This window comes from Triplophysa rosa, linkage group LG12 (genome assembly GCF_024868665.1).
Source record: "Triplophysa rosa linkage group LG12, Trosa_1v2, whole genome shotgun sequence".
NCBI lineage: Eukaryota > Metazoa > Chordata > Actinopteri > Cypriniformes > Nemacheilidae > Triplophysa > Triplophysa rosa.
Window position 1 is genome coordinate 17,840,237 of NC_079901.1, and position 499,008 is coordinate 18,339,244.

At 39.6% G+C, this 499,008-nt stretch overlaps 22 protein-coding genes and 3 long non-coding RNA genes across 38 annotated transcripts; 8 read left to right on the top strand and 17 right to left on the bottom strand.

The window, feature by feature from the left end:
• Positions 1-6,444: 6,444 nt before the first annotated feature.
• On the bottom strand, positions 6,445-11,940 carry cbln1 (cerebellin 1 precursor). Its single transcript, XM_057347284.1, has 3 exons — positions 11,359-11,940; positions 10,778-10,897; positions 6,445-7,560 (listed from the first exon to the last, which is right to left on the bottom strand). The coding sequence occupies exons 1-3, from the start codon at positions 11,608-11,610 to the stop codon at positions 7,363-7,365; spliced, it is 570 nt and encodes a 189-aa protein (XP_057203267.1). The 5' UTR covers positions 11,611-11,940; the 3' UTR covers positions 6,445-7,362.
• Positions 11,941-30,339: 18,399 nt separating this feature from the next.
• On the bottom strand, positions 30,340-55,595 carry si:ch211-212o1.2 (uncharacterized protein LOC492735 homolog). 2 transcript variants are annotated; one of them, XM_057348323.1, is made up of 7 exons: positions 55,364-55,464; positions 55,086-55,250; positions 40,156-40,275; positions 39,923-40,014; positions 36,548-36,692; positions 35,408-35,620; positions 30,340-32,015 (listed from the first exon to the last, which is right to left on the bottom strand). In XM_057348323.1, the coding sequence occupies exons 2-7, from the start codon at positions 55,243-55,245 to the stop codon at positions 31,894-31,896; spliced, it is 852 nt and encodes a 283-aa protein (XP_057204306.1). In that variant the 5' UTR covers positions 55,246-55,250; positions 55,364-55,464; the 3' UTR covers positions 30,340-31,893. The 2 variants fall into 2 exon arrangements, with proteins under 2 accessions (XP_057204306.1, XP_057204305.1); XM_057348322.1 differs by lacking the exon at positions 55,364-55,464 and adding an exon at positions 55,474-55,595 and having other exon boundaries at positions 30,341-32,015.
• A 1,701-nt stretch (positions 55,596-57,296) lies between these two features.
• znf423 (zinc finger protein 423) lies at positions 57,297-201,610 on the bottom strand. 2 transcript variants are annotated; one of them, XM_057347487.1, is made up of 9 exons: positions 200,687-201,610; positions 173,139-173,198; positions 160,305-160,508; positions 129,269-132,702; positions 127,989-128,073; positions 120,561-120,581; positions 78,744-78,875; positions 75,372-75,487; positions 57,297-58,199 (listed from the first exon to the last, which is right to left on the bottom strand). In XM_057347487.1, exons 1-9 carry the CDS (start codon positions 200,724-200,726, stop codon positions 58,170-58,172), a joined length of 4,122 nt encoding a protein of 1,373 aa, XP_057203470.1. In that variant the 5' UTR covers positions 200,727-201,610; the 3' UTR covers positions 57,297-58,169. The 2 variants fall into 2 exon arrangements, with proteins under 2 accessions (XP_057203470.1, XP_057203471.1); XM_057347488.1 differs by lacking the exon at positions 120,561-120,581 and having other exon boundaries at positions 57,298-58,199; positions 200,687-201,604.
• Positions 201,611-208,161: 6,551 nt separating this feature from the next.
• Positions 208,162-216,531, bottom strand: si:ch211-216l23.2 (uncharacterized protein LOC565061 homolog). Its single transcript, XM_057348248.1, has 10 exons — positions 216,330-216,531; positions 215,994-216,068; positions 215,540-215,620; positions 215,273-215,346; positions 214,952-215,084; positions 211,813-212,012; positions 209,530-209,805; positions 209,093-209,263; positions 208,580-208,960; positions 208,162-208,450 (listed from the first exon to the last, which is right to left on the bottom strand). Exons 2-10 carry the CDS (start codon positions 216,056-216,058, stop codon positions 208,419-208,421), a joined length of 1,413 nt encoding a protein of 470 aa, XP_057204231.1. The 5' UTR covers positions 216,059-216,068; positions 216,330-216,531; the 3' UTR covers positions 208,162-208,418.
• A 955-nt stretch (positions 216,532-217,486) lies between these two features.
• Positions 217,487-232,244, bottom strand: rspry1 (ring finger and SPRY domain containing 1). Its single transcript, XM_057348662.1, has 15 exons — positions 231,941-232,244; positions 230,357-230,868; positions 226,483-226,535; positions 222,611-222,723; positions 222,076-222,202; positions 221,594-221,652; positions 221,193-221,259; positions 220,964-221,095; positions 220,685-220,800; positions 219,819-219,962; positions 219,604-219,715; positions 219,417-219,519; positions 219,176-219,328; positions 218,935-219,039; positions 217,487-218,567 (listed from the first exon to the last, which is right to left on the bottom strand). The coding sequence occupies exons 2-15, from the start codon at positions 230,716-230,718 to the stop codon at positions 218,471-218,473; spliced, it is 1,743 nt and encodes a 580-aa protein (XP_057204645.1). The 5' UTR covers positions 230,719-230,868; positions 231,941-232,244; the 3' UTR covers positions 217,487-218,470.
• Positions 232,245-232,724: 480 nt separating this feature from the next.
• Positions 232,725-237,816, top strand: psme3ip1 (proteasome activator subunit 3 interacting protein 1). The gene is made up of 8 exons (XM_057347471.1): positions 232,725-232,773; positions 233,694-233,759; positions 233,857-233,979; positions 234,099-234,197; positions 235,050-235,171; positions 236,158-236,294; positions 236,506-236,579; positions 237,314-237,816. The coding sequence occupies exons 3-8, from the start codon at positions 233,865-233,867 to the stop codon at positions 237,517-237,519; spliced, it is 753 nt and encodes a 250-aa protein (XP_057203454.1). The 5' UTR covers positions 232,725-232,773; positions 233,694-233,759; positions 233,857-233,864; the 3' UTR covers positions 237,520-237,816.
• An 823-nt stretch (positions 237,817-238,639) lies between these two features.
• cpne2 (copine II) lies at positions 238,640-256,977 on the bottom strand. The gene is made up of 16 exons (XM_057347468.1): positions 256,747-256,977; positions 253,060-253,262; positions 252,028-252,207; positions 251,812-251,886; positions 251,569-251,640; positions 251,390-251,473; positions 251,179-251,268; positions 250,974-251,072; positions 249,726-249,809; positions 249,250-249,309; positions 247,684-247,817; positions 247,525-247,579; positions 246,862-246,913; positions 246,610-246,743; positions 240,033-240,269; positions 238,640-238,897 (listed from the first exon to the last, which is right to left on the bottom strand). Exons 2-16 carry the CDS (start codon positions 253,231-253,233, stop codon positions 238,790-238,792), a joined length of 1,638 nt encoding a protein of 545 aa, XP_057203451.1. The 5' UTR covers positions 253,234-253,262; positions 256,747-256,977; the 3' UTR covers positions 238,640-238,789.
• Positions 256,978-257,155: 178 nt separating this feature from the next.
• Positions 257,156-275,680, bottom strand: nlrc5 (NLR family, CARD domain containing 5). 2 transcript variants are annotated; one of them, XM_057347467.1, is made up of 44 exons: positions 275,602-275,680; positions 273,818-274,140; positions 273,435-273,506; positions 271,172-272,903; positions 270,991-271,074; positions 270,790-270,873; positions 270,582-270,665; positions 270,310-270,399; positions 270,080-270,130; positions 269,683-269,727; positions 268,766-268,843; positions 268,554-268,637; positions 268,363-268,452; positions 268,233-268,280; positions 268,092-268,148; positions 267,932-268,015; positions 267,758-267,841; positions 265,405-265,494; positions 265,228-265,287; positions 265,039-265,122; positions 264,857-264,940; positions 264,652-264,741; positions 264,336-264,401; positions 264,104-264,187; positions 263,888-263,971; positions 263,639-263,722; positions 263,422-263,508; positions 262,954-263,016; positions 262,782-262,832; positions 262,604-262,687; positions 262,434-262,517; positions 262,242-262,325; positions 262,035-262,118; positions 261,651-261,737; positions 261,422-261,505; positions 261,159-261,263; positions 260,973-261,056; positions 259,817-259,900; positions 259,641-259,724; positions 259,472-259,555; positions 259,283-259,360; positions 259,116-259,199; positions 258,934-259,017; positions 257,156-258,814 (listed from the first exon to the last, which is right to left on the bottom strand). In XM_057347467.1, exons 2-44 carry the CDS (start codon positions 274,131-274,133, stop codon positions 258,742-258,744), a joined length of 5,277 nt encoding a protein of 1,758 aa, XP_057203450.1. In that variant the 5' UTR covers positions 274,134-274,140; positions 275,602-275,680; the 3' UTR covers positions 257,156-258,741. The 2 variants fall into 2 exon arrangements, with proteins under 2 accessions (XP_057203450.1, XP_057203449.1); XM_057347466.1 differs by lacking the exon at positions 275,602-275,680 and adding an exon at positions 274,793-275,151.
• A 50-nt stretch (positions 275,681-275,730) lies between these two features.
• On the bottom strand, positions 275,731-284,095 carry cetp (cholesteryl ester transfer protein, plasma). Its single transcript, XM_057347470.1, has 16 exons — positions 283,871-284,095; positions 282,437-282,551; positions 282,226-282,357; positions 281,939-282,009; positions 280,914-281,001; positions 280,703-280,772; positions 280,543-280,603; positions 280,338-280,429; positions 280,066-280,245; positions 279,773-279,823; positions 279,454-279,603; positions 279,293-279,354; positions 276,577-276,616; positions 276,419-276,488; positions 276,256-276,341; positions 275,731-276,144 (listed from the first exon to the last, which is right to left on the bottom strand). Exons 1-16 carry the CDS (start codon positions 283,998-284,000, stop codon positions 276,067-276,069), a joined length of 1,476 nt encoding a protein of 491 aa, XP_057203453.1. The 5' UTR covers positions 284,001-284,095; the 3' UTR covers positions 275,731-276,066.
• Positions 284,096-284,700: 605 nt separating this feature from the next.
• Positions 284,701-290,228, bottom strand: herpud1 (homocysteine-inducible, endoplasmic reticulum stress-inducible, ubiquitin-like domain member 1). The gene is made up of 8 exons (XM_057347993.1): positions 289,875-290,228; positions 289,147-289,224; positions 288,537-288,620; positions 288,073-288,206; positions 287,860-287,970; positions 287,409-287,768; positions 286,229-286,346; positions 284,701-285,717 (listed from the first exon to the last, which is right to left on the bottom strand). Exons 1-8 carry the CDS (start codon positions 290,028-290,030, stop codon positions 285,538-285,540), a joined length of 1,221 nt encoding a protein of 406 aa, XP_057203976.1. The 5' UTR covers positions 290,031-290,228; the 3' UTR covers positions 284,701-285,537.
• Positions 290,229-290,876: 648 nt separating this feature from the next.
• On the top strand, positions 290,877-292,898 carry LOC130563145 (uncharacterized). Its single transcript, XR_008964053.1, has 3 exons — positions 290,877-291,131; positions 292,201-292,406; positions 292,576-292,898. It is a non-coding gene; the product is annotated as an uncharacterized LOC130563145 (long non-coding RNA).
• Positions 292,899-293,953: 1,055 nt separating this feature from the next.
• On the bottom strand, positions 293,954-304,660 carry slc12a3 (solute carrier family 12 member 3). Of its 2 annotated transcripts, XM_057348417.1 has the most exons (26): positions 302,517-304,660; positions 301,986-302,108; positions 301,755-301,830; positions 301,482-301,577; positions 300,886-301,025; positions 300,203-300,313; positions 299,980-300,091; positions 299,754-299,884; positions 299,554-299,638; positions 299,242-299,399; positions 298,560-298,667; positions 298,274-298,397; positions 298,081-298,182; positions 297,297-297,452; positions 297,077-297,176; positions 296,760-296,871; positions 296,450-296,587; positions 296,217-296,323; positions 296,052-296,134; positions 295,878-295,967; positions 295,683-295,784; positions 295,490-295,601; positions 295,106-295,192; positions 294,786-294,921; positions 294,610-294,677; positions 293,954-294,497 (listed from the first exon to the last, which is right to left on the bottom strand). In XM_057348417.1, exons 1-26 carry the CDS (start codon positions 302,793-302,795, stop codon positions 294,356-294,358), a joined length of 3,078 nt encoding a protein of 1,025 aa, XP_057204400.1. In that variant the 5' UTR covers positions 302,796-304,660; the 3' UTR covers positions 293,954-294,355. The 2 variants fall into 2 exon arrangements, 1 of the variants encoding a protein (XP_057204400.1); XR_008964026.1 differs by lacking the exons at positions 293,954-294,497; positions 294,610-294,677; positions 295,490-295,601 and having other exon boundaries at positions 294,807-294,921.
• Positions 304,661-305,621: 961 nt separating this feature from the next.
• nup93 (nucleoporin 93) lies at positions 305,622-338,011 on the bottom strand. 5 transcript variants are annotated; one of them, XM_057347920.1, is made up of 22 exons: positions 337,988-338,011; positions 324,549-324,741; positions 323,833-323,950; positions 317,653-317,715; positions 315,418-315,546; positions 313,521-313,595; positions 312,198-312,290; positions 311,938-312,077; positions 310,792-310,924; positions 310,487-310,644; positions 310,130-310,295; positions 309,597-309,690; positions 308,169-308,360; positions 307,928-308,054; positions 307,270-307,342; positions 307,140-307,184; positions 306,852-306,968; positions 306,636-306,754; positions 306,420-306,537; positions 306,248-306,331; positions 306,005-306,133; positions 305,622-305,840 (listed from the first exon to the last, which is right to left on the bottom strand). In XM_057347920.1, the coding sequence occupies exons 2-22, from the start codon at positions 324,725-324,727 to the stop codon at positions 305,730-305,732; spliced, it is 2,463 nt and encodes an 820-aa protein (XP_057203903.1). In that variant the 5' UTR covers positions 324,728-324,741; positions 337,988-338,011; the 3' UTR covers positions 305,622-305,729. The 5 variants fall into 5 exon arrangements, with proteins under 5 accessions (XP_057203903.1, XP_057203904.1, XP_057203902.1 ...); XM_057347921.1 differs by lacking the exon at positions 337,988-338,011 and adding an exon at positions 328,113-328,135 and having other exon boundaries at positions 324,549-324,745; XM_057347919.1 differs by lacking the exon at positions 337,988-338,011 and adding an exon at positions 325,808-326,133.
• On the bottom strand, positions 326,247-326,961 carry LOC130562723 (metallothionein). Its single transcript, XM_057347934.1, has 3 exons — positions 326,829-326,961; positions 326,638-326,703; positions 326,247-326,548 (listed from the first exon to the last, which is right to left on the bottom strand). Exons 1-3 carry the CDS (start codon positions 326,851-326,853, stop codon positions 326,457-326,459), a joined length of 183 nt encoding a protein of 60 aa, XP_057203917.1. The 5' UTR covers positions 326,854-326,961; the 3' UTR covers positions 326,247-326,456.
• A 1,999-nt stretch (positions 338,012-340,010) lies between the features above and the next one.
• LOC130562724 (metallothionein) lies at positions 340,011-340,722 on the bottom strand. The gene is made up of 3 exons (XM_057347936.1): positions 340,591-340,722; positions 340,400-340,465; positions 340,011-340,312 (listed from the first exon to the last, which is right to left on the bottom strand). Exons 1-3 carry the CDS (start codon positions 340,613-340,615, stop codon positions 340,221-340,223), a joined length of 183 nt encoding a protein of 60 aa, XP_057203919.1. The 5' UTR covers positions 340,616-340,722; the 3' UTR covers positions 340,011-340,220.
• A 1,460-nt stretch (positions 340,723-342,182) lies between these two features.
• On the top strand, positions 342,183-345,693 carry LOC130562726 (uncharacterized). Its single transcript, XR_008964009.1, has 3 exons — positions 342,183-342,210; positions 345,176-345,226; positions 345,477-345,693. It is a non-coding gene; the product is annotated as an uncharacterized LOC130562726 (long non-coding RNA).
• Positions 342,547-343,960, top strand: LOC130562725 (uncharacterized). 2 transcript variants are annotated; one of them, XR_008964007.1, is made up of 4 exons: positions 342,547-342,636; positions 343,134-343,197; positions 343,467-343,520; positions 343,750-343,960. It is a non-coding gene; the product is annotated as an uncharacterized LOC130562725 (long non-coding RNA). The 2 variants fall into 2 exon arrangements; XR_008964008.1 differs by lacking the exon at positions 342,547-342,636 and having other exon boundaries at positions 343,101-343,197.
• A 9,849-nt stretch (positions 345,694-355,542) lies between the features above and the next one.
• On the bottom strand, positions 355,543-356,258 carry LOC130562722 (metallothionein). The gene is made up of 3 exons (XM_057347933.1): positions 356,126-356,258; positions 355,936-356,001; positions 355,543-355,848 (listed from the first exon to the last, which is right to left on the bottom strand). The coding sequence occupies exons 1-3, from the start codon at positions 356,148-356,150 to the stop codon at positions 355,757-355,759; spliced, it is 183 nt and encodes a 60-aa protein (XP_057203916.1). The 5' UTR covers positions 356,151-356,258; the 3' UTR covers positions 355,543-355,756.
• A 1,178-nt stretch (positions 356,259-357,436) lies between these two features.
• bbs2 (Bardet-Biedl syndrome 2) lies at positions 357,437-362,692 on the top strand. The gene is given in 18 exon segments (XM_057347924.1): positions 357,437-357,594; positions 358,180-358,337; positions 358,631-358,858; positions 358,993-359,118; positions 359,206-359,268; positions 359,356-359,433; positions 359,513-359,617; positions 359,822-359,908; positions 359,994-360,129; positions 360,207-360,346; positions 360,447-360,585; positions 360,754-360,925; positions 361,155-361,284; positions 361,395-361,514; positions 361,614-361,751; positions 361,862-361,974; positions 362,065-362,213; positions 362,310-362,692. Coding segments are annotated over 17 exon segments (2,148 nt in total). The 5' UTR covers positions 357,437-357,594; positions 358,180-358,220; the 3' UTR covers positions 362,417-362,692.
• A 120-nt stretch (positions 362,693-362,812) lies between these two features.
• On the top strand, positions 362,813-366,067 carry b3gnt9 (UDP-GlcNAc:betaGal beta-1,3-N-acetylglucosaminyltransferase 9). Its single transcript, XM_057347926.1, has 2 exons — positions 362,813-363,072; positions 363,823-366,067. Exon 2 carries the CDS (start codon positions 363,949-363,951, stop codon positions 365,305-365,307), a length of 1,359 nt encoding a protein of 452 aa, XP_057203909.1. The 5' UTR covers positions 362,813-363,072; positions 363,823-363,948; the 3' UTR covers positions 365,308-366,067.
• Positions 366,068-366,197: 130 nt separating this feature from the next.
• On the bottom strand, positions 366,198-378,133 carry phaf1 (phagosome assembly factor 1). 2 transcript variants are annotated; one of them, XM_057347931.1, is made up of 16 exons: positions 377,114-378,133; positions 376,492-376,574; positions 376,288-376,371; positions 376,129-376,172; positions 375,403-375,482; positions 375,214-375,308; positions 374,398-374,462; positions 373,991-374,103; positions 373,414-373,547; positions 373,207-373,290; positions 373,005-373,087; positions 372,689-372,732; positions 372,551-372,600; positions 372,411-372,469; positions 369,631-369,703; positions 366,198-369,472 (listed from the first exon to the last, which is right to left on the bottom strand). In XM_057347931.1, exons 1-16 carry the CDS (start codon positions 377,175-377,177, stop codon positions 369,380-369,382), a joined length of 1,248 nt encoding a protein of 415 aa, XP_057203914.1. In that variant the 5' UTR covers positions 377,178-378,133; the 3' UTR covers positions 366,198-369,379. The 2 variants fall into 2 exon arrangements, with proteins under 2 accessions (XP_057203914.1, XP_057203913.1); XM_057347930.1 differs by having other exon boundaries at positions 374,398-374,495.
• A 2,587-nt stretch (positions 378,134-380,720) lies between these two features.
• On the top strand, positions 380,721-382,956 carry foxl1 (forkhead box L1). The gene has a single exon (XM_057347932.1). It carries the CDS (start codon positions 380,979-380,981, stop codon positions 382,095-382,097), a length of 1,119 nt encoding a protein of 372 aa, XP_057203915.1. The 5' UTR covers positions 380,721-380,978; the 3' UTR covers positions 382,098-382,956.
• Positions 382,957-393,500: 10,544 nt separating this feature from the next.
• Positions 393,501-405,645, bottom strand: kiaa0513 (KIAA0513 ortholog). Of its 2 annotated transcripts, XM_057347927.1 has the most exons (13): positions 405,544-405,645; positions 400,704-401,132; positions 399,822-399,921; positions 399,226-399,299; positions 399,018-399,088; positions 397,576-397,780; positions 397,323-397,363; positions 397,112-397,190; positions 396,803-396,880; positions 396,280-396,309; positions 394,534-394,614; positions 394,348-394,442; positions 393,501-394,229 (listed from the first exon to the last, which is right to left on the bottom strand). In XM_057347927.1, exons 2-13 carry the CDS (start codon positions 401,084-401,086, stop codon positions 394,180-394,182), a joined length of 1,287 nt encoding a protein of 428 aa, XP_057203910.1. In that variant the 5' UTR covers positions 401,087-401,132; positions 405,544-405,645; the 3' UTR covers positions 393,501-394,179. The 2 variants fall into 2 exon arrangements, with proteins under 2 accessions (XP_057203910.1, XP_057203911.1); XM_057347928.1 differs by lacking the exon at positions 396,280-396,309.
• Positions 405,646-406,125: 480 nt separating this feature from the next.
• LOC130562716 (carboxylesterase 5A-like) lies at positions 406,126-410,262 on the bottom strand. The gene is made up of 13 exons (XM_057347925.1): positions 410,190-410,262; positions 409,817-410,021; positions 409,483-409,612; positions 409,137-409,270; positions 408,829-408,982; positions 408,159-408,260; positions 407,958-408,059; positions 407,743-407,883; positions 407,485-407,565; positions 407,169-407,310; positions 406,948-407,097; positions 406,712-406,784; positions 406,126-406,291 (listed from the first exon to the last, which is right to left on the bottom strand). The coding sequence occupies exons 1-13, from the start codon at positions 410,260-410,262 to the stop codon at positions 406,126-406,128; spliced, it is 1,653 nt and encodes a 550-aa protein (XP_057203908.1).
• Positions 410,263-411,654: 1,392 nt separating this feature from the next.
• On the top strand, positions 411,655-480,199 carry zfpm1 (zinc finger protein, FOG family member 1). 3 transcript variants are annotated; one of them, XM_057347916.1, is made up of 10 exons: positions 411,655-412,058; positions 444,226-444,369; positions 448,069-448,200; positions 459,298-459,431; positions 461,925-462,032; positions 470,294-470,396; positions 470,485-470,703; positions 472,253-472,483; positions 472,617-472,838; positions 476,088-480,199. In XM_057347916.1, the coding sequence occupies exons 1-10, from the start codon at positions 412,019-412,021 to the stop codon at positions 478,331-478,333; spliced, it is 3,579 nt and encodes a 1,192-aa protein (XP_057203899.1). In that variant the 5' UTR covers positions 411,655-412,018; the 3' UTR covers positions 478,334-480,199. The 3 variants fall into 3 exon arrangements, with proteins under 3 accessions (XP_057203899.1, XP_057203900.1, XP_057203901.1); XM_057347917.1 differs by lacking the exon at positions 461,925-462,032; XM_057347918.1 differs by lacking the exons at positions 411,655-412,058; positions 444,226-444,369; positions 448,069-448,200 and adding an exon at positions 458,765-458,827.
• The last annotated feature ends 18,809 nt before the right edge of the window (positions 480,200-499,008 follow it).

Below are 499,008 nucleotides of genomic sequence, written 5' to 3' on the forward strand. Positions count from 1 at the left end.
CTGGGACCAAGGTGGGTGAGTGATGGAACGGATAGTAGTGAAACGTGTGAGAATACTGTAGTCCATGTCACCGCAACCAGGCGCCCAACGGATGCCGGAACCCTCTGTATCCACAGGCACCGGGGAGAAAAAAATCTGTTATCTGAGGGTCAGGATGGTCACCGCTGTAGAACAGCACATCTAGAGCCCTGGGATCTTATAATGGAACATGATCACTCCACACACCCATGCCACTCCCAGTAGCACATCAAAAGTATAAACAGAGTGAACCAACTGAATCTGTAACTGCAACACAAGTTAAATGACAGGAATCTAATGGTATTGTACACTTTCTACTGTAGTTCCTGCTATAAAGAAACTGTAAAAAGGATTGGAACACAGATCCCCATGAAACCACAGCGTTAAAACTCTGACATGTGTTATTATTTCTAATTAGTAGTGGTTTCCTTACTACCAGTATTATTGTCATTACTAGAAGCAATTTTCTTTCTACAATGAAACAAAAACAAACAAACAAACATCCTTTATCATAGTGAACATAGTTCCACAAAGCTATTGAGATTCGAGCTTTGGAGATTTTAGAGCTTCATAGTAATTTTTTATAAACCAATTTAACAACTTTGGTTGAATGCAGTTCATTGCTTTATACTTCAGTTAAAGCAATATGTACAGAATTAAATTAACTTCAGATGACTGAGTCAGAACGTAACCCTCAGAAACAACAAGAAACATTGTGTTCAAGCCCTGCACTCCTCTCATCCGTGCCTCTGTGCTGCTTTCTGCAGTGTAATTAGGATTTATCCAGAATACTTAGGCAGTCATACAATTATTCTCTTCTCCACATAAATTTCTCTCTCTCTATGGTCTTGCATCCATATTTGATGACTTGTAGATTTGCAGCCCTTTATAGTAATGACAAACTTGAGCCTGGTGACAGTTTAAGGGCTGCTAAAGAGCTCTTAGAAGACTCGTCGGGTAATAAATGTAATATTCCAATGCTTTGTGTTTTTGCACCAGTCAAAACCAACTCGTTCCTCCCAATTACGAAACCACTCAGCCGATTCTTGCTCTCTGAAACCACACATCTCCTTCCGTTGTCTCCCCCTCTCACTTACACAAAACGTCTACCAACCTTATTTTTGAACGCGGAAGTAAAGAGACTTCCATTTTATTAGCTGGCCAGTGGAAACCAATTGAAGTGGTGTCACAGGAGCATACTCAAATCACCATTAAAACCACTTTGGTGAACATTGTTTCACGCGATGCATTACATAGTTTGGGAGGATGAAGTGGCGTGATATATCATATGAAGATATATTCAATTATTTTGTATTTTCTCTCGGAGTTGACGGGTCTTCGATGTTCAACTATAAAAGCACAGAGACATAAGTTACCAGTAACTTACATGCACAGTGGGAAAGTCGGTCGACATTTGTCCATGACATACCACGAATTCGTGTTTTTAAAAGCAGATCTGAATCACAGTCAAAGTGGAGCAAACATTCCTGGATCCTTACAACTAATAACGGAAGAATGGAAACGGCTGGTTGCTCTTGTATCGCAGGTCTCCACTGAGCTGCAGCATCCATCACAACTGTCTAAAAACAACTCAAAACATACTAACCAATAACTGTTTGTTTTTATGTCTATTAAATAAAAATTTCATGTTGTTCATTCTCTCCCTTGTTTACTTCATCTTTAATCCTCATAGTAATATGGCCTGGTAAACTAGGCTATCAGTAATGTTTAGCGTGTTGACAAAATGTTAAAGGGGTCAAATGGCGCGAATACGTGTCTTTGGTGTGTTATAAATTGCCCATTCATGTCGTAAAATTGCAAAAATTTAAGTTTCTGAACAAAAGATGCATTCTATCTGAAAGCGAATGCTCACACAGACCTGCCTGAAACGCCTCAAGTAAGCAAATAAGATGGGTCGTACCTGTCAGCACAATTGCTTTGGAACCTGATGTTCCAAATAAGAGACGTTACATTTCCGTCACACGCTTGCAGTATTCGACCAATCACTACGCACTGGTTAACTGGCCAATCATAGCACACCTCGCTTTTCAGAGCGATGAGCTTTGTAAAAAATCTGTGCATTTCAGAGAGGCGGGGCAAAGAGGAGATACAAACATGCACGGTGTGTGGAACATACAGCGTTTTTGAACCTTAAATCGTGTATACACATTGCATTTCATCTAAAACAAACAATAATATTCATTTTAGCCCTGTCATTTGACCCCTTTAATTGTGATATGGATAAAAGCGTCTGTCAAATTAATTAAAATGTAATGTCCTGTAACTGTTAACTTAGTCATGCAACTGCGATCCGCTGGCAGGAAGGTTTGCTTTAGCCTGTTAAGTTTTATACAGCTAAATACATATAAAAATGCTATTGCTAACAGCTCAATTTTAACTGCTGCTAATATTATTATACCACTATTTGCATACTGTTTATTTAGTTGTGCTAAATATGTTTTGATTATATATAATCTATGATATATAATAATGATATTTTTCTACATTTATTGTCACTCTCACCATAAATGCCTGCCTTTGAACGATGTTTATTAGTTATTGTAGTCAAGAAGGTAAATTGTCCAGGAGAAAGGGCATTCAGTAGGCTAAAATAATGAATAATGGATGCAGATCATAGGGTGCGCGACATCCAGATTCAGCTCTGGTGCGTCGATTAAGGTAAAAACAAATGTTTTGTAGATATTTTTTGCGTTTGTACCGGCTATTATGACAACCTCTAACTGCAGGTGGATACGTAGGTCAAATTAAAACACTTTGTAACGGACCAAATGACAATATATTTTCAGAAATGCTGCTGGTTTGTTTGTAACTCAATCTTGTTTCTGAAGTGTGGTAGGCAGCATACTAGGTTTTTGCACTCTAAACGTATCTAATATGATTAAAGAGATAATTGCATTTTTTGTTGGTAAACAGAAAACACATTAACCTGCTAAAGTGAGTACAACAGGCCTCGGATAAACACAGTGTAGCTAAATGAAGCGCACATAAACTAATTATGAGCATGATTAAAACCTCTCTCTCTCACTCACTTTCAGTTTAAGCACAGCAGCTATGTTTATGGGATAGGGATTAATATGCGGAATGATATCATTCGCAGAGATAATTTGTGACACTAACATTCAATTGTTCCCCATTAATGTAACAGGCCTTCTCGCCCACGAGTTATAGGGGACCAAAATAAAACACAGCGAGACACCGAACGACTAAACATCAGTCAGATCGTTTTAAGAACAATTTTAAAATATTGAAAAGTAAATTACATTTTTTTCATCCAAACACTTAACGGTACATGACAATCTTTCACATCTCAAAACATGCAGCAGCAATACAACAAGGATGTGTTTTAAATTTAATGACCCACATTTTCTTTGCAGGTCTCAAGCCGATCATTTGACTGACAGTGGAGAGCAGCATGTGATAACATATTGTGTGGCCTTTAGAGTTGAAACAATGTGCTGAAACATCAGTTCCCCAGATTTTAAATATTTAAACAGTTTGGTGTTCAGTCCTTTGGCAAAATCATCAATATCCCTGCAGTTTACTGGGTTATTTCCCCATGGAAAAATAAGGCTCATTCAGAAACAATAAATCTCAAATCACTGCAAACCTTTAACCACATAATTGATGAAATGCAACCAAAACTGAAGAAAATGTTTTATGACTCAAAATCATTCATGTCTAGATAAAAAATGTGCAAAAAAAATCTGCCAGTCATTTTTTAAATAAGCAGTCAAAATGTCTTGTGTGGGGCATTTGTTTAAACCCTCAAACTAACAGTACACAAAAAAACTAATTTAAAAAACACCACTTTCAGTGGTTTTTTCTTAGATTTAAGCTTGTTAGATAACCTGGTTTACCAACAGCAATTATCTATCATAAAATGTTAAAACAACACTTCTTCAAACAAATAACAATACAATTACATTAGGAGAAAAACATGCCACAGAGATGAGCTATTTGCTGCTGCAGCTGTTGATGACGCTGCGTAATTATGAGTGTTGGTGTGACGTGGGCGCATAACCCCTCTAAAGCAGATAAAATGATGTCAACATCTCTGTCACTCGTTTCTAAAGCGCAAATCAAATTCAGCAGGCGGTTCATTTAATTTCAGAGCCGTTATAATTACTCCACTCCCGCTCGAGCATCACAGTAAACATCAGTTAAAGTAAACATTCCTAATATGGTTCCTCATATGGCAATTAAAATTCAATCTGCGATGTCTCACTACCTTCCCCTTTAACTGCTGTTCTCTCTCTCACCTCTTTTCAATGACATTGAATTGTCGTATAATTACTGGCACTGGGCATAATTTTTAGGGCCTATAATGTGAAATTGTAAACACAAAACTTTGTCTTTTGTACTTGTAAAATGCAACCAAAAAAGCTATACGTTTCAAACTACATCCACAAATAAAAATAAAAAAACCCAAGTAAACTTTTGCACTTACTTGATGCTTAATCACAGCAACAATGCTCAGCTGTAGTGCTGGTTCGCTGAAATTTGAATGTTTTTTTGTAGTAAACATATCCTTATCACTTGGTCTTAAATGACATCAGCACTATGAGAGTGGAAGTGGCTTAGCTGGCTGAGATTTAAGCGGACGTACGTCATCAGTCTGCGTGCATATGGTCTATCTATAGCGTCAGAGTAAGGTAAAAAAAAAAAATTCTCTATAGAGAAATGTTTTTTATCGGCCTTTTAACTTTTCAAGACAAACCTACAGTGTGCTCCAACGCTGTTTAGTGAGACAGGCTTCAGAAGAAGGCACATCGCGTGAGTTACGTTGACAACTTCTAACTTACTTTGAATGTTTTATGGCGGTACGTTTACAACTCAAGAGATGTTGAGAAAATGAAAGGAAAAACTTACTTCCGGAGTTGGCGTCACATTAACGTTACGTTTTACGTCGTTATATGCGCTACAAAAAAAATGTGTCACTGCTGTAACTTACTTTCTCAAAGCTAGCTTCATTTTCCTTAATATTCCACTCGATCAATCTTAAACAGAAGCGCGCTTCCAGGAGAGACACCATATGGCTGTTTTTCATGGTTATGTGCCGCCCTCCCGTAGCCGTAGCGCGCGAAGGCCGAGGTCTCCGGTAATGTAGTCAGAGCGGGGAGATGGATGATGTGCCTCACTCCAGTCAGCGCACCGGGCTCGTGCCCAAAAGAAGCACGTGGCGTGTCACAGTGAGTGGAGAACATCTCTCGCGACCTTTAGGCTACGGAATAAATACTGTACGCTCTCATGCTGGCATAAATCTGGATGATTGAATTCATATCCTGTCTGTTGACTTTTACGGTCGATTTAACAGTGTGATCATGAGATCATAAAACATCTTACTGAGTTGTCACGCTTTTACAATGATAACTCATACAGGCTTAAAAAACTGTGTAGAAACTGCTGTGAACACCAAAACAAACAATTGTTAAATATTGAAACTGAATACTAACTAGACAAGATTTGCTCAACTGATATTCATCATTGTATCCTTCAACATGCCGTAATTACCATTCAAGCAAGTCAAAATCTCGTCTTTTCCCTCGGCACTTCCAACATGCCTCTCAGCTCTCATTTCATCGTTCTGCTCCGACAAATGATAAGTGTGCAGACACTAATGAGTGGTTTTAAACAGGCCCATACTGTGTGCGCACAGACCAGCAGAGACATGGAGCTCTTATGGTGCTGTGTTAACATTTCACAGCTCAACACTTGTCTGTTCACCCTCTACATCTTCTCACAGTGAGCACTGAAGCAGCAAGTTTCCTTGAGGGGCACCTCACATACAGCAGTATTTCGCATTGTGAAGAGATAGCAGCGTAATGTGCAGAGGTGCGCTTTGCCTGACAAAACGCTGAGCTCCTGTGTTGACTTTTGAAGAAGACAAGAAAGCATTTGGGTTGAAGGACAGCAGATGAGTCATATAACTAACCACATCATACCTCTTATGCATGAATCATTCAAATTAATACAGAGTACGATATACTGTCCCTAAAATAGTCAGCAATCAAATTCCTTTCATACGTAGTATGAAATGCAAGATGTAAAAGGCAAAAAGAAAAAATAATAAAAGATAAGAGTTGGAAAGATGTACGCAACATGATTTTTGTGTAAACAGTGGGGTTTGCTTATTATGCAAGTGTTAATTTCCCCCCAGGAGCTCATTAGAATCTTGAGTGCAGATGAGAGAGGCCCCAATCGCCCGGTAGAGAGAGACAGAGGAAGAGAGGAAGAGAGAGAGGCCAGTCAAGCAAATCTACATCACGAGAGAGCAAAAACCAATGAGACAAGCCAACAGTGTGTCATTGTTTCTCTGTGGAACACACACACACACTTACCGAATTGTCATTTTAGTGAGATGAAGTATGGCTGTACGCCACTTAAATCTCAAAGCACAGAATCAGATTAAGAAAAGTACCATTTAATCTTTATTGAATCAAAGAAAAAAACAATAGGTAATGTAACTGAATAAAAGGGAGGATTTTGTCTGGTAAATGTTCACATATATTTTACAATCAATGATAATAAAACTTTATAGTACTTTATAGTATTTCTGATATAGTTTAATCTTAGCCACATTTCTGACCGAAACAAAAACAAGAAGCATTGGTAGTTGGACAGCAGCCTGATAATCCACACACAATCACTAAGTATTAACACTGAAATACAGAAATACAGAGAGTTGACCAAATTCAGTTAGGCATGGAGTATATCATAATCATATAGAAACTTTTAATGTATTTATATATGTATATATCCAGTATGCAGTCTTTTTGTTGGGATCCAGAGATCTATCAGTCATGACACAGCACAGACACCCTCTCAGAGGAAGGAAAGAGTGAGCGAGAGGAGCAGTAGAGCAGGCCAGAGAAGGGCGACTAGACCTGGGTACTGACAAGAATGAGAATGATATCTGAGACTCACAGTATGCATTTATGGAGAGAATATACAGAGATGATCTGTGTGAAATGGAGATCTGGGCTGCTGAAGGACGATCCTCAGAGCAGATGAACAATTTCGAGGGGGAATTGCGATGGGATGAACGGGAGGGGAAGGGCCACGGTCTTCTGTATGCTTTCTTTCCGGATCGTTTCAATTATCGTTTATAATAAGGATAATAAAAAAGTTTTGGCTGTCCAGAGCTGTAGTCAAGCAGCAGAGCGAAGTGAGTGCGACTGAGAGCCTGCCACAAAATTTTCTCTTTCTATATTTTTTCTTTACATTCTCGCTAGCATCCTATATCTCATCCACCCTCATATCCCTTCTATCTCCCACAAGCCGGCGAGCTAAAGAGCAATAGTCCCTCCTTGTCGTGCCCCTCCTCTACAGGGGGAAGACCAGGAAGCCAGAGAATGTGGAGTACTTCCAGCCGCCCATCAGGTTGCCCCGCTCCAGCTTGAGGTAGGCGCGGTCACCTTTCTCCATTTGAATCAGGACGCCGTTACTGGCTGCTTCGCGCGTGACGTCCTGATCCCCAGCAAAGGCGGAGATCACTGGCCAGCCATTGTGCATCAGGCTCACCTGTCACATGGAAGCAAGAATTTGGATTAGAGAGAGGATTCTCACACATACACGGATATATAAACACACACGTTGTACTTTTTGTCCCTCAAGTGTGCCATTTTATGATCTTGCTTTAAGGAGCTGAATTTTACAAAATAATTCAGCAATGAAGAAACCCCCAGGTGAGCTAAGCAGGCATAACAATCAGGTACTGCTTGGATGAATAAAACAACGTGTACGCTACATAAAAGCCCAAAGAGACAGAGGTTGACTGTATTGTTATTATTATAAACAAGGGCCTATTTTGATTTTCTAACTTGCAACACTAGATGTAATGTACACACTCTTGTTCCCTTTATTTTGCATGCTCACAAGCCTCTTGACAATAGAGCAGACAGTTCTCCATAACATCCTAAAACTTGATCAAAGCATTTATAGGCCTTTGCCAGGGGAAATGAAAATGGCACATTGGTTTATTTGTGTTTGTTTTTCTATGCCAGCCATTTTCAGACAAAGAACGAAGAAGAGCAAAAAGAGATTTGAAACTTGAAAGATCTCTCAGTCAGGAATGAGCTTGAGGTTATTGGAAAGATGCCTTGAATATGATGTGCAGCCATCGATACAAAAATCAGTTCGTTTTTAATATGCAAATATACATGCATAAACCTTAAGAAAAAATGCACTGGCCTAAAAAAAAGTTTTTCACTATGTACCTTCAGTCATGACGCAATGCATTTTTTAAAGGATAACCAGGCTAAGATATCTCACACAGCTAGAGTAAGTCCTTTGGGTGACTTTTATGTTTCTGCAATTAAATGTCCAGTGTTAAGTATTTCCATTCTTAAAAACATATTCTTTAACTTAACAAGTACATGTGGAGCAGAATACCATTGCATGATTGAGACATCAATCATCACTATATGCTAAATATTACTAAAACTGAAGTCCCTCAAAATTGAGTAAAGACAATGTTACGGTTCATTACTGACTCAACACACAATTTAATGCTCCATTTAGCAGAACCAACAGATAGCTTCCTGTCCAAATGACGCAGCGGAGTGACGGAGGACGCCCCCTTATTCGCTCTCTCTCAGTTCCTTTAGTCCGCCGCCGCATTGCCTGTCTCAGGCATGCGTAATGGTTGACGTTACCCATAATAGTTTTTATATGTGTGGTCCTTTGTCATTTGGGTTATTATTTTAGGTCAGAAAGTAATTTTCTTAATTACCCTCTGTCACATCTAAGGGTTCAAAGAAAATTGTTTTTCTCAAACTATGAAAAAGTATACATCTGCGATCAATATTCAAATGCAGGTCTGCTGCTTTTTTCCACAGCAATATGTCTTACACAAAATCATGTTTGTATTATTTATTTTTAATAAAACCTGAAATTGAAATGAAAAAAATGACCTATATCATTCTAACTATAGAATGTGAATATTAGATTCTGAGACTATCAAACACCTGAACCAGAGCTGAAAAAGAAAGCCTTTTTCCCAATCAGATACCATGTGTTGTCAGGACATTTCCTTGGAGTGTTGAAGTACCACATGATACTACATAAGATCTACTGTGGGAATATTAACAGATGTTAAACTCTAGAGAATGATAATAAAAATAGATCAGAGCTATATTTAGACTGGTGCATGCAATTCTAATTTAGTAGAATTTGTTGACATTCATACAAAAAATGTACAGTATGGGCCATCTGACTGTTTATTCACACACCTTTCAAATAATTGCATGTGTGTTATACGTATGTCCTATCTCTGCGTGGTAAAAGAGAGGCCTGCTCCTCCCTTTCAGAACAACAGGGTGGAATAGTACCATGTGTAGTTTACAAAAACAAAATGTGTACTTTATCAGATAACCTGAGCATATGACAAATTTAACACAATTCTTGTCGACCAAATGTAAGATGAGCATAGTTTTAGCCCTCCCTTAAAAGTGGTTCCCAAAGACAGAAATCAAAGTGTATAATTAATTACTAAGATGTTATAGAGATCTGCATTTTATGTTTGTGCAGGATTGCTAAAAATGTATCTTTATTAGAACAATGTTTTTTTAATAATCATTGAAAATACACTCTTCTGTCGACTATCTGGCCTTTTAAACTTAATAAACAGCGCAAATATATATCCCATAAGCTCTCCTTTCACCCTCACTTCCATTTCAGCTTCTCTGTTTGTGTGCACAAATGTATCTGATGTAAAATTTAATGTATAAATATGTAAAAAGTAGAAGTATAATTAATGTAAGCATGGTTAAAAAAGAAACAAATAACAGAAAAAGAAACAGCCACACCAATGCAAAGATATTAATGTGTTTTCTTTGTATTGACACCTTTTTTTTATTATTTGTCCTATTTAAATGAACTTTTCTGGATTAGAGCGCTTTGGTGTTGATTTATTTCGCTCATATTGTCTCATCTTATGTTGTACAGTGTGTGTGTGCGTGCGCGTGTGCGTGTGCTTGCGTGTGCGTGCGTGTGTGTGTGTGTGTGTGTGTGTGTGCGTGCGTGCGTGCGTGCGTGCGTGCGTGTGTGTGTGTGTGTGTGTGCGTGTGTGTGTGCGTGTGTGTTTCGCTGTTTCGACAGCTTATTGTCTTCAATTAGTCAATGTTTGCACTTCAGTGATGAATTGGGAAATTTGTGATTTGAGTAGTTTCTAATTCAGTCGCCGATCAGAGCGGAATAACGGGATGTAATTGTGAATCCTCGGGGAGATTAAGCAGCCTATGTATTCTAGGCTTTGGTTAGTAAAAGACAGCCTACCTCTTTATGAACGTTTTAAAGCCAGCCTCGAAATCTTTCGACTAGGCGAGAAACGTAATTTTAACAGTTTTGTGTCCTAAAACGATACATTTATGACTTGTTTTATATTAATTCCAATCTATTGTAAGCCAGGTATGAGCTATAGAGAGCAGAGTGGTTTTATAATTTGATCGGTCACGCGAGTTCTCTGTCCATGGTCCTGAACACGCGCCAGACACTCGACAAGACAGTTTTGGGCTGATTGTTATATTTCGTGCTAATTGGGTAAATAAAATACGTCCTTCCTCTCTAGACATCCGAAGTCTTCACAGTCTGTGTCAAAACCTAGATAATTTGTAGGCTATGCGCCTGACTATGCGCGCGCTCTCGCGCACGTTTAGGCACGCACTGCTGAATGTATAGGAGAGGAACATAAAGACAGTGGGACAGGTGAGCATTATGTAATGACAAAAAAATCACTTACCTGGATGGTTTGACGGTTATACACTTTCACTACGTGGAAATTAAAACTGTATATCCCTTTGCGCGGGGAGAAGAAATTGCTCCTTTCCTCATCGAAACTTCTACCTATGTTCACAAGTACCTGAGGGAAGGTTGAGTCATCAAAACGGGTATCAGACAAGCAATAATGCCTTGTTTTGCTCTTTACTAATGCTTTTGGCTATTCCGTAAACCTACAAGAACTGAAAAAAATGCTAGTAGAACAGAAATAGAGCTTACACAACAGCAGAGGATAGTTTTACGACACGAAAAAAATGAAGTTCAGAGCTATTAGATATCATGAAAGCCATTAGCCTGTAATTAACCTTTACGACGTGGATATGGAGAGAAATGTGACATATCCCAATAGACTACACATATGAATTAACGATGTAATATTTCTTCAGTTTTGTGATCTAGGATCTAGTTTATTTTCTAGCCGTAATTCATTTAGACAATTGAAAAAATGACCAATGCCAAAAAATCTTTTTTTAATGATTAAAAGTAACGCAACATAAGAAACTGTGCCTGAAGTGCCTTGCTATATCCATGATGCATGTTTACCTGATCAAAGTAGATCACCATTGTTCGATTGCTCATCTCAGACGGTTCGTGATTCGTGTTCCTCACCACGGAAAAAGCCACTTTGGCGCTCCCCGAACGCACCGATATCCCAAGAGCCGTCCCAGTCGGGTCCGCGGTCGGATTTGAGTCGCACACAACCAGGCATTTCCCCTCTAGTACAATGGGTTCTGTCTCATTCTGTGCGTATGCATGGCACACTAGCCACACTGCGCCTAGAACCAACGTTAACATAATGCCAACTTCACTCTGCACCTAACAGCAGTCTTCTCACAAAGATATTCCGCTCAAATCCCCTGCCGTGCACGGGAAACCGAAACCGCTCCAAACCTCTCCTCACTGTAAAATGAAGTCCTTTCCAACTGTTCAAGTCAAGACTACAAACAGTTTTCCCCCTCACCGACTCTGTACTGTCATTGATATTTTACCAGCACTTCCAGTGTTCTCCTCTCAGTCCGTAGTGGAATAGCCGATTGAAAGCGGATCAAGGCCCTTGATTTCGATTCCGCGCGCAGTAGAACACATAGCGCGTGGGGTCCGTCTACTCGCGCGCTCAATTATTGATATGTGAGATATTAGAAGTGAAACACAAAAGCTCGTGAGCGCAATCCTCCCGCCCTCCTCGTTCTCCCCTCCGGACCCCCAATCAGCGCAGGAGACCGTCTTTACTTTTCCAATCCTTCTCCAAACCCAGTGCACGGACCGCCTCTTCTCGTGACATTGCTGATGGGGTCCCACCCCTCACAAGAAGTATCTTACAGGTGGAACCGCCGACTACTAGTAGACAGAAGGGGATGACACCCCGATCCGCTGAAAATAGGGGCGCGTTTTGTCATCATTCTACCGGACACAAGGACGCGAATTATTCTTCCACGCTGCGTTAAAACGTCATTCACGATTAATGGATTGTGAGTGCACGATAAGACAGACGAGGTTGGCTTCGTAAATTCCTTGTGGAAGAAGTTAACAAAGTTGTTTTTACGCAAGATTGGACATCTTTCGCGGAGTCACAGGACGTTTTCCAAGAACAGTACGCGCGTTTTGCGTGCGCCTTCTTCAAATGGATAAGCCAACTTTTAGCAGAGAGGACAGTAATGGAGCTGGTTTAGTTAATTCAATCGATATTATAATCAATATCATATGTCAGCCGACTGTAATATACTGACACTAAACTCCATCTATTCAGCACATTTTCTGTTTGGAAACCGATGACGCATTGTGAATACACAGGAAAAACTATTTCCCTTGGCTGTTCATGCCAAAAAAAACTTAAGAAGCATATGCCGTTGCTCAAAATATTTCGCACAGAGTTTGAACACAGTTATATGATGTGGTCTGAGGCCGCGTCTTAAATGCATCTTTGCCTACGGAGGGCCTTTTCTGACAGCAATCATTCTGCTCCAGCGCAGTTCTTACATGACATTTAATAAATGAGATCACTGAGCAGGTTTTAGGAGGAAAGGAGACATGGTGAGCTAAACAAGAACACAGGACGCGCTTGACATTTGAAAGAAACAGCAGCGACAACAAAGCATGTACGTGAGTTGGGCTACAGCGCTAATTAAAGGAACGGAAGGCAACCTGTGAAAGGGGTTGAGTGTTTAAACTAAGAGGTCGGGTTAAGTGTTTTGTGGGTAGTATCTTCAGACCTTAAGCTGGTAAACGGATGAAAAAATACACACAATTATAGAGATTTTTGTGTAAAAGCACAAATGTATGGACACTTGCTCTTATGAAAAAGAGACTAAACGGTATCTCACTGGTATATCTCCACAGGCACAGCATGCAGGCTGGAGTCAGTGAGTCAACCATTCACTTTATCAAAAGAAAAGTTCTGAAGAAAGATGATGAGCTGCAGGCCCAGGTTTAGTGAGGTCAGCCGCCTACAAGACAAGGTGCTTTAAACGTGCCTGATGCAAAGGCAAGAAAGACATGATCAGACAGCAAATAATACCATAGAGATTTCTGTGTTTAAAAATTAAACGCTGTTTTATCTGAATGTCTGTCTAAATATCTCTATATCTTTTTTTAACCATTTATTGTTTTATGTTTCAATGTTCATTAAGTTTCATAAGTGCAAATAAACAATCTTTTAATAAAGTGTATTTAATTCAAAATCGTAAACAAACAATGGGGCTGTTATGTTATAAAATTTCCCCTATTGATTATAATGGGCAAAAGAATTCACAATCATAATATTATCACAATAGCTATAGAATTTTAAATATCTTAAATAGATAATACAACCTCAAATTCTTTTTTATTTGGTTTGTGATTGGCCAATTACAATGACTTTTTAACCATTGTGGCAAAATCTTAAAAGGATTCCTGAATTATTTACGATATTATGTGTATAACATGATATCGATATAATAATGGCTTTTGTGACAACTCTTAACAAACAAAAATACATTTACAGTTTATGTAACTAAAATATTAAACACTCAAGTCAAGTCAAATTTATATTTAAAGCGCTTTTTACAATTTGCATTGTATCAAATCAGCTGTACAAGAAGAAAATGACAACACGTTGAACACATGAATAAAGTTATAACCTTGAAAGTTATATGAAATTGAGATGTAGAAAAGAGACAAAAATATGCACATACATACTGACAGATACACATTCTCATTACATTTAGAGCAGGGGTCTTCAACATAGGGGTCCGCGGTGGTACTGCAAGTTTATTAGCAAGGTCCGCTAATTGCTGTTTACTCACAGGCAACTTTTTGTCAAAAATGTAAAGCATGGGTCCAATGTTCTCTTTAAGCTGCGCACGTGCGCGGCAGCGCGGACTCATCGAAGCTCCTGCGCATTGCAATTTTAACCTGCGTGCGTGCAGACAGAAACATCCATTCAGGCAGCGGAAGCAAGCAATGGAAGAAACGTTATATCTGGATCATAAAAACTGGGTTAGAATCAGTGCATTCTCTGTCTCCCTTCCGATAAAAGTACACATGAAAGGAGTTGCGTGCAAATAAAGTGCATTCTCATATGTTTCTGAACTTCTGTTCAAATTTGTTAAATCTATAAAGCGCTAATTTGACAGTCAAATGACACCACACCGCTTCTGCATTGTAAACTCGGACAGAACTATCTTACGTGTTTAAAATCAATGAAACACGCACCGTGTAGTAGACCTATGCTGCACGTCAAACAAGTTGCCCCGAAAAAAAGCCGCGACAATGCTGACAATGCTGCACGAGAAGGACAAAGGAGCTCAGATTTATAAAATAGCGGTGTGTTCTGCAACACACAGAGAAGCGGAAGAGAAAAAAAAAGAATGACACTTAAAAAAACGGCCTGATTTTACAACAGAATGCATAAAATCTGCACTAATTTCTTTCGCATCCAGAGACAACCCCTACCTCCACTAGAATAGTCTTTGTGCCATTAACCAGGGTCAGTCATCTCATTGAAGCCTTAATTTAAACTAAGGTTCAAATAAATGTTTTAATTGTCCATCTCACAGTAAAATGAAAATGTTTGATGCTGAAAATCCCTTAAAATAATCAAGCAATCTATATTAAAAACAAAAATAATACACAGAAAAGTATTTAGCTTATGTGCAACAATAAAATAAGTCCTAATGTAATGTTTTAACATAACATTGCTGTGACAATAGGGTTGTTTCTATTTAAATAGCTCTGTTTACACATTTTGGGGGTCCCTGCTCCATGCATCTTTCATCTAGGGGTCCTTGCCCCGAAAAACGTTGAAGACCCCTGATTTAGAGGGCAAAGATAGTATAATACTGTGTATATTATATCTATACTGTAGAATTGAATTTTGTTTCTTTAGTTAGCTTCAATTTGCTATCACTCCACAGAATTCTCCTGACACGCAGCATAAATGAACCTCATTTTGTATTGACCACCTCTGTTATGAACAATGAATAAACGCAGAACATCAGCTGACTCTAGAGATCCACCCAGCAGAAACAACACAGGTGAGATCGACAAAAGGGCCATAGATAGATAGAGATAGATAGATAGATAGATAGATAGATAGATAGATAGATAGATAGATAGATAGATAGGTAGGTAGGTAGGTAGGTAGGTAGGTAGGTAGGTAGGTAGGTAGATAGGTAGATAGGTAGATAGATAGATAGATAGATAGATAGATAGATAGATAGATAGATAGATAGATAGATAGATAGATAGATAGATAGATAGATAGATAGATAGATAGATAGATAGATAGATAGATAGATAGATAGATAGATAGATAGATTCCATGAACAACGAATGCCAGGTTAGTGAAGCATCAGGACACAGATGTTGTCTGGTGACAGCTTCCCTTTGAGGAATGTCCTGTCACACTTCATATCCCCCCAGGTCTCGTTGCATCATGCTGTTGTCTAAAGTGCCTCCATCTCTTTGCATCATGAAGCAAGAATGCATTAAATAAAGAAATAAATTGGTATAAATAGAGAGAGAGAAAGAGGTGTGTCAGTGATATGTTAAGCATGACTGTGTTTGCGCTGCTGCCAGCTGGCGCTCAATGCCTGGCTGCTAATGCAGGAAAACACCTCTAGTACATAACAACAAGACGCATACCTGTCTAAATAATGAGATAAAGCAAATAAAGGTAGGTTTAGATCTCCCAGCAGAGCAACACTGCCCGATATGTAGTCATTAAAGAACAATTAGCATGCAAACACTTTGGTTCTCAAAAGGAGAAGTTAACAACCAAGGTAATTAGCACGCTAAAATATTTATCACCTTGCAAATGACATGTTTTCCCATGAAACCTCTATAACTCCAAGCGTTTCGTAGTTATTGTTTGTTTCAAATGAAGAAGCAAAAAGTAGGCTTCTCATGGAGGTGCCTTGGCTTTGAAACTAAATATGGACTCAATTGACTGTAATCCTCTGAGCGAAAGACTTTCATTCGAAAAGAGGATTGGAAGGCATAACTGATATTGCAAAAGGCATAACTGGTATTGAGCATGTTTCTCTTTCGGATACGAGAAATTGATACTAATCTTATTAAAACTTGGTTTGCACACTGTACGTTTAATAAACCTTGTTCCCTTTTCATTTGACACATTTTGAGGTGAAAGCTATGATTTACTTGATTAGGAGTGCAGTGCAACCAATTTTTTGCTGAGAGTAATCCAATCAAGAATGTAAAGCGTTGTAAATGCAATTTGCCAAATCACATTAGTCTGTTATTCGCAGCCTGTTGGTGGCTCGTCAAAAATATAGTTTCTGTCCTGTAGGCGATTTGATAATATGATTTTAAAAGAGTTTGGCTCGGGTCCACTGCAGCAAAGGACAAAAGGGGAGGTGGAGGTGTCATTCGAATACATCTGTGTCACAGCCTTAAACAATTTATGCTGTGTCAGCAGAAGAGGGGTGTGTGTACAGATCCTACAATGGCATTAATGAAGAGACATAAACTCTGCACTGAGCGTAGCGCTAATGTGACAAAAGGTTGAATTATTTAAACGGTGTGATTTCAGTCTAACACAGACAAATTATGTGTCTTTATCAGAGTTTGCAAACATAAACGGCATAGTCAAGGTACCATGCGGGAATGTGTAAAGCTATTATCCATGAATGCATTCTCCGTTTAGACATTATCTTATCTAAACATAAAAGATTTCTCAGATTTCTACGTTCCCTGCTGCATTGCACTGGAGTTATGGTGCACTCAGCTGGCTTGGAAAGTAACCATTAAGGCCTTGCGGAGGAATAGAATAAATATTGCATGCAGCCATACAGGACACACTTGACTATTAAAGAGACAGACACAGGACTTTTTGAGAGTTTCTGCAGACAGGAAATGACAGACTAATATGCAAATTTGTCCTATGGTGTGACGGCATAAATAATAATAATGATAAATCTCTCTTATGCTATTTTATATGATAAATATACATATTCATAATAACAATGTAATATTAACAGTTTGTTTTCTAAATTTTGCTATGTCATACCATACGTAGTACTGTACACGTGTATGATTTATTCGTGAACTACCCAAATGCAGATATGAACATTTTTGAATGGCTATGAAATATGTGACAAATTTAACAAATAAACTTGTTTTGACTCATATGACATACAGTATATATATATACAAGTTGAAGGCCATGTGAACTAGAACCAACTAGCTGCATGTTATATTATTCAAAGCCGATCTCCATCAAAAGAACATAGAAGGAAGAGAGGAGAGATTTAGATGAGGAGGGAGGGCCATTAGAATAATCATTTAAAGTAGCGGTGTGCGAGTCTGTGGTGTGCGATTCACTTTTATGGCTTGAGATGTCTCCCACCTGGCACACGAAACAATAACCTTCCATAACAATAAAGACCACCATCAACAGCGATGCTTTACACACAGACGCATCTGAACGCGTGTACCCACGCACACCGAATCACCCTGCCGAGCCCGGCGAATCTGCTGCCCTGGCCCTTTTCGAACCGAGGTATCGAGCCCCCCCCCTCCGCCTTTAACGCGTGTAATCATGGCTTTCATTTGGTTACAGGAGCGGAAGGGCCGCCTAGAGATGGCTAGATTAAATCTTCCGTGTGTCAGAGGAGAAGAGAAAACAGCATTGCACTGTCAAGGGAGGCTGGTGAAAAATAACCTGTCATCACTTTTGCTGATTTTGGCTGCTCCTTCGGTCCTCCATCGGTTTGGTTGTTCACTCCCTTGCCTCTCTCAGGGTCTAATTCACGAGGCGGGGCTTTCGAGGGACAAGGTGAGAGACGCAGGAGGTCTGTAATAAAGAGAGACAGCCTGATAGGAGGCAGATGGAGGGTGTCGGAGAAGAAAAAGAGAGAAGATACTTCTGAGATAATATGAGAGGATGAGACAAGAGTTAGTTAGTTTGGGACTGGGTGATGGTTAAAAGGAGAAGATAGCAGGTTAAAGAGCAGGCGATGGAACATCGTGAGCATTTAGCTCTGCTGGTATGGTGTTCGTGGTAAACTCGCAGATAGATTGTATACAAACAGGGGCATACTGCAAGCAACAAATACAAGTCGTTTTTAGGAAATAGTCAGTATATTAGCTATGTAAGAGTTTAGGCCACCATGTGAGGAAAAAATCAAAGGCCATCTACTGTAGGAGACGGCTATTCAATTAGAGTATAAGATAAACTCAAAGTCAAAGACTGACCGCCAGTTTATAAACTATTAGAGCCAAAACTCCTGGCATATTTCCTTTATGTACAAAAATTCGGTATTAATTACTCTAGGTTTTTTCATAAAACAATCCAGCCATTAGCTTTTTACAGTTTTTACACAGATTTGGTAAAGCAGTCTGAAGGAATGGTTTTTCAATATTTGCCTCCTGGATTTATTTAATTTATGCCATACACCTAAATTAGATCAAATTAATTTAAAACAATAAAATCAATTGATTACAATCAATTATTGATGTATGTTGCATGCATACCTCTAAAATCAAATGAACAAATACAAAACAATTGAAACTGCATAAAACAAATAACTTTGCCGGAACAAAATATATGCAATAACTGAATTGTCCCAATGTTAGATTACACATATCTACAGTATATTGTCTGTCACCACAGAAGATTTTTATTGCTGTTTTTCACATTCAATGTTAGAATGACAATTAATCTGACAGCAACAGGCCACTACAATGTAAATGCAGACACTAAACCTTAATCTTAAAGAAGACCAAGCCTAAAATAGATCATTTTAAAATATATAAAGTAAAAAACATATGGAAACAGGGCCTCATATTCAAATGGGCTTAATTTAAGTAAATCCTAGTCCTGGTTTAAACTAATCTTAAAATGTTTAAAATTATTGTATTGTTTTAATCTCCCATCACTGGCTATACACAGTGTACATTTCATATTATTTTTTCTCTTTTTTATTGTTAACAGTGGAGTAAGCTATAGTATTATATTTTTTGTTTACAAGACAGTAGGCCTAGTAACTCCCTGCAAGTTGCACTGAAGATCTAGGGGGACGATATTTCATTTCACTGTATATGTACAGAATTTAAATAATATCTAAAAACTTAATTAACATTCCAACATAAAAAACATACATTACTGGCTGTCTGGGAACAATAAAGAGATGGGTGTTTAATGTGAGTGAGGGTAGAGACTACAGTATGTGTTTGTGATATGTGAGGACTAATGTGATTCTGTAGTGTAATTCACAAAACACACAAACACACCCTTTGGAAATATTAATACAGCCACACTGTTTCTTCCCTGTGGTCACATAGGCATCTGCCTGAAGACTTGCCAGGCTATTTTATAAATACTGTAAACAATCAGCATCCACTGTAACATGTGGATACTGTCTGTCTGTCTGTGTGTGTGTGTGTGTGCGTGCGTGCGTGCGTGCGCGCGCGTGCGTGCGTGTGTGCGTGCGTGCGTGTAATCAGTAAACAGAGTATAGCAGTTTTGTTGACAGAGAGGATCGATATCCAGGCCATTGCAGATGGGAAATGGAACAATCTTCACTTCTGATCCCTTGGTAATAACAGAGCTAGTGTCTCTCACACACACCTGTCACTCACACTGATGACCATCTTACAATCTCACAATATCAGCATACACACACAACTCTACTTTGCTCACATGTAGATGTACTCTAATATTTGAGTGCAACATACAATTATTTACAGCAATTTGTTCCAGAAGTTTTTAAATAATGTGAAATATGAAATAATGGCAAGATATAAGATGCATGTAAACACATGCTGTAGTTCTTTCCCTGCCTACCCGGCAGATCCTGTCGGATGAATCACTGGGACGGGGCCAGTTGCTGCTTTGGGGTTGTGTCAGCATGGGGGTTATGTCTTAATCATTCCTTGTAGCCACAATAAAAAACGTATACGCTTGGTTGGATTCATGGAGAGGGATTAGGATTCTTTGAGCGGAGCACATGCTTTGGCTGTCAAAAAATAATTATTTAATAGATCACTCAAATGTGATATAATACAAAAAATTAAATTTAACCTTATGTACTGTACTTTCACAATGAAGATTCCTGATCTTTTGTGTATAATTTATCAGAGCAAAACTTGTATCGAGTCAAACTTGTTTAGTCTCTTAATTAGAAAACAAATTATTAAAACACAATGAAGCCTTTTTTTATCAACCAAGAAGCACAATTGCATGTATAATTATCTTTTTTTTTTTTCTGTTTTGGGAACATGATGTATGATGGCACTCTAAGTGGGACTACGCAAAATTCAGGTTGCTAAAGTGGCAATTTACACTCTGCAAGTGTGCAAAATGCACCTGACGTGATTTTTAAAGAAAAAAGCTGTATCTGTCTGGCTCACACATCCTAATTAATCCAAATATATGCAAAGATAAGAGCGAACTTGACCCTGTTAACTTTCCACTGAGAGATGTACATGTAAAGTGCACACTTTATCCACATTTAAAAGGGATGAAAATGCAGGTATTGAGAGACATGCACACTTCAGCTTTTCCAGACCTCAGTAGGTCACCTTCCAGCATACAGATTCCAACAGGCAGGTAAAGGGAAAGCAGTAGATGAGATGACACAGGATGGAAAAGACAGCTAAAGAGATTGGAAAGCTGGGATGTCATGGAAAGAGAAAATAAATGTCTGAAATGAATAACAGAGATGCTGTGTTTAAACTGAGGAGGCTGATGTGAGACTAAATGAGAAGTTTTGTTTTCAATATGCTAATAAATTGCACATTGTGTAATTGTGTAGAACTTTGTCTTTGATGTTACAAACAAAAATACTTACATAAGCACTATACGGTACAGTACAGTACGGTACATATACGGTATGCATTTACATTATATACAGTATATATATGAAATATATTTTAGATGCGTTTTGAGGCCCAGATGGTATATACAGAACCTACATGTAGGAGTTAAAATCTGGAAGAGGTGTCTATTTAGAAACAGGTTGAACATCAATACCAAAACACTCCAGACTTCTTCTGTGCTTCTGTTTCAGTCTGTTTGAGGCTAAACCATAATTCAGACTCCTCTGGTCCATAATCTTTTTTAACACTCCACTTCTTGTCTCTGTCGCTCTCTCTCTCTCTCTCTCTCTCTCTCTCTCTCTCTCTCTCCTGTTCTTTCTGGTGGGAGAAGAGTAACAGAACTGCTTCCCGCTAGTTGAATGAGGAGCAACTCGTCCAGCTGGAGAAAGGTCACTAATGACAGGCCTTCAGTACGGCTGTCAGAGCAGCCCACAGATACCACACACACACACACCACACACCTGCATCAAGCTGCTCTGAGAGAAGGCAAAAACTCAATGGATAATAAAGTCAATAAGACGACAGAGAAATGGACAGACAAACATAAATGAAAAGAATGAATGAATGAGAAAACAAATAAAACATGAATGTATAGATTGATTGATGGATATATGGCGTTTAAATGCATATTGTAGATTCAGAGATCCATTCTACATTTGTAAGAACCAAGAGAGAGAGTTTTAGCCATTTTATTTAATTGTTGCCATCTAGTGGACAAAAGGGAAATTAATTGCATGTTTTTCTATTTTTAAGACAGCAGGTTAGTCTATTTCTAGTCTTGCACAGACATAGCTTGACAACTAAAAGTCTGGACATCATTTCTTATTACAGCCGATAACCTATCATGTTATAATACTAGAACTGATCAGTAGTTTTGGGCTACGATACTTACATCTTCTATTTGTGATGTCACAGGCACATCTATCCTCCAGTCATCCACTCAATATCACCCCAAACCAGCAGGCCTCCATCCAACCTACAACAAGAGCAGAGAATGCCAACCTTTCCAGGTCTTGAAAAGACCCTGATGGGATCAGACACTCAGAGGCCTGCGGTCATATTCTGAGAACACTCTGCCTCTCAAACAGCCCGATACTGGAAAAACCATCCCGGTTTATGTTCATTTAGCTTATATGAGGATTTGATATGGTTCCCATGTTTGGAATGATGTTCATGCTGTGAGGAACGCCATCTGTGACCGAAATCTTTGCTTGCTAAAACACCGCAACTCATAAGCAAAAGTCATTACCTCGCAATAATTGGGCTGTGTAATTTTCTGCAATATAAGCTCTGTTCCAAAGTGAGATGCCTCGCTGCCTACTGCCTACATTATGAGGCTCCATTCTAGCAGTCACAGGAACCCATGAGTAACTTGGGAACGTTCAAAGATGTAAATTTTGGGGCAGACGTTTTGTCAGAAAAGTGCACTTATTATACCCTAAAATCCTGCCTCAGTAGGGAGCTTACTAAGTTTTGAAACAGAGCAATATTATGCGGGCATCGTAATTATAGTAAAATGTGGGCATCGTAATTATTTTATAGCTAAACACTTAATAATTGTTACTTTTTAGACACGTTTTCTCCAGCACAGTGAGTTGCCCCCAGAACCACTTGCATGAAAATGTCACGGAAGCCCCGTGAAAATCACGAGATATAATTTTGGAGAGATTCAAGCAAGCAGAAAAGAAAGCCAATTGCAAGGAGATACGGCCCAGGAGAAAACAGAGGAATGTGAACACGCAGCTAATTGGGATGAATGAGTGTTGGTAAATGAGGAAATATGAGGGAAGTAGAGAAATGTGGGAGGAAGATGAAGGGAGGGGGTATAAAGACAGTAGGAAGGAATACAGAGAGAGAGAGAGAGAGAATGCAGAGAAGGGGAGAGGAAAATATTGGACCTTGAAGGCCCAGGTGGAGTGTATCTGTGCATTCTGGTGAGGAGAGGGTGGAGATGATGATGAGATGAGAGGAATGACAAAAGGAATGTGTTGTCACCTCAATCAGCGCCCATCATCTGTCTTTCTACCCTGACTGAGCAACAGCTCTTGGTTTCAACATGACACACATACACACTCTCATACCTTTGCATTGTGTGTATGACACGTTGTATTAGGTAAGACATGTATTAGTCCCTATCCTCTTTCACTTCTCTTCTACTTTCCAAACACACACACTGTAAATTCCCATCAGGCCTTGGAACAAGATGAAGACAGAGACTTCAGACCATGAGCTCTATAGAGCATGCCGGTGATGACATCATCTGTCTGTATGATAAAACCCTGTCAGACCACGTCAACATTAATTATGATATATTATTTTGAAAACAATTTAGTGTTTTCCTCTCTTCTCGTGACCATGCTGAAAAATCTGGAAACACAACATTTCCCTTAAATTCTGCATGGAAATACATGAAAAACTGGGCCTGTGTGATTTCCGTCAGGTATTTACTATTTGCAGCCCAATGTATTCACTTTGTAGAGCATTTTCAGTAAGTTCAGTTTTCATTGGACAAAAATGGGTGGAAGGTCAAAGCATACCAAAAAGATGTGTTTTCAAATTTGTCTGAATTAATGTGGACGTACTCTGAATTTGGATTACAGCAGACCCATAGTGCATGCTGAAACCACACTGATAAGAAAATGATCTCCAGGGCAGGAGCATTGCTTCCGAGTTGCCATCATAAAACCTCCAATCTCTCTGACATATCATCAATATATTGCAGCATATGAATTAGTTAATATACACTTTGAAATGCACTTCAATGTTCTTTTATACTGAAGACATGAAAAGCTTTGTAGTCTTCAAAGCCGATTATGGGAGGTTTATGACAAAAAGATACTCTAGACAGGAGATCATTAAAAAAACTACAAGAAATTAGCATTTTTTCTCGTGTTAATATATATTGTGTTAATAATTCTTCGCTGAAACTTGAGACATAGTGGAACTTCTTTTTTTTCTAGCTGTAAGTTTACACTATTGCATGCAAAAAAAGAAACATTTTAAAATGTACCATAAGCGAAAGGTTACACTGTAAAAAAATCCCTTTAAAAAACTTTTTTTTTGTAAATTTGCGGTCTTTTTCTGTAATTTTACGTTTGACACTCCAAACACGCATTCTTACACCTTGTCCTCCCCAATGCCATGAGTGCTGAGACAGACGCAATTAAAACGAAAACATTTCATGTCTGTAAGTTATTTTTTGTGCAGCTATGACATTATTGGTTGTTGATTAATCCATTCCCTTGTCTCTCCTCATGCTGACCTTGTTGAGGAAATCACAGATCAATAGCAGAAAGTAGTACGGTACATAACTCAAACGGTCGCTGAGCTAATAAAGCACCAATGCCAACCCCTGACCGGCAAATTAAAACCCAATAAGACTGACCCCAAGGGGCCCAGGAGAGAGTACAGCAAGGCCAGTGACTCAAACAAACCTGGAGCTTTGAACAGAAGACTTAATCAGTCACTGATTAGAGTGGCAATCATAGCATAAGCATACTAAACTACAGCAGGAACAATATTAATATAATTGAGTCCTGTATAATACTGTACTACCACTCACTGACATACTGATATATATATATATATATATATATGTAAACCTACATTTTTCGCTCAACAAAATAATATTGCTCAGGGTTGCTCATGGTCACTTCTCAGATGTTTTTTTTTATTACGGGATAGTTCACCCAAAATAAAAAATTCCTTCATAATTTACTGACCCTCAGTTCATTTCAAACCTGCATGATTTTCTTTTTTCTGTAGAACACATGAGAAGATATTTTGAAAAATGTTGGTAGCCAAACAACATTGGACCCCATTGTATGGACACAAAACCACTGAGACCTTTCTCAAACTATCTTCTTTTATGTTCCACAGGTGAAAGAGCCATTTAGATGGTTTCATCGGACACACGCGCCTGGCCTGAAGTTAACTTCCGGTCTATGTTTGTTGATCAGTTTGGCTATAGTGGCCAATAATAAGTATTTATATTTAATTTATTTATTTATTCATTTATTTATTAGATATTATTTACTATAATGATCTTGCTTGGTCTATAAACACCATGCACTGTGCTGTGTTTTACCTTTCTGTGTTTTTCTTATTTGCTCCTGTAAAGCTGCTTTGGAACAATGCACATTGTGAAAAGCGCTATATAAATAAAATTGAATTGAATTGAATTAATTTAATTTATATTCATGTATATGAATATTTTGTTGTGTAATTATTTTGTAATAATTGTATAAAATAAACAATTTGTTGAATTTTATTGAATATTATTATTTTTAATAAATAATTTGTTGAATGGGTTATTTTGCTTGTTATCTCTATTCTTTGCGGATATGTACACTGTAAAACTTTGCTGTAAATTCGCAGCAGGTTTGCCAGTAATTTACTAGATTTAATGTACAATTAAATAACTAAGCATAAACTTACCTCGTTTATATATTTTTCTTTCATAATACAAGACTAAATAGTGACAAGGGTCACTTTTCTTGTTATGTAAACGTATTATAATTTAAGAAGTTTTCTTACAGAAAAAAAGAGAATAATGCTTATGAAGAATGTCTTTTTTTGCAGTGTTGTTGTGCTAATGCCAGTCTCTTCTTGCTCATTTTGAATCTCAAAAGTCAAAGTGTTTTAATTTTGATTAAAGTAATTGAAAACAGTACTAATTGGAAAGTACATTAAGTAGTAATTAAATCTACAGTAAGTTACTGGCAAACCTGCTGCAAAAACTACAGCAAAGTTTTACAGTGTACTTTTACAGTGTACTGAAGTTAAGTTTGGGTCACAAAGGCATAACATGTATTTATGTTTTAGGTTTTGAATGACATGAGGGTAAATAAACAATGACAAAATGTTCATTTTTGGTGAACTGTCCCATCCCTTCGAAGATCGAAGGAGAATATTGCTGACAGTACAGTTAAAATAAAGAGCTATAACACTAAACATAAAACTCTAAAACATAATAGTTTACATAATTTGGTCTAAGCTAAAAGTTATCATAGACAAACTTAGAAAAATCACTAGTGAGTGTGAGACAGAGGATATGCATTAAGTTACACTATCATCAACTGCCACATATTAATACTAATATTCTCCAAGGTTTTTTGACCACTGAAATATTGCACCTAATTTTATTAGTGTAAAATATAATAGAGCATCTATAGGCTGACAAAGATCCAAACATAAAAGCACATTCAATACTACACAAGTGAGTAAAAGGAAGCAGGGTTGTGGCTAGTAAACACTGAAAAAGACAACTGCAGGCCAAGAGCTCTTCTACCTACCTAACATCTTCATATTCATGTCTTTGAGTAACACAGGTACAACAGTAAGCTGCCCACTCCCTAAACAAGCAACTCAATCACCAACAACAGTGTTGCCAGATTGGGAGGACAATTTCCAGCTCAAAGGCTCAATAAAACCCGCCCACTCCAACAAAAACCAGCCCAAATTTTAACTGCCAAAATAATGTGATAGAAATGTATGGCTGTGTCAGTCAACGATGATAATGACCATTTTATCTCCTTAAAACGAAGTATGACAAGATGACAAAATATAATAAAAACCATAAAAACAGATTAAATGGATCAAATATAGCAAACGCATTAAAGAGAGTTAGAAAATTTGACTAATGAAACCACTCCAAGGCGACAATCAAGAAATTAACAAATGACTTTAACCCTCAAAACACACATTTTTGTGTAAAAAGTGCCTAATTAATCGGAAAGCAACAAGAGTAGGCCTAGGCATTTTACACCACAGTAGCCAAAAATGTGCAATAAATTAATACGACAGAAAAAAAAGAACAGCAGCAACAACAATAATTGTTGGTTAAACTGAACCAATAGGGGCTGTTAAGGAGTAACGTGTTTATGACTGCACTAGACATATCTTCGAATGTTTTGAAATAACTTGACAAAATAAATGCAAAGAAAAGGCAAGCTGCTTCGTCGGGTTTTTAATTTCATAAGCAGCCCAAATTTTTTCCACCCGCCAAATGCATTGTTCTCCGGTCTAAACTGCCCAAAAGAAGCCAGCCCAATCTGGCAACCCTCACAGCTGCTGTGTGGAGGCGTAGTCACAGATGAGATACAAGAGCGCCATCTAAAGGTTTGGAGGAGACCGGCATGCAAAAGCATGCTGACTTAAGCTGGAACACTTGCAGACTATTGTTGCCATACTAGTGTGCGATCAAGCTGCTGGTGACTGTTGGGTATAATTTGACAAGTTGACATCACCATGGTCTCCGATGGCCTGAATCAGCAATGCATTTCTATGTAGGCCTATTCCCCAGCCTGATTCATGATCCATACCACACTGCATACATAGTAGGGCTAATATCTCAAAATATGTGCTCAATCTTTTAATCGGGGTTATATGAAAATTCTAAGCATCACGTGTTGAATTTATAGCATGTAACAGAGTACAATATTGAAAGGATCTTAAAGCACAGTGGTTTGGTAATACGCACACATTGACATTGTTACACTTGAGAATGAAGTGCTAATTACACTTAGAAGTTTGCTGCAATTAAGTGAAGGATAAAGTACTGTACAGACAGCGGGTGATTATCATAAAATAAAACCAGTCAAGAGAATCAGGACCTTGATGCCTGTTCTTGAATTACCCTATAAATTTATTTTTCTGATAATGACAATCTTGCTGTACATTATCTCTATACATTATTAAATGTAAATACTTTATGTACATAACATTTTCGATTTATGTTCAAGTTGTTATTTTACCTCTAGATTAACAAAAGTCCAATTGTAACAGAAAATCATCAAAAGGAAGCTGTGACATCACACCTTTGATATTACACCTGGAATAAACCTACACTCTTAGAAGAGACTGAACCTTTAGAGTTAGAAAAATAACTTCAAAATTCAAATATGAAGAAACTGTAAATTAGGCCTATTTGACTGGAATGCTGTGAGGTCGATAGTGGGATATTTCGACTCGACTTCACCTCGAACGAAGTCTTGTCTTGTCTTGTGCTCATAATGTCTCTCGCAGCTCAAAGCCGTTACAAACTCTGCTGCGCGAGCGCAGGAACTGAGAGGAACTGCTCGAAAATCTGAGGTAAGACTTAACAAAATTACTAATATTTACTAATAATTACTATATATGCTGTGAGGTGGGGTTGCTTTATTTCATAATTATGTGACTTTGTTTATTTTATACATATCACAATCAGATGTATTGTAATTTTGTGTTTTTTCTGAAATTTTTGCATATACGCAATAAATATTTAATGAAGAATTAAGGTGTGGTGTCCTTGTGTCTCCAATGTTATGGTATAATGTGTAATATAATAAAAATAACAATAGTAATTTAATTTAATACTACTACTACTGAAATGGTGACTATAAAAGGGTTCCAAAAGGAACTCTGCTGGTTCATTAATGCAACTTTAAGAGAGGGTTCCAATTGGAACCTTTTTAAAAAGGTTAAAAATTAACCTTTAAGGTTCCCCCACAGTTGCAATCTCCAGGAACCTCAAAAGGTTCATTTTTTAACCTTTTCTTCTTTTTTTCTCATTTGGTTGTAACTGTGGATCTTATATGGGCCAGTGATGTTGTGGAATACAAGATCCAAAATAAATCTAGCTCTGTCAGTAAGGAATGGATTGGTAGCAAAACAGACAAACTCATGAACAAACAATACAACAGAAAGGCTTTTTAGATTGTGGATTGGTACAGCAGATGGCATCAGTATTTGTTGGCTTGGAGAGTATATGCTCAATCTGAAATGTAATTTTACTGCAAAGCTTGATTTAAAATTATATTTTTAGTTTAAAATTGTTAATTTAATAAGACGGACCATGAAACACAGCACAAAAAAAAGATTTACAGACACTATCCCCAGCAAGATATAGCTCTAGGTACTAAACAACCCAGTTATATCCTAAAATAAAGTTTTATCTCAGTGAATCTAAATAATCACTTCCAGCTAATTTGCATAATGAAACCTCAGAATTTCAGATTTGAAACGAGATGTTTAATTCTGACACAAGTGCCTACGGGGGACAGAACTGTTTTAAAGTAAAATCTGCATTTTCTGAAGTGAGTTTTTAGGTTGAAGCAGTGGTAATTTGATAATATGATGTTATTGCAATCAGTGTTTGTTTTGTGGTTACATAACTTCACACCAAAGAACCCAAGTGTAAGAAAATATTCCCCTTTTAGCTCCCTTCGCCAAGTTTTGCTAATGTGAAGACCGCAGTAAAAGGAAAAAGTGAGGAACATCAAACACCCTGCTGTCCTTTCCAGGAACGAAACAGTTGTCCTATTTACCCAGCACATCTGTACAGGATTCTGTTAACAAAAGAAAGAAATTAAACTTTAAACACATGAATGGATCTCAGTATCAGTTAGGACCTCTCTAAACATTCTGTCCCTGACCAGTAGGCTAGGTCATTTTGAAGTTTGAACGTCATCAAGTTTTCTCTGAGGAGAGCAGAGGTGAACGAAGAATGGCTGGAGACATAAAGTGAAGAGTCTCCGTCTCATTTATCTGAGAGATTAATATCATCTGCGAATAACATCAACACCCTGTTGCAGCATTGCAGAGAACAGACTTCATTTTGACATCCACCCTCACAGGAATGATATTAATATAAGCCTGTACCTAATGTACACACCATCTCCACAGAGAGCGAATACTTGAAGAATGCTTTTGCTTTTCCAGTTCATTTGTGAGTTATAACTGCTATAAATGCAGAAGACAATATATATAAACCAAAACAATAATGATCAGCGACAAATATCTTTACAGTTTATAGCAGTACACATTGAAACAGTGAGGTGTTAGATGTAAAACCATTGTACTACTGAATGATGTGGGACTACTACTGTAGATTTTAAACAAAATCACATTATTTCCATGACAAGTATCTAAAAAACAAAGGTTGGAGTCTGTAAAAAAGGCAAAACGGGGTAGCATGTTGTGCTGTGTGGACACCGTTCAGCCACAAGAGGGAGATCTTCACTTATGCTACACTGTTTTACAATACTGCCAATCACCAATTTCTTTCAATTCTCTGAAAATTATGAAATTAAGAGGCAATTTTGCGATTTAAAGCACGACCCCCTTCTTAAAAAAATTCTAGCATAAGAACAAAGCGTTAAGATGTTTGACTCATTGTTAAATCACCTCAAGCTCCCTGCAGTGCATCATTTTCTAAGAAAGGCTCTAATTGTCATTTTATCAAAGAACAAAACGGCTCCTTCCAATTTGGTTTGAAATTAGTTTCGTTAACATTTTAAAGAATGACCCAAAAGCGCACAAATATGAAATGTTATTTATTCGATATTTATTAAATCATACAGCTAATAAAAACATTTGTTTAAGGCAGACTAGCAGCGAGCTTTAGCTGCAAGATGGAAAGTTAGAACAAAGTCTGAACGTTATATTGTAACTGACAAAATCTGAATGGCAAAACAATGAATCTCAAATTGTGGAGCAGCAGCTCTCAGGTAAAGACGTTCAGACAAACTGGCGTGATTCGACATCTGGTTCAACAATTACCCCATTTAGGTGTTTTTCTTTAAAAAAAAGTTTTTTTCGGTAAAAAAAGTGTATCCATGTGATTTTGTCAAAAAAAGAAAAAGGGAGTGTATTTGATTGTTTTTACATTTTTGCATGAAAAAGCATCATTGGTCAAACAGAGTGCAAATATCATTCAATAAAAAAGAAAAAGCATTAATGATTCTCTTTAATAAAAATTGACCTTATTCAGAAGTGATTTTTACTAGTGCAACCTTTGCTAAACCAAAGGATACAGTGGGACATCACTAAACCCCTAACACCAACTAAATATCAATAACATCACTCTAAAACACCACAGACGCGATCAATGTTCATCACAACCGAGACCCAGTGAGCTTATTAGGAATAAATAAGTGACTTTGTTGAAAATATGAGCTTTTACTTAAGGCCAACCCAAGCGCAGTTAAGAGACATTCAGGGAAAACATTCAGTTGGGTCAACTGAGCACTGACCACGCTGGTTGGCCAACAAAACCGTTTCCCTGTGTTTAAACTCTTCGGCGAGAAACAGATCCTCTGCACTTTCTTCAGCCCAATCCGAGAAAGGGCGTTAATCCATCGACGAAAACATGGATCTCTTCTAAAACATTTGAACCAGGAGAAAGTGCTTTCGATTGCGATTCATTTCCTCTCAGTGTTTCTGATCTAACTCCAAAATCAAATCCACATTTAATTGCTTCTCTCCCTCCAAACACTGCTATGAAAACCGTGCTGGGAAATCACAACATGGTTATGGTCCTCTGGAGAGCCCAACCTCCAGAAAACATACATTTAACACACTGAAACAAGAAAGCGGCAGTCGCCTCTCTCAAGCCATGCAAGACTGCAGAGATACAGAGCTAGGATTGTGGGAGGAGGGTTTCACAAAAAAATCCTTTCTACCGGCCAAACACCCTGATTGCTTCTTTCTAATCTATTTTTGTGTGCACATCAACAAAACAAAATTTAAGGAGAAAGAAGCCAGAAGAAGAGGAAAGGGTGATGGCTTGTGTGTGGCGGACATCAGTGACAGGTTAAAGGCCCCATCAGTAAGAGCGATCTGTGGCTTTGTGAGTAAGGGGAGGAGTTTAGGGTTAGAAGGAGAAGTTAGGAGGGAGAGAGAGAGGTTTGGGGTAGAGAGGTAAGGCCCATGATCTGTTACTGCTCCCCCTCAGTTGGAGGAGATGAAGGAGGGAGAGGTACAGTCTAGCTCTTCTCCTGGTCAGTCTGTTTTCTTGGCCCAGGCCAGGTCATCGCTGCGTGGCTTCTGACCCGTCAATCTCTCTATCAGCCATTCCATTCTTCGCCAGAATCCCACTCTGTCCAGTGGGTAGTTCAACCACCCTGAGGGAAAGAACGGTAGAGGGTAAGCAAGTATCTTAATTCACTGTCATAGATTTTGAGATACAAGAGTAAAATTCTTTTGAAAAACAGGTCAAACCGCATTCTCATTCTATATGCATTTTACTTTGCAATGTCATAAAATTATCTAAAGCAGGTGTTAACCACAAACTAAGAAGGTTCAATGTGATAAGGCAATAAACAAAAAGCAATAATGCAACAAGTTTTTTTTCTGGACAGCATCTTTGAACATTTTCATTGCATGCTTCCCTGCAGTTAAATTTGTATAGACTTTAATCTTTTTCATATTGTGACATATGTCCGAGTAAATGGCTTCTGAAAAATTAGAAAAAATGTAGGGCTGGAGAAGCGAGTCTCAAATATCCCCACCCTCCTGCCATTACTCATTTATAAAAAAAAACACTACAATATTCCATAAAAAATGAGAGTTCATGTTGACTTTAAAGACCACTAATTCTTTTTCTTACATTAAAAACTGCAAAGTCGCATAAAACAGCCTCAGAAAAAATTAAGAGACCATTCCAAATTTCCAATTAATCAGAATTTCTACATATATTGTGACAAAGTCATTCGACAGCAATGTAAGACTGACAGCATGATGAGACAAATGAAAACTCTGATAAAAATCTAGGTTATCACATAAAAAATTATATTTGAACTTGTACAAATATGTACAAATACAGTATTACTGTTGTTGTGAATATGAACTTGTTTTCTTTGCAGTATTGGGGGTTCTGAAAAATTCCCGAGCATCGTTTCTGTTATTTTGACCTGTTTCTCCAGTTCACATCTTCTGCAAATAAATGCAAATATAAACAATATTTACATTTGAAATTTGGGAGAAATATAAATGGTAAACTCAGAAAAACAAAAAATAATTTTGGTCTCTTAATTTTTTTCTGTGGCTGTACATATGCTTTTATAAATGCATAGATAGATGATATACACTATATAACCTTTTATAGTTGTGTATCAACTAGGGATGCATCGATATTATTATTTTTGGTCTATACCGATTTTAACAAACAACTATCGTCCGATTCCGATACCGAAATTGGTCAATTGCATAGTACTTTACAATGCTAGCTAGTTTGTCGGCATTAACTTAATTTTACTAAACATGAATTGGATCCATTTAACATTTTAAGAGAGGCACAAGTTAAGATAAAAATACAATAAGACAACATGACAATCTTCAAAGGTTATTTTTGCTATCCAATATTTATTTTATTAACAACATTAACTCATATTTGACTTAACATTGAACATTTCTTTAATAAACTTAAATAAAGTCTGTGCTGTTGCTATTTAATTACTTTGCTCAGAGAAAAATGTTGTATTACTCAGACATGCAACTCATTGCCTCCATGCAGTTAATTAATAACTAATTAATAATTAAGAATAGCCTTTTTCATGCTATTGCCGATGGTGTTAAATAAATCCAATATCGACCGACTAATATCGGTGGCCGATGTGCATCCCTAGTATCAACCCTTCAACAATACCAAATACTAAACAATAAATAAAAAACTCACACTAACAAAGTACTTTGAAAAACAACTGAAAATTGTACAATAAATATAGAGAGAAGTTTTTGATGTGTAAAACCAACTACACAAATTCATCCTTTCGTTGACACAATAAGAAAACGCACTACCAAGTGTGAGAAGAGAAATGGAGAGAGGGAGAGAGGCAACAGTGCAAGGGCAAGACAAGCAAAAAGGAGAGAGCAAGGACAAAAGAGCAAGACGGGAAGAAAGAGAGGAAGCACAGAGAACAACATCAGAAGCTCCTGGATGGTGACTCCCAGGGGATGGACAGAAGATCAGGCAGAAGCAGTAGAGTAATGTACACACTTACTGCTATAAATATGTAGCAGCACCCCACCCCCAGCCAGCCAGCCTGAACTTCACCATATACACACGCACACGCACACACACACACACAGACTTTGTTTTCTGACGTGCATTCCATTGGGTTTAAACATGAAAACTATTTCAAACACACAGGAATGGAGATGTCTTAAACACAAAAGGAAGGACAAACAAAATTACACAAACAACAGCACATCTGCTAATACACTTTCGCAATTAAAGTACAAATGAAAACCAAGCTGATGTGGTTTTACCTTTTAATATCATCACTGTACCATGGTAGATGGTACTGTACCATTACTTTAAATCAGTTGCATAAAAAAGTAGATTGGGATAATTGAAATAAGAAAAGTAAGACTGATTAGTCCTAACTAATTGCTAGTCAGTGAGACTAATTGTTACGATGCAGTCTTAGCGGTTAAGTTTATGCAAATGGACCCTGGTCATTATTCACCTTGTATACACCACACCGTTCCTCGTACCTTGATCCTGTCTATCTCAGCTCCGTGAGTGTGTGTGTATACACCCTCCCTCAACAGTGACCCTTTCGGTACAGGAGGAGAGCAGAACAGCTCATCATGTTTGTTTGATTTTTCATCTTTGTCAAACCCACAGACCCCCCTTCCCTCACCCCCCCTCACGCAGGCCTATTTGTTAGCACTGACAGCAGGTTAGCATTAAATATACATGGAGGTTGTCAGCCACTGGCACACACAAAGGCGGGCCTCTGCCCCTGGGGACTCGGGCAGGGAGGGTGGAGGAACCGGGCTCACGCAGAGAGACTCCCAAGTGTGCGTGTGATAGAGCGAGCGAAAAAGAGAGAGAGACCCTTTTCTCTCCCTTCATCAGCGTCTCCCAATGGGATCAGGGAGCAGCAGTGGAAAGGAGGAGGGTCAAAAGGACCGGCCTGCGCTCTGGAGCATGCGTGTGCACGCATCTGTTGTCCGCTGGGGCACAGGGTGACGCACAAGCATCCTCGCTCCCCTCTTTCCCAGAGATGCACGTCGCATACTGAGTGCTCCAGCTATCATGGGACTTTAATGCCTTTACAGACACACACACACACACACACATGCAGCTAAAGCACCACTGACTTTAACAAAGTTATTTTAACCCACTATTTACAGCTACTGGCGATGCAGGGCCACGCTCCACAGAAGAATCCTTGCCAGATACTGCGGGTCACTATGATCCTCTACATAAAATACCCATGGAGGAAGTCAACCTAGAACACCTCATTACCTGAATCTGATCCAGCTCAGCCCACACTGACGCAGCCGAGCACATACTATTGTTGTAAAAATCCCTCCGGGTCTCTGGGTATACATTCAAGATAGGCACTAATGCAAGGCTTTTATCTATTGGGAAGGCCCCAATAAAAGTCAATACTGATACCTGTCAAATTTTGTCCGAAAAATTCCGATACTGCAGCAAAAACACTAAACTCTCTACAAAATGTTAAAAACGAACAAATATTACTAAAACAGATTCTTTTGATACCTGTAGTGATGCAGTAGTAGGTCTCATGGGGCGACACGTGATGGATGCGATGGTGTTTCCGTGGCAGCACTAGGTGGCAGTCCTGCAGTAGTGTGACCCAGCGTGGCAGGACGAAGTAGGAGTGAGACCACTTGTGGATCTGATTAGTCATGGTAACAAAGACCGCCAATGCAAAAACAAAACATTCCCAGGGGTAGGAATCTGCAAGGGCATCTGGGAAAGAGAGATAGACGTGTAGGGGAAAGGTGGCGGGGGATAGAGGAACGATGGGAACGATGGGAAAGGTGGGGAAAGAGATAAAATGATATGCAAATTAAGATGACAATGCCTTAACCTTTTAGTATGAGAGTCAGTGATTACATTGACCTTCCACCTTAAAAGAAACAGTTCACCCAAACATGAAAATTCTGTATTCATTTGCCCTGGAGTTGTTCCAAATCTGAATAAATATCTTTGTTCTCATGACCACAGAGATAGATAAATTTGGAAGAATGCTCAGTTCTTGGGCACCATTGACATCCATAGTAGGAAAAATTGCTTTATACATTTATTTTTATTCAACACAAAAGAAGATATTTTGAAGAATGTAGGAAAGCAAACAATTCTGGGGCACTTTTGACTACCATTTTGGTACCATCCTACTATGGTAGTCAATGGTGGCCAAGAACTGTTTGGTTACGAGCATTCTTCCAAATATCTTTCTCTGTGTTTATTGTAACATACATAGTATACAGATTTGGAACAACTCAAGGGTGAGTAAATGATTTTTAATTTTGGGTGAACTGTCCCTTTAATGTCTGTGTGCTGAACACATCAGTTATTATGGGGCTTCTTAAACACTCAGGAATTCATGTAAGGAATAAAAATACTGATTCATTTTCAAAATATTGAAAAAGACAACCTGAAACTTCATTGGTGAACTATTCCTTGACCCATGCTGAGCTACATTAGAACCGAGAGCCTTTTATCTTTTACCAAACCATTTTGTCATTTTGATAGCTTTAAGATTTGAGTTATTTTGAGATGAATGTAGAGCACATAAACCACTCCAGAAAAAGGAGTCACACTTCTAAAACAGTAATGCTGACTAACTTCACAAATACACTGGATGTGTGTAAGTCAATGGATGTGTGTGCATACCTGGTGGGTAGGAGAGGAATTTATAGGCCATGTGGGCCAGAGGCAGGAAGGTGATCATGCAGTTGTCTCCATTAGTCTCTATGAAGTCATGCCGAGTGATGGCCGTCGGATCAATGTGATGCTCCCGGAACGGCCGAATGAATGCCTGAACGGAGAGAGCAGTCGAGAGGTGCAGGAAAAATGGAGGTCAAGGTTCAATTGCAAAACAGGTGGGGGTGACTAGGGCTGTCATTTAGATCCATTACCTTATGCTAATGAAAGATGTCTTATGATCAGATCAATCTAAGGGTCAAACTAGGAGCTACTGATGCATTAGTATGTATTAGAGACACTAAACACCTCTGTTATTCTTTTTTCTACCTGAATATTGTTGGTTCTCATGGTGGAGGAGGGCCGGGATCTGTGAATTATTCATAGAATTAATAAAATTTATAGTAATTGCCACGTATGATATTTCTAAATACTGTTTTGTCATTTTGAGAACCTACAAGTTGTCACAAGGTGGCTTTGATGCAATGGTCAGAAATTATTTCAATATGTACCAAATTCATATCAATATATTCACATAATTTGAAAAAAATAAGTTTTTTTTAATTATTTATCATTTAATTTTTTTCTTCTCCTATAAAGTACTTTGGATCAACTATAAAAGTTTGTTTTACAGTATTTATCCAAATTATTTAGTAAAGAGAACGAAGAATTATCTACTTTAAGTTTCTACCGATTCTGAGGCAGAATTGGGTGGGGTTAGATGTTGACTGATAGACCCAAATTGGTGCGTTGGTGTTACTAGGGCCTAAATGAAAGATGGCGCTGCGGCACGAGCTAGATGTTACGGAGCGGAGAGATAACCCGGCATTAAACAGCACTTCCCCATGGCTCTGATCCAGCATCATAAAAAACCATAACCCAGCAGCACCTGTCACTCACGCCCAGGAGTGCTGCTTTGAGACGGGCGCCCGTCTGCGAGCGTGCGGGTGTCGCAAAATGAAAGTGAGTAAAAGAAAAGATGGTATAAGCACAAAGGAAAATACAAGAATGAAGGTAATTTATTTTCCACATAAAAAGGAGGAATCGTTTGGAGCCACATTACCATAGCGTTTCAGAGACGGCGCGGGGGAAAAATGTCATTATCGCATGTTTGTGGGCTGAACTCAATAACACCTATATCTGAGAGCGCGTGGCGACACTCTGCTGGAGTGTAGAAAACTATCTGTTGATATTTCGACAATTATGTTCCCTCCTGCTCTCCTCGTTTCCTTTCTTTCTCTCTGCGCGCGAGATTAAAAGAGCGCTAAACCCCAGACAGCACACAGTGTGCGTGTCGACTAGCCGGCGTGCCGCGGCAAACCTGCGCCTCGCCACCGCTAATCCCACACCGTTTAACTGCCTGCCTAGCCCACCTTCTGCCTAATCACGACATCTTCGGATTGCCCTAGCAACCCAGCCAAATCCAGGAGACTGTCCTCCCCCACCCTTAACCCAGAGCAATCCATTTCATTTCTCGTCCTTTTCTTTCCTCCTCCCTGCACGCATTGCTCTTAAGTGCCCGTTTAATCACGGTCATTAATGATTCTCCCTCAAGTTGGTGCTTCTTGTTTGAACATGTGGACAAAACCCATATATATATCGGTTCGCTAAGTGGCGCCTTTAATCTGCTGGTTAAGGGTCTTAAAGCGCCACGTTCTTAATGTCTGTAAATTCCCTCGCTTTTTTGAAGTTCGATCACTCCCAGGTGGCGGAACCTAATTATCCTCGACAGCAGAAGGATCGGCGTCGGCTGCCGAGCCGGGTGGAAACCCCTTCACGGTGGGGCGTCGAGGCTGAGGCGTTTTACACCACAGACGGATGCTGATGAAAGCCAGACAACGCGGGGCCCCTCGGCCCGATACGCAGCAGGAGTCAGACAGGCCGTTCAGATGACCTGCTCGCTAGGAACCAAAGATGGCCGCTTTTCGGCCTCAGATGCCCCTTTTCTATCGACAGGGTGCCGGTCCTCGATCTGGTGCATTTCTGACGGTTCTAGGCTAGAAAAATCAGGTCTGCGCTGGTCCCTAAAAGCTGCTGAGCTTAGACAAGTGTCCACTTTATTTTCTCCGTCTGTCTAAAATAAAATACGAAGACATTACGTATGGGAACTGACATTTCTGAATCGAATTTGTTATATAAAAGTAACTTGTGGTTGCGTCAAAAGACATTCAGTCAGACTACTTTGTGCATCCCCATCTTGGTTTTATGTTTTGAAAACCAATGTTCTTGATTGGCCAAGTTATGTAGTAAACTCTGTTTGTCTCTCATGAACCCGAGAACAAACACTAATTCATTTAAATACAGTTTCGGATGACCAGGCCTTAATAACCAGCATATTTACATGGCCCCCTTACAAAAAGCAATATGCCATCGTTCTACAGCACACCCTGTCCAGAAAACAATAGGAAAGATCGGTGAAAATTGTCAAGAGTATTCTGATCATTGCTAAACCTGTACACTTGTCATACACTTTCACTGCAATCAAACGTAACGTTGAATATTCTCAAAAGTAGCTTTATAATTGACACACAGGACCAGATTTAGCCTGTGCTAACCATTTTTTCTACTGTCACTCTACTGCCCCCTTCCACGTATCAGCACAATGACCCCTGCCAGCACAAAAACACATAATACAGATTCATGGCTCCTGCATGTCCAAAAGGGAAAGCAAGTGTCTGCTGCTTTTTAATTGGACAGTGAGGGGGTGACCTTTTCCCTGATTGGGCAAGGAAAGTGCGACCATACTATGCATTAATGCAACCCTCCTGGGTTTTCCCAGCACCCTTTGGGGTTGAGAGTGGGGTGTGTGGAGGGGAGGGGTTAAGATGGGGCTCTCTAGGAAAGCAGGAAGGGCTAAACTCCCCAGGGCGAAGATGGCATTTCACACTCGCCGCTTTCCAGCCTGGTAAACCACAACAGGCCAATAGAGCAAAAGCTGATATGAAAATTAAACAGGGTAATTTGTTAAAATCAAACAAGATACTATGCTTAGAGACCACAGTGTGCATATGAGGGCGTGTGGGTGTATTGTGGGCAGTAAAATATTCAAGGATGTGTGCCACCTACAAAAACACTGCCATTATTACTAGACCTAGTTAATAACATTTATATGGGTTGCATAATAGCTAATATAAGTGAAAAATGGATGCCATTCACTGATGTAGAAACAAAACAATAGGTCTCTTTTAACTAAACAATCCTTGTGAAAATGTAACGCTACACCTAAAATCTGATTGGTTAGTACAAATGCTGTTCCACAACAACATATCATACTTTGGTCGCAGGGTGTTATAGATGCAGCAGGGCACTGCCCTGTGCACAGGCATTGGCCCATTATTTTCTTACCTTCCCAATTACTGGGATGTCCACTGAACCCCATGTATCAGCTCCCCAATGTACCATCCCAGAGGCAAAGTCTGCTGTCACAATACCAGTCACTGAGTGAGTGAGAGAGAAGCATGTATTAAATTCAGTGGCCATGGAAACAATGGTGACCATGAAAGCATGAAGTAGCATGTTTCATTGTTTTGTACAAAAGTAAAGACAAAACATGTCTCATCACAGATCCGAAGACCTACCAATGCCAAAGACGATCTTATAGATGTGGACTGTGGAGAAGTTTATGAGGAGGAAGAAGAAGTTTACAATGAAGAGTGAGAGGCACAAAATTACGCAGATCCACTCCTGGAGTCTCTTTGCTACGGGACAAACAAACATGTGAATGAGCAAATATTGCACTTTTATGAAGTAAATTGTTTGTTTTAAAACTAAACGGCTTACAGTGAGAACTTTGCTAACATTTAAAGCACATTGTAAATACAGTATGTCAATTAAATCACTTTTGTTAAAACTAAAAATAGAAAATAAACGGGATGAACAAGTCAGCCTCACAATGCAACCAACCCTAGTGACATGCCAATTTTAACCAAAACAAAACTCCTACATCTAAAACAGGCGTAACAAAATAACTGAAAGTGTCATCTCGTAGACGTTATTAATTCTCCTTAGTAACAGTATAAGTTAACCACAGTGACCACTGAGAGGTCAACGGTGGCAGCAAACCGACATCTCTCAACAGTCCAAAGGTCAACGGGGTCAGCGGACAGGAGACGAGCTGAACGTGTGTTAACCGTGTGTGCGGGCGGTGTGCGTTTCCCATTATCGCGTGTGCTCGAGAGTAATCGATTAGACTACGACAAGTTGTAGAGAGAGGCTGGGGTCAGGATCTCTTGCGATGGCAGCGTATGCCTGACACAGCTAAACGTCCCAGGTCAGGGCAAAGGGCATCGACGGATGGGCCACAACGGGTACTGTTCGGACCACCATGACAGCGGTGTGTCACAGCGGGCAGACGTGGAGGATGATTAAAGTGCTAATGTATTATTCACAACAGAGCTGAGAATTAGTCTATATGGACATCAAGCACACCTCTCCGTCTCTCCAGCTCCATTTTTAAAAGCTTGCATATTCAGTATCTGACTGAATTCTTCAACCCACCTGTTTTCTTTCTTTCTCTAACTCTTCTTTCCTTCTCTCTCTCTATCGTTCTCTTTCCCTCTCTCCTGTTGGGCGGATGCGGGTGCAGAGAGACGCAGTGGACTCAGCTCTTTTGAAAATTTAATGCCATTAGAGGAGCCGTCCTGAGTGGATTGGGAACGTGAGGAGGTTGAGAAGAAGATATTGATGACAGCTATTTATAGCACCTCAGTTGGCCAACCAACACCGTGCCCCTGACTGATGGGCCACGGTTCTAATACATACACGAGGCTGCCTTACATCTCACTCATGCAGTTACAGTATGAGAGCCTCAACCTATAATATACAAGCTTGTATTCAACAATGCACCAGGTCATCGATCCTGGAGTTCAAGAAATCACATGTCACTTTTCCCACTAGAGGTTTTGGTACGGACCTGAGTTCAATTAAGCATAAAGTTTGCTTCTCTGGGGTAGTGGGAAAGCTGTCTTTTGATGTCATGTGCCAGGAAGGAACCAAACTTGAACCCAATGCAGAAAAGGAACACAGGGTATGCTCAGTGTGAATGCCGGTATGATTCTTTTTTTTTTTTGAGTGAGCTCATGCTGCATTCATGTCATGTCACTTATTTAACCACAAGACCATTATATATTCGGATAGCCTTTTTTTATGAAAACAAAACTGTAACACATTCTATGCTTATAAGAAAAAATATTAAAACAAATATAAGAACAAAAGAACAATAAGGGTGTATCAATATTATTTTACATATCATGTTACAATAAAGCGAGATATATATCTTGGAGCTATGGTGATTTTTTTTACTATATGTGAACCACAAAACCAAGCATAAGTAGTACAAGTATATTTGCCATCAAAACATTGCATAGGTAAAAATGTTCTTTTATGCCAAAACTCTTCAGGAAATTAAATAAAAGATCATGTTCCATTGAGATATTTTCTAAATTTCCTACCGCGCGCTGTTGCCCGTTCTTTGGGAATTACCCAATCAAGTTAGGTATCTATGTAAAGCTTACAATTTCCGCTTTAGGGTTCATCTACTCTTCACAACGTCATTCCTATATTGAGCCAATAGAGAGCGTTTAAATAAACCTGTTTCTTTTTAGCAACAGTTGTCATCTGATAGACAACTTTAAAGGCTAAAAAAGTATTTCGATTTTTTGCACCCTGACATTGCAAACACAGCTTGCAGATGATGTATAAATCTCAATTTTGACAAAATGACCCTTATGACTGGTTTTGCGGTCCAGGGTAACATACAGTATGATGGGTTTAATCCTGTTGGTTAAGCTGGCAAAATGTTACCCGTGTCAATATATTTAAGACATATTTTTACATTTAATTTTGTGCTTTTACGGATTTAAAAAGTTATCTTACAGGTTCATCGTTCATTTTTTTCAAAATTCAGTTTTACTTTTCAGTGACAGATCTATTCAATTTTTATTCATTTAAGGTTCAAACGTTGAATGTTGCCAATTCTTTGACAAAATGCCAAATATTATTGAAAAGTTACAAATATAATTGTATTGTATACATTGTACTTGGTTTTACATAACATCACAACATGTAGTACATGAACATGAAACCTAAAATTGGAACACACCATCAGTTCAAGTGAACAGATAGGCGATATAAATTTCCTTGAATACATTAGATTTGTAATATCACTTTTTCCACTTTTAGATTTTCCACTTTGTTGTCTAAAATAATGATAATCCTATTGATTATCAAAGCATTTACAAAACATACCGCAACTTTAAGATACTTTAAGCAGACTATGAGGGCCGAGTACATAGCTTCTGACTCATGTCCATGTACCAAATGTGAGTAGTAACAAAAGTCGGCAGACCAGAGCTCCAAAAATATAAAAAATACTTAATTATTTAAAAAACTTTCGCATGGCGCGTGACGTTTCGAGCACACAAGCTCTTCATCAGACAATTCAACAACACCAATGAACCTCAATTTATACCTCAAGGTGTACAAGGACCACGTGACATCCAAAAAATATGTATTTAAAAAATAAAATACAATTATAATTGTAAAATAATAATATTGCATCAATATATAAACACACGCAAAAGTCAAAATCATAATCCAATTAAATATGAATTCTAAATTATGCACCTGCAAACATACAAAATAAAAAAATATATATATTGTTAAAAGTTCCTGAAACCAAAACCTTTGAAAAAGTATACAAAAACATACTAAGAAAGAAAAAATATTGAAAAAATATTAAAGAAATATTAAAGAAAAGGACGAATGTCAAAGTCCTCAATTAATCATCTGGGGGATAATGTGTCCAATGTAAAAATCCAATAAGCCTCACGCTGTAAAAGCCGCTTATTAATGTTGCCTCCGCGTCGTGAACACTTCACTGACTCAATACCAATATATTTTAAAGTCGAAACTGAATGTCTCATTTCTGCAAAATGCCGAGCTACCGAACTCTTTTGATCTTGGTGTCTAATTGTACAACGATGTTCAACAATCCGAGTTTTTAAAGGTCTACTGGTTTTACCAATGTAACGCAGACACCGGGGCACCGCAACATATGGATCACATTAGATGTTTTACAAGAAATTGTACCTTGGATTTAAAAAATTTTACCAGTATGCGGATGTGTAAAAGTCGAAGTTTTGTATGTGAAGTTACACTGTTGGCAATTCCCACACCTAAATTGCCATGTGGTATAGTGTTCAAAAAATGAGGAGTGGGTGGCAGATCAGCTTTAACCCGAATGTTACGAAGATTAGGTGCTCTTTTGTAAACTAAACGAGGTGGTTGTTCAAAGCATTTTTTGAGACTAGGATCACTTTCCAAACTATGCCAATGTTTGGATATAATTGTCTCAATCTCCTTAACAAGAGGCGAATATTGCATAGCAATTAATACGACGATTGAATTTTTTATGTTTTTTGACAAGACACTCTTGTGACATATCTGTGAAATGACTCGCAGCAGACTGAATCCATTCTTCTCTATATGCTCGTTTTTTGAACCTCTCTGCTAAAAGTCCCGATTGACCATGAAAATCTTCATCTCTACTGCAGATACGACGAATACGACTAAATTGAGAAATTGGTAACGAACGCTTAAGCGAGACCGGGTGACAAGATTGTCCATGTAAGATAGTATTGCAATCAGTAGGTTTTCGATATAATGTAGTTTCAATGCCCGATGCGGTTTAGAGAACAAGCACATCCAAAAAATGATTTTTCTCTTGATGCAATTCAATCGTAAATGTTAAAGCGTTGCATTTGTTATTTTACCAGATCATGAAATTCCAACAACTCAGATACCATACCACTCCATAATAGAAAAACATCATCAATGTATCGTTTCCATAACAAGATATGTCTGAGAAAATTATTCTTATCAGGGTTTAACAAACTGTTGTTCAAACATACCACAAAATAAAGATGCAAAACTTGGGGCCATCTTAGAACCCATACTGACACCAGATATCTGCAAGTAATAATCTGATCTAAACAAAAAATAATTATATAATAACACCACTTTTGCCAAATCAGTTAAACATACAGTACTAGGAACCATATCAGAGAGTAAATCAAGAAAAGATTCAATCGCCTCTAATCCACCCTGGAAATGGAGCATTCGTATACAGCAATTCAACATCCATCGTGACTAAAAATACTGGACAATCAGGTAATCGCACATTCTTAATCAAATTAATAAAATCCATAGTATCTCTAATATAAGAAGGTAAGGACGTAACCAATGTTTGTAAATGGAAGTCAACAATGTACCAAATGTGAACATGACATTACATTACACCTGTTTCAACACACCAGTGAAGAGAAAAAGGAAAGGGTAAATCTTTCAGCTGACCTAGAGCATTCAGTTCTCATGCTCAGTTTCAACAGGACAAGGAGAGTTTGACACAATGGATTGTACAGTTGGTCTAAATACTGTAGCTCAACAGGAAGTGTGTGTGTGTTTAGGCAAGAGGCTTCCAGGTGCAGCGAGATCCAGGTGTGTTTTTGGCTATAAGGAAGGAATCAAAACCAGACCCTACACTCCTTTTTACAGCAGTATCACAGCAACCTAAAGTGGTGTTGAAATTTGAATGAGGTTAGCATGTAAGCTCAGTTGCTATTGTAATGGGTTTTTTTTGTAGTGGAACAATATTATAGCTCTTCCATTAGCATTCGGTACACACGGAAGAGAGAAGTGGGAAAAGATCCACCGCTGTTTAACACTTTGCATGACACCATCCCTGCGAACTCCCCAAATTATTCAGAGACAGGAAGCTGAAATTAAAAAGAAAAAAAAGGCATTTACCCACTCTAGCACTTGTGCCCTCTCTTTTCCTTCCTGTCTTTCTCTCTCACACACACACAGACATGTATGTACACACTCTTGCAGCAGTCGGGCCGCTGTCAGGTGATCAGCGTCAGTCCTTGGATCCTCTCGCTCCCCGGTGAGGGCAGAAACTAGGCCAGGCCTCGACAGAGCCGCCGTCGCCACGCAGCCAGGAACACCGTCCCCCTGTCCACGGGACCTGAGCGGCGCGCTCATTAATACAGTCCTGACAACAACGTGCTCCCCTGCAACCCCCTGCACCATCGCTCACACCCGCAGCCCCCTTTCCCGCTCGCTGGCGTGGGGAATTAACCTGGGAGGGGCGGGGGGAGGATGGGGGGGTGCTAATAGGCTGAAATTAATCAACGACGCCTGATTCGACGCAGAGGGGCAGCGGGAGTGCCAAACAATGTCCGTGAATGCTAATGGCGTTCTTGCTCTCGCTCTAGTAAAATGCACAAGTTTCTGCGGCAGGCTGCAAAACGCCGTCGTCCATCCTTGAGTTTCACTGCGGTTTCTGCTGATGCATGTAACCGTGAGAAAATCTGCCAGAGGCCCAAAACTAAGGATGGGTCATGATGGTCAACTAGTCCATTAGTCAGGTCGGCCAGTTTGTCTACAGTCTGCACAGTAAAATTGTCCTTTGAATTCATACAGTATAAAGCGGTGCCACTACAAACACACAAATTCAGATGGACAAAAACTGTTTTTGAATGGAAGAAGGCACCTTAAGACACACATAACCAGTCTTATTAACTTCCTTAAAGGGATAGCCCAAAAATGAAAATTCTTTGATTATTTACTCATCCTCGTGTCATTCCACACCTGTATGACTTACTTTCTTCTGCAGAACACAAAAGAAGATATCTTGAGGACTGTTGGTAACCAAACAACACTGGCCCCCGTTGACTTCCATTGTATGGACATAAAACCACTCAGACATTTATCAAAATATCTTACTTTGTGTTGCACAGAAGAAGGAGTTGTCCACAAGTTTTGAACAACACGAAGGTGAATAAATGATGGCATTTTTATTTAGTTTTTATGAACAATCTCTTTAGGATAGTTAAATAGGAAAAAAGTACAGTAAAAGTATAGTAAATAGGAAAAAAGACAGCTCTAACAAGGTGATTTGGCTGCTTGGCCCCCGTGCTGGGTTTAGACAAAAAGAGGTGGGGTGTGGGAGGTGTGGTGACGGTTTATCACCTGTCACGATTGCAGAAGTCAGCGAGTGTAACCAGTGTGTTTTGTTTGGGCTGTAGAGAGATGGGTGTTTTTCTGTCTCTATCCAAGCCAAACAAAGGGCTCTTTTCTCCGGCAGGCTCTCGTGATGGGGCTGTGGTGGTGCACGGGCCCTCTGTTCTCAGCTGAACTGCGTGACTGAAAGAACGGCTCTCACCACCTTCAGAGACATAGACAAAAAGCAACTCAGTCTCAGAATAGCAGCCTTTCAGAGGGCCGGCCACGCCACAAAGTCCTGCCAACATGCCATGACTGTGCCATTCTCTAGCCCGCTTCACCCCCCAACAATTCCAAGGGCATCTACATGTGGGCGAAAGGAAACGGTATTGATTGAGGAACATCAAATGCAGGCCAGGAAAATGAACCCCGTATTAGCACAAGAAATTATATTTAGTGGGACACATAATGGCGGAGACACACACACATTGTCCCCTTGCCAGCTCTCCATAGGCCTGTCTTCAGAGGGGACAATGGAAAAGAAGGGAGACGGGAAAAGTGGGTCATACATGGCGAGAGGAAGAGAAAGAGAGTGAGAGAGGGAGGTAGAATTCCCCTGATCGGGACAAATGGATCAGTCACAGGCCTTGTTGCTTTCATCTGTTCTCAGTGGATAACTCAACCTGGGACACACACGGTAACACATGTATCCAGATACACATGCTTCCACACACTTTGTGCCAAATAATGCTGTACTCTATGTGGTTTTCAAAAACAAGTATGCGGATTGACACATTTGTTGCTTTTGTTAGAGTAACACACAAAAACATATGGACTACACAGAATTGCTCAGCAACCTTCACAGAGAGCATTTTAAGGACTTAAAGGGACAGTTCACCCAAAATTCTGTCTTGAGACTTACCCTCTTGTCATTTGAAACCTGTACGACTTTCATCTGCACAACACAAAAGAAAATATTTTGAAGATTGCTTTTAATCAAACAACAGCGCGGTACGTATTGACTTCAGCTTTGTGTCTACACTATAGAAGTGTTGAATTCAATTGTGCATTGAGTGTGGAACGCTACAGTTACAGATGGAAAATCTTAAAACATACATAAAATCACCTCTACCGTACAACTTTAGGATGGCTTTGTAGTAGCCAGCTCACTACAGAATGAGGGAACGTTGCAGGTAAAACTCTTCAAGTTTCTCTACTGGGTCTGGCAACCCTCACAATTGAAGAGAAAAATGAACGGACACACTGTGTGTACACAGTTAAACTGACCCCGATAAGAGCCACAGATGACAGGCTAAGGAAAGAGTGACCCCTGAGACCACCCCCTCCCCACGAACCCACACACACCACTTCCTTTTAATATCCAAATCTCCAGAGTACCAAGCAGTGAAGGTCAAAACGAGAGGTTGAGCGCAATCAGTCACGACAGACAGATTGAACGAAACACGTGTCGCCCCGTGAACTGAAAAATCGTCTTGCTCGGATCTTTATGGTGACTACAATGCGGACGGCTGACCTATGGAACTCAAAGAGTTAAGCAGGTTTATGACCTTTAGATTGAAATTCATTAATAAGGGAGAGAGGGATTCAAATGCAGAGAGTGGATTTTAAATATTGAAAATTCACAGCGGAGCCACTTCACTGAGAACTCCATACTAAATACGCAGTTGATTGAGGACGGTGAGGGGAGGGCCGTGTTCGGAAATGGAATTTAGATAATAGTAATTATTCGGCTCACCCACTGTCTCTGTCCCTAACTGCCACAAAGCCACCTGAATTTACACAAAAAAGCTGATGGAGAACTCCATCAAATATTAATAACAGGCTGTGTGGTTCCAGTCCAAATGTATTTGGCCGCCCTGGCATGCTTCCGTACGTGTGTGTAGGCATGCAAAAGAGACCCACATTTTTGTGTGCGCCGTTAATATTCTGACGCATTTGACCCCCCGCCCACCCTCGAAGTGCCTGAGTGTGTGTGTGTGTGTGTGTGTGTGTGTGTGTGTGTATGTTTGAGTGAACAAATCCGTTTTTGGATCCTGTATACAGCTGAGGTTCTAATGCATTTAGCTGCCCTGGTGTGTGTATAATTGAGAAGCCCAGCAGGAGTGGTTGCAGGTAGCCAGGTTCCCCTCCCGCCTAACTCTCTTTCCTTCTCTCTCTCTCTTTTCCCCCTTGAGATCCCACTTGGCTTTTGTTTACGCTGCCGGTGAGCAGTTAATGCTGGCGCAGTGACCATAGCAACGCTCATACTCATAAAACACTATATTTACGCTTCATGTAATATACCACAGTGAGAACAGATCACTGTGCTGACCCCTGTTGGCCCGGGTCACCTGACCAGATCAGGTATACGGTGAGCTACCTTCTCAGAACCTCAAACCCGTGACCTTTTGATCCCAGGGTCAGGGATGAAGAATTAGGAGTGTTCGCAGTGCATGTCAGGGTCAACGGAGAAAGGGTTCGACAGGAAGGCGGGATAAATTATACAGCATTTCTGGCACAGAGGGAAGGGGAACAATATGATAGACTTGGTTCTGGTGCTGCCAGGGGGCAGTGTTGGGTCGGGCTAATAAGATTACATGGCTAAAAGACTTTAGGTGTTTTATTGGGCCAGTGTGAATACTTGAAGATGAACATAGTTAGCTCATGGCAAAATTCATTGCGTTTACAAAGTGTCTTTGAAAGTCAGATTAAGGAGAAGTGCAATTGTGCAACCAGAGGTGTTCCGTCTCTAAATCTGTGAAAGCTGCTTCCAGCAGATTTGAAAGAAAAACTGCGGTCATCAGACTGCACAGACCATTAGACAGACTCGGCAGTTTGCTACAGAGAGAACACAGCGTAATTTACAATTGACACTTGTTTGGTGAAAGTGATGAAGACAGATTGAAATGATCGCTTTGATATTGGTGAAATATTGAATATTCACAGTGACTTTGTTGGTGAAAAGAAATAAAGAATGTTGTAAAACAAATAGTCACACAAGTAACAGGTATGAAAGTGTTAATGCAGAGATGTTTTAATAGCATCTGATATTTACTTCAGAAGAGTCCTATTTAAGTTCCCTTTCTTTGCTACTTATCAGCTGCTTAATCGTGCCGCACTCAAAACCCACCTCCATCCCCATCTCCTGCTGCCTGTATCCGTTCTGTCGGATCATTTTAATTTAATCCTGTTACGCATCATGAACTGTTCTGGTTCCCCAGGTAGAGGGACATGTATTGCTGCACTCCCGCTCGGTCCATGCAAGGCTGCATGGACAGGCGGAGAGTTTGCCCATTCCGCCAAACTTAAATATTGCTATTGTTTAAATATTTGACAGCTGTGGTCCTGACAGAAATGTTTGTTTGTTAATTGTGACCCTGGACCCCAAAACCAGTCTTAAGTAGCATGGGAACATTTTTAGTAATAGCCAAAAATACATTGTCAATGGGTCAAAATAATTGATTATTCTTATATGCCAAAAATCATTATGATAAAGATTATGTTCCATGAAGACATTTTATACATTTCCTACAGTAAATATATCAAAACTTTATTTTTGTGAGTAATATGCTGTGCTAAGGACTTCATTTGGACAACTTTAAAGGCGATATTCTCAATATTTAGATTTTTTGCACCCTCAAAGATTCCAGATTTTCAAATAGTTGTAACTCAGCCAAATATCGTCATATCCTAACAGACCATACATCAATGGAAAGATGATGTAAAAATCTCAATTTCGAAGATTTGACCCTTAAGAATGGTTTTGTTGTCCCCTGTAACATTTAAATCGTTTTTGTACTGGTGAGGGACTATGGTTATAAGTGTGTAATATCTGTGTGTTTCCTCAAGTAACCAGAATTCTTGCAGGTATTGTAAGAATGGGTTAATATATAACCTGTGGCTGAACTGTTCATTGTAACATTTGTTTCAGTGCAATACCTTGCCCGAGGAATGAAAATTCTTTGATCATTCACTCATGACATTCCAAAAATGTATGACTTTCTTCTGCAGAACACAAAAGATATTTGGAAGAATGTTGGTACCCAAACAACACTGGCCTCATTGTATGGACACATAACCACTGAGACTTCAAAATGAATTTACTTTTTTGTACCACAGATGAACGAGTCATACATAGGTTTTAAACAACATGAAGATAAATAAATGATGACAGAATTTGTATTTCTGGGTAAACTACAAGCGTACATACGATTTGTGCTCATTGTTACAAATGAAGGGACAATTCTTGGTTGGAATCAACAGGAGAACTAGCATGATACCAGAGAAAACAATTTTACCCCACCTTGAAACTCAAGGACTGAAATTGGAATGTAGAACAATCTAACACTTTTGTGCAGACATGATCCAACCACAAACAAGATTGCAACTTGTAATACATCTATTCAAACATTCACTCATGTTTATTTAATTCCTTACAATCTAAAGCATATGGTAGCACTGTATCAGAAAGTACTTATGAAAACTGAAGTTTTGTAGGTGTAGATCAGCAGGAGTGTTGGGACCGAAGGCAGGGTTATGCTCTGTGTCAAGCAGACGTGTCTGGTGTCTCGTTCTACGGGCTCCTCTCTATGCTGTAACACACACCCCTGGCCCTGTGCCACAGAGCAGAGAATTTGTCTACAAGGCAGAAGGCTAAAAGATCAATCTTTGTCTTGTGTCTAGTCTTTTGTATCTTTCATTTCTTACATGGAAACGTTGCGTCACCTCTGCAGTATGGTCACTATTAGCATAGCTAAAGTATTTGAAGTATAATGGACATGTAGTTTGCAGCTGTTACAAAACAACTCCTAACAAGCTCTGAAGACTCCTGCTGACAAAGGGTCAGAATGCACAAGCTACAGAGGACCCAAAAAGTATTTGGACACATGTATTATTGTCATTGCATTAGGAAAACAACACATCAAACCAAAGCCATTTTTCAACGAATTAAACTGGATCCTGTCATGGCTCTGCTTCCTTAGTCATGTTTTTCTTGGTCCTGTAGCAGAGCCATGACAAAGTCTTTGGTTATGTGTGGAGAGAAACATATTATTGTCCGTTTGACAATAATATACGTTCTCTCCAGTGTCTTGTCATTGGCCCCATTCCTCTTGTTTCCTCGTTATGTTTCCCTGAGTGTTTAATGTCCCACACCTGTCCCATGTCGTTATCCCTCGTTTGTGTTCCTATATATACCCTCATGTTTCTTTGTCCTGTGCTCGTGTATTATGTATGTGCGTGTATTGCGGTGTCCTGGATTGTGTTTGTGTTTGTGTTTGTGTTTGTGTTTGTGTTTGTGTTAGTGTTAGTGTTAGTGTTAGTGTTAGTGTTAGTGTTAGTGTTAGTGGTCATGAGTGGTCATGTTCATGTTCCTGTGCTTACCCGTGTTCCTGTTCGTGTTTGTGAGTTTTGTGCCTTTTATGATTTAAGACGTTTGGTCGTGTCTTTGAGTTTGGTTTATTTGTCTTGTTTTCATTTTGCCCCCTCGTGGGAAGTCTCTTGTTTTAGTTATAGTTCTTAGTTCTGTTTTCCCCCATTGTGGGTGTTTTTGTTCGGTTTTGTGTTTTGTTTAATTAAATATATTTGTTAACCCCTTCATCGCCGTTGCCTGCACTTGGGTTCTCTTCCACCACGCTCGACCGTGACAGATCCTTTCTCAGAAAAAACTCATCCGGTTTTTTAACCAAACAAAAGATCTAGGAAACGTTTGCTTAAAGCTACAATCCGTAACCTTTGTGGTTAAAAATAAACAAAAACTGTTATTAAGCAAGCACACAAAAAGTCTTTTCTTACCCTCCCCCGATTCCCAATGGTAAGGTTATACTAATAATTTATAATTTGAGCTGTCGGGTAGGATTTTACAAGAAATGGCAGTTTGACGTCAACCCAAATAAAGATAAGGACATAAGAGATGGCAATGTGGAGGCTAAAGTTCTAGACTGCTGCTTCAAAAAGCAAAATGTTTTGTTTAAAATATGCTTATGCGATGCTTCAAAAGGTTATGCTTGTGCTATGTTATGCAATAACAGACAATTTTAAGTGCTGCTTAAGTATCCAAATACTTTAAAGGGTCGCTGTACAGTATAAACCTCGTACATTCAGGGATCAGGCAAAATGAGTCAGTAAGAGATTAGATTAAGAGGAGAGATTGATAGGGTAGTGAACCTAAAATCTCAGGGGTTAAATGGACACAGCAGCTTCGGTCTGGTGACACTCAGTGTGAATTTCCATCACCAAGGCCAACCTCAGGGTCAATGTCAGCGGCATCAGACTATCAACAAATCAAAAATGATTATTTCAGACACAAAAAACATATATACATAGTTTACAAACTATTTACTTATCTGCAAGATTAGTACCATAAATAAATACTGAAGTGTCTGACAGCTGATAAGCTAAAAAAAGGCACAATTATAGGTCAGTGTATCCTGTCTAGTCTATTCACACCCTGCAACATTTCCCTTTCATCTATGGCACAAACTTTTCTGCAGTCAAGACATCAGCCCGCCACAAATAAGGACCCGAAGACACCGATTGGAGTCAAGATCGCTGACTGCATGGGAAACTAGATCTTGCAATGTAATACTATATTGATCTCTCTCTCTCTAAAACACACACACACACCCCAGTAACCAGAGCACGGCGGCTGGCAGAGGCGATAGGGGAAACAGAAAGTAGCCTGTAAATCCTGTTTACTTTGCGGCGAATCTGTAAAGTGGGATAAGAAGCACAAAGAGCAGTCAGCGGTGCATGACACGCAGACATATGGTGGGGAGAGGCGTCCAGCTGTTTCGCTGTCCTGGGGTTACGGTAATGAGCCGGAGGCTTCATTGAGCAGACTGAAGCCTCATCAATCCCTTTTCACCAGTAAGCCTCTGCGCTTCCAAACTCCATTCACGCTCACCTCACCTCAGACTTGTGCAAGCACGTACCGCCCTCGGATCGGCCTCGCATGCCTCCAGAGTGTCTGCTTTTTGCATCCTCGACATTATATTCTGTGGCTCAACCCTCTTGTTTCCTTTGCCTTTCCATATGGACTGAAATCAACATCGGGTTAAAGCCTGCTGTATTACACAAAGAAATCAAGCATCTCTTGGGGAACTAAACAATTGGATTCCAAAACCTGGCAAGTTTTAGTTGGAAAATAACTTGCAAGGGTGCTGGTTCGATTTCCTCAACTAGCCACCAGTTTTAATGCCAGGTCTTCCAGAGGGATTGTTCCTGTAATAACACATGACATGCTTCTATGGTGACATCATGTGAAATTCACAGAAATAAATTCCTTTGGCCCTGATTGTATGGCAATGAATAGCCCAAAAAAATCAAAGATCTTAAATTTTGCCCCAAAAGTTATTAAATGAACGACACGGGCAACAAAAGTAGTCCAATTTGTCAGAGAGTTAAAGTGGGGCTGCACGCTAACCAACCACGACAGATACAAACAATCCCAGTGTACTTTTCTTGAGAATCCCACAGACAAGCCTATCTGACTCCCACCTCACAGCTGGTGGATATTAAACTCTACTGAGCTCATCTAAAAATCCCATCCACAATCCACCCCCCCCCCAGTCCATTGAGAGATGCATCAAAACATTAACTTATTAACCTCGCAAATTTCTTTCAACCGTATTGTTTACGCTCTGGACGTGTTGGTGGCAGCGCGTGCTTATCGTGCTGGGTGCGTTGCCAAAGAAAATGGAGTGGTCATTATCATTCCTAATGGCATTTTGAGTTAAATCAATGTATTTTTAATTGCAGCTGCAAACCACAAACATCCCCTGACACAACAAGACTGATTCTGGGACCAGGGGACTGCGGAGGGAAACAGCGAAAGCTCTTGTTGTACTAAATCTTGTTTGAGTTTGAGGTGTGGTAAGGTTGGGGGTTAAAGGCTTTTCCTAACGCTGTTGATCTTCGACTTGTGATGTGAGACAATAAAAGTGTAACTAAGATCATAGCTTTTATAATTGCAACATACAAACCTGTATGCTAAACAGCATGAAACTCCGCAGCCCTGCACGAGCTATGATTCATATGCACCAAATACAGAACATAAAGGTCTTTGTGCCCACCAATATGTATTCATACATGGTTCCTAATAGTTAGTTCTGATCTTTGCAATAACTCTGGTTATATACGTAAATTACTTTACTTTAAACTTTAAATAAAAACTGTACAGTGTTGTTATATATAACACAACAATGTTTTATAGTAGGCTATTACAAATCACCTGTATTTCACAATTCACATGACACGAAACTTTATAAAAAGAAAATCTTGTGGTGGGTGCTAAGAAAGCATAATAATAATGATTATTATTATTATAATGTAAAAGTAATGTTATTAATTTCAAACTGACCTCTATGCACTGTGCAACAAGGCATCTTTTAAACGTGTGTGCTTTCCTGGCCTTAGTTTATCTCTCATTGGTGCTGCAGTAGAACTACAGTTTGAGAAATTATTCAAAGAGATCTGTCTAATTTCACCCGTATGATTGTCTTACCCGGGGAGTAAAGCTGGGCGAGCTGTCGGGCTCCAGCATGCTGTGGTCCCCAGCGAGGCACTGTACTGCGCGCAGCCGCTCCGTGTTCATTCCCGTTCGGATCCTCCTCTGCCATAGACCGATGCCTGATCTCCGTCTCTGACAGTAACGCCGCAGCCATGCTCCCTTGTGATGGCCAGTTTTCAGAGAAAATGCATAAATAATGACGCTGTATCACGCATTTAGTGATTATTGCTTAGGAAACACAGGGTTTAAGATTTAAAGATGGAATGACACACCTCTCCTGTTAATCTCACAGAGGTTCCTACTTCAGCGAAACATACCCGGAACTAAAATACGCACGAACCCACTGCTGGAAATGAATTAGGGTATAATAAGGATTGTTTACCTCGTTTCATCTCATGGGCGAAGTGACAGATAAATATTGTTCCCCATAGATCATCTGAGCCTGGTCTTTAACTGCCCTTAATAAAGTGAATATTTAGAAAAACTTTTCTTGTGCTGTCTGGTTTGGTGTTTTTAGGGTTAGTGGTAAAATAACAATTATGTTTTTGACACGAAAAATCACATCACGGTGTATTGTCAGAGGAAGTTGGTAATACTAACAAACTAACATGACCGCAGAATTGTTCTTATTGGCTTAAAGACTCGTATGCGTACACACGTGTAGTTGAAACATTTTCGTATTAGGAGTTGATGATGTACTTCATTGATAGTCCCTTACAGCTCCCGCGGGTCTGTCGTGAGACTCGGGATGCTGATAAGAGAAATTTCTTGTACTGAATAACAGTTTATCAACACGATGACTACTGTAATACCTGTTGATAAGCTACAGATAAGACAGTCATGTTATCTTTCTGTCTGTTCTGCTTCTGTTTATTTGTGTGTTAATGAACACACACCTAGTGAATGTGTGCGGCTGACTGATAGTGAGTAAGCTTTAATAGTAATTTAATACAAACATTTTAATTCATTTAATATAGTAACACAATATAATAATGTGTCGGTGATATATCATTTGTAGGACTATACTGCAGTGCGCACACATCAGTTACATGAAGGCATTGGTTGAACATTATGAACAATGAAATACATGATATTTTAGTTGCAGTTTAAGATGTATGCTATTCGGCACTCGATTTTTGTGGATGGTAAGTTACATGAAATCACAAGCTATTTTTCAAGTATTTAGGAGTTACTCGTACGGTGTGCTGAAGCACGTTTCCTGGGTTCAGATGCCCCCGGGGACCCGTAGTGTATCGATGCGTTCCGATGGCTGGTTTCTGGGAACAGCACCGACCTTCTGTCCGGCTCAAGTTATGAGACTCAGCGGCCGAACCAGCTGCTTTAACACATGGATGCAATTAAAGTAGGAACTGCGCTGCTACAAGAAGCAGCACGGCTTTAAATAGATATTTTTATTCGGCGAGTCAGTTGCATTAAATCACTTGAAAGCATTGCATTTATGAATGGACTTCTCTTTGGTTACGTGAATGACAAATATTGTGGGAAACTGGCATGAATCATTATTTGTTTTGTATTATTAAAACTGACTGACCTTTAATATTTTATTATTTTCATAATACAATATGATCATGAAAACCTGCTAAAAAAAATTTGTGATGCAATGGACAAATGCATCCGATGTTGCAATTAAACCCACAGCCTACACGGTGTCATCACATAATACCTCATCATTCTGTTAGTCTGAGTCATGCCCCTCTAATAACAAAGCAGCAGCATTTACAAAATGTTTATGATTTCCCGTTTAACTTGTAAATGTAATAGATTTGTGATGTTTTAAATGACATTCAGATTCTGGTCCTGCTGCTGACATTCATTTTGAACACCATTAAAACAGCATGAATCATAGTTTGTGTAAAACAGTGACAAGTGATGAAATATGGGCTTCACTTGTCTTCTCTCCTGCAGGTGCTATGTAATCATTCTGAGTTAACAGTCGACTTTAATTAGTTCTATAAAATGTATACTACACATTAACATGTACCAATATTTGTTGTAGCTGCAAATATTTAATGCTATTAACAGCATCATTGTCTAATGAAATTGTGCAGTTCATACCTTAACGCACATAAGCGTACATCCATCCAAGGGTTCACTTTTCATCATTGTCATATTAAGGTTTAGTAGCCGACTGATTTTTATTGTTAAAAATAGAAAGCATGACAAGACAAGAAGAGTTCACACAGTATCCGGGGAAAAAACACTTCGGTTCTCTTTATCTGAGCTTTGAAAGAACACTCACTTCAGATTCATGGATTCCCTTTATTCATGATTTATTTATTTGTTTATTTTCAACTGTACTAGTTTATTGCAATCTGGTTAATTCACATTTAAAAAGCAGACATCATCCAGTTGCACTGAAATCAATAATATTCATTTTTACAACATCCATAAGGCCCATGTACTGGAAAATCCAATCAAAACCATTATGTTTTTTATTTTTTCTTTATATGTTTTTTGTCTTTTTACTGTAATTAGAAAAAAGAAAATATATAACAATAATAATAATAGAAAGGAAAAATATTACGACTGGCAAGCAATCACAGCACAGCACAAGTACCTATTTACTGCAAGAAATAAATGGTACAAATAAAAAAGGGGTTGAGAATATATGCATTTAAAAGAACAAAATTGGCACGTATGAAGTTTGATACATGAAGCAACAGAGGACAAGATATGTATTTCTAGAGATTAAAATCAGGCATAGGGTGTTTCTCCATCCATTTTTTTCTTTTGTCCCCGAATTAAACAAAAACGATAAAGAAAACGGGGGAAAAATAAGGAACACACAACCAGGAAGAAGGGATGATAAAAAATACTGCACGTAGAATACCTTTTTCTCTCCATCTCCTTTTTTCTCTCCTTTTCTTTTTTAATAGCATATCCCATTAATATTCATTCCCCACCGTTCGTAATAGCTGCGCCTGGTGGCGGAATCGTTAGAGTTTTACATGTGAGTAGCAAATGACACTTTGATTGGCTGTGATGTTGAAATGTTCCTCCCCCACCGGGCCTGGGTCGGGGTTCTAGGCTGAACCGGGAGTCCTGCGGGGCCCGGTCTCACTGTGCGTGCTGGCTCAGTGTGTGGTTCTGCAGGGGAACAGAAGAGAACACATGAGGAGAGAAATAATAAGCTACGTGCCCACACCTCCACCCGTCTCCTTCGCTCTCTCCCTCTATCCATCTCTCTCTTTCCATTTACCCACCAGGCCTGTCCGTCCATTTCAAGGCTAGCAGCTCCACTTTTGACAGAGTTCAAGCTTTGCAGCTATGAGTGAATACCTTCCTTTCTTCCTCTTTTCTTTCTTCTCCACAACCTCCCATTAAATATTGGGCACATGTGCACTTAAAATCCCATTCACTCATCCACCCACCTACACACACACACTCACACTTTACCAAGCAAAAACACAAAGTCAAATTCATCTTTCATTATTTGATTTAGAGATTTCCATCGCCGATGCAATCTGAAACAATGATTTGTTTATTCTAGAGTCTTGTATTACTTTTCAATACATATTTATGAAGAATTTAAATCATCACGTTGCCTTACAAGGCCTTCTGTGGACTCTAGAGCAAAAACATACATTTATAATAACACATCAAATCCCTTTATTTTGAAAACATATAAAGTAGCCTGTGCCAAATTAAAAATCACAGCAGTACATGTGTATGTGTATGTATGGCAGCACAAAAAGGAGGTATAAAACCATTACTGCGGAAAGGGGACAAAAAGAGCGACCTAAAACAATGATCACGTAAAGAGATCGATCAGATGGATTTCAACAGCCGTCGCAAGCGTGAAGGGTTAAACGAGCGCCGCGGATATGCACAGGCTAAATGATTATTGTGTAGCCGCGGTCTCTCGGCAGCTCTGCTGTTCCGGATGCTTTTCCCTGGACCATAAACCCAATTCCCAGAGAAGAGCCGGCAATCATCCCCTTTCCCTCTCAAAGCTCCTTTCCAAGATTAATCTCTCTGAAAGAGATAGGCTGTGTTTTCATGCCCCAATACAAAAAGGGAAAAAACAGGATGGGGGTAGACAAATCTAAAGGATTAAACATGTTTTTTTGTTGATAAATACTTATTCTTTGGCCTCTTATCTGAGTGCACATATTTTGCGACTGATTGCTGGCAAAAGGGGATGGGCAGTTGCATCCGAGGAAGGCCATACCACTGGGTCTTAAAACCCCAGACCGGATAACCAATGGCAGCCTATCAAGCGAAGTATGTCTTGCATTTTTCAATGCTGTCTTTCTCTTCCCACCCCTTTTGCATGGAACAGAGAGGAGACGAGCGTGAGGAGGGCTCTTGAACGAGGAGACGCATCTCTCTGGGAGCCACTGACCCCATTATGAGAGCAAACCACTTCTTTTTTTGCATTAGGTTGCATGCATTACTATCCCCCTCCAGCAGAGGCCAGCCTTGTCTATATCTCGAGCCTCAAGCTTTGGCATACAGGCAAATAAGATAAATATAGAGGTGAATACCGGACAAAAAGCTAACATATTGCAAATCATTTGTCCTCATCACCAAGCACCTGTTTAACATATTGGAATTACTGCAAAACCAAATGGAAAACGGCAACGGCGGAGCGAAACTCAAGCATGCAACTCAAAATAATCCTGGGACTCAGAAAGACAATGAGCAATGGCTCGATACGGCGTACCTGCCCACATGCACATGTCAAGAGCAACTAACGACCCAATTTACCCAAACCTGCCTTAGCCGAGTCCCAGAGAACACGCTGCTGTTCCATCAATTATCAGTTATTCCCCACAAAGCCGATCCCCCTTAAAACTCAATCTTCACCTGCTGGAGAGCCAAATGCAACTCAGCCATTGTCACATTGTCATAATATACCTGATAAACCAGCTCAACGTGAAACCAAATTAACATCTGGGTTGCCCATCTTTTCATTTATGCTGATGATCATAACAACAAAAACAATAACAACTCTAATAATAGTTGGAATAATCTCATGTCATTTAATCTCAACAATTCACTCCATACCGGCACTGATAAAGTCTTCGTGACTTGTATTTACCAATTTAAATTAGGAATAAAGAATTTTATATTATAAAATGAATAGTTCCGGTTCTGAATTCTGATTGGTCAATACAGTATCCCAGCCGGCCAAAAATAAACCATTTCATTAGTGAAAGAATGTATTGAAATGAATTTTCTTAAAGTGTCCCTAGTATGCCATCTAAATTCTGTTAGAATATATGATTTATAGTAAAAAAAATCCTTTGGAGTGACCTGAGCTTTGTAACTTTTTCATGCTAAACAGCAACATTTACATCCCAGGCAAATGTGAACGTGAAAAAATAACTCCCAATAAAAGGAAAGTAATGTTCCATTAGAAGATAAGACAATTTATTCAAATTTAGTTTGTTGTTCCTCATGTTGTTCCAAAACATTTGGTTACTGTGTGCATGTACATTGATGGGAGGGGAGCGTGAACTGCATCATACAACTTACATTTTATTTGTTTAAAATATTGTTATTTATGTTCCTGCTTTTAACTGATCCATAAATGGGAGCAAGTTTGGACGGGAGTGGTTCTATGCGTCTGAAACAGAGAAAACAGGGAGCGTGTGATTGAGTGTGTGTGCACCGTCTCCCCCAGGTTGTCAGGGTTGTGTGGAGCTGTATTGATTTGGAGGTGGAGGGACAGAGAGGCAGAGTTGTTCCCTGGGGTCTAGGGTTACACCAGCACTGCAGTGGCCTGATGGAAACTGCACAGTAGGACTGGCGGGGTGCGGGGAGCCCAGCCTAACATACACACTTCTACACACATACTGTAGCTCATTCACCTCGCTAAAACAAAAGACATGCACCCAGACTCCCCCAAGATCTGCACACACATGCCAATGAACGTAGCTTGCAAAACCACACATACACAGTCTAACGTGCATGGCCACTAGCCACATTGAACATCCAGAGCTTGGCTTATTTCGTGATCTTTGGCATATACGACTCACTGTGGTATCACACATCTGTTCTTTCTAATCACACACACACAAATGCAACACATTGTCGCAGTTTATCTGCCCAGCGTGAGCGCATACACACAAACATATCTATTTCCATAGCTTCAATATCTCTCTTGGAAGATGGCAGCTGATGTGTGGGCGATCAAACCAGCAACACTTGTTTAAATTAGTTAATCAGTGTGTTGGAACAAACACATTTTCGGGCTGGTCGCAGTTTGTTCTCTTCATCTGAGCGCGTCGTCGGGGGCAGCGGTATTGATTAAGCCGCATGCGATCGATCGCTGGAATGGTGTGTGTCTCTGAATCTGATAATGACTCGCAATATGACATCAGTGCAATGCAGCAGTAATTGATATATTCTTGAAGGGGGGAAGTTAGGCTGAGAGAGAGGGAGAGAGGTGGGGAACACAGACAGACATTGACATTGTTTAAACAATCTTGAAAGAGCTGTAACACAACCCACTGCTAGAGGACCAGGCATCAAAACACACGCCTGGACGAAACCCATAATGCACTGGTGTCAGTTGCACAACGCAAAGCTCAAAAATGCCCTTGAAAGAAAAAATGTGATTTTTTTAGGTGCGGTTTTATAAGCCCGTGATTTTATTTGTGAAACACACGGTCTCACGGCACACCTGAAAGCAACTCTACCGAGCGGACCTTCCGTCGCTGCGACGTGGGGAGGGCGCGCGATGCGTGGAACAGCCTCTTTTCCCTTTCCCCCTTGGTTGGGCGTCAGAACGGGGGGAGGCTGAACATTGGGCACAACAGCCCCAGCGAGCTCAGTCAATATCTACGCTGTCATTGTTTTCCTAAACTGGTTATAAAAGAGAAGCTAAATCCTGCGGAGCTGTGCACTCCTGGGAAATATGGCCCAGTCACATTACTGATGCAGTGACTGCGAGACTGCTGCACTCACCGAGGGAGAGGAGGAGGGGGGTACGAAAGGGGGGAGCGGTGGGGAGATAAAGATAAAGGAAAATCAAATCTACGTTTCCCTACACAGCCTCTTTTCACACACAGAGCATGCACATACTGCCGGACCGAGCGGCTGTCATGTCACTTTCAATCAAGGCTGTTCGCGTGTGCGAGTGTGTGCCGCAGGGCCCCTGGCTCCCTGCTCCGTGGTGCCCCCTGGGGACGGTGCAGTGTCAGTGAAACTCTAATGTGTTGGCTCGTTCTGCTACAGCGAACAGAGAAAGAAGGAATGTGTTGTGTGAGAGGGTGGGCTTTCTGTCAGTAAACTGTTTTTCGTAACAGGATTCTTTGGAATTACTGACGTCTATGAACTGACCTCAGTACGGTGTAAAGCGGCCGTTCCCCAGCGAAACAAAGGTGAGCACGTTCTAAGCTACACGAAAAGCTTGAGCGCACGAATACACACAGAAAGAGACCACAGATAGAATAACACACAGCACCGCTGTATCTGAATGCTCGCACGTGCACACACACACAAAAGTTTCGGTATTGCATTGGCTTTATAAAGTGCTCTCTGCCGAGCTGAAGCGTCTGCTGTCTGTAAGGTGTAACAGAGAGGAGGAGGAAACATTGAAGCTGATAGAATAACAAGAGAAAGTGAAGAGGAGCAGGTTTAGAGAGAGAGCAACATGGGAGCGATTGAGACAGCACTGCATTTCCTCACTGAATGCCCTGAATATAAATCATCAGAAACAAAAGCTTTCACAAAATAAACAATATACATACACTGGTTTCAATAAATGTGCAAACGTGTGTGTGGGGTGAAAACTCAAGATCTGGAACATTCCTGAGTAACAACCAGTGCAGACAGATAAATAGATCAAGTTGTTTAAATGACATTAATGAATGTAATGTATTTATTTTGTAGGCATATTACAGTTTCCTTGTTTCACTGCTTGTTCAATTTCTGTTTTCCTGTTACTGCTGTTTCTATGTTTTCTGTTATTGTCATGCAAATGAAGCACTTTGAATTAAAATGAATTTAACGAAGAGAGAGAGATAGCATGAATGAGAGAGACAGAGAGAGAGAGAGGAAGAGAAAGAGTGTGAATGAGTATGAGTAAGAGAGGGAGAAAGCGAGAGAGAGAGAGAGAGAGAGGGAGGACAGTGAGTGCAGCTTTGCTCTTAGGACGCAAGCGTGTCCCTCTCTGCTCCGTTTTTAACACAAAATGAAAAATCACCTTTGCCGCCTGGTGCACTTTAGAGTGGCTTATTTTTAGACCTGCTTGACAGTCTTCCAATGGCCGGAGACTAGCAGATGGGTTGTCTTAAAGCTTCATATGCTCCTAGCTCTCACCTCCCAGAGACAGGAAACTCACTTGGGAGTGTGCTACAAATAAATGCCCCCCTGCCCTGCCCCTGGATTCCCTCATCCCACCTACTCACACCATTCTCTATCCAGATCCATTGCCTGTGTCTGAATTTAGCAACTATGTCCTGTTGTAGTGTGCTACACCCTGTCCAAGCGTCACTGTGCTCCCCTCGCTGGCCGTGTGAATGTAAATGGATAAAAATGTAAACCTGAGTACAAGTATGATAGTTTGTGGCGTGGCCTAACGGTTTGGCGTTAACTGAGATGTGGTGCTCATGTGGGCGAGGTGCGTTTGAATCTGCATCTTTTGGATGGCTGGCAATGGAGAAAAGATGCTTATTATAAACAAACGGTACACTTATATCAGGAAGAGATGCAGGAATGAATACATTTACATGTATGCATTTGGCAGACGCTTTAATCCAAAGTGACTTACATTACATTATACTTTACATATGTTTCTGAGTATTTGCAATCCCTGGGATCGAACCATGTTCTGCATCACTGGAAAGGAGAGTACAGGTGATACCAGTCAAAGTCTGTATCGTCTTGCTCTCTATGAGATGGAGCAGAGGGAGCGATTCCACCATCACTGACCTGCTCTGACCTCCTGCTACACCTCCATACTCCAGAGCGGCCTTTCACATTCATCACACACAGCTGTATACCCCCACGCATGCTCCGTTCACACTCATACATACTTTATATCCAACATTGGTATGTCCCTGTCAAACACCAGGTTGCCAAATAAATACTAAATATTCGGGGGATTAATTATACAGTGGTGTACATAAGCAGCACCATGATGTAATGGTGAGAAACATATTTCTAACGAGAAGAGCTAGTTCTTAAAGTCAACAGTACATGACCGGTAAACAGACAATTCCTTACAATAATTTATCATGACAACCACAGTTTCCACCAATGTTGGATAATATTGATAATAGGCCTATTGTGTAAAACCATACTACATCCAAAAGGAATTGCTTTCATAAAATGTATAAGAGTTGTAATTCTTTTTACTTTCATAAAAGGGATCAATTAACCTAAAAATGTTATTTATTCCCCATCATGTTGTTTAAAACCTGTATCACACTTTTTTCAGTGGAACACAAAAGGATATTTTGAGAAATGGTTTTGAATACACAGAAAGTCAATGGGGGCCAATGTTGTTTGGTTATCAAGGTTTATTAAAATGTCTCTTTTTTTTGTGCTCTGCAAAAGAACGAAAGTCATTCAGGTTTTAAATGACATAATTGATGAAAGAATTTTCATTTTAGGGTGAACTATCTCTTTAATACATGCTCCTGTTCTCAATGTAAAAGATTCATAAATGTCTTTTTTTGAAAGGGTCAGTCAAGTACTGTAGGCAGTCTCTAATCTAAAATTCACAAACAACAGCACACACAAACAAATACACAAAAATGACAGACTACATACAAAAAAACAACACACGCATGCATGCGCACCTGCCGACAGAGATGCACACGCTTGTGAGATCTGTGGAGTGTGGCGATACGAATGCGAGATGAGCTCAGTGGCCTCGGAAGGGCCATGTTATGGGCAATAGCGCTGCGCTAGGCTAACACCGGGCTACGCTACGCTAGCTGTGTTCTGCCACTCAGAGATGCGCTCAAAGTACACATATTCTTTCCATGTCATAGCCTCACTAAAACCACCCCTGCTTTCCCTCAGGGAGGACGTTTTGACTCCAAAGCAGCCCTAAACTGAGAGAGAGAGCGCGCATTACGCGGTGAGCGATGCAGCACCAGGGAGAGAAAGAGAGAGAGGGGGCTAGGTGTTATATACAGCTAGTCAACGTCAACACTTTGTTGTCACGACGATATGCGAGCCTGGCGGGGAGAGCAAGAAGGAGAGAAAGTAAAGAGAATAGGAGAGTGTGTGAGGTGTGCTGTCAGGTCTGTGTGATTTATAGAGAGTGCTGTCAGACTCCAGCTGCTGTAGGAAAGTGTCAGGTTGAGAGACCCTTACTAGTGTATATGTGTTCGCGCACGTGTGTGTGTGTTGTGAGAAAATGAGAGAGTCCGAATGAGAGAATTTTTAAAGGGATAGTTCACCCAAAAATAAAAATTCTGTCATCATCTACTTACCTACTCACCAAATCTGTATACATTTCTTTGTGCTGATGAACACAGAGAAAGATATTTGGAAGAATGCTTGTAACCAAACAGTTCTTGGACCCCATTGACTACCATAGTAGGAAAAATTGTTTCTATTTTTTCTGTTGAACACAAAAGAAGATATTTTGAATAATGTAAGACAGCAAACCGTTCTGGGGCACTTTTGACTACCATTGTCATTTTTCCTACTATGGTAGGCAATGGGGTCCAAGAACTCTTACAAAGCATTCGTCCAAAAATCTTTCTCTGTGTTCAACCAAACAAAGAAATTCGTGCAGTGAGTAATTCATGACAGAATTTTCATTTTGGGGTGAACTGTCCCTTTAAGGGCTACTTACTTTGCATTTTACTTTGTCTTCCCCTAAGTCCACTTTAAATGTTAAAGGGATAGTTCACCCAAAAATATCAAGTCTATAATCATCTATTTACCCTCTTGTTGTTCAAAACCTATAAGTGCAACACTAAAGAATATATTTTGATGAATGTCTCAGTGGTTTCATACAATGGAAGTCAATGGGTGCCAAAGTTGTTTGGTTCTTTTTTTGTGTTCTGCAGAAGAAAGAAAGTCACACAGGTTCGGAACTATGCAATAAGTATGCATTTTTACACCCTCTTTCTCTGACCCTTACGATTTAACAGAACATTATTTTTGTTACATCACCTTTACTTTTAAAGCACTACAAAACTCTAGACAGAGTGTTTAAACCTTTCTGAATATGCATTCAATACCGTTGAAATGAAGGTTAGACAATTCGTATATTGCGAAGTTTAATCGTGTCTGGTTCCAGTGTCACATCTTCAGATAAAGTCTTCTCATCTGTTATGCTATGTTAATGAGCGAGGCAAGGAAGAGTGAAGTATCCACAGTTCCCAAACCCTCCAGATCACAGCTGTGCTCAGTGTGTGTACGCGTGCATGTGCGTCGAGCGTTGAGAGCGCCGAGCAGCGAGAGTCATCTCACCGACAGCGCTTAGACTCATACGTCACTGTCACAACCACGACAGTTCCAGTCCCGAGCTGGCAACCCGCACGCGAGACAACAACACACACCACGCAGCGCCGAGCTGTAGCGCCACAGCACAACCCTGCTCAACTGTCATATCTGACTGGGGCATGTGTCGTACACACACCCCCTCCTTTCTCTCTGTTTTCTTCACATTTTTATTTCAGCCTTTTTTGCTCTCATGTTGTGTCTCGGCGTATTCTTCTCTCATTCTGTGTGCAAAAGAGATTTAGCTAGTTTAGCTAAACGTGAAAATTCTGCTGTCATTAACTCACTCTCGTGTCATTCTGAATGACTATTTTCTTCTGATGACATTTTTTTTAGGAATGTCATGGCTACTTATTCTTATATTACGAATGTGAATGGAGACCGGGGCTGTCAAGCTCAAAAATTATAAGCAGTATAAAAGCATCATAAAAGCTTAGATTTTTGGCCATCGAACACAGCGAACAAGCTATTTGGTCAGGTTTTATGATACTTTTATGTCTTTTTGTAATTTTGCAATTTGACAGCTCCAGTCCCCATTCACTATCACTTTATTCTATGAAAAACAGTCACCATGATACAGTATTATTAAAAAAAACTGACCTTTTGTGTTTCACATAAGTCAGTCATACAGGTTTGGAATGACACGATGGCAAGCAAACAATGACAGAATTTTCATTTTAAGGTGAAACGTCCCTTTAAAAGTACAGGCTACCATGAGAGATGGATATGAGAAAAGGCTTTAAAGTGATCCCAGCGGACATTCAGACATCTTTTCTCGCTCGCTCTCTTTCTTGCCCCCTCCCCGCGTCCATCTCTCCCTTTCTCTCTCTCTCATGCCAATCCCTAAATTATTTAATTTAGAGCAGACACCATATCTCCCTATGTGTGTCGTCCTGCTGAAGTTCTCTTTCTCCCCACTTCCTCCTCCACTTTATAGATTGTTCCAAGCAGGGGTATTTTGTGACAGAATCAGGAATGCGAGTGGGTGCGCAAAAAATTTGCAAAAAGGCATTTACTTCATTTTTATCTCGACATAAACACGCGCACGCACGCCTGCCGCTCGAACCGGTGTCCCATGTTGTAATAAATGAATGTGAATGTGTTGATTTACTCTGAAGATTAGTACTGCCCCATGGTGAGTGTTTTTGATTTGAATTCGCCAGGCCGGAGCTTTGTTTGAATCTCCGTCTCAGCGAGGGCATTGAAACAAAACAAATGCAAACAGGTAAACAACTTAAACATGTCCCCTACAATTCTAGTTTACTCGAGCGCCTACCAGCCGCCCACCGCCTGGAGAATTTCCATTGAAAGCTGCGTGCAAACGTAAGTCCGTAACTCCACGACACACTTCCTGCATGCTTCCATTTCGTAAACCATGATCTTATTGTCTGCATACAATCAAAAAATTATTTAGTTAATTTTGTTGTGGATGATGATTTGACACATTGGAAATGGGATTTCTTAAATTCAGTAAATTACACTCTAAAGTGTAAAGTGGTGAAATGAGAAAAAAAACTAACTAAAACTCTTGCTGTGTACTCCGAGCAAGCAATAGCGCATACAACATTAAACACTAAAAAGTGTCCCCCTTTGTCTCATCGTGCACACTTCATTTAAGCATATACTCTATACCTTCCGTCCCATGTAAAGCATGCTGGGAACTAGAAATCCCCTGCACAGTTTCAGCAATGCTACATTAAAGGCATAGTTCACACGAAAATGAAAATTCTGTCATCATTTACTCACCCTCAGGTTGTTACAAATCTGTAAAACGTCTTTGTTCTAATGAACACAAAGGAAGATATTTGGAAGAATGTCAGTAACCAAACAGATCTCATCCAACATTGACTCCCATAGTATTTATTTTCCCTACTATGGCAGTAAATAGGGGGATAAGATCTGTTTGGTGACTGACATTCTTCTAAATATGTGTTTAGCACATTCATACAGATTTGGAACAACCTGAGGGTGAGTAAATGAAGACAGAATTTTCATTTTTGGATGAGTCCTAATGTAAATAGATTAAACTTCTGTTTGACAAATTTAAATGGATTGCATAAGATAAACTCACATTATGACAAGTAAACTGAGCAAGCAGTAATATTTCATATTGCTGGTCCTTACAAACATCCTCAAAACACAAAGCTCATTGTTAACACTCATCATCAACAAAATTCCCTATTTATCCTGTTCTCACATTAGTAGATTAAATCACGGCCCCATCAGCAATCCACAAGCATTTGGTCTGTGTTTCTGCCTGACTGCAGACTAAAGAGTGTCGTGGTCTCTTAGAGAGAGCCGTTCTAAACACAGGGCTCATAGCTTTAGCTGGAGACACTATACTGCAGTCCCCTGACAACCCCTCAACCAGCCAGCCAATCAGCAGCAGGTGAGGCAGATTTGAGGAGCTGTAGGCATGTGTGAGTGTGTGTTGGGGTTAGGGCTCTGAAGAGAGCCCCCCAGATCCCCATTCTAATAACATACACTGCCACTCCAGACGCGAGGGCAGCTGGGACACGCACACACACCGGCACTAATAAAACTGAGCATCACAATAGAAACCTATATCAATATCTACAGCACACAAACCCTGATTCACAGCGCACCAGACAAATTCTCAATGCACGTTATAAATCTGATTTGACGCATAATGGAACAGATTCTGTGAACATCTTTTGTGCTTCTACACTTATAGGTTATAAGCAAAACAATTCTACTCCTAAATCAGATCTCATTTCATCTTAATTTCATTTAATCTTAAAGTTGTGCTTGCCAATGCAAATCTTGATGGCAACCCAGTAGGTGGAAGGTTGCCAGGGTGTTGCTATGCAATTGCAAAGGTGTTCGGGTTTTAGCCATTCTTAACAACACGTGACTCTGTTGTTGCTAGGGTATGACCCGGCTCTGTGTAATAGGATTCTTATCATTAACCTCTTTCCAACATGTTCCACAATTTGAAGTATCATTCATATCTATAGCACAAACATTGTGAGACCAGATACGTGGCAAATAACACTTATGTGGTTGTTTCTTTAACATTTTAAGGGTTAAGTGTTCAAATCCCTAACTCCTATGTAGGAGCAATAGTGCAGAAAAACTGTCTAATTCATCATCCAGAATCACAACATGAATGGTAGTTTGAAGCTTTTTCTTCCGCCTCTGTGAAAAATGGAAGTCTGTGAAAGTGTGTATGTGTGTACGCACGCACCGATGAACACGCCCCCTTTCATCACTTCGCTCAGCACTGTACTAGAACTCAAGTATAACACTTTTGCAATGTCAAGGGGGGAGGAGACAGGGCAGTATCAACAAACAAACAAGCGCAAAGACCCCCCTCCCTCATTCACACGCACACGCACACACACACACACTCATCCAAACTGCTGAGTATAGTTAAATATTAACAAACGCTAAAGGAAATACCGTACACCCACACATGCACACACACACATGCCAGCAGGGAAGGAATACAGGGCGTGGGGGGAATGCGGCGACCCCTGGAGGGCTCAATCAGATGCGGCAGTGTGTAAAAACGAGGCGCGCTGTCAGAGAGTGACAGCAGTGCCTATGGAAGGGCCGAAGGGTGGGCGGTTGGGGGTTCACCTAGGGAAACAAAATAACAACTGAAAGAAAATCTACACATACACTCTCGTACCGACTCGCAAAAAGTCTCTGAAGTTTCTAACAAAGGAGTGAGGATCCAGCGGAGTAGGTCTAGCTGCGCTGATAGGGGCGAAGCATCACTTATTTACTAGCTTACATCTGCACTATTTATGGGGCACCAGGGAGAGGCAGAAAGGAAAGAGGGAGACTGAGAAAGCAGGGTGGGTGTGGGCAACACAGAGGGGCTAAAATATGCATGGGGGCTGGCTCTTCTGGGAGTGAGAAAAAAGAAAATGGGAAAAGGAAAAAGAACGAGATACATAAAAAGGAGAATAAGAGAGGGTGAGAGAGAGAGAGTTGGAAACAGTTTGAGGAAGGCAGGCAGTTGGTGGGAGTGTAAAAGAGAGGTAGAATTAGAGAGAGCAAAGTTTGCCATCAGGGAGAGGGGATGATGCAGTAACGTGTCTCGCAAAGGCACATGGGAAAGTGAGGATTAACTCGGAGTGCTCCTGAGTGGCGATGCGCTGGGAGGGCACGCTGGGTAGGCCAGGTAGGCCATGCCCTTCCATCCATTCAGGCTTGTTAGTACATACACACACATTCAAATCTCAGTTCACCTGGGCAGGTGTGGGGTAACACTAACTAGGGCTAAGGAATGAACTGATCACTGAGCTGAGAAAAAAGGCAAAAGGGTTGGCAAAGACACACCCACTTAGACTGGAAGAAACCATGTGACTTTATAGAGACCAACCGCATCTTAGATTTATTAAACCAACGTGAAAATAATTAAATACAGAAAACACTTGATGCTGAGATTAGGGTCAGCCGGGCTATTCGCACAGACGTCTACTGGAGTTATATACCTGTCCGCCCGGACCACCATGCGGATAAATCGGACCGCTCTATCCATCGCTGCTCAGGTGGGCCTGGAGCGAACATGGGGGACGTGAGCGGATGGAGTGATGGGAAGGAGGGGGCGTGCCCGCTGAGCCTTGGGCTGGTACGAGCATCTCGGCTGGCCGGCCTCAGGGTGAGGCAGACAGTGACCGACAGGGTCCAGTGCTCCCCCTGCTGCTAAATGGACTGACCGGCCATATGCCCGGCGCCGCCGGCCCTATATCACTGTCACACCACGACTGGGGGCAGGAGGGGCTCACGTGGAGCGGTGGGGTGCTTGGGCCGGGCAGGAGATTTAGGTCACACCCCTCCCAAGCACCTAAAATATTAAGTCATGGATATGAGTTAGCTATTAACCTCACGCCCTGCTACTCACGTAAATCCACCAACTAACACACACGGACGAGACCCGGAGAGGCGGGCGGTCGCTGGAGGGGGCTGCAGGGCTGGTGGCCCATAGCTCAGGAAGATGAATGCAACTTGGGGTAGGGCAGGATGCGGCTGACCCCAGCAGCCTGTGGCAGCCACTGTGGGCTGAGTTATTCACAGCCCTGCCCCGACTCAATCTGTCTGCCCCATAATCAGCACAGAGAGAGATAGAAAGAGAAAAAGAGAGTCCCAATACCAGTCATTTAAACTGCCACTGTCCAGGCAACATTACATTAACGTTACCTTTATGCTCTTAGCAAACATTCTTATTTATATTTACGTAAAGGGAAAAGTGGAGCATTGGGATTATTGAAACTCACCTATATGATCACACACTGCAAGACTCAAAACTAGACATTGGGTGCGTCTCATTCAGCTCCCTACCTCCCGAGGTTGTGAATCAATATATTATGTACACGGGTTCGGACACTGGTAAGGACACTAGTTTACTTTACATTGGGACACTGATGACTTATTTTCCAGTGACGTGACTGCCTAAGCGCATTGTGATACTTCACAGCTGGTATTAACTAACAACCGGCAAAACCGACATCTCTCTGACTTTATTTTTTAAATACTGGTTGAAATGCATATGAGAAACACTTTAATTATTATGTTACATATCAGTGCACAAATGTGGTCGATTATTAAATTCAACCGTTAAGTAGATTGTGTTCCCTGTCTGTCTAGCAATGTGTGTTTATACATAAATTACACTAAGCGTTTGTCTTTTCAAAAGTTCTATCGCCTTTCATGAACTTTATTGTGTTGGCTCGTGCCATTTCTGTTAAATGGCTTCAAATAACGTCACGTGATTTCCGGTAAGGGAACATAGTGAGCATCGATGCTCCCTGGATTTTGCAGTGCATTGTGGGAGTTTTTAGGTGCACTGGAAGGATTTTGCGATTGAGACAGCCCTTAAAATGTCCGACTCCCTGATCAGTGCCTTGACTACTGAACAAGGGAGTTTATTGAGACGCACGCATTGACACGTCAATTTTGAACATGTAGTTACATTCTTGACATAGGAGGCAAACACCAGAACACGTAGCAAGAAAAACACTTCAAGTGCTAAGATACGGCTCTAGAAAAATGGTCATTAACCAGTACATGTATTCAGAGTCCTTTACAAGGATCTCTGTGTGTGTGAGATTTAAATCCTGCCTGGCCCTTAGGCTGCACTGAGATGTCTGCATTTGGTGCTTAAATTGATACTATTTTTCACCTCACAGCTCTGTGATATCTGCAGCTCGAGTTGAGTCAGCAGATGTGTCTCACTGCTCTGCCACGTCTGTCTCCACTGGGAATCATTACCACAGGTCAGGAACATCTAGCGGTGCTTAAAACCAAACCACAGCCACCAGAATGTCTGTACCTCTCCACAAAAACGTCTTCTTGTAAGGCAGTAAAAATACAAAACTCCAGCTAAACAAAGAAGCGCGCAGCAAACGTCAATGAAGATGCCAAAAATGTATTAAACTTATACTGTCTTCACACTAACAGTGATTAGAATTGACAGAAGTGACCAGCAATCATCCATTCAACAAGATTTTATGCAAATGAGCTGCGATGACTAGAAATGCAATGACTCACCGACCTCCAGCGATTAAGTCACTGTCAGTTTGAACACCCAATGAGGCATATGGTCAAGACTATGCATTTACCAAAGGAATTTTGGGCATCATTCTATCATACTCTTACAGAAAAGCTATAGCAAAAAGTGTAGGCAGTGCTTACGGCATACTTGTGTGTGTGTGTGTGTGTGTGTGTGTGTGTGTGTGTGTGTGTGTGTGTGTCTGTCTCTAAGTGGATGGGTTCAGGGCCTCCCTCAGGGAACTCAGACAAAGGCTTGAGGTAAAAGAGAGAGAGTGCAAGAGACTATAGCTATCACAGTAGAGGAGGCAAAAAGAAAAAACTAAAGAGGAAAGAGAGAAAGAGAGTGAGAGGAATCTGGAGAAGAATAATGTCAAGTGGACAAAGGGTGTTGCATTGCTACAGTAGCCAAACCCCCTTTGATGACCTGTCAGGTATCAGATTGGTCTTGTGTACTTGAGCGTGAACCTGTTGGGCATACTGTTCTCTCTACAGCTGCTCTTGACTATCTGACCTGTGATTGGTGTACATACTGTAGTGTGTACTAGTGTGTGTGAGAACACACAGAATGTGTAGGAATAGGATTGTCAATATTAAGTATAATACTGAAACATCCAGTATTCAAGAGAACAATATTAAATTAATATGGAACACAGTATACAGACAGATACACAAATATTTGGTTACATTTTTATATTTAAATGCCAAAATCCAATGCATTTTGAAAAACAATAAAAAGACAAAATCTTTATATTAGGGCTATCAAACGATTAACCGCATCCACAATAAAAGTTTACATAATATAAACACATACAAATACAGGTATACATATTTAGGAAATATTTACATGCATTTATTTATATTTACCAATCATTTAAATTGTATACAAATCTTTATTAATTTCAATATATTTCCTAAATGTGTTTATAAATACACAACTAATATGCACAGTACACAGACATACATTATGTAAACACAAACTTTTATTCTGGATGCGATTATTCGAGATTAATCGTTTGACAGCCCTACTTTATGTGCATACATAGCTCGATACATTGCAAGTGTTTATAATTTCATCTTTGTTTATAACGTGGGCAGCTGTCACCTGCCTCCAATGGTCGATATAATCTCAAATGCCATACGTGGTATACACTGTAGAAACGACCACTAAAGCATCCCTTATTTTCCTAAAAATAAACTGAAAGTGCCCCTTACATTCCACCGCAGAAGTTGGCAACCCGATTCTATGAATCACAATCTTTTTTGGTACATGCATCGCACGTGTGAGTAAGAGTAGATTTTTTTACAATACGCGTGTGTGGGAGTGTGTGAAATCTTGTGTGTGTGTGTGTGTGTTTCAGCAGTCACAGCAGGTGCTGAGATTGATTCGCAGAGTAAAGGCTCTAATCGTTACTGGCTTGAGGATGCACCCTGTTTTCTCCTTTAATTCCCTTATTAGCTGTGATCTGTGTCACATCTGTGTCTATCATGGATAACTGAGATCGAATCCAGAATCAACTGAAGTCCACACCTCACAAAGTGAATTCACAATTCGCCTCTATAAACTTTAACTGCACATGATTTTATGACTCATATTAATATCAGATGTTATAGTATGCACAAAGCCATTGAGAGAGAGTCATGACAATTGGTATTTTAAGACGCAGCTGAACAGTACTAGAAACTAGCATTACTAGTAACTTGCGGGAACTATTGAGAGGCTCCACGAACCGCCATTGATGTGAAAAAACGGTTCCATTGGAGTCAACGGAGTTGACGTGACTCTCTCTCTCAACGGCTCAAGTATTCATGAATTTCTGGAATTCTGATTGGTCGACCGCAGCCAATCGGAGACAGTTAACATCAGAACGTGACTCAACCAGTGCTGTTTGGGAACTATTGAGAGGCTCCACGAACCGCCATTGATGTGATAAAAACGGTTCCATTGGAGTCAATGGAGTTGACGTGACTCTCTCTCTCAACGGCTCAAGTATTCATGAATTTCTGGAATTCTGATTGGTCGACCGCAGCCAATCGGAGACAGTTAACATCAGAACGTGACTCAACCAGTGCTGTTTGTCACAAAAAAGCAATGAAAAACAGCCAAATAACAAAGAAAACATTTCAATAAAAATGCAAAATCCAGTTTAAATTTTAGGAAGAAAATGTTTATAGTCGGTCACTTTTCTCAATTCACCCGCCATTGGTTTGTTTGGCACAAAATTCATTTTATACCCTGCGCACATATATTCCAGAAAGCCATGAATGCTTACATCCTCATGTTATTATTCTGTACAAATGACATGTTATTCTGCTAACCTGGAGCTCGGTCTGGAAGAAGAACTTCTGTGGACACTGGGAGCAGTCGTAGATCTTGTCCTCCTGCCCGTGGACGGCGAAGATGTGCTGCTGCAGCTTATTGGCTTGAACAAACACTAGGAGAGGGACAAAGTAAAACAGCAGTTAAACGATCGCCCGAAAACGCTTTACCCAAAAGTGTACAGCGAATTGGCTGCGAAAATAGCTGATTCGATTAAGAACTAATCCAGACACAGATTTTGTAACCCCCATCCAGTAAAAGAAATCCATGACTACCAACTTTTTCGTTTGAAGCAGTAGAGGCAGGGTAAAACAATTCTAATGAACTTTTGGGGGTTTCAGACAACGTGTCAGCACTGAGGGAGAGGAGGAGGGGGGAGCATTCTCAAATGAAATGCTCTCAAGCTCTCTTTATCGGAGAACGAGGGATGACAGGGGGAGATTGAGGGAGAGACAGAGGCAGACTAAAGTATCCCCACCAGACCTTGTGATATTTATCAATAAATCATTCCTCTTTCCTCGGGTTTTTAAATTCCGTTCGTGTATTTTTGTCTTTTTGTTTCTGTAAACTTAAGTTTGCTGTGTGTGGAGACTATGAATTATTGAGCGTCCCTGGAGGAGGAGGCATTCGCTTACTTATTCATGAGCCACACAGGAATAGTGTTAAAGTTTAAAAGAGGACTGCATACCTGTAAGGGAAGATGGGTAGGGGGGAACAGACGTGGTGTAGCCAAACAACTCGGTAAAGGTGAAAGAAAGAAATGAAAGACAGAACTAATCCTCGAGGAGAGAGAGGTAGACAAAGAGATGGACGAGGCAAAAAGAACAAATGATTTGAACAGAAGGACAAATAGAGGAACGAATGGGAGTCTACAGTGAATATGGAAGGAGGCGTGGGACGGAAAGAACCAGAAACCAGACCAGGAGGAATAAGAATAGATGATAAAGCTGAGAAAAATGGGTGAAAAAAGACAAACGAAATAAAAAACGAGTGCAAATTATCTGGAGATCAGCATGGTATTGGGGACAATATGGACTCCAACACAAGCCTTTAATGTTGACAAGCTCAAGTAATGATTTCTGATTCCCAAAGGTTAGCTGACAAACAGTCCAAAGTGACTTTCAAACTTAGTGCAGTCAGACACACACACTCTCACTCGCAGGGCCTGTTTAACTAAAAGCACACGTACACGAGGGCTCTACCCTGGAGAGTGAGAGCGGATTACACTGCCTTTCTATAAACCTGCCCTTTATTCTCTGACCTCGCCTTACCAGAACAGACGCACACACGCGGATCTGCTCATCTCAAAGGCATTCAGCACGCCAACTGGCGTATAGAAAACCACAGCCACTTACTGTAACTCATCAAGCGTCTGACGCAACGGCGTCTTTGTGAACGATTCAAGAAACTTGGTTAACTCTCGTTTGTCTATTCTGTTGCGCTTCTTCCTGGTTCTGTGAAAGTGGGGCGTCTGACAGGAGCTCGATCTGCCCATGGGTCACGAATCCCACCAGGCATCACAGCGGGAAGATCGGCTCTCATTAGCTTTAGCATCAGCTCAGCAGGATGTCTGCACCAACCGCAGCCTCCTGTCTTGGCCACGTTGAACTTTATTAACCACTGTATGCTTCTGGATAAGAGTGTGTCATAATATTTCTTGTCTAACTCAAGTCTAGAGAGGATTTACGTAATGTACATACATATACAGCCACGGAAAAATGTACTAAAATGTGTACAGTAAGTAAAAGTATTGTTTTGTTACATTCTGTGAACTAGTGACAACATTTCTCTCAAATTCAAATTTGTTTTTATTTGCATTTATTTGTGGGAAATTGAAATGGGTCAAAATAACAAAAAAGATGCAATTGTTTGCAGATCTTAAATACTGCAATGAAAAACAGGATTTTATTCATGTTAAAACAACACAAAACTAATGTTTTTACACAACATTCATGTGTTTTTGCATCTCTTTTCACATTGATGTTGGGTGACTGCAAAATACATGTTGAAATGCTAAATAAAGGTAAAACTGGAGTGGTCCCTTAATTTTTTCTGGCTATATATGAGATGCTTTTTAAACAATATTGAAGGAGGTCCCATCTATTCTGGACTCTAATTGGCTTCTTTTATCCTTACTTTAAAGTGGAAGTTCACCCCAAAATCAACTTACCCACATGACGTTAAACATGTTTAGAGAACTTCTGTATGTATGGCGCGCGTTCACGAGAGCACTTCTTCATCTTCTGCATGTAAACACAGAGTTGCGCTTTCGCATCAGAGCACCGGCACCCAATAAGGGCAAGCCCCATGCAGCGTTCGGCGCACAAACCTGTCTACTTTTGAAGTGTTCTCGTCCAAGAAGAAGACGAAGAAGTGCTCTTGTGAACACGCCCCATACACTGACAAGACAGAGGAGAATATATCGATTTAAGTCGGTATTTTGGTTTGTTTTTCGCACATAAAGCATTCTCGTGGCTTGAAAAAAATTCAACTGAGCCACTATGCGCAGATGGACCAATTTAACGATGTCTTTAGTACTTTTCTGGACCTTGGCAAAAACTGACACCATAATGTCTACAAGGAGGCCTGGAAATCTCTCGGATGTCACCTAAATATCTCTATTTGTGCTCCGAAGACGGCGGAAGTTCTCTAAACATGTTTAACGTCATGTGGGTGAGTAAAAAAATCACACAAAGTTGATTTTTGGGTGAAATTGCGCTTTAAGCTTATGCATTTCAAATATATATCTTTTATGTTTTCTAATGACGCAAAATACAAATTTAGAATCATATGCTTTTATGCATTCCAAGAGTCCATGTCTGATCTTTCCTCTCTCACAGCAGGATGAACAATGCATTTAATAGTTAATTCAGTTCAATTAGCAGGACGAGGTGGAGCAATGGAGCAGAGGAATGAAAAGAAGGGGGAGGGGGTAAGTGGTGGAGATGAGCTTGAGAAAGAGGAAAGTGAGAGCAAAGAGGTAGTAAAAGAGAAGAAATTAGATGAGATGAGACAGAGGAAGATGACAGTTTTGAGATCATCAACATCTGCTTTATCAAAAACGCAAAAAATAATAGAACAATTTATGTGAACCAGCATGAAAGGCTGCAATATACACTCCTAATGCACACACACATCTAAATGCACACAGTGGGGTGTGTATTAACCTAAATGTACAGGACAGTGTACAAGGGATCACATGTGTGTGTTTTTTCATTCAACATGACGGATTGTGTTTAATGGTGCTTAATACAGTTCAGTTAAACACATGCATGACCAAGTGACCATAGATTGCATGCAGGTACCCTGCCATAACAGGGAATGTGTATGCCTGACCCTGTGACCTCAACCCCCCGGGCCGGACCCCTCACCTGTAAAGCAGACGGGACACTTGAAGGTGCCTCCCATGCCCTCGAAGCTGTGCTCGATCAGGTGACACAGGAGCTTGGCCGGAGAGTCAAACATCTGGTTACACAGCTTGCACTCGTGATTGATGCCTTCCTCTGCAAAACAAGAGCATCATACAACAGGTTACACACATGAGCAGAGAGAGAGAGAGAATCACAGACACATGATGCCAAAGTACAACGTTTTACACATTTAGCGTTGTGTTTCAAAACCTAGAGAGCTACTAGGCTTCCTATGTAGGGAGCATCCTAATCTCGTAATTTATATATAACATAGTCAGCGTTTCATTATTTTAAACTTCTTTAAGGATATGCTTTAGTATAATTTAATTTACATTCATTAAATTTTTCCTTAAAATGCTTCCTTTGTAGGCAGCTCTCTAGGTTTTGAAACACAGCATAACCGCCTGCAAAGGCGACTCATAAACGGGTGAAAAAAATGTAAGCAAGGTGTCTTTTATGGAGCTCTTGAGTGAATAGGGTCATTTTTCTGTTTCTTCCTGTCCTTGCACATCATTTGTGGTCCCAGGTTTATAATCTTCAGCTCTGGACAGTATGGCCACCCCATCCCTCCTCCCCTCCTCTGCCCAGCACCATCTCTTTCCCGGCCGGTAATTGCCTGCCGCCCCCCAGTGCTGCGGGCTCTGTGCCCTCCCTCTGCCCACTGCTCTATTTTAAGCTTGCCTGAGTGACATCAGTGCCGCCCCCTGCTGGTGTGGGACAGATGAAAGGTGGGCGTTATGTCCTGGCTGGACGCCTCTGCTCTCGTCTTATCACCCACCCGCCACACAGGCCCGAGCGCTGCCCGCCTGCCTGCGCACCATCAGACACCCACCGCCAGGCCCCACCCCGGCTGAACTCCAATCCCCGAAGCCCCTGACTGAGCCATGGGGCATGATAGACGCCACCACAGCGGCGCTTCCCAGACCCCATCTTCCCAAAGCATCCAGCCCCCTGTTGACCGGTACAGACAGGCTTGGGGAGCCCCGCTGCTGAGCTACAGGGTGCGCTGAGGGTTAATAAAGTCTTCAATCATATATCCCCACCATCACCCTGACCTCCACCTCCCACCCCTCCGCTCCAAAAGCCACCTCCACTGATTCCAATCTCCGCTGTCTCAAAGGCCCACACAAGGGTGCTCTAATCCCTGTTTGAAAGGAGCGGGTGGGAGGTGGAGGGGGCAGCGAGGGTGGGGGGCTCTGGGAAGGATTGGCAAGGGCACTGCTTTGGTCTGTCCTCCCCCACTGTCTCCTAAAAGACATTATGTTTGGGGGGAGAATTTTCCTTTCTGGGCAAATGAAAGCAGCGGCGGACAGAGGTTATGACTGAGTTTAATATGTCAAAAGCCTTTTGGTGGAAAATCTGCTCTAGTTCAGTGCACGGTTTGCACCGCGTTGATGATATCGTCTTGAGATACTACACTACATCCGATCCACCGAAGCAAAGATGAAAACCAAAATGGGAAAGCTTAAGGAAAAAACTGGGTTCCCTTACATTTTGACAGACGAAATGCATGACTTTCTATGACCTTTACAGCAGTTTGTGATTATTGGATAAGAATGTAAAAAAAATATTCTGATTTACAGACATACACAACCAGAAGAGAGGAGGCAAAACAATATTGTGAAGAAGCGTCGCCACACGAGTATTTTATATAAATTTATATATAAAGACTTCAGATGCAAAAGTGACGTCTGACATTTTTCTTCTAAAATTATAGGTTTTTTTAGGCGCCGATGTTTATATTAAAAGTGATTTCACTTTAATGGCAAAGAAATCACTGAACCTAAACATAGGAGCCTGATAAAAAAGTTTTAGAAAAAAAATTCAAACTGCACTTTGAGACTTTTGCATCTAAAATCTTCATTTATAAATGTATATAGTACAGTATATGTAAACACACATTCATGTATATCATAAAGATAACAATCCTGATGAAAATGTCTTGAAAAGAAAAATTTGAATATGAATATGAATAAATTCACTCATGTTTAAAGATTTTTCATGACTGTTTTTCAACCCTGCAGGGAAAGAATTAGAGGAAGAGAAAATTCAACTCTAAAAATTAAAAAAAAAAAAACAGACAGTGGTTAAATACAGTATGCCAAATGCCTTTTGGAGGAAATTAATATTTTATATGATACAGGATCTGTTCCTTGGATGCGGACGGGCCTAACGATACGTATGTGGATTGGAACAAAAGGGAAGCAACACCAACGTAAAAAAATTGGGAAAATTGAGAGAAAGAGAGTTAGAGGAAGAGAATTCTGCTAAAGAAAGCAGAAAGCAAAGGGATAATTGGACTGTCCAACACAAAGTAATGGTAGCCAAGGGGCCTGCGAGCATGTGTGTGCGTGTGAGCGTGTGTTTGAGTGCAGTTCTTTGAGAGAACTGCAGTTGATCAGTAAGTACAGAACATGCTCCATCATCTATTTTTCCAGTCTGCACAGAAACACTAAGCTCTCCACTTCATTGTGCACGCGCGTGTATGTGTGTGTCTGTATGAAAAAGTGATGGGGCTACATTGGGATTACAGTTGCTTGTTACTGCAAACCAGACTAGCGCTGTCAGGGAGAGCATTTGATCAGTGAGGCTGACACAGAGGTCTCTGAGAGGGGGGACTGCAGTGTGCTGAGGGAACCATCACATTACTAAAGAGAAGAAGACAAGCGTGCAGAGTGCAGCAGAGGGCCCAGGAAGTGCACGACAACAACACGCTCTTTCATAACTGAAACTAACTGGGGGTTAAAAAAAAGAACAAAGGGACTTTACAAGCACTGCGACACGTCGTGAAATGCGCACCGAAGAGATTTCACAAATCCTTTTCTTCATCTCACAAACTATTGACGCTTGGCATGTTGTTGGGTGTATGTACAAAGCGCTGCGTGAATGTCAGGTGCTACGCATTTATTTGTTCGTCTTGTCTGTAGCTCGACTGGTAGAACATTGTGCTTGTAAAAACCAAGGTCGTAGGTTTGATTCCCATGAAACAGTTCCCGATAAATGTATATAGTAGCTTGTGTCAGCCAGTGCATAAATGTGTCTGATTGGGGGGGATTTAAGTGACTTAATCTGCTCTAATGACCTCTGTCCACAAAAGAAATCACCCCCCCTTATTCAACACCTATAAGAGGGGAAAATAGAGATACAGTTTGAGAGTGAGAGACAGAAAGAGAGTGGGCAGCTAGAGGCAGTGATATGTGTCTGAGAGAATATTTAACTGGAATTGAGAAGGCAAGGGAAAAAAACTAGCCGCCTCTAAAGGTATGCAGCATCTTAATTGAGAAACGGCATGAGGCCGCCACACATTCGCAGAATCACTGATGAGGGCTTTCCAGGACATCGATAGAGGGAGGGAGGCAGAGAGGGAATAGAGAAAGAGAGAGAGAATCGGCAAGAGGATCGAAAAAAAGAAAACAGTGATTACACAAACAGATAGGCAGAAAGCAAATGAGTAAAGGAGAGATATTCATGTGGTATTTCAGGTTGTTTTTCCACCAACCGACCAGGCCTTGCCTTGCGTACAAACACTGCCTCTGCGAGACTGCAGTGGCTGCTGCAAAGCTTGGCCAATGTGCTTCCAGCTAATTGACCAGGGGGAGCCAGGTGGCGCCCTGGCCTGCGCTGGTCCTCTGGGACGGGTCCATCTATATGAGAATGCCCCACCTCCACCCCCGTCTCCTCTCTTCCTCCTTCCCTCCCTCTGCCTCGCTCTCTCCCTCAACCCATCGCCCCCTGTAGCGTGCACTGGCACACAAATGAGCTGTATAGATGGGAGCGCGTATCCCACGTGGCCCGGCACCTCTCGCCTGGCCCTGAGGCCCATGGCCCCGGATTGATGGGCTGGATGCTAGAGAGGCAGAGCGGGAGAGCCGTGTGGGAGAGGAGGGGAGCGAGCCAGGGCGAAAGGGGGTGGAGGTAGTGGGCTTCTCTAGGGGCGAGCTCAAGGTGTGTTGCCATGGCAACTCAGAGAGGGAGAGCAGGGAGAAGCAGCGGCGTGCTGAGCTTGACCCGTGCTGGTGGGGGTGGCAATGTGGGCCAAAACCAAGTGCGCGCACACACACACACCGACTGCAGGGCTAGGAGGGTCTCAGGAGCTCTTGCTTCCTACTCTTTCCTTTTCTTTCTTTCTTACGCACACAAGCACCTACACACAAACACCGAGTGCTGCATTGCCGGAACAATCCCATGAGCCACCTCTCTCTACCTTCACACCATACACGCACAATAACAATGAGTCACTCCACAGCATCTCCTTTATACAACTTTCATTCATGCCCGAAAAAGTTAAACCCACCGGTACGAGCGCCCTCCTTGACTTGACAAAACATATACACAGGCCGACAGCGACGCTGTGAGCAAGACGGAGACGACTAAATCATCAAACATTCTCTCTCTTTATCCCTCTCTCCTGCCTGTTGGTCTGATTCACACGTTTCCTATTATCCGCAGCAAATATTTCCGGAACGCTTTCTCTCGCTCTTTATCTGGTTGCCAAACGGGATGGAGTCTCCGGCTCCAGATATTTTTGGCAAACGTGGACGGCATATGGAGTTGACCAGCTTGGAATCTCCTATCAGATTACATAACAGTAGGACGCTGGATCCCTCTACCCTGCAGAAACCGACCTTCATGCAAACAAGCAAACAAACAAACTCTCCATCCAAAGCATACGCACCACCTCTTCTCGTTTCCTGTCGCGAGAGTCTAAATGCCGGTACATCCTCACTTGTGCGCCGCCGTCTACGCTTCTGTGTTGACTGGATGTTGTGTTGCTGGTGAATGAATGGAGGCATATATCTCTAACCGAACTGTGACTATTGACTGAGACACATTATGTCTTTCAAAAGGTGACAACAATAAACTTCATGTTTAAACTTGGTGTGTATTCAATTCGACACAAAATCGAAATTGTGTCTTTTTTAGAGGTAATCTGAGGTACTTACTGTCCAGTTCTTATGTGACCAAAATACGATTTTTTCAGAATATAATAATAACTCGCTTCACTTCTGACTTTTTTTAAATTCTTTTCCATTCACAACCTGTCCAATAAATTCATAAATGTATTAAATCAACAACCATCCTACATTTTTCCTCAATGAACATCTTATTTATGAATTACATAATAGGTTGTTATGATTACATAACACATAATGTTGACACAAGGGTAATCCTATTGTGAGATCTTGCGAGTATCACGATCTTCATTATGACTGCTACTTTAGTTTTCTAAACAGCGCAGAATCGAATTAGCTGTCTCTAGTCAGATTATACCTTGTTACTACCAGGGTGTGCTCATTCAGAGAACTTCATTACCCATAATGCACTACAGGAGTAGCTGCACAAGCCTCACACTGGGTTTCGTTTTCGGCCAATTCATAGTCCCTCACCGAAACCGGACACATACTCCACCAATCAGAGTGTTCTATTAAGAGCAAGTGCCACCTCTTAATTTCTTTTTCACCAATCAGCACGTGTCAGCAGGTCCCAACCCCCTGTGAGGAAGAGTGTTCTGGCTGACCACCCAGTGCTTCCACTAAGGCAGCACTCTCTCATTTCCAGCACATATACACACAGAAAAGACAACACACTGAGCTGCAGATAGGGGTCTACAAGCCCACTGCAATCAAACAAGAACTCAAATCAGAGAAAAAAAAACATGCATGCATATTTTCTATACGTACACGACACGTGTATGCAGCACATATAAATATATTAAGTAATACATTATAGAAATATTTATTCATAAATATATATTCATATATTATACATCATTATATACTGTATTATAAATATAAACCAGCAGCATCCTTTTGCCTTTTAAAAAAATGTGCATGTTTGATCAATGTATTTCATTTGTGCTTGGTTATAAAAAATTTTTATTTATTAACTTATTTATACATTTATATAAATATATTATAAATAATGATTATTACTTAAATAACAAAGAATACATCAAATAAAGACTATAATATATTAAATCATAAATACAATTAATTGAATTATCAAAGATCAAAATTGGTGATGCTGTTGCTAGGGCAAATTATATGCGTGCACATGCATACACACTCTCAAACACTAACCCACCCACATGCTCTTGTACATACAAACCACCCTCGACCTCACAGTCATACACACTTGAGAACCTGATTGTTAGCGTGTAATATATGCACAGTTATTTGTGTTTTGAATGTTAATTGAATGCTGGAAAGTGCCGATAGGGGAATAGTTCTAATCAGCATACCAATAAACCCTTCACATGATAAAGTCTTTATAAGACGCACTTACTCCCACGGCCTCCATATACCTCAACAGTGGCTATACACCTCATTCCACTCTCATCTTTCCTATCATCTGCCCGTCCTCGCATCACTTCCGACGGTAGAAGAGCCACGCAGCAGCCGTGTAACGACCGAATCCGACACGCGTGTGCATATGCTCCGGAGTGATTAAATAGTAGTAAATCTAGCCCATAAAATCGAGCAAAAAGGGAAACGAAAACAGGCGTGTGCGGCATTGAGGCAAATTCGCAGGTTGCCATGGCAACGCAAAGGCAAGCTCAATGAAGAATTATTACCCGTATAATAAACTCCTCAGAACAGCCAGGTGACTTGGCCGGGGCCTTGTTAAAAAATAGAGAGGCTACCGCAGACTTCCAAGAGATGGGCTGACGTACGGATTCACATCCCAGCTCAAGGTCAAAGTGAGTCGTAACTCCTTTGCCAGCTTCAAACTTTTATTGGGAGTGGACACACGCGCGCTCGCGCAGCCCCAGATTGCTAATTGCAGTATAGAGGGTAATTATGGCTCTGTTGAGTGGTCAGCTGAGTATGTGCTGGCCAGTGCTGTTGGCTGGACCTGGTCTTTGTGGGGTCTTATTGAATTTGAGGCCTGGTGCAGTGAATTTGGAGTTGGCTGAGCTGTTTGCGGGCTCCTCTCTTAAACACACACACACTGTCCGTCTCTCTCTAATGCTGCAATCTGCCACACAACTTTCAGGAAACATGATGGGTTGCTTCTGAACACAATGGCTGCCAGAGGACGCAGATGCCTTTACTTTTGCAAACACACAATGGTCACATTCACCAAAGTATGCACAAAAGTCCTCTAAAAAGGGCAATATGGCACTGTAAACAGTGAGCATTTATTCTCTTTGTGTGCACGTGCAAGTACGTGTGTGTTCATCTGTATGTATTTATGTGCGCATGCATGTGTGCTTTTAATCCTACGCCCCTGGGTGTGCCGGGGGCCTTTTATCCACGCAAGATCTCCCAAATGCTGCTTAAAAGCAATATCCATGAACCATTCCACTACAATTGCTCATTGTCAGTTTGGTCCTTTGGGATATGCCGGATTCCTGGGATTTCATTTCTGTATTTCCCCCTTAAAACCCTCCCATTTGCTCCCCCCAACCCCCATGCCCCTCCTCAGCTGCAGTGGAAAACAATCACAACAAAAAACAATCACAGCAATGGCGATGCCACATCATCTCCATTGCACGTACGTTTGAACCCGCTCAACTAGGCCGCGTCGCCTGCCTCCCTTAGCGCTCGTCTTTTTCTTGTATTAGGACACGTCTATGTCTTTGGTTGGCTGGTTGTGAATTATCAGCTCGCTAAGGAAGGTGGGGAAATCTGAGCAAATATGAAGAAGCAGCAGGATGCTAATAATGCACCTCCAGCTGTTCAAGTTAACCTGCAAATGTGTCCATCTGTACCTCGAGAGAGAGTGAGAGGGAGAGATGAAATTGTGGAGAAGACAGAGAAAGAGAATTATACAAATGAATAGCGATTGAAAGAATAAATGCGGTCGCATGAAAAACATTGATGACACAAATGGAGAAAGAAATAAAATGGTGAACAGTCTGAAAGAAACAGTAAAACAGAGGCAGTCAGATTGAAGCAGAAAGAGAGAGAGAGAGATATAAGGGGGTCCTGGCAGAAAGCCGGCTCTATGTGGATGATTGTGAGCAGTTGGAGTGACCTTGCTGCGTCTGGACTGTCCCCGCCCCCTGCCCTGCGTCCGACTGCGCCCTGCCTTTGGACCCTCACCCAGGGCCAAAACACACACACTCCCACCCTGCCGGGACCCTACAGGGAACACGGGCACCGTGACCACACCATATGAAAAGAAAAACACACCCGTACGCACGTACTTGACTAAAAAACACTCGTGCATATTCAAAAATCACACATTTAATGAAGACACTACATCATTTGTAGGTCATGTGTATGAACCTCTGCCAAAAACTCCCATGGTTGCCCCCCACCCCCTTTCCATCATGCTCTTTCTGTCTCGCTGTTCTCAGTTGGTACGTCTATAGACTTTTCCTCTGTAAATACTGTCATATCAAAGATCTTCAGTGGCTGTTTTATGTGGATGTTTACAAACTGATCTGAGACGCATCATCAGCGCGGCTGATCAGAGAGCCGAGGCTGTTAAGGGAGTTTATTGAAAAGAGAAGCTGCGGATCCCAACGTATGAAGGTATCTGTGGGGGAGTTATGGGAACGCTTTAGTGCAGCGACATAGGAAAGAATTGAGGGCGGTGGAGGAGAAGTAGAGATTCAGGTTATCTGGGTTTGTAAAAGTCTGATAAATGTAATTAAAGGAATTGGACACATTTGCTCCTCACCTCACGAGGCACAAAAAGCTTTGAGAGATTTTTAATATAAAGGTGAATGAAGTGTGCGAGTTCAACGCGACTAGCGAAACCAACAGAAGCTGAAACTAGATTGTTCTGGAATACTCCCACCTTTTGGCACAGTTTGGAAAAATGATTCACTTTCCACTACTTAACATTTACATCTGGTAATTCTGTCCTTGCATTCTCTGAGAATTGAACTTATGACCTTTTACCAATAGAGTTACAGAAACACAACTTATTACATACTAGTAAAAACTATAAAGCACACTACTGGTTAAACCAGATGTTAACATGTCAGATCCTTTCAAATAATCGAAAAATGCACTCAAAAATGAAAATCTTTGTTACCTACCAATATCTCACATTAAACAGTTCATCCAAAAATGAAAATTCTGTCATCATTTACTCCCTTTAAACAAGGACAAGAGAAAGTATTTAAGAAAATGACACACTTCACCTATAATACTCTGGTTCATTGTTGAAGTACTTCTATAACTGTGCTGTTTCTCAAAGCATGCGCAGAAGCCGGGTGTGCATCTCAAATGTCTGTTTGATCCCCTGTGTAGGAAACCGTCTTTGATGTCACTTAATGGAAAGGTTTCTTTCTGCAGATTAGGGAATAGGGAACAAGCGAGCAGTTTGAAAGAAGGCCCATCTTCCCTCAGGACTGCAACATGCATTATGTCTGCGTGATATCTTCTCTGCGTGCCACTTCCTCCGAGCCTCCATTTCCCAGCATGCCCTGTTCATCTCCTTCGAGTCTAAATCTCACAGCGTGTCCACCCCACCCACTGAGACTGGCCAGGCCATAGTGCACCTGTGAGTTGCCATGGTTACCCATGTCTTTTGTAGCATCATGCTGCTCGTACCACATATTCAAATACAAACAAATCAATAAATAATGCTCTATTAATTATTCGAAGGCCAGGATTAAATATACATGTATTTAGAGATTTGTTTGTGCGTTTGGATTTAAAACAGCCATCTTGGATACAGCGTTCCCAATTCAGACAATGACTCCCAGCTGACGCTGACGTAGAGACCAAGAACAATAACCCTCATTTCCTTCTGCCAGAGAGAAACCGAGTGAGCACTCAGAGACTCTCTCAAGATTTAAAAGATGGCGTAAAAATGAAGCATTGTTGAAATGTCACTTTTTCATCCTCAAATTCTTCACCTTTCTCCGAACTCTCACATCCCAGCCCTTCAGACTTTTTGTCCCAGACTAGCTCCACCATAAAAAACCACCACAAAGACATACAAAATACTAATATTAATATCAGGGTGTCAAGGATTTGAGTTATTACAGATGACAGCGCATTAAGCGGATGTGTACAGGGTGTGTTCCCCTGGGGGCTGACACCAAACTGGATGTTCAAAGACCCTAGTCGAATAAAAATCAATATTAATGCACACACATCCACAACAAAGGAAGTATGTCAGCGCCTCTGTTTAGAGGATGCTTTTTCATCTTAACTTTGTTTAATTTTTTTCTTTACACCATCCTTCATTCCCCCCACCGAGCGGAGGGAGTGTGGTGTTTGTCCCCCCGGGAGAACTCATCCGTCCCACCTTAAGAGTCCTCAGTCAAATCAAAGCTCCCAGCAGCCCAAGGGCTCTAATTCAACGTGTCACCTCCACGCTCACAGAGTGAAATGAGCAGGACAGCCCAGGAGGGGGTAAAGCAGGTACAGTGTTACACTTTTCTCCCATCTCCTTCATATTTCCTTCCGTTTTAGTAGCTAATTTCTAAAAACTTTGTCCAATTTAATCTGTGTACTAAACCTAAAACAGTTTATATTTTTAACACTTAATTTGAAACTTTTTTGTTTTACTGTTTGAAATTTAAACTTGGGTGTCCTTTAGTTAACCTAGCATCAAATTTGGTCTCAACTGGAATTTACCAATAAGTCAACATAAAAGATCCAATCCAGAGCATTTTTCATTACATGATACGCAAACTCTGAATGACACCAACTGTTTTGATCCGAGCCGTTCATCTTATTCCATTGGAGGTTCACAACAAATTTGTCGAACACATGCAAGACACACATGTGCAAACGGCGCACAGACACGCACAGATGCTCAAGCACACGCAGGCCAGATGGAACAGGCGAGGCAAGGCCAAGTGCGCGTGCACCTCATCCGTATGCCGCGTTTCCTCACTCCAGCAGCGGCTCCTCAATCCGTTACGTCTTGGGTTTGAACTTCTGATACAAACGACATTGTTGTTTTGTCATCTGCCCTCCCTCCCTCTCGCAATCATCAAAATAACATCTGTTTGCATCTATGCAAACACCTGACAGGCAGCTGATGCCCCGTTCCTACCCTCTGCAAAACAAAATAAAAAGAGAGAGAGGGAGGACGAGTCTAGAACCGGAGCACATCTGGGTCTAGAGACGCTGGCCTGGTCCAGATGTGGGCCGCCAGGCTCGGCAGACATAAGCACACCTGGACACAGCAGTCAACAGCAAAAACAAAGGGGGCGAGGGGGTTGCAGCTCTGCCTCCCAACTATCAATTCTTATTCTTTGTACATCCTCTCACTCACTCAGCCTTTCTCTTCTCTAAATTCAAAAGGGAGCGGGGAATGGTCATGTACTGTACTAGTATTGTTTGGTGGCCACCTTAGGATCACCTACCCTCAAAGCTACCTTAAAACTGTTTACCAAGGACGAAAAGGTGTTTTAAAGGCAAGGTAATCAGACCAAATATTGGTTTGATGTAGTTCAAATAAGTTATTTAAGAAATGAAATATTCATGACATTTAAAATATATGTATAGTTATAGTGCAAATATACTGTACATGTGCCCTATGATTTGACAGCAAAAATATTGAAAAAAAATAACAATGAAGATAATTCTCTCTTATACTATATTGTATATATTATACTCTTATACTTACAGTATATTGTATATGACAGCTATAAATATATTTTCTAAATTTTTGCTATGTCAACAACCCATATGTGTGTGTATGTATGTGTAATACATTATGTGTGTGTGTGTTTATACACATACACACACACACGCACACACACACACACACACACACACACACACACACACACACACACACACACAAAGATATATTTGTAATTTTACAAATACATACATACATATTACATATAAGACATAAATATAAATAAAAAGAGTAACGGCGAAGTACACCGTTTTCAGATTGTATATGTGTAGTAAAGGCAGATGCAGTACCAAATACAGTTTGTACAATACACAGGTCTCTGGATATTGTAGCACGTGCACATTCACATTCATGCACGCGCAGAGTCGGCCTATTTGCACGCTAATTTTATAACTAAATGGGGAAAAGGAGTGTGAAAGTCTAAACTCGCAAACCGCTGTCTCCCTCAAACCCCCACGGCTGCCCATGCTTAATCCCCCATGATGCACCGGGGCACTTTCAGAGCCACTGAGACCTACATTGGAGCCGAGGGCTCACACGCATACGGCCATCCAGATGCTATGGGTAATTAACCTACCTCTGTGAGCGAGCAAGCGTGCGTGTGTAAAAGTACGAGAGACAGACTTTGTGCGAGCGATGGAATCTGTGCCGTTACACAAAAGGAACAAGAAATGGAAAAAGGCACGACGGTCATGAATACGCACTAGCCTAATGAAACGCAGACAAAATACGTGAGCACACTCTGCAGCAGTTGAATAGTTAGATCAGGGATGGATGCATGCTGTGGCACAGGGGAGGCAGTTCTGGGCTTGGCTATGCCCAGGGTCTTAATGACTTAATTGAGGTAATTATTTGGATAAGAAGTCCAATCACCTGCTCTTTTCCTCAAGGTCCTCATCAGAAGCTAATTAAAGAGCCGCTCCCAGTGCGAGTCCGACCGGTGCTACGTCAGAGGGCTAATAACTCGGTAAAGTGTAAACTCTGTCCGCATCCTCTGTTGACAGAGCCTCGCTAACCTCCCACTGACCCCACCTCAGTGGGTTTCTCTTCCTGGCCTTGCCCGAAACTTGAAACACTTTTTATGCACTATATGAAGGTAGGAAAACAGTCATTAAATATCTCCTTGGTTATATTTAAAAAATGGGTTTTCATCAGGGGTCCGCGCCCCCTTGGGGTTGTATAGTTGTACTGCAGGGTTTTACCAAATTGTTGTTTGATCTTGAACTCGTTTTTACTGGGGGGAAATTCATAATATGCATTGAAGAAAAATATACCAAAGCTAAACAAGATAAAGTGTTTAATTTCCAATCCCACTTTAAAATGTATTAAGCAAAATTTTGAAGTAAATGACGTGTACATAAATAATGATTATTTTAATATAATCATAATAAAAAATAAATAAAATACATTTGCAGTATAAGCACCATAACTATGTAAATTCAATAATATGGTACAAGACAAGTGTTATTATAGGCCAAATTTACAATCCATAACTCAATTACATCTTACTCAATGTGCCTCAATGCTGTTTTCCTCATACACACTTCATTCGTCGATGTGTTCCCATCTAAAGCTCTAGAAACCACCTGTCAGCATATTCCAACGTTACTTTTGCAGTTTGTGTTTTAGACTTTGTCTTTCTTTGTGAATTCTCATCATTTACCTAACTATTGTCTCCCGCTCAGTCACCTCTCACCTCTGTGTTTCTGACTTTCTCTCCTCACCTCTCAATCTCTCTCTCTCTCTCTCTGGCGGCCGCTCTGCTGTGCTGGTTTAATTGCAACAGCACCCTCATGAGTGGCTGGAGCCTGGGCCGACTCAACACCTCCACAGAGTGTTCAAGGGTAACCGGCAGGGGTCCACCCCCCCCCCACTCTAACTTTCTCCCTCTTTTCCTCTCTCTCTCACACACACAAGCGTGCACAGACAGACAGACAGACACACACACGAATGCAGTGGGGCCCCTCAAACAGGCACCCAGAGAGTAGCCGTCAAACACTCACTCCTCACATCTCATTAATCAGCTGCCAACATCAAACAGCAACGCTGCTGCTTCCCGGGGGCCTGCCCGTCCGACTGCCTCACACTGTTGTGTCTGTCGTGGTAAATGCATTTCTGTATCTATTGTGTGTGTGTGCATGCACGGAGCATACTGAGTGCGCCGGCCCGGGTCTGTTTTGGCCAGTTTGTGTTGGATAATGAGCCGAGTTGAGACTGGTGAGCTGAGTTTAGGAACTGTTGCTGATGTCTGGGTCAGGTCGTTTTTACGTTTAATATGTATTCTGTGCGGGTGCTTCTCGCTCTTCCCCACGGCTCGGTAAATAACATTCCGACACTGTCTCTCCTTTGACTGGACAAGAGCAGCTTTTGGATTTGCATAGGCGGTTAGTCTGCAAATAGAGATGTGTCTGATGCAAACGGTCCTCATGTTTTTCTTTAACAAGGTGTGTATGATGTCAGTCACACACCTGCACCCTAAAGTGACAGTTCACCCAAAAATGGTTCACCCTCTTGTCATTTCAAACCCGTATGACTTTCTTTCTTCTGCAGAACACACAAAAATATATATATTTTGAAGAATGTTGGTAATATTGGTTTTGTGTCCTTACCATACAAGTGAATGGGTACCCCCATTTTTGGGTGAACTATCCCTTTAAAAGTGCATTTCACACTACACAGTGAACATGCAAAATTCTGATATTACACATACGTATTATTTTAATTACAACAATGCAAACAATTCAGACAATCGCTGATGTTCAAATTCTCTGTAGGTCAAACCTATTCGTATTTTGCACTAAAGTCAAATTTCACTTCGCCACGTTTCCGCTCCGCCACACTTACGTGCATACGCATGTCACTGAACCGAAAATCTAGTGTGACCACACCTCAACATGATCCATTTCCAGTACTGTTCACCTCTAAATGACACTAAAACACTCTCCCCCGCGTTCATCCTCCCGTTTATGAGTGTGGCACACAAACAGGGCGTTTAGACAGCAGCTGAAGGTTCCATCAGCATTTGAGCAACGATTTGCCTCTCCCCAGCTGCAGCCCATTACAGGAGGGAATGAATTAATAAACTCGTGAAGGGAGGGGGCGAGAGAGAAAGAGAGTGTCTCTAGAGTCTGTGTAGCCGCACTGGCCTGGCTGAAGAACTCATCTGAATATGGATCTTGTTAGCAGGTATGGCTCACAGGCAGAAAGAGGCGCTTTGTAACACACACATGCACAAAATGATGAAAAACAAACACAAATGTTGCCATGCTGTAGTGAAAGCTACTGGAGCTTAGTGTCTTGGGATGGAAGGAAAGCATTACAACTTGAGTTTAGGAAAAGACTTTGTCAAGATACAACACTGGCATCTCACAACAATAAAAGTACAATTCTATTCTGAGTTATGACCGAGGGAAAACAGATTAATATGCTGCAAGCAGTGTTGGGTAAATTACTCTGAAAAAGTAATTAATTACTAGTTACTAATTACATTTTCAATAGGGTAATTAGATTACCCTATTGAAACCAAAAAAGTATTTAATTACTTATTACTAATTACTTTCTATATCCTACATCAACCTTGATTAGTTGCGATTAGAAAAGATTCAAGCATAGACATGAAACGGCTCTTTAAATTCATTCAAATAAATAATATAAAACTACATGAAGTATTTTTTACTAACTGACCAAAGCATTACAAATGTGATGAAGACACATTAAAGCATATGTTTTAAATTTAGACTAGAAGTTTGATGTCATTTCCACTATTGTATATATTACACAGTATTTAGCTCAATTACATCAGAAGTAACTGTAATTAAATTACTGAAAAAATAAGAGTTGTCCCTAACTTTACTTTTTCAGGAGAAAAGTAATGAAATTACAGTAACTAATTACCCAACACTGGCTGTAAGGCCCAAAAAGTAGTCAGGTAACAGAATATAATGCTTTTGGATACCTCCTGACATTCAACATAGACATCTAAGGGGTAACTCTATACTGTAGCACCCTTGAAAGATGCAATGTGGAGTTTTTAGCGCCATCTAGTGGTGAGGTAGTGACCAATGGCTCACTCCACCCCTCCCTTTCCAAGCACTACGGTGGCTGACACAGAACTAAGATGTCGCGTTTTCACTTTTTTGCCGAAGGAGATAACGTATTTATGAAACGTGCTCTACAGTTTGTCCGTTTAGGGCTACTGTAAAGGAACCCGCGGTGTACGTAGATAGAAATAGCTCATTCTAAGGTAATAAAAACAAAACGCTACATTATGTAAGGTCTTTATACACCTCTGAAGACATAGTTATTTTCTATACATTTCTGTCAATAGTCCCTACAAAAATGACACATTGGCCCTTCAAAGACAATATGCACACCTCGACTGGCAAAGACCCATGTTACCCCAGCATGGCTTTAAAACGTTCCAAACAGCATCATGTGTGTTTCTTTGAATGCAAAAAATCTGAAGTTTTGTACAAAGGAGCTACAGAAACACCATCACATATTTGGTTACATTTGATTCACAACTTAGAAACCTACATTTTTCATGTCAACGTATTTTTAATCCTACATTTTGTAATGTAATCTCAGACTGCTAAACTCAAACGTACAGTACTGCGCTTTTGTGTAAAGTTCAAGATGAGATTTTTTTACGGTGTGTGTGTGTGTGTGTGTGTGTGTGTGTCCTTAACCGTGAATCGTTTTGATACAAAGCAAGAGTACACCGAAGAGATGTAGAGTCAAAAGTGCCGCAACTGAGCTTCCAGCAGTGTAATGATGGTAATGGCATCCAGACGTTCGGCACACACACACACGTCTGCCAGCACAGAGGAAGTGCCAGCGCCACCCGTAACCTGATCTCCACTCACAGCTGTCCAAACACCACAGTGAGAGAGGGAGAGAGGGAGAAAAAGAGAGAGAAACCCTCTGGGGGTCTGGGGCAGGCTGGTGCTCCCCACAGCGAAGGGTGCATTCTTTTCTCTCTGTCCTCCCCCACTTCTCCTCTTTCTCCTCTCTCTCTCTTCCCTTCTCCCTTGGCACCCTCTTTCCTCTCTCTGCTAATACCACAGTCTGCTGTGCAGAGCTGGGCCAATCACCGGGGCATCTGGGACCTGGCTCAGGGTGGGGGGTGCAGAGACGCATGATCATTGCCGCATGTGTGCGTGTGTGCATGTGTGTGCTACAATGGGGTTTAGGTTTATGCCTGTTTATCCTTTTGTGTTTGCAGGGGACTAGCTGCAATCTGGGGGCCTGTGCATTGTTTGAAGTTTGAGAAAGAATGTTCGTCTATCTGTGCGTTTGAATGAATTTATGAGCTTGTGTTTAGGAACTTAAGGGAGTGTGTATGTGTGTGTGTGTGTGTGTGTGTGTGTATGTATATACTCAGCTATAGATTGGGGACAATTTGAAACTAAACGTGTTAATACTTCTGTATGGGGACATTTGGAAAAATGATTTGTAAATACAGTAAATCTTTTGCAGTAGAGAATTAAATCATATAATAGGCATTCATAAATACAAATAAACTACCTACTATGTCCCCATTCAGACAGCTAGTATGTAGGTCTGATTTACACATGTGAAACAAATCAGATTATCGCTTTGCAACGTTTCATGCAGGTGTCACGTGTATCTTGTGTTCAAGCAACTAAAGTATAAGGGCCAAAACTAAATAATTTGTATTAATACATGTTTGTGTGTGTGGCGCTCTAATCTCGCTCATGGATGCTGGTGTCAGTGTGAGCTCTCCGCTTTCTCTCCTGAGGTTGGTGACAGTAAAGTCTCTCTAATCCCCCCCAGCCCGATACACAACACACCTCCCACTGCATGCTGATGAGCTCCTCTCAACACACATGCTCACACACCATGTGCATACATATGCAAACATGCATGAACACTCCAACGTTATTAAGTTTCATTTCTACTGGAAACCAGCACTGCAGGGATGGTTTATCCAAAATTGAAAATTGTCATCATTTACGCACCCTCTTGTCATTTCAAACCTGTATGACTTTCTTTTTTCTGCACAACACAAAAGAAGATATTCTGAAAAACGTTGGTAACCGAACAACATCGTACCCATTGACTTGCATTTTATGTCTATACAATAGAAGTGAATGGGTAGCGCCATTGTTAGATTACCAACATTCAGGAAAAGAAAGAAAATCATACATGTTTGAAATGACAAGAGGGTGAGTAAATAATGACAGAATTTTAATTGTTGTGCGAACTATCTCTTTAAGTAACATCCAGATACAGCAGCTTTCATTTTCAGTTTGAGTATATAAAACAAAACGGTCATTTGCAATTCTGGACCAACATCTTTCTATCTCACATGGGCACGTTCCAATACACAGCAGTTCATCAGCTTCTGTTTTTGTTTGAAACAGGTGAACAGGGTTCAGGGCTCTTAGACTACCGAGGTAACAAATAGGTGTTGTTTCATCTTAATATTGACGCATCACGTCTTTACACCACAAAGGCGAAAAAGAAACTGTATTAAAACAAGACTGTATTTACACAAAAAAGTAAAGCGTGTAACATTCCATCATACTATTTGATCAAGTAAACAGTTAGTATAATATATCGCTGTTGTCCTTCTGAAACCTCTATATTTAACTATATTTCGTGGTTCAAATTTTTTGCCATAAATCATTATTATTAGTCACACTTTGTTTGTCACTAACATATCTAACCAATAAACAGTATTCAAAGGTGCTTATCAACTCTGACAACACAGAATGTAATCATTTAAAAAGTACATTTTTTTATTTCCTGTAAAACAGCAAATTTGGACATTCAAGGTTTCAAAAGGACAGTGAAGATATTGTAGTATAACATCACAACTAATATAATTTTGTCTCTGTGAGTAGCTCAAACAAACAGACTGCAATTCTAATAGATACCACTAGTGGCTTTTCTTTAACCTTAGTGTTAAGAGCTATTGTACAAAAAAAAGCGAGAGAGAAACGAAGACGTAAAAAATAGGCAGAGCCAGAGACAGGCAGTGAAAGAGAGCAAGCGAAGAGGAACCCAGGGTGGGAAGCCCCTAAGCTTCTCAAGGGCCTATCAGCAAAAGACAATGCGTTCTCTCTCCTTCTCATTTGCTCCATAGGTCAAGACCATGCAGACGACCCTGTACTGATCAAGGGCTGAAAATTGAACAGAGGAGCAAGGGTAGGAAAGAGCCAAGAGAAATGAGGCCCTCGTAGTTGGCCCCTCCTCTCCTCCTGTCCGCCAAAAGAAAAAGTAGCAGGGCCGGATAGGGAAGTTGAGATGGAAAAATGGGCAGCCGTGGCTTCATGTCAGATCTGAGCCTCCACACTCTGCTCCTCATTGCTCCAAGGAGCGGGATTTACGCTCCCAGGGTTATAGGAGAGACAGAGATAGATGATATTAGTGGAGAAAAGGGGGAGAGAGTGAGGCCGGAGAGAATGGTTAATGGTTATCAGAGAGGACCAGAAGTCCCCATCCTTGACTGGGCCTTGAAGTCCACTCCTCTCTTGGTCTGTCTCCATTAGTGCGAACAGATTCCTAGTCTGGATAAATCTAATTACGCCGCACCTCGCTGCAACTGTTAAACTCTGCGGGGCCTTTTAGTAAGTGAACACGCCACACTAGGCTGGATCGGAAACAGAAGCATCTCAAGTCCAAAGAAACAAGCCCTGAGATCCAACACAGGTGCAGGGAGCACCTGCAGCCCATGCCATCCATCAAAGCCAAACACCTGCCTTCAGCAAACACTACTCTCAACTAACCCTTTTTTTGCCCCATCATTCCACTCTCTTCCACCTCAGGAGCTCCACAGCCCAGCTGGATCCAGTCTTTCTTCACAAATCAGAAGGCAGAGTTGTGTACAGTGTGTTGTCAGACGTTTGATTGGCCTTGCCTTCCCAGCAGGCAATGTGCTGGGCGCCTCGGGGGGTGGGGCCACAGCACCAGCCCAGCCAACCCGGTTCGACCAGACCTGACACCGCTGACCCCATCTCACCCAGGACAGACTGAAAGACTCTTTACCCCTACCCTTCAAAACACGAACACACCACACAGCCACATAAACGCAACACACAAACACACATCTATAAAACACCCACAAATCTAAAACAAAGGAACCCGTTTCCCCAGGGAGGCCTGAGCTGTCTGTGTTGAAATGCAGCTCGGAATGGACTAAGGGGACTGGGGATATGTTTGTCTGCGTGTGTTGTGTTTTTTGAACAACTGTCATTGTTTTTAGCTTGTTGGTGGGGGAAGCCGCGTGACAAAGCCTCCCCAACCAGCTTCACCACAGAGACCCACGGACTTCAGCCTTCTCAGCAAACCAAAGGCCTCTTGTGACTGTGTGTGTGTATTTGTGTTTCTGTAAAGACCATCAATTCCAGCAAACCAACTAAATATGTCAGAACATTGAGAATTTTTTTCCTTTTGTAATCCTCAGTATATGCGTGTGACAGACAGAAAGAGCACATTTTCACCTTGAACCTGACTGTAGCTGTGCGGACTCGCCAACTACTCATGGAATAAAGGCTGCTTATGAGCTTATGTTTTAAGAGTGTGATCTAAATTCAAAATACTGAACTAATGCAATACTAAACTAAAACAAACTGATGCTTTAATGTGTTGCATGACGTCAGAGATGTTTCTTGGACAGATTTTCAAACTAAACAAATTTGATGAAATTAACTTAACTTTAAATCAACTGAATCTTACCTGTAAAAAAATATAAGATTTCACTGATCACCTTCTATCTGAAAATGAAAATTTGAAGGCATTTCGGTATAACCCTTACATCTTTGGGGCCACTGAAAAGTATTTGGAGACTTAAGTCACCCCTAAAAATGTCTGATGTCTGCATTATATAATAAAATATCAGTGTTTTGTTGTAAATAAATAAAAAAATACAAAAAAAATGGTTTTAAATGAATAGTAAAAGAATAGAAATAATGTTCAAAATAACATAAGTATTATTAAAATTAAACATTTCAGCACATTCGAGTTGTGAAACTTTGTTAAACTTTCATAGTTCATAGATGGGGACTATAGTGTACAACAAAAAACATGCCTTATGTAATCTGTGAGAAAATGTCTTATGTCATATGTCTGCAGATACCACGTAACATAATGTTTTGCTTCTAACGCAATGAAATCCAAACATCTTTAAGTGTGACTCAAGCGTCCAAAAATGTGCAAATACCTTCTGTATACACACACTTAACCAATCATAATTATCTGCCGTTAGACCGTTCCTTTAGCCCCGCCTCCACTGCATCAATACCCCTGCCGCTATCGTGGTGGGGTGTGTGGGTGAATGGTAAGGCTGCTGGGTCGGAGCTCCTGGAGTTGGGTGAGAAAGTATGTGCAGGGTGACAGCTGCGTGGGCCCCTCCCCGCCCGCACCCGCTGGGGCCGCTGCTGTACTTCACTCTGTGGACGGGAGCCTCTTTTAATCTACCAGCGGGGCTCCACAGCTGCTGTAAGCTAGCCCAAATACGTCTGCCTGTCTTAAAAAACCCACGCTCCCCCACTCTCTATAACCCTGAGCTTTCCTCCCTTATCTTCCTTCTCTCTCTCCTCCTTTCTACAGTAGAGTCACTATGTCAATCAATGCAGTGGTCCGACCGAGCTGGAGCAGATACTGTACAAACACATGAACTTGCTTTATACCAAAACTATCTAGCAGAGAAAAATGCATCATCATAAACTTTGCCAGTATTATTAATATATATGATCTTACTTCTGTTATTTAGAAATTTGTTACATTTTTTAAAATTACTTAGATTTGTAAAGGTTTCATTTGTATGCACAAGCAATACTCTATATAAAAATAATTGCTACCTTTTTTAACATTACTTCAAAACATCCAAATAAGTTAAGCAATTTCAATTTTTTTAAAAGTTATTTCAACTTAAAATATTTACGTTGAAATGACTTGTAAAGACAAGTTGATTGTACTTACACATTTAAGACAATACATTTTTTACGGTGCTATTTTAACTATATTTATTTGTATCAATTTTACAAAAGTTGTACTTATCGTTACCTTCTTAGCTGAGTCTGCACTATTTTAATTTTTCACGTTTCTTCAAGTTTTTTATACCATTGCAATGCTGATATAATCATTTCACTGCCTAAAACTTTTAATTTGTTTCTGCATCATAGTGTATCAAGGTATGACAATTTTTTATTAAAAAATCTTAATTTTTTTTTTTTATAAAAATGTATTTGGTGATACTACCTATTTACTCCACTCATAATACTTTAAAGGTACTTTATATTACTCTATTTAGACTATTTTTATCATACACAGCTGTGTTCCAAAACTGTCAAAATGCACATTTTTTATTACAGCAATAAAGCACACTAAATTCAAATTGAGAGGACGAAAGAGCGAGCTGTAAGGTTAACTTAATGGCCACTTTTTCCTCCTGATGTTCTGCTTTTCTTTTATCCTGAGAGCTGCAGAGCACTCCAGCTTTACTCGCCTATTAACATTCCAGGTCAAATCTCCCACCAACAAGGGTGAGTGAGAGAAACAGGGAGGGATAAAGAGAGAGAAAGAAAAAAGATTATTATGTCCTCTTTACTGAACACAACTTGCCTCACGATTATCCTTTTTCTTGCTTATACATACACAAACGCACACACGCAGAGGGATGGCGTGGCTCTTTGCGAAATCCTCCTGCCACATCTTTACCAGCCTCAAACTCAATTAGTAAATTAGTTCCACACGACTGGGCAATAAACAGCAATCGGGGAGCTGATAAACACACACTCCACACTCCATTAAGAATCACCTGCACTCAGGAAACACACCTCTCCCGATTTACCCAAACCACAGACACACACATAACTCTCTCAGGCATCGCCAACCACTGTGCGCCGTTCGCTGTCTGCCTCCAGCTCACTCTTTACGCAGAACCAGCGACGCTACCCACGACAGAAACCAATTACACTCCAAAAAGAAAGACAGGAAGAGACAAAGATAGAAGGATAAGACATTATTCCCTCAACACCTCCTCTCAGTGTTCCACATTAAATCCATATTGCAAATGAAGCGTTATGGCCGAATCGGATGCCGTCGCTAATAGGCAGACCGCAGGCAGTCTGAGGGAGCAGGGGGCTGTCACTAAGGTACAACCCTCTGATGGAGAGCGAGAGCGGGAAGGGAGTCGACAGAAGCGGCAGGAGAAGCAAACAGGAGGAAACTTTTAAATTATGCGCTGTGAAAAATGTGTTCGACGGAACATCAAGTGCCATCACATTCTACTTTTGCTCGCACACACGTGGAGATAAGTCCCTCAAAACGCAAAAAAAGCCACGCAGGAACTCTCGTACCCGTGTGAGTGTGTGAGTGTGTGTGCCGCAGCCTGCGCAAACGAACAGACGCGTGCGCGCACAAACAAACACTCGGGCGTGCGCGTTTGTGAGACGGCCGCGTGTGTGTATTTTGACAGGGTTCAGAGAATGGAACAGTTTGCGATAACAGTGGTTAAAGCACTTAAGCTGCTGTAATTAGAGTGTGACTGAAGATCCGCATTTACCAGCCGTTTCAGGGAACAGCATGAGCGGGATCAACGACGGAGACAAAACAGCCCTGCTCCCAACCAGGCATTTATACTTCACACGCACGCATGCTCATAGACTCAAACTGATATCCTCAAAATGCACGTCCTCCGTCGTCCAGGTGTCTGGAGTCAGCTTGCGTTGGTGGGCTGAGAAGGATATACCTCTTGGCCCGGTTTGGGGAACTCGGAGCCAGGGCACGGGGTGAGATATGGAAATACAGCCTACAGCCAAACGTACAGCTAGACGACAGGCTCGGAGCTTAATGCAGCGAGCCAGGCTGTACCCAAAGGCCTGCTCCAATGTTGGATAGCAGCCTGCACTCTCTAAGGCTGGTAAAAGTACTCCTCCTTTGCTACTCTGTGACTCCTACACACAGTCTTTTCCCTCCCCAGAGAGAGGAGAAGGGAGAATATGATCCCTTGCATCCCGTCACAGGGACAGGACAGGACAGAAGAGACGTCCTTGGCTCTAGAATGGCATTGTCCCTGTAAAACACTCTTGAGAAGCATTTGTTTGATAGGGATAGTGAAAGCAGAAAAAGAAACAGAAGGAAAACAATATAGTTGCAGGCCAGACTTCAACATGCATCTTTTGAAAGTGAAAGTGAAAGTTTTGTTTTCTAATATTGTTAGTCAAACATCCAGATAAATGTGCCTAAGAAACAAAAATAAATGAATACATGAAAATTAAATAATTGTTTTAGACATCACACGTTGTCCCAACCAAACACTTATGAAATATCCATTAATTAATTAATTCATTAATTAATCCATTACTTCCATATAATCATTGTCGTTATCCGTGATTTTTCACAATTGATGTTTAACAAGAAAGACAAAAAAATAGTAAAGCGCTTTATTACAATTATTTACTTGAAGTCCTTAATAGAAAACAAGTTTTAATGGTTGGATGTTATGCAAGAGAGGTTAAAGGGATAGTTCAACCCAAAATGAAAATTCTGTTATCATTTACTCACCCTCATGTTATTTCAAACCTGAATGGCCTTCTTTCTTCTGCACAACATAAAAGAATATATTTTGAAGAATGTTGATAACAAAAAACCGTTGGTCCCCATTGACTTAAATTGGTTTTGTCTCCATACAATAAAAGTGAATTGGGACCAACGGTTTCGGTTTACCAACATTCTTCAAAAAATATTATTTTGTGTTATGCAGAAGAAACAAAGTCATACAGGTTTAAAATGACAAGAGGGTGAGTAAATGATGACAGAATTTTCATTTTGGGGGGAACTATCCCTTCAAATGTGCCAACTCAAATTTGGGTATAAAATGTGAATAAAGACTATTTAGTTGTCTCAGTTTGTTATTTGCCAAATAAATAACATTTAAGTTTTTAGTTTTAAACTTTTTTCCCTAAAATATTTTTTTTCTTTATTATTACAGGTGTTCAAATACATTTGTTAAGCACTGTATAAAACAAAAATATAATAAATGAGAGAAAAATACAGTCTTGTGTAAAACATCAAAGGTCCGTATATCCTGATACACTTGTGTCCTACAACGAACAAAAGCGAGTGAAAGATTGACCCAGGGTCACAATGACACCAGGCCGTGAGTCTGAGCTACCTGAGCTAGCTGTTGCCATGGCTACAGGACGCAGCATGCGCGTGCGCTAGTGAGTGTGTGTGTGTTGAGCCGACAGGTGGAGCGGGTGAATGTTTCAGGGCTCTTGGATGTGAAGGGCTCTTACTCCTCATCCCCTCAACTCCTGTCTTCGCCTCTCTCTTCCTCTCTCCGCTCGCCTCGCCGGAGTCATTACCGTCTAATTAAGTGCATGGCTTGTAACACAAGCAAGGCATTAAACTGAAACATTTCGCCCTTGTAAACGATGAGAATGATTATCATGCTAATTCGGCCGCTCTGCCGAGGAAATGGGGCGGCAGGCAGCGTATCTTCCTCTGCTCGTCTGACAGCGCTCGCACCCCTTTGATTCATTCCGTTGCATTTTTTCCCCATATTGTTTCTGCTCTTTGTAGCTTCACTCTCCACTAATGAAGAACTAAAGTGCGTCTTTTCAGAAGAATGTTCTCGTTTGCATATATATGTACACTTTGAGGATGAGAGATGCTACGCGTGAGAACAGTGAAACCTCCAACAAAACAAAGGGATTCTGACATGACCCAGTTCTTAAGAGGAACAAAAACGGTGTACAAGCGCTGTTTAAGAAAACATTCAAGCTCATTCCCCTGAACGTAAATGTGTGCATGTAAGAATGTAAAAGCACAGACTCTGAGGATTCATAAGCAGGCTGACAGACAACGGTATAAACAAGCTTCCAGGAAGTTACTGTAATAGAAAGTAAAAATAGTGGACAACAGCAATATCTGATGTTTAATATAAACAACTTTTGAATGGCGTTTTTTTTCACAACATAATTCCCATAGTCACAATTCTTTAATTTAACAGATTTGATGAGTTTTCTCTTAATCAATAACCAAGTCACCCTAAACTTTTGAACGGTAGTGTACAGATATGGTACTAATGTAATTTCACCTACACATATACAGTACATAAATCATGTCAACTAAGTGATTTTATCCTTACATACACTCTCTAAAATTTCAATCCATTCTGTCTTGTTTTGTACTTCAAATTTCCACACAAAAAAACCCTGTGACAAAGTGAGTTCTAACAAGTTTCACCCAGAATACCTTCTGCCCTGTCAACTCCTCCATCTCCAGGCACACCCTCGCACAGAACCCCTGCTGTTGTAATTAAAGGTGTCCTTGACAGTGATATAGGTCCATTTTCACACCCCTGGACCCAACATTTTTTATGATTTCCCCTTTTTAACAAACCACTCTTCCAAATCAGCAGATCAGTTAGACAGACCACACACACACACGCATGCACACACACACACACACACACACACACACACACACACACACACACACACACACACACACACGCTCACACTCACTGGGGTGTGTGATGTAAGGTGTAGCTGAGACCTCCTCTTTCTCTCCGCTCTGACTTGATGGAGGTGCTAAAGTCTTGATGAGTCTGTGGGGATCTCACACAGAGTAGGAGAATCAAACATGCTGCGATATTTGCATACTTTTATTCATAACTGTGGGTATGTATGTGTGGGTGTGAGGGAGGGAGGAAAAGGAAAGAAAGGAAGACAAAGGGTGACATGCACGCCCTATGAAGTAACCGTAGCACTTAGCTTTCATTTTTGCCATTCTATTTCGACCCCTCGCTGTAGTGCTATGTTCAGAAGACAGTTTCCTTTTTGGAAATGGTTCCTCAACACAGCGAGTCACTAATACTTTTTTTGTGCTACAAAACATTGATATGCTGACACACAAAGGGAAGATAAAGCAAAGCTACAGCACGTCTCCTGGTGCGCACGGGTCAAGCATTGTAGCGCAACGCTAAAAGGTCTGGTATCATCTTTTTATCCAAACCTTTTTGGTTTGCGTTCACTATTTTTACTATACAGCATACACTTCCCGGCTTCTTGCTACCTAGCAACCTTGAAAAATCAAGATGCTGTTTCTTTTCATGTGCAGGTCAAAGCGCTGCATAATTCTGAGAGGTGCATTGAAACCCTGAAACAGAGAAATAGAATTTGTGAGTGTCTGTGTTTGCCCATACATGAACCTATAACACAGCTCTTTCAGTTTTTTAGTGACTATTAAAATCAACAACAAGTGAACTCCAAACCTACTTGGACCAATGTTTTGTATTACTAAAATTCCTAATAGTAGTGAGAAGTTTGTATGCGCTATATAGTTTCTCAGTCGCGGACCAGAAACACACACACAGACACGCTCGCTGTGGTTTAATGCTATCTGGGTGGAGGCAGGATAAGGAATTGTGGTAGACTAAAGCATGGCCTCAGGGCACAAACCCCACATCCTTAATCTGCCCCTCGAGCTCTTATCCATATACACTGCAGAAAAGTGCAGAACTGCATCCCTCCACACGCACACACAAATATATATATATTCAGCAAGACAACATCTGCTCAAACTTAGCACATCTCCATAACCCTAACCCTCTTTCACACTTGCACACACACATTCAAATGGATACAAACTGTAATATGATTACTTTCGCTACGGGGAAGGACACATTATGTGGAATTGAAAATGAAGAGAATATGAGATGAAACAGAAAATCTCCTCTAATTATTCCACTCTTCTGCCTGTCATCCTATGTCAACCTAAAGCTCAGTCACGTGCTCTACTGCCTCTTCCATTTAAATCTTAGAGTGCTTACATGCATTACAATACTCTAAAAACAGATTTAATTTAAATTTATTTAGATTCAAATTTAGTAGCAGGGTGACATTAAAAAAATTGCTGCTTTGGGTCACAAATCATGTACATCACTCTCTTTTTTTGAAACTGATCCTTCCTTTCAAATAAACCAGCATCGGCTAGCTACAACTTCTGAGCTGTGAGCCGCTACAGAAACCGATTCTAAAAATAAAAGCGAGCCGTTTTGGCAGTGTTTTTATGCTTCCCTACGCAAGTCAGGTCATTTTACCCTGATCTATTTTTGGAGTTTAAAGCCCTTTTTTGTGTTAAATCAACAGTTATAGCACAGGTACCGGATTAATTACTGCAGGAGCGTTTTTAACATCTGCTTGAGTGTCAGGTCTAGCGGGGCGAGCGCGTTCTCTGGCCTCGGCGGAGGTGTGAAGGGTGCGAGTTAAAATAAGAACAGTGGCCTCTGGGAAGGCGGCTAACTGGGAGCCCCAAAGACACGTCGGAAGATGAGCGCTCGGTTTCCTTAGAAACACCGCCACACCATGGAAGTGCCGAGTGTGTGTGTTGATGATTGAGTGTGTGATGGTATGGGTGGGATGTTAGTGGGCTGTAAACACTGCAGGAAGCTGTTGTGTCTTTGAGAACACGCGTATGATGCGACTAATTGCATTGTAGTAAGTATTGTCAAAGAATGTACTAGATTACTAATGCCGAGTTCTCAGGGTAGATTACGGGGCTTTGGAGATGTTTGTGCATCTGCGGGTGTGTGCGTTTACGCATGCTAAGGAGAAATAAACTATTTTCCCTGTCCTAATTCTTTAGATGATCGATGTATATGCAGTCTGATCCACAGACGCATATTTAAAGTGACAGTTCACCCAAAAATGAAAACTCTGTCATCATTTACTTACCCTCTTGTCATTTCAAATCTGCATTACTTTCTTTTTTTCTGCAGAACACAAAAGAAGATATTTTAAAGAATGTTGATAACCAAACAATGGCGGTACCCATTCACTTCTATTGTATAGACACAAAACCAATGCAAGTCAATGGGTACCGCCATTGTTTAAAATGACAAGAGGGATAGTAATGATGACAGAATTTTTATTTTTTGGTAAACTACCCCTTTAATGTCTCACTTCATTTCACGGTGACAGAAAAAACATGACCTCACACTCAAAAAGAAGCACGATAACCATGCTGTGTAATAGGCAATATAAAGTGCAAGCAAATGACACAACAGAACCTAAATGCGTACCTGCGGAGCTAAAAAAAAACCCTGCACTTTCATTGATTCTTATGGGATGGGAACATCAAAACACATATTCTCATGGAAATTCTACTGGTTGATTTGTATAATCATGACTGAAACCGACAGATCTTCATTTTTCATAATCGTACATCTCTACTGTCCACAAACTTGTAAGTACATACTTCACTAATGATCGTCAACACTCTAATGTCTCCGTATAAAACCCCGCTGTCTCTCCCTAAAGGTACACGGCTCCTCCACAGAGCGGGTGGGCGCTAGCCTTGGCCTCGCTCGCTCGGTCGGTCAGCGCCGGCGGTTGCGAGTGCGGCGTTGAGTGCTGCAGGTAGCTAAAGGAGAAGAGAGGAGGGAAGGCGTAGGCTTCATGCTTTATGTTTTCAGTAATTAAAACAGCATTAGGCTATTTATTTTCTCTCCCCGTGCGTAGCTGATTGGGCATGAGGGAAATGTGGGACTCGCAAAGCCGGGAAAAGAGCACAATTACACGCCATCAGCAGACAACATTAACTCACTAATAGGAACACGGCAATAAAAGTTTATTATTATGGTGTAGCGATGATTGCCTGGTTTAAGCTAACATTTATAATACTTAGCGATGATTAGGAGGCGAGGGCGGGTGAGGGGGGAAGGGTCACCGAAAATAACGGAAGACGGAGCGGGAACCTTTTCCTCCTCCGATTCTTTCCTCAGAGCGCTTGATCGGGCGGAGTGAGGGATAAGGCTTGCTGAGGGTCTGCTCCTGCGAGAATAGCACTCATTAGCCAGGTTTCCAGACCTCCATTATCTTCTCCTTCGCTAATGTTCTCTAGCACTTACTCAAGATGGCTCACCTCCGCACGGATCCCACGCTATTGGCTGTCGCCGTAATGAGCGAGAGATGCGGTTGGTCTGGAGTAAGTGTGTTTAAAATGAGTTTGCTCTTCGAATGCCCTTTCCCCCTGAGAGGTTACCGAAAGATGCATAACGCCTATGGATATGTTGATCCTCTTCTTATGAAGGACCCTTTTTGACCCCGCTCGTCCCATATACCTATCATGATGCTGAGTCTAGGCAAATATTACCCAGCAGCACCTGGCACGAAAAGCGATTAATGTATGCAAAGCTACTTAAAAAGACGTGAGGGGTTGCTGGAGGAAACCTAAAAATATGATGATGAGAAAAACATGAGAAACAGAGGGAAAGATGTTAGTGTGAGTGAGAAAAACAAGGGAGCAGACTAAAACTCACAGGCACAGGCGACGAGATGAGCGGTTGGTCTGCTCTGTGCCAATGGGGGGACTGGAGAACGTAGTATGTTCCATTCTAAAACCTAGTGAGCTTACTTTCAGTTACTTTCTCCTCAAAGGCAGCATTCTAACTGCAACTGAATCTGAAAGGGATTGATCTGAAGAGCACTACATAAGCAACAACAAAGGTACAGTGTATGAAATTTAGTGGTATCTAGCGGTGTGGTTGCGAATTGCAACTAACCGGATGGCGGCCGCCATCTTGCAGCGCCACGATGCGCATCTTGCAGCGCCACGGCATGTGACATCACCGGGTTGGTTCGCGACATTTCAATATTATCCGATTGCAATACCCTACATTGAGCAGTGAAGAAAAACAAGTATTTCCTTACTTTTTGAATGCGCACTTGTTTTAAAATGGATGGAGACGAACTAGAATGAGCTGATGAACACATGATTAGTCTTATTAATCGACAAACATTGATTTCATAATGTAAGATGCAACGTGATGTTAACAACGCTTCATACAATAAGCGTTTATGTGGCATTTTGCCAGAGTTTTCATTCATATGCGCATTACATTGTGTTACTAGTTCAAAGCTACGTAACATATTTTATATTATTGATAATATAACGTATTTAGGGCTACTGTAGAAACAACGTGGCGAATTCAATGTAAGGGGACCTGTGGTGTATGTAAATATAAAAAAGCTCATTCTAAGGTAATAAAAACATAACGATTCATTATATAAGGTCTTTATACACCTCCGAAGACACAGTTATGTCTATTATATTGCATTTCTGTCAATAGATCGACCAAAAAATTACACAATGGACCTTTAAGAAATGTGCACTAGATTACAACTGATTTCAATAGTCTGGCATTAGCATACTGCTATGCTAACAATGGGATACTCTAATAGACATAAATAAACCTAGCACTTCGCTTTTGGATAAACTAAGCCATTTAAAAACAGTCACATACTTTTCATTATTGAATACATAAAGTAACACTGATAAACAACAAATCAACATTTTTCAATGTCCACCATACGGATGTAATTTTCTTAGAACAAAACAAGGAAGCATATTTATGTGGCGAGAGCATGTCTATGATAACTTAAAATGCTGCCTATGGTGGCGGTTCACTAGGTTTCAGAAAAGAGCGTAGTAAAACAAGAGAGAGAGAGAGACAGAGAAGACGGCCTCGCTTCTTTGCTATTCTCTTCACGTCAGGGGGATAAATTATTCAGAGCCTAGAGAGACTCTGGCCTCATCGTGTAATGAGAAGGACACGCATTGATACCAAATATTGCTGTTGGGAAACTATCGATTGCAGCCCTATTTGTCCAGAGTTTGGTCTGGAAACGAAAGCTGTCAGCGGCTTTTAATATGACTGACACTTACGTAGACGCCCGACTAGCAGTCCGCCCTCCTCCCTCTCCGTTCCCTCCAGTATAAAGGGGATTTACTGGTAGAGGTGTGAGCGAGACAGAGAGGGAGAAAAAATGTGCGCTGTATAGAAAGAGAAAACACTGTCAATAAGGTGCCGGCAGCACAATTAACGCCTGCAGGAGATTCAACAAGATTGGCGTTTACCGTTTGACCTCCAACCCCACATTCAAAGGGCATCGAAGAGGCAAATCATGCCTGCTTGGTTCCCAAGAGCTAATGCAAAATATCTAGAGCTTCACTTACGTAGCAATGGTGTACAAAAATGAGGCAAGAGTATCAAGTAGCTTTCATGCACAACTTCCCCCCTGTCCTCGGGTGAACATTGGCGTACAACTGCTCTGTAAGATCTGACCCATGAGACACGAGGATGCTTGCTTTGGCCTGGACCTGAGAAGTTCTGGCTTTCCTATGGGGTGGAAGGTGCACAGAGGAGGGCTGTGGTTCTTCCAAGGTGGTCCAATGTCCCGGACGGGTTTCAAATGGAAAATACGAAACTCGCTCTCACACGGATATCTCTGTCTTCACGTTAGGTTATTATGTCTGGAATGGGGGTAAAATGATGTGTTAATACATTAAATATTACACTGTGCTGCCAAATATGTTCACTAGCACATTCAGATACACTATATGGACAAAAGTACTTGGATGCCCCCTTCTACGGAACAGGTTTGACTACTTTAGTCATTTCAGTGTGCACAAATCTTAATGCTCAGCATATAATGACATTCTAAAGAATTGTGTGCTTCTAATTTTATAGCAGCAGTTTGTGCAGAACCCTTTTCTGTTCCAAAATGAAAATGCCCTTGTGCACAAAGCAAGGTTCAAAAAGAAATGATTGATTCAGTCTAGTGTGGAAAAACTTGACTGGTCTGCATAAAGCCCAGACATGAACCCAGCTAAACACCTTTGAGCCAAACACTCATCACCCAAACCCAACAATGATTTGTACAGAAAAAGACCCTTCCAAAACTATTGCAACAAAGATGCAAACTAAATTCTTTAATATGGTATTGCATGGTAGAGCATTAATAATGGTTTTTATTGGAATTACTGAAATAGATAAACATGAACCATCCCAATAATTTTGTTATATATATATATATACGTATATATACAGTATATAGTAGTAGTGTATCTGCACTACACAGCAAATACATTTCTGAACAATTATGGAATTTGCTTGGCTTAAGTGAAATCACTTTGTAGCTCACAGCTGGTGCATGTGCCGGAGCCGTGCGGTTTTGAGTGTAAGCACCATGCAGCAATGGTGGAGCTGCAGCCCCATCACATGCACTGGAACGCGCTGCCGGCGACCTAAGAGAACGGGACTGTAATAACCCTTCTTTTAAACACTCGCAGACCTGCAATTACATCATCACCATGTGACAGAGATATAAAAAAACCAAAACACTGTCACAATGTCTCACAGACACTCTAGAGAGGAGAAACAGAAATAAGAGAGAGAGACTGTGGGATAGAGACATATCCTATAAGTTTAGGCAAGCATTTTCAGATAACGTCAGGTTTAATACTCTTAACTGAGGGTCACTACAGTCTTAGTCTTAGACAAGGCAGATTTAGACAATCTGGTCCACTACGCAGCTTACTCGGACCAATTTAGAGAGGTCCATTCAAGAGCACTAAAAAGCAGACACACAATCTGAGCCAGAGAGACGATTACAGCATTAAAAAAATTAAAAAGAGAGCAGATGAGATTTTGTCCTGAAGTGTTTCTTACACATCATGGGTTTAAATGTATATTTTATGGAGTTTAAAATGAAGCTTAACTCTCTTTTTGCATAAATAACCACGCACAGTTTGATAAATAATTCTCAGGGAGCTGTACGCATAGACGGGTGCCTTTAAAAGAGGCCAATGTCTCATTATGGATGTGTGTATGTCTTTGACAGTACATAAGTGAGTGTCATTGCTGTGTGTGTGTTATAAGTGAGGGAATCTAGGCCCTGTTAAACCCTGCCATCCTTGGGGACTGCTCAGCTGGTGAAGGGGTGGGGGGGTGCTGGGGGGGTTGGCACAGGGGTCTGCCGCTCTAAGAAGTCAAATTACCTCTGAGCCCGGCTCATCAGCTCCACACACACCCACACGCCACACACTCATTAACGGTGTACTCACCAGCATATTAGCACAGATTCACAAACACACACAAACACCAAAGTAACACCAAAGTGCTGCAAGCCATGGACATAAATCTCTCCAAACATCTATCCACGCTTCACTACACACAGGCACACAACATGCGAACACACAAAGGGACATGCACAAATATCTTCAAATAAATGTAATGCATTCTCTTACACACATACATACACGCACAGGGGCATTCTTGCGGGTCTCTAATGAAGCCCCAGTTGTGACGGCATGGAGGCGTCTAAGACTCCGGCGGGATAATTATGCCGCTCCCTCGCAGCTGAGTTTGGCAGATGTAGGGGAGGGGTGCGAGCGGCGCCGAGCACGGAATAACGAGCACGGGGGAGCGGAGGTGGGATTCGGCACGGACCCCGCCATCCGCCATTAGCAGCTTGGCACCGTCACAAATGAGTGTTTTTCACCAGAGCATCGGGAAGGGCTGCGAAATTCCAACAAATTCTATGCTAGCACTCTGTCGCAACACCCAGAGACGGCGGGCGAGAGAGAGAGACAGAGAGAGAGAGAGAGAGAGAGAGAAAAACACAAACAAAAGCAGGGTGGAAACATGGGGCGGGCGGAAGGGGGGTTGGGTGGTTCACGCCGCCATGACCGGATTTGTCACCTCTCTCAGCGCAGGGAGCGCAGAGCGTGGCACCATGGGAAATTACCAAATCAGAATGCATTGATTTTCTTCAGGGAGGCGGCAAAAACATTCCTGAAAAACTGACATGGTTGAGAATTAAGGAGGAGATTGTATCAGACCTTTGTATTATTGAGAGCAGAGAGTGGTAGACTTTTGTTTTGTGAGGGTGCGGAATAAAGTGCTCTATTGTGCGCCTCTGGTACACGGGGACCACACATGCGACAGGCCAACTATTACATCTCACTCTCTCTCTTATACCTTCTCGGCTTTCATTTGTCTCTCTTTGTACTCTAGTACTGTAATTACCGTAGTGTCGCCAAGGTAGGGCCGCGTGTTTCACTCTAAAGAATAACTTAAAGTAATTGCATAACAGTGCGAGTGTGTGTGACAGGGTTTCTAGCTATCATACGTGTGAAGAAATCCCTCGGCAGTCGATGAAAAATAATTTCTAAACGTTGTGCCTTCTGCCAGGTACACATTTTAAGTTCTGAATGGCCCTTTACCCAGGTTTGGTCATCTGACTCATCCACCGCAGGAATCTTGACCTTGCAGGCCTCTGTCACAGGAAACCAACGTGCAAGCGTTTGCAGCTTTGACTGTGACCTCGCTCCATATCTGACGGTACATGCCGTCTGCTACAGCTGTAGTGTTTAACACTGCTGTATCTGTCGCTACCCCACGCTTTTCCTTAAAGAACATCTGCTTTCATTTCACAGCTGTTTAACTGTAAGTAGATGCATCAATTTGGTTCTAAAACATAGGGAGCTACAGCCTACATGGTGACCGGCTTTCAAGTAGTACTCCACACAAGAGACTTCACTTGCTTAATAAAGTAAATAAGTAAAGTCAAGTAAAAACATATTAATATAAAAAATAAATGTATGAAATAATAAAATAATTTCATAAAAATATATGATAGTTTTTTGTCATTACCATAAATATTTAGAAAATAAAATATTATTGAAAATTCATTTTAATCAAATACTCTTCAGTGTTTAATATAATACATTTATTTATCATTTACATTTATCTCACCTTTTCTGTCATTGAATGTATTAAGATGCTACATCAAAATGCCCATCTTTAAAAGCTACTAAGCATGCCCAAGATGTCTTAAAATTCTACCTACAGAGGCAGCTTACTAAGTTTCGGAACAGAGAAATAGTCAATTACTGCATACCAAATTATAGTACATTAAAAACAGGATGCCATAAGTTCCCAATGCAATACTATTTCTGGTGAATTTTGGATGTGTGCATCTTTTCACTTAATATTTCCCATCATCCCTTGCGGAATGTACGTGTGGAAGTTTATGATGACTTACTCTACACTCTGTGAGTTACAAAAAGTAACATGTGAATAAAGCTGCCAAAGCATTAAATGCATTACACTAAATACAAACTCAAAGCATTAATGATTTAGCATAACACTTAAGCATAAATTAAGCTTACATCTTGCCCGTAGTACAAAAATACAACACTGGCATATTAGCCTACACACCTAAAAGTGTGGACATTCCCAGCAAAATGCATACTTTTAGTGCATGCTATAAATATGTGCATTGGGAAGTTGACTGTGTCACTTGTCCATTTGTTTAAAGCATTCTACCATCTCCGTCCATCTTTCTATCTAAATGATCAATTTCAAGGTGACCCTGGCTGAATTACAGTGAGTGTTTTGCGCGTGCGGGTAGGCAGGCGGCTGCAGCCTGGACCCAGTAATTAACACCAGCGCCTAATGAAGTCCAGCTGCTCACCGCGCAGACTGAGAGGCTGCCAAAAACCAGGAGAGCCCCTGTCAGCCAACCTCATCCTCCAGCACTCCCTCTCTCTCTTACGAAGGTCAACCTCCTTCATCAGCACCCGGTCAGATCATCTCTCACCCTCCCTCTGTATCCATTCCTTCCTCCACATCTCTGCACTGAGAAGAGAGGAAAAGCACCGGTCATGCATTCCTCCCATCACCTCATCCCTTGTTCCATGCCAAATATCTCCAAATTTCCCCTTCTACCCAGACCCCTCTCCATCTTGTCTGCATCCCTCGATCTCTATGACGCCCGGTAATCTTCCTCTTCTTCCCTTCTAATTCTTTTCATCTCCCCATCAGTTTGCTGCTTGAAATTGTTCGACGAGTTCAAGGAGAAATATTTGGATATTCGGGCGATGTTGAATAGCCAATGAGGGCACAGCGTGATAAAACCGAGCCAATCACACGGTTCTTTACCCTTCCTAACCTCTGGGGCGGAAACGAGACAGTGATTAGGTTGTCTAAAGACACAATAAAGAATGTTATCGCAATATATTACCATGTACCTTCTGTGCATAATTATTAGGCGTATCAAGAGGTGCTCTTTTGAAGAGAACATTTAATACAGGCTGTCTAAAGCATGTGAAAGTAACTTGACAGCACCGTGACATTTTCTGAACACTGTTGGGATGTTTGTTTAAGCAAAACGCACAGCCATGATCGTAGGGTTCAAGTATCATCAAGTAAAAATCCACTAAAAAAAGTTTTTAAAAAAAGTAAGGGAACACCTCTCCTAACAAGCACAAGCAAGAAAAAGTAAAAAAAGTTCCTATCCCTGAGAATAAGCGATTATAATAGTGATTCTTTCCTTTTCTCAAAACAAAAATCAATTGTTTTAACATTTTAAGGTTAATTAATGCAGCAAAACAAAATAATACTAAAGGTACTATATGAGAGAGGCATGTTATCCTTAAATTCTAACAAGAGACTGGTCTAAGATCCATCATGTCCCCCCACCTTCTCATTTTTAACTACACACCCCAGAATTCCCATCTGACTTCATCCTTCCTGCCTTGCATCTCTTCTCCCACTCTGACTCCTATACCGGATCAAAGCTATGGTTCCTGTCATACAGGCACCTCTCAGCGTTCCTCTGAGAGCGGCCTTTGAAGAGTCCGGCCCCAGGTGGCCCTTTCTCCCACGCACCTGCATGCGCACACACACACTCTGAGGGGCCTCCACCCCATCCCTCTGGGACCTCCGCCCCCGCCCTTCCATCGAGAGTCTGCCTTCCCCTGATTCCTGTACGTCTTGCAGAGAGCATTGATGAGCTGTGACATCCGCTTATTCCTACCTCCCACACACACACAGAGAGAGATGATGTGTAGAAGCAAGATCACACCAGACAGCAGATGTTAATTATCAGTCAGTATTTAAGAGGGCTTTATTTGCAGAGTTTACCTGGCAGTGCGGAGAGAGAGAAACAGGGGCGCTCACCTGCACAGATTTCAATGCTGTCTTGATCCAACCAAACTAGAGGTTAAGCATGCACTCATGTTTTAGTAAGGGGTTACATTACACCTAATCTCTCATTTAGCAAAATTTCCTTGACCCCACTACACACATTGATTCCCCTTTATTCATTTACTAACCTTCGAGTTGTTCCAAATCTGTATACATTTCTTTGTTCTGATGAACACAGAGAAAAATATTTGGAATAGTGCTTATAACCAGACAGATTTTGCCCCCCATTGACTACCATAGTAAAATACAATGGTAGTCAAAAGTGCCCCAGAACTGTTTGCTGTCCCACATTCTTAAAAATGTCTTCTTTTGTGTTCAACAGAACAAAAAAATGAAGTAATTTATCCTACTATGGGAGTCAATGGGGGGCAAGATCTGTTTGGTTATAAGCATTCTTCCAAATATCATATACATTTATTCAGATTTGGAACAACTCGAAGGTGAGTAAATGATGACAGAAGTATCCATTTAACAGAACAAAAATAAAATAAAAAAGTCCTTTATGGGATAACTATTTATTTCTAAGAGTAGTTCACTTTAAAATAAGCCCCCATTGACTTTCAATACTAGGAATAAAAATTACTATGGAAAGTCAATGGGGGATTATTTTAAAGTGAACTACTCCTTTAAGTTGAACTGTGTAGTTTTTTTATGTTAACTTTTACCATCATTGCATAAAATGCAGAGACTACACTCTTAAAAACAAAGGTGCTTCATGTTGCCATAAATTTACCATTTTCTGTCACAAAAGGTTCTTTGTTGTAGAAAAAGGAAACTTTGAGTAAATGGTTCTATGGTGAACCAAAAATGGTTATTCTATGGAACTGCTGAGCAAAACTGTCTATAAAAAAACATTTCTTTTTTAAGGGTGTACTACACCAATTTCTACGTTGATTCCCTCAAAAGGTGTAAACACTGTAGTGTAAATCAAAAATCAAACTATTTGACTTTGGAGCAGGACTGAGTTGAGAACCATTCATAAAACCACCTTTTTTTCCAATTTCGTCCGGTGATGCAAGCGGCTCAGAAATGACATGCTTCACTTTAAACTCTGCGCTAGTGCCGCCGCTTCTCCCCCCTCATCATCACGTATCCGATGCGTAATGTCACATGGACGGAAGTGCTCTCTGCCAGCTACGACAGATGCCACTGTCACTCGAGAAAATAAATTCCGAATACTTAACGAATTAAGTGAGGAGCAAATTACGGCTGGCCCCCGTTCATTATGCACAGATAGGCAGGCAGCTTGTTTGTCTTTTTAACAATTACCGCACAGAGAAGGGAGGGTTGGGATGGTGACGGGCTCTCGATACCATCTCTCCCTCCCCTCCGCGGCAGCTGGCTGAGACACACCTGGACGGATCTGGGACAGGAGGGAGGAGATAGGGGGGAAACGGGGCAGCTGCACCTCTATGAGTCCTGCCTGGGAAAGACATTCACACAAGACTTTTCGCAACAACAGTAGCACTGCCTGCCCCTGCGGTTAGAACGCGACAAAGTGAATGGCTGTTCCTGAGACAGGTAAAAATACTTTTCATCACGCGTTTCGCACCTGCAACCCCCCACCCGTGCGGCCGCAAGTGTACCTCATTTTCCATTCTGTTCCCACACCTTTTGGAGGAGGCTCCCCCTGAGCAGTTCTCTTATAGATCTCCAAACAGCTTGTAATTACCTTTAATAAACAGCATAAGAAGCAAATCAAGCGCAAACGTGGCAAAATGAGCTCTCGGGGGGATCAGACATCACTCAGCCTTGCAAACAAACATTTCGGCAAAACATCGCTGCCGCTCTCCCTTTTCAACATGACATTCTCTGTTGGGGCCATTCGAAGGAGGGGAAGGAAAGAAAAGAGAGAAATGGAAGCAGAGAGAAAGTAAGGGAATTGAATTTGGATTGTTACGTCATGGAGCGGCTTAGGGTCATGTGCTACCTAAGATGTGTCCAAAACCTGCACAACGCTGTGTCGGAAGGTATATGGAGACAGGTTTGAATAAAATATTTACATCATTTCTACTAAACATCATCTATTTGGTTAAAAGATAAAAATAATAACAATTTTAAAATGTATAATTTAGACAAAAATTACACATGACATTATGATGGCATTAAAGGTGCCTTCGTTCTCTGCCTTAACATTAAGTAATGTAAACCAATACAACATTATTATAAAGTGTTCATGATATCATTTACGCAGTTTATCAGTCATTCAAGAATCAAGTATTCTAAAGAGCCGTGCAGTAATGTCACAAAATACATGCAGACGTGTACGTGTTCAACGATGCACGTGTGTTGACTTTGGCTAGATGTCAAGGTATGATTTTGTCCACCTCTGGCCCTAAAGTTGCACCTCAACTCTCTCATCCCTCCATCCCCGCCTCTTTCTATTCACCTCTAGCAGCGCACCCGCTATCATCCCCCTCCCTCAAACATTGCCCGGCCCCTCTGAGGTTCCGCCTGGGTAGCTCCAGGTGGTCTATGATGTGCATGAGGGGCTGTCATCTGTTGCCATGCTCACGTACACACCACATGGGCTGCAGTAGAGAGCGCCACGCCATTAACAAGCCATAAAAACCAACCCAACCCTTTTAAAACATCAGAACACTAAGGAATAGCTGCTCTCACCAAAGCCACTCAACCTAACATCGGCTCGGCGCGCACAATAGAGACATCAGGGGCTGGATAACAGGGAGTGACACATGCAATGTGAAGGAATGATGATTTCTTTTGCTCTCGTGACTACGGGATGGAGGGTGCTGGAATATGGCTACACACACACACACACACACACACACAGATATGCACACAGTGTGGCCCTAGGCTAGACAATGGCTCTAGCGTGTTCGCGTACAGGCGCTCAGTGAAGTGAACCATCATTCACATTATCTACATTCATCGACTCCTAAAGCCTCTTGTGTGCTGCCTCATTAAGCCTGCACTGACACAGAGAGACCGCACCAGGACTCTTTTGGTAGGAGTCCTCCGTGTGTGTGTGAGCGTCTCTCCCTATATAACAGACATGGGCATTGCCTTATAGCGAAAAAGGGTTCCACGGAGCTCTGCAGCATCACTTCCTATAGGACCATAACCTCTAAATGAGAAACATTCACCTGTACCTACACCCACAATCCTTTACTCACTAATAAAGTGACTGACATCCCAGACTGCTGTACTTACTGATATGACGATAAAATACAACACGCAGTAATCATGATGTGATACTACAAGGATGAAAAGCGCACCCTTAGTTGATACAAGAACATCATTATGACATCACAGGGAACACCCTGGGGTCAAACAGGAAGCATATATGTGGCGTTGCCATGACAACACGTGTGCAACTCATGCTCCAGGCATCAGAATCCTCGGGATGAATGACTAAGAATCACTGATGACATTAAAAAACTCTCTGGAGAGCGACTTCATTCAGGTGTACAGGTGTACGTGTGTTCATGCCTCTGGCCCAGCCCCATGCATAAAGAATCACTATGGTAATGTGTGCGCATGTGTATGTGTTTATATGTGTAAATAAGCACAGGAAATGAAGTATGGAAATCCAATGATACAATGACATAATCCAATGATATAACTATACTTTGATATACTTTGAACTACACTTTGATCCCTCACCAACTGGCATGTGTCCCTTTTTAATGGTAAATTCCTCTTGATCTTTTAAAATATTAAAGTTCAATCAAGTAAACACTATGGTTAAGAATTAAAAGCTTGCTCCCAATTTTAAGAGACTAACCCGCAATAAAATATCTAATAAAACTAAGCTGCAAAAAAAAAAACACTCACCATGAAATTAAAGTATTTTGTTTAACCACAAAACGACACAATTATTCATCAACGACACCTATTCAGTCACAGCGAGGAAATAAACAGAACGCCAAACAGAGTGTACCATATTTTTCCAGTTAGTATTCAACTAACAATAAAATTATATGGAAAATCCACCAAAAGCTGAGCTGTTCCTGCCCTTAGACTCGCATATTCAGCTTTGCATGATGTTAAGTCACAAGCATCTGATGTTTTTTCTTTCTATACGTATGCAACTATATTGGATTTAAAAGCAAAACTTCAGCTCATACCATATGTCTCATTGCAAAGTGGGTTTTTACATATCTTAAACGCACAGCAGCAAACGGTCGATTTAATTCTACGGGTCAGAAAGAGAGTGGAAAATGGTCATGAAAAATTAAATTATGGGGACCTCGGGGAACAAAAATAATGAATATGAAAAATGTATGACATGACCCCTTTATGTGACCAATCATGCACTGATCTCCACTATAGCCCCGCCCCTTCTGCTCAAGCGGTGAAAGATGTATGTGTGCTTGAGGAGGGTCATTCATTCAGGTTATCTAGCTAAGAATTGAGAGAGATAAGGGGGGACAAACCTTGCAGCTGGGCGGGCTCTCCTACGGGCCATCCGATAGGCAGGGAGGGTGGAAAGAGAAGGCAGGGTGACAGTTAGTCAGCAGCTCTATGACCACATGAGTGTTAGATGGTGGAGGAGGGGTCAGACATGGAGGTCATGGATCACTCATGGTGACCGAATGGAGAGAGATTGGGCTGCCATTGTTATAAATGACTAAAATTACTTTTCTGCCAAAATATGTATATGAAACTACAAGTTTGACAATAAAATCTTTGTTAATTCACCCAAAAGCTATAATTCTGTCATTTACTCACCCTCACCATGTTTCAAACCCATGTGATTTTCTTCCGTGAAACAAGAAAAAGTTTAACCATCATATTCTGTGAATTATTTTTCGTGGGAATCAAACTCCAGAAGTCTTCTAAAGCCATAAAATATTTTTGTTTGAGGATTTTGTAAAAAATAATGCATTGCACTAGTTTTCACATCAACATTCTGTACCTGAATAGATGCTAATAAGAATTTGAGATCTTAAAATGATGGTAGAAAGAAACATTTTAAGTTGATTTAATTCTGTTCCTCACACGATGTTATTCTATTGCTTCAGAAGACTACAGTGCACAACTTTTTTTCTCCTTTGATTATCATTTTCAACTCAACAGCACTTTTTGACTGTTAAACATCACCTTTTCTGATCTCCAGAAGAAAGCGTGTTATACAGGTCGGGAATGACATAATGATGAATAAATAATGACAGTATTATCATTTTTGGGTGAACTATTCCTTTAGCACTTGTCAGCGTAATGTGTTTCCAGATCGCTGCTATGAAATATCGTCATCCATAAAGCATCAAACCAAACTATTTCCAAAACGATCAACCCTGGACCTATAACCGAGAAAAAGCACAGTGGAGCAATACGTGATATTCAGGACAAGTGAAACAAGGAGAGAGAAAGAGAGGAGCGATTCGGCAGTGAAGGGCGAGGGAGAGTCAGGGTTGGTCGGAGGGGGGTGAAGAGGCGAACTACAGCTCAATCCACTAATAAAGGCAGATGAAAGGGAGGTTAAACACAATATGCTAATTGAAATGTGTTGGCTGATTAAGGGCGATTGAGAGGAGAGTGGACGTGCTGTGAGTTCTGTACGCCGGTGATTAGTGCAACATTAGTGTCTGCATGCTTTTCCTTGCCACGTGCCCGAATGGACGAATTGGGGGTGTACAGGAGTGGATGGAGAGGTGAAATGAGTAAAGCCTCCTTCTGCTCACATCTCTTACTGTCTTACGCAAAACCAGAGAAAACTTGTCGAACCCTGAGGACTGTGTATAGGCCCGTAAACAATCCAGGCTGTGTGTCTGGCCCGCCTAGCAAAACGCAAACATTACTGAACATCACACCTTATCACAAGGAGTGTCAAGAACATGTCAAACTGGGCCGAGCTCTTCGCTGTATTGTCTGAGAGGCCTTGTGTTTACTTGTTTGCTACTTGAGCTTATTTTCCTCTCTTGTCTTGCTTATCTGTCAGTCTGTCTGTATTTTTTTATTAGTATTATTTTTCCGTGCACAATCTTCCTCTTTGTGAGTGAAGGTCTCTCAGGAGCACAGAGGATTTTTTTTCCGCGGGCTTTATTGTTTTCCGCTGCGCAGCTGTAGACCCACGGGGTGCCCCCTGCAGGTGTGAGAGTGTGTTGGAAAGAGAGTGAGAAACAGAGAAAGAGAGTGTGTATGTACGTATGCACTCGTGTGATTTTGGCTTTTGAGAGTATGCGGTTGCGTCGGTTCTCCCCCCACCAGCAGGGAGCGCCGCTGCGCAGAGGTGATCATCAAGGGGTGCTGTGCTAAATGAAGACTAAAATTAAAAGCAGTGTACTGAAATGCCTGTGACTACACAGGCGCGTCCCCGTGAGGGTGGCCCGACGGTGGGACGCGACATCTTTTTGCCCCCAACCTAACAGCCTGGCTCAGAGGGGTTCTGTTATATTAATATGAATATAAAGTCACTGAGCTGGATGCAGCTACCCCTCTCCTTTTTTGCATCCCTGTCATTTCAGGAACAATCAAAATGGCGTCCGTTTGCTACCAGGCTCATTTTTGGAGTGATTTTAAGCGTTTTTAGGGGGATACCCAAATAAAAAATAGTTTATACAAATGAAAAATTCACTTAATCCCCCCTCATGTTATTTTAATCCTATATGCTGTTATTCATTAAGAAAACAGTTCCATTTGATCTCTTTTTAACACTTGACATCCTCCTGTAATGGAACATTCACTTTACAGCAAAAGCTGTGCCGCAGTTCTTTAAAAAAAACTAAGGACGTCTATGTTCGACAAAAACAACAGCATACAGGATTAAAACTCATACGAATAAAACAGAACATTTATTTCTATGTGAGCTACACCTTTAAATGACCTTTTAAAGCTAAAAATCAACGCTGCATCAAAAATGTCTTTCAATCACATCAGTCGGATACCTAAACAACACAATACACCATAGTTCTTCACTAAGTTCTTTTCCTCCTCGTGTTCTTTCTTTCAGTTAGTGGCATGTGTCTGAAACAGGTGTTAGTATGGGGCAATGAAATGTTCAAGAGCAGTGGCTGTCTCCCTCACAGGGGAAATGAGAGGGTTCAAACCAGCTCTTACATTATGGAGTGTGTGCTTCTGGATGGGGTGGGAAATTATTACTGTTATTGCCAGAAATCTGTTTCTCGGGTAAGTCCAAAGAGAGCAGAAATCCTTGACTGTTATAGCTGTAGATAAACCCAGAGTGGTTTGCACATTTTTTAACTGCCTCTGAGTTCTGCATGTATACTATGAATAGGGGAAACCAGGGCTAGCTGTCACCAGGGAAAGTTGTCACAAGGACTACCAATTAACTAACCAATTGTAACTGTTATCTGATTATTTTGTTTTTTTCATGTAGGCCTAACTGCAACAGATTTCAGTTACCAAAATTTTGTATCCTGATTACTGTAATCCCGTTACATGTAATCAGTTACTCACCAACCCTGCAAATAAACCATATATGTGCCCTATGATGTGACAGCAAAAATTTCAGAAAAAACACCCTTAACAATGAAGATAAATCTCTTATGTCATATATATATATATATATATCATTAACAATTGTTTTCAATTTTTTTTGCCATCACACCACAGGACACAAGTCAACTTGTTTATTTGTCAACTACCCTTTATGTGCTTATACAGCAACTTGCGTTCAAAACTATTCTGTAGCAGCCTATAATGTAAACATTTACTGAAAATAGTGATAACTAACCCGATCTCCTCTACCCGGATCCCTTTTTGTGAAGAGCTACTTCCGCACCACAAAACCTACAAAGCTTTGAATGCAGTTTGTCACACCACACTGACAGTGACTAATTCTAAAACAGGCGATCTATTCCTGAACACAAAACTAATAAAGATCCGACTGACAATGGGATGTGTCCACCTTGCAGACTGACAAGAGTAACAAGCCAATAGGAACAGTCAAACCCCGTTCACAAGCCGACCAGACAAACGCTGCAATGTGAAACTAATGATAATGCAATATAAACCACACGGTAAATAAATATCTGCATGACCCTCTATAGTCTGGTGCTGTTGGCTGTTAGATGAAATCAGGGCAGCGCTAATGAAATTCGTCTTTCGGTACATGTGGATTTCCGCCTCCGTGCTAAGGAAAATCGTTACGAGGTCTCTCCGCACGGAGACAAACGTCTACATTAAATAATCACACGGCTTCAATCAACAGGCAGGGAAAAATAAACCCACAATCCTCCAGGCTTGCCGCCTCCTGGAGAACGGAGCTCTGATCGAGTTCGCCTGCCTCACCAGTCAGATTAATTAAAACACTAGGCTTTTCCACCCCTCCCATATCTGTGTAATCAAGCTCTGTTGCAGCAGACCGCAATAGCCCGAAATCTTTATTGATTCCCTTACCTACGCTCAACGCCACTTCCGCGCGAACGCGGGCTGAAAAGATTTGAAACGACACCGACGTAATTTAAACCTAAATTAAAGATCAAGTCACAAAACCTCAAGGTGCGCCAACCACCTGCAGCATGCTTCAGGAAGCCTTCAGGTGTGTAAAAGGGATGTTAAAGGTATGCGTGTGAAGCTGTTTTTTAATTGTGGGAGGAGGATCTCTTGTGATTGGTGCATGCTCTTGGGCTGCCAGCAGAGCAAAGTGACGGTACACAAAATTACAAAGGCAGCACGCTCACGCGGCGATGCTGCGCTCGCAGGAAAGACACAGGAGAAAAGAGGAGAGGCAGAGAGGGGAGCAGATGTTGCAAGTTTGAGGAGGTGTCACCTCAGCCTACTGGTGACTGGGACAGGGAGGGAGACAGAACAAGTAAGAGAGGAAAAGGAAAGTGAGAGAGGATGGGGGGTGGGTGAAAGTGGGAGGCTAGGTGAGGTATGATCACACTTCTGTAAAAAGGTAGGATGCCTGAAATGTGTATCCACAAGCAGGTAAGATGTTGCAAAAAAGGTGGAAGTTGACAGAACATGTCTGTCAAGCTCTCAGATGTGTCAATCATAAGAGCGGGAATGTGTGGGCAGGAATTAGAGGTGGGAACCGGCGGGTCCCTGGCGATATGATGTTATATTAATATTTGGGTTACGATACAAATATACTGCATATACAATCCTTTATATATACTGACTACTGATATTTATTTTCATTCATCTACGTTGGGCTTAAATTGATGAGTTCACAAAAAAAATCTGCGATCATTTACTCACCCTCTTGTCATTTCAAACCTGTTTGACTTTCTTTCTTCTGCTTTCTAACCGAACAGCACTGGCCCCCATTCACTTCTATTGTATGGACACAAAACCAATTCAAGTGAATGGGTGCCAGTTAACAACATTCTTTAAAATATCTTCTTTTGTGTTCGGCGGAAGAAAGAAAGTCATGCAGGTTTGAAATGACTAGAGGGTGAATAAATGGTGACAGAATTTTCATTTTGGGGTGAACTAACCCTTTAAAGCTGTAGTATATTTTGCCTTCTCACAGATTTGCTCTAAATTGTGGCCCGTGACATTTAAATATATTCATTTAGAAAATGTAACAAAAAATATAAATTCTTAGTGCGAGAATATCAATACAGTATCATGAGCTAAAAAAACAGTATGAATTGACAAATTTGTCCCACACCCTTATTAAGACTTCCACATACTGTACATGCAACAACGGCATGCTCACGCACGCTAAAACGCACACAGCTGCTTTTGGCACACGAGCATGTATGAATATGCATAGTGGAACGCTCTGGTAAAACATGGGAGGAGGAGAAATCAAATTCGTGTGATTTCCACAGCTGCCAAACAGTGAGCAAAAAGCACAAAGCCAAATTGTTATGTTTAACGCGGCGGGAGAAGAACACGTAGTCTACTGCTCACCCAATTAGTAAGTTCAAGTCAAATAATCAACAACTATTAACTATTTGTCACAATGAAACTAAAAACTATTTCCGTATTTGTTTGATATCAATTGATTACATCAATGTGTTGCATTACATAATAAATAAGAAAACAGGAAGGAGAATCATGTAGGAGATATAGATTTTTTTCATTGTTTTGCTAAAAACGCATTGTGTACACTAGCAAATTATAACCTAAAAAAGAGAGGCTAAAATATAATAAATAAGTCTTATAATAGCCTTACTAGTCATATATCAAAGTTGACAGATAGTGTAGCTTTTTAATGATAGCTTCTTAATCTGGAGAAGAAAGCAAAAGACGTGGAGCGCACTAGCGCTAACGCTAGAACTCCTTTGTGATCTCGCTTCAATTTTCCGCCGGCTAACGCGGAGTCTGATAAAGGTTAATGCACGACTCTCTCTTCATTATTCAAAGACGTCATCAATCTTTGAAGAGGGGTGGAAAAATAATAAAATAACAACGGCACTTAAAATAATCTGCCTCAATTCCATAATTAATCTCCTCCAACTTTTCTGACAATTACGATGTTAATTAACCCAAAATTCCCTCCATGGCGATGGGGAGAGACATTCGATCCGCCTTTTCAGTCTCACATGCAGCATCTATCTCGACCATCAGTATTTTAGGAGAGGAGGAGAGAGAGCGGATGGGTGATGAAAGGGGAGAGATCTCAGCGTGGTCCAAATTGGATTGTGTTGGTCTGAGATTGGGCAGGCTGGATGCAGTTAGGCTGTGAATGAATGGTGAAGGGTCAGGTGAGATGGGAAAGAGAATAGGTGCATGGGCAGAATCAGGGTTGAAGGTGAAATCAGGGTAGTTATTAGAGGAATAATTGGGTGCTAAGCACTTTCGTGCACTTTACACGAAGGAGAAAATGAACATGACACCGCAAGGCGCTTAGATTAGATTGCTAACTAAAAAAAGAAAGAAAGAGAAAAATACATGAATGCTCAGACTGCACATACGCAATGTGTTTTGGTACCTTTCTTAAGACAGATGCAGACTGCTCAGTAGGACTAGAAGAATATATCAGGCGCCTCGGCTCCAGTATCAGCTGTCAAGGCTGGGGAAGGCTGGGAAGTTGCTGAGGCTCAGAGCATTGCGCCATTTGTTCTGTGAAATTACTCACAGGCCCAGCTCGTTAATCTACACTACAGTGTGCTTCTGCAGCAATTATTACTTAAAGAATAACAACACCAAGGGAGGAAGCATATAAAACAAGTACAGAGGAACCGTTCAGTTAAGCTCATATACTGCAGCCAGGGCAACTAGCCAAAGAAACAAACAAGCAATGGAAAATATCATCCACCTGGAGCACATCTAAAAAGTTCCACCCAGTGCTCTCTACATTCCTGAAAAACACAATTAAGTCATCAAGACCTTTTGGATTTATTACCCTAGCTAACCTTGCTCTGGTTCTCCACTCAAGCCTTTAGCGAATATGGGACAGATGGGTTCATATTCTAATTGCAATGTGTCAATAACACCCCCTCCACAAGCACACGTTTCAAAAAACACAACAAGCACCAAAGAAAAAAATGTGTAATTGTCCACGACAAGCTTCAAGAATTAAATGAAGGGGAATGAAAGGGAACCTAATTGTTTGTTGGCCTTTCCTGAAGGAGCGAGACCTGCAGTCCTGGTCTCGGCTGCATGGTGAAGAGTTAACAGAGCAATCAGACCTGCAGCCGAGGCCTCAGCTGCGTAGTCAAGTGTTAAACAATGGAACAGCTGTTGAGAGCGATGTCTGCACTTCCAGAAATAGAGCTGTTCATTTCACCTGTCTGTCTCACACCTGTGTGCAGGGAGTGAGAGATTGTGCCGGGGCAGACTACGGCAGCAAATAAGGGTAGGAAAGCAGGAGAAGTGACGGGCAAACAGCCAAACACGCAAACACACGCACACACACACACACACACACACACACACACACACACACATGAACACACGTACACGCACGCACACTGGCAGAGGAAACAGTTTAGCGGACTTACCGATCATGTGATTGGCAACGTGGATCTGTATCTCTCGTTCCGTCTCGAAAGTCATTTGGCATTTTATGCACTGATACGTCTTCTTCTACAAGGGAAAACAAAGGATTGGGATTCACATTGAACAGGCTTTTTTAAATCTCCACACACTCAGACACCAGGCAGAGATTCTCCTATCTGTTACATTGAACTGAGACAAAAGCACAGGTAAAGATTGAGCGTCCCTGGAAGTTCACTGTCAATATCTAGTGAAGCGAACAGCTTGTACAATAGCCCAGCAGGATGAGGCTGCTGAACCCTCTGGGGCCAGTAGTAATGTAGCCATGAATTCACACATCTCTCTTTGACTCAGAACACTTTGGGAACACGGGGAACTTATACAGTAAAAACACTGCCAGAAAATGGTTGCTGGCAATGTCTCCTCTTTTCAAAAGAAATTGCATAAAAAAATTCTTCTTTGAACTGCCAAAAGAAAAGAGATAATAGGAAAAGAAACAAGGTAGAGACAGAACACACATTGGAGAACTAGAGAGAAAAACTCAAATGATCTAAGTATCCTAAGCAAATACACAACCATTTTGTAATATAAAATTATGTCAAAAGGCCTGGTGCTTGTTGACAATGGTTAAGATATTTGAAGGATCCAACTGACAAAACAAGAAAAGAATACATTTTAATATCCTGTCAAGCTAAAGAACATTGAACTGAAAGAGAGAGTAAAGATAACATACAGTGGCCTTTAAAAGTACTTGGACACCTGAAGGAACAGTTCACCAAATAATGATAATTTACTCACCCTCAGATTGTTCCAAACCTGAATAAATGTCTTTGTTCAGCTTAACACAAAGGAAGACATTTGGAAGAATGTCGGTAACCAATGAATGAATGATGCATTTATATAGCGCTTTATTGTGTATTGCTGTACACCCAAAGCCTTTACAATCATATGAGGGGGGTCTCTCCTCAACCACCACCAGTGTGCAGCATCCACTTGGATGATGCGACGGCAGCCACCAAACAGATCTCATCCCCATTGACTCCCACAGTATTTGTTTTCCCTACTATGGCAGTAAGTGGGGGGTAAAATCTGTTAGGTTACTGACATTCTTCCAAGTATCTTTCTCTGTGTTCATCAGAACAAAGAAATGTATACACATTTGGAACAACTCGAAAGTGAGTAAATGATGACAGAATTTTCATTTTTGGGTGAAGTATCACTTTAACTGTTTAAAAGTGTCCAGACTCACTCAAGTGTATCATAAGGGTGAGGTTTTGCCACTTACTTTAGGGATAGGTGAAGCATCTGTAACTTTCTTGGCTCCACTGGTCTCAGGGCTCATTTCTGGATGATCCATCTGAACATGGTTTTCCAGGTCGTCCACGGTCTCAAATTTTACTGCACACTCTGGGCACCGAAGTCCAGACGAGTTCTTCTCCCCAGCCTCTTGTGGGGTGACAACAACACTTGGGGACTGGCCATTTGTGCCCCGACTCATGCAGCCAGCGCAAAGACCATAAGGCAGGCCATTGACGTCTATCTTGACCAGCTCCTGCTTATTCCTGAAGTCTTTGAGACAAAGGGCACATTTATAAAGTTTGTAGGTCTGCAGCTGGCCATTGGGAGACGATGAGGCTGATCCTCCTCCTGCTCCACCACTGACGCTAGAGGAAGAGAGTTTCTGCATGTGAAAAGTTCCATGGATCTTTAGTTCCAATGTTGAGGTGACAGTTTGCATACAGACAACACAGCGGAAGCCTGTAAGGGAGTTCCTCAGGTCAGGGTGCATCTGGCAGTGCTCGATAAACTCCTCCTCACTCTGCAGGGGCATCTTGCAGATACGGCAGGTGCCTGTGTCCAAGCTCTTGCTGTGGGTGACCTTGTGCTCCGTGAGAGTAAGCAGTGAAGGGAAACGTTCACCGCAGATGGGACACATGTAGTGTTTTGCCGGGCCACGGTGTGTCTGGGCGTGTTCCCTCAAGCCATTCTCTGAAAAGAAGGTCCGCGAGCAAACATTGCACTTGTGGTTACCCTTAATGAAATCTGCCTTCTTTTTTCTTGTCCCTGCATCATCTTCGCCTGGTCTAATGTTGTGGTCTCTAAGGCGATGATTTTGGAGTAGAGACTCCATGGTATAGGCAGCACCGCAGATGTCACAGGCATACATTGGTTCTGAGGCATCCAGCTCCTCTTCGCCACCACTGGCTTCATGGCTGTTGGCCGTTTCCTGACCGCCTCCTTTCAAAAGCATGTTCTGCAAATCTGCCTGCTCAGCGGCTACAGTCGATCCTGCTGCTGAACGTTTAGAACTTTGAGTCACCCCGTTGGGTGTCCCATTTTGGCTCCCACCATTTCCATTGCCATTTCCTCCATCGAAAATGCAGTGCTTCTCTCTGAGATGTCTCTCTAACAGGGCAATAGCCTGGAAGGCCTTCCCACACAAGCGGCAGTTATACTTTTTACTGTGGGTAGTGATGTGGCACTGTAGTTCTACTTCCGTGCCAAAGGACTCACCACAAAATATGCACTTCCGTGCTTTTCCAGTTGCCGCTGGTCCAGTGGAATGACCCAAATGACTGTGCTTCACATGTAACTGCAGGTCACTCTCTTTCCGGAAGTCCCAAGCACATGCAGTGCAACGGTACATTTTCTTCTCGTTGCTATGCTTGACAGCCAGGTGAACTTGGATGGACACCTTGGAATCAAAGACTTCTTGACACAGCGTGCAGTGGTACAGCACAAAGGTATGCATGTCTAACAAGTGCTTTTGTAGATCATCAACAGAAGAGAACTGTTTGTCACAGCTCTCACAAACATATTGTGTGGAGGTGGTGGTGTAGTGAATAGTCAAGTGCTGAAGCAATGCCTCTTGGGAATCAAAGTCCTCTTTGTTGCACTGCGGGCATGACTGTCTCCTCAGCAGCAGTTCCAGATGGGACTTGAGATGGGCTTGGAAACCCTCAAAGCTATTGAATCGAAGGTCACACTGATTGCAGGGATAGTCTCCATTAGCAACAGCTGGAGTAGTATCCCCAGTTACTCGATGGCGTTTAGGGGAGGATATCTCCACATCGGATGAGGCCGGGCTCAAGTCTGCCACTTTGACTTTGCGCTTGTTATTGGCAAGTGGGATGTTCTTATGATTTTCCTTAATGTGTTTAGTGAGTTTGAGGAGAGAGCCAAAGATGGGAGAGTTGGTGCAGTAGGGGCAAGAGTACACCTCCATGAAAGACTGTGAGGGCTGTAAAACCGGGGACTCCATCTTAGTTACTCCACTACCACTGTTGCAATGGGTCTGCTGAATGTGCTCGGTGAGGGACGATTCTGTAAGAAAGCCCATAGAGCACTGGTTGCAGAAGAAAGCATGGTTGCCCTCCAAAGTGGTGGATCCAGCAACCACACCTCCACGTAAGCAGTGAGAAACACGGATGTGCTCTTGCAGGCTGTTTATGTCTGCAAACATGTCAGGACAGTAGTTGCAATGAAAGGCTGAAATGTTACTGAACTGCAGAAGGGGAAAGTTAGATGCAGAGCTCCCGCTGGATCGATGTGCTTTGCGAACATGCTCATTGAGGTTATAGAGAGTAGGCAGGGTTTCCAGACAGAACTGGCAGGTGTGGCTCTGCTGAGGTTTGTCTGCATGGATGGTCTTCAGATGAATCTCCAGGACAGCCAGGCTGTTAAAATCTCTCTTTGAGCAATATGGACAACTGTAGGTCACTTTGCCTGACCAGCTTCCGTCATCATGGTCAGAAGATGGGGCAAGCTTACGTCTGCTCTGTCCAGGTTTCAGGGTGGAGTCTGGGGTCGATCCTCTCTCCAAGGAGGCACTGGAATCAGGCGTAGCACTGCTCATAGATGCCACGCTACCCAGGACTGGGTCAGGACTGGCACTATGGATGCTGGAGTCCGGCTGTCGGTGACTGTCAAGATGGCAATAGACGTCCTCTACAGATGAGAACTGCTCAGCACACATTGGGCATTTGTGTTTCTTGTTGGCGTGCGTTCTGTCAATATGAGTGAGCAGAGTGCCTTCATCGGTGAAGATTTCAGGGCAGTGGATGCATTGCAGTTCTGCACGGTCTGAGAGCTGCGGGTGCTGCGTCAGTACATGTTTTTCAAGTTCATCTGTCTGACTGAACGTTTCCTCACAGTAATCACACATGTACAGATCCTGGTCCTGGTCAGCTACGTCACTGTTAGACCCATCACGTTTCCCCTGATCTTTCTTTGCCAGATGTTCCTTGTTCTTCCGATGCGCTTGCATGTGGCTCTGCAGAGAGGAGGTGGAGGAAAAGCCCCGCTTGCAAATGCTGCATTTGAATGGTTTGCTGGAGCTGTGCGTCTTGAGGTGGATCTTAAGATGATCGCTTCGTGAAAAAGCTGCCTCGCACTCCTGGCAGCTGTACTTTTTGTCACCGGTGTGCAGCTTGACGTGGCGATCTCGGCTGCGTTTATGTTTGAACAAACGACTGCAGAAGGTGCACTTGAAGGGCAGCTTGTCACTGTGGATCTGCTCGTGGCGCTTCAGGTAGCTGAGGCGACTGAAGGACTTGTCGCAGAACTGGCAGGGATAAGGCAGGCCAGAGCCCCCTTCTTCCTCCCCTGTGCCCATGCCCATATCGCAGCAGCCATCCCCTAGCATCTGTGACGGCGATGCCACGTCTTTGCTAGAGGGAGAGGACGCCACCCAGGAGAGCCCCGGGTCATCATCACCATCTGCAATGCAAAACACAGACAGAATTAAAATGTTAAAGAGGCAGACAAAATATCAAAATAGAAGCAAAGAACTAAAGACGGCAAACCCCAAAGGAATGGAGAAATAAGGACAAAGATGTATTTTTTATCCTCTTATCCTCCCACAGCAAACAAGCTCATCCCCATATCCCCCAGATTTGGATCTGCTTTATCGTATTTTCATTATGGTTACCAGATTGAAAAGCTTCTCAAAATTGATTAGAACAAATTCAAAAAGGAAGGGCCTCTTACTGGACAATGCATACAAAATCAAAACACAGTTTTTTTCTGTTGTTTGTTCATAAACCCTGGCCGGGTCTAGATTAACTCACACATACAAAGATATACAAAGCGGGATTGTTCTTAATTCTGTCCTGCTTTATGCAATCTGATGGGGCCTGACACAGTCCACACATCATCTATTTAGCATCTTAACCAGCAGCCTCCAAAGAAAACCGAGGGAGAGAGCTCATGACTTATTGAGCAGGGATGCTGCAAGCACAGAGTCCCACTGCGGCTCAGACAAACACAGAATTTTCTATCACTGCACTGTTTGTTTGCTTTATTTTCACTAAGTTGTATGTTCATTCTTAATGTGCTGAAAAAAGCCTCTGGTATAACAGATTCCTACAACAACAAAAAACTGTAAGTGTACAGAGGATAACACTAACTCCACATCCCCAAAAACTCCATCTGTACTCACAAGCCAAAGAAGAATGGCCTCTAATACTGCGTTTTCTAATTAGAAATGAAAACCCCACTGAAACAGAGTCACAAGACCTAACGTGCTGGGGAAAAGAAAAAGAAAAAAGAACAAAGAAAAGTGCATCACCTCAGCGTGTATTGTATAAACTAATAACTTCAACTCCATATGGCAGTTGTAGGATTTTACTTCCACCCACTACTCCCCCATTACACAAAGGTGAGCACAGCAGAATTTGTAGAAAATAAATTCAAGTGATGAATCGATCCACTTTAAAATGTAGGTGCTGTGCAGAACAAATAAATCTCCATGGGGGTTTGTGGGAAGAAATTTGTAAAACCATGAATTATGAATTTGGCTCAAAGCAAGAAAATGAATTCAAAGTAAGTAAAGAAAAAAGTTAAAAATAGAGATATTAGTAAAGGAGTAGAACGAGTGTGACAGAGCACGACTTACGCGGAAGGACAAAAAATGAGCAGAAAAGCAAATGAAGGAACCTGACAGAATACAGTATATCTGTGAAACGTATAAGTCTATAAAGCTTCTTGCCACCTTGTGACCTTTTTGTGTTTATTTACATGTAAAGCCAACAGGATGGCAATTATGTTTTCATAATGTACTGGGAGTAAACATCAAAACTAAAGTCTTTAAGAGTGTCTAAACATTTTTAATCCAAACATTTTGTGCAAATGTCGGCAAACCAAAGAGTTGAATAACAGCAATCCACTTCAACTCTTTAGCCACCCCTCCTTCAACTACAGCACACCCTCCTCGCTGTTATGTTCTCACGCTTTTGTGCCCGTGTCAGGATAAGAGTCATCTCAACACAACCTAAAACCCGTGCAACACGGGAGAGAAAGTGTTGCAGTGGCCCAATGAAAGAGCGAGGATGAAAAGGCCGTAAGGGACTTAACCATGGTGAATTCTTTGGCTGCACAATAAGACCGTGGCCCCTGACAGGTCTTTCTGTGATCCAGCCACTGTGGAGGTGAGAGGGGCAGGGTGTGGAGATGACGGTGAGGGGGGAGGGGGTGTGCCGACTGACAGGTAGGCCATCCTGCTGAGACACAGATATGTACCACAGTGCAAGAGATACAAAGAACCACTTGCCAGAGTTCAGAGCCAGAAAAAAAGGAGTGGAAAAAAGGCAGAGGACAGAAAAGAACAGAACATAAAAGAAGAATATAAACCTCCTGGCACATGTGGTCATTCTGGCGAATTATAAATCTATTAATGCTAATGCAATCCCTCTGACTGCGACAGAATGTGAGAAATCACTTTTGAGAAAGAGGGAGATTATAGTCATTAAATAGCCTTAATCCTCAGAAGTGTGGCTGTTGGAAAATGGAAGATCACATGGCTTTTAGGGGGCTTTTGTCATCCGTCCGCCGGGGGACTTGGCAAGAGCGCTAAACAGAGTAAGAAATTTCAATGAAAAGTTAAATTTGAAAAGAAACAGAAAGAAAAGTGAGGGGGGAGCGAGAGAGAACGAAAAAAAGAACTGGCGGCCGGAACGGGCGCTAAGCACGCGGGCTCCTTCAGCGCTAGCTCCTCTCGCCCGCTCATTCCACATTTACAGGCTTGACTGAACGGCCCTCCCTCCTCTTTTAGGATTTCTCTTTCTCTCTCTGACAGCTTGTTTCTCACTTGTTCCACATTCTGTCCCCAAACTTTCTTTCATGTTGTGACTCATTACCGAATTAACAGGCTGCTCTGGTGGTTGCCCCTGGCGCTGGCCTACTCCTCCCCAGCCTGTCCCATGTGGAGGGGTGGAGCACAGGATGGAAGGCTATAGCGAGGGAGGAAAGAATGGGAAGACAGCACTGGCAAAAGGACACATTCTGATGTCCAGGGTTGGGCCTGCCACCCTGCCTCGAACAGGGCCTGGTAATTGGGACCATGATAAAATAAACACATGGTGATAGAAGCGGCCACCCCAGTACCTAATCTACAGATATTTCAAGAAGATTCAAGAGCAGACCCCCCTCATTCCCCAGATCCGTATGCCTCCACCAGACTGGACCACGCTGAACCACATCGGGCCAGTTAATGGGCTAGCCAAAGCGCTGGCATGCCGGGCCAGAAACATGGTGGAAGGCGGTAATGAAGACGCGCTCGGTCTGATGTCTGTCCTTTCCTCTTTATCAGACACAAGGACAGATAGCGGAGACAAAAAAGAGATCCCCTCCATCTCTCCAAACACCAAAGCAGAGCAGTGCTGTGGATTTTGTGAATGCCCCTACCAGCACGAGCCAAACGTCAGAGCCAAAACCGGCTAGTATGTTCATTAGAGCTTGGAGGCGTATATACAGCAGACCCAACACTTATGACATACAGCACTGCTGCTCCCCTTCTGGAACAACACACCATCCAAAAACAATACAGCAGGTCTACGATGATTAACACACTGAAATTTATACTACTTAGGAGACGGTGTTAAATATGCTCACTTTGACAACAACCAACACAAAGACTAAAGCACTTTTATATTCATTCTAGCATTCAAACATAATTTTAGCCCTATAGCTTGACAAGTGTAGGAAAACTTTCGGTTTTTACCTGATAAATCTTGCCATACATCTAACTTGGACAGCATTGCCATAATCTCACTTTGTATTAACTGGAATAGGTGAAACGCCAGCTACTAAATCACACTTTGCTTAAAAAATACCCTGAAAGTCCCTGTAAGTAAAAACAAACATTCTTCAAAGTGTAGTCATGGAAGGCCAGAGAGTTTGGCACCCAATAATCATTTATATTAAATCAGTTCATCACAGTCAGAATGATGTATGTTAGTGCTGGAAAAGCTTTAAACCCTGACATGCCTCTGCACAGCACAGATTTAAAAAAGGCTAGGTTTTCAAGTCTACTCTCAAAATCGATTGTGAATTGGGAGGAAAATGTTATCAGTGACCTGACACATCAACACAGTTATTCTTTTGAGCCTCAAGCTATGCAAACTATGATGGTAATGGGCAGCATATTTAATTTTGACACGAACACAAATAAGACTATGAGGGATAGACATACGGTCTATGTTCAATGGATAGACTTCATATCAAAGTGATAGTTCACCCAAAAATGAAAATTCTTGTATAATTTACCTTCATGTCATTTTAAACCTGTATGGTTTTCTTTCTTCTGCAAACACAAAAGAAGATATTCTGAAAAACGTTGATAACCAAACAATATTGGTCCCTATTGACTTCCATTGTATTGACAAAACACTGAGAAAGAAAGTCATACAGGTTTTAAATGACATGAGGGTAAATTAGTCAAAGTCAAAGTCTGCTTTTTGTAAATTCTGCCACATGTACATTACATACAAATTAATGACTACAACATTTAATTTTTTGGGTGAACTATCCCTTTAACCCTCACAGCCTAATTATAATTTGTCAAATTATATATACTAGCATCTGTACTGACAAAGGTCAAGAATAGTGAACAAACACAGTTTAATGGGTGTTGTTTAAAAGCAATACTAGAATCATGACCTAACTTTTCACCGTGTATAAACTTGTGTCTTATCACCTACTAACATTCCACATCCCGACCTCTCACCCCTCCTCTACCTCTTCCACCTTTAAGCCTGGCCCCCTGCCCAAACTTCCACCTATCCCAGCAGCCCCCAGGCCCCCTGCCCAGCTCACAGCCCCTTCCCTCTGGCCTTCTGCCCACAGCCCAGGGCAGGAGAGACACACTGTAGGGGGCAGAAAAACAACTTCCACCCCGAACTCCCACAGGGCAGCCCAGCATGTCGGCCAGACAGGCCTGAAGCAAGAGCCAGGGGAAAACAACTTCTAAAAGATCCTTCACTTATACAGTGTACATGGCTTGATTTTATAGGTCAGTGATTCTCAAATCGCTGTCTTTAACTTATACAATTTTAAAATCACAAAATTTTGATTTATTAACATTTTTTCATAAAACATAAAGGTATGGAAACACTGCTAGGTGCCTGATGTGTATATCTTCATTTGCTTATCTCTCGTGTACACTTTTCATGGCTTCTCACAGAGACCTCCCTCTTCCCTATCTTCCTTCCTCTCCCCTAGGCAACAACGCTGTCATAACCAAACACAACAGAGGACAAAGCTATGTTGCTAAGTTGGTAAGAAAGAGTGAGAGAGTAAGGCAGTACGAGGACAAGATAGGAGGGGGGGCGAGCGGCACACAGGAACTGACCACATGGCCAGCAGTCCTACGGGACCACAGTCTTTGAGACCAAACACCTGTTTACTGATACTGAAATACACACACAAACACACGCAATACAAACTTCTGTCTTTCTCCCCATACTGTTCTACCCTGTTCCTTTAGGTTTTTGATGCTGAAACACTCATGTACCCCACTGATGCTCAAGGGCCCGGTCTGTCAGGGGCCCAGTCCTAGTGGACACACAAACACACACATAAGCACAAACTTATGTTTGTTGTTCCTAACGGTCCCTGCTCCATCAAGCAGATACTCTCCAGTCTGTGCTTGCAAGACCCTTGGCACTGCTCTCGGTACCCTACAGGGGGCTCGAGGGACACAGTCTGTTAGGGGTCTTTTCCTAAAGGACACATGGATGCACGCAAACACATGCCAAGGTGATGTCATCGTGTAGGCAGTCTGTCAGGAATCATAATCCTGGAGGTAACCCATGTATTTACACTCATATATACCCTCACACACGTACACAATGCGGTGGCACATACACACAGGGGTGATGTCACAGGACAGGCTGTCTGTCAGGGGCCGGAATCCTAGAGGACACACACGCTTGCTGCCCACGGCCCATATGGAGTTGCTGGCGCCCAAAAGCGTCCGAGCAGCCGGATTCATTCCCAGGGCAGAAGGTGAGGGGCAGGGGGTTGGGAAGGCAAGGACAGCTGACAGCCTGCCCCATCTCCCCTCTGGCGACCCCCAGGTGAGGAAGGGGGGGGATGGAACGCGGCCTGGAGACTGACCACTCGCTCACCTCTAGAGACCACAGAAAACTGCACAGATGGGGGCAGTACTGTCATCACAACAAGATATATTAAAGAGAGCATTGGATATCCGAATCCAAACGGGAACCGGAAATGACCTGAGGTGGACTTGAACTTGTGTTGCACATGAGCACCACCAATGTGACAGATCACCAATGTGACGGATAGCTTTTGCTATTAACAAAAACTTATCGTCGCTAATCTATCTATAAAAGCCACTGTTCACCTCAGAAAATTATTTCTACTTAGTTTGTCACAGTAAAAAAAAACAGGAAATATGACTGTTGCCCCGTAGACGTCTATGAAAAGTAGATTTCTGTCTTTTTTGTTGTTTTTGCAAACTGAGGGGTGAATTTATTTGCAATGCTAATCTGACAGCATGCCACAGATGCTTAATTTATGCTTCATTTGTATTTACCTGCAACATTATTTTAAACAACATTTTGTGACGATAAAGTTGCTGCATACTCAACTAAAAGCCTCCAAACATTAATAACGTTTCAACGCTAAAAAGCCAGCGGTGTTTTAAGCAAGGATGATTTACACGCCAAGCATTTTTAGGGGTGCGGGGGTGAACCATAAGTACTCGGTATGTGTCAAACGGAGAGGGAAGGTGAGATGAAGGAGAGATAAAGACGGAGAGGGGTTGCGTGACGACAGGGGCACTGGCAGTGGTTAAGCTCCGTTTGACTCTTGTGTTGCTCAGCCTGCGCGAGCAACGGGGGCCCGAACTGTAAACAGCTGCAGATTAATTACATGTGAAGTGTACCAAAACAAGCCTCTTCACAACTCCAGCATCAGAAATGAGATGTTTGCCTTCAGACTCTCTCTTTTCTCAAAGTTTATATCACTTTGCTGTACTTTCCACGTTTGCCTGAATGCAAGTGTAAACCATAATGATGTCACTGAATGTTTGAGGTAAAAGTGGGTGTGTGGGAGTTGCTAACTAGCGTCACTAATAAGAACATGCAGTGACTGACAGTAATTCATTATACTGTTTTGGTGTAGTGTGACATACGGCTTTATATCTGAGTGATCTGAGGAATAATCAAACACGCTCTACTTGAGTTTATTTTAAAGCAACAAGAAAATGAGACTGATTGATTAATCAGTCATTGATTTATTTTCTATAATGTTAAAGACACAGTTAAAGGGATAGTTCACCCAAAAATGAAAATTCTGTCATAAATTACTACCATAGTTGGAAAGTTGGCTTTCCTAAATTCCTCAAAATATCTTCTTTTGTGCTCAACAAAACCAAAAAATTACACAATATTTTTTCTACTATGGTAGTCAATTGTGCCTCAGAACTGTTGGAAGCTTACATTCTTCCAAATAGCTTTTTTTATGTTCAACCGAACAAAGAAATTTATACAAGTTTGTAACAACTAGAGGGTGAGTAATTCATTACAGTATTTAAATTTTTGGGTGAACTATTCCTTTAAAGCTACAATACTTAAGTTTTGCCTCTTTATCACCATAAAATTGCAAGTTACTTTTTGGAGTTGTACTGTAAGCTACTTTTCTTTTTTAACATAGTGTAACTCCTACATCCTCCTTTTATAAACTGTAGCATGACTACTACTTTAAATTTTGAGTAGCTTTTAAAGCTTCAAAGCATAGCTTCCCCAACACTCATTTAATGTCTCTCTCATTCATTCTTTCTCTCTCTCCATCTATCTGTCCTCTGGTAGTCGTGTATGTCACGAGTTTTACTGGATGGGAGTGTACAGTTATAGTCAGGTTCCCGCTGAGTACCGAGTCAATGGGAAGCAGCTGCCTGCTTGGCCATGCAGGAAAGCTGCACTAAACAAGCACTTTGTTCTCTTCTAGAGCCCCACTTACACACACACACACACACACACACACACACACACAAACATCTACCTCACATAACCTAACTGCCTGGGACTGTGACTGTTGTTGAAAATGTGAACTTTAACGGAAGGAACCACATTGGCCAACCTGTATACACTCACTCAATAGATGGACGAACTGTCAGGATTACCTTCCATACCATTTAAATGGTCTGACATCCACACATACCAGATAAAGAAACCAAACGTGTATAGTAAAGACAAACTGAGAGCCTATATACATCATTAGATGCTTATATGTACTCACAGTGGCGAACGGTACCAAATGCAACTACTTGACACACTTGACACATAACATGAACCTACTCACTGTTTTCTCTCCCCAAGTCTACTAATGCACTTATGAAAACTGTAGAAACAGCAACGGCAAACAGTTTCCTTTATGTTTAGTCTCTGGTCGTTGGCTAACTGCTAATAAAGTTAGCTTATATATGCGCTAATACGGGAAAATAACCTAACTTGTTCCCCCGTTGTTGTGATTAGGTGGGCAAACATGATACGTTTTTAGACACATACCCAAACCATAATCCATACCAACAAAAGCCAAGAGTTTATTTAACTTTAAGTGATATAAAGTGTACAGTGAAAACGCCAGCATTTTTGATGACCATTTCTACTGGTCCGCTCGTTTTATTGTGTTTAACTACAGCTGTCGTCGGTGTTTTTGTTTGGCAATGGCAGCAGGTATGTGTTGAAATATCAAATTGAAGACTGTATTCTGTCGATTGTGGCACTAAACAATACAACAAGATGATATTTTAAACTCCTTATGTAGCCGAATCTGTGATGGTTTGTATTGGCCGCCTCCAGATTTCCCTTTGGTTTGCCTCCAGCTAGTGCCGTGACGTAATTGTGACGTCGGCCGTAAAGGGTCTATATTATGACCCTCTGTTGTTGAGATCATGTGTTTATAAGTGGGTAATGGAGAGTGCATGTGTATAACAGATGGTAGAAAATAGAGGCAGAAGGTGAATGTGTATCAATGTGTCTCTGATCATTTTTACTGTATCCACCTGTCTGTATCTTCCTATGATCTGTGGCAGTCAGGGCTTAACCAATCACAAATCACACACTGTATTCTGCCTCTTGGTTCTCTTTGATCAAACGCAAGCTGAAGAGGATTTGGGTTAAAGCTCACCTGCCCCTCCTGTTAACACACAGCGACCCTTTAACCTCTAAATTATCATCACACTATACAGACCGTCTAACACATAAGGCCTATTTTACACATAACAACAGTAACTTCACAGCAAAATCGGCAGTGTTAAAAAGGGTCAAATTAAATCTCACAATGTTTATACAATCCACACTTTGAGAGTGTGGATTATATATACACTGTGAGTGTTAATTTGACCTTTTTAACACTGGCGATTTTACTGTGTTGTAAATTGTTCAGACAAACTGTTAAAACTCAAAACAAGCTCTACAGGCATTCTCATAGTTATAAATAGTAGAAAATCAGACTTTAACAGGATAGCATATTTTAACACTAGACAAATTACACCAATGATACTTAATTAAAATACAAAAACAAGAGGCCTGGTGAGTCTAAGACTTTTAGGAAACCATGACACGGACAGTCAGAAAGTGTGTATGATATATCTGGTGTATGAAGAGGTTTAGTATCTGACCATCCATCTTTTCCCTGAACTCAATCAGCTAAACCTCATTGTTAAAAATAGTAATTGTGCCCGCAGGCTCCCGTGCTACAGGAGGAGGCTAATGGAAAGCTCTTAATGCTATCTAAAACATAACGTGTGTACACCCTCCCATTCACGCCACCAAATTTAGCCGACACAGTGCCCATTGAAAGAAATGGGGCACATGCACCTTCCAATTTTTGAGCCTAGCACATCTGAAATATAACTTCTAATATATAAACATGAATGTACAAAATGAACATGCATCTTTTTTTAGGTCAGTCAAATTAAGCCAAACTTTCCTTACTTAGTTAATGTACTCAGAAATCTCAATTGAAGGCTCTGAAAGAGCCAGGATTATTGATCCTCGGCATTACAGATATGCTGAAAATGTTTTAACAATTAACTGTTAGCACAAGGCCCAAATTCAGTGTAAAACTGCAGTGTGACTATAATAGCCATCGCTCTTAGCTTAACATATAACTGTCTCGGGGGCCTGACAGGTTAAGCACCTTATTTCTGATGAGTGTTTAATCCATCTCAAGCCTTCAAACAAGTGCTCCCAGCTGACGAGTTGATGCTACAATAATCCACTTATACCTGCACAAACCCACAGTGAAGAAGATGACCATTGGAGCCGTGTAGGGCACTGCTGTGTAACTCTGAGGGCTATGTCCGAATCAAATGCCAAGTCAATTTAAAGGGTTCCTTATTTCAAAGGAGAGAGCGATGAAAGTTGAGGGAGAGAAAGGAGGAACATGATTGGGACATGACACAGGATGAATAAGCTATCACCTCTTATGTGTCACATGCATGTGAGCAGACTGAGCACTAGGGCGTGAATATCGCCTCCTGCAGTCAGCTGAGTGTACTGCTGATGACAACTCAAAGTAAGTGAGTGATATTGGAATAAAAATCATTAAAACAACCAGAGTGGGGAAAACTAAATATAACGTGTCAGGCAAAGGATAATGTATAGTCAGCCATTTATTACTGCAATATAAGCCCAGACAGAACAATCTAGGTAACATTACTACAAAACAGCTGACTGGACAATATCCCTCTTATAATTTGGACCTACTTACCAAATAAAGCACAAATAACATGTCTTGCCTTGAAACAGTCAATAATACAGTTTATGGGACATTACTCTAAAATATCTAAATGCAGAATGCCGCCACTGACCCACAGTCAAGCAGGGAGCCATGTAATAATACATAATACCATTCTTCATTAAATTTAAGTTATGAGGGGACAAGTAAGGAGGAACATGGAACTGGGGGGGGGGTTGGGGGCCACTGGGTGCCTCATGAGCCTGCATCGCCCAAGGGACCCTCTACACATGCAGAAAGAGGCAGGTACCTCCTGCCCATGCTGCCACAGTGGGAGCTCTCGGCCCTCCGGGGACCTCTAGAACTGAGAGGAACACCTGGACCTGCCATTAGTCACACAGACATACGGCGAGCCGGAGATCCACAGAGACAGACATCCATACACGCACACACACACACACGAACTACACAAACACGTGTAATGCACAAACAGTCGAGTAAACAGGAACTATCACACATGACGTTAATACACAAATCTGACTAAGAAATACACCCACAAGAGTTAATGAAAAGGTGTCATGAATATTAAGAGGCATAAAAATACAGGGCGCAGGCACTATAAAAAAACACAACAACACACACGTTCATGCACGCAGACACACACACACGCTGCGAGGCAGAGTGAAGGAGACACCTGGACAGCAATGTGGTGAATAAGGACAGGATAATTACTGTGGTATTAAATGGTGCGCTCCCCAGGGCGACACCAGAGCACCCAGCCGGGGTTCAAGGACACGGGGAGAACTGCACCTCACCACTGTCATTACAACAGCATGCACTGTCTCTCTGCCTGTCTTCTGCTCAACCTCTCTCTCTCTATCTCTCTCTCACACACACACACACACGCTCACATACAGCACATATAAACACGAACATCTGCACCTTACCACTGTCATTACAGCAGCACACACTGTTTCAGACTGTCTCGCTCTTCTTTCTCACATACCCACAAACATACAAACACGAACAGCTGCCCTTAAAGTGATAGTTCACAAGTAAGGAAAGAAACTTTTATAAAAAGATATCATTTCTCTTTTAGATGGAACACGGAAACAGATGATTTATGCAAAAGCATAAAAGCAGCTGCTTTCATATATATCATTTTACTAATATATTAATACATTCATATTTTTCCTTTGTTTTCTGTGGAAAAAGGGTAAGTAAATGATGATAAAATGATCATTTTGGGGTAAGCTATTTTGTGTCCGCTGACCTTAAGCATAAGAAAGTACACATATGCTCAAAAACATACAGCGATAAAGTGAGAGAGATAAATCCTAACCTGAGTCAAACTACCAAAAAAAAAACTCTTTCAACAAACAAACGCTGAACTCACAACGGCCCCCTGTCTGGGATCTGTTAACAAACGCTGATCTCTGGGCCATACCCACGCCCGCTCTGATAGCATCTATCAGATTTGAGCTTTCTTAGAAACTCAGACCCGCACCGAAACGCTATGTGGCGTGGCAATTAGCCCAAAAGAATAGCCATATCATGCCACAGCGAATCGCAAATCAACCCAGCATTATGCTAACAATGCCATTACTTTACAAACAAACACAACCCCCACTTCCACACACGCGGGAGGCTATGGATCAGTGCTCGGCGGGACACTCACTAAACAACGGACAATGCGCGACCGCCAACAGGTGAGGGCCGCTTATTCACTTTGCTGTGTTTTCATCAATGGATTGTTTTTTTTCTGTAAACCTATGCACTCCCTGACATATAAACACAAACACAACAACGTTCAGGCGTTAAGCTAACACCAGCATCCCCCGTATTGCGTTTCTTTAGTTCAAAAGCAAAGAGGGATGCCGGCGCAACCCAACCGATTTGTGAGTTTATTCTGCTTTTAACGCATTGACGGGCCAAAAAGTGCGGTGCTTTTAACCAAGGTCATGAAGATGAAAAAACAAAATAAAATGTTACAAAGCCGCAAACAGGAAGGGAAAAATCAGTATCAAGTTCAATGTGGTTGTCAACAAAAAAAAGCCCAATTTTAAAACAAAATGGAGGGTGGGGAGAGAGAGAAAAGTCTCTTTGTGTATTAAAGAGTACACACTGTCTCCATCAAAGGGGGCTCAGCCGGGGGAAAAGAAGTGGTGGAGAAAAGAAAGAGAGGACGAGACAAAGGTACAGCGAGTGGGGAAAAAAATCTGCCCGACATGAAACAGATCAAAGGCAGTGGTCGGGTGAAAGGGAAGCCAGGGGGTCCAGTAATTACGCCCTACATCCGCTAAAGCTAGAAACAGAGGATGGAGGCAATGTGAAAACTTCTCCAATCCATTGGCTCCTGGGGTTGCCTTTGCGCTAGTCCTTCACACACACATACACACTCTAACCCCTACCAGGACGTACAAACGCTGCCAGATCCCATCCTGGTCCTCCCCCTTTTGCCAGCAAGGCCCCAGCCCATGCAGGGAGCCCTCCTGCTGGCCTATGGGGGGAAGGCTGTCCACTGTGACTGCCCGCCTAAAAAAAACTTTTGTTGGGAACTTCTGGCATCGCCCCAGGGGCTGTTCTCTGGGAAGGAGAACCAAGCTGACCTTCAGACAGACACACATTCAAACGCTTCACAATAACAGACACACACACACATCACATATCCACAAGTGGCACATATAGGAAATGCACATGCTTATGCAAACAGGAACACAAACGCTTGCACATACGCACATATTTATGGAGCCATGAATACAAATGGTTGCTCATACATACAAGCACAGACAATTGGGCACACAGTGTGGTAGAGGGCAGCTTGACGGGTGCGTGAGATCAATGGCGACCGCTAGCTGCTCGGACTCCACGGCAGAAAAAAGGATTGCAGTGGGACTAACAGTAAATGTGCAGCCCCATCCTGACATCAAATACTTCCCTGCCACCACTTTTTAATAAAGCAGGAGAACAGAAACATGAAAATGGCTTCAGTGATGGACGTGTGGCGGCCGTTGATCCGCCTTTCATGTTCCCCCCCATCTCTCCTCCAACCCCCAAACCCCCCCCCATACATTCATTCAATGGCAGACAATCAAATTCAACTGCATTTTGACGTTTTATAAAGAAATGCATAGAAGTCGCGGTCCTCTCAGTGATTTTGTTACCGACCTAAGTGAGAATGTAGAATTAGGTCTGTCCTCCAATGTAAGTCTATGAGATTTAGAAAAGTAATAAAAAAACTTATCAACACACTTTATTATTTGAGAAATCGTTCATGCGTGTAACACAAATGGCGAGGGACGAGTAGCGCACAGAAGTGTAATACGTAGGGTTAGGGGTTTCTTCAAATCCCCAACCCCTAAAACCGAGCGCCGGTAAGTCACAGCAAACACAACTAATTAAATAGACAGAGAGAGACAGAAAAACACAGCCCAAACGCGGACACACACACAACAGCACACAGCCGATACGAAAGGGTGCGTTTTTCTGTCGCACTAGCTCACGCACATGCCCCAAAATTAAATTAATGTGAAAAAATTAAATTAAATCAAACCCCCAAGTGTTTTATTACTTACTAGTGTTAAGAGACTGCATTACTAAAATATGAATAATTAAGGATGTATGGGTAATATTACATCAAAAGAAAAAAAACAATCCTTCCTGCCGTATTTCATTTGGAAGAAATTCTGTTGTCTACTAAAAGGTCTGTCAGGAGCCATTGATGTGTCTTAGGTGTGAAATGACTTGCGTTGAGAGCGACAAACACACAGGGTTGGCCTATATCAGGCATCCGTTCACAACAAGTTACAGCACCTCTCCGCTTGTCCTTACTAAACTCCCTCTCCACTGCTGCTGAGTTCATTTTCAACTCTCCAAAGTTCTAAAACATCACATTCAAGATTTTTCATTGATTGCCGATTGAGGCCAAAATTAGATTTAAGTCTTGGCTCTGGCCTTCGGCGCAAACAGTGGAACAATTTCTCCTCGTCTATGAGCTATAGAGCCCTGCCAAGCCACTCTGACATGCACATATCGCATTTTTCTGGCTCTGGGGTAATGATGCTGCCTTGTCTACATCAGAAAGTTTATCCGTTCTGACCCAAACTGGTGATGGAAACTCGCCATAGCTGTCAGAGCAACCTAATCACAGCACTATCACCAAAAGATCCCTTTGCTATCCCACAATACACTGGGCTTGTTTTCTGCTCAGAGTGAATCTGTTACTGATTGGTCCAACAGGAAAACAGATTCGTTCTGTTGAACTCTTAAAGGAACAGAATCAAAAAATCCTATACTGAGAACTAAATTTCACATAAACATTTTAGTCTAAGCTATTTTTTATTTTATATTATTTGTGTGTTTCCTAAATAAAAAAACACACTATATGAGCAAACAGTGACAATCACAAACAGCTAACCATGCTTAACTATGCTTTCAGCTAAACAAACATAAAAATAAACTTAAAAATAAAAAATATGCATTAATAAACAAAATAATGTTCTGTCCCCTAGCATTTCTTAATGTGATACCTATCGTCAACATGAATTTAGCAAAATGCACAAACCAGCTGTTTATCACAACCCAAAACCAATAGACAAATATTCATTTTAGCTCTCCTCAACAAGCAAGATTTTGGGTTATTAGTCTTCTCATCATGCGTCCGATCCATACCGACCGGTTATCAGCCCTTCACCAGTCTACCTTTAGCCCCCCACAGCTGTCAGAGCCTCACGACACCTTCTTTCTCTCCTCCAAACCCCCACCCCAGTTTATTTACCCATTCGCAGGCCGCACGCATTGGCAGCAGACCGGGGGGTAACCAGCGTCTCCGTTTCCCTCTCTTCCTTGCCGTCTCCCCTCCCAGAAGCAGCAGCAGTCGTGGTCCGCCCTGGGAACGGAGCGTGGAAACAGGCCCGCATTGCTGTGCAGCGTCCTGGGGGAGTTCATTACTTGAGCAGGGCGCTCCCACTAGCCAGCCAGAGAGCAGGTCCACCACGGCCCTACTGTGCTCCACTGGAGCCGCTCTCATTAAACGAAAAAAGAAAGAATCAAGGAATAAAAGAGAATGAGAAAAGACTTCAGTGGGAAAAGAAGCTCTGACGAGACACCTTAACTAACAATGTGACAACTTTTGTTTTTCTTTCATTTGCTTATCGGGGTTTGTGCATTTTATTTGTCGCCTTTTCCAAGGCGGAGTTTGCGTGCTGGCTTCGCCATCCACCCCCGGGTCTGGTTACTTATTCAGCAGTGAGTTTCCAATCCTCCCCAGAAATGAGAAACAGGTTTAAATATTTTACAATGACTGGGTGGATAGCGTACGATCTGAGCTCAGAGAAACAGCAGAAGAATTCTCCAGATCTTTAACCCTCAGTAGAGGACTGTATCCTTTGAACGTTCAACCCCCATCACGCACTTCCCTTTCGCTTTCTCTCTTGGGAATCTCCATATGGAACAATACGCACCTAGCGTGCTAATTCCGTTGAACGTCACTAAGAGAAGAAAAAAACAACTTATGTGCCTCCCTCATTCGATACCGTGCTCTAAATCTAGACCTGTCCTGTTCTCCATCTATCTCGCACCCCCTCCCGCGACCCTGCCAAGACGCGAAGGATTCCAATCAGGCACTTAGCTGGACGGCTATTTCCAGGGACAAAGGACATGGAGAGGAGCAGAACTGAAGGGGAGGGGGGAAACGAGGGGGAACAAAGACTGCTCACGGCACCCAGGGGAGCAACCAGCCACTGACGTCACCATGTATGAGTGTGTGCGAGAGAGATAGAGGGAGGGCGTAATGGGTGTGTGAGAGCCTGCCTGAGGCTGGCATAGGTCCCCAAGGGGGGCCGTCCTCAGGGAAAATTGGAATAGAGGCTTTCTATCATCTACGGACACAGAAGTACCGTGTGCAAAAATATCAGATGTGGCATATCGTAACTACGGAAATGAGAATATATGTATTATGTATCCGATGCATACCTGAGTAGACGTGAAGCTTGTTTAAAGGGATAGTTCACCAAAAAATGAAAATTCCTTCATCATTTACACACTCTCAAGTCACTCCAAACCTGTATGACTTTCGGTCATCTGAAAAAGAAGATATTTTGAAGAACGTTGCTAACCAAACAACATTGACTTCCATGCTATGGACACAAAACCACACCAAAAACACAATTCACAATACATCAACTTAAACTTGACAATAGAAATGTTAGGATGCCTTCAAACCTACTGAACTGTTTACCTAGACAACCCTTTAAGTCACTACAGACTTGCTTCAGATGTGAATGTTTGTCCAGAAGGCAGCATGGCATGTCGCCTTCCTTTAAGGTAGTAAAACCAGGCCAGAAAAGCACTTGTGGTTGTGTACGTGCACATCTGACAAGTGTGCTGTATCGGTTGCGTGAGGCTTTGTCAATACGTGTGAAAGTGTGTGTCCGTGTACGCTGGCAGCCGCGGTTAATGGACTCTGCTCTGTCTGCAGAGGGGGAAAGGCTGGGCTCATTGAAAGGAGTGTAGATTCAGACAGCCTTGCCCGTTTCTCTCCGTGCGCACGTCCCAGGAGCGCTGCATTTCCTGACATTTCACTTGACAAAGGCGAGCCACACCTGAGCGCAGGGTTAAAACTATTATAACAGCTCTCCCCCTGGCACACTGCCCTTTGGCTCCCCTGCACCATGTGTGTGAGAGTGTGTGCACGATTTGGGCCCCTCGAGTGTCGGATTGTGAAAGAGTATGCAGGTCTAGGTGTGTGTGCGTACCCGGGGTCTGCAGCTACGCAGGGGCGTGTTGTCTTGACGTACAGCCCTACTTGACCGTGTCTTTATACTATATGGTAACCAAGGTCAACAGTATCTGGAGACAGCTATCCAGCACCAAAAGGGACAGTTCACCCAAAAATTTAAATCTGTCTTCATTTACTCACCCTCGAGTTGTTTCAAATTCTTTATTCTGATGAACACAGAGAAAGATATTTGGAAAAAAAAATTCTTATGTGTTCAACAGAACAGATTTATAAAGCAATTTTTCCTACTATGCTAGTCAATGGTGGCCAAGAATTCTATGTGTTCATAAGAAAAAAGAAACTTTTGGAACAATTTGAGGGTGAGTAAACGAAGACACAATTTTCATTTTGGGGTTCCTTTAAATCAATGTAAGTAGCACAAGACCCTCTAAGAGTAAGCAGTTTGAAACTTGAGCTCATTTCTGCAGCCGGCCAATCGGCTTAGCCATTAATGCCATGTGTCTAGTTATTCTGGATCTGCAGAAAAATAATTTAAAAATATGATATAAAGATTGCAAAAAATAAAAAATGTAAGCTTTCTCAATTAAATTCTATCAGTGTACAGATACTTTTGCATTATCGTCAATAGATAAAGATGTTTTTTACAACCATACGGTGTACTCACGGCATCAACCAGCATGGGCTAAATGGACCATGCTAACCAGAAAAACCATGACCCCTCTGTGGTAACAATATAAGCAGAGAGCGGCAGCAGCAGCACATCTTGAGCCCAAACCTGCAGGGCCCACACAGGCCCTCTCTACACCCACACTCAGCCCACGCTAAGCTGGCTATAGGGAGCCAGTGAGGAGTGGAGGAACACAGCTAGTAGCCAAACACCATAATGGAGAAGCAGAGCTTGAGAGAGAGCGAGTTGGGGGCACATGGTCCAAACTCAACAGGAGGTAGTGAGCGAATGAAAAAGAAAATGAAAAAGAGAGAAAGGACACTGCAGGAGACCTGGAGCGAGGGAGACAAGAGAACGATGGGCTGTAGAGGGGAGAGAGAGAGAGAAGAGTTTGGGTTACCCATTATAGGGTGAAAGAAGGGGAGAGAGTTTGGGGGGCAGCTGCCACAGGGGCGCAAGAATCCAAGAGAACAGGCTGTTCCTCATTACTGCGGCTCCCTGTGAAGAACCTGGTGACGGCTCTATTCTCCAGCACCCGGGGTCACGGAGGTCACGGCCACCGACCAGGGGTCACATTCTCGCACAAACCCTTCACACACGCTAACTAACACGCAGACCGATCGTGGCGCCCGCTGAAAGTCCGGAACACCTGACCTCCTCCGCCCACAGAGCCTCACCCGGGGCTCTGACAAAGACCACATCCCTGCAGAAAACCAACAAAGGGCAGCCATCTTAGAAAGAACCTGCACACTCCAACGCACCGACACAATCGTTCAATGGGAGCAGCGTTGGCCTCGACTGACTCTGGGCTCAAAGTTGAGCAGTCACATCCAGGAATGGAAACTTTATTTAATCTGAAGAAAATTCATTTCGAAGCGCTGTACTTCCTGAGGCGCGAACAGATCTGTATGTACGAATGAGTTATGGCGCGCTGTAATATTTATGCATTTGCAGATGAGGGTAATACTGAAGAAGAGAGACTGTTTGAACCTGGCGGCGATACCGGTCGCATCGAACGCGCCCGCTAAAACAGCGACGTGCGGCCAGAGCTTGTGCAAATAAGCACGGTATGAATTATGCATAGTTGTGTGGATGTGCACCAAAAAAAACTAGATTTGTAATTGTGTACTTTGATTATCTTTACGTTTATTTGTGAGTACACACACTTCCTATAGCCAATGAATACAAATGAGCGCGTTGGGTAGCAGGAATATCAAATCTCTCTTTCTCTCTCCCCACGACCAGGAAAAAAACGTGTGTGGATATTCCAACAGATTTTGGCTTCTTCCTGGGCACACGCAGACAGACCAAATATTTACTCTCCCCTCTTCCGCCCGCCTGCTCGACACAGCAGCATGGAGAGAGAGAGCGAGAGAGAGAGAGAGAGAGAGAGAGAGAGAGAGAGAGAGAGAGAGAAAGAAAGAGAGAGTTACATTTTTAATCGGCTGATTTTTTCCCTCCGAGAAGGCAAGCTGAATACAAGTACGCTACCGCCAACACACGCACACAGCACACACACGCTCCTTTTTTGTGTCCTTTACCAAATTCTTTTTTTTCAGTCTTGCGTAGAGCTGAAAAAATAGAGAGAGGGAAATGAGAAAAGGATGGAAGGAAAAGAAGGAGAAGAGGAGAGAAGAGAACGTCCCCACAGAGTTTTTCTCCCTTCCTGGTGCGAGCGAAGGCCCCCACAGAGTCCCTGTGTAATTTCCAGTCCCTCAGAATTCAGGTATTAATAAAGGCCCCATGGGGAACTGCACACAATATAACCCTACATTTTCAGGCATTATGAAAGGACACCCCCAGGGGTCTTTGGCTCAAATTTCTGAAATGCAGGCATTGTAAAAAAGGCACCCCAGGGGAGTCCCCCCGCAATAGAAATCTGCTGAATTCAAAGCATTTTCGGAGTCCTGGTGGGAAGCCATTACTCCCTCTGGAAGCACTTTTTTTCCTCATTTTTTTCGGCTTTTTTTTTAACAAAACATGTGTCTCTGACATGTTGACAGATTGCTCAGTGAAGTGTTTAGGTGCACGCACAAGCCGGGTCTCTGCAGACACAGAGCACCGCACTCTCTGCCAGAGAGCCTCTCAACCCTCCCAAAACTGGTGCCATCCATATTTTATAAGAGGGGAAGAGGAGAATCTGGGGCTGAATGCGAGAGAGGCGAAAGCGAAGGGGGGAAGCGGAGGATAAGTGGAGTCTGGTACGTAAGGAGGAGGAAAACAGAGAGAAAAGAAAAGAAACGAAGAGAGAAAAGAACTTCATCGTGAAAAATGAACCCTGTGATGAAAAATGACTTCCAGTGTGCTTTGAAACAACCCTCCTTCGTCTCACCCCCTCCCTCTCTCTCTCGATCCCAGCATGCCGCGCTCCCTCCCCTCCTCAATCTCGCTCTCTCTTATGGAGGCAGGGCTCTTGCTCTCCCTGGAAAACCTGAGTTTACAACCAGCTGTGACTGCATTTGTATCTGTGCCAAAGGCTTAGTGGAGGAATCTTCAGGCCACCCTCTGGCTCTGAGAGAGAGAGAGAGAGAGAGGGAACGGATGGGGTGAGGGAGGACCAACACACAAAGCAGCACTCAGTTTGAGGGAACACGTGTAGTCTGATTTCTGCAAACACGCCGACACGCAAAGGTGCCCGCGCACACACACACAATTCTTTGGTGTAGGCAGGGGCGTCTTCAATCTCTCTTGTAAGAGGGCACCAGTGTTGGTTTACTTGCCGCCCTAGGTGAGATAACACATGACCAAAGGATAAAAAAACACTAAGTTTAACAAAGCGTAGGATGTGGCCCAAGTGTAGTTTTTATTGAGCATTCAGGGGACAAATTTGTATTTTTTGTAAACTAAGTAAAACGCTTCGAGACTATTGTGCATTTTCTTTGTATGTAAAAGAGCCTCACATTGACTAAACATACAATTTATGTCAAGACACATCTATCCACAAAATAAAACTAAAAATGTAATTTAAGGCCCTAGAATCTGAGTTTGTCCTTCTCCTTGCACAGCTTTCTCTTCTCTCAATACAGCCAGATCAAGTTGCAAACTATTCTCTCCCTCTCTCTCGCTCTGAAGGATGAAGGGAGATGGAAAATGATCTGCAGCTTTAATAAGAGTCTTGGCCTCCCTGGATTCAGCTGCTGCCGTGACGACAGACAGGAGTTGGGGGGGGTCTTTGGTTAGCCGGGACGTACATACAGATGGATGGATAGGTGAAAAAAGAATATGCATTTGTGGTACAAAATGCCCTGGGCGAGTGTGGCTGTTGAGTGTGTGTTTAGTGTTAGAATGAGGGGGGTGACAGCGGTCTCTCAAGGGACCGAACCACCCAGAGGCCCCGTCACATACCCCCCATTACACTCTGACTGCCTGCCAGGCACACAACTCCCCACCCAGCCGCCTGCATGCAGAGGAGAGGGCACACAGCTCTGCGTGTGTCAGTGAGTGAGCATGTCTACTAAAGTAAATGAGTTTGTGTGCATTGAATGTTACAGATCTACAGAGAGAGAGAGAGATTTACCAAGGCCACAAGGAATCTGCGCTGACAGAAGTCTCCAGAAAGCTCTGTGATTTGCACGGAATTGGAGCGGCTGTCATTCTTAGAGTCTCACACATCTCCCACCCTTGTGTGTTCATATATTTTGGCTAATTTGACAATGCCTTTAGCTACCAATAAAACAAGAGTTATTATCAAAATGCCAAATCTGCTCTTTTCCACACAATAAAACAGCATGATGATCACTGGCTGTCAAGTTCAGCTGCTACTTTTCTTGGTTTATTAAAAAAAATGGTCGGAATTCGAACCCGTGTCTCCTTTGAACGCTAAACAAAAATGGTAACTCTTGACTAACACATCTTACTTCTACAAAGAACTAGGTTTTTTAAACACTTATTTTTTTGGTCTCGTCTCATCTCGTCTAAGGCAAAAAGTGCAAGACTCCCCTGACAATGACGTTATTTGCAAATGCTCAAAAATATCTAAATACTGTATTGTTTGGAATGGGATATTAAGTACATACTGTCAAAAATAAAAGGTAAAAATAAAAGAACCATTTAAAGTGTTTATTTGCAAAAACAGATAAAAAGAACTCAAAAGTTTTTTTAAAAATCATGTTATTTTATTATGCGTTCCAAATAATATAGATCAAACTGCAAATGGGTTGTTTTGATTAAGTCATAATACCTCAAGAAAAATACAGCTCCCTAACACAATAAAAACATGATAACATAATAAAAATGATGAAAAACGTGTTTTGGCAAATAAACTCTTCATTTTTGGCTGTACAGTTCCATAAAGAATCTTTAACACCCACATCATCTTTCTGTTTCACCAAAGGTCCTTTGTAGAGGGAAGAAAGTTCTTTAGACTATAGACCATTTCGCAAGATGTAAACACTGGTCCAGAAGCACTTTCAGTTTCAATTTGATTTATCTCAGTTTTAAATCTTAAATTTTAATCTCAAAGAACAAAAAACTGAAATAGGAAGTTCTTCTGGACCAGCGCTGCCTACATTTTCTGAAGTGGTCTATAAAAAAGGTGAAAAAGAAATGGTTCCTTTGGGAACCTTTGATTGAAAGGTTCTTTCGAGAACCAAAAAACTTTTATGGCATTACATATCAAAAACCTTTTGTAGAATCTTTATATTCAAGAGTGTACAAAGCTAAAAGCTATTGCTAAATCCTTAGTTTGATGCTTAATGGCTACAGCCTAGAGGACAGCGCACGTGCACATTGAACCGTGGGGCCGTTGAGAGTTTGAAACCAGCTAGTGACATTTACTGACCCCATTCCACCCTGTTTCTGCCCATCATTCCCTGTCCTATCTCGACTACACCTATAAATAAAAGTGGCAAAAAGGCCCCAAAAAAACCTGAAACACCTCCCTCTAATTCATCTTCCCACCCTTCCCTCTCTCTCTGAGCAGTGATAGAGAGAGTGTGAGCGATGTAGAGCTATTTCTACTGACTGCCAACCCCCCAGCTCAGTCTCTCTCTCTCCGAATCTGTCTCTCTGGAGCGCTTGCCGTTCCCCTCAGTCTTCTGAAGGCGGGTTAATTAGCACTCGCCTCCTATTTGTATCTGACAGGTGGAGAGCCCGCCCCCCAGCTGACTGACAGCTCTCTCGTTTACCCACACGGCTGCCTGCTTCACTCAAGCATTCTCTGGCTTACTCCCAAAAGTCCTCTATCTGGTCTTTCTCATTCGCTCTTGTTTCGGAAACACAAGTCGACATACATCTTATACACAGATGTGTGTGTGTGTTTGAAATGTGTGGTTTTAAAAGAAATAGGTCAAAGGAATTTTGATTGGGACAAGCTAGAAAAGCTCAGCTGTCATGCAGTGGTCACCTCTGTGTGTTTGTCCTGTGCCCAGCCTGATGTTCACCCCCCGGTCCTGCCACATGAGCTGCTTGTAGGTAGGGATGGGTGACGACGCTCATCCAGTAAGGTTGTCTAGTTTTATCTTTTTGTTGTTTCTATTTTAAGCAGCAGTGCATTGTGGTGCTGTTAGACGTTCACAATGCAAAATACCTTCAAAATAAGTTCAGGCAAAAACTAGTTGATTATGAAAATATGTATTTAGATATATGCATATGGGTATATATTCTATGGTCACGACTGTCCGATAAAATCTACACATTTAGGCAAGCAAGAGTACTAAAGGCTAAAAGCACACTTGAATGGGCCCTACTGGTCCACGCACATCACTTTGAATTCTAACCTGGCTTCTTTCTTCAACTGAGCCTACCCCAGGAGGCTATAGGGCCTTCTGTTCCAGACTAGGGAGGGAGGGTCAACTGCACAACGCCACAGGGGACAGCAGGAAAGGGAACGAGAGAGAGAGAAAGAGAGAGAGCTGAGTGTTGTTAACAGCCAGGGCCCAACCTTGGCCGGTTGCAGGGCAGTGGAGCGAAGCAGCGCAGTGAATGTTCTCCATTTGATCTGAGGTTTTTTCCAAGCGCTCCTTAGGGAACCAGTGTTCCAGATTCTTCCTCCAGTAGAGCCTCCCCTTAGAATCAGCCCACGGTACGACACACACACACACACACGCTCCACTATCACCCACACATTCACATACTTGTGCTCACAAACGCTAATCTACACTCATGACCCAACAGATTCACACGCAAAAATAAACACACACAGACTAGACAATACTGAGGCGTCCAAAAACCAGCAAAGTGCGATCTCGCGCAAACATACACGCGTACGCAGACCGCGGTGCCAATAAATGTGTGACTGCAATTCTGTAAACAAACATGTTATCAGGGGCGCGGGGTCATTTAGAAAAGTGCCGTGCCAAAAAATAGGAGGGATAAATGTAGAAATTTTTAAAAAGGTAGTAATTTCTAAAAATATGAAGACTGCTGTAAACAATTAGGCACAAAAACATGCAAACAGATTAATTGTACACTGAAGTCAATTTTTTATAAACTTTTTTGTATAAATTTTATTAAATTTTTTGTATAAACACCTATTTAAAAAAATCACAGTATAGTGGGGTCTGAAAGTCAAAAGTCACTTTATTATTTTTTTAAATATATTTTTTAAATCTATTACAGTTTTTTATTAACATAACAATTTCAGTTTATCTAATACTTTACATTTCCTGATGTTCAATATCCCAACATGCTTTGAGAATGTTGTCACACATTTGCCTAGACATAAAACAAAATCTAGAAAACTACTTATTCCATTATGTCCTTATGACGCAGCAGTTTTATTTGAATTTTGATGAAAATACTAAAAGATTGCATTTGTAGGTTTAATTTTTTTTTTGCAATGTCATGTTATAAAATGTCCAAACTCTTAGACCCCACTGTACACTGAATTAGTTGAAAAAATATCAAGTTATTAGAAGGTAAAGATATAAGCGTTAGGAAACAGAAACAGTGTAATGTAACAGTATAAGTAAAGCCAAAGACATGTGGAGGAATAGAAGGGCAGACGTTCTTCATCTCTAATATCGTCTCCCGTGGAACTCATTTTAGCGGCGATCAATGGCAGCAAGGGAAGAGAGGAAAAAAGAGAAAGATGACGAGTCAGATGGAGAAAGACAATGGCGACAGGGACTGCTAGCAACCATATCAGAGGTTATATTATTGTCGAAAGCCGGAAACAAGTGTGTAAATATGAGGCAGGCTCGCACACACACACAGGCGAATACACAAACAAACACACAACAGCACAAACGTATGACAGGATTCCGGGTGTAATTCTATAGCCAGGTGTCTCTCTTCTGTTAAGGGAATAGAAATTTCATTTCGTGGCATGGCGTGGTGTGGCTATGCTTGAATTGAGAGCGAATATTCCTGCTCTGACGGGCATGCGATCATAATAATAACTGTAAATTGATAGAGTGGCTTTATGAGCCTTCTGCTGGTGTGCTGATATTGGCCAGACTCTCCTAGGGGCCATGGGAACCATCCACCGCTCTCCACAACATGGCCTCCCTGACACACACGCACTTGCACACACACAAAATGGCGTGTGTTTGTCCCTTATCTGATGAAGTCACCAGCGGGATGCTACTCTCTCACCCACTAGACCAGCTCCCAGGAGTGTGTCAAGAACTTAAAAGGATTTGACAGCGAGTCTTTTTTATATTAACTTTTACTATTATTACTAAAAATAATAATTTGAGCATATTATGAAACATTAAATAGAACAAAAAATATATATATTTAAAGGTCCAGTGTATGAAATTTAGCGGCATCTAGCGGTGAGGTTGCAAATTGCAAGCAACAGCTCATTACCCCCTCCCCTCCCTTTTGAAACACTACGGTGGCTGACACAACACTAAGATGTTGTCACACTTTCGCTCGCTGCCAAAGGAGATAACGTATTTATAAATCACGCTCTGTAGAGCAGTTTGTCCATTTAGGGCTACTGTAGAAACAACATGGCGAATTCCATGCAAGGGGACCCACGGTGTATGTAGATAGAAATAGCTCATTCTAAGGTAATAAAAACATAACTCTTCATTATGTAAGGTCTTTATACACCTCTGAAAACATAGTTATGTATATTATATTGCATTTCTGTCAACAGATCCTCCAAACACCACCTAAACTACTGCTACTTAATAAACGTCACTTAAACTAATGCATTCAAACCAGAGGTGGGTAGTAACGCGCTACATTTACTTCGTTACATTTACTTGAGTAACATTTTGGAAAATATGTATTTTTTAAGTAAAATTAAAAGTGTGTACTTTTACTCTTACTTGAGTAAATTTCTAATAGAAAATCTGTACTTTTACTTCGTTACATAACTTACATTGCGTGACGTTCCTTCGTTCCTTCATTTTAAAATATGCATTATAAAATGCGTTGTTTATTTCAAGGTTGTCGTCTCTTTTTACGGGCATTCCAGAGTGATCGATTCTTTTGAGTCGATTCTTTTGAAAGCATTAATTGAACAATGGGCAAAACCATTTGAATAGGCTAATGAATCAGTTCAAATGATTTGTTCAGTTCGCAGCACGATCTGAATCATCTGAAGCAGGATTGCTCACTCCTCGTAGCGCGAAATTTAAGAACACGCAGAACAAAGAACGTTGGATGAAGTGGATATGAATCTATATCTATACAATCAAAACTGCAAATGTGTCATATTGTTTGCCAGCAATGATAAATGCCCGCCATATGCACGCACCCGCGCAACCTGTTCATCAGACACCGCAACATGCGCGTTACCTGTCAGACACAGAGACGTGGGCTTGCAGAAATATACATTTGAAGAACAGAAGGAAGAAAACTTGTTGATGGGCGTGTGGTTCACTGTTTACTGTTTGTTTACAAGTAAGAGCGTTTCACAACACACACGTGACACAACACGAGAAAACATGAGCTTTGTTCAAAAATGTGTATTTCATTTAAGAGAGCACTGCAGATGTTCTAGATCATCTTAGGAAATGCTCTGAGTTTAGTTCATGCTTTAGTTTGACATGGTCTATTATTCTAAATAAGTTGTGTAAACTACATTGACATCAGGACTAGATGAAATTTACAGAAATGCTTGTCTCTTCTGTGTTTGTCTATTCTTTAGTCTCTCTAGTATATTGCAAAGATATCTGCTTATGATAATTAAAAATATTGATTAAAATGTAATATTAAAATATTGGCGTTAATATTAATTTTATGTAGTAGGCCTATATAATCAGATACAAAGTAACTAAGTAACTAGCTACTTGAGTAGTTTTTTCATTGCATACTTTTTTACTTTTACTCAAGTAATTTTTAAAATAGTGACTTTTACTTTTACTTGAGTAACAATTTCTCTAGTTACTTGTACTTTTACTTGAGTAAAGATTTTGGCTACTCTACCCACCTCTGATTCAAACTAAGATGATATCCCAGAATTTAAAAAATATATACTCTCTAAGACTGTTCTGTTTTGAAACTACAAGTCTCTCTCCCTCTCTCTCGGTCTGTCTGTCTTTCTCTCTTCTCAGTTTTTATGCTTGTTAAGGAGCGGCCCTTGATTAATCTGCTAGGAAGCAGATGCCCCTGCAGGGCCGCTTTCAGCGTTTCATTAATTACCGCGATTGTAATAACGGCTATTGTGCGCGTGTACCGCGTGTTAGCTTTAAAACACCGGTCTCCCGCGGGAGCAAACTGACTCTAGAACAGCCAGCGGCCTCGGACTAACCCCACTGCCTCCAACTTCTACCAATATTATTTCCTCAGGAATGAGAAATTAAAGCCGCCGTGCGTCATTCCTGCACCACCACATGGAATTTCAAAAACAATTATTTTCAATCAGGTTTCATGTGTGCCATTGCACGGCTTGGATACTACCATATAGGAAAATAATGAATTCCCTACCAAACCAATGTTGCTACATCGGGCTGCTCAAACAGAAGGCAGGAATCTACAAAGTCAACTCATGAATGACACCGTTAAGAAACACATTTACACACACACACAAACCTGCTGGGCAGTGGTTGGTACGGTGCTCGGTCAGCTCTGCCAGGCACTCAAAGTCCTGTTGGCAGTTGTCACAGGTGAAGATAGAGTCATCATCTAGATCATCCTCTCCCACCCTCTCATCATGACTCGTCACACTCTGTTCTCCATCCTCTCCTGCCGCCTTGCTCTCCTTTCGTTCTGAGTCTCGCTCTGATACTGTCGCATCTGTGCACACACACATACACACCAGAGAGAAAGGGGAAAGATATGAGAGCCAGAGATTGCTTTCAACAACTGAAGCAAACCGTAGTAATTATTTGATGGTTGTTTTTTATTGTACTTCATATATACAGGTATGTGCTGATTCAGAGCCTGTGCAAATGTCAGTGGTAGCGAAACGGCTTTAATATAAAAAATCTATGTAAGATTTACAAACAGGTTGTATCAAACAACAAGAAAAACATTAGTGCTGCAATCCTCATAAAATTTAAATTGGAGGTTGTTTTTCTCGTCCAGAAAAAAGAACACCAAAAATATTCATGACTTTACACACATTTTAACATTACATTAACGCATTTGGAAGACACTTTTATCCAATGCGACTTACATTGCATTTTCCTATACATTTGTTTCTAAGTATGTGCAATCCCTTGGGTTCGAACCCATGACCGTGGTGTTGTTATCGCCATGCTCTTACCACTGAGCTACAGGAAAGTCCGATCAAATGATTTTATGACTGAAAATATCACCCTCACTAATAATACCTGCAATCAATTAGCTTGTAGCAAAATCATGGTTTATCTCTGTGCCAAAACTTATTAGCTACATCCTATTTCAAAAGAAAATGTCAACGTAGGGAAAACCATTTCACGGGGTTTGCGAAAATGACCCAGAATCACAGTCATTCAGTCCAAATCCCAGCTTAAGTGTCTTTAGTCGCAGGTCCAAACTGCATAAAAGCTACTGTGAGCCGCTACAATAGAGTGCATGAGAGGGGCTCGAGGCTTCAAGAGCCGCTTGGGCATAAGCCACCCAGTCGCTGGTGGCAAGCGGTAAGGACCAGTGAAGAAATCTGCCACTGCAATCCTCCTTCCGCCATTGTGGCTCCATTTTCACACCTTATTATCACATTAAAGGCTCTACGCTGAAAGGACTACACACGAGACTGGAGGAAGAGGGAGGAGAGAGCAAGATTGAGTGAGAGAGAAAGAGAGAGTGGAGCGAGACAAGACGACACATAAAATGTGAGAGATCCGGAGACAGAATTAGAGCAGGAGACACTGATAAGATTGAGCAAATTAAAGGGACAGTTCACCCAAAAATGACAATCCTGTCAGCGTCAATTTAGTCCTCCTTGTGTCATTCCAAACATGTTTGACTTTTTCTTTAGCGGGACACAAAACAGAGTTTCAGCAGGACCTCAAATTTGCTCGAGTCCATATAATGAACGCAGATGGGAACTAGAGATTCAAATTTTGGTATTTTCCAAACACAGTTCTTTACATGCTTCAGAAAACTTCAGAATGCAGTACGTGTCATTTTTGGACACCCTAACTCCTTATTCGCTTGTATATAAAAAAAGAGCAGGGTTATTTGCTAAACATCTGCGTGATCCACAATCATACAGAAAGTCCTCAGCCTTTTTAGGTGAACTACCTCTAAGGCACCACAAGATCCTACAGAACACAAAGTGAAAAACAACGATGAGGCAATAACAAGAGAAGAAAAAGAGCAGGCGAAAAGGAGGAAACACGAGGGCAGAGGGAGCGGCAAAAGGAGGGAGGAAGTGGAGGCCAGAGAGAGGGAGGGCTCCTCACCGGCTCCCCCGGGCTTAACATCCTGTCTAATCATCCTGGACTTGTGCAATCAGAGAGAAGCAGGAGGTGGCCATTCCTGCGCTCCACACATTCTGATCAGCTCTAATTTGGCCAGGCCTGGCGCTGCATTACGCTCTGCAGCAGACCACGCTAATGGGGCCTGCGGATCGGAGACCGGCCGGAGGAGAGCCAGGGTCTCACTTTGGGCTCCGGCCCAGCACGGACGGCAGGTGGAAATGAGCCGGGGGGGAGCGAAATGAGAGGTTTGTAGATGTGTGTGTGGGGTTCTCAGTATCAGGAGGGGCATTTGGATAAGGAAGTGTTGAGGTGCTCTAGTTTATTTCATCCCCATCAGAGCAGAGGTGGGGGTGAAGGTGGGGGCGTCATGGTGGTTTGGAGGGTGGTGCAGGCAGGGCTGGGGGTAGGAGGGGTATGGCCATCTGTCCAGTGGTGAGAACGCCGTCTGGACAGGGAAGAGAACGGCCCCTAACTGACACTACGCTGATAGAGCCCTGAGCAGCGGTTACGCACACACACACGTACGCAAACACACAAAAGGTGCATTAACTACACTATTTCATCCATGAGAGCTTCTAATCTCGGGGAAAATGGATGGTGGCAGTAACCCTTGAACACTCCCTACCTTTCCTCACTCAATCACGCACACACACACTGATTCCCCCAGGTACCCTCATGCCAGAGGTACAGGCACTGCCAACTAAGGCACATGCCAGCACAACCTGCTACCATGGCAACGAGGGAGGAGCAGGAAGGGACCGTTCTCTCCCTCTCCTCCGCACTCCTCCTCTTTCTCCATCCCTCCATCTCTCCAGTCATAAGTGCGGCTGGCACGCAGGAGGAGGCTGAGACAAGGATAAAAGTGGCCGGCAACCCCCTTTGCGCCAATAACCTACCTATTAAACTCTTCCATCCTTCTTCCATTCCTCCCGTATTCCTCTCCTTTTGCATGTTTCTTTCATCACCGCCCGCTCTCTCCCCCTCCTTTCCGGTAAGCGTATGCACTCTCAGGAGGGAAGTGGGGAGGGGAGTCTCTGGAGGGGGCCCTCTAGAACACACTCCATTAGAGTGCAGGGCCACCATCATTACAGGGCTCCATTTCTCTCGCTGCAGTAGAAGATTGATACACACGTATCACACACCTCAGCTGTGAGTCTTACCGCCTCCGACCGCGGCCTTGACAAACACGTACAAGCCAAACGCGCACGTAAACACAATGTGTCGTGGGGGTAGTGTAAAGGAAGACCGATGGGCGTGAAGCGGGACACGGGCGGTGGTGAGCTCGCGTGCGAGTTTCGGAATATTTAGCGGTTCACTTGTATCCCCTTGTCAAAAACTATCAAGACTGTTTTGTACATATAAGGAACGCTTGAAGGGATAGTTAAAATACCTTAAAATACAAATTCTGTCATTAATTCACCTTCATGTCATTACAAATGTGTTTACAACATTCTTATGTGAAACACAAAAGAAGAAATTTTGAGAAATGTCTTGATGGTTTTGTGTCTATGGAATGGAAGTCAATGGAGCCAATGTTGTTTGGTTACCAACGTTCTTTAAAATATCTTCATTTCACACAGTCACACAGGTTTGGAATGAAATGAGGAAGACCTTTAAAGATCATAGGTGTGAGAGAGTTTAACTTATTGGCCAAAAAATGTGTGCTGCTTGATGAGTCATCCCTATTTTTGTTACTTTCCAGAAGATAATGCTTTTATTGACATCCTAAAGGGTCATTTTATCACATTTTAAGATCAACTATATACTAGTGTACTTCAAAGCTAAAAGACAACAAAACGTAACTGCGAATGTACGCACTTACACGCGATGCCTGCAAAGGTGACTCGAGGTCAAGACCAACAAGGCTTAGCGGAATCGTTCTGAACCCACATGCTGTGTTTTCAAACACAGACTGACTGTGGCACGGTCAAGCTCAATGACATCAAGGCTGCGGAGAGTGCCGTCTGAGGAGACTAACGATTTTTAAGAAAGTCATTCCAAAAAACGTCTCTCTGATATATTCTTAGCGCTCATATATTTCATGTCTGCGCTCCGTAGGCCATTAACATATATCTACAGCGAGCGCCACTCGTGACAGAAAGCGTGCAGCTATTTTTGTTTCATTACCGTAATAGCTGTCAAGCTAGCGTTGCGTGAAGCGCACGTCTGTGGGAACTGGGCCTGCAAATGTAGTAGAAATGTGTTAGCGACATAAAACGGTGTTTAATATTTTTGAAATGTTGTGCTTCAGGTGGCCCATGGTTGTTTAAACGAGTGTGGGGGGCTGCCGTGTCCATTCGTTGTCCTAGAGGTGGAGAACAAATATAGGCACGCAGCAGCTCATAACAGGGCCAACACTGTGAGAGGGCTCACACACGTGTGTGTTTGGTAAGGGTTAGTGGATAGCAATGTGGCAAACTTGATTGAAAGCTCCATTTATCAGAGCAGAATAGATACACAGCAGTGTTTAAGAATAATGACCTTGATATGTTGATGACAAAGACTCTCTCTCTCTCTCTTCTGAGACTTTTATCATCCCAGATGGCAAACTCTTTCCACCACACCTTTGTTCACGTACACTAGTGTGTTTAGAGTATTTTTTCTGTACTAAGTTAGGGTGCATGCTGTCCTCTCTTTTATGTGCCGGAGCAACGTGTTAATGAGTGTTTGGGGGTCCTCAGCAGGGGACGTGCCCGAAGCCCACCTCACTCTCTCTCTCTCTGTGCCAGCTGGAGCCCTTGGCCTTCATTCTGCAGTGCGTTATTATCTTTGAAAGACAGCATGTCCCACCACCAAGAGCTCAAACGCACACATATTACATCCAAGTATAACACACACGCAGATACAAATTCATTCATTTAAGGACACCATGTGCTTAGTGCCCATGCATGAAATAGATCAGACCTGGGCAGCACTGTGTCTTGGTTTTCCATTCCACCAAGTTTTCTACTTTCCCATCTCCTACTGTATCGATCAACACAAAGCAGCACAATAAAATAAAATAAAATTAAAAACATAATATTAAGTATTTAATTGAGGCAGCTGCAATTCTTAAGGCATTTTACAATTCTCACAAATAGGAACTCAAACCGTTGCCTAGAAAACAGCTGTGGCCGTTTCTAAAAGAGCGTATATTTATATTCATATATAATAAAATAGTCCAATGGTGCTTGAGAGTTGCAGTCATTAAAAGCAATCCCAGGGGTGGGTAACCACTCGGAAATGGTAGATTGCATATTCAAATGCAAAAGAAAACAATATTTCTATGCATAAAGCTTAACTTTTTAAAGCACATGCACTTCTGATGGTCAAAGAGATGCACTATTTCGAGCGCAGTTTAGCATTATATATGAATGACTGTTTCTCTTCTATGACTTGTGCAATATTCAAAACAGCACTAATAGCCTTCTTACTTTTTATATTACATAAGGTTGTGTTTGTTTTATATCGATGAGCCTCAGGTCGAGTGTGTGGGTAATAGTCGTCGCGGCGGTTGGGGGGGCTGCTACAATCGCCAAGATACCAGCCCCTCCTCGCCCCCCTCCACACTTTCTCTCTCAGGAAAGACAAACAGCCATGTTTGTGTGGGGTAATTAGATGAGGAGAAGTGAATTAGAAGAATCCACAGAGCAGTCATGTTGCCGAGCACAGCCCCGCCTTACAGGGACCTGCTAATTACCCCTAGTTAGGTTGATATGTGTTTTTTTGTTTAAGTGTGGTGCAGCCTCCATCATGAGAGAGCGGGAAATAATTAGCATCGGTGTGATGCTGCCCTTAATGGACACCGCAAGGCATCCTCCACGCACGGGGAAGAACGGCAAAATGACAAAGCGTCAAAGCATCCAGAAGATGCTTTAGTGCCGCTAAGAGTCTGCGGCTCCCACAGTCACCAACATCTCCAAGAAATCAACTGATCGCCCACAACGCTCAGTAACGTTAAATATAAAAAGTAAATACTGCAATAAAAAGCCTTCCATTTTGCGCTTGCGGGTTTCGATTCGTGAAGACGACAACTCAGCAACTTGCGTAAAATGTTTTGAGACTTTAGCAAGAGAACTCTCTTTATGACCACAACCCTTAAAACTCCATTTCCCTTTCCGCCACTGTGTCTACCCTTAGCTATGCTGTACTATGTGTGTAAGTGCAATATAATGCATGTTTAACTGTTTTAAAATTACTGAAAGGGGAAATACATGCATGAGGTCATAATTGCAGCCAATGCAGAAATGATTTTTTACTTTTGACGCTTTAGCGGAAATTAATTTAATAAACCCAAATGTTTCACTATGCCAAATCTCTGACAGCTAAAGCACCCTGTCAGCATGCTAGTTATAAAACCAACTGTAAAAATGTAACTAAAATAACTACTTATATATACAGCTGCGGGAAGAAATAAGAGACCATTCCAAATTTTCATTTAATCAGCATTTCTAGATGTATTATGGCCATTCCAGTCCAGTGTCTGTTGAATTTCAACTAAATCAAACCACAGGAGTGACAAAGTCAAAGACATGAAAAATGTTATCACATAAATCTTTTTTTTAACTTTCCCTAAATGTATATACAAATATTACTGTTGTATTGCTTAAAAGTGAATATTAACTTTGCAGTTTTTTTGCAGTAATTGAAATTTGAAAAACGAATTTTGACATCTTTTCTGTTATTTTGACCTGTTTCTTCCAGTTTTCATTCTCTGCAAATAAATGCAAATAGAAACTTTTTTATTTGGGACAAATATTCTGACCCATACGTATAATTGGTACACACACACACACACACACACACACAGACACAAATACAAGAACACTACACTACTAAACCCCAACAAAAGCACCAGCCACACTGTGCTGTACTGGAAAATATCAGCTCCAACTTCAACAAGCCCTTGGTCCCTTTTCTTTTCCTAAAACAACATCTAAACCACAAGGCTGTCTTTCAACTACGCCACAAAAACACACATACACATACACACACTCAAACCAGACGCAGCCAAATGTAAACCAGATCAAGGCTGCATTAGTCAGAGAGACCAAAGAAATTGTAGTGCTGCTCTGAGCTCGATTAGGGATGTCTGATCTCATCACATGAACACAGCCTACCTGTCGAAATCCATCTCTCACGCTGTACCGGAAAACTGGAGCAGACACGCTCTCTGATAGAACACATTAATGATGTTGAACAGAAGGAAGAGGTGTGATCCAGGTTTAATATGGACTCCACAGCTACAGCACCTTTGAATGAGATGGACTCACGTTGCTTTGTACAACTCATGCATATGGAATTTCCTATTGGTCCTGTATAGAGTCATGAATATTTCATAGTTTCATTTTATACAGTAATGACAGTTATGGATCAGGCCGATTTAACTTTAATTAGCAGTGGTGAAAAATTATGCCAACTCGCTTAAAATGTAAATAAAGTTGTTTGTATCAGTATCAACCAAGTGTTCTTAAATAATACACATATTTTGTTCCTAAAGGTCCAGTGTATGAAATTTAGAGACATCTAGCGGTGAGGTTGGGAATTGCAACCAACGACTCACTCCACTGCTCTTTCGAAGCACTACGGTGGCTGACACAGGACTAAGATGTTATCACGTTTTCACTTTTTTGAAATCAGTTATCGCTGAAGGAGATAACGTCTTTCCGAAATGCGCTCTGTAGAGCAGGTTGTCCATTTAGGGCTACTGTAGAAACAACATTGCGAATTCCATGTAAGGGGACCCGCGGTGTGTGTAAATGGAAATAGCTCTTTCTAAGGTAATAAAAACAACTCTTCATTATGTAAGGTCTTTATACACCTCTGAAGACGAAGTTATGTATATTATATTGCACTTCTGTAGACAGATCCTACAAAAAATTACGCATTGGACCTTTAATGCGTTAAATAGTGTATTCTAGTGAAAATATCAATACGTTTTGTCCAACTGTAGTTTAAATCTGCATTACATCAGTCACCCTGATTTCTGAACTTCCACTAGCTACTTAAAAAAAAGCAGTGGTCACCGGCATTGTATTCCAAGTTGGAGTTGGGACAGGGGCCCCTGATGGCCCAGCGCTTGAGCAGGTGCAGTGCATGCACGTGGTCTCTCGGGAGACCGCGGGGCCTAACACGGTAAACACGGGACCTATTTAAAGCAAGTAGACTTCTCTCTCTGGCTTCACCGGCCCCTGCTTACTGTGTTTCCACAATACCGTGCAGTCCCTCGGGACCCCAGTTTGCCAGCTACTCTGTACCAGGCTCCCCCTCTCAGGAGACCCAGCACCCAACACCCGCGCACCCAGACATGCAGAAGAAAGACGAATGATGAAAGAGATCGTCATGGAAAGATGGGAATTGAATCACCCGGAACAAACAAACAGCAGTACAGCTGCTCACCAATGCCATCACCTGTTCTAGGCCACGGCACCACGAGCGCCCACGAGCGTTTGCGGCGTGGACGCGCATTGTCGCATGTGCACGTCGACATGCTAATGCATAGACACAAAGAAGCAGCCGTGAACCTCCTCTTCACACATTAAAACTGTTTTCCTGTCGCTGCCTTGGGGAAATTAAAAATATATTATAGACCTCCAGAGGTTCGTGCAGGGAGATGAAGAAAAATAGTGAGGGACACAAATGAGATAGACAGCGAGACCCGAGCGGAAAGGGAGAGACTCACAAAAGCACTTGAGGGATAGAGAGATGGATCTCTTGCTTGTGTCCTCTTTTCTAAACTGTCCACTGCATCATGGAGAAAGAGGGCCATTTTGGGGTTGTGATGTAGCCGACGGTCATCATCGTTCTTGTCCTCTTGCTGCACCCCCATCTCTCGTTCCCAAAAGCAAACCATAAGCTGGGAGGAAAGCAGCCAGAACGCATGGTTGAAGCCAGCTCAGGTTAGATTCCAGAGGGGACCGAGCATGTGAAGAGGCCAGGAGACTGACTGATATTTTACTTGAAGCATACACGCACACAAACACCAAAATCATATCTTGATGATCCTCTGGTTAAGGGGGGCTGACAGTTGGGGTCATGTGAGAAAGTTTAGGGCCATTAGAGATTGTCATGCTAATGCTGTGTACTCTAGCACACATCTAGGTTTGTTGTGCAAAACTACATATTTCTAAAATCGGTGAGTAGTTGGTCTTAAAGGAACAGTTCACCCAAAAATGAAAATTCTGTCGTCATTTACTCACCCCTCAAGTTGTTCCAAATCTGTATACATTTTGTTGTTCTGCTGAACACAAAAATACTTGGAAGAATGCTTGTAACCAAACAGTTCTGCACCATTAATGACTACCATAGTAGTAAATAAAAACTAAAAACTACTATGGTATTCAATGGTGCCCCAGAACTGTTTGGATTCCAAAATACTTCAAAATATCCCCTTTTGTGTTTAACACAAAGAAATTTATACAGGTTTGGAACAACATGAGGATGAGTAAATGACAACAGAATTTTCATTTTTGGGTGAACTGTACCTTTAAGAACACCCTGTAGAATTACACTGGTTTCTGCCTCACCCGAAGCATTTCTTAAGGGATGATATTGCTTTAGTTACACATAACTGTTTGTCCACATGATACAACATCAAAACAAATTAGAAAAGCAATCTTGTAGGAGCCGATAGCCTTGTGGTTAATGCTCCGACATATGGCGCTGTTGCGCTCCAGGCGACCAGAGTTCGAGTCCCGGCTCGTGGTCCTTTCCCAATCCCACACCCCCTCTCACTCACTTCGTTTCCTGTCCTCTTATTGTTACTGTACTCTGAATAAAGGCAAAAAACGCCAAAAATAAATCTTAAAAAAAAAGCAATCTTTCTCAGACAATTTTTGTCTGCATCAGCCATGACGGTGATGCACAGCAAGCCACAATCTATTCTATATTTTTTTATTCTAATGTGGCACATTGCATTGCATCTATAGTTCACAAAACGAACAGTCAGTTTTGTGGTGGGACAAGTAAAAATTAAGAACAAAAAATTCTCATTTGACTACAGCACATATCCTTCTTTCAATATGGCTACTTCAAAAGTTTAACATGTGCTGAGTTTGACAGCGTAGGCCATTACGAGGGTCATAAATAGGCCTGGTTCAGTGCCCTGCTGCCAAATAAAACTTGAACACAACAGCTCCCTTTCTGACTGAGGAATACACAGGTGACCGAAAAGCTCCCATTACGGGTGAGGTCACAACGACTCACCCAGTGTGGGTGAGACTAAGGAAGAGAGAACGGAGCGTTCTGATTGGCTGAGTTAAGAGGGCCTACAGGCCCACCAATAGCTGAGGGAGGAAACAAATAAAATAATTCAATTCAGGACCATTACAGCCCCTATCGGCCAGCACACAGGGATATGAGCAGTCTTTTTCCACAATGAATCATAGTCGGGGACACACACACAAATTGGGTGCTTGTGCGCGTCGGTGTGTGTGTGAGTAATAATGTATTTGATCCCTGCAAATGTGCGTCAGACATTGTCCTATATGTTGACAAAGCAAAGTCTCTAGAGCTATTGTTTCAAAGTGTGTGTGTGTGTATGTGTGTGTGAATGCATCCATAAAAGCACTGCTCCAGCTCTTTGACAGGAAGCAGAAAAAACAATGCTCAACTTCACAGCTCTGATGGCACTTATAAAGAACAATTCCCCCCTCCCTGCTCCCACTTTCGAAAAAATGACAAGCGTCTGCATCTGTCTCTATAAACCCTCCCTCCTCCTCTTCCTTTTCTTCGACCGACCCCCCCACCACCATCTCTCGCAGAGTCTCTAGTGTCAGACCTGGCTCATTTTCTCTCTTTTCTCCTTTCCTTCGCTTCTTCCCCTCTGGGCCAGGGAGGGACGGGTTGTTTTTCTATCTCAGGGAGCACGGGGTGGAGAGAGAGAGGCTAAGAGAGAGAGAGAGAGAGCGAGAGAGTGGAAACAGGGGGTGTACCTCCGGCCCGCTCCCCCAACGGGACGAACCTGAAGGGGCCTCAATCAGGTCCTCAGGGGCCTGTGGATGGGGGGGGGGCGGGGCTCCAACTCTTTCCTTTAACTTCTCCACCACTTACACTCTAACCTCCCCACACTCCACTCTCTCCAAACTCTGCACACATTTTCCACAGAGGAGGAAAGAAAAAAACGAAGTGAATTTAATACCAGGAAAAGCCTGCCAGTGTCCTTGTCGACATCATCTCCCAGGGAATAAAGGGAAGGAAGGTTTTTTATCTTTTTAAATAAGAGATGGCGAGCAGCCCCCTGGGCCCCAACACAGAGGCACAAACAAACACAGGAGAAAGTATGGATGGAGAAAAGCGGGAGAATAAAGGAGACAAAGAGAAGGAAAAAGAATAAAGAGGTGACTTGGAATGCTCAAGACTGAGTCCGCACGGAACGGAGGTGGTTTTGGCACGCGGAGGGGGAAAAAGGCTGATTAGCGTGAGCAAATGGGGTTAAAGCGCAAAAGGGAGAAATGAAGGAGCGAGGGATGGAGGGAGGAGTCGAGGAGGAAGAGCAGAGGGTTAGAGGGAGCCCAGGGACATCCCCATCCTGCTGTATCTCACACACGCAGCACTTTGCAGTCATCCAGGACCTCAATCAGCACCCCTGCAGCACTCCCTCAGGGCCGGTTAGGAGGAGCCTACGTCATCCCCTCGGCACCTCAGGGGCCTCTCCCTCTCTCCGATCTCTTTGCTGAGCTCATCACCTCTCCCAAGTACCAGGATAAAACACACAAACACGAAAATTCCCAAACTTACTCGCTCTTAATAGCTGACTTTGGATCTTATCTGTCTTCAGGGTATTAAACTCACTTCCCCTAATGGAGGCTATATATTTATTGTACTTTTGGCATTTTTGCAAACTTTTATTGATAGGGTTAGCCAAGAGATGACAGAAAATGGGGGATAAAGGGGGAACAGAATCAGGAAATGACACGAGCTGGAACTCACAGCGGCCACTTTAACACATCCTGAACATGCAGCATGTGATCTAACTGCTATACAAATATATTTTAAAACAACTGTCAGACGTTCAACCCAGCCTGTTGCGTCAAAGTTGTATTTACTTGTTTGTACTTTGTTTTGACTCTTTCTTCAGTGGAACACAAAAGAAGGTATTTTGAGAAATGTGGTTTTGTGTCCATTCAATGGAAATCAATGGGGTCAAATGTTGTTTGGTTACCAACGCTCTTCAAAATATCAAAAGGTTTCATTATTTAGGGTGACCATACATGCCATTTTTCCTGGACACGACCTGGCCAGGATTTCGGGTGCGTCCTCCGGAGGTAGCATTTGTCCACCGCATACTTCATCGAGGTTCTCACATTTCAGTTAAAAAATACATTATAAAATTAACATTTATTTCTCATAAGACATATAATCATTGTAGTTTCATTTTTACCCTGAAATATAATGGTTGCTTTTCTGAAATAAAACCTGAAATAATAAACCTCGATGACATATGAGATAGACAAATGCGGCCTCTGGAGGATGCACCCGAAATCCTGGCCAGGACGAGTCCGGGAAAAATGGCACGTATGGTCACCCTACATTATTGGGTGAATTATACCTTTAATGCCAACACAACATTTTGCAATTACTCTACAATCCAAAATATATCTAGATTTGACTCGACACTGAACTATGGGTGCAGAAAAGGGCTTGTGAGGTAACGGGAAGAAAAGCGAAATCTAATATTCAGCCCGCTTGGATTTTGCGAGATAGATTTTTGCTCTCCTGAGAGGAGGTGTAATCAGACTCGTCAGGTCGTGCAATATTACATTCTGAGTGCGAGAATGTGTCTTTACTACACACGAATGCTCCGAACAGGAAGCGCTACTAAGCTTCTAGTCCAGCATGCACCTGGACACCATCCTCCTGTGCCTTATGAAAAACTCCACCCCCACCCTTCCTCCCACCAGCCATCTCCTTCCCTCTGGGTGCAGGGCTGCAGGGCAGGCCATGTGGAATTGATATTAGAGATTGTGATGCAGTGGATCATCTCCAGGAGGAGCAGGGATTGGACGTATTATTGGAGGATGTGCAGGACTGAAATTCATACCTGTCTGAACAGAAGAGTCCCAGCCACTGGTACACTCTGTAGATTCGGCCTCTTCTACCGCTATAGAGAGAAAGAGAGAGAGAAAAATGTTCAAATGCTTGTGTTGCTAAAATGTTAAAATGAAAGAATTTTCGATAATACAAAATAAAACATGCATTTGGAAAAACTAAATTCATTTCCATTACTCAAAAACAAACAAAAAAATGCTTAAATAAAATAAAAAAACAAAAAAAAAATGTAGATTCTGTATATGTAGAAAAGAATAGTCGCATAATCTGTATCCAAAATACACTTACAATTACAATTGTATCACCAGTGTACATACAGGAATCATAGAGCTAAATGTAATACTTATTAAGATCTTTTTTAAGACTCTTTTCATACATTTTAAGACCTCATCGCCACTTCAAGTTTTAACCGGTTACATTGTCGACACTTAAACTTACATTTACTATATACTGATTGTAAGATAGCACAACTAAACAGTCTTAGTTTGTGATAACTCCTTATTAATGCAACATAATTGCATTAATACAAGCACAATCAATTGAGTGATTAACCCAAAGCAAGGTTTGTTAGAAAGGGAAACCAGCTTTGTGGCTAGCCCTTAGCACGTGAGACTGGACAGTGTTGATCCCCATCGAGGCTATGCTAATCGCCTTCCGACACACACGCCGCATACGAAATCGCCTAATTCCATACTATACAGTAGGAGAAAATTAGTATGAGTCATGCATAGTAGTACTACTACTTCCGCCGAGATTCGTGAATGTGGATAGGATGGACACTTCTCTATCACATGATGCCACGGGAGCTTAGCAACGGTCAAATTTCAAAAGTAAATCAAATAAATATAGTGGAAAACTAAGACAGACGTCCGCTTTTAATGTAAGTACCAATAAATGAATTTCTCGTGTCTAAATTTTGTTTTTATCAACGCTCACGTTTAGGTTGTTGTTAATACATCATAGGTCAAAGAGCATACGGGTCACATGACATTAAAACATGGCGGACGCAGTATATCCGAAATGTATTAATACTACCCCCCACTCATACTCATACTATATAGAATGTACTGTTTTAACAGTGTAGGTAGTAGGTACTTATTCAAATTTAGTTCGTACTGTCACAGTATGCGATTTCGGATGCAGCGACAGAGCAATACGCCTCACGGTTATTCCCAGAGATGTCCACCAACCATGGTTCCAACTCCTTATCCTTCAACCATTTGCACGAAAACTTGCATTTCCCCATTAGTCAACGATGTTGTTTAACAACCCGGTATAAATGGACCTCCCACTATTCGCCTACGCAATGATTAAATCAGTCAAACTTCAGCATATGACCTCTTTAGACAAATACGAAAAGATGATACACAATTTAATACCTTGGAAAGTGGCATTTAAGACTTTTTAATACTTTTTAAGGGCCTTAATTTTCTCCAAATTGATTTATCAATTTTTAATACTTTTTAAGACCCTGCGGACACCCTGATCACACCACTTTGAACAAAACGTTATAACATTAAATTTAAATAACATTCTAACAATAAAATTCATATTTATTCTCAACACATTAACTATTTTCAATTAGATTTACTATTTTGTTACAGAATTAACAACATTCAATGTTGAATTGAATCTGTATGTAGAATAAAAAAAATGAATTAATGTCACTGGAAATTAAAACAGGATTTTACCACAAAATTAACACTGAAAAAGGAAAGAAACCCTAAAAAAGAACTTCTTAAAGCAGTCAAAGCAGGTACAGCTCAAAATTAAACAAACAAAACATTAAAACCTTATTTATTAAGTTGACGCAAGTCACATGTTTGCAGCTCAACCAGTAGGGTTAAACTAACATTGCGTTAAACAATTCCCACAGCTCCAAGACACATGCCTTACATATTTTTTGTATTGCAATATGCAGTACATCTTTACACCCCTTCCCAAACCTGAAACGAAACAAAAACTAAAATAAAAACATTTTAAAAACTGCAAAAACTGTTCAATGCATAACACTATAATGGTTCGGCTACACCGAAGCGCGCAACATAAAGGGCAGCCCATATAATAAGTGTTGTGTTCAATCTGGTTGTTGGATGTACATCAAAGGGCTTTACTGTGTATGTGTGAGTTCTTTACTTTGTTTGTCCATGTGCTAATTTTAGAGGTGCAAAAACAGGTAACGTGAGGCAGTGAGATGAGACGAGGAATGTGTGATGAAGGTTTTCCTGGGCATTGTCAAGGAAGGAAGCCCTACTGGCACACAAACAGGAAGCAGCAGTGTTCAGGACACAATGAGAACTTCAACCCCACACACACATACACACATTCCCGGTCTCTACAAAACTCCGCTCGAAGCACTTTGGCACACAGCTTTCAACAGTCTAGAATGGAAACACACACACATGCACACACTAGCACACGCGCCATTACTCCTTAACAACAAATACAGTCGGTAATTTGCTTAACCCCTCCACATTAGACGACAGAGGCATCAGAGCATGAAGGAATATTTCTGTCGCATTATCATCAGTCAAGTCATTTATAACGGCACTTTTTCAGCATGAATGAACTGTTGAGGACTATTAAGTGTACAAGTCTTCATACTCGGAGGACAATGTCCGTGTTAAAGATTAGGAACAAAAAGCAGGAAAGATAAACATCGCTGATGAGGTTCACAGGAGGCAAATACACTAATTAGGTTATCAAACTAACCACATGAGATGTTAAAGGAAGAGTTCACAAAAAGAAAAGAAAATCCTGTCATCATTTGCTCACCCTCGTGTTGTACGTGTGGGACTGTCAGTCTCCATGAAAGCTCAAATTTGTTCTACATGTTTAAACTTGGCACTTCACAGTTGACAGTATTAGGATTTACTTATGTCAAAACATATGTCACACATTTTTACACAAAAAATTGAATATATATGGAAACCCGGCTTAAATTTAAGATCTCACTGGTACTGTACAGATCATCCTTTTTGGGTCATTTTTGGAGCTTGACAGTCCTTGCTTGTCCCCCACTTACTTTCATAATATTAAAAAAACAACCAATACATATACAAATACATTCTGCGCATTATCTCCATTTGTGTCAGAGGTTCGAAAAAATCACGAGGGTGATTAAATCACAGGATGTTCATTTTTGAGTAAACTGTTACTTTAAAGAGACGTTTACATGTGAAAGTAGGAAAAGCGCAGACGGGGAGAGCGAAAGAAGAGTAGAGAATCTGTTCTGTGTAAAGGAAATTGTGGTTAGATATGTTCCCACTGGCATTGGGCATCACTACAGTCTCACTAAACCCACTTCCTCTCAGGAAAAGACTCTCAGCGAAAGAAGAAACACAAGAGAGAAAGACAAAAAGGAAGAAAGATACAAAGCGAGAGTTTAAAACGGCCAGGAACGGCACTGTCCCTGACAGCCATACTGCATTCCTTCCACATTATCAGATCCTTAATTACACACAGACTCCAGAGCAGAATGTGCTGTCTGGGCCACCGTACACCCCTCTCTCACCCGTGCTCCCAGCAGGGTGGTCGGTGCGAACTGAATTACCCTACCACCCCCCCCATTCCATATTCTACTCCAAAGGCAACAGGCCCCTGTTTTCCCTCTCAAAGCTGCGGAATATCACGACCGCAGACGCTTCAGCCAGGAGTTCCTGCCGTCAAGACCCAAGGAGCCAAGCCAGGTCAAAATGACGGGCCTGTTACCGGACGCCAAGCTGCGGAGCCCAGAAATAACAGAAGGCCTTTACTAACAGTACACTGAGGTCCTCTCTCTTCCACTCCTTTCAAAGTCAAGGGATACGTCACACCTCTCCCTCGCTTTTCCTCTCTCTTGTCTTTTGTTTCATAGGCTGTCAGATTTTTCCTTTCTGTTACTCAAATTCCCAGTCCAAAATGACGGTTGGCTGGACGTTCGCTTCTGTTTATACTTGTTCCAGACTTGGAGGTGCTTTTTTCCTTTCCCTGACCATCTGAGTCATTCTACAAAACAGAGGCCTTTTAAAGTTTGATCAATCAATTTATGTAACATCTTTAAAACTTCAAGCAGAGACAAAATGTGCTGGTTGCTAATATGCACCGTGTCATCGCGAACGAAGCCAAGTTAAGTCAAGCTAATACTTATAATATGTATGAGGATATAATTCAACCTTTAAAAAGATATCAGTGTTGATGGTAACAGGATTGATAGTTGTAGTTTAATTTGACATTACAAGCCTTGTGCTCAAGGTAGTAATAAGGTGCCACTTGGACAGTCAATCAAATACTTATTTCGACAGATTAATATTAATTCTGTACATTTATCAGAGTATAATACAAAATCATGGCATGAGTGTTAACATTTTAAGGTCCCCCACTGACTAACATAAGAAAAATACTTTGTAAAAGAGAAGATGCTAGATTTACATTAAATGCATAATTTTCGATATTTAGTTGAAAAAAATGTACAAAAACAAAACAAAAACGTTTTCTTTTTGTGTTCATATACTATATTACTACACAAAAAAAGTCATCAATTATTTGTTGAAGTATATATTTTACTTTAAATACATTAAACAGTGATACACTGGGGCTGTTTTGTACAATGACCCATCTCTCTCACCTCAAGTTTGTCCGAATGTTTGTGTACTGTTGCTTTTCTATTCACACAGTAGTTTCTCTCCCGGCCTCAGCCGTTCCGACTCCGTGCTATACTGTTTATCATGGGAGATATCATGCTGCTTTTTCTAGTCAGATCTTGCTCTCTTGTTCTCCACTGAGCTGGGTTGGGCTGCTCTCCCCCTGGCTTTATGGTATGCTCCCGGTAGTCTGAAAGATCCGCTATGAGTGCCGCTACACGCACAAAAATGCACACACACGCATAAAAAAACACTGTTTCTCTCCAGAAACCCAGCCTACACTGCAGGTGCTAAGTACACTCAGACACCCACACTCGCACAAAACTTATACCTTCCTTAAGAAGAAATAATTAGAGGCGCATGCTTAAGAAAAACGTCACCATTGCTCATATTTATGGTTAGGGGATTCTGCAAATCCCAAAGTACTACCGAGGTGTTATTACTGTTGTCGGGCAAATTATAAAAATTGCATATCACTGCTGTCCTTCTGAAACCTCATATCTCCATATTTTTTGACAAGAATGTCAGCGGTTAAAAGCACCTAGTAAGCACGCAAAACCCCCTAGCAACCACATAGCAAAGACCTGGCAACCACTGATAACACTAGCATCACAGCAGTGAGTTTTGCACCACTTCATATTCACTCGGAAAAAAAATGTAAACATGGTTCTAAACACAAAATAGAACATTCCCAGAATTCATAGCACCACAGAGCAAAACATCACTTGAATCTCAGCCTCGCCAAACCAAGTGCTTAAGACTCCTGGACCGAACGAGGGACGTCACATTCCTGAAGACATGTCTTCCCACCGGAGGAGGAAAAAAACGCTAAATTACTCCCAATCAGAGCGCCACTCATCCACCATTTCCCGCTTCATTAGAGGAGGGATATTGGAGTGTAGTCAGGCAGAGAAAAAGAGAACGAAGGAGTGTGGAGGAGGTAGAGGGTTACGCCAGACAAATGCCCTACGTCTCTCAAACACACACACACACAGATACAGACAGCTCCGTTCAGCCCCCGGCATTCAGCACAACAGCACCACACGCAGTTGAGCCCAGATCCCCGTCTAAAAACAAAGCTGCCAGGGGCACTGGCAGCCCTCTACCTCCTACACACTACTGCACTACACTGGGCCGGAGCCAAATAAGACATACTTTCTCTCTCTGTCAAGCACACACACGCACAACCACAACTCCAGATCTACTGTCAAAATCGATGGTCAAAATAAAATCAGTGAATGAACAGATTTAAATAAAAGCGATTGCAGATGCTAAAGCATATCAATTATCACTGTTATAAAAATCTGTATCATAACACACGAAGGTGTGGCCGGACCCTCATCTACAGGGATGGGCCGGACAGCTGTAGACCACTGGACTACAGATAGCTCTCAGTACACACTTCAGTCCTCGGTGACTCAAGCTCTCCATCCCTCCCAAAAAAACAAGAATAAAACAACCCGAGAGGATATCGAGACCTCACACTAGGATCCGCACAGCCAAACGAAAGTCCTCATGGAAAGAAACAAAAGAAAAAGGGCGACTGGAAGCGAAGATGAAAAAAGTCATTAGAAGGAGTTTTAAAAGCAGCATTCTATTAAAAGCCTCTTTCTGCTCTCCCTCATTAGCTGAGCATATTTATTTCTGTGTATCTTGTCTTCGTCCCCTGGCGCCCTGTGTGCAGAAAGCACTGCTGTTGTGAACTGTGACGCAGCGGGGGGGCTTCAGCCATAGGGAGTGTGAGACGGGGGGGCCGGGAGATAAATCTGGTGTGTGATGGTCATGTGTTTATCCACAGTCACTAACTTTTAAAAGTATTGTATGCTATAGCTACAAGTGAAAGACATTGGCCGATTTATTGGTTAGTATTTGGCTGTGACTGTTTTTGGCCTTCTGGCAGTTTTAAAATGCACAAATAAATCCTGCAATCTCTTACACACCCTTGATACAAACTTGTATAATTTTTTTATACGCAAAAGTAGAATAAGAATGTATGGAAGAGAGTATTGTAAACAATGTAAGTGGATGGGGACCAGAGGCTGTCGAGATCCAAAATGGACACATAAAAAGTAATATTCCGAATTCTCTAGAATGGTACTTTATAAGAAATAAAAAAGTATATAAATTGTAATTTAAAGAAAAATTCCCAATAACATTCATAATGTATTAGAGAGCAGCGTGCAAATGTCTCCTTTTGTGTCTCACAAAAGGCCATATAACCCAGAAGAAAGAAAAATCACAGATGAGAAATCTCAATAACAGACATCAGTGAGATTAAATGAGAGCAACTGGAATGTTTTGTCTCCATTAAAGTTACAAAAGAGACCTCAATGTCACAAACTGAGCTCAGATTTGCCAGATCTGCAAGCCAATATTACTAAAAATTTCAAGTTGAACTCAAACATTTCTTACTTCTTCAGTCATTTCTCCATACTCTTTGTGTATTTTAACAATTGTCTCACTTGTTTCCGTTTTTAATCTCCTAATTGATTTTTGGAGAAACATTTGAGACTCCATCAAAGTGAAAGTGAAAGTGACCTATTAGTCAGATATGGTGACCTATACCCGAAATGTGACCTCTGCATTTAACCCATCCAGAGAATAGTGAACACACGCACAGCAAGTGGTGAACACACGTACACCCGGAGCAGTGGGCAGTTATCACTGCAGCGCCCGGGGAGCAAGTAGGGGTAAGGTGTCTTGCTCAAGGGCACCTCAGTCGTAACCCACCGGCCCTGGGAATCGAACCGGCAACCTTCAAATCCCTTGAGGCTAAGGAAGAGCAAAATCTAAGCAATAAAATTCTTCTGGCAAGTTTTAAAAACCAACGCTTCAGTAAATGAAGACAGAATTTTCCTTTTTGAGTGAACTATTTCTTTAAACTGTACTACATGCATCCAGCTCCTAGATAAGGGTAGTGTACACCCTACCCTATGTGTGTTCTTCATCTCAGACCAGACAATTGAAGGCTCCACATTACAGGCCCTGCTTCCTTCCTTTAGAAAGGCTTCTGCTTGTAAAAGCTTTATACAGTGGGGTGCAGACTAATGATAACAGCATGTTTTAAATGTTACCTTGGATACTCTCCGTTTCCTTAGCATGCTCGCCAACCGGTGCCAATTGCGCAGGAGCTGAAGGGAGGAAAGACTGACGCCCATGCCTCCATTTCAAGATCCAAAATGGACACTGCTGACCAGACTGACCACGGTGTGCATGCATTTACGTTTGACCTTAAAAAAATCTATGATCTTTTCATGTTAATTTGTAACATTACAGATTTAATACATTAAAAGCATCTCAGGGAAATCTCCTCCTTTATCACCTTTGCAGGGGTGGACTGCTGTTTCTCTTTCCATTTAAACTATTATTTAAAAAGAAAAAAGGAAAGGAAAAAACACTTTCCCCCAAGGGCCATCTTCAAACTCCCTCTCTTCGTCTCATTCACACACACACAAATCCTTGACACAATTTATTTCTATATTATTGAAATTTCTTCTCAGTTAATTACTGCTGCGTTGGAGTGAGCGTGCAGCGTTATTTGCATTTCTGGGTCCTGTTAAGCAATGTTAAACAGCGTTGTCACCACGCACACACACGCACACAGTCTAATATACGTGAACGTAGCTGACGGCAACACAGCGATCGGCGTAGCAGAGCATTGAATGGGACGAGGGTAGAGATCAAACAAGCGCGTCGTAGCAACATGACAAACACAACGTGCGCATTTAGCCGCCAAAACGCGTGCCAGCCGGTGGGAGAGTGACACAGGCTTTAATTGTTTTCAAAATGAGCGCTTTAAATTAACAACGGGTGATTCTTATCTACCAAAATAACAAGGGTATGGGGAAATCACGAAGAGTATGCACAGATGAACACATGCAGTGTCGACCTGAACGGGTACGTTTTTGTAATTTCAACAAATTAAAAAAAAGAATATAGTACAGGTTTCCTTTACACGGAAAAATGAGTCGACATAAGTAGAAGAAAAAAGCATCAAATTAGCCTCAGGGAGTTATATAATCTATGCTTTTACATAGGTGTACATTTTTATAAAGTATAAAACTCAACTCTTCAAGGCATAGTTCACCCAAAAATGAAACTTCTTTCATCATTTAATCACCCTCGTGTCATTTCAAACCTGTATTATTTGACCTGTGCTTCTCTCTCCTTTATCCTAAATGTGTGCTCTCACTGAGCGTGTGTGTGTGTGCGTACTTGTCTGTGTACGTACGTGTGTGTGTGTGTGTGTTGTGTGTGTGTGCGTGCGCATCCGTGTGTGTGTGTGTCTCTGTGTCTGTGTGNCAATCAGTTTGTTTGAGTTTTGCATTTCTGTGTGTTTACCGGAAGCGAAAGAGTTTAAAGAGTACATTCCTCGAGATCATAAAAAATACATTTCATGAAGTGTTTAATTTTGCCGTGTTTGAATGTAAGCAATCTGCCAAGTTGTAAATCCGAAGGTGAACGAATAACAAAGTTATTAGCTTATAAAAAAGGTAATCGACTCTGAATCACGCGAACAAGCCATGACCTGTCCGAATCTTTAACCACAATGTACCTACGTCACTAGAAAAATCCCCGCCTACTGACTGCGAAAACTTAACTCTCTCCTCCCCAAACACTGTACTAGCTCGTTCGTGACGTGTGCATCATGTCTAAGAGAAGCTGTGTTCTATGTAGTGAAACTAAGTCAGTCTTATTTTCACTACCAAAGGAAGAACTTCTGAGGAAAAAATGGTTACTATTTATTTTTCAAACGACACCAAAGGAGTATAAACCGAACGTTTTACTTTGCGCGCGTCATTTTACCGAAGATTGCTTCATCAATCTTGGCGCCTTTACTGCAGGATACATTAAACGTCTTTCCTTAAAAGATGTTGCAATACCAACTTTATTTGGACCTGTAAGCTCCACCGAATCACAACCTGTAAGTGTGACTCTTTATTTTTGTCTTTACTTAAAATTAAATTTGTGTGACGTTATCTCATGTCTGTGTTTAGCTAACGTTACCGTTATTTTTGGGGTTGTTACTGTTTGTTTACCTAACGTTAGCTATAAACTCGTTGCGCTAATGTAAGTGTTCAACCATATTAACTCACAAAGTCTTTATTTCAAGAACTGCGTGGTGTACTATAGTTATAATAACATCTGAAGATACGAACACCGTACACTGTATGCCGTGATAACTAACTGTTACAAGAGAAGTGTCTAAAACAGTCCTTTTTCTTACTGGCATCTGTATAAGGATTAAAGAATGATTCGTCAGACTCGGGCTCGAACTGGTAAGGTAAAATCGACGCCATCTCTCTCTATACACTGTTAATATCCAACCACCTGCAAACCGTAATACAGCAGTAATGATAGGCGGTCCATTTGCGACACATGCTGAACGCGTTTGACCAATCACAGCAGACTAGACCATTTGACCAATCACAGCAGACTAGACATCTGTTGGTGCGTGTGCGTGTTGTGTGTGTGGAGTGTTTTGTGTGTGGGTGTGTCTGTCTTCTGTGTTTCAACCTTTTCTTGTTTTTGCAGGTACAACTTTGATTGTTTTGCTTGTAGTCAATGTGTCTCATGTGCAGCTGCTTTGTAACAATGAAAATTGTAAAAGCGCTATATAAATAAAGTTGAGTTGAGTTGAGTTGAGTTGAGTAAGTAAATCATGAATTTTTGGGGGTAAACTATACCATTAACTACAGAGAAGCAAAAATACAGTTTCTCATCTACTGCCGAGATTATATGCGCACACTTCTCGACTTTGCTCATGAATTCTGTTAGGATCGGCGCCATTATCAAATCAGCGAGGTGTTTCACTGCGAGCGAGCTTACAACAATGAGAAGAAGCTGTGTGTACAAAGAACGAGAACTCATCTCTTAACCCAGCAAGAAAAAACACACTCGCCCTTAGACCTGAAGCTGTGAGGGCCCTTAACAAGCACACGCATATGCAGACTCGCACACACACGGACCCCCTGTATCTCCCAGTAAGGGCCTCACATACTCGCACGCACTGCAGGTAAAGCTTCAAAGAAGAGCTTTGAGCTGCAGCGCCACGCCGGAAAGACAGGGGAGGGAAAAACAGGAAAAAAGAGAAAAGAAAGAAATTGTTATTTAAACAGTCGTGCTAGTAGGGCTTGTATGAATATAAATTTTGAAGGAGACAAAAAGACTAATAGATGGGCGGAGGAAGAGAAAAAGAGAGAGCGGCCGAGAATATTATGCAGACGTACCACCGATGACATTACAATGAAAGCTCTTGTGGACCACTGTTGGTATGTATGTTTGACATGGAGAGAGAGAAACGGAGAGAGAAAGAGAGAGATAAGAGGGAAGGGAGAGCGAGAGCGTGCGCTCCGAGGCAGTCTCACCTGGGCCCGGTTCTGCTGCAGCCGTCTGCAGGAGATTCAGCCGCAGAATACCTAATGCAAGTGTGGAGGGGCGTGCCGTACAGCCCTGTTTCTGGCCCCGGGCCATTCTGTATGATTAAGTCTTCTACACTTAAGGGATAAAGCCTTGCTCTCCTTTTCTCCCACTGGAAGCCATTAGCAGCCCCCCATTTGCAGCTCAGTGTGTGCGTGCGTGCGTGTGTGCCCTGTGTGTGTCAGAGCCCATGCATTTGAATGGGTTTGTACCCCTGTGTCTTTGTGTTCCTTGTTTGTGTGTACGCATGTGTGTGCGCGCACCGGTGTGAGGAAAGCGTGTGTGATTTTGTCGGTACAAAACAGCTCAGCGGCACCCTGGGATTAGTGTCCAGCTGTTTGGGCCCAGAGTGCACTGCCGTTCGGCCCCCTCATTAGAATGGGACCATGCAGGGCCAATGGCTGCCTCCGCAACATCAAGCATCACGATCGGGGGCATGGTGCTTGTCCCTAAGACTTAGTCCTGATGGACCTGGGAGCTCAGGCCCTGGACTGCTGCTAAGCACATGCACGCGCAGGATTAATCATGTTGAAGTCCGCAGCTCTGAGGGAGGGGCATTTGATCTCTTCCTGTCTAACATGTGGAACAGACATCATCATAAGAAACACATGTAGCACACAGAGCGGCAGTGTATTGTAGAGTTTTAGGTATGCATTATGTCTATTGTTAAAGTGTGGACTATTGGCTTTTGTTTTTTTTATAAGCGATTTTACAGTAATTTTACCACAATTAAGATTCATGCTCTTATAATCGAATAAACTGGTTAATCTACCAAAATTTGGACATTGATATCTACTGTATATTTAAGCGGTTGACAAATAAATGTGTAAATGTGCCCTATAGTGTGACAGCAAATCCTAAAAAAACTAACAATGAAGATAAATCTCTCACTGCTATTTTATATTATAAATATTAAAGGGACAGTTCACCCAAATATATAAATTCTGTCATCCAAATCAGTTGTTATAAATCTGTAAACTTCTTCACAGAGAAAGATATTTGGAAGAACGCTTGTAACCAAACTGTTCTTGGCCACCGTTGACTACCATAGTAAGAAAAATTATAACGGTAGTCAAAAGCGCTCCGAACTGCTTGCTTTCATACATTCTTCAAAATATCTTCTTTTGTGTTCAACAGAACAAAGAAATTTATAAAGCAATTTTTCTTACTATGGTAGTCAATGGTGACCAAGAACTGTTTGGTTACAAACCTTCTTCAAAATATCTTTCACTTTGTTCATCAGAACAAAGAAATGTATACAGATTTGTAACAACTCGAGGGTGAGTAAATGAAGACAGAATTTTCATATTGGGGTGAATTGTTCCTTTTGATAATATAAAACATTATATTAATCAATTTTAATCATATCAATATTAACTGTACCCATTTGACTGTTTCTGGCAACACCCCTAAACCGTGAATAAAACCACTGAAACACACAACATCATAACAAACGTGGTGCCTGATGACACAATCCGAGCGCGGTTCCCCTTCAGCCACTGAACCCAGCGTTAAAAAGCATAAGGCGAGACAATCTACATTTAATAAATGAAAATCACCCAGCAAGTTCTGCAGTAGAGCCAAGTTAATGACTGCTAAGTGTGGCTTCACGACTCCCGTGTTCTTTGCCACGAAGAGAAACACATTATAAATGAAGAGATCCAGCATGCTGTCCATCACTGCCATGTTTCTGGGTTAATGACGCTTTACCGGTCATTCTATACTGACGGCAGTCGCGCTATCAAGGATAAAGAGAGAGCGCAGGAGAAGGAGAGAGAGTGTCTTTCATTTCCAGATAATTAATAATAGATAAAAGCCTGACTTGTTCTGCATGGCTTAATAGCTTTTAATAGCAGGGAGAATGACGGGAACACGCGCGGCTCTGTCTCCAGATGCTGGCCTGCAGACCTCCAGAGACCCAGTCATCTTGCTGCAGCACGGGGGGGGGGTGGGGGGGTGGATGGGGATGTGTTGGCGTACCTGAGCCAGAACAGACCCACACACACACAAACACGCTCGGAGAGAGGCAAGCACGCTAAAAGAAGGCCATGCACTTACTCAAACATACACACGGGCACAAACACACCCAAGAGAGAGCTGTTCGCAAGCCTACTCTCTGAATGGTGCAATTCACCCCTGCCAACACGCGTATAAAAATACATACGCTTTTTCCCGTAAGCACTACACACATCACAGGCAACCAACCGAAGATCAATACCCGGACACAGTGGTACGAAGCCATTCAAAAGAGGGGACTACACAGAGAATGTAGTTCAATAAAACCATAGCACATAAACAGAACAAACACATTCATCTTGGGCATATAGCTAATACTACTTTGTTTTGTAATACAGAGTGGAAAATACAGAAGCAAAACAACAAGAGGGAATAAGGAATAAAAATCAATAATCAATGAAATATTGTGATATCATACTCGAGGATATTGTACTGATATTCAAGTAACATTTTCTTGTATAGACGGTTTCATCTTAACAACATAAACAAACGTTACTGCGCATGCACACTTTTGTGACCCCAACTTAACTTCCGGTACACATTCACAAACAATAGAGTGCCTGTAGATTATTTCTGATAACAATCAAAAGAAACCGAGAAGAACCGTTACTTGGCTAAGCTTGTCTCTCCAATATTTTAAATTTATACTCCGATACCAAGCTCAACCGCTAGATGTCAATGTACCATACGGTTTGTTTAAATGCGACAAAACTACAGGACCCATTCAACCCATGGTTTATGTAATAAAATGAACATACAACAAAATTCAACAAATAGTTTATTTAATACAATTAAAATACAGTATAATAATAATACAAATTAATATTAACATAAATTAAATCAAATATAAATAGTTATGTTATTAGACACTAGCCAAACACAAACTGGAAGTTAACTTGGGGTCAGGCGCGCGCGCGTCCAAAGAAATTTTAGCTAGTATTTGCTACATACATTTAATTATTTCTATTCGACAAAAATTCGAACTGCAGTTGAAATAAGATAAAGGAGATGCAAGCGTGTGCTCAATGTCAAAAATCATAAATAAATGTGGCATTGTGACTCAATAGTAGTTCAATAGATGTCCAAAAATATGCCACAGATAACATCCATATTACTGGACAAAATTATATAAATTATTATAATTATAATAAATTATATAATTTACTGTATATTTATATAATATTGTAACATATTTTTTAAGAGAATACCAATTAACATGGCAAATCTAAATATTCCCCTTAAAGGTCCAGTGTATGAAATTTAGCGGCATCTAGTGGTGAGGTTGCGAGTTGCAACCAATTACTCACTCCACCGCTCCCTCTCCCTTTCGAAGCACTACAGCGGCTGACACAGGACTAAGATGTCGTCACATTTTCACTTCTTTGCTGAAGGAGATAATGTATTTATGAAACGTGCTCTGTAGAGCAGTTTGTCCGTTTAGGGCTACTGTAGAAACAACATGGCGAATTCTATGCAAGGGGACCCACGGTGTATGTAGATAGAAATAGCTCATTCTAAGGTAATAAAAATATAACGCTTCATTATGTAAGGTCTTCATACACCTCTGAAGACATAGTTATGTATATTATATTATATTATATTATATTATATTGCATAGATCCTCCAAAAAATGTCTGACTAACAAAATTACAGCACCATTTCTGCATCCTGTAAAAGGGTCAGAAAATAACCATTTAAACAACCACTTCCATCTTGACAGCGAGAGTGTGACACAAAAAAAACTAATATTTACACTCAGGCAGCCATTTGTCACCGACACGGCACCACTGACAGCGATGGGAGGAGATTTCCTCAATATGTTCATGTCTCTCTTTCACTCCTTCCCTGCAGCCAGGCCTGTTTTGAATGCGGGCCGGCATTTGTGACAGCTCCGCCTCCTAAAACATGCACACACACACAGTTGCTATGCAATGACAGGGAAGATGGAGTGACAGCGATGAGTATTCCCCTAGTGCGGTACCAAAGCGTGGACAGCGGGAACTCTGCTGGGGCCCTTATCACTCAACTGGGTCACTGTGTCCAATCAGGCATTGGAGGCCGGCCCGAGAGGGCGGTACAGGCATTTCCTTCTGGACGGGACGCAGCAGACAGTCTCGCCTTCAGACCCTTCGCAATCCGAACGCATTGGCTGCCAGCTGCATCTCGCAGGACTGCGCCGCGTTGGCATTGGTAGCTTGCCGTGCCAATCTCTTGGCCTGGACTTCTCCCAGAAGAGCTTCAACTTCAATGGCCTGTCCTCCAAACCTAGGCCGGGGGACGGTGAGGGAAGCTGATTAACCAAATACTTTTATCAGCACTAAAACTGCTACACTGCACAAAACGGCCTTAAAAACACAAATCAGTGACACTGGCCAGAAAAGCAGTAAAGCAGGGGAGAGAAGCTCAAGGCTTACATGGCACAAGGACACGATGAGAACCGACTGGGCTCAGACCCGCAGGCTCACCACAACACTACTCTAAAAATGCAAAACGGACCAGTGTCTCTCTCTAAAAACAGTAAGACTAGTTGTGCAAAGACAGACTTTTGACCGGAGGTGTAAAGTCTGGTCCTCTTTTGAGAAGAGACTGATATGTAAATTGTTAAGTTTGCTTTACAGTATATGCAATAAAAAATATATTTTTAATACCATTCCACAATAAAAAAAAATGGTTTACCAGTGGACTGATAATGTGGCTACCCAAACCTGAGAAACAGCCTGGCAATAAGGGACAGGAAGTAAGGACTGTAAAAGCAGGAAATGGTGGAGAGGAAAGAGAAAGAGCACATATAGGAGTGGGAGGATGGCAAGAGCTCTTGTGTTGTCTTCCGGCAGCTTTGTGCTCTTGGGAGAGCTTGGACAGCTGAAGTCAAAGAGGGTCTTAGTGTTACATATACCATCTCTCTCTCTCTCTCTCTCTCTCTCTCTCTCTCTCTCTCTCTCTATTTATTTCTCACTGCAGGCGTGTGTTCTGTACCTAGTCAGGGCTTCTTCCTTTTACTCTTATCCTTTCAAAAAAAAATTTGAGGTCTACTGCATGTTTGTGAAGATGCTTGAAGTAACTTTGATGTTTTTACATGAACCAACTAGAGATCCAAACCATCTCTGATGTGACGGCAGCCTGCGATGAAACACAGACAAACAAGCACATATACACAGAAGCACAAATACAACACTGTCAGTGTAATCTGACAAAATCTATTCAGTAAAGGCTTTGAAAGCTACATATTGTTACATTACCTGTAAAAGGTCTGACTTTAAATGTTTGGTAACACTTCAGTATAGGGGGCAATTCTCACTATTAACTAGCTGTTATTAGCATGCCGATTATTGGCATATCGGCTGTTTATTAGTACTTATAAAGCACATATTCTGCATGACCATATTCTACATCCCATACCTAACTTACTATTAATAAGCAACAAATTAAGAGTTTATTGGGGGGAAAGTCGTAGTTAATGGTTTGTTAATAGCGAGAATTGTCCCCTACACTGAAGTGTGACCAAAAATTCTAATAAAGAATAAGTGACTCTAAACTTCAGACGATTCCAAACAAAACAGTTTGACTGTTTCCAAAACACACCGCTGTGCCTATTTTGCTGCCTATGACAGACTCCAAACTCTACCAATTTAGTTTCTTTTCCTTTTCACATCACAATTTGACAAGAACCAACTAAACCAAATACAATCAAATAAAAAATGACACCATGCTTTACTTTGTCATAATACTTAATAACTAAACAGCATGAAAAGCAAAATGCTTAAGCACAGCACATTCTCACTCTCTCACTTCTGCCATCCCTCAAAAACATGGCACATTCCTGGCCGTGCGATGCGAGGAGACGTTTCCTGAGGAAAGCCCTGGGTGCAGAGTCACCTCTCCTTCTTCCTCTGAGTTCCCTTCACAAACACACACACACACAGTCAGGGCCTTATCAGTTTACCGCCATCCCGCTTTTCAACCCAAAGTGTGAAACGTTCAAGTTTATATATTTGTCTTGACACCCTTTGACTCCGTCTTGTAAACACGCTAGCTCGCATAAACACACACAGAGGTACGGGTATGCTTAGAAACGTACCGTACACAGGCACGTTCTTCAACGCAAAGATTCAGCAAAAACGTACCCAGAATGGCATGCGAGTACACGCTCACATCACACACAGCCGCGCACGGCGGAGCGACCGTGTTCCCTAGAAGAAAACATAGTCAAAGATTAAAGAGGCGCTCAGATCACATCTGAAATTTGTTTTTCATCTGTCTTGCCTGTCAAAGACAAGAGGAAAAATGTTTCCAATATACCTGCAGAGAGAGACAGAGAGAAAGAGAGAGGAAGGCAAGAAAACAAGCCTGAGCGATATAAAGCGCAAAGAGGAAAAGGGAGAACATGGAGGGAAAGCAGAAGTTATTAAAACCCGTCTGCTGTGTGTGGCTGTCAGCGACTGTGACATGAGGTTCAGATCGCTGCTCACTAGGGAAAACGCCATAATCACGTTTTCTCCGCCATGATGCCATCAAACAGTGATGGGATGGGGAAAAGAGAGCAGGGGGATGGGGGGGTTTAGACCACAAAGGAGGCAGCAGAAACCTCTGTTTACACCAAGAAAAGGTATTGGCACTTGAAAGCGACAGCGGTGAAAAATATTTTACACAAACGAGATTCACTAACAACTTTACATAAATGTGACAAAAAGCCTCAATTTTGTGACTGGGCAATGCATTATTTTTAGTGGTACCTTCTTGAGATCCAACTCTCAAAGGAACAGTTCACCCAAAAAAGCTTGTAACCAAACCGTTCTTGGCCACCATTGACTACCATAGTAAAAATAAATGCTTAAATTTTTGCTCTGTTGAACACAAAAGAAAATATTTTAAAGAATATACTGAAAGAAAGCAAACCGTTTTGGGGCACTTTTGACTACCATTGTTATTTGTCCTACTATGATAGTCAATGGCGGCACTGTTTGGTTACAAGCATTCTTCCAAATATCTTTCTCTGTGTTCATCAGAACAAAGAAATTTATACAGATTTGGAACAACTGGAGGGTGAGTAATGATGACAGAATTTTCATTTTTGAGTGAACTGTCCCTTTACGGCAATGCTCTCCCGGGCCCTGCGATGAGGAAACAGCCTAAGGCACGAGACAGTTCCAGGTAGGCATAGACCAAAACTGAAGCAAAAACAGCATTAAAGGACACCTACACCCTAAGCACTTTATTTATCTGTCGAGTATGAAAGTAGCTAACATGACCAAAATGCCCACCCCTGGTTTATACCCCCTGGCAAGTGGCCGGCCCCGTGCCGAACGGCCCTGACCTAGGAGGAGGACAGCAGCCTCCCTGGATCGAAACCTTCTGGGACCCTCCAGAAATAGACGTTCCCAGCACACCACCGACAATACAACCGACCCAACCGGAGAGAGAAAGAGAACAGTGCTGCTGCATGCACAAAGACAGAAGAATCCAGCCTGACTGAGAGAGAGAGTCTTAATTGCCTTATCCTGTAGTACAGGCTGGGGAGTGCTTTTTGACTTCGGCTTCCAATTTCACGCTACAGCATTATTTAGTTTGATACAGACTTGATTAGGCATTACAATGTGTCCCTCTCTGAAGGAGCTTTGCGGCCGGCCTGCATCACTAGAGGACAGATTAACTCTGCAATCACGCTCCTTCCGAGACCCTTCCACTGTTTGTTTTGCCCGCCGGAGACCGTGTCTGCACGAATTTGTTTGTGTACAGGGATTTTATGGGAGGGGTTCTTATTAAATGAACTCAAGCCGCTCGTACAGCGACCCTTATTACAGAATGTGACCACAAGATATAGAAGGCAAGTCTTTGCTTCTTGGGGGGCTTACCTGCAGTCACAGGGGTCTTCCTCTATCATACCTCAGACATACTTGGCCTAAAGTCTACCTAACGATCACAGACTTATTATTCTAGTACCAAAGTGTACAAGTATTGCATTATACACTTTGCCTGCCGATATTATGGCGTTATGGGTTTTGCGTGTGCGTGTGCGTGTGCGCAACTGTTAGCAACCTGTATGTGTGAGAGAACGAGTTTAATGATCAGACATCGGACAGCCTGTCACTACAGAACAAGCCAAAACTCTACATTTTTAACATCCGTCCATCTATCCATCCATCCACCTGTCCATCCATCAACACCAAGGCCTAACAGTACACAACCCCCACACCCCGCCATCTAAAATTCTCTTTCTTTCCTCTACGTCTCTCTGCCTCTCCTGGAGCAAGTCAAGCCCTGTTTGATGGTGACATGAAGCATTTATTAGGCTAGAGAAGCGGAGCAGGAAAGAGAGAATAAAAAAGAATTGAGAGGGTGTGTGCGCGTGTGGGGATGGTTAATAATTTCTGTGCACCTCTCTCTGGCCTGGATTTTTTTGTGCGGGAGGCTGAAAGAGACCCCTTCCCATGATCTCCAACCAGGCTACACCAAAAAAACACAGACACAAAGCTATCAGAGCAGCTCACATACACGCACACACTCGAGCACACAACCATACACACGTGTCTAAGGACCGGCAGATGGATGATTAAATACACGCTGTGGCTGTAACATGGAGAACTTTACCTGGGGACTAAGCCGACGAGATATAACATAAGGTTAACTGATGCGGTTTGGATGTGGTGAGTGTTTTGACACAGTTTGGAGTCAATTCTGTCTCTCTGGCAGTGCTCTAACACACACCCACACGTCGCTCGTGTTGAAATGCAGAACACCTATCGTCAGAGGTGAATTAGCCTCCAAACACCTCCACAAATGTGGCCGGAGTCGCCTCTCATGACACAACAACACAAAGCTACCAGACAAGCACCGTAACGTTCCCTGTTGGCCCAACGTGAACATAAAACCTAAAAACGTTCCTGTCTCTCTACATCAGTTGGGTCAGCAACATTTTTAAGATAATTTAACATTTATATTGGTAATCTTTACGCCAATCTCCCCACCCCACTTTTCAGTGCTATATTATAAGCAATGTCAACATTTAGATTATAGTTTATAAACCTAGCACCCCATCATTTACAAAGTGTTGTTTTGACAGCAAAAAGCAACAGAAAGCAGACAAAAGTGACTCACCACCACTGCAGTACTGTTGTGTGTGCGAGTGGAACAAAGTTACACAACCAAACCACCAAACCGAAACAAAAAGATATGGGAATATACTGGAGAATATAATGCTGTATATTAAATAATACATTTGGAACCAAGTGCACATATATGAAACACATCATTCAGTATGTGTTATTCAATATATTAACAAGATACCGTTCTATATATTTTCAAATATATATAAGGGCACACAGGACAACCAACAGGACAAAGAACCATTATTTTGCGCTGTTTCATATATCACACTTTACATTAAGCCACCAAAGGGAATTTTTAAGTTGAAGAATAGTCCATATATAAACTTCCCATCTCCTAAATATCCTTCATCCCTAATGTTGCCAAACACAGTTTCAAAAAAAAGAAAAAAAAAGAATATTTCATTCGCAAAAACAGATCATTTTCATCCAAAGCCTACTAAAACTATAACACAATAAAAAACACATTAAAAACATGATTGTTGTTATCTGTTTTGCAAATGAACTCTTCAAATATAAGCAAATTAAGGTGAGTTCACCCAAAAATAAAAATTCTTTCATTATTTACTCACACAAGATGGTGAGTAAATGATGACAGAATTTTCATTTTTGGGTGAACTATCACTTTAACACACCTAAAGATTGTCAAGATGTTAAACGTTTCTGAGTTTTCAAAGTTTCAGCACAAAGACTTCATACGCTTGTACATTCTGACAGGAAAGTGAGAGGTGAGTTCAGGTACACACAGAGAGAAAAGCCGATGAGGAGAGAGTAATAATCACTCTTTGCCTCATTCAGTTCCTCTGGGAGCTTCTTGAATACAGGAGCAGCCCTCCAAAAAAGCACACATGCTAAATGAACTGCACACAATGGAAAACCTGACTTTTAACCAACAAATGAGCACATCCAATGAGCGGCTATTTTGTAAATGTCATTATTCCGCTCATTTTCTTTTTCACATCTCCTTCTTCCCCCTTTGTGAACGTGTGTGTGCAAGCACTTTGAAACGAAGAGCGAGTTTAATTGTTTCTTCAGTATAGTCCCGCTGTTTGCACGGGTTATTATCCTCAGCGTTTCGGGCGGGGGGAACTAGCTGTTTGACGGCGAATTAAATGAAGAAAAATAAGGAAAACAAGACCGACTCCAGGATCAAGGGCTCGTCTTTCTCTGACGTCAGGTGGGTTAGCAGAACGGAGGGCCTTTTACAATGAGGGGCTAATTCAGCGCAAGTCAAAAAAGGCTTCTGTGCTACGGTTTAGATTTGCCTCAGGATAACACGGGGAAGCTTCACGCCTTAAAATCAATTTACGAAGGCATTACTAACCCAACACAAAGAGCAGTGGTCTGTCTAAAGGCAAATAATCTGTCAGTGATAAAAGAGCACGGCGAAATGAGGCGTTTGAAATAACTCATGGCTGGTTATGGGTCGTGTCAGTTTTCTTACAAACCATTACTTTAATTGACAAGCGAACCGTGGTGTTTACGTTTACTATTCTGCCTAATCAACTACATGTCTTTATCCCTCAATGAAATTCTGATGTAGGTATGCCAGACCTCCTGACATCGCTGAACTCTTTAAATTACTCAAAAGTTTCGTTTTACGGAGTCAAGCTCAATCCGTGTCAGAAAGGGCAAGGCGGCTCAACTCTTTCTTATCTCTGTTTTACTGGTTTTGTTCTTGCTGGTAGTAAACTTTTTTTAGGTCTTCTGAAATCGATAGGTTCAGCTCTTAAGAGAATAGGAGCCACAAACGCTTAGGCGATTTCTATGTGCGTGGGCACACGCTCAAAGATGCATCCGTACACACAAACACAGAGAGGACCTCCAGCTATATCAGTCCTTGGAAGGCCCCCTGAAGACTCAAGCCATTGGAGAGATGATGACCTGGTGAGGGGTCAGAGGGGACTCTAGGGGGGTGCAGCAGGGGTCAAACCAGCACCAGCTCTACTCATTAATGACCTCCGCAGCACTTCATCACCACCCCCAAAAACCTCAGGCCAGGGCCCAAGCCTGTCCAGCAGGGAGACTGCCCAATAAATATATGCAGCAGCCAGGTGTAGAGAGTGGGCTTAATTGCCCCCTTTCCTTATGTTTAATGTACAGCCCAGCGAGACAGGGCAGGGTCGTAGAGCAGCCACCCGGAGAGGAGAGGATGGGAGAGAGGAGAGGAGGGAGGGAGGGAAAAGAAGAGGATCTTTAATGCATCTTTGAATATCAGAAACTTGTCCATAAAAAGACTTCATCTGATATGCGCTCACACTTCTCAGAATTACAGGAAAAGTTGATTACGCGCGCGCACACACATTTCTAACTTTTGATGTAATCCACTACCACCTCAAAAGACACGAAGATAGGCTGTGTGACGGGTCTAAATGATAAAACCAAGCTTGCGGTACTGCACTCAATTCTAGGTCACCAAATGATATTTTCAAAATGTGAACGAATACTTTCAAGACGCACACAAATGCTTAAACTACAATGCGCTTGCTAAACGGCATGGACAAAAGCCCTCGGCACTCTCGACGGACTGGGTGAAAATGGCTGCCATGTTTAATCTACATGGGTATGAGCAGCTTTGAGAGACTCTTTCTCTGCGCGTTGTTCCAGCACGTTTTAATCTGCCCTCTGCAGCAGCCCAATCCGGGTTCCAGAGCGCAGCATCTTAGAACAGCCGTGCTCCTCCGGGAAGGCCTGACAGGGGAGCATCGGCTGGCAGGCATGGTTGAGAAGGAAAAGGGGGGGCAACCGCACAAACAGAATTAATAACAGCAGTCGTCGGAGCGACGCCTTCTCTTTAGAAGTGAAGCGTGGCATGGAGAGGGTCCTGAGCGGGTCCGCAGCGAGTGCCGGTTCCGGGCCACTGAGCCCAGGCCTTCTGATAAAGCGTGTGGCTAAGCCGGTACAATGGCAGAGCCTACAACTGAGCTCTTACATTAAGACAGATTCTTCCCCACAAAACTAGCAGGCAGGCTGCTGATAAGGAGTTGTCATTGGCAGGCACACCGGCCAACAGGGAGAAACCCACATCCAAACCCGCCCTCTTTTTCCCCCTCAACGTACCCCCATCACAGAGATGAGGAATTACGCTATGATCTCTCCACACCAACAGGGGTCAGTGCAGGGAGGGACAGGGTATGTTTTTGCTTTTTTAAATAAACCTGCGCTATTCTTGAAACGGAAATTAAAAATTGGGAATGGGGAGCAAAAACACAGATGACTTATCTTGCACTATACAGTTTGTCCATCCAATCAAATGCTGTCTAGAATTAGAATGCACCTTAATCTCACTGACTAGAAAGCAGATTTATTGTTCGTGGCTATAATGCAAGTGAAGGTCCATTAGTTATGTTAAAAGAAAATGGACCGATTTCCCTAAAATGTGTCGAGAAAATGTCAAGACAAAAACGAAAACACACGGTAAATAAAAAAGGTCTCCCTAACATCACAATATCAGTCACACCAACACTCAGAAACAGAAAGCTATTTAAAAAGACCTCGACTGCTGTCAAACTGTGCGCAATTACATTTTTTCCTGGTCCTGATGAAATACTTTGAGTTATTTAACTAATTGTTCACGCTGTGAAGTCAATAAAAACAAAAAAGAAAGAGCATAAAAATCAATTTTGTGGTTCATCTGCCATTACCTCAAAAATCACACCCATTAACAAGCACAAAGCCACTAAATAAAACACTTTCCACATTCATTCTCAAATCATTATAAATTCAAATTCATAATAAATAGATCAGCTAAAAAAATACAACATTAAGCAAAATTATAAAGTAATTTGTTAATCACAGAAATGTAAAAAAACAAATTTGTTTTCTTCTTAAAATTAAACACAAACATTAATGGAAATATTGACTTAAAATAATTCTCAATGAACCATCAGTCGTAAATGTGCAACAGATGCAACAGAGTGATTAAGCCACCAAAAAATGACATCTTACAAAAATCAATTCACAAAACGAGAAACACAAATGTGACCCTGGACAACAAAACCAGTCTTATGTGTCAATTTTTCGAAATTGAGATTTTTACATAATCTGAAAGCTGAATAAATAAGATTTCTATTGATGTATGAGTTGTTAGAATAGGACAATATCTGCGAGATACAACTGTTTAAAACTCAGGAATCTGAGAGTGCAAAAAAATCAAAATATTGAGAAAATCGCCTTTGAAATTGTTAATCAGGGACACTGTGGCAGACCATCCACTCACAAAAATAAAGTTTTTATATATTTAAGGTAAGAAATTTACAAAATATCTTCATGAAACATGATCTTTACTTAATATCCTAATGATTTTGGGCATAAAAGAAAAATCGATAATTTTGACCCACACAATGTATTTTTGGCTTTTACTAAAAAAGTTCCCGTGCTACTTAAGACTGGTTTTGTGATCAAGGGTCACAAATGTAAAAGCAAAAGAATTCTAACAGGGATTCTCGTTCTCTGATCTCTTCATTTGTGGCTCTCTCCAGCCCTATGGTAACTCACTTCAGCATTTTACAACAACCCACTGACCAATGAAACTTCGGCACGGTTGCCAAAAGCCAAGGTGACAACAAAAGAGCCATTTAATGTTAAAACCAGATGGTGCCAGAAAGGAAGAAAACCAAAAAGATGAGATCTACACCGATACAAACAAACACACACATATGTCTACAGTAGCCAGAAAAAAGATCTGCATGCTGTTATATGACAGCACATTATAGAGTCACTGACTCCTTCGCTTTTCCTCTGATGTGTAACATAGTTTCACCCCCCAAAAAATAAAACACAGCATAATCTTAGTTTTTCAAACAATACCCCTGAAATCACAGAAAAGAAAAACTCTGATTGAAAATCAGATCGGCACGGCTTTCTTTAAAGACAGAGAAACACACATCTTGAAGTCTCGCATAAGAAAATCAGAGATGCAATATTACTCAGAAACACACCTGTCAGTTTCTCTCTTAAATTACCTTTTTTAATGGCTTATTCGCTCTTAAAAACAACAACAGTGAAAATATATATATGAAAGTCTTATTCGTTTCACAGTCCCTCCGTTGCTCAAAAGCATATCTTAAAATTTACATTCAAAACAGTAAGTAATTATGCAATTCCCTGTCCAAGCCTTTGCTGAAGAATACATATTCTGCGGGAAGAGCTAAATGCATTCCTAAAAGACATTTCAACACTGAGTGATACAACAACAAACTCCATATCCATATGCCCACATACAAAAAAAACCCTTATCTTCGTGTGGGGGGGGTGGGTTGAATGCCATTACATTTTTTTCAACAAGGGTCTGACAAGCATTACTCAAATGTTTTCTCTCTTTTGTAGAGTTAAAGGTCCCATTTGATTTTTGACTGTAAACAACACTGAAAAAACTGAAATAAGTGCCTTCGCTGTCTCCCGTCCTGTCGCGTGCATTCATCTCCCTCTTAATGTCCTGCAAATGAAGGGGATTTATTAATGTGTAATTAAGTAATAATCATCGCTACATAATGCATGAAACACTCATGGGGACGGTGGAGATATGAAGCAGGAATGCCACGGCCGAACACTCAGTGCATAGACACACATTAAAAAGGGATTAATTGAGAGAAATAATATTTTGATAAGCGCAGCTCCCTCTTCCCCTCGGATGAACACTGACTGTCTTTTTCCTTTCGAAATAATCTCTCCCTCTCTCTCTCTCTCTCTCTCTCTCTCGTGAGAAACGCTGGCAATCACAGTTCCTAATGTAATGTGATGTGAGTGCATGACTTGCTTTACTGAAAAATAATCCCTGGTCTAATGTGATGGGCACGGTTTCTTGAGGAACCTCCCAATGTGTTACTTCTGGACATGTTTGCTACAAAGGCAGATTTGAACATATCAACGTAGAAAATGACAAACAAGCTTAACCTCTGGATGAGCAACCTAATACACAAGATACCATGACATTAAAAAAACACAAATGATGTTGTGCACAGTCCTGTACTCAGACATACTGTTGGTGCCCCTGATATCTCCAAGCATACAAATCAAAGCTAAAGGTGCTGGGCTGAGATAGGGACAGAGCGAGCCTTGGTTACATATTTAATTGGCCTCTGATTGACGTGCATCGCTGAGTCAATACAATCACTGTTTACTCCCAAACCCCCGTGCTGCAGAAGGCGAATGCATGCGCTATAAAAACTGCAGTACTGCGAATGATGCAATGCCATTTTTACAATTAAAAATGCCTTTTCAGATTTTCATGAAAAATGTTATGCAAAAACAATGTGTATTAAAATATAACATTTTCCTATCCCTCTGCACATGTAAATACTAAAATCACATCATCACAACCAGCTATTGATTACAAGCATGAATAGACTGCTGTGTCTCCCTAGAAAACAACTCAACAACATTGTTTAGAATTGATTTGTACCCAGCAGGTTCTGCCAATGTTAAATATCTGCGATAATAATTACTGAGGCATGATTGTTCAAATGGTAAATTTTCAGTTCAACGGCCACAAATAGCCATTTACACTTCACGTAAACCTACGGCCATTTTTGCCCTCGAATAAACCTCTGCGATTGTGGCCGTTAATTAAAACTAAAAACTGGTTATTATTTGGGGGAGGGGGTACTAATAGGGGCCACATGGCCACCCGAAAGCCCATCTGGTTTCTATTGGGGTGAGGGTGCCAAGTGATATCTCGACCAGCAGCACAATATTTGCTGCACATTGTTGATGGACGTGACAAAATAGCAGCAGGCCTTTATTGGTCCTAAATTCACCTGCCTATGAGTATTCAGTCTTGTAGGAGGGGCGTGAATGAGACGGGTCTATGTGTGACTGACTCTGTCATGTCAAAACTCACAACCAGACCTTAACACAATACACAGCACAGATGAAACAACACCATAGAGACATATATGACATATATTTCATTCGAAATGATGCTACAGAAGAAATTTGGAGGGGTGTCTAAAATGTACTACATTAAAATATTAACAAAAAGGACAGAAAGTGGCATACTTGTTTAAATGTCCTTAGTGTTTCATGATAAAATTGTAACAACATTTCAATATTTAAAATATTTTCTAACTAAACTGATGAAATAAGAAACAACAGGCCTAAAGTAAACTGAGGTATTATTTATAATTTCAGGTAAATGCGGCATCTTTACTATAAAGGTAACTTAAGCTGCCAACCTCAAAAACTGAAGACACCTGGAATCAAAATAAAGAGTTTAAATCCATAACTACGTTCCCACGTCAAAAGTGGCGATTTATATTTCTGAATAAAATTTCACTATTCAACGCAAAGGCATTAAAACGACAAATTTCACAATCCCCGCCAGTTTTACCCATGAATTCTCATTGGTCATGTGAGTTGTATCCATAAAAAAAGCTTACCTTTAACGGAGCGCGGTTTGGCCTGCTTGCGTCTAGACATCTCCGTCTTAACGGCGATATTTTGCTTCTTTTAATGCGTATCTTGTCCTCTCCGATAAACAAGTGCAGGTTACGCGCTGATACTTCTGAGATTTCTTTACTTTGCCTGTTGCAATGCGGCAACTTCGGTCTCGATAGTCCTAAAGCATTCAAAGGAAGAGAGAGTAGAGCAATGGTACGAGACGCAGCGCCCGGATATTCCAATGATTGAACTTCTCCAGTCGCGCGACTCAACCTGTGGATTTAACGAATAACTTGTGCGTTTTCCCGTGCTCAAAACGCGAACGCTCTTTTGTTCCTCCGTGACGGTGGAGCGGGCGCACACTCAGAGTTTCAAGAAGCGCAGCGTGCCCAAATTACAGCATTCACACCTGATCGGTGGCGATACTTCCCGACAATGTGATCAATGTTTAGGATTTGCTTTAATGTTTTTCTTCCTCGCGTTCCTCTTGAGATTCTGTTTTTGTAGTTGTCGGAACTGTCTTTTTTCGTTTCTGATCCCGAACGCCGAACCGCCCTCCTTTGCGCTCTTATTTTTCGGAAGGTGGCACTCTCAATGCCATTTTACGCAGCATGTTTTTTACCTGCGGGGATTTTTTTCTTCTTGTTTATATCCCCTTTACGTCCTAAAAGCCGTATATATTTCTAGTCGCTAGCCTCTCTCTGCCTTTTTCTTTGTCCTGACTCTGGTCTTCCCTCCGCCTCCCGATCCGACTGCTGGCGGGGCTGCAGCGCAGACACACATAATAAAGCCAGGCTTGGCTGGAAATGTAGCCGTGTCCCAGCAGGAGGATGTGAGAGTAGGGTCCCGGCGGGGGAGCGCTCTGATCCCGCAGGGAGCTCCGCACAGCCTGGGTTGAGCAGACAGAGAGAGCCAACAGCACCAAACCATGGTCAGCCATGGAAACTACAGCTTAACTTGGAGCACGGATCGGGGCCAAAACGCGGAGCTTCGAGGAAACTCTGCAGCGTGCAAGAAAAAAGACGGACTGGATTCAAGGTTTTTTACGGTCCTTGCCCTCTTTACTTCTTGTACCGGTGCCATCATCTTGGGTTCACTCCAGCGTTTAACTGTTGAATGGATACTATGACAATACGAGTATTTTGGGGTTTTAGCATTTACCTCTGATTTGGGATATTTTGGTTGCGTCTTCTTTTCGATACGCCAGGCGGTAAATATTGAATTTGAAGTTTATTTTCGAGTAAAATAATAACGGCTGGGATTAAAGGATCGCCTCAGTTTGGAAAATAAAATATGTTCTAAAATATAGCCAACGTAATGATGCCTGATTCGGGAAACTGCATGCTTGAGAAACAATTTTATTATTATGGGAAATATGTGTTGTGCACAACAATCTTGTTTGATAAATATATATATATATATATGATGAAATGCGTAGTTTAATTGATTATTGTTATTACGGAATATGATTTTAGTTTGCTTAAAAAACATTTATCTCGGATGCTTGTTGCGTACTTGGCTACATCAGGCCTTTTCGATAGCATTTACAGTCCCCGCAGCGTCTGTCTGGCCGTCTGCATGTAGTCCAATCCTAGAAACAGGCTCGTTTCTGGCAAAAATCAACCAAAGAAATGGTCAAAATCACACGCGCGCTTTGTTCTCTATTCTCACGCGCGGTGCGTCGGAGCTGCTCGGCCGTTGTCATGGACGGTGGGCTCCCTGTCTTGGTCAGCGGGATGTCCTGCAGATTGAGCCAGGCACCCCGTCGAGTCACGGAGCGGCCTTTAAAATTGACCCCCTGCGGAGGACCGGGGCCCCTCTTGTCTCGTCTGAACTCCCCCTGAAATGAGCGCGCGCCTGGAGACCGCTTTTAAACGCGTTTCTTGCATCCCATAGAGAGAGGCCGCTGGCACGAAGGGGCGAAAGCTCACCACAGTGGTCCCCTTTTCTCGGATAAATTCAAAGGAGGAAAATAGCCCACATTACAAGCTCCTTAAGGGTCAAGGACAGCCGAGACTTGAATGGTCTGAAAGAGTGGCATTGTGAAATCACATAGCAAGCGATTACACCCTCTGTCATCTTTCTAAGGATTTGCATTTTTCTTTTGCAACAATGAACAGTTTAGAATAAGACTTACAAGACATGTGGATGAAATTAATTAAGACGCTGGAGAAAAAGAGGTGCGAACTGCAAATGTGCTGGTCCTGTTCGGAACTGACACCGCTTCTATTTTAGGAAGATTTTAATGAGTGGCAAACATTTCCTTTGCGCTTGGATGGTTTTCAGCGATTTGAAAAATTGCTACTATTTAAATGAGTTTGATACAAATCTGAAATGAAATGTGTAAATGTAGTTGTTGCATCTCAGATGTTTAAATGGACATTGTAAGGACGCATTTTCACAGCTTATTTAAAATAGCCTCGAAACGCCTTTTCTTAACGCAGCAGGGATGCTTGTAGATCGACGCGTTTAAATTATTCATGCAACAATTATTTAAGATTTAGCAAGAACCTAACAGCGTTTTGTCCTTTCTCATCTCCGCTCCCTCCGCACATAGGTGTGCTTTTCTCGTGTGACAACCGTCTATTGGACGATGTAGCTCCCAAAAAGCGCTCTTAAACACTCCCCGATCGCACTGTCACAGGCCCAGAGAGTTCATGTTATATTTATGTTGCCTACAGCGTATTCTCTCTGTTCTGTTCTGTTCAGCTGAACTCACGCCAACTCCGCCAGGTCCCCCTTCCACAGACAATGTTACATCTCATTGGCTTTGTCCTAGATAGCCTATTTTTGTATGAAATAATTAGACATAACTGATTTAAATACTGCAAAGCCAACACTCTTTCGTCTCGTTAACAAAGTGCAGGAGCATCACGCATAAAAGGGCACGAGGACGAGGGGAAGCAAAGGCTTCTGATTTCATTTAGTCAACCAGGCTACAGAACAAGACTTAAAATACACATTCACCTCGAGCTAATGGACATCAGGCAGAGCCAAAAAATGTACTGTTTTATTAGCTTCTTTCGATTCAAATTTTGCTTTCGGGACACTGACGTGTGGCAGTTTAAGAGGCACCTGCCTGGTATAATGAAAGCGGTGAAAAAACCCAGAAGAGTGCTGCCAGAAGCTCGTGGCAAAATTTTACAGCCTCTACACGTATATCAGCAAAATGTAAGATTATAGAAATGATGTCATCCAGCAGCATTCATTGTCCTTTCTCCATTCTGGAGTTTCATATAAGGACAGCATAGGACATAAAACTGCGCGTTTGTTTGTTATAGTGACCCAGACAGCCGTTGGACGGCGGCACTGAATCCGGCTGCACACGGGCACACAGGGGAGAGGTGCAGAGCAAGAACGCAGATTGGGGCTGACCGCTCGGCTGCACTTTAATGTACCCTCTACTTCATCAGTCCTGATTATCCACCATAAAAATCCAGATTGAACATTACATTTTTACTGCTGATTGTCTTCCAAACACTCTCAGGTGTTGGCGTGTTAAATGCCAGGGTGTGCATCTGTCCACACAACCCATTAGCTCGCTGCAGTGAGATTGTGTGACTTTAAAAGAAGAGCTCTTCACGTAAGCAACGGAGAACAAATTTTGGGCTCTTTGGCCTAACTGGGTCTTGTGCCAAAACCTCAATAACAAGCCCCCCCCCCTTTTCACTGGCTCTTGCCCCAGACTTACACAAAGAAACACCATCTTTATGGACTTAGGGCATTAAACCATAAAAAAATGGACAGAGAACAGACACACATGGCATAATGTGCAACGGTATGGTGTACCATATAACACGCATAAGTGTAGCTGTCATGGCCGTGACTCAAAGTGGCGTCGAAAGGGAGAGGGAGGGAGCGAGAATGAGATGAGCAATGAAGGCAAGGAGGCCGGCGCTCCAGCAAAAACGCTTTTCTGATGAGCTGCAACAATGCACTCACTCCCACGACATTGGTGCTCTGTTGGGAGTCTCCTCCTAATTTCCTCCATCCATAATAAAAAGAGCTACATTAAACAGTGCCATTAGTGCCAGCAATTTGTTTTATTCTCCACAGAAAGAGAAATGTTATCTGTGGCGGACAAACTTAACCCAATTAAAGCTCATTGTGTATGGGGGCCTTGCTGGGTCTTCGGCTGATGCCTAGGAACGAGGGCAGAGGCAGCCAACTTTGGGGAGGGAGAGAGGAAAAAGAGAAAGAGTGGAACATGTCTGGAGAATTAGGGAAAGTAGGAGAGAGACAAATGTGCTTTCAGAAGAAAAAAAAGAGCGGAAGACAAATGTTTTCTTGCCGTGGAATGATCCTTTCCTCCCAAGATGTTTTGTTTATCTGGAAAATATACACTTAAACAAAAACACACAACACCATTACACTTAAATTGCTAAACAAATAACATTTGTGTGCTAATAGTTGTTTCTGTCAACTTTCATTTTTGTTTGCTCGGCTTGTGTTTTCTATTCTGATTTGACTGTTGCCTTGTTTTGGCTATACCCTGTGAAACATTCAACTGTTTATTATTTTTATTTTTAAACGATTAGCATAATTGTATAATATTTTGATTCCAATAAAAAAACGGAAATACATACAAAGCGACACATTCTGAGACACTCTCTCATACCCTCACATTTTTGCTGTTAATTGTTGTGATAACACCTCTCGATTACAGGGGTTTAATTATCAACATGTTTGGCTGTTAGACCGAGTACCTGGCACAGATCCTGGTGAAGGGCTCAAGGTTTCTAATGAAGATCTCACTCACAGCAGCATACAGGAGCACAGTGTGGTGCAGTTCTAACAAAGAAGCACATTGCATTTAGAGCCGACCTGCGTATCTGTGAATTCTAACACAATAATGCCAAGAATATTCATAGTGATACAATTTGATTGATATCCAGTCGTGCTGGAATGGCAAGTGTTACCTCTGCGGCGGAGACAAAAAGTGATTCTGCGTGATTACGCGCATTGAAACAGTAAGCGAACTGCATATCGTTGGACGGAAATGAATCATGTCTGTTTCTGTTACATGCGATCGTGGTGAAAGCTGGTTTCACTCAGTTTGTCCGGCGATTCATCCATCTTCTGATGCCTTTACCAGCTTTTGCCGAACTGTTTTTTGCTCGGTTCCCAAAAAAGTCCAATCAACACCTTCCAGCTGGTGAAATGAAGCAGAACCAGGCCTCCATTACTTTGAGAGTTCATGGATACTTCACAGCTGCGGTCAAGTGTCTGTGATCAAAGACTGAAGAAACAAACAGCTGTAAAACATGCACCAACCCAATGATAGTGTGTACCGTCATCATGTATGAATACAGACAAACACTTGTATGCCCAAACTACTTTATCTTATGACCACATTCAAAATCAATGACATGAAATCTTAATATTTATGTATGTAGTGTTCTGAGCTACGAAACATTCCTAAAACCACATGTTTACTACTTATTTTTTTCCAAAAAAAAAGTAAAAAACATTGCTTAGTATTAATATTCTGTACTGTTTACCGTCGTGTTGCATCTATTATTTATTATCTAGTCAGTGTGTTACTTCTATATTTGGTTTGTTCATATAGTTAATCTATATATTTGTCCACAGACACAACATTATGTAGGGCGAAAGCAATATTATCTTGCTCAGTTCAGAATCAGAACATCTGCACAAAACTAAAACTTCACAAATATAGTTTGTTATTATTAAATTGCGCATGGAACAGAAGCTACACCGAGCAAGCCTCTAATCTCCCAATGGTTCATTTTGCTTGGGAAAATGATGTTTACTGTTATTGGAGAAAAAAACATTTTAGCTAGCTATGTATTCCAGTAAAAGAAAGCAATTTTAGGTTAATTTTCTATTTAAATTGTATCAGCTCACAACAAATGTTCCATTTCAGAGTATTTTCAAAAACATTACGGTAAAATGTAATGAAATCTAATATGAGAAGGAAATATCAGCCATAGAAATGCTAAGAGCGTCCTGAGGTTTGATGAGCAGAAACATAAATTAAGCGTTTAAGTGCTAAATGTGTAAGTCTATAGCCCCATCTAGTGGTCATATTGAGCACACGCCTTTTACGACTCGATTCTGACCGTGTCAAACAAAAACACGATATCACATTTGTTTGTGATATTTAACATGTTATATAATATTATATTGAAATTATTAGCAGAAATTGTACAGCAAACACAGAACGTAACGTTTAGTTATTTTGTGACCATTTTCTGTCATAACTAAAAAGTATGTTACAAGAACGCAGTAATTATAACCAAAGAAATATATTTACATTACATTTAAGCATTTGGCAGACGCTTTTATCCAAAGCGACTTACCTACTGCAAACCCGGTCCAAGAACACAGCAGGGTCAGTTCTTTACGAGAACTGTTTAAACTAAAAAGCAGATTTAATAACTTGCGCGAAAAAATACACATCCCAGGAAGCGCTGGCACGAAGGACTTGGAGAGATCTCGCGGGACCCTATTAACAACTCGCTCTTTTAGTAGTAACAGTATGTTCTCACGAGAGTTAGGGCCAGCAACTGATTACTTGCACGTTTTTAGGCTTATTAACGTAGTCTACAGTATAAATGCATCTTCTTTCATACGCCTTTAGACATATTTTATATAATTTATTATCGGTTATTGTCACATAAGACTAGTTTAGATTTTTATGCTGCAGGTAAGGCACACCTACGCAGTTTTTACTTTGTAATATTACTAATAATTGACTTGCTTGTGTAAGATCAAAGCACATGACCCAGTTTTACAACCAAAACGTCAATCACAGTTGTCCTCGTTCTGAAGACTGAAAATCCTGAGGTCAGTTCATCTTACCCAACACAGCAACATTCCAGGTTGTTAAAATAAGATAGTGTAGTCAAGCGAGACTAAAATGTAGCCATTTGGCCTAGAAGCAAAGTTTGGTGCAAAACACCTTCCCTACAGTCAAGCGTGGTGGTGGTAGCATCATGCCCGAGTTTCTTTACCTGCAGGAGAAACTGGAAAACCCGTTTCCTTCAAGATCAATATGAATCAAGCCAATCTCCACGAGGAGTGCCAGTATGAGCCTGCCAAAGACTGGTTTAAAGCAGCGGATACTTTATTCCAAAGAATAAATGTTTGGTATTATAGAATGGTCCAGACTGGAATCCAATCAAGAACTTGTGGTTTCGTCAAAAAAAACCTGCCAGTTATTTAATCTCATGGAGTCATGTAGATTTTGAGGATCATACTGCCATACCTGAAAAGATATGCGACTGTAATTGTCAAGGTATTATTTTGGTATCTTCCTAAAAAGCTATCGTTATAAAAAAGCATCCTGGCTTCATAATGTGTGCTGAATTTAGTATTGGCCATAATTTATTTAATTAACATTTACATTTATGCGATATATGTTAATACTTATCTGAGGTCGAGAATCATTTACAGAGTAGATGTTTGACTCTGTCTAGTGTGATAATATTCAACCATTGTGCTAAGATCATGTTTTTGTATGCCATTGAAATGTTTGTAGATTTATTCTAATATAAAACTGTATACAGCTGTGAAAGGGAGCACATTTGAAAACCATAAAATAAAGACAACATCATTGTGGCTTTTTAACAAGCCAACACAATCTTTAAACATCATGAAAGATTAACCAAAAAGGCCAATTCTTCTCAAAAAACAGCAAGTCCAACGTTCCTCAACTGTCCAACTTGGCTGTACAGGCCTGTGATTTTATCAGGTGTCCTGAGTGAGTTAAGGGAGTAGATGTCGAGGGGGGCGAGAACCTGTTCAAAACAAAAGAAGAGCAAAAAACATCAGATCAAATAAGCACATATCCTTCCAAATCATTAATAAATTATATTAGTTCTCCAAATACCATCAACAGTCACATGAAAGTCATGTAAAAAACCGACCTGTTGGAGCTCCCAGGTGAAGGCTCCTGAGTGAAGGTGGTGGTGTCCGTAGTAAAGCAGAACCACGGGGGCCATTCTGTGATGGGGGTCCACGAATTAATAGTGGTCCTCGGACTGAATGAGGTGCCGGGTGCTGCAAAAGAGCACGAGGGGAGTGGAAACCACGAGATGGATGGTTAAGCAGAGGACCACGTGTGGGAGTTTGTAGAAGAGGTGGCTTTTCAGGACCATGAGGGTTTGGTGACCCTCTGGCTGGCTGGGGACTAAATGAAGGACCATGAGAGGCTAACAGGGCATGTGGGGGTGCAGCGGCTCTGTGGGAAGGTGGTTTTAGAGTATGCATTGAAAGCAGAGGCGGTGGCTTCGTCTTGGGATATGAGCCTGGAAACCAAGGGAACATTGTATTGATCAAATGCTATCATGGACTGGTTGAACAGATTAATCTTAAAAATTATTTTACAGTATTAACCCTGCAGTTTTTGTTGTGTTTGATTCTATATCCCCGAAACAAACCTTGTGATGCCATGTGACCTGTGGGCGTGTCTCCGGAACCTGAGGGTGGGTTTGTCCGCTCTTTTGGTGGTGGTCCAGATCCAGCGGGTAGAAGCGGAGGGGGCTTTCCTAACCCTGGAGGCAAACTGTTTACCACAGGAGCCGCATCACTCTCCACCTCTGTGGGGGACACTGAGAAAGAAAAGGAATTAGTAGCAGACATAACTTTACAATGATACATAATCAAAAACCTATTTACACACTGACATCAGCCAGACCAAATTATTCTTTAAAATGTTGTATTTAAAATAAAGCGAACACTGTATGATTTGCCATCACCGAATACATAATTAAATTATAGACATATAACAACATGACACACGAGTATTAAAATAAAAAAAAGACACAAAACAATATCAATGTGACAAAACTAGGGCAGGACGCTGTAGCGTGCTCACCTTGCAGATGGTCCTGGCGGTTTTGAAGGTACTCCATCAGTGTGCAGAGTTCCTCTGAGTACAGGTGCAAACCTTCGGCCAGGAGAAAGAGCAGGTGGCGCGTGGCAGAGGGAACAGCATGGCGCTCCAGCTTGGCACGCTCCAGGTAGTCCTCCGTCAGCTCACCCACCCGTGCCGCCTTCTCCGTGGGGTCCGCCTCCCGCTGCGCAGCGCTTACGCGCCCAAACTCTGCCATCACAAACTCCATGGCCTGTTCTTTGGGCATGTTTCGATGTACTGCAGAGAGGCAGCAGAGGGGTCAGCCAGAGGATTGGGGGGGTTGCATATGGTGCTCAGTGTGAGCCGCTGAAGTCTAAGCAGTGTGCACAAGAGTTCTACCTCATCAGCACCACCCTGCAGTCTGTCAACCACTGCTTAACCCAATTAGACCAGTAAAATCCATAATGCAGTGAAAGGACATATTCATGAGATCAAACGTTTAAGTTGATGAATTCATTCAGTTAGGTGAATTTTAGAAAGATTACATAGGGGATTTATTGCAAAACTTTCTAATTATTTTACTGTGTATTATATGTGAACGAGGTAACTGATGTGTGCTTTTACTCATTGATCTTTGAAAGTGACTTTACCTAAAAATAGCAGAACAAGTGATAGGGTTTTATAGTTTTGTTAAAATTCCAATTGTTTCTCAAAGTTAAGAATTTTATTTTTAGTGAAATGCATTTAAAAGATAAAATGTATCACATTATATATCAAATTTTAACAAAAAACATATATCGTTTAGTTTTTCTTCCATCGTACTATAACAACTATACTGGCAACTACACAAACATTGTTCGAAACATCTCAACTACTTTATATGTCATTTTAAAAGTGGTGAGCATGAACTATGACGCAGGATTAGGATATAAAGGTTTTAGGACACTTCTTCCAGTTTGATGTTATGTTGGGTCAAATGAACAATAAGCAAGCAATTTTAATATTAACCTCAATTATGAGCAGTCAGTCATTTATGGTTTAGATTTTAGAGACTTAAGATAAATTACTGCTGCCTTAGCTTTAATTTTAGTTTGCAAATATACTATTTGGAAATTGTTCAAAAGAAAAACTGAAAAATATACATGTGAACCACTATTTTACCATGTTTTCTTTTAATTTGGTTTGTAAAGAATGTGCACTGCATTTACTTCGATTACTCTCACAATATTTATGATTTTTAAAAAATCTTGGTACAAAACAGGTACATAAAATATTCACATAATACGCCATTACAAAAAATCAATTAGAACAACGATTTCTTTAAAAAAAAAATTAAAGAGGTCATATCATTATGTTTTTTTTAATTGAACAAGACATGTCACCGTTTAAAAACGCTCTGCATATAAATTGATAACAGAGCTTCACTAAGAGTCCAATATACAGTCGTGGCCAAATGTATTGGCAGTGACATCAATTTTGTGTTTTGCAAAGTTTGCTACTTCTGTATTTGTAGATTATTTTCCCACGTTTCTATGGTATACTGGATATCTTTAGTTAGCATATCTTAAGTTTTAAAGGAGTTTGTTGGCAAAAATATCAAAGAGTCAATATTTACAGTCTTGGGCCTTGTTTTTCATAACCTCTGCAATTTGCTCTGGCATGCTGGATATTAGCTTCTGGGCCAAATCCTGACTAATGGCAAACCTTTCTTGCCTTAAATGCTCTTATCACAATTTGTGGGCTTCTGTTTATCCACTCGCTTTTTGAGGACTGACCACAGGTTCTCTATATGAGATTTACATCTGGGGAGTTGCTTTTTTTGCAATTATTTAAAATGCATCTGATCACTCTGCATAATAATCTATAAACAATGATGAACACCACTACAGCTTAAGCAGAAACTTTGCAAAACACAACATTTATGTCACTACCAATACATTTGGCCACGTTAAAACGGCCCCATCCTGCATTAAAAGCTTCTTTACAAAGCCAGAACCCCATCATAAAAGTTTCATAAAACAAATTTAAGTATTTGTTTATCCAATAGGTGTCACTAATGTGACAGCTTTATTTCCAATGCAAAACTCATTATTAAGAATCTAATTTTTTAGACGAATCATATGACTCCTTTAAGAGATGTGTGTTTGGAGTCACTGAGATTTACAGTTCATCGTTTAATAAAAGTGTGTAAACATGCCCACCACTAAGTGAAATGTGCTTTTCTCTTTAGCAACTATATAAGGTTACTGAACTACGGTATTAAATCTAAAGTGGTTTTGTTGGGAGATATATTGTTGGACTTACTTTTGAGCGACTCTGAAAATATGATTACTGTGCATGAGGACAGAGTTACATTAGTCTGCTCGACGAGAATACATAAGGGGGAACCGTCAGAACGGACATCTTGGAGGGCCCGGGTCAGGCCTGATTCCACCTGCAGGTAAAGCATTTCCACCGAGAGGCCACGTTCTTGCAAACACTGGCCTATCGATTTGGGGTAATCCCTTTGAAAGAAGAAGAAGAGATTTGGTTATTGAGCACTATACTTTAGGGCAAGAGGGTAGCTTCATGGGCCCGGTTTATCTGCAGTAAAGGAAGGGGTGATGAATGATTCAGTTACAATTTAATAAACCAACACAAATCTTTAACATTTTTTAACATTATTTTAGGAGATAATATAAAACTGTTAAAGGAACAGATAAATATATGTTTATGCTTAAAGAGCGGTTCTTGTTTTGTCAGATACGTACTTTTCACAGTAAGTAATGTTAAGTTAAAAAATTATAATTTCACTCTAATTTGATAAATCTCAATTTTACATTTTTCTTTACATTAACAGATGTACAATACTGACTTGGACGTAAACAACCCAAAGCAGTGCACAAAAACTATACTTTAAGACTCCATACCAAAGTTACCGAAAACCTTGTAAAAATGTCTTAATAAAGAGGTCTTACATTTTATAATGTTTATGAGAAGATCTATTCATTTCAAAACAGGCACAGTGTTAAGGTATTTTGGGAACATCCAGGTTTAGAGTTGCACACTATACTACTAAAAAAGATCTCTTTTTAGATGTTTGTTATGGATAATTACTTAAGAGATGTATAGCTTTGATTACTGAATGTTTCTTTTGAATCACCAAGAAACTCTTTTTTTTCTTGCATGTTTTAAACCGAAATTGTTTGCAAAGGATAAATATTTTTATAGGGTTGACAATTCTATATTAAACACGTCCGACAATAGGATGTTCTTCACATGTGGTTCAGACATTTTAGAAAAATGTATAGCTCAAGTAATGTATGACAGTGGTACTGAGAAATAAAAAAATGATCACATCATGCATTGAGCTGGTTACAATGTGAAATTCAAATCTTGTTTCGTGTGTTTATGTACATTTATGCAATTAAACAAAACAATTACATTTATTTATTAGATTATGTCAAACTATTTTGAAATTATTTTAACTTAGTTTCAGGAGGAAACATTTTCAAATCTTCCCGTCATTGACAGATATATCATCTTTAGTGTTGGGATGACTGTTTTTACGATTCCATTGATGCATTTGGCGTTTACCAAAAGCTACTTAGTTTACTCAAGCTATACATTTTATCAGTACGCGTGTTCCCTGAGATTCAAACCCATGACCTTTTGCAACAACGTTCTACTAGTTGAGCTACAGAAACACTAGCAGTGTTCAGCATTAGCAGTGTAAATTTGCAAAAACAGTTAACTGGATTTATTGGTTTATAAAGATAGAAAAGTATAGAGATAATGTTTTATATGTCTTATAAGACATATTTATATGTCTCGTTTTTAATTTATTGGGGTGTCAAAGTTACACAATGTTACACAATCCTAGGTATTTTTGATCGTGTGAATACTGCAGGAAATCAGTATTTGTGTGTTTGTTTTCACTTGTCAAGTATGTTTTGATTACGTTGATTACGTTATGTTTGATGTTTAAAATGTTAAATGCGCTGTGAAGAATTTGAAACAATTCAATATGGTTTGAAGATGGTATCTGATCCAACTAACCCTGTAAGAAAAACATTGAACAAACAAATTTAAATGTTTGCAGAAAACGAACAGCTTTGTGAAAAAAGAAAAAGCATTACACCGTGTCTAGGGATGTCAATTTATACAAATTCCCATACTTGATCTTCATTCAAATTAACGATCAATTACTCATTAACTTTAGTAAAAACTGCAGTAAAATATAACCAATGAATGACAGGGTGTAGCCTACAGATATCATTCAAAACCCCAGTTTCCTCACCTGAACATAAAAATATTTTTTAGTCTTAATTAAAGACTAGTGGCAGTGTAAAATATAAAATAAGTAAACGTAATGGATCATGTGATAATTATTTATTTTAATAATCAAACGCCAATTCAGATGCGCATTCTGAAACCGTTGCATGTGAGACTATAAATTTCCTTGAGTGCGTCCACGTAAGAAAATATGATATTTTGTTATTATAAGTGTGTTACTTTCTTACCAAAATTAATGTGCATATCACAGACATTCTGGAGAATTCGAAAAGCATGCTTTTACTCTTGAATGTCCATGACGTGTCACAAGTTTAACCAGCTGGGGTCCTGCAGTTGAGACTTGCGTATCTCAGATGATAACATCATTTGTATAATACATGCGGAGAAGTTAAATGTAACAGTTAAGGTAATTAAAAACGAATTAAGAGTTTTTAATTCAGTAATTGCGTTTCCATATCTCGTTTCTGATGCAAAACTTCAAAATGCAAATAAAAGCAGAGTGATGGAAACCCGCTTAGCGTTGTTTGATTCATGTTCCAGAGGTGTATTATTTATTTTGGCTGTGTGATGCCTTATGCCTTTTGAGCAGATAATTTACTGGCTAAAACAGAGGTTATTGTAGGTTGTGCAGATCCAGTCACAGAGACTGCTGGATGCAATTTCTTTTGATAAATCATTGTGGTCGTTGCGGTGTCGTATTTTAATGCAGCATCGCAATGTTTGAAGTGGAAGTTTTCACCTATTAATGTGAGATGATCCCAGACGTAACTCCGGCACGTTCGTTTCATTTCTCCTCATGTTTGCTGTTTGTGTTTTGCACATGACCTAGCTCGAAGTTTTATCGAGTAAATAATAATCGACAATTAATCGATCCTCGATTAATCATTAACATCCCTAGTGTCTACACTGAACGCAGCGCGGCATGACGCGACAAGAGACAATAGAACGCATTAGAGTCCATTATAATTTTAAATTTTGTCCACACTGTATGCAGCGGGACACGGCAATCCCATTAGAACAAGCCAGGTGTCGTGTCGCACAAGTCGCGTCCGGTGTAGGCACGGTGTCAAACACTAGACACAGATAAAGTCTGCCTTCAACAAGTGGAACAAATAAAGATTTGAAAACACATTACTGATGTATGTTGCTATTTGTGGTAAGTACTCACACATTCTGATTGTTCACAGAGAGGATAATACAGTCTGCAGGTTGTCTAGCACCGTACCCATTCAACTGCTGGTAGAACCTGTTGTATATGGCCGTGCGTTGCTCTGATTGCTCATACTCTTCAGGTTGAACAGCTATGTACATAAAAACACAAAACAATTAAGGAATGGGACAATGGTATTATCTTTGTCTACCAGGATACAGATAAAGATGACGCATGTTAAGAGTTTTTACATTTTTTACATGTTATTATCTAAAACAAAAACAACAGTACTAGTGAGAAATAATAAATGTTGTTCATTGCACAATCATTCAGGTTTACCTGTTGACAGATGTGGTGAATGCTGATACTCCTGCATGCCAAGGTAGTTACTTCCTTTTTCTAAGCTTTCAAAACTGAAAATGTAGAAAAACAGATCTTATAATATTTACATTGATTTCAGATTTAATCATAATCAATGGCCCATAAAGGCACGTCAGAATGTGATTTGCCACGAATCTTCAGCAATGACTTGTATATTTCAAAGAAATATATCTAAAGCCAGAGGAATTATTGAGACACGTTTAATTGTTTAAAGATGTCCGGTACCTCTCACATTCAGGAAGATCTTCTCCGTCTTTCCTCAAAGGATAAGGTGTCATTCGCAAAGACCGCAGAGGTTTCGGGCCACTGTATAGAGTAACGTTAAATCACCATGAACTTTATTAACACATTTTAATATGGCTGTATCTAATCAGTGACTGATGATGAACACGTGTATATTTTGTTTAATCAATAAAAAGCAAGCCAGTTGCAAGGACTGACTACTAGTAAAAAGTACAACGTATCTTGAGTATTATTTAAGCACTCCGCTAACACAAAATAACGAGCTACCTATTATACTGAACATGGTACTATGCTCAAATATTATGAGCATCTTTGGAAGTTACAAACAAGCCCAAGCCAAAACTATGTACACAATGTGAACTACGTAGCCAGCTTCATTGACTACAAAAGCAAAAAACACTATATGTGCGTAAATGTATGTGCAAGTCACACACACCCTCCTCCGCTATGATTCGGTGGTGGTGGTCGTCTCCCCACAACCTTCTTCACCCACGACGACATTTGAGTCCTTCTAATAGATATATAAACCACAACACACAAAACTAAAGTTTCATCTCAAAACAACACCACAGAGCACAGCGCGAGACAACATGCAAAACACATTGCTAATGCTACGAAACGACATTGATAGCAATTCGGTGATTCATTTTTCAAAACAATCCATTACACCCATACAATCGGTAGCAAACACAATATTTTAGTGAAATAGTCGTTACTGGTCGTTTTAAAACGATAATAATAATGAGATTAAAAATACGGGAAGCAAACCTACCAGCGTAGACCTCAGTTGTGTTTTCCTGCTGTTCAAATATGCGTGAAATGTTAAATCTCAGAGGCAAGTATCTTGCATTACATTAAAAATAAATGCGTTAAACGTAAAGTCGTGGATAATACTGATGAAAATACGTTACGAGCACGCGATTTCTGTTTGTGATCCTATCCTGAGGGTTCGCTCGAGCCAAGTCATTTGGATACCTACAGCGCCAACTACTGGATTGGCAGACGCATTACATACACGGCTCGATGAAACTCCTCCCACTTGGAGGTCTCCGAGTTGCAAGGTTTGTTTTTTGTTACGAGGACGTGGATAGCTTTTGTTCAATAGATGACATTCATAAGATAAAAAAGTTATTTATGAAAACAGAGTGTGTTTATGATTACTACAATACAGTGATTTCAAGAGGAAGCTGTGTGACGCATAAGAGTGACTGGAAATGTTTTTTTTGTTATGGGAGTGACACACGAGTAATTGCGCGAGCGTTGAGCGGGTGTTGTTACGCATATGTGGCAGTCATCCCCCCGGGCTGTACAGTACACTACATGTCCTTTTAATGAACAGGTTTGGCTATTACAATCATTTCTAATGCTTTCAATCTTACAGCAATAGTTTGGGAAGGGCCCTTTTATATTCCAACACGACAATGCCTCTGTGCAAAGCAATGCTCATAAAAATGATTGACTGGTGTGGAAAAACTTGACTGGTCTGCACAAAGCCCATACCTGAACCCAACTAAATTGTTTTGGTATTAAAACGCAGACTACGAGGCAGACTCTCATCATCCCCAACATCAGTGCTTGTAAACAGAGTTATAGTCATTTTGAAGAAGACTTCCCAAACTATTGCAAAAAAAATGTAAACCATCCTTTAGAATATCACTGTATAGTATAGCATAAATATTTGTAGTTAATATACAAATATCAATGCTATAACTGTTATATAGTTAATTTATTTATATTTATTTATTAAAAACGGCTGTCCAGTGTACTAAAGCATACTGTAGAAAAGTATTTTAAGTATTTCTACATTTGTGCTATAGAAGAGCAGTGGTTTCTAAACAGGGTAGATTCTACATATGGTCCAATACTTAATAATTAATACTCATGCATTACATACAAGAGTCAATAATGGAAACTGAAACAACGCCGGTGCAACACATAAAACAGACATTTATTACAAACATCACAATTCAGAAAATGAAATATTCTTAATTCAAATCATACTCTCTTATCTTTGGGAGCTCCGGAGATTTCAGTCTCTCTGTAACTGCTTCAGAACATTCACATTTGGCCTCAGCAGCATTAGGACACTGATATGTGCATTACCACAGGAGGAAACACATAACATTTCCCCAAACCTCAATTATGGGTTGTCGCAAGTATATCTTCAATATAAGTATAGACAATGTCTAACGTGATCTTTACCTCAAGCCTGTAATTTCATCGGATGTAATTTGACTGCATTTTTTTCCTCAAAGGGCTTTGTATCGTACATCAATAAAAAATGTAATTACTAAAAAAATCTGTGTCTCGAATCATCAAGACATTTGTAATTAGAATGTGGGGCAATCAACCCAGAACAGATTCAAGTACAATCAAGTCTGAAGGAGAAGAATAATGGGTTTCTGGGGCAGGGGTTAACATTGAGAGGAAACAAACAAGATAAGTTGTTGTTTGTGGCTTAGACTTGTAATTGAACTGAGAGAAGTCACATATACATGTAACACATCCGAACAGAGACACAAACTGTATTAGACCCTGATTAGAGCTCGAGGTGAAAGACTCTTAAACAGATCAGCATGTAACAAATGTATTTTCCATATGCTATCTGTGCCTGAAAATCGTGATTACAAACTTCCAAAAAAAACTTGAAAACTCCAAATATCCTCATTAACCCTCACTGCCTCTCTGACTGGGGTCTCCTTGGAGTGCAACAGTGTAGTTTTCTCTTTCCTCCAGCTTTATGGAGGGTCTGATTTATCCATCCTCACAAAGCATGAAAGGTTCAAGCCGCAGTGTCCAATCCTGAGACAGCATCATGATTCGATTGGTCAGGTTGGTCTCTCAGACAGAAGGGACTGGACAGGATGGAAGCTTGAGGGGGAAAGTCCATATGTAGGGTCGTTGTAGCTAATGTCAGGACACGTGGGAAATTAGTCTGATTCGTGTCTGGATGTCCTGACGACAAAGTGGGCATGTTTCCAGCTGTAAGGCACACTCCATACAAATTCCACTGCAGGAAAAGTACAGAAACATACTACTGAGAAAATGTTAACCACAATTAAAAGGGTTAAAATACAGTAATAAATGGTTGCTAATGTGTTCTAGGTGATTGCTAGATGGTTGCTTACTGGCCCGAGCTAACAGAGCACAGCCGTTTTACAACATTTGTCTTTAAGATAAGTCTTATGGTCCCTAGATATGGAAGGTACCTTTTTAATGCATGGGATTTTCACTTGTGTTATGGTTTTGTCAGGCAACAAATTATAGGTTTTTGCAAGTTTCATATTTATAGCATAAACAGGACAGTTTAAGTATATCTGTTACCAATAACCCGCTGGTGTACACACCGTTACTACAATACATGGTGATCTTTTTACCTGTGCAAACAGGGTCTCAGTTCAGTGTCTGCCATCTGGTCACAACAGAGGGTGCAGCAGTTATCTCTGATGCTGACCTGTTTGAGCAAAGCCAAGCGCCTGTGTCTGAAATAAAAGAGAAATAAAGAGAAACTCAATACGCACCGTCTGCCATGAATAGAGACAGAATGCATCAGTCAGGTGTGGTAGAAACCACCGATACAATGTATTGTGTTCAGAAATCAAACAATCAAAAGCAAACCTAGGCAGAATGATTTTCTCATCCGATGCGAGTGAGGCGAACTCATTAAATGTGTTGAATTTGATGGAGGGCGGATGGCGGAAGGGCTTGGCACCAAAGTTGAACTCACACTGTTGGTAGGACATGAAACTGGCTGCAGCAAAGAAGCCAGATCTGACGGAGAACGAATGAAAAGCAAGTTGTTTCAGGAGCTCCATAAACACTTCTATGATTCTTCAGTCTTGTTATGAACTTTGCTTACGTGGCGGAGGAGAACACCTGCTTCTCAGGAGGCAGCTGGTGTCCATTTAGATAAAAGATCATCTGTTTTTTACTGAGGTCCAGCAGGAAGCCTATGGCATCACCTACAAAATCCCAAAGTACAATGCTCACAAAACATTGTAGAAATTATGAGACACATGGTAAGGAACAGGAAGCTCTGCACAAACCTTCTTTCCAGCAGGGGTGGGAGTGAGGTTTACTGCGAGCGTTGTACCAGATCAGCTGCCTGCAGCCATCGTACGCACATGAGTATTCATCATCTCCAATCCCATAACCCTCCTGCACCCACACACACGCACACACGCACAAAGTATTCTCATTAAAGAACTTAATTTGTTTGACGAGTAAAGACATAAACAGCTAAACACAATCAGGAACGCACATGATTTAGAAACTTGCTGTCCTTGGTTGCCCAGCCAATCTGCATGACGCCAGAGGTGATGACTGTGACTTCATAGTACCAAACACCTGAATCCACACAGAACGTGCAGCGAACGCTCTCAAATGACGACGCGTCACACCGAGCCTGAGAAGCAAGACAGATTTACTAATGACAAAAAAAATGATACGAATGCAGTCACAATGCTAAAAATTCAATTGGATGTACCTACACCAGTGAAATTCATGTTGCTCGATGCCATAGCAAAAAACAATAAACAATCTTTTTTATAACCACCTGTAAGTTTAATTGCCACAAAGTTGGAAATGTAATACCTAATTTGGTACTTTGGTACATAATTGTATAGATACTAGAAAAAGGTTTTTTTATCAACTTGGTACTATTTTTTGACATGCCTAGAACTAGAAATGTCTCTACTTTGCACATTGCTGGAAAAATCTAGTGCACGATTAGTACTTTCCAAGAATAGCAGTGATATTTCAACCATTTACTGAAGTGTGAAGAAATATTGTTTATTTTTTGTGGGATATTGTGTCCTCGTGGAAGCTGTTCCTCTGAATCATCAGCTGGCCCACACAGAATCTGCACCCACAGAATTCAGCAACAAGATTTCTACAGAATCCAAACAGCCATCATTCACACTACACATCCATTATGTCCTGTGTGCACATACGTTTTCAATGTCCTTCAGATACCAGCAAGAATGTACTATTCAAGAGTACAATTCTTTCAATTCTATTAAATCCATTTGCTCCTTTTAAATCCAACCCATTGAATTCCAGGTTTTACCTGAGAAAAACTTTTGTAGATTACGCATGGAGGTAATCAATAAGCAGTTTGTCTCTTACCTCCAGTCCAGTAGGAGAGATCTTAAGATACTCGCTGACATCATTACTGTTTAGCATGGCGTTGATATTGCTCAAGTTGACCTTCTCATAGGTGAACTGGCGGCCCTCTTTAATGACTACAGAGAAAAGCGTGAATTCTGAATGAGACACACTAAATGCGAACCTTTGAATGAAATGGTCACTTCATTTAAATAGCCTTAGCTACAAAACTACAGAATTCCTGATTGATTTTGTTTCTGTAAAAGAGAGATGTGCACCACTGCAGTCAAGGTTACTCACAGAGGTTATCCAGGCTCCACTGAGCGCAGAAGCCGACTTGACGCTTTAGATAGTCTGGATGATCGGCCCAGCATTCCAAAACAGAGAGGCGATCACTGATACACGACTCTGATACTGTAAGCTTGTTCTCGCCTAAAACAAAAACAAGCTCCTATTAAAATGTAATCGTTTCGGTTTAAATTTCGTAACATATTCCACAGAGCATCAAAAGGCAAGGAGTCAAACCTACTGGTTTGAGAGAATTTCTCTAATGCGATGAGAGCGAACAGCATGACAGTGGGGTGGGCCTCAGAGCTCTGGAAACAGTAACACCACAATATTATTGATAAAGACAGAATTACAACAACTTCATTATGAACTACAACATAAGGAGGGTGTGGTTAAGTTGATCATTAAGTTTTGTAACGCTGATCATTAAATTGTAAAACAAGACAGGCCAGCAAAACTTTAAAGGGGTCATATTCTACATAACTATCTTATTTTTATTAACATACTTCCTCCAGTTTTATTATAAATAACCTGTTGCGGCATCATGCATTGTTTCTAAAAATGTTCAGGGTTTGTAAAAATATGTTGTGAAATAGGGTGTGTACAGTAGCGCATAAAGTCCGTAGGGCGTAATGTTCTTACCAAACTCTCAAGCAGGTACTCCAGAGTTCCAGGGCTGAGAAGAGCGATGCTTGCTGGACCTGTAACCAGAAGAGTCAGAACTCAAAAATCAAGTAATCCACATTCAAAGATTTTGGACAATGAGTTGATCTAGCATGTATCTTCAAAGAACTGGGCAAAAAGTGACTGTAGGTAACCCTGGGTGAACTCTGTGTGTTTGTGCTGCAGGCTCAGCAAAGCCGTCATATCACAGACCTCTAAGGGAGACTGCAGCATGCTGGGGCATGACAGGTCTGCAGCTCGCATTATGCAAACTCAGCTCTTCGGAGAATGCTAGCACAAAAGAGGTCAAGCAAGATGCAACGGATCTCGTATTCATTTCACGAAACTCTGAAAACTGGTTGGCAGGGTTTTATATGGATGCATCTCCTCTAATTATCCGGACACCTCCGTGACCAATTCTGCATGTAAGCCTTGTAGTTTTGTATGTGTGCGTTTCTCACCAGCCAGTTTCTCAGCCAGGCAGCCTAGCACTGCTGTGGTGTTACGGTGTTTGGCAGGGATGAGGGCATCCTGACGGGCAACAGCGGCACTTAGATTCAACATGTCCGACAACTTCTGCAAAGCATCCTTAGAAGATAAACAAACCAATAAACAATCAATGACAAAAACCAAATGATGCCCATTTTTGAAAACTTTGTGAGGTCAACTAGGCTTCTTGCTGAAGAGCCATTGGCTGGTTAACACTACTCTAGACATATACAGGAGGTAGTAATGAAAACAAGAATAAACAGTTTTAACCTGAGTGTCAACAAAAAATAGGAAAAGAAAACATGGTGAGACATGAAGTGTCTGCTGATGTAAGCCAAAGAAAGACATAAGGCTTGTCTTTTATATAGAAAAGAAAGGTCTGAGATCCCATATGCAAAGGGATAGCATAAATATTGTAGAGGTGCATTAGCATCCGTAATGAAAAATGAAGCTGGTAAATATGTTGCCCATAGTGTGCATATATATGTACTGTATATATGAACTCACTTTGGTGGGCAAAGGGCATTCATCCAGCAGCAGGGTTATTACAGCCGGACCCAATGGGTCATCTAGAGGAATTACCCGAATTAAAGACTGGACCACTTCCAACCAGCCATCATCTATTGGTGGAAAACAGAGAGACAAAAGAGGTCAGAGAAATACAAACATTCTTTTTTTTGTATAAGAGATTTTATTTATTTTCTTATAGCAAACAGTGCTATGATAACATTGCATTCAGAAGCTGAAAATTATTGGTCGAATAATATGGGTTTTCTGAAGACCAACGCTGACATTTCAGGAACAGGCTGGCCAATGTAAGAATATAAAATGCCAATATTATGTATGTTGCCACTTAACAAATGAGCTATATAATAAATGATACATTTATTTTTACACATCACTTAATCAATATTCACATTAAAATACATGAAAAGTGGCAAGAATGAGCTACCACTTTATGAATTAGCAGTTTTCCCAAAAAGACCAAACATCGATCAATTCGAAGTAAAGACCAACGTTGCTCTCGTATAACGTGAGGGCTGTTCAACAATTAATCGTGATTAATCGCATACAGCAGGGCTCGACATTAACGCTTGTTAATGGGACAAGTGACTGTTTTGTATGGGCAAGTGAGAGAGAATTTTACTTGCCCGAACGGACAAGTAACTTGAAAAAGAATTATAATAATAGCAGTGCTAAGGGGAATAATAAGAATAGGTGCATAAGACAGAGCTGCGTGTTTGTGTGAATTGTCTTTGTCGTGGTTGTGCTTGTTTGTGTGTGACAATAATCAATGGCGCACCGCATTGAGTCCATATAACTATATGCTAGGGGTGTAACGATTCACTCAGCTCACGATGCGATGCGAGTCACGATTCTGATCTCACGATGCGATTTATTCACGATTTACTCATGATTTATTTTTACAAAATGAGTTGAAACAAAATTAGAAATGAACAACTTCCCTTGCATTATTTCTTAAATGCTTCACGTTTCTTTGTATAATAAAATAATGTTTTATTTCAAATAAAAAAACTAAACTGCAATTTTATAACAAATTAATAATAGAAAAAGTCTCTTTAATATAAACAAACTAATACTGTCTGAGCTTTTCTTGGATTTTTTTGCATTTAAGAAATATCAGCATGTCCACGTTTAGATTTGCAGTGAAAATAGCAGCCCCTGCTGTTCAAAAAATGTATTGCGATTCAGTTCACACCTCAACCGATTTGAATCGTCACTCATTATAACCGATTTTCAACCGGCTCACGGTGAATCGTTACATCCCTACTATATGCAGATGCAGAATCCTGTTATTTAAATATGTCGTCTGGCTGTTCTGCATGTCTGCGTGAATGAGGTGCACAGATTAACATACTACACGAGTGATGGTCGAGGATTTGTCTGCGTCTGCACTGTATGAGCATATAAAAACATAAACTTAATCTCCAGAGTTTCTCTGAAAGTTTATTTTACGAGCATTTGATTTTACCGTTTGAGTGAAGCTATCGTCAAGCACACTAAAACTCAAGCATCTTCCCGACGACCCGTCAGAATAAAAGTCCCGTAACTTGAACACTCAGACAAAAAAATACTGTAGTATTTGCTAAAGGAAACTGTAGTACCTTTTAGTAAATTAATAAACGGTAGTAACTGCGTAGTATACTATAGTAAGGTTCAAAGGCAGTATCTAGGAATTTCACTGCAGTTTACTATAGTAAATAACACTATAGTATACTACAGTAATCTATGTGGACAAATATACCTCTAAAAAAATGAAATACACAGAACTAATAAAAAAAGTATATGGCCCTAATTTATCCATCTGTATGTAACATTCATGTCATCTGTTAGTTACCTGCCTATTCATGGAATGAACTGCACTTGCATATTTTTTTAATGATGACAACAGACGTTTTATACTTGTGCTACAACTGTTTGGCCTGTGCTACAAAAACATCTGTAGCACCAGTGCTATGTGCAAAAAAAGTTAAGGTACAGCCCTGACACTAACAATAATTACTGCTTGCCTTTGTTCTATAGCAATCATGGAGAGTGTTAACAAATGTGGATGGCTGCAGCGGACACTTATGTAAAACGCTTATAAGCAAACTTGACCAATCAGGATACGAAACAATTATATTGACACTTCAAATGAAATATCTATTTTTATCTTCGGACAAGTAATATTTGTACTCGGACAAGTAAATGACAAGTGAAAAAACCACCACATGACAGTGCTTAATGTCAAGCCCTGCATACAGAAAAAAAGTTTGCGTTTATAATAATAATTTATGTCTGTGCACAGTTTTTTTGTATTATTTTTGTATTTATAAACACATACACGTATATATAGAAAAATATAAAAATGAATAAATGTTTAGACATATAATTTAAATAATTGATAAATATGAATATATACACGCAAATATTTTCTAAGTTTAGAAATACAAAACAAATATGCACAGTGCACAGACATACGGTATATTATTATAAGCACAAATTCTGGATGTGATTAATCGTAGGGATGTAACGATTCACTCAGCTCACGATGCGATGCGATTCACGATTCTGATCTCACGATGCGATTTATTCACGATTTACTCACGATTTATTTTTAAAAAATGAGTTGAAACAAATTAGAAATGAACAACTTCCCTTGCATTATTTCTTAAATGCTTTACGTTTCTTTGCATAATAAAATAATGTTTTATTTCAAATAACAAATGTAAACTGCGATTTTATAACAAATTAATAATAGAAAAAGTCTCTTTAATATAAACAAACTAATACTGTCTGTGCTTTTCTTGGATTTTTTTTGCATTTAAGAAATATCAGCATCCACGTTTAGGTTTGCAGTGAAAATAGCGGCCCCTGCTGTTCAAAGAATGTATTGCGATTCAGTTCAAGCCTCAACCGAATTGAATCGTCACTCATTATAACCGATTTTCAACCGGCTCACGGTGAATCGTTACATCCCTAATTAATCGTGATTAATCAATGAACAGCCCTCCAATGTTTGAGTACTTGAAGCCGTTAATAAATCACCCTAATTTCATCAAACTTAAACCTAGCTGACCAACCCTTAACTTGCCTCTAAAATATAGCTCTAGCACAGAAACGATGTAAAAACAGGTCTGTAATCCCTTCAGGGGTTGTGACACGAGTCTTAAAGCCCAGAGCAGTGTTTCCACCTGTTTACTCCAGTATGAAGCCACCTGACGCCACAGAGTCTCACAGCACAACATGCAGGCTCAGCTCGGAGCAACAGATGCACGTATAAATAAAATCAACAGCAGAGAGAATCAGACTGGCGACCCACACATGACCTGGCGAAATTTTAACCCCTGATCCGAGCGGACGGCACGCAGATCCAAACAACCTCCAAAACCACGTCAGTACGTACACGTGCGTTGCAGATAATATACTGTACAGTACAAATAAAGTAAGTAAGTAAAGTAAGTAAGTAAATTAAAAGTAAATTAGCATGCAAAGTCAGTATGCACACAAACAGCAGAGCACTGTGTACCATAAAAACACAGCACAGCTTACAAGAACATACACACGGAAAAAAACAAACATATACCCATGGTGTTTGTTCCAGCATGAGGCTCCGAGAGACTTTAAAGCCTGAAGCTGAGCTGTGACCCACACATTTCATCTGCCGCCGCAGAACTGAGCCATGACAATGGTGGCACGGGGTTCGAACCAAACTTCAAAAGCAGCGTTCAGTAATACTCGCAGAGCTTACAGAGCTTCCACTCTTAGATTAACATTCTAATAAGTTAATCGGTAGCCAGGGGGTGACAACCAGCTGCACTTGTTTCTCTAATAGAAAAAATAGTAGTTGACCCCCATGCAGCGCCGACTTCACTCACCCGTCTCGGCCATCTCGTGTAATGTGATCATGGAGTACGGCGGCTCTTGGTCACTGAAACACAAAAAAAACACATGATCTTAATGGAAATGCCAACAGAAGTAGAGCAACCTAGTAAACAAATGTTTGCTTCTGTGTCTCATTCCCTGGGCACGTGCGTGTGTGTGTTTGGGTAAGCATCTGATTTAGTCCTTGGCTCAAGCATTAGTTATGAAAGCCTAATGGTATAATGGGCGATAGTACGACACATGACGGATTGCTATTGAAGGGCAGGCAGGCCAGACTACCGCTGCTGCTTTGGCTGCAGGCTCTATGCATCTATTTTGCAGGCTGGAACCGCAACAGTAAATCTAAGCAGCGATAGCAAACTCCCCCGGGACACTCCTGGAGAAAGCCCGGCACATCAAAACACCACGAGAGACGTTTAGTGAGGGACAATAAATTCTCCTCGACTCTGCAGAGTGTCATTGATGTGGTTCATTTGTCAGTATAAATCAGGGGCCCGTGGGCAATATGGGTTATGTTTTCAAAAAGCAGATGAGGCGAAGGAACAGGCGGCTAGGGTGGTTGAGAAAGAGAGAGATGTTCAATGCCCGCAGCCATGGTGTCTGACTGCTGTGTGACTGGTGTAAAGGTCACATCAGACTATTTTATAGTTTCCACGCTTTGACTCGGCACAGCACATATTTCTCTAATGGACGTAATAAAAGATAAGGCAGCAGGTGTGTTTGTGAGTTTCAGGTATTATTATTAACATATTTGTCATAACTTCCTGTTAGGGCTGCACAATAGATTATCGCAGAGATGACGTATGTTTGTATGCCATACCCGGAAGCGAGTTAGGATTTTAGCACTTCCGGTTCCATCTTTAAAAACGTGAATGGGGATACATTCTAATAACTCACCGGAGAACATGTTTTTAATAAAGTTTGAAAAAGTTGTCGGTGCTTGGTGGTGGTGACGTTGATATCGAGCGACCGTAGTGTAGTCTGTTTATAACCTCGCGTTTGATTTTTACTTCTGGAGATTGTATTTAGGCTCCAAAATTAACAATTGTTGTGTTAATTTGTAAAGATTATCTTGATAGACAAAAAAACATGTAACTATCATAAACCTTTCACTGATCTTATGTTTTTGCGTTCTTCCAAAAGTCTATGGGAAAAATGCATAGGCTTTCGGACCAGGGAACCAGTGTGGCGCTAACTTTCGGGTTGGCCTACAAAAATATGTCATCTCTGAGGTACTTTATAAATTACTAAGTAATATAATATGCTATATCAGTGGTTCCCAAACTGGGGGCCCCCAAAATGGATTCATGGGGACCACAGATTTTGTGGCATTTTATGAAATATAGAAATTTTTCATAGATTTTATGCTATCAAACATCAGAAAAATAAGACCACCAACGAAAAGAATTCAGCATTGTATAACTTAATATGTTTTTGGTTTAATTAAATTTCTTAGTTTAAGGTTATAAGTCCTGGGGGGCCACAAATGGGGGCCTTTCAATGAAAAAGCTTGGTTGAGAACCACTGTGCTATATGATAATTCTTTAAGTTTGTAAAATCAATTTGATCAATATGAAAATATACTTAAAAACTGAAACTTGCATAAGTTTGACCTTGTTGACCGTCTTCCACACATCAGAGCACACGCATGCACTTGTGCACACGCAGGCACTAACATTCACGACGCACACCAGTCTCTCTGCTTTAAAACTTTGACAAACAATATGTGAAGTATTCAAATTATTCAGTTATTGAAAATAATTGAGGTATGCACATTGGCCATATTTCTACCATTTCCATATTTGGCAGCCCTACTTCCTGGCAATGTTTTTGAGCCCTTACAAGTACAAAAAAAAACAATCAAAGAAAGGTGAAAACTGAAGGATCAAACATGAAATAATAAAAAGATGACTTAGGAAAATGTAACATTACATAGTAATGCAAAGATTAAATACTCTTTCCATTAAATGAAAAATGGTGAGCAGCACTAAGTATTGTTAAACCACAATAAAATACTCTTTTTTTCATTTAATGAAAAATGTTGCAGTATTCATGCAGTTTATCAACCTGCCTGAGCTACAGGTGTACACATGTGAAGCAAAAGCTGTCAAAGGATGTGGTTGCACAAACAACACATAATCCATTTTCAAACAAAAGAAAGAAAGAATAAAAGGCTGACACTCCCCCTTGTGTCTTTGAAATATTTACCTTTAAATCAGACAATAAAGAAAGAAACACTTTAATCCTGAAAAGAACAAAATACCTTTTCCTAAAAATGCAGTTTAAAAAAAAAACTTCCACAAACAACTAAAAAATTCAAGAGAATATAGCAGGCCAGGCCTTAAAGGGACACTTATAAAAACATAAAAATTCTGTCATCAGAGAGCACAGAGAAAAATATTTGGGAGAATGCTTATAACCAGACAGATTTTTAGTAGGAAAAAATACAAATGGTAGTCAAAAGTGCCATCCTAGTGCATTCTTCAAAATGTCTTCTTTTGTGTTCAACAGAACACATGGGAGTCAATGGGGGGCAAAATCTGTCTGCATATAAGCATTCTTCCAAATATCTTTGTCAGTGTTCATCAGAACAAATAAATTTATACAGATTTGGAACAACTGGAAGGTGAGTAAATGATGACAGAATTTTTGGGTGAAGTATTCCTTTAAAGGGGTCATATGGCGCGAATACGTGTTTTTCTGTGTCTTTGGTGTGTTATAAGTTGCCCATGCATGTATTAGACACATAAAATTGCACAAATTTAAGTATCGGAACAAAAGATGCATTCTATCTAAAAGCGAATGCTCACCCAGACCTGCCTGAAACACCTCATGTAACCACACCCCCACAAATCTACGTCATTTCGTGGTATGCCGTGACCAAGACCGCCCAAATGTAAACGCAAGTAAGGTGGGCGTACCTGTCAGTACAATTGCTTTGGAACCTGATGTTCCAAATATGGTAAGAGGCGTTACATTTCCATCACACACTTGCAGTATTCGACCAATCACAACACTCTGGTTAACTGGCCAATCATAGCACACCTCGCTTTTCAGAGCGATGAGCTTTGTAAAAAATCCATGCGTTTCAGAGAGGTGGGGCAAAGAGGAGATACAAACATGCACAGTGTGTGGAAAATACAGCATTTTTTAACCTTAAATCGTGTATACACATTGAATTACATCTAAAACAAGTGGTAATATTGGTTTTAGCCGTATCATATGACTCCTTTAACAGAGCTGTCACCTGACATGCAAATAAATCAGTGGGATCACTACGGTCTGAGCCAATGAATATGACGGGCAGATAAAACAAGCTCTAATGTGGACGAAGTGAACGGCCATCATTTGATAGCTGTAGGCCGGTGGCTGAGTGGGAAGGTGTAAGAACAGGAGGAAGAGTTACTGGCGGCTCTGATATCAAGCCAAAATGTTTAAAGAAACATGAAGTGTTCTTCTGGTATATCAAGCTGCCGTCTTAGGCAATACATTAAGATTAAATGTACTGCTGTGCGAATGAATGAATGAATAAATGAATAAATAAATAATGCCACGCTCATTAAAGAGCTTAGACAGGCCCGTAGATCAACTCTCCATCTGCAAATATAAAGATGCATTTTGTAGAAGTAAAGGGCCTGGAAATGGGTGTGGCATCAGTGCGGTAAACAATCGTGACTTTGACAACAAAAATGACAAGCAAATGGATTTTGACTTCGCAAGCACCTAATGCATTTAGTCACAGAAGTAGAGATTTTATTGCTGACACTCAACCAAATGGGAAATTAAAGTGATATGACGTTCATGATGTGTTCCCACACAGAATTAACATCAAATCACATATGGAGTGCATCTCCAAGTTCCACTCACTTGTCAACAAGAGTCCTGATAACAGCCAGCGTGTCCAGTACCAATCCATCCACGTTTTGTTTTTTCCGACGTGGTTCATGCGGCCCTCGACCTCGTCTGGGCGGTCGGACCGGGTCCCTGGGCCGGCTGCCTCTTGCCTCCTGGGATTCGGATATGGAGTTATCCACTCGCCTGAGCTGCCTGCGAGGGGCCGATCCCTCCTCCACGTCACTGTCCTCTCTGCACACACAGCTGTTCCCCATGGCTCCGCTGGACGAGAGGCTGGGCCAAAACTGCACTGACTGCAGCTGTTCTACGGTCAGTCGTAGAACCCGCACGAGGCTCCTGCTGGCACAGAATGCAATCCAGGTAGCTACTATCATATCATTGGAAGGACTTTAGAGGGTGTCTCGGTACGAGTCGTGTAGACGCATCGGTCATTGTGCTACTGCAGACGCTCAGCAGCCAGACGCAGACAAACAAAACTGATGGTGCTGTCAACATGCATCCTACAGCCCGGGAGGTTTTCACTCCTATGAGACAAGCAGGGAAATTTAATTAGTCACTTATCAAATTATCATCAATATGGGAAGAAAAACCAGGAAGTGAAAAACACACAAATAAAAGGCTCAAAGATCCAACACAGTTTTATGGAGAGCTAAAATAAGACACTGCATAAAGAAAAAAATAAAAATGTTTCCATCATGAAACCCTATGATCTGATTATCACAAGATTGCATTAGAGGACTAAAATTTAAACAGACGGTAGGGTTGTGAGCTATAATCTTATTATAGGAGTTAAAATAAAGTGATTGCTCCTGGGCAAAAGCCTGGTGTTGCTGTCCTGCCCAGCAAAACAATGTTTGGCTTTAAGGCATAAAGTTTGTAAACATCTAGTACAACACAATCATTGTTACTATCTAAAACCTCACATTTTAAAGACCAGCTTACTAATAACCAGTCAAAAATATAGTTAAATTGCACTAAATAAGTCGTACACAGTTACTTTAACTACACAAATAATCTTCCCCGTGCAAGATGTCAGTGTTAGCAGCGGCTAACTTAAACAGCTAGCGCGCAGACAACTTCTCAACAACACTTATAAATAAATAAACACAAACACTCATGTGCATGAACACTGACCTTGTAACACAATCACTGTAATTTACAAAATCAATAAACAGAAAGTTTACACAATTTGTAGTTTCACTAAACTGGCGTCAATAACTTGAGTCTCCGGATGGGTCTCAAATTCTACCGAGCCGCCTACGTAGGCAGCATATAGCACAACGAACGCGTTCAGCTCAAAAGTGTCATTAACCTAAATGTTTTCAACATATTTCCTTGCTTATGGTGCAAAAATAATTGGCGAAAAACGACACGCCTATAATACACAAATCCTGTCCAGTCGGGAGGCTCGTTAGGTTGTGGAACAAATCCTCTTTCATCATGTCAGAAATGAACGTTAGCAGTAATATAACTAGCAACACCTTCCAATAGCTGAATAAAACGTCGTTGAAAATATTTAGGTGAACTGACACGTTAATCAACACGCTGGTTTATTGCCTAACAATATAAATACACCAGAGCCGATAATTTACTCACCCGGTAAAGCGGAGGGTTGTCGGTAAATGCAGCGGTACTGTAGGCCGAACACAAAGACTACACGGGAAGTGTGTGATCTACTTCTCAGACATATGATTCATACTCGCAAACGCAACCCCTGCGATAAACAGCATTGTGTTTATCCATAGATACAAACGGATCAAGGCAGGCAGTGAAAGGTGAAGGCTTGTTGAAGAGTAAAAGCATGAGGAATAATGTTATTAGATAGCTGGAGAATCAATCAGAGATCTGTGTAAGTGGGTGCGCGTCGTCGGATATTTCTCTCCAGCACATGATGCTGAACTCGACCCCTCCCAGCAACCAGTCAAATACACCAAAACGTATCATTTCATTGTGTTACACAGATTGATAATGGTGATAAAAAACATCTGTCACATCCTTTTCTGTTTTGTTTTTATTTCGTTTCGTTTTTGTGTGAATAGCGAATATTTTTGGAAAATTCACCTGCCTGAGTACATGCCTTTGTTACTGATACAATAACAAATTGAAACGTTTACTATATTCTAAATAGATTACTAGGCTAACAATGTATATACAACTAGCTGGTTCAATAGAAAATCTCAATAATTGTCTGCAAGCAACAACATACATATATGAAATAAATAAACACGTTTATTTTGAAATGCTACAATAATAATGGAAATTGGCTCACTGACACTAAAATATCACGGAGTAAAATCGAAAGTGAAAATTTCCTAAGCGTATTGGCTTATAAAACTACATTTCCACATAGTCCTTTCTGCTTAGGAACTACGTACCATTAGCAGGCGTTGTACACGGACGTCTTTTACAGAGACACGAGACCGGACTAGGTAAATATCTGATCGTGTTTCCATGTCGAGTGATTTATTCTTCGTTAGATCTTTGACCAATTACATTTTTGTCTGACATGCAATACAAGCTTTTTTTTTGTTACATAGTGTATATTTTAGCGATTATTATATAAATATATGTTTTGTATGATCACCCAGCGAGTTCGATCATAGCCATGCATGCTCTTCAGTTCAGATCCGTAAAACTATACGGCTGTTTTAGACAAATACTATAGTATTTGACTAAGAATGTGTGTTTGAAACTGCTTATTGCAGTGGACTTAGCATGTATACACAATAAAATGGATGTATGGTGCCATTGTCGTTTTTCACCGATGTTGCATTACACGTAGTATGTATGTCTGTAATGTTTTGGTGTTTTCTTACGCTGCTTTCTGGTATGTGTCACTTACCATGCAGACTCCACTGTGACAGTAAAAGTGTTGATAAACTGATGTGATTAACTAAATTGATTTGTACAAATATCGCTTTTGCAGTATATCTCAAGTGAGAACCGTGTGTTTTGCTTCAGTTATGAATATGAAATATGCATTATATATTTTTTGATGCTTCTGCTTTTTAAAGTTTCGGTTGCATTAAATCAGGTAAGTGTGTCAGTCTGTGCCGTTATCGTGTTCACTGCTCAAATCCAACACTAGGGGGGAGTGTTGATCTTTTACAGAAGTTGTGGAGCTTTTTAACATTGCTTGAAATTTAAGTTAATCACTGTATAAAATATCCTAGAACCTTGGGGCATAAGACTTATATTGATTTGAATTCCTGTAAAAAAAATGGATAGTACATAAATTCAGTTTGCATTGTCAGTTGAAAAGTCATTGGTCATTGCAGTTCTTTATTAGCATGCATTGATGGAGGATGTTTTGCTTATCTCAAAATTGTATTCTTTCCTATCTGAACAGAATATACTGCAGATGACTTCATGAACAGCCTACAGTTTTTATTCTCATCAAATTAACACCAATCCGGTGAGTGTAGATAAACACACATAGTGCTGCAACATCGTGTTTTAAACAGCATAAGTCTTCATGTGCTCTGTAGTGTTCTGATGACTGTGCTGTGTAGGTTCTGCCATGGCAGATGGTGTGGATCTTGGCAAAAAGTTTGTTTCAGAATCTGAACTAGAAGAGAACAGAAAGAAGAGGCAGGAAGAATGGGAGAAGGTCCGCAAACCAGATGACCCAGAGGGTAAGAAGATCTCAGCCTTGGCCTAACAGCAACCAAACAAATAAACATAATGACATACATTAGTTGTTCTTGCATACATGTGCCAACTTTTGATTCTGTTTATTCTCGCTGTATAACAGAGGTCCCGGAGGAAGAATACGACCCCCGATCTCTGTACGAGAGGCTACAAGAGCAGAAAGACAAGAAACAGGAAGAATATGAGGAGCAGTTCAAATTTAGTAAGCGCTTATGATTCCCTCCCATCTTCAACCCTTTTTTATCAAACCCTGATCTCTCATATGTCACGCATCAGAGTCTCGGGGGCCTTGCCTCTGCTGTCTAGATGTGACCTCATTTTGGGGTTAATAATCTGTCACTGCTTGCGCACAAGCGTGTGTCTGAGTGCGTGCACAAGCGCCGGTGTGCGTTTCAGCATTTCCGTGGGTGTCTATGGGTGTGAACAGATGGGAGTGGTGCAGATCAAGAGCAGGTCTGTTCTTGCGGTTACTGATGAGAGACTGGCATGATCTTAGCATCTCTGCTTCGTCTCCGTATCCCTGGTGACAAGCCCACTCTCAGTCTCCCTAGCGACCATTGCTACTTCTATTGCTGTTGAATCCACGGGCCTATAGAATAGCTATAGAACCATCACGGTGGTCATATTTGCAGGGAGCATAAATTGGGATTTGATATTTACTTCTCCGATTAATAAAGAAGAACAGGAACAGAATGAATCTTGAGAGTCTCTTCCATTCATGGTTTTTGAATGTCTTGTTTTTTTCAGAAATAATCTTTAAAGGATCCTAAATTCTTAAAAGGATAATTCACCAAACAATTATGGTGTCATGTGTCAAACCCGCATGTCTTGCTTTTTTCTGTGTAACAAAAGGAGATTGGAGATTACGCAGATTGTAAGTCATTCATGAAATTCATTGTATTGAACAAAAAGCAGTGAAACTGATTTCTGGGTACACTATTTCTTCAAGAAACTAGAATAGATAAATGTAGCCAGAATTTCTATTATTCTAAGACATTTGGGTTCCCACTAAATGCACAATATATACAAACAATTCTGTTCATGTCCACTACAGAAAACATGGTTAAAGGTCTGGAAGAAGATGAGACCAGCTTTCTCGATGAGGTGTCGCGGCAGCAGTGTCTCATAGAGAAGCGCAGGCGGGATGAGGACGCTCAGGAGATAAAGGAATACAGGATATCCTTTTTAAGGCGCACCCAATTTTACTGTCATCCAACTCTTGAAAAATTGACAGGCAGTTTTGCTCTCCGCCCGAATCTGTCTCCGCGCTCACATTCGTTAAGGCGGCAGTGGAAGACGCAGCTGTCAAACACACTGATGCCGGTGAAAAGTAAAGTGGAGTTCTTGTACCTTGTTAGTGTACATACACTCAAATAAGACAGCCCCGGGGGGAGCCCGGTACGCTGTGAGTTTCAACAGAAAGTCACGCAGACATGGCAAACGGGGGGGAGATGAAACGGGAAAATTGCCTGTCTGTGTGCTTTTAGTTTCAAGTAATTTACTTTGTTTTGCAACTGGAAAACTGTTGTACTTTAGTGATACTTCAGGCACACAGTTCAATAGCTGTGCAGAACAAGCTGATGATTGGATGAAGATCATCTGAGTAACACATTATTAACACAGTTTTGTTGCATAGAACCCCAATGCTTTTGTTCATACCATACAATTGATTTTTCATTGTGAAACTAGTAACACGATCAGCAGTGCCCCTTCTCTTCTGCCAATCAGGTAAGCTTGCAGATAGAAGGTTGGAGGATGCGTTGTCGTGGCAACTAAAACCTTTCCCTGGGATTGATAACTGCATCTAAAAGCACCGCTGAGAGCGGCTATCAGCCTCATAATACACTAATGTGCCCTAATTCTACTGAATTCGCCTCTCATGCAGGCACCAAATTGGTCTTACTTGTAAGTGTGTCACCTTTTTAGGCCATTTGAGAGTGCTGAGAGAAAGGAAGTAGGTTTGATATCTGCGGTGACAATGGCTTTGAGCGGCTGGATTAGGATTGTGTGTCCTATCATTTGTTTTTGTTTTTTGCATATAAGCAACTGCATTTATAAAACGCAGTGCTGGAAAGTAGGTTGTCAATTGTTGCTTTGATTTCTTTCACAGCTTAGTTACACCGGTGTGTGTCAGTGTTTTTTTCTTAACCGATAAGCGTCACAGCGCTCTGCAGAAGCTGGCGAGCGGTGAGGGCCACAAGAAGGAACCAGAGAAAAAAGCAGGACCCAAGCCATCAGAACACAGGACCAGTCACCTATCTCAGGCCCACCTGCTGGCTGGAGCAGTCAAACGGCGCAGGTACCAAAACAGGGCAGTTGGAAACTAAAATCATTGTGACCCTTCTTGATGTTTATAAAACAATTGTAATTAACATTTATATTGGGACTAATGGAGCTAAAAAAACCTTTTAATGTCTCTTGTGAGAACAGCCTTGTGTAATTCCAGTACAAAACTAAGGTTCCCGGTAGTCCCATTGTTGTTGTTTTTTGTGTATTTGATTGTCCTGCAGTTCATCTCAGTCCTCAGAGGGGAGTAAAAAGCTGAAAGCAGAGGAGACTGTAGCTGGCAATGGCAGTCAGACAGGTGGGCAAAATTGAATACTCATATGAATTATGTAATCTAATGCATTTTTGATTATTATCAAGTCTCTTAAGTCAAAGTGCTTTAAAACGGTATCAGAATATCATAGTTTTCAAAAACCTCAAAAAGTTTTGCATAACATCTTGTCCTGAACCATGAAAATCCCAGAAGTTGAGCCAGTGTAAAACTTTGATCTATTTCAGAAGTGTAACTGGAGGGATTTTAGGGTTAAATACAAGTTAAGCCTTATTCCACAGCATCTGTGGAGTGTTCTAGATTAGCACAGAAATTGCCCATTAGACTTTAATGTTGAGTTTTTTTAGACAAAATTGTTTATTTACAAGCATGCCATAGATACTGTTTGTGAAATGTATTCTTCAATAAGATGAAGTAGTTTACAAATCATTTGTACTGATAGCAGTCTTAAAGTTATAGTTCACCCAAAAATGAAAATGTACTCACTCTCTCACCTGTATAACTTTCTTTCCTCAGCAGTATGCAAAAGAAGATATTTTAAAGAAAGTTGGTACCGAACAGTGCCTGCACTCATTCACTTTCATTGTATTATATGGACACAAAACCAAGTCAATGCGTGCCTGTTAACAACATTCTTTAAAATATCTTCTGTGTTCTGCAAATTCACAAACAAATTCAATTTTTTTGGTGAACTATCACTTTAAAGAACAAAAATAGAGCGTACGCGTGCTTTATATATGTTTATTGTTTTGTGTTCTCAGAGCAGGAGGCGGTTGATCCCAAATCCCCCGGCACAGACATAACCCGCTCGGGAGTTCTCCACCTGCCTTCTGCCGCTGTATGCGTGGGCATCCTCCCGGGTCTCGGCGCTTACTCGGGCAGCAGCGACTCTGAATCCAGCAGCGATAGCGAAGGTAGCGTGGACGAGATTGGCTCTACCACAAAGCGCAACAGGCTCTTCAGATAGACACACTGACAGAGCAAATTCACAAACAATCACTTTCTCTCAACACCTGTGATGCCCAAGGCTCGGGTTCTGCCCGCTTGCCTCCTCAGAGGTGTAGGGCACAATTTATTACCTTATTTATTTAGCTCTTTAACTACGTATCTCTTATGTTCTGATACTGTGTTTAAATTTTGAAAAGTCTGTTTGGTTATATGCTTGATGTTTATTAAAGGTTCTGTAGAGTTAACTTCTATTGTGGTTGTTGATGTTTCGTGCTCTCAAAACATGACACTTTCCCCCATCCTCCTCATATTATTACATTCCATACAGTTTAAACATCTGGCAGTTAACCCGGTGACGCACCTACCCATCTACTCACCCACCCCTGCGGCTTCTTCACAGCTAATGGCCAAGGGGACACTGAATGACTGACAGCTGGGGATCAAGAAGACTGCTTACACCAAACATTTAGAGCATATTTCTGATATCATCACAAGACAAATCCGACGTTGTATGGGCAGTGCTTGTTTGAAGATGTTCCAATATGTTGGTTGAGTTTTAAGTTTCTTTGAGTTCTTTTTTTTTTTAAACAATATGCTGCAATGCAAAGAAATGCTGGAATTTTCATGAATTGTGTCGTGTAAAAATGAAACTGTGTGTGATAGTTCACTGGAACATAACCAGTGAGGAGAGATTGGAAAATAAAGATCTTTCTCGTGTGTGTGTTCTCATTTAATAAATCAAATGGTGCTGAATTTGTTAATCAGTGCAAAACAGCTCTTGATATTGTGTTGAATCTTGATAATCTTTGATGGCGTTTTGTTGACTCGCAAACAGCGAGTTGCCATAATTACATACCCAGTTTTCACAGTAATGTGATCTAAAGTTCAGGTTTCCAACGCAAGTATCACACGGTTGTGCTTTTCACAAATAGAATTTATTGACCTGACTAAAACAAACAACCAATAAAACTGTACGAAATCAACAACACCACCTTGACCATGGCACCATCACTAAATACAAATCACAACATAAGATACTCTAAGACACAGAACACGGTAGTATAAAGTTATATTCAGCCATATGTAACTTATTTTGTGATAGATACAAATAGCCATTGCATCTTGACTGATGTGTTGTCATATATATATATATATATATATAGAAACCAATAAATAAAAACATTTATTTACAAGAAAAAACATGCACTTTGTCCATTTAATCGGTCAAGGGGGATTTGTAAACAGTTAGGTTTTGGCAACATGCATTGTGAACTTCAGGCTTCGAGCGCTCATTCCAGCTTCGTGTTGCTAGGCGACAGGTTCCTCTGTTTGAAATACTGTGTGACCTGTTGAGGCAGCTCCGCCAATACGGATTTGGCCAAAGTTTCCTTCGGCGCCTGCGAGAACAACAAAAACATATCAACGTCGTTGAATTTGCACATTCGAGTACACGTTGGCAGTGAGGACTTGTTAAATCCACTTCCATCTCATGAAAACGAAGGAATGGCAGACGTATCTAGTGGCGAATGTTGGCACCGCGTCCCTCCATATTCTCAGCTACGCTAAATGAATTTTAATTTCTTCTGAATGGAGCCCAAATTAAAGAGTGCTGTCCGCTCCCTCCTGCTGTTGAGGAAATCACATGGCCCACAGAGCGCCCACTCGCATTCCTACTGCTAATTCTGTTTACATACGTGATCCAGGATCGAATTCAGTTTAGAACAACAAGAAACTGTCTGTGGCAACAGCAATATTGATTATATGTGGAAGCTGAAGCCTTTGGGTCAATTGATCTCCATAATATTAAGAGTTTAAAGCTGAGCAGCAAAGACTTTTTGACCTGGGGCCAGTAGCATAAACTTAGCTGCTAAATTAAGACTGTCTTAACAACTTGTCGCACTGACTAGCAATTTTTTTAGGACCAATCAGTTTTCAATTAGACTGTCTACCTTTCTATGTAACTGACTTTAAGAAGTTATGACCAGTCTTGAAGAAAAAAAATGAGATTAACTTGTAAGACTAGACTCGTGTAGTTCATGCAACAAGGCCCCTGACTTTGTGACCAATCCATATATAGGGGCTTTCACAGTAAAAATCATCATTTACTCATCCTCATGTTATGGCAAACCTGTATGACTTTCTTCGGCAGAACTCAAAAGAAGATATTTTGTTGAATGTTGGTAACCAAACAACACTGGCCCCCATTGATTTCTATATGGACACAAAACCACTGAGACATTTCTCAAAATATCTTTTGTGTTCCAGAAGTCAGAGTCATATACAGATTTATTCACATGAAAGTAAATAAATAATATAATTTGTATTTTTTGAGTAAACTATCGCTAAGTTATAGTCTTTAACCTTCCTTATTTAATTTTTTACAAATCTTGGAAGCCAAATTTAGGTAATGGTTTACGGATTAGATCCGGATTAATTATTAAACCTTGGCTAAACAATAAAGCATAAACAATGTTAAAAACAAGATAACCCAAGATTACATTAACTCGCAAGTGTAGAGAAAGTCATACTCACATTGCGAAAGTCTCTGAATGGGACAAACTGCACAATGTCTCGGACCGCCTCCTCTCCCGTGTAAGATCGCAGCGCGCTGCTGTCACCATCCAGAAACTCCATGGCCGTAAAGTCAGCATTACCCACCCCGATGATGATGATGGACATTGGCAGCTTGGCAGCCTGGACTATAGCGTGACGTGTCTCATCCATGTCACTGATCACTCCATCAGTAATAATTAGTAGTGTGAAGTATTGCTGCAGAAGAGACAGACGGGATATATAATGAAAAGAGCTTGTGCAGGAACACATGTGACTGGGGTTGTCAGCATGTTGCTGTGCAGTAGCTAGGATGTGCCAGGTGATTGCTAGGGTGTTGTTGGGTGGTCGCTAGGTGGCCCAAATACAAAGAGGCCACGACTATTCATGACACTGTATACTGGTAGCTAGTTAAAGGACAGGTCACCCAAAAATGAAAAATTCAGAAATGATTTACTCACCCTCAGGTTGTTCCTAATCTGTTTAAATGTATTTGTTCTGATGAACACAGAGAAAGATATTTGGAAGAATGTTAGCAATTTTCAGTTCTGGGAGATCATCCACTACCAAAGTAGAAAAATTAAAATGCTAGTCAAAGGTGCCCCAGAACTGTTTGTTTTCAAAATGTCACATTTTTGTCTATTTAAAATATCTATCTATTTCAAAATATCAGTCTTACACCCTGATGAAGGCCTGCTAGGGCCAATACGCGTTGGTATTATTAATAGTTAAGCCCTGAAAATAAAGGCTTTTTAAATTGCCACATTTCTATGAGAGTGCCTGGATTCGGAATCTCTTTATTTATTGAAGAAGAGTCCATAATCTAATTTTGTGTTCAACAGAAGAAATAAAATCTACTATGGTAGTGGATGATGTTCCAGAACTGAAAATTGCTAACATTCTTTCAAATATCTTTCGTTGTGTTCAACAGAACAAAGAAATTTATACAGATTTGGGACAATTTGAGGGTGAGTAAATGATGATAGACTTCAGGGGTCGTTTTCATTTTAGGGTGAACTATCCCTTTAAGGGCTCAGTAATCCCAAAATCAATTTAAATCAGTGCAGTGGGATTCTTATCAGACCACAACCGTAAAGCCAATCGCTATGAAATCCAAAAGCACACCTCTACTAAAAAAATAAAAATAACAAATGATTTGAGATATCAAAGCATCACTATTTGAGTTTTAGAAAAACCCTCAAATGTAACCAACAGTAATAGTGATGTGCTTCAGCAAGAACCACTAATGGGATGTTTAATCTAGCCACAACTATGATGGTTGATTAAAGATTTAATGACAAAATGTGCTGAAATTTGCCACGGTGCCCTCCCCCCACAAGACACAAACAGACAGCGAGAGAGAAAGTGTGCTGAGGGGATTTATGCTGTCAAGACCCCCTCCTGCTCTCCGCCACGGCTCCTTAACACTTAGCATGGTGCAGTTCCTCTCTTTCCTGTTATAATTTAGCTTTGCTTCATAGTCTATGCAGTACTTAAAGACTTCATCGTGCTGCACACATGCAAAGTGTAATTACAATTTTACCTAAAATGATTTGCCACCTCTGCAAAACAAAAAAACATCATAAAGCTTCAAGCAGTTTTGCTGGTCAGCCAGTTGGTTTTCCAGCCTAAATCCCTTAAATAAGCAGGTGATGTGATGTAAAACTCCTTTTTCATGGAACGTGTTTATCTTGCTCTTGCGGACTAATGTTTGAGTCATATGTCTCTAAACAGCACTGCATAATGAAATTTACCTTGCTCCCTTTATTGCTTATGCAGCCCGTGGCTTATTAGAGGGGTTTGCCTAAGCAAGCATCATAATTACTATTGCTCGTACTTACAGTTAGGGATTAATTTCAAATCCTTAAAGTGTGGATCTTTTAAACCGTAAGTGGAAAACTTGTTTTGCACCGTGCTGTGAACATAAATGAAGAACCCCCTATAGCAACACCATAGAAATGAAAAAACCTCTCACCTTAGCAACCACATAGCAACCTGACATTGTGTTGATATTTATACAAGAAACTACCACTCAAAATATCTTTGTTTTCATTTGTTAAATGTAGGTCATTGAATATTAGAAAGACGGCAATGCAAGCAGTGGAAAACAATGTCAAGGCTGTTCAATCTTTTTTATTTAGCTATTACGACCGAAATGGGAAGTACAGTCATGCGGAATGGAATCAGATGAGGAACAAAACCGTGCCCCCTGCCCTTAACGCCATACTGTATCGCTGAGACACTGTGGGCAACTCTTCCTGCGAGCACCGGTTTAACCTTCCTAAATAAACACACGGCTAAACAAAACGAACAGGATGTCCAACCAGTAACCGTGCGAAATAACACACATAAAATAACCTATATACAAAATAAACTGATACAGAGATCAAAAGTCAGAGCACTTCCCGAAAGATGCTGTAAACCCAAATTATCTGAGCAGTGCAAACAAACTGTATAGCTCTGTATTCCTACAGCATGTCAACAATAATTAGTTGGAATTTTGGAAAAATATATATGAGACATTAATACTTATAGAAAAAAGAAATAGCAGAGAAAAATTGCTCAAAGAAAATTGTCAAAGTATGACAAAAATGCAGGTGGATTCTGTAACCTTTACAAAGACACTGTCTGGACATTCAGCATCTGGACTTCCTGCCGTACCCATCCACAAACAGTTGAGTGTGTATGACATCGCCCCCACCCCCGCTGAGACCCCTGAAGTCTGGGCTTTTTGATGTGCTCGTGACCGGCTCATTAGTGTCTCGCTAACTAGTGCAGGGACACATATAAAGTTAACCTGAATATTCACAGACGCAGTTGATGTGATCCTCAAAACAAAACGCTTACACTCATAATGCAAGTGTTCATTGGTAAGTCATCTGAAAACCTTTCCCTGCTTTTAAATGATGTGCATAAATATGTCAAAAATATTTCCATTTAGTCCCAGTAGCGGTTACAAATATTGACTATGGATTGAAACACTTGAGGAGTTCACAAACCACTGTTAAAACCTTTCACCAAAATAGAACATAACCACAGCACAATCTTCTTCTTACTGGATTAAGGCTCTGTCATTCTCTCTTCACTACCCATTTTTATCTTTTAGAGGTGACAGGGTGCAATTAAGGATAGAAAGCATTCTAGCCTCTTCTAAAGGAGGTTAAATAATAACTAACTATTAAGTTTTCCTACCAGACTAAGTGTTTGTCATGAAGTGCGAGCGAAACACTGCATTTAGCTCATGAGAGGCCACCAAAGAAAATTCCTGCACTCTTCCAGACAGGTTATAGCATAGCTGTGATGTGGCACGATGTTTTCAATGAGCATCAGGACTGACTGTATCTACTAATAAAATATATGGTTTAGTGTCCATCTATTTTGACATTTTAAAAAGTAGTGTCATTAGAAGATCAGCTGTGTGTACACATTTCTAAAACATTTAACCCTATAAAAACTAAATTATGGAATTATTATTACAAATGAAAATTTTTTTAATATAAGTATTATTTGCTTAAAGGTCCAGTCAGTGAAATCTAGCGGCAAGGTTGCGAATTGCAACCAACCACTCACTCCACCCCTGTCGGTCGAAACACTATGGTGGCTGACAGAACATGTCGAATTATATGCAAGGGGACCCGCGGTGTATGTAGATAGAAATAGCTCATTCTTAGGTAAATTCTTAATAAAAACACAACGCTTCATTGTGTAAGCTCTTTATACACCTCTGAAGACATAGTTATGTATATTATATTGTATTTCTGTCAATACATCCTCCAAAAAATTACACATTGGACCTTTAAAGAAATGAAAGCCTTTTGAAGAACTTTTGGGAAATCATTTTAAAGAAAATTAGGTACATATCTCATGCCGTTCTGATTACCGCAAACTTCTCATTCCCGTAATGTGTCTAAACATTTAATTTTTTGCCTATTATTGTTACAATTATTTACTAATCTCAACAAAGCATTTTCATTAGAATCTAATTATTGTACAAATACTGAATACAATTTTCACAATGTTATATAAAAAATTCTTTAAGTGAAAAATGTAATATGGGGTGCAGTAGGGGTGTCACAATATACCGGTATTTATAATAACCACAGTATTAATCGTGAGTCTTGATATCATGATAATACTATACACATAGTTGTAAATAATTCACGACCCGTATCTGTTGACACTTCAACATAGTTGGCGGTGGCGTTGCATTCATTTTGGCAACATTTTGATTTAAGAGGCACAATGGTAAAAAAAACACTTTTTGGCCAAAAAAACAGGAAACTAAAGAAGAATTTAACTGTTAGCATATTTCAAATATTTCAAATAGATATTTAGATAATATTGAAATTGTTCATTATTTTGGCCATTATACCTATGTAGTGGAAATTTCATATTGTGACGGCCCTGGATAAAGTATCCCTAGTGAGTTTGTACACTTTCAGTTTAGTTCTTTAGTTTCAGTTATTTTAGTTCTTTTATGTAAATAACAAATGTAAAGGTAAACAAAAATGCGATCACATCCTCTTAAGCTTTTCTCTCCCTCTGAATTCTCTACCTAAACCCAACTCTATGCACCGGAGTGTGCAATAATGATTATCCAGCTATTCAGCAGTATGACGTCTTGCATTGTGTACAGCCCAGCTCCCCCAAAACAAACAAACGTTACTCAGTTCCCATTCTCCTCTGAAGCTAGCCTATGTGGATGGCCTGTACGCAGAGCAAACCTGAGGGCACAGCCTCATTAGTCACTAACCCCTGAACAACTGCAAAAAAGGGAACATTTGTTCGCTGAATCAGCTTCTATAAATAGCTATAATTGAAAAGAGATTTTAATGGCTGTTTTCCACAGGGCTGATAATAAGAGCAGGAGAAATTGTGAGCGCTGCAGTGCGCCGTTCAAAGGCCCTCGGCAGACTTTGAACTAACAACCAGAGGCACATTTTCCCAGTGTCCTACCGAGCAATTAGACTCTGCTGCGCAAGGGTCAGTGCTGGTATCTATTAGACAACCGCACGTCTGTGTACACCCCAGCAAAACAACATGACTGACCTCTTAAAGGAACAGTTCACCAAAAAAATGTACCGGCACAAAGCTGTCCTGTAGCTTTGGAAGACGTGTATAGAATATTTGGATACTGAATGACTACACACAAGGTTATAGATTGAATAACATACCTCCCCTTTTAAAAGCAAATGACACACATGTTCACAGGAGATTAACAGAGTGAGTTAAACTGTGGGAACAGACATGTGGTCTTGTTGTGGAAATGGAACAGTGTTGGGTAAGTTACTCTGAAAAAGTAATAAATTACTAGTTACTAATTACATATTCAATAGTGTAATTAGATTACTGTACAAATTACTCTCTCCAAAAAGTATTTAGTTACTTATTACTAAGTACTTTCTATAGCCTTTCTATAACTATAGATTAGTTAAGTGATTCAAGGATAGGCATGAAACGGCTCTTTTAATTCATTCAAATAAATAATATTAAACTACATAAAGTACTCTGACCAAAGTATTACAAATGTGAGAATTATACATTAACGCACAGATTTTAAAGTTAGACTCTGAATTTTGATGTCAATTCCACTATTGCACACACATATATTACACAAAGTATTTAGTTTAATTACATAAGAAGTAACTGTAATTAAATTACAGAAAAATAAAAGTAATCCCTTACTTTACTTTTCAAGGGGAAAGTAATTAAATTACAGTAATTAATTACTTAGTAACTAGTTACACCCAACACTGAAAAGGAAGACCTGTCCGGATATACCTTTCTGGAATGTTCTATCTAAGGAGCTTACACGGTTTTCCAGTTAGAGAGAGAACACAGTGGAGCACTGTTCCTCTCCGAGCAGAGGGAAGGGAGTTCTGGAGGGATTTGTGTGAAGTGGGTGTGGAGCCGATGTGGTTTCAGTCATTTAGTCTTACAGACTGAGAGTGCTTTTGCAGCTGAGTAATAGGATGCGAAAAGACTAATGAGGCTTTTATATGGAGACTCGTTGTCCAGAATTGCTCTGACACCGCAGGCGCACACACACATAAACACAGGCTCTATGTTCATGGGAAGCCACTAATTGTTAAATAGCAAAACGAGGCACTGCTGACATAAAACATGCAAGAAACCGTCAATTACATTAACACTGAAGGCATTTAACAGATGCTTTTATTTCCATGGACCTCCAGTACTTTACACATGACAGTCGAAGGATGGCAAACATTAAATTCAGAAAGTAATCCATCGATTTACCTGACCATACAATCCAAATAAGCTAATAGTTTTTAAGTATAGATGTTAAACTAAACTTGCCGAACAGAAAGAGTTTGGAGCATGCAGTCTTCTCAGCTGAGAGATTTACATTGGCATGCACTTGACGGGCACTGCTTTTTTATGCTAAGCAACTTGATCAGCGTTCTTCGGGAAGTGAACCTACATCATAGCAAGGCACGAAAATCAACGCAAGCCTGAATTATAATTAAACGAAAGGAATTCTGGGAAGATTTGTTGTAAAGTATGCAGCTGCTTCGTAATTTGTTTTGGAAATACTTACAGCTGCAGTGTCCTGTTGAAGGGCTTGGGTGGCAAAGCGGGCCACGTGGTTGATGATGGGGGCGAAGTTGGTGGGTCCATAGAAGCGGATGTGAGGCAGGCAGTTGGAGTAAGCCTGAACGATTCCCTCCACACCTGCAAACGCGCAAAACACTCTCAATAAAGCTACATTTAACAAATCATCCATCCGTGAGTCTTCTGTATAGATGCTACAGTCAAAAATGACAAATTGAAAATATGTGTGTGAATATACCTGAACAGAACGGGTTGGTGGGATTAAAGTTGATTGCAAATTCATGGGACACCTGTGATATAAGAGGAAAAAAGAAAATTGAAAATGAGCTAATATCTAGGAATGGGTCAGTATGCTCTCACCTAGTCGTCCACCATCCAACTACTCAAACAGGAAATTATCTACCATATATTTTCATTGGCTATGTTTAAAGTGACATGACTTTAGAGATCATGTCCATGTCCTAAACTACCAATTCAATAACCGATTCACTGCAATCAATTTCACAACTACCGTCAATCTTAAGGATTTTTTTCACAAGGATCTTTGGCCACATCGCAATTCATGTTCACCGCAGTCACAGCACACAATACCATCTATCTGTCAAAGCCTTTTTAGTACCTCGCTCAGACTTACTTGTTCACTCCAGCGTCATGGCGACACAGATGGGATGACAGTTGCATAATCATTTGATATGCGAGTATTATTCATTTTCTTTATCTCTCTTTTCTCTGCATTACACTTAAAATTCTGGTTTGCATTTCACACGTACAAAGTCTTGAGCAGGATTTCACACTAAATTTTAATAGATCGATTCATTAAAAGGAAAGCCAGCTTCTAAATGAATACACACATTTTTAGAATACGTGGACACGTCCACGCTGATGTTACACTTTTTCTCACCTTCCAGTCAGGTGGGAGTTGAGCCCCAAAACCAAGTGCAGGAAACATTTTGTCCCTGTGGACATAAAGTGTGAACAAGAAGGTGTGATTTCAGCACTCTGCTTTTGTGGCCATGTGTAGACTTTTAATGGGTGTTTTATTAATAACACTGATACTTACGTGTCGTAGTCTTGGATGATCTGGCCTACAGCCCATATGGCGGACAGATATTCGTTGCTGCCCATTGGGTTGATATAATGCAAAGAGGACGGTTCCCGCGGGTTTCCATTGGATGCCGTGAAATCAATGCCAACCTGTAGAATCAGTAAGGAAACAATTCACCACAAAAAACAAAAAATTCAGGTTTCTTCCAATGTTTTCTCCCCAGTGTATTAAAAACACAAAAAGCTTTAATACGATACTCCCTTTCATATGCATTCTCATTTCAAAGCTCATGCGGAACCTAAAGGCAATGTTGACATCACCCAGTGAGGTTTGACCGTCAGATCTGCTCAAGAGATCTAACGACGGTCCTTAAGACCTCCTCCTACACTACATGCCTACAACGTCTCTGTTTCTAAGCTTCCTGTATCACATTTCATATAGAACACCTATACCCGCTGTACCAACACCTCTCCCGGGGCCAAAAACAGACTGATGAGGCAAAAGGAAAACCAGTGTTGAGGAAATGTGAGGATGAGGAAATAGGAAGTGACAGAATGAGGCGCCCTTTATTGTTGACAGCCTCACATTTCCCGTCATGGCCTCCGGCTGACCAGGCTGTGAAGTTCGGCATATGAGAATAACCCATAGTGATGTCTACTCTATTCTCCCAGTGTGCCTGTTACAAATCCTCCTCCATTTCTTTAGAGGCTGGCTGTCTCGCTGGAGCCACATAAACAAACTACAAAATTGGACAACAATGGCATCATAAAAGTAGGCTTCTTTTTTTCTTAAATCATGCTGACGATGAACCAGACTAATGGCTAGCTAATGCAAACTCATTTCACAAATGCTCTATGTCCTCTTACTTATAATGCCTCAGATGCCTCCATAAAGCTGCCATGAGTGCCAGATTTTTTTATATACCACCACAAACAGCTTTTCATTTAGGGCTTTTTTTAGGAAATCTATATAGCAACATCAATACAGGTGATATCTTGACATGAGGGATTATCATAATCTGCAGGTCAGCAAATGAAAATGTGCATCATGAGATACAAGACACAGAATTCACTTTTCTCAAAGCTTTTCCTTTGTTCACTTCTCTCGCTAGCTTGATCTCTCTCTTTCACATCCCTTGTGTCTCTCTGTCTTTAGCTTCAAATGAGAGACATGGACCTTAACACTGCGGCGCACTGTAACTATAGCAACCTGTGAATTTCACTCACTTTATCGTTTCTTACCAATCACATTGGTGAAGGCAATTGAGTCATATATAGGAACCATATATAGAGCAGGTTCAACTGGACAGCGTGTTAAAAGAGATTTTACTGTGTTCACTCAATTTGATATTGACCCTGAGTATTGAAAATGTCTGACGTTTTTTGTCAAAAAGACCTGCCGTACACATATGACACTTTATAACTGGAACTGTCATTGCCATTGTGGTTGTCAGGTGAAATAGTGTGAGTGACAGAATATTTTCAAAATCATCTGCATACAAATGATATTTTCATATTTTGCATGCATGACATGACCCCCCCTACACGCAGACCCATAAAGAGTTGATGTTATTATACTCACAGTGAACATGAGCTGACAGCCACCCAGAATATAGTCCAGAAAAGAGTAATCCCTTGTGATCTAACAAAGAATCGAAATAGCAAAAAATCAATAAAAAAACACAATCAACTTTAAAGTCTTTCTATAAAAAAGGTTGCTCATTGTACTGTATGTGTATGTGTGTGTGCATATAATGTGAGACTTAATACTTGAGTCGTGTTCTGGTAGTGACTGAATCCATCGGCTGAGGCAATTTAAGCTACGGTGACTGTGACAGGTGTTTTGTGCTGATATTAATACATTTCATTTAATAGGGATTTAGCACTATTAATCTACTCTTTTCTTACAGCAAAGTCACAATTAAAAACCTTTATGTAATTAAAAATATATATAATCAAATGACACATGAGCACTACATAATGTGCTTTCATTGGCACGCAGAAGGTTTTTACATCGCTTTTTGTTGCCTCTGAATAATGGATTAATTTTTAATTTACCTTGCAAGACTTTAGAACTATGATCCCGGAGTTTTTGTAGTTCTTCTTCTTCTGTTTTTTGGGATTGATGCATTCAAACTCGACCTGTGAACAGAGAGTCCTGCGTTACAGACCACTCACACTGTGAACACCTGTCCTAAAGGGATAGTTCACCCGAAATGAAAATTCTGTCATAATTTACTCACGCTCTTGTCATTTTAAACCTGTATGAATTTCTTTCTTCTGCAAAACCCAAAAGAAGATATTTTGAAGAACGTTGGTAAACAAAAAACTTTGGTCCCCTTGACTTTTTTATTTTTATTGTATGGACACAAAACCAAAAAGAAAGCCATACAGATTTGAAATTACACGAGGGTGAGTTAAAGATGACAGAATTTTCATTTTGGGGTGAACTATCCCTTTAAAAAAATCAGTGACTGCATCATTAACATTAGCCGAAACCATAACTGTTAATCTCCCCTACAACCTTGTTATACATGTTTGTACATTTTATATAAATAATTTTAGATTTAGATTGTGTACAGTAACTGTTCATTTCAGCAATACCGAAGCATACTGACACAATATCTCGTCTGAAAAGACGGCATCAGGGTTGTTCTAGATGAGTTTTTAAATGAGAGATGTGAACATAGCATGAAGCCAGAGGGGGGACAATCACTGCAGGAGCTCAATTCATTTACAACACGCTACAAAATACATCATATCTTCTAGCTAATGCTCTGCAGCAGAGTGTAAATACAAGAACGCTGCAAAACTGTATTTATTAGTGCACAAAACCAAGCACTTGCTCCTGGAGATTTTAATGCATTTTCTGTCTAACTGTGACTGGCGACACAATGCCTGTTCTGACAAACAAGGCAGCGGTACAACAAGTGATTTGCATCTCAAAAGAGCCAGTTACTCTCTCCCACCTCCTCTCTCTCCATCTCCATCTCCCTCTGTCTTTTGCTCTTTCACTCACTAATTCCCAGCTTCATTATGCCAGATAATGAGGCATAGCTAGTACTCACATACTGTAGTATTCTGGCAAAACAGTGACAGGCATTACCGTGAGCCAAGCTTTACTTCTCGCATTAAGACAATTAAACATTTTTACTGTGTTAATGTCCCCGCTTTAGTGCTCCTGCAGGTGCGAACAATGCAAAGCTTGTGGGTTCAACATAAGGACAAAATTTAAACCTGGCATATACTATAAATTGCTTTGGATAAAAGCATTCACTAGACAAATGTAATTTAAAGCAAGATCACCTCCACTGAGTTCTGTGCTTCGCTCATCTTGGTGACGGTGGTCTGAAACTCGCCGATGAAGTCATGGCTTCCGTCATTGTCGTAATCATAGCACAGCACCTGTGGCATTACACATTATCTTTAAAACGAGGCAAAAGGCACGAACGCTAATTTTGTCTCATCGGGATGTGTTTTTTACAAACATGCTGTACATCTTGGAACACACCTTAATGTTTCTGTCCACATCTCCATTACATAGTGAGATGAGAGGAACTGTGAATGGCTTCCACACCGGATCCAACGTGTTTTTAATGACCTGCGAAGAATAAATCACAGTAGGAAGGTGCACAGTGTTAACCTGGTCGCTCATTTGTAAGTCACTTTGGATAAGAGTGTCTGCTAAATGAATACATTCCCATGTAAACTCAGAGTTTTACCTCTGTTCGGTGAACCATCATCCATTTCCCATCATCCCCTTGTTTGTGGAATTCTAAATAGGGGTCTGATTTGCCAAAAAAGTCCTGAAATACAAAGCACAATAAACGTCAACATGATATATATAGGCTTGAAAGCTTTTGAAAGTGCTTGATTTGGTTAGTGCAACCTCTTAACTCACCTTTTTATCCAGCTTCTTCCCACACATGGTCAGGGTGATTATTCTGTTGTCTGATAACTCCTGGGCTGTTATCTACAACAAACACAGCATATCATGATGCTCTTAAAAAAACTCCATCAATGTACAGTATATACACATATATAAACATATAATCACATTAAACACACACACACACATATGTATATACAGTAAGTATATGCATGTCTATATTATTGATGTTTTGGTGTGTATTTGGTGTCTTACTGTGATGGTCCCCTTTCCTGCCGGCTTGCCATTCGCTAAAATCAGTGGTCGGTGTAGTTTTTTATTTGACACAATCTAAAACAGAACAGATGGCCCATTTAACAGATGAGTAGAGACTTTATAGACAGATATCTGTCATAACTAACACGCCAAGAGCCTAATGATAATCTACAAATTGATCTGGCAGCAGATGAAACAAAGAAAATGATACCGTACCACACCCAGCGTGCAGGTAAACTCGCCCAGAAAGTCATGTTCGTAAAGCTGCGAGCTGCACTTGTCCTCGTCAAACATGGCAAACTTCAGCTTCTGGACCTCTTCGAAGTGATAGTCCACTTGAAATTTCACGCCAAACACTGGATTCAGGTTATTTATGGCGGTCTCGGTTCGAGCCATCTGAAGGCACATACAAACAGAGGCCATGTGAATTCGAGGAGGGCTGTTCAATTGTCATGCCAACATAAGAGTTCCAGCTTGGCTAATTAACAGAAGTGTTAACCATCTTGTGTCACCAACTTACTACAATACTGACAGCCTATAATACACATTTTTTTTGTTTTCAAACATTTTCGAGTAAATACTGTGTGAAATGTTTATTTACAAAATATTCCATTCATGCATAATATTGTATTAAATTTGCATTACTGCATATTACTACATTACATCTGCATTGCATCATCTACTGGATAAGCATTGACCAATACAATACTCCCTTATAATGTAAGTGTTTGATGGACACTATTGATCTGTGCTACAGATTTAGTCTCAAAAATAGGTTCTTGTGTAAATCTTTTCACTTATTATAAGCGTTCTTGATATAATCATTAATCCTTAAGCAGTCTACACATCAGTTAAACACATCCTTTTCTAAAATGCATTTGATCCTGCATTACAATAAACACATTCCTTTGTTTCCCTTGCTGTTTCCATGGTTACAGTGTGCCGTGAAAGAGAGATTTCATGTGCAGGCTTGCCCTACTGACCAGCAGCATGGGTCTGTGATGATTGGACTGCTCAAGGCGCAGTCCCATAGAGACTGCACACACACTCATATGCTCAAGCTTCCTTTTTTATTATTATTCCTAAATAAAATCTTATTTTTCCTTGTGTGTATCTTGCTCAAAGACATCTCCACATATATGTAGTTCTATGTGCTAACCCGTCACCAGTTTAAACGCTCAACCACCTCCTGACCCCACCTTTACTCCTCTAATCTCTAAAGGTTGGAAAAACTTTACTGCTCCTTACCTCCACCCAGTTGCCATCCACCTCTTGGAAAAGAACACAGAAGGGATCAGATTTTGATGCCACGTCACGGTCTAGCAGGTTGGAGCCACAGACAGAAAGCTCTACCTTCGTGATGCAGTGCTGGGGCCTGATGGCAGGACCCACGTCGGGCCCCGAGCCCAAAGTATAAGCCATCGAGATGGGAGTTCCTCCTCTCCCACACCCTGGGGGCAACAAGAGTGGGTTTAACTTCTCGGTACACCATCTTGAATTGTCATTTATCTTTCAGTAAAAAAAAACATACCATATACATTTATCAGACGCTTTCATCCAAAGCGACTTACAAATGAGACTTAACATATCACACAGTGACTTGTTTGCATAGGTGCTTTGGTATGCTGCCATACAAAATTCATGTATTATCACTGGGATCCCCCAATTTAACTTAAAGGGACAATAAATAAATAATACAAAAATCTGTCATCATTTACCCTCAAGTTGTTCCAAATCTGTATAAATGTAATTGTTCTGATGAACACAGAGAACGATATTTGGAAGAATGCTTATAACCAAACAGTTCTTGGCCACCTACCACAGTAGGAAAAAATTACAACGGTAGTAAAAAGTGCTCCAGAACAGTTTGCTTTACTACATTCTTCAAAATATCTTCTTTTGTGTTCAACAGAAAAAAGATATATAAAGCATAAAGCAATGGTAGTCAGTGGCGACCAAGAACTGTTTGGTTACACGCATTCTTCTAAATATCTTTGTTCATCAGAACAAAGACATTTATACAGATCTGGAAAAACGTGAGGGTGAGTAAATGATGACAGAACGTTCATTTTTGGGTGAACTGTTCCATTAATGTACCATAAATCTAAAAAATCTAAAAAAAAAATAAAAAAAAAAAATCTAAATTGAATAATGTTTGTTTTCAATGAGTGCTTTTATAAACTTTTTATCTTAGCGCTTGCCCCAAGTTGGCCAGCAATTTGAAACATCAAAATAGAAAGCCTATTATTATCAGTTTTAATCATTTCCAACATAAAAATAAAATGTGGGACAGTGAACTGGAACCGTCCAGTAGAGATAAACCGCACAGCACTGTTTGACCTTTTTTCACAGAAATCATTTGACCACATCTCTTTGAGACTTGGTTCACGGGTTCACGGCCAACTGACAAACAACTTCTCTAATAAAAACCAAACAATCTTATGATTTCCCCACGCTAGCAGACTTGAAAACGGACGCACATACAGAACATGAGCGTCACACCAGGACATGAGGAATACAGTGAGGGCTCGTGTTGCTTAGATACTGATGTACCACTGTCTGTTTCTGTGTTAATGTCACAAACCACAATTAGGCTGTGACTACAATTGACAAAGCAGAAAAAAGACATGTCACACAGAATCCCATCACCTTAAAATGTCATTACAACTTATCATGTTAACAACAGGAACTAAGATTAGTCAATTTTGTTAATTTTTGCCTACCAGTGGTACTCATTTGGAAACAGTACATGATGGTACTAATCGACTTAGTGGTTATAGAACAGCTTGGTTGAGTTGGTCTGGAGAACAACTTGTCAACCAGTTGGTCACAGCAGGCAAGAAAATAACAAAAAGTGAGAGAGCAACCAACCACAGATGGAAAAACATACAAAAATAAGATCGCCACAATTAGTGGAGTAAAAATGTTAGTTAAAAAAATCTGTTAACAGAATTGGTTCACAAAAACCATCCTAAAAAGTCCTTATTTTCACACTCGTATGACATTCTTTTCCCGTAATTTTTTTAGACAGAACATTACTAACAAACCTCCTCAGTCCCTTTTCACATTCATTGTATAAAACAAAAAGTAGCACCAAAATCTGTTAAAATTTCACTTCACATGCCACCAAAAAAGGATTTGAAACAACAAGAGAATTTTAATTTTTGGATGAGCTAACACTTTAAAAGCTTTTTTAACTACGCTATTATCCAAAGCCAAAAGCAAACGTTTTTGATCATTCAGGACATATAAGGATAACTCACCTGGGTTTCCATCCCAAAACGGCATCTTAAGTTTAAATGTAATCTCCAGGGTTGTTCAGATTCTAAATGAACTCGGCAATCAAATAACCATTATATACTGTAGCACAGTACAGTAGGTAACCATTCACAGATAAATGACACGTTCCACATGTGGGTGATGTCATGGAAAACAGGACAGACAGTCACAGCACCGTGAACTTCCTGAATACTCAAGATCACTTAAGAAATCTTGCAGCCGAAGACCAGGTGAGAGTGTAGTCTGTGCAGTAAACAACATCAAATATTGCACAAATGAGTAAGCCATTGACTAACCCTGTTGTTCTGTATCTCATCTGGACATGGGCCCAAATGAGGTCAAAATGGCAATATGTTTTAAAATGACACCATGAACATGGCTTATCTCGTATGATCATCAGCTTTTATCTGCACTTCATCGCTTATCTGCAAGGTGCCAGATAACAGAGGTGTTTTGGGTTCTAATGTGTAATTAAACCATATGCACGTTTCCAATCATCATTTTCCATCATTATATATATTATAAATATGGGGGGGGTATTTTTTAGGGTACCTGCCCCCATCCCCTGGAGTCTATGTCCCTTCATTCCCTAACAACAGAAGTCTCCACGTACAAAATGATAACTTTATACCATTTTTAGACAACAAAACACTTTTTTGAATGAAAGAATTACTGTAGGCTTTGTGTATTAACAAAAACACAAGTATTACTGATATTATGTACGGGTAAAGGTGTTTTCCATTAGACTTACATTTACTACAACACTAGCTGGATCTGACTGGATGGGATCGATCAGTACACTTCCCAGTTAAAGGACTCTAAAATATGTTATTATCCATTACCTGGGAAGTATCTAAACACTTTATCTAAAATGTATTTAAATTAAGAAGAAACTAATAAGAGCCGCTGTATGATACAAACCAATACACAAATTATAGCAGCAATAAGAAAAAATGAAAGTGTCCATTTGATGAAAAGCAAACATACATTTTCCCACATGACAATAAATGTAAGTTTGTTTTTGTAACATTCTTGTAAGTTTATCATGTGCTTGTTCAACAAACAAAATGCTTTATTTGGATAAATATTTACATTTAGATAATTTGTTTGCAGAAGTCATATAAAATACTCAAACTAATGCCAAGATTGTGTGTTCTTCTATCCCAAGACCGAACGCATAGACATTAAGCAAGCTGTTTAAGCATCACAATTTCTGCTCAGACGTCAAACCGCAGCTTCAGTAAAGGATTAAATGTGTGACATCCTGTTTGGTGAATAATGCCTTGAGCAATGCAATGCAGTGAAAGTTTATAATGGCTAACCAAGAGCTAAATGAATGAACGTTACGACAACAAAAGCGGAAACTTGGACAACAGGTAATTACACAAAAACTGAAATACATAACCAATTACGTACAATATTGTTAAACATTGTCCAACTACAAAAACAGAAATAAAGGCAAAACACAAATAATAGTTATTGTTTGACTTCAGCAAAACAGTTGTTGAAATTAATTCTTTACATGCGCAAATGTTTTTGTTAACAATCGCTTTTTTGATACCGGAAAGGATGCCTTCCTTTCCATGTTAAAATGTTACACAACTGGTTTGTTTATGAATGGAAATCATTACTTCTTGAAGTCAATGTGTAACTCACCCCTCAAACCCTTCTCAGACCGCGCAGCCTACTTTTCTCGAGCGCCTTTTCTGTCGTCGTCTATTGGTGCCAACAACTCTGCGTTACAAAATGACTCGGGTTGATTTCATTATCTAGCCAAAAGAAAACGATGCCGATGTGTTTTACGCGAGAAGGTAAAGCCCTTAGCCCAGTGAAAGCAAAAAGCGCTCCGCTGCGTAAAACGCGCGAAGACGGGGAGCGCGCTCAATGAACCAACAGTTGTCTAGTTTTCGCAGCTCTGACAACTCCACCCGAGTCCACATCTTTGATTCTGTCATCACAGTTAGCTAGTCTCCTCTGAATGCTTTCGCTAAAATAGCTTTAGAGAAAGAAAATCTATGGATAAATAACACACTGGATTTATATGCATTTCACATACGATTTTACGCATTTGTACGCTCCCTGCTAGAAAAAAACAATACAAATTCTAATATTAATACCATAATGAACCATCAGTAGGCTAATGAAAACACACGACATAATGAAAAATCCTTATGTAGTGCGTTTTATGCCTTATTCCAGATTAATCTATTGTGTTCTTTGGGTTGCCATCACCACATAACTTCCCACTAATAGAAACCAACCTATTGCCAGTAGAAACCATCAGAGACATTATAGTAGCGATACAATTTTCAATATAGGCTAACCATGTATTAGATCTTTTCCAGCAGGGCTAGCTCCTTTAAACAAAAATATTTTAGCTGTGTCAGGGACCACTAATTATGGCCTAATACTGATATTTAAACCTGTTTATTTTTGGTACACACAGATCAATTGTTGTGTTCATGTAGTGACTTATGTGTGAGACTTGTTTCTAAAACAATTCCCGTTAAGAGAACAGAGACTAAGAGAACAGCGGTCCAAGCATTATTAGATTTACATGGTATTGCTTTACTGCCATCTAGTGGCAGTCATGCGGCAATAACCGGGATGGTTATACCATTTTTAACATTTTTGTCAGTCTCTTAAGGTTCTTGTAAAGGTTCACCATAAACCCTGGATGGCTTTCTTTGATCTTCAGTTTTTTTACCTTAATTTCCATTTTAAAAAATTATTTACGTTTATTGAAAAAAGCGTCACAATTTAGTTTATAGAGTATTGAGATTGTGAGGGCTCACAATCGTTATCTGAAAACCCAAAACATCACTTTGTAAAAGATCAGCACTTTGGTTCAAGATAAAGTGCATTCAAAGGTTGAAATGCACCAGGGTGAGTAAATAACAAAATGAAAATATTTGGGTTAACTATCCCTTTTAGCCAGTGTGTTCAAAATGTGAATTAAACTAGATACAAGTGACTGCCATTAAATGACATAGCTGTTACATGCTTTAAATACTGCAGTTGGCCCCAACAGATTATGAGGCTGTACGGCGACAGAGGTGTACCATTTCTGCCCTGTTGTTAACTTCATACTCTAGAGATTGTCCTACACGTGTTTCAATAACAGACTCTGTAAAATTATAACATATGAAATGACCATTTACTTAAAACTTTGAAGCAATTGAAAATTGATCAGTGCAACAACAAGAGAGCAATATACCTTTGCAGTGACGATACATAAATAAATACTGTATTTTAAAGGAGAACACAACATAGTGCTGTCCAGGGAGGGTGAATGGAGGAATGCCTGTAATGGAGCTTTAGCCCAGTTGAATATCAGTAAAGCATGACAGTGCTCAATTAGATAGACTTTTGAATGCAGAAAAACATTAAAAAGTTCCCAGTGGATCACTTTACCTGTTTTTTCTCTTAACTGAGCAGAGCCTGTTACCAACATATCCTTCAATAGATTAGACATACTCCAGAAAAATCCCTGAACAGCCGGATAAACTGTTTTTTTGGATATGGTGAGTTGCTCTAAAGAGGTAATGTGTTCTCCAATTAAATTCAAAATATTTAAATATTAAAACAGCACTTACACTTTATATTTACAGTGAATAAAAAGTGAAAAAAATGAAAATCATAAAAATATGATTAAACTGATGAGAAGTTCAGTCTCTGATCTTTCAGATTCTCATCGTCTTTGGCAACTGGGTTCCTCCAGAGCCTGTGCAAAATGACATAAATCGCTGAAATTATTTGTTTGCCAACTAGTTAAACATTTCGATTTTTAATTGATTGTAGAAACAACCATTTTAAGATCAACAGTAAATATGCTATTAATACCTTATCACTTCAATGGATTTACATGATGGGAGGCATTTGGAAATCTCCACGGCTCCTTTTGTGCTTATTTTATTGGCCTCCAGGCTGCAAATCAGAAGTATAAAACATGAACAGCCAACTGTACAGCCAACATATGGCTAAACATACTGATAAACATTTACTGTAAACATCCAGATACTTACTCAAGTCTTTTCAACATTGTACACAGAGGAAGAACCTCAGCCAGTTTCCATGCCAGAGTATCACCACATTCATTCCAAGACAAGCTGAGAATGAGAAAACTTTATAAACTGGGTGCATCTTTGAATGTTGTCATAGTGCCTGGTACATTTCAAATAACAGATCCCACCTGACATCCTCAATGGCTGGACAATGTTTGAGGGATGATGCCACACCAACCAGGTCTGAACTTCCAATCGAAGTCAAGCTGAAACAAGTAGTTTTCACCATACGGTATATATTACACAATTTATGTGTAATGTATCTCATAATGGTATTCGTTGCAATAAGTGGTTCTGTGATGTATTCAAAGTCTTACTTTAGTCTTTTCAGTGCCTTCATGTTGTCCAGACCTTCACAAAGTGCCAAAGTCCCTTTTTGACCAAACTGATTCTCTGACAAACTAGTAAAAAAAGAGAAAAATGTAAACAATAATATTCACATTAACATCATCTAAGCCAATGACACCATAGTATCAGACAACTTACTCGAGGTCTGAGATCTGAGTCAGTAAAGGAAAGACTTGTGATAGCTTAGCAGCACAAGCTTGACCCAGACGGTTTTTGGAGAGCCTAAAAATAAAGTATACTGTTAGGCTATTAATTCTGTTAGTAGTATTACATGTTTAGATGTATAAATAATTAAAAACAAATAAGTAATTTACTGTAGTTTCTGAAGAACCGTGCAGCGTGATAGTGCCTCTACCAGCATTTCTCCAACCTCGTCGCTAATATTGTTGTTTGACAGACTGCATAAAGAGAATGGGAGTATAATGCGGAATGAAACAGAATCTGGCAAATGTATTATTTCTTAACCAGAAAGTAGCACCGAACAGCTAACAAAATTCAAATTGTACATGAATAACTTTAGAAATATACAGATGGTGTTTAAATATGTAACCTGCAATTGTTTTGCGTGTTCTTGTGGAGCTTTCAGAGAATGCGTGCACATGAACTCTTTCTGTTTCATGTGAGAAAAGCAACTGTCAAACACCCTTTGCGGCGACCCGTCAAAATAAAAGTTATAACACACCCACATTTTACAACACCATCCCTCTTGATTTTCACTGCATGAGTATATTATTTACTTTAGTACAGTAAAGTAAATGTGCCAGTAACATTATAAAAAGTTAGAAGATTACTTACAGTTAAGTAGACTTAAAAACAACTTTTTTCCATGTATGGTTCAACGTATCTACTGCGGGTTTTTTTATATAGTTTATAAGTGAATACGGTTGTATACTGAAGTATTTTTTCATGTGGGCAAATATATTACTATTGTATAGTAAAGAATGGAAAACACAGAATCCAGAAGATTTTAAACAGAAACAAATGAAATTTGGGAAAAAATCAAACAGATTTCTTATTGTTGTTGTGTCATCCCTCATATCGCAAGCCATATCTCTCCGGCCCCTAATTTGGGATGCTTTTCATGAACTGGCCCCCATGACAAACTAATTGAATAGCCCTGCTCTAGGTGACCATACGTGCCATTTTTCCCAGACACGTCCTGGCCAGGATTATGGGTGCGTCCTCGGGAGGTCGCATTTGTCCACCGCATACTTCATCGCGGTTTATTATTCCAGGTTTTATTTCAGAAAAGCAACCATTATACGTATTTCAAGCTAAGAGTTAAACTACAATTATTATACGTCTTAAGAGAAATAAATGTTAATTTATGTTTTTTTTTACTAAAATGTGACAACCTCAATGACGTATGGGGTGGACAAATGCGACCTCCGGAGGACGCACCTGAAATCCTGGCCAGGACGTGTCCGGGCAAAATGGAAGTTGGTCAGTTGGTCACCCTATTACCCTCACTTTATATTTCTTAGTTCGGTCCACGAAGAAATATGCTTCACAAGTTCATGAGTTCCACTGTCTCCCATTCGCCAGCTCTCCAACCTGCAGACAAAACATTGCACAAAACATTTAACCTGTTAAGAAATGCTGTTAGTGTTTGTGTGCGTGTGAGCCTCTGTGATGTATAGGAACTGCAACACTTACTCAATCTCTTCCATCTGTCTAAATTCCTGAAAGGAGGCCAGGAGACAGAGTATGCCAGTGCCATTCACAAATGTCTCGGATGTTTCCACTCTTATGTTGTTTAAGCTGAGCAAACAAAACAACATATAAACAATACAGTAAGCGTGTAGCTCAACTAAGCATGGTTCTTGCAATGCCAATGACACAGGTCTGATTCCCAGGCAACACACATCACATGCCTTCACATTTATTTATTTTTTGCTCAATCAAAAATGTACATTTACCTGAGCTTCCTAAGGGAAGCCATACTGCACAAGCCTTTGGCCAAGATGGAGATGCCCTCTTCATTCAGAACCAAAGAGTTTATCCTATGTATAAAATATCATATTGAGTTTTGTCAATATTGGATGTACTATATAATGCATTACAGACTGACCACACTTCTTGAATAAACTATAAGGTGGTGAATTTAAACATCTTAAACAACAGTAGAACTTGTATGGGTGCTGTTACCTGATTTCTGCCAGAGAGAGACATTGCACCAGACCTCTGACCAAGTCACACCCTCGAGCTGCTGTCCAACCAGAGCACTGGAGGAGACTGGACAAAATCATACACAATATTTATGTACTGTACTTTCACCACAGAGGATACAGACAATAAGAAATTGAAGAGAATTAAGAAGTCTGCTGAAGAAATGGGAGTTTTTTTGAGTAAGTGATGGCCTTTAATTCTGTGCTTCATTTTGCTTAGACTTAATATGTTACTAATCTTACATTTAAAAAGTTGCCTTCTATCTAATTGAACAATCTGATTTGTTCAATCTATTTATAAAAGCAAATTAATCAGACTTTGCTAATAACAGACAGTTATAATAAAATACATTTTTCTTCTTACCTGAGTGACTTAAGATGTGGCAGATTTTGAAGAGCCCTGCCAAATACTGCAGCCCCGCTGTCATTCAAAACCAGCTGAGACAAACTAGACAACCAGAACAAGGGAAGTATGCTCAAGAAACTTATGAAAGACAACTTAAAACAGAGTGAAGTTATGCATACATTTCATTTAGAGCCACATTTCTCTACAAATAAAAAGTCAACACACCTCACAGTCTCAATTGTTTGAGTTTTTGGTAATGCTTCCACAAGTACTGCCACCTCATCCTCAGCTGTTCCTTTCAAATCAAGACTGTGAAGATTTTATGGAGATATTTTGGTTGTTAAAATCATGCGTGTACAGTATTTGTTGCTACGGTGCTGTATATCCTCATCTGTTCAGTCATCACGAGTCGCTTACCTGAGGTTCTTTAGACTCACTAAGGATGGAATGACTACAGAAAAAAACTCGACACCTTTTCTGTCCATTTTGAGCTGAGAGAATCTGGACATAAAAGAGAAGAAATTCATTAACAAATTAAAACAAGATGGACCCGTATACAAAAACAGCACACACTCTTAATGACTTACTTTAAATTCTGCAAGGAATGACATTTCTGCATGGGAGGTATTAATGGAGTAAGATGATGTCCTTCTGTATCACAGTCATTAAAACTAAATAAAATGACAAACGAATGCAAAGAACATCACATTAAAATCAAAGTCAATAAAATCCAAAACAACATAAAGACTCATACAAAAAAAAAACCTGATGGATCTCAGAGTACACAGCGGGAAATCTCTGTTTTCAGAATGCGTTCTGTTAAAAAGAAAAGAAACTATGTACATTAGCTGAAACCATGACAGCATATCAAACTGTACAAGCAGTAAATTATTTTGTTGTAACATTGTAACATTTTGTTAAATGTTACGAAACTTACACAGAAGTAGAATGAAGACTGGAATTGGCATCTATAATGACATTTATGCATGCGCGGTTGACCCTGAAAATGTTGAGTAAAAAAGGTTGTTTAATCTTATCGGGAAACATAAAAAAAACAATATTTTACTAATGTCTTTAAATCATTTGGAAATAAAGTATTAGCTGACAAAATATATAAATGTAAGTCTGTTCAGAAACATAATGAGTGCATAATTTCATTGTGGTATTTTTACAACTAGTGAACACAGAATGTGGTGGGGAACAAATTTTGAGATGACATGAGGGTCACAAAACCACACAGGAAACCTTTGTGTAATACATACCAACTCAAAGTAACTAAACACTTGGGGAACTATTTATAGATCTACAGATTCACGTGACAAATGTATATATATAAAAATGTTGGTAGGCTGGCAGTTATGTGTTAAAGGGTTCATACTGTCAAAAAGAGTGTGGATTATCATACCTGATTTCTTCAATTTGGGATTCCAAATTCAAGCAGTTACTGACAAGACTGACCACAGCACTTCCTGTCAAACACAGCTCTTCAATCCTAATTACCGCATCATCAAAAAACATAATCATTCTCACATCACATTTGCTATAAAACAGATCTTTCGAATGCAGACGTGAACAGAAAGATAAGTTACTTTCACTTTATTTTAATAATCAGATGTGCTCACCTGATGTCTCTGTGTTGGCGATAGCAGCTGAGCTGTTTCAAAAAATACTCAATCTGCTCCAAACTCAAACCATTATTTCTTAACCTGTGAGGAACAGAAAAGGTCAATGTAACATTGTGTGAAAAGAAATGACAAGAGTTTGGTAAAAGAGAAAGTGTACGTGTATAACAAAGAGAACTTTTGGAAGATACTAAGCAAATTTCCTAACTCACTCAAAATTTGTGCAAAAATCATTAAAGTAATTCTTACTTGACAGTTTGTATTGTGGATAGTTTGGCCAGACAGTCAAGTAAAGAAAACAGGCCTTGATCGTGCAGTAAACTGGATGACAATCTAAATTAAATAGAAACAATATCTGGCATTAAAATAAATAGAATTACAATCTGTCCAGACAATGTTTTTATAAGGTACATGGCTATTCTGTCATCATTCTACATTGTGCTGTCCTTGTCATAAAACACCCACTCTAATGTCAGTAGTCTGGGACATCTCTTCAGTATTTCCACAAGCTGCTGCAAGTGGTTGACTTCGAAACTGCACTCTTTTAGTCTGTAGCGAAGGCAATAGCAAGAGGAAGCGTTAACAGTGTCTCCCAAAACACTTTCACTTTTGACTTGACTTAAGAAGTCACATTGTACACGTGCCATTTTGGTTTTGGTTTTATTTCGTGACGCATCACCTACAGTTTGGAAATTACCTGAGAGTCTTGCCGTTGACGTGTTCTTGCACAAACTGAATCAGAGACTGATCTTCCACTCCAAGACTAAAAATTTGAAAAGTAATTTACATGTACAGTCAATCAGACTCTGCATGGCAAAAATCTATATCTAACCAATAAATAATAATGTTAGCTAAAAATATGTCATATTATGGTGTTTGGTGGAATGAAAAACGTAGAAGGTAAGGCCACTGTTATCAAACATCGTTCATGTCAAAGTAATAAAGAACAAGTGGCTAAAGTAAAAAGGAGCATGGGGCATTTCTTTGCATTAGGACTGGGTAGTAAATATTACCTGACTTCAACAGCAACCACTTTCTCACAGGTGTTCATTGAGTTGACCAGGTGCAGTGCCCCCAACTGTGTCATTCTGTTGCCATTAAGGCTGTAAATAAATCCATATTGTCAATTACAAGCAAATCTATTAATGTATAATGTTATCATCCATAATGTCAATGAACACTACATAAGATGTTGCATTTACTGATCTGAGATATTACCTCACTGAGCTGGAGATCTTCAGTTTAGGCAAACAATCGACAAAACATTTCACGCCCTCATCCCGGAGAAGGTTATGGGACAAACTAAAGCATATTAGGATATAAAAATAAACTGTTTGTGACTTCAGGTCAGAGAAAATGTGATTTGATTTCTATTAACAATTAAAGAAAGAAACCCTTACTCCAGTTCTGCTAGATGAGGACAGTCCTCAAGTATCCTTGAGAGCTTCTCAACATTGGTTCTGTTCAGTTTATACTCCATGAGCCTGAAGACATCACACAGAGAGGGACAAGACGATTGGTTCACTTGACCCCAAAAGCAGATCAATGCTGTTACCTGCATTGAGGGAATGATGCATGACGATACTCACCTGCAAATGGCTGCCTCTGCCTTTACAGGAACAAACTTAATAAATGCTTCAGCCTGGTGCCTGAGAATCACGTTAGAAGCAACTTTAGAAACATCAATATTATGTTAAAGCGATAATTTGGTTGAAATGCATGTTGGGAAAGAAAACGATTTTTGGTCTTATATTAAAAAGCTATACCTGAGTTCCACTGCTGTGACGCGCTGACAGTCAACAAGAGATCTGACCAATGACAAAGCCCCATTCGTAGACATGTCAACATGACTTAAGCTGATAGACAGAGTAACATCAGAGTAACATGAGATAGGTAATATCATAGACATATACAGTATATATAACTAGACGCCGCATTGTCCGCTGGATCGTACGTCAACGCCGCCGCCATATTGGTGAGGGCAAAAGCCGACTTCGAAGACATAAGAGTGAATGGTGGAGCTGCAGTTATCTGGATAAAAACACAACATCGTTTTCATTTCTCAACTACTTTCAATACTTTTCTATTTATGTGGAGTACAGAAACGTTTTGGCTCCAGTTAAAGATGGTTAGACTTGAAAATGTATTTATTGTCATACGGAACTGGAACTCAGGCTTGTCAATCAATCATTTAGGCTTACTGTAAAATCCTGGGAAAAATCTAAACAGATCGTCTTTACTATATGACTAATACTGCTATTTCATACATACAATGCACGGCAGTGTTATTTGTTTTACTATATCACATACATCATGTTTTACTGCTGTAACGGGTTTACAGTATAAATAAAAGAACATCTTTTATCTTTTTATCATCTATAATTACTACAGAAAAAGCCATTTCCAGTGAAAAACATTTGTTTTTATATAACACGTAAATTAAAATATATTACCTTGGGTGTTTTGTTCGATGATTCAAATACTCTTAGAAACAATCTCTAGGCTACATGTCTGTTTTATTCTCGACTACTGCAACGTGGTTATTTATTCTGTTGCATGTCTTGTCTACAACATATCACTGAACATGGTGCCATGTAGTGGATTCTCACGAATAACAGGCACAAATAATGGATTTCACATTTCCTTATAACAACCATTAATTTTAAAGTAGCTATAATCGAGACACGAAGCAACTAGAGACATGGTAAAGTGGTACTCTATACGTATATCATAAACCATTGAAATATGTTTAGAAATGTAAGCCTGATTGTGCTTTTAATGTCGAAAAAGCGCAGCTCTCCCATTGGGTTCAGTGGGCTTTTAGTGCACTGTTGCCCTCACCAATATGGCGGCGCCATTGAAGTATCGCAGCAGCGGAGCAAAGCGGCCAATGCGGCGTCTAGTTATATATATATATATATACTGTATATATGTCTAAGGGTAATTTCAGGTAATTTATGATGGAGACGTATGTCGTATGAGTTGGACGTATGACGTAGAATTTCTGTGCTTGATACACTCCCCCAGCACTCCGACTCGTTTCGTAAAGTTTTTTATAAGTCTGTTCCTTTAATTGGGCAATTCTCCTGGAATAGCGGGACAAGGCGAAAGAAATAGCCCGCCCACGCACCAACTCACGAGTGATAGTAAGACCCTCTTATCAAGATCGGCTGCGCTGTGGACCTGCAACTCTTGCGATAGTGAGAGAAGTCAGTAGTTTGTTTGTTCACGGCATTTTAGTGATGGATGTTATATAAACGGATATTTTATATAAAGTGGATTTAACGCTGGATTTGGAGATAGTTTGAAACGGATAGATGGCGTGGTCCCAGTGCTAAAAGATGCCAGACATGAACTGCATGCGGTAAGTGAAACTAAGTCATATGTCTGTGTTTTGTTGACAATCGGCGTTTACGTGCATAATGTAAATAACACGAAGGGATTAATGCGATGATGTAATGTTATTGTCTAAAAAATCTAAAAATCTAAATCTAAAAATCTAAATCTAAATCTAAATATTGTGTGCTGGTGCTCTAGTTCCGTTCCCCCTGCCTACCTCCAGCAGCTCGTCTTTTTCCGGAAATAATCGTACAGCTGTATCTTTCTTTTATAAATGTGATCAAACGAAATACTCTTCGAAGATATGACGTATGCAATATTACTGTATAGGTACTCAAGATTACTATGAGCTGAAACTGTGTGCGTAACACAATATTTAAAGTCCCAGTGAAATTAAAAATGACAATTCTTATTTTTTCATGAAATATTGCAGCGTTTGTAGTAAATAGCTTATCAATGTGGGTCATTTTCATTTTTAAATCCATGTACCCTCATAATCTTCAGTTAAATTCTGAAAATGCACTTCCGCCCTGAAATGACTATCCATCTCAAATGACGTTAATTAGACGGCTTGGCCGGAGCATCCGTTAACTCCTCCCCTTCAACGGTCAGTCTCCTGTCAGTTTCATTTCAAAATAAATGCAACAGCTGTTTTTACACCTCCAATCAATTCGCAGTGAAAAACACAAGCCACGCCCACTAATTTTCTCCGGAAATGTGAAAGAATATGGAAGGAAAAACTTCCGGTTCACGGGGACTTTAAGGAACTAGTGCACGTACTTCAGTAGTTGAAGAGAAGACATTTCAGGAAGAATTAACATCAACTTCTCTACCGTCTCATTTGACAGTTTTAGATGGGAGAACCTGTAACGCAAATAAACAGTGAGGAATTAGCAGAATGTAGATTACGCACCCCTGTTCTGTAATGATGATCAGAAATGAAGAGCCACTCACTCGATATCCAGTAGGTTTTCACACTTGACCAGCTGCTTAAACAGTTTGGTCATGTAGGGGGGTTGTATTTCACTGTGGGTTAAACTGAACATCAAGGAAATATATAATATCTACAATGACCATGATCAAATTAATGTATGAATTCAATTTAGTTTTATACCTGAGTTTTTTATGCAGATGTAACCCAGTTTCATTTGGGGCTGGCTGTTTCGAAAGTCTGCGTTGATAAAGTACATAGTAAGCAGTTTCATGTCAACGTCACATTGACCAAAAATGTTTGTAACCATAACCGTTTTAGTACCTCTTGCTGGTGTCAAACCAAAGAACCAATTTGTCCTTTCCATTTGCACTAGTGAGAAATAGGACATTAGCATTTTTAATACATGTAGGTCAACAACTCAATAACTCACTAACTTTGATAAAGAGTTTACCTTGCATCCACTCTCCTTAGGTTCCTCTGCGTACAAAGAGCAGAAACAAGCAACACCAACCCGTCCATATCTACCCCATTTTTACTGACACTGTGTGAGCATATCAAAAAAAGAGACAAATGTTTGAAGAAAGAAAAGCAGGACACCAATGTATGCCAAAGTTGTTTATGTATGAGGAACATGAAACATACTTGATCTCCTGAATCATTCCAAGTTTAGGCATAAGGTCTAGAATTTTCTTTATGCCCTTGTTTCCTAGCGAGTTGTTGGACAAACTAAGAGATGAAAAAGAAAAAAAATGTATGTGACAATAGCACTGATGGTGTATCAACTAAATCTGATGTGAATTGTTGACTGGGACTGAAGAAGTCTGATGAATTGTGATAAGTTTTTTTATACTTACTCTAAAACAGTTATGAAGCCTTTGAGTTTAGTAGACAGGCTGGCTACATGAGCACATGTGATGTTACACTGTTTTAACCTGAAAATAAATAGTTAACCAATCAATCAATCAATATGTCTAGTTGGTTTTAAATTACCATGTCAAAGAAACTGAAAAAGTTTATAATCCTTGAAACAAGGGTAGTGAGGGACATCAATGTCTTTTCTTTATAAAAAAAAAGGTTCAACCCTGTTACATCATTTAGCTGCCACAAAACTGCCAAAACTATGCACATGGTTATGTTAAAGGGATTAAAAATCTAATCCTGATATCATTTATATATCCTCAAAACCTGTATGACTTTTTTCTTTGAAACATAAGAGAAGATATTCTGAGAAATGTCTCGGTGGTTATGTCACAATAAACTTCAATGGGGAGCAAAGTTTTTGGATACGTTCTTCAAAATATTTTCTTTTATGTTCTACAGAAGAAAGAAAATCAAACAGGTTTGGAAGACATACTGCATCTGTTGACATCTCAGGGTGCACAAAACACAATGTTTTCGTCTTTAAACTAAAGGAATTCTTTCTCTTATTGTCTTTTATTTTTTTAGGCATACTTCCAATAGTAATGTGGCACTAGGCAAATCTGTAAGTACCAGCATGCAATGTTCCCTTGGTGACAAGGAACATAACATTTGCCTTTTAGGAGTTCTCAGTATACAGGGACACAAATCTATTTGTGTCTGTGTAAAGAGCAGTACAAACCTCCTTGCAGATGCGAGAGATGAGCACAAATTTCTGTAAGTGGCCTTTTACAATATACAGTATGCAATTGTAAGGTACAGTAATAAATGAGCTCCTCCTAAATGTGACAATTCTTAATTTTTAATTTGATTATGCTTAAAAAAACTAATGAAATAAGGATGCAGCACATACGTTATGTTCTTTGCCTCTTTTGTTTGATTCAGGTCCATGTTTTCACTATAAAAGAGAAAAAAATTAATTATCATGTTTTAACATCAATTAAAGACCATTGGTTTTGAGGTAGACAACTTATTACTGTAGCCTAACCATCAGTTTAAGAGCTGTACCACCAAATGAAAGCCCACATGTACACACGTACCGCACTGCAATGCAACAACTGCCCAAATGCACAATGAAACCACAATACATGTGCAAACAGGAAACAGTAAATACATCATTTAGAGTTTTAGGTTATTACCCATGCACCTCTAAAGAAGTTCACACATTTTACGAAACAAGTTTGCTATTTAGACAGACTGTCCGCTATTTTGTCACTATGGCACTTGTGGCTCTACAAGTCAGCACTTACCATGTTGTGTCACTGCTTTTTGAAAAGGAAATGTTGATCTCCTTATTTCCCCTAAAACAGAGAGAATATCAAACAATTGTGATACATCCTGTGAGAGGACATAAGCCCATTCAATAGATAATGAAAACTCCCCGTTCCTGTACGCACTTTTTTAAATAATTTGTTTGGAAACTTTTTTAATTAGACAAAATGAAAATATATTCAAAATAACAAGGGAACAAGCAACATACTCAACATAGAATTCCTGTACAGAGGGGCAGACAGTCATCATCTCAGTAAGCATGAGAACTCCATCTGTGGAGATGTTGTTTTTCCCCATCCTGAATAAAAGTGAAAAATGCCACACTCAGTAACTTAATAACTCAATAACTTAAATAACTAGTCAAATACATTATAGATTAGACGTTCAAAACGTATTAACCCCATAGACCCAAACCATTGTGGGTCTTGTAAGGAATGCCCCTCACATACAGTTTGTGAAAATAGTCAAATTATATCTTACACAATGGAAGAGGTGTTGGGTAATCTGGATAGTACTTCTGCAATATCTCTTATCCCGTCATCTCTCAAAGAATTATCGCTGACACTGTCAGATGAAAAAAATGAAGAATGAAAGACCAAAAACGGTTTTGGGAAGAAGAGGGGCTCCTGGAACACTTAATGAACATGAATTGACTCTCTTAATCACATTGTATAACAAATGGCATTACTTAATGTGTGTGATATGTGGACAGTCCTGCAAAGCCCTGGCAAGTTTAGCAGCTCCAACATCAGTAAGGCCTCCACTGATAAGACTGCACATAAGAGACATGTATAAGAGCAAAACACATTACAAAGACATCGTGGCATAATGCTAAATAAATATAATATATAACAATTGGTCAAATATTGTAAACAATATATAAACTCACTCTAATTGCCTCAAGGCCTGAAGTTCACGCAAGATACCGCACAAAGCCTCTGCAAACTTGTCATCATACTTACGGCTGCGAAAACTTTTTAAAAAATGACAGATAAAATGTACTAAAATAAAATCCACCAACATGACCTTCTTCATTGGTCACGCTACCAAAATGAAAAAGAAATACTCACATCAGATGGTCGACATTCTTAAAACTAGGCAGAATTTCCAAACAATCAAGATCAATGGAACAGCCACCAAAGTCCAAACACACAGTCTGATCTGCAGCTGCTGTTACAAATGCCAGAGCCTCCATGTCAACAGCATTGAGTCTGATATTTCGCAGTTCAAACTGGGGTCTTGAACCAACAGCCCTTGCCAACTTAGCATCTTGTGTCTCATGAACACATCGACACAGCTCAACGATTTTGGGGCCAGTTTGACTTGCACTTCCTGCTAAAGAGCGTAAAAAGTCCCGTACCGCGGCTTGGCGCTTTCGTACCCAAGTCGTGGCACCATCTGTCTCTTTCAGCTGGACCAGACTAAGGGTGCACGCCTCAGCCGCAAGACCACACACGTAAAGATGGAGAGAATCAGTGAAGACAGATTTAGGATCAGTCTTGGTTGTCCAGCGGGTTTTCAAGTTAAGTTTCTTCTTAAGCTGACTCTCTGTGATGCTTTTACTGGTCATGAGATTGATAGCGGCGAGGAACTCCTGCATAGTAAGGTGCATGAAGGTGAAACCATACCCTGAAGATCCATCCTCACGCGTCAGCTTCACACGGGACAGGATCCCAGTTCTGACACCAAAATCCTGGAGTTCTGGAGAAACTTCTGTAGCCATGAAGACTAGTGTGCCTTTCTCGAGCCCTGAAAGAGCCAACTGGCTCATCTCGATTATTTTTATTTTGTATCTTTGCAGCATAGATATGCCAGACAACTGACCCCCACTGGAGCGGCTAAGAAATGCAGACAAGATCTGAATGTAAATTTGGGTTAGGGATATAGGTAGCTGTGGATTACCATGATCTCCAACACTGGAGAACAGATAATCCATACATACACAGCAGATATGACAGAGCCCAGGAACATGACACATTGACAGAAGATGACGATTGTCCATCAACAAGTTTACAGCCTTCTGCTTAAATTCATCTCCTTTTTTGTGGAAGTACTGCTCAGCATACTCCTTCACACCCAGTCGGTCAAACCCCATCAGTTCGCATGTTATGAAACCAGGGCTCCCGAACATGTCCGTCACATCCCGTGGCCTACAGGTGACCAACACAGTGCAATTCGGAAGGATTTTATGATTGCACAATCCAGAGAGGAGATCTGGCATGGGCATGGGTTTGTTTGGGTCAATGGCACTATCAAGCTTTTCCGGATTCGTAAACTTGGATCGAAACTCATCGTAGCCGTCGAGTATGAAGCAGACCTTCTCAGGGTTGGAGAAGAGGAATGCAAACACGGCTTCGGTTTGCTCCTTAAAGTGTTCGCTCGGAGGGTAGAAGAGAAACAGCAGTTCTTTTAAGGACAAGTCTCTTGACATGAGGTTAAGCTGCCGAAACTCCAGCAGGAATAGCAAGTGAATGGATGGGAAGGCGCCATCAACCCACCTTTGGCCGAGGCAGTGCACCAACAAGGTCTTACCAGATCCAGCCTGACCCAGAAGCACAAGAAGTCTCCCAGAGGTTTTCAGAAGAGACTCAACTGACACTTTATGTTCCAATGAAGTATCTTCTCCATCCTGGTGGTCAGGAGAAACATGAGCGGTCCTATCTTTTGTTTTGTTGGGGTTCCTGTGCCTTAAATACACCCACGTGTCATCCAGACGGATGTCTTTTACAACGGATTGTATCACTGACTCGTGCTTCTGCAGTAGCGTGGATTTCAGAGCATCGGTGTAACTCTGTAAATAATCTAAGGAGAGTAATAAAAGAGTATAGTTGAGCAATTTTTCAGTGAACATGGTCCCACATCCCCTTTCTGTAACAGATTAATGACAAGGTTAAATTTTAAATAATTTTTCAGTTTGAATATTGTCCCTGCTGGGTGTGAAAGACACTATTTGTCTGTGCAAAATCACTGCAGTTTCTCTTTTGGTTGATCATAGTTTTATATAATGCTACAGTGAAATTAAATGTTTGCAGCAAATTATTACAATAGACTTTGTAACAGAAATGTAAAAAGTCACATATTTATTAAATTAATTCATAATGAAAGACCTTTATTGACTAGACTATTGCTACAGTGTGTTATTTATTCATTTATAAGGTTATTAAAATAGAAGGAAACTAAATACAATCTTTAGGAGAGGCTTTTAAACTTTTTAAATGCTTAATTTACTTCTACTGTTCAAGTTGAAGTCATTCAACTGTTCGGTTGCTATAAGCAATTCAAGGTAGAGTCACAGTGAATAGTGGGTGTGTCCCTTTAAGAAATAAAACATACCCAGTCGTTGACGTTTCACATTATGTGATGGTGAAGAAGTATCAGTGTCGCTCGTGTGATTAAAGTTTGCTTCTTTAAAGGCAAAAAAAGATCATAATTAAAACTCAAGTCAATAACATTTATAGACTAGTATAACGAACAAATCATCATAAAATAATGCGAGCCTCTTTCTTCTTATTTGTACTTTCACTTTCACTTCAAAGAATAGTTTGCCAAAATTACGAGCCAAAATTAAACTATGTAACAATAAAAAGTTATACGAAAAGATATACACTGAAATTATGAATTTACTATAGCATTGATATTAACTGTATACTGTATATGTTCAGTATTTATGGTCGCATAAATAGAGAAGTTGCAGTTTAAAAACTGTACATACTTACCAGATGTATTTTCTGCTATGGACACCAGTGTGGTTTCAAGAAAAAAAGGAATGTTTTCACAGTAGTGCAATACAGTGCGAAGAAACTGTCTACATGTGGTACAGTCTGAAGTCTTGAAGTAATCTATAACAGCTAAAACACGATCTCTAGTATTTGCCAGTGAGCGTAGCTGGTCCTGTGTCCTAGGTTCCACCAAAGCCAAAATCTGATTCAGAACACTGGTGTCCAGCTCACAAAGCAAGTCCACTAAAGCACTAGCCTCCTGGGCCACCACAGCCTGAACGTCCCCCACACATTCCACGCTCTCCATCCTCATCCATTAGCTGGAGGAAAAGTAATTTAACAGTTTGCTTTTATAAGAATCCTTTTCATTCTATACATCTATAAACAAACAAATATATATCCATAAACATGAATGTGACATACAGTAGCACAATGTACCAGACTTCTGCATGTTACTGAAAAGGCTTTGTTTGGCAATGCCAAAAAACAGGTTGTTGTGTATGGTCATGTGCATATTGTTACTATTATTACTAATTATTTAAATACAACAGATACTATCAGAAATTCGTTCTTAAATAGCCTACTAAAAAAAGAAAACCTCTTCACCTACTAAAAAAAGAAAGCCTCTCCACACTGATATGTGCAACACAAAGAAGCAGGTAAACTGTCATGTGCATTATGCCACACATGCAAAGTACTGCTCTGTATTTTTCTGTAAATGTTGTGTGAATGTAACTACCCGTAATATTCCAGTGACATTATGTGGCTATTTTTAATTATGCAACATCTTATACATAACAGTGATCTGCGGGCTGTTGTCCTAGACACGAGGTTTGTTGTGAGGTCATGTGTATCATGTGAAATCAATACATCGAAGCAAGCGGTTTGCATCGCAATAAACGCCAAAAGAAAAAGCTATTCCTATCGGGAATTCATGTTTAAGCAGAAAAGCATAAAGTTAAAAGGACTCACCGCTGGTTGCATTACGCATCGGTCCAGTTTGGATGGTGAAAATGAAACTAAACTAACCTCTTTGGTTTCGATTTCTTTTATATGTATAATAAAGACAAATTATACACAACTGCGTTGCCTGGCGCGGGACAACCAACAGCCCGCCAATATCCTCTACTGCGTAACAAGCTCGATATATATTAATATTTAATATAAAACATAATTTTGCTAGAATTGGAGCTGGCGCGAAGTTTGAGCATGCATTCGCCTGCGTTTATACCTTTGACGGCGTAAACAGAAAATGACGCTAACTGCTCAAAAGTTTTCTATACAATGTTCAAATAAGAAAATAAAGTCAATTAAAGCAAATATATTTTTGTGCTGATTAATTGTCATTTCATTTCCCAATGTGTTTGTTTGTCGCATCATAGATTTTTGTAAATATAGCATTCGATTAACGTTACATAATGTTCAATTCAACAGACATATGCAATAAGCATTTATAATGTTCATTAAAATACCATCTGAACTACAATGGCGCGATGAGGAAGACCATATACGTTAGTGTTTATCTGATATACTCGAAAAACTCCAGGTTATTTTTTTATTTCAGCACACGTCATATGAGAGGGTCACGCGAGGACACGAACGCGTCCATGTGAAACGCGTTTTAGTCGCGTGGTGTGCACACTAGCACCGCACAGTGGCAAAATGAAATAGGTTACCTTTAAACTCTTCACATATGGTTATTTTGTACATTAGTTTAAGAAGAGACCTATTATTTATTTGGACATATAATATGTAATATAATATAATAAAATGCATCCTACCTTTAGGTTTAGAAAAATAAACATTAGAAAATGCAAACACTGCCACGCAATACATTTACTGTAGGCCTATGTAGTTTCCAGAGCGAAGTATAACCGGACAAACCTGCTAGACATAATTTGAATGTTGACACAATGGAATGTTTAATAAGGGTAACACAACCTCTACATTTGATTAGGGAGTTTATCATATTACTAAAGGAAGTCTACTTACATTTCTATTTACAAAAGTCTGAAAAAACATTACAAAATAACTAAACATTAAGCTTCTTTACATAAAAGCAATAATGTCAAACCGGCATATCTTAAAACAGTCAATGTTTATTACATTATAATAAGCTCAGCTCAGTATAAAAACAAAGGAAGTCAGTGGTAAGTCCCCACTAAGAATAAGAATACAAAAACAAATGTACGTTTGTGTGCGTGCGTGAGGAAGTGTGATAATGAAAATGAAAGAATGCAAGACCATCAATCCAGTGTTCTCTTGAGGAATTCCACCAGCAGGTGATGAGGAAAACCAAAATCCAGCTGCACCATCACATACTCCTGCATATGCAGAGTAAAGAAATATGACAACAATATTACAGGATTTGACACTCATTTCAGACCATTCTATTACATGTATCTCAAACACATCAGTCAAAACAATATACTCACATCCTGGGGTATAACTTCAGGGTTGATGATGTCAAAAAGGTAAAGTCCTTGTTCATCCATTAAAGCAGTTAATTCTGCCTCAAGGTCTGAGATGAGAAAACATTTAGAATTTTTTTATAAAAGGGGGACATAAATTTACTTATTCACTGGTGACCAGACGTACATGATAGGACTTTGGGGATGCCCATCTTTTCCACAGCCTCCTGTAGGTAAGTCTTTAAGCTCTCATCCATCTTTGAGGACAACCATAGAGGGAATGTAAATAGATGAGTACAGAATAAAACTAAAACTAACTAAAGCAAAACATTTATTTATGCTCACCTCAATAGGTCCTGATGTTGAAACTTCTGTTATAGTAATGCTATTAAGGGCACAAAAAGAAAGACTTGTAGACAATATACTGTATGTTCATGACACTACAGCAGCAGTCTCCAACCTTTTTTAAACCACGGACCGGTTTTGTTTTAAAAATATTCACACGGACCGGCTGGTGGGGGTGGAGGGAAGTACAATGAAAATAATTACTCATTACTGTGAATAAATAACTACATATTACGTACTTATTTATTATTAATTAATTTAACATTTAATTTCCATTAAAGTCAAGCTGCGCATTCATGCCAACTGCGTAAAAATAAAACATCACAAAGTCAATTTAATTTAGTTTAAATCGTCAAACTTCGCCTCATTCCAACTTCATACAACAACTAAATAAAAACATTACAAAGTCAATTTAATTTACATGAAATCGTCGAACTTCGCCGTCATTCCAACTTCATACAACTTAATAAAACATTACAAAGTCAACTTAATTTACATTAATTCGTAGAACTTCTAAATATAACGTTACAAACAAAGCCTTTTACAAACTCACCATAACTCAATTAATGGGAGCCTTGGGCTTGTTTCCCTGCAATAATACTGTCCAAACGAGGAGAGATGGGTGACAGTGAGACGCGAAGTGTGTTGCAAATGTCCAGCCTGCTTCGTAACTTTGTTTTTGTTGCTGTCATTACAGAAAACCCTGCTTCGCAAAGGTATGAACTTGGGAAAGGGAGTAAACATTTCAGAGCCTTCGCAGCTATCGCTGGATATTCCGCTTTTAATTTTATCCAGAAGCCTGCAAGGGAGGATGTCTGAAAAATGTTCTTTAGTCCCCCATCATTTGCAATTTCAATGAGCTGGTCCTCATCATGAACCGACGTGGATGATTCGTGGAGCATATTTGCAAAAGGATCACGAACCCATTCTTTTCCGATTCTTGGATCGCTCGAGTTTGGAAAGTAACGTTCAAACTCTACTGACAGTGAAGCTATGTGGTTACAGATCAGCTGGGAGAGAGATGGCTGAGGTTTCTTCTTTCCTAAATGTCCAGATAATGTTGGAAACATGTCAAATGTACCCCTTGGCACACGCTGTCCCCAGAGCTGCAATTTAGCTTTGAATGCAGACACTTTATCTGCCAACTTAAAGACAGTTGTCATTCTCCCCTGAAGGGACAAATTGAGTTCATTCAACAGGTTGAAGATGTCACACAGGTATGCAAGTTTACCTATCCATTCGTCGTCACCAAAGTTTGCTGCCAGTGGTGACTTTCTTTCTGAAAGAAATATCTGTATCTGCTCTCTTAACTCGTAAACTCTCACCAAAGATCTCCCCCTAGAAAGCCACCTGACTTCCGTGTGTAACAGAAGGCGTTTGTGTTCTGCTTCCATTTCTTCGCAAAGCTGTTCGAAAATTCGAGAGTTGAGGGAATTTGCTTTGATGTGGTTAATTATTTTAACAACGTCATTCAGCACAGAGTGTAGTTCTGGTGATATTTTACGGCTAGCCAGCATTTCCCGATGTATGACACAGTGTGTAGGTTCACATTCAGGGGCAACTTCTTTAACCCGGGTAGTGAGGCCGGAAAGTCGGCCAGTCATACACGCAGCTCCGTCTGTGCATATTCCAACGCAAAATGACCAGTCAAGATTCCCTGATATGTAGTCATTCAAAGACTTGAACATTTCTGCCCCAGTTGTGTTAGTTGGCATTGAGCGCACACACAACATGTCCTCGTGCACATCGTCTTGAAATATATATCGCACAAAAACAAGTAGTATTGCCTTGTTGTCAACATCGGTCGATTCGTCGACTTGCAGTGCATACCACAGTGACTCGTTAATCCTTTCTAACAATTGCTCTTCGATGTCATGTGCGATGTCATCAATTCTCCTTGTGACAGTGGTAGCTGAAAGAGGAATCTGGACTATTTTGTTAGCTGCAGTTTCGCCAAACATCTCACGGCAAATGTCTTTGGCAGCCGGCAAAATCAATTCCTCCCCAATAGTGAAAGGCTTTTTAGCTTTAGCGATACGATCAGCCACCAAGTATGATGCTCTCAGTGCAGCTACATTTGTCGACGTATTGGCTTTCAGCAGTTGCTGTTGCCCTATTTGTTCAAGTTTTTTTCGTTCAAAGTAATCAAAGGGTTTGTTTTTCAGTGCTGGGTGCTTAGTTTCAAGATGTCGAAGCAATTTTGAGGGCTTCATTGACTCATTCGCTAATTTATCTCCACATATTACACACATAGGGCTTGGAGCTTGTGAGCTGCCAGTAGCGACGAACCCATAATTTAGATATGAATCGTCATATTTTCGGTTAAAGGTGGCTTTCTTTTTCCCCTTTTTCTCGTAAGTAACGTTAATTGTCTCTGAATCCCCATCACTTGGTCTTTTCTTACCTCCTCCACTAAAGAAACCTTAGAGCGATGTTAGTTTGGCACTCATTTTAATTCTGGCTGAACATGAAAAGTCTAATCATTGCTTAAAAAACGCGCCCTCTGTGTAATTTTGAACGGTCGCTCTTAAAGGGCCAAGGCATAATAAAAATATACAGTGGCATAACAGGGATTTTTAGCACATTCTTGCGACCCGGAAACGGCTCTTTCACGGCCCGGTACTGGGTCGCGACCCAGGGGTTGGGGACCTCTGCTCTACAGTATATATTAAATGTATCTTGATCAACAATGACACAGAAAAATACCACAACTCACAGCTCTGGGGTCAGAATAAGTTTCTTCTCTGCATATGAGGCTCTCACAACAACTGTTACATCCTGCAAGGACACAAACTAGTGAAAGAATGTTCTATACATATATGCATCTTATGCTTTCAAAGCTTAAAGGGCATGGCTCTTGTTGTGTTGTTGGCTTACTGTCTCAAAATAAAGTGTTGGTTTGGCCTGATCGGCCAGGGAAAGTTCAACTCCAGCTACAGCTCGGACAAATGTACCCTGTGTGGTGGTCCACATGTGAGGAACAGAAACGCTCTTTGCATTTAACATCGGGCCCTCGGAGGACAGCCACTATGAGAATGTCAAAAGTGAGTCACACAGATGCATCCTTCATTTGAAATGACCTCATTCTGAAAACCTTTATTTGCATGTTTCCATAGCAGCGACCATAATTGCAAACTCTAAAGTGTGAATTATATCTATTTTTGAATATTCATATGAGCATTATGCATCTCAATACCTTGTTTAACAATTCAGGCCTTGCTGAGGATATCTCAGTCTGAAACAGATCCTGTTAAAAGACAAAAGAATACGTCTCAAAATACATTAGTTTTCACATTTGCATATCATGTAAATTGAGCTATTGCTCATTCACTGCTATCATGCAGTTTTCCATTTTCCACCTCCCGAACATGAAAGAAATCGTAATGCGTGATAGAAAAGTGTTAATGTAACTTAATGTTTCTTCCATCACATCAGGCTTTGCTGTTCATTTTTGACAGCTTATTTATAGCATAAAGTGTTATGTCATACCGTGAGTTCTGTTCCTGAGATGTTGCGAATAAAACGGCCGTCGTGATGCACAGCCCCCATAAGTGGGTCTAGAAGCTTATCGGAGAACCAGAAGTAGAGCATGCGGTTCTCAGACAGTTGCGAGGGGTTGAACACTGAAGTATTAAAAACCGATGTTTCATTTTTGTATGAAACCAGACCCTGGTTATGATAGAGAGAACAATAGAACGTTTAGGATTAACAATACAAGTATAGTGCCTGTCTGACCCCTTACAGATATCACATGATCAGACCTTATGATATGATTCTATATAATTTGACTTGATGATGGGGTGAGAGGTCACAGAGATGTCGACACCAATGTTCCCATCACTTAGAAATTGCTCTGTTTAGGCAAAGAAGAATGTCACATCAATACATATACAGTAGCTATATAAAACAACTACAGTATATTTCCACATAAGGTGTTATATCAAGGAATATTGCAGCATATGACACCTGCTTGCTCTTGAATGAAGTCTGCTAGTATGTTGGCCACATTGTTAATTTCTTTACAGATCTGTTGATGAGAGAAGAAACTCGGGTTAAGTAAATCATGGTTAGCTGCAGTAGTAATGTAATACGGCAGAATATAGAATACCACACAAAACCTACTCACCTGTGACTTCACAACTAACTTCACAGTGAAAGTCACAATATCTGTGAATATCTTTTTTAGCCAGCCGGGCCTGTACACAGTCAAAAGAAGTGTGCATCATTGTAAATGTGCAATATATATGTCCAGATTAAAGTAGCGTACATCAGATGACAAAACATTAAACTGCTCTGATTACGTTGTGAAAGTTTGAAACAAGAAATGCCGAACTTACTCTCGATCTCCCTGTAAGAGCAACTTCAGTTTGTGAAAGGTGAGGTAACAGTCTGAGGTGTCTGCAGCCACTTTGCCCTTTCCACAGTCTCACACACAAAGACACACACACCTCTCTATTCAGACAATAACTAGAAAAGCCTCAAACCTGTCATGCATTTTCATGTTCCACATTTATGTCTTAAAATATTGGATAAATGTTGGTCATGTTCAGTTGTTAATTTTAAATGTTACTATTTTGGAGGTCATGTTTATTTTTGTCTCTTTTAACATAAAAGTAGGCAATACATCAAAAATCTGCTATTCATTCCTTCTTTACCTAAATAAAATAATTAAACAAAAAATGTTTTCTTAAGAATTTATGTTTATAATTTGCCATCATTTTGTTTATTTCACATTCCATAATATAAAGACTCAAGTCTTTTGCAATAATTCTGGGTATCTACAGTATAGTTACCCATAACCATGCAATGATACACCCTTCAATATACCTCCTTAAACACATTTACAAAACAGGAATGACTAGGAAATTAAAGTCAGTTAAAGAGATTAGAGAGTTCGCCCAAAAATGAAAATACTGTCAAGAATTACTCACTCTAGTGGTTCCAAATCGAAAGATATTTAGAGGAATGCTTGTAACCAAACAGTTCTTGGACCCATTGACTACCATAGTAAGAAAAAATACAATGGTAGTCAAAAGTGCCCCTGAACTGTTTGCTTTCCTACTTTCGTCAAAATATCTTCTTTTGTGTTCAACAGAACAAAAAAAATTTAAAGTAATTTTTCCTACTATGGTAGTGAATGGGGTCCAAGAACTGTTTAATTACAAGCATTCTTCCAAATATCTTTTTCTGTGTTCATCAGAACAAAGACAGATTTGGAATAGCTCAAAGGTGAGTAAATGATGACAGAATTTTCATTTTTGGGTGAACTATCCCTTTAAACACATTTACAGAACAGGAATGACTGGGAACAAGCCAGTTAAGTTGAACAGAACTGAACACCAACAAACAAAATATCACTCACATAGTTTTGGATTGATGCCCAGGTCAATATGAGACTCAATTTCAAAATCAACTGACTGTCTCAAGCTTAGTCTGTATAATAAGTAAAATGGAATTGTTACAATGATGCAAACTTTGATTATGCAATTGTAAAAAGGAGAAAAACTAAGCTGCAATAAATGTAATTTGTTGCTTGAAAAAATATATATACATTACAGCAGGTCGTACCTACCACATACAGCAATGTTAACCTTTAACTGTACTATTCTAGACGCCTAATCACGAGTGGGAAGAATTAAAAATACTCACAGCCAGCTGCCATATCCATAGATGATGGTCCCCTTGAATACAGCAGACACATTTGAAATCGAAAGCCTTATTCCTACATTCTCTTTCAGCTCAAACTCACTCTTGCCGATTGAAAGGTTATGGATCTCTAAACTTGACGTGTGGAGAAGAGTGTCATAAGATACAGAATGTAACTCTTAAAGGGATGCAGTGGTCACATCACTTCACTTACTTGTGAAATCCATATCGCACCTCACCCATGAAGCCCATTGACTTCACTCCCTCTATACTGGGATATCTGGCATGCTGAAAAGCAGCCTCTATCACTTTTGTAGTTTTCTCATTCACTGAGGAATCAAGCAAGAGATATACATTTTCTAGTTATCCTTAGATTTCTAGAGTATTGAAAAATCATTTTGAAAAAGTTGTAAAATTATTTTAGCTGAAGGACAGTCACTGCATTTAGCTTCTTGAGGGAATGTCAACTATTCAAAAGCATTTCATAAGATAAATAAATAATAAAACATTAATTTAGAGCTTCCCAAACTTCAGGGGGGTTTGGGGGGGGCAAAAACGTAACAAAAGCTTCAGGGCCCTATTTAAACTTCTTTCTAGTAAAAATAATAGAATGCAGAAAAATATATACAGCTTGTATAAGGGTTCATAATGTGCACTTCCACATGAAAAAAACCTGTAGTATTTACTATAGAAAACTAGCAGCATTTCTAGATACCATAGTATTTTTTAACCTTAGGCTAGTAAATGTAAAAGTATACAACGGTAAAAAATATACTATAGTTAATACTACAGAATTGTTGTATACTATAATGTAGCAATTATAATACTATAGCAAACTTACTACATTATACTAAAATGTAATAGTTTACTACAGTAAATACTACAGTATTTATGTGCACTGTCACAAAATTTGCTATTATATTCTGGTGAAGATAAGGGGTGATAAATATATTGTACTAATAACACTACATTTACAATTAACATCAAAAGCTGTGTCAGAAGCTACATAGGCTAGTCAGTTCACGATGTTTAGCACATTTCAAAACTATGTTTTTAAATATATTTTCATTCTGGTTTAGGGTAAGCCACGCCCCCATGCAATACCTTTCCGGTCCAACGGGGGAAAACGGTCCACAGTTTTGGGAAGTACTGTATTAATTCTTGTCCCCTAAGTGGCGCTAGTGTGTTAGTGCAGTTGTTTTATTATTCGTTCTCCAACTTTGTTTGCAAAACGGGGGCAATGGAAACAAGCGAGAGGCCGTGTCACTTTTAAAACAAAATCTCGCTTTTTGACGGCACGAATTATTCATAAAAAGCAATGAATAACTTTACTATACTAAATGGTGATTTGTATCAACATGACATAAACACGTGAGTATAATTAAAGTCTCAACAAATGTCATAGTTTCTACTTGCCTTTTCCTAAATATTTATTTATTTACAGCTGTTTTTTATTTTATATTTTTTTCCTGCATAACATTGATTTTCAATAATATTTGAAAGCTAGCTCTTGACTAAAACCCTAGGGCTCTTTGTGACCATTACCATTTGCACTTTATTTGCATGCAAAAAAAACAGCATCTTTCCATTTACAAATACTTACCGCACAGTAACACAGAGAGCAAAGAGTACAAAGAGTTGTACTTACATACTACAGCAGCAGGGTAGGTAAGCCGGCACACAGCTCCTGTAAACGTATAAGCCTCAGGAGAATCCAAACAGGAACGGCTTATTCTCACCAAACTGAGAACCAGAAGCAGTGCTACACTTTTCTCCATCTCGACACAATCTGAACGAATACAGATGAGCCACTGGCTTTAAGCTGTAACTGATAAAATTGGCTCTTAAGACCTCTGTTTTCATTGAACCGGTATTTGAGGAGGAGGCACGGATTGAGATGGAGTCCCGGAGGGAGAGGGGGTGGTCAGGGTCTGTAACATCTGACATTACATGTTCATCTGCTGAAGAATGGAAGAGAACATGCAAATGCCCCTGGGGTCAAATAGCATGTGTTATTCAAGAGGCCAGTAAACGGAACATTCTGGACATTCTTGTGTACAAAACAAATAAGAGATATGGTCCTAGGTAGAGTGGACTAGATAGTGAACTAGGTGAGGCCAAAGTCCATGCAGGAGACAGTGGGGTGGGAGGAGATGTGAAGCGAAGAGTGGACAGAATACCCTGTAGTGACCTCACTGTTACAGGTACTGAACTCAGGAAAGGATTCGCTATGCAGATAGAACAATAAAAACCCATCTGGACGTTATCACCAGAGTACAGGAAGTGACTTTAGCAAAGCATACAAACAAGATGATCAAGCAGTCGATGACAGCCTGTGGCTAAAGCCCCTGTGTAAAGTCGAAAAGGTTAAAATGACATAAAACAAGACTAATGGGAGAAAACAACATGCTACCCATCACCTAAACATAGGGCAACTTACTGTAATCCTTTTGTTAATACATTATACTACATTCAAAGTGAAACTGAAACAAAAGAGTTTATTTCATTTTCTTTATACAAAGATGTTTCTTTTAATAATGCTAATAACGAAGCATTTTTACACATAAAATGAAAGCAATGCTACAACAGGTTTAAAATTGTATTTTTGGGCCTCAAAACGAGTTATTTTTTAGTTTCTGTCCTTTACTTTTGATACCAAAGTGTAGTTTCTTACGTTAAAGTTACAAAATTGAAAGTAAGGTTTGCCTGGATTTGATTTTGAACGCAAGGTCAACAACCAAATCTTCTGTGCAAACTCTCCTGCTTATAATACTTACACATACCGAACCATCTTCATGAACATTATCATTACTAACTTTACAATTCAAATAGAATAAGCATATTTTTCCTTCAAAAGTAGCCACAAATTCAAAGATCTTCAAAGTGCCACAAATGCATTGTTCCAAACACCCTCCATCAATGTATAGTCATCATTGTCCATTATACTCGGACCTTAATAAAATAAGCCCACGCGTTTAATCCTCAGATCACTTAACATAAAGCACTCCAAGAAAATGAAGCCTTGGTGACAGAAGCCTGACCAAAGAGGATCAGACCAAGACACTGATACCATTGATTTCACTTAATGAAGATCTAAAGTGCTTGCAAAAACAGTCGAGATATATTTACACTGCCATGTCTTAAAACATCTTTATACAGCGAGTGCAACCATTTGAGAAAAAAAAGGAAAGTGCTCTCTTTCCACTGAGCAAAATCAATCTAGGACATATAGTCTTCAGTAATAATGTTAAAATCAAATGGTCAGGCCATGGGCTGTAGAGTCTGTTATTTTAGTCCTTTGATGCTAGAATGTTATCAGTTTGCCACACCTTGTGGAACTTCTGGTACCAGAGAAGCAAAGAAAGCTTTAAAGAAGACCCAGGCAGTCCAGAGAATAGGTGGTTGAACTGCGGGAACAGGAGCTGCTGTCGTGGAGAGTTGAACAACTTCTTCTGGCGCTGGATTTGCGTCCTCCACTCCAGCAGGGGGCTCCACCTTACAGACGAAATGAGAATAAAGAAAGAAAGCAAGCACATACGTTTACTTACGCATGCCAACACATTCCTATAGAGGGTATGCATTGACATCACTTTCCCACGTAAACACGCCGGAACACGTTCCCCTGAGTGGTAAAACACGCAGCAAATTGGCAGAGGAGAATAGGAGAAACAAAGACTAAAAAAACGGGACTAAAACACGCAATTATTTGCTGTAATTACAAGCAGCTGGACTCGACGGTGATCCTTACGACGTCTCTACGATTTAACACAGGAATCAGGACACTGAAATGTTGCGCGGAATTGTGTTTCCTGATATTGTAAGCAGTCATTTTGCTGAGTGTTTAACCACCCAGGAGGGCACGCTCCGGCGTACGCTCAACTGGTGTTCACATGGTAAAGTGACGACACGTCCATACCCTCTATTACTAGTAAACTAAAACATTTACTCATTTTCTTTTTAATATCAAAAGCCAACAGCTACTCAAATTAAACAAACTGTTACTCACTGGTTCTGGATGTCTGTCCTCATTCTGGTTCTGTTGGTTTTGAATGACCTCTGGTGCTGGCGGGTTATGAGGTCTTGCTTGGGGTCTTCGTCTGAAAGGAAACCAGCCTGCTGTGTGTCTGGAGGAAAATAAAAGGAGTAAAGAGCAGTTAAAAAGTAAGCATAGCACCAAAACATACTTTTACAGACCAGCAAAAAAACATCATATTCATATTGAACACCGTCAGATTAAAGGAACAGTTCACCCAAAAATGAAAATTCTGTCATCATTTTATCACCCTCAAGCTTCAAATCTCTGTCCATTTCTTTGTTCTGATGAACACAGAGAAAGATATTCGGAAGAATGTTTGTGACCAAACAGGTCTTGGCCACCATTGACTAACATAGTAGGAAAAATTGCTTTATAAATGTCTTTGTTCTGTTCAACACAAAAAAAGATGTTTTGAAGAATGCAGGCAAACAGTTCTGGGGCACTTTTGACTACCATTGTCATTTTTCCTACTGTGGTGGCCAAGAACTGTTTGGTTACAAGCATTCTTCCAAATATACTGTGTTCATCAGAACAAAGAAATTTATACAGATTTGTAACAATTTGAGGGCGAGTAAATAATGACAGAATTTTTATTTTTGGGTGAACTGTCCCTTTAAGCTGTGTGGCTGGAGTACCACGCATTAGTCAGAGCAGAGAAACCACCACATTTAGAGAGATAAAGTATCAGAACTCATAATTGCATCAGAAGCTTTTTTATCATCCTTTTAACTAAAACTTATGTCCCGGTTATAACACAATGCTTACTGCAAATACAGTCACATACAGACAGCATTTTTGTTTGACCATACTGAACCTTCTGTCCTGCTAATTTCTGCTTTGTATAAACCAGATTCATTCCTTTCATTGCTCAGCAATGTGCGCATGTAGGAGTTTGTTAACATAACAGACGCCTGGCTCAAAGTCCGAAATTGTGTAACCGAGAGCGTAAATGTGCTTACAGATTCTATCAGGCACACACATTAAATGATAATAAATCCCAATTTTGCTCCTTGTTTGTCTGTCAATGAATCCAGAATTGAATTCAACAAATGTCAATGAATAATGTAGGCAAACACATACCAAAGCAATAGCTCTTGACAAAGTAACTCAATATTGTGTTTAGACAAAAAAAATGGTATTCAAAACGTACAGGTACATAATCAGCAGGCTGCTCATGACCAGGACAAAGCGGCTCACACTGGAGTAGAAATATACAATGCTCAAGAAAACACTCAATCGGGACGCCGTGTACACCCAATCCAGCCAATCGCGGTTCATGTCCTCCTCATCCTCCATCACAGGTCCACCCTGAGCATTCATACGAAGATTCTCATTGGCACCTTCTGGGTTAATGAAAGCAGGACCTGCGGCGTTCTGATTGGCTGGCAGGTCATTGATGGGGCCCTGATTGGCTAAAGCTCCAGGTACTGCGGCTTGGTGAGGGGCAACAGGAAGTGAGGAAGCAGGGGCGGCCATTGGAGCTTCTGTGGCAGCTGCCATGGCAGCGTGGCTGAACGACAAAAAAAAGTTCTTGACTGTTCTGGATAAATGAATGGGATGTTATGTAAACTGTAGTAAGCATTAAAACATCAATCACTTACTATTGCATGTAGTACTGGCGGGCATACATCTGCTGTAGCCACAGAAGCTGTTGTGGACTGTAGAGGGAGTAGGTGGGAAAAGCGGGATGGTTCATCGCTGCTGTGACAGGCCTGTAAATAAATGACCAAATTGAATTCATTCTCATACAAAATATCAAACAGTACTACTAAAACATCTTTCACAACATCAAATCTTAATTCAAAAGCACTCACATAGACGTAGCTGCGCTAAACCCAGCGGATGTGGGCGAGACCGCTTGACCACGCTGTCTAAGGCCATCCATAGAGGGTACGGAGGTTACGGGTGAACTTGGGGAAACAGATTCTGTGGTTTGCTGCTGTGTTACCTGCACCACAGATGAGGAACAAATTAGATTTCTAAACAGGAAGACAAGAACAGGTGCTTGAGAGTACACTACAAACGCTCATCTGAAACCTCCTTTGCACATTGTTACAGGAAGAGGAAGAAAGCAGCTGTGTGGTGTTATCTCCACCCAACTGAAACAGCGATGCCTTTTTCCTGAGAAACAGCAGGCTGTTTCACTAACACTAAACATACTGGGAACTTATCAAATAAACTGCCTTGAAATTAGCTCAAATTAAGATGTGAACCAATTAAAGTGAACCCAAAATATCTGTTAGATTAAAGTAAAAGGGAACAAATTTTAGACACTTACTTTGGGCCTTGCGCCAAGCTGTGCAGCAGACTGGGGTCTAAAAGCACACACCAGGTGAAGAGTGGGTTTGGTATCTGATGGTACCTGCGTACAGAAGATAAAAAAAAGTTTAGACTGTCTTTTTGGTTAAAACATTTGGCATCTGGATAACAAAGCAATGTATATGGGATATATTTGTAAGCCATAGTGTTGTAGCCTAGTAGATATACCAACCCTTTAACTTTTTAAAGAAGCATCTGAAATCGTGTTTTAGTTTGAGGTGACAAAAACCTTCCCAATGGGAATTATTATTTTGTGCAAAAGATCATATTGTTTTATCACTGTACAAATGTGTTTCAAAGATGACACATCTTGCCTGAGGGACCGGTAGAACTCTTTAGTCTGAGCGGCTTTGAAATCTCACTGACTACAGCACATGGTAAGTGGATCAGGCTGAAGATACAGAACAATTGTTCTCCCTGAGTATTTTGTCAATCCCAGGCATTCTTTTCTGCTAATATAAGGAGAGCTAAATAACAGCCAGTGACCTTATGATGACAGTAAGCAATAGATGGTTTTGAAGTCACTTGTTACACCAGAGCTAAACATCTGTTCATATACACAAACTCACCTTAGAGAAAACATCTCTTATCTGCAGGCCGTCTGAAAGCAGCTTCCCCGAGTAAATGAGCCTTTGATCTTTCTCAGCCTGTTGGAAAAAAACCCAAATCATGTTATGTTTGTGAGCTGTCATAAACATTGCTGGAAGATAAATATGCATTTACTTCTAAAAGAACCGTAATTTATTTTATACATAGATTTTGTATAGATTAAATGGTTATAATGTGAATTGTTCTAATGGAAACTCTACTGGTATTTACTGGTTATGTTTTGGGTTCTATTGGTGGGATGTTATCTGACAGATGGGAATCAACAGAACACCATTAAACGACCACTAAACACTCAAAACATCTCTACATGAGAATATTTTGCAATGGTCTGTTGGTAAAAGTTTATATTTGTAAGGTATTTTTAATAGAATTTGTATTGTGTTCTTTCAGCAGGGATTATAAAGGGCGGCTATATTTCCGCATATATACTCTATTGACACCAACAACATGCATCGTATAGTTTGTTAGGGGTACAATAACATATTTCTAAATATATTTTAAAATATCAATTGAATCTACCATAGGTATTGAAAGTACACAGGGAGTATAAACAATACTGTTTATAGTGTTTGTGGCAGATGTTAAGTTTAATTCCTGCAGCCATGTCGCGCTCTGCGTGTCTGTTGAGGAATGCTGACAGCTTGGTAGACGCAAACCAATATAGGTTAAGAACACAACCCAAACCTACCGGATTGCTGGGATAAACCTTAGAAAGATGACATTTGAGGTCCTTCACGGTCCAGTCCATGCGCACACCCTCGATCACTTGATCGCCGTGAAACTGGTTGGGCGTTTTAATGATCATAGAGATCGTCTCTCCGTCCGAGACCTCCGGATTTTCCATGTTTCCTTTCTTGACGAACCAAGCAGAAATATACTAAAACTGCGGAAAGCCAATTTACGAAACACTCGATGACTTGACTTGTGGTAAAGGCACTACTCTTGATAGCTCACTATAAACGGAAGAGGTTCCTGGTTCAAGAAGTTTCGTACCCTCATAAGCCGTGAAGTATTTGCGTGTTGTTTCCAAACACACTGTGGCCGCATGTGATTGGCTGCGGCTCGCTTGTGTTCAGACGTAGAGCCAGTCGTGAAGCCCCACGCGCTGCGCATGCGCAGTGGGACCGAGTCATCTGAAAGGTTTTCAGAGGTTTTGTATAAAATATGGACGTAGTGTCCGTGACGTCACCCGTAGGTTTGTGAAGAGTAAAAATGATATAGAAGGCCTTCCATAAAATGAAGCCTAAAGTAGGCGGAGCCGGTCGTCGCCATCTTGTCATCGCGCGGCACTCCCAGATAATCGTAAATGGGCAAAGAGGCGGGACGTGGTTGGAGCTGAGGCGCCCGGTTGGCTAAAACCACTTGTCACTCAAGTGGCCACGCAACTATTTTGCAGAATTTTAAGGCTTAATGTAAGTTAAACGGGTGAGTTATAAAAAAATCACCCTCCTCACAGTTGTCATGAAGGGTAAAATTACCTATATAGACCAAAATATTTTTTTGTACCAGGCTGTAAACATGTTTCTTTGTGCTGTAAAGTCGGCCCAACATGGGGTCAATGAGATTCAGCTCTGTTTTGGAGCCAGCCTCTAGCGGACAGTCAATGAATTGCAGTTTTAGTCACTTCCGTGTTGATTTCACGAGAGAGACCGGAAGATTGCCCCTTGGTTTGAGAAGGGGGAGTCTGCAGACATGGAGCAGGCAGTTTTACGCCCCAAGCAGTTTTGCGCCCCAGGCAGTTTTACACCCCTGTTTTTACTTATTTGTCCAGTAGGGGGGACTGTACATTAAGAACCACCAGAACAGACCTAAGAACAGATAACTTAATCGTCCATCACGAGTTATGGTAAATAAACGTTTTCAGGCAATCGTCCAACATGTATAGTTTTAAATGATTCATTGATATCGATATGAATTCATTTCAACATCTAAAAAGATATGTACGGTATGTGTAATTTATACTCAAAGACAATAAAATGTATACTTATTGACCAGGTCGATGTTCTGTCTGGATCAACCTTAGCTAACCACGTGTATGCTTACTCGATATCTCTTACTCGTTTTCATAATTATTTTCTTTTTAATTTTCTTTTGTTGTCTGTCTCTAACCTATGTGAAGCCTATGTGATGGCCTTTTCTGGCAATATTCTTCTGCCCTTACGAAAATTGACCATGGTTTTACTACAGTTAAAACCAAAAAACCATGGTTACTGTAGTAAAACAATGGTTATCACAAAATAACCATGGTTTTGAAAACCATGTTTTTGTAAAAACCATAGTAAAGTAATCAATGCACCAAAAAACCATGGTTACTACACTTGTACCACAAAAAAAACATGGTTTATTTTCGTAAGGGTGACCCTGTTTACTTGCATAACATTACTACAGTAGGCTTATATGTAAACCATTTCAATTTAGCTGCACACATACTTAAGTTATTTATTATTTTAAGTCGTTACAACTTCCTACAAAATGGAGAGCCCCATATTCAGAACTAACAATTAATCACAGGTGAGAACATCACAGTCAACATAATAATTAGCCAGCAAACAATTTTCTTAAATGTGTATTAAGAAAACAAAAGATCAATAATCGAGCACCAACAACCACAAACATGTTCAAACTCAAATTGAAAACTATTCCCATATGGAATAAAAGAAGTGATCATAGTAATGTACATATAAAATACATTTTTGTTAAAATAGCTTAATGATCCTGATTAAAATGTATGTGCACCTAATGTGGGTTTTATCATGTTTGTGATTGTTAGTGCTCAATTAATCGTGTATCTTGTTTTCTTAATAGCAATTGTTGGCTGGCTAATGAGGCCTATTATGTTGTGATGTTATTGATCTCATCTGTAATAATACTTGGAAATAATAAAAATGTGTTCAAGAATGCATTTTACATATTTACTGCACTTTTAACCAATAGCTTGTCTAATAAATACATAAATGACTTACAGAGACATATCTGGCAATGTTTTAATGACATTCTCAATTTTCTTTGCACAGTCCATCATCAGTGGCCAAAAGAAATCAAAGTGGCTTGACATATTTTGCAATCCTTCTGCCAAGACCATGCTTGTTTGTGCCTGTGTACGTTGACAATCAGGACCAAACTGATGACCTACTTTCACCTCACTTCATTTCTGGACAGGACACCCTCACAGACTCACAGTGACACAATCAAGTTTATTATGGATGTCCTTTTTCCAGAGGTGGGTCCTGTGTTAGCTGTGCTCCTCAGATTTATTTTGTAATTGCTTGGTTTGATTGGTTAATGTAGAAAGGACACTCAGTTTTGTTGTACAAAAAATAATTTTGATACTGAAATGATACTACTTGTTTGGGGTGTGACCCATCTTGACTTAACTTTTTCTTTGATAGTCCAACATCTGTTCCCTTGCTGGTTTGGAAAATCTCACCATGCTGGAGGCTGAGGAGAAATTTCTACAAGTCATTGACATAAGGTATGTAAGGATGCTATAAAGGAGAAATGGTCAAGCATGACATCCTGCCATTATTTCCAATAACAATTTTCTCTACAACTTTAAACTTTCTTTTATCAGTGAGCGGGAGCAGTTTGACAGGAGGATTAAGAACATTTTGAAGAAGAGTGAGTCATTATCCCCATAGGAGTCATTATCGAGAGCCATCCTATAATGATCATCAATCCTGTTTTTGATAATGGTCTTAATAAATAATGTTGTTCACAAGAAACTTGTCACTTTTTTCTTAGAAGATAAAAGACCTTAGAAATTTCTTAAAGCGGTGAATTATGTTTTTCTTAATGAAATAGTATGCATGACACTGTTCTAAATGCAGGGCAGATATTTAATTGATGTTTCATATGATTGCACTTAATGTCTTATGGGCTAAATATGGTTAATATTTCAATGTAACTTTGCCTATACATTCACAGCAAACACTCAAGTCTTCTGTATATTTGTATATTACTAGGCCACAGTAGATTATATATTATTGTTGTACTGTACATCTGATCCAACTGTATTATTATTAATTTTTCAATTCACAAAAACACTAAATTGCAGTTGCAATTGCAAATCAATTGTCTCCTGTAAGCTATGTATTAAGACCGTTAGTAGATATCTACAAATATTTAAACCTGTTCTGCATATCGTTAGTTAAGCCATGGTAAGATCAGCAATACAACAACAACAAAAAAACATGGTTACTACACTTTTACCATAAAGTAAGTTTAGTTTAGTTTATTTATTTACTTTTAATCTTACACATACATAATTACATTTTTGTTTAACAGTTTGATACGGTTACAAATATTTTATTTTGTGGTTCAACTCCCCCTACTGGACAAATAAGGAACAACAGGGGCGTAAAACTGCCTGGGGCGCAAAACTGCCCATATAGCTTGGTTTTGACTAGAAGGGATACAGATCCCTCCACTGGGCATGCGCACTTCAATACCACATAATATTTGTCACGGTGAAAACAGTTGATTAATATTTTTTTATTATTGTAAGGTTAGGTTTAGGGTTGGGTGTAGGCGTTAGCTTATGTAATTTATTGTAATTGTATGGCGAGATTTTGCACCACTTCCGGCGTTGCTGTATCCCTTCTAGCAACAACCGTTTTCACAGAGGTTTGTTACTAGAAGTGTTGTGATTGCATCAGATGACGATCATGTCATAACACTGTATGGTGCTTATGGTCCAGTAAAGTAAGGGTGTGTTTAATGGGTTTTAATTGTGTAATAAACAATAACACAATAGTCTCGAAGTTGGTAACGTAACTAGTCCTTTATTAAATATAATTTATAATTTTTAAGTTGTCATTAAAATAAGCAAATTGTTTAGCTTTTGAATTAACAGATAGAATTGTAAATTAATTACTACACTTAATCTGTGCCTTTAAGTGGAAACTGCGTGAATACAGACTTATGTTTGTTTATGAAGAAAGTGCATAAGATCATAAGCAGCAAAAACTATTACCTTATATGACATTTAACATTTTCAATAGCAAGTTAACAGGTTTCCAATATGGACAAACCTTGCAAACAACAGCACAAGTATTAAACACAACATTAAAGAATACAAATGTCATAACTTTGACAAGCCAATTACAAATAGTTGATTTTCTTTCCATTGGATGTAGGTCTGTGAACAGTTCTGTCAGGAAAAGATGCCGTTTATTGGCAATACAGTGTCAGCACATTCTCCTGATTGCCTCGCACAAGGAGAACCGGAGGTCGAAGGTCACGTGACACACTCTCTAGCCAAGCCATGTAAAGGGCACTAGGACACGCACCTCTTCTCCCCACAGGCATGGTTCTGCCAAACAAAGGTGAAGTCAGACATTTACTTAGTTAAACTTTTGGTTCATTGATGCAGAATGGCATCATGATGATGTCATGGCAACACATCCTGTTTAAATAACACTCACACAACAATCAACGCAGCATCTCTTGAGTAGTCCTGAATAACTTCACTCAGACGGATCTGTCGAAGGGACTTTAAAACACAGAACACAAAATATAAAATGTTTAATAAAGCTTTAAGAAAATGCATGGTCTATAACATGGGCTATCCAGTCTTTTAAAAACCTAAAATGATATTTACCTTAGCTTTGAACTTTTCCACCTCATAATCAGACACCATCCAGGGATAATCCTTTGTTGTCTCATCAGCAGCTTGATCATTCTTTTGGACTGTGCTTACTCTATAAGGAGCTATAAGATCTTCAAATCTCTTTATGCTGTTTCAATAATTAAGAGACAGAAACATATGAATGTTAGACCAATAAAAATTCCACATATAGGCTAAGTCACCAAGATTTATAGGAAATTTTAAAAGAGTATTTTGGAAGATTATTTGGAAATGCCATTAATTGATCAGGTCAGTGCAGAAAGACGTATCGTGAATGGAAAGAGACACTTTACTTCTCAGACTGTGGTTTTCCATTGATGTCAGGAAGGACTTGAATATCCTGGAAACCCAGACGAAACCTGCTGATCAGACCCTTGAGCCTGTAATTGACACACACACACACACACACACATACAAATACAATCTGTTTAATGTCATTTCTGGAAAGCCTTGACAATGTTAAAACAGCAGCTGCTTCTGAGATTATTTGTAGAGGACAATCTGCAAATAAAGCAAAACTGTGTTTTAAATGTACACAAGTTGTCTGCTTCACACTTAAGATATGTTAAATAGGCTATATAATTATATATACACAAATATTGTATCTTGGTAATTCTTTTATTGAATATGTCAACTAGTGCAGTCTCTATAACAAAAAGTATCACGGTTATGCATACTCTTGTTTCTGTTCCTCAATCTGTTGAACATCACCTCCCACAAACACCCTCACTTTGCATCTGGCCCAGCGCTTTTTACGGGTCAGGAGATAAGGCAGCAGAAGAGTCAGACCTGACAACACACTCATGCTATGTTATTATGGCTTATGTATGCACAACAAATAAAGATCCAGTGAATATCAATATAACTCACCCCCATCATCAGAAACCCAGTACACATCAATGGTCTTCTTTCCTTGCCTAGACTGAAACACAGTGGCAGGCTGGGACATGGCCATAAGTGTTTCAGGGTCCACTGTAATACACGTAATAGCAAAAAGAAAATGTTTTGTCAAAGAGGATTCACGTTACACCTGGCCTAATTTAAAAACACGGTTTAGATACATACATGATGTTTCAATTGTGGGTGTTGTTGTTGTGTCAGTGGGGCTTCTCGTGCCAATTCCTTTTTCAGTGGATGTCTCAAACCCTAGATTTACTATGATAAACAGGGGACATTTTTAGGGGGCATTGTTGTCAGTTGGGTCATAAATTGTGAAGTGAGTTTTGAAGCAGTCCTTACCATGTGCCTGCATCGTTCGACTTATGTCAAGACCCTCTTTCATCCGAAGAATACATACACCGTATTGAGAGACAAATGCATCGCTAAACACAAGTTTTAAACAGTCACTTGCCTTTAAAAACCATAGCATACTAAATTTAGCGTACTAAACTATGATAGACATACTGCAAAATTCCAATATAGTTATCGATGTTGCTTGGTTGAGCTTTACGCCAGTTCCTTTTATATCCCATCACAAGAACATTAGGTCTCATCCGACCCAAACCCGTACTCTGAAATAGAGTGGCCACAAAACAACATTACCATGTGGTACACCGTCATCAGATGCTGAAAGGTGAAATAATTGATGTTCTGAGCTCATTATGTAGTGGAATGTGAAACAGTGCATTATGGGTGACCTGCAGTAACATCTGCACGCCAGAGCGACAGTCATCGGCCACTACAGTGTGGTAGAACGACTTTATACGTCGCTTGTTTAGCCAGTTTAAATGAATTGAGGTGTTGGCCGAGTCCACAGCATCTGTTGTGGGTCCTCCCTGTTAATAAGAACAGTCAAGAGAGACGTCTATGATTTTATGATTTTTTTCAGTCATTTAACATTACTGGATATGAATTATGCATTATTGTAAAGTGAAGCCAATGATATAAATTGTTTACATTATTTTGCTTTATTTGATTAATTTATTGTGTTTCTGTTGATGGACTCACCATGATGACATTCGCACATATCATCAGACTCTGGTTCTTGGTGAAGGTGCTGATGAAATCCACCATGGAAGGCCTCATGCAGGGCGGCCCGCTGAGAACCAGACACTGTGGCCTGAGAGAAAGAGCAGATGGAAGAAAAGTAGGACGCAGGGAGAATTGACAAGAAAGAACAAGCAGGAGCAGATAGAAAGAGCAGACCAAACACATTCCTGATAAAAAAAGATTCCTGAGCAAAACCAAATGGAAAAACAAACAACAGCATGGAGGGAAAAAGATACAGGACTGGTGTACCGTGAGGTGGTCTTGGGGTTATTTACCTGTAATTTTTAATATGGTCTTCCACCTGGTTAAGACCTATACAGTGAGATAGCGCCATGTTGTATGTGCTGGCTTGCACTGATGAGCCCCAATTGACAGCTGCAATGTATAAACACAAAATTGCTATATAGTCATGCACGTTGTGATAGTTTTGTAATATTATATGTATTTTAGGGTGGACTGATAAACGTTTAATGTTAGTGTGAGAGTGTGTCTTACAGGGCTTCTTATATAGCACATATCCTAGCAGAAAGATGACAATGCCAATGGCTATAAGAGCGGCCCACCAGGTTAACAGAAACATGATAATCACAGAAACCACTGCTCCTAGCAAAGACAACCACTTGCTGTAGAATCGAAACGTTGGACGCCATCCTACGCGCAAACGGGACAATGAGGAACAGTTAGAGGTTGAAGGGAGAGTTCACCCAAAAATGTAAATTCTGTCATCAGGTACTCACTCTTTTGTCATTTCAAACCAGTACAACTTACTTTCTTCTGCAGAACATGAAAGAAGAAATGAAGAATGTTGGAAATAACGGCGGTACCCCTACTGTATGGACACAAAACCAATGCAAGTCAATGGGTACCACCGTTTATTTGGTTACCGACATAATTAAAAAAATCTTCTTTTGTGTTCTGCTGAAGAAAGAAAGTCATACAGGTTTGAAATGACAAGAGGGTAAGTAAATGGTGACAGAGTTTTCATTTTTGAAACTGTGAACTCGTTTTAAATACCTGAATCACAAATAGCACCAAACACAAAGAATTGTACATTATGAGTCCTAATAATGCTGTATAACTGGCTGCAAACAGTGTCACACGATTGTCTTGCTTACCATGGTTTTAAAAACCATTTAGCCATGGTTTAATGCTATTGTGTTTCACAAAAGGCAAACTAGATTTGCAAACCATTAAAATCCATTTAGATATGACGAATTGTAAATATTGCATTAAAAACTGATCCATTTTGCATCAAAAGACGGATGATGGAAGTGCTCACCTGGTGAGTTAGTGATGGAGGCATGGAAGCAACTAAAGTTGATAAGGGCGTAAGAGCAGAGGAAAAAGTTGGAAATGATGGGAGCAATGGTGTTCAGCTCAGCTGAAATACACACGCAAGGACAGTTGGCTGTAAATTCCTCATATCAAATTTAATACGCTTTTTAATGCTGATTTTATGTTTGGTGGCCTACCAATAAGGATGAAGCATATAGCAATGACATATGCTAGCAGGTAGCTTCTCAATGGTTCGTTATTCTTTCCATAACCTTTGCCGAAAAATCCAATGCCTGGATACAGGTTGTCCTTGCAGAGGCACTTTAATGAGACAAGGCATGGAAAAAAACGAAAAAGAAAGGACTTCATGTTTAATTAACCATCATCCTAATATACAAACATACTGGGAACAAGCACACATGTAGTGTGATGCAAGAAAATTGGTGTTTTATATAATGGAGTTATATGCAAGCGGACGATTACCTGGAAAACTTTGGGGGCGGACACCAAGCAAGCCAAAGCTGATGAAAGTGTGGCTCCGAAAATGCCAGCAGTGATGAGAGGAGCACATGCAGACACCAAGCTCATAGTCTGTAAACCAAAACAAAAGAACATATTGTTTCTGTTAACACAACTTACAACAAAAACGTAAAACCTTTTCAACAACTTTACCTTCTCAGCTTTTTAAACATTTGTTTGTTGTATGGTTAATTTTCGCCATGCTTTGTTTACCATCTGATTGCATGTGCTTTTGTTGTTATCTGTTTGTTTCTCTACTATCTGTGATATCTGTCTATTTTGTTGTTATTCTTATTAATATTAGATCACAAATAAATCAATTTCCTATTCATATTTGTTTGATTAATTTATTACATTTAGATTCGTCTTTCTATTAATGTTGATTTTATTTATTTGTTTGCTTTTGAAATGATGGGGAGAAGATATAGGAAACGGGAAATAACGCGAGCCAAACTCAAACCTGTGTTGCCACATGAGTGAGCACCACAATGTAATGCAACAGAGCTTATGCACAACTGATTTATTTGTTTCATGTTTAAATAACAGGTTATAATATATCTAAGAGAAATAATTGTTTCTGTCATGCTCCGTAACTTTCCAATGACAAGTTGTTGACAAAGCAGCATTCAATGAGCATTTTGATCACCTGGTAATTATTAATGAGTCCATAAGGGCAGGTCTTGTTGGCGATGCATTCAGTGAAGTCCCAGTTATAGTTGCAGGCCACTCCCAAGCATTCCCCTTGAAGCACAGTCGGAATGAAGGATTCATTTAAACCAGAGGCATCTCGCACTACACAGGAGCCTGAAGTGCAATTAAACAGCAAAGCAAATGGAAATGTTAATAGATAATACATGCAATAGCCTTAGGAATAGTAGAGTGAAATCAACTCATAAATCAATTCATAAATAAATAAATAATCAACACGGGCTTGGGAAATGTAGTGTATGACACTCACCAATAGTAGCTGAAATAATGAGGTAGGATATAGTGGTCCAAAAAATAGCCAGCATTGTACCACGGGGTATAGCAACATTGGGTTCCTATTGGAGGTTTTGTGTATACAACAGAAAGATTTGATAGATTTGATAACCCATAAATATGTTTTATGATACATCTAATTGGAAGAAACGTTAGAGGATTCTGAGCTAAACTTGCCTTGAGATCTCCAGAGATGTTGGCCCCCGCAAGGATGCCTGTAGCTGAGGGGAAGAAGATGGAAAACATGCCAAAGAAACTGCCCTCCAGACCACGCCAGCCGGGCACAAAGTTTGTCGCAAAAATATCAGCTATCGGATACAAATTGAAACGCTTTGTGAAGAACATACAGTGTTGAGAATACTAGAGTGTATTTATTAGCAAATTGGTGACATTGCAGTCTGACCTCTGTAGCTGAAAAATCCTTTGGATTCCTTCTCTGGAGTTGATGGGGTGATGGTACCCACTATGTAACTGGCAAACGAGATCATAATGATGAAGAAGAACATGACTTGGGCCTGAGAAAGAAACAAAAACCGAGGTGGATTCATATATGTCACTTTGCTATAAAGGTTTAAAGGTATGGTTTGGTCAAATTTGCCTAAAATTGTTCTGTTTTAGAGACAAACCTTGGATTCCCATTCCATTCCAGCCATTGAGATGGCCAGCAGACAGGTGACAGTAATCACACCGATGATGCGGATATCATTCAGCCGGTCTACCATGCTAACTTCACTCTCCTTATTTGAAAAAAAAAAGAAAAGTAAGAGGACCGTTAACTTTCAGTGTACTCTATCATAGAAGAGATTTTTCTTACTTCCAATCTTTTTCTGGATGCAAAGCATGCAGAGTTGTTAAATAAAAATTCTGTCATCATTTACTCACCTTCGAGTTGTTCCAAATCTGTATACATTTCTTTGTTCTGATGAACACAGAGAAAGATATTTGGAAGAGTGCTTTTAACTAAACAGATCCCCCCCATTGACTCCCATAGTAGGATAAATTACTTCATTTTTTTTGTTCTGTTGGACACAAAAGAAGACATTTTTAAGAATGTACAGCAAACAGTTCGGGGGCACTTTTGTCTAACATTGTATTTTTTCCTACTATGGTACTCAATAGGGGGCAAAATCTGTCTGGTTATAAGCATTCTTCCAAATATCTTTCTCCGTGTTCATCAGAACAAAGACATTTATGCAGATTTGGAACAACTCGAAGGTGAGTAAATGATGACAGAATTTTCATTTTTGGGTGAAGTATCCCTTTAAAGCAAACTAAAAGATTTCTGTATAGTCTGGGCTATATAACCCACCTGCATGAGAGCCTGGACTGTTTCAGCAAAGCCCACGGTGTGCATGGCCACGGCAACAGCATTGGCAAACGCGAATATAAGCCCGATTGAGCCACCGAGCTCTGGGCCCAAGCTACGAGAGATAAGAAAATATGTTCCACCTGAAGAGAAGAAAAGAAATGAAAGAATGTGAGACAGTCCACATATTTCAGTCATTTTTCTTTACATACTTTATTATTTTATTCATATCGAGTATTCATATTATACACATTCATATTGAGTATTTTTGTTATAATTAAAGTAATTTAGAGGTACAATCTGACGTAATATCACACATAAAATCTGTGGCAAACTATATTCCTAAACAAAAAACTTGCTTCAAATTTTTGCAAAGCTTTTCGCAGACAACTAATGTACAGTAAGTGTAACGTTTGTTTTTGTGAATAACTGACACTCTTATGCATATGGTAGCGACCAATCTTTCATTTTTTAAAGTTAACTCTTTAGTTTCATTCTCAATAATACTTATAGATATAGATAAATGTGTAACTTTTCTTTACTGGTAAACATTTTTTTACATTCCAATATTAGGCAAATTTACTAATCTTAATATTTACCTCCTTTAACTTTGCCATTAGTGGCAATAGCTGATGTGGACAGTCCAGTGATGCCGGTTATAGAGGAGGAAACCAGGATTATAACCCATGTCAGACCTTACAGATGAGAAAGCGGAACATGTTCACTTGAAGATAGACACACAAGTATATCACAGCAGTAAAACATTGTATAGCCCTGAGGGGGTTTTACAACAACTAAATGGTTTTTTTTAAGTAAAAAAAACACACACGAAACATTAAGATCAAAATAGATAACAACAGAAACTGACGCACCAATCCCTGCTTGAGCTGTGATCCAAGGAAGCCTCAGATACAGAATAACTCCCCAGATATTCAGCATACAGCGGATCTACAGAGAGTAAAAGAACACAGCCATACCGTTGAAGCAGACAGCATTCAAAGTAGCAGAAAATCTACAGATGTTTTGTGCTTGGCTCATGTCAATAGACTATAGTACATCACTCTATACTTCACAAAGTATGCAAACTTTGTCAATTATTTTACCATGACTCCCTGAGCCCAACCAAAGCGAGTTGGTTCAGGTGGAGGTTCTGCGGGTTCATCTTCCTCTGGACTCTGCTTGTCCTCACTGTTCTCCTCATATAGCGGAGGTGGAGAGGGGTCATCCTGGGGAAAAACTTAAATAAGCTCAGGAGAATAACCTGTGGATTTCTTAAATCTCAATTAAGCTTATCAATAGTCCGTTTTGATGATGTCGCACATATTGTTTTGTCTGATATTTTAATATATTTAGCAATCCGGCTACTTAAAGGGACAGTTCACTGGAAAAAAGAAATTCTTCGATCATATATTCAGCCGCAAACCTGTATGACTTTCTTCTGCATAACACAAAAGTAGATCTTTTGATGAATGTTGGTATAGTAATCAAACAACGCTGGCCCCCATTGACTTCCATTGTTAAAATATCTTCTGAAAGAGTCATACAGACTTTGAACCATCTGAGGATGAATAAATGAAGACAGAATTTTTATTTTTCGGGTGAACTGTCCCTTTAAGTGCAATTTCTGTTCCTACCTGAGGGTTGGAGTGAAGCTGAAAGAGAGAAGGTCTTGATTTCTTTGCTCTTCCAAAAACTTCAGTATTGGTATAGAAGTCATAATTCGGTGGGGCATCCAACGTGTCATATCCAGAAAAGACCCCAGAGCTGCTGGAAACGATGCTGTCTGTATCGTAACTGCTACATCCTCCCAAACTGAATTTACGGTGGTCTCCGTTGCTCAGTGAAGACACTGGGAATTGGCTTCTGGTTGTTGTCAGATTCATCCCTTCATTGGCCTGTGGTATCTCCACCATAAATATATTAACTGAGTAAAAGCAGCAGGAGGTACCAAGGGTTATATTATACCTGAGCCGGAAGGAACCACATTTGAATGTTTAAGTAGTCTGAGAACAAATTCAGGAGCTTTTTTACGGGTCATTAACTTTTAATTGTTGCTGTAGGGCCTTGAGCTTGTACTGGGGCTTGTAAACATCATGAGAACATGTAATGACAAAGATCTTTGGCAAGATATCCTTGACACAGGTTTCAAGGTCGACTGCAGTCTGTAGAATTGACATCTGAATTAATTAGATTTTTTCTGTTGTGCTGTGTTTATGTATCAAGATGTCTCAGATGTTTTGCCTAAAATTGCTTAGGGGAAAAAAAAGACAATTTGTCGCTGTCCTTCCAAAACCTCGGATGTCCAATTTTGCTGTTTTCCAGGAAATGGAAAACACACTGTACTTTTTAAATGAAACAAATACTGTGTTGCCAAAGTTGACAAGCACTTTTTAATAGTTTTTATTGGTTAGATACTTGCAAAACCTAGTGACAAACATAAAGGGTATAATAATAATGATTCATGGCAAAAAGATATGAGATATGAGGTTTCAGAAGGACAGCAGCAAATTGTTAAAATACAATAGGAGTGAGGAACTGTAAAATTAATGTGGAAAACAAATCTGATTCAGGTAAATTTGCTGAGAAATGTCAAATTGAAATCTTCAAAAATATTGACAAAATATCGATTGCAAATCTGAGCTCAGTTAGTGATAGACATTTGTGAGATTTCGTGGTCTTTTTCTTCCAGAGAAATATCTGAGACACAGGCAACTTAAGCAAGTTAGCATTTGCGTTTAATTTTATATTATTGAATTGAATTTGCATTACTAGTAAAATGTCATGAACCAAGATTCTTAAATATTTGAGAATATTAAGATTATATACGCCGAAATGGTTGGAAGCAGACAGTATAGTCGCCTCAATCACAAAAATTTCCAACAAGTGACCTTCATTTAGTTGCTATATACATATAACCCATTATGAGCGGCGGTTCCATCTGAACAACTTTTGCCTCGAGCAACGACTGATCATTTCAATGGCAGTTCCTCATTAACTAAAAGACAAATGTCCGCCAATTCATGTGACCCAAGATGCAGCTTCGGGTTTAGTCATTATTTCTGCAGAAATTGCTCTGGAAGCCCCAAAGGTGGAGCCTTTTCAGAGTAATTAGCGCAGAGCAAACAAGCGTGCCCACAGGTGCTCTCCTTTGAATGGTTTTCATTAACCATCTATTAATAGACACAGAGAGCTTAAACAGAAAACCAACTACTAAATGGTCGTTTTGAAATCCTCACGTTGCCTGAAGGGAATTCTCATAACATGGCTGATAGGTGCCATCAAATTGTCAAATCAAATTGTCAGATTTATCAAAATGTTTTGGTTGGATGTTACTCCCCTGGATTAATCTATTACATATAAAGTCATAATTAAAGTCAACTATAAATATAAAAATATAAAATCCTGCCAAAACTATAGGGGTAACCTACTTACAATATTTCAATATTTAGTTTTGAACCATAGACATAATGGACAAACCCAATAGTTGGTTTAAATCAACCAATAAAATGTCCATATTTAACCCAAACATGAAATAATTTTTTTTAAGAGTGAATGAGATCAGCAGCTTTATACCAATAGATTTAGTCATCAGATTCTGTTCTTTATATACAGAAATATACACAAATATTCTACAAACAGAAGCTTAATCTTTGTTAGTTTTATTTTAAAACACCTTACCCATCATTTTAAGTGACCTTCTCACATTACTGTATACAGGGACAGATTAAATGATCAATATAGGAGTCATCTGGGGTTTGAGCTCCTCTCTGTAGGCAGCGGTGTGGTGCCACCCTGGTGTTGTGAAATAGCCGGGTTATCGCGGACGTGTGACATCGGCCTGATTCACAACACCAGCTGCAGCACGCACACCTCACACGGTGTGAAGATGGATCTGTGCTCCAGGTCTTCATCTCCAACATCAGGACAGAGTTCATAGAGCAGATTGGGTTTTGCAGAAGAGTTCGAAGGAGGGACTGCAGAGTTGAAACATCTCTAAACAGTGAGTCAGAGAGACTCCGGCACCTTGCATTTAAAGCAGTACACTATTATTTATCTGCCACAGTTCCAGATGCAATTACAGTTAAAAATGCAACGCAGAGCTTAGAGGGAGCTGGAGAAGATACTCCAGCCGGGTGTGATGAAGCCCCCACATGTCCATCTGTGTTCTCTACGGGCATTTCCTCATAACCCACCATATGCTGAGAGAACCCAAATGTCACACACAAGCACAATCCTGCTCTCTCTTACAGCACGCTCGCTGAAAAAGCCACTTTTGGGTGTTTCATGAAGCAAGGAAATAAAGAGGGATTCCTCATTTTAATACCAATAAAGTTTTTAGTGTAATTGATTTGTAAATAATTATCGAAATCTAAAAAAATGCTCAAAAATTACACCTAACTGCAGCTTCAAGAATAAAATGTATATTACACACTAGAAATGTCTATGATGACTAACCATTAAAACCTCAAATATAGTACAATGCAGATTGCTGGTAGCCACCAAATCTACCGTGACTAATCTCACTGTTTGTAATGCCATAAAATAATATCTATAAGCTCTTAAAATTGATTGAAATATGAGTTATAAATCTATTTAATTACAAATATCTTCAAACCAGAGACCAAGTTTTTTTAAACAAAGGATGCATGCAAGTTGAATAAACTCAACTAAAGCGAAGACAATGGCAGGACAAGACAATGACAAAATGTTAAATTAAAAAACAAGGAAGCAAGCAAAACTGAACTTAATATTTTTATTTCACATAATGAAAAAAAACAAACACAAATTGACACCAAATAATAATGGAATGAGGACAACGAAAAGGGGAGAAGGTGGGGTAAAGCATCTCAGTTCATTAAGACCTCCATCTGAACCAGTCTGGCATTGGTGTCTCCGGCCATCCGGTAAGGAATCATCCCCGCAAAGGTGATAAGTGCTCGGGCTTGACTGCGCAGCATCTGCAGAGAAAGCAGACAAATACAACTGCATGACAAACTGCAGGTGGTTGGAGCATCTTATAAATCAGGATTAACGGGAAATTCATCATATATGTCTAATATCCAGTGAATAATGGTATAATGCTGAGATTATTAAAAAACGTTACAAAAACGTAAAGTCTTACAGTGTCCCTGTCCTCTAGTGTACGCTGTGGTCTTCCTGGTGTGCCTGCTGCTGCCCCCTTCAGACGCTTGTATTGTGTGAACAGAATATTCATTGTAGCAAGAAGAACCTCTGACAAATTATGTCTGACCTGCAGAAAGATGACGACACGATGCAGAGAATGTCACAATAATAAGGTCTCATCTTTAAGAATCGTTTTCAATTTGTTAAGTAAATCCGTTTCGTTTGTGGACAAATCTCTTACCTCATCACTTAAGTTTCTGAAAGCCATGACCCGCTCCTCAACACTGTCCTGATTTAAAGGAACTAGCTTTAGCCTCTCGATCACCTGACAGAGCAAAACAAATGGGTTGTAAATGGTTAAACACCTGGCAAGATTGACCCAACATCAATAGGGGGTCTTAAAGAGGACTTACGTCATAGGCTCGATCAATGTGACCAGCGTGATACTCATCAAAGTACGTCATCAGGTCCAGAAGCAGGTAGAAGGTGCTGTCCACAGACTTCTCCCCGGATATACTATTAGCACGATACCTGTGCTCACAATAAAAACAAAGATACCATTTTAATTCAACAATCGACAGGGCCAAACACCAGAGGATGATGTATAAAATAAGGATTAAAACATTCACCGTTCAGCGATAGCCACCGCCATGTTTTTGAGTCGCTCTTTGTTAGACTGGGGTTCGCTGACTTGAGCGATAACTGGACTCAACAATCTGTTCATCAGCTCTAAAACCTTGTCAGGGTTCTGGCACAAGAAAAACATTTCAGACATAAGGTAAACCTCTACTCTTTACTTCCAGAGTAAAAAACCCAATGTCATGTCACGACGTAGCTTAGCTTACCTTGGCTAATTCGTACAGTCTGACGGCCTCCTCAAACAAACCCTTGTTCTCGGCCTCTGAGGCCACCTTAGTAATGATGGCTCGCGTGTCTCCGGCAAACTTATCAATCACGCCAGGCTGAAGGGATTCACACAAACATCATTTAAAGGCGAGCACAACTTTGAATGCACAATTGTGTTGCGTTGAGAATGAATAAGAAGACCGTGTCGTTTGAGACAATAGAACGTTTTATGCTAAAACAGCACAGTGAAAAAAGGTGTAGTAAGTGTAGAAAGAAAACATGCCCACCTTTCTGCTTCCATCCTTTTCGAGTCTTCCAAGAAGCATTTCAAACTAATGAGATAGTTAAACATTGACAGAAATGAGAAACAATGCACTAATTCACTCTTCCTTCCATAAGTTCGTTCACGTTTCTTACCTCGCGACTCTCGATGACCAGCTCGCTGACGCAGCGCATGAACATGTTTTCTCCTTGACTGTCCTTCTCGTTCCTGTGGCCAATCAGAGAAGAGCAGATCAATAATTGGAGCTGTGTGGTAATTACGGCAGTTGTAGCATGAAAACACTACGGACTGTGGCCGAATGTGTTCACTTTGTGGTACGCTCACAAACTGGAAGATAAAAAGGCTTTTAGAAGATCAACTGTTCCCTTTTTGTAACCACGGCTGTGAGGTCTCTTAAAACAAAGGGGTGTGTTAGCAACGCATTTTCAGCATGCACGAAACGGGTTCAATTATTCATGAATCATTCGTGGAAGGTTCCGAGTTATTCATGACATATTAATCTTTTCTCCGAGAGGGACTTCGGTTTAGTACTTTCAGAGAAACTGAAATGACTTCAGGTTCAGCTGCCAATCATAAAAGAAGCTGAAGAACGGATTCATGCATCTAAAGCTGCTAATAGAGGCGACTGATTTGAGATCAGCTATTTTTGCATTTACATTTATGCATTTGGCAGACGCTTTTATCCAAAGCGACTTACATTGCATTGTACTATACATTTGTTCCTGAGTATGTGGGAACAAATTTCAGTATGTTACCCCATGTGACCCCACAATGATGTAAGGACCAGCATACCGAAGGAAGTAGAAATACTGAAGAGCCTCCCGTGGGTCAGTGGACTCAAACTTGCGGGTGTAGAGCATCAGGAGTCGGATGAAGTTAAGCCGTCGCACCATTGGTGGATCTCCAGCCTCCTGACTCACTGAGAGCAACAAATCACAGTCTTTTTAACAAGATCATTTATGAATGAATCCAATTGACTGGAGTGAAAACTGAACCCTTCCCAAATGTCCAGATATTGACCATTGTAACTTACAAAGCTGTGCGCTCTGGCCCGATGATTTAAGGAGGAGTTTGAGTTCGTACAGCACCAAAGCCACATGGACGGCATGGCTGCGCAGACGTTCCACCCGAAAGAGGAACGCTATGGCCGCTTCGAACTGCGCAGTCAAGAAAAGTACCTGGAAGTACAGGAAGGGCTGGTGGCTTGCCGAGAAATGAGACTCACCTGAAAACAATTAAAACAGTGTTCTTAACAGTTTGCAAACACATTCACGAGCTTTAACCACTTGTAGAATAATATAAATCACATACAGTATGTACAACACGCAAATGGGATGGATTTGTAATTTAAGGAATCTGAATGCTTCTTTAAGCGAGGAATGGGTGCCACATAAATCTTCCTCAGCTGTGAAGTGCTTAAATAGGCTGTTTCATTTCCATTTGCATGAGATGAAATAATCCCCCTCTCATTTAAACTGCCGTTAAAACTGACGCTGAAAAGACCCGCTGCGACTTTGCAAGGAGCGTAATGGCAGCGCAGCTGGGAGTGAAGGAGTCTTATCAGCGAGACAGAATGAGTCTTTAATGTGGTGTACTGCAGGAGTGCGGGTGAGATAAGACTTACTCATCAGGCAGGTGGAAAAAAATAAGCGGATGCCTTTTCAAAATCGGGCGAGGAGAAGTTTAAGCCTTGAGAAAACAGCACAATGACATGCACTTTTATCTGGGCCAGGCACACTGGCAGAGACTGAATGGCTGGGTTTTGCATACTGACAAACTTCCTGCTCTTTCAGACACCATTTAATTCTCTTCCTGTAGGACTGAAGTAAATCAACAGATAAACGGGATAATTGATTGGCTCCGTAAAATGAATTGACCCAAGTCTGACTCATTTAGAAATGACTTTACACATACTGCGACAAACGTTGAGGAATTTTGTAACTAATATTACTCACTAGCGTTGGTTCCCAGTTAATCATAAGTAAATGACTATGCCAGTTTGTCAGATTAAAGGGATAGTTCACCCAAGAAGGAAAATCCGTTAATCATTTATTTTATTCACTGTCATGTCATTCCAAACCCACAAGATATCCTTTTTTCCGCAAAAGAAGATGTTTGGAATCATTGCCCCCATAGACTTCTATTGCATGGACACAAAAAATCTCAAAATATCTTCATTTGTGTTCCAAAGAAGAAAGAGTCATATACAGGTTTTGCACCAGATGACGGTGAATAAATGATGACGGAATTTATATTTTGGGGTGAACTGTCCCTTTAACATAGAATGCTCTTGTGTCAATAAAAAAAGGACCCGAAGCCATTTTTAAATATTTCTGAGCAAATTAAAACAAAAATATGTTTTTGAAATAAATATTGTGAAAAAACGTATGTAATTTGAGCAATTCAGCTACTAAAACTTCAATATGTTTCATTGTACATAATAAAGTCTTGTGCATCTCACCATAGTCCTCCAATAGTTGTTTCTGCAGTTGGGCCAGAGTCATTCTGTCCTGAGGAGAACTGCTGCCATCTTCATCAAAACACACTTGATTCAGCTGGAAGAGACACAAGACACGGCTCAAAACGGCGAGCAGCTGCGTCAATGCTAGATCCATTCAGATTAACTTTTCTGAACAGCTCAGTCGTTGGTCAAACACACAAATGAACTGCAAAACCGTCAGCACATCTAAGAGAAATCAAAAGTGACTGAAAGGCTGTGGTGTTTTGTGTATAAATGATGCACAACAAAATCAATTATTCATATTTTCAAAATCAACCAATCGATGGGTTGCCTGAACAAATTACTTTTTGACTATTATTGCGTTGGCTGACCTTGATCAAACACACTTTCTGTGTACGTAACTTGCATTTGTGTGTTTAAAAAAAAGTGCATCAAATGTAATACATGGGTCTATCTATCTAGTTAACCTAACCTAACCTAACCTAACCTAACCTAACCTAACCTAACTAACGGGACGACAAGTCGTCTCTCACCTTGAGCCAAAGGTAATCTTCTGTTTTATCCGCCACCTCTCCGTGGTTGTCAGCGATGTCGCATTTACCGATGAGGCAGTAGACAGCACGCTTGTACGGATCTGCACTGTTCCTCAGCCCACGCCGGTAATGAAGCCGTAGTTTATTTTCTGTAGCTGGAGAAAGACTGAGTACAACAACACACTGTATCACTACATAAAAATCCCACCCGTCTGAAGTATTAAGCACGTAGATTAAACAAATTTATGTGTGGCAGAGTAAGAAAGATCAAGCTAGGTCAAGTGCACAGAAGACAGAGAAAGGAATCGTCCTCATAGGATGTGATCTAGTTTTTGCCGTGTGTATTTGCGTTCTCACCGTCGGTCAGGGCTGTTCATGTACTCCTGGAACCAGATTTTAAAGTCGCCGAGTTGATGCTGTGCCCTGTTCACCACCTGCATGACAGCCAACAGGTCTCCACAACGGAGGCAGAAATAAATCAGAGCCCACACGGGATGTCCCTCTATTTCGCCGTCCTGTTGCACAAACGTTTGCATTCAGGTAACATGGTGTGTACCCACTTTTTACTTGAAGTCAAAACTAACTTATTGGCCCTCTGCTGAGCCATATTCAGAGCAAGTCACTTCATAAAATAGCTTGTCCGTGCCATGTGGCTGTGGTACCTGCATGCCTGGCAGTTGGGTCGGTAGCTTGATGTTCAGGAAGCTGCAAACAAGCTGATAAGTGCCAGGCACTCCTCCCAGCTGAGCCTGATGCAGGTTTCCAAATACAGTGACCATGGTGTAATTTTTATAGCTGCAGAAAAAAGACACAAGAATTACAATTAAAGGTCTAGTACAGGGGTCTTCAATGTTTTTCGGGGCAAGGACCCCTTAGATGAGAGATGCATGGAGCAGGGACCCCATTAAACTAAATGTGTAAACGGAGCTTTAAATAGAAACAACCCTTATTGTCACAGCAATATTATGTTAAGACATTACATTACCACTATTATGTTATTGTTGCACAAAGGCTAAATACTTTTCTGTGTATTATTTTTGTTTTTGTGTATTATTTTTTGCAGCATCAAACATTTTCATTTTACTGCGAGATGGACAATTAAACATTTATTTGAACCTTAGTTTTTATTAAGGCTTCAACGAGATGACTGACCGTAATGGCACAAAGACTATTCTAGTGGAGGTAGGGGTTGTCTCTGGATGTGAAAGAAATCAGTACAGATTTTATGCATTCTGTTGTATAATCAGGCCGTTTTAGTAAGTGTCATTCTTTTTTTTCTGTTGCAGAACACACCGCTATTTTATAATTCTGAGCTCAGTTGTCTTTCTCGTGGACCAGCATCGTAGCAGCTGTTACACGAAAATTAACAGTAGTAATATTGTAATTGGTAGTAATATTTCTGTACCCATGCTTTACATTTTTAACAAAAAGTTGCCTGTGAGTAAACAGTAATTAGCGGACCCCTTGCAGTCCCACCGCGGACCCCCGGTTGAAGGAAATTTGAAGCATGAAATTTAGCAGCATCTAGCGGTCGGGTATGCGATTTGCAACCAATGGCTCAATACACCCCTTCCTTTCAAAGCACTACAACAACTGACACAGAACATGTGTAAAAGGTATCTTTATCACGTTGTTTGTCCTAACCAGATGCAACAGTGGGAGACAGAGGATTCTGCATTTAAAACATATTTTTCATTTATTTAAAATGACCAAATTATTTTATACATAAATAAGCTGTTTGGGGTAGTAAACACTAAATAGACTGTTTTCTTCAAACATCTCTCCATATTTTGTCCTTTTCGTCTCACCTGTTCTCCAGGTACTGCAGGGCCTGTCGAACGAAGGCCATCTGCATGTCCACAGACACTCGACTCTTCAGTGTGTCCTTTGCCGGCACCAACAGAACATCTGTCATTTGCTTCACCATGAGCCACATGTCCGCCACATTCTACAAACACGTAAAAATACCACTAAGAAAATCATGATTACCACCTTTGTAAAAAATCAAACTACAACAGAGTCTGAAACTAAAACACTGGATGTCAGACAGAGGCAGACCACGACATACCTTATCATCGAGGCCTTCGGCAACCGAGGCACAGAAATCACCCAGATTGGGCTGAAGATGTCCATTGACAATCTTCTCGTTGAAGATGTAGATCTAAAGGAAGAAGAGAAACACTGAGAAAGGCTGAATGGCATATAGGTCTGAGGTCTGGAGAGTTGGATGGACAGCTATGATCTGGAGGTGAAGTGATGGATGATGAAGAACAAAAAAAAGACGATAAAAACATTTAGAAGGTCTTCGATAAAGAGCGCAAAGACCAGGAAGATGACTCCGCAGGCGATGTGGCGACACATTATGAAATGGAAAACACGAGGGCAATTGAGAGATCAGACAAAAAAGGAGAACAAAAGAAGAGACAGTGAGAGACAGCCCTCCCCTTTGTGGATAGATTGGGAGCTAACCCATCATGTTTCGCTCCAGCTAATCAATCTCTTGAATCAACTGAGCTTGGCTCACAAAACACGACCCATTTATTCTCATGTCTCGCTAACCAGGCAGGAGTGAGCTAGAGCGTGTGATTTACATACATGTATTATATACAAGAAAACACTGGATGCATCTGTATTAGTCTGAATCTATAATATAGTATATATACTGTTCTGTCAGACAATATCAGGGCTTACTCGATTTCAAATCACTTATACTGTTTATTTTTTTCAATTTCAGTAAAATTACTGAAAAGCTATCTTTTTTTGTCATAAAACATTATATAATATATATTGCTTAAATGATTTAGGTAACACTTTACAATAAGGTTGTATTTGTTAACATTAGTTAATGCATTAACTAACATGAAGTGTAATCATGAATAATACTTCTACAACATTTATTACTATTAGTTTATGTTAATTCCATCATTTTACAACACATTTTAATAACAAAAGTGGTATCTGACAAATAAACAATTGTAGTGGCATTAACTAACCTTTGAAAAAAAATTAATAAATGCATTGTTACTTCGTGCTAGCTAATACATTTACATTTGAACAAATACAACTAAAGTGTTATCATTTTTAAAAATGTATAATTATATTTATTCATAATGAAATGTTATTTATTTTGCATTAGGCAGCACACAAGTTAGCAGCCATAAAGTAAAATAATCCAAAATTTCTATATTAGTCCATCCACATTTGATGTCTGCGACAATATTGTAAAAATATTTTGAAATATGCTACATTTTCAAAGAAAAACGCTTCCATACTAAGACAAGTAATCTTCGAAATGTCTCAAAACAACTACAGATCCTTGAGAGAAGAGATGAATATAATACAATAATCACTCTGTGTTTGTGTGTGTTGAACATCAGTGTTTTTTACAAACCTGTCTGCTATAGGCAACTTCAACACTGTCAAGTGCACTTCGTCCAGGAACGCCCACCTCGCTCACGAAACTCGGCTGTGGGGTGAACACACATCAACAGTTTGGTTACAGCACAAACAACGTCTACACAGCACAAGAGTAATAACGTGTAGGAGTACGAGTGTGTCTTTTAAGTGAGGGCTTGACAAGTCCTCCGTTTATCTCGGAGAGTTGGGTTAAATCTAAATGCACCGACCAATGTAGCGTGAAGCTATTGTGAAGAACATAACTAACGCTTGAGAGCGCACAGTATACCCACACACATTATACACACGCACAACTCACATCCTACATATGACCAAGATTTTATTCTTTTTTTATTTAAGAAAAATGTTTCACAAAGGAAAATTCGAAATTCATAAAGCATACGGTTCTTGAATCGAATTGGGGAGATCTTAAAAACACACGCATAAGCAACACCCGCTCTCAATTACACACACGCTTGGGCAGTCAAATTCTGTGAACAGCAGGGTAAGAAACCATTGAGGTCTGCGTGACTATGTGATGGGGAGTGACGACCCAGGTGGTGGTCCAGGGGAGAGCGAGCTCCTGGCATAGGAAGTGAACAGCAGGTCACACATGGAAAATTTAACTGCTGTTTAATAATTAAAGTAACAGGACAGCAGTCAAAAATCTCCTAGAGCATACAAACATGAGTGCCCAAATACACACAAGCAAAACACTTGCATCCTTTGTAGAACAACAAAAGGCAGACTTTAACAAACGCATGTTCTGAGATTTGTCTTTTTAAAAAAGACTGACAGTGTATAGTGTAGACAGACTATTGTTTTACTTGAGGACACAAAAAATAAAACATGCATGTTTTTTGTATATATTATTCAGCAGGAGAGCTTGTCATCCTCAATGTTTGATGGTTTATTTATCCATCTTTCTTGCCTAACTCTCGAAATGTTGACAACAAAGATAAATGGGGACTTGACAAATACCATACATGCATCCTAATGGTGTGACACAGTAAAAATGCAGAAAACAAACGGTTAATAATATAGAATTTTATATTATTAATTATTCACATTTATAATATAAAAGAGCATAAGAGAGATTTATCTTCATTGTTAGTTTTTTTTTTCTTTTTTTGCTGTCACACCATAAGACAAATGCAGATATACTAATTCTTTTAATGTCTACACTGTAATTTTACAGAATTACTGTTATTTTGACAGATTTTTCATATATAATGTCCATTATATATGGTATGTTTTCCACAAAGTCTTGAAATAGTTTAAATAATAAAAAATTGAACGCCATTAACAAATGAACAAACACCAGCCACTGGACATGTAGAAGTATATTTTTTCATTCAAGCTAAGGCATTTAAAAGTTTTGATTTAAATATACCATATTTTCCAAAACAGGAATATATAGGAATATTTATATATATTGTAAACACATTCCAAACACATGCTTACACAGATACACCTAGTAGAGACCTTGGGCAGTTTGAAACGTTTTTAAAATAATCAATATTTTTGCAATTCAATTTGGTGAAGCTGGTGGTGCTAAGATAACACAATTCCAATTTAAGATCCATTTGTAAGACTGTTATCTTCTACGATTATTTAACATTATCAGGTCTAAATGTTCTTGTCGGAAAAGAACTAAAAGCTTGTCTGTAAAGTGCTCGGCAGATTAGATTTCACAGATGCCGAGATCCAGGCCCCACGTAGCCACAGGCTTCGTGTATCGAGCCAACGGATCTGAACACATGCTCATGCTCCTTATGTTAAATGGGAACGTTTGTGCTTCATCGCAACGACTTGTAAAATAAGTGTGTTCTCTCATATTATCACATGTGTGTTCTGTGTTATGTTCAGCGTGTCGGGTTTGTTCCTCAGACCTCCACTTCCTGGCTGAAGTCCAGTGCATCTTCTCCAGCTCCCAGCAGGGTGTGCAAGACTCTCTGCTTCACCTGCTCCCACTGCACCAACATGGAGTCTCTGTGGTACTCCTCCGCCAACAGAAACGTCTGCGAGACAGAGCGACAGCGTGAATAACATGGAAGACAGGGGTCTGAATCACATGAAGAAAACAAAATGATATGGACCGTGCGCAAAAAACAAGACACTACAAACCCTTCTGTGAATATATAGGTTACCCAACATGTGACGCATTAAAAATAGCTAGTGGTGCGAGAAGGCAGCAAACTGGATATGGAAGCACACTGTGCCTGAACAGCCCTAACAGGCACAACGATCTTCACCCATCCCCCTATCCCACCTCAACAGTCTCTCCTCGGGACAAGGAACAAGAGAAACCACAAACTGGGTCTGGCCCGCTAACGCCTGGTTGCATGGAGGCCCTTCTAATGAAACTGTGCCGCTATCTGGGTCTGCCTTCACGCCTACTACCGAATTAGCCCGTACCCTGATTGAATCTGAAGACGTTTTGTCTATTTTACAAGGTCCCGATGGATCGACGTGTGATAATTGAGAGCTTTCTAATTAAAAAGGCTTCTGAACTCTAGAGGAAGAGATGATTCTGGAATGGCACATAATGGAGGAGAATGAGATATATCAGCACAGGTTGATTTGGGGGGGGTATGGAGTACTTTGGGTTCATGTGCTGAAGGAAAGATTGTCTCATACAGTACAGCATTTTCAAAGGAACCACCTGTATCTTGGACGATTCTGCTGAAAAAACCTTTTAGGGGCGGTTTCCCAGATAGGGTTTAAGACTAGTCCCAGACTAACTGAAATGTTAGAGGTGTCTTGATCGAAAACAACTTGCAATGACACCTTAAAATATAGCAGTGTGATTGTTTCGTCTCAAGATGCATACAGTAATGTTTGTTTTTTAAAGTCTTTTTTAAAAAACAACCTAAATATCCTAATTTAAAGGGAGACTCCAGTCCTAAATGGAAATTCTGTCATGATTTACTCACCCTCAAGTTGTTGCAAACCTGTATACATTTCTTTGTTCTTCTGTTCAACACAAAGAAAGATATTTAGAAGAATGTTAGAAACTGATATTTCTGGGGTGGTAAAAAATGGTAGCCAAAGGTGCCCCAGAACTGTGTTTTCCTAAATTCTTCAAAATATCTTTTTTCTGTTTAACAGGGAAAAGAAACAAATATAAAAAATTTCCTACTATGGTAGTCAATGGTGCACCAGAAATCTCAGTTGCTAACATAAATGAGCAAGTTCTAACAATAATCTTTCGTTGTGTTCAACAGAACATAGAAATTTATACAGGTTTGGAACAACAGAAGTTTCATTTTTGGGTGGGGTGGACTATACCTTCAAGGCCTAGTCCTGTCTTAAACTAATCTGTCAGGGGATCCGCCCCCTTTGTCTAACCATTTTATTTGTTGTTCTCACTCGTGATCGCAATGGTTTACAGTAACTGAATAATTTTACGGTAATTTAATTTAATATAATTTAAATAACTTTACCAAAATGATGTATAGTGCAAGTTTTAGTCAAATAATATGAAATATGTTATTTGAATGTAGGTATGGTATATTTTAATATATAAGAGAGCGAGAGAGCGAGAGAGCGAGAGAGCGAGAGAGAGAGAGAGAGAGAGAGAGAGAGAGAGAGAGAGAGAGAGAGAGAGAGAGAGAGAAACTTGACAAATGAACTTCACCAAACACATTTTATCACGCATTGTGAGGATAACGCTTCTGTGAGGAAATTATCATCTGTACTCAGAAAGTCTTCCTACATGAGAGGATACTGATCTGGCAAAGGGCGTCTCTCTGCTGCTGAGAGAGCGAGGGATAATAACAGGTGAAAAGGGCCTGTTTTACCTCTCTGACAACTGAAGAGGCAATAAGGGGGAATGAGGACACTGATCTGAAACTACAGAGAGCTACAACCTGCGGTAACCCTCGACCTGTCTGTTATGAGGAAAGAGATGGTTTACAGGAACCGTCAGATGAACTGCGTAGAATGGAAATGACTGCGCAATTTGGGACGTAGTGCGCTGAAGTTACGTTACGCTGTTAAAAACACATTTCAGCATGGGATGGTGTGTGGAGAAGTGCAGCAGGACAGGAGATGGTCTGACAGATGAAATGATACATGAATAAATGGATGTAAATGGATATAGAGAGGTGAGGGAAGACACTTACCCTGCGGCGTGACTCCTCGATGGCTGATAACAGTGCATTGTCTCTCTCGTTCTTCAGAAAGCCCTGCAACGAGAGACATGTCATGGAGGTTAAACACGCTGCAACCTACTTTCCCCTTTTCTGCATTCAGAGCATACGCCCTCCCTCTCTCTCTCCTTCCCTCCATACTTCCTCCAAGACGAAAGCGCCACAGGCCAGAGATGGAGAATTGCTATCATTAACTGCTCGCCCAAAATGGCGGCTCTAGACTTGGAATGCTACGTTCTAGAGTGATCTAAAAGTACTGCGTATTTGAGACACCCATGCACCACCAAAAGTTCATGGAGGGCTCTCCAAATTCACCCACAGACTTTCGGACCACCCTTATTTTACACTAATACACCCAGTTACACAACTGGGTAAAACGTTACTTCAAATCACGAACAGCTGCGTCTACCCCATTATAAGCCATCGTTCGCTGTGTCTTTCAATGCACTGGCTCTTTCCTGCCTACAATGTCATTTTCGTTTCATCACAGATGGAAAATGCACACATCAGTAGCCTCACACAGGATACGTTTGGAACTATCTGACAGAATTCTATGCAACGAATAGATACGCTAATACACTTGTACTTGATGCGCATATGGGTAGAGGACACACCCGCATTTATTTTTATTAAACACAGAGCAGAAAGAAGTCACTGGAATGATACGCAACACACACTAAGTGGGGGTTGGGATAGGGAGTGGTACACGTATCTGATGGAAGGGTAGGTAGGGGATGCTGGTTCTTTTGGGTTTCCAGGATCATCAGACCACAGAAAACTATTGAAGGGTTAAAGAAACGCGACCTTTGAACTGGAAACCACAACCCATGAAATATAAAATCTTGGCAGCAGTGATCAGCATTAAAAAAGCATCAATCACATATTGATTCCTACTCTGTATCAAATACCACATCTTTGTTCAAAAATCAAACCAGAAAAACCCATTCCTCGCTCTGAGAAATCTTCTAAACATTGCATTGCGAATCCACAACTTCATACTTGAAAATCGTTACATTTTTCGTCCACCGATCACTATTCACGCCCTCCTCTACCAAGTTGAAGCCTGCCCACCCCTCCCCCCCCATGACTGCTCTCTCTTTTTCTTCGCTCCCCCAATCTACAAGACCCCCATCACCCCATCTACCCTGACTGACAGCTGTAAATGAGGATTGATTTATTCTGATTGGAGGAACGTGACATCTAAATGACACATCTGAATAAGCAAGTAGAAGTGACAGAGATGGAGAATCAAGCGGCGAGGGGTGGGGTTGAGGCGCAGAGGCCAACTGCTTACAATTTGTACATTGTCAATGAAAGGTCTAATTTTTAGTCTTTGCTTCTATTTCTTGCCCTGTCACTGTGCCTCCAATCATTAGATACAGAGCAGCGCCCCCTTAAGGCATCCACGGTCTCTCTGAAAGCCACCGGCTGACAAAAGGAACACGTTTTACACAGAGTGATTTGGTTCATGCCTTAACTGAGATCATGCTTATTACACACCGTAAAGTACGTCACCACATTTGCCATTTCTACGCGTTATCAATTACGTTATCAAAAGAGATGAGATATGTTTTTTGGACCAATGAACGTGTAGTACGCATAGATGCAGATATTCTCTGGTGAAACAAATGCGTGACTGAAGAAAAAACTCAGCTAGACAAAGTGCAGATCACATAGGTTGAAAGAAGAGGTTTCTCTAACTTATACGATTAAAGGGAGGTTTCTGGAATATTCAAGACACACAGCCAATATCCTGAAAATCTGATTTGGATAGAAATGATGTGCATTTTGCAGCATGCTGAGCAATATAAAGCTATTCAATAAGATCATCTTATACAAGAATGCAAATACACAGAATTCATACTGTACATAGTTACAAGGCATACACCTTTTTGAAAATGATCTCCAAACGACTCTTATTGGTATAATGCGATGCACTGAACAGATTGCAATTACACGTAATGTAATGCAAACGTACAATAATATATAGAAGAAAAATGACAGCCTGGCATCGAACGCACAAAATGAACAAAAAACAGCCATACACGCACAAACTAAATACACGTGATTTGATTTGTAATAAAATACCCCTCTCCACATCTTACGCAACAATACAGAATATCTATAGACATGCCTCTTATTCCTTTACTTCTGAACAATTGAGTGAAGGAACCCCACCCTAACCCCACCACTTCCTGTGTGAGAGCCTTCATCCTGTTCATCATCTTCCTCCTCGCCATCTTCATCATCTCTTTGGAGAAGGCGACAGTCTCGTCTCCTGGGATGAACTGCTTGACAAAGGCGTAGTTTGTGCATTTCATGCGTGGAGGTGCGAGCGGGTCGAATGCATGTTGAAATGCGTGTGTGTATGTGATACTCACTTATGATGTGGCTTAACCTGCAGGAGGGTGAAAGTAGCTTGGAGGAGTGCGCCTGTACCCTGTCATCTTCCTCTGGACCAGCGAGCCAGTGCATTTCTGGGGCGTTTTCTGACCTCCCTTACCAGAGGGCCTACACACGGTCTGCCACATGCACTCTTTACCCCACGGTGGCCCAGTGGTCTGAACCTACATATGAGCCACGAGCAGGGTTACTGTGGGCTGCTTTATTGTAGGAGGCGGAGCGTACCAAGTCCGTCCGCAGACACGGGGGGAATTCAAGGAGAAGTCATTATTCACCCTTAGCCATGTGCCGTTCTTTATCAGCCGTCCACCCCTCCTCCCGTTTCTCTCCTCCAGCATCCCTGCCAGCCTCCTCTTTCACTCACACTCATTTCTTCCTTTTTTAAACATCTCCGCATCCTTCCTTTTTCCTCCTCCTCTAGCGCAATGCAATTATGGTAATGGATTTTCCCCCCACTCTCCTGATGGCTTTCGACATCCTGTCCAGAAACTGGGCTAATAATCCTCTTAAAAGTCATGTTTAGTTAATGAGGGGAGTCCACTGACCAGAGAGCAGAATCCAACATGTAGAGCCATTTACACTTATCTTGCATTTCTCAATGTGTATGCTTGGACGAAACACTGCTATGAGAAAGGAGTGTGATCGAAAGAGAGCAACAGAGAGATGAAATGCAGATGAAAGTAAGCATAAGTTAAAGAGAAAAATAGATATTTTTGCCATTTGCTGAAAAATTGCAATTAGTCGAACCCTTAAGTGCATCTCTTCCATTCTCTCCATCACTTTAGTATTACATAAAATATATGTAAGATAAAAACAGTTTTGATCCGAGAAGTATTCATACATGTGGGTTTTAAACTGCAGAAGGTTGCGCGGTTGCCCACACACACAAATGCAGAAAGCGAGAAGAGAGACTACGCCTCATCAGCAGCGTATATTTCCTTTGTCTTCAGGCAGGAAGCTCGACAGCCTTATGGAGCGAGCGCAATGTATCCAATGTACAATCTACACACACATCTGGAAGAACGCGCAATTGTAACGGTGCATTTCTAAACGTGCCACCTGCTATGTTGCATACAGCGGCTTTAATGCAATGCCTAACGTCATATCGACAGAGCGATCTGAGGGAGACGTAACACAGAAAGATGCCATACATTATGAAAATAAAGATGATAATAAATAAAAGAGAAGATGCACAAGTTAAACAGTAAAATGAAGATTTTAAACCTCTTAAACCCTAGAGTCTAAGTTGTACAGAAAAACGCTACCGAGATCAACCACACACATACACAGGCAGGGAGGGAGGTGAGGAAAGTGCCAGGCAGTAAGTGCACTTCCAGTAAGAGCTGAGCCGCACTCTGGCAGGCCCACCGCAAGAAAATATATCTGACAAAAAACAGTGAGCGAGAGACAGACAGTTAGAGTGCAAGAAAGAAGATGAGCAGAGGAAAAGATGGTTGGGGGTGGGTTGCTTCGAACCTTCGGGAAACAAAAAGCCAGTGGATCACTACATGATTCGATGAGTCAACATGAAGCAATTCAACAGGACATTGTTCATCACTCACACAAGCTTCAGATGGGTGTGGTTGTGAGATATTTGGTCATGTGGTCTGAAAAAATGAAAATAACAACAAAAATAAAGCTACTAAAATGAAGCTGATTTTATTGATCTTCCAGAACAGGCTAGCTGATATCCTACAGAAATAGCCTTGTCTCCTAGACATTTTTAAAATGGGAAAATATAGATCTGAATAATTTTAAGACAGTCAGCAGACAAGTATTTTGTTTACCATACAATATGATGACTGGAGTTTAAAATAGTGATATGGAAAGCTTTTTCTCATCCTTAATAAATGTTAATGTACCGTATGAGATGTACAGTTCTATCTATATTGATGATCTTTAAGTATGGTTTTGTTTAGAAGTTTGTTTATTATCTACTGACTGTAAATCAATCAAAACAGACAAACAATTGAGAACCACTAGTGTAGACAACATACAACAACCAAACCAACAAAAAGAATAGCCAATAGCATATAGTTTACAACAAAGCATGAACCACAATTTTCTAGTTGTTATTGTATTGTCAGGTGGTAATTCGGGAATGCTTGCAAGAAAAGATTGCAATAATTTTGGTCCAGTCATTAAATTTGAAACTTCAATTTAAAATTAATGTTAGTTAACTTTCATTAGTACGTATAAATTGCCTATAAGCCACAACACTTCAACATTGAGTCTTTAAGGGTTTCCAGCTTTCATCAGTGATTCCTGGCCATGATGAGCTCATAATTCCCTACACATGTGGCATCATAATGCTGTCATCAAACGCATCACCCTTTTAAGACCTCCTGTGTTGTGTATATTTACCTTTCAATGCTCTGTGAATGCCAATTTGTATATATTAATTCAACAATTTGTTTGTGTCACAAACAACCACTGGGGGGCGTAACTACCCCCGTGTGGCATCAGCAAACACCCTTTCCAAAAATTATTCATATATATTTCTCTAAATTTACTGTGGCAGCTTTTAGTAATATCACTAGACTGAAGAGTAACGCTGTTGACAGTATTATTGCATTGTTTGGCCTTAAATATGCATTCTAGGAAACAGAAAAGGCAGATGAATCACGCGGTTATTTGTCTGGCTTATGTTTTGCCACGTCACTTCTCGTGGCCATCAGGCCAGCCTTTCGCTTACAGATGCATTCAGAGCTGAGTTCAATAACCACACACTGATTGCTACAGCAAACTCACGGCTTGCCCATAATTGGCTATGTCAATTATAATCCAACCCACAATATGCATTATATAATTTCCAAAAGGCTGTTTCTTTAGGAGCCAGCCTCCACAAAGGCTTTTGCCCAATTCAACAAATAACAACCGGGTATACACAAAGGTATGACAACTGCAGAAATAAGAATAAGAGTAGCATCCAGTTCAATGTTATTTAATAATATTCACAAAAAGGGTACTCTCTCAATATTATTTGGTTAAAATAAACATTAAAAAAGTAATCCCAGATTAGATGAGGTTTTCTCTAATATCTTTTCGCAAAAAGCAATACAGTATGCAAGCAATGTATTAACGTGCATTGAACAGATGAACCGTTACGAAGACAGTTTACAGATGTTGGCCTCAGCAAAAGGATATTTATATTATTCTATGACTTACAATATACAAAATACACTGACATTTTATCTACAGGTGCTCATAAGAAAGAAAAAAAATCTATATTAAACTAGATAGAATATCAAAACTGGATCCTTATTTTACTTACGTTCTTAAAACATAAAACTAAAAGAACAAAGGAGTAAAGCTCTCAAACAGAAATCAATAAATTCTAAACACAAGTGATGCCTTCAAAAAACCTCAAAAGGAAGGAACTTACTGTACTTTATAACCACAAGTTTCTGGCAAACTCTCAGAACCAAAATTCTTAACATTATTAATGACATGGCTTCTTTCCATTCATTTTAGATTCATCTATTTGTCAACAGATTTTCCCCACCAGAACAATCTGTGCTAAACTATGCCACGCATACAACATGAAAAATAAACCACAGCATGTCCAAAATGCATCCAGATAACAAGAGAACTTTAATATAAGCAGATGTTATTGTTCAAGCAGCTGCTACTACTGCTCGCTGTAGCTCAATGGATGCGAGAGATATAAAATATGAGGTATGAAAGAGGGAGGACCCAATTAAAGAGCAACGGAAATATCACCTCCCACACTAATGAAGCTGAACTAACCTGAATATCAGTGTCCTTGACTGGCTCAAGAGGTTCAAATGTAGTGGCTGCACTGAGGCTCTCAAGACGCTGGGAGATATGGAAGATGTCAAGTCCCCGAGAGCCCAAGAGGATGGAGCTGAAATTAAAAAGTACAGAAAAGCTCTAAATAGCACCATGACTCAAACAGGGACATCACAATAATATACCCGTATTGTCAATATACTGGATTATTGATAACGTGTTAACACAACATAATATAAAATTCAGCGCCAGTATCTGGTTGACACTGCATCATGGTGGTGGTGGATCTGTAACCATTTTGCCCTAAAGAGTCAATGATGTCTCATTGCCTCACTAAACTTGTATTTTGAATGCAATTCATTGGACAAAAAACACACAAAAATAATGTAATCTATAAAAAAGTGAAGTGAAGTGACCTATTTGTCAGATATGGTGACCCATACCCGAAATGTGACCTCTGCATTTAACCCATCCAGAGAGTAGTGAACACACGCACAGCAAGTAGTGAACACACGTACACCCGGAGCAGTGGGCAGCTATCACTGCAGCGCCCGGGGAGCAAGTAGGGGTAAGGTGCCTTGCTCAGGGGCACCTCAGTCGTCACCCGCCGGCCCTGGGAATCGAACCGACAACCTTCTGGTCACGAGTCCGTCTCTCTAACCATTAGGCCACGACTGTAAAAATACACATAACTTAACACAATGACAACTTACGCTTTTACGTCAGCTGTGTCTTGGGAGGTTCTGGTGAGAGTGCGGGAACGTAAGCGCTCTCCTGCTTGCTGGATTTCCTGCAGATTTCGCTCAACATGAGGCAACTCGGAAACGGCTTCAGTTTCTGCAGCAAGTTGTTCTGCCTGCTGCAGGAGCTCTCCAAAACCCTCACCATCCATATTCAGCCCCTGTTCTACCTGAAGCAACAAGAATGGTATTACATTGAAGTTATGCATATCATTAATAATATATCCTTCATAATATATCCTTCTCTTATAAACTACTATAATAGTCATCTTAATTTCCAGTTACTATACTAGTTACATACTACAGTTATTGCTTGCTACTACAACAAACCTTTCGGAGTTTATAGTTTCTGAAAGACCACATCCCTGCAGTAAATTTATGAAACAAATATTGTCCTGAGGTTATGAGATGAAGATAACCACACATTATTTAATATACATTACGTGTGTCATACATATCTAACATACGCAAGCAATATATCATTGACATCAATTTATTGCCAGAGAAGAAAGGGCTCAACCAGGTCTAATTCCTCTCAAGGTATTTCTTTTCAATTCGTGACCATTTTATAAAGCTTTTTTGCTTTCTATAAACTTGGGTCTAAAGACACTGACATTAATGCAACGCTGCTTTGAAAAGGTATATATTGTAAGAAATGCTATAAAATAATAGAAGCAAATTGTTACATGACATAATTCATATCATGAAATAATGGCTAAAAGAGTCTGTCAAAAGCAAAAGTGTCAACTGATATTAGCCACATCTGTCATCAAAACAAAGGAAAAACGAAACTAAAACATTTTTACTACAATTTTACAAAACCTTCTTACAATGCTAAACTTTTATAACAGTTACTTTATGGAGAGTAGTGACTTTATTACATACTTACTTTATTATCTGGTGACAATTACAGTTGTCATGATAAATGTGTGATGTCTGAGACTTGTGACATGAACACAACCAATGAATAAAACACCAGATACTATCGAATCGAAAGTTTTATAATGAAGGTTCGTTTTAAACAACGATGCAATGTTCAACATCACTACTTAGCTTACAGTAAAAAATATAACTTAACTATAAACAATAGCATTAGTAAAATGAATGGTACTCGCTAGTAAGCTAACATCACATGAGGTGCTGACAGCACCGCGTTGCAAACAAACTCCCGTCAAATGCGACCACAACTAACTAGCTTTTAACTAGTTATTAGTCAACGAAAATATTACGACCTACCTCACTGAATGTAAATCCTTAAAACACGTAAAAGACAATCTCTAGTTTTGCTTCAGTGCTAAACACATCCACCTCGTGAAATCCCGGGTTCCATACAGCGCGAGCGCTCATTGGTTCAAAAAGGTTTTCCCAGAAGCCCTTGCGAGTCTGTCGAACTTTATTCACAAATCTGTGCACAACTTAAGCGCAGCTAATATCTTGGGCTCGTCAGTCACAAAACTCTTAACTTTAAAGAATACCCTTTAACGAAAATAGTAATTTTAAGGTTGTAAATTGTTCATATGTTTAAGTGTATTAGAACTGGGTCTCTTGATGTTTATCACAGTCTACACGGAAGACTTATGTCTAAGAATGTGGTGTAGGTATGCCAACCTGCACGCACTTATCACTTTTCAAGGACTGACACGCATTGAAATGAAGCTACAACACGCCAAGAACTGCTTACATTTATATATTTGAGACAGTGCGAAAGGTTACATTTATAAAGAGCATCCATCAAGAGAAATTCTTTTATAGCAGTACAAATCAGTGAAACAGATTTGACAGTAACTGGAGGCAATTTATCATCTCGTAAAAGACATCATTAATAAGGCAATGCACGACGATGACAAGGTTCACATTGTAGGAAACGCCGCGTTGACCTCCTCATTGACAACAGCTGGAGTCACAGGAATTGCCCTTACATACGCAGCCTGAGGCGCACTTACTGCAGCCAGATGGGCAGCAAGAACAGCAACCTATAACAGAAATTAAAGATTAAATTAGTTAAAACGTAGAAACATAAATGGTTAACACAGTCTCCGTCATTAAATGTAAAACAACTTACTCTTCTTGCAGGTTGTACACTGGCAGTTAGTACACTTGCAGGTGGCACCGCAGTTGCAAGTTCCAGCTGCAAAGAGATTACACAAATGAAGAAACCATTTAAAACATTGTAGAGAGAAAAACGTAAATGTTTTTAATTTTAAAAAACAATACAACGAATATATGGATCTAGATGAAGCACGAAGTACTTACTCTTTGAGCAATCACAAGGATCCATTTTCCCTCACGAATATCCGTAAAATTCCCGAAGACTTCTTTGCTGTATCGCTTCACTTAATTGTGATACCAGTCAGTTCACACTGTTGTGCTTTTATACATCCCAGGGTGCGGGACGAGCGCAAAAGCACGCCCACCAGAGCATGCACACGGCGTTACTCATTCATGGGAGCAAACCATCGAACAATCAAGAACCACCACGCCCACCCCGTTAGAACAATGTGACAAAATATGTGTGAGAAATGTGTTTATACGGTTATATATAGCTTCCATGTCCACGCCACTGAATATTAATGAGAATCTGTTTACGAGATGAAATAATTTAATGCGTGAAGGAATTTCCTTGTTGTCACGCTCCAAAAAGTAGCATGTTAATATACTGCGCATTCCTAAACGTATGTGTTATTAAAGATTTTGGACTAACGCTACTTTATAATAAATACATTTTCTGCAAATGCTTGTTGTTAGATATGCTTTATTTATCAATTCAACGAGGTGTTAATGCAAAAGTTTGTCACTCGCTTTGCACACGGCACTGAAATGAAACTAAATGTGACTCTGGTGTGTAAAAGCACGTGCTCCCCCTGTCTGCACTCGAACACAGTAAACAAAAGCGTTATTTTGCACTCGCTCACTCTTTCACTGTTGACCGGTGGTGTTTTTCCAACATCCCTCACGCTGATGAATGAATAGACCAGAGAAAAACAGAACTGACGTGACGAGTGCAGACTGGCTTTGAAATTATAAGTGAAAATCTGTTTTTTTTTTATTTTGGTGTATTAGCAGGAACATCAGCACTTATGTCAATACAGATATAGTTACATTGAAAATCAGTTTTTTTAAGATACAAAGTAGCAACGTGTAATTTAAATATAAGATTAAATAATATTTATTTTAGTTGTTTGATATGGTTTCTAAAATCCTTTTCAAACGTACCGTGGTTTTATTACATTAAAAGTGTATTACCATAGTTTTACTCCAAATATCATGGTTAATGTATGGTTACTAAAGACAATGCAATTTGTGGTAGTTTTACTACAAATTTAAATCATGGCATCAAGTCTTATAACCGCATTATATAGAAAACATGTTATTATGTCTATAAAGTATGACCAGGAATACTATTAATAATGGTTATATACTATAAATATAGTTATACATACTATAATTTCCCATTTTGTGAACATGTATAAACATTATAGATTTTGATAGAGTACATTTTACCTAACATTATAATTTCTAATAGTATTCTTTACTTACACATTGTCGATCTCACATTTCCAATGCCACTTTTTAACAAGGACTTAACGTTACTGCGCTTGCTCATTGCACACGGTTTAAAATCAACCCCTTTATCCCCTAAGTTATGGGCATCATTCAGTCCTACTAGCAGCAGCCCTTCAAACCACATCAACCTCAAAACAGAAATTACGGTAAGACACAATTTAGTACAAGGTCTCGAATTACTGCAACAAAGAAAATAGACAAATTGTTTGGAATCACCTGTGAGCGTTGTAAAACGTGATTCTGCGTGGCTGTCATGCAGCTAAGCAGAGTTAGCATACCTAGCCGTCTCATAGCGAATACATGGATCTTGCTAAAAACACGTCGACAGCGTACATATGCTATGCTCTTTTCGGAATTGAAATTGCGGCGTATAGTCGCTCAGTAAGACCAGAAACACATCAACTTTATACATTTATAGAAAATGTATAGTGAGCAGAGGTGTGCATTTAAAGGCAGTGTTGTAATGTAACGAAGTAAAAATACTTAAGTACAGTACTTAAGTATTTTTGGTAGTATCTGTACATTACTTGAGTCTTTATATTTCAGCAGACTTTTACTCCACTACATTTCCTGAACAAAATGTATACTTTTACTGTGATACATTTCCCCTAAGCATGTTCGTTACTACAAAATAAAAGCATAGAAACAGAACTGAAATAGACAAGTTGGTGATCCGGTCACCATGACAATGCTGAACTAATCATTGGTTAAAGCTCAATGTGCAAGTGCAAAAAGGTGCTCTCCGCGGTTCATTTCAACACAAGGTTTTAATGTGTTGCTGCTTTTAAAGATAAACAGCATTTTTTTCAGTTTCAATGAATGATCAAATGACTGTGTTGTTACTGTGAGAGAAATGCAAGGAAAGAAAGTAAGGGCCAGACAGATTTGTTCTGATTTTGTTCCAAGTTGTTCTCTTAGAGGGATAATATTGGAGTGGGTGGGAGGGATCTACCCTTTTATAAAGTTATAAGTTGTAAAGATGTGGTTTCTGAACTTGAATTTTGATAGTTTAGCAATTTGGCAAAAAAGCACCATTTTTATGCTAAAAATATAAAAACATTTGCTACAACTTTACTTTAAATAAGTAGATTTAATATAAAAAGTACTTTTGATACTTAAGTACAATATTTATCTGTTACTTTAAGACTTTTACTCAAGTCATATTCTAAAAGGTTACTTTCACTTCTACCAAAGTAATTTTCTGGCAAGATATTTGTACTTTTACTCAAGTATTGCTTTTAGGTACTTTATACATCACTGCTTAAAGGATTAGTAGAGTAGCATGCTAGCAAAAGTGGCTTGATAATGCTGTGACAAGCTGCCCGCTGTTGCTGGGCAACGGAAGCCCAAGCGAGCAGTAGCACGGTAAGCTGTTTATTCTATTACCAAGAGAGAAGAGTAGTTAGATGGGCGAATGGAGAGAAGACGTTTTTTTCTTGTGTTTTTCTAATATATTCTATAGAGTATAGATCGAACAGATCTGGATCTAATCTGTAAACACTTGTTAATTACCCATTTCAGTAAGCTATGTTTATTATATTGACATAGATTCGTCTATTGAAGCATATTTGCTTTGGAGCTGTGTCACCATGTTAGTGCCGATCTTCACGCTCAAGTTAAACCATAAGATTAACCCTCGAATGGTTACTGTTGGAAAGTATGATGGGGTTCATCCATGCCTCACCGCAGCCACACAAGCAGGCAAGGTAAATGTAATGGTTTTTTTGTGTGTAAATGTATTTGTCATACAGCTATAGTCGGCACTAGTCATAATAGTCTAATTGGTATTTCCCTATGATTTGGGGGTAATAAAGCAAAGTAAAGAGTTTATAGTTTCTGAAAGACCACATCTCTGCAGTAAATTTATGAAACAAATATTGTCCTGAGTAGGGATGGGCGATATTATATCATTTGCGATATACCGGTAGAAATTCCCCACACGATAAGAATTAGTCTTCCCGCGATATAAACGATAAATTCTAGTTGATGACGTATTTCTTTGTGAGACCCATTCACAGCTCATAAGTGGAGAGGCTACTCGCTGCAGAGAAAATGGGTGGAGCTTATTCGTAGCTCCTCCTTGCTAGATGTCCAACAAGGAGGAGCACATGTCCAGCGAGGAGGAGGTTTTAATGCACACCACCTTCCAGCCAATAAGAATCCAGTATTGAGACTGACCATGGTATAATACAGTATGATCAATTTTTTTGTTGTGACTGCCCCAGATTTATTGTTGTATAATAACTGAATTTATGTTTTATTATAGAAACAGCAGAGAAATGTCATCATATAATACATTCATAGTACACTATATAGCCCACTGTATGTACAATATGATCTTATTCCATTCTCTAATAACAGGGTGCACCACTTCAGCTTCAAGGGAATGACTGTGGAATATTCATGTTGATGGTAAGTGTTCATAATTGCTATACCATTGTTTCTGATCTTAACAAATGCAGTGTTTAGCACACACAGAGTTTTGATTTTGTATTTTAGTACGCCATGTATGTGACCCTTGGAAAGCCCTTTTCGGCAGTGAGTTTTATCAATTTTTTGGTTATTTGTTCACCAAAATGGACTGAAAAGACAATTTAGTATCGGTGCCAATTAGTAAAAGACAATTATTAATGACAATTAATGAGAATTATTATGACTTTTTACTTGACATGTTTTATTAATTAGTTTGACATGCCTGAATCAGGAGGTGGTGGTGCCATCAGTTACTACAGGCATTTCCTCTGGCAAGGTATGATATTGCTAACTATACTTTGAATGAAGATATTCATTGTGTGCATTTCTCAGTATACAGGTCATTTGTAATAAATAATGCACAGTGGAATAGAGTGTACTGTTTTGTCACTTTTTCTATAAAGCCAACAGTCAGTCACCAAACCAATGATCCAACTGGATCTAAACGTTATGGAGGTCACCCCATCTGTGCCAGACGTCATGGAGATCACCTCAGCTATGAGAATCGATGTATGTACAGGGAATATTTATGTATTGTTTGACTTGTTTATGCAATTACCTTTCCTGTTTCATAAGTGTTTGAGCAACACTTGACATTATTATTCATTATCTTTATTTATTTGATTATATTATTATCTTTTTGCAGAAAGGACTCGGCTGTGATGAAACAGATTCTGCTCACTGTGACTGGGTGAAGGAGTACCGAACCCACTTTGCTGGGAAAGTTCACCTTCCACAGGTCACAAGAATGAACGAGGATGATCATTGACCAATAACTGTCTGTCTGTCTGTCTGTCTGTCTGTATAAAAAAAATATATATGTATCTTGTTGTTCATTCTCTCCTTTGCTTACTCCAGCTTTAATCCTAGTAGAATGGCCTTGTAAACTAACGGTACTGTTTAGCGTGTTGACAAAATGTTTATACTGTATGCTCTCCTACTTGTAAGTCGCTTTGGATAAAAGCGTCTGCCAAATGAATAAATGCAAATGTAAATGTAAATTATTCCTTGTTGGCTATAACAATGCGGGACCTATTTATTGACACCATTTTCTATGATCATGGAGTTTTTCATGCAGGATGTATATGATAAAATAAATATTTGTGTGTCTTGCCTGCACAATCCTGACCTTTAAAAAGCTAACTGGTGTGTAGATCCAGAGGTGGGTAGTAACGCGCTACATTTACTTCGTTACATTTACTTGAGTAACATTTTGGAAAATATGTACTTTTTAAGTAAAATTAAAAGTGTGTACTTTTACTCTTACTTGAGTAAATTTTAATAGAAAATCTGTACTTTTACTCCGTTACATAACTTACATTGCGTGACGTTCCTTCTCCTTCATTTTAAAATATGCTTTTTAAAACGCTTGTTTATTTCAAGGTTGTGTCTCTTTTTACGGGCATTCCCGAGTGATCGATTCTTTTGAGTCGATTCTTTGAAAGCATTAATTGAACAATGGGAAAACCATTTGAATAGGCTAATGAATCAGTTCAAATGATTTGTTCAGTTCGCAGCACGATCTGAATCATCTGAAGCAGGATTACTCACTCCTCGTAGCGCGAAACTTAAGAACACGCAGAACACAAAGAGCGTTGGATGAGGTGGATATTAATCTATATCTATACAATCAAAACTGCAAATGTGTCATATTGTTTGCCAGCAATGATAAATGCCCGCCATATGCGCGCACCCGCGCGACCTGTTCGTCAGACACAGCAACATGCGCGTTACCTGTCAGCACAGAGACGTGGGCTTGCAGAAATTACATTTGAAGAACAGAAGGAAGAAACTTGTTGATGGGCGTGTGGTTCACTGTTTACTGTTTGTTTACAAGTAAGAGCGTTTCACAACACACACGTGACACAACACGAGAAAACATGAGCTTTGTTCAAATGTGTATTTCATTTAGAGAGCACTGCGTGTTCTAGATCATTAGGAAATGCTCTGAGTTTAGTTATGCTTTAGTTGAAATGGTCTATTATTCTAAATAAGTTGGAAACTACATTGACATCAGGACTAATGAATTTACAGAAATGCTGTCTCTTCTGTGTTGCATTCTTTACTCTCTAGTATATTGCAAAGATATCTGTTATGATATAAAAATATATTAAATTAATATTAAATATTGGCGTTAATATTAATTTTATGTAGTAGGCCTATATAATCAGATACAAAGTAACTAAGTAACTAGCTACTTGAGTAGTTTTTTCATTGCATACTTTTTTACTTTTACCAAGTAATTTTTAAAATAGTGACTTTTACTTTTACTTGAGTAACAATTTCTCTAGTTACTTGTACTTTTACTTGAGTAAAGATTTTGGCTACTCACACTACCGTCTAAAGGGTTATGCACCTGGACCTGACGCGCAGAACTGTTGGAAACATAACAGTCTTATGATTCTTTAAATTCTTAATTATCAGTTGTACATTTATATATTTTATACTATTCTAAGATTTATGATTATACATTGAATATTCTTCAAATGTACAGAATAAACAGAATGAGCTTTATTGCCAGTGTGCTTGCACACACAAGAATTTCTGGTGTTGAAGCTTCTAGTACAGACATTCAACAAATGACATAAATATATTATTATACATGAATATTCAAACTATACTGCTGTACATGCATTCATTTTTATTTGGCAGCGGCTATTTGCACTAAGTGAAAATAGTGACAGATGATATTTACACTAAGTTTAAATAGCTGTAGGTTCTGTTTACACTAAGTGAATATGGAAGCATTTCTTAGCGATATGCTATTTACACTAACCAAAAATAGCTGTATTTTCTTTTGATTAACTGTAAATAGGGTTAGATGCTATATTGATACTTATAAATAGTGGCAGATACTATTTGCACCTCAGTATTGTTGTGCATTAAACATTATGAAATAATAACCGTGTAAATCATTATATTTATCCAAATAATTAAAAGGATGGTAATTTATTGAGATAATAAAGCCCAATACCCAACGTACCTTAACCTAAACTTTTTGAATAAAGGTCATTTTAAGTTTAAATTGATTTTATTGAAAACAAATGCCTTCCTGATCTGATATGTAATGGAATAGGTAAAAGAGCATTTTTGGCTAAAGGTGAATAAGAACCCCCTATCTCCAGCGTCAATCCTCTACACACCATACCTTACGCCACTGTGCGCTGTTTGAAATTAGTCGACAACAAGGTTACCTATTTGTACTCAAATTGACACCCCGTTTTATTTTTTGAAGTGGAGTCTACATTTAAAAGGAATAAACGAGATGAGACAAGCTAATAGGTGATCATTTTATTTATTTTTTATCACACCTGTAAGGGCAAAGCAAAAACCATATCAGCGTTTTTTTACATTAATGAATTATATATGTTATATGATTCACAAATAGCTTAATATGGTGGGGGGACGAAAGCAGGGGTGCAGATATTGTAAGTCATACTGTTTCTCATAGAAACAATGTCATGAAAACGTGACAAAAGTTAAAGAGAGGAAATTAAAGTACGACCCATAGAGGTGAACCTTACGTAGCTCCTCCTCGCTGGACGTGACGTGAGAGCTCCTCTCTGGATGTGATCTGTAGCTCCTCCTCGTTGGATCTGTAGCTCCTCCTCGTTGGAAGTCTAACGTCCGCCCATCCGAGACGAGTTAATGTTTAGTTTCACTTTCGTTTTATTTAATTCGTTTGTTAAGTATTCGTTGATAGTCATAATACGTTACACCACAACATTTAGTTTGGCTAAAAGTATTTATTTAAACATTCGTTAGATGTTATGCGCGCGTGCGCAAATTGTTTAATAGATTTCTTGCCTGTTATATACAGGATGAACGGAGCGTCCCGTGCGCAGCTCCGCCCACATGTGCTTTCATAGCGACACAGCGCGCACAGCACTGCTGCCTGTTTACATACAGTACGAATGCGAGTTTGTATTACGTTATTTTAAATACGTTTATGAGCGTATAAAAGCATGGATTATTTAATTAGATTTCTTTTATCCGCATTTTTCTGTTCTCTTTCTGTAGCGCGAGTCATAGACAGATTCAGTGTATGTTGCTGTGAGAAGAGAAGGTTCACACAGTTCAAGAGAGAGTGATTGACAGCTGATGCGATCGATCGTTTCCACCCAACAATAGAATATATACAGTTTTAGGTATGACATGATGTGTTTATTGAGCTTTAGTTCATTTAACTTTTCTTTACTACAACCTTTTGAAGTCGAATCTCACTATTATATTTTATATTTACAAAAAACTGTAGGTATATTTTAGGAGCTGTTTGATTTGGGGTAAGTTTTACTTTTTGATAATATTTGTTTTTCTGAGGGTCTAGACTACATGCAGCTACTATCACTTGACCAAAAAACAGCGGTGGATGGCGTTATGGATATATCGTCATTTTTATCGTTATCGCAACAAATACCAGGAATTATCGTGATAGAGTTTTAGGGCCATATCGCCCATCCCTAGTCCTGAGGTTATGAGATGAAGATAACCACACATTATTTAATATACATTACGTGTGTCATACATATCTAACATACGCAAGCAATATATCATTGACATCAATTTATTGCCAGAGAAGAAAGGGCTCAACCAGGTCTAATTCCTCTCAAGGTATTTCTTTTCAATTCGTGACCATTTTATAAAGCTTTTTTGCTTTCTATAAACTTGGGTCTAAAGACACTGACATTAATGCAACGCTGCTTTGAAAAGGTATATATTGTAAGAAATGCTATAAAAATAATAGAAGCAAATTGTTACATGAGACATAATCCATATCATGAATAATAATGGCTAAAAGAGTCTGTCAAAAGCAAAAAGTGTCAACTGATATTCGCCACATCTGTCATCAAAACAAAAGGAAAAACTAAACTAAAACATTTTTACTAGGGCTATTGATTATTTTAGTAATCGAGTATTCTACTGATTTTCCATTGATTAATCGGGTATTCGGATAATAAGTACCTGTAAAACTTCTAGGTTCCTTTTGAACACTAAGTTTCTTTCTGTGTTTTGGATCACCTTTAAAATCAAATCAGAAATACGTTGGATGTTGTGAGAGAATTCTTCTGCAGATCTGGGAGCACAAAAACAAGACATCAAAAGGCATCAAGAGGCATCAAGCTTTTGAACTCATTTATTTCAGGGAAGACAGATCTTTATGTAGTGCACAATAAGACACCTGTTACAACCAAATAGGGTACAGAAACTATATGGAAGACACATCCTTATAAAGTGCACAATAAGACACCTGTTACAACCAAATAAGGTATAGAAACTGGATGGACCAAAATGTGTAAGGTCTGTTTATAACCTAACAAACAACATGACAAAGAATGTTGGTCCCCTTCTCTATATGGTGTTGCATACAATAGGCTATATTTATATTTTGTGGGGAACTAAAACCTAACAGTACCTTTTCTTTATTAAAGAGCAATACTAAATATACAAGAGAAAATAGACACGTCTCTTAAAATGAACAACTAATTTGTTTCCTTTTTAGAAACATTAATATATTTATTGCTGAAATTGCCTACATTAATATCTGTGAAAACTAAACCCATTTATTACATTCAAAATGCAATATTGGAATTGGAATGTGTGTGTGCGCGTCTAGAGGCTATTTGCTTCCCTAGAGGCTTTTGTGTAAAGTGAAAGTGACCTATTAGTCAGATATGGTGACCCATACCCGAAATGTGACCTCTGCTTTTAACCTATCCAGAGAGTCGTGAACACACGCACAGCAAGTGGTGAACACATGTACACCCGGAGCAGTGGGCAGCTATCACTGCAGCTGCCCGGGGAGCAAGTAGGGGTAAGGTGCCTTGCTCAAGGGCACCTCAGTCGTTACCTGCCGGCCCTGGGAATCGAACCGGCAACCTTCTTGTCACGAGTCCGACTCTCTAACCATTAGGCCCATATATAATATTATATATATATAGGCCTAATACAAATGTATAAATAAGAAACATTAATAAAAATAGAAAGAATAATATCAAAGGTAAACAACTAACTTCAGCTCATGCATGATGCATTTAGTTTATCCAAATTAGTTTTAGTTTCTTTTTTTACAATTAAATGGTAATATATTTGTCCACATAAAAATACTGAGTTAACCGGACTTTTATTTTGGCAGGTCGTCGGAAGACGCTTATTTTTTAGTGTGTTAGCGTCACTCAGTAAAATGTTCTGAAATAAACTCTCAGAGCAACTCTGGAGATTAAGTTCATGTGTTCATGTCCTCATAAAGCGCAGACAAATGCATGAGCATCACGAGTGTAGCACGTTAAACTGTGCAGTTCATTCACTCAGACACGCAGAACAGACAGATGCATGTGTAAATAACATGATTCTGCGTCCACAAGCCCGCATCTAGTTTTATGGACTCAATACAGCCGGAAAACAAGTTTCACTCGCAAAATAGACTAAAACTAAGTAAAATAGTAGTTCGCCGTTTCAATAAGCTATCACTTATGTATCAGCATGAGAAATACGTGTGAAAAAACTGAAATGCGTGTGTCTCACGGTGAATGCGTGAGACTTGAGAGCCCTGTAACATGAATAGAGTTTAGCGGGCTGTGCGTCAGTAATAACGGTCCGTGGGGAAACGCAGTGCTCCGTGTGTACTGTAGTTAAATGGATTAAACGAGGCTTCGAGGCAACAAAAATTGCCTCGATGATTTTTTGTACTCGAATTACTCGAGTTACTCGAGGAATCNCAGTTCGCCGTTTCAATAAGCTATCACTTATGTATCAGCATGAGAAATACGTGTGAAAAAACTGAAATGCGTGTGTCTCACGGTGAATGCGTGAGACTTGAGAGCCCTGTAACATGAATAGAGTTTAGCGGGCTGTGCGTCAGTAATAACGGTCCGTGGGGAAACGCAGTGCTCCGTGTGTACTGTAGTTAAATGGATTAAACGAGGCTTCGAGGCAACAAAAATTGCCTCGATGATTTTTTGTACTCGAATTACTCGAGTTACTCGAGGAATCGTTTCAGCCCTAATTTTTACTACAATTTTCTAAAACTTTCTTACAATGCTAAACTTATAGCAGTTACTTTGTGGAGAGTAGTGACTTTATTACATATTTTATTATTTTGTGACAATTACAGTTGTCATGATAAATGTGTGATGTCTGAGACTTGTGACATGAACACATCCAATGAATAAAACACCAGATATTATCGAATCGAAAGTTTTATAATGAAGGTTCATTTTAAACAACGATGCAATGTTCAACATCACTACTTAGCTTACAGTAAAATATATATATAACTTAACTATAAATAATAGCATTAGTAAAATGAATGGTACTCGCTAGTAAGCTAACATCACATGAGGTGCTGACAGCACCGAAATCAACGAAAATATTACGACCTACCTCACTGAATGTAAATCCTTAAAGCACGTAAAAGACAATCTCCAGTTTTGCTTCTGTGCTAAACACATCCACCTCGTGAAATCCCGGGTTCCATACAGCGCGAGCGCTCATTGGCTCAAAAAGGTTTTCCCAGAATCCCCTGCGAGTCTGTCGAACTTTATTCACAAATCTGTGCATAGCTAATATCTTGGGCTCTTCAGTAACAAAACTCTTAAGTACTTTAAAGAATACCCTTTAACGAAAATAGTAACGTATTTTTTACTAATTTTAAGGTTGTAAATTGTTCATATGTTCAAGTGTATTAGAACTGGGTCTCTTGATGTTTATCACAGTCTCAGGGCTCTCACGTCTCACGCATTCACCGTGAGACACACGCATTTCATCCTGTTCACACGCTCACACACCACACCTTGTATTTCTCACGCTGAGAAAAAAGGGATAAATCGTCCCGCTATATACAATTAATAGACGAGGCAAATGAAATGTGAAGATGAACGAAACGTGTCCGTTACAGCATTAGGTTCACATCCGATCACGGACCAGTGCATCAACGACTTTTTCCGTGTTTTACTCAGGGCGCTGAGCATCACAACCAATCATAGACAGCAAATGAACGAATTGACCAATCAGAAGTTTAGGTGAGTCACCAGTTTAGAAGAGTTCTGTTGCGGCTTCGGCTCTCACTAAATCATTTATTATAACGGGAGTTTCATGCAGTCCGTTTTATCCTTTATAACGCGAGATTATAACTGATGTAAATGACTTTTTTCGCTCGCTTTCTGTTTATTCCCAGATTAAATAAACGTTTCTTTTTCATGCTGCTAAGAGACAATGTGAAGACGTACTAATGAAAAACTGCAATAGGCTATAATTACTCATAAACAGTTTGTGTGCCTAACCTCTAAGAATATGACATGCAAAAGACGATTTTAATGTATAATAATAATAAAAAATCAATAAAAAAGCAACAATAATGTTTTTTTTTTCTTTAAATCTCGCAGTGCCTTTTTATATTTATGACATGTACTTGACATGAATATGCTTTCATGACTCAAAGACATCAGCCTTAAAGGGACAGTTCACCCAAAAATGAAAATGCTGTCATCATTTACTCACCCTCAGATTGTTCCAAACCTGTCTGACTTTCTTTGTTCTGCTAAACACAAAAGAAGGTATTTGGAAGAATGTCAGTACCAGACAGATCTCATCCCCCATTGACTGCCATAGTTGGGAAAATAAACACTATGGGAGTCAATGGGGATGAGATCTGTTTGTTTTGGTCTTTTTCATCATTTATGTTGAATGTATAACTTACACTTTAAATTACAATTAAATAACATTCATAAAAATACATTCCATGCTACTGCAGTTTAAAGGTGGCTTTTGTTAATGTTGATAACATTTACTGTCTTTAGTTTCCCATTATTCTTATTGGTTGGAATAACTGATTAAATAGAAGTATTTGAAGTCAATTTATATAAATGACAGTGCACATGTAATGCGTTACCTTAGATTTCGGGTACCTAAAACTAAGAAAAATCCTAGAGATGTATTTTATTACAGATTTTCCTGTATTAATGTTCTTTTCAGCTATGCTAAGACTACATCTCTTAAAGCAGAGCAATGGTTTACATTTAAGTTATGTTTTGCACACTGTTTGAAAGTTCTGCAATCCTGCTGTATGTGTACAGTATGCACATTGAGCACCGCTTGTTTGGGGCCAAATTTATTTTTGATAATGAAAAAATATAAACTACCATTTATTTTATTTGGATTCATTTGTCTAGCTTTCATCAGATTTACCAATTGGTATAATTTTTATTTGTGCTGGTCAATTATAAGTAAAATTGAACTGCTAGAAAACCTTGAGAGAATGTGATCTCACTCCAAACTTTTGATAAAACTGCAGTCTACACGGAAGATTTATGTCTAAGAATGTGGTGTAGGTATGCCAACCTGCACGCACTTACAACTTTTCAAGGACTGACACGCATTGAAATGAAGCTACAACACGCCAAGAACTGCTTACATTTATATATTTGAGACAGTGCGAAAGGTTACATTTATAAAGAGCATCCATCAAGTGAAATTCTTTTATAGCAGTACAAATCAGTGAAACAGATTTGACAGTAACTGGAGGCAATTTATCATCTCGTAAAAGACATCATTAATAAGGCAATGCACGACGATGACAAGGTTCACATTGTAGGAAACGCCGCGTTGACCTCCTCATTGACAACAGCTGGAGTCACAGGAATTGCCCTTACATACGCAGCCTGAGGCGCACTTACTGCAGCCAGATGGGCAGCAAGAACAGCAACCTATAACAGAAATTAAAGATTAAATTAGTTAAAACGTAGAAACAAATGGTTAAGACAGTCTCCGTCATTAAATGTAAAACAACTTACTCTTCTTGCAGGTTGTACACTGGCAGTTAGTACACTTGCAGGTGGCACCGCAGTTGCAAGTTCCAGCTGCAAAGAGATTACACAAATGAAGAAACCATTTAAAACATTGTAGAGAGAAAAACGTAAATGTTTTTAATTTTAAAAAACAATACAACGAATATATGGATCTAGATGAAGCACGAAGTACTTACTCTTTGAGCAATCACAAGGATCCATTTTCCCTCACGAATATCCGTAAAATTCCCGAAGACTTCTTTGCTGTATCGCTTCACTTAATTGTGATACCAGTCAGTTCACACTGTTGTGCTTTTATACATCCCAGGGTGCGGGACGAGCGCAAAAGCACGCCCACCAGAGCATGCACACGGCGTTACTCATTCATGGGAGCAAACCATCGAACAATCAAGAACCACCACGCCCACCCCGTTAGAACAATGTGACAAAATATGTGTGAGAAATGTGTTTATACGGTTATATATAGCTTCCATGTCCACGCCACTGAATATTAATGAGAATCTGTTTACGAGATGAAATAATTTAATGCGTGAAGGAATTTCCTTGTTGTCACGCTCCAAAAAGTAGCATGTTAATATACTGCGCATTCCTAAACGTATGTGTTATTAAAGATTTTGGACTAACGCTACTTTATAATAAATACATTTTCTGCAAATGCTTGTTGTTAGATATGCTTTATTTATCAATTCAACGAGGTGTTAATGCAAAAGTTTGTCACTCGCTTTGCACACGGCACTGAAATGAAACTAAATGTGACTCTGGTGTGTAAAAGCACGTGCTCCCCCTGTCTGCACTCGAACACAGTAAACAAAAGCGTTATTTTGCACTCGTTCACTCTTTCACTGTTGACCGGTGGTGTTTTTCCATCATCCCTCACGCTGATGAATGAATAGACCAGAGAAAAACAGAACTGACGTGACGAGTGCAGACTGGCTTTGAAATTATAAGTGAAAATCATTTTTTTTATTTTGGTGTATTAGCAGGAACATCAGCACTTATGTCAATACAGATATAGTTACATTGAAAATCAGTTTTTTAAAGATACAAAATAGCAACGTGTAATTTAAATATAAGATTAAATAATATTTATTTTAGTTGTTTGATATGGTTTCTAAAATCCTTTTCAAACGTACCGTGGTTTTATTACATTAAAAGTGTATTACCATAGTTGTACTCCAAATATCATGGTTAATGTATGGTTACTAAAGACAATGCAATTTGTGGTAGTTTTACTACAAATATAAATCATGGCATCAANAATAACATGTTCATATCGCAATGACAATAAAAATACGTATCAATTTTATCTTTAAGCCCTACTTTTTAAACTCCTTTAACTACTTTCTAAAAATATTCAAATGCAATGCTAACTCTGAAACATGGCATTAACTTACCTCTCTTTGTGATGCCTTTGCAGGTTTCTTACAAAATTGGATGTTGTCCCACAGGTTTCGGAGAAAGTTTTGTTGCAAAAAGTTTCCTTTTAAGCGCACTGTCGATAAATTCTTTACTGGTTTGTAAAACCAAATGTTATTATGCCGCTGCTCGCTGACATCGTGCCTGATGAATGATTGATGCTTTCAGTTCGGGCCGCGGACGAATCGTTCATTTGAAACCGGTTCAATATCTTTTAAGTGAACGGTGCGTCCGAACATACTGTGGCTACTCGCTGCAGAGAAATGGGTGGAGCTTATTCGTAGCTCCTCCTGCTAGAGTCCAACAGGAGGAGCACAGTCCAGCGAGGAGGGGCTCTCACACAATTTGGAAAGATGGCGGACAGTCACAGACAATTTGAGGTAATGGCAGAATGCAAACACTGAACTTTCAAACATAAAATGAATGTGAATGTGCTTGAATGTGTAATCGTGCATAAGTTGACGCTAGCGTCAAACACCTAAATACATGTAGGCTAATTTGTGGTTCAGCGAAGCATTTTTAAGTTTTGTTTCCAGTACCTCTGTTTGTGCTATTACCAATAGACGACTCCGGTGGCGGACCGCACTTCACAAGTCGCTGGTCCGCTGTACTCTCAGATTCAATTTGGCCACACGCACAGAATATGCCCCGCCTCCGCACAACTGACTGTCAACTCGCGGACTCGCAACTGACGCTGGGCGAATTCTCTGTCCGAACGCGCCTTTTTTAAACCGTCACAGTCACTTAATCCATCTCCTCACACAGTGGAAACGCTGGAGCTGGCAGGTCGGTGAGGACGGAACACGGTAAGAATAGTTAAAATATGCTTTATTTGTACAGTTACGTAGCCAGTAACATTATGTTGATTGCTTTGCTTGATGTTTGTTAATTCTGAAGTGATTTTTGCAAGCCAAGTTTCAGCACATTGTCATTAGCGTTGAGTAAAATTAATTTGGTAAATAACTTTTTGAGTAAAAGCTTTTTGGACGAATGTCTTTATCTTTCTATGAGGTGGGGTGATTCAATCGGATTTTAATCCAATCCTGAGCGCATGTTTTCTCCCCTTTCCAGTAAAATAGCAGGCGAGATAAACTGATGTTAGGCCTACGTAACGTTACCTGTTTTTTTACACTGAATTCTGGTATAGTTTGAGTCTTTTGTTAATATTTTGACATATATTCTCCACCTCCCCATGTAATGTTGTTTCAGATCATTTTCATATCATATTAAATCTATTAAATACTGTGTTCTGTTGTGTGTGTGTGCGCGCTGTGTGTTCTGTTGTGTGTGTGTTATTTTGCAGCTTACAGCTCATTCAAGTGCCACTGGTCTTGCAGTATTTCATCTTTTCCAAACAACCGAGTAAAGTAAGATTTGATACTGTTTTAAACTTGATTTAGCCAGCTATTTTGTCAAAATACTAATAATGGTCCACACTCAGCTTTTAACTGTAATAAATGTGCAATTTCAAAAGATTCATACCAATAATTTAAAGTTAAAGTTTTTAGGTTTTAAACTACTTCGTAGTTTAAAACCCACTTGTATCAGTAAACTTTAGTTCTGGTAGACTAATTATTTCATGTCATATTAAGATATTAAATCATATTAAGTACTGTGCGTGTGTGTTCTCTTGCAGTTTACAGCTCATTCAAGTGCCACTGGTCTGTTTTTGGAGAATTTCATCTTTAAGGTACGTATGTAAACTTTGCCTACAGACTTAAAAAGAACACGGAGGTTCACAACTCCATGCAGTTCTGTTTATTAACGGCTAGAGCTCCAAAGTTACATAGTGTACCTATAAATGTCAGATTGTACACTCTTGTTTTAAAGACAGTGGTTATGTGTATCCTTAAAAAAAACTGGTATCTCCTATGTGATTTCATGAATTTGTTTAATGAAAATTTGCTTGTGTATCACAGGTGCTGTGAGAAAGAGCCATGTCTCCCGTGCCGCCACTGATGATGACATTACAAAACACGTAATACGGTGGTTCAACTTGGCAGCAGATAGGGGAAACTCAAGGAGCCGTCCCACTGTCAGCACCCAACAGTAGCGTTTCGGTGTTTCACAGTTAACTTCTGTGTTTTGAAGTGTTCGTTTAACAGTTAAGTAGTAACAGTTGAGATAAAGTTTACTACTTTAAATTAAGTTTTATTTATTTTGTTTTTATTCATCTTCAAAAAACCCAGTTTCCACACAAAAATAAGCAGTGCAACATTAATAAGAATAAATGTTTCTTGAGCTACATTAAAAAAGTGGTTCATTTTTCATTAAATAAAAAATAATCTTTGGACAATTTATGGTTGCATTTCATTTTCTGTAATACCTATTAATTGTATACATAAATAATTGTTACTGGCTAAAATGGCTGAATTTTGATTTACAAGTTTTGAATGATTTCATCATGTTTTATTAATAAAGGCAGGCATATTAAATATTATAGAGCAATCCAGTCTATCCAATGTCGGTCCATTAGATTTGAAATATTTCTTTAGCTAGTTTTGGCCACAATACTAGTTTTAAATGAGGGATCTGAAAGGTATCCAGACAGAATGACCAGATCGGATCCGTGGCGGATCAACTGCTTTATAAACGGGTCCTGATCGGATCCGTGGCGGATCAGCTGCTTTATCAGTGGATACACGGGGGTTGGTCTGCCCCAGATCTGGTCCGGATCCGCAATCCTTATTTGTTCTCGATCCGCTGCGGCATGCAAGTGGACTCCGTTCCGGACCCGTTTTGCGCATCCGTTCCGGCGCTTGTGACACTTCTGGGGCGGATCCGTTCCGGAGTCAGTTTGCTATCTGGGTTATAACCGATTCATTTCATATTATTTGCATTAACACGTGGACACCACTTATTTTAGCAATGCTTGTTTTAACGTAAGGAGTAATTCAGGTCTAAGTGTGCATACAATTATTTTAATGCATGACATAGAGATGGAGAACCACCCGAAGCGAAGCTCACTGATGTGAAAACAGGAGTGTTTAATGCACACCTAGGCACGTATTACATCATGGTCTTGCCACAATTAATAAGGTTAAAACTGTCATTGATTTTGGAAAGACACTGTGAGTATCTATGCAAACTGACTGGAACTACATGTGCAGTAAACGGTTTTTTTAATGCACACCACCTTCCAGCCAATAAGAATCCAGTATTGAGACTGACCATGGTATAATACAGTATGATCAATTTTTTGTTGTGACCGCCCCAGATTTATTGTTGTATAATAATTGAATTTATGTTTTATTATAGAAACAGCAGAGAAATGTCATCATATAATACATTCATATATAGCCCACTGTATGTACAATATGATCTTATTCCACTCTTAAATAACAGGGTGCACCACTTCAGCTTCAAGGGAATGACTGTGGAATATTCATGTTAATGGTAAGTGGTCATAATTGCTATACCATATGATCTTATATTAACAAATACAGTGTTCAGCACACAGAGTTTTGTATTTTAGTACGCCATGTATGTGACCCTTGGAAAGCCCTTCGATTTTTCGGCAGTGAGTTTTATCAATTTTTTGGTTATTTGTTCACCAAAATGGACTGAAAAGGCAATTTAGTATCGGTGCCAATTAGTAAAAGACAATTACTAATTAAACTTTTACTTGACATATTTGATTAATTAGTTAGACATGCCTGAATCAGGAGGTGGTGGTGCCATCAGTTACTACAGGCATTTCCTCTGGCAAGGTATGATATTGCTAACTATACTTTGAATGAACATATTCATTGTGTGCATTTCTCAGTATACAGGTCATTTGTAATAAATAATGCACAGTGGAATAGAGTGTACTGTTTTGTCACTTTTTCTATAAAGCCAACAGTCAGTCACCAAACAAATGATCCAACAGGATCTAAAAGTTATAGAGGTCACCCCAACTGTGAAAGACGTCATGGAGATCACCACAGCTATGAGAATCCATGTATGTACAGGGAATGTTTATGTATTGTTTGACTTGTTTATGCAATTACCTTTCCTGTTTCATAAGTGTTTGAGCAAAACTTGACATTATTATTCATTATCTTTATTTATTTGATTATATTATTATCCTTTTGCAGAAAGGACTCGGCTGTGATGAAACAGATTCTGCTCACTGACTGGGTGAAGGAGTACCGAACCCACTTTGCTGGGAAAGTTCACCTACCACAGGTCACAAGAATGAACAAGGATGATCATTGACCAATAACTGTCTGTCTGTCTGAAGAAGAAAAAAATATATATCGTGTTGTTCATTCTCTCCTTTGCTTACTTTAATCCTAGTAGAATGGCCTTGTAAACTAACGGTACTGTTTAGCGTGTTGACAAAATGTTTATACTGTATGCTCTCCTACTTGTAAGTCGCTTTGGATAAAAGCGTCTTCCAAATGAATAAATGCAAGTGTAAATGTAAATTATTCCTTGTTGGCTATAACAATGCGGGACCTATTTATTGACACCATTTTCTACGATGGTGGCATGGATCAGGACAAAATCCAGGCTCCCTTCCTTTTCACCTTTGAGAGAATGCAGGACATGGGAGTTTTTCATGCAGGATGTATATGATAAAATAAATATTTGTGTGTCTTGCCTGCACAATCCTGACCTTTAAAAAGCTAACTGGTGTTGTAGATCTGGGTTAATTCTGTAAATGGTTTTGTATTGTCATGGAGTTTTAGGTGTATTAAAATTGTCACGATCAACGGGAGACAGAACCCAAGCGCAGGCAGGTGAAGGGTTAAATAATAAACTTTTAATAACAAACAGGAACAAAAAACTCACGATGGGGAAAACGGTCACAAACAAAACAAGTAAATAAACTAAAATACTTTCCGCAAGGGGAATAAAACAAACATGATGAATAAATCCAAAATAATAAGTCCAACACGAAAAAAGGAAAGTCCACAGCAAACAGGAATGAGGGATCCGGAACACGAGGGTAAGGCAAGGTGAGGCAAACAAATACTGGAAAACAAGGAACAAGCGATCCTGCCACAAGACTAGAAAATCCTGAACATGAATGCTCTCTTTCTGGAATAGAATAGACAGTCCTGTGATAATTTTTACATGAGAATTTTAAAATTATTTTTCTTTTGGGGTATAACGTGACATGAACATTCTGGTGAGATTCACCTGAAAACTGTATCTAATATGCTTCACAATAGCCAGGCGAATGTGGTTTTAAAGCAGTTTTAACAGTATCTATGTTCTTTTATATTAATTTTGATGTGCAGAGGTGGGTAGTAACGCGCTTACATTTACTTCGTTACATTTACTTGAGTAACATTTTGGAAAATATGTACTTTTTAAGTAAATTAAATAGTGTGCTACTTTTACTCTTACTTGAGTACATTTCTAATAGAAAATCTGTACTTTTACTTCGTTACATAACTTACATTGTGTGACGTTCCTTCGTTCCTTCATTTTAAAATATGCTATTATAAAACGCGTTGTTTATTTCAAGGTTGTCGTCTCTTTTTACGGGCATTCCCGAGTGATCGATTCTTTTGAGTCGATTCTTTTGAAAGCATTAATTGAACAATGGGCAAAACCATTTGAATAGGCTAATGAATCAGTTCAAATGATTCGTTCAGTTCGCAGCACGATCGATCTAGCGATATCACCGTAGGCGAATTAAACCCGAAAGAGCGGATAAGGGATTGAACTTATCTATACATCAACCAATTCATGTTGCAGCGATGCGCCTAGCCACCCGGACCTGTCTGGCCTCCGTTCTTAGTCTCTAGATATCAAATACCTTATGAAAAAATATTTTAAATTTATAATATTGCGTAATAATTATGTAGCTAAATCGATACAAGAAAAGAACAGCTACTTAGAGTTTTCATTGCTTACTTACTCAAGTAATTAAATAGTGTTACACTACTAGATAAATTACCTGGTTATTACATATAATACGGTGTTTGACCCCTTTCCTCACTGCTTATTACGTGCATTATTCAAAAGGTCTAGCTTCTAAAGTGCATATGATAGGTACATTTCATATGAGATTTGTGGGATGCACATCCAGGGCACGAAGCTCCCGTTCCACCACATCCCAAAGATGTTCTATCGGGTTGAGATCTGGTGACTGTGGGGGCCATTCTAGTACAGTGAACTCATTGTCATGTTCAAGAAACCAATTTGAAATGATTCGAGCTTTGTGACATGGTGCATTATCCTGCTGGAAGTAGCCATTAGAGGATGGGTACATGGTGGTCATAAAGGGATGGACATGGTCAGAAACAATGCTCAGGTAGGCCGTGGCATTTAAACGATGCCCAATTGGCACTAAGGGGCCTAAAGTGTGCCAAGAAAACATCCCCCACACCATTACACCACCACCACCAGCCTGCACAGTGGTAACAAGGCATGATGGATCCATGTTCTCATTCTGTTTACGCCAAATTCTGACTCTACCATTTGAATGTCTCAACAGAAATCGAGACTCATCAGACCAGGCAACATTTTTCCAGTCTTCAACTGTCCAATTTTGGTGAGCTCGTGCAAATTGTAGCCTCTTTTTCCTATTTGTAGTGGAGATGAGTGGTACCCGGTGGGGTCTTCTGCTGTTGTAGCCCATCTGCCTCAAGGTTGTGCGTGTTGTGGCTTCACAAATGCTTTGCTGCATACCTCGGTTGTAACGAGTGGTTATTTCAGTCAAAGTTGCTCTTCTATCAGCTTGAATCAGTCGGCCCATTCTCCTCTGACCTCTAGCATCAACAAGGCATTTTCGCCCACAGGACTGCCGCATACTGGATGTTTTTCCCTTTTCACACCATTCTTTGTAAACCCTAGAAATGGTTGTGCGTGAAAATCCCAGTAACTGAGCAGATTGTGAAATACTCAGACCGGCCCGTCTGGCACCAACAACCATGCCACGCTCAAAATTGCTTAAATCACCTTTCTTTCCCATTCTGACATTCAGTTTGGAGTTCAGGAGATTGTCTTGACCAGGACCACACCCCTAAATGCATTGAAGCAACTGCCATGTGATTGGTTGATTAGATAATCTGCAATTAATGATGAATGAACAGGTGTTCTAAAATCCTTTAGGTGAGATGTATATTCACAACTATACTGTGTACATGCATTCATTTTTATTTGGCAGCGGCTATTTGCACTAAGTGAAAATAGTGACAGATGATATTTACACTAAGTTTAAATAGCTGTAGGTTCTTTTACACTAAGTGAATATGAAGCATTTCTTAGCGATATGCTATTTTCACTAACAAAAATAGCTGTATTTTCTTTTGATTAACTGTAAATAGGAGTTAGATGCTATATTGATACTTATAAATAGTGGCAGATACTATTTGCACCTCAGTATTGTTGTGCATTAAACATTATGAAATAATAACCGTGTAAATCATTATATTTATCCAAATAATTAAAAGGATGGTAACTTATTGAGATAATAAAGCCCAATACCCAACGTACCCTTAAACTAAACTTTTTGAATAAAAGGTCATTTTAAGTTTAAATTGATTTTATTGAAAACAAATGCCTTCCTGATCTGATATGTAATGGAATTAGGTAAAAGAGCATTTTTGGCTAAAGGTGAATAAGAACCCCCTATCTCCAGCGTCAATCCTCTACACACCATACCTTACGCCACTGTGGCCGCTGTTTGAAATTACGTCGACAACAAGGTTACCTATTTGTACTCAAATTGACACCCCGTTTTTATTTTTTGAAGTGGAGAAGTCTACATTTAAAAGGAATTAAACGAGATGAGACAAGCTAATAGGTGATCATTTATTTATTTTTTATCACACCTGTAAGGGCAAAGCAAAAACCATATCAGCGTTTTTTTACATTAATGAATTATATATGTTATATGATTCACAAATAGCGTTAATTATGGTGGGGGGACGAAAGCAGGGGTGCAGATAGTGTAAGTCATACTGTTTCTCATAGAAACAATGTCATGAAACATGACAAAAGTTAAAGAGAGGAAATTAAAGTACGACCCATAGAGGTGAACCTTACGTAGCTCCTCCTCGCTGGACGTGACGTGAAGCTCCTCCTCTCTGGATGTGATCTGTAGCTCCTCCTCGCTTGGATCTGTAGCTCCTCCTCGTTGGACGTCAACGTCGCCCATTCGAGACGAGTTAATGTTTAGTTTCACTTTCGTTTTATTTAATTCGTTTGTTAAGTATTCGTTGATAGTCATAATACGTTACACCACAACATTTAGTTTGGCTAAAAGTATTTATTTAAACATTCGTTAGATGTTATGCGCGCGTGCGCAAATTGTTTAATATGATTTCTTGCCTGTTATATACAGGATGAACGGAGCGTCCCGTGCGCAGCTCGCGCCCACATGTGCTTTCATAGCGACACAGCGCCACAGCACTGCTGCCTGTTTACATACAGTACAAATGCGAGTTTGTATTACGTTATTTTAAATACGTTTATGAGCGTATAAAAGCATGGATTATTTAATTAGATTTCTTTTATCCGCATTTTTCTGTTCTCTTTCTGTAGCGCGAGTCATAGACAGATTCAGTGTATGTTGCTGTGAGAAGAGAAGGTTCACACAGTTCAAGAGAGAGTGATTGACAGCGTGATGCGATCANATCGTTTCCACCCAACAATAGAATATATACAGTTTTAGGTATGACATGATGTGTTTATTGAGCTTTAGTTCATTTAACTTTTCTTTACTACAACCTTTTGAAGTCGAATCTCACTATTATATTTTATATTTACAAAAATACTGTAGGTATATTTCAGGAGCTGTTTGATTTGGGTTAAGTTTTACTTTTTGATAATATTTGTTTTTCTGAGGGTCTAGACTACATGCAGCTACTATCACTTGATGCAAAAAACAGCGGTGGATGGCGTTATGGTTATATCGTCATTTTTACCGTTATCGCAACAAATACCAGGAATTATCGTGATAGAGTTTTAGGGCCATATCGCCCATCCATAGTCCTGAGGTTATGAGATGAAGATAACCACACATTATTTAATATACATTACGTGTGGCATACATATCTTACATACGCGAGCAATATATCATTGACATCAATTTATTGCCAGAGAAGAATGGGCTCAACCAGTTGGGTCTAGTTCCTCTCAAGGTATTTCTCTTCAATTCGTGACCATCTTATAAAGCTTTTTTGCTTTCTATAAACTTGGGTCTAAAGACACTGACATTGATGCAACGCAGCTTTGAAAAGGTATATATCGTAAAAAATGCTATAAAATAATAGAATACACAGCAAATTGTTATATGACATAATTCATATAATAAACTAATGGCTAAAAGAGTCTGTCAAAAGCAAAAGTGTCAACTGGTATTAGCCACATCTGTCATCAAAACAAAGGAAAAACAAAACTAAAACAACATTTTTACTAGGGCTATAGATTATTTTAGTAATCGAGTATTCTACTGATTTTCCATTGATTAATCGGGTATTCGGATAATAAGTACCTGTAAAACTTCTAGGTTCCTTTTGAACACTAAGTTTCTTTCTGTGTTTTGGATCACCTTTAAAATCAAATCAGAAATACGTTGGATGTTGTGAGAGAATTCTTCTGCAGATCTGGGAGCACAAAAACAAGACATCAAAAGGCATCAAGAGGCATCAAGCTTTTGAACTCATTTATTTCAGGGAAGACAGATCTTTATGTAGTGCACAATAAGACACCTGTTACAACCAAATAGGGTACAGAAACTATATGGAAGACACATCCTTATAAAGTGCACAATAAGACACCTGTTACAACCAAATAAGGTATAGAAACTGGATGGACCAAAATGTGTAAGGTCTGTTTATAACCTAACAAACAACATGACAAAGAATGTTGGTCCCCTTCTCTATATGGTGTTGCATACAATAGGCTATATTTATATTTTGTGGGGAACTAAAACCTAACAGTACCTTTTCTTTATTAAAGAGCAATACTAAATATACAAGAGAAAATAGACACGTCTCTTAAAATGAACAACTAATTTGTTTCCTTTTTAGAAACATTAAAATATTTATTGCTGAAATTGCCTACATTAATATCTGTGAAAACTAAACCCATTTATTACATTCAAAATGCAATATTGGAATTGGAATGTGTGTGTGCGCGTCTAGAGGCTATTTGCTTCCCTAGAGGCTTTTGTGTAAAGTGAAAGTGACCTATTAGTCAGATATGGTGACCCATACCCGAAATGTGACCTCTGCTTTTAACCTATCCAGAGAGTCGTGAACACACGCACAGCAAGTGGTGAACACATGTACACCCGGAGCAGTGGGCAGCTATCACTGCAGCTGCCCGGGGAGCAAGTAGGGGTAAGGTGCCTTGCTCAAGGGCACCTCAGTCGTTACCTGCCGGCCCTGGGAATCGAACCGGCAACCTTCTAGTCACGAGTCCGACTCTCTAACCATTAGGCCCATATATAATATTATATATATATAGGCCTAATACAAATGTATAAATAAGAAACATTAATAAAAATAGAAAGAATAATATCAAAGGTAAACAACTAACTTCAGCTCATGCATGATGCATTTAGTTTATCCAAATTAGTTTTAGTTTCTTTTTTTACAATTAAATGGTAATATATTTGTCCACATAAAAATACAGAGTTAACCGGACTTTTATTTTGGCAGGTCGTCGGAAGACGCTTATTTTTTAGTGTGTTAGCGTCACTCAGTAAAATGTTCTGAAATAAACTCTCAGAGCAACTCTGGAGATTAAGTTCATGTGTTCATGTCCTCATAAAGCGCAGACAAATGCATGAGCATCACGAGTGTAGCACGTTAAACTGTGCAGTTCATTCACTCAGACACGCAGAACAGACAGATGCATGTGTAAATAACAGGATTCTGCGTCCACAAGCCCGCATCTAGTTTTATGGACTCAATAGATTTTAGATTTAGATTCAATTTATTGTCATTGCACATGTACAAGGCAACGAAATGTGACCTCTGCATTTAACCCATCCAGAGAGTAGTGAACACACGTACCCCCGGAGCAGCAATACAGCCGGAAAACAAGTTTCACTCGCAAAATAGACTAAAACTAAGTAAAATAGCAGTTCGCCGTTTCAATAAGCTATCACTTATGTATCAGCATGAGAAATACGTGTGAAAAAACTGAAATGCGTGTGTCTCACGGTGAATGCGTGAGACTTGAGAGCCCTGTAACATGAATAGAGTTTAGCGGGCTGTGCGTCAGTAATAACGGTCCGTGGGGAAACGCAGTGCTCCGTGTGTACTGTAGTTAAATGGATTAAACGAGGCTTCGAGGCAACAAAAATTGCCTCGATGATTTTTTGTACTCGAATTACTCGAGTTACTCGAGGAATCGTTTCAGCCCTAATTTTTACTACAATTTTCTAAAACTTTCTTACAATGCTAAACTTATAGCAGTTACTTTGTGGAGAGTAGTGACTTTATTACATATTTTATTATTTTGTGACAATTACAGTTGTCATGATAAATGTGTGATGTCTGAGACTTGTGACATGAACACAACCAATGAATAAAACACCAGATATTATCGAATCGAAAGTTTTATAATGAAGGTTCATTTTAAACAACGATGCAATGTTCAACATCACTACTTAGCTTACAGTAAAAAATATATATAACTTAACTATAAATAATAGCATTAGTAAAATGAATGGTACTCGCTAGTAAGCTAACATCACATGAGGTGCTGACAGCACCGAAATCAACGAAAATATTACGACCTACCTCACTGAATGTAAATCCTTAAAGCACGTAAAAGACAATCTCCAGTTTTGCTTCTGTGCTAAACACATCCACCTCGTGAAATCCCGGGTTCCATACAGCGCGAGCGCTCATTGGCTCAAAAAGGTTTTCCCAGAAACCCCTGCGAGTCTGTCGAACTTTATTCACAAATCTGTGCAAAGCTAATATCTTGGGCTCATCAGTAACAAAACTCTTAAGTACTTTAAAGAATACCCTTTAACGAAAATAGTAACGTATTTTTTACTAATTTTAAGGTTGTAAATTGTTCATATGTTCAAGTGTATTAGAACTGGGTCTCTTGATGTTTATCACAGTCTCAGGGCTCTCACGTCTCACGCATTCACCGTGAGACACACGCATTTCATCCTGTTCACACGCTCACACACCACACCTTGTATTTCTCACGCTGAGAAAAAAGGGATAAATCGTCCCGCTATATACAATTAATAGACGAGGCAAATGAAATGTGAAGATGAACGAAACGTGTCCGTTACAGCATTAGGTTCACATCCGATCACGGACCAGTGCATCAACGACTTTTTCCGTGTTTTACTCAGGGCGCTGAGCATCACAACCAATCATAGACAGCAAATGAACGAATTGACCAATCAGAAGTTTAGGTGAGTCACCAGTTTAGAAGAGTTCTGTTGCGGCTTCGGCTCTCACTAAATCATTTATTATAACGGGAGTTTCATGCAGTCCGTTTTATCCTTTATAACGCGAGATTATAACTGAAGTAAATGACTTTTTTCGCTCGCTTTCTGTTTATTCCCAGATTAAATAAACGTTTCTTTTTCATGCTGCTAAGAGACAATGTGAAGACGTACTAATGAAAAACTGCAATAGGCTATAATTACTCATAAACAGTTTGTGTGCCTAACCTCTAAGAATATGACATGCAAAAGACGATTTTAATGTATAATAATAATAAAAAAACAATAAAAAAGCAACAATAATGTTTTTTTTTTCTTTAAATCTCGCAGTGCCTTTTTATATTTATGACATGTACTTGACATGAATATGCTTTCATGACTCAAAGACATCAGCCTTAAAGGGACAGTTCACCCAAAAATGAAAATGCTGTCATCATTTACTCACCCTCAGATTGTTCCAAACCTGTCTGACTTTCTTTGTTCTGCTAAACACAAAAGAAGGTATTTGGAAGAATGTCAGTACCAGACAGATCTCATCCCCCATTGACTGCCATAGTTGGGAAAATAAACACTATGGGAGTCAATGGGGATGAGATCTGTTTGTTTTGGTCTTTTTCATCATTTATGTTGAATGTATAACTTACACTTTAAATTACAATTAAATAACATTCATAAAAATACATTCCATGCTACTGCAGTTTAAAGGTGGCTTTTGTTAATGTTGATAACATTTACTGTCTTTAGTTTCCCATTATTCTTATTGGTTGGAATAACTGATTAAATAGAAGTATTTGAAGTCAATTTATATAAATGACAGTGCACATGTAATGCGTTACCTTAGATTTCGGGTACCTAAAACTAAGAAAAATCCTAGAGATGTATTTTATTACAGATTTTCCTGTATTAATGTTCTTTTCAGCTATGCTAAGACTACATCTCTTAAAGCAGAGCAATGGTTTACATTTAAGTAATGTTTTGCACACTGTTTGAAAGTTCTGCAATCCTGCTGTATGTGTACAGTATGCACATTGAGCACCGCTTGTTTGGGGCCAAATTTATTTTTGATAATGAAAAAATATAAACTACCATTTATTTTATTTGGATTCATTTGTCTAGCTTTCATCAGATTTACCAATTGGTATAATTTTTATTTGTGCTGGTCAATTATAAGTAAAATTGAACTGCTAGAAAACCTTGAGAGAATGTGATCTCACTCCAAACTTTTGATAAAACTGCAGTCTACACGGAAGAATTATGTCTAAGAATGTGGTGTAGGTATGCCAACCTGCACGCACTTACAACTTTTCAAGGACTGACACGCATTGAAATGAAGCTACAACACGCCAAGAACTGCTTACATTTATATATTTGAGACAGTGCGAAAGGTTACATTTATAAAGAGCATCCATCAAGGGAAATTCTTTTAGCAGTACAAATCAGTGAAACAGATTTGACAGTAACTGAAGGTAATTTATTATCTCGTAAAAGACATCATTAATAAGGCAATGCACGACGATGACAAGGTTCACATTGTAGGAAACGCCGCGTTGACCTCCTCATTGACAACAGCTGGAGTCACAGGAATTGCCCTTACATACGCAGCCTGAGGCGCACTTACTGCAGCCAGATGGGCAGCAAGAACAGCAACCTATAACAGAAATTAAAGATTAAATTAGTTAAAACATAGAAACAAATGGTTAAGACAGTCTCCGTCATTAAATGTAAAACAACTTACTCTTCTTGCAGGTTGTACACTGGCAGTTAGTACACTTGCAGGTGGCACCGCAGTTGCAAGTTCCAGCTGCAAAGAGATTACACAAATGAAGAAACCATTTAAAACATTGTAGAGAGAAAAACGTAAATGTTTTTAATTTTAAAAACAATACAACGAATATATGGATCTAGATGAAGCACGAAGTACTTACTCTTTGAGCAATCACAAGGATCCATTTTCCCTCACGAATATCCGTAAAATTCCCGAAGATTTCTTTGCTGTATCGCTTCACGTAATTGTGATAGAGTTGTTTGTGTTGATACAGTTCACACTGTAGTGCTTTTATACAGCCCAGAGTGCGGGACGAGCGCAAAAGCACGCCCACCAGAGCATGCACACGGCGTTACTCATTCATGGGTGCAAACCATCGAACAATCAAGAACCACCACGCCCACCCCGTTAGAACAATGTGACAAAATATGTGTGAGAAATGTGTTTATACGGTTATATATAACTTCCATATCCACGACACTGAATATTAATGAGAATCTGTTTACGAGATGAAATAATTAAATGCGTGAAGGAATTTCCTTGTTGTCACGCTCCAAAAAGTAGCATGTTAATATACTGCGCATTCCTAAACGTATGTGTTATTAAAGATTTTGGACTAACGCTACTTTATAATAAATACATTTTCTGCAAATGCTTGTTGTTAGATATGCTTTATTTATCAATTCAACGAGGTGTTAATGCAAAAGTTTGTCACTCGCTTTGCACACGGCACTGAAATGAAACTAAATGTGACTCTGGTGTGTAAAAGCACGTGCTCCCCCTGTCTGCACTCGAACACAGTAAACAAAAGCGTTATTTTGCACTCGCTCACTCCTTCACTGTTGACCGGTGGTGTTTTTCCATCATCCCTCACGCTGATGAATGAATAGACCAGAGAAAAACAGAACTGACGTGACGAGTGCAGACTGGCTTTGAAATTTTAAGTGAAAATCTGTTTTTTTTTATTTTGGTGTATTAGCAGGAACATCAGCACTTATGTCAATACAGATATAGTTACATTGAAAATCAGTTTTTTAAAGATACAAAATAGCAACGTGTAATTTAAATATAAAATTAAATAATATTTATTTTAGTTGTTTGATATGGTTTCTAAAATCCTTTTCAAACGTACCGTGGTTTTATTACATTAAAAGTGTATTACCATAGTTTTACTCCAAATATCATGGTTAATGTATGGTTACTAAAGACAATGCAATTTGTGGTAGTTTTACTACAAATTTAAATCATGGCATCAAGTCTTATAACCGCATTATATAGAAAACATGTTATTATGTCTATAAAGTATGTCCAGGAATACTATTAATAATGGTTATATACTATAAATATAGTTATACATACTATAATTTCCCATTTTGTGAACATGTATAAACATTATAGATTTTGATAGAGTACATTTTACCTAACATTATAATTTCTAATAGTATTCTTTACTTACACATTGTCGATCTCACATTTCCATTGCCACTTTTTAACAAGGACTTAACGTTACTGCGCTTGCTCATTGCACACGGTTTAAAATCAACCCCTTTATCCCCTAAGTTATGGGCATCATTCAGTCCTACTAGCAGCAGCCCTTCAAACCACATCAAAAACAAAACAGAAATTACGGTAAGACACAATTTAGTACAAGGTCTCGAATTACTGCAACAAAGAAAATAAACAAATTGTTTGGAATCACCTGAGAGCGTTGTAAAACGAGATTCTGCGTGGCTGTCATGCAGCTAAGCAGAGTTAGCATACCTAGCCGTCTCATAGCGAATACATGGATCTAGCTAAAAACACGTCGACAGCGTACATATGCTATGCTCTTTTCGGAATTGAAATGGCGGCGTATAGTCGCTCAGTAAGACCAGAAACACATCAACTTTGTACATTTATAGAAAATGTAGTGAGCAGAGGTGTGCATTTAAAGGATTAGTAGAGTGGCATGCTAGCAAAAGTGGCTTGATAATGCTGTGACAAGCTGCCCGCTGTTGCTGGGCAACGGAAACCCAAGCGAGCAGTAGCAGGGTAAATTGTTTATTCTATTACCAAGAGAGAAGGGTAGTTAGATGGGCGAATGGAGAGAAGACGTCATTTTCTTGTGTTTTTCTAATATATTCTATAGAGTATAGATCGAACAGATCTGGATCTAATCTGTAAACACTTGTTAATTAGCCATTTCAGTAAGCTATGTTTATTATATTGACATAGGTTCGTCTATTGAAGCATATTTGCTTTGGAGCTGTGTCACCATGTTAGTGCCGATCTTCACGCTCAAGTTAAACCATAAGATTAACCCTCGAATGGTTACTGTTGGAAAGTATGATGGGGTTCATCCATGCCTCACCGCAGCCACACAAGCAGGCAAGGTAAATGTAATGTTTTTTTTGTGTAAATGTATTTGTCATACAGCTATAGTCGGCACTAGTCATAATAGTCTAATTGGTATTTCCCTATGATTTGGGGGTAATAAAGCAAAGTAATTATCATATTTTATAAATATTATATAATAAAATTATGATAAAAATAAATAGATACTTTTTAAATGTAATGTCAGTGTCACACCTATCTACTAGAAGACATCCTAGTCATCCATTGACAATATTAACGTAATAGCTTGTTGCATACATTAATAGCCAATTTAACTTCTAAACCCATTCAGGTGTTTATCCATAATCCCCACACTCGAGGTCAGAGGCCAACAGCTCACCGGTTGAGTCAGAGTACACAGGACTCTGACATCTCACTTCTCAACATCAATCAGGCAGTCAGTTGCCTTACAGCTGGTACTCTGGGACCCAACACCACAGGACACACGCTGATTGTGGGCTCTCAGACCAACCTGCTGGCTTATGATGTGCATGACAAAGCTGATGTCTTCTACAAGGAAGTATGAGATACAACAACAACAAAAAAACGATTACCATGAATGCAAAAAAGAATGAAAAATGTAAAAAATCGAGACATGAAGAGAAAAAATGCACTATGTATAAAACATTTTTTCTGAAATCTTTTGTGTAACAGGTAGTTGATGGGGCCAATTCTATTGTGCTCGGAAAACTAGGAGATATCAAGTCTCCCCTCACCATCATTGGTGGGAACTGTGCTCTGCAAGGCTTCGACTATGAGGGAAATGATAAATTCTGGACGGTTAGATCATTTGTCCTTTTGTTGCTTACAGAAAGTATTGAGAAGAGAATAAATTCAAATTTTAAAGTATGACTGAATTTCTTAAAGGTCACAGGAGATAATGTGCGATCACTTGTGCTGTGTGACTTCACAGGTGATGGCAAGAATGAGGTGACAAAATGATATTACATAATACCCCAAATTACCAAATTAGCTTTTTCAGTTACAAAATATCATAATCTTAAATCCTCTTTTCAGCTTCTTGTTGGATCAGAGGACTTTGACATCAGGGTGTTCAGAGAGGATGAACTGGTGACTGAGATGGCAGAAAATGAGGTCGGAGTCAGTACGACATATCTTTCTTATTTCTTTCTTTTCTTATTTGTTCTTTAAGTGCTTTTTTTCTGTCTTTCAGACAGTCACGTCACTTTGTCACATGCACGGCAGCAGGTTTGGTTATGCTCTGGCCAATGGAACAGTAGGAGTATATGACCGCACTGCCCGCTACTGGAGAATCAAGGTAGTGCATCAACAATTATTTTTTTATCCCCTGAAAACACTATTTATCACTATCAATGAAAACACGGTTATCTAAAGGAGTAGTTCACTTCAAAATATGCCCACATTCACTTTCCATAGTCATTTTTATTCCTACTATGGAAAGTGAACTACTCCTTTATGTCCTCTATTTTCATTTTCTTCTCTTTTTTAACCTTTTCTACAGTCTAAAAACCATGCCATGAGTATACACGCCTTTGATCTTAACGCTGATGGTGTTGTTGAGCTAATAACTGGGTGGTCCAACGGAAAGGTGAGTGTTTTAGCAACAAGACTCCAATCCACCCTACAACTTTTCCAATGCTAGTGAAATGAGAGTGCATTTTCTCCCTGTCTAGATTGACGCTCGCAGTGATCGCACAGGTGAGGTGATCTTCAAGGATAACTTTTCCTCCTCTGTGGCTGGGATTGTGGAAGGAGATTACCGAATGGATGGACAGATCCAGCTTATATGCACCTCTGTGGAGGGAGAAGGTAAGACCATGATAGAATCTATGATTGCTGTTTTTGAGAATCGGTTAATCAGATACATCATGTATGCCGTCTCGTAGTGCGTGGCTATCTACCTGCCAGTAAGGAGATGAAGGGCAACCTAATGGATGCAAGTGTAGAACAAGACCTGATCAGGGAACTGAGCCAACGTAAACAAAACCTACTGCTGGAATTACGGAACTACGAGGAAAATGCCAAGGTTGTACATCGCCGTTGCACAGTACCCCACTATAGCAGTTGTTGATGATGGTTAACATTTTGAATGCCATTTGGTGATGGTAAATATTTGTTTCACACAGGCTGTATCTGGTGTCTAGGAGGGAGAGTCTAAGATGGGGGTAATTCCAGCCAACACACAACTCCAGACGGCCTTGTCTGTTCGAAGAGCCACGGAGAGCCAAAGAGCCCACATAGAGCTCAACATCTCCACTCCAAATGGTAAAATTCTTGACAATTCTTTAACCTAGTTTAAAAACTTCTGATCTATGACAATTTTTTATTAAAAACGAATAACTTGATATGTTTGTACAAAATTCTGGCTGATGTCTTCTATTGGGCTTCTTCAGACTGTGGTGTAATGATATTCTCTGTCCTGCCCTCTTTCAGAAACAATCATTAGAGCCGTGCTGATATTTGCTGAGGGGATTTTCGAAGGCGAGAGTCACGTGGTTCACCCAAGTGTTCAGAATCTCTCTGGGTGTGTTTGTGTCCCCATCATTCCTCCAAAAGACATTCCAGTGGACCTTCACATCAAAGCCTTTGTGGGAGGAAAGACAAGGTGCATATCTGCAGAATGTTATCTGCATTCATTTATTCCCAGACTTATTTATTATGGGGATTACATTTTTTTGAAGATTAAATCTCTCTCAGAATGACTTTCCTCCAGAAATCTAAAATGATTTGAAGTGTAAGATTTGTGTGTTATGGAAAAACAACAGAGTGGAAGAATTTCTAAAAGGACAGATCATTACAAAGCAATTGTCTCTTTTCTTTCTCTTTTACCGTAGTGCACTATTTCACGTGTTTGAGATCACACGTCAGCTGCCTCGCTTCTCCATGTATGACCTTAATGTTGACCCTTCGGCTGCTGAGCCCACAGGGAGGGTTACATTCAGCATCAATGACAGACCACAGAGGGTAAACACACACACACTCAATCTAATTGAGATCACATCAACAAACAAAATCCCAATTACATTTTGTATAACAGTGTTCATGAAACATAAGGCATGTTTCTGTATCTGCAGGTGGTCATGTGGCTAAACCAGAACTTTCTGCTCCCAGAAGGTATTGACAGTCCAGATGTCACTTTTACTGCACTACGTGGAGGAGGTCTCTTAAAGATCAACATGCAACCTAGTGGAGAGGTACTCCTAATGTGTATATACTGTATATGTTTATTTGAATAATTGAAACACTTTTGTGCTTTAGTTTCACAAATCTCTAACTCAGCTTTGTCTGATCAGATCACATTCAGCACTGATGACATCGATCTGGCTGGAGATCTGGTCCAGTCACTTGCCTCTTTCCTGGCCATAGAAGATTTACAGGCTGAAGCGGATTTTCCCATCTACTTCAAAGAGTTGCGAGCCACTCTTAGTGAGGTTAGAGATAGCAGAATCACCATTTAATTTATTACAACATTTGAACATTTTGCATTGGTTTTACTGCAGGTCTAATATTAATGTATACTGTAATCTTTCATATGTTTTAGGTGGATGAGTTTCACTCTGTCCATCAAAAGCTCACAGCAGCCATGGCAGATCATTCCAACTATGTAAGAAATATGTTGGTACAAGCAGAAGATGCCAGACTCATGGGCGATTGGTGAGTGTCTCTAGATTAATAAGTCATTCCAGACCTTACTCTGGTTTCTCTTAAAATAATGCATTCATGTAAATTATATTCTATTTTTAGGAGAACCACGAAGAAACGTTACACTGAGCTGTATGATCTTAACAGAGATTTGATTAATGAATATAAGATCAGATCCAATAATCACAGCGCCCTCCTGGCCCGTCTAAAGTCAGTTAACCAGGCCATCCAAAGGGCGGGGAGATTCAGAGGTAGGTGGAGTTTCAAGAGACATCCATAAATCTTAGTATCAGTTGTATCTACTGTCATGATGAATTCATTTGCAATTATATTCTCTTGTCCCTCAGTGGGAAAACCAAAAAATCTGGTCATCACTGCCTGTCGGGATGCCATCAAGAACAACAACATAAATGCTCTTTTCAAGATCATGAGAATAGGTACTTCGTCCTCCTGAGTTGTGTGGCACTACTTGACCTTAAGACAGAACATTTGGAAGACCAGACCACAGTCTCAGACATCAGGAGTCGGCCTCAGGAAAAAGAAGAGCATGCCTGAGGGATGTATTTTAAATCCAGGTCTCATTGGCAGAAGTTTTGTTTAGTGGAACAACAGGGCGGGTCTCTAAAGTCTTAGCCAAAGACACTGATGTGTACCATGTCTGTAAATTAACTGGTGTTATCTGTTTGTGAAGAAATGTTACTTTCTAAATAAATTATTACATAATAAAGTGTGTGTGTTTAAGCATGAGTCCGCTGAATGCCTAATTCGCTTGCGCGATCCCGTGTCTACAGCTGCTGCGCTGGCGTCTGGCGCGCCGTGCATCCGCCAACCTCCACCTTGTCACGTGACCACGTAGAAAAGTTGTTTGATAATGTGCTTTTAAGAAGAAATCCCGCGTCAGGGCTCTAATGCAACGAATATGAACGATATTAACAGAAATCGTGCATTTGGAAACGTAGCGCGTTTTAGCGAGTCTGCGCGAGAAGGAAACTTTATCAACATGTACGCGGAACAGAGCGCGCTACGGTTTCACAGTGAAAGCAGATGTGTGGATCTGGCTGTTGTAGAGCTATCCTGACATTACTTTCGTGGTGTTTCGCCTTGGTAATGGTAAGTCTTGTAGATTTGCGTTTAATACCATATAAATTAATGTAACGCTTTAAGGATTGAGCTTAAATGAAAAACCTTTAGAAGGCTGAACACCAAAATAGTTTCATTGAGAAATATGAAAATTAATGCATTACAGAAAAAATGCCCCATTCACATGTTATATTAATTTACTGGATTAATTCAATGTGCATATGGACACAGATCTATTGAAATTCTAATAGGTTTAATGGTCTGAATGACGTAAGTTTGCCTAATAAGAATATGCACGTTCACGAACAGCGTGTTTTAAAGAGCACCGTTTAGGGCTTTCTTTAAAGAATATTATTTATAATCGTATGCTTACTTAATACTTAATCATTTAAATAGAATAACAAAACACAGGGAATTTAATAAATATTATAAACACTTGTGCGATTACGGGGCATTTGGTTGCGTTACATTAGATTTTGTTGGTTACGCGCCTTTATAAAGTCTTTACTGGCAGAGGAGTTGGAAAAACAACTGCAATCATTCTCTGCATTTGGAATGGAAGAATGTAGGTTTATTTCAGTGTTTTCTTTCAGAAGTTGTCCTGACTCTAATGAAGCATAACTTTGGTCAAGTAATATCCTGTGTCCTCTGTTGTTTGATGTCATTCAAGTTGGCTCGGTACAAAACATGTGTTGTGCATTTCAAATAGGCCTACATAGCCTAGAAGTTGCATTAATCTAGCAAACATTTATTTACTTTTGTTGTACTTTTGTTTTGAAGAACCCCCAATGGCTGTAAAAAATCCAGATATTGAGGGAAGAACAGGAGACTTTCACAAGTAATAAACCTTCATGGAAATATAATCGATGGGTTGAGGAACGATAACAAAGTGGAGCTTGTGACACCATGAGGAGGGTCTATATAAAAGGAGACATTGTCTGCGCCTTGATTCTCTTGATGCTTCTTTGTCTGTTGTTATATACCCACCAACGGCTGACGCCTGTATGGGGGACGTTGCACATTGAACAAGGGTCCACCAACTCAAGAACCCTACTTGGAGGATCCCCAAAAGGACAGGACACAAAGCCTGTCTCTTCTAAACATCAAAACGTCCCCCCTTGCCAACCTGAGGGTCAAACCAAGTTAACGTCCCAAAAGCAATCAAAAGTCAAATCTCAGAATAAATCTAAAACACAAACCAAAGCAAAGTCGAAATTTAAACATTCAACAGCAGCCACTGTCTCGCCGGCACATACTTCGTTTGACTTTGAGGATTACCTTCGAAAGAAAGACCAGCGAGACTTCAAGCTGCTAATCGATCAGCCAACAAAATGTTCTGGACAAGAAGGTTCCCCGTACCTCCTGATTGCCATAAAGTCAGTAGCAGTGGACTTCGACAAACGTCAGGTAGTTCGACGCACATGGGGACAAGAGGGTGTTTTTCAAAAAGAGCTGAACGTCAAGAGAGTTTTTCTTCTTGGTGTGCCCAAAAATCAAACAGCGCTTCCGTTATGGGACAAACTATTGGCGTATGAGAGTCGCATTTATGGTGACATCCTTCTGTGGGAATTTGAGGACACTTTCTTTAACCTGACACTGAAAGAAATTCACTTTTTACAGTGGGTCAACGCGAGTTGTCCCAAAGCGAAGTTCATTTTTAAAGGAGATGCAGATGTGTATGTGAACTTTGACAACATCCTGGAGATGCTCACAGAGAAAGAGGTCGATAAGGATCTTTTTGTTGGAGATATCATTGTCCACGCAAAACCAATTAGAAGACGCAACAGTAAGTACTTTGTTCCAGAGTTTATTTATGGCCAGGGGATCTACCCGTCCTACGCAGGCGGAGGAGGTTTTGTCATGTCCGGGTATACTGCCTTGAAGCTTCACCTTGCTTGCAAAGAGGTAGAACTCTTCCCCATAGATGATGTCTTTCTGGGCATGTGTCTGCTCAGGATCGGCCTTCAACCCGCTCGCCACGAGGGCTTCCGTACCTTTGGAATAGTGAGACCATCTGCCGCACCTCACCTCCAGGTGTTTGATCCTTGCTTTTACAGAGAGTTGATGGTGGTGCACAGCCTGACAGTCCCACAAATCTGGCTTATGTGGAATCTTCTCCATGACCCCAACCTTCATTGTCATAACCGTCAGGATCCCACGACTTTTCCGTTTCAGTGGAGAAATAAGGTTGCTAAGACAGCTAAGAAACAGGCAAAGAAGCGTGGGGGCCAAGACTATGGAATTAAGGTGTTTGTGGAGCATTAACTCCTTCAAAAATGATTGTACCAAAAATAATTTTATTTACTCAACTGTTTTCTTTTTTTTATTTCTCTTTCTTTTGTGATGAAGATATTTGTTTTATAAAATGTTAATAGTGTTCTTTTTATATAAAATGAAAGCATTTAGTGGCTCGATGCTGTCAAACTGAGAATAGTTTCTTCTGGTGATCATTAAAATACATAACATTTAGGGCCGGTTTCACAGACAAAACTTAACTTAAGCCAGGACTATGCCTTTGTTTAATTTGAATATTTTAGTCGCTTTTAAAAACATTACTGGTGTGCATCTTGAGACAAAACAATGGCAATGACATATTTAAAGATATAGCAGGGCAATTTATTTTCAGTTAAGACAGCTCAAACTTTCATTTTAGTCTGGGACTAAACCGGGTATTAGTATCATGGATGTCAGACCTGTACAACACAAAACTATTTAGAGCCAAGTATAGAGTAAGAGCAATGTAGGTGGAGATGGGGAGGAGGAGGGATGCTGGAAGCACAGGGACTGCAGCTTATGTACGCTCTTAATGGTGAATGACAGGACTGAATATTTAGGCTTCTCCCAAATCTTCATTTAGAACTTAATTTAAAGATATTATTCTACTTGTATCATGAAATTAACATTAATATTTCATGTTAAGTGGTGTTCTTACACCGAGCTATGCATGGCCAAACAGATTCTAGAGGTGGCACTATTCATCAAACATTTATTCTTTGATCAAAGTGGTAAATTGTTCTGGATGATCTGCTGATTTTTTATTTGTATTGAATTGAATTGATCAGAAATTGACTTTGATTCTGAGTGTAGACTGCTGTGAATATGAACGTACTACACTTCTTGTCTCAAGTGTAATATAAAAGACGAAAACACATCTCTCTTCTTCCCCCCCATATTTATTACATCTATTCTTTAAATATTTTTGTTGAACACACTGTAACAGTTTTAATGAACAAAATTCAAAATTAGTCAAAAAGACTGATATAATGCTTTCAGTAGATTCAATGAGAAAAACTAAAATCCAATGGTCACAGCATTTTCGCACCATGTCAACATAAAGCAGAACATTTCAATTCATTCATCAACGCAATAGTTATTGCTTTAAAACAAAACAAAAAGAAACAAAGAATAAAAATAAATGCCTGCCTACATCTGCCTGATCGTGTAAATGAAAATATCTGAGATACAAAACACCACATTGCAATAAATTTAGATAACACACTTTTTAATTGAGGATAAGTCCCATTTCCAGAAATGGTTAATGTACTGAATCCACAAAAAAATGATCACTTGGGGAGGAACATTCAATATAGTAGAGGGATACAATACACATCATTAATATGGGCATTACAATGTATTGGGTTTGTCCATTTCTAAATACAGTCCTCAGGACAATTGTTTGTTTATTCCGATGCAAAAATAGTAAGTCTGAAGAAGAAACAATACAGCCAAAACCCATTTGATGAAAATTAAGCATTCACTTGCTCCAAGCATTAAAAAAGATCCACCTGAGACTGGGCAGACCACACGCCCCTCCACAGTAACATTTCCTAAATGACACAGAATCAATGGTTGTGTCGCTTCTTGTTAACAATTAGTTGAGGTTGCAATTGTGCATCTAGATCCTCATGACGACACATGATCATTCCTGCAACTCCTCAAAGTGGAACTTTTTTTTACAAATTGCAAGTTGTATTTCTCTAGAAACGCCACAACCACTCTTGAACCTCAAATCATAGAGGGTCGTCGGCATGTTCAATACGAGTTCAATTTCTCGCAACAGTCAATGTAAAATGTATGACAGCATTGAATCATCTCAGTTTCAATACATTTGAACACACAGAGTACACAAGCCCTCCATGACAGTAGTTCAACCCCACGAGTAAATTTTTTCATAGCAATTCCTCTAATAGCATGTTTTTTTTTTCAGAACAAAAGGACTATTTATCAATTTAGCTTTACATGCTTAGACATACACGAAGCATTTAAAACGATTTCATTTACAGAGAAAAAGTCAAGATAGGCTCGGTGGGAAATGAGGCACGGTGTTAACGGCGTTTTCTTCATAAATAACAGAGCAAAAAGTAAAACGTTTTAAAAACATCATTGACCACCTTCCAGCACAGTTTATGAGAAGTAAATGTAACAGAAACCTAAATGCCCTATTCAGCATACACTAAATGTAGAAGCCTGAAGGGAGGCTAGAATGACACCAAAGGAGATTTGATCATAACTGAAGGTTGACAGCTAACACGGGTAGCTATGTAAATATTACAAGACCTTTTAACTTATGTAAAAAAACATGAGGTTTAGGCACCAGAGCAATGGACAGTTGTTAAAGGGATAGTTCACCCAAAAATAAAAATTCTGTCATCATGTACTCATTTACCCTAAAGTTGTTCCAAACTTATATGAATTACTTTGTTCTGCTGAACACAAAGGAAGATATTTGGAAGAATGTTAGCAGTTTTCAGATCTGGGACATCATTGACTTCCATAGTAGAAAAATGTAAATGGTAGTCAAAGGTGCCCCAGAACGGTTTGCTTTCCTGAATTCTTCAAAATATCTTATTTTGTGTTCAACAGAACAAAAAAAACAATATTTTTTTCTACTACGTAGTGAATGATGTCCCAGCACTAAAAATTGCAAGAAATGGTGACAGAATTTTCATTTTTGGGTGAACTACCCCTTTAAAAACAGGTCAACAAGCCATCTACTGAATAATCCGTTATATTTTTTCTGATAATCTCCTAGTGGTTGAGCGTAAAATGTTCCATTTAAAACAACAGTGGTGGAAACTTTGGAGAAGTTAAGCTGGACTGGAAACACAATTTGAAGTCAGATCCAATATAGAACTGTTATCAGAAAATGAAAATTTGCACGCTATTTACAGATCTGTACAGATATAGACACACCAACAGAGTGCTGCAGAAAGCGTCATGCCTACCCGCTAAAGAAACAGCAACAGCAAACTCCACAGAGCAGAAAGCAAAAGACGTGGCTCCGAATAAATCAAATCAAATGGGAATGTTCTTATGTTGATATTTAAAAGGACAGAAAGCCGTTTCATCTTTGGCTAGCGTTTTGGCAATCAGAAAGCAAATTATGAAGTTAAGACTGAGATACTGAAGAATAAAATAAACTTCACATCTTTCTACTGTGGACAAAAGTAGAGGGAGGAAATTCAAGGACTGAATGACAGAGGATGAATGATGGCTTTTCTGTTCAGTCAATAACCTCCCGCGCCATCCTCTCGCTGTTAAACTCGGCAATTAAAACATTCCTCAGTGGACAAGAGACAATTATCAAGTACATTAGGTGTATTTTAGTGCAAATGTTAAAAACCAATGCGCTCATGTTGCTTAAAACATCTATTACAAACAGAACAATGACATTAATGTATAGCATTGAAATGGGAGGTAATCTGTGCTGCTGACTTGGTATGAAATGCGATGAGTTTATGAATCTTTTTGAGTGTGACTGTATGCCTGCTCATGAGTCCAAAGAAAATGTCCACGGCACTGAATCCACCGGCGCACTTTCACACTGCGCTAGCTTGTGCTTGTAATCTTAAACAGATCAAATGCATACACATTTCTGCTATAAACGCTTCTGTCTACGTTCGACTTGTGCATCCTCTGCATTTCAGAGTGCGCAGAGTAGAAAATGATTCAATCTATGTCCTTTGGTGCATCTGGTATAGAATTTTCAACCGATATATGCACAGGCAACAAATGCTGTGACTATGCATGAAGAACAAATCAACAAATGTATGTGCATGTGTGGAACTGGATCACTGTGCATCCACAAGTACTATGTCGATTGCTGACACTGACGCATGTCCGCATGTTACAGCTTTGGAGGCGGAGCCAGGGTTGCCTCCATGCTCTTATTAAAGAGATGGATCTGTGGCCTCTTTAATGTGTGGGGAAGGGGGCGGTTTCAGGAAACTCCAGAGAAATTCCCAGCATGTCTTGCTGTTGCTTGTGTGAGGGCAGCAGTGAGTGAAGGCACACTCTACTGGTCAGTTCAGAGGTTTTACAGGGCCGGACGGCTTCTTCAGTGAGCGCTCGGTTCGGCACGAGAAGCCAGGCTGCTGGGGCGAGGTGCTCCGTACAGAGTCACAGAAGCGATGTGGTTATTCTGCATGACCTGTAACCATAGCAACAACAGTTAATTATGTTGTTCATGAGCATCCACTCCAGTGTGGACACTGCACAGCTGCTCTGTGATACAAAATTACCATATTATGTATACACACAGGTAAAACAAATGCAAATATAAACATGCAGAAGGTGACTGTAACATACCTCAAATATCATCCTCTGTAGTCCAAAACAAAACGTGGAACCAAAAGGATTGGTGTTATTTGCAGATGAAGACCTGCCGCGAAAAACACATTTGATTAAAAGCATGATACATAGAATTCAGAATTCATTCCTTGTCAACTCAACCAGTGGTCCCCGGCTCGATTTTCTTCTTCTTCTATTTTTACAGAAGCAAAACCAACATCAGTAGGGATGAAAGCCAAAATATGAAATGCCACTGATGAATAGTTATTAAGTAATCAATTAATTTGTAGAGGAAGGTAAAAATGACAATATTCACTGTAAATTTGGAGCCATATTAGAGGGGGTAAAAAATGACACGAGAAATATGCCAGCATCATAATTTTATTTTTACACAGAGATCGGTATATCTGTTTCTAAATCTGTTAATTTTAGCAATCCTTGATGCATTTTATACAAAAGGCGACAGCTCAAAAATGAAGAAAGGGCATATTTTGTGTTCTTTTTACAAAATATGCATGCCTGTAACTCCAGAAAAGACTCCTTTGAGGATCTAAATGTGGCTTCATGATAAAACTGTTAAAATGGACACATTTTCAGTCGTCAAAAACTAAATGTGGGTAATTTTCCAATTTCTACAAAATTTAAATAAAGCAGTCCTTGTGCTGTGTGGGCCAGTGGTGGTTGACAGCACATAAATATGACAGAATGTGACTGACTGGTATTAGCATGTCCTTGGCACTTGAATTATTTGGAAAAATAGTGTTGAAAATATTATTTTAAGATTGAGGTGATATTGATGAATAGCCCATAGCAGTGGATACCGTTTGATCTAGTTAGTATGTCTGGCTGTGCTTCACATATTGAAAGCAGGGAAAGTTCCAATAATTAATCAAATACACTTTTGTAAAGTGACCTACCACACTGCCCTTACAGGCATGAAACTTATCCATGATACTGCATATTTAGACTCATTGTAGCTTCAGAAGCAATTCCAATTATAGCTGCAAGCAGCATTTATCAGGCCCTCAGATCTTGGTGCACATTGGGGATGCTGGTGTGAAGTTTTAACATCCCAAACTTTTCAATAAGTTCATGTTTCATGGCAAAACATCAAATTTTTCAGGGCCACTATGAACACACCATTGAACAAAAACTCAAAGGCTTGTAGATTAGACTGAACAAATATGATGTTCATATAATGAAATCTCTAGTTGTACAACGCCTGGAAAAGGTAAAAACTACAAAAAATTGTAGATAAAATTGAAAATAGCATACTTCCAGTTGGGTTTAGGATACTGTTGTAAGAGACTTTTTGTAGCTGTTGGAATGTTACATGAGCTCACCAAATTTCATACATTTACATTAAACGTAGCACAAGAGCTGTTTTATTGAAATTTTGTAGGTGGTGCTATAGAGCCATTTTGCTACACTTCATTCTGAAACCCATATCAGATGTAATTTTTACCACCTCTGACATGTATGCAAACTTTCATGAGTTTCGAGCATGTTTAGGCTCTCAGTCATAAGTGCTCAGGCCATAATTAACAACATCCCTCTATTCAAATTTCCCTATAACTCAAAGAAATATAGAATCTTATAAATAAACTATTAAGAGCAAGATAATGTGCCTCAACCTGAAACATTTTAACAGTAGCTCAGTGTCAAAAGGACACTGAAATGGTTATGTTCAATGCCGTTGTTTTGATAGAAGGAAAAAAGATACTTGTCTAGTATCAACATTATTTGTTCTTCAGACATTCCTCTTTAAAAGAAATGAAGTGCCAGATTTTTAAAAAATGACCCACATTTAGTTTTTGATGACTGAAAATGTGTCCGCTTTAACAGTTTTCTCATGAAGCCACATTTAGATCCTCATATCTCTAGGACTGAGCCATATAGGGCTTTAAAAATGTAGTTTCCAAAAGACAAGTTGGTCAAGTATCTATAAGGACATTAACTGTGCGTTCACACCACCAGCGAAATCTAGCGACTTGATGTCATTCATTTCAATGGAGAGCGCACAAGCGACAGTGACCTTTGGCGACAGGAAGTGACGTTGCTTCCGAATTGCTCAACTTTATGCAAATGATGAGCGACATTTGAGAGCGACTACCAGACAGAGTCGCTCGCGGTGTGTACGCGGTGTCATTACAGGCATGCAAATTTTGTAAAAAGAACACAAAAAATGCCCTTTCTTCATTTTTGAGCTGTCACCATTGACATAAAATGCACCAAGGATTGCTAAAATCAACAGATGTACTAACAGATATACCGATCTCTGTGTACAAATCAAATTATGATGCTGGCATATTTCTCAAGTCATTTTTACCCCCTCTAATATGGCTCCAAATTTCAGATGAAAATTGTCATTTTTACCTCCCTCTACAAATTAACTGATTACTTAATAACAATTCATCGGTGGCATTTCATTTTTTTAACATCACTCCAGATGTTGGTCTTGCTTCTGTAAAAATATAAAAAAATATAAAAAATTTGAGCCGGGGAAGTTTTCAAAATTTAGTTGATTTGACACAAATGACCCAATATTCAATAATAATTGCGATGTGGATCTTCCTTGCAGATTTTTTTTACATTTTGCACCTTATAAGACTACAAATGACTATAAATCTACTTTTTTTCTAAATAAGTAAATAACCACTCAAGTACGGGACATTCACACTATTACAATAAAGATAACTATCTTATAGTCCAAACCAAAAAACAAGAGTGTTACTAACTCTGTGGATGACCTGATGTTGCTTTACACTTTGCAAAAAACAAAAACAGACGGTTCTCACCTGTGCAGCACAACTGGTTTTTCCATAGGGTGTCCTAGTAACTCTTGAATCTGATCCCACTGCAAGAAAAAGTACAAACTGAAATTACTCATCTGTTAAAATTACATTTACATAATAGTGATGCATAATAGTCCATGTACTTTGCTGTAGGTGGTCAGAATGCAGTCCTCACTCCGAGCATCCGCCCCATCTAAAACAGAAAAAAACAACTGAATAAACAATGACAATCAAATTAAAGCAAGTAAAGATACAAACAGTGTGAGATATACAACACTGACCTTTTTTAATGATTAGGGGAATCCTAAAATCACATCGATGGTAACTGAGAGAGAGAGAGAGAGAGAGAGAGAGGCAGTTATTCTGATGTTCTCTTGTGCAAATAAAGTGGTAAGATGATACTGATGCACATATTTCTAAACACTGCAGGCATAATGAAATGAAAATCAATTTTCAATCAATATGGCCAGACCGCGGCACCCTTCAGAATGACCCTTCCGACACAGCAGCAGCCCGTGGAAAGAGCAGCTGAATATTGACACAGCTGCATTACATAAAGCACCAGAAGAGAACCGATAACATAGAAATGACACTCACATGTTGAAGTTGTAATGACCGGGGTAGTTGGTATGAAGGACAAATTTTTTCACCAGGTGGGTTGTAGAGTCAAACAGTATATCCTGAATGCCAGGAAAGGTAATGCTAGTTGTTAAGTGGATCAATTTATGTAAAAATGCCATTCAAGAAATTTGAACTAAAACAATGTTCAGAGCATTTACAAGTAAAGGCTGATACTCACCACTCCCAATGTATAATAGTTAAAGAAGTAGTCATTACATTTGGACGGGACTTGCTTGTGAGGAGAAGGTGAATGGATCTTCATCTGAGACATGGAAAAAAACTAATTCATGTCAGACCGAACATAAACAGGAATAGATTATATTGCGAATGCATCTTCTGTTAAAAATAATATAAACTGTATAGTGTATAAAGGGTTACTCATTACCTTGTCCTCTGATTTGTAGAAGATCTTATGTGGAGAACCAAGAGCACTCAAAACATCTTGGCAAGAATCTCCGAAGTAGATATTTCTCTCAAAGGTCCGCACTTTTGCATCAGCCATCACTCCCAGGCCACATCCTTAGAAAGTAAAAAAACACATACACTGCACAAACTGCACATACTCCTTCAAGGGACGGTTCACCCAAAAATGAAAAATCTGTCTTCATTTACTCACCCCCTACTCCGCTGAACAATTCAACAGTTTGAAGAATGTTTGTATCCAAACAGTTCTGGGGCACTATTGACTTCCATAGTAGAGAAAAGAAACTACTATGGTAGTCAATGGTACCCCATAACTGTTTAATTTCCAGTATTCTTCAAATTATATTTTTTTGTGTTCAACAGAACACAGAATTTTATACAATTTTAGGGTGAGTAAATGCTGACAGAATTTTCATTTTTGGGTGAACTATTTTTTCATAAACTATATCAATGCGTCTCAGGGCCAAGATTTAACCTTGGACATGAGGAACCAACATTTGCTAATCACAAGTAAATGAACCACCAGTGGAATTGAATACCTGCAGTGTGGAGGCGAAGTTTGAGACCCAGCGGCCCTGCCCCGTCCCTCAGGACCTCCACACTCTCTGCGTAAATGTTACCAAGGAAACAGGCCAGCGGCATCACAGGGGCCCTAAGAAGGAACATATGATTTACAATGATCACCGCTTGGGGAAATAACACAAGTAGCTCAATCAACAAACACATACTGAAGTTTGATGAAGGTTTCAGACTAATGCGAGATGAATGCTCCCATAGAAGAACACCACAAAATAAATACAAATGGCCGTAAGTAAGAAAATGATCTTCTACTTTATGGCTTGTCAGTAAACTATAGTGTGCTCAGTAGTTCCAGTTATGAACATGCATTAGTGGTAATGTGTCATTTTCCCACACCCATCACCATCCAATCACATGAAGCACTTACTTGGTATCTTGAAGGTTGTTTCCAGAGTAAATGTACATCCGTTTGACAGTGGCCCCGTGAGGAATCTGCAGGGAGGCCAAGCCATGGGCAAAGTTAGGCTGTCAAGGCAAAACAACTGGGGGTAGAATGAGGTGTCTGCGAAGGTGTCTCGTGCAATGAATGTGTACACCATATACCCAGAAAGCTCCACAGCATAGTTTAGTTTAGTCACATTTCTCCATGCAAGTTAATTTGCTTAACATTTTTGCTTATTTGCAGAACTTCATTTTGCCCCATAAATCAGAAAAAGAAAAGAAAGTCTTGAACTGCTTAGTTCCAAACATTAATTTCAAAATAACAATGGGTTGTACGTGCGCTGTTAAAAAAAACATATATTGGTATTAATTATGTTAATGCATTAACTGTTTGTATATTTTGTTATTAAGCAATCAGGCAATAGATAAGACACATTTTCAACGATGTGTCACATATTGTACAAGCATGTGTGTGTCTAGAACTTGTGGAAAAATGGAGAACACATAAATGGGTAGCAATTTATTCTACAGTCCTGTTGGGACTAAATACTTAAATTATTTTTTGACTGTACTAAAGCAAAAAATACAATAATATGTTCGTAGATATTTAGAGAACATGCTACGTTCACATACCTGTTTCTCCCCAAAACAATGTTACACAATTACAGTAAATAATGTATTCAAAAAGTTCCTTCCTACATAAAATCACTATCCCCAGAAGGGTCCACAGATTTTCACAGTGTGATTTAGTTTTACTTATAACTGACAAAGTCATATTTCTCTAAGCAAGTTAAAAACTTACCTCATATTTAGGTGCCTCGCTCCATGAATCCAGCTGGAAGGAGAATGAAAGCCCTCGGAAGTTCAGGTGGAAGAGCTGCTCGGCAGCATTGTAGACTGGATGGGATAAAAAAACACAGCCCATAATGAACAGGACATATCTGGAGAGGCAGTGAGAGGTCTTTAAATAAAACTTGAAAATGCATCTTACCTCCTGGATGAGTAGCGCCAAAAGACTGATCAATCTGCTCAATAGTGGGTGCTATTGCCTGAGAGTTAAAATGTACTCCACTGTAAAGTACAGAATACGCCAGTTTACATTTCTGTGGCATTTCAAGTGACACAGATCTCAATTAAAAAGCAAAGTGTTCGATTAAAAAGGGATTGTTCACCCAAAAATGAACATTCTGTCATTAATTACTCAACATTTTCTGATTTCTGGGGCACCAGAGACTAACATTAAAATGGTTGTCAAATGTGCCCCAGAACTGTTTGTTTTCCTAAAATCTAAATATTTCCTAAAATATTTCCTTGTGTTCAACAGAACAAAAGAATTATACAATAATTATTTCTACTATGGTAGTCAATAGTGCCCCAGAAATTTCAGTTGCTAACATTCTTCCAAATATCTTTGTGTTCAACCAAACAAAGAAATTTATACAGGTTTGGAATTCATGACAGAATTTTCGTTTTTGGGTGAACTATCCCTTTAAGAGTTGCTCATCAGTCTATCATTGGAACAAGTTTTATTTCGGATATCACCAAGTAAAATCCAGAAAGAATTAAACTGTTCCTATAACTCAAATGATACAGTTTAGCACTTACAACATGAACGTCATGGGTTCAATTTTCAAACACACATATTAGTTAAATATACAGCATGACTGCACTGCAAGTCCCTTATGATAAAAAAATGCTACAGATTGAGATCACTTACCAGTATTTCAGTTTCACTTTGCTCAAATCGTACACTTCAATTACCTGGAAAAACAACACCGACTCAATGAAGAAATGTTTGCGTTGTAATGCGAGAAGTGTAAGGACAAACCCACAGTAATAAACAAATGAGTCAGAGCACACAAGTGTCATGTCTCACCTTCAGTCTCTGATTGCAGGCGTCAAACAGCAGTTTAATTCCATCCTGAGTCAAGTTGAGAATGAGGTCATGGCTGAGTGGCATCTGTTTGGTAAAATAGGTCAGTTATATTAAAAAACAACTGACAAGAAAATGACAGAAGTGCTCAATTTAAATGCTAATTATTCTATAGACAACTAGACAACATTAATGACAGATTCTTACTTGTTCGCTGTAGAGCACCTGGACATTTTTGATGATACGGCAGTGTTTCTGTAATATGGAAATGGCCTGGGCCAATGGCATCCCTGGAAAATAAGGGTTTATTAGCCCTGTTTTCCAGTTTACATGAACATGATGAGGTTTTATAAAACATAAGGGATGTCAAAAACAGATTTGAGGGGTGTCAAAAACAGAGGTTATGTAGCAACTGGTGTAGTAACAACATCCCTATAAAATGTACATAAAGGAATTTCATAACCAGTTTAATGGCAAATCGTCGGTGGTTCATATTCATATTTTTAATGAATATCCTTAAAATTAATATTTGTTATACTTTGTTTTTAGCAGGAAATTACAGCCTACAAAGTAAACAAACATCCAGGTGATGCAATGAGTTGATTTGTTCGGAAATAACCTCGAGGAAAGCATAGATTCGTCAGAGCAGCTTCACCATATCTCAAACATGTGATGAAACCGACAACTGACTGTGATGTCAAATTTGTGACACATTTTTAAACAAGTTGAAAACAGTCTGTCATCAGAGCACGAGACTGACATTACCCATTTCACCCTTTGCCCTACATTCAGTGGTTAGTTTACCCTCCAAACTAGATAACACACTCACCTAATGCGAATTCCCATTGTTCATTTCCCAAAGATCGCTCAGGAACGACCTCCAGGTCCAGCATTGGCAGGGAGAAATTGGGGATATCAACGAGGATCTCTGACTGTGCCAGATCTGAGTCTTCCCTCTTGAGGAATCGTGAATAATCCACCGTGAAATCGACAAATCGGCCCTTCTTTAGTATGAAGTTAAATGCAAGTACTACGTTGAGAAAGCACACACTTTGAATGTCCCGTGAAGTTTAAACAGTACAACACGCGATACCGTGACGTAAAATGTGTCAAAACACGAGTGTTGCAATCCAGCTATCTATGCATTGCACTGTCACCATGCTTATAAATAACAAAATAAAATAACTAATTGACAACACACTTGTTACGTATAAAAAGTCAGTATGATAAAAATGTTAATAAATTACTAGTAAATTGTGTCAGTCACAGCAAACGGATGCCAGGAAGCATGAATTAATAAAAGACAGTTAACGTTAATTCACTTGCAATCCATATGCAGGCGTCCAGCCAAGAAACTATTTTTCGACAACAGTGTGTTGGAAAATAAAAAGACAAGACTCTGATATGACTTTTAAGTTTCTCCCGAATCGCATAAACCGTTTATTACAACAAACAAAAAAAAATGCCTTGTCCCGACAGCTACATTACATGAATCTTAAACGAGTTTTGACAAAGTCAATGGGATATCGCAGTGGGTTAGGCTAGATCAGCCAACACACACATATCCGAATATCACTGACTCGCACGAGCCTCGCCTGACGTTGTTTTCTTTGCGATGATTCAACAGCAGCAAGCAAGCAGACCACCGATTGTTATCATCGTCAGTTCATAATAGCGCGGATTTCTCCGGGTTCTTCCCTTTCGGTCGTTGGGAATGGCGCTCTGTTACATGCGCCTCTATTTTCTGGTATCGCTGACGTTTAATGTTTGCTTAAGATGATCAAGAAAGAGCCCCCTCCGTACCAAATGCAACTTCCATCCAAAACACCACGATCAGCTGATAATTAAACTTCCTGTGCAAGCGAGAAAGAACATCCTGGCTGCTGTTTTCAAACTAAAAGTCCTAGATGAGCACAATATGTGAACAACAACGTTGCCACAAAATTAAAAACCACGTAATGTCTACTCTTTTTTTGTTTGTATTAGAACATAACAGAGTAAATTAAAAAACACTGCTTAAATTCGTTCAACAATTAAACAATTAAATTTAAAAACAATTAAATTTGTTCAAGCAACAGGCAAAATATTTGAATGTATTGCACTGCTGCAAAAACACCATTAAAAAGGTTAAAGTAGAACTTGAGTTTGTTACAGAAATGGAAATGGAAATACATACTTTCATTTTTTTAAGGTTAGACGTGACTAAATCAATACCGTAAACTTGTGGTCGTGCACAGAAAACGCCACGAACACAGCATTTTGAAATGAGAATACTGATTAATATTCACTAGATGGCGGCATTTAGTAAAGTTTATAGTGGCAGACCAGCGCTTGCATAAAATATTATACAACAGTGCTACGTTGTAAATGGCACCAAGTCGACTATGTTTTTATAATTAAAAAAACTACAATGAAAAGGTTTTTAATATTAATTAGTCTCCAATAATAAAAGTTCTGTTTGGTTTTACAACATCGCTTTGTAAGTCGCCTTGGATAAAACAAGCGTCTGCCAAATGAATAAATGTAAATGTAAATGTAATGTAACATGTTCATGTGGTACAAATAAAATGTTTTTGTTTTCTGACGGTTTCTTGGTTATAATAGACTAATAATAAACAGAAAAATGAAAGATTATATAATATATCAGTGTATTAAAAGTGCAAATGAAAGAATAGAATAGAATAGAATAGAATAGAATAGAATAGACCTTGGATGATGTATGTTGCAGATCCAGACTAAATATGCAACATGCTACTGTGAAAAAACAGTAAATTTGCAGGAATTAAATGCACAATGTATAATATACTACCTTATAAAGCACATACAACATGGTTGTTGAGATTTTAGAGAGCTGGTTCAGCAACATTTAGAATTCAGAAGATTAAATCCCCTTGTGCAGTACAGCATGAGCATGTCCTTTATATACCTAACAAACTTTTGTTTGTTTAATATATGAAACATTCTTTAACACTAAGCAAAACATTCAAACCCCATATTCCCCCAATGGTCCTTTTTCCGCTCTGTAAGTAGCTACAGATATAAATGGCCTGGTAAACAACAACTGTCCAAATAGAATGAAAGATTAATTCTTTGAGCAACATCTTGCAAATAGTGTGCAATTTATATTTACTTTTGACATGAATTGATTAGTCAATAGCAGACAGACAAGACCCAGTGAATGATTTGCAAAACTCTGTGAATGATTTAATTTTCTCTGCACCAATAGCCCAGATCAAAACTCCAATTACATTGTTTGTGGAAACATTGTTGGCCTTGATTGTATTTATTGTGTTTGGTAACAAACCCTGCCGGTCTGTTTCACAGGGATTTTTTGTTTGTTTTTATCCTTCAGATGGGAACATGATGAATATAAGACAATACAAATGTTACGAGGAGTAACAGATAAACAACATGTTCTAGAGACAAATTCATTTATTTACCATTCATTTTTTAATTGTATTAGATTTGTAGTTAATCATTCTTATGGCTTTAAACAAAAGCGGTTAACTTTGGATCAATGTAAAATATATGGTATTTTTGTTTTTAAGCATGAGATATATAAGAAATAGTGCATTTATTTAATCAGATCAGGGAAATCAAGCAAACTCTGGGTGCAAGCAGAAGAATCTTCTTTATCAGATTAGCGTGCTTTCGCTTTGTCTCGATTTTTGGTTTGAACTTTACGAATCATCATCTTTAGAAGGAAAGACAAACTCAGGAAAATCCACAGAAACCTCCAAACGCGTAATGTAATCACAGGCCAGCTGTGTGCACTTGTAAAGTTGTTATAATCCCTCTCCTTCCTATAAACAGGAAAATACATAATATAAAGCATCATGCATGCATCTACAAATAATACAGTTTATCTTAATGTCCTGCCAAGTTTTCCTTTTATGGATATCATAGCTCTTTCGTCTATTGTTAGCAAACTGATGAAATTTATTGACATATAATAAGCAGGCTATTGACATCATTGTGGCACAGACATTCTTCACAGTTTAACTTTGTAAAATAGATTCATTTCAAACAAAACGCATCAAATTAGGCAAAAATGTATTATAAATATATAGGCCTATATACTTTTTTTTTGATAAATGAGTGAATGGAATGTGATATCTCTTCAGTTGTTAAACTGCAAGGGGAGGGTGAGCCGACACATTCTACAAAGAAATTGTTTAAGTTACTTTCCTTTACATAGTCCACTTTGTTTTCTTTTCTAGTAACCCAAAGCAACTCCCAGAAAGAGCTTTGTCGTGTTTGCTTGTTCTCTCTGTGCGAGCAACTTTCAGCGGTAGGGGTGGACGTGATATTTCAAACATCAGATCAGTGCGTTTATGTATTGGGTGCCCGGAAATTTTTCCAAATAAACACAGCTTGATTCAACTTGGGTGGGCAGACTTATCAACAGACTAATTCTATAAACAAATGAAGGAATCACCGAGCGCACCATTGGCTGGTGGGCAGGGGGAGAGAGAGAGTCTCGAGGCTTTGGGCAATGAAAATTTAATTAATGTGGGTGGGCTAAGAGAACACAACGACTGTTTATCATAGACAATTTATTTTCCAGCGCTAAGTCAACATAAAACAGCAAAACGGACAACAATTACTTAACATTTTAGACTCATGAAGCGGAGACGCTGGTCAGTCACTGGTCAGGACTTTCCGCAGACCGAAACTGTCCCTCCGCTGTAGTTATGAGTTTATACCACGGTCAAGTGTCCCAGCCCGGCGTGGCTCCTTCGGCTATCGGTCTCTCTAATTCCCCCCTGATCTATGTGTACGGTGGCGAAGTCGGGGGAATTATTCCCGCTTTGGGATTCGCATCCACCCGACAGGAACCTCCGCAGAAGCCTCCCTACAGCTACATCGCGCTCATCGCCATGGCAATCAAGAACTCTACGGACAAGCGCGCGACGCTGAGCGGGATCTATCAGTTTATCATGGACCGCTTTCCATTTTACCATGACAACAAACAGGGCTGGCAAAACTCGATTCGCCACAACCTCTCCCTGAACGACTGCTTTGTCAAAGTGCCCAGAGAGAAAGGACGTCCGGGAAAGGGCAGCTACTGGACGCTGGACACCAAATGCTTGGACATGTTCGAGAACGGGAACTATCGGAGACGGAAGAGAAAGTGCAAGATTCAAGAGGCATGTGAGACTAAAACCAGTCACAAGAGAATCCGAGGGACTCAGAATTCCTCTGTTCCCAAACTTCATCACAGCACCCGTTTAGAAGAAGAGGAGACGATTACTAAAAAGAAGGACACAAATCTTCAAAGAGATGACCAGCCTCCAAATGTGTCCGGGAATTTCGTGTCCGCGAAAGACTCGTGTTTTGCGAGTCTAGACTCAAAATGCACGACTTCTGATAAAACCAACACCGTGTCTCCAAACCAGGTCGCGCAGCCTTTGAGCGAAAGAGAGACGGATCGTCGAATGCTGGTACACTCCGGCCGGCAGGATGACGTTTTGACCGCTACAGGTGGGAGCGCGCAAACTGGCAATGCCGAATCCAAAGAAACAAACGCGCAGACGCATCCTAGAAAGACAACAGACAAATCCAAGGAGTTTAGTATCGACAGCATTCTTTCCAAAAAGGAGAATCAGCCTCAGCGGAGATGCGGCTCTGGTGGAGGAGCAACAGTCGCGTGTCTGGAGTCGCGAGGTTACGCGCTGACGTCCTCCCTGATCGCACACGCGCATCCGCAGCTGTATCAGTGCGCTTTCCCGCTCTGTTCTTACCTGTCTCTCACCTGTCCCGATAAAATACTGAACTTCAGCGAGAAAATAGACGAGAAGTTTTTCTTTTGACAACTCTTTCATGGTCTGACAAATGCGAGACTGTAGCAAAAATATTTTACAAAAATGTATTGTTATGCTTTGACAAGATTCAGGGAATTTTAGTACCACCCCGCTGAACAGCTGTAAAACATTATTCAATTTTAACGAATTTAATAGTTATAATGGGAATTGAATTGGTTTTAATGGAAACAGTAGCGGTCTCTCCTCTAATGTGTTGGGAGATTATCTGGCGGATGGAAACCAGTAGCCTACTGGAATAGAGTCCAAAACACACAACATAAAGGAACATTTTGGAATGGTTTTAATGGTAAACAACTGATGGTTCATTTTCTGAATTTGTATTTTTCATTGTAGGACATGCAGAATCATTCTTATTTTTTATTAACAATGACACAAATACAATGTTTAAAATGTATATTATGGGTCTTCTTAGACTTATTGTCACCTTATTTTTGTTGTCGTTATGGGAGTCGACTTGGGTGGGCCAGTGTAAAGAACAGTAGGTCTACACTGTTAACAGTAGTTAATTCTTAAGATGTACACTATGATCAAGAAAACATTCTTTGCGAACCATCCCAAGCACAGATGTTTGACTTTGTAACTTAGGACTGTTTATTTGAACAACGGTGTTATATGGTCCTCTTTGCACCAAATGACAAAGACAAGACAAATTACAAATTACATTGTGCTGTTGTTTTTGTCCAACTCAGCTTGATATGTTGCTTACACTTACATTTGTGAAAAGAAGAGAAAACATTATGTGTATGTTGGACATTCAAAACTGATGTTGAATTCTACAGAGAACACACTTCTTCAAATAAATAATAAAATGTAAAACTTTGTTTAACTGTAAAAGTTTCCCTTAAAACCTAAGACAACCTAATAAAACATGAGTTCTGTGTTCCACAAAGCATCAGCGAAAAGTGTGAAAGAGATGCACTATAGTGTTTTCTTCAAGTTTAAATTAAGAACAGCCTTGTAGAGCAAGTGGAAATCTATTTCCAGAGTTTATTTTTCCTTCAGATATGTAAAAAATCGGAGTTATGTTAAAAATGACTACATTTGACTAAAATGATTAAGAATAGCGTTTCTTAATCCTAAACAATTTGCTCCTGGACTAAGCATAATACTGAACTGTGAAACTGGTCTTGCACTTGTATCCCTTGCCACCATATATAGCCATAAGTGGATTTTGAACTGAAAGGTCTAAGCCTCTGTGAGTGCAAATCAGGAATGCTTGTGGAAATAAATAAGCGTCCCCACATACAAGCAAAGGAACTCGCATCCACAAGCATTTCCTGTGTATAAGATTCTTTTGGTCAGAAGCGTAAATAGAACGTCATCCATCTGAAGCTTTGTGGAGAGAAAGGGACTACATCTCTCAACCCGCTGCCTCCATCTGTCCTTATCTTCACAGATGGACTCCTTAGATGGAGCAATCTGCAGGATCTCCGGACCAGACAGCACCACAACCACAACCGTAAGATCCCATTGGTAAATTTAATGGTTCTTAAATGAACATTTTCACATTCTATTCCTGGATTTCCAATTAAGTTATTTTGTCTTGAGTTATACTTTAAATTATGATTTTTATATCCAAAGTTTTATAGACTATATCAAATACCCATGCAGAAAAGTTATGTCTCCTTTACAGTGCTAAAGGGGATTGTGCCCTCTAGTGTTATCCAAATACGCTCAAACTATTATATGACATGAACACACTTGGAAGGGACCTAATATTCAGATTACACAAAAAGAGTCTCACAGAAAGCAAACGTTTTCTCAGCAGCTTGAAGCTGATGGACCACAGCGATAGAAGGATAGTTAAATGACAACATTCTCAGTTTATGTTTGGTCTTTCTCAACGGTTACATTAAAATAAAAACAAAATGGGAAAGATGATCTTCGTAAGTGTAAAAAATTTGGGCTGTTGCTTCATTTTCATTTATTTGAACTGCAAACAGAGCGCACTTTCTGTGGTCAGAATCACAAGTGCTCCACTGTGAGAGATGCCAAATGAAGGCACATGTTCCCTTGACTATAGAGCCGAGTTTGATAAAAAGCAGTTGTCGAACTAAAAAAGACCACATTTCTGTCGCACAAACATAAACATATCATTTGCCTGACTTAAAGCGATTACTCAATCCTGATTCAATCCTATTTTATTGTTTACTCAAAATGACAAAAACGTTCGCTGATTCAGAACAGCACTTTGCCACCCTTTTATGTCTGAGTGTTTCAGACCTAAACTATGTGAAATGCTTCCAACATATTGCCTTAAAATGATTTTACAATCAGCTCTTGTCATGATCTAGTGGTTATTACAATAAACCATGTGAGTCCAGTCACAGAGAAGGGTTGCAATGACTCATCTGCATGAGATTGAGTTGACAAAGCTTGATAGATCTGATAGGGGTTAAATCACGAAGGAGAGGAATGGAGATGATTTGTAAAAGTGTCATCGCCCTTGTTCCATGTGCAATCGTGTCTCCAGGCAGCATTAAATCATACAATTTCAAGCAGCCTGCATCAAAAGAGTTTTAATCTCTTTGTTTATTATATATTTTCACTCCTAGCGTAAACCAAACTTGGTTGTCCAAATATGCTCTCAGCGCTACGAGAGGGGCGGGGCTTTGATGAAGATTGATAGTCTCCCTGGAAGGAACATTAACCAGCTAATCAAGTTATGTTTTCTGGAGCTATGTTCTGTCCTGCGTCATTTGCATGCAGAGAGCACAAGACTAGAAGGAACACAAATCACGTTTCTCTGATTTTCTCCTTGGAAAAGATTCTTATGTGTCTTTAGTTAAGAAATATTACGATATTATAAACTGTGCTTTAATTCAGTGATTTGAATTTGAACACAAACCCAAATCATATTTCTATTGGACAAGAACATCTAGACTATATATCATGTACATTGCTTTCAAAATTATATACTCTTATTATAGACTACTAGTCAAAAGTTAAGGGTCACTTACTGTACTCATTTTTTCCACACTTTAGAATAATAGTAAACCCATCCAGGGGCGTAGCCAGAACTTTTTTTTAGAGGTGGCCAGGTAAGACCCAGTGACTTTATTAGGGCAGTGGTTCTCAAACTTTTTTGTTGTAAGGCTCCCTTTGTGTAGAGTGCATTGCTTTGCGGCCCCCCAAATAAAGACTTATAATCTTAAACTTAAAATTTTAATTAAACCAAGAAAATATTCAGTTAAACAATGCTAAAACATCAATTATTTTGGTTGGTGGTGTTGTTTTTCTGATGTTTGATTGCACAAAATGTATGATAAATATCTATATTTCTAAAATGCCACAAAATCTGTGGTCCCCCTGGAACCATCTTGGGGCCCCCAGTTTGAGAACCACTGTATTAGGGTGACCAAAAAATCTTTACAGACAGAAATTCTTTAGCTTCTACTGCATTACACCAATTCTTCATTACACATAGTTTGTTGGTCAAAAACATACACAAAGAACGTAAAGTAAACAATTTATTTGCAATGCTTTCTGTGCTAACATTATTTTAAAATAATTTGCTAGCTATCATTTGCAGTAAGTTAGCATTTTTTATAGAAAATAAACATTGCAGTACCCCAACTTAAACTTTCGCGAAAATGTAATTAATGAATGAAATCCAGTTAAACAACACGGATTTTACTGATCTGATCCTTCTGCTCGCGATGAACTTCCATGGTACACAGACAGCACACTGTCACGAAGCGGTTAGCAGCTGTTTAGCTATAGCGCTCAGACTGTTTGCATCAGTGCGTCAGCGTATGACATTATATTAACGCGAGAGTAATGTTCTCGCGTTACTATCAGTGCATACACTAAATGATCTGCTCAGCACTCCGTATAAACTCCCAACACGCATCTTAAAACTGCTTCGCACAACAGAGGTGGCCAGATAGGTGGACATCCATCATTCAGGCAAGGGATAGCCGTGGCCACCCATGGCCACCATGTAGCTACGCCCCTGAACCCATCAAAACCATAAAATAGCAAAATGTGGGAAATATGTTGTGACTAAAAGCATCTAAAATAAATGAACTCTGTTATATTTTAGCAACTGTAAAGTACACTGTAAAAAATTATACACTAGAACTACTCAATTAAATCAATTTTTAATTAAATACTATGCTTGGAATTGAATAAATGTCAATCAGTAGTATTCTTTAAAAGCTACACAATAAAATTCAATAAATCCAATCTGTGACAAATTGAGTAAAGGTTAATCTACAAACCCGATTCCAAAAAAGTTGGGACACTGTACAAATTGTGAATAAAAACAGAATGCAATGATGTGGAAGTTTCAAATTTCAATATTTTATTCAGAATACAACATAGATGACATATTAAATGTTTAAACTGAGAGAATGTATCATTTTAAGGGGAAAATAAGTTGATTTTAAATTTCATGGCATCAACACATCTCAAAAAAGTAGGGACAAGGCCATGTTTACCACTGTGTGGCATCCCCTCTTCTTTTTATAACAGTCTGCAAACGTCTGGGGACTGAGGAGACAAGTTGCTCAAGTTTAGGAATAGGAATGTTGTCCCATTCTTGTCTAATACAGGCTTCTAGTTGCTCGACTGTCTTAGGTCTTCTTTGTCGCATCTTCCTCTTTATGATGCGCCAAATGTTTTCCATGGGTGAAAGATCTGGACTGCAGGCTGGCCATTTCAGTACCCGGATCCTTCTTCTACGCCATGATGTTGTAATTGATGCAGTATGTGGTCTGGCATTGTCATGTTGGAAAATGCAAGGTCTTCCCTGAAAGAGACGACGTCTGGATGGGAGCATATGTTGTTCTAGAACTTGGATATACCTTTCAGCATTGATGGTGCCTTTCCAGATGTGTAAGCTGCCCATGCCACACGCACTCATGCAACCCCATACCATCAGAGATGCAGGCTTCTGAACTGAGCGCTGATAACAACTTGGGTTGTCCTTGTCCTCTTTAGTCCGGATGACATGGCGTCCCAGTTTTCCAAAAAGAACTTCAAATTTCTTGAAGTTAGGGATTCGTCTGACCACAGAACAGTTTTCCACTTTGCCACAGTCCATTTTAAATGAGCCTTGGCCCAGAGAAAACGCCTGCGCTTCTGGATCATGTTTAGATATGGCTTCTTTTTTGACCTATAGAGTTTTAGTCGGCAACGGCGAATGGCACGGTGGATTGTGTTCACCGACAATGTTTTCTGGAAGTATTCCTGAGCCCATGTTGTGATTTCCATTACAGTAGCATTCCTGTATGTGATGCAGTGCCGTCTAAGGGCCCGAAGATCACGGACATCCAGTATGGTTTTCCGGCCTTGACCCTTACGCACAGAGATTGTTCCAGATTCTCTGAATCTTTGGATGATATTATGCACTGTAGATGATGATAACTTCAAACTCTTTGCAATTTTTCTCTGAGAAACTCCTTTCTGATATTGCTCCACTATTTTTCGCCGCAGCATTGGGGGAATTGATGATCCTCTGCCCATCTTGACTTCTGAGAGACACTGCCACTCTGAGAGGCTCTTTTTATACCCAATCATGTTGCCAATTGACCTAATAAGTTGCAAATTGGTCCTCCAGCTGTTCCTTATATGTACATTTAACTTTTCCGGCCTCTTATTGCTACCTGTCCCAACTTTTTTGGAATGTGTAGCTCTCATGAAATCCAAAATGAGCCAATATTTGGCATGACATTTCAAAATGTCTCACTTTCAACATTTGATATGTTATCTATATTCTATTGTGAATAAAATATAAGTTTATGAGATTAGTAAATTATTGCATTCCTTTTTTATTCACAATTTGTACAGTGTCCCAACTTTTTTGGAATCGGGTTGTACTAAATTATTAATAATACGTTATATAATTGATAAGAATAATTGAATTTTAAATATTACTTATTCAGGGAAGGTTGACTTTACATAAAAATGATCAGACAAAAAAAAGAATCATTTAGGCCTATCCTTTTATTGAACAAGTAACAAACATTTAATTTCTACATAGGCCTAGTCACCTTTTGCCCAGAATTTGCAGAATTGTACACTTATACACTGCATTTTATCACCTTTGGGTCATAACGTGGAAAGCTTTTGAAACGGTGTTGAAGGAATTTCCAACAATGCTGGACTCGCTTGGCTTGGCTGCTTTTTATACATTTTTTGGTCTAAGTAATTCATTTCAATAATATCTTTTAAATAAAATGTAGTTTTAATGAAAGGAGTGAACATATTAGCACAACTTTATTTTGTCAACAAAAGTAATTTCAAACATTGAAATAAACACCTTGAGATTAAACAATTTTAAAGATCATGACATTTTTGTCAAGTGATCCTAAACTTTTGACCGCTATACTAGTTATAATAACGTTTAATGGTAATACTGTATAGCACTTTTCATAAATGTAATGTAGCTCAAAGTCCTTTACGAGCATAAAAACAAATAATTTCACAAAATAAAATGAAAAGAAAACATAAAAATAATAAAAAATAACATAAAATTTTAAAAAGTAAAAGAGAATGACAACACAAAGTATCAAAAGATTTACAAAAACAAAATATAAAAATGGCTCACATTTGTCTATCTAAAAGATGTCTTTGCCAATTTAAAAAAAAACATTAAATATCCTCTTTTGCTTCATTTGGTAATCAGTTTATTTTCTGTCTTTCTCTTAAGCAGAAGACATCCGAGAGAAAAATACTTCAATAAAAAATAAATGAGATAAAAATCACCTAAAAAAGCAGTCAATGATGATGTCACGATCCCAGTCCATGTTTCCCCTGTGTTTGTGAACTTTTCTGTTTCTTCCTGTTCTGTGCCATGTTTTAGTCCTTTGTAGTTATTAGTGTTAATTAGTGTGTCTTGTTATCTTGTTAGTTTCTATGTATTTAAACCCCAGTGTTTCCTTTTGTCGTTAAATGTTTGATCGTGTTCCCAGTGGTTATGCTCAGTGTACTTTGGATTATTTTAGTTCTTTTTTCTTTTGTTATTTGGTACTTTGTCTTTTTGTCTAATAAAACCTTATGCTGCACGTGGATACACTTCCTGCCTAGTTACTCTGCATTACAGATGAGCAATAAAAGTTTAGCTACACACACCGTTCAGAGCACTTTTAGAGGCTATGAGGAGAACATTTAGTGTCTCAATGAAAAACAGAAATTTGCCCCCCTGCACAGTTTAAAGCCTAAAAATGTTATTGAGGGTGACAAGAGTGGTCAGTGGAGGGCTGGCATGTTGGTACAATTTGTTTGTTTTTCTTTTTCTCCACTCACATGCTCACAAACATCTGCACGCACACGCAAATCATCCTGACCTGTAAGGTAAACCAGTTTCCCCATTATTCCATATGTACCACAGGCAGTTTTTGCATTAATCTAAACCTTTCACACTTATTTTAAGAATCTGAGGTCCTTTTGACCTACATTTGGAATGTCTGGACTCTCCACAGAGCAGCACATTAAATCTCCCCTTTAATAGCCATTGAGACATGTAAGAGCCTTGTATCAGATGTAAAAACTGCATTAAAATGCAATTACGTCATATTCACTGATGATATGTTTACGTATATTTTCAGATCCCTGACTGAGAAGCTGCTTGTAATAAGAGGTTAGTACAATAAATATCTCTCTCACTCGCACATATGGCCGTGCACAGTAATTGACATGATTACTCGTGTGACTCATAGCATGAACATACAATTTTTGAGAGAATAACAAAAAGCCATTTAGAAATAAACTTTCAAGTGTTGTTCTATGGGCCAAGCTAAATATTACACATACAGTATAAGCACCATCTCAGTGGATTATGCAGCAGCTGGCTGGGATGGTCATTTTCCACCGGTTTAACTCAACACAAACCAAATAATTTAAATAGTCTAACAGCTGCTGAATGTGCACGTTTTATTCCACATTTCTAAATAGCACACCCTCACCCTTGAACATTTATTTAAACAGAAAGTCAATCAACATCAGAAATGTATTATTGACAACCAGCTATTAACTACAGTATTACAGGTGTTTCCTATAGTAACGTAGATGCACACATGCACTGTTCTCTTTTGGTGGATCTTAATTGATGAATGCAAACGGCTTGTTTTAGTTTTTTTCTAAATTCACAGACTAAAGTATGCAGATTGTTTTTTACACAATTTTTATTATGCTGTGAAAATGTGTTAAATATCAATAAAATATATATGGTCAAAACAAAAAATGTGATGCTTTTCATCATCATACATTAATTACTTAAAGTGATAGTTTACACAAAAATGAAAATTGTGTCATCTCTAACTCACCCTCTTGTCATTTCAAATGACTTTCTTTCTTCCGCAGAACACAAAAGAAGATATTTTGAAGAATGTTGGTAAATGAACAATGGCGTTGTTACCCATTCACCTCTATTGTATATGGACACAAGAACAATGCAAGTCAATTGGTACTGCCTTTGTACGGTTACCAACATTCTTCAAAATATCTTCTTTTGTGTTCTGAGAACGTCAAACAGGTTTAAAATGACAAGAAGGTGAGTATATCATAACAGAATTTTAATTTTTGGATGAATAATACGAACCAAAGATATAAAGTTGTATATCATAACTGTACCACTGTGCAACTAGCTGAGAAATCAAACCTCAAATCCAAAGTAAATGAATTAGATTTTCATGGAATATTATGAAGACATGTGTTACACACACCTCTTTTAGAGCAACATAAGCTATACCTTTACATACCTTTATAGCTGAATGTGTAAGCTCTGTGAAGGCTCCCAAGACCCATTAGCGTGGGCCTATTGCCCCTGTCACGGACCACCCGGCTGTCTGGTTCACACTTAGGGAAGAAACATGACTCCTTTTTAGCTCCCAAAGCGGGCTTGAAAAGTGCATTTAGAGGTCCTCTCACTCCCGACCACAGCAAACTGTCTGTAACAGCCAGCCAAACATCATACTAACAGTGTGTGAGACTGTAACAAAGACTAAATAAATAAGGACTTCAAACAGAGAAGCACAGCCTCATTATTAAAACAAGAGGGTATGTATGAGATCAGGTTTTTGGACATGAGGGGCTGAGATGTAAAAGATTTTGATATAAGTTATTATCAGGAAACAGAGCTATTTGTATCACAATGACAGAACCTGATCTTGAACCCTGCCAAATTCAACCCCAAAAGGTTTTGAAAGTAACAGGAAAGAGAGAAAGTAATACATGAGAAGGATGTGATCACTCAGCAACTGTTGGGGATAAGAGAAGTTTATCTGATGGGATCTGGAATAAATTAGCAGTAGTAGAGCTATCATTGTGTGACACCAGTGCTTGGCCTTTCACAGCTCATTACTGTGTGTCCAATCAGAACAGTCCAGTGTGACTTCTGTTTATTTTTACACACAGCCAGCCGTGGCAGTCATTTGGCAGCTTTTCCCACCCCGCAGCCGTAAACACTCCCACATTGAGCTCAATCTGCAAGGACACAACATTTATCAGACACACAGAGCACCATCATTACATTTATCCACACACACAAGTCTAGACTCAGCACATTCACCATATATTAAAATGCATTTATGTGGTCATGTGTTTATTTCTGGTGATGTTGGAACTTAATTGCTTAGTATGCCATTGAAGGAATAATTCACACAAAAATGAAAATTGTCTCACGGTGTCAAATATTTAATCACGAGGCGCATGAGAACAAATGAGATTTGAAGTTATCAACGCATTGCCATATTTGAATTTAGCACTCGGATAAGCTTGCTTTGGTTTTAGTTTTGCAAAATATACATAAAAAAAGATTCAATGGGTCATTCGGAGTATAGGCTACTTTTATAACACGTACATGTAAAAAATGCCTTTACACCTTCTACTTGTGTCTACAATCACGAGGACTTAAACGGATAGTTCACCCAAAAATACACATCTTGTCATCAGTTATTCACCCTCATGTTATGTAAAACCTGTATATGACTTTCTTCTATGAACACAAAATCAAGTCAAATGGAAGTCAACGGGGCCAATATTTTTTTGTTACCAACGTGCTTCAAAATATCTTCTTTCGGGTTTACAGAGGAAAGAAAGTCATACAGGTTTGGAATGACACAAGAGTGAGTAAATGATGAAAGATCTATCTCTATAAAAAAGGATATTAATGTTAACCTCGAGACAGAACAACAACTGGTACATTTCTGTTTTTTATTGTAAACACTTTAAACCTTAAAGGCAGGACAACACGCTCTCATTGGTTTTCAGGAACGTTCTAATAGGAATTGTAGGGCACTTGGGAAAAATATGCCAACCGTTGTGCTAACAGTTAACATTCACTTACACAGACAGCACCACAGTAACAACATCTGAAATGCAAATACCAGACCAAATCATTCTAGATCCAGCAAGTTTCTAATATGACCATGCACTCATATACATACGGAGATCAAATAAATAAATGCCTTACCATCTGACTATCCGTTTAAATCTTTCTTATATTAAGCATCATTATTCAAAACAATCTTTATTTACAAATCAAATAAATTACATTTTGTTTTCCTCAATCGGAGGATTCCAAACAAGATCTTGAATGCCTCACTCAGTGGTTGACATTCGCCATCTATTGGCTGGAAATGTAAATGCACAATGCACTAAAGACAAAACACGAACTAGCTCTGTTCTAAAGAGCCACATTGCTGCTATAGCATGATACTTTACCTTAACTGCAAGCATTATAAATACACAACACAAACACATCAACTGACAGGGTGCACATACACACGTACTGTACTGTAAGCCTTAACACTACTTGTTTTGTAGAAAGAACAGCATGCCGACACGAGTTTGCTTAAACTAAAATGGACTATGAAACATCACAGATGAATAAAAAGGCACTTTAAACAGGGGAGAATAGATATTGATCCAGTGTGCATGTATGAGGATGTTACAAACACTACTAATACTCAATTTATCCAGAGAGGGAAACACACCAAACACACTGTGACACCTACGAAGAGCAAATGATCTGATTCCTATATGAGAAATGATAAAACCGGAACAAGGGAGTATAAAACACAAGTTAACCGACATTGAGATATAGAGGGAGGGCTAAAGAAAAGGGGACCTGCAGCTGTGCATTCTGGGTAATGTTAGATTGTATATGGTCACTTTTTCACCTGTAGGCTTTGGTGTTATAATTAACTCTGTCATTAGGGGCCGCTCTGTAGTCTGAACTGTCTGCTAATGACAGTTAATTAAAACACTAAAGCCTACAGGTGAAAATGTGACGATAAACTGTTACAAGATTAGCAGACTGTGGTTTATTTTGTTCAGTAAGAGTCAAGATGAACTTGCTTAAAGGGATACTTCACCCAAAATTGAAAATTCTGTCATCATTTACTCGCCTTCGAGTTGTTCCAAATCTGTATAAAATTCTTTGTTCTGATGAAAACAGAGAAAGATATTTGGAAGAAAAAATACAAAAAGTGCCCCAGAACTGTTTGCTGTCCTACATTCTTCAAAATGTCTTCTTTTGTATTCAACAGAACAAAAAAAATAAAAAGTAATCTTTCCTACTATGGGAGTCAATGGGGGGGGCAAGATCTGTTTGGTTATAAGCATTCTTCCAAATATCTTTCTCTGTGTTCATCAGAACAAAGAAATCTATACAGATTTGGAACAACTCGAAGGTGAGTAAATGATGACAGAATTTACATTTTTGGGTGAGGTATCCCTTTAATGGACATTTTAACTGGCCAGCTTTGTGTGTACGTGATTTGTTCAACACACGGGATGGCATTTATATCACAAACTCATAACATCATATTCAAAGCACACAATAAAACTCCATATCGTCTGTGAATGAATGAGATACCGAGTTGAAATGACGCCTAAGAATTGTAATGATGTCATGATAAGATATATTGCTATTCCAGTATATGTGCATATTTTTGTAGTTGTTTGGACAAAATGCGCTGTTGTCACATTTCAGCTGGACACTGTATGAGTTTCTGTAGTGGGTAGTTTGAGGTAAAACTATGTTTGCGTTTGAGGAATACTGATCATTAGAGAGTTGAAATGATGTGGACGGTTGAGTTTGGATGATTTCTGCCTTAGACGTTTATTCGGCAGCCATCTGCTCGATGTGGTCGCACAGCAGCTTGTATTGCTCTGAATCAGAAAAACAAAACAAGATAATTGAATCTTTAAATGTGTAAGAATAAATGTGATTCTTTTCAAGTCGAAGAGAGGAAAATGTATATCAGAATGTTTCAGGAAATGTCAATACCTTCATTTAGATTTCCAATGACTGCTTGCTTCTTCAGAAAGTCATTGCAGAGTTTTTTGCTCAGACCAAAAGCAACCATATTATGAGTGAACGTTCTAAATGATCAGAAACATAAGTGCAAACATAAGAACATACAGTATACAATGAACATTTGTTTGATAAAAAAATGGATACCACGTGACTCACCCCAGCTGACCGAAGGTGATGTTCTCATTAAATCTGGAGCTGTCATCTTTTTCTTCTTGGGTCATGTGACACCACTTTTCTCTACAGGCACAGGAAAAGATGTCAGGATCAGAGTTCACGATATATTTTCGTTTCTCTCTCTCATGGCGGATTAAAGGAAAAGCCGAAAGACCAACATCAAGACTCGCCGCTATAATGTAAGCGCTTACAATAGCGTTCGCTCATAAACCATAAACACTGGGAGGTTAGAGAGTTAAAAGGCATAAACCAAACATACAAAAGACACAAGTGTGCTAGCCAAACATTAGTGCTCATGCAAAATCCAATAAACATTTCTGAAACAGGTTTAGTGAGCGGTCAGCCGTAGCCATGGTTCACAATGAATCAAAACAAAAAACAAGACGCAAAAATTAAATAATAAAAAGCATATGACACACAACCACAGCATATTTCAGTTCACAAACAGGAAAAAATACTCGGGCAAACAGACCAGTATGCACTTTTGTTCTGTGTACAATGTGTTCCTATCCTAAAAATAAACAAGCTTAAACCGGAAAAAAACAAATTGTTGCCCTTCCAAATAAACAACATACACCTAATGACTTACACCATTAGATAAATGTTGCAATATTTTGTATTATTTAAAGAGCCTATCCTGATACATATGTGGTATTTTTACTTTTTGGTATTTTATCAATGGGAGATCAATACTTCTGAACGGAAACATTTGTGCCCACCCACAAGTTATTTTGCATCCCCAATATAGCTTTTATTCCTCTAGTGTATTTTTTTGGCGTATTGTTAGCCTGTTTTACACAGCAGGCAAAAATTAGAATGTTTTAAAAATTAACCACACGACAAAGTATCATAAACATCCATGTGTGAACATGTGATATAGGTCACATGTTGAACTTTAATACATACCCGTAAGTATGAACATTTGTAATAGTAGTTCAAGCTGTTTTGGTTAGCTGCTACTAGCAAAATGAACATGGTATCAAGGAACACACCCTGCAATCATGCAATGATGAAAAAATACAGCAATTTATGCAGAGCCAATGAGGAAAAGCCAAAGCAAAAGACACTTTCAATACACTGAGGCTGAGAGCCTAGACAGTGTTTTTATCCATGGCAACCAAGGACAGTCAATGTATTTTGATGTGCATGAATCCTGGTTGCAATCATATTTTACATATTTATTTTAATATATAGGTCCCCACAATGCTTTTTAAAGCACGGTTAAAATTGTATAATACAGACATTTTGATAAGAAACTTACACCAAAGCCAAATACGAGTCAACACTTTTTTTCTGGCTGCCCTGTGGTTTCCTTTGAGTACCAATGTTATCACAGCTTCCTGAGTGTATCCTGCTCTGACAGATACCGTTAGTGTGACATTCTGACTAATCTGCATCAAGCTAAGAGACCCGCAAATGTATGAATATAAAACACTCCCAAACGTGCATGCTCACCCTTCACTGTTAATGTGCCCTACACTAAAGGGCTAGCTCACCCAAAACTGAAAATTCTGTCATCACATACTTACCCTTGTGCTGTTCCAAATCTGTATTCTTTTTCGTTACTTGAAACACAAAATAAAGACTGGCACCCTCAGTCCCCATGTACATTTACTGCAATGATGACAGAATTTTCCTTTTTGTTTTGCATTTCATTATTTTTACTCTTTCTTTGCCTTTCCCTCTGTCTAGCAGTGTCCAGAGCAGCAGACGGAATGAAGGACAGACCTTTCATCTTTCTCTTCCTCAGCCGTCCGCCTGCGTGAGGCAGCAAGGCACAGGGAGATAAAGGGTTAAAGTCACATGCAGAGAGAGAGAGCCACAGAGAGAGAAAAAAAGGCAAGATAGGATGATGAGCAGATGAGCACCGTGGAAGAGTTAACCACAAAACACAGAGTGCGGCTGGAGGGCTCGTCCAGACATCATTGTCAGACATTTCCACTACAAATACTGCGTAACGCTGTCATATGCACCGGGCACGCAGTCACGCACCTCGGCTGAAATGCTTTAGTAGTTTATTGTAACATCACTAACAATCTATCACACGTAATATAAACTCTCGATCTCTCCCTCTGGCTTTAACAGACGCACAAACAAACACAGTCTACACAAACACGCAATCTAACATGTGCATTAGGTGCCGTGCAAAGCCTGTTCTGTTTAATAGCACGATATATTAGGAGACAGAGAAAAAGAAGTGTCCTGTTAAAGAATTATAGAGCATGATGGGAAAAATTCTACGCTCTCTCACCTGGTGGTGGGGGATCTTTTATTTCTCTCGCAATGGACAGCGTCAAAAAACCCAGCGTTCCAAAACCTCAAAGTGTGCCTGTTAAAAAAGAATTATATGTGGGAGAGACTATTAGAGTAATAGATTCTTTTTACATTACAGTCATAAGACAACACATTTAATTGCCATGAAAATGAAGGGAAAACTGTTTAAAGGGATAGTACATGACAGAATTTTCATGGGTGAACTATCCCTTTAACATAAAATACATTTGACAAATAGCTATTCATCTTCGTGATTTTGGTGTATGGGGGATTGCTGAGTGCCTACCATATGGGCTGCTGTTTCAGGTGTGTGTACAGGTAAATCTTTTCTTCCTCTTTTTTGTCTGGGGAGAGAGGTGGAGAAACTACAGGACACACAAGACAAGCACAGTTAATTCCACTAAAACCTGTATGTTTCTAAAGGGCTTTATTATGACAGACACAATCCCTGTGGTTCAGATGCTTTACTCAAGAACACAGTGGTGCTGCTGAGGTACCTGGAGTTCTGGTTTTCTGTTCTGCTGCTCGGTCTGTGTCTCTGAGGACAAGATAATGAGAACAGATTGAGTTTGTGAGGAGCACAGCTGTCATAATACAGACAAGATGAGTCACAACTGTCAGCTTGCTGTACAACAAGCAACTAAATGATGACAAAGTTCAACCAGATTATGGTCATTTCGAGCAGTGGGCCAAAGCTTATTGCTGTTTCAGCAGTTTTGCAAACAATTTAGAGATAAAATGGACGCTCACTCATTCTTACGACCCAATGGTGCTCTCAGTTTGCTCTCCAGACCACCGAAGAATCCTTTAACGTCAGTCTTGGCAGAAGTGTTTTTGAGCAATCGCTCTGCGATGTCCTTCTTCCCAGAGAGCCAGACCTTTCCGCTGCGCAGGTACGAGTCGATCCCCCCGCTGGGCCTCTCTAGCAGCTCGGAGGGAGACAGCTGTGACTTACCTGTCATGCACACAAACATTTTCACAAGAAATTGAAAATGAAATGAATTCAATTGTCATACTACACATACACGTTTGGAAATACACATTATGACACAGAATGATTGTTATCAATGTATATACAATACACTCAGCTCACGAATTAATGCAATACACAATACTGGGCTCATAATATGATAGTAACATTTTGAACAAAATAAAAACTTAAACTTAAATAACACATTTATTTTCAAAACATTGACAATTTTCAACGACATTTTTGTACATATTACATATATAACTGACAATATTTGAAGTTTAATTGAACCTTATGTATGTAAATAAATAAAAAATGAAAAACTCTGTCACTGAAAAATGAAGCTAAATTTTAACATAAAATGTAGGAAAATAAATCAGAAACTAAATTCTAAAAGAGAAGTTCTTGAGGTTGAAAAACACAAAATATTGTTGAAAAAAATGAAAGTGATGAAAATTCTTTCATCATTTACTCACCCCTTTGTCATTTCAAACCTGTATGAGTTTCTTTCTTCCACAAAACATAAAAGAAGATATTTTGAAACATGTCGGTAACTGGCCCCCATTCACTCGCATTGGTTTTGTGCCCATACAATAAAAGTGAATGGGGGCCGGTGCTTTTCGTTGACCAACTTTCTTTAAAATATTTTCTTTTGTGTTCTGCAGAAGAAAGAAATTCATAAAGGTTTGAAATGACAAGAGGGCGAGTAAATGATGACAGAATTTTCCTTTTTGGCTGAACTATCACTTTAACAGAACTACAATATATATTGTACATTATTTGTATTGCGATATATTGCTGACGATATACTATTACAGCTTTGGAATAATCAATCTATTTGAAATCTATTCCAAATAAATTAAAATCTATCCCATGTATGTCTTTTGGCACAGTGTAAGCACCTTATTATGACATAAATGCGCTGGTTGCATATGTTTTTATTTAATAAACAAGAAATAATTCCTAATTTTGTGACTTCTTCCATAATTCCATAACTTTCCCTTTTCCTGGTGCATACCAGGTCACTGTGCCCACATAAACAAACTTCACTTGAAAACACATTAAAATAGCAAACTAATTGGCTGCTGTAGACACAATAACAGGCAGTGAATTACAGCTGAGTCATAGGCTTCAACAGGAAGTGGAAGAAGGGTGTTTCTTTACAGATTAATAGATTCTACACGCGGCATTCTTGCTTAACACTATATATGAGAACGCTTACCCATGTAGTAATATGTGAAGCACATGGTCATGAGATGTTTGGCAGGGCTATAATCATCCATCTGGTAACATCTGTCAATCAATCAAATATAAACAGTGACTTCAGGAAGTCCAAAGAAATCTAGAGGAGCAGCCCTTGGCAGAATGTGCAAAATGATTTCCATGTAACTTCAAACACAGATATCAGAGACGTCCCCGCCGATACTTACTCAAACAAAACAACAGCAAAGGACTGCACGAGCCTGTAGAACGTCTGTTCACTCACACATTTGGAGTGGCAGCGCTGCGAACACAATTTGTTACGATCACAACTGTACTGCACATTTCTACTTATCTATACACAGCATATATATTTAGTCAATTTACGAACAATTCAACTTTTAAGAACATGAGAGACTTTTGACCATGTGTTTTTGTCACACAGCGATTGATTGCATAGTTTGCATCATCATTTTTTACGTTTGTATATTGATATACTGTAAATAAACCATTCTAAGGTAATAAAAACATAATGCTTCATTATGTAAGGTCTTTGTACACCTCTGAAGACATAGTTATGTATATTATATTGCATTTCTGTCAATAGATCCTCCAAAAAATTACACATTGGACCTTTAACTGAAACTCTATTGTAAATGTTGTGTAAGGAGGTCTATGGGACAGAGGATGTGAAGTTGAAAAGAAAAAAGTAAGGTGGAGCAATTATTGGGTTGTGCATGATTAATAATTGATTGAGTCATTTTTGCTTAAGTACTTGAGTTTTTGTTCCCATCCCTACTGAACATGAAGACTGGTTGCTTCATACCTGCGCGCTGACATATTTGGCGAACCACTCCCTTCCTTTCCCGTTCTCTCCAGAACATAGCTTTCCAAAATTAGCCTTCTCCTCCTGATCGAAGTCCTCTCTGAGAGACAAAATGAAAGAAGCAGGGAATAGTGGTGAGAGAGAGAGAGAGAGAGAGAGAGAAAGAGAAAGAGGAAGTTCATCAAACAGTAATTCACACTCTTAAGAACACAATACACCACATACAGTGTGCCTTTAACCTGTTCTTCTCACATAGCTGTCGAAAAACACTGAAAGTGTATGTATATGTTGTGAATGAAATTCACATGTTAACGTTAAAGACATTAAACATGTTTAGAGAACTTCCGGCGTCTTCGGAGCACAAATAGAGATATTTAGGTGACATCCGAGAGATTTCCAGGCCTGCAAACCGCGTCAGAGCGCCGGCATCCAATAAGGGCAAGCCCCATGCGGCGTTCGGTGCACAAACCTGTCTACTTTTGAAGTGCTCTCGTCCAAGAAGAAGACGAAGAAGTGCTCTCGTGAACGCGCGCCATACACTGATAAGACAGAGAAGAATATATCGATTAAAGTCGGTATTTTGGTTTGATTTTCGCACATAAAGCATTCTCGTGGCTTGAAAAAAATTCAACTGAGCCACTATGCGCGGATGGACCAATTTAACGATGTCTTTAGTACTTTTCTGGACCTTGGCAAAAACTGACACCATGATGTCTATGAGTAGGCCTGGAAATCTCTCGGATGTCACCTAAATATCTCTATTTGTGCTCCGAAGACGCCGGAAGTTCTCTAAACATGTTTAACGTCATGTGGGTGAGTAAAAAATCACACAAAGTAGATTTTTGGGAGAAATTCCCCTTTAAGCTGTTTATGTTACATCACCTTCCGTGGAATAATCTCTCCACGTAGTTTTTCATGAAAGCCCGTATTTCTGTCTCTTCTGGATCTTCTGTACTGTGACTGGAGCACGACGATGAACGCCGTGTGCTCGACGGGTGCGACGCGGATTCCATATCCTCGTTCTCGCTGTCTGCAGACTCGGTGGCGTCAGTGTCATTTCCTTCATCGTCTCCTCTGTGGGTGCTGTGCGTGGGGGCCATGGGCTCCGGTAACAGGGGCTCAATGGTCGTGGCACTCGCAGGCTCAGGTACGAGAGGCTCCGCTGAGAAAAAGTCTGTCCCGCTGTGAGAACCTACAGCAGAGGGCGCTGTCCCTTCTGGAGGCGAGTCAAAGTCTATAAGGTTGCTAACTACGGCCCCCTCCATGCCGTTTCACAAGTGACCTACGTCCGTAGCTCCAGAACGGCTGGACCTGAAATTACGAAAAGAAACGTACTTTATATAAATAAATATTACGTTGTTTAATCTGTTTATAAATATAATATAAAGTATTCAAAATATTTTCACAAAGTCTAACATGACGGCAAGGATGCATGTTATTTTCTCTCTTCTCCAAAACTTCTAAGCAGCTGTGTTTATACAGACTGACCACAACATTCTGTCAGAGCCTGTTAATACACAGCTAGATCATGAAATCCATCGCAAAGAATCTCAGTGTGTAAAAGCATGTGTTACCATGACTGCTAATGGAGCGCTAGACATAAGCACATAACCAGAATGATGCCGTCTGTATAAAAAAATGTAAGAGTGTCCTTCAATCTCTGACCTCCAGGACACCACCAATACATATTCCCTGAGAAATCTTGAATAAAAAAATCACATTTTTTAAGTTTCTGTTTTTAGAAACGAAAAAAACTGTTTATACTTACTGATTTGGTATCATGAATACAGTTTCATATAAACAAGGGATAGTTCACCCAAAAACCACAATTCTTTTATCATTTATTCACCCTAATGTCATACCAAACCTGTATGACTTTCTTTCTTCTGCAGAACACAAGATAAGATATTTTGAAGAATGTTGGTAATCAAACAACATTGATTTCCATTGTACGGATACACTGAATGACATGAGGGTGAACAAATGACAGAATTTTATTCTTGGATAACCTATCACTTTAATCTTGCCTCTGTAAAAAACACCATCTGCTTCTTTATCTACTGTACAACTCTGGACTTATCAGTCCAATGACACGTGGCTCTTTCTCATAATAAGAAGCAATGGACCTCGTAAGCATTTCTCTACCATGGCTTTTGAACAGCAGACTCTGGAAAACAAGCTGAATGAAAAGAATAAATTAACTCTGCATGTAGTACAGCAGTCATTCAAGTTACACTGCTTTAAAAGCCCCCTCTGGGTCCATACAGTACCCTCAGAATGAGATAAGCATTAGAACTTTGATGATGGTTATGTAATGCAGGGTAGGAAGAGCGTGACTTGGCTGACTTGCACTCGCACACAAACATGTCTGGTTTACTATCTCCATGGGAACAGTCCATAGGCGTAATGTTTTTATACTGTACAAACTGTAAATTTGATCCCCTACCCCTAAACCTAAAGATCATAGAAAACTTTTTGCATTTTTAGATTTTTAAAAAATATTGTTCTGTACAATTTATAAGCTTTTTTTGCCCATGGGGACCTCAATTTTGGTCCCCACGGTGACACGAGTCCCCATGTGTTGGTGTGCATTCAGGTTTAGGTCCCCACCGGGATATAAAAACGCACGCACACACATTAACACACACACACACACTAACACACACACACACACACGCACGCACGCACGCACGCACGCACGCACGCACGCACGCACGCACACACACACACACACACACACACACACACACACACACACACACAGCGATCAAAGACAGAAACAACTGCATGTGCAAAAACTATACATGACTTCTTCTACACTGACCCTAGAGAGGAACAAAGCGTTAAAATATTTTTTATCTGTATGTAGGGCTTAAACAAGCAATTTTATTTCACTGTTGTAATAGATATTACAATTAGGGCTGCACAATATTCAAGAATCAAAGATGTGGTATGTGATCATTTGATATGCAATACGATAATGCTTTGAGTTTGTTAATTTAATTAAAAATAGTAAAATAAATAAGCAATTTAATAAAATATATGGTAAAATGAAAATTATATAACCAACACGCATTCTTTATGGGAAAAGAAAGCATCGCACAACTTATAAAAGTGTCACATTTGTTTTTATGTGCAACAGTAAAACATGGCTGTTCAATGTCATTTTAATAAAACACCTACAAAAAATAAAATATGTTTTTCCTTAAATAAATAAATCTATTTGCATCTAACTTTAAAAAAATCATTCAGTTTTTGCAAATCATAGCAATATGAATAATTGCAATATTTGTCATATTTTTATAGTTTCAAATCTATTGCCGCCCTAATCACAATATAGTTTTTTTTGCTGATATTTTATGTAAAAATATGTTGTATTAGTTTAAAAAGAAATGCCACTTTATGTAAAAAATAAAATCTGGTGAAACAATCCATGTTTTATTGGCTCCTATTTCATAAAACAAATGTGTGCAACAGTGTTGGTTTGATGTGTCAGTTAATCAAACCAAATACCAATTTCATGTAGTAAAAAATGTTTCAATCATCTTTATCAACCTTTGACTCTTTCTTTTTTATGTTTTTTTTACCAGTATTACATAGTATTAACTCTTTTTAATTTGAACAATAATGGATTGTAACAACGACCATTTTAATAATAAACTCCTATAATGCTCTCATTCTGATGATTAAGGTAATATAGTTTTATTTGCTAGATGTTACTGGCCCCTTATTTATGGGGCTGTGAGGGTATAGGACAAAATCAGTTGGGAATCACTAGGTTACGGTTACCAAGGAGTGCGGTGAAACTAGAGTCAGCAGTGCAGAGAGAAATTCAATTAGATATAAATCTCTGAGAGGGGACATGGTGGTTCTGCCCCAGTGCACGGTCAAGTCAATCAAAAAGGGGTCAAAACATATAAAACCAAGGAGCAGGAACACGTAATGCATTAAAAATAAAACGCAATACAGATTATGATTGCAAACAGCATCCCAAAATCTAATCATGCTGAAGGGTGACCGGCTGCAAAAGGGTTTGTACTCTGTAGGTGTGAGGGTCTGTGCGCTTCTGATGAGAAAATAAGGCCATGCAGAGGTTAATTTGCAACTGCTTCATTTGCATCATTACGCAACACCTCCTGCCATTTCCTAAAGGGAAACCTCACTCATATCTCTCACAGCATCAAGACACTCAATTTACAGTAGTCATTCTATACAATCCAGAGCAACAAAGAGCTTGATTATCTAGCTGATGACGCATGATCACAGTTCACATAAACAAAGCCTAAACGGATCAATGCTCCTAACCAGGGAGCATCAGTTTCAATAAAAGTCACATAAAATGCCCCAGAGTGCAAGGCTGATAATAGCTTCTAACGGAGAGCTTTTCATCAATGGCCTGCAGTTAAATAGAACCAAACAAATGATTCTCTGCTTAGTTCAAGAAGCCCGCAGTCACACAATTTTAAACAGGACAAAGCCAAAAGCAGAAAACTCCCAAGACATTTGCAATACTCTGAATTATTGCATGAGTCAGGTGAAATAAACAATACAGCACCAGACAGTATGAGGAAATACAAGGTTTACGCAAGTGAGAAGGAACTTAAAAACAATGGATTTCTACACAGGAGGATTTAAACCCTTGCTGTTCCAGCGGTAGTGCTGGCAGCCTGGCAGAGTTTTAAAATAGTGCCTGTCAAAATACCAGGCTTATCAAAAGACAATCCACAGGCCCCATCACACTCTTACCAATGTAATCTCTTATAACAGGCCATTATTCAAGCTCTAACAGCAACTGCATTTTCTTTGCAGCTGTAAGTCTCTTTGAACCAAAAGTCGTGATCAACTTATTATAATTGTGATGTGCAATACTAAAAATCTGAGTGAAACCTAATATTGAATAAGAGAAATGTTTTATTTCCACCACTAATTGATTAAATCAAGAAAAGTAGACTGAAAGGGGAGGGATTGATAGATCCGGCCAGGCCGTCAAACTGACGTCATCGAAAAGGATCGCAATTCCATCGAATTACACAAACTGTAATTTTTGTTGTTTGTAACACACACTTTAAATGTACGTTTATTTATTTAGCAGACGCTTTCCCCAAGCAAATAAGCGAGCATTTGAAGTGAAGTCACTTATTTCTTACATTGATTTTAAATCAGGCTAAATATGTTTTCTATCACCTACTGTAACCCTCACAGAAACAATTGCACATATATACGAATACAACTAAACCTGTACACACACGTGTAATGTATACAATACGTTTGCCTGTATCTATGCATGCATACACAGAACACATACCACACGCAGTCGTGTCTAGTGTAACAGATTCACATGGCCTTTATCCTTCATACCAGCACACTGCAGTTCAGTTTACTCTTGCCAAATGAAACCCGCCCTCCACCTTCACACTGTAAACAACACTGTACAATCATACGCACAATGATGGTTTTTCTGCGTAAAGAAGACGTGGCTTAAAACACGCACAAGAGCCTCGTTTATACTGTCGCTCGGGCATCTTTTATAATACATCAGGGTTATAATAATTGCATTTAACGTTAGATACACGGGGTATCTGCAAGCCAGGCAAGTAATGAACAGCAATATGTTTCTTTACTGACACATCGTGTTACTTCGCAATAAAATTGAAATGACGGCGCACGTGTTCCGATTATTAATTTAAAATTCCCCTATAAAATCTTGTTAGACGATACTTACCCTTGATGATCCAGGTATAGAACGTTTTGCAGCGCGTTACGATCTCCAAGCTGCTCCAAACCAGTCGGAGTGTGCGCATGCGCAACAGCATCAGCAGCGTGGGATGGGGAACCCAGTGACGTTACCTATGTAAAAACGTGACGCATACTGCGTATTTGTGTTGTTTACTTATGTTTTTGCTATTGTTGGTAGTTTCGCTGATGCATCTAATTAAAGTAGCATATATATTGTAAGATTAACAAAAAACGTGTTTTATAAATATACACTTGTTAAGTTTGTACACTCATTCCTTATCATTTTACACATTTTATAGAATTATAAAATTACACAAATAAGTATTGGAATTTTGTGCTGGCCAATTTCTTTTCACCAAAGAGTTCTTTTTTTAACAAATTAAAACTATGTTTTAGCTTCTAAGTAGCCACACTTCAAAAGGTAGATACAGTATTGAAAGAATCACACACACATCAATTAAAACTATCATCTATCTCTAGCATCATTCCAACAACAACAAAATTATAGAACAGAGATTTAGATATTGTTATTGTAGAAGTGTCATGTTTGTTTATTATAATGTCTCATTTATGCCGCATGGAGAGCAAAAAGCTTTTTAGGAAACTCTACATTGAAGAAGTGCAGTTTGTCCTTCTTCAAACCTTGTCCTTCTGCTTGGTTTAATCCCAGGTTCATGTATTTTTCAGACTGTTCATACAAAGGCCATTGCACCAATCCAGGTCCATTTGGTGAGCTTTAAAAAAATAAAGTAATTATTGATGTATTTCATTATAAAATCCTGTTTTGATCAGTTTGATTGATTTTTGCTGTGCCCAATCATACCACATTTTTCTTTTAGACTAATCTCCTCAGTGCATACTTTTTTAATGTTTGTGTTGTTATAATGTTTGTTTAAAACATCCTCCAATGCTCACCCCAGCCTGTTTGGGACCATATTACAAAAACATCCAATCTTTAGTCATAATTTTAAGTGATTTTTTAACAGAAGCTATATTATAAGCCTTATAAAGCCATATGTAACATTGTATCATGAAAACTGAAAAGTAGGTTATTATCCACTGACAATGAAATGGGTGTAACAAATTCAAGGACCTTACTGATCAGCATGATAGTTTGAAGTTTACTGTAATTTGTGGTCTGAAGTTCAACTCACCCACTACGAATAAAATTAGCCCAGTATCCCATCACTGTTTTGCATAGCTTGTTTTCCTCCTCGCTGGGTGTGCCTTTGAATGATAAAGAAAGAATATGCATGAGATCATCACGACTGATGCAAATAAATTGCTGTATAGTTGTACATTTAGAATCACATGTGCTCAGTCCAACAGTTCATCTTTAACTATTATCCTAATGTTAATACTCCAATAGAGCTTTATAGGACCTACATACCTATTATCTTGAGATGGCCATTCCAGAAGCAAGACCCAAAGACAAATCCAACATCATCGGCATGGTCAGCCTTTACAAAGCTAGGTCTGAGATCTTTAAATACACTGGGCCGATGCTGAAACTCATACATATACACGGGTACCCCAGCATCTGTGAAGTTATAACATGGGATAAATAAAAAATAAACCCTCACTGCTGTACGACTTAGTTTTGCAACCAACCTCTATGATAATCTGCAACTTTAATGACGCGGATCACCATAAAAATATCTCCAAGCATCTCAGTAAATGCGTTGCGAATGTCCTCTGGTGTTTTGGCGTCTTTTAAATATTCATCCATTATGATTTCATTGGCCCCTGATGCCTAGACAAAGAGAAAGAAAGAACATTTACAAACAAGCATCTATTGACTGTTTTTGTCTTTGTCCACTGGAGGGAGACAAACACTTGCAGATTGGCCCGACTGCACTAATCGAAATAATTTAGTGTTCAGAGCTGAGAATATTTTATTCGAATAGAAAGAAGAAAAACGTTGTACTCCAGCTCTATTAAACATGTCCAGCACTGCTTTCACGGATTGTCTGTTCATTCCTTTTTCCCATCCTGGTGAAGAAAAAGCCTGAAATTTAAAGAGAACGCAATTCAAAGGCATGCCATAGTGCATCCTCATCAAAGAATGCGATTTAAATATGCATTTATATGATTATATCTACTAGCTATATGCATTATATGGATTTGCAAGGGCTGCCGAACTTTTGAATAATGGTAAAATATATAGGCAAATGCTGTTACTTACCCCAGGGAGTATCCATCCAAATTCATGGTTTGTTATACCCAGAAGAACAGAAACTTTCTGAAAGTCTTTGCTCTTCAGCACCTCCTCTGCTGTGTTTTTAAGAAATTCCCCATCAACTGTTGCTCCAAGAAAGGCTTTGTTCTGAAAAAAATATTTTTTAGAAAGCAATTAGCAATTTATTATTTTCTTATAGTATAGCAAAATAACCTTCCTACCTTTTTAGTTGCATTAATTAACTGTGTCTCAGTCATCTCTTTCAAGCATTTCACCAGCAATTCTGTAGATTCAAAGCCACACTCAGTAATATTTGCCATCACCTAAACAGATCACAAGCCGTCAGTATCTGATTTTTAACTCTGATGTAGGCCTAATACCAGGGAACACTACACAGTTTTTGTTGCATTCGTTCAGACTACCTTTGCAGCCACCAGAGGACTTTCAGAGAAATCTGTCAAGGTTGCCACTCCACTCTGAAAGATGGCCCGATGAAACAAACCTTTGGCCATGGGTGATAATGTCTGGCAAAACATAAGATTTCTGTATAATAAATGTCTTTCTATAACTCTTGTGTTCTGTTCAGAGTTATTATAGGTTTGATTTTAGTTTTATTTAGTTTTATTAATATTTAAAATTAGTATTTGTTTTTAGATTTTTAGTTAAAGTTTTTGCAACTTTGTACATGCTTTTGTCATTTTATAATTTATTTGTTTATTTTTTATGTTGCTATATAATATCAATTCATTTTTATTTTAGTTTTTGTTTATTATTATAATTTTGGTGCTTTTCAGTTTATATTTGAGGCAACATTTACATTTTCCTTTAGTTAAGTTTTTCCAATAATTTTAGGTCAATATTCTATTTGATTCCAATGAACAGAAATGTTCTGAAAGTTTTAATTTTATTAAACTAAAATAACCTTGGTTCTGTTCATATATAATTTTTCTGAATTAACAGAAAATCTATGAATATAATCTTAAATTGCCCTACAAATTGTAGTCACACAGATACAGTAACAAGTTTTCTGTTGTTATGAATAACAGTGCATAAAGAACAGTGGAAAGAGGAAAATACTTATCTGGTTCTCACCAGAAGAGATGTACTGATTCCACCTGCAGACTCCCCAGCTATGGTAACGGACTGAGGATCACCTCCAAAATGTTCAATGTGTTGCTGTACCCACTGTAAAGCTGCGATCTGGTCTAGGAAGCCATAGTTTCCCTGTGCATGCTTATCTCCTGAACTATAATCAGAAACATGTTATAGCAAAAAAGAAAAAAAGTCACAAAAACATTTCAATGTATTCAACAAACAAAAAATCTGACATTATTTAACATGACTGATGTCAACTATTATAAATGTGGGTAAATCCATGCCTCTCCATCATAGATAAATACCTGAAGTATCCTAAAATTCCAAGTCGATACTGAATGACAACAACAACTATGTTCTCATAGGCTGCCAATGGGGATCCATCATACATGGAAGCTCCGCCTATGACTAACCCTCCTCCATGAATCCAAACCAGCACCTGTTGGTTTGCATAGATCTGTAAATGACTTTTTCAGAGAATATTAAAGGACCTAATAAATAGACACAACCAGAATAACCTGTACTGTTAACTTACAAAACAACATACATTGCAAAAAAAAAAACATGGGCTGCCCTCTAGGATATTTGATCAGCATATTGTAAAAGGCTGAATACATGTAGTGCAAAGATCTACAGTTCTTCTGTACTCACTGGAAGTTTATCTGATCCTGAAGGAGTGTAAATATTTAAATACAAACAGTCCTCTGAAACTCCACGGGATGAGAAATCCAAAGACATGGCTTTTGCAACTAAAACTGCACTGTCTGGATCTTGAAGGCACCTATATTGCCACAAGAAAAAATGACAGTGTAAATAAAAATAAGATGCACTTATTTCTATTGAAAGCCAAAGGTGATGGATGATGGTACTGTATAAGTGACCTGACAAAACATGAGCTGAATATATTGTACTAGCTAGTACATTATGTAAAGTCATATAGGTATGTGGTGTATTTCTACATAACAGCTCATATTGTCATACTCACATAACAGGGTGCTCAATGGCATGTCTCATGCCCCATCCTTCTATAGGTTTAGGAGCAGCCAGGCGGAGCGGGCCAATAGGTGGCTGGGCATAAGGGATACCCAAGTATTGCGCAACCATCTTATCCGATCCTTTTACTTTCATGTATTGCCCACGCACACTGCCAGGCTTTAGAACCACCACTGGATCAGTTAATGTTAGTGATTCTGGTTGGGATGTCAAAATTATTTGATGCATCAATTGATTATTGTATTCCAGCTTGTGTGAAATGCTATTTCAGCCAAACTGTAAAACCAACCAGCCAAAGCTACAGAAAGTAAATAAATAAAAAATATATATTTAAAAAACAATATACAGTAAATTGAAGTACTTGCCTGTCTCTGGGGCTGTGGCTGTCCAAACAGGAACCAATGCCAAGCACAGTCCGAGCAACACTTCTTTTGTCATTGCTGTTTTTGAGGTAAAGACTGCTACCGACTGATCTCTCAAATGGAATGAAGACCTCACAAAATCACTCACACAGACTCACTTATGAAACACTAACCTTTTACCTATTCCTGCACTACCCCAAAAACAAAGATGTTATCTGTGTACACAGTGAAACCTCTCTACTGCAGAGCAAAATCCACTCAGTGAAACTTTGAACTCCTTCCCACATAATACTGTAAACTCTTTATATTGTAAATATCATTTTAACATGCATTACTAATGTGCTGTTCCATGATCTTCCAATGATCTTTCCATGTAGATCATTTTTTGCCATAATAAATTCCTTTCATAAACGGACAAAATTGAAGTGTTTGGCACAATGCTTATGTCAGCTTCAGAATATGCACAGATAGTTTAATAATTCATGACCTTCACTCAACAGGAAGCTTCCATGCTATAATACAAGATATGAATATAATTTTGAACTTAAATATTATTTTAATATTATTTCACTAGAGCTTGTACAGACTTTACATAATAAAGTACATTTTTAGGAAGGTTTCTCCAAATAACCAAAACCACACATTCAGATATAACCATCAAAAACATATCTTTACAAATGATGTGGACACAAAATAGAAATGGCTTTGTTTTGTTCTGGTTGCTCTACCACAACATGGATGATGAACTTTGTTTTCAAATTGTGTGGTCTGTAGGGGATACGACAATTAATACAACCATGGTGGCCTCTGTTGTGAAGGATAGGCTTTGTATTGGTCACTAGATGGAAGCAGTGAGTTTATTTTGGAAGTCACAGAGTGTGTTACAATTACACTATTCTCTTTTTTTCGCTACAGTGATTGACAGCTGTTATTATACAACACGTGCATTTCTGTAAACACCAGCCAAGATTGTTCATAACATTTTACAAATACCCTGACATATTGGCCATGTTACATTGTTATTCTTTGTTAAAGAAACAAACAATAACAAATAATAACGTTGTACCATCAAAACAGTGAACAATAAAGCCAATACTTTATAATATAAATGAATATATAGAAGAAACAATGCACTGTATTAAACCGGTTGCGTACAAATTTATTTCTCATGCAACATAGATATTATGCACCATCATCAAAACAAAACTTTTTATTTAAAAACAAAATATATATATATATATATATATTTGTCACACCGTGTTTAGAATTTCCCATTCTTGCCCATCACTGAGAACAGTTTTAACAAGCAAAAGAAGCGCCTTGCATTGCTTAAAATGTAATGTTAGGGCATCTCAAAGCTTATTGAATGCGCGGGCACAGTGAGGAGCGCGTGCGGCATGGCATCATACGCAAGGGGCGTGACGGAGGCGTGTCATAACATATCAGCACCGCTGTTTCATCTGTCGATCGAGACCCGTTGAGAACTGTGCTCTCTGTCGCTGTGCTTCAACGGAGTAGAAATAAACAAATCATTGAAACCTAAAGATTTGGTTTCCTTTAACAGCACGCGCGCTGTCAGGGCTACATCGGCAGAGTCCATGAGACACCGCTCACGTTGTGACAAACGGTGAGGATAGGGTGCTCGTCTGGGAAGACGTGGAAAAGTAACTAAGCTCGATCGGCCACAGGTAGCTCCTTCAGCTCCTAATATCAAAGTACAGGTCATGCGGGTGTCTCCGGACGGGGGGAGAACTGTGATCCAGTGGTGCCGCTGCTAGTCGCCCCGGTGGACCGATCGCTTTTGCCGCAAGCTTAGCAGTAACGACGGAATAATGTCCCGAAGAAAACAGAGCAAACCCCGGCAGATCAAACGTAAGCATATAAAGTTTCAATATTCCCGGTGCTGTTGTTGTGAATGGCGGTACCTTGTAAAAAGTGCGTGACATTGTTCATGTGACAGGATATCACTGTTTTTTGAGCTCCGCATTGTCATGCCATTGAACAATTTCATGGAAACTGACAAGATCTTCATATTAACACAAGACAAATAGCATGTTTGGAGTGTGAGAGCGCTGTGTTTAAATGCTTGTATTTTAAATATTTTAAGCAGCTCAAACAATGGGTTACAAGGTTACATTAAGTTTCAATACTTCGGTTTGAATTGCCATAGTAACCAGTAGCGTTTGGAAAGCTCACACAATGCAGCAGCATGCTGCCACAACTAAAGTTACTCAATAAACGCGAGCTTTATTTACACAACTGAAACAACCTATATTTAGGTAGGTTGTAGCAAATAAGTTGATTAAACTGTCTCTTGTTTTAGTTTATTTCGTTTATCGTCGATAAAGTGTTTTCGCTTGCTCCAAAGCCAACCAAAGCGTAACCGTGGCTTCCTGTTTAATACGGTTGGGGAAACGTCACTGTTCTCTGAAAAAGACGATATGAGTTCAGATAAACAGCGATCCGATCCCAGCCGAGATAAGGATTAAAATTGGATCTTTTATTTGTTTTCTGTCTGTGGCTGCAGCGAGGCTGCTGTTGCATTTTCCCCCGGCTTTTCAGTTCTCTTTCCAGAGATGAGGCGTCAGATAGCGCGCCCAGCTGATCTCTTCTGGAGATAGCGCGTTACAATTCGATCTTTTTCATCAATCCATTTAACTCTGTAATGTTCAGACACCTTCCAAACCAGACTTCATTTTACACTATTTATGTACGCAAGCTGTATTAGATGTAAGCACCTACTAGGAAATGTGACATGTTGTTGTCGTTATACATTTAGAAAGTAAAAATAAAATTCTTTGACCCTTGTCACACACACGTTCTCAAAAGAACCAACAGTGCTGCAAAGTCGTTTTGCTCTGGTGCCAGGCCCTGTTTCAGTTCTTCATCCAGCAGTGATGCTTTCGGGCGATAAGCACAGTAGCAATATCTTGGAGGTTGAGTTTGAAAGGGCTCCTCGAAAAAAATAAATATGAATGTGATTCAAAGGCAGAAAGCGACTCACGAATAGAAAAGAAAAATGGTGTGATAAGGCAGCATTAGCATATACCGCTGAGTGTATCAAGGTTTGTTTAAGTGACTGAGAAGTTATTTCAGCATATTGGGCAGTAATGCCAATGGCCTGATGACCCTCTACTTTTCGATATCTTATATAAAGCTATGTCTGCTTTCTGGAGAACTTCTAGTTTTTGTGCCCAGCGGGCTGCTCTGATTGGCAGAACCAGTGTTACTACTTCAGTCGTGGGTGTTGACAAATCAACAACACACACAACATTCATAGCTGATGTTTTGATCAATCCAGAATAAACATTTCTTATCTTTCCTTTAAGCATCAAATCACGTGAAGATTTCAGATCTGCTTGCTTTTGAAGTGCACGTGGATACAGCCCCACGAGTTCCATACGTCCCAAATTGACATCTCATAATGAAGATGTTGGAAAAGCATCTCGGATTCGGTGCCAGATAAAGCCGATGTCATTCATGACGTCTCATAAAAAGAAGGTGGAACCTCCCCCTTCCCCCACCACCATCAAACTCAGAAACGGATAGGAACATCTTATCTGTCTCGCCTTTTTTTCATATATATATAGACGTCAATACGATTGCGTGTAATAAGTGTGCGATTGTTTTGTTACACTTTTAGATTTAGATTGTTTTGTTACACTTTTACTGGAAGGATAACACTCCCGGCCGCTCTAAAAGAAGTATCCGGTATCATGGAAGTCTGTGTTGACAGGAAATATTTTTGTGTGTCTTTTGTGCTTTACTCTCCCAATGGTGAAGATCGCTCCGATAGATTATCCATCCCTCCCAGATGGAAAGATTAGCTCTCGGCCTAGTGGGGCCACATCCCAGGGTTTATATTTTGGTGGTTGAGATGGGAGACAAGATAGGTGAGCAGGCGATCTCCGAGCAGATAGCGCGAGCGATGGGGGGCGGTGGGGGCTGGGATTATAATTACATTTGGCTGAAGCGTTCTCATCTTTGTCATGTTTGTATTGTTGTTGTTTGGGTCTGGCTGGGTGTATCTCAAGATAAGTTTAAAAAAAGAGAGAAAGGCAGATAAGGGGGGAGTAGGATGGCAAGGCCGATAAGACAGGGGGAGAGAGAGGCAGGAATACAGAAATGGTAGATGGATGTATTCTGCGTTTTAAAAGCAGCTGCCTCAGTGAGATCATGGGGGCCGATAAGAGAGCCGTTGAGATGATTGGGAGATAACACAGAAGAGATTCTCAGCGATAACAGTGACATCATTCGAACTGCTCAGAGAGGTCAGCATGAATCATTCGTGAGGTCCCAGAATTTGGCATCAGGGGCCCGAGGATGTTTGAGAAGCGGGGGCCGCCGCGCTCCAGACAATGCACTTGTTTGAGTAACAACCTCCTTAGGGTTGCACTTTTGAAAGTGTGGACGACTGATGGGATCTCTTCCTGTTTTTGTTGAAACTGTTCTCAGAGGTTTGATGCCGTCAGGTTCTGCTTCTTGGGGTCATTTGACCCGAGGGTTAGTTTATTACTCAGCCAAAAATATTTCAGAACATGAAAGATCACAGGCCTGCGCACACATATTTTCACACGTTCACACACACATATATACACACTTGGTGGTTCTTGCTTGTGTGTTTTCCTTCTTTGTTCTGCTTTTAGCTTGATGTGAACTTTTGATAAAGCCATGGGGCCTGATCTCCGGTACAGATAGAGATTGCCAAGTGAGATAAAAGTTGTTATCAGCCCAGAGCAGGCAGGAGCTAAGGCTGTGCTGCAATAACAAAGCTACACGTAAAAAACAGCAGGGCCCTGGACCCTGGCAATCAGTTCCAGCCCTAATGTGATTAATGTTGTTGTATAATTAGATGATAGGTGTGAAAGAGTTTTTTACCCTAGCCCCCCCTTTCATTTCTGTTACCGCCCCTGTTTTTCCTCCTAACAACCATTGTAGTTGATTAATTTAATTAAATCAACTAATTCCACATATTACTCACTGTAGATCTTGTGTAAGATAGCATTGAGATGCAGGGTTTTTTTGTTCAGCGATATAATCTGTTGAGTGCATTTTGGTGAAAAACAGTGAAAAAAGTATTCGGCTCTTTGCCTTGAGAAACGAAACAAGATTGTTGCGTCAGCAATGCGCCTGAAATGTCGATTTGCTGCGAGATATTAGATGATGAGCGATAGTGGGTGCACACACTGAGAAAAAGTTATGAAGGTTTTTTATAACACGTTGCAAAGCCAAGGACGGCTTTTATGAATTATAGATAAAACAAAACATAACAATCGATGCTTCAAGTATCTGATAATCTTTAAAGCAAGACCATTTAGACCTGGCCTATTTTTATTCATTATTTAACGATATCTCTTTGTAGACATAAGGAAAAAAATCTGAAGGGTGGAATAAAGCCATTGACCAATTTTTAGAATTTGACCTGACAAAGATATTTCAGATCTTTAAGACCTGACAAATACTGAACAGACTTTTAAATATAGTGGTTTGTAAAATAGTGTATTTCAACTAAAATGTGTGTAGTTACATGCTGTGTAATTTAGTTCGAATGGTCAATACAGCTGATTGGTTCAGTCCAAAATCCCCCCCTGATTGGCTGAGACCGCTTTCTCTGTGTGGGCTGAAAATGATGTCATAAAGCTTTAACTGTAGCTTTGAATTTAATGTTTAGGAAGTGACTTGTGGTTGCCAGGGTGAAAGAAAAAGCCTTTGGGTGTTGATGAATTATTGTGCTTTTAAAATGTTTGCGCAAGGGGAAGTCAAAGTGAGTTATGATAACACTACCCTCATTGACCCATTAGCACCTCACTTCTTCCTTTGTTTTTAATGGGGTTAAATGTAACATTATTTGAATGTGTATGATTGTGTCATGCAATATAAGTGTTAAAGGCATCGTCCACCCTTCAAAAAACCATGTCATCAATCATTTATTTACTCGAATATATATTTAGAGAAATGTCTCCATAGTTTGGTGTTTATACAATGGAAGTGAATAACATCCAATGTATTCTGGTTGCCAACATTCTTCAAAATATCTTCTTTGTGTTCCTCATAAGAAAGCCATACAGGTTTGAAATGACAGGAGGTTAAAGAATATTCTTTTTTGTATATATAATTTCTTATTATCTTTGAAAGATGATGGATTTTTACATTCTCTATAAAATATATAGTAAAACTCACTTTTAGGGTGTTATGAGTGGTTGCTAGGGTGTTCACAGTGGTTGCTTAATGGTTTATTACTAGCCCATCAAAATTTTGTGGCGAGTATAGCTCATTGTGGGTCAGATCACGTAGATCAGTGATACCAAACCTCTCATCAACAAGCCACAGTATCAGTAATAGGAATACTTATTAATAAATACAAATAATAATCATCATCATACTGTGATTCACCTCCAAGTAAAAAAATGAGTCACATTTAAAGCCGATGCCAATGGTCAAGGGGAAATTCAACATAATATTTTGTAATAAAGTTCTGCATCGCTTGCATGACCCACAGCAACTATACTACAATTTCAGATCTTCCGTTGTGAAAGTAAATAACACTTCAGAAATGATGTCACTTTGAACAGTGCTGTCCGGATTTATCTGTTAAAACAGTCAGTGCCATATTTGTCAGTGTGCCACAGAAGTTCTATAAGACCCTTCAACCCCAACTCCAACCTTGCCAAACGTCAAGACATGCAGAAACTCTCGAGCGCAACTACTGTTGCGCGTATTCGCAAGCAGCGGATGAGCATAAAATATTAATGCGTTATTAAGGATCCTGTAGCCTCTGGCCCCAATGCAATTAAAAACAAAATGGAAACAAGGCGGTAATCTTTTAATGCACCGTTATCACATAGCATCTCATGGAGTGACTTATTTTATGTGCCGTTTTTGATAGGAAATGGAGGTGAGATTTGCCATCGCAGAAAGGAGAGCATTTGTTCAGAAGGCGGGCGTAATAGAGTTTTTTTGTGCTTTTTGGTTGGAGTTAATGACTTGCTTCTTAAGGAGAGTAGAGATATGATAATTCGTCCGAAGTGGAGGAGTCATTTTTGATGTGGATCATGCTAACACGGTTGATTAGATGGAAAGATTTCCATGGCGAGGTTTGATGTCGTGTTCTTTATTTGATGTTCTAAATTGCCGTGGTTGGGGGTGTGGGCTATCAGTTTGATGTAGTGTTAAATAAGAACATAAAGTTCGTGAGTGACACTATGTGCTGTTGTTTCCTTTAAAAGGATCGTGGGCGATAACCCGAAGGGGATTTTATGCAAACATTTCAGATGGGTGCGTTGGTCTAATCCATAAGGCCATAGATTAAATCTGTAGGTTACGTCCCAGTGGCGTTCAAGTGAGTTTCTGTTCTCGAGTGTTATGTGTAACTTTGTTGGTTACCAAGAGCGGTTTTACTCGCATTTCACTTCATTTACAGTTACACATTTTTTTCGGACATATTTATCCAAAGTGGTATTATGAGTATGTGTGTTCCCTGGAAATGGTACTTATGACCTTGGCTTGCTAGCACGCTACTCTACCAATTGACTTACAAACAACTACTGTAACTATTCCATTTTGAAGATATGTAGTTTCGCACATATTTTATCCAGCAGTTTGTGAAAGATATTAGTCTTCAGGTTAACTTTCTTCATGAGGATCTCTGTTGCTCGCCATGCAGAGAGCACAGGCTTAGGTGTTATACTGTATGCCAGGCATGAGGCTCTTGTGGGAAGGGAACACCGGGCATGTTTCATAAGGAGAGGTGGAAAGAGAAGCGATAAGAAAATAAGGGCAGCTGGGACAAAGGCCCCAGAAAGAGGAGAGGTTAGACCGCCTCTAGGGAGCAAACTCTGAACAGAGGTGGTCTAGACCAGAGTTTCTCCACTTTCCGCACTCACACACTTCACTTGGCCGGCTCTAGAAAGAGAAGGCAGACCTCTCCCGCCTTCTGATGTATGTTTGTGACATCATTTAGCCTTAGGATTGGTCAGCTTGTGTGTAGGCCATGTGAGTCATTGCTTGGCAGCTGACCTGTTTGGCCTACTTGATCTCATTTGTAGGTATTCTTACATAAAGTGTACACACAATACTTTGTTACGTGTTGTATATATCTGTTTAAACTTTAGGTTTGACTACACAGATTCATGCAATCCATATACAATTTTAAATATATATATATAATATAATACAATACATATATGTATATACTGTATATATATATATATATATATATATATTAATCTTAATCTGTTTTTAAAGATGTGTCAGAAATGGGAGTGACCAGATGTATAGCTCCTAATAGCTGGAGAGTAAAAATTAAACTTTCTCTGGATTTTAATTGTGGCAAATAGAATGCATAAAGTGTAGGATTTTTGATTTTAAGGCCTGAACTAATAAGTGCAATAAATACATTTTGTGTGATTAAACATGTCAAATAAATCTCATTTCTCAATGCAATCAAATAAGTTGAACTTTATGCATTCTGTATTGAATGAACATAGGATTCATCAACATTTGTATGTCTCTCTAAAATTGTACATAGAGCTGCTGAAATTTTTAAGAGACCACTCAAACTATTTTCATTTATTCGTTTTTTTCATTAAACTAGTGACAACATTTCTCCTACATTCCAAATGACATTTATTTGCAGAAAACTGGACAAACTAGACAAAGAAAAAAAGATGCAATGTTTGCAGATCTTGAAGATGGCAAAGAAAACAAGTTCATATTAAAGCAATAAGCCCCAAGAAGCAGTGGGTTACTGAGGTATTTTATAACGGCTTAGAACTCCGCTCAGCCAATCAGAATCAAGGACCAGAACTGACCGTTTTATAAACATGATTATAAAACGGTCAGTTCTGGTCCTTGATTCTGATTGGCTGAGCGGAGTTCTAAGCCATTATAAAATACCTCAATATATAATGGCTGACCGCACCACATAGCCTAAATATAATTTTATTTACTTTATTTTATGAAACCTTGCTAAGCATATGGAATAACCGTTTTATAAAAGCAATAAACCCCTCGAAGCAGTGGGTTACAGTGTATTTTATAACAGCTACGGGTTTTAGGCACTCCGCTTCGCGTCGTGCCACAACGCCCTTAGTTGTTATAAAATGCACTGTAACCCACTGCTTCTTGGGGCTTATTGCTTTATTAAACAACACAATGCATGTTTTGTGTATTTTAGGATCAGTTTAAAAATGAATATATGAAGCCTTTTTTTCACAATTTTCATGCGTCTTTGCCATCTCTTAGTCTTTCACATAATTGGGTGCCCTGTAAAAATAAAAATTCTGGCAGCTGGGTCGGCAGAAAAATACCGAAAAATATTTTTAAAGTAAAATGAAATGTTTCTCTTGTAAATTTGCAGTCTTTCAAATGTGCCATTTTTAATCGTATTTCAAAAATAAGTGCACAATTTGTAAAAAAAAAAAAAACCTGTAAAATTCTGTATATCACGGGTTTGCATTTTAGAAGCTGACTGTCAATGTGTGGATCCTTGGACAGAGTGCTTGGAGTAGGATTGTAAGGCAAATATTCCATGTTGGTTGTGGTGGGAAAAAGTAATGCATGTCACATGCTAGCGAGAAGGTCAGGAGGATTTTTCAAAAAACTTCAAATGGGTCAGTTAGTACTGTCATGTGCCATTTAGGAATGTATTGTTTGGTCTGAGTGTGCCAACCAGCTTTTTAATGAGTAATCCTTGCGTGGCTTCAATTTCCAGCGCACGGTATCAGTCTCTTTACACTATCTAAAATGAAATCTTGCCTTTCAAAGGTCATCATCCATAGAGTGTTATCTTTTTAAACAATCGCAATGAAAATATTATTGTTACAGAGATGATTATAGTTTGATAAGACTGGTAGTACTAAATCATTTATTAGAATATAAATGCATGTGATGTGACAATGGTGGACTTTAGGCCTTTTAACCTCACCTTTTCTCTTCTACCCAGAATGTAGTTTGACCTTTTTTAACCCCGCCCCTTTCCACAAGCCCCTCCCTGACCATATCTAACTTTTTTCCATTTCTGGCCTTCCCTAGCTCTCTCTCTCTATCTCCAGCTATCTCACTCTCTTTCTCCCCCACCCCGCTTTTCCTTTCACTGTACCATATCGGCGGACTGCCACCCCCCCAACAACTGTCTCCTCTTTCTGTCTCTACCACCCCCCCACTGACTCCGATCCCCCCCTTCTGCCCATGTCTCCAGTCAGACCTCTAGCCTCACTGAACCAGGTCTTAGCGGTATGATAATGTGGAAAGTTGAACTGGCCCCATTACAGCTTGGCTGATGGCAGCGCCGATAAGGCCCTTGATAATGGGTGCAGATAGAGCTGACACAGCGGTCCAATAGCCAGCCCTCTCTCTCCCATTATCATTCCTGCCCACCGATGGGCTCCCAGCACACTATCTGCTCTCCATTTCCACTCCTGCAACAGATAAGAATGGAAATACTGACTTCATAGCTGACTGATTAAAGTGTCTGCCTTTCTTGATAATACACAGATAAATTATGTTTTTTTCTGCCTCTTTCTCTTTTGCTCCTTTTCCCTCTCCCCATCTCTCCCCCTCTCTCTCTTTCACTCCTTTCTCAGCTATCTAGAAAAAGAGTCGGACAGATGGGAGAAAAACATCCCCTACGTTAATTTCTCTTTCTTTGTAGGTTTATTTGAGAAGTAGAGCGGAGGACCAGAGGGGGCAGATTGGAGATGGTGCAGTTAATAAGAAAGTTTTAGAAGGGGTTGAGGGTCGAGAGGGGGGGGGGCTCTCGGGGTGAGATGGAGGAATGACTCCATTCAAGTGCCTCTCGGGGACTATTACATTTGGAATCTTGTCGAATGACACTCTACAACGCACAATCACATCACCATCTGCATAAACATGCACCGTCTAAACACTTCACTCTTTCTCTCACACACACGTACTCTCATGGAAACACTTACTGTACTCGACTTACTGTGTCTGTTATTATTCGGACAAAGTCAGCGATGCTGGAAATGGGCAGGGATGGCAACACCTGTAGCCGGATGACCTCTGATTTCCCACAGCAACCAGAGGAAGTAGCCAGGCAGTGCGTAGGCAGCTGTATCACTGCTGATGACCTCCCATCTGCAATAACACACTCTTCCAGGGTGCATCTGTATTACCGATTGTTTCACAGAGATACCGTACTGATGAAACTGATTAAGTCCTTTGTGTACAGTAAACCACTTCAATTTTGTCTGTCTTTCTCACACTATCCTCAGTGTTATTTTTTCCACCATGCAGTCGTAAACATTCTTCCTAGAGATGCAGCGATACTAAATTTCTCCGCTGATACCGATAGCCGATTATTCAGAGTGATATCTGCCAATACTGATTCTAAAGATTAAATAAATATTTCTTAACTTTCTGAATGTTGTTCATTCAAATAATGACCATTTATATTGAACTGGTGATGTTTCTTAACATTTTCTAAATACAGTGCACCAATTCATTGCATTCATTGTCTTGTTTTGATTGACAGGATATATCGGCCCTGATCATCGGCTGTTTTTAAACTATCGTCCGATAATGTGAAAATGTGCTTTTATATTAACCGATACCGATTATTGGGTGGTATCGGTGCATAGTTCTTCCTGTTGGATTTTGCCTCTCATGCTGTGATATTCCTGGATCACATTTTTGATGTCAGAGGGGCGAAGTTTGTCATGAAATGGCAAGAGTTGTGAAGAAAAGATTGCAGCATGCTGGTTTGAAGTGACATCAGGGGGAATACAATTTTTAGAACTTTAAAGGGATGGTTCACCCAAAAAGGAAAATTCTGTCATCATTTACTCACCCTCAGGTTGTTCCGAACCTGTATACATTTCTTTGTTCTGCTGAACACAAAGGAAGATATTTGGAAGAATGTCAGTAACCAAACAGATCTCATCCCCCATTTACTGCCATAGTAGGGAAAATAAATACTACTGACAGAATTTTCCTTTTTGGGTATACAATCCCTTTAATACCGGATGAGCTAATCAGGTCGATTAGCAAGGAAATTCTGTCCTTCTGTCTATTTTACCGTCTGACCGACTATCTGTCCGTCTATCTTCCTGTGTTTCTGTCTAAGCGTCCGTTCTCTGCTTACATAGAGAGCTCACTTAAACCGCTCTCTTAAACAACGCAGTATTTGTTCAGGGCACTGTAACTGACCTTGATAGATTAGAGAGCCCTTTATACTTTCTGTGGGTGTTACGCTAGTACAGAAATTATTAGTTTGCATCTAAGTCACGGCTGTTTTTTCCCACTAAAGTTTGGAACGGAAAACATGGTTTTATTTTAACAGGAGTAAATGTTCACAAAATCTCGACGGTCCCTCTGACACGGCAATCTCTCCAGCCGCGTGTCACCGCATGCTGAATTATTTACATTAGCGGGCCGTAAAAAGCCTGCATAAGGTTAATTTGATACCAAAACCTTGCCTGGATTTTTAAGGGCAGCAGACCTTTTTCAGTTGGTCTACAAAGAACTGGGAGTGGAGGCAAAGGAGAAAAAGAAGAAAAAATAACGAAAGCATGATAAAAAGCTCTGATAAGGAAATGACTGCGTTGTGTAGGAGTTGATATCAATGTTATCTATCTCTCTTTTTCACTCTCTTAGCCCTTCTGTTGTTTTTTATGCCTTATCTCGCTCTACCAAAATGCCAGGAACAAAAAGGAGAAAGAAAAGAAATTACCGTACGGATTATTCATGGGAGCTGCTGATAAAGCGCTTGATGCAAACTATTAAGAATGTACGGGGCTATTGGGATTTTTTTCGATGACGGTTGTTTGTCTGGATTATAATTTTAAGTGTGAAGCACGGACAGATCAGTTTGTGTGGGTTTGTTTGCGCTCTATCTCTGTCAGAAAGTGAGCGATTAGGCTTGAGTTAACTCTTTCTGCTGTTTCTCAACTGACAGACATTTCTCTCACACCCTCCCTTACCTTTAACACACACACACACAGACGCATACACACTTTTGTGAATTTTTAGAGCTGCTAGCCTCTGATAAGGCTAACCTCAATCTGACCCAAATAAAGAGGCAGAACACAGTGGACAGGCGTGTTGCAGTGGGTGACAGGAGTCTGTTGCTGTTGAGGACAGCTGATTGGATGATCGCTGTGGTTGATGATGCTGATTGGATGATCTCTGCTGTTGAGGACAGCTGATTGGATGATTGTTAAGGTGCATTTTAATTCACTTCTGGTGAAAACGGAAGTAATAGAATGTTAAGCATAAAATGTATTGTGTTTTGCATATAAACTGCGCATTGCTATTGTCATTTATTATATTACTAATGTTTTTTGTGTTACAGTTACTGTCTGTCTGACTGCAGTTTGGTTGACTTTCAAAGAAATCAAAACTTTCAGACTTAACCTTCAAACTATTTCTTTATTTTTTTCTTTATTTGTAGTGTTAATAGGATTTATTAATAGGATTGAAAGCAGTTGTTTATTAAATGATAATCCATAGGTTTTTTTGTTCCTTTCTGAGCAAAATGTGTGTGTGTGTGTGTGTGTGTGTGCGCGTGTGTTTTTGTATGTTCCTGACCTTTTTGTGAAGGGCTTATGATACACACTTGACCGTGTTTATTTGTTTATTTATTTGGAGATACAGTGAAACGCAGAGGAAAAACAGGAAACATCTTTAAAAAAGATTAAAAATTTTTTTTTTACTTTGAATTGAATTATTTGTTACATTTAAAAAATTATGAGTTTTGCTTATTAGTTTATTATTTAGACTTTTGATGTATGGAATAACGTCTCTTTAACATTGCGACTTTTATTGGCCAATAACTGGCCGTTTATACAGGAATTTTGACTGACATGCAAAAAGAACTTAAAGGCGCAGTTTTTGATTAACAGCGGCCACTAGCGTTGTATTATATATTTGCAACGAATCGCTCAGTCCAAACACGACGGTGGCCACCACAGTACAAAAAGATGTCGTTCTCATGTTGACGCAGGGAAGAGATTTTGCGGGCATTAGAAAGACTGTAGAAAGATCTATGTCTTATTTATTACATAAAATAAACGTTCTGTGGATTTTAAGTATAAAAAGAAAGATAAAAGTCAGGCAGGAGCTAGGACCTGCGTTAATATTATAAAGTCTTTCCAGCAGAGACACGTTAGGACCCGCGGTACTGAGGCTTTTAGCAGAGATACTCACAGACATCTATGGAGATACTTTCCAGCAGAGAGACGTTGGAGAGAAAGATCGTCTCAAAATCTCCCCCGAGGAGGTTGCTTTGATTCGGATCAGTATGTGAGTAACATACTAACATACCAAGATATGTTGTTGTGTAATGTTAGCTGTGTGACGGTGCAGTTTTGAGTGTCATTGTTTATCTGGAACCGCTTTAATATTGTACTCGTCCAGATACTGGAGAGAGAGAGCGAGAGCGCGTTGGAGCTGGAGAGAGAGCGCGTTTTACTCTTTTACTCAATGATGAATAAACCTTCAGTTAATCGCGGGTCACGTGTGTTCCGAACCATAGAGCACGATCCGTACGGATCACGGATCTTCCCGCGATCCGTTTCACCACGATACCGCAGCAGAGAGGAAGAGGAAACGTGTGTTGTTGAGTTGTTTGTCCTTTTAGGGTTGCTATACAAAACATGGCGGCGAATTCAATGTGGGCCGCTCTGTATGTAGATATAAATAGCTTTTTCTTAGGTATTACAAACATAATGGTTCATTTGGTTATGTCTTTATACACCTCTGAAGAAATTGTTTTGTATATTATATTGCATTTCTGTCAAAAGATCCTCCTAAAAACCATGTATTGTTACTTTAATATTTCATTCACATTAAAATATATATATATTATTGAATTTTTTTATTAGTCACAGCTTTGTAGGGCTACACTTTTGACGTAAAGCATAAAGTCTGTTTAACATTAAGGCTTTTCTTGGCCAATAACTGCCCCCTTACTCAGAAATTTTGATTGACACACTAAATCAACCAATCCAGTTTGATTTGTTTTACAGGTGAATCCGTATCTATGATTTTACAGTAATATACAGGTATGGAAAAAGAATGCAGTAGTCTTATAATCTGTCTGTAATAAATTACATTTTGTGAAACTGAATGTTAAAAGATCGGGTATCATGCTATGTCATGTATTCTGACTTCTACACTGTTAAACGTGCTGGCTTCTCATGCTAAACATGGTAAACTTAAAAAACGAGTTGGGCGTATGACGTAGTATTTCTGTGCTTGATACACTCCCCCAGCACTCCAACTTGTTACGGAAAGTTTTTTATAATTCTGGATCCCTGTGTCGTCACAGGGATCCTATTCCTTTTATTGGCCATTCTCCCAGAAAAGCACGGCAAGGCAAGGCAAGGAGAGAAAAAGCTCGCACACGAGCCAACTGACGAGCGAGACCCGCTTACCATCAAGATTATCTGTGCTGCGTCAAGATGGGCTGCGCTACAGGTCGTTACTCTCGCGATAGTGAAGTTTAGGTGTGTCTGCTTGTTCACGGCATTTCAGTGATGGAGGTTATATAAACGGTGGATATAAACTGGATTTGGAGATCGTTTGAAACTGATAAATGGCACGGTCCCAGTCCTAAAAGATGCCGGACATGAACTGCACGCGGTAAGTTAAACTAAGTCATACGTAGGGATGATGTGTTGCTTGCTCGTGCTGTTGTTCTGTCCCATTCTCCCCGCTAGTCCCACCTCTAGCAGCTCGTGTTTTTCCGTAAATAACCGTACAGCTGTATCTCTCTTTTATAAATTTGATCAAACTAAATAGTCTTCGAAGATACGAAGTATGCAATACTTGTCACTCAAGATTAATATGAGATTGGCAGAAACTGAGTGTGTTTCCCGATCTTTAAGCCCCATTGTGTTAATGCTGTATAACCTAAATAAACATTTTAGCCTAATCCGTATTGTGTGAATATAGTAGATTGAGCGTATAAGTCTGAAACATACTTCAACATTTTTTTAATGTTGAGACTTTAAGTCGCACACAAAAGCAACATGCACCATTTGAGTTTCTGTGATACTGTGCATTATTAAATCAGATTGTGAAAGGAAAGGAATGTATAATCTCTACGAAAACTGTCATTTTAAACCTGTGCTACTGTTAGAGCCTATCTTGATAAGAATCTTCTTGTGTATATCCCTTACACAAATGCATACTTACAATTGGCTTTTATGGCCTTTCCTCTTGTTCTCTCTCTCTCTCTCTCTCTCTCTCTCCATAAGCAGTGAGTCTTGTTTAAGTATTAGTATTAAAGGCAGCAGTGTCCCCTAAAGTAAAACAATCTGCTGTAATCTATCAGTGTGTTATCAGCCCTATCTGAGAGCTGGAGCGAGCCGGGCCGGGGCCATGGCGCCGTGCTCCGGAGCTGATAAAGTTTCAGAGTTCAGTGATGATGAATGTTAAGAAACTACACCCTCGTTACAGAGGATGTGGACTTGGCAGGCACCATGAAGGGGCCGCACATGAAAGGAGAGAAAAAACGTTGGCACCCTGAACCAGTCGCCGTGTTAGAGGTCAAGACCTTTTTATTGTACAGAAGCTTTCCCTTTAGTGCTTTTTGGTTGAAGAATTCTGAATTTCAAACCACTAACACATCACCAATATCTTGATGGTAAAGCTCAATTTCATTTGTGCTTCTGAGTCTTTTTTGTGTTATGTAGCCCACCAGCTCCATCAGTACGATTGCTTCTGGTTGAAACTTGCAACATTATGTCATTCACCAGCTGATTATTTTGTGAAACCGCAGAACTGGACCCAGACCAAGCGGGCTGTGTGTCCTGCTGCAGCGCTGCCCTCTGGCCCATCTTCCGTGTGACCTCTCTGCCTAAAGCCAGCACATCAACCGCTTTCATCTATCAGTGTGTGTGTGTCATGCCTCAAAGTCCCCTGATGACGATGCATTCGATAAGAGAGCAGTACTTAAAAGTGCACAGTGCAAATAGCCGATAAAGCATTATTTTCCTGACAGATATTAAGTGCTTAGAGTTCAAATTTCAGGCTAATAGCTTTTCTGAGTCTTTACTCAAGATTTGTTGTGGTGTAACCAGAATAGCTCAGTCTTGGGAGAGATACGGGTGAATTCAGTTGCATCACTTTTGTGTGTGGTATTTTTCCGCTAAAACCTGTCTCATTCACCAACAACCATGAATCCGGCTGTGAAATTTAACTTGCTGTTAAATGTGCTGATATAGTGCTGCACTGTTTTTTATTCGGCTTTTTTTTTTCTTCAAACATGGCCCCTGTTTTTGTATATTAGGCCTATTATAGATTGTGCCTTGAAGGGGTAGTTCATCCAAAAATGAAAATACTGTCATCATTTACTCATCCTCATGTCATTATAAACCTTTATGACGTTGATTTTTCTGCAGAACACAAAAGAAGAAATCTTGATGAACACTTAAGCATTGCCCCCCATTGACTTCCATTGTATGGACACAAAACAACTAAAACATTTCTCAAAAATATCTTAACACATACATGTTTTGAATGACATGAAAGTAAATAAATGACAATTTTTTTTATTTCTGTGTGTACTATCACTTTAAATCATGCAGGTCTTTTGTGTTCTACACAAACTTGTATGTACTCAAAACTGACCTCCTAGTTTGTAAATTGCATTTTTAGTGTCTTCGACCTAGCACCGTTGGCGTTTTAGTTGTTTTACAGATCAAAAATATGTTTCCTTGTTGAATATCTAGTTTAGCTGTTTTGTTTATTAAATCTGATCTATAGCCTCAGAAGCAGTGTGCGATAAACAGTTTACTGTATATGGCCCTGCCATGCATCATCTTTGCACCTTCTCAAAAGAAATTTAAAGCATCTTAAAAGCTCTTAAAGGTCATTGTGATCACTACAAAGTTCATGAGCGCATTATGGGAGCTAATGTGACGCGTGCAGCTTTGTTCGCAGAAGTGCTGAGCGTTTAATCGAATCTGATAGGCGTCAGTCCCGGGGCCCAGGGGACAGAGGGGACCACGCACTCATCAAGGGACTCTTTGCTCATCAAGGGAGTCGGGTGCGCTCTGAAAGAATAATTTGTCAATAATTGGCCGTGTCAGTCTCGTCAGACATTTGATAAAGTCCCGTTTCTTTAGGGTCGGGTTGGCAAATATCTTCAATGAAAAGCAGCGCGTGGCAGCAGATCTAGGATCCCGATAACACCATTAAGGGCTTTAGAAGTATTTTAGCTGAATTCACACAAAGCAAAAATAGATAAATAAATAATGAAAAAGAAAAGTGGAACATCAACTGTCAGGGAAGTGATATGGACTATAAAAATCATCGGGGAGGGTTGAGAGATATAAGATTATCCCTTTTTTTTCTCCAGCCTTATTGCTTCTTCAACCATCGCGGAGGCTAATTCGCTTACTCAAGCAGTAGAGCAGACTTGGATGTGTGTGTGTGTGTGTGTGTGTGTGTGTCCCTTGGCAATTTTGAATGAACGCTTACTCTGTAGTATGTAGTTCGACATCTTTGTACTGAAAGTATCTGAGAAGTGAAATACAGGTGTCTGGTTCCCTCATTTTTTTAAGGATCTGGTTTACCTGTCAAACCTCATATCATGTGAAGTACAGCATTCATTATCTGTTTGAAGAGGCCAGGCATTCCTTTTTGCAGATATGTTAATATATGGAATATCTAGGAATGGCTAACCTTCATCAGATTGCCCAAGTCCTTGATGGCAGCCACATTCCAAAGATCTGCTCAGGTCAGTGGTTGCAGAGAAAGGTCTGCTCTGTTCTCTGATCATGTTTTGACAACAGCTTGCTGTCTTACTTTTATCTTACCCTGACGGTCAATTTTTGTAGATATTTGTAGTCACACAGGCTTGTATCTGATGGAATGCACGGTATCACTTGAATCTGCGACAGTGACATCAGATTTTCTGAGTGTGTCTGTCCTGTAGTTTGGGTAGGTGTCCCTTAGTGCTTATCGGAGCAGAGATCAGCATGATATGAGATGTCAAGCCATGCTCTTGTTTGCCCTGTGACCTTTCAGTCAACTGGGGCCCAGTTTGCATGCATGGCCAATCTTTTCTTTTTATGCAAATGACCTCGGAGAGGTTTCGGAGCAAAGCCTTGGCCCTGTCTGGATGTTTTCTGTCTATATTTCATTTATAATACATGTGTATAATGCTGACGTTCTGTTACGTTTCTCCTAAAATTTAAAGATCAATTTATTTTTGGAAAGCTATATTCTAAGTTTTTGTTTTATTTTCCTATCGTGAAGTTCATTGATTGCTATCTGGTAACTGACCAGAAACTCAATTGATAAAGTGACAAAGTGATATTGACCTTGCACATGACATCTTTCTTTACTGCAAAACAAATAACATGCCCTCCGAAAAAATACCATTTCGAAATTACTTTCAGTTTTCCTGAATTTACTATTTGTAAGTATGTGTTTAAGTAAAATTATCATTTTTGTTTCATTCTGTGAACTTCTAACAATATTCCTCCAAAATTTCAAATAAAAATATTGTTTCTATTTGCCTGTTTGCAGAAAATGAAAACTGTAGAATCAGGTCATAACAGAAAAGATGCTCTGTATTTTTACAGACCTCAAATACTGCAAAGAAAACAAGATCATATTCACTTTTAAGCAATACAACAGTAATATTTGTATTTAGGAAAGTTCAAACAATAGTATTCATGTGTCTTGTTATGCTGTCAGTTTTTCACATTGCTGTTGGATCACTTTGTCACTACTTAGGTTGAAATTCAACTGACACTGGACTGTAATGGTCACAATACATCTAAAAAATGTATTAAAATTATATTTTATTCTTCTTGAATTTTTTGCATGCAGCATTATATTTAGCATACATGTTATATGTTTTAGTCTTTCTGAAAGATTCCAAACGCCCCTCATCCATCCCCTCTGGTGTGATATCCAACGTTGTTAAATGCAAAATCAATGAAATTATGTTTCAAATATGCTGTTATGGATTATGGCATGTTATTAGTGAAAACTATTACATTCGGCGAGTGCTGAAGTACTAGAGTTGTTATTAATCAGAACAGAGATAAGTCTTAAGAGGTGATTGATGAGAATAAGGGGATTGTGGGTAAAGGGTTCGGCTGGGGTGGAAGGGCGCAGAAGCATTAATATTCTTTTTCCTCAAAAAGTGCTTCACAGAAAAAAGGGGGAAAAAAACGAGACATCTATCGCTCTCACCCCGTGCTATTATTTCCTATTGCCTCATCTTAAATTTCCATTATTCACCGCAAAAAAGCCATGCCAAGCCTATTCACGCTGCTCTCCGACACCGTGCCCCCCCACCACACACACACACAGACATACATTCACTTCAACCAAACACCATTATTAATCATCACTATCGGTTTCTTCCATCTCCCTGCTATTTGCTGTTTAATCACTAAAATAATATCAAGAGGGGGGGTAGAGGGCCTGTTACCATGGCGACCAAATGGAAAAGGTCAGGGTGAGTTTATCTTATCAGCGATAGCGAATGGTTACTAATTACAGATAGGTACTACCAGTGCTTAGTCCACAGGGCCCTGCCTTAAAACACTATCAGCAATCCACACCAGCCTGATATTAAAATTATCTACAGTCATCCACATACACTCGCAGACACACCTCATCCTGGCACACAACGGACGAGACACCGGCTTTCTACTTTCTCTAATGTTAGCTAACACTACTAACTCACAAATGACTGTTTATGCTGCTGATAAAAACACGACTGTGCTTGCTAAAAGCGGTCGTGCAAGTGAAAGAAAGTATAAAACACACGTTCTTAATCTAGAAATTGAAGTGAATTCTGCTAGCAGGACATCAACATCGACGTTTTGATTTATGACAAGATGTAAAAGACACCATTGATGCTCTACGCTACTAGTAAAACCTTTATCAGTTCACATAAGACATCATCAAATATTTGCTTTATTAGTATAAATGTCATGAAACGAATACTTAACATCCTGACAACAGAATCCTGTTTGCATGTTACCCTGTTAAGACCTGCTCAAACTGGCTTTCGTAACTGTTGACCCAAACTAAAGCCCGGGTGTTACGTTTAGTCGGTTCACCCGGGCTCTTCCGGAGCGAGTTGCTCTCATTAACGTTTCCTAACCATCATTCCCGGTTAATGACAAACCAGTTGTAATTAGATTTAGTGAGGCTGCGGAGATAACGGCACTAATTAATGGTAGGTGTTTGTGTACGTGCATTGGCACACATAATGGTAAATGTGTGAATGTGGAGGTCTTTACGTGTGCTTGCTGTTCTTTGTGTGTAACTTTAAAGGGATGGTTTTCAAAAATGAAAATTGCCTTATTTACTTTGATGCTTTCTTCCAAAGCTACAGTTTTTGCGTTTTTCTTCTAATTAAAGTGAATAGGGACTGGAGATATCGAGCTTTGAAATGCAAAAAGAAGAACCATAAAATTAGTAAAAGCGGTCTGTATGACTTGTGCACCAAATTAAAAGTTTACTAAAGTCATATAATTGTTTGTGTGAGTGCAAGGCTAAAATTTAAAGGAGAGGTTTCTTTCTACTTTTACACAAATGTAATATAAATCTTAGGGGTCCACAGAATGTGTTTGTGAAGTTTCACCTCAAAATACGCCGCAGATCTTTTGTTATACCATGCCCTAAATTGCCCAGTTTTGCATGTGAGGAGAAACGCGCTGTTTTGGTGTGTGTCTCTTTAAGTGCAAATGAGCTGCTAGTCTCCGCCCCCTTTTCACAGAAAACTCAGCCAGGGCTGTGAGCCAGAGCTTCCATCGACAAAAGAAGGGTCACATAAAGCGAATGAGAAACGCTGTTTCCGTCTTTAAACACCAAACACATTGTTTTCATGTTTTCTACATGCGAAATTACACATGACAAACCGGTCACGTGTTTACAGACCATACACACTGCTTTCTATAAGTGAAGATACTCAAGACAAACGCATCGCGTGTTTACAGACCATACACACTGCTTTCTATAAGTGAAGATACTCAAGACAAACGCATCGCGTTTTCTCTAAGTGAAAGTAACGTTACACAGGACATTCCCGTTGCGTGTTTACAAGCCATACACATTGCTTTCTTTGCTTGAACGGACAAACGTTTCACAATGACGTTTTACCTACTTTTAAGTTGCCACAGGTCCCTTGCGGTCTTACTTAAAAAATAACGGTACTTACAATGTCTTTATTTGCAGCTTTGCCTCGTTCAGTCTGGTGGATTTCCATTGAAAACAAAATAAATCCATTGCTCTCCTGTCAGGCTGGGAACAGTGTTCTGTGCTGCTATGTGCAGCCAACAACACAACACTTAGCATGCTTTGCTTACTTTTGCCATGGTGTCGGAACTAATTCACATATGTGACACTGGATCACAAAACCAGTCTTAAGTAGCACGGGAACATTTTTTGTAAAAGACAAAAATACATTGTGTGGGTCAAAATTATCGATTTTTCTTTTATGCCAAAAATCATTAGGATATTAAGTAAAGATCATGTTCCATGAAGATATTTTGTAAATTTCCTTCCTTAAATATATAAAAACTTTATTTTTGTGAGTGGATGGTCTGCCACAGTGCCCCTGATTAACAACTTCAAAGGCAATTTTCTCAATATTTTGATTTTTTTGCGCTCTCAGATTCCTCAGTTTTAAACGGTTGTATCTCAGCCAGATATTGTCCTATTCTAACAACTCATATATCTATAGAAAGTTGATTTATTCAGCTTTCAGATTATGTAAAAATCTCAATTTCGAAAAATTGACCCACAAGACTGGTTTTGTTGTCCAGGGTCACATATGTCGCTTGCGAAAACAAAAATGGCGGCAGCACCATGGGTGGACACGTTCAGAAAAGGGGGCGGTAATATTATAATAAGAACGACTACCCACGTCAGAAAGCGAGCGAAATCTGAACGGCACCAGACACCCGATTATAGCACATAAACATTGAAAAAGTCAGATTTTCATGAAATGTCCCCTTTAAGATAGTGTTTAGTGACACAATGTCTTGTCATCCCTATCCCCATTTAGTTTCATTATATATAAAAAAGTGGTTGGGATGTTCCTTAAAAATGTGCGTTTCAAAAACTATATTTGTGTAAGTAATAAACAAAAAAATCGGTTTTGTTTGAACTATTCCTTTAATTGTTTATCGGTTTGTGCTTTTTTTTTTAAAGGAATCAACCAACCGACATGTTCTGTTTGTTCGCATCTTAAGAGTGTGCCGGTATTTCCATGCACTCCACCATTTATCATCTTTGACATTTGGCTGAGCTCTCTCTATCTTACTCTCATCTGTAAGGAACACATTTTTCCCATCAGAAATCCCGTTGTGACTTTGGCGTTCGTGGGGTGGTGATACTTTCTTTTGCAACCGGAATCTCAGTGCGTATCTTTCCTTTCCTCCGTTCCCTTGTCCCCCTCCTCCCAATCCTCTTCTTCTGCCTGAATGTTGGATGTTATCGGAAGCACTGAGGGTCCAGTGATGCCCTGCCTCTTGAAAATACCCCCTTTCTTTCCTGCTGCCAGCCATGAGGGGGTTTATATTTAACATGCCTACTTCATCTGCTCTCTCTCCCCCCTCGTCCCGTGTTCTCCACACTTATCTTTGCTACCCTCACACCTCGCTGTAATTTTATTTAGTTTTTTTTATTTTGTGCCTGTGCAACAATGGTGAAAGATAACATTTCAACTGCCATATTCACATCCAATTCCTGTCTCTTTGCTTCCAGCAAATACTTTGTGTCCTCAGATGTGCCACATATATGTGTGTACATGACCACAGGAGACTTAAAGTTCACACATATAATATGGATGCATGTAAACACAAATAACTACAAATTGTTTTTTATTTATTGTTTTATGCAAGCATGTAATTTCTGTAATGCTAGCATCAGCAGAGTTTTTTTTTTGCAAAACTATGTGACACAAAAATATACAAATTGTAAGCATTGTCACAAATTATGTTACCTAAAGTTTCTATTGCAAAGGGGTCCATTGTGGCATTATAACTGAACATAAAAAAGTTTTTTTTGTAGAAATGAAAAAATGAGGTAGAGATTTTTGCACTTTTTCATCAGTTATACTGTGATGCTGAATTGTTTCCAGCAGTGCTGACGGTTGAAGACTGCCAAAGTGTTTTAGTGTGTGACTGTGTGTGTATAACCTCTGTGTGTTTGAGCCAGCTCCTGGCCAGTAGCTCAATGGGTTGTCTGTTTTTATGTGCTTTTATGGTGATTAAGCCATAACAATTATACAAGAGTCATAAAGGGCTTTTCACTGCCTCTTGACAGGCAGGAGAAAAGAAATGCACACACACTCGCTCAGCAAAAACTAAGTACAGTACAAAACACATTTTGAAATGTATTTTTTGTTTACACATAAACAACGGATCGTAATACAACAGATGCCATTCATCAAATGTTCAGTCCCCTTTATAGTGGTGGGAATATAATGCAATAACATTTGCTATTCAAACTTGTGCTATATCTAGTGTTGTTTTTGGCGGCCTGTTTTAATTTTAGCTTTAGTATAGTCTTTGTGTCAAAGCTGTCATTTTAGGTTTTATTAGTTTTAGTCAAATTCATACTCTTTTTAGTCTGTCTAGTCAAGTTTCAGTTGACTAAAAGTCTGAGCATTTTAGTCTTATTTTAGTCAGAATTATCCATGACTATTTTCGTCTAGTTTTAGTCGACGAAAACTGATGAAAATTGTATTTTAGTCTCTTTTTAGTAATGCAATTCTATTTAACCCAGTCAATATAGTATAAGTTCCTAGTAGTATAGACGAAACCAAAATTTTCTTTTAGCCAAACCCATTTCAAACAAGGTAATCTTATTATATTATTGTTACCTTATAGACTCAAGAATACATCCATTCCAGACACGGTAGACGCTTTGATTTGAATTTAAGGCCATTGGTCCCTTTCTCTGTGTCAGACTTAACTTTGTTTGTTGTCGTTTATGCTAACTCACCGCAGCTGCATCTTCTAAATAATGCCGCGAGTGGGGCTTGAGGAAGTGATGTCGCCTGCGTCTGCGCAGTGAGACCTGATGCAACCCCTGAAGTGAGACTAAGGAAACAGAAATACTGCAAAATAATAATAATAACGCGACTAAACGAGATGAAATAACGTTTTAACATTTCGTCTCGTCTCGTTGTGGTCAACGAAAATGAAGAGACATTTTAGCATAGTTTTTATTTTGTAAACCACATTTAGTCTCGTTTTTATTCGTCAACAACGAATTATTCGTACATTTAATTATAGTCATCGCCACATGACGTTGCGTCTCGTCTCGTTTTCGTCACGTGATAAAGGTTCGTTGACGATGATATTTAGTCATAATTTTAGTTGACGAAAGCAACACTAGCTATATCGTGATCTTTCTCTGTGTCTTTTCATCCTCAGCATCGCTCTGCATCATGTTCCATGTGGTATCTTGTGGTCCACTGTGTGATCTGTGTTTAGTCTTTAGTCTGGGCCAGCACAGCTGGGGATGTGTCTATACGGGGGAGCCGGTAGATCTGCTCGACCCTTTGTCTTTATAAAGCTCAGATCTCAGGGTCAGAGTCTGGATAAGCGGTGAAGGCCGCGTGCACACGTGTATGTGTGTAGAGTCGGAATCAGTTCTAGTAGGAGGATGACGATAGATCTGCTGCGTTCTGTCAGAAAAGTGAAGGGCATGATGGAATGGCGAGAAGAGGGAGAGAGAGTGAGATGAGAGGCCTCTCCTCCGCATGCCGTCCCGATGGCTACCTCTCCCTTTCCTCTGAAGAGTCTCAGCATTCTGGGTGAAGATAAATCTTACGCGGAGATCACTCTCATCTTTTTTTGTACTCTTTATACCCCTTCATCTTGCTATTGCGTCCCCCCGACACATATAGTATTAAACATACGCAAGTTCTGAGTGCAAACATGCCAGAGCGTCTCGGAGGTTATAGCTGATATTAATGTATACTTTTATATTAATTTAATCTTCGCTCGTTCCTTTTGTTGGCTCCGCTCCTTTAATTGAAGACGTTTTCATGGGAAAAGAATGTGTCTGAATATTGCTTCAGGCTTATCCAAGGACAGCTCATATCAATCAAGTTCGAGCCTGATAACAAATACAACAATGTTTTTGAGGGCCAGTTTGCCGGTACTATGGGAGTGTTTTACCTTGTTCTGCATTTGGTGAGGTGAGGGTTATGAAATAAGAAAATATCAGGGTCTTTTTTAAGCTTTAATGTCAGTTTTCCTTTAAAAAGATGCAAACTTAAGCTAAAACATGATGTGAATACACGTTGCATTGCATGCACTACATTCAAGTGTTTGTATGTGTTAACAGGTTGTGACCCCTGTGCAACCCCACAAAGCTGTTTGCCTGATGCTCATTATACCGTTAGACATGGCCCGACAGCTGTTGTCCCGCCCCTTTGTATAGACTAGCTTGATGTGACTCTTTACCAAACTCATGCATGTATACATTTAATCTGATTGATCTACTGGGTTGATGTTGATTTATTGATTTATGTCACAAGACTCCTATTATTATTTTTTTCAAATAATGAGAACATTACTTACTGTCAGAAATTGTATATTGCTCTTTCCTCTGTGCAGGGATGGATTATGACTTTGATGTGCCCTGGACACGGAGGTTTCAAAGGCCCCCTGGCATCACATATTGTACGAGAACAGTGTTGCACCTATGCCCAAATACACAGGACTTGGGAGCGGTTCGCAGAGAATGCGTCTTTGCGTCTAAAAAGGCATGACACAGCACTTAGGGATGGTTTGAAAAAGCGCAGTTTAAACCGCGAGGGTCTAGTGGCACTCTTTTGATAAAATAAATTGTCATATGCCGACTTGCTATTGTAAACAAAAGCTTACGACACTTGTGCCGCCTTCGGGGTCTTCTGATTGGTCCACTGCTGTGGAACTGACATTGATGAGCTGTGCTGTGCGTAAAAAATTTAAATTATTTAGAGTCAACGGCGCGATGTCCGTCTAGAGCGTGTTCACATAGAAAAACTATATAAACGCAGTTCAGCAGAATAGAACAACTTTTCTGTGCAAAATGCACAAAAAACAGAAATTGGTTTATTAATATTTCGCAGTAATCGACACCTAAAAAATCTTCTGACCTATCCAACTCATATGACGTGATGGGAATAGGTCTATTCCTTGCATAATGTACATTTCTGCATTAAGAAGACGAGCATTTAACAGTCCATGCATTACAAATCAAGCAATATCAATCACCAAAGCATTTAACATTATTTTAATAAAAAAGTTATTTTTAACTTTGCTGAGAGGTATCTTTCATCTTCCACAACGTAATCCAAATCCAGCTGTCTCACAAGACCGTATTCAATGGCCATTAAAGACAGCGAACTGAGATGTCTTTGACACATTTCTGTGGTTTTAAACTCATTTAGTTATTTAGCCAAACTGACCGCTGACTTCCCCACACTTATATTACACAGTGTTTTTTACTCTCAACAGAGCGGCAATGCATTAAGATCATTTATTTGATATATTTCCTAGGGTTAATAATTCACAACTGCAAAAATAATCCCATTAGTATTCAGCGCTATTTTATTGAGAAAATAAACTAAATTAAAAATATACACATTAAATTTGCCAGGGCCCCCTGCTGGTCTAGTGCCCAGGGCACGTGCCCATTAGGCCCGTGCGTGATTTTTCTTGTCCCTCTGAGCTGCACTTGCTGTAGGGTGGGGTTTGTGTGGTGTGAGGAGAGAGGAGGGGAGATTGGGGGAGTGAAGTTGCCAGGCAGCCGGAGTAGAGACCCTGGACTATCGAAGCCAGGCACGCAGACAAGAGCCAGAAGATAAGCTGTCTGATAAAAGATAGAAAATAGCAGCAGATTTCAACTTTCCCACCATCCAAGATCCACAGGGAGGAGGGGCGGCTGAATCAACTACTTATTTCATCCATTCGTATCTGAACAACTCACAAGGCTATTGAGAAGGCGCACACGTTCAATCTTAGCAATGGACATTTCACACGTAACGCACACACACTTTTCCAACATCTATCCGACATCTGTCCTGACCTCCAGGACAGATGTCGGATAGCCACACAAACTTTCTCGCAATTCACATGTAGCAAATAATATATACATTTATAATCAAGGCTGTCAAACGATTAATCACGATTAAACGCATCCAGGATAAAAGTTTGCGTTTACATAATACATGTCTTTGCACTATGCATATTAAGATTTATAAAAACATACATGTATATATTTCAGGAAAATATAAAATATAAAAAATACTAAACATCTCTATATAATTTAAATTATTGGTAAATAGAATACATGTAAACATTTTCCTAAATGTGTATACATGTATGTGTATGTGTATTTGTTTATAATACAAAATTAATATGCATATATTATGTAAACACAAACTTTTGTTCTGGATGTGATTAATCGTGATTAATCGTGTGACAGCCCTATTTATGATATAATAAAAGATAATTAATTTGACATCATACTTTTTAGTCTATCTAATCTAAGCAACACTTACCGAACATAGCTGTATATATTTTTATATGTAAATTTATATTTTACTTGTATTTTGATCAAATAAAAAAAATGTTTTATTTGAGATTAAACCGTAAATGGTAGACAATCCCGTAGTAGCGCCGTGCACCTCCTAGAGGTCATGGACTCCTGTCCTGTCTTTATATTTTTCTGTCACCTAAGGACTTTCCTCCCTCCAGTCATGTCTTTCTCACTTTGCGAACTAACACAGGCGCACATGCTCAGATATGAGTTCGTATGTCGCACACATAATCTGTTTAGTCTAGTTCTGGGAGGAAGGTTGAGGGCGGGAATGTGGTGCGGCGTGTCTCTCTTTTAACAGTACGTGTGTGTGATGATGTGACAGCTGTAGGGTCTTCAGCTCCGTCTCTCAAGAGGGATAGGTTTCGATCAATCTCGTTAGAAAAAGAGGTCAATCGGCCCTTATATTTCTAAGCGAAAGTGCTGTGAAGCTGATAAAAGCTTTTGGTGTATGCAGTGGGTTTTGCACACAGTTTCCATCACTCCATGCTCATTTCTTTGAACATACAGTATATGCAATAAAACATAATTCGTAATGTTTTGTTACACATATTTATGTCCATTTTTGGCTAATCTCAAGTGTACATGTGTCGTGAAAGACTGCAGAGCCCTATCAAGTGAAAATTGTTGTGAAGACGTATTTTGCTGTTTTTTCTCCACAGGATGGGTCTGATAAATGGGCGAGATCAGGTTTGTTGATCTGCACTTGCAGGGGTAGTTTTTCTCTCAAAGGGGCATGAGAAATACCCTCAGACGCACCATTCATCTCCGTGGCGACCCGGGTAGCTTGTAACCTTAGAGATATCGTTGCCGACAATCGCACCTGCCCTCCGTGGACACAAAGAACAATTTCCAGAGGGGGGTAAAATCTGATTTCCCCTGTACGAGTGAATCCATCTCTCTGTTTTTATTCATTCTTTGGTTCTTATTCAACCCTATCGCCTTTCCTTGACCATTATCAGCCAGACAGCTCCTGCTCATTAAGGAGTTAATTTTCTCCTCTCTATCTCTGATTAGTATAGCGAACCTAAAGCACTGTGAATTCTTTAAATTTTCCCTCCCCTCTTATCAAAAAGAGAAAAAGGGGAATGGGGGATATTTAATCGTTTAAGTAGTCTTCTCGGGGAACTGCTGCCGCTGTTCTATTTTTTTCCCTTCACTCTTTCCCAGCAATGTAAAGAAATCCTGCCGTAGCCGCCCAGCTCAGTAATTCAGTTTTTAAAGCACGGAGGAAAAAAAGCGACTTGATGAAATTCCACTATCAGCTCCGAACCAATATGCAAAATATCTCGCTGGAAATCAAATAGCTATTATGTTTTCATTTCCACGTCGGCGTATTTGCTTAATGAAGAGGAGACAGATCAGACCGGTAGAGAGTCTGCAGGAGACGATAACCGGGAACGGCTCGCAGCTATCCGCACAGAGTGACGCTCCCAGTCAGAAGGAGAGAGAGAGAGAGAGAGAGAGAGAGAGAGAGAGAGAGATGGAGAGTGAAAGAAAGCAGAGAGTAATAGGAAAGTAGCTTGTGTGGTGAAAAGGTACAGACAGTGAAGTGATGAAGAGAGGAAAACGTAACGGAGTGAGGGAGGATAGAGAAAGAGAAAGATAAGGGGAGTCTTTAAAATGTGCCTCGTTGCAGTGTCCTGGGCTCCGACTGTTTGATGATTGACAACCTGCTGACAAATCCACGGCAAAGATCAGTCAGGCCCGTTTGAAGTGCTCTGATGCCCAGCACACATTAATATCATCGCCGCACATTATCACCTTACAATAATCAGCCATTATCATAAGTATTATAATCACTCACTCGTGTGATTTGACTGATGGAAATGAGAACGGTATCTTCCTGCTCTGTTTACTCTTTTTATTTCATTATTAACAGGCGGCGTTGAGTTTAACTGTATTATTTGTTCAGTAATCAGCCACTGTCTTGAGAGTTTTGAGTCATTATTTTTCTTTGTTTTTTGCTTGAAGGTCATACTCTTTTTATTCATGGCGTTGCAAACAAAAAGATATTGTGCTCCTCCAAAAAAAATTATGAGAAGAGTTTAATGAAAAATTGGAATGAAATAAAAAATCTGAAATTGACATAATCTGTCATCATTTATTCACTTTCATGTCGTCAAAAACCTGTAAATGACTCTTCTAGGGTGCACAAAAGAAGACATTTCGAGAAATGTCTCAGTGGTGGTTTTGTGTCCATACGGTGGAAGTCAGTGGGGGCCAAGGTTGTTATTTACCAACATTCTACAAAATATCTTCTTTTGTGTTTGTCAGAAGAAAGAAAGTCAGGTTTGGAATGACATGAGGGTGAGTGAATACATAATGAAATCATTTTTATTTTCGGGTGAACTATCTCTATAAAGGGAGTTTATTGAACATTTTCTTGTAACTTAGAGACTCCACAACCAAGGTGGTCCTTTTGAAAAGAAAGATTACAGAATATCTTCCTCACAATAATTCAGTCTCTAGGAGCATGTTTCTAATTCTGAATGGTGTTTTATAAAAGAAGAGACTTTTTCCCCGGTCACTTGAACACAAGCCATTCACTTTCTCATTTCAAACCTGCTGTGTTGGCAGAAACACATCTTGGCAAATCCAGTGAACGTCCACTCCTGTACGGCAGTTTGTCCACAGAGGTCCTGCCGCTCTGCCAGCGCCGCGCTAGCAGATTGAATCTCGCGAGCCCCGAGGCTCCCGGCTTATCTACGGCTCCAGCAACTCTGGTGACACGAGTCCCGTCCAGCCAGGCCTCCGTCTCATCACTCGACTGGCTCATCAATCATTTCGGCACATTTTCAGCTCGTAGATCAATACCTCCATTTACCTGCAGAGCTGTATATAAACTGATCAATCTGCTATTTCAGATCAGTACTGAGATCAGGTTAGAATAGAAACATTTAAAGGAGTAGTTCACCTTCAAAATGAAAATTCAGTCATCATCTACTCACCCTCTTGTCATTTCAAACCTGTATGACTTTCTTTCTTCCGCAGAACACAAAAGAAGATATTTTGAAGAATGTTGTTAACAGCCCCCCGTTCGCTTGCATTGGTGACAGTAGAAGTGAATGGGGTGCTGTGCTGTTACCAACATTTTTCAAAATATCTTCATTTGTGTTCTGCAGAAGAAAGAAAGTCAAGTTTAAAATGAGATGACGTGTAAATGATGACAGAATTTTGAAGGTGAACTACTCCTTTAATACTCAAGTCTTCCATGGAGTGGTGAGGGATACTGTGCTTTCACAGCATTACCCGGTCTCCGGTCTTACCCTTGGATCCAGCTAATTGATATAACTAAAAGTGTTTTAATGCCCTTGGCTCTGATCGACGTGTGTAGCCTCTTGTGCATGAAGTTATAAGCCAGGTATCACAGAACACACACACACTATTTTCCAACCAAGGGCTCATTGTTCTCCTCAAAATATCTTTCTTCACAAATCCCTGATTTCCTGATACAAGTGGTCTTTTTTCCTGATGTATTTGGGCTGTTTGGTAATGTGGTGATTAACGTGAGGGTGAAAGAGTCGGTTTGTTTAATCAGGACTCGGGTTTGATGTGATGTCTCATAGTTTAATCACTGTCTCTAAGCACATGGGTTTGATGTGGACGAGTCCAGTTAATAAAGCACTATCTCATCCGCCTTCATCAGCTTTCTCACTTTGTTCTGCCTGTTCGAGTACCAGTTAGTACTCAGACGTGTTCTGTTGCTTTTTCTTTCAGTTTGTCTTGTTCGCTTTTTTAAGCATATCCGAACGATAGAAAGAACAAAGGCTTTTACAGGTGAAATAAATAGTTGGGTTATTGTGTTTTAGTGTTTTTTTTAATGTTTAGTGTTGTACTACTGCTGTGGTTTCTTCTTCACAAAGTATAAACCACAGTAAGTTACTACATACTGTACGCAAGAAACCAATGCCTTAATTTAAACGTGTATATAGTTTTGCACTTTTCCTTACAGTCTTTCTTTGAAACACTTCATATAAGATCTTGAGCGAAAGAGATTGAGGGGGGCTTGAAACTTTTCCGCACCATTTGATGTCTGTAAGCAGTGATCAGCGATTCGTTCATTTAACCGGAACAGTAATAGGAAAGAAAATCATAATTCAAACTTTCACATTTATACACGAAATGTAATTGGAATTTTAAACAGAGAAGTCCCTTTGTACAATTATGATTAAAGGAAAATTAATTGTATGAAAATGTCGCCACAGATACGGAAAATTAGATCTAGCAGGACCCGGTCCACATTTTGAAAATATGGCGTACGGGATCGATCTTTTTGCTTTTCTCTCTCACGTCCTTTATTACTAAGGTCCAAATCTAAGTGTGTTAATTTTATCTAAAATTACAGTGAACCATGCAGGCGTGGAAGTCGAAATTAGCCTAAAGATGTTTCATTTACAAAGACAGAAACACTTTGTCAGGGAGCGATTGTTTCCAAGCATTATCTCCGCCTCGTTTTAATTGCTTTGGAAGTGAAATTAACAGAATTAGAAAAATTGCCTTTGCCTTTTTCTACAAGGCTTTTTATTCACGGGTATTGTTGTGTGCTTTGTATAGATTATAGGCCTCTTTGTTCTAGGAAGTGTAAATATATACGCCTCCAGTCACGGCTTTAGTCTGAACAATCCCCTCTCCGCTCTTCACAACTTAATGAAAATTAATTTACCAAAAACTGTGGTAAAATCCAATTTTCCAACCCCTGGTAATTTGCTTTAGATGCGGACACATAATGAAAAGGTTGAAAAAGCACCTCGAGAATGCGCTTTGGTGAATTTACAAGACTCGCTCCTCGATGCACGGTGTAGTTTTCCTCGACCTAAACCTCATTAGAATAACAATAACCGTGACAAGGTCTGAATTAACATGCAAACCACTGTGGTGTCCACTACTGCCAGCCCTTATCTATCATACATTGCATTTTAATGTTAAACAAAGGACCAGGTTCTTATAGGGCCTTTTATGAAAACATTGTAACATTCGTTTAGTGTTAAATAAATCAGACAAAAACAGCTGATAGTTGAATAATGCAGTATTAAAGAATTTCATTATGAATAGCAGTGTAAGTTTTATGTTAAGACTATAGGCTATGCATTATTTTAAATAGTTAAAAATATTTTTAGGCATTTTACTACAAAATTTTGACCTCTAAAATTAGATCAACTGGTTTAAAAAAAATGACTGAAACCAATTAAAAGTGTGAACCTTGTAGAGGGAATAAGAGGTTTGAAATGAATCTGTATTTCCTGTATTTTTTTCTGTAATCTCATTTTTATTTACAGAACAGCCTACTTCCTTAAGACATTACCTTACCTTACATAACCTAAATCCCACATATTGGACGGGTGCTTTAGCATGATATGTAAACTTTGATGGCATGATAACTGTCTGTGATATTGAACATTTCTACATTACACTGCACATGCACCTGTCACCCGCCCTGTTTAGATTTACATGTTTCTTTTTTATGACCTCTCTCTCTCTCTCTCTCTCTCTGTAGGCTCACTTGGAGATCTTAATGGAAGTGAAGATCCATCTGATGATGTAAGCATGTCGGGAGAGGAAGGCGGAGCCTCGGACCAGGAGGATTCTGCAGAGTGCGATGGTTCAAGTCCCTCCTCATTCCCACCTCTTTATAATGAAGGTGAAAAGAAACATAGTAAAACATGGCTGTCATTTTATAAAGTATCAGAAACTGCCTTGAGTGAGTTTGCTGTCTGACATGACCTGTATTGTTTTCTGATGAAACGGTTTCACACTGATGTGTGTTGATAACAGATGAGTCTCACACATCTTGCTCACATCTGAATATCTGGCTTTCGTAGAATGAAAGGCTTCCTTTTTGCCATATGACTTGCGTGAAATAACTTTTCTTTCAGGGAAAGGAAACAATCAGTTGATCAAGAAGCTTTGTTTCTTCTGAAGATACAAAACTCAAGATTAGATTGTTTAGTGTTTTGGATTGTTATACCCTATATTTAATTTTTAATAGAGAAAAAATATTTTATTTCTTTAATAGGGCTGTCAAAAGATTAAGTGCATCTAGAATAAAAGTTTGTGTTTACAAAATATATGTCTTTGTACTGTGCATATTAATTTTGTATTTATAAACAAATAAACATATTTAGGAAATATTTACATACTAATTAAAATTATATATTCATTTTTATATTTTTCTTAAATATATACATTTATGTGTGTGTTTTTATAAATACAAAATTAATGTGCGCAGTACACAGACATACTGTATATTATGTAAACACAAACTTTTATTCTGGATGTGATTAATCGCGATTAATCTTTTGACAGCCCTATTTTTTATTTTGCCTGTTATAGGTAATACAAGATGCAAGATGCTTAATATGGAGTATGGAGAACAAACATATGGAGACAGATGGCATTGCCCAGAAGTGTCATGTTATCGCAGAAAGATTTCGAAAAAAAATTGCTAATGGAAACAAAAATAGAATTTTTAAAAATATTTTTCTTCATTTTACATCATAACCTGAAAATTTGTATTTCCTGATAAAAAAAAGTCCTTTACACTTTTGGCTGCATATGTATTTAGTAAACTTCACTTTGTATATTTTTCCAACCATAAGTTGTTTAAGTCACTTTATTAGTCACGATTTCTTCTTTTTTTATCTGGAAAATTCTTGTTGTTGTGAAATATGGGACTGAAGAGATAAAAACTGGTGTGTTGGCTGGTTTTGATAAACTCATGGAAATTCTGTCAGGTGCTAATCTGATATCTGAAGGACTAGAGGTTGTCCTATATTGCTTGTTTGTGTGCTTTTATACACGTATGTGAGCATGTGGCGTTCACATTAGTCGCATTTAAGATTTAGAGACAGAATATGATTTTACTGCTGTTAATTCCTTGAATTTTCTTGTGTAAAAAAGGTTCACGTTTTAAGCTTTTTCTTTCCCTCTATCAATCCCCCCTCCCGCACCCTGGGCTCCAGTGTTGCCCGGTGCTGCCTTTATCAGCCTCTGTAAAACAGCCATGTTTGACGAACCTGCTCTTTCAACCTGCGATCAATACCAGGTCTTTATCAGGCCAGCACTGGCTAATAAAGGCAAGCTCCCTTATCCACCATCTGGGAGAGAAAGACATAGGCGATAACCAGCTGATAACTGCTTCAGAAAAACACTCAACCAGTCACAGGACACACAGTTCCGATAACCACCTGTAAAATATCAACGTAAAATACCTTCTTTTAATAATCATTAATGGCAAATAGGGCGCTGGTTCGCTCTGAAAGAGCGGCGTTTGCTAACTGAAAGATCTTTAGCTGGCTTAACAAAATATCTGATGGTCAGCCCCTGCATCGTAAGTCCTTGTTCATATCAGCAAAGAAGCTGATAAACCTTAAACAAAGATGTTCCTGAACACCTTTTCTTATCTCATAAGTTGGCAGAGCTGGTCAGGAGGGTCTGATCATAGGTCTGATCCGGCTTTACGTTTTTTTATTTTTTTTATTAAGTTAACTAAAAATTGAGATATTTAAGTTTAAGTAATCCTGAAGGTGTTGTGAAGTCACAAATTTGGATGATCCGTCAAAGAAGCACAAGCACAGATGATGCGTTCTAGCCCTGTGTACCTTACAAGTAAACAAGTCGACCTTGCCACTTTTTTTGCGAAAAAGCAGAATAAAGAGGCAAACTTAAAGAAAAATGAGGCCAGACCTGGAAGAATGCAGCAGGTTGGGTGACTTTGCCCTCCAGGTGTGACAAGGGAAGTTTCTGTTATCAAATGAAAGGATCAATGTTGTGTTAAGAAATGGGAATACTGTATGTGTAAATGTGTGTGTGAGTGTAAGTGTGCATGCCCTGGTAGAGTAAGGAGACTGCCAGGGAGCCAAGCTGGTGGCAGAACCCCCCACCCCTCCCATCTCGATACCTGCCGTCTCTGCTCAGATTCTATGGGAGATTATATTGATAATATTAAATGCAATAACTGTGGCTCCAGCTTCTCTCCCCACGCCGAGCGCTGCGGGATAAAATCAATGTGCCATTCATTGTGATTTATAGCTGAAAATAATAGGGCTTCTTGGGCAGGGAGGGGCGGCATGTCACGGGACGGCACGCACAGGGACAGTCTCAGAGTCTGTGTGAACGAAGATGACGGTTTGGCCTTGGCTGAATCTCGGGCTGATGTTTTTGATTTATTTGATTATTTGAAGATCTAATCTCCAAACTGATAGATTAATAACAGCAGGTCACGCGGATGGACGTTTATGGCCAGTATTGATCGCCAGCTATCGCTGTTTTATCGCCACGGGAATGCAAGGGTAAACATGCCCTTTGTGCACCACAGATGAGCTGTAATCGAGGTGGGGTGATGGGAAGGGAGTTGAGGAAGGGGAGAAGGGGAAAAGTGTGGGAGTCAGAAGGACGAGATCTATAGAGCGTGTCATTTTACTGGTATACTTGCTACAGCGTCACTCAACCAAATGAGGGAGAGAGGGAAAGATACTGCTATCATCAAGGTGATCGCTGTGATCAAAGAGAATTACTAATCATTGGCATCAATGCCTGGGAGATCTGTACTCTCTTTCAAACTGATGAAAAAGATCGGCCTTTAGACGCTTACCGTCTGTTGCCACGGGTTTTTGTTTCCAATTCTCGCATGGTAAATCAAAAGGGGTCGGACGTATGCTAAGATGTTGTCGTTGAAGTATGTGTCTGTTAACTTCTTTTGATCGTCAGAGCGGGATCACTGACCGCACACATACCACCTCTGAGTAATGAATATTAGAAAGACTGAATTGTAAAACATGAAAGTTGATATCTAGGGTCCAAAACAGTGGCAAATGAGAGTCAAAATTGGGTTTGGCAAAAGAATAAAATGTGTCGGTGTTTAACTGAATTAGGAGGTGAATGTATTTTGTATATCAAAGGATCTCAACCCCTTTGACTTTAAGGCCTCCCATTGTCCACAATAATATTTAAAGACCCCCGCGCACAATTTCTACCTTGGAAAATATCATTTTTATTAGAATAATTATTTGAAATTAATTGAAATTAATATAAAAGTTTAATTGGCATTGCTTGGAAAGATGTATATTTGTTATAAATATAAATATGATAATAATATAAATATTAATATACATTTATTAATGTATTATTATGCATTATATATACACACACACATATATACTGTATATGCATATATGCACATGCATATACTGTATATATAGTATTTATATACACAAACATGTGCTCACAGTGCAGGACAACAAGTTCTTCTTCTGAGAATTTGCAAAACATGATTCATAAAAATGTAAAATGTTTCAATATTAACTCCCCTTTTTCAAATTGTTGTTCTGGCCATCCACAGAGCCAAGAACGCACGAGTCGCTGGCGGTGCCAGATGAGTGTGAAGAGGATGAGAAAGGACTCCTTCACTGCTCTGAAGAAGAGGAGGAGGAAGAGACCGAGGGAGAAGCCGAACCTCACTGGAACGGCCCAGGTCAGACTCTCTATCTGTTTCTCCTTCAGGAGTGTTTGACTAATGCACGAGTCACTGGCTCCTCAGGAAGGGCCAGTCACAGTCATGCCGTCAGCTGCCTGCCATAAAACAATATGGGCCACTACTTAATCATTTCTGTTTTGAATGTGATGTCTGATAATGTTTTGAGAGAGAGAGAGAGAGAGAGAGAGAGACACACACAGAGAGAGAGAGAGACATTCTAAAGAAAGTTTGATCCTACTTGAATGAAGAATGTAGGAATGAGGAACTGAATCAAATGCACCCCATTTGCTTGGTAAATTACCCTGGCAGTACAAAAACAGCAAAAGTTTTGCGAGGATCACCTGTGACATAAACACCTGTGACACATCTCAGACATGCAGAATTCAGAAAGTTCAGATAAAACGTGATCTGATGATTCCTTGTTATTCACAATGCCTGAATTGAGGGTCAAATAAGAATGTCATCGTGTAAATGCGTGATGGTTATTCCAGAAAAATGTTCCACAGAACGTGTTTTATTTGAGAAATTGTTGTGACTATGAGTTGCGGGCAAAAATGAGATAACCGGATGAAAATGAAAGCCATTTTACTATTGATCACTTCATTTCTCTATTTGTGGTACAAAGCAGTGGAACAGAACTTGTATGTTAGCGATGCCGTTTCTTAAATTCGGGGATTTTTATGGCTGGCCCTTGTTATTGCCCCGTGGCCAATGAGTTGGCTTGTACCATCAAGCAGTGATTCTTAACTGATATCGGTACAGAAATGTAACTAAATAAACACGAGAGTAAGCATGAGACTAAAATGCTATTTGTGTTGTTTTCTTGCCCTCAAACCGGCTGTATACATTCTTAAGATATCCTAAGGATCTCGTTGACAGAAAGATCCCATTTTACTAACTGCCGTTCCGTAAACAACAAATTGTGAATCTTTAATATCTGTCTGGATTACGCAATATGCGTTTTGCTATCTTTTTTCTAATCTTTTTCTCTCAGGACCACACGCCTCAGCAGCACAGTTTAGCGATAGTGAGGATCTAGTAGAGTATGACATGATTCAATATGCAAGGCATTTTCTTTATCTCGAATATTTCGAAATCGCCTAAATATGTGCGTGTTTCTCCCGCCAGCGCGTGTGTGCGCGGGTGTTTTAATTTTTCACGTCAAGGATGTGTTTATTATCGTCTTGTTCCAGCCTGTCCTTTTAACAGTAATTGGAGGGATATTAATTGCCGTGCGGTTGCCGCTTGATGACAGCGCTGGCGATGTGAGCGCGATAGGCTTTTTCCCCCCTAACAAACTAACTGCCAGGAGAATGAGTGAAAGAGAGAAAGAAAGAGGGGGGGCAGGAGAGAGATAGGCCTTCTATCAGTACTGGAGCAGGCGCTGCCTTTATCAGGAGCACGATTGGCAAAAGGGAAACTTTGACCGGTCTGAATTTTTCCCTTATCATCATGACCCCCCCACATCCCACCACCACCATCACCGGTCTCTCCATCTCCACCCGCACCCCCCACCGCATGCAGACAAGCACTTTTTCCGTCTTGTTACTTCTGTTCTTTTGTCCCCTCAGCTTTAGAAATAAAGTTGTGTGTTTGTTCGTTTGCGGTCTGTCTGCCTTTTTCCCCATAAGCCTCTGGGAAAGGAACGTTTGGTTGTATGGAAAAAACATTTTATCAGGCACTGTTTGCATTCCCCTCATTTTTTACTGACGCATTTGAGTTCTGGTATAAGAGACCAGACTGACTTCATTCAGAGCAGATTGGACCCTATCTGATGATGTCACAGCCTGGTTTACCTCGATACTTTCTTACTTGAAGGCTTCGGATGATGAAACTCTAATAGCAGCCTAAATCTCTTTCTTTCTTTTTATTAGCATTATGCAATTTTAGTCAGTCTGAGCATGACTTTTCCTCCTTTCTTGTTTGTCCTCTATCTTATTTTGTTGGTTTGATGTTGCCCGAATGCTATTGTTGTTCTCAACTGACAATTTCCCATCCGTTCTCATTCTTATCAGTTTTATGAAGCTTTATTGTACATGCATACACAAACACATTGATAAAGAGATAGAACACAAGCCATAAATAAACAAATATATATATATTCCTTATCAGTTGACGGTAAAACTCACATCTTAAAGAAGCATTCAGTGTAGAGTGATGAAAACAATTTACTTCGTATTTTAAATGTAAAGGACAAAACATTCAACGACTGTAAATGTACATTTAAAGCTATAAAACAAAAAAATGTCTAAAGATTAAAGAATCTCTATATCATCAAAGGATAGTGAGTGAATATCCCAGGTTGACACCTAAGACTGCTTCATTTGCACAGGTGGTCTATGCATCTTATACAGAGTGCTTACATTATGTCGTGAAATACTATTTCTTGTTGTATGTTAATTGGCGTTGTATCTTTATAGAATATTTTTCAGGGTGGGGTTCTGTTGAATAACAGAATGATAGGCAGTAGTGAGGCAGAAGTGTCAGGAATGGGTTGATATGGCAGAGCAGCTTTTTAATCTATAATGTGTCCCGCTGCATGATATGCAAAATAAATGATGAAGAAAAAAATTATCTTCGAAATGACCTTGCTGGCTGGAGGGTTTGATATTTTCCTCTCTGCTTAAAATTCTTGATATGCAAATGGCCGTCACAGTAATCCCTTCTAGCTGGCAGACCGTTGCTCCTTCTTTTTCTTCCCTCTCTTTCTCTCTCTCTCTCTCTCTCTCTCTCTCTCTCTCTCATCCCTTTTGAAGTTCTTCTGGATAGATTTAGACCCTGACTAAACCAGTGCTGCATATAACATTCCCGCTTGGCCAGCATTCCTTATCCACACAAGTAATTCAAAATACTCAAATAAAGCATTGTAATGGCAATGATGATAATGATTATTATTATTTACCGGGTGTGCTGGGATTTTATCATATTTAATTATAAGGAATCGGAGGGAGAAGCGTGTGCATATTATCAGTGACATTTAAATGCTGATAAATTATTTGCGGGTGCGAGAGCTGGCATTGATGAGAGGCCTGCAGGGATGCTGATAGGTGCGAAGGTGTTGGTCAGGTTTTTACAGCGTCAGCAGAGAAGCATGAAAATCTGCATAGACCTCCTGAAGAGTCCCGAGAGCTGGAAAATTAAAAACATATCAGCACAGCTCAGAAAGAGAGAGAGAGAGAGGTCCCACAAATGTATGAGTGAAATTACATTTAAATAGAAATGTGTTTGTGTATGTCAGCTCAATGTCATGTTTTTTTTTACTAAAAGTGCATACAGTTAATAAAGTTATAAGGTTAATAAATGTATTTTGTATGTTTATTTATATATGTACATTTGCATGTAATGTAATACATCATTAAAAATATTTTGGAGACAGGTGCTTTTGTGGCGTATAACCGGGAACTTTTATTCATTTGTTGGTTTTTATTTTGCATTTTAACAATATGTTTTATGCCATTTAAGGCAGAGGGTGTAATTTTCTGAGCTAGAATTAAGAGAGTATTTTCAGAAAAAAATGCACACTTCAGCATTAAATCAAACAAACCCAGAGACCGAAAAAGTCTTCAGAACTGTTCAAACGGGCACGTTTCTTTGAATTTAATGATTGTGCCGTGTAGCATGTGGTAGTCCTTGTTGAACATATTTATATTGTTCTCAGAGAGACAAAAGCGCCTGCAGTCTGTGGCTTTATCAGACGTCTCTACAACAGCAGGAGTGAAATGCACTGACGAGTCATTCAATCTCATCCCTGGACCCATTGTTTAGCTTCTGAATGAGGAACCTCAGATCAGAGCGCTGCAGTGTATGGATATAATATCCAATTCTCCTCCGCATTTCAAAAGATTTATTCACAAGTTTATTTTGATATGCTCTCACTCTGAGGAAGGACATCAGTGCCATAGATGATCTATATCCGGCTGTACGAAGAGATTCTTTCAGTTTTGTTCTCTTTTTCTTATTCAGTATCATTTCTTTGTCACATCACAGCTGTAATAATAATTCAGTGGAGATCTGCAGTCCTGTTAAATATTGTGGCGTGCGAGAAGATCTGTCCTGACAAATTCAGCTCAAGCTGAAAATGACAAGTAATCTTGGCATGCTGTCAGTCTCATCAATTATGTGGTTAGTGGTTAAACGGTTTATTATTTGGGTTATGAGATACTGTGTGAACAGTTTAAAACACATACTTAAAGACCCCAGTACTTACAAGCAGGATTATGATAACAGTAATCTCCAGAGTTGGGGTCACACTGAATGTGAAACCATTTTAGTTTTAACCCAGATCTGTACATGGGTAACTGACAAATAAACCGTACCATGTGTGCTATGGTGTCACAGCAAAAATGTAGAGAACAAACTGTTAATAATATATTATTAATATTTATATTTAGAATATAAAATAGTATAAGAGAGATTCATCCTCATTGTTCGTTTTTTCCAAATGTTTGCTGTCACTCGATAGGACACATTTTCAACTACCCACATTTTTAGCTACTACGTTTTAATGCCATTGACAAAAACATCGTTAAGCAGCCTAACCTTTTAGCTGGTCTTTGCTGCTTTTATGTAGCACTGCTAGTTATTTTACAGTATACCACCACTTTTTATGTTACTGCATATAGACGGTTAAAGCAGCAACAAAATAAACAAACGTCATGTGGCCAAAACTTAACTTCCGGTAGACCTCCGCAAAGAATCAATAACTGTTGAGTAGTTTTAATTTGATTTAATACAATTAATGTACAATAAAATATTACTATAAATTAATATTCATATAAATTAAATTTAAAATAACTGGTTAAATGACCAAACACAGACCGGAAGTTAACTTCAGGCCAGGCGTGAGTCCGATGAAACAGTCTATATAAAAACAGTAGTTTTTTAATATGAATGCACTCTTAAAAGAAGGTGCTACAAAAGGTTTTTCACAGCGATGCCATAGAAGAAACATTTTCCATAAAGAATATTTAACATCTTACAAAAGGTCCTTTGTAGTGGAAAACGGTTATTTTAGATGATAAAAAAGTAAGAAAACATGTTGGGTTTTTTTAAGTGTAAATGGTTCTTTGCGGTTCTTCTATTGCATCGCTGTTGTTGTAACAGGTTAATGGAAAACAGTAGCAGTATAGCAGGTGTTTGGGGGTGGAGAGCCTCATGAAGAACTCTTGAAAAAGCTCCTGGCATTTTGCCAAGGTGCCAAACGTTTATTTTTTGGTCCTTTTTTCAAAGAATGTTTTGGCAGCGTCGATGGTTTTCAGTTATTCTGATTATCTTGCCGTCTTCTGCAATCTTTCATTATTTCTTCCTGAGATCCGGCTGCGGTTGCGCTGCACTGTGAAGGACTCGAGCGGAGCTGTTATCAGGCGCTGAGCAGAGCGGGAGCCGCGGCAGACCGTTAACTTCCACAACAACTCGCTTGCTCATTTCCCCACTTTACCCCTTTATCCCAGTACAGCATGTTCCCCAGATTCCTGACCTGACATGTGGGAATCAACCTTTGTGTGTGCATTGTCTCCATCCCGTTTCGTACTTATTTAACATCTTAAAAAGAATCATGAAACTGAAATGTAGCTCTGTTGTTTTTCCAAGAATCAGATTATCTGATGAACTATGACTCAGTTCAGTTGAGGTTCATATCTTAAATACCCCAAAAACAAATGTGTGAGAGTTGTTTTTTTCACGGATTCACGTTTTTTTTTCTTGGCTTGCGTTCCACACACACCTGCACAGTGCTGGAGCTTTATTTCACTCAGTCTGCTGCGGGACAGTCGTCTCACACTTGTGGCTAAACGGAGCACAATGGTAACGTACATGAGAAACAATTTACGTTTTAAAGGATTGACGTGTGTGAACAAGCGAGCTGTTCCCTAGTAAGCGTTTGGCTTCCGCATGCAGTGATGATTGACTGTGTAGGAAGGGCCATTTATCTGTAATTAAGAACATACTCTTCCCTTACTGTCTGTCATTCTCTTCCTCTGTTGATGATTGAGAGGTGCGGGGTTTAATCTAGAAGAACATTTCTCACTGCCGAGCTCTGCTGCTATCTCTTCAGCTGCTCCATGTGGCCCACGAACTGGCGTCTACAGACTGGACAACGCACGGCGATTACAAGCCCTATCAGATGCCTGCGCAGTACTGACGCTTCCTGTCTCTCTATAGCCCACGTTTCGGTTTGTCTTTCCTCCTGCCCTCTATCTCCCCTCCGTCAGGCTCTCGCCTGTCTTCCACTTTGCTTGACTCGAGATCTTCCCTCAGTGTTTATTCTGCATGTGAATCTTACAACACTACAAAAAATATGTTTTTATTTTGAACATTTTGTCATCATTGATTCCCCCTCATGTCATTCAAAACCTGCATATGACCCTTTGTTTCTGAGAAGTACAAAAGATTTTTTTTTTAATTTCTGAGTGGTTTTGCGTCCACACAATGGAAGTTAATGGGGTGCAGTGTTGTTAGGTTACCAACGCTCTTCAAAATATCTTCCTTTGCGTTCTGCAGAAGAAAGAAAGTCATGCAGGTGACGTGAGGGTGAGTAAATGATGACAGAATCTTCATTTTTGGGTGTACTGTTCCTTTAAAAAATGGCTAGCAAACAGGCATTTTGACACATCACCTCGGTTGTTGTGAATTAATAGTAAATAAATACTTTATAGTAAAAACAACATTTTGAAAAGACAGATTATATTACAAGCAGTTTGAGTAGGAAGCAGAATAAAATTATCTGAAAATAAATAAATAAAACGCAAATTCTTAGTTTTGCTTTTGCTTTAAAAATATTCTAAATCCTAAAAAACATTGTTTTTGATTAGACTTTAATCCCAGATTTTCACCGACTTCTGAACCCCACAGTTTGTTACAACAAAGTCACGTTTTCTTAGTGTTGAAATTCTCTCATCGCACTGTTTCAGCATAATTTCTCGCATTTTCATTTCAAAATCTAAATCCTTATTCTGCTATCATCAAAATGTCCCCTTTTCCAGCCAGAAGGAGTTGCTAAAGTAGACATGAAATAATTATTGAATTAATTATCGAAGTCACATACCGTACAATTAATTTGATGGCTTTTCCCGGAGTCTTTTCCCCTGTCTATGCAGCGAGAATGTCAAGAAACATTTTCTAATTAATTTATGTGTGATTATCAGGACGAGTTTCTGGAAGGTCCTCACTTTCAATTTGTGAAAGGGTAACGATGGTGGAAGATGGGGAAATGCAGAAAACGCACACACAGAAGCTCAGGCCTGGAGTCATACGACAGATTATAGACCATCTATATGGTTTCTTAATAATAATAAAAATTTATATATATACTTTTACTAAAACAGCAGCATTCAGAAACATTATACATTTTCCCCAAGGAACATTTAGTCCGTTTTGACTCATCTTGTCATTTGTACCTTTTCTGGTGATATCACCAGTCGCCCCCTGTTGGTTTGAGCCGTTTATCATCGCATTATTTAACGGTTTTGCATGTTATTCTTTTGACTCTTAAAACCTTATTATAATCTGCTTATTAAACAATTTTTGTTTAACAAAAAAGTTTTCTCCACTGTACCTTCTTTTTGTTTTTCAATGTCTTTTTTTGGTAATTTCTCTCCGTAATACCAGAAGATATATGCTTTATTTGTCTCACCATGGTGCATAGAATTCAACATAGAGCTTGTAAAGGTTTTATTTGTTTCTCCAGGCAGATTTCTTCAAAAGCACGCCTTTGGAGCACTGTGGAGCGGAGCTCATCCTCTCTACCACTTTGCATATTTGCTGTTTGGCATCTGCTCTTCTCCGGGCCTTGTGTTGGTCAGATAAAAGTTCAGAAGTACAGTTAAGAGAATTAGTTGTGTAAACAGTAGTAAATGTCAATGATAAAGTTCTGTTGAAGCTAATGCGAGTGCCAACGCAGGTGTCTTATCTGCTATCTGCCTCCTGCAAAAGAAGGGTAAAATGGAAATGACGCCGCACTGAATATGTGATGCGTATCCCAGAAATTTGTATCTTCTCAACTGAAATCCTTGACTGAGTTTAGCTACATGGTGTATGTCTGAGGATTGATCACTAACCAGAATTGAAAGTGTTGCAACGTTCGCTCACATACACGCTGACACACTACTCGCACACATCTGTACACTCTCCTACACCGTAGGATTTGTCATTCAGCAGAGGTTAAACCCCACCTATTAGCGTAGGGTCGTAGTGTGCCTCCGATAAAGATTTCCTGTTGTACCGTGTCAAAAAATCAATGGCCGTGGAGTGATCTGCTCATTTGATATCAACAATCGTCTTTTTAAAAATCAATTAGTCCTGATAGAGAAGCCAAAAGAAACATGATTTTTAACCACTGAAGAACAGGCACTGGAGCCAGTTATGCATCATATGTTTTGTTATTATGAGAATATGAAGAGGTTCATTAATGTGTTGATATTAAAGTGAGAGTTCACCTAAAAATGAAAATTCTCTCATGATTTACTCGTCCTCTTGTCATTACAAACCTATCTTCCGCAGAACACAAAAGAAGATATTTTGAAGAAAGTTGGTAACTGAAAAGCACTGGCCCCCATTCACTTCTATTGTATAGACACAAAACAAATGGAAGTGAATGGGGGCCAGTTAACAACATTCTTCAAAAAATCAACTTTTGTGTTCTGCAGAAGAAAGAACGTTTCTTTGAAATGACAAGAGGGTGAGAAAATGATGACAGAATTTTCAATTTTAGGTGAACTTTGTGAATGAGACTCAAGATTTTGTGTGTAATGGTTTAGTGAATTCGACTCTATAGTGCCCACAGTGAGTGTTTGGGTGTGTGTCAGTTCTCCCAGAGGAAAATGGTAAGAGCCACAGCCCATTAGCGAAAGCACTTTTCACTGGAAGCAGCACATAATGAATTTCTTTCATCTTGCTGTTTGCTAGTCGAGCTCATCTGTGTGTAAAATAACTACTGGCACGACTCTCACGGACTGACAGACATGCTGTATTCTTTCAAAACACCTTTCAGAAACAATCTTTCTGTGGCCGCATGCCTTGTGCCAGAAACCGCTTTACTTGTTTTGTTGTGCAATTGAAGGTGAATCTTCTCTCAGTTGAAGCGTGTGATATCTGTAAGTACAACTGGTTACAGAACTTCCATGATCAAGTGATTTGTGTTGCCTTCAGGCTGTTTACCACACTGCTGCTGTTAGAGACATTACTTTGTAGACTTTTTTTTCTCAAGCATCTTTCTTTTTTTAATGATAGGCTGATTTTCTTCTTTTACACAGCAAGGAAATATAGTTTTATGTCTGCTCTGGTGTCTGTGGAGTCAGGCATATTGATAAGGCGCTGTGTGGACACTGCCAGTGTGGAGGGTTATTGATAAGAGCCGTGTGGACTCGTTGCTACCGATAAGCGTGCCGTACATTTTTTGGGACCGGTCACGCAGTGCTATCGATAAGACTGATAGTCTTATTGTAGTAGAGTTGCTATGGCCCAACACAAGAGCAACGTCAGAAGGGTTTTCTCTGTATTGTGTGGGAAAATGGTGGGGTTTTAAAGATAAGACCTTGTGGTGTTTAGAGAAGGTGGTCTTTGGGTCGTTTGTGAGGACTGGGATTTTGATTTGTACAATAATTGGCCTGAAAATCATTTAGGTTTATGAAAAGGTACAATGCGTCTGACCACATTTGGTTGAATTTTAAGATACACTGTTTCAATTGAAAGAAATAAGACACTTTGTATCGTATTGTATTATCTATTCTATTTTATTTGATATTTGATATTTCATAAAATATTTTATGTTATTATATATATTATATTTAATATTAGCCTATGTATTTTTAAAATATATAAAAAACAGTTTATTGTTGAGGTGGATTTTGTTTATTGTATAATAGTATTTCCATAATGTATCAAAATAATGGACATTTTTTTTATGTTAGAATTATAACTGAGAATTGTGACAATTACAAAAACACTAAATGCAGGAACATTGAGGGTAAACGTGCATTAAATCCTAATTTAAAGCATTTTTCTTTCAAAGACCCACCTGTTGGCGGTCACCATCTGCCGGGCAGAAACTCAACAAATGGTTTAGAAATTGCTTATGAAGGAATTATGCCAGTGGTATATTATAGTTGATCATTGGTAGTAATAGCTTCTGTGGGATATGATTATGTCATGTGATCGGTCAGGATGGATTCTGATGCTCAGTTTAGATTAGTAAACAGAGGAATCCATGATAAAACATTGAACTTCAGACCACTGAAAAGCCAGACCCACTGCTGACTTTATAACCAAACATTTAATTACGCTTTTCTGTAATTCTCAGGGTTTCTGTCCAGCATGTGTCCTCTCGTTGAGCTCTCCCATTCACCCTCTCTCGCTTTCTCTCTCTCACTTTCTCTCTCTCTCATTGCCCTCGCGCCCTCCCCCCGCGCCACGTCTTGGCTGTGGGAAAGCCATTTTATCAGCGTCTGTCTGTTGTTCTCTGGTGGGGATAGATATAGAGAAGATAGATGAGTGTTTTGACATGGAGAGTGTTAGACAAACACTCTTATCGCTGTGGCACTTTAGCCCGACCCCCAAAAGCGAAGCTGGGGGGGGTTAAGCAGACCTGCATTGGGATGGAGAATCGGGAACTGGTGAATCACCATCGCAGGTCAGCTTTTGTCGCTAACTAACATAAAGCGTGTGGCGTGGACGGCTGGGTTTTGTGTCAGCTGTGTCTCTATCTCTGTTTGTGGAGCTTGTGTTTGTTCCTGTGTCAGGCCTGTGTTTGTGACTCACCAAAGCCTTGACTTCCATGCCTGATCTGCTTATCGCTCATAGGAAGTACAAAAGTTCTCCGTTTTGAGCCGGCATGGGTGCTTGTGAGCATCACTCCCCCTAGTGGTCCTGATGCTTGAATTGAAGTTGAATTGATGCTTCACAGACTGAGCTAGATTTTTACATTGAGTGTTGCTTTTCCTGTTTTTATCCACCTGGTGAATTTGTGCTATCATTCATGTTTGGTACTTTGTAGAGGTTTGTTTAAATCCCTAACCCTATTAAAATTAACTATCAGTCCGGTACTATCGGTTTTAAATACTAACACGGGCTTTCTCTCTCTGTTTGTTCGTGTGTAAACAGATGATCTTATGCTGAGCGGGGCTGCTGATGACCTCAAGGTCTTGGCCCTCAGGGATCTGCCGGCTGACACTGTGTGGGGTCCGTTTTCTGGCAGCGTCCAATCAGAGGAGCCCACCGATGGAACTACCAATGAGGTAAAGGAGAGACCAGTACCACGTTTGATGCATCATCATGTTTTTGTAAGAATCTCTTATTTTTTTAAAGGGACAGTCCACCCAAAAAGGAAAGTTCTTTCACCATTTACTCTCCCTCGTGTCATTCCAAACCTGTATGACTTTCTTTCTCCTGCAGAACACACAAAAAATATATTTTTAAGAACGTTGGTAACCAACAACATCGGACCCCATTGACTTCCATTATATGGACACAAAAAGACATTTCTTAAAATATCTTATTTGTGTCTCACTGAAGAAATAGTCATACCGTTTTTAACAATGTGAGGATGAATAAAGGCTGACAGAGTTTTTATTTAGGTGAACTGTCCTTTAACGTAACATTTATTTCCACGTAACAGGTATTTGCAAAGCGTTCAGCAAGGTTTGGTGCACTTGTGTAAGGGCTTTGTGTATCACAGTGAAATCAGGAAGACCATGATCTTTCTTCTGTCATGTGCTGTTGGTCCATCTGATCATGTGATGTCAGCTCTGGGAGAGGTTTCCTGGCTCAGGCCATGTTCTCAAACATTTCAGAGATAACGTTCACTGACACACAGACCCGTACGCTTTTAAACACAAGCTTAGTTCCTCACTTGGCTGATTTCCACAGAAGATGGATGCTCACAAAATGTTGCATACGGTACAATTTCAAAACGACAGTGGAACACAAGAACGTTAGCGTTTATCACCCGCCCCCCTCCTCAGCTAACCTATTAAATTGAAGATGAATGGGTGGATATCTGGCTTCTCAACGATTCAAAGTAAGAAATAATAATCGGGAGTACGAGTGTACGCAAATGGCGAACGTCATCTTTTTCCCCTGAACTGTGCTCGGACGTTTCTGGATGAGATTGGCTGCACAACCACTCCCCCCCACCCCCAGACGGACGCTTCTCTTTTATCTCCGCGTGGCGCCATCCTCCTGGACAACAAACCCCAGTGATTGATTTCTACTTGATAGGCTCTCATTTCTAAGATTTCATATATTATGAGAATTTGTAAGGCCGTGTCCACCCCCCCAGCGTTCCCCCCCTCCCCGTACCTTTCCTTCACCTCCTCCTAATCTCTCTCCCTTCCTCTCTCGCTCGCCCGCTTTTTAAAAAGAAAAATCTCGTTATCGAGGCAGGGCTTTGTTGATGATTTTCAGCTCAGAACTTTCACATTCGCATTCTATCGCGTTTGCTCTCGCTACGCTATCTCCTCGTTGAAGGAGTGTGTATCTGGTGGAGATAGCGTGTCGAATCTCACATTCCTACGGCATCTCTCCTCGTCCCTCCACATCCTCCAGAGTCTGGAACTGTTGGGGTCATCGGGCATCGGGGTCTGTCCTGTCACGGCTGCACGTTTCTCAGTAGTTTTGTCCTACAGACAGTTGCAGTGGTTTAAGCAGGTATGTTGTGGGTTGCGTCAAAATAAAAAAAATGGTTAAGACATCAGTTTAAGTGTATTTGATCAGGGCACAGAAGTGTGAGGTCAGAGGTTGTTTTTGTTGAATTGGTAGTTGCAAAGGCCTGGCCCCGGTTGCATAAAGCACCTTAAGTTTTTCCCTTAAGTATGACACGTAAGGGGTGATTTTCCTTTACCAAAGACAATAGGAGAATAACTTAAGTAAAACTTAAGGTATACTTAAGGACACACTTAAGAGAAAATTACACTTAAGGTGCTTTATGCAACTGGGCCCAGACTCGCAACTCGGATCTTTGATATAAATTCTCCCACCCATCCCGTTTTAACGGTTTTGTCAATTCTGAGGAATATGAGGGACATTCAGGCCGTTACTGTGTGCATAGGCGTAGTTTTGTAGGCGTTGTGGTGTGATGCAATCAATGAAAGTGCTTTTTTTTCAGTAAGCTGTCTTTCATGTAAATCTTCTTATTTGCATCTTTAGTGAAAGCCCTCTAACATCTACCTGTTTGAATATATGCCTGATAACCTATCTATACGAATGCTATATGGACAGGCATCTCAGTTTGTCCAGGTGTCTTCATTTTATGATTGATTTTTGTTACGAATTAGTTACTTTTTATAAAACCTATTCAGTTTCTGATTCTGATTGGATGAGCCGTTGAAGCTGTTGCAAAATTGATACTGTACACACACCTGTTAACAGATACAGACACCTATATTAAAGCACAATGGCTTGCAGTTCCATAGTGAAAATATCACCCAACAGTTTCTATTCAAGATCACTGAAAACTCATCATCATTTCAGTCTTTCTGTATCAATACTATCCGCATACCAGTGTATCACGTATGAAAAAACATGCCTCAATAAACATGCTAGTGCAGAACGGCTCCCCCTTTTGCTCTCCCATTGTTCTTTCCACTTCGACTCTCCTGTTATTTCGTGGAACGCCGCCCGAAGGCACGATGGTGGCGGGTGGGAAGTTCAAAGCGTTATCATGCGCCGAGCGCCTTTTCATCATGTTTTAGAAACAAGCGTCCCAACTAATCCCCCAATAATCTCTCCAGGAGAACTGCTCCGATAAACCCTGCCACCCACTGCTCTCCATCCCACTTTTTTGGGGGGGTACCAGCCTCCCCCCACAACCTCCGCCACCCCACAAAGGACACGTCAAGGTGAGTGCTCTTCATCTTCTCTCGCTCTTCCTCTCTCACCAATCCTTCTTTCTCGCTCCAGCGGGGTTTGTTTACCCTTATACCCGATTTTTGGGTTATCTGTCAGTGGAATGATCTCGGAGAGCCACCCCTCACTACACATGCTTTTCCCTGAATGGAATGCATGAATACCCTTAATAATTGTCCTTCTTAATTGTCTGCATAATGATAAAAGGAAAAGCAAGTCAGGCTTTAAATGGTAGTCCAACTGAAGGTGTTACGTGTTGGCATCTGCACCCTCCCTGCGGGCTCCCCACTTTGCTCTTGTGCCATAGGAGTGCATAAATGTAGGGGATGAAGTTGGAACAATACATGGAGATGTTTGTGCAGAAAAGATAGAAATACGTGCAAGTAACTTGCTATGAAGATGCTTTATTGCATCTTATATTATTTATTGTCCCCCCCAAATGCAGTGAATGTTTTCTAATACTAAATACAGGTTTGGAAAAACACGACAGTTGACCTTATGCAACTCTTACCATACAATGACAGCTCAAAATGACAGCTATAAATTGCAAAAGCACAATATGATGCTTGAACGAGGCAAAGAACAATGCGTTTACCGTTAATCTTCATACAATCTACAGTATGTTGTATGGAAAGAAATACAAAGAAAAAATGTTTGCTTAAATATTTCACAGAAAACATAACAGAATAGGTTTGAAAAGACATGAGGGTGAGGAAATGATCAGAATGAACTGTTCCTTCAACTTGTCATGTGTACTTGGATTTGCAGGGTTTACTCTAAAGAAAAAGAGCAAGCGTGAGAGATAGGATTGGTGAGAGAAAGAGACCGAGAGAGAGGAAAAGCTTCCTCTATCTCCAAACCAGATCACCGGTAGATCAGGAGCCCGCTTTCCAAGAGTGTCTCATTTTCAAATCTCTTATCTCCATGTTTTAAGTATCACAGTTTCTGATTTTTACATGTCATTTGCATGCCACTCATTTCACCTCGATGCTGTTTTCTTGGAGGGGTGTGTATTTGCAAAGATGTGCTGCTTGAGTGTGTGTGTGTGTGTGTGTTAGGAATGTTCACAATGATCCAGTAATATTAAATTATAAAACATTATTTCAAAAATATTAGCTGCTACAGCCATATGCTTTCATCCGGGAGTATTTGGTCCATACGTTGCATCTCGTGCTGTTTTTCGGGCATCCGGTGCCAAGCGTTGCATTGTAAAGAATGCCTGTGGAGGTAAAATAGTCTTTTTAAACTGTTGCACACTCTGTTCTTTAATGCTGTATCTACATATACTGTACAGCCGCGGAAAAATTTAAGAGACCATTTCAAAGACCATTTTCAGGTTTTCTAAATTTATTATTTATAGGTATGTGTTTAGGTAAAATTATCATTTGTGTTTTATGCTGTGAACTTCTAACACTATTTCTCCCAAATTTCAAATAAAAATATTGTTTCTATTTGCATTTATTTGCAGAAAATGAACCCTGGAGAAACAGGTCAGAATAACAGAAAAGATGCTCTATATTGTTTCAGACCTCAAATACTGCAAAGAAAGCAAGTTAATATTAACTTTTCAAAAGTTCAAAAATATTTGTTTAATGCGATAACCTAGATTTTATCCGTTTTCATGTGTTGTTTTCATGTGCTGTTGGATGTGTCACTTCTGAGGTCTGATTTAGTTGAAATTCAACAGACACTGGACTGGAATGACCACAATACATCTAGAAATGTTAAAGAATTTGGAATGATCTCTTGATTTTGAACACAAGACAAGTTTTGGTTCACCTGATTCAATTTGACACATTTCCAACAAAACTACAAGTTCAGTTAAAAGCAGTTAGTCATTGTGTCATTAAGGTAACCTACTGTCAACGTTAAAGACAAAGTATGTTGAGTATTTTTAGTTTCCCGAGTGTGCAGGTCATTCGGTTCTATGCTAGCGAGACCAGAAAAAAGAGAAAGATGGAGAAAAGTAAAGAAGAAAAGAGAATTTGTGTGTGAGTGAGTGAGAGAGAGAGAGGCGGATGAGAGAAGGTTTCTGATTGTTATCGCTCTTCCTTTTCTTCTCTGTATTTTTGGAGGATTCACACACTGACCTCTTTGTTTGGGACAGTATGAACCCCCTTTTCAACCCCCCCAGCCCCCTTTTGGGAAAGAAACCATTTCCTGTGGAGAGCAGATAGAGAGAGGGGCAGAAAGCAAGGGGGATGGAAAAGTGAGAAAGGAGTGTGTGGAGAGATACGGAGAGGAATAGATAGCGGGAAGGAGATGGAGACAAAGAGTGTGGCGGAGCATGAAAAGAGGGATATGGACAGATGAGGAGGAGGATAAAGGTGGAGATAGAGAAACAGGAACAGAAGAAGATAACGATGGATGAAAAACGCAGAAAAATGAGAATGAGCGAGAGAGTAGTGAAGTAACATACAGTTGGTGCCTTAGTTTACTTCATTCTGTTGTGAATCGGTGTGTAGTAAACATGAATTCAGGGATCATTTTGTTTTTGTGGTGCATTCGGGGAATTTGTGGTGGGCTGGAGAGTTTTGGTGCACTATTAGTGGACTATATAGTAGTACACTTTTAGTTTACTATATAGAAATTGTGATGTCATTCCACTTCAGGTGTTCTTTTACTTCTCAATAGTGTTCCCTCACAGAACACTGCAGGATTACACATCGTGAGATACATGCTGTCATATCTTGAGCAAACACCTTTTAAACCCTTGTTCCACACTATCATAATGAGCATCAGTTTTAGTGTATTTGCACACTGTTTAATACCTTTCTACCGTGTTAAACATTTACATGTGGAACATATGGAGTGTGCGTTTCAGAAACGTCCTCTGGCTACCAGAAGATGAGTTTGGTCAATTTGTTTTAATTGGGTCTGTAAACCTGGGTGGATTTAACTTGGGGTCATACCGTAGGGTCACGGAAAGATACCGCACTCACTTCTGAGGAGAAACCATTTTTTCTCCAGTTTCTGCGAAATGAAATCGTACAGGAATCATTTGCATTCAACTTTTATCAGCGTCGGAGGAAGGCGTTTTTAAGAACGATAACAGCGCACGAAGCATGACTGCGTGTGACGCTGATGCACAAGCATGTGTCTGTTTGTCTGTGAGTTGGAAAGGTGCGTCTACGTCTTTTACTGTCGGCGTGCATGTGTAAGGAGTGTGGGGGGGCGGCTGCTGGTTAATATCAGACCAAATAATTAGATTCGCTATCAGGGCGGCGGCAGCAGTGTGGGGATCAGGCAGATTAAAGCGCGGCCGTCGTCATTAATATTCATGAGGGAGCAGGGCTCGGACGAGGGGCTTAGACTGTTCCTCAAAGCTGTGCACTCGACAGGGTTTAAAGCGACGCACTCTAGTTTCTGCGTGTGAGGGAGCAGGGGGTGTTTTCACCCACATTAGGGTGACACTCTAGCGTTCTTTCTTCATTTTCATCATTATAGTCACCCACGCTGGACCTGACTGTGGGGTTACACGTCGGTCAAAATGTGAATGCATCCTCGTATAATCATTCGTGGAGATTTTTTCGGGGATTATATTTCAGATTAGTGTTTGACTGATTCTTGAACTTTTTCCTCCCATCACATTGGTCCAGTGGCTACATCCTTGGTTTCAGAGACGTGTGATTCAAGAATCATGTTATCTGAATAAATTTAGATTAGGGATGTCACAGAGTAACAGTACTGACAATAACCATGATATTAAAACCCACATTTATTGATATTGTGTTAATTCTACACATATCATGAACTATTAAGCACCTAATTTACACTATTAAGGGTCCAATGTGTAACCTTTGGAGGATCTATTGACAGAAATGCAATATAATATACATAACTATGTCTTCACAGGTGTATAAAGACCTTACATAATGAATCGTTATGTATTTATTACCTTAGAATGAGCTATTTCTATCTACATGCACCGCAGGTGCCCTTACATGGAATTTGCCATGTTGTTTCTACAGTAGCCCTAAACGGACAAACTGCTCTACAGAGCATGATTCATAAATAAGTTATCTCCTTCTGTAAAGTAGCGAAAACATGACGACATCTTAGTCCTGTGTCAGCCTCCGTAGTGCTTTGAAAGGGAGGGGTGGAGTGAGCCGTTGGTTGCAATTCGCAACCTCACCACTAGCTAAATTTCATGCACTGTACCTTTAAATAAAAATGTTGGGTACAAACTCTCTCTCTGACTCCCTACATTCCTATTTTGAGTGTGATTTATTAACCAAATAATTTGACAAATTTATTGACAAAACACAAAATTTGAATTTAACTGGTAGCATCGTTCGTCTTTAAGTACTTCAAAATTCAGTAGATATCACACTAATATTGTTATGAATTCTTTTGGTCATGATAACCTTGGTGTAGAGAAAAATCCAACATCGTGACTTCAGATGCATTTAATTGTTTTAACATTGAACCATGATATATTTGATTGAGAATTTATTTGACTCGTCAATATCAGTGCTCTGTAGGTTTTTTATTTATATTTACATTAATGCGTTTGACGGGCTCTTTTATCCAAAGCAACTTGCTGTGAATTCAAGGAATACATTATCAGTAAGTGTCTTCCTGGGACTCAAACACACAACCTTTGTTTGCACTGCTAACACAATACTCATAATGCTCAATTGTATTTATGAATAGGTAGAAAGCCTTGTTTTAATGAAAATTACACCTTGGCATAAGTTTATCAACAATAAAGAAACTATCTATGCTTTAATGTGACCAAAGTTCTGGCCTTAATATTAAACTGTTTGGCACTGCCTCAATATGACACACCTTCCATTTCTACAGTATGTGGTGATGCTTTAGGTTGCTTCTCTACAGCAGGAGCTGGAAAACGTTTATAGGTATGGAAGCAATAACAGGAAATTAAGCACAGAAGAATTCTGGAAGACATCTGTTGCACTACGACTGGACGGTGATTTTCCATAAGAATCAATTCAAAAGGGTGGATGTAATGTGATCATTGCGTTATGTACTGTACCTGATCACCTGACCATTGATTTCCTCTATTTACCACTTGAGATATGGACCCCCTCTGTTCGCCTTGATCGCTATGAACCGCTTCTTGTTCACTATTCATACTGGGTCACAACCATTTACATCTTCATTTACTCTCCGTGTGCATCTGCGTGTACAAATCTGCGCGTCAACGCGCTCGCGTGTGTGTTTAATTAGAGCGAGCATTTGTCTGGAAGTGTTTTGTCAAAGGCAAGGTCTGACCACGCTGCCCTCTCCTTTTGTAAAGCTTAAAGTCGAGTCGTTAAATGAGTCTGAAACAAATTAGCAGAAGCACGCAGCACTTATGCCACAGACGGCTCCAGCATTGGGTTTCAAATTAAAACAAAAGGAGCCCTATCTGCTTATCAGCACTAGTTCCCCATGAAATACAATACGGACCGTATCTTCAGGCAAGAACAGACAGAATTAGAAAGAAACCCTTCAGCTGTCCTCTTCTGCTGCCCATCTCTTCCTCTCAACCCGTCGACTGCTGGCTTTTAATCCTGCTTTACACATTTCAACTAATGGCGTTTCATTTTCTCGTGTCTTTTAAAGTTGATTTGGTAGCGTGTCGATCATATAATGACAAGTTTTCCCAAAGGCTAGTCTTAAACTAAGCGTAGTGAATGAAGGACCGTGAAGGTTTTCCTAAACATGAGGTTATTAATGAACCGGCACTACGAAACTGCTGCCACCTAGTGGATCGGATCAGAGACAATCTGCTCTGAGGCCAGAAGATGACTTTTAAAGTCCATTATCAAGAATTTTAGTCTGAAAGAGAGTTTATGTACAGCCTGGTCTCAGGTTTCACTACATAATGACTTGATTGTGTTGGTGTATTTTTTTCTATTTGAGACGTTATAGGGGTTACTTCATTGTTATCGTCTACGCACCCCTTTGAGGCTTTTGCATATTACGTTTTGTTTTTTTTAATGCGGTTGAAAACCACACGATATTACCCACATCAAATCCCCTTTCAACCGTTATTGAGCTTTCCCTTGGAATGTTGCATTTGCTTTTTTCTTTGTACAAAAGCTGTCTGTTTTATTGGACCTTCCCTGTAAATGGGTCACCCCTTTAAAAATAATTCCTCTTCATCTGTGTTTTAAATAGGCACTTTGGTTTCTAACCTAAGGACATTGAGAAAATAAACATTGGAAGATGAATTATAATAAACTGTAAAACAGTTGACAAGTCTGGATTTGCCTTTGTAATATTGAAATTTAAAAGAAGCATGCTTAACTTCAATGGCTTATTGTTAGAAGGAAGGGATTAAGAAATACAAAAAAAAAACAAGTCTGTGAATGTGTTTTTGTATTTCTGTGAACAAACTGTCACAATAAAGATACTAACCTGCAATTATTACCACAGTGCATAACCACATGCAATAAAATAAGATGCTTACCGGGAAACAAGTGGCATGAGATATTGCAAATAAAAGTGCTGGTTGAAAATTCGTAAATGGGTTAAAGCTATTTTAGAACTTCTGTTGTTAGGTTACCTTAAAAATGAAAATGTAAGAAAAACTCAAATGAAACATTTACTAAACATTTGTTTTATTTACAGAAAACGCACATATCAATGAACCATTTGTACAATTTTGGAGGCAAATGAGATTAGTTTGTTTTACATTTTTACATATTTTCTTATAACCTAATGGGTTACTTAACCTATGTAAAGGAACAGTTCACCCAAAAATTAAACTTCTGTCTTCACTTACTCACACTCAAGTTGTCCCAAATCTGTATCCATTTCGCTCGACCTGATTTTGCCAAGTGGTTGATGTCCTCAGGACAAAATATTATGTTGACCTAAGGACAACATTTTTATAAGTAAAACCTAAACCCACACCAAACCCCAACACTAACCATAACTTACCCCTAAAACCAGAGGGAAATGATAAGTGAGAAACAATGGTCTAGAAGCACCTAATGCTAGTTGGAAGATTCAACTTAAAATAAACTGTAAACTGATTTCTGAAATCTGATTGGTTGATTTAAATGTTGTCCCAGGGTCAACATGATGTTGCCCTAAGGATATCAACCACTTGGCAAAAACAGGAGAGCCATCAATTTCATGTTCTGATAAACGGTACTGTTTAGCGTGTTGACAAAATGTTTATATGCTCTACTTGTAAGTCGTAGAAAAAAGCGTCTGCCAAATGAATAAATGTAAATATAATAAACACAGAGAAAGATATTTGGAAGAATGCTTGTAACCAGTAGCAAAAATGTATAGTCTATATTTCTTGGTTCCGTTGAACACAAAAGGAGATATTTTGAATAATGTAGGAAAGGAAACAGTTCTGCGGCACTTTTGACATTGTCATTTTTCCTACTATACTGTAAAAAATGACACGGATATTTACTTAAAAAAAATTATGGTAACAATATTAAACAAAATATTTTTAAGTACTTCAAAGCTTATAAAAGTCAACTTCTAGATATTTTCTAAAAAGTTAAACTTCAGTTTAACATTTATTATTGTTTACAACATATATGATGTACAAGTAAGCTGAGAGTTGTCTCAGTACTGGGATTAGCACCATTACTGTTCACTGAGCGAAATAAACATAACCTAAGCACAAGCACCACTCTTCTGAACGATGGTAACCACGAAACTCAAAAATACAAACAGAATTAAAGACAAGGGAACAATAAACACTATCAAGTCTTTCATTTTATTGTAAAGCACATACAATAGCACTTCTTCACAAAAATGACTCTCCTAATGCTGTCGCATGCAAGCATGCTGGGAACTCTAAATTCACTGCTCAGTTAGTGAAAGTAACTAAAAGAATTCATGTAGTCCCACCACAAAATATTTAAGTAAAGATCCTTTATACAAGTTTAAGTGGGTTAAACATGATCAAATTAAGTTGAATTCACTCAATAATTTGTGTGTTTAGAATTCCAAGAGTTTTTCTATAATTTTAAATTAAATTTTGGTTAAAAAAACAAGAACACAATTGTATTAAGTAAAGTTTACTCAATTAATTTCATGACATCTACTACGACACAGAATCATGTTCTACAGTGTATGGTAGTCAAAGTGGCCAAGAACTGTTTGGTTACAAGCATTCTTCCAAATATCTTTCTCTGTGTTCATCAGAACTTGAGGGTGAATAAATGTTGACAGAATGTTTATTTTTGTGTGAACTGTCCGTTTAACTGTCCCAATTAATCTTGCCTGTGTACTTCTAGAAAGCTGACTATATTTCTCTCTGTGGGTTTTCCAGAGCTCTTTCATGTCTTTGGAGTGTGAAGACGCAGACTACTGGCTCCGGAGAATACCTGTGACCTCACGCCCCACAGAGTCAAACTGCACCATCTACAGTCAGGGTAAGAATTAAACGCACGCCTCTCTCAAGTTATCTGAGGTGTCTTAAAACCATTAGGTAGGAAGTAACATTAGCTGTTTATTTTACAGGAGGAGCATTATTCTGTAAGCTCACACAGGACCTGTCCAGCGGCAATGCACTTGTGGCGATGCTGTCCTGCTCTACTGCTGATCAGTCGAAGACGATACAGACGGGCGCTGTACGGGTGAAGGAGGAGCCTGCGTATCCCGCTGCTCTGCACTCAGAGATCCAGCTCCTCCCACAGCAGGCTGGCATGGCTGCCATCTTAGCAACTGCCGTGGTTAACAGTGAGTCACTACTTGTCGATAAACACAACATGCCTTCAGTTTCCTCATGCGTTTTTTGTATGTTTTTTAAAGGGATGGTTCATGTAGAAAAAACACTTCTGTCATTATTTACTCAACCTTGTTGTAAAAGAAATGGTTCTTTGTATGATGAGACATGGTACTGTGTACTAATATTTAAATGATATTCAAAAATATCGTGGCTGTCTGTCGGTATCTCAAACAGCAGTGTTCAAACAGCAGTGTTCAAACAGCAGTGTTCGGTTAGCTATAACTCTCCAAAGCTCAATGCACCACTCTAACGTCTGGATAATTCATTGCTCTCAATGGGAACAGACATGTAAGGAACAGTTTGATGTGACTGTTCTAGGCTCCTGACAGCCAAAAATTTTTGTTGGTTCCCCCTTACGTCACACCATCCCTCCATCACAAACACAAACGTTTTTAATGTTTTTTAAAAATTATATTTTACATTTGTTTACTCAATATTTGATTGTTAAAATATTTTTAAAAGCCACAGACCCAACAAACATGAAAAGTGACCAATGATAATATATGTTAAAATATAATCTTTTTATAATTAATTTTTCACTTTTTTTCATATATTTGTTAATATATGTTAAAAATAGAAATAACGAAATATGGAAATACTTCAGCCAAATGAGGCACATTTATTTGTGTTTGGTCTCAGCGGACAAATGAAATAAAATCCAAATGCTGCAACATGGATTAAATGTTTACTGTACCTGTTACTGTTTACTGTATGTCACTGTTGCTTGTCATTTAAGCTTCTCCACCAGAAGGTGGCAGTGTTGCTTCAGTTCAGACAGTGATAAGGCTTTGACTGGTACAGTGCAGTGCATCATGCTCTCTCCTTTACTTCAGTGAAAGTGTGGGGAGTGGGAGTGGACACAATCATGCTGTGATGAACAAATGAATAATCACTGTAAATAAGGCTGAAGGGTAAAACATGATCAGCCCGACACAGTTCACCCTGCATTAGCTGGGCTAGTTGAAAGGGATAATTGGGATGTTGCATTCCTTATCAAATATAGAGCGTTCAACATGTGTGTGTAATCGTCCCTATCTGATATCAGGACACATGTGCACACTCTCGCAAACGTCACAAACTCGATGTGCCCGTTGCCGTGGAGATGATAGCTTTTTCTGATTTATAATTGTGTGCAAGCGTGTGTTAGTGCTTGTATGTATTGCTTAGTGTGTGAATATATATGAAGCTGCTGCCATACAAAACATCACACATCATCCCACCTACGATGAAATGCGTGAAATGTCAATTATACATGTTGGATAAATAGCATATCAGAAAGACACCGCACAGTGTAAGAAAAGTATAACTAGTATAATAAGTATAATGGGTGTAGTAAGTTAGAAAATTACTTGGTTTTTCATTCAGTGCCTCAAATCCAATGATGCTCTCTCTTCATGAGCAGATGTCCTTCTTTGAACCCTTTTAATCTTGAAAGATTAGTGAGTTGTTGGAAGCTTGTTGCTTTTGTTCTAACTGGTTGTATTTTGTGTGTGTGAGCAGAAGATATTTTTCCATGCAAAGACTGTGGAATCTGGTACAGAAGTGAGAGAAATCTCCAGGCCCATCTCATGTACTACTGTGCGAGCCGGCAGAAGCAGCAGACCCCTGCCTCTCCTCCACAGGATAAGCCTAAAGATTCATACCCCAACGAGAGGCTGTGTCCCTTCCCACAATGCAACAAAAGCTGCCCCAGCACCAGCTCTCTGGAGATCCATATGAGAACTCACAGTGGTGAGACGCGTCTCTCTTTTCCCCTTTTCAAACACTCTTTCATATATTTTAATGGGGTTTTAATGAAGTACTCCTCTAATGTCTGTTTAGTAAATAATAATTTGGCTTGTGTGTGTGTGTGTCTATGTTTCAGGAGAGCGCCCGTTTGTGTGTTTGATTTGCCTGTCGGCTTTTACCACTAAAGCGAACTGTGAGCGGCACTTAAAGGTCCACACAGACTCACTGAACGGTGTGTGTCACGGCTGTGGTTTCATCTCCACAACACGAGACATTCTGTATAGTCACCTGGTCACGAGTCACATGGTTTGCCAGCCTGGATCTCACAGTGAGGTGCACTCACCCAAACTGCCTACAGGTAGCTATAGGTTCTTTACAGTACTTTTCAAACTTTACTCAAAGAGACAGTTCACCCTAAAATAGACATTCTGTCATTTACTCATCCTCGAGCTGTTCCAAATCTGTACACATTTCTTTGTTCTGATGAACATAGAGAAAGATATTTGGACGAATGCTTGTAACCAAACAGTTCTTGGCCACCATTGACTACCATAGTAGAATAAATGACAATGGTAGTCAAAAGTGCCCCAGAACTGTTTGCTTTCCTACATTCTTCAAAGTATCTTCTTTTGTATTTCAACAGAACAGAACTGTGGTAGGCAATGGTGCCCCAGATCTGTTTGGTTACATGCATTCTTCCAAATATCTTTCTCTGTGTTCATCTGAACGAAGAAATTTATACAGGGAGAAATTTTATTTGGGTGAACTGTTACTTTAAGGTATATAATGCTTTACATTTTATTTGAGTGATTTTTTCTAAAAACTCAACATTTTATACTCGTTTACATCGACATCAAGCTACACCTTTGTTATTGTTTTGTCATCTCTAGCTGCAAAAATTACATATAGAGCCTTGAATATTAATATTACTTAAATACTACTTTTATTTATTATTTACCTAACTTTTTAGTCAGCCTTGAAATGCAAAGCTTGTTGTCTCTATAAAGTTGATATTGCTCTCGTTAAAATAATTTTCTGACAGTGTGTTCTAACTAGATCTGACATGAAAAGGTTTTTTCATGTATAGATGCCGGTTTTCTATTTATACCCCGCCCACAGTGAAATCTCACTGGTCCAAAGTCATGCCTCCCTTAGTTGTACATTGACTTTCAAATACCAGTGATGTCCTTCTGAAAGCTTGCATTTTGTGTTTTGTGATTTTTTTGTTAGTCACTCTTTATGTTTGTCACTATGTTTTTCAAATATCAATGCAAGATAATGTATTATAAAGAGTGCTTATCATCTTTGACAACCCGGTATTTAATCATTTTAAAAGTACTTTGTTTTTTTAGTATTTCCAGAAAAACAGTAAATTTGGACATCCAAATTGGCTTTGCATGTGTTGTGCAGCAATTTAGCTTTTGTTGTGGACGCACAAATTATTTATCTGCGGAATCTCATTTTGTCAAGCTCAGTTAGGACATTGTGTAAAAACTGACATCTGACCTGACACGCAGGAAGGAATTTTTGGTATGCTGTTTTTTAAGTTGCTTTAGCAACAAGAAAAATGTTAATAACTAGAGGAATTAGAGGACAAAACATCTTTTCACATTAAACTTGATTATAATTTGCTGTCGGTTTGTCTAAAGCATGGCAATGACTCATATGCTCAAATATAACTCATATCTAAACACATAAAATACATTGCAGAGAGATGAGAGGTTGATTCAAGGCTACATCCAGGGGCGTCACTTTTTTTCTTAAAAACCTGCTGTGTGAAAGAAGTGTGCAACACAATGCACTATACAAACTTCCCTTGCTTAAACCACTATTCCTACAGTGCAACAATACTGGGGATGGTAAACATTTATGTATTTAAAAATATTTATCTTCAACATACTTAACATAAACTTTATTAACATGGTTGGATGCACTGTATGGAAATAATGAAAGCAGAGAGAAATTTTTCTTGCACATCTGCATTCATTACACAGTATCCGGGTTTCCAAACAAAGTTGCGAATTTAGCTTATGCGCAAAAATGGAATATCGCATAAAACATTTGTGAATAAGCACCGTTTCCCTCCAACTAGTTGCTAATAAACTGCCACTAAATATCAGTAAGAAAAGTAAGAGAAGCCACTGAATATAATCATTTTCATATATAATAATACTTGCGCAAGCAGACGATTACGAAACACAATAAATGCGGTGCTTTTGTGGATGCCTGCTGTTTGGGTCGTGACAGTAATAGAGGCAATTACAGAAATACTTTGACGACTATGCTCAGGCATTTAAGAATGACCATAACAACATTTCTGATGCTGTGTAACAAGATCAGCTCTCTGGTTAGTCAGGTTACACCGGCCGTCTCATAGTGCAGTTACGTGGCTTTTTGGAGAAATTTATTCGGCAAATGTGTTTCCATCTCCCATTATTCGCATTAACCCTTTTTCGCAAAAATAAAAAAACACCTCAAGCGAGCCTAAAACTTTTTTTGCGAATTAAGAGTTTTTAATTCGAAATTTTGCGTTTCCATCACTCGTTTCTGATGGGAAACTTCAAAATGCGAATAAAAGCAGAGTGATGGAAACCCGCTTACTGATAACAATGAATAATTACATCATTTCAAGAATTTACAATTACAATATTTTAAGAAACCAGTCATTTTATGTCTCTAACTAATATAAAGAACATATTTTATCTAAAACAAAACAATATTTTCTGGTTCAACAGCCAAGTCCAAACAAAGTTGGTTCATTTTTTGAACCAACTGTACTGCCTATAATAGCACATAGTTATCTCAGCCATAGATACTGCCAACTTTATATGTGATGTCCTAAACTAGAGCTAGTAAATAAAATATTAATTTCATTTCTGAAAGTACAGAACATAAATGTTTTTCTAAGCAACAATGCAATTTTACACACTTGACAAAGGTTGTCCTGAGACATTTTCCTCTAACGTTAATGTCTGAGACCTGACTGGCTGGGGATGTACAGTAGTTTTTTTATCAAGTCTTACCACCCTCAAACTCATCATCTCCTTTCTGCTTCCATTTCCCTGCTTTGCACAAACAAAATCTGATGTCCATCTACAGGCGCTACTAACGAACGAGTCAAAATATGATGATTGATATTATTTAGAAACTTACTTTAGTTTCGTCATGTTTTCATAGCCTACCTGTCGCGTGTCGTCACCCTTGCGTGCCTGCATGCTGAAGTTGTTGCAAGGAAACACACAGATGTGCGGGGAACATGGATTTCTGCGTGAAAGTACGGCATGAGTTTGTGTTTTCAGACCGGTTAAAATGCGCGACTGCGTCGCTTTTACAAGCGTGAATTAGGTTACTATGTTGCATAAAAAACTATTATCAATGTAAATGATAACACTGAAAAAAACATGTGTTACAACTTGAAATTTATACTGGGGCACAGCAGATTTATACTGGGGCACTTGCCCCAGTAAAAGGGGTCTAGCGACGCCCCTGGCTACATCTTCCCTGTCCCTAACTCATAAATGACTCATGTTCAGATCTATTCACCTGATGTGTTCTTTCTTAGCAGTCATCCTATATGTAATTATTCATAATCTTCTCTTTATAACAGGCTTGAGTCCAGGAGACTCTGGAATTGTTCTGAAATGTCAAGTGTGCGGCTACTCCGCAGAAACACCTGCCCTACTCCAGCAGCATGTCCACACACACCTAGAAGTGAGGGTTCCAGCTGAAAGAAGCCCAACACCTCGTCAAAGCAGCCCCCCCTCCTCTAAGCTCCCAGACCCTCTGGATGGAGAACCTGCTGCCTGCGTGTCCAGACCAGACTCATCCAGCCCAGGTGCCAACGGCAGCTCTGCCTCTCATGGCTGCAGTCCCCTGAACCAACTCAACATCAAAGAGGAACCACGGTCAGATTATGAAACCGACTCAAAGGAGGAAGAAAGAGTAGGCAGCCCTCAAGGAAATGCTGTGAAGACGAGTTTGTCTCAGTCTACTTCACCTAAGAGCCCCTCGGTGGTGGCAGTTAAAGCAGAGCCCACCAGCCCCACTCCAGGTTCCAGCCCCGTACACCCTGGAACAGTCGGTTCGGTTCTCCCTGGAGGTGCGATGTTCTTGCCGCAATACGTGTTCAGTTCTGAGGCTGCCATCATGCCCCAAGCATCCGAGATTTTGGCTAAGATGTCCGAGATGGTCCACAGTCGGATTAAACAGGGCCAGGGAGCAGCGGCCGGACCGCAGGCGTTCTACCCACCCGGTTCTCCCGCCAGCGTTCATAAGGGAGCCACTTGCTTTGAATGCGACATCACCTTCAACAACATCAACAACTTCTATGTGCACAAGAGGCTTTACTGTTCCAGCAGGCATCAGCAGGGGGAGGCTGCAGGCGTTTTGAAGGAAGGGGAAACCGCCACAGCCGCACCTCCCGCTGCTCACGCCACTTCACCTCAGGCCAGACCTGTGAGCCGCACGGCCTCGGCGTCGCCCAGCTATTCCGACACTGCCCAAGGAGGCACGGCCTCAGAGCCCAAAACTGTTGAGGTGAAGAGTGAGGAACCAGGGATGAAGGATGCCACCTGCTCCTCTTCCTCAGAGGGGGAGGGGCCCGGAGGTGGACAGGTGAGTGAGGGAAGCCATAGCCCGAGTGGGTCTGCTGAAGATCCAGAGGACGAACTAACTCGCACATTCTGCCAAGCCTGCAACATTCGTTTCAGCCGGCACGAAAACTACATCGTGCACAAGCGCTTCTACTGCGCCTCAAGACATGACCCCTCCAAACAGCGGTCTCATTCTGGCAAGACCGCCTTCCTGCCCCAACCTATCCGCACACGTAAGCGCAAGAAGATGTATGAGATCCATATGGCTCAAAGCGAGGCTTTGGCCAATGCCGCTTTGACGGCAGCAACTGGGCTGGGGGTGAAACAGGAGATTACTTCCGTTCCTCCGCACTCCCAGGTGTCTGTGACCTCCAGTCCTGAGGGCGATGGCCCCATCGACTTGAGTAAAAGACCCAGACTAAGAGAGAACCCGAGAGGGACCAGCGTTCCCGCCGTGCCCCTTACCGACTACCACAAGTGTACCGCCTGCAGCATTAGCTTCAACAGCATTGAAAACTACTTGGCACACAAGACCTACTACTGCCCAGCGACCACCCTACAGCCCCAAACGCTGGAGCAACTCAGCCGACTAAAGAGACCCGCCTCCACCTCACCCAAGAACCCATCTGAGTCCACCCCTCTTAATGCCGCTCGTGGAGCGAAGTCCCCCAGCACCCCTCCAGTGGTCTGTCCATACTGCCCTCCCAACAGGCAGCTGACCTGCGACCTTGTAGAGCATTTCAAAATGGCTCATGGTCTAGTGATCACGCTACAGCAACATCCCGAGACGCATTCGGCTGGAGTCAGTCCGAGTCTGAGCCCACTTGATGCAGCCCCTCTCACCCCTCCTAAACCGAGCCCCCGACCCCATAGGGACAACGTGAACGGCCGGAGCATCAAACTAGAAGCCACCTCTCCCTCGTCACCTGTGCTTAATGGAAACCCTCTAGAACAGCAATCCGTAGGGGCGTCTACCACTGACCTGTCTCCCACCAGAGTTCCTTTAACTGTGTCACCTGTGCCTGAGGTGGGGCAGTTAGGCCACGCCCTCATTCCCGCGCTCGTTCCTGAAAAGGCGGCCTTGTCGCTAAGCCACGTCCACACGGCTCCAGCCATGCCCAAAACGCCCCTCGCCTCCCCCCTGCAGAATGGAAACACGCGCTACTGCCGGCTGTGCAACATCAAATTCAGCAGCCTGTCCAATTTCATTGCACATAAAAAATACTACTGTTCCTCCCACAGTGCCGAACACGTCAAGTGAGTCTACGCGGTCACTTCTGCCATTCCTCTAATGCATAGAAGTGCCAATCACGGCACCGCCCGACCTCATACAGACAGCGCGACAGCAGAACTGTTACTAGCCAGACACAGAGGTCTCTGTGCCGACCCCTTTGTTTCTGGTGATGTTACTTACGGTAACTTATTACACGTTATGGGTCAAGTTTGTATTACACTAAGAGATGAGACTACCTGCTCACAGAATACGCCCCCGATTTCCTATTTTCACACACATGCAAACTTTTTTCTTTCTGGAGTTTTACAATTCTGAAGGTGCATTTGCCTATTATTTGTTTTGAAATGTGTTTAATCAATGTTCGAGCTTGTTTTAATTGATGACATTTGCCTGAGCCATGCTTGTTTTTGTTTATCATTTTATTTCCTAAATCACTGATTTAGGGTCACAGCTTACCCCTACTGGAGGTCTTTATATACCTCGGCCTGTGAATCTTCAGTCATTCTTTAAAAACTGAACAACTCAGATTTAATTAGCATCTGGTTGCCTGTTCAAATTGAAAGATTTTGAATTGTAAAAAATGTGAAGTTGTTTTAAGTCCTCATGCATTCAGTTAAATACTACCTATTTTCCTATTATTAAGTAGTACTTTTTATTTGTCATACTGTCAAAAAGAAACATTTCAATCTTAATGTGATATAGTTTCTGGAATATGTGTCATGTTTTTCACATCAATCATTGGGACTTGAGAAGTAAATATGTAAGTGTTGTTGTAGTAAGACATGCACACCGTCTGTGTCAGTATTTGGTCATGGCTCCCAAACAGGCATTTATTTAACAGATGGCTGTGCTTTCTGAATCTTTATAAAGGACTGTGATGAAGTTGCCGGGTTTGGATTTTGAACAGTGTAAGATGTTTGTTCTCTGGTTACCAGCTCCCTTCAACTCGAAACATTCTCTGCTTCAAATTCGAAAGACTTTTGACCTAAAAAAAAGTGTCTCTGGGCGAATTTGACTCTTTTTTTAACCTGAAAATGAAGTATAGTATAGAAAAGACGCATATCATTGTCTTGCACACTGTCGAGCGATGTTGAAGGGCACTATAAGCGAGAGAATTGAAAACTGACTCGATCAGTAAGGTTTTCCTGGCAGCCGGATTGCTTTGTTTCTCTTTCATTTTTGCATTCTCTGACTCGCTGTTTAATTTTCCTCCGGACTTGCGTAAGTTAAACTACAGCGTCATGCAATCTGTCCTTGCGAGCTGGCTACCCTGGCAAAGCCTTAACAAAGACTCTCGTCAACATGTCTGCATTCTGCAACAACGGGTCACCAACTTCCACAATGATCCTCAATCTACCCCACCAAGTGGACTTTGTGTATGTTACCAGTGATATTTCCATTTTCCTTGTTACAAAAGCAACCTAGACAGGAAAACGCAGTTTGAATTTCTCTCGGTTGTGGGTTTGAAACGGTGCTGTAACTGTTGTCAATTCACACAGAGGCGTTTACAATTCCATCGTTTAATCATTTAGCAACTGTCACAAAGTCCAAAAGAACAGTGCTGAATGCCCTATTTTGACCTTTGCTAATTCCTTTTCTATTGCACTGTGTTGTACAAAAAATGCTGAATGTTTAGTTTTAGAAGCTTTTTTGTAATGTATTTATGTTTTTAAAGCACTTTTTCTTGTCCTGAACCCGTCCCCGAAGGACTTACTCGTGAACATTCTGACACAAGTGAAAGATAATTAAAATATTTTGTGAATAATTAAAAATGTTGATGGAAAAGTAATGAATGTCAAACATTTTCTTTGGGGTTGTTTATTTCAGCTACAAGAAGTTCCACTACACATTTTTGTCCAAACTATGCATGGGAAATAAAGAGTCCAGAAGGACATTCAAAGTGCAAGAGAACTTGTTGTACTCATCTATCTCCAAGCAGTTCTTTAATTCTGACGCAACACAGTAGTGTTGAGATCTTAGCAGAGCTTTGTTTGTTGATGACATGATTTATTTCTGTTTTTCTTAAGCTTTACATTTTCACACACACACTTTTAAATACTTGTGTTAGAAGCAGATTTAAAAGGATAGTTCACTCAAAAATGAAAAAGTGAACTTTGGACTGTCACAATATCAGATTTTCACATTATGAATATTATACAATTTTGAGATTAAGAAAAATAGTTCAATGTTTTTTGGCCAATGAACTGCACTCAATATAGGAGTGTAGGAAGGCAGAGAGAGAGAGTATTGTATTGTGAGACGTATTGAGAGAGTTTGTAGTTGTCTTTAGTTTAAATTGGTGCGACAATATGTTGACCGAATTATTTTTTGTATTTTACCATCGCATGTGATCATTTGTGAAGTATTAACATAACATCAATAATCACATTAATAGACTAGTTATTAATAGACGGTTTAAAAGCAACAACCTAAACAAACGTTACTGCGCATGCATGCTTTTGTGGTCCAAACTTAACTTCCTGTACACGTCCGCAAAGAATAGAGTCCCTGCAGATTACATTTGATAACAAGAAAAAGAAATAAATTACATTACCTAGCAAGTTAAAAGTATGTCTAGCCAGTATTATTTTGGGTTACAGTAGAAGAACCGTTGGCTAAACTTACTGTAAATGTGACAAAGTAACACAACCCAACTATAAATTTCAACAAATTGTTCATTTAATAAAATTAATAAACAACCAAATTCAACAAATTATTTATTTAATACAATTATTGTACAATAAAATATAAATGAATATAAATAAAATAGCTACAAACACAGACTGGAAGGTAACTTAGGGCCAGGCGCATGCATCCGATGTAGCGTCTATATAATTGTCATTGTTGAAACCTGTATATTGTGATTTATATAAGAGTGAGTTGAGAATTGCAGCAACAATTTTTATCTTGCAATTTAGCTTTTTTTTTACTTTGCTTGACACGGGTTCCCTTGGGCAGTACACAAAATGTACTGCATTACACCGTGTCTACACCAGTCAAAAGAAAATAGAACGCATTAGAACCCATTCTAATTTAATATGTTGTCCACACTGGATGTGCTGGTCGCGTCCGTTGTAGACACGGAGTTATACTAACACATCTTACATTCAAACCCCTTTAATGTTTCGGTCTTATCTCACCGAGGACTGCTATCGGTGCCCATCACATAAAAAATAGGTGACTTAAAATGTCCTTTTGTTGATTTAAGTTCAGTGGTGTTTACAGAAATAATCATGTTTTGTACTGACGCATACTACCATCAATATTTACATTCATTCACAGGCTGAAGGTTATGTTCTACTTGGTGAATTATTTCTGTTTTCCCCCACTCTTCCGTTGTTATTGTACATTTTCGCAAGCCTTCTTGATTTATTAAAGTATTACTCACTCAACCTTGCTTGAAAAAAAAGCTTGCTTTTACTGCACACTCGCTAAGCATGGGCTGCAATTATCTGAATAAAGCAAAGCTTTCTTGCCTTAAGTATCAAGGCTATTTCGCCCCACTCTTAAAAAAAACTGTTGGATGTCTGTACCTGTGGATTCGTTTTCATTATGATAACCAAAAAACTCGTTTTGACATTCATTTCAAGTCTCTGTTTTTTTTCATAGGAGCCTAAAGATCATATATTGTAACATGATGGTAGAGCTGTCGGAGGAAATGAACCTTTACCTTTCGGTTTTCAAAGTCAGTATCAACAGTATTTATTGAAAAAGATTTAGTTGAAAGGTTTTTAAAATCCATTAAGCATAGTAATTGCCATAATATATCCAAGAGTGTAGAGTTGGGTTCTTCATTTGCTGTTTTTGCATAATGGCACACAATTCCTCCTGGAATTAGCATATCCCAGCAAGGAGGACAAATAACAAGGACTATTGTACTCCAGCTTCAATGGTGCTCACCTTAGCCTTGTGAACAAGAGCCGTCCTCAATCCCTTAAACCTATCCATGGTTTAAAGCTCCTGAGCTTCACCAATGTACAGAATAAGAATCATTTCAAATGCTTCATCAGGTCAATTTAGGCTCACTTTCAGAAGCCTCTCCTTTCTAAAATCCCATTCTTACTTTAAATGTCATTTGACTACGCTGCTGTTATCTGAATCAAAAGGTGGGCTTTTGTTTTCTAATATCAGTCGATACGGTGATAGGATGTGACACAGATGGGAATGTGCATGCATGTCAGTCTTTACTACACTGTGCATTTACGTTGACTTGTACATTTTCAGCAATTATCAAGTTAAGTGCATCTAATGAAGCAGGAGACCCTGAGGTCTGATCTTTAGTAACATTTACATTGAACTTTGCATTTATAATAGTCACATATCTGACCCATTGTACATGTGTGAAGAATCAAAGAGTACAAATAGAGACTGTGCCAAACACAGCACCGATCAATTCAAAAAGAACAAAACCAAGCTCACATGTAGTGCAAGAACACAATTTAGCACAGCATGTTTTAGACGGTGATGATTGTAATCAAACGCAGGTTTCTGAAGGTCATTATCTTTGGTCTTAATTCACGCTTTTAGAATCTGACAGCACGTGTTTGGCTTCTTTTCTTTCGACTTTCTCAGGGACGAGTTGTTCTGAATGCCTGTAAAATGGCAAAGCCTTTGCGGTGACAGCTGGCATCGCAGATAAAGTCAATGAATGCAATTTCATTTGCTGTGTCTTTTCGAGCAGGTTTCGAATTTTCTCAATGGCTTTGCAGTGATGTCTTGTAATGTTGCTGTGCCCCGTATGCCAGCTGTCTGTTAAAACCTTCCAAAAAATGACATAAAATGAGATGCTGTTTAACCTGTGATCCATCTCGGATGATCCTGTCTGTTGTCTGAAGTACCTGGAGCAGGTGACCATAGTGTTCTTTGACAGCCAAGACCCTCATTCCCCATTGGTTTGGTTCAGGATTTCTGTTTAAAGGTTGTGTACACTGTGAAAACCTTCCTCTATTTAAATGTAAAAACTTTTACATTTTTAAGTAATATCAAACTGGCTTAATTAATGTCAAAATGGCTTGTAAAGCCAATTTGATTTAACTAAAAAATATTTTTTTTATACTTTTCCTCGAATCCTCGAGTTGTTCCAAATCTGTATACATTTCTTTGTTCAGATGAACACAGAGAAAGATATTTGGAAGAATGCTTGTAACCAAACAGTTCTTGGCCACCGTTGACTAACATAGAAAGAAAAATGACAATGGTAGTCAAAAGTGCCCCAGAACTGTTTGCTTTCTTACATTCTTCAAAATATTTTTTTCTTAATATTTAAGATAATATTTTTTTCAGCAAAACAAAGAAATGTATAAAGTAATTTTTCATAGTCAATGGTGGCCAAGAACTGTTTGGTTACAAGCATGGTTCCAAATATCTTTCTGTGTGTTCATCACAACAAAGAAATCTATACAGATTTGGAACTGTTCCTTTAAGTAGTCAATTAAACATACTAAAACATGTTTTTAACCTCTTAATAAGCGGCCCCATTTTTGAGCATTCTGTTGATTGCAAAAACAAGTTCAGAACATGAATGTAGAGTGTTTTAGCTTTCAAATAAAACAAAGGTATATGCAGACTCGCTAAAAAACAACCTTGCGACCCCCATGAACCCTGTGCTTGTTAAGGGGTTTTAAATAAACATCATGTTTTTACGTTATTTAAACGAATCAAGCAAATTCATAACATATTCATACTGTAACAGCAACTTAACACATGTACATTTTTAAATAGTTAAAGTTGAGATGACTGAAAAAGCAAAAAAGTGTATGCATGTTTTCCTGTGAGATCAGATTGTGCTTTCCTCCTTCTTTGGATAACAACGCATCAGATGCTGACATGTAAAGATGACGAAAAACTGGAAGTCATCTGCACATCTCAACATAAAAGGTAAACGAAACACTGACGTTACATTACTGGTAGTCCTCCAGACATTATCCTCAGAGCATGAATCATTGGAGCTGGAGAGCTGGGAAAGGTTTGTCACTAATTGCTGTGATTATGATCATTTTAGTACTGTGAGAAAAGCACAGATAAAGGCCGAGGTGAGGGATGGTTAGATGGTCAGAGCAAATAGTCATGGTTTTATGATGTTCAGACATGCAACTCTGAAGTATGGAGACAATCAGCTCCTTATACCAACCAATCACAGTATAATCCTAATGAGCTGTTCTCAGAGGCACATAAATGATGGTCATTTTTGCTAGTCCTCATGGTGACAATAAATTAATAAAGCAAGTATCACATCAGGATACTAAGTGATCTGAATATGTATCTGCATGGTGTTTTTGCCATCCCAGGATTCTTTGCAGGCATACATGAAAGTCCATTAAAAACAAAGAGGTTTCGAAGGCCAAAGTTGAAGCAAGTGCTGTCTGCAGGAGAGGTGAGTATAGGCTCTTTTAAATTCTTTTAAATCATCTTACAATGCTGGTTTTAATGATGGTCTCTGCAGGACTCTCTGCCCTCAGGTGAGTCATCTCCTGGAAAAGACTTGTGTTTACAATCGGTCTTAAAGCAGTTGAAAAAGTCAAGGATTGTGGCAATAATGACAACAGTCCAAGTCAAATCTGGTAAATGGAAAGCCATTAATGAGAAATGTGTCAAAAGCATATTCTCATCAAACAGATTTGAGAACCTTTGAGGTGAGGTTAACCTGAGTGTGGTGTGCTTGTGAGTCATTCTGTCCTCATTAGTCAACACTCAGATTTCAGAGACCACTGCTAGAATATTTTCCATTATTCCTTTATTTTTACCCTGTGACCGTTCTTCTTAGACCAACACATATGAAATTAATTTAAATAATCAAGTTGTAGTTTGTTTCTGTGGCATAACTGGTAAAGCTGTGTGTTAGCAGCACAAGGTTGTGGGATTTGATTTCCAGGGAAGAGGCATGTAAAATGTTTATTTTAATTCATTCAAGTTGCTTTAGATTCAAAGGACTGCCAAACGTAAAATGTGAATGTAAATACAGTATTGACTTCATTCATTGTGGTTGTACAGAAAATCTTCAGATACGTTTAATATGTGAACGGGATTGTATGCTTAGTCGACTGATAAAATAAACCTTTGTGCTAGTTCTCAGAAGTTGTACAAAGTTAGATTTCCAGTTTTGTGTGCACATGGGCAGTGAATGTACTTTTGGTGAGTGAATTGACTTTGTATATTGTGACTTTAGATATGACTGCAGGAAACAGACCTGGATCAGGCAGCCATCAAGACACAAATTCCCTTTCTGCAAATTAAGTACATTTTTTGTTGCTCAAGAGCTTTTTAGTAAGCAGGTATAAATGTGAAATTAAGTAATTAACAGCACAGAGATGCCAAATCTGCGGGATCAGTTCCCCGATCTTACCTCTGAAGAGATTCAGCTCACAAATACAGCTGAACTCTGTCCTCACGGTCCATATTTATGATAATATATTTAGATAAGGATAAGCACAATAAATAAATAAAAAACTAGTTTGAATGGTATTGCAGCCAGTAAACACTGTATTTCTGTTGTGAGGCTTCAACAGTGCTTACCTTTTCTATAATTTTGTATATTTTAATACATATCAATTTCAGCCATTAAAGCCACAATATGGAAGAATTTTGTTATGAAATATCCAAAAATCACTTGAGCAGTGTGATATATTTCATGCAGTTGTGTACTTACATTATCCAAAATGTTCCCAAGAATGTGCAAATCCAGAGAAATTCCTATTTAAAATAATGGCCCGTCCCTTGTCTCCCTTGTATTTGTAGCATATCAGTGACTTAATATCCGCTGCCCAGCACTACCCTAAGTTTACGGTTGTAGAAACTATGGCAACACGCAAATGCGGAAGTGGTTATACAGCATCATGCACAGATTATTTGAATACTTATGAATGCAGTTACCGTATGAAATACAGTATATGTCGCACAAAAATATGTAGCCAATAACGTTACTTGTAAATTCTGTGGGTTCGTTCCAATTTACTTTTTAAACGACGACTGTATGACAGTTCAATCAATGGACAAAGTCCAATATCAGTCGCGGGCTAACATAGAGTTACAGTCCACGTTTCTTGCAAGCTAATTCATTACGATGATATAAAATAAAATTAATTCATTACCTCGTCCGTGAACATGATGGGCGATCTCCATACGCCTCTGGATGGTGAAAACGACATGTCCCATAATTCCACTCTCCTACATAACGTCATTTAGCTTCGCCTTTTGTTGTTGTTTCGAAAGTGCGCCATGTAGCGGTCCAAATATTCCATATTGTGGCTTTAATTCACTATTTCAATCTTTGACATGGCCTTCAGTCAGTATTAAAGAATTTCACTGAATGTTGTGTAGGATGATATTATGTAGACGACAGTAAATCACAAAAAAATTAGTTTCGCTGGGTTTTCACAGGTAGAGACGCACACTGTTGATGACAGTGTCCAACACTCCCATGACCTTGCATAGGATAAGTGGGTTTGCAAAATGGATGAATGTGCATTTTTGCATCTGTTTGATGACAACTAAAATGTCAAATATAACAAATCAAGCTTTATTTTATCATTTGGACAGTTTTATTGGGACAGTTTAGAGATCCACCTGTGTTAGATATACATTCTGGGTCGCTATATTCCCCTAATATTCTGAACTGCTCATTTTCTCATTCTAATGAATGCAGATCTGCCCGTTCCTCGCGAAATCTGTTGAATGGCAGGATAATTTTTGAAAGGTTAAGTAATTATTCACAGTTCCTGTTATACTCCTTCATGAATATCATCAGTGATTAATAATTGCACATAAATTATGTCATGGCAGCCACACCAGTCAGAGCTATTAGAGTGACTATTATTGACAAATGTCAGCATATGGTGTCTAAACTATTTTATTAGAAAAACTGGTAAATATCTAATTAAAGCATCTTTCTTTTACTGATGGCTGTTAAAAGTCATGGATCTAAGCCATTTTTATAGCCTGAGCCAAATAGAGATGAGAGCTGGGGTAGATGGTTTACTTTGAACTGCTTGATTGGAAAATTATCAACCTTAAGCAAGACCCACCATGCTCCGTGAGCTCTCAAGACCCCGGGGTCTGCACATGAGATGGGAGAATCTTATAGTGAGAAAGTCTCTTTAGAGCGAGAGTGGTCTGGGTCAAATACAAACTCACATGCTAGAGAAACTGTGAGGAGGCTGGGATGGAAAATAAATAAGACAATTAACTCGCGTGAACAAAGCAGTAAACTCTTTTATGCTATAAGTACTAGGAAGAAATATATTAGGAAATGTGGATTTTGAAATGAACATCAACTGGACTTATTGTGTTAACTCAAATTTGACTGTATTTTTAGAGATTATAGTAGTCTCGAATAAAAGTTACATAGTATGTTTGAATTGACTTTATAAATCCCATATACTGTAAATGGCACCCAATTGTTAAATAGTTACAAAATGTCTTATTTATGTTTGGTGGCAACTATCTGAATTATGACTGATCACAAATCATGACTGATTTTGTGTGTGCGTGTGGTTTTTTTTCTTTTATATCTTGCACGGTATCAAGAAACTATAAAAGAATAAATTAAATTATTAAAATGTGACGATATTACAGGCTTTGTGGATGAGAACACAGCGTAAACACAGCTACAGCGGACACCCAGTAACTCAATACAGAGCTTTAATATCCCTGCGGATAAAGTGTCTTCGGCAGATATTTCCACCGTCAAACCTTTAAAAAGTGCTCTAGCTATTACAAAAGTTTTAATCGAGGTTGTTTGACCTGAGGGATCTCTGTGTGAATTCACCATCTGTGTATGATCTCAGACAACTGTGACTCACCGCATGCCTCATTATTGTGTAGGTATACGTCCTCTCTCCTACACAGGCCACCTGTACAGTATTATTAGCTGCTTTGTCTGTTTTTACTATCCAGGACCTGTTTTAACTCAGTTTTGACACTGATGAAATCACCAGCAGTAATGTCAATAATGCCATTTTCACCTTGCGTAACCAGTCATCAAATACGCTCTCGCTCCTATTTTTTGGTTGCCATGACAGTGGGTTTCTTGTCAGTAAGCTCAGACATGATGTATGCAACATCAGTACCTGAAAGCACCTGTTCTAACCACAGCTAATGTAACAGTACTTTTGATTTACACAAACTAATATCTTATTTGATGCTATAAACAACTCTTTATTATGATTAGGTTATTAGATGAGAACGTTTGATTTATTTATTGATTCACTCACTCATAAAATAGACAAAAGATCAAAAGTTAGGTCAGTTCAAGAAGCAAGAAAAAATACACATCCATTCGCTCTCTAGTTTTTGTCCACTTTGTAATAAATCTAAATTTTGTGCCTCAGCAGAAAAACGTAGAATGTGATGCGAATGTGACATAAATCAGCACTAAATTGTACCACGAGAGCCCTTATAGTCTGGAATTGGTTTATAGAAACTGGGATAGGAGTAGATGTGTGAGATCAATTGTGTGGAGGTGAGTCAGCCACGAGTGCCATCAGTGCTTCACAAAATGTACATTTGGCTGATGGTTAACCGCTTTGGCCTCCAAGAGTGATGATGCTTTATAGCAGTGCGCTGTCAAGCCGATGAGCAATTCAGCCGGAATTTAGAAAACTGAGCTAAGCGTTAAATGAAATTATTGGATGACAAACGTGATTTCTGCTCTCTCTCGTGTTCTTTCATTATTTAGTCTACTCTCTTCCTCTCTCGCCTCTTCAAAGTTATATTTGGTCACAGTGACCTCGGGTCAGATGCAGAAGCTGTATGCTGGCAGGATGTTTCTTGGCTCGGTTGGTGACAGCGAAATGATCAGTTTTGGTAACTGTGGGGAAGAGATTACATTTGTTTCCACCAGCTTGAATCACATTTCTGGATCTGTGGATGAAATAAACAAAAAGCCAAATACAGCATAAGAGATTATAAGTATTTTATTAAAAACTGGCTTGAAGGCTGTTTTTAGATAATAAATGTTACTGTGATTTTTTTTCAGGCTAGACTCGTATCGTAATTAATGTTTTTTCTGTCTAATTCTGCAGCGATATATTGAATACAATCACGGCCAGTATCTCACCAGCGTGTGCATGGGGCATTGGGAATGACATCTCTGCCATCTGTTGGTGGAATATCTAATTAACGACATAAAGGAAAAAGAAAAAAAGCGCCATTGACGACCAAGCTCTTAGCAGATAAAAACTCATTTTCATTAGGCGCAGAGTGACATGCAATCTGGGAACGGCCCGTGTGAAAGTTCACAGATAGGCGCTTCGTTTCATCCCGGTTTTCATCTCTGGAATTTCTCCATTGCTTTTCTGTCTGTCTGCAGCCCATCAACGCTCCCTCGCAAGACATTATTAAAGACGATTCGAAAGTATCACACGTGTTATTATCTGGCTTGTAATTAAAGAGGCCCTCGCTCCTCAAAGGCTCAAAAGATTCAACACAACATTCACCTGATTTCTGCTGATAAGAAGTAATTTAGGCTAAATAAAGTCTGCGTAATTTGTGTACGCTTCTATTTTATTAAAATGAATTCTCTGTATGTATTACCAAACCTGCTTGTTCGTCAATGTTGTGTTATTTTATTTTCTTTGAAAAAATGGCATAAAAAGGAAATACCATTGTGTGTTTGGTTGTTGTCTAGACGTGTCAGATATTGCATTCAACCTCTCTGGTTTGCCATCCTCTGTTTCCCCAATGACACAGCGTGTGGTAAGAGCTCAATGGCCCCGCAGGTAGCTGCCACTAGCTGGTCATTTTGTCTGTCACATTTGACTGACTCAGTTAGCACTATCTGAACTTTAAAGGTCAGTATAAGTTTATGTGTCATACGTGTGGTCAGGCATTCGTTAGTGTCTTTTTCTCTGACTGTTAGTCCAAAATTGTATGTGTGTTTGAAGGGGGGCTATAGTATCTGGATCCGATCTTGTCATCTTCAGACCACTGAGAAATCAGATGAGTTTTGTTGATCTGAAACTTGAAAGAATTGTTCACCCATGAACAATTTCTTGGCTTCTGTTTTCCATAAAGTGAATGGGAACTGGGGTTGCCAAGCTGCCAAAATGACACCAAAGCACCATAAAAGTATTATAAAATTGATCCATACAACTCAGGTTCTGTTTTTTGACATTACTAAAACCATGCAGTAATGATTACACAACGAAACAAATTTAAAAAAAAGTTGTGTTGTGTCATATTTTTTTCTTTTACCATCGACAGTACTTTTTCTCACACATTTATACAAGTCAGCATTATTACTTGTACATAGAAATTAAGCTCAAAACAACAGTTAACATTACATAACATAACAGTTACTAATAATTAGTCTTCCAAAACTTCAGAAGTGTACATTTGATCTTCATTAATACTGTCCTCACGAACCAAGTTACGTTGTCACTCATCATCACTTCATCTTCCATGTGCTACAGAAATTTCTAGACAGTGACAATTGGAAAATAATTTTTTAAATATGTGAAAATTGGTACAGTTTTTGTTTATTTGTAATATAATGATATATCATAATTAATGATATAAGCTCAAAATTTGCTTGAGCTAAATATACACTAAAACATGGATGCTACATGAAAATAAATATTACCACAATAATTAGCACCACAGAATTGTACAAGAACTATAAAAAGGTCGGGCGAAACAACAATTTGTAACACTGTTGTGTGGAGAACAGATTTAAAATGATGATTATTAAATCCTTATTTACGGAAAATCTTGACATCAGCCTCAGCTCTCCTTAGCACTTTAAAAGAAAAAAAGATCATGCTAGAATCTTTGTCAAAAACGTATCTTTCATTTTTCTTGGAGAAAAAAAAGCTTTCAAAAGACATAAGGGTGTCGGCCCCGATAGCCCTGTGGTTAGTGCGCCGACATATACTGCCAGTGCACTTGCGGCACTATGGTATTAAAAAGGCAAAAAGCCCCCTAAAAAAAAGACACATGGGTCAGTAAATGATGACAAAATGTTTGCTCACCTCTGTATGTGGGAACCATTTAAAGGTTTACCTGAGTCCAACAGCCCGTTGTATTAGAAACTATTGCCCAATTATGTGCTGTAAACTGTGGGTCCATGATCTCTGATTCCATTACGTTTGTTCTGCTTTTTTACTTTTCGCCCAAATGGGATTTTAAAAGCTGTATTACATGATCAGGGACATTTAGCCGAAGCTGTAAGTGGATTTATGTGAGTTTTGAATCTGAAAGAGGTCACAGTTTATTGTGTCCATCCACCCTAAAAATATTAAATTGCACACTGTTTATAAGAAGAAGAAGTATTAAGGTTTAACAGCTACACGTGATTGTGGGCATGAACTGGGATTTTTATTTTCACCCATTCTGTGTTTGGTATATTGATTGAAGATGCTAATATTGTAACGCGATGGATTCATTAGGATTTCATTAGCATGCAGGAACTTTAGCTTCACTGGAGCTGGTGTGCACTCATGGTCGGATGGTAATCGATCTGTGGCAAAATTTTTGAACTAAAAGCAAGTAATGTTGACTTGCTGATGTCAATAACCACACATGAATTTAGTGGCACATTTACATAATACTACATTTACATCTATGCATTTGGCAGACGCTTTTATCCAAAGCAATTTAGAGTGCATTCGGTCTATACATTTGTTGTAGCATGTGTGTTTTCTGGGATCTGAGTGAGCAGTTAGATCTAACCTGTCTAGTTTGTAAACATTGGCTGGACAAGTTTTACATTTGGGAACACAGGAATAAAAAATAAACATGGCTTTGTTGAAACAAAGGACATTGCTGATTTACGCTGCCTTGTGGATATCTGCCATGCATGTGCCGGTAAATCCAAATATTTTTGTTTTTTGTATCAATCTTGGCTTTTGTGTTTCACTTCTTAAGCTTTTCCATTTATGGAGTCACTTGTGTCATAAATAATCTATTTCCTATTTGCACAATATTTTCCCATGTAGCCAAATATTGTTAATCGGATGGTGGTGAGACAGTGACAAATGGCCTTAAAATAGCAGGAACATGTTCATATAATCCTGCCAATCATAACATGAAGGGTGCAAACATTCTTTTACCTCACTCCATTTGACATTTCATAACCCCATATTCTCAATATGCTGAGCTTGAGTGAAATGAGCTTGAGTGAAATGAAAGTCACAACTATCACATTCATGTATGTACATTTATAAGACGTCTTAATAACACCTGCAGCTTTTCTGTAGATGGCATGTTTCTTTGCAAACAACATATAATCGCTGACACATCCTGAAATGTATGTTTATAAGAGTTAGTCGAAACGTTTTTTCGATAATATATAAAGCTAGATGGTCTTTTCAGGGATCACACAATTGGATAATCTCACTGGGGTTTATTTTACAGTAATCATTTGGTTTCATTGCCTTTTACCTCACTATTCTGGGGTAAGCACATGTGTGTATGTGTATTTTTTTTCAAAGCCACTGTGACCCTGACTCTGAGATAAGGAAAGAAAAGGAACCATTCTGTCTTCTGTTCTTCTCTTAATCAGCCACTTTCTTCCAGACCTTTTCTCTCCTCCCGTCCATCGATCGGCATGCTGTCTGTGTCTCTGATTTCTCTCCATCTTTTCAGAGATTCAAAGAGTCAATGCTCATGCTTTGTCTCTCATCTTTCCTGTTGAAACAACTCAATCTCTAAATCAATGTCTTCTCTATTCTTTCAAATAGGGAATTTGTTTTTCATGCATCTCGTGGACAAAAAAATAGAGTATTTTGGGGTGGGGATGAGCAACTTTGGGCCCAACTGACAAATAGAGCTCTTAGAAAAACCCTTATTGCTGGTTTCTTGTCTCATCGGTTTTAAAAATGAGTTACAAACATTTTACATTGGCATTGGCATATTTGTACTGGTAGCCTATCAGGCTATTACGGAAGATGTTATGCACATTAATGGACGTTTCTTTATATCCAAAGGGTTCATTTTTACACTCTTAAAATAAAGATGTTTAAAAGGTTATTCACAGCAATCCCATAGAAGAACCATTTTTGGTTCCACAAAGAACCATTCAGCCAAAGGTTCTTTAAAGAACCATCTCTTTCTTACCCTTTTATAATCTGAAGAACCTTTTCTCACCACAAAGAACCTTTTGTGAAACAGAAAGGTTCTTCAGATGTTAAAGGTTCTTCATGTAGCCACCGGCAGAAAAGGTTCGTCTATGGCATCGTGAAGCACCTTTATTTTTAAGAGTGTAATCAACTATTTTATTCTAAAGAGACATTTTTGATTTTAATTTTATTTTATTATCATCAAATTAAAAAAAGGTTGAACACCCAAATGTAGATAAATCAAACAGATCAGATGGCATAAATACATTGTATAACAGTGCACACAAAAATAAGAATTCTGATGGCATATTCTTGGAACAATTGCGAAAGAACACCTTGTTCTTTCTCCACTAATGCTGTGTGTGGTGAAGGTATATTAATAGAGAACTGCCAGTGATCTGTAGGTCAGAGGTTCCTCCTGTGATAGAGGTGTGTAAAACAGTCCCTACTGAAAAATAACTCAATATTCACTTCAATACTTCATTCCCATTCCCAGGAGCACATGCACCAGGAAGCAAGATCTCTATAGAACTTAAGGACTCTACCACAAAACATGTAGTGCTCACAATGATACACATAAACACACGCTATAAAATGACAGATGTTTAGAGGTGAATTCTTCATCACTAAATGTAATTGCAAAATGTAATTTGTGATTTGAAAAAGTCAATGCTAAGTGTTTATCTGCGCAAAACTCCCTTTAATGCCAAGATATTTGTCATAATTTATGTTAAAGGAACAGATGAAAATTCTGTCTTCATTTACTCACCCTCTAATTATTCTGAATCTGTATACATTTCGTCTTCTAATGAACACAAAGAAAGATGTTTGGAAGAATGCTTGTAACCAAACAGTTCTTGGGCACCATTTCCACCATAGTCGGAAATAATGCTTTGTTATGTTGAACACAAAAGAAGATATTTTGAAGAATGTAGGAAAGTCAATGGTAGTCAATGGTGGCCAAGAATCTTTCTCTGTGTTCATCAGAACAAAGAAATTTATACAGATGTGAAACAACTCAAGTGTGAGTAAATTTTTGGGGGTTAACTGTTCCTTTAATGAAAAAAATCTAATTCAGGTATATACTGTATAAAGAAAACTAATCATTGGTTTTGGCTAATTGACTAAAACATTCACGTACCTATCCTTCAAGTTGAATTTCTTTTTACTGATAAAAATACACAAGCACTTTAGAACTCCCACTCCCATCAGTCATGAAGTTAAAGAACTGTCTTTATATCTGTACCACCTGTTGATATATTTATACCCTCTCTCTCTTTCTTCCAGCAATGTCTACTTTATTCATGGCTTCACAGCCCAAACAAGAGGTGCTACAGATGCAGGACATTCTGCCCACGTGGAGAGCACTGTCATCCTATTTATCCATGCTTGAGTGCTCAGAGGAGCCAATTGCACACTGCAAAAGAGTTGAGGAAAATTGCACATGACCCAGATCATCTAAGCAGACTCTCTGAAGGGGCTTAATTTAATTACAGGCAAATTAAAGATCAGTATGAAGCAGTGGGAGGCTGAGCCAACCACCGAGTTGATGATCACCCAACAAGGCATGTATACCTGCTGGCACGACAACCTTGATGCATTAGCCTACATGCTGCTGGGCAATGAGTTAACTCATAAATAGGCTTTGTATTGAGGTTAACTTGGCAGGCGATTTAGCATGTTGGTGGATGACTTGTTTCATGTGCTAAACTGGATTTATGATAGTATATAGTTAGTTTTGTGTCATACTGGCATCTACACATATTGCTCATGGGCACAATGCTACTAATAATACCCATAACGAAAAATGAAAATTAAGGCTGACTGCAGCGAGGACACAATCATAAGCCTCTCACTAGCAGTTAGCCTGAACTGTGATGTCAAAGACAAAAAAAAGCACTGGCAAAAATGGCACTAAAACATATTGGGTGAATTCAGGTAAATTGTACCCATTTTTAACATTGAGAAGGCTGTCAAAAAGTGTTGCAGTTTATCAGAATTCATCTGAAATATTTCAAATTTGCAAAAATGTTATTCTGTCAATAGAAATTTCTACATCTGAATCGCGTCAGAGTAAAATGTTTTTTTTTCACACCGGCTTTTAGCGTCTCGCTCTTTGATGCGCACTCACAAAAATATCAGATAAATATCAAATTCTGTCACTAAGACGCCATTTCGACTGTTGTGCTATTTTATTACACCTCTTCACTTTCAGATAAACACCAGTAGTGCCCATCGGCAGTGTTTCCTTCATCACACATAGGCTACACGCACGTGCATTTGATCAGTGGCAGCCCTCTCTGCGACAGTGCGACTTTCCCGAGCCCGTCTCTCTCTTTTCACTATTTCCTCAACAGAGGGACGAGAGAAGCCCAGAATTAGACTGACAGCAGGCGTTATTGATCTCTGATTACTTAAAGTTGAATTGCGGTGCCTTTAACTTCTCAAAACCTGTCAGTCACTCCCTTCACCTCAGCATCTCCTGGAGGATTTCCTCCAAAGCAGAGCTGAACCGTGAGATTAACTTTGACAATTTCCCTGCCGTCACAGGGAATAATCCATTTTCAGTTAGGAATCGCCAGAAGGACGCAGGTTTTGTCCAGGAACGATTGTAAAACTACTGTACATGCTGCCCGCATGTCTGAGTTGTATATGGATTGATAGGCGAAACGTTTTTGCATGAGTCATACCACCACTTCACATTTCCAATCTGATTTCACAGGAATTTGTCCTTCATTTACGAGATGGCTAATTCGGATGAATTCGTACGATGTGAATCGTACAAAAATGTACGATTGAAATGCTTCCCTGTAGCTCAGTGGTAAGGGCATGGCGCAATGCCAGGGTCATGGGTTCGATCCCAGGGATTGCATACTTAGAAACAAAAAATGTGTAGTATAATGCAATGTACTCTGCCAAATGCGTAAATGTAAATGTAAAAGCAATGCTGAAGCCCCTCCCCTAACTCCACCCCTAAACCTTACGTCACTGGTGAGAAAGCGAAGTTTGTGGGGTGTCTTCATTCAGGAAATCTTCTGCTTCTTTTTCCACACTGTCTCAGATTTTGCTAATAAAAAATAAGGTCCATACGCCATTTTTAAAAATATGAATATATTAATATTATAGTAAGTGTATTGTCTTTATTATTTAATAAAGATACAATTATTTTCATATTGAATAATACAATTTTGTTATTTACATATTTATGACTATAAAAAAATAAACAAAACTACAACAAAATATATATATATATATATATTTTTGAAAATCAATTGAAATAGTGTTAAGTGTTCCAATTTGAGAAAAATTTGTGAAATACTGTACACAGAAAGAAATACGGTTAGACTTGTCACCATGGCTACTTCTCCACTACTTTTCACAAGGTCCCATGCACTATGCAGGTTTAGCATTTTACTGTGCGATTCAGCAGATTAAGTACAAATAAGTTTTATCACTATTTAAACATCCCCCAGAATCAACATACTAAAATTCTACCCAGATGTTTGTCATTCACAAAACTTGACTTCAAGTCACCCCATGCAGCAGAATGTGAGGTGCTTTTTTAACCACCAGAGTCTGTGACTAAAGTCCCTTGCCTATTTCCATGATGATAAGCACCCCCTCACCTGCCCGTCCCTTGCGTCCGTCAACCTGTGGCTGACTCAGTGTGAGGATGAAGGTAGGCAGCAATCACGTCTAACTCACTGCGACAAAAACAAGCTGATGAATAAATCATGTGGCTTGCCACACAATAGCTCACCACTGTAAAAACATGACGAATATCACAGATAAGATAATGTGAAGAAGACTTTTTAGGCGTGATGAATATGACACTTTGCAGATGATACAACTGCACAGCATTAGTCAAATCCTCATTTAGTGTTTGAAGTATTACATTTACTGTTTGTGTTTCAGTGGTTTCATATTTAATGTTAATTCCTTGTTTCTTTGGGGCTATAAGAGTTGATCTTATGCTTTTAACAATTCTCTGCTACACAGCAAAATACAAAAAAGATACTGATTTGAAATAATCTTCAAAGTTTTATTCCATTTTCTAGGCATACAGTTTTTTTATATAGCTTATATAAAAGTCTCAAAATGCCTGTTTAACAGACTCAACTCATGCACTCAAACTTAGAAAAAGCTTTAGTGGTTAAATGCAGTACGGCCTATATATATATACAGTGTGTATATATATGTATATATATATATATATATGAAGAGTTTGGTTCCAAAATGAGATATGAAGATATGATATGATATGAGATATGAACTCCGTTTTTAACATTTTCAAAATCATGTTTTTTATTATGGTATCATGTTTTCATTGTGTTAGATAGCGGTATTTTTTTGTTATTATGGCTTAAATCAAAACAAACCAACTGCAGTTTGATTGATATTAATTGGAATGCACAATGAAAAAACATAATTTTAGAAAAAAATTAAAAATGGAGTTATCTCATTTTGGAACCAAACTCTTCATATCTATCTATCTATCTATCTATCTATCTATCTATCTATCTATCTATCTATCTATCTATCTATCTATCTATCTATCTATCTATCTATCCATCCATCTACATATATATACATCCATACATATGCATATATATACTGTATATATATATCTATATCTATATATATATATATCTATATATATGTGTGTGTGTATATATATATATATATATATATATACACACACACATATATATAGATAGATAGATAGATAGATAGATAGATAGATAGATAGATAGATAGATAGATAGATAGATAGATAGATAGATAGATAGATAGATAGATAGATAGATAGAGATAGATATTCTATATTACATGAGTTTGAATGCATATAACATGGTATTTGGAGTCTGTTTCTGATAAACTTTTTACCTTTGATTCCCTGAAATCATGTCACTGTAATGAGATCATATGACTGATGTAATTGCTTGTTTGTTTGTATCGCACTTGTGTTTTGTGTCTTCTCCAAAGCTCATGTCCAAGCTCTGTTGTTGTTTAACAAAGCACATGGCATGGGTATCAAGGTTTGCGTTTTCCACATTTAAAACAAGGCTCTCAGCTCACCCTCAGCGCTCTTTATTCTTCCTACACTTTATATAAAATTACCATACAACTCATTGTGTTGCCATCAACGTGGCACCGTGATCCAAGCAGTGCGTAATCTAAAACTGATGTTCAAGTGTGAACATCAAAAGAGTGGACCATGAGCTCAAGGACTGCACCGTTAACAAATGCGATCTCATTACTGTTCCTCATCCAAAATGAGCAGGAGGGCTCGCGTTTGCTAACGGAGAGGTTTTGTTGCTATCTGACCATTTAAATACATCACATGCAAAACAAGTACATGCTATAAAAGATGTTCACTCACACCAAACTTTGTTTTTTTGCTAGAAATAGCCGTAGATGGGCACAGCAGTTACATGGTCATGGAGATCAGCTCATGCAGCTAATAAGAAGCTTGAGATGTAGATGTATCTGCTTCGTAATAATAAGAATTGATCACTGTTTGATACAGAACTGACCTGCAATTCATTTATTCAATTAGATTCCCGCCCCAAACACTTAACAACAGAGAGAGGGAGTCACCCTCCAGACACATTGTCAAAGCTACACATCAATTTTCCTCAAACTGTA

Bases quoted from the DNA above. Each gene is read 5' to 3' on its own strand.
- phaf1 (XM_057347930.1), bottom strand. From the start codon at position 377,177: ATGCTGGACCTGGAGGTCGTTCCTGAGCGATCTTTGGGAAATGAACAA. The intron at 373,291-373,413 runs GTAATGAGTAAC...TCCATGTCTCAG, and splicing joins TCTACAAATCAGAGGACAAG to ATGAAGATCCATTCACCTTC. The intron at 372,470-372,550 runs GTACATGGACTA...TTTTTCTTGCAG, and splicing joins TTCTGACCACCTACAGCAAA to TGGGATCAGATTCAAGAGTT.
- rspry1 (XM_057348662.1), bottom strand. From the start codon at position 230,718: ATGATAGTAGCTACCTGGATTGCATTCTGTGCCAGCAGGAGCCTCGTG. The intron at 222,724-226,482 runs GTGAGTGAAGTC...TTCCACCAATAG, and splicing joins ACACGAGATGGCCGAGACGG to ATGATGGCTGGTTGGAAGTG. The intron at 221,653-222,075 runs GTGAGAAACGCA...TTCTGGTTACAG, and splicing joins CCTGGCTGAGAAACTGGCTG to GTCCAGCAAGCATCGCTCTT.
- cpne2 (XM_057347468.1), bottom strand. From the start codon at position 253,233: ATGGCTTATACTTTGGGCTCGGGGCCCGACGTGGGTCCTGCCATCAGG. The intron at 251,641-251,811 runs GTAAGACACCAA...TGTTTGTTGTAG, and splicing joins CAGGAAAGGGGACCATCACA to ATAACAGCCCAGGAGTTATC. The intron at 246,744-246,861 runs GTATATTCACAC...GCGCGTTTGCAG, and splicing joins CACCAACCCGTTCTGTTCAG to GTGTGGAGGGAATCGTTCAG.
- foxl1 (XM_057347932.1), top strand. From the start codon at position 380,979: ATGAGTTTATACCACGGTCAAGTGTCCCAGCCCGGCGTGGCTCCTTCG.
- LOC130562723 (XM_057347934.1), bottom strand. From the start codon at position 326,853: ATGGATCCTTGTGATTGCTCAAAGA. The intron at 326,704-326,828 runs GTAAGTACTTCG...ATCTCTTTGCAG, and splicing joins TCCTTGTGATTGCTCAAAGA to CTGGAACTTGCAACTGCGGT. The intron at 326,549-326,637 runs GTAAGTTGTTTT...TTTCTGTTATAG, and splicing joins GTGTACAACCTGCAAGAAGA to GTTGCTGTTCTTGCTGCCCA.
- cetp (XM_057347470.1), bottom strand. From the start codon at position 284,000: ATGGAGAAAAGTGTAGCACTGCTTCTGGTTCTCAGTTTGGTGAGAATA. The intron at 282,552-283,870 runs GTAAGTACAACT...TTGATTCCTCAG, and splicing joins CTACCCTGCTGCTGTAGTAT to TGAATGAGAAAACTACAAAA. The intron at 280,430-280,542 runs GTGTCATATGCT...TTGCCTAAACAG, and splicing joins CTTCATTCAAGAGCAAGCAG to AGCAATTTCTAAGTGATGGG.
- LOC130562716 (XM_057347925.1), bottom strand. From the start codon at position 410,262: ATGACAAAAGAAGTGTTGCTCGGACTGTGCTTGGCATTGGTTCCTGTT. The intron at 408,060-408,158 runs GTAGTCTGAACG...TGATCTGTTTAG, and splicing joins GTCCTCTGGTGGCTGCAAAG to GTGATGGCAAATATTACTGA. The intron at 407,566-407,742 runs GTAAGTAACAGC...TTTAAATTTCAG, and splicing joins TTGGATGGATACTCCCTGGG to GCTTTTTCTTCACCAGGATG.
- cbln1 (XM_057347284.1), bottom strand. From the start codon at position 11,610: ATGTTAACGTTGGTTCTAGGCGCAGTGTGGCTAGTGTGCCATGCATAC. The intron at 10,898-11,358 runs GTAAACATGCAT...ACCTTCCCTCAG, and splicing joins TGGTGATCTACTTTGATCAG to GTACTTGTGAACATAGGTAG. The intron at 7,561-10,777 runs GTAAGTGATTTT...TCCATGTGACAG, and splicing joins ATAACCGTCAAACCATCCAG to GTGAGCCTGATGCACAATGG.
- herpud1 (XM_057347993.1), bottom strand. From the start codon at position 290,030: ATGGAAAATCCGGAGGTCTCGGACGGAGAGACGATCTCTATGATCATT. The intron at 288,207-288,536 runs GTAAGTGTCTAA...TCTGTGGTGCAG, and splicing joins AGCTTGGCGCAAGGCCCAAA to GTAACACAGCAGCAAACCAC. The intron at 287,971-288,072 runs GTGAGTGCTTTT...ATTTATTTACAG, and splicing joins TTTAGCGCAGCTACGTCTAT to GCCTGTCACAGCAGCGATGA.
- kiaa0513 (XM_057347927.1), bottom strand. From the start codon at position 401,086: ATGGAGGGGGCCGTAGTTAGCAACCTTATAGACTTTGACTCGCCTCCA. The intron at 399,089-399,225 runs GTAAGTATCGGC...ATTGATTGACAG, and splicing joins TTTGCTGTTGTTTTGTTTGA to ATGTTACCAGATGGATGATT. The intron at 394,230-394,347 runs GTATTGACATTT...TTTCTGATTCAG, and splicing joins CATTGGAAATCTAAATGAAG to AGCAATACAAGCTGCTGTGC.
- slc12a3 (XM_057348417.1), bottom strand. From the start codon at position 302,795: ATGGTGGAGATACCACAGGCCAATGAAGGGATGAATCTGACAACAACC. The intron at 299,639-299,753 runs GCAAGTTTAGCT...AACCTCCAATAG, and splicing joins ACATCTCTGGAGATCTCAAG to GAACCCAATGTTGCTATACC. The intron at 296,135-296,216 runs GTATGTCTATCA...ACTTGTGTTTAG, and splicing joins AACTATATTGGAATTTTGCA to CGATGCATTTGTCTCTCAAT.
- LOC130562724 (XM_057347936.1), bottom strand. From the start codon at position 340,615: ATGGATCCTTGTGATTGCTCAAAGA. The intron at 340,466-340,590 runs GTAAGTACTTCG...ATCTCTTTGCAG, and splicing joins TCCTTGTGATTGCTCAAAGA to CTGGAACTTGCAACTGCGGT. The intron at 340,313-340,399 runs GTAAGTTGTTTT...TTTCTGTTATAG, and splicing joins GTGTACAACCTGCAAGAAGA to GTTGCTGTTCTTGCTGCCCA.
- LOC130562722 (XM_057347933.1), bottom strand. From the start codon at position 356,150: ATGGATCCTTGTGATTGCTCAAAGA. The intron at 356,002-356,125 runs GTAAGTACTTCG...ATCTCTTTGCAG, and splicing joins TCCTTGTGATTGCTCAAAGA to CTGGAACTTGCAACTGCGGT. The intron at 355,849-355,935 runs GTAAGTTGTTTT...TTTCTGTTATAG, and splicing joins GTGTACAACCTGCAAGAAGA to GTTGCTGTTCTTGCTGCCCA.
- b3gnt9 (XM_057347926.1), top strand. From the start codon at position 363,949: ATGAGGAGGGTCTATATAAAAGGAGACATTGTCTGCGCCTTGATTCTC.
- psme3ip1 (XM_057347471.1), top strand. From the start codon at position 233,865: ATGGCAGATGGTGTGGATCTTGGCAAAAAGTTTGTTTCAGAATCTGAA. The intron at 234,198-235,049 runs GTAAGCGCTTAT...TGTCCACTACAG, and splicing joins TGAGGAGCAGTTCAAATTTA to AAAACATGGTTAAAGGTCTG. The intron at 236,295-236,505 runs GTACCAAAACAG...ATTGTCCTGCAG, and splicing joins GGAGCAGTCAAACGGCGCAG to TTCATCTCAGTCCTCAGAGG.
- si:ch211-216l23.2 (XM_057348248.1), bottom strand. From the start codon at position 216,058: ATGTCGTCGTGGGTGAAGAAGGTTGTGGGGAGACGACCACCACCACCG. The intron at 212,013-214,951 runs GTGAGTACTTAC...CTTCTTTCAAAG, and splicing joins TCTGTGAACAATCAGAATGT to GGATTACCCCAAATCGATAG. The intron at 208,961-209,092 runs GTTTGTTTCGGG...CTTGGTTTCCAG, and splicing joins AGGTCACATGGCATCACAAG to GCTCATATCCCAAGACGAAG.
- nup93 (XM_057347920.1), bottom strand. From the start codon at position 324,727: ATGGATGGTGAGGGTTTTGGAGAGCTCCTGCAGCAGGCAGAACAACTT. The intron at 317,716-323,832 runs GTTAGTTCAGCT...CTCTCGTTGCAG, and splicing joins TCAAGGACACTGATATTCAG to GGCTTTCTGAAGAACGAGAG. The intron at 312,078-312,197 runs GTATGTCGTGGT...ACGTGTTTGTAG, and splicing joins CCGAAGGCCTCGATGATAAG to AATGTGGCGGACATGTGGCT.
- si:ch211-212o1.2 (XM_057348322.1), bottom strand. The intron at 40,015-40,155 runs GTAGGTCTTCGG...TCACTCACTCAG, and splicing joins TAAGATCGTCTTTGGCATTG to TGACTGGTATTGTGACAGCA. The intron at 36,693-39,922 runs GTAAGAAAATAA...CTCTCCGTTCAG, and splicing joins ACATCCCAGTAATTGGGAAG to GCATTCATTCGGCCGTTCCG.
- zfpm1 (XM_057347916.1), top strand. From the start codon at position 412,019: ATGTCCCGAAGAAAACAGAGCAAACCCCGGCAGATCAAAC. The intron at 462,033-470,293 runs GTGAGTGCTCTT...TGGGTTTTCCAG, and splicing joins CCCACAAAGGACACGTCAAG to AGCTCTTTCATGTCTTTGGA. The intron at 470,704-472,252 runs GTGAGTCACTAC...GTGTGTGAGCAG, and splicing joins AGCAACTGCCGTGGTTAACA to AAGATATTTTTCCATGCAAA.
- nlrc5 (XM_057347467.1), bottom strand. From the start codon at position 274,133: ATGAGGATGGAGAGCGTGGAATGTGTGGGGGACGTTCAGGCTGTGGTG. The intron at 271,075-271,171 runs GTGAGTATTTCT...TTTTTTAAAAAG, and splicing joins AAGAATGTCGACCATCTGAT to TTTTCGCAGCCGTAAGTATG. The intron at 258,815-258,933 runs GTATTAATAGCA...CATTTTGCACAG, and splicing joins AAATCCATTGAAGTGATAAG to GCTCTGGAGGAACCCAGTTG.
- znf423 (XM_057347487.1), bottom strand. From the start codon at position 200,726: ATGTCTAGACGCAAGCAGGCCAAACCGCGCTCCGTTAAAG. The intron at 173,199-200,686 runs GTAAGCTTTTTT...TTCTCTCTATAG, and splicing joins CAAACCGCGCTCCGTTAAAG to CGGTAGAAGAGGCCGAATCT. The intron at 58,200-75,371 runs GTTAGCAGAATA...GTTCCCCTGCAG, and splicing joins TCTTCCAGACCGAGCTCCAG to AACCACACACTGAGCCAGCA.